Raw genomic sequence first — 519,818 nt, forward strand, 5'->3', positions numbered from 1 at the left:
ATCTAGGGGTTCTTCCATGTTCGGTTAAGATCCCATTCATTTTGGAATTTTTGCAGGATGAATTGAATAAAAAGTTGGCCCTTAATTCCTTAAAGGTACAGGTAGTGGCTCTTGTCTGTTTCTGGGGTCAGGTGAATGGTGGTCCCTTGTTACTCATCCAGATGTGGTCTATTTTTTGAAAGGAGTGAAATATCTTCGTCCTCCCTTGCAGTTACCGGTGCCCTTATGGGAGTCTGTCTGGTTTTGGATTTCTTATGTTTCAACCAATGCGTATCCTTTCCTTGCAGTTACTGACACTGAAAACTGTGTTTCTTGTGGCGATTTGTTCTGCGCATAGAATATCCGAGCTGTAGACCTTGTCTTGCCAGGTGCCATTCCTTCGAATGACTGCAGGGGCATTCTGTTCCTTCTTTTTTGTCAAAAGTGGTCTCTTATTTTCACTTGAATCAGTCCATTTCCCTGCCATCTCTAGATAGGGAGAGAGATGCAGAGAAATATTGCTTTTTACATTCCTTGGATGTTATTGTGAGAGATCTGGAGTTTTCTAGATCTCTCAGGAAGATGGATCGCCTGTTTGTCCTTCATGGTGGAAGTAAACAGGGTGAGCCAGCATTGCGGGCTACGATAGCTTGCTGGATTAAGGAGGTAGTCATGGCCTTGTATGTGGATGTTGAGCAACCGTTGCCTAGTAAGGTTAGGGCTCATTCTACTAGGGCTCAAGTAGTGTCCTGGACAGAAGTTAAATTGTCTCCCATCGACATTTGCCGAGCTGTGACGAAGTCTTCCTTATACACCTTTTCCAGGTATTATCGTCTGGATGTGCAGGCCCGGGAGGATGCAGCCTTTGCACATTAAGTTTTGAGTGGACCTTGGGCAGCCTCCCACCCTATTCAGGAGTAGCTTGGGTACATCCCACTGGTTCTGGATTCATTTGTCTGCCCTAAAGAAAAGGAAATTATCAGGTAAGTACTAATTTCTCAGCATATTTGCCCTTCCCCAGTGCTGCTTACAAAAACATTCAAGAGGACTGAACCTAGTAGTGACTCTTATGTGCCCCCCCCCCCCCCCCACTGGTCACTTCCCTTCACCAGTGGACCCCATTGACCACCCTAGGTTCTATGGCTCAATCAATTTCTCTTACAATTTAAACTTTGTTTTCCCCAACTCCAGACGTGCTTGCTTGACTTATCGGTCTTCTCTGTGGAACAGTGTCAGTGACATTTATTGCACCTTCCCTGATATATAATTTTTTCTACTTCATCAAAGAAGCTGATGATCCTGTACAATACAGTGCCTTATAAAAGTCTTCACCCCCTTATGTCTTTCACTCTAAAAATATAACTCAAAATGCATAACATACCCCACATTTTCATTCTGAAAGAACAATGGTAGACATACTTCAAGAGAATTCTCTTTTTTTAGACAGCAGAATGTGAAAACTGTACAAGGGTGTGAAAAATTTTGCAAGGCATTGTATAACCTGCTAGTTTCAAAGTACTTCACCATTCTGTCTTTCCATTTTCTCACTCATTACTGATGTTAAACTAGCAGGTTTGTAACTTTCTGCTTCCTTTTTATTCCTGTCATTGTAGATCTGTATTGCATCTACTCTTCGGTCTCTTGGAACCTTTCATTTTTCAAATGATAAATGGAAACAGAAGAGGTTTATGAATTGATTAAAAAAGCAGAGAATAGGGCTAAATGGTCAATTTTTTTTTTCAGTTAAAGGTAAATAGGGAAGTGCTCCAGGGATCTGTACTAGGACTGCTGCTTTTAACATATTTATAAATGATATAGAGATGGGAGCAATGAGTGAGGTGATCAAATTTGCTGATGATACAAAATTATTCAGCATTGTTAAGTCACAAGAGGATTGTGAGAAATTGCCAGAGGTACTTGCAAGGCTGGGCATCCAAATGGCAGATGAGATTTAAGGTGGACAAGTACAAAATGATGCACGTAGAGAAGAGCTACCTGATTTATAGCTATATAATGCAAGGTTCCACATTGGGAATCACCCCCCAGGAAAAGGATCTAGATATCGTCATGGATAATATGTTGAAATCCTCTGTTCAATGTACATTGGTAGCCAAGGAAGCAAATAGAATGCTAGGAATTATTTGGAAAGGAATGGAGAATCAAACAATACCATGCCTCTGGATTGCTCCCTGTTACAGCTGCATCTTAAATATGTGCAGTTCTGGGCACTGCCTCTCAAAATAGATATAGCAGAATTAGAAAAGGATGACCAAAATGATAAAGGGAATGGAACAAATCCCCTATGAGAAAAGGTTAAAGAGGTTAGAGCTCTTCAGCAAGAAGAGACGGCTGAGGGGGGGGGGGGGGGGGGAGATATGATAGAGGTCTATAAAATGAGTGGTGTGGAACGGATAACACAAATCGGTTTACTCTGTCAAAAAGTACAAAGACTAGGGGACATTCAATTAAGTTAATAGGTAATACATTTAAGACAAATAGAAAATATATTTTGTTACTAAAAACACAATTTAAACTCTTGAATTCGTTGCCAGAGGATGTGGTGAAGGCTGTTAGTGTAGCTGAGTTTATAAAAGGTTTGGACAAGTTCCTGGAAGAAAAGTCCCTAAACCATTGTTAAGGTGGACTTGGGGAAAATCCCTGCAATAAGCAGCATAGAATCTATCTACCTTCTGGAATCCTGCCAGGTATTTTTTTTGTTAATCTAGATTGGCCACTGTTGGAAACAGGGTAGTGGGCTTGATGGATCTTTGATATGACCCAGTATGGTAAGTCTTGTATTCTTACTAGAGGAATGGTCAGCACTTCCTTGAGGTCTTTCAACACTCTGGGGTATACCCAGCTGCCTTTTACTTTCAATTGTGCTAGCATAGGGGAAGGCAATTTTCAGAAGCTCATTTACCTGTGTAAGGACCACTTTACCTGGATAAATTGACTGAAAATTATATAGCCCTTACCCAGATAAATGTGCTCATAATGTTGATCATCACATGATATTTTAGCCAGGTAAAAGGTAGGCAGGCTTGAAGGTATGTATCAGGGGAGGGGAAATGACTTGCATAGATTGCATTCTCAAATCTATTGCCCCAGTTAGGACCATCCTTATAGAGGGGTGCAATCTGTGACAGTCATGTCCAGTAAGAGAAGAAAACATCAGTTGTGGCCAATGTGATGGCTGCAGATCAGAGTCATCCTATTCCTATTGAGTTGCATGTGTTATTTTCAAGGGACATGTCCTTGCAAAAAAAGGGGTAAATCTGTGGGGATACCATTTCTCTAGTGCAGTTTTCAAAAGGAAAATTATATGCTTACTTGTCCGGTGAGAGTTGGTGGAAAGTCAGCAGACAAAAGTACATGAGGAATTTGCATCCATGTGGGTACTTTGTAAAACTGGCCCTGGACCGCTACTTTGTTTACCAAGTGGCAATGTGTTCAGCCCACTGTCCCTTATGTCTTTGTCTTTTGCACTTGAACTCTGAGCAAAAATATTTGATACGATCCTCCTCATCACTAAACCATGTCTTTCCCCTTTTAATTTTTACTGTTTCCTGTTTAGTGGTCGTCTTTTCACTTAGTTTTATCCCCTGCCTTTTCTGACTGGGCAGTATACACTTCTGTTTAAGCTTTAGTTAACTGCTCTTCCTGGTTTCCTTTGTTTCTCGTAGTAATTTTTTCTGTTCTCTTTCCTTGTATTTCATAAAATATATTCCTTTTTGCTTTTCTGCCTTTTTACTGCTCTATAGTAGTCTCTTCATTCTCTTGTACCCATGGCAATTTTCCTAATGGCCCACCAAATGTTTTACCTAGTCAATTTGAAAAATCCCCTAAGTGCACAAATTCTCAGTTTGTGTATGGCATACCAGCTCAAGGTAGGAATATAATCTTCCCCTAGCTTGGCACCTGGCAAATCAAGAGCAGACCTCAGGAAGAGCGATCAGTTCATTGTAATCACAAGTGTTTGTATTAAATTTCCCTCAATCACATCACTATCCATCACCCCCCCCCCACACACACACACACACACTATTAAAGTGGATTGGAGTGAAAATCAGGACTAAGTCCAGGCCACCATGACCTTAGGAGAAGAGAGAAATAGCAAATGTTGAGAATGATAAACCAGTTTGTCTCACCCATGGCAAGCCTTTCTGTGAGGCAAGCACAATAAAACTGAAGTCACTGATCTCAAGCCTGATACGGTACTCCAGGCTCACAGAGGAGTCATTCAAAAGGTAGAGGCCTCTTCTCTTTCCCCCCCGCTTTGTCAAATTCTGCAACATCTATGCTGTATCCAATCCGGATATGTAACTTAGGGATTTAGCAAGTGGCCCCTCCAAGATGCCACCACAGGAACCTTTAGGAGATGCGAACTGCCCTAGAAGCATTAAAGACTTTCAGAAACTACATGATCAACAAAATTGTCCAGCTTCATGTACATAAAAAAACAGACAAGCAAGAGCACATGAGATCCCACAGCTGGTGGCAAGAAGCTTCAAGGGTGAGGAATTGAGCAGCCTTTTACAAGATATCCCTAAGGGCAGACTAGTTCATCATCTGTGAGAGCCCTATAAGTGATCTCTGAATCAGTATGTGGTGCACAAACAGGAGGAGCAGTTAGAGAATTGGAGAATCGGCCATGCCACAACAACCTGCGATTCGTAGGCCTGCCAGAATCCCTAGATAATCATGAGTTGCTATCCTTTTTGGAATCATGGTTACCCTGTGAACTGAATCTATCCAGCAATCACGGGATATTGTTAATATGTATCAAGCGAGCTTATTGGTTGAGCGCCAAGTGGGATGCGTGTGGTGATAGCCCGGTTGCTCAATGTTGTCCATAAAGTAGAGGTTCAACAAGCCATATGAGCTGGAAAACAACTTATTTATGAAGGGCAAATAGTCATGGTCTTTCAGGACTATTCCTCCAAATTATCAGCTCAATGCTGGAAATTTGCTCCTGTTTGCACTGAATTGTTTCAACTGGGCATCTGCTCTGACCTACTTTATCCAGCAAAGCTGCGAATTGCTCACAAGGATGGAGTCAAGTGGTTTACTTCAGTTGTGGAAGCAAAGAAATTTGTAGCAGCCATGGATCACAAACACAGCACAGTCAACTTGCTCTAAATACCTGATTTGGGTAGTTATAAGAGCTGATGGGCTCTTGCGCTTAATCTAATCCAAATTACGGGTTTTGTTTTCAGTGAGAGAGTGCACATGTTTCACAAAGATTAAAACTGGTTTTTAGAATTTCTCTCCTGCAAAGCAATATCCCTGCATGTTGCCAGGCACTGAAGGGGAACATGAGCTTATGTGCTTGGAACTTATTTTTCAAACAGAGGTTCAGAGTTCAGGACACTCTGTTATATATTGCTGCCTATCACTTATTTTTTTAGCTGTTTCTTTTTTTTCTCCCTTAATTTATTCACCGCTAACTACTTTATTACTCACAAACACCTCCCAACCGGTATACCTAGCATCATACCCAGTTGAGACTATTATATTAATAGTATGATGGTTCATAAATTATCTTGTTTTATACATTGGTTCATATTTTCTCTATTTCTAACCCCTCCCACAGTTACCTTATAATCCACAGGCCCGTTCATATAAACTTATGTTCTCTAATTGTTTCCTCGGAGTGTAGGCATGTGCCACCTCCCACAGTTATGAATGTAAACTGTTGATTCCATGTAAAATTTTGTTATACCTGTAAACCGGAGTGAAGGCCATTCGCTAAACTTCAGTATAAAAAAAAAACCATATAAAAAAATAAATAAAATGACTGTTGGGTACATCATCCTGGACCTTATTTTTTCTTATCTTCCCTTTTCCTTAATTTTTTTCTCTCTTTAATTCCCAATTAATGTACAACTATTACCCTGTGGTACAATTTGGGGACTTTCTTGTACATAAAGAGACCGGAGCATATCTTTTGCTGTGATTGTGTGGGGTAGGTGTGAGGTGAGGTAAACCTTAGCATGGAATGTGATCTTTGTACTTGCAGTATGGGGTTACTTGGTGAGGAGGGTAGGGACTGTTATTTTTTTAGTTGAGCAGATGGTATTTTTCTCCAGAGTTTATGTGGTTGAATTGGAGATTTAGGAGAGGGTTCACACTGGGAGGACTCTGATCCACAAAGTTGTGTTGACAGTCTACTATATGTTGCTTCCTTATGCTAGAGTAAATGTATTCTAATAATGTGAGGGTATTGTCTTGGAATGTATGTGGCATAAACTCAGCAATTAAACGATCCAAGATTTTGGCTGCTTTAAATAAAAATAGAGCAGATATAGCCTGTCTTCAAGAGACCCTCTAAACGATTTGGAGCACCAGACGTTGAAAAGAGGATGGGTGGGGGAGGCTAGATTTTCCTCAGCTACCATCAAATCGGCAGGTGGAGCCGTGTTGATTCACAAAACATCCCGCTACTGATTAAGACGGATATCCGAGATCACAGGGGTCGCTTTGTAATCGTAATTGCTGAGTTGCACAATAAACCGATAATTTTCTGTAATATTTACATGCCAAATAATTATGAGCACTGTTTTTTTAAACGACAAGTGCAAACAAATTCTCAGATGGTCCGAATTCTTGAATAAATCAGAAATTTTATTATGGCAACTCCACTGTTTAGGAATATAATTTCTCAATTTGATTTAAGGATCCCCTGACACGGACCCCGTGTTTTGCCAAAGCTGGCTGCATCGGGAGGGACAACACAAAACATCTTTCTGTAAAAACAAATATGAATATCACCATTCAAAAGGACCAAAGAACATAGGGCACAACAGACAATCCATCAAAGAAAACTTAACAAAATGTATAAGAACATACTGTTTTCCGTATAGAATGACAGGTTACAGGGAATGCGTCAGTGTTACAGTACAACCAAGATTTAAACGCTCAGATGGTTTTGGCACGAAAACACATTGACCAATCAAATAGGGGGCATGGACGGCCAATCAGAACATGGCAGAAGAAACTCCAGTGAAAAAACTCCATTCGAGTTCACAATTCAAACCATTAGGTACAACAGAGTTCAGCAAATAGATCCATTTTTGTTCTCTTTTAATTAAAATCTCTGGATAATTACCCCCCCCTCCCCCCCCCCCCCCCCCCCCCCCCCCCCCCGTGAGGGAGGGTGAACTACCTCAAGAACAAAAAACTTCAAGTCAAGTCATGTGTGCGAGTGCTGTGACCAGTGCTCCACCAGAGGGGCATTTTCACACTGATTTTTAATATTAGATCTGTGTTCGATGATACGGGTTTTAATCATACGGGATGTTTTTCCTACGTATAATTTCATACAGGGACAAATAATAACGTAAACTGCCCCAGTAGATGTACAGTCAGAGGAGCCATACAGAGTAAAAGTTCTCTTTGTGGTCAGGTGTAGGAAACTTGATGTATTATTTGTTAAAGGGCATATGGAACAATGGCCACAGGAACTGTGACCGCTTTCAATATGGGGCTGTGTGTTAGTAGATTGATATCCAGTATGAATGAACATATCTCTGAGATTTTTGCTTCTATGGTATGTAAAGCGAAGGGAGGTGTTAAATACAGAATTAAGTGACAAAGCTGACCAAAGTTTCCAAATGATATTGGAGATAAAGTTACTTTTAGTGGAAAAAGGAAGTATACAATTCACAGAATCCTCTTCAGAGTGATTTTTGGGTAAAAAAAAAAAGGAGGTCCTGGTTAACCTACAACGCTCGTTTATATGCCTGCCATAAGACTTGACGTGGGTACCCTCTCGTGCTGAACCGAGCAGACATCTGCTTAGCCTGTATAATGAACTCGTCTTGCATAGGGCACAGCCACCGTAATCTCAAAAACTGGCCCGAGGGAATGTTATTCTTAAGTAGGCGCGGGTGACAACTGGCAAAGTTCAGCAGGGTATTGCGATCTGTGTCTTTTCGAAAAATAGTGGTAGAAAAAACCTTCATTAGTCAAAGAGATTATAATATCAAGGAAGGGGACCTGAGTCGTATGAATATTATAAATAAATTGTAAATTTACAGCTAGGTGGAAAAAGGAGATTGCCATTAGGATATTGCATTTAGAACACCAGTTGGACATTGCAAAATGCTGATATTGTCAAAATCCTTCAGCCGTGAACCGCACACAGTTTGTTAAAGGGCAGCAGGCAGTTGTAAATGTGCAGCTTCCTGGCTTCCCTAGATTTTTCTCTCAAAAAGAAATTGAACTCCCTAATGCTTAGTTTTGATGCTGAAAAAGCCTTTGACAGGGTGAATTGGCAGGTTTTTTTTTTAGGCTCTTAAGGGATTTGGTTGTCATGGCCCATTTATTTCCTTTCTCACCACACTCTATACAAACCCTCGGGCAGCGATTTTGGTTAAAGGAAAATTGGTTCTTACCTGCGAATTTTCATTCAGTCCAGACTCCTGGGTTTTGCCTCCCAGCAGATGAAGACAGAGAAAATTTCACAGGTACCACCTTCTAACTGGTGTGCCACCTTCTACTCCTCGGTATTTATCAGTACCCAAGCAGAGAAAAACTTAAGAACCAAACAACTTCGCATGTGTGAACTCCACTCCCAATCCCCAGAACGAGCAGAGGATGAGGAACAAAAAAACAATTAACTTTGTAGCAGAAATCTGCAGAACCTTATTCCATAGATCAGAAAAGTTAGGAAGAAAAAATAAATACCGATCGAGTGGGCTCCCTTTAACTACTACTCCCTCACCCAAAAAGGCTGAACCTCTGCAGTGGGTGAGCATCTGGATTGATCTGTGCTACTACAGGAATGAAAATTAGCAGGTAAGAACCAATTTTCCTTTCCCTGTACGTACCAGATCAGTCCAGACTCCTGGGACGTACCCAAGCTTCCCTAAACGGGGTGGGACTGCAAGAGGTCCCACTCAAAGGACACCTTCGTCAAAATTGCAAACATCTGTGGCTTGGACATCCAGGTGGTAGTGTCTAACAAATGTATAGAATGTGCCCTTAACCCCTCCGGGACTGGGCGACCTTGACAGATATAGGTAGACCCAATAGCCTCCTTCAACCAACACGCTATTGTAGCTTTTGATGCCTTCTGCCCTTTCTTAGCGCCATGCCACAACACAAAAAGATGATCCAACAATCGGAAACTTCATAACCTCCAAATAGCGTAATATAGCTCTTCTGACATCAAGTTGTCTCAAAACCCTGGCATGAGGAGAATTGAGCTCCAGGTCTGAAAAGGCTGGAAAATCCACAGATTGAGATGAAAGGACGATACTACTTTTGGTAGAAAGGATGTCATAATGCCTCTGTATCGCTCCATGGTGAGACCGCACCTTGAATACTGTGTACAATTCTGGTCGCCGCATCTCAAAAAAGATATAATTGCGATGGAGAAGGTACAGAGAAGGGCTACCAAAATGATAAAGGGAATGGAACAGCTCCCCTATGAGGAAAGACTAAAGAGGTTAGGACTTTTCAGCTTGGAGAAGAGACGGGTCAGGGGGGATATGATAGAGGTGTTTAAAATCATGAGAGGTCTAGAACGAGTAGATGTGAATCGGTTTTTTACTCTTTCGGATAATAGAAAGACTAGGGGGCACTCCATGAAATTAGCATGTGGCACATTTAAAACTAATCAGAGAAAGTTCTTTTTCATTCAACGCACAATTAAACTCTGGAATTTGTTGCCAGAAGATGTGGTTAGTGCAGTTGGTATAGCTGTGTTTAAAAAAGGATTGGATAAGTTCTTGGAGGAGAAGTCCATTACCTGCTATTAAGTTGACTTAGATTATAACCACCGCTATTACTAGCAATGGTAACATGGAATAGACTTAGTTTTTGGGTACTGCCAGATTCTTATGGCCTGGATTGGCCACTGTTGGAAGCAGGATGCTGGGCTTGATGGACCCTTGGTCTGACCCAGTATGACATGTTCTTATGACCGTTCGCAAAGAGATTCCAGAATCCGAGATTCTCAAAAATGGCTCAAAAATGGCTCAGAGACTCACCTGGCGGAGCAAATTGCTACCAAGAACACCACCTTCAAAGTCAGATCTTTCAATGTGGCTTTCTTAAGTGACTTGAAAGGGGCTTCACACAAGCCTTTAAAGACCAGATTCAAGCTCCATGAGGGACACACCATATGGACAGGAGGATGCAAATGCTTCACCCCTCTATGAAAATGTATCACATCCGGACGAGCCGTGAGAGAAGAACCTTGGACTTTTCCCCTTAGGCATTCTAGGGCTGCAACCTGAACCCTCAGAGAGTTGAGAGATAAGCCCTTTGTAAGACCATTCTGTAAGAAAGATAGGACCGTGGTCACCGAAGCTCGATGAGGATCAGCAACCTGCATCTTGCACCAAGACTCAGACCCTCCAAACTCGAGTATACTCCATGGAAATGGAGGGTTTCTGAGCTCACAACAAAGTAGAAATGACTTCTTCTGGATTATCCTTCTTCCTCAACTGCCTCCTCTAAAAAGCTAGGCCCCAAGACAAAAGCAATCTGCTTGATCGAAAAATATATGACCTTGACGTAGGAGATTTGGGAGATGACTTAACCGCAGGGGTTCATCCATTGGCAGGTTGACCAGATCCTCAAACCACGGTCGATGCGGCCACTAGGATCACTCGGACTGGATGAACTTCTATTCTCCTGATCACCTTGCCAATCAGGAGCCATGGAGGAAACACATAAAGGAGAATGTCCTGAGACCAAGAGACTACCAGCACATCTACGGATTCTGCTCTGTGCTCTCTTCTGCAGCTGAAGAAGCGCTCCGCCTTGGCATTCCCTCGGGTTGCCATCAGGTCTACATCACATTGGCCCCACTTGCGGGAGATTAAATCCATGGCACTCTTCGACAACTCCCATTCTCCGGGCTCTAACTGCTGATGGCTGAGAAAATCTGCCTGAATGTTGGAGGTCCCTGCTATATGGGATGCTGGTACCATTGTCAAATGACGTTCTGCCCAGGACATCAGCATCTCCATTTCCAGAGCTACTGCACAGCTCTTGTTCCTCCATGCCAGTTGATATAAGCCACCATTGTTGCATTGTAAAACAGGACCCTAACTGCCCTGGTATGTATAAGGGGGAGAAAGCTCTCCAGAGCCAGCCTCACCACCCTCGTCTCCGGGTGATTCATCAACCAAGTTGCCACCTCCGTGGACCACTGGCCCTGGGCCTCTTGGGTCTGGCATACAGCTCCCTATCCAGAGAGGCTGGCATCGGTGGTCACCACCATCCATTGAGGTACCTCGAGGTTCACACCACGTTCTAAATGGCCTTGAGCAAGCACCACAAGAGGCTGGACCTGGCAACTTCCGTAAGTGGGAGCTAGAGATGAAATGGTCGATGCCATGGAGCCAAGAACCTGTAAATAGTCCCAGATCCTGGGCACCTGAATTTGCAACAGGCTTCGGACTTGGGCTCGCAGCTTGAGAATCCTCTCCTTCGAGAGGAAATCCTTGCCCAAGTGAGTATCGAATCGGGCCCCTAGAAACTCCAGGACTTGGGAAGGAGTTAGTTGAGTCTTGGCTAGGTTGACAACCCACCCCAGAGAGCGTAGGCAGAGTAATACTGTTTCCACTGCCTGCGTGCACAACTCCTCTGACTTTGCTCGTATTAGCCAGTCGTCCAGATAGGGATGGACCAAAATGCCCTCTCTCCACAAAGCCGCTGCCACTATGACCATCACCTTGGTGAAGATCCGTGGAACCGTGGCCAGGCCGAATGCTGGTGCGCAAAACTGGAAATGTTGACCGAGAATCATAAACCTGAGATATCTCTGATGGTCCCTGTGTATCCCAAAGTGCAAGTAGGCCTCCATCAGATCCAGGGAGGCCAGGAACTCTCCCTTTCACACTGCTGTTATCACCAATCGAAGATTCTCCATCTGAACATGGGGCACCTTTAGGGTCACATTGACCTTCTGCAAGTCCAGGATTGGACGGAACGTTCTCTCCTTCTTTGGCACCACAAAGTAAATAGAATACCTCCCCTGGCCTTGCTCTTCGTGGGGAAAAGGAACAATGGCCCCTAGCCCTCAGAGCCTCTGGATGGTCTGCTGGACAACGTGCTTCTTTGCAGGGGAGCCGCAAGGAGACACTAGGAACAGACTTAGCGGATGAGCAAACTCTAATGTGTAACTATGTTCTATCACTCTTAGAACCCACTAGTCCAACATGATCTTGGCCCATGCCTGGTAAAAAAAAAAAAAAAAAAAAAGTCAGCCGACCCCCAATGAGTGGAACTGAGGAGTGTGCCAGCAGCATATCATTTGGAGGACTTGGTGCTGCCCATCCCTGGGGCAGGCACTTCATAGTTGGTTCTGCGGCCATGAAAGGATTGGGATCAAATCTGAGACCTCCGCAAGGTCTGTCTCTGGCCTGTGCCCGGAGCTTTGCTCTGACAGAAACATCGTTGGCCCCTGAAATGGGATCAAGCTGGGGAACTCTTCGGACCTTTTGGCTTGTCCTCTGGGAACTTATGTACTTTATTCTCTCCCAGTTGCTTTATCAGCTGTTCAAGGTCCTCTCCAAAAAGGAACTTGCCCTTGAAGGGGATCACCCCGAGCTTCGCCTTTGAGGAAATGTCTGCCGCCCAATTACGCAGCCACGAGTCTCCATGCCAAGACTGCTGACACCATGGTTCTGGATATAGTATGCAGTAGGTTATACAAGGCATCAGCTCCATAAGCTACTGCAGCCTAAAAACCGCTCCACCTGCTTCACTTCCTGAGGCACAAGATCCCTAGCGCTCTGCAACTGTTGCACCCATCATAAAATTGTCCTCAGCATATAACTGGGCAAACTGCCACTCTGATGCTGAGAGCAGCGACTTCAAATATCTTTTTGAGATGCACCTCCAGTTTGCAATCTTGCAGATCTTTCAAAGCCGCCGCTCCAGCGACCAGTATGGTAGTCCTCTTTGTGACTGCCGAAACTGACGCGTCCACCTTAGGAACCTTCAACAGTTCCAGAGTGTCCTCCGGCAACGGATACAGCTTGTCCATGGCCCTGCTGACTTTGAGGCCCGTCTCAGGAATATCCCACTCCTGGACCATCAACTGCTTCATCATCTCATGAAAAGGGAAGATCTTCATTGGACACCACAAGCCCGCCATGACAGGGTTCACCATGTCCAAGCTCGGCTCCGCTTGGTGGGATGTCATGCCCAACTCCGCCAGGTCATGTGGGACAAGAGGGGCCAATTTGTCGTTCTGGAATAAGCGGACCAACTTAGGATCATCCTCCTCATGGAAAGGGACTGAACATGGTTGTCTCCTGCATCAGGACCCACCAGGGGGGAGAGCCTCAAGAAGGCCATCTTCTGGGTCCAAGCCCTCCAAGGAGACCTCCTGAGGCGCTCCCCCCCGTCCCATGGAAGCTTGGACTGTATGGACTCTAAGAGCGGCCAGCGTGTCCCCTGGCCTGGGAGCTTTCTGAAGGAGCCCTTGACTCCCCCTGCTCCTGGGAGCCCCTCTCTGGAGGGAGATCCCCTCCCCTTGCCGATCTGTCTTCCACCATGTGAAAGGCACTTAAAATGGCTGCCGTTCCCGCGCTGAGGGGGAATGGGTCAGCCTGAGGCTCCTTTGCAGCCGGCACCTGCCTGGTGCTGCACTGCAGATCTAGGGCTGCTGCCGCATCATTGGAGGGACCCTCCCCTCCGGGGAGGCAGTGGAGACTCAGGCTGGACGACGTGTGGTTCGGAAGCCGCACTCCACAAATAGTTCATGGGCCTGCCGCTGTATGACTTTCCAGCGGCAATCTCCAGAAAAGCGCCGATATCGCCGAGGGTGGAGAGAAAGAGAGCCCGATTGCAAATAGAAACAGTTTGCCTCCCCGTGCGCGATCCCTCACGCGAGCAGGCTACCCTCCCCCAGTCAACTGCTCCTGCTCCGTTCCCCACAGTAAGAGCACAAGAGCCCGTCTGGGTCTCTAAACTTTCTTTTTGTAAAACTTTAGCAAGGTAGGAAAGAAAATGAAGGATACTTCTCTGAAACTATGGGTTATAAGGCGGTGCCTGTTAAATTTTCTCGGTCGCCATCTGCTTGAAGGGAGGAAAAAACCCAGGAGTCTGGACTGAACTGGGTACATACAGGGAATGGGGAATTCTCTAGGGATTTTACTTTGTCCAGGGATTCTCATCAGGGGTGCCCACTGTCCCCGCTACTTTTTGTTCTTTCCCTCGATCCTCTTGAGAATTCTGAACTCTTCTGCTAATATAAGAACATAAGAACATGCCATACTGGGTCAGACCAAGGGTCCATCAAGCCCAGCATCCTGTTTCCAACAGAGGCCAAAACCAGGCCACAAGAACCTGGCAAGTACCCAAACACTAAGTCTATTCCATGTTACCGCTGCCAGTAATAGGAGTGGTTATTTTCTAAGTCAACTTAATTAATAGCAGATAATGGACTTCTCCTCCAAGAACTTATCCAATCCTTTTTTAAACACAGCTATACTAACTGCACGAACCACATTCTCTGGCAACAAATTCCAGAGTTTAATTGTGCGTTAAGTGAAAAAGAACTTTCTCCGATTAGTTTTAAATGTGCCACATGCTAACTTCATGGAGTGCCCCCTAATCTTTTTGTTATCTGAAAGAGTAAATAATCGATTCACATCTACCCGTTCTAGACCTCTCATGATTTTAAGCACCTCTATCATTATCCCCCCTCAGTCGTCTCTTCTCCAAGCTGAAAAGTCTTAACCTCTTTAGTCGTTCCTCGTAGGGGAGCTGTTCCATTCCCCTTATCATTTTGGTCGCCCTTCTCTGTACCTTCTCCATCGCAACTATATCTTTTTTTGAGATGTGGCGACCAGAATTGTACACAGTATTCAAGGTGCGGTCTCACCATGGAGCGATACAGAAGCATTATGACATTTTCTGTTTTATTCACCATTCCCTAATAATTCCCAACATTCTGTTTGCTTTTTTGACTGCTGCAGCAGACTGAACCGACGATTTCAATGTGTTATCCACTATGATACCTAGATCTCTTTCTTGGGTGGTAGCACCTAATATGCAACCTAACATTGTATAACTATAGCATGGGTTATTTTTCCCTAGATGCATCACCATGCACTTATCCACATTAAATTTCATCTGCCATTTCGATGCCCAGTTTTCCAGTCTCACAAGTTCTTCCTGCAATTTATAACAATCTGCTTGTGATTTAACTACTCTGAACAATTTTGTATCATCTGCAAATTTGATTACCTCACTCGTCATATTTCTTTCCAGATCATTTATAAATATATTGAAAAGTAAGGGTCCCAGTACAGATCCCTGAGGCACTCCACTGCCCACTCCCTTCCACTGAGAAAATTGTCCATTTAATCCTTCTCTCTGTTTCCTTTTAGCCAGTTTGTAATCCATGAAAGGACATTGCCACCTATCCCATAACTTTTTACATGGGATAATATGTGGGAACACTTTCTATAAAGTGGGGCATTCACCAACAACTTGCTGATACATATTACTGACCCCCATCAATTCTTTGTGTAATGCTCTATGGGGTAGATTTTCAGACGAGCGCGAATAGCCTACTTTTGTTTGCGCTCCAGGCGCAAACAAAAGTACGCTGGATTTTAGTAGATACGCGCGTAGTCGCGCGTATCGGCTAAAATCCTGGATCGGCGCGCGCAAGGCTATCGATTTCGTATAGCCTGCGCGCGCCGAGCCGCGCAGCCTACCCCCGTTCCCTCCTAGGCCGCTCCGAAATCGGAGCGGCCTAGAAGGGAACTTTCCTTTGCCCTCCCCTCACCTTCCCCTCCCTTCCCCTACCTAACCCACCCGCCCGGCCCTGTCTACACCCCCCCCCTTACCTTTGTCGGGGGATTTACGCCTCCCGGAGGGAGGCGTAAATCCCCGCGCGCGAGCGGGCCTGCTGCGCGCCGGGCCGCGACCTGGGGGCGGGTACGGAGGGCGCGGCCACGCCCCCGGGCCGTAGCCACGCCCCGTACCCGCCCCCAAAACGCTGCCGACACGCCCCCGGAACGCCGCGACGACCGGGCCCGCCCCCCGACACGCCCCCGACACGCCCCCCTCCGAGAACCCCGGGACTTACGCGAGTCCCGGGGCTCTGCGCGCGCCGGGAGGCCTATGTAAAATAGGCTTCCCGGCGCGCAGGGCCCTGCTCGCCTAAATCCGCCCGTTTTGGGCGGATTTAGGCGAGCAGGGCTCTGAAAATCTACCCCTATGTGTCATTAGAGAATATGCCCTTTAGCTGGTCTCAAACTAATTTTGGACAAATCAGAAGCAATGGTGATTGGCTCTTGGAACATGGCAGAGTGGGGGTACGATTTTCTCTTGAAATGGGTGGGGACATGGCTTAAATATCTGGGAGTTTGGCTGCCTAAGGACATTTCTGACCTTTTTTCCATAAATATTTCCAAACTACAGGACAAGACTGAGACTTCTGTCCTTTCTTGGATGCATTTACGCTTGTCACTCACAGGATGTGTACATCTCGTAAAAATGACTATACTACCTCATGGGTTCTATGTAATGGGAGTTTTACCTTTATCTCTCCATGATTCTACCCTCAAAAGGTTTCATGGGGCACAATCATTATCTTTGGAGAGGCAAGAAACCTAGGCTGGTTCTCAGGGTGCTAATGACACCTATCTCTAAGGGAGGATTGCGGTTCCCTGCCTTATGGATATATAATCATGCCATAAATCTAAGGCATATAGGAGACTGGCTCCTGAATACCACATTTTACTTTGATATTGTTTTAGAGTCACAGTTAGTTTTCTCTTTGAGATTTGTTCTCCAGGCTAAATATTCTGCTGTGCCGCGTCATGTACACTCTGTTGCTTCTCTCTCCTCTCCGCTGAACTTGGCGATGGCTGACCGCCAAAGCCTCCTTATCCTCTAGTCTTTCTTCTTTCATGCCTATTTGGGGTAATGGGAATTTTCTTCCAGGTATGGGACTATCACATTAAATGGGAATTGCTGGGATTTGTACATTTTTCTCAAATGTTTAACACTAGTGGTTCTGTACTGTCATTTTCAGACATGTGCACTAGATATCATTTGCCTTCTCAGGATTTTTTCTGTTACCATCACATGAGACACCAGCTCCAAATTTTACAGGCCCAGGATTTCAGAGACTCGAACTGGCAGTTTCTCATGGACTGGTTTGATCAGGAGGATCCTCAATGCCACTCTGTTTCCTTTTTTTTGTAAGACCATGGAAACTCAATATAAATCTTGGTCGTTGGATGCACACTGATCTAAATGGTAGCAGGAATTACAGTTCCAATTTACACTTTCAACTTTTACTGCTCCCTTCTTGACCATTCCCAAGATTATTTGCAATGTTCTAATGAGGGAAACTCGATTTAAAGTGTTGTGTTAGGTGTATCTGTCTCAACGTCAAGCTAAGATTGCAGATTCCGATATCTGTACTAAATGCCAAGTGGAAGTGGCAAACTTGGGTCATTCTCTTTGGAGATGCAGTTTGAGTCAAACAGTTTGGAAAATGTTTTTTTATTTTGCGGCTGAGAATATTTCTCAGGCAACCTGAAGCACAAACTATGGCTCAATAAAATTTTTGTGCTAGTAGCAACAGCCATCCTGCAAGTGTAGAGGCAAGATGATGCCCCTTCCATAACCCACTGGAATAATAAGGTCATTGTTCTATTAGGTATGGAACCGCTCCAGCAAATATTCTTCTTCGATGTCTAAGCGACAGTGTATGGCGGTGTGATGACATTTATACAGTCTCTACTGCACATGATGTGCAGTCAAATTTTGAATGATTTTGAATACTGAGTATTGCACATTATCCTTTTTTGAAAAAACATTTTTAGTAACCTATATTCTTATCATTCTGCTACTTAAGATCAGCCATCTCAGCAAGGGGAGGGGGAGGATACGGGGATTCACAGGTTTGGGTTTAAATACGATCTAGATAATGTGTGATATGTAAGAGAGTACATTACGTATCATATATTATCATCTGTGTACTTATAATTCCTTTGTGTTTGAAAATTAATAAAAAAGATTATACATAAAGGGGCAGATTTAAAAAAACTACGCCAGTGCGTACTTTTGTTCGCGCGACCGACGCAAACAAAAGTACGCCGGATTTTAATAGATACGCGCGTAGCCACGCGTATTTTTTAAAATCCGGGGTCAACACGCGCAAGGCTGCACAAAATCGGCAGCCTGTGCGCACCGAGCTGCGCAGCCTGCCTCCGTTCCCTCCGAGGTCGCTCAGAAATCGGAGCGGCCTTGGAGGGAACTTTCCTTCCGCCTCCCCCCACCCCCCGGCCCTAATTCCCCCCCTACCTTTATTCCAAAAGTTACGCCTGCCTAACTTGCGTGCGCAGGGCCAGCTGCTGGCGCGCCATGTTCGAGTCCGGGTCCGGGGCTGGTCCATTTACTCTATGGGGGGGGGGGGGGGGGGTTGTTATAGGGATGGGGACCCTATGTTTGCTGTTTGTTCTCGCTGCTTTGTCTGATTGTTGTTGGAAATTTTTATTGGTGATGATAAAATAGATTTGACAAATTTGCTTGCACTTCCTCTTTAGAGAAGTTAATGATAACCTGGGAAATAAAGCCCAGATTTCAAACGCCCTGCATGCTTAAAATCTGGGCTTTATGCGCATGGCCGAGCCTTGTACGCACCGAACCAATTTTTGAAGAGGCCCGGCCATGCGCATAAAGTCCAGTATGCGCACAAGTGCTGGGCTTCTTTGAAGGGGTGGAGCAGGCTGGGACAGCACCATTGTTCATTGGCCCGAAGACCTGGCTGCAGGCGTGCGCAACTTCAGCTTGGGAGCTGACGTAAGCTGTGCAACAAAGAAAACAAAATACCATGTGTGTTGGGTAAGAGTATAGTGATAGGAGTATACTACCATCCACCTGGACAAAATGGTCAGACAGATGATGAAATGCTAAGAGAAATCAGGGAAGCAAACCAATTTGGCAGTGCAATGATAATGGGAGATTTCAATTACCCCAATATTGACTGGGTAAATGTAACATGCTAGAGACAAAGTTCCTGGATATAATAAATGATTGCTTCATGGAGCAATTGGTTCAGGAACCAACAAGAGAGGGAGCTATTTTAGATTTAATTCTTAGTGGAACACAAGATTTGGTGAGAGAAGTAACGGTGGTGGGGCCACTTGGCAACAGTGATCATAACATGATCAAATTTAAACTAATAACTGGAAGGGGGACAATAAGTAAATCTGCAGCTCTAACACTAAATTTTAAAAAGAGAAACTTTGATAAAATGAGGAAAATAGTTAGAAAAAAACTGAAAGGTGCAGCTGCAAAGGTTAAAAGTGTTCAACAGGCTTGGACATTGTTTAAAAATACAATCCTAGAGGCACAGTCCATATGTATTCCGTGCATTAAGAAAGGTGGAAGGAAGGCAAAACGATTACCGTCATGGTTAAAAGGTGAGGTAAAAGAGGCTATTTTAGCCAAAAAAACATCCTTCAAAAATTGGAAGGAGGATCTATCTGAAGAAAATAGGATAAAACATAAGCATTGTCAAGGTAAGTGTAAAACATTGATAAGACAGGCAGAGAGAATTTGAAATGAAGTTGGCCATAGAGGCAAAAACTCATAATAAAAACTTTTAAAAATATATCCAAAGCAAGAAACCTGTGAGGGAGTCGGTTGGACCATTAGATGACAGAGGGGTTAAAGGGGATCTTAGGGAAGATAAGGCCATTGCAGTAAGACTAAATGAATTCTTTGCCTCTGTGTTTACTAATGAGGATATTGGGGAGATACCAGTTCCGGAGATGGTTTTCAGGGGTGATGAGTCAGACGAACTGAATGAAATCACTGTGAACCTAGAAGATGTAGTAGGCCAGATTGACAAACTAAAGAGTAGCAAATCACCTGGACTGGATGGTATGCATCCTAGGGTTCTGAAGGAACTAAAAAAATGAAATTTCTGATCTATTAGTTAAAATTTGTAACCTATCATTAAAATCATCCATTGTACCTGAAGACTGGAGCATATAGAAAGACATGATTTAATGGGACACAGTCAACACGGATTTACCCAAGGGAAGTGTTGCCTAACAAATCTGCTTCATTTTTTTGAAGGGGTTAATAAACATGTGGATAAAGGTGAACTGGTAGATGTAGTGTATTTGGATTTTCAGAAGGCGTTTGACAAAGTCCTTCATGAGAGGCTTCTTCGAAAACTAAAAAGTCATGGGATAGGACGATGTCCTTTCGTGGATTACAAACTGGTTAAAAGACAGGTCAATTTTCTCAGTGGAAAAGGGTAAACAGTGGAGTGCCTCAGGGATCTGTACTTGGACCGGTACTTTTCAATATATATATATAAATGATCTGGAAAGGAATACGACGAGTCAGGTTATCAAATTTGCGGATGATACAAAATTATTCAGAGTAGTTAAATCACAAGCAGACTGTGATAAATTACAGGAGGACCTTGCAAGACTGGAAGATTGGGCATCCAAATGGCAGATGAAATTTAATGTGGACAAGTGCAAAGTGTTGCATATAGGAAAAAATAACCCTTGCTGTAGTTACACGATGTTAGGTTCCATATTAGGAGCTACCACCCAGGAAAAAGATCTAGGCATCATAGTGGATAATACTTTAAAATTGTCGACTCAGTGTGCTGCAGCAGTCAAAAAAGCAAATAGAATGTTAAGAATTATTATGAAGGGAATGGTTAATAGAATGGAAACTGTCATAATGCCTCTGTATCGCTTCATGGTGAGACCGCACCTTGAATACTGTGTACAATTCTGGTCGCCGCATTTAAAAAAAAGATATAGTTGTGATGGAGAAGGTACAGAGAAGGGCAACCAAAATGATAAAGGGGATGGAACAGCTCCCCTATGAAGAAAGGCTGAAGAGGTTAGGGCTGTTCAGCTTGGAGAAGAGACGGCTGAGGGGGGATATGATAGAGGTCTTTAAGATCATGAGAGGTCTTGAACGAATAGATGTGACTCGGTTATTTACACTTTCGAATAATAGAAGGACTAGGGGGCATTCCATGAAGTTAGCAAGTAGCACATTTAAGACTAATCGGAGAAAATTCTTTTTCACTCAACGCACAATAAAGCTCTGGAATTTGTTGCCAGAGGATGTGGTTAGTGCAGTTAGTGTAGCTGGGTTCAAAAAAGGTTTGGATAAGTTCTTGGAGGAGAAGTTCATTAATGGCTATTAATCAATTGTACTTAGGGAATAGCCACTGCTATTAATTGCATCAGTAGCATGGGTTCTTCTTAGTATTTGCGTAATTGCCAGGTTCTTGTGGCCTGGTTTTGGCCTCTGTTGGAAACAGGATGCTGGGCTTGATGGACCCTTGGTCTGACCCAGCATGGCAATTTCTTATGTTCTTAAAAAAGGGTTTAGGGGATTGGGGAGGAGAGGGTAAGGGAGGTTAGGTGGGGGGGGGGGGGGGGTAGGGAAGTTCCCTCCAAGTATGCTCCTTAATTGGAGCAGACTGGGAGGGAACTGGGGAAGGCCGGAATGCGTCGCCGTGCGGTATAAAATCTACCCCTAAGGGAGAAGTCAGAACAAAGACATAAGATTTGTGTATAGGACATCCCTTAAGACAAAATAAAATACTTTGAAAAAACAGACCAGTCAATTTTTAAATAGTTTTTTTTTATTTGCTATTAAATCATAATGGAAGAATACACTTTATATAGCACCAATAGCAATACAATTTACAGTAGCATAAAACATTTTCCATTGTCCTTTCATCGATCAAGACATCTCAGCTACCTAAAAGTTAAGAATTACTCCTCAGATACAATAGAAAAGCTAAGAACCTGAGGCAAGTTACAGAGGCCCACATATATCTCCTATTGGGTGCAAAGGATGATACATTATTAAATTCAAATACTAAATACAGTCCTGAGAAGTTCATAAATTCACAATCACAGTAAAATGTTTATTCCTAGTTAAACTTATGCTTGTCAGATGTAGATAGATGCAAAATTTGCTAGTGAGGCATGGTATTAGTAGTTAAGAATGAGGCTCCCTGATGCAGTATTTGTCCATGTTTTTACCCATCTGGCTGGAAATATATCATTACACTGTGGGCCTGATTTTAAAAAGCATTTACTCGAGCAAAACTGGTTTTTGCTCAAGTAAATACACTTTACTCAAGTAAGTGGGCTTTTCAAAATTGCTACAATATATGCCATTGAATTGTCCATAGGATTTACTCAAGTAAGTGCACTTTACTCGAGTAAATAGCTTTTGAAAATTGCTACGATAGTATGTCACATTTACATGCGTAACTCCTTTGAAAATTACCCCCTGTGATTTTAAGGCTTTTACTGGCAAGGTAATAGAAGTGTTGTCAACGCTGTCATGGTTTATTAGTAATTTCCACAACAAGGTAACGTTAGCCTATTGACAAAAAGTGATCGTCTCCTGTTTTGAATTGCACATTTACAATTATTGAATTTTACAGTATTCCAAAGGAACTATTACAGGAATGCATGTATATATATGATAAAATAGAATGCATGCAAAAAAACCCACAATCACAAGGCAAGTTGGAAAAGGTGCAAGCTAGTGATTAAGGACATTTACTTTCAAGTCAAAAGAAATTCTGGGACATGTATTTACAAGAGTTACTTAATTTCCTTGATCTCCAGTTCAACCCAACTACACATGGGTAACGTCACTCGTGTCCACATCTATTCCCTTTAATTTTGGGGCAACAGCCTCCTCCAAGATGATTGCATGATTACTCCACTAACCATCCTAAAAAGCAAAGTTGCTTACTTGTAATATGTATTCTCAGAGAACAGTAAGATATCAGTCCATCCCATTGCTAATGTCATCCAGCAGCATCTAGGATGGGTCTTTTCTCCAAAAGTGATCAGAGCATTATTCATGTTCCTGAACATGTGCAGGATCACCTGCCTCATTGCTGTCCACCTTCATTTTTATATCAAGCTTAGGGCCTGATTTACTAAGGCTTTTCTCCCATTCTGTGTCTATAGGAAAAATGCTTAGTAAATGAGGCCCTTAGGTAGATGTCAACTTCTAGGGGAGGGATGCAGGCAGATTTCTGTGCAAAGTATCCTCCTGTCCTCAGAGAACATCTGTTACAGGTAAGCAACTTTGCTTTCTCTAAGGACAAACAGGATGCAGTCCTTACAAATGGCAATCAATAGCTATGGGTTACCTTTGAACAAACAAGAACACCCAAATGCCAATAGATGAATATATTTTTGGGATATTCTCAATTTATATATATATTTTTGAAGGGCAATGCAAACTAATAGGCCCCAGCTGAGAGAAAGTTGGGTTCTGCCCATCAAAGCAATGTTGCAGGATATATCAACCAAACCTACTGTCACATCCATCGATGTCCAAATAATGTGATGTAAATGTGTGGACTGAACTCTACATCATGGTCTTGCAAATCTCCATAAAGACTGATCTCAGGAGCTATGGCTCTATCATTATGTGCCTTTACATGTCCACCTAGAAACAGGTTGTCTGGGCATAATAGAAAATGAAATCTTCTGTTCAATTAGATTGCATGGATTTGGCTATAATAATACCAGGCCTACTTGGGTTAAAACTAACAAACAAAATGCTGGGTAGACTTTCTATAGGATTTTGTCTGCTCTAGATAGGTTAAGGCTCTTTTGTAGTCCAGACTGTTCACGTTAGTGGCCATCTGCACAGGAAGAAATGTGAAGATGACTGACCATTTAACGTGGAAACTCAACACCATCTTAAGCACGTATGTGTGTACAGAACTACTCTATTATAAAATGTCATATAAAGTTGATAGGGCATTCACACCCGTGGCTCACCAACTCTATAGGCCACAGTGATCACCACCAAAAATATGATCTTCCAGGTTAGTGCTTCAGCACACAAAAGAGTCAAAGGCTCAAAAAGAGCTTTTATGAATGGGAGACTTGAAACAGTCCTGCATGAATTTGACAGCTAAAGGATGCTCAAAAGTGGGTTTATTATCCTCATAATGATGAGCGTCAGTTCCTTAAGAGTTTTTATTTAGACCAGGCTCTGAAAATTATAAAAGATATTCAAGCAGCTTTTGCATGGAGCAAGAGAGGTTCTAGGGATTTACACTCACACCAGTTTGTAGTTTTCTCCATTTGAAACCATAATATCTCCTAGAAGAATCTTTTCTAGAAGCCAGAATGATCTCAGATATTCCATTAGAGAATTCAAAAGAACAAATTACTTCCACCTCAACATCTAGGAAGTATCGTTCCCCAGTGCTATGTTATGAGGGTGGGGAAATTCCCCAACTAAACTGGTTCCCTAATAAGCATCTCTTGAAAGCATGAGAACCAAATCTGTCTTAGCCAAAAAAGGAACTAACAAGTATCACAACTCTGTGGTCTGTTCTGAGCTTTAATATCATTTTTGAAGTAGAAGATATACATATGGCAGACTTTCCCCAATGTAGAAAAAAATCATCTGATGCTAGCCTGTCCTCTGATATCCCTCTGAAGCAGAAGGCAGGAACTTTTCTTGTGCATAGAAGTCACAAACAGATCTATCTAGGGTGTTGACCACTCATGGTGGTTTAGAATCCAACTGGATCTATCCTTTCTTGCCAAATATGTCTCTCTTAAGGTCATCTCCTGAGAGCTGACCAATTTCCAGATTCTGACAGTTTGCCAACACATATGGGACAATCCCATTCTTCCCTGCTTGTTCAGGTACAACATGACTACCTGATTGTCTGAATTAGGCCAATTTTGTTGTCCAGTTGATCTCTGCAAATCTTTACAGCATTCAGTAATGCTTAGAGCTTGAGGAAATTTGTGCGTTGACACTTTTCTCATGTGGACCAGGGATCTTGAGCATGAAGCCCTTTTATATGGGCTCCCCATCTCAGGGTAATTTGGTGAGGTTTGCACCACTGAATCTAAGGGTGCATTTGGCCTGTTGCATGTGGAAATATACCCTAGGAAAGACATGAACTCAAACGTCCCAACATGTTCCAAACTGATGGCTGCTGACTTTTCATTAATCCCTTCACTGTAAACAACAAACCGATTATCCTTGCTGTGGAGAGAAAGGGTTTTAACCAAAGTAATGTCTAGCTGAGATCCTATGAATTCCAATCAAGGGTCTCAGATTGTTTTAAATTATTCAAAATCTTAACTAACAACTCCAACAAGCCAATGATTCTTTACAAACTCCAGCGATGTGCTCTTGACCATCCAGATAGGGAAACTCGTAATCCCTGAAAGTGAAGATGTGCAGATTTCATGGCTAGACATTTGATAAATAGTCATGATACTGACAAGGCCAAATGGCAAACAGTACCTGGGGCTAGCATGTATCTCTATATGAGTATACGTTTCTGAGATAGAGCATAGCCATAACCCATTTTGAAAGAAATAGGATCAACATGTCCGAGAAATCACCTTGAACTTTACTCAAGTAAGAAATATGTCCAAGGCTATAGAGCTAGAATGTCCATAATTCTAGAGTTCTCCTGAATCTTTGAGGATCAGGAAATAAAATACCCATGTTCTATCCTGCAGTGGGACAGCTTATGACTGCTCTGGTTTGCAAGAATGAGGAGAGGTCCAGCTGCAGTATTTCTTAAGCAGAGGTGTGCCAAGAGACACTTGGAGGGATTTCCAATAAATGTAGCTTACATCCATTCTGTACTATTCAACAATCTGAGGTTATACTAAACCAACAGATTACAATAAATAGACTTTGGGACATTGGCTATGCATTATCTAGTCTAAACCCCATCCCAGTTTTTGTCTGGGAAGCTGCATGGGATTGTGTGTTCTCTGGGATGAGGAATACGAGTTTCTCTATCTAATCTGGTTTTCAAAGTACTATTACATACACTTAAGAGGCATTCCAGGGGATCAACTTAGGGTAGTTAGCACCTACGACAAAGCTTGAGTTTAAAAATATGCACATAAAGTGTATATACACAAGTTAAACCCTCCAAATAAATGTAATTTTACTTGTGAATGTGGGTGTGTAATTGGCCAATTAGCTGAGTATTTTCAAAGCAAATATACTCAAAGTCCGAATGTACAATGTACATGCAACCTATTGCTATAGAGGGTATTTTGAAAAGTAACCCTAAAAACATTGAATGTTAATCTGACCAGAGAGCAAGTTTGCTTACCTCTAAACAGAGTTTACCTTAGACAGCAGGAACAATTAGCCATTATGTGTGGGTGATGGCAGACAATGCTAACACGGACCCAGCTCTCAGAGTTCAGTAACATTTAATGAGCATGCACAGGAGTCCCAGATGCGTGCACTGCCTTATGAACCCTCAGTCTCTTCCAGACCTTAAGCTTTAGCAAGGTAGTCTACACTCCAGGGAAGCAGGTGGGTATTCAATATAGCTAGTTCATCTTGCTATCTATTAAAAAAATCCTTTATACAGGTACCGCAAACTTGCTTTCTCCATAGACAAGCAGGTATAAATTAGGCATTATGAATGGGGAGTCCCCAAGCTGAGGGCTGCACAGCAGAAGCATATGCCTAAAAACAATTTGGCCCTACCAAGTGGACAGTGGATTACTTGGAAAACTGGTTGCACAGAACTGTTTGTCCAAAGTTACTGTACCTTGGGACATGCTACCCAGACAGTAGTGGGACATGAAGATATGAACAGGTGACCAAGCAACAGCTTTGCAAATGTCTTCAATAGAAGTGGCTCCAAGATGAGCCACTGAAATTGCCATGGCTCATCTGATGAGCCTTGATAGATTCTGTAATCAGTAAGCCGGCCCATGTGTAAATTGAGTGCTATATAGTCCACTAACCAATTGGACAGAGAGTTCATTTGGCAGTTAAGAAGCTTGATAGTGAGGTTGAGCACTGTATAGGTAATATTCCAGGCTTTCTTACAATAAAAGGATTGAAGAGCCTGTTCTCCTTTGTGCACATGAGGTCTTGGAAAGAGTCTAGTTAAGACAATGACTTGATTAATATGAAATGCAGATACTACTTTTGGAAGATGTTCATAGAACCACCCTATTGTAAAAAAAAAAATAAAAAAATTGCAGGTATGGTGAATATGAAACCAGAGCTGATAGTTCACTTTCTCTTAGTGCTGAAGTTAAGGCCAGGATAAACACCATTTTTCAGGTGAGAAACTTCAAGACCACTGACTTGAGAATTCTAAAGGTTTCATGAGTTGATGTAGGACTACACTGAGGTCTCAAGGTACTGGAGATTTATTGATTGAAGGCTAGGAATGCCACAGTCCTTTCATGAATCTTGATACCAGGGGGTGGAGAGAGATTAGAGCCCCTTCCACCTTGTAGTGATATGTCACAATGGCACAGAGATGAACTTTGACTGAAAAAGCGTTAAGGCCTGAGGTTGAGAGGAAGAATAGATATTGAAGCAAGTTCCTTGGGCCAGATAAGTATAAGGTCAAGCTGGCTAGCCCTATCCCAAGTTGAAAACCTCTTCCAGTTGAAGCCATAGGATCTTCTGATTGAAGTTTTCCTAGCTGAAATCAGAACATCTTACACCTCTTTGGGAAGAAGCAAAGAGGAAACTACTGCACTCTCAATGTTCACACTGTGAGGACTTCTTCCTGAGTTATGAGAGTCAGAGATGTTCCCAAAGGAACCGGAGACTAAACTGACAGACAGACAAGATATGGACACCACACTTGCCAGGTCTGGCTGGTGCTAAGAAGATATCTTCACCTTCTTCTAAATAACTTTTGGATGGTGCTAGCAATGAGAAGAATCATGGAGTAAGCAGAGAGTAGTCAAATTCTCTAGTCTAGCACCAATACATCAGAAAATGATCTGTAGCTGCTAAGATGCATGGAGCAAAATAGGTCAACCATTCTGCTATCTTCTGAGGTGACTTTCACTAGTAACTGAATAAGTCATCTGTGATCCCTTGATCCATGGATCATATTGAATTGGCTCGCCAACATATTCTGGATTCCCAGAAGGTAGGTCACTTGGAGATGGACATTATGATGACCTGCCCACAACCAGATTTGGAAGGCTTCTGGGCACAGGCATAGGAGCTTATACTTCTCTGCTTACTTATGTAGAACATGGCCATTTGATTGTCTATCTGAATCAAGATCCTCTTCCCCCCAAAGAAGGTGAAAGTTATTAGAGCATAGCAGATGGCTCACAACTCCAGATTTTGATTTGTAAATGGCTCTCCTGGGGACCATGATCCTTGGGTCCATATCTCTATGTTGTGCATCCCCAACCCCTTGGTGGAAGCATTGGTGGACAGTCACTTGCTGCAATGGAACATGCAATAGGCACACTTTCAGAACTCCAGATTCATCTGTCACTGATGTTCTTAACCCAGGGTCTTGAAGGCTCCACTGAAGGCCCACATGTGCAGGCAAGTCAGAGTAACACAAACACTGCAGCATCCATGTGTCTGAGGAGGCCCAGGACCTACCAACCAACCATGCTGATGCTTGGACTTAACTAAATCTCTCAGCAATGCTGCTCTGTGGATAGGGGGAAATACTTTCTCCTGAAGTATGAACTGGAACCAGGTTTGACTTGGCAAAATTGACCAAGAAACCCAGGGATTGGAGGAGCCATATGGTTTTCCAGGGACTCTAGAACTCCTGATGGGGATGGCCCTGTCACTAGCCCAATCATCCAGCTCTGTTGACGAAGCTGTACCACCACTACTACAAGTCATTTTGTTAACACCCTCAGGGCTGCAATAAGTATTGTTAGTATGTGTGCACCACAAACCTGAGGAACTTCTGATGAACAGGATGAATGGGGATGTGTGCCTGTGTCTATCAGATCAAGAGCACATATCCAATCCCTAGATTGAATGAAAAGGAAGAATCATCTGGAGGGAGTTAATCTTGAACTTCTCCCACACCAAACATTTGTTCAGTCTCCTTCCTCCTACTGGAGGTAAGGTGGGAAGTGGATCTCCAAAATATAAAAAGCTTGTCCTGATCCCCTTCCCTTTGTCAACCTTGGGCAGGCAGCTGCTATTGAAGAGTGGGAGATGCGCAAAGACACTGGCAGAGCAGAAGAGGCATCTTTGGAAGAATGGCATCAAGCAGGGGCTGGTTGGTCCACTGCCAGAGCTGATAGCAAGTGCAAGTCAGATTGATGTTCTTTTACTCAGTAACAAAGTTCAAGAGACAGTGATTCTGATTAATCATCCCCTGTGCAAGGCACATCAGCAAGATAATCATGCTTGTTCTCTTGGCGGTTACACTGGTAGTCACACAAGTTGTCTGGCTCCTGTAGAAACAACCAAAGTTCTAGCCATAGTGTCAAAAGCTTTGTAAGTAGAACAGATAAGGTGCTTCTCATGTTCCTCGTTGGAGCAAGAATTCCACCTCTTCTGGGTCTGCCTAATCCAACAGAGGTTTGAGCTTTTGTATGCATTCGTGAAGATACTGCACCACTTAGAGTTGGTGAATTGCAATCTGGACACTCAGTATGGACCCTTGGAAAACCTTTTTCCCACAAAAGATGTGTCCCTTATCCTTGGGTCCTTCTCAGGAAGCATGTTGGTGTCATTACAAGTGAACGTATCACATTTCAATGCTGAATCCACCACTATCAAGTGGTGTGATAATTAAACAACCTCATAACATGAGGAAGCTTGACCCTATATTTTAAATCCAATTTCAAAACCACCGTAAGCATGAAGTTGGCATCTACCACATTTTCATCTGGAGGTCCTTAAAGAGCCTTTGAATCTGGATAGCCACAGACTCTGTTGTAGACTGAGGAAGCCTGAAGAGTTTTTCTTCCCATCATTGATGGACATCATCTTACAGCTTACCTAAGAATTTGGAGTAGCAGAGATTCTCCAAAGAAATATGCTGAAGCAAGTCAGATAGGGGGGACACAGTCACAACCCAAAAGAGGATGAGGGTGACTAAGGAGACTTCTGCTGTTTTGAGGAAGAACTATTCGGAAAAAACTCAGAAAGAATAGAGTCCACTTCATCCCTTTCTGACTCATGAGAGGATTCCATTGGATAAGAAACCACCACCTTGTGGCGAAGACTTACTTTTAACTCCAGAAGCTCTTCTGATGAGGCATGCAATGGTGTGAGACTGTGTGAGGCCAACTATATAGGAAACATTTCTCTATCTTGGACAGAAGAGGTTACAATTTCCCTTTCTGGATCTTGGACAATCTCCCCTGCCAGATAAGTATGATCTCCAGGGATTAAAGAGGCAAAGAAGTTCTTCACTAGCTCTGATAGCCGGGCCCCCATTAACTGGGGAACCCTCTCCAAATTGGAGGAGAGACACTCTTCAGAAACCCAGATCAGTTCATAACTAAGGGCAGTATTAACAGCTGTGAAAGAACTCTGCATCATGACAGCAGCTGGCTCTGAAGCACTCGCCAGTTGTGTTGACACTTCCCTTCAAATGGAGTCCAGGTCCATGGATGTGTCAGCTGTGCCTGCTACACCCTAAACTCAGTAACAGAGTTCCTGGGCTACTGTGCTGAAGCACTCTGCTCCAATACAATTGATTGTGCCTTGGCATGCCACACTGAGTGGGACTATGGCTTTGAATGCAAGCACATGGAGGGTGCCGATTAGCCCAGGTCCAAGTAAAACAAATGACTTAGCCCCATGGGAATTTCCTATGCTATGTTGGATGAAGGGGCTTGCCTACGCATAATGGCTAATTCATACCTGCTTGTTATCAGAGAAAAAAACCTACAACTTTTCACACTTTTTTTCAAGCCCATTAAGTTAATATATTCTTCTAATTTCTCCTGAATGGGAAAATTAGAATTTCATTGACTCATTCAGCATAGAATGCATATATGGGATCATAAAGATCTGATAAGTAGCTATGTGGATACTAAACACAGCGTTGAGGTAACATCCCCCCCACCCCCTGACCCAAAAAAAAAAAAGGTGTCTGCAGTTCCCTCCCTGGGGACACCTAGGAAGCTTTCCTAGATCTCGTGGCCTTTTTGAGAGATTTGACTAGAGCTAGTTGGTGTGGCAGCCAAGTCTTCTCAAATCTGGGAACATTCTGGACATGGCACTTTGCAAAACTTGTTCCTTTGCGGTACTGGTGGTGTATGTGTATATGGGTGGTGGTGGTCTCCCACATTCCAATCTGTACATATCTCGCTCAACCTGGTGGATGAGCACTGCCACCAGGTTTTTTTGGGGGTTTTTTTTAGGGCAAACCTAGGCAACTTTTGTCGAAGAGGGCAGCAAATCGGTTAGGTTTTCAGGATATCCCTAATGAATATGCATGAGATTGATTTGTAGTCACGCTGCCTCAATTGTATGCAAATTTATCTCATGCATTAGGAATATCCTATAAGTCGACTGATTTACAGCCTCTTGAGGATCGAAATTGCCTAATCCTGCCTTACTTATTTGAATTTATATTCCACTTTTCGGCACTTCAAAGTTGATTACATTCAGATACTGTAAGTATTTCCCTATCCCCTGGTACAATCTAAATTTGTACCTGAGGCAATGGAGGGTAAAGTGACTTGCCCAAAGTCACAGAAAGTGGTAGTGGGATTTGAACGCAGGGCAGCGATGTACTTTGAGAGGCCACAATTTGGTATCCTGAGCTAGTCTACCTCCAAATCAAGTGGGATGGCTTTCACCACTATCTGAATTAAGTCTAAAAGGGATAGATTCTTTAGAGGAGAATTATTCTTTGCCTGTGGAAGTGAGGGATCTAAGGGTAGCCTGTGGACATTTCCTGTACAAACAGTCCCAAGATTTCGATCTGGAAATTACCACCAGTTGGAGAGCTGGATGCATCAATCTACTAATCATATTCCCAGATAATTGGGAGTAGGTTCTGATTCAATATAGGGTATCAGTGATGCTTCTTCCAATGAATCTATATGCAGATAGTGCAGGCTACTCCTGAAGCTTTGTGGGGCACCGTAATGAGTTGATGCTGCTTAGCGCTTTCAAAGCTTTGAGGTCTGTCTCCATTCACTGCCATCAGCATTGCTGCTAAAGCACTCAATGCATCAGAACAAGAAAGATGGCAAGACTCTGGCTTGTGAATCGTTCTGTCCAGTTCCTTCTCAGACTGCAGATGCTAAAATTGCATGGGTCTCAGGAGAAGGGGGCAGATCTTCCTGGGTCACCAAAGGGGATGTATGTATCTGTGGACTGTGGTATGGACTCCTGAAGACTGACACAGCCTGGTAGTTTCTAGAATGTGAGCAGCCCTCCCGCTGAGGTTGCTTGGGAGGACCTATGGCAGTTGCCAAGATTTCCCCACTTCTAGCATCATGCTTTGATAGCAATGATGTAAACACTTTGCCAGAACCAATGCAGCTGAAGCTTTTGCATGCTTTGGGTGGAAGAAGAGGGAAAAGTCCCTAACTCCCATGCTTGTTTCCAGTGTTAGGCCCTGAAAACTAGCAATTTTTCCCAAATGTTGATGCACTGCCAGTGGACGATGATGCTCACGTGTCTACCAATGTGGACGGGGATAAAGGTGGGGTTCAAACTTCCAAGGCTAGGACAAAAAGACATGTTCATGCTGTTCTCTCTGGAGCCTCCATGCCTTGGGGTCCATCTTCTGACAGGTGCCACAATCCAGAATATTGGGTTTGATCATGAGGACTGCATACATTTGTCATGAAGGTCTGTAACAGACATCACGAGACTACACTGTGCACACTTTATGAAACCACTGGCAAACTTCTGACATATACGATGTGAAATCAAGTAAGTCTCAAAAACCTGACCAATCCTGCAATTTACACAGAGGCCTAAAAAATAAAGAGTCTGAGTTTGCAGCCACAAAAAAAGACAAAAAAATTGAACAAACCAGAAAACCTAAACTAAAGAAATTGCAGGGTCCAGGAGCAGGCAGCGACTTAGGCCAATTTATTTGATTTATATTCTGCTTTTTCAGGAACTTCAAATTGGATTACATGCAGGTACTGAACGTATTTTCCTGTTCAAAGAGGGCTCACAATCTAAGTTTTTTGTACCTGATGCAATGGAGGGTAAAGTGACTTGCCCAAGGTCACAAGGCATGGCATTTGAACTCTGGTTTCCCTGGTTTGTAGCCCACTGTTCTAACCTCTGGAAAACAGTGAGAATTGAAAGAAATGTAGATGAAATCCTTAAAGTGAAGAGAAACACATTCTTGGTGAATTGCAGGTAAAAACTGATTGCTGTCGCACAAGGTGCTCTCTAAACATATATATCCATCTGATATATGCTCAGGAGGAGAATAGCTAAAGCTCTAGAAGCTTCTGGAGAAGAGCTCTATCCTGGGCTCTGCTGGATGATGCCACCAATTTGTGGGGACTGCTATCTGACTTGCTCTTGGAGAAATAATTATTCTTTTAAAAACATTTATGTAGCTTAGATACCACAACAATCCATCCACCAGGAAGTATTTCTGACATACAGAAGTAACATGTTGGAATCCTGACTGAAAGGATCTTTATACAAATGCAAAATTAAGGAACTGTTATAAAGAATAAAATCACAAAATATTTAGATAGACATGGTTTAATGGGTCACAGTCAGCATGGATTTACCCAAGGGAAGTCTTGCCTCAAAAATTTCCTACATTTTTTTGAAGGTGTGAATAAACATGTGGACAAAGGTGAACCGGTAGATGTAGTGCATTTGGATTTTCAGAAGGTGTTTGACAAAGTCATGCATGAGAGGCTTTTAAGAAAACTAAAAAGTCATAGAATAGGAGGCAATGTCCTTTTGTGGATTACAAGATGGTTAAAAGACAGGAAACAGAGAGTAGGATTAAATGGTCTATTTTCACAGTGGAAAAAGGTAACCAGTGGAGTGCCTCAGGGATCTGTACTTGGACTGGTGCTTTTCAATATATTTATAATTGATCTGAAAGGAATACGACGAGTGAGGTGGTCAAATTCGCAGATGATACAAAATTATTCAGAGTAGTTAAATCACAAGTGAATTGTGATAAATTACAGAAGGACCTTGCGAGACTGGAAGATTAGTCATCCAAATGGCAGATGAAATTTAATGTGGATAAGTGCAAGGTGATGTATATAGGGAAAAATAACCCATGCTGTAGTTACATGATATAAGGTTCCATATTAGAAGCTACTACCCAGGAAAGAGATCTAGGTGTCATAGTGGATAATACATTGAAATAAGTCGGCTCAGTGTGCTGCAGCAATCAAAAAAGCAAACAGAATGATAGGAATTATTAGGAAGGGGATGGTGAATAAAACGGAAAATGTCATTATGCTTCTGTATCACTCCATGGTGAGACAACTCCTTGAGTACTGTGTACACTTCTGGTCGCCATATTTCAAAAAAATTTAGAGAAGGGTGACCAAAATGATAAAGGGGATGGAACAGCTCCCCTATGAGGAAAGGCTAAAGAGATTAGGGCTGTTCAGCTTGAAGAAGAGACGGCTGAGGGGGGGATAAGATAGAGGTCTTTAAATTTTGAGAGGTCTAGAATGGGTAAATCTGAATCAGTTATTTACTCTTTCGGATAATAGAAGGTCTAGAGGGCACTCCATGAAGTTAGCAAGTAGCACATTTAAAACTAATCGGAAAAAATTATTTTTCACTCAACGCACAATTAAATATGGATTTTGTTGCCAGATGATGTGATTAGTGCAGTTAGTGTAACTGGGATTAAAAAAGGTTTGGATAAGTCCATTAACTAATATTAATCAAGTTGACTTAGAGAATATCCACTGTGATTACTGGGATCTACTTAGTGTTTGGGTAATTGCAAGGTTCTTGTAGCCTGGATTAGCCACGTTAGAAATGGGATGCTGGGCTTGATGGACCCTTGGTCTGACCCACTATGGCAATTTCTTATGTTCTATTAAGCATCCCACAAATCTTAGATGACATAAATGAGAGACCTCTCTTATACCTGCTACTGTTGTAATATTTTTCAACTCAGTTTTCACACCTGTTTGAGTTTTATTACAAATGTTGCAAGCAATGTGTCTTAAAATAAAGCTGCTACTGTACAGTTTTCATTATACCTATATGAAATACTGGAAGGAATCTAGAATTGGCAATGATTAGCATAACAGACCTAGTGAACATACACCATTGATGAATATCATAATGCATCTCTGATATGCCAAAGGATACTTGCCAATTGACATGTGCCTAACAGTACATATAAATACATTTAAAAAATCATGGTAAACATGAATTATTTTCTGAAGTGCAAAATACAACAGTCAAATTCAAATGAAGAAGTTCAAGTATCCTTTATTCAAGGTTGCAAATGTACCACACTGCATTATTGCAAAAGTTCACTGGTACAAAACACTTTGCAGCTGGTAAAAAGGCAATAATGTTGATATTTAAAGTCCTCACTATAAATTCTATAAATTACTGTTACAGTACTTTGCAAATTCAGAACTCCAAATTGCATCATTTTATCTATCTAAAATTGCCCCAATACTAGAAGTTCCTGAAGAAGGTAAGGCAGCTGTTTGAAGAGGAGGTAGCTGGAATCAAGGGATTTCCATTTCTCTCTCAATGCCCACGTATTTAAGAGCATCGGCCTGGCTATATCTGAAAAAAAAAAAGTAAGATGGAATTAATATTACATGTATCAAAAGTTTTCCTTTCTGTAACAGACCATCTTGGTTTCTAGCTTTACAAAAGAAAGTTCTAGTAGTCAATCAAATTGGTCCTGTATAAAAACAAAATCTTTGTAGGATCCTTTACCTTTTACTGGAGCAACATTTTTTTTAATTGGTTCTCAGTATAAGGTATCACAACTTACAAAGATTTCAGCTTTATAAAAAAAAAAAAAAAAAGATTTCTTTAATTTATTTCTGCTCAAGGGAGACCTGCCTTTTACCACAACAGTTTCAACAATCTATGCAATTTGATTAATGTAATTTTCCTCCCCCTAAAAAGGGGACCCAAAGAACAATAAAATACATCAATATAGCATAATAAAATAAATATAAATAAAAATTATTAGAAATCCCATGTTCCAACTATTTTTCCAGATTATATCCAATTCAACTGACATGATGCCATTTTATTCAGCATAGACTACATCCACAAGATGCATTCTTTCAGTAAACCCACATAACTAGTAATGGTTTACCTTTTATTCAGAACACTTCCATTCTGCTGCAATTAGACCACTATATTCCCAAAACCCACAAGGTGAACAGAAAAGTCCAACATATCAATCAAATTCACCTTACAACAAAATGAAGTTGCGACTATATTTCATTCAATGGCAATATGACCATGATATAAAGATGCCTGGTGCACTCATTCAAAGAGTTAAATAAGATATTAAAAAGATCGCATCTATAATATAATCATTGGTCATCTGTGTTTCAAACTTATTTTTGAAGATATTCTTATGCAGTTAGAAGATTTAGCAAAATACTTTACTTGAAAAAACCATGGTGTCTCAATCTTCACTTAACTTGCCACCCAACACTGCCAGCACTTTCCCAGTGTTTCGTATGTAGATTGTATTCAAGACTATCACTTGTGTGAAAGTAAGCCTGAAAATTTTCCTGACTGGTAATATGCACTGCTGAGAGCAGCTGTAAGTTCCTCTCCGCTCATGGGAACAGGAGTGACATTTCCATCTAAACTCCCGAACTCCGGGTTCCATGTTGAGTAGCATATGCCACTGCTGTGGCATTGTCCAAGAGGGCCTGAATGTCCCTCCGCTGGATCCGTGGGAGGAAGTGAAGAAGAGCTAACTGAATGGTCCTGGTCTCCAGTCTGTTGATGGACCAAGAAGCTTCTGTTGGCGACCACCTGCCCTGAATGACCTGCTCCTGACAATGAGCCCCCCCCCCCACACACACACACACAAATTGGAGAGGTTCGTGTCCATTGTCACCAAGATCTACAACAGCATAGCTAAGCTGACCCCCTTCAGCAGATGTGAAGGATCCATTCACCAGGCCAATGACTCTCGTATCCGCTGACTCGGAATAAGCTGCCCTCAGTAGTCCTGAGACTCCAGAGACCATTGACCACAGCGACACCTGGAGGGATGTATATGCACCCTGACTCATGGAATCAAGTCCAGAGTCATCTCCATCAAGCCAAGCATCTACAAATAGTCCAACACCAAGGGAACCAGTAGTTCCAGGAAACTCTGAACTTGCTGGCGTAGCTTGTGAATCCAGTTGTCCATGAGGAACATGTGTCCTACCCGAGTATTGAACTGTATCCCCAGAGACCGTGTGGGCTGGAGGGAACTCTTGGCAAAACTGATCACCCAGACCAAGCTTTCAAAGAACTGCACCACTTGATGAGTTACCCATGCCGCTTCCTTTTGTGACACTACAGGGATTAACCAGTCGAGATATGGGTGCACTGTAATTCCCTCGCGCTGAAGAGCTGCCGCTATCACGACCATTACCTTGATGAACACTCATGGTGCGGTTGTGAGACGAAAGGATAGCACTCTGAACTGAAAGTGTTGCTGCAGCATGCAAATAACAAAGGTACCTCTGGTCCTTTTCCTGGATCAGAATGTCAATGTAGGCCTCTGTTACGTCCAGCGAGCACAGAAACTCAGCCAGATGAACGGCAGCAAGGCCAGACCGCGGCATTTCCATGCGGTAACAGGAAACCTGCAGACAGCGATTCACACCCATCCTTCTTGGGCACAATGAAAAATTGAATAATGGTCCTGACCCTGCTCAGAATGGGGAACCAGAATCACTGCCTGCAGGAACTGAAGTTTTAGTAAAGTTTCATGGAAGGCCTGTTTGGCCAGAGCGGAACAGGGCAAAACCAAAAAGACATCATGAATGGAACAATAAAGGTCCAACACGTACTCAGAACAGACACCCACTGGTAGGATGTTATCTGGGTTCATTCTCTGTACAATTCCCACAGACTTCCTCCTATGGGAACCAAAATGGGAATGGACCCTTGGGCACTCAAGAAGTGGCTCTGCTGGCCCCTGCAACCAAACTAACATCAGTTCTCTGCCTTCTGGCTCCACGAAAGGACTGACCCCAGCCGATCGGCCCAGAATACACCATGGGGGTGGTGACAAAAAACTGCCTACCCAGATAGTACCTTCAAGAGGATCAAAACTGCCCTCTATCTCTGCTCTCCCTATAAAAAGAGTAGCCCTTGTCCTCTGGCAAGTGCTGGGACTTGGGTCACCAACTGGTCCAGATCCTCCCTGAATAGCAGCTTCCCTTAAAGGGCAACTTCCCTAGTCAGGTCTTAGGCCATGAGTCAGCCGCCCAATTCCAAAGCCACAGCAGCCAACACACTGCAACCGAAAGGGCCACTGACCGAGAAGAGCTATATAAAGCAAATGTTGCTTACCTATAACAGGTGTTCTCACAGGATAGCAGGATGTTAGTCCTCACATATGGGTGACATCACAGGATGGAGCCTAATCACAGAAAATGTCTGTCAAAGTTTCCAGAACTTTGACTGGCCCCTACTGGGCATGCCCTGCATGGCACTAACCCTGCAGCCAGCAGGGGTCCCCCTTCAGTCTTATTTGAAAGCTACAGGCAGTGCCGAAAAATAAAACAAAACATTACGAACCCAACACCGTGGGGCGGCGGGCGGGTTTCGTGAGGACTAACATCCTGCTGTCCTGTGAGAACACCTGTTACAGGTAAGCAACATTTGCTTTCTTACAGGACAAGCAGGATGGTAGTCCTCACATATGGGTGAGTACCAAGCTGAGGATGTCCGAATCTGCACCAAATGTACCCAAAGGCGTGCAACAGGCACAACTGGGGTGGAATTTGGGAGAGGGCATCCTGAACCCCACCGGGCAGACGGAAGGGTGTTGGTACGTCATGTTGCAAACAGGTTACGAAGGACAGACTGGCCGAAGATGGAATCCTGTCTTCCGGCTTTGTCCAAGCAATAGTGGGCTGCAAAGGTGTGGAGAGAACTCCAGGTAGCAGCCCTGCAAATGTCAGGAAGCGGCACTGATCACAGGTGTGCTACTGAAGTCGCCATGGCCCTCACAGAGTGTGCTTTAACACGGTCTTGAAATGGAATGCCCGCTTGCTGATAGCAAAAGGATATGCAGTCCGCCAACCAGGAGGAGAGAGTCTGCTTACCCACAGGCTTTCCCAACTTGTTAGGGTGGAAAGAGACGAACAATTGAGTGCTTTCCCTGTGGGCCGCTGTACGGTCTAGGTAAAAAGCTAGAGCCCGTTTAGAGTCAAGCGTATGCAGAGCCTGTTTTCCTGGGTTGGCATGGGGCTTGGGAAAAAAGATAGGTAGTATGATGGATTGGTTTAGATGAAAATCCGAGACTACCTTAGGTAAGAATTTAGGGTGAGTGCGGAGTACTGCCCGGTCCTGCAGAAGTTTAGTGTAAGACAGATAGGTAACTAGGGCTTGCAATTCACTAACTCTGCATGCTGAAGTGATTGCCAAAAGGAAAATCACTTTCCATGTGAGATATCTAAGGTCAAAAGAGTGAAGAGGCTCAAATGGTGGTTTCATGAGCCGACCCAGAACTAGATTAAGGTCCCAAGAAGGGGCCGGAGGATGTAATGGAGGCTTGATATAGAGCAAGCCTTTTAAAAAGCATGATACAAGGGGTTGTACTGATATAGGAACATCCCCGATACCCTTATGGAAGGCGGCTACCGCACTGACATGCATTCTGATGGAAGAGGTCTTTAGACCTGATTCTGACAAATGCCAAAGATAGTCCAGAAACTTCGGGAGTGGACAGGAGAAGGGGTCAAGGGACTGAGAAGAGCACCATGACGTGAACCTTTTCCATTTGTAAGAGTAAGATTTTCTCGTGGAAGGCTTCCGCGAAGCAATCAAGACACAGGAAACTGGATCTGAAAGGTTAAGAGGTTGAAGTATTAACCTTTCAACATCCATGCCGTCAGGGACAAGGATTGAAGATTGGGATGGCGTAGGCTCCCGTCGTTTTGAGTGATCAGGAGCGGGTCCTTTCCCAAGGGAATGTGCCTGCTGATAGAGAGATCCTGAAGTATTGGAAACCACACTTAGCGAGGCCAGTGAGGTGCTATCAGGATCATGGTTCCCTTGTCCTGACACAACTTCACAAGAGTCTTCGAGAGAAGAGGAAGTGGAGGGAATGCATAAAGCAGACAGGTTGCCCATGAGAGGGAGAATGCGTCTCTGGGCTGAGAGTGTTTGCTGCGAATGAGGGAGCAGTAGTTGTCCACTTTGTGGTTCTGAGGGGACGCAAAGAGGTCTATCTGAGGATATCCCCATTGTTGAAAGATGGAGTTTGCTACAGAGGGGTTGAGAGACCACTCGTGCGGTTGAAAGATGCGACTCAGCTGGTCTGCCAGCACACTGTCCTCTCCCGTCAAGTAGGTGGCCCTGAGGTACATCAAATGGGAGAGGGCCTCCGCCCAAATCTGTGCAGCTTCCTGACACAGAAGGAAGGAGCCTGTGCCTCCCTGTTTGTTGATGTACCACATGGCCACCTGGTTGTCCGTCTGAATTAGGATGACCTGATTGGACAGGCGATCCTGAAAAGACATGAGAGCATATCTTATTGCTCGAAGTTCCAGGAAATTTATCTGGTGTTTGGTTTCCTCTGGAGACCAAGAGCCTTGTGTTTGCAGATCGGCTACATGGGCTCCCCACCCAAGGTTGGAAGCGTTGATGGTGAGAATGATTTGAGGATGCGGAACCTGGAAGGGCAATCCCTGGAGGAGATTGTTCTGATTTTTCCACCAGGCGAGGGACAGACGGAGTGAGCCGGTGATGTGGACAATGGTCGACAGAGGCTGAATAGCTTGAGTCCATTGAGACCTGAGAGTCCAGTGCATGAGCCTCATGGCCAAGCAGGCCATTGGTGTGACATGGACTGAGGACGCCATATGTCCCAGGAGGACGAGAAATTGGCGTGCAGTCGCAGCATGCTGAGAATGCAGTTGGTGAGCAAGAGACACGATGGTTAGTGCTCGTTGTCGAGGCAGGAAAGCCTTTGCCTGTAAGGTGTCCAAGTCTGCCCCAATGAACGAAAAGGTTTGAGATGGGACTAAGTAGGATTTGTCATAATTGATGAGAAACCCTAACGAAATTAGAGTGTGTAAGGTTAGATTGAGGGACGACAGAGCAGCTTGCTGAGTGGGAGCCCTGATTAACCAGTCGTCCAGATACGGGTAGACGTGAACACCTTGTGTCCTGAGGAATGCTGCGACAACTACAAGGCATTTTGTAAAGACTCGTGGAGCAGACGCTAGGCCGAATGGAAGCACTCAGTATTGATAGTGCTTGAGGCCTACTAGGAATCTCAGGTATTTGCGATGAGCTGGACTTATCGCAATGTGGGTGTATGCATGCTGGAGGTCCAGAGAGCAGAGCCAGTCTCTTCTTTGTAGAAGAGGTAGAAGCGTGCCCAAGGTGACCATCTTGAACTTTTCTCGCTGGAGGTACTTGTTGAGGGCCCGTAGATCTAGAATAGGACGGACGCCTCCCGATTTTTTGGGGATTAGGAAGTACCGGGAATAGAACCCTAGGCCTTGCTGAGAGTATGGAACGGGTTCTAATGCTCTTGACTGGAGAAGGAGGGAGACCTCTTGATCCAGAAGAACGGATTGGTTGGACATTCTCCATGTCTGCAGAGGTGGGGAGTCCGGTGGCAAGGCGAGAAAGTTCAGATGGTAAGCCTGAGCAATGATTGCCAATACCCATTGGTTGGTTGTGACTGAATGCCACGTGTTGTGAAAGTGGCACAGTCGACCTCCCACTGGTATGTGCGACAGAGGAATCTGGCTGCTGCTGTCCAAGTGGAAGTCAAAAACTGGAAGCAGGTCCCAGCTGGGGAGCTGTTTGTGGTTTTTGTTTTCGGGTTTGGCGAGACTGAGGTTTCTGATAAGGTTTCGTAGCACGGGATCTGGCTGGTGGGGGGCAGGACTTTCATGGACGATAGAACGACTTCTTGGGAGTCCTTTCTAAAGGGCTGCTTTGAAGAAAAGTCAGAAGGCATCGAAGAGAGCTGTTTTAGGGTCTCATGATGGTCTTTTAGTTCAGCCACCGTCCGTTGGATCTGTTCGCCGAACAGATTATCTCCTACACGGGGCAGGTTGGACAACCCATCTTGCACTTCTGGGCGAAGGTCAGAAGACTTGAGCCAGGCCCACCGTCTCGCTGAAATAGCAACTGCAGACACTCTGTTAGAGGTGTCGAAAATGTCATAAGATGTTCTGATCTCATGCTTGCCTGCCTCAAAACCTTTGCTTACAAGGGTTTGTAGTTGGTCTTGGAATTGCTGAGGCAGGGAGTTTGAGAAGTCCTGTATCTGCTTAAATATGGCCCTGTTATATTGAGTCATATAAAGCTGATAGGCAGCAATTCGGGAGATGAGCATGGCCCCTTGGAATACTCGGCGTCCAATGTTGTCCAGGAATTTTTGTTCCTTACCAGGAGGGGTAGATGAGTGAGGTTTTGACCTCTTTGCTCTCTTTTGTGCACACTCTACCACGACGGAGTGGTGATCAAGCTGTGACATTTGAAAACCTGGGGCTGACTGTATTAAATAAATCGTCGGTTCAGTGTGCTGCGGCAGTCAAAAAAGCAAACAGAATGTTGGGAATTATTAGAAAGGGAATGGTGAATAAAACGGAAAATGTCATAATGCCTCTGTATTGCTCCATGGTGAGACTGAACCTTGAATACTGTGTACAATTCTGGTCACCGCATCTCAAAAAAGATATAATTGCGATGGAGAAGGTACAGAGAAGGGCTACCAAAATGATAAAGGGAATAGAACAGCTCCCCTATGAGGAAAGACTAAAGAGGTTAGGACTTTTCAGCTTGGAGAAGAGATGGATAGAGGTGCTTAAAATAATGAGAGGTCTAGAACGGGTAGATGTGAATCAGTTATTTACTCTTTCGGATAATAGAAAGACTAGGGGGCACTCCATGAAGTTAGCATGTGGCACATTTAAAATTAATCGGAGAAAAGTTCTTTTTTACTCAACGTATAATTAAACTCTGGAATTTGTTGCCAGAGGATGTGGTTAGTGCAGTTAGTATAGCTGTGTTTAAAAAAGGATTGGATACGTTCTTGGAGGAGAAGTCCATTATCTGCTATTAATTAAGTTGACTTAGAAAACAGCCACTGCAATGGTAACATGGAATAGACTTAGTTTTTGGGTACTTGCCAGGTTCTTATGGCCTGGATTGACCACTGTTGGAAACAGGATGCTGGGCTTGATGGACCCTTGGTCTGACCCAGTATGGCATGCTCTTATGTCAGCTTTTCTGTGTACTGGAGCAATTGTTCCTGGATTTTCCCAGTTCTTCTTGAGAAGATCAAGAAGAATCTGATGAATGGGAATAGAGGTTATTACCTTGGGGGCATCCAGGAATTGGAGCAACTCCATCATCTGGTGCCTATCATCCTGTTCTGTCTGCAATTGAAAAGGAACCAATTCAGCCATTTCCTTCACAAAATTTATAAATGAGAGGTCCTCTGGAGGAGAATGCTTTCTACTCTCAGTGGGTGAAGGTGGTGAAGGTAAGTCATTGGTGTCTGATGAGGTATCATCACTCCAGGTATCATAAGGGTCAACACCCTTTCCTCTAGGAAGTAGAGAGGGACAGGGTGGTTGGATACCTGAAGGTCCAGGTCTGGGCTCCGAAGGAATTATCAGAGGCACCGATGACGGCATCGAAGGCATTGGTACAGGCATCGAGGGCATCGATGGATGTATCGGCACCGATGGTTGGATCGGTGGCGAGGGACGTATAGGCATCGATGGCTGAGGATGGAGGAGTGCGGAACGGTGTTTCTCCTCCCGATGATGCTGTCAATGGGGAGGGCATCGGAGCCATCAGAGAGCCGGGATCCATCGATGGAAAAGCAGCCATGAGGGCTTCCATCCTGGATAGCAGCGGTGCCAGCGCTGCCGGAATCGGGTCGATGATCGGTTCCACAGTCGGTGCCGGAGGAACCTGAAGACGTTGCATCGCCTTATCGATGGCCTCCTGGACCATCCGGTCCAGTTCTTCTCAGAGACATGGAGCAAGCAGCCCCAGCTCTGGAACAGAAGGAGGCAGAGGCATAGCCGGAGGGACCACCGTTACAGGCAGAGTCGCGGCTCCCGATCCCCTATCGGGTGAGGGTTGTCTCGGAGACCCAGTCGCAGGAATGGTCGGTGCCTTTCCTGGACGGGGTTTTTTCGACAGTGGCTCGGACGATGGCGAGGTCGATGATTTCGCTTCCTTGACAGATAGAGTCATACGGTGTCGATGGCGATGTTTTTCCCTGCGATCCCCTCGATCCTGAGGGGGAGTAGAGGGTGTCGATGGCCAAGTAGTCGTCGATGCCGGTCGGTCACCGGTCGGTGGTCGATGCTGGCGCGAAGTTGACTGTGCCAGTTCCGACAACGTTGATGTGATGGATGGAGTCGGGGTTTGAGCACGGAAGAGAACGTGCTGCCGAACTACTAACTTAAAAAAAAAGAAACGCTAACCCTCGGGGGGGGGGGGGGGGGGGGGGGGGGGGGGGGGGGGGGGGGAACGGACCGGAAAAAGGAAAACAGCGTCGGACCGCCACCGCAAATCCTAAAACAAATCATTTACCTTTTTTTTTGAAAACGACGCTGTCCCCCGGCGAGTGCTGAAGCAGTCTGGTTGGGATGAGTAAACTGGGCTCCCACCTGCAGGGTCCTCGACCCTAAGCCACAGCTGCCTAACAACCAGGGGGGATGGTCCCCTCGGGACCTGGCAACCCTCTGGAAGGCTCAGACCCGATCCGACCTGTCAACCTGTTCTATATAACTTTTTTTGAAGGGGGTTAATAAACATGTGGATAAAGGTGAACCGGTAGATGTAGTATATTTGGATTTTCAGAAGGCGTTTGATAAAGTCCCTCATGAAAGGCTTCTAAGAAAACTAAAAAGTCATGAGATAGGAGGCGATGTCCTTTCGTGGATTACAAACTGGTTAAAAGACAGGAAACAGAGAGTAGGATTAAATGGTTAATTTTCTCATCAGTGCTGGACTTTGTACTGGTAAGCGGAAGCCGGAAAAACTGTACCGGGCCTGCTGACAGGCTTATGTTCTTCTGATGCCGACAGCTGTTCAAGAAGGGCTGCAGGTAGGTGGCTATGAGCCTGAATGGTGCAACCCAGGGTCTCAGTAGGGGGACCGCGTGTGTGGTGGTGTGAATGGTGTGAGGTGTGCATGAGGCAAAGTGAGGTGCAAATGTTAGTAGTATGAGGGGAACTGGTACGGGGAGAAAACAGAAAAACCAGATGGGCTGGAGACATGAGGGAGGTCTCTGTTGTTGTTAGTTTGTTTAAACAACTTGTGTTGTATTGGATGTTCAGTATATTGGTTGTACCTGCCGAGTGCGGGATTCATTGCCTGTTCATGTTTCCTCCCAATAAAAATTATTTTGAAAAAATAAAGGAAAAGGGTAAACAGTGGAGTGCATCAGGGATCTGTACTTGGACCGGTGCTTTTCAATATATTTATAAATGATCTGGAAATGAATACGATGAGTGAGGTTATCAAATTTGCAGATGATACAAAATTATTCAGAGTAGTTAAATCACAAGTGGATTGTGATACATTGCAGGAGGACCTTGCGAGACTGGAAGATTGGGCATCCAAATGGAAGACAAAATTTAATGGGAAATAAACATTCCTGTAGTTACAGATGTTAGGTTCCATATTCGGAGTTACCACGCAGGAAAAATATCTAGGCATCATAGTGGGTAATATATTGAAATCATCGGCTCAGTGTGCTGTGCAGTCAAAAAAGCACACAGAATATTAGGAATTATTAGGAAGGGAATGGTGAATAAAACAGAACATGTCATAATGCATCTGTATCGCTCCATGGTGAGACCGCACCTTGAATACTGTGTACAATTCTGGTCGCCGCATCCTAAAAAAGGTATAGTTGCACTAGAGAAGGTACAGAGAAGGGTGATCAAAATGAAAAAGGGGATGGAACAGCTCCCCTATGAGGAAAGGCTGAAGAGGTTAGGGCTGTTCAGCTTGGAGTAGAGACAGCTGAGGGGGGATATGATAGAGGTTTTTAAAATCATGAGAGATCTTAAACAAGTAGATGTGAATCAGTTATTTACACTTTCGTTTAATAGAAGGCCTAGGGGGCATACCATGAAGTTAGCAAGTAGCACATTAAGAAAAAGTTCTTTTTCACTCAACCTAAGCTCTGGAATTTGTTGCCAGAGGATGTGGTTAGTGCAGTTAGTGTAGCTGGGTTTAATAAAGGTTTGGATAAGTCTATTAACTGCTATTAATCAAGCTGACTTAGGGAATAGCCTCTCTAATCCTGGCATCAGTAGCATGGGATCTACTTAGTGTTTGGATACTGTTGGAAACAGGAAACAGGAATGCTGGGTTTGGTCACTGTTGGAAACAGGATGCTGGGCTTGATGGACCCTTGGTCTGACCCAGTATGGCAATTTCTTATGTTCTTAGTGACGACATGAACCCATGGGACAGTGATTCCTAAAGGTACAAACCAGTTACTACTACTAATTATCATTCCCATAGTGCTACTCGATGTACATAGCACTCTACCAAAACATATAAGAGACAGTCCCTACTCAGTAGAGCTTACAATATAATCAAGACAAACATACAGGGCAAGAGAGACATTAGGCATTTCATTTCATCTTTTAAGGAAATAGTTTCCTGTTTGTACCCCAGATAAGTCCAGACGAGAGGGTTTATGCATCCCTACCAGCAGGGCCTGTGGAAGCATTAGGCGAACTAGGCCTGGGCCTAGGGCGCCGAGTATTAGGGGCGCCGCGAGCAGTGGCATCCCGAGGGAAGCCAATACCCCCGGGCGCAGGGAGGTTCATGCGGCCGCCGGTGGACCTCATCCCACTGGCGGCTGAGCAGCGACACAGAGCAGGCAGATCGGCAGGGCCGTGGTGGAGCTCACGTCACCATGGCCCGAAGAGAAAAGTCGCGTTTAAACGTACAGGTGCTCCTCCTCCTTCCTGCCTGCATGGCCCCGGAAGAAAACGTTGCTGAAGCCGCACGGTCAGGAAGGAGGAGGAGCATCAGCGCATGCAGAAGAGGTGCAGCGCTTACAGGCCGCCGTGAATCCCAAGTCGCAGTGGTCTGAGAAGAGGAAGAGGCCCGGTAGCAGGGCAGTCGCGGATCCCACATTGTGGCGGGCAGCCCGAGAAGATCAGGGCTGCTGCAGAGCCCATCCTGCGGCGACCCGTGAAGAGGAGGCCCAGAGGTGAGAGAGAGGCTGAGGGTCTGTCGAGTGTGTATGTGTACGTGTATGAGATGAGTTGAGAGACTGTGTGTGGGAGTGAGGACCTGAATGTTTGCAGAGACAGCATGTGAGGAGCCTGTGTGTGTGTGACAGAGACAGCATGTGACAGTGAGAGCCTGTGCTTGAGCAAGACAGCATGTGGGAGTGAGAGAGGGCCTGTGTGTGTGAGACTCAGACAGCATGTGCCAGTGAGAGACTGTGTGTATGAATGATTGTATGAGAGAGAGCATGTGACAGTGAGAGCCTGTGTGTGTGTATGTGAGAGAGAAAGCATGTGAGAATGAGAACCTGACTGTGTGTTTGAGGAAAGAAGATGGAGAGAAAAGAAATAGAAAAAAAGACAATATAAAAGGAATTGGCAAAAAAATAAGAAAGGGAATGTGGAAAAAAAAAGCCTAAAAGCCTGTGACTAACCCATTAAAAAACTAAGATCAGACAGCAAAGGTAAAAAAAATATTACCTTTTAGTGATTGGCACATGTAATCTTTGGGAATGTGCAAGAGTAGCACTTTCTCTATGCGGATCTCACAACGTACGAGATTAGCTTGGAGGAAGTGGAAGCCCACAGGACCTGCACAGAGGAGGCAGTAGAATGGGCTTCAGTGCCAGGAGCAGCAATCGGTGCCTCCCCAATAGCCATGCAGCAGCAGTGACAGTGGCAGCAGAGGAATGAGAGAGGTTCCAAGGTTACTGGCAAAAGAAAGAGAGGGGGGTTTGCCTTTAGTGTGTGCATGTGTATGAATGGGATTCTGCCTGGGGGGTGTATGTGTGTGAATGCATGAGTGCCTGCCTGGGGGTCTGTGTGTGTGTGTGTGAGAATGACTGGGAGCTTGCCTGGGCGTGTGTGTTTGTGTGTATGTGAGGGAGCCAGTGATTGTGAGAGCATGAGTGTTTATGAGAAAATCCAGGGGAGTAAGAGTTTGTGTGGAGGGGGAGAGAGTGTCTTAGAGCCTGAGAGTGTGTCAGTGTCTGTGAGAGCGAGAGGTTATGGTGGGTATAAGAGCATGAATGTGTATGTATGTGACAGTGTATGTGTGAGAGAGAATGGACATGTGAGTATGTGTGAGAGAGAGAGGATAACCTCCTAATCCTGGACAATATCAGGGTGACTGGAAATCAAGAGCTCCCATGTATGGACAGCAGGGGCTTTTTTAAATCCTTATTAGTTTTAATTATTGGGTGTTATCTGATATATTTTGAAATATTTTATTGGTGTTTGGGAAATTGTAAAAAATGTATATGATTTTAATTAATAGAAATTCTATTTATCAGTAGTTTTAAAATATTCTTTTATTATGGTTTTACTATTATAACTGATGCTTTATGTTTCTTGATTTTATTTGTTTTATGAGGAATAGTGGTTCTGTTTTTCCATTGTTAATACACTGAGTCTGGCTTCTTGGAATTTCCATTTCAGTTTTTGTCCAATTTGTGCTCCTTTATTTTGTATTCTGTATTTGATGAGAGTCTGTCTCTGCTCTGTGTCTGTGACCATGAGAGATTCTGCTAGCATGTAGTGTCTGTATAGGGATCCATAGCAATCAGGTTTGTTTTGTTTCCTCAGTAGGAGGTGTATTGGTATTCTAGGACCATTTGTAATATTTAAGAACATAAGAACATAAGAAAATGCCATACTGGGTCAGACCAAGGGTCCATCAAGCCCAGCATCCTGTTTCCAACAGTGGCCAATCCAGGCCATAAGAACCTGGCAAGTACCCAAAAACTAAGTCTTGCTTTTTCACAGGTAGGGTTATTGTTTGAGTCCTTGGTGTTATTACTGTTATGTTACAATGGGATTGCAGTATAGATTTTGAGTGTCTTTTTTGCGGGGTTTTGTGTTAGTTCACAATATGCCTGGCAGTGGAAGGTGTTTGTGCTGCTGTTACTGTGAGGTGACACCAGAATTTGAAAATATCTTTTAGTATGATGAGCTGCAAGGGAAACATCCAAGCTCCATTGTTTGGGGGAATTTCAGTGGATGCACAGAGTTAGAGAACTGGAGGTGCAGGATTTATATTGACATTCTGTCCCTTCCTATATATTCCAGACTTCACTCTCATAGCCATATAGAATTAGTTGAATGAGGCTATCAAATAATTTTATAGTAGTTTTACTAGAAGGGTGAAACTGGCCAGCTTTTTAAAATTACGCAGAAGACCCTTAGGACTTTTTTATTAACACTTTTTTTTTGTAATCAATTTTAAAGCAGGATCCATGCTATAGAGGTGGGTGAGATGAAGGAATGTTATTTTGGCCCCCCCCCCAAAAAAAGAAAATTCTTCTGTCTAGAGATGCCACTGATTTTCTGTGACCTTAAGCATTAGTACAAGAAGGATTAAGGGGGGATGCTGGAGAGGCACACAAATGCATTAGCCCTCGGGTGCCGGAGACCCTTGGTAAGCCACTAGGTGCGAACCATATGGGGCCGCAAGCAGTTGCAAAGAAGAGTGGAGATTTGGTGGGCCGCGAGCAGTGCCAAACCTGCTCACGACCCAGAAAACCACACAGTCAGCGGGCGTGATCGAGAATGAGGTAGGAGTTGGGGCTGAGACCGGGGTGGGGGGGGGGGGGGGCAAGGGAGAAGGCTCGCTTAGGGTGCCTAATCCCCTTGCATCGGCCCTGCAAAAGCATCTAGGATTTCTGTTCCTTTCCTGGAGGTATGGAGGAATGAGGTTTGGAATGTCGTGCCTTTTTCTGGGCTGATTCCACAACCACAGAATGATGATCCAGTTGTGATCTTTGAAACCCAGGAGCTGACTGCACAAGATAGGTGACATCTGTCTTACGGTTGACAGGTGGAACTGAATCTGGATGCTCCCAATTCCTCTTCAGCAGGTCAATGAGGATTTCATGAATGGGAATTGACATGATTTCCTTAGCAGCATCAAGAAACTGGAGTACTTCCAGCATCTTGTGCCTTGAATCTTCTTCTGTCTAAAGCTGAAATGGAATTGTTTCAGACATTTCTTTAATGAAATTAATAAAGGACAGATCCTCTGGAGGAGAACGCCTTCTCTCTTCAGGAGGAGAGGGCTCTGAAGGCAGATCCTCGGTATCCTGGGAAGAATCATCAGTCCAAGAATCATAAGGTTGATCACCAGCTCCCTGAGGATCTTCAGAAGGGAGAAATGGTGTTAATCCCGAAGGGCCAGGTCTAGACATCGATGGCACCAGAGGTGGCACCAACAGCATCGATGGAGGCACCGACGGAACCGGCGACATCGACAGATGAGTCGGTGGCAAGATCCCAGACGGAGGTATGGGTATCGGTGTTTCTTCGTCTTTTGATGACATCGGTATCGGCATTGAAGGAAGAGGACATACCGGGGTTCTGGGTTCCAGCGGTGGAAGGGCACCGAGCAATGAATCCAGTCTACCCAATAGCGGTGGAAGCGCCATGGGGATCGGATCAGTGACCGGTTCGGGCACTGGTATCGATGGAGGCTGGAAGTCCTGCAGTGCTTTACCGATGGCCTCTTGGATGATCCGATCCAATTCCTCACGGAAGCCTGGGGCATGGAACCCCGGCACTGGAGTAGGAAGCAGCACTGGCGTGGCCGGAGGGGCCGCCGGTGAAAGTAGAATCGCGGCTCCCTGCACCGATGAAGCTGGGGAACGCCTCGGTGACCCAGTCGCAGAGGAGGATGGGGCCTTCTCCAGACGGGATTTCTTTCTCAGTGGCTCTGTCGACACTGATGCCAAGGGCTTGCCTGATTCAGCGGACTGAGCCTTTCTATGTAGGTATAGACACTTTTCACGATGTTCTCCTCGGTCCTTCTCCAGAGGCGAGGAGGAAGAAGTCAACACCTTAGGAGTAGTCAAAGCCGGACGAGCAGCACCAGTGTCTTGTTGCTGGCGAGAGGTCGATGGCACCGGCTCAGACGAAGTCGCAGCGGTCGATGGAGTCGGGAGTTTGGAATGAAAAAGAAACTCCATCTTCTCTAAACAGGCTTTACGACCCTTCGGCATCTTTTGGGCACATTTGGTGCAAGTTAGGGTATCATAGTCGGTCCCCAAGCACAATACACAAACTCTATGCGGGTCTGTGATGGACATTGTCCGAGGTCAATTGGGACACCGACGAAAACCTGATGCCATGGCCTAGACAAAAATTTAGCCACGGTGTGGTCGATGGCCAGTAGGCCCCAAAGGGGCAACTTGACGGGAACCGACCGCAACAAGGGTAAAAACTTACCTTTTGACCGCAGAGTACAGATATCAATAGGGGGACACCTATGGGGTAGAATCTTTTTGAACATTTTTAAAGAAGTTCAGTGAGGAAAATTCCTGTCAGGAATCTCAAGAGAGCTCCTTAACCCGCGTGGCTACTGCTAGGCGGAAAAAAAAGAGACTGAATGGGGACCCCTGCTGGATGCAGGGTCAGTGCATTGCTAGGCATACCCAGTAGGTGCCAGTCAAAGTTCTAGAAACTTTGACAAAAGTGTTCCGTGATTGGGCTGCATCCTGATGATGTCACCCATATGTGAGGACTACCATCCTGCTTGTCCTGTGAGAAATATGTTAATTTCCTTAAAGAATTACAGTGTATTTGTAAAAGGTGTCACCAACAGGGACTTGACTTTAGAAGTAAAATTCTGAAGAGCTAGTAAGGAACACAATGAGAAAACAATACCATACAATATATCTTTAAAGGTAATATGGTAGCTGTGCATGTATATCCAATGTGCAAAAATACCATAGACAAAGAACATTTTATGTTACCTGCCAATGAACATGTATAAAAACCCTTTGACTCTCATATTCTAAACATCTGTAAACAGCCTGCCCTAAACAGGCAACACTAGTTCAGCAATTCAAAATGCTCTTCCCTTGTGTGTCATGATACTTATTTGAAGGACCAGAACTATTTTTTACAACTTTGGATACATGCTGCTTCCTAAATGTCTCCTGAACCTAAGACATCACAACTTCAACTATTAACAGAGAACACCTATACAATTTCATATTTATGAATTCTTAAAGGTGAATTTTCAAAATGTTACATATGTAAGTTACATACTTACATATGTTACATATGTAAGTAGCCTCCACTCGTGTACTCCGTATTTTATAAATGTCAAAAATATGCATTTATTTTCACTTTTGCACGCAGATATATGCATGTAAAAAAGGGGCGGTCTAGGGGCAAGGCCAACACTTATGCAAGCAGGTTGCTATTTTAAAATACAGTTACGTGAACATATTCTCCAACTTCTTCACATTATTTATATACCTGCTGATTATTTGGCACAAGTGATATTAAATGTGTTTGTTATGTAATACCTACTGGGTGGGAGGTCTGGGTACTCTGGGGAGTTCAGGCTGAAGAACCAGGAAGGCCTTGATAACCTGGTGGACTTACTGTTAAACTCGTTAATTCCCTTGATGTGTGCATATTTTAAAATTTGCAGACTTATGCATTTAAATCAGGACTTGCGTGAGCAAGTCCTACTTTACTTTCATGCGTAAAATATAGATGCATATATTTAAAATAGGTGGGTAAAGTACACACATTCAATGTATTGACATACATGGTTTCAATGCATTGCATGTCTTTGCACGTTGGCCTATATATGTACATATGTTGTGGGGTAAAAATATGTATTTTATAATATGCATGTTTGTGACAACACATTTCAAAATAGTATGGTAAACTGCACATGGCCATATACATGTGTATATGCCATCACGTGCAGTGGTTTGAAAATTATCCTCTTGCAGTGGCCTACACTGCAGAACAATATATCCTTCAGTGTTTGCCTAGTTTCATTAAATATATGAAACACTGGATTTTCCATCTTGGTGGATTCCAGCTCAGTTTACTGGCTGTGTGTAAGTCTTTTTTGCTGCAAACCTCCTTCAAATCTGGATACCTGCTCAGAGTAAATAAACTTATTTGCAACAAAGGCCAATCTGTTCACTGCATTATGTAGAGGAGAATGTCCCTGCTGTATCTAATTCACTGTTGTCTAACCTAATCTTGGAGGCACATCTAACTACTCTGGTTTTCAGACAGCCACAATAAATATGCACGAAACAGATTTATATACATTAGAGACCCAGTATATGCAACTGTCTCATACATCCTCATTACTGATATCTTGAAAACCAGACCAGTTAAGTGTGCCTCCAGGACATGACAATGGAACATGAGTTGAAAAGCACACACATTTATTGATTTAATTATTCTTAGTTTAGACAGGACCTGCAGTTGCCCCACAGAATAATTACAGAAAGCAAGTTTGCTTACCTGTAAACAGGCTTCTCCATAGACAGCAAGATGAATTAGCCATAACATGTGGGGTGATATCACCTGACAGCACCAATACAGATTCAGCTCTCAGAGTTCAGCAAAGACTTTACTGAACATGTATAGGAATTCCCACATGTGTACACTGACCTCTGAGTCCCTCGGTCTCTTTCAGAGCTTCGGCAAGGTAGTCAACTCTCTAGGGAGGCAGGGAGGTATTAATTATGGCTAATACATCCTGTTGTCTATGGAGAACCCTGTTTTCAGGTAAGCAAACTTGCTTTCTCAGTGGACAAGCAGGCATGAATTAACCATAATGTAGGAAGTCTCATTTTGAGATTGCAAGAGCAACCACTTAAAAGACAACATGGTCCCACCAGATAGAGAGAGAGTGCTCTACTGGGTGAACAGCCTGAGCAGACTGCATGTCCAAAGCTACCATCTCCTGGAGACATGTTGTCCAGACTGTAGTGGGATGTTAAGGTATGAACAGATGACCAAGTAGCAGCTTTGCAAATATCTTCAATAAAGTGGCCCTGAGATGAGCCACTGAAGTTACTATGGCTCTCATTTGATGAGCTTTGACAAAAGACTAATTTTGTAAGGCAACCTGAGCATATAGCCTGTTATCCAATTGAAAAAAATGTGTTTGGCAACTATCCTTTCCAATCTATTGCGATCAAAGGAGACAAATAGATGAGAAGCCAGATGGTGAGGTCGCGTTCTCTTTAGGTTACACAACAGTAACCTCTTACAATAGAATGAATAAAGATCCTGTTCTCCTTTGTGCACATGAGATCTTGAAAAGAATACAGGTAACACAATAACTTGATTAATGTAGAACACAGACACCAGTTTCTGAAGGAACTTAGGGAGAGTTTGTAGAACTACCCTATTAAGAAAAAACTAACTCATGGTGAATAGAAAAACAAAGCTATTAGTTAAGCCTTTGTGCTGAAGTGACGGCCTCTAGAAACAACACTTTCTAGGTGAGAAACCTCAAGTCCATTGACTTGATAGGTCCTAAAAGGAGGTTTCATGAGCTGAGCTAAGACTACATTGAAGTACCAAGGAGCTGGAGATTTCTTGAATGGATGCTTGGAATGCCATAGTGCTTTCATGAATTTTGATACTAAGGGATGAAGAGAGATCAGAACCTTTTTTACCTGCTGCTGATGAACTGCAATGCACCAAGATGAACATTGACTAAAGTAGTAATAAGGCCTTAAGATGAGAGGGAAAACAGGTATTGAAACAAGTCCCTTAGGCCACAGGAAGAGGGATCCAGCTGGCTGGTCCTACACCAAGTCGAGGACCTCTTCCATTTGAAACCATAGGATCTTCTGGCTGAAGGTTTACTGGCAGAAATCAGAACATCTTCTACCTCTCCGGGGAAAAGGAGAAACTTCCTCTGTCTCCATCTGCTGGAAGTGAGGCAAAACCCAGGAGTCTGGACTGATCTAGGTACATACAGGGAAATTTGGATAGTACATTTACTGGGAATAGGCAGGTGCTAAGAGGTTTATCTTTATCTTGGTCCAAATGATCTTCTGGACAGTACTGGCAATTAGAGGAACTAGTGGTATACACAGAGTAGATAAATGTTCCAGTCTATTACAAAAGCATCAGGAACTAATCAGTAGCTGCTTGGAAGGATGGAACAGAACTTCAATCTTTCTGTTGTCCTCTGAGACAACAGATTGTTCACTGGCCTTTGATAGCAACTGAACAAGTTATCTGCAATTCCTTGACACAGGGACCGCTCTCATAGTTGTAACACTCTGCTTAGGTGATCTGCCAATGTGTTCTGGATTCCCAGAAGTTAGGTCACCTAGAGATTGGCATTGTGATGTTCTGCACATGACCAGATTCAGAAAGTTTTTTTTGGCAGGGGCCCATATCTACCTGCTTGTTTATGTAGAATATGGCAATTTTTATTGTTGTTTAGATAACCCTCCATTGAGGACAACAATCCCTTGGCCCTCACCGCAACATGATGCTTGCCCCCCCAGCCCCCCGCCATCCTCTGGTGGAGATGATGGTAGTCACTTGATGCGAGAGAATGCGTAACAAGCCACCCACATTGAGAATATCTGGATTCATCTGCAACTGAAGGGATGCTTTCATCCCAGGGATCACTGAGATATGGTGGAAAAATAGTTAATAAAGTTGATTCCATTTGCTTTGGAGGGTCCATCGAAGGCCCTGTATTTGCAGACAAGTCAGAATGACCACATGCACCACAGCAACCATGTATCCAAGAAGGACCAGGATTGACCTTTACAGGTCCATCAGCAATATGGCTCTTTTGATGGGGAGAAACACTTTCTCTTGAAGTGAATCTTAAGTAGGAACCAGATTTTACTTGGCAAAGTTGACCAGAAAACTAGAGGACTGAAGGAACCATATGTTTCTTTTGAGGGGATTCTAGAATCATGAGGAACACCCTAGAAGATACCCGCCCCCCCAACCAAATGCTTCCAACATTTTTGTGTCCTTCCCAGGAGATATGTAGGAGTGATCGCACATGTGCTTAGTACATTTCAGTGTTAACTCCAGCATTACAGAGTAGTGGGGTAGTTGATTGACTTCAAAACCTGGAGAAGCTTAGACCTTACATTTTAGTTTCCAGACTACTGGCAGGCATGATGGCATTTGCTCTATCCTTATCTGGTTGCCCTTGAGGAGCTTTTGAACTAAGATAGCCATGGAATCCACCAGAGGTTGTAGAAACTCAAGAAGTTCGAAGATATCTGATATTGAGTAATTTTTCTTCCCGGTATTGACAGTTCTTGGATTAGCAGAGATCCTCTGGAGAAGTATGCCAAGGCAAGTCTAATCGGGGATCTGAGGGAACCCCTGTAGAATCTTCCTCCTCTCCTGATCACAGGGGAACACAAAGCTACTACCTTGAAGAGGATAACAGTGACTGAGGAGGAGACTTCCATTGATCCAAGGGGGAAATATTGGTAAGAACTCAGAATGAACAGAGTCCTTTCTTAGGGAGAGTCCCCTGGAGAAGAAGAATCTACCACCTTTATTGTCAATTCCAGAAGCACTTGAGGAGACTTTGGTTGGCTTCATTATGAGGGAATATTTCCCCTTCTCTGGTCTCCAGGACTTAAGGAGGAAAAGCAATTCTTCACTAGCTTTGACAACTGGGCCCCCATGGGCTGGGGGACCTTCTGTGCTGAAGTTGGAGGAGAGACATCTGATTGAAAAATCCAGATCAGTTGTTCATCATTAAGTGTTATCTGTACAGCTATGAAGGAATCCTGTTGCACTGCAGTGGCTGGCTCCGAGGAACTCTGTGCTAGAGAAACTGATACTGCCTGAACGGTGCCTTGGTCCATAGATGGTACCAGCTGCTGATGCTGCACCCTAGCCTCAGTGGTAGGACTCTTGAGCTTATGCACCAAAGTGCTCCGCTCTGACCGACAGCAGCTTGGCATGCCACGCTGAGTAGATCAACTGCGCTTCAGAGTTCAAATTCTATGCTAAGGGCATGGATAGTGCCATGGTTGCCCCCAAGACCTGGTAAAATAAGTGACTCTGTGCCTTGGGAATTTTCTAAGCCATGAAAAATAATAGAAACCATGCTGATGAAGTTATCTCCTGCCTTGGCATCAAGGAGGGGCCCACTCCTGAGAAGCCCTGTATCTATCACTTGTTTGGCCCTGAAAGTTTATGTCATTTGGACTCTCTTCTTTGTACCTCATCCCATGCTGCAGGCTTCCATGCCACACTCAACTCCTGACTTGAGGTGAATCCATGAACTGGTGCCACAGTGGGGGGGGGGGGGGGGGGGGGGGGGGGGGGCGGTAGAGGAGAGTGTGGGGGGGAGGAGGGCCATCAGGACCTCGGAGGAACCTTCCCCCCCACCCCCGGTAGGCAGCGTGAACAGAGCCCCTCCCGCGAAAGCCTGACCGAGGAATCCCAGCAGGCTAAACACATCTGAGATCGTGGCGTGCTGCTGGGTGGGGGAGGGGCAGCACTAAGATAAGCTGAGCTGTTGATGCTGAAGGAGCGGAGGCACAGAATGAAATGTGCACGCTCTCAATTCACTCTCTCAAGCTGCAAAAGTAAGGAAGGCAGGAGCCTTCTGTTAATGTTATCAGGGACTCCTCTAGGTAAAAATCACCTTTTATTAAGTCTTCTTTTTTTTGCTTTTTACAAAGGTCCCTGTCAGCAGCTACAAAAACATGGATCCCAATGAAGGGAGAGCAGTACAGAAGAGAAGGAGAGAGGGAGCTGAACAGGGGGAGTGACTGGCACCACCAATTTTCACCCCTGCAGCCGAGGATCACCGGGAAAAGGGAGCCTAGGCTATATAAAATAAGGGGCCAAGCCCCCCTAGGCCCCCGCAAGAGTGAGGAGACAGGCACTGTCTCCTGTGAAGGATCCACAGAGTTCACACTTTTTTTTTTTTTTAAAACAATAACTCAGAAATACTTGCCTGATCCAAACACGATAGACACACAGAAGGAAAAAAACACCCAGAAGGGACAAGCAGAGGTTAACAGGGAACCACAGGGTGAGCTGTTCCACCTGCTGGAGACAGACAAATACTGAAGGGCTACAGGGTAGGCTCTGTCCTCATATAGGATACCCTTTCAGTTTTGCTCTGTCTCCACCTGCTGGAAAGGAGGCTCAATCCATGGTCTGGACTGATCCGGGTACGTACAGGGAACTGGATTTTCTATTTTGTCAGAACTTAAAAGTTCTGTTTGAGGGGCTGCTAGAGCAAAAAATAGAGGCAGTAATAAAGCAAAGGTCAGAAAGTTTAAAATGTTTTGAGAGGGACTGGGACAAGTCTGTGCGGCAGCTTGGACAAAAAAAAACTGAGGAGCTCATGAAGCAGGTTAATGTAAATCGGTTATTTACTCTCTCAGATAATAGAAGGACTAGGGGACACTCCATGAATTTAGCAAATAGCTCATTAAAAACAAATCAGAGAAATTTATTTTTCACTCAACACATAGTTAAGTTTTGGAATTCATTGCCAGAGGATGTGGTTACAGCAGTTTGTGTAACTGGGTTTAAAAAAGGTTTGGATAATTTCCTAGAGAAGTCCATAAATTGCTATTAATAAGGAATAGTAGCTTGGGATCTAATGTTTGGGCACTTGCCAGGTACTTGTGACTTGGATTGGCCACAAGATGCTGGACTTGAGGAACCCTTGGTCTGACCCTGTATGGCATATTTTATGTTCTTATGTGCAACAACTCCCGCACTTGCTCAGTAAAGTCTTTACTCAGCTCAGAGAGCTGGAATTAAGTTGGTGCTGTTGGATGATGTCACTGCACACATGTGCATGTGAGCTTTTAGTGTTTTGACAAACTATCCTAGTGCTTTAAAAATTATGGATATGGGTATTTTACTAACCTGTAATCAAAGAATAGCTCTTCACCAGTCTGGATGGCTCTCTTAGCAAATATGCCTATTCTGTGATCTCCATTAACCATCATAACTACAAAATTAAAAAAATCAAAGAAGAAATATTAAATTAAATCTCAGATCTTCTGAAAGCTGCTTACTTCTTCCTTGATGTCACAAAGAACCAGGAGTCAAAATTCCACAACATGTCTGCTATTTAGTGATGATTGTTAAGGAAGCTTTCCTGAAAACAGAAGTCAAATATTTCCAGTTCTGCTCCAGCTTGTGTTCTGGTCCCTAGTACAATCGTGTTTAGGAACTTCAAACTGTAGTACTATTAATCCAAAGTTTGAACTATGTGTTCTTTTAAACTCTGTGTGCAATCAACTTAAGAGTTAAATAAATCTGGTAATGTAGTGGCTACCACACGTATTCTTATGACCACATAGCCAATCAAGTTTTCAGAATATTTGTAATGAAAATGCATGAGAAATTTGCATATACTGGGTCTCCAATGTATGCAAATTTATCTCATTTAAATGGATATTTATATTCTGCTTTTACTCAGGATTACAACAAAAATGCAATAAAAGAAAGTAAGCCTAAGCATATCACAAAAATAACATATCAATAAAACATCAAAATATGATAAAACAATTTAATCAAACAAAACATAATAAAACAGCAAAAAATGGAGGATATACCTCCTGAAAAAAATATCAAATCCTATCAAATTTGGGTAACATCATAACAGTAACAGTATTCCATAGTTCAATCACCCTTTTCTAAGGGAGCTAAAGTAAAGCAAAGTTGCTTATCTGTAATAGGTGTAACTCCAAGAAGAGCAGGATGGCAGTCCTCACACATGGGCATCATCATCAGACGGAACCTGATATGGAAGTTTGACTTAAAGCTTCTAGAAGGCATGAGCATCCCTGATCGCGCTCCCGCATCCAACTCAGGTTCCTTCAGTCCATGATAAATCTAAGACTGGAGAATAAACTCCAAGGGGGGGGGGGGGGTTGTGAGGATGGATATTCTGCTGTCCTTGCCAACGCTTGTTATAGATAAGCAGCTTTCCTTTCCTCTAAGAATGAGTAGGATGATAGTCCTTACATGTGGGGAATCCTTAACTACATGCACATAAAAGGGCAGCCTAGAAAGGAAAATTAGTTCTTACCTGTTAATTTTCGTTCCTGTAGTACCACGCATCAGTCCAGACAGTGGGTTGAGCCTCCTTTCCAGCAGGTGGAGACAGACTAAAACTGAAAGGATATCCTATATGAGGACAGAGCCTATCCTGTAACCCTTCAGTATAACTATTGTCAAAGCAGAAAAATAACAAAACCCAAGTAGGATCAAGCAAGTAACCATAAAGCTCAATACAGCAACTATAGAACAATAAGACAAACATGGTATACCTATACGCTCTTGCATATACTTGGTATGAAAAAACGACCAAGGCTTCCAGTGTAATTGCTCAGTATTCTTGCACAACACAGGGAGTAATAGAATCTGCAAACCTGTAACAAACAAGCTTCGAGAGGACAGAAAAAAGACAGACAGGGTAGGGCGTCTGGACTGATCCGTGGTACTACAGGAACAAAAATTAACAGGTAAGAACTAATTTTCCTTTCCCTGAACATACCTGGATCAGTCCAGACAGTGGGATGTACCAAAGCTTCCCTAAACCGGGTGGGACAGACACAGTCCCGCTCGAAGCACTTGCCGCCCAAAGGAACCGAAAACCGGAGTGTGCACATCCAGACGGTAGTGCCGAGCAAAGGTATGCAAGGACGTCCAAGTGGCGGCCCTGAAAATCTCCTGTGGAGAGACAGATTGACTCTCCGCCCAAGAAGCAGCCTGAGAGTGAAGAGAATGAGCCTTCAGGCCTTCAGGAACTGGTCAACCTTGACAAAGATATGCCGAAGATATGGCTTCTTTCAACCACCGCGCAATCGTGGTCTTAGAAGCCGGTTTACCTCAGTTGGGACCACTCCAAAGGATGAAGAGGTGGTCTGAAATGCCAAAGTCATTGGTAACCTGGAAATAGCGAAGCAGGACTCGCTTAACATCTAGATGACTGAGATCGCCCCCAGCCGTACCTGCAATTTCCTCTGGGGAAAACGCAGGGAGTTCTACCGACTGGTTGACGTGAAAAGCGGAAACAACTTTGGGCAAGAAAGAAGGAACAGTCTTGAGAGAGACCCCTGAATCAGAAAAACATAAGAAGGGCTCCCGACAGGACAATGCCTGAATCTCGGAGATCCGCCGAGCGGAGGCGATCGAGACCAGAAAGACAGTTTTGAGTGTGAGGTCCTTGAGCGTAGCGTGGTGGAGGGGTTCAAACGGAGCCGCACAGAGAGCATGAAGGACCAGGTTGAGACTCCACGATGGACACGATGCATGAGAAGGAGGGCGGAGATGTTTAACGCCCCTCAAGAACTGAATCACATACAGATGGCCCGCTAGGGAATGACCTTCCACCCGACCCAGGAGAGAGCCGAGCGTGGAGACCTGGAAGCGCAGAGAACTGAAGGAGAGGCCCTTGGAGAGACCCTTCTGAAGAAAAGAAAGAACCACCGAAACAGAGGCTGAGTGGGCTGGGATACCCGACTCCGCACAAACAGACTCAAAAACTTTCCAGATGCGCACGTAGGCCAGGGAAGTCGACTGTTTCCGGGCCTGCAGTAAGGTGGAGATAACCTCCTCCTTATACCCTTTACGCCTCAGGCGTCTCCGTTCAAAAGCCAGGCCGCTAGACAGAAGCGATCGGCCTGGTCGAAAAATACAGGCCCCTGTCGAAGGAGACGAGGTAGATGACCGAGGCGCAGGGGTCCGTCCGTTGCCAGGTTGATGAGATCTGCGAACCACGGTCTTCGCGGCCACTCGGGTGCTACCAGAATCACTGGTCCCCGGTGGAGTTCGATTCTTCTGAGAACTTTTTCCACCAGGGGCCACGGGGGAAACACGAACAGGAGAACGTCCGCTGACCAAGGCAGGGCCAGAGCACACACGCCCTCTGAGCCGTGTTCCCTCCAGTGGCTGAAGAACCAATTGGCTTTGGAATTGCGCAAAGTCGCCATGAGGTCTAGGTGAGGGGGACCCCACCTGTCCACTATCAGGGCCATGGCCGCATCCGAGAGTTCCCACTCCCCCGGATCGAGCGACTGTCGGCTGAGGAAGTTGGCCTGGATATTCTCCTTGCCCGCAATGTGGGAGGCCGCCAGGCACTGCAGATGTCGCTCCGCCCAGGTGAAGAGATGGCTGGCTTCCAGGGCCACCAGAGGTCTGCGAGTGCCCCCTTGGCGATTAATGTAGGCCACCGTGGTAGAGCTGTCGGAGAGGACTCGTACCGCCTTGCTGCGAAGAAGGGGGAGGAACTCCTGAAGGGCCAGGCGTACCGCCAGGGTCTCCAACTGATTGATGTGCCAGCGAGACTGAGTCGAGGTCCAGGTTCACTGGGTGGACTGGGAGAGACAAACTGCACCCCAGCCCGACAGACTGGCATCCGTGGTCACTATCGTCCATTGCAGCGCTTTGAGAGGCATCCCCTGGAGGAGATGAGGTAGCGACAGCCACCACTGCAAGTCGCCGATGATAGAGTCCAAGAGCGGGAGAACTATGTGGAACTGTTCCGACACCGGCTGCCAGCGGGATAGCAAAGCTTTCTGTAACGGACGCATATGAGCAAAAGCCCAGGGGACGAGGCGTATGGTGGAAGCCATGGATCCCAAGACCTGCAGGTAGTCCCAGGCCGTCGGGGGAGATAAGGCAATCAGGTTCTGGATCTGCTCGATTAGCTTGAGAGTGCGCGCACGCGGTAGGGAGACCTTGCCTACTCAGGTATCGAAGTGGGCTCCCAGAAACTCTAACTCCTGGGAGGGCTGAAGGTTGCTCTTGGAGAAGTTCACTATCCACCCGAGAGAAGCGAGAAGAGATAATACGCGATCCACTGCCTGTTGACAGGAAGCCGCCGACTTGGCCCTGATGAGCCAGTCGTCCAGATAGGGATGGACAAGGATTCCCTCCCGGCGCAGTGCCACCACGACCATCACCATGACCTTTGTGAAGGTGCGAGGTGCAGTCGCGAGACCAAAAGGAAGCGCCCGAAACTGGAAGTCCTGATTGAGAATGTGGAAGCGAAGATACTTCTGGTAGTCGCGGTGAATGGGAATATGGAAGTACGCCTCTGCGAGATCGAGCGAAGCGAGGAGCTCTCCGGGACGAACCGCCGCTATGACCGCTCGCAGGGTTTCCATGCGGAAGTGAGGAATTTTGAGGGCCCAATTGACCCTCTTGAGGTCCAGTATCGGACGAAAGGACCCGTCCTTTTTGGGAACGATGAAGTAAATAGAATACTGGCCAGCACCAAGCTCCCTCTCCAGGACTGGAACCACCGCGCCCAGAGCCAGGAGTTTGGCGAGAGTTTGTTCCACCGCGTCCCTCTTGGACCGTCGGCATGGCGAGAAAAGAAAAAGATCCGGAAGGTTGCGAACAATCTCGAAGGCATACCCGTCTCTGATAATGTCGAGGACCCACTAATCAGACGTGATTTTGACCCATTCCTCGAAAAACAGGGAGAGGCGATCGCCGAGGTAAGGGACCGAGGAATGAATCAGCTGAACTTCATTGCGTGGCAGGCTTAGGGGTGGCACGCGTGGGCTGGCCCTCACGAAAGGGCCGCCACCCTCGAAAGGACTGCGACCAGGACTGAGCACGAGAAGAACCCCTCGAGGAACCACCCCACCCACGCGGAGCGTAACGACGCTGACCCTGGAAGCGAGAACCAGAGGGCGCATAAGACCAGGTAGGTTTAGGACGGTCCTCCGGGAGTTTATGGACCTTGTTGTCAGCCAAGGAGTCCATAAGCTTCTCAAGGTCCTCTCCAAAAAGCATCTTACCTTTGAAAGGCAACGTGCCTAACCGAGCTTTGGAAGACTGATCGGCCGACCAATTGCGTAGCCAGAGGAGCCTCCGGGCAGACACCGCCGAAGCCATTGCCTTCGCCTGAACACAGACCAGATCGTAGAGGGCGTCTGCCCCGTAAGCGATTACGGCTTCTAGACGCTCAGCCTGCTCCACCTCTGCTGGCAGAAGTTCTGGAGTACGGAGTAATTGTTGAGCCCACCTGAGGCCTGCCCGCAGCATGAGGCTGCTGCAGCAAGTCGCCCGGACTCCGAGAGCCAAGACTTCGAAGATGCGTTTCAGGTGAGCCTCTAGCTTACGATCCTGTCCGTCCTTGGGAGCCATCGATCCCTCTACAGGAATCGTGGTGTGCTTGGTGACCGCTGAAACGTAACAATCCACAGAGGGATACTTCAGCATTTCCAAACATTCCTCCGGGAGGGGATAGAGTTTGCCCATGGCATGCCCCACCCGGAGAGCTCCCTCAGGGGCCTCCCATTCCCGCAGAATCAGGAGCTTAAGCATGGGGTGGAAGGGAAAGGTGGTAGCCGAAGCCCTGAGCCCCCCCAGGACCGGATTCATATCCTTGGGCAAGGAGTCCATCAGGTTATCCACGGTGGGATCCTCCAAGCCCAATTCCTGCAGGACGAAGGGAATGAGGGGCTCTAATTCCTCCTTATGGAACAAACGAAAGGCGCTGAGGTAATCTCTCTCCAGAGGAGGGGTATCCTCCGAATACGGGGAATCCTCCTAATCCGGGGGAAACAGCGGGGTCCGGGACCCCTGGATCCACCGGAGAGGCGGGGCACCCCGGGACCACCCGTACCCTAGCCGGCCCCTGGGGCTCCGCAGCCGGGCCAGAAGTCAATGGCGCGGAGTGAGGGATTTTTGGCGGCGGGGGGGGGGGGGGGGGGCTTTCGTCCTCCTCCTGCAGGTTAGCTAAATAAGATTTGTGCATGAGGAGGACGAATTCTGCAGAAAAAGGGACCCTGGATTTCCCGAAGGAGGGGGGGGCGAGGGGGGGGGGTCGGGACCCCCCTCCTTGCCGACCCGGGAACGGCCTAGCCATGCCGGAGGAAGACGATCCCCGGGCTAGATTTGCTTGTCCTGCCAAGGAGGGGCCTTCCCCACCCGGCAGGCAAGCAGATCAGAGGCCCTGATGCGAAAAACGCGGAGGGGGCAGCCCACAAGAGAGGCAGGCTGCCTGCCGCGGCATAGCAGAGCCGTGACTGAAGAAAAAAAAAAAGTAGAAAAAAAGCTTTGATTGACAGTCTGCAGGCCCGGAGTGAAGTAGGAGGGAAACCTGCTGACTCCTGCCTGTCTGGCTGCCGGTTCAAGGCCTGCTAGGACCAGAAAAATAAAAAATACTGGTCTACTGCTGCAAATAAGTTAGAAGTAGGGGAATACCTGTAACTATTAAAACTTTTAAATTTACCTCTTTTTTTTGTTTTGTTTTACTGAGCGCAGCAGCGGGTTCTAAACCCTCTCGGCAGCCAGATGGGGGGGAGACGAGACCCGGAGAGACTCTGTCCCCACACCTGGAAGCATTTACGGAATCAGGCTAAGCAGCGCACAAGGGGCAAAGCCCCCCTGAGCCCGGCAAGAGCTGGAAGACGGAGCTGTCTCCCGCACAGAAAAAGGAAAAAAATCACTAAGGACAATTTTTTTTTTTAAAAATAGGAAAGAAGACTACAAATAGTACTTGCTTGAGCCTAAGGAAAAGAAGAAGGAAAGGCTGACTAGCCTAAGGCAGAGAACCGAAGGGGAGCTGCTACACCTGCTGGAGACAGACGAATACTGAAGGGTTACAGGATAGGCTCTGTCCTCATATAGGATATCCTTTCAGTTTTAGTCTGTCTCCACCTGCTGGAAAGGAGGTTCAACCCACTGTCTGGACTGATCCGGGTACGTACAGGGAACCAAACATTATAGATCCTAAGAAGGACGGAGTTGAGTTCTGCACCTCAAAAAGCTTCTGCAAGACAGACTGGCCAAACATACTGTTGCACTGGGAGACCCTGTCCAAACAATAATGCAGTGAATGTGTGAAGAGAAAGCCACATCACACAGCCTTGCAAATCTCCTCCATGGAGGCCGATCTTAAGTGGGCTACTGATGCTATCATTTTTCTGGCACAGCTCACCTGATTCAGACCTGCCTTGGCATAGCAGAAGGAAATACATTCTTCTAGCCAATTAGAAAGGGTGAGCTTGGAAAAAGCAACTTCAGGATTGTTGCTGTCAAGCAAAACAAAAAGCTAAGTGAACTTTCTAAGTGTTTTAGTCTTCTCCAGATAGAAGACTAAAGCTCTCTTGCAACATCTGTTCATCTATGTGGCCTGGGAAAAAATGTTGGAAGGATGACTGATTGGTTAAGGTGGAAGTCTGACACCATCTTAGGCAGGAACTTAGAATGAGTATGCAGAACCTCCTTAGTATAAGGAGAATAAGTCATGGACTCAAGGGCCAAAATGATTGCCACCTAAAATATGACCTTGCAGCTCAGGTACTTCAGCTCAAAGGAGTTCAGAGGCTCAAAGGGAGCTTTTATCAGCTGGATCAATATCAAACTGAGATCCCATGACACAGCAGGCTTGGTGGGCAGCTTCAGTTAAAAAGAGTTAAACAAGCAAGCCTTGCATGAAACGGACAACTAAAGGCTGCATGAAGATGAATTTACCTTCTACATAATGATGAGAAGCACCAATTGCCCAGAGATGAACCCGTTTGGTTTCAATCCATACCCAGAGGTACAGAAGATATTTAAGTAGTTTTTGTATGAAACACTTTAAAGCATAGGTTTTTCTTATGGAATCCTTATTGGAGTTCAAAATTTGAGACATCTCTGAACAGATTTGGGAGTTATAGGGCTACACTTTCAACATTCTGGCTATGAGGGACAAGAACTCAATGTTGGGGTATTGTAGCAACCTCCGATCCTGAATGATGAGCGCTGGGAAATTTCCCAACCTACCGTATTTTTCGCTCCATAAGACGCACCTGACCATAAGACGCACCTAGGATTCAGAGGGGGAAAATTTAAAAAAAAAAAAATTGTGCTAAACCTGCTCTGCGTCTGGGCGTCTTATGGAGCAAATTAGGGGAGTGCATAGTTTTTTTTTTTCTCCCCATTTTGTTTTCGGGTCTGGGGAGGGCCATTTCGGTCCACTCCCCAGATCAGAAAATTTTTCTTTCTGTGGGAACCCCCAAAACCCCCCATCCCAACCCTTTAAATTAACAACCTCCACCCCCCTGACCCCCCCAAGACCTGCCGAATTAATTTCCTGCAACCCCCCACCCTCCTGACCCCCCCAAGACCTGCCGAATTAATTTCCTGCAACCCCCCACCCTCCTGACCCCCCCCAAGACCTGCCAAACGTCCCTGGTGGTCCAGCGGGGGTCCAGGAGCGGTCCGGGAACGATCTCCTGGGCGTGAGCCGTCGGCTGCCAGTAAACAAAATGGCGCCGACGGCCCTATGCCCTCACTATGTCACTGAGACCGACCGCTGCTATTGTCGGTCTCAGTGACATGGTGAGGGCATAGGGCCGTCGGCGCCATTTTGTTTACTGGCAGCCGACGGCCCTATGCCCTCACTATGTCACTGAGACCGACCAATAGCAGCGATCGGTCTCAGTGACATAGTGAGGGCATAGGGCCGTCGGCTGCCAGTAAACAAAATGGCGCCGACGGCCCTATGCCCTCACCATGTCACTGAGACCGACCAATAGCAGCGGTCGGTCTCAGTGACATAGTGAGGGCATAGGGCCGTCGGCGCCATTTTGTTTACTGGCAGCCGACGGCTCACGCCCAGGAGATCGTTCCCGGACCGCTCCTGGACCCCCGCTGGACCACCAGGGACGTTTGGCAGGTCAGGAGGGTGGGGGGTTGCAGGACATTAATTCGGCAGGTCTTGGGGGGGTCAGGAGGGTGGGGGGTTGCAGGAAATTAATTTGTCAGGTCTTGGGGGGGGGGGGTTGTAGGAAATTAAGTCGGCAGGTCTTGGGGGAGTCGGGGGGGGGGGGTGTTTGTTAGGTTTTTTTTTTATATTCGCTCCATAAGACGCACATACATTTTCCCCCCACCTTTGGGGGGAAAAAAAGTGCGTCTTATGGAGCGAAAAATACGGTAATCAGATCCCTAATGGACATATCTAGCAGGAGCAGACACCAAATCTGTCTCGACCAATAAGGAGCAATGAGTATCATGGTTCCTTGGTCTCTTCTGAGTTTCGGAAAGGTCTTTACCACCAGAGGACTTGAAGGATACATATACAGAAGGCCTTGTGCCTAATCCAGGGCAAAGACATCCATGCACTCTTCTCCTGAGGAGATGCACAGGTGTGCCCCACCTGCAGAATATCTGGTTTGTAACTCCCCTGTCCAGAGACTATTCGTGAGGTCCAGAACCTGACTCTGCCTATCTGACAAGACATTCTCCTTGCCCACTAGATACGTGACTATGAGGACCATTCCTTGGGAAATGTCTCAGTACTACAGCTGTATGGTTTCTTGACACAGGAGCTACAAGCCTGTTCCTTTCTGCTGATGTAAAACACAGGAGCTACAAGCATGTTCCTTTCTGCTGATGTAAAACATTGCTACTCAATTACGCATTTGGACAAGGGCAATTTTGTTGAACCACCAACACTGAAAGGCTTAAGGGCGTACCTTACTGCCTTTAGCTTGAGAAAGCTTATCTGATTAAACTTTTTCTGAGCAGACCAGAGGCCGTGAATGTAGAGCCCATCTATATGGAGCTCCCCAGCCCAGTTTGGATGCATCTGTGATTAGGACAATTTGTACTGGAGGAATTTCGAATAAAGCAGCCACCAAGACAGAGTATCCCTCAAGAAGCTGCATAATACGGATGCTTCTGGAGATCCTGAATGGCTTGATTTCACTGAAATCTTAGAGGTCTATATTCAGACACAGTCCAGATAGCAAAGTTAGCCGAATAAACTTATCTGGCTAACTTTGGAGGCATAGTCAACAGTGCAGCTACACTACTGCATATAGCCAACTATCTTAATTAGTTATCCGGCCAACTATAGCCAGCTAACTTTAGGACAGCTTTGACTTGACCAGATTTAGCCGGCTAAGTCATCCGGCTAACTCAGAATATTGTAGTTAGCTGGTTAACTTAGCCGGCTAAGTAAACTCTTCCCAGTTACACCCCTAACTTATCGGGCTAAATTCTAGCCACCTAACTTATTCGCTGGCAAGAATTTAGCCGGATAAAGACTGAATATAGCCAGGTAAGCCAATTAGATGGTTAACTATTATGTTATCCGTCTAAATGGCTTTTGAATATGGACTTCTTAGAATCCACTGAGCTTTCTACATGCAACAATGTGACATAGGAGTAATGTGCACTATTAAAGCCATGAAGTCCAACAACTTCTGCTTGTCCTATGCTAACATTTGCAGATTCATTTTTATCCTTTCCGCCGCAGGTATCAACATGGAAATACTTCCTTGTGAGAGAAAAGGTTTTCACCAGAATTTTGTCTATTAGCGTTCCTATAAATTGCAAACTGAGTTGACTACCTCAGATGGGATTTAGGATAATTAACAATGAATCCTAGCAATTCTAACACTTGGATGGTTTGGCTCATTGATTCTGCAGCACCTCCTTGAGGGTAAACATGCACCTGCAATTTGCACCACGGCAGGGTATTTTGGAGGCATGAGGTATGCTGACACGAGGCTGAATGGCAACATGAGATTTTGGAAGTGGTATTTTCCTACTAGAGAATCAAAAATACTTCCTGTCAGCTTGAAATCGTGCTATGTGGGTGTAAATATTCTTTAGCTCTAATGAGCATAACCATTCCCCCTTTTTTTAAAGAAAGGGAATCAGGGTGCCTAGGGAAAGCAAATGTGAAATTTTCCTTTACCAGGCACTTGTTCAGTGTCCTCAAGTCTAGGATGGGATGGCATCCACCTGTACACTTTGAGGTCAGGAACTACTTGGAATAAAATCCCCACCTTCTTTCTTCTGGTGGAAAGGATTTGACCACACTGGTCTCTAAGAGGGAAGAGTCTCCTTTTGCAGCAGTTTCTGATCTGAGAAACTTCCCAAGTGTTTCTTAATAAACAATTTGAAAAAGTTATTCAACAGGCATAATCTGTATCCTCTCCCGATTATGCTGAGAACCCAAGTATCTGAGTTTACTTTGGGCCAACCATTTAAATTAAATCTCATCCCTTCCCTGACAGGAAGGCTCTCCACACATATACTAGGATCCTAGCTATGCTCTTCTCAATCCAGTTAGAACCGTATTTCAGATTTTGGCTGGGATGCAGACTGCAACTGTTGGGCCCACTGGGAAGAGAGCAATGATCTTGCTGCTGGCAGGGACAAGGGAAGCATCTCCTCTGAGGATAATAATGCCTACTCGGCACCACACTTGTAAACCTCCTAGCTGAGGAGGGTGGGTTTGGAACAGACGTGGTGAGGTCCGAAACAAACAGTGGTCTTGTCTGAGCCTCAGCTTTCTTGACCTTATCTTCAAAGAGATTCTCCCCATCGTATGACACATCAATGAGTCTATCTTGGATGTCCTATCATTGGTTTGAGGCCTGCAGTCAGGCAAGTTTGTGGGTGCTAATACCAACTACCAAGACTCTTGATACTTATTCAAAAACATCAAAAGTTTAAACGTTTCTGAACTCCGACTGATGTAATAAAGACCGAATATGCCTTGTCAAACACAAATTAAGGTATGTTTTCTTAACTACTGAGTTGACCTGATCAATCATCATTAATGAAGAATCTAAAACTACTCTTAAGACTATGTACCTTAAGGAAAGGGATTATATAAACCCCACTTAATTTCAAGCCTGCCTCGAAGGAAAGAGGCTCAGATTTTCCAATCCACAGTAGTTCTGCTTTATCTGGATTTAGCTTTAATTTGCTAGCTTGCATCCACCTGATTACTGCCATAGCATCACTCACAGTTTGGTAGGTAAACAAGGGTTAATAAAAGGAAAAAAGATTTGTACATCAGCATGGCTAAATCCCAAATAATAATGCCCAGTAGATGTGTAAAAACATTAAATAAAATAGGGGAAAGAAGAGAACCTTGTATATCCTCACAGTTTAAAAATCAGGACTCTGAGAAAGTTCTAGCAAATTTAACTCTCTGTTGCCAAACAATAAGAAATAAGGAAAATCAAAGAGCTACAGTACCTCCAGTCCCTAAGTTATCTCATGCATATTCACTTTGCATATCAGCCTTCTACCCAAGCCCAAGAGAACTACCTGTACAACACACACAGATAACTAACTTCCACATTTCTTGCACAGCAATTAAAAAATTGACTCCCCTCAGGTAAATCTACACTGTTATTTCTTCCTCATTTTACTCTCCTTTACAAAATATTTTTTTGAAAATTCTCAAGTTCAAAATAAGCCTCAATAACTTTGTATTAAGACCTCTTGTACTTGTCACACAAAATTAAGTAAACATGTTTATCACTACTTTTGCTATTTATTTACCTTTTGCATAGCAGTTGGGATTCACAGAATGATTTGCAAATCGAATTTTGTTACCCTTGCGTGTTGCATCAACCACAAAATCTACAAGCAAAATAAAAGGGTTAACTTGTTTTATTTCTCCCAACATATTATTGAACAATCAGGGATAACTCAGAAGTATATATATGCAGCCCAATTTCCAGTGGGTCTTCTTTTTTGATTGAACATTATATGTCTTCTAACTCTGAGCACTACAATTCAAGCTGGACAAAAAACAGCTCCAGGTAAATTCAAAATGAACTGATGCTATATAATATCCAAACAGAATAAAGACAAGGCGCAAGAATAACTAATAAAAGACAAGAAGGGGAATGGTCTCGACATTATAGTAATGAGCTGAGAATCAGGAAAGCCAGGATTCAAATCAAATTTCTCCTAAGACTTTCCCAAGATCACTCCTTGTGATCTTGGGAAAGTCTCTCTCATTTCTTCAGATATTCACGTAAGGGTCTATGTACTAAAGGGTATTAACATGCATTAAAGAGTTATACTGCTATATTTTTCCTTCTCTCATTTGCTGCAAAGAATGCCATCTTTGTTTTACAAAGTTCAGTTTCTCACACTTCATCTGAACATCCTAAATCTGACATTGCAAACATTTTCTAGAAATTAAATGTTAGAAGCAGAAGTAGGATTTTAAATATATATTAATGGGTGTCCTGTATAATCATCTTATAAAGACTAGCATGTGTTCTTTGGATGGAGAAAGCAAAATTGCTTACCTTGTAATAGGTGTTATCCCAGGCAGCAGGATGTAGTCCTCACATATGGGTGACGTCACTGACTGAGCCCTATTGCGGGAAAACCTCTGTCAAAGTTTCTAGAAACTTTTGACTGGCACTGTGAGGCCACTGAGCATGCCCAGCATGCCATGATATTCTCTGCCACAGGGGTCACACTCTAGTCTCGTATTGTAGCAATAAGCTTTAGCAAAAATAAAATAATAAAAAGTACAAGACCCAACTCCGCGGGGTGGCGGGTGGGTTTCGTGAGGACTACATCCTGCTGTCCTGGGATAACACCTATTACAAGGTAAGTAATTTTGCTTTATCCCAGGACAAGCAGGATGCTAGTCCTCACATATGGGTGATTAGCAAGCTAGAGGCTGAGTCATTTTATTTTGAGGCAACAGGGAGGTATTGTTGCTGAAAATGAGGCAGCCGAAGGTCACAGCGAGTTGGTTGTAGAAGGAGTTGGGTTCAAACTGAAAACAAGTTCTTCAAGACAGATTGTCCATAGGTTGAATCTTGTTGTCCTTTTTTGTCCAAACAGTAATGAGCTGCAAAAGGGTGGAGAGAACTCCATGTTGCTGCTTTACATATGTCAAGGATTGGTACTGAATGATACTGTGCTACTGAGGCTGACAGAGCTCTTACTGAATGTGCCTTTATTCGCCCTTGGAGAGGAAGGCCTGCTTTTTCATAGCAAAACTGTATGCAATCTGCTAAACAGTTGGATCTTACAACCACTGCTTACCCACTGCTTTACCCGGTTTGTTTACCCACTGCTTTACCCGGTTTGTTTGGATCATAAGAAACAAAAAGTTGATTTGATTTCCTATGGACTGCAGTGCGGTTTAAGTAGAAAGACAGTGCACGCTTACAGTCCAAGGTATGTAAAGCTCGTTCTCCTTGGTGAGAATGAGGTCTTGGGAAGAATATGGATAAAACTATGGATTGATTCAAGTGGAATTCCATAACTACCTTGGGAAGGAATTTTGGATGTGTTTAGAGAACCACTCTGTCATGTAGGAATTTTGTGTAGGGTGAGTACGTGACAAGTGCTTGTAACTCACTAACCCTTCTAGCTGATGTAATAGCTATGAGGAATATAGTTTTCCATGTGAGAAATTTTAGATCACAGGAATCTATGGGTTCGAAAGGAGAACGCATGAGTCTTGTTAAGACCAGATTTAGGTCCCATTCTGTGACTGGTGGTCGAATTGGTGGTTTAAGTTGAGTTAAACCTCTCATAAACCTGCTGACAAGAGGTTGTGTGGATATAGGTGCATCTCCTAACTTGTTATGGTAAGCTGAGATTGCACTTAAATGGACTCTTACAGATGAAGTCTGGAGACCAGAGTCTGAAAGATGGTATAAGTAGTCTAGTAGAGAAGTTGTAGGGTAGGAGAAAGGATCTATTCTCTTTTGCCTGCACCACAAAGTAAACCTTTTCCATTTCGAAGAATAGTTCTTTCGTGTTGAAGGTTTACGTGAAGCTATAAGCACTTGAGATACATTGGTTGAAAGATTGAGTGGTTGTAAGATCAAGCTTTCAACATCCATGCTGTCAGGGATAGGGACTGAAGGTTGGGATGGCGCAACCGACCCTGATCCTGAGTTATGAGAGTGGGAGCTACTCCCAGGTGAATGGGATCCCTGATCAAGAGGTCTAGAAGTGTGGGAAACCATACTTGTTGAGGCCAATACGGGGCTATGAGTATCATGGACCCCTTGTCCTGTTGTAGCTTCACTAGAGAATTGGTTATGAGCGGTATCGGAGGATACGCGTATAGAAGGCCTGAGTTCCAAGGGCGAGCAAAGGCATCCTTGGCTGGCTGGTTCTTCTGTTTGTGTAGAGAACAGAATTTGTCCACTTTGTGATTCAGATGTGATGCAAAGAGGTCTATTGTTGGTTGCTCCCAACGTTGAAATATCCTGGTCACTACTGAGGGATCAAGGGACCACTCGTGTGGTTGGAACTGACGACTGAGTCGATCTGCCACTACATTGTGAATGCCTGCCAGATAAGTGGCCCTGAGGAACATTGAGTGGTTCAGGGCCCAGCCCTGTACCTCCTTGTTTGTTGATGTACCACATGGCAACTGTGTTGTCCGTTTGTATGAGAACAGTTTTGTGTGAAAGGCAGTCCTTGAATGCATACAGCGCATAACGTATAGCTCGAAGCTCTAGGAAATTGATTTGAAATGTTGCTTCGAGTTTTCTCCAAGTACCTTGGGTTTGGAGATTGTTTATGCGAGCTCCCCAACCCAAGGTGGATGCATCTGCAGTTAACGTTATCTGTGGGACTGGTTGTTGGAAAGGTAGGCCCTTGCGCAAATTGTCCGTGTTCACCCACAAAGAAGGGAGGAACGTAGCTGGTGGGTTACTTGAATTGGAGAATGCAGTGGTTGGATGGCTTGGATCCATTGTGATCTTAGAGTCCATTGGGTAACTCTCATGGCAAGCCTTGCCATAGGAGTGACGTGAACTGTGGAGGCCATGTTGCCTAGTAAGGTTAGAAACTGATGAGCTGTTGCTTGTTTCTTTAAGTAAATTGATTTTGCCAATAAGGAAAGTGTTTCTGCTCGATCTTCGGGTAGAAAGGCCTTTGAGAGCATGGTGTTCAATTCTGCTCCTATGAATTGAAGCAGGTGTGATGGTGTGAGATGGGACTTTTGATAATTGATGAGAAAGCCCATGGAATGAAGGAGAGCAATTGTTCTGTTGAGTGAAGCTATTGCTCCTTGTTGAGATTGACTTCTGATGAGCCAGTCGTCTAGATATTGAAAGACATGGACACTTTCCTTGTGCAAGTGTGCTGCTATTACTGCCAGACATTTGGTGAACACTCTGGGAGCAGAGGCAAGTCCAAATGGCAGTACTCTGTATTGGAAATGTTGATGACCCACCATGAAGCGCAGATACTTGCGATGAGGGAAGATGGGAATGTGAGCATAAGCGTCTTGTAAATCCAGGGAACAAAGCCAATCTCCTATTTGAAGAAGTGGAAGCATGGTGCCTAGAGAGACCATCCTGAATTTTTCTTTCCTTAGAAACTTGTTGAGATTTCTGAGGTCTAGTATGGGACGAAGGCCTCCGGTTTTCTTTGGAATGAGGAAATAATGGGAATAGAATCCTCTGCCCCTCTGAGACTGAGGCACTGGTTCCACAGACCTGGCTTTCAGAAGGGTGGATAATTCTACTTGTAGTTGAAGCTTGTGATTTTCGTTGAGATGAGAATGAGTCAGAGGAAAATCTGTGGGAACTGAGAGGAAATTGAGTTGATATCCTCGAGATATTATGGACAGAACCCATTGGTCTGATGTTATTGGTATCCAATTGTTGTAAAATTTGGATATCCGACCTCCCACTGGAAGTTCTGGCCGAGGATTTGAGAAAAGGCTGAGTTCTCTTGATGGGATTTCAAAAACCAGCAGCAGGTCCTGTTTGTGGAGCAGGTTGGGGCCTAGCTGCTCTCTGTTGCCGTGGTTGCGGTCTTTGCTGGGTTCTAGAAGGCCTGGGTCTAGATGCAGGAGGGCAATATCTCCTTTGCCGGTAGAAAGGCCGTCTGGTGTCCTTCCGTGGAGGCCTATGGCCAGCATGTATGAGAGGATCCTGTGGGAGGGAAGATAGCTGTTTCAGTATTTCTGTGTGCTCTTTTAATTGAGACACAGCATCCTGCACCTTGGATCCGAATAGGTTGTCTCCCAGGCAGGGAAGATCCATTAACTTCTCCTGGACCTCTGGTCTAAGGTCTGAGGCCTTGAGCCATGCCCATCTTCTGGCACTGATGCCTGATGCAGCCACCCTTGAAGCTGTCTCAAAGCCATCATAGGTAGCTCGGACTTCATGTTTTCCGGCCTCTAGACCTTTGTTGATGATGGCCTGTGCAGCCTCCTGGTATTGAGTGGGAAGAAATGAAACAAATTCTTCAATTTGTTTCCATAAGTTTCTTTGGTATTGGGTCATGTAGAGGTGATAGGACGAGATCCTAGAGTTCAACATTGTGCCTTGAAACACCTTATGACCCAGGGAATCCAGAAACCTATGGTCTTTACCTGGGGGGGTTTGATGAATGAACTCTTGTTCTTTTTTACCTTTTCTGCGCTGATTCCACGACCACTGATTGGTGGGGAAGTTGTGACTTTTGGTATCCAGGAGTGGATTGTACTAAATAAGTACTATCCATTCTTTTATTAACTGCAGGAACAGAGCAGGGATGTTCCCAGAGACGATGTTGTAGCTGTAAGAGAACATCATGAAATGGAATTGCCACCACTTGTTTTGGAGGGTCAACCAACTGTAGTACCTCCAAGGTCTGTTGTCTAGTATCCTGCTCTGTTTCCAATTTAAAGGGGATGGAGTCCGCCATCTCCTACACAAATGTGGTGAAAGTGAGATCTTCTGGAGGAGATTGTTTTCTGGGATGTGGTGGTGATGGGTCAGACATAAAAGCCTTCTGATGAAGTGTCTGAAGCAGTGTCACTCCATGTATCATATTCTGGAGTTTTCTGCTGAGGTTTTATGTGGGGGAGGAAGGCCAGAAGGTCCTGCTAAAGGGTCTTCAGGAGAAGAGTCCTCTTCCCTTGGATTAGATGGCAAAGAATCCAATAATTCCTGATATCTTTTCTGCAGTATGTTATGCAGTGCTGCCTCTGTGGATCCTGGAGCCCCAGGAAGGGGTGGCACCGTTGTTGGAAACATTGGTATCGAAGAAATTGGTGTCTTCGATGGTTTTTTCGTGCTCATCAATGCTTTTCCATTTTTTCCTCATGTTGGTGCAAGGGTGAAGATGGGCATCGGTATCGGAATCGATGAAGCCATCGTCATCGACGTAGTCTCTGAAAAGAGAGTAGGCATCGACATTGGAATCGACGGCGCGGACATCAGTGGCATCGATGTCACTGGCATCAGGGTTTTTTCCGGCATCGGGAGTAATCCCGGCTTCGGCGATGTCGCCAGTATTGATACTGCCATCATCGGTAAGGCTACCGGCATCGGTGAAGTCACCCGCGTAGGAGACGTCACCGGCATCGGCGGTATTGCCAGCATCGGCATGGTCGCCGGAACCTGTTCTTTTAGGGCTTGCATTACTGCTTCTTTAATGAGTGTAGTCAAGTACTGTGGTACGGGTGGAACGGTTGGTGCCGGTGGAGGAGGAGACAACATCTCCTGCGATGGCTGTGTAGGCTGTATTGAGGGAGGCCTAGATGACGGCAGTGTATCTTTATGTTTTGGCTGTTTCCCACTCGGTTCCTCCGGGGAGGGAACTAACGGAGATGTCGGGGCATGACGATGCCGATGCTTCTGTTTAGGCCTTACCTCGGTTACTGATTTTACCGATGACTTTGACGGTGTTGGTGATGCCTGATCCCCGGATCCTTCCAGTCGATGTTTTTTCAGCAGGATTTTCTTTGTAATCCCTGCTGGGGAAGATTTTGTTGATGTCGAAGGTGAAGGAATGAGTTGCAGGTGAAAAAGTTGTTCAATTTTTTCTTGCCGAAGTTTCCTGCCCTTCGGTGTCATTTCCTGACATTGCTGACAGGACGAAATATCATGTTTTTCGCCGAGACAGACGACACACTCGAGGTGTGGATCTGTGACTGACATGGTCCGATTACATGATGGGCATTTTTTTAAAACCCGAAGCCATGGTAGTATCGAAGGCCGTCGATGAAAAATGAAAAATATTTTGAGAGAAAAAAATCATTGTTTTTCAATGAGAAACGCTATGAATATCTCACCGTCCGGTGAGATAAAGTGAGAGTGAGATCCCATATGGGAGATAATTTTTTTTAAAGAAATGACTTTTCAGTCAGAATTGAGTATAGAAACTCAGAGGGCTCCTATCTCCGCAATGCTTACAGCAGCGCGGAAAAACGAAGACTAGAGTGAGACCCCTGTGGCAGAGAATATCATGGCATGCTGGGCATGCTCAGTGGCCTCACAGTGCCAGTCAAAAGTTTCTAGAAACTTTGACAGACGTTTTCCCGCAATAGGGCTCAGTCAGTGACGTCACCCATATGTGAGGATTAGCATCCTGCTTGTCCTAGGATAAAATAAAAATAAGCTGGGTAGCTTCATCAAAGAAAACACAAGAGGCCAAAGATGATCATGGGGACCAAATATGGCAAAATTTGACAAGTTTAGCCGTTTTTAACACCCAAAATTATCAGGCAAGCAGATGGGGGATATGACTAACCAAGGTCTTTGACCTAACCATATCGGCAAGACAGAGAAACAGAACTTCAGTGGATAAAACCAATACCACTGTGCTCCTCCCCACAATCCCCTGGCCAATTTATAATCAGGCATGCTTTTCAAAACCAGCATTCGAATATCCTGCCTAAACTGTTTATTCATCTCCTTAACTTGCCTGTTCAGAATTTTTCAACATGCAAATTTTGGCATTACTGAACAATATGCAAAGAACTACCTATGCTTCAATTCCTTGTTTGGGTCATATTTTACTTCAATTTATTATTTTTATGAACAGTAGCCGTTTGCTTCTTTTAAGAAGCATAAATATCTCCATTTAAAATACACACCAATTAATGACATTAAAATAAACAAACCCACCCAGACTCACACATACATACCATTGTTCAAGTTGAAGAGAAAACTGCACATGTACTTATCGTACACTTTCCCTCTTCGGTCTGCCTCATCCTGAGAAATAATCTAGAAGAAATACCACAAAGCAACAGGTGTTTTATGTTATCCTTCTAGTGGTTGTAAAAGGGCAAAAAACACTGGCTATGTCACAGCCAATATGCCAGTGGAGGTAACAACTTGTCAAGACAGTGGATTCATGACACGGTAATCTAGCAGGTGTGACATCCACCCTTTAACTGCAGCTCTACTTTTCCCCAATCTTTGTGAAGATGTCTTTCATATGTAGGCAGCAAAAAAAAAAAAAAGATGAAATTAAGATACCCCAAATCAAACACTGTGGGCATAGGTACAAAACGATATAGCAACTATTAGTAACTTTGGTATCCATTTCTCAGCACCCCTTTGTTTATTGAGATGTTGGGAAGAGGACCTGCTGAACAGACAGACATGTATACTTATTATATGTGTACTTCAGGCTGCAAGGATCACCATCACTTATTTTTGCAAATCGACCCCACAAACTGGCTATTGGCAAAGGGTGGTAGCAGAAACTACCGGAATGGAACAAACAACCTTTGCTCTTTAAAATAAACTGGAGTGATATGAGTTTATTTGGGGGGATTATTAGAAATGGAGAATCTGAACCGATGAGACATACTGGTTTTATAGCCCCCCCCCTAAGGTTCAAAAACTATCTGGTTTGTTCCATTGCTGTTCACAGTACATAGTGTACATGTTAATTTTTAAATTCTTTTGTTATTCAGGTTTGTGTCTTTAAATAAAGAGAAAAAAAAAAAAGGTGGCACTCATACCATCACAGGGACAAAGAAGCAATTAACACACCCAAGTTATAATAACAAAACTTCAACGTCATTGTAATTTTCTTACATTGCCCATACAATCAAAACTTCATCATCTTTATAGTCCAATGCCCAAGTAATTAAAAAACTTAAAAAAACTTAGTAGACCATGGCGAATATGGTATAGTAAGATAGTATCATTTGTTTGCTGAATATACATTACACATAGTGCTTGCTGAAAACAGACTATCTTGATTTTGATTTTTTGGAGATTTGGCTTTCTTCACACAGACTCTTGGAATTGTAAAGTGGGGATGCCATTGCCCTTAGAGACTTGGACATTCTCCTGGAAGCTGCCACCATATTGGGGGAAGTACACATTTATATTCTTCATATATTTCACTGCTACATACATATATGGATGTTAATATATTTTTTATTTTTTTGAGTTATTTGGATAGTGGACTATACTTATTGCAAAGTTTGATTATAGGGTAGATTTTCATAGGTGCACGCGCTTCCTGACGTGCACACATGGACGCAGAGATTTTATAACATGTGTGCGCCGGCGCGTGCATGTTATAAAATTGGCGGGCCGCGCGCAATTAAGGAGCAGACCGGGAGGGAACTTCCCTACCCCCTACCCTAACCTCCCTTCCCCTCTCCTCCCCACCCCGTCCCTATCCTAACTAACCCCGTTTTTGTTGTGTTACCTTTTATTCCTCAACAGGAGCAGTAGCAAGTTGCGCCTGCCAGTACCCTGCTGGCGTGCGCTTCACCGGCAAAGTGGCAAATGGCACCTCCAGCCCCTCCCCGGACTGCCCCTTTTATCCGGGCCCGGCACTTCAGCACGTAACAGATGTTACGCGCATGGCTGGGCCCCTTTGAATATGTGCACGCACGTTCCAGCCATGTGCGTAACCCCCATTTTTTACGCACACAGGGATTTAAAATTTGGCCGTATATGTATAGTGAAAGAAAACTATATGAACACTAAAGTTTAATTAGTAGAAACGTTCAAACATTTATGGGTACTAGGTCTGGTAAATGTTGCATTATCCCTATGATATGAGTGCCCCAGTTTCATTTAGATTTTCATGAAGAACAGAGTTTGATTTTGGGTATCTTGTCTTTTTTTCTTATTGAGTGAAGGATACCCAGGTGGATCGTTTGTTAATTTGTTTTCCTTTAATCCAGATAGATTGGTCTAGACAAGTGGATTATTCTCCACTGCCAACAAATGCAGGCAGAGAACACAGCCTTTTCTATGACGTCATCACTACTACATACAACTGGTGCAATCCAGAAAGAACCAGTATTCCTATGACATAGCATTGACCATAATCTAAATAAGAAACATGCAAAAAATTGAAAAAAAACCTTCAAGGAGATAGAGTGTGCTCCTACTGTGTTGCTGTTCCATCGAGCAATGTGCTGGACACCCTAGCCCCTGACATAATCTCTGAGGCCACTGGTGAGTTGAAAATCTGTCCTCCATCGGTGCTTTTTTGGCAGAAAGAGCGAGTGCTCTCACTGTTGGGCCGAAACAGCACAGTGTGCTAACCCACGTTTGGACGCATGTTTTCGACACGCTAGCTTTACCCCTTATTCAGTAAGGGGTAATAGCGTGTTGAAAACGCACGGCCAACCCCCCCGAAACTAATAGCGCCCGCAACATGAAAATGCATGTTGATGGCCCTATTAGTTAATCCCGCGCGATCCAGAAAGCAAAATGTGCAGCGAAGCCGCACATTTTACTTTAAAAAATTAACGCCTGCCCTAAGGCTGGCATTAATTTCTGCCAGCGCCAGGGAAGTGTACAGAAAAGCAGTAAAAACTGCTTTTCTGTACACCCTCTGACTTAATATCATAGCGATATTAAGTTGGAAGCCCCAAAAATAAAAAATAAAAAAAAATTTAAAATCGGCCCGCGGGTCGGAAGACGGATGCTCAATTATGCCGGCGTCCGTTTTCTGAACCCGTGGCTGTCAGTGGGTTTGAGAGCAGAAGCAGACAAAATTGAACGTCGGCTGTCAAACCTGCTGACAGCCGCCGCTCCTGTCAAAAAGGAGGCGCTAGGGACGCGCTAGTGTCCTTAGCGCCTCTTTTTACCGCGGGCCCTAATTTGCATAGGCCACCCTCCTGAATCGCACACCCAGGAGAGTGGCCCGTGCGTGTGCCAGGAGAGCAGGCGCTCGCTGGCTCTCCCGCTCATTTTTCTGTATCGGCCTGTGTGTTGCTGTTCCATCAGGCAGTGTGCTGGTCACCCCTAGCCCCTGATAATCTCTGTGGTCATTGGATATTAGAAAAGCTATTTTCCAGTGGCATGCCTTCACCAGTGTGCCTAAGCCACACACAAAGGGACACACCCCTTATGTTTTTTTTTGGGAGCTACTCTCTCCACTTTTACCTTTAGTCCCTCGAGATGAAGGGAAAGAAAAGGAAGACTACAGAAAGGTAGGCCCAACGATGCCTCACTCTACTCTCTACCTTCTCTACTTCGTAACAAATTTTTGAGACTTAATTTTTTTCAGTCCTATGTCGGGTATGCTGGAACTTGGGCTCTCAACTGTCTCTGTTCACCATGAGACGTCTGTCTCACTTAGTCCTGAAGGCTCTAGTCTTCCGCAGATGCAAAGCTTCAATCAATTAGGTGCTGGAGTAATAGAAGAAGAGCCTTCTGGAACTCCTTTACCCTCACCTGTTGGGTGCTCTGCATCAATAATGAAGCTCTATTATCTATACCTCTTTTGGTGAGACCTGCGATTATTACAATGGACTCAATATGGATTGTGATAACTAGATTAGAATCTTTTTTGTCTTCATGAACTTATAATGAGGGTATTGGGATTTCTAGGGAATTTGGCTTCTCAAGTTAACAATCATACTCATAAGTTATCTGATCATCCTGAGCAACTGGCAGGTTAGGGGGAAAGTTGGTACTAATTTTGAGACAAATGCTTCCTTCATCAAAGAAAATAAACTCATTCAAAGAAAATTAAAAATCTGGGTCATTATGTTAAAAGGCTGACTTTAAGATTTTTTAATTTTCCTTTCTGTGTAATGATTTCTCCTACGGAAATGTTAAACTGATTTTATATTGATTTTTTTAAAGTTTCTAAGGAAATGATACCTAGTATTAGTAAGCTGTATTTACCTGATGTAAAGGGAAACAATTCTGTAGATGAAGCTGTAGATAATGTATATATTGTAGCTTCACTTGATTTATCTGTTTTTCTGGAAAATTCTAGTTCAGTGGTAAAGGATAGAGGTACTCTTCTTGTATTTTCACAAGAATTTGACAAGCAATGGACTTTGAAACTTTTCTTCCGATCTAAAAATTCATTATTTTTGGGTTATACGATCTCCATTTTTCTTGACATAGTTAGAAAGACCTAAATGCATAGGAAAGTCAAATTTTGGCATTAGGTGTCTCTTTTTTGCTAAAATTGCCATGTAAATGCTTAAGTATGCAACAGCTAACTATTTTTTTTTATCCCATTGGGGAACTACAATATGTAATAGGGGGCACAACCTTTTTACAGCTTGCAGGAACTGAGTAACATCGATGCAACTAAGGCCCCTTGAGCTCTACCCCATAAACGACATTGCCGCTACCTGGACTTTCAGGGAATTTAAAGACAAACCTTCAACTAAACCCTGCTGAAGAAAGTCCAGAATGATAGAGATATTTACCCAAGGAGAAATGATTCATGATTCAAAGAGACGCCAGACTCTAACATAAGTCAAAGAGGTCTTTCAATTGGGTAGAAATTACCAAGATGAGGTAACTCTTCCTATGCAGTCACAACTTCTTAAGAGCCAAGCTGTAATGGAGATGGGTCTTCCATGACAACTGGACCCTGAAATAGGAGTCCTTGATCTCTGGAAAATCTGAGAGGTTGATTTATCTGCAACCTTATTAAATCCGCATAGCAAGGTCTTAGCCAATCTAGAGCTACTAATATAGCATGGACTTTTCCTCTCTCTATTCTTTTTGAAGTTCTCCCTATGAAAGGTCAAGGAGGAAATACATAAACCAACTTATCCTGTGGTCATGGCTGAACCAGGGTGTCTATGCCTTAGATGCTGAATTCTTTGGCTGAAAAACAGCAAGTTTTGGCATTCTTGTAGGTCATCCTCACGTCCACAAGAAGAGTGCCTCATCGGTCCACTATCTTCTGAAATGCCGACTGACTGAGTTCCCATCCGCCTGGATCTAGAAGATTCTTGATGAAGAATCAGCTTGTAAACTCTCTTGCTCTGCAATATGTACTGTTGGAAACTGAAGACTCTCACCCACTGAAATACAAGACTGGTCTCCTCGTATAGTCCTGGGTTCTGAGTGCCTCCCTTTCTGTTCACGTATGCTACTGCTTTTCTATTTTCAGAGAGCACTCTGACTGCTTGTCTTTTTTCCAAGAAAAGACACTATAGGATAGCTAGCCTTATGGCCCTTGTCTCCAACTTGCTGATGGACCAAGAGGTCTCCTCCTGAGACCAGCAAAGGAAAATTAGTTTCTTACCTGACAATTTTCGTTCCTGTAGTACCAAGGATCAGTCCAGACTGCTGGGTTATGCCTCCCCTCCAGCAGATGGAGTCAGAGAAAAGCTGAAAGGCACCCCCTAGATATACCAGTGTGCCACCTGCGATCCCTCAGTATATTTGATATCAAAGCAGAAGGAAACCAACCCTTTTTAGTCCAACCACTGACTAGATCAAGTAGCAACATCATCTAACAACAGCAACAAACTTGTCTCCCTATCTATTAAACTAGAAACAACCTCTGAACAACTTACCGTATAATCTGCAGCAACACTTGTATTTACAACCTGAAGGTGTAGAGCACTGCAAAAGAACGACCCGATAGAAACACGAGTGGACTCTCCTAAAGATATTGACTTGGGCGGGCGTCTGGACTGATCCTTGGTACTACAGGAACGAAAATTATCAGGTAAGAAACTAATTTTCCTTTCCCTGTACGTACCAGGATCAGTCCAGACTGCTGGGATGTACCCGAGCCGCCTTAAATGGGGTGGGACCCAGAAAGTCCCGTTCGAATCATGCTGCTCCCAAAGGACTCAGCCGACGGGCCACGAACATCCAAACGATAACGTCTAGCAAAAGTATGCAAGGATTTCCAAGTGGCCGCCCTGCAAATCTCCTGGCAAGACACCAACTGGCTTTCAGCCCATGAAGCCAACTGAGAACGCAGAGAATGAGCTTTCAGGCCATCGGGCACAGACTTAACACAACCAATGTGCGTGGACGCGATTGCGGTCTTCAACCATCATGCAATAGTCGTCTTGGATGCCTGAAGGCCCTTCTTGGGGCCATTCCACAACACAAACAGGTGATCCGACCTCCGAAACTCATTAGTCACCTCCAAATACCTCAGGAGTATACGACGGACATCCAAACGCCTCAAGTCCAGACCTTGAGAAGACTGGAGCTCCTCCTCCGAAAAGGAAGGCAATTCTACCGTCTGATTAACATGAAAAGACGATACCACCTTAGGTAAGAAGGAAGGAACTGTGCGCAACGACACACCAGACTCCGAAATACGCAAGAACGGTTCCCTACACGAAAGAGCCTGCAGCTCCGAAACACGACGTGCTGACGAAATGGCCACTAGGAATATTGTCTTGAGAGTTAAATCCTTCAAGGAGGCCCGCCTAATAGGTTCAAAGGGGGCAGTACAGAGACCACGAAGGACCAAGTTCAAGCTCCAGGAAGGACAGGGAATTCTCACAGGAGGACGTAGATTCCGAACTCCGAGCAAAAAACGAGCAACATCTGGATGACATGCCAGAGAGACTCCGTCAACCTTGCCCCTCAGGCAACCCAGAGCCGCCACCTGCACCCTAAGAGAACTGTAGGCCAGACCCTTCTTCAAACCAGCTTGCAAAAAGGTAAGGATATGCCTGATAGAAGTCTGTCGCGGCGAAATATTTAAGTCACAGCACCATGAGTCAAAGACCTTCCATACTCTAGCATAAGTAAGAGTAGTCGAGGATCTGCGCGCCCGAAGTAGTGTAGTAATAACCTCTTCGGAATACCCTTTCTTCCTCAACTGCCTCAGCTCATAAGCCAAGCTGCCAGACAAAAGCGATCCGCCTGATCGAAAAATACTGGACCCTGATGAAGGAGATTTGGAAGGTGACCTAGACACAGTGGCCCGACCACCGCCAAATTGACGAGATCCGCGAACCACGAGCGCCTTGGCCACTCCGGAGCCACGAGAATCACCAGTCCCAGATGTGATTCTGCGCCTTAACACCTTTTCCACTAGGGGCCACAGAGGGAACACATAAAGGAGAACATGAAGAGGCCACGGAAGTACCAGTGCATCTACCCCTTCTGAGCCGTGCTCCCGCCTTCGGCTGAAGAAATGTGCTGCCTTGGAATTTAGTCGAGTTGCCATCAAGACCAAGCGCGGCACCCCCCAACGCTGAGTTATGAGACACATCGCCTCAGCCGACAGCTCCCACTCCCCCGGATCTAGGTGCTGCCGACTGAGATAATCCGCCTGAACATTGTCCACACCGGCAATATGGGTGGCTGCGATGCGGGCTAAATGACGTTCCGCTCAAGCCATCAGCACTGATGCCTTGGCCGCCACCGGCCGACTCCTTGTGCCTCCTTGGCAGTTGATATATGCCACCGTGGTCGCGTTGTCCGATAGAACTCTCACCGCCCGACCGCATACCATCGGGAGGAGTTGATGCAAGGCCAGGCGAACCACCCTGGTCTCCAGGCGATTGATGGACCACGTGGCCTGGCGAGGAAACCACGTTCCCTGTACTGCGCTGGACTGACACACAGCCCCCCAGCCGGATAGACTGGCATCCGTTACGACTAACCAAGGTGGAGGTTTTAAGTCCACGCCCTGTAGGAGATGGTCCGGGATCAACCACCAGTCGAGGCTGGATCGGGCCGGCTCCATCAATGGTAACACCATGTCGTAATCCTTGGACCTGTGATCCCAACGAGAAGAAGTGCTCTTTGTAAAGTCCGCATATGCGCAAAAGCCCACAGTACCATCTCCAGAGTAGAAGCCATATGCCCAATGACTTGTAAATAATCCCAGGCCGTGGGTAACGGTAGATCCAACAGGTTCCGCACCTGTGCCATTAGATTGACCATCCGCTGATGTGGCAGGAACACCTTGCCTACCGAAGTGTCAAATCGGGCTCCCAAGAACTCCAATTGTTGGGTCGGTTTCAGCTGGCTTTTCTTGAAGTTGACTACCCAACCTAGCATCTGCAGTTGTTCCACCACCAGTCAAACCGCCCGCTTGCACAATGCTTCCGACTTCGCCCTGATGAGCCAATCGTCGAGATAGGGATGCACCAGTATTCCTTGCTGGCATAGAGACTCTGCAACAACCACCAGAACCTTGGTGAACACTCTTGGGGCCGTCGCCAACCCGAATGGAAGGGCACAAAACTGGAAATGATTCCCTAACACCATGAACCTCAGGTATCTCTGGTGACGCTCCCGGATCCCAATGTGGAGGTATGCCTCAGTTAGATCCAAAGAAGCCATCCACCTCACTGCCAGCCTCTGCTTCCAAAAATGCTTTGTGCATTAATAGCACAAATTGTGAAGAAAACGGGACTGGTCTCTTATCGGTGTCCCCTGCGGGTCTGGAGGGAAGGGGGGGGGGGGGTCGAGGGGCATCCAAGTCGATCGAACTGAGCGGGCTTAAGGCAGGCGGGGAGGAAGGAGGAGAATCCTCTGCCTCTGACGCTGTCCCCTCTATCGGCAACGCTTGCAAGATGGCCGCCGCCTCCTTCTCTGTGGGAGGCGGGGCTGTTGAGCGAGCATGGAGCACTCCCCGACGCCGCGCTGAGGGAACGCTGCGGGCAGCGCTCGGCCCCCGAGAGGGTCCCTCGCCCCCGGGAAGGCATCGGGAGCAGAGACCCTCTCGGGAGAGTCGCGCCCCCACCCCCCTGCAGGCCATACAGGCCGAAGACCGCGGCATGGAGAGCCGAGCCGGGAGACACGCGGTCAGAAAAAGCGCGCCAAAAGAAAGACACTGGCTCCTGAGGAAACAGCGCGCCAGGTGACCCTGCCACCCCCTCCGGAGTCCCCGGGCTGAACCGCGGCAGGCTGGGGCTGCAAGGGTAAGCCTACTACCTGCCCCCAACAGGAGTTAAGTGGCTCTGTGTTTTTTTGGTTTTTTTTCCAAGACCGTGGTCTGCTCCTAAAAGCCCCCTTCAGAGACTATCTCTGGAAAATTGCTACTGTGGGGGGAGGGTGACCAGCCCACCGGTAATCTCTCCCCCTGGCCACAGGGACTAACTAGCTCCGGGCAAATGGTGCGAGGGCAATGCCCTTCCAAGCCTGCCGCAAACCTGCCTTCTCGCTGCGCGTGCAAACCAATTGAAAACAGAACCTAACGTGTCCTAAACTTCCTGCATCTTATTTTATTTCATAATACATGAAAAAGATAAACTATTTGATCTAGTTAGGGATAATATATAAAAAACAAAACCTGGATAACCAATTTAGAAGGATCAGGACCGCAGGTTATGCCTCTCAATCTGCTGGAGTCAGAGAAAATACTGAGGGATCGCAGGTGGCACATTGGTATATCTAGGGGGTGCCTTTCAGCTTTTCTCTGACTCCATCTGCTGGAGGGGAGGCATAACCCAGCAGTCTGGACTGATCCTGGTACGTACAGGGAACCTCTATACAGTGTGTTCCCCATCCCAGTGATGGAATCAATGAGGGAGGTTCTGTGTTCACATTCCTCAAAACATTTTGGGGTGTTGACCACCAAAACAAACTCTTTTACTCCAGGAATGGCAGGGAAAGGCAGCAATCATAATCTTGAGATTGAGGTGACCAACGAGAGAGAAGATTGGAGAAGCCGCATGTGCGCCCTAGCCCACAGAACTAGATCCAAGATGGCAGCTATCAAACCTAGTATTTGAAGATAATGCCATGCTATGGGACCCTGTGGGCACAGAGATCTTCTGTACTTGATGGACAATCTTGGCCACCCACTCCGAGTTCAGATACATCCCGCTTATCTTTCGTAAGCTTATCAATCTACAAATTGAGCTCCTAGATCAGGGGTGGCTAACTCTGGTCCTCAAGAGCCACAAACAGGCCTCGTTTTCAGGATATTCACAATACATATGCATGAGATAAATGTGCATACCGTGGAGGAGGTGCATGCAAATATCTCATGCATATTCATTGTGGATATCCTGAAAACCAGGCCACTTTCTGACTCTTGAGGACTGGATTTGGCCACCTCTGTCCTAGATACTCCAGCGATCATGTATGGAGAAGTTTGCTCTTTGTAAAATTGATCACTCTGCCCCAAGTTTTCTAAAACTTGGACCACTCTATTGAATATCATAATAACTACTTCATAGGATTTGTCTGACCAGTCAATCATCTAGATAAGGATGCACTAAAATTCCCTCCTTTCTCAAAAAGACCATGATAACTACCATGACTTTGGTGAAAGCCCTTGGAGCCATGGCCAAACCAAAGGGGAGCTCTCTGAACTGAAAATGCTGCTCCAGAACACAGAAGCATAGAAATTTCTGATCACCTTTCCGAATGGGAATGTGAAAGTAAGCTTCTGATAGGTCCAGAGACAACATGAACAGCAGTCTCCATTCTGAAATGAGAGACATGAAAGACTATCTTATACTCCTATTAAATCGAGAATAGGTCAGTAAGATCAGTCTTTCTTTGGTACCACAAAATAAATGGGATAATGACCCTGAATGTGCTGTAGAACTGGAATCACAACCTTCAACAGCAGAAGCCTTTGTAGCTTCGCCTGTACTACTAACTTTTTGGCAGAAGAAGAGCAAGGAGAGACCATGAACACATATTGAACTGGGGCGGCTAGTTCCAACATATTTAAGACCTTCTGATCTGGAGTTAGGATCCTGGTTAAGAGGTGGTGTCTGAAAAACTTCCTCTGTCTTCATCTGCTGGAAGGGAGGCAAAACCCAGGAATCTGGACTGATCTGTGGTACTACAGGAACGAAAATTCGCAGGTAAGAACCAATTTTCCTTTCCCTGTATGTACCCAGATCAGTCCAGACTCCTGGGATATACCCTCTGGAGGAGGAGAGGGTAACAAGAGGGTTACCCTCTCCTCCTCCAGAGGGGAGGAGTTAGCAATCTGCTGTCGCTCACCCCGCCAGGAGGGCGGAGTTAGCAAACTGTTCTGCTTTTCTCCTGAAAAGGGGAGGAGTAGCAATATGTCATGATCTGCTCCTCCAGAGGGGAGGAGTTAGCTATCTGTAGTGCTGACCCCGCCAGGAGAGCAGAGTTAGTAATCTGTTAGCGAACTGCTGTTAGATACTCCTGTAAGTGAAGGAGGTAGCAATCTGTTATGGATCAAATCCCCAGGGAAGAGGAGTTGGCAATCTGTTCTATGACACTCTTCTGAGGAGAGGAGCTAACAATAGATATATTTTACTTCGCTACTGAGATAGCAATCTATCAAGCCTCCGCTACGGAGTAGCAATCTGTTATATATAGGCTGCTAGCAAGTCCCATAGAAAGAGAAGGTAGCTATCTATATAATACTTCCGTAAGCGGTGTTAGTGGTCGGTAGTGGTTGGCTCCCACAGAGTGATAGTAGTGTAAGGAATGACAACTTGGAGGAAATGGTGAATCCTTGGGCCGATGGCAGATGACAGCGCCCCCAGGAGGAGATCCTGAGAGGAACCACTGGCTAGGCTAGAATATGAAGTGAACACAAATAGTTCTTTATTAAGCTGGAAGCTGGACCACCAGAGGTGGCAGTAGTGAGTCGATGTGTTCGGCAGGGCTGAAGTCCTTCTGATACTGGAATATAATCTCTGGGTCGCTGAGCTGTAGAGAGAGACTAGAAGTAGTGAGTAGACAGAATATACTGGATACAAGATGGTACATTCACAATAGTAGATGTCTGCAATGGTCTCTATGCCACAGAGAGTCTTCAGTATATTCAGGAACAGGAGCCGTAGGCGAGCACTGGTTCCGCTAAACAGTCTGTAATAAGAACTCATAATAGCTGTATATGAAATGGCTTCTAGAGTAGAAGAGAGTCTGTAAAGGATTCTAGGAAAATGGGCCCTCGTGGAGCGAGTACCGGTTCCTATCTGCAATCTTGCCAATATAACTCTCGATCTCCGTACCTGCAATAACGTCTTGGATGGAAGGGAGTCTTCAAAGCTATAGGAATGTAGGCCCTCGTGGAGCGAGTACCGATTCCTATCTACAATAGAACTCACTGTGTTCACGTCCGCGATCGCTTCCAGGCAATGAGGAGTCTTCTGAGTATTCCGGCAATCTGAAATCAAGAAGAGATAGCGGAGCCCCGTGGAGCGGGTACTCCTGGTAAGTTTGAAAAGGCCGAGCAGTGGGGAAGGATTCCCTGGCTGACTCGGATCGTTGTTGCAAGTATCGTGGACTGCTGAAGCAAGTCCTTATGGAGTTCCTTGCTAACTCATTAGAGGTTAGCAAACAAAGATCTTTTAAAGTGGAAATGGATGACGTCACTACGGGGGGATGCCCCAGAGGTTCGCGCCCTTGCTGGTACAAAGTTTGGAGCACGCGCGCACGCGCCCTTACGTCATCAGGAACATCCGTAGCGTCAAGCCAGCCCGGGGACACCTGGACCAAGAGGCAGGGAGAAGCCGCGGCTGCATCTGTCCATCAGAGCTGAAGGGAGTCGCTCCCAAGGTAGAGAGGGTGGAGCGAGGGGCGAGAAGAAGCACGAACGCAACACTTCCCTAACCGGGGTGGGACTGCGAGAGTCCCACTCAAAGGACACGATCACCGAAGCTACTGATGTCGGAAATTTGGACATCCAACTGGCGAGTGTCTGGCAAAGGTGTGCAATGACTTCCAAGTAGCCGCCCTGCAAATCTCTTGTGGCAACACTAACTGACATTCTTCCCAGGAAGTCGCCTGGGAACAGGTAGAATGAGTCCATAACCCTTCCAGGATAGGCCAACTGCAACATATGTAAGCGGAACTGATCTCCTCTTTCAGTAGGCTTTGAGGCCTTATGACCCTTTTTTGGCACCACTCCACAGCACAAAAAGGTGATCCCACAATCTAAAGCAGCTAGTGACTTCCAGATATTGCAACAAAGCTCTCCTGACATCTAGACGACGCAGCTCCTTTGCCTGAGGCGTACCAGCCTCCAGATTTGGGAAAGCTGGAAGTTCCACTGACTGACTCAAATAAAACTCCAAAATGACCTTTGGCAAAAAGGAGGGAACTGTCCGCAAGGATACTCCAAAGTCCGAAATTCGTAGGAAGGGTTCTCTGCAAGATAGGGCTTGAAGTTCTGACATTTGTCTAGCTGAACAAATTGCCACTAGGAAAACCACTTTCAAAGTGAGATCTTTTATGGTAGCCCTTTTGAGGGGCTCAAAAGGCACAGCACACAAGCCCTTGAGAACGAGATTGAAGCTCCAAGAGAGGCAAATCTTGCGAGTGGGGGCTGAAAGTGTTTCGCTCCTCGCAGGAAACACATGACATCCAGATGCGCAGCCAAGGATGCTCCCTCAACCTTGCCTAATAAACAAACTAGAGCCGACACCTGAACCCTCAGGGAATTGAAGGACAGGCCTTTTGATAGACCCTTTTGCATAAAGGCTAAGATCTGTAGCACAGACACTCTCCGAAGGGCAATATCCTGCTCCGAACACCAAGACTCAAAGACCCTCCACACCCTGCCATACGCCAGGGAGGCAGAGGTCTTGCAAGCTCACAGCAGAGTAGAAATAACATCCTCCGGAGATCCTTTCTTTCTTAATTGCCTCCTTTCAAAAGCCAAGCTGCTAGACAAAAGCAATCCGCATGATTGAAAAATATATGGCCCTGCCTTAGAAGACTTTGTAGATGGCCCAGCTTCAGGGGTCCGTCCACTGCGAGATTAACTAGATCAGCAAACCAAGGCCGTCGTGGCCACTTCGGGGCCACAAGAATCACTCTTCCTGAGTGGACCTCTATTCTTCTTAGAACCTTGACCACCAGAGGCCAGGACAGAAATACATAAATTAGAACCTTGCGAGACCATGGCAGAACTAGGGCATCCACCCCTTCTGCCTTGTACTCCCTTCTGCGACTGAAGAAGCGTGGTGCCTTGGCATTCTTGTGGGTCGCCATGAGATCCAGGTGAGGCTTGCCCCACCTTTTGAGATGAGGGTTATCGCTTTGTCTGACAGCACCCATTCTCCGGGCTCTGACTGCTGCCGCCTCAGAAAATCCACCTGCACATTGATGGAATCCGCTATGTGCGATGCCAATAACAAGGTGAGATTCAGTTCCGCCCAGGACATCAGCATCTCCTCTTCTCTTGGTGCCCCCTTGGCAATTGATGTAAAAAAAGTAAAAAATGTCCAAGAGGCGTGGTCATTGTTAAAAAATACCATTCTAGAAGCACAGTCCAGATGTATTCCACACATTAAGAAAGGTGGAAAGAAGGCAAAACGATTACCGGCATGGTTAAAAGGGGAGGTGAAAGAAGCTATTTTAGCCAAAAGATCTTCATTCAAAAATTGGAAGAAGGATCCAACAGAAGAAAATAGGATAAAGCATAAACGTTGGCAAGTTAAATGTAAGACATTGATAAGACAGGCTAAGAGAGAATTTGAAAAGAAGTTGGCTGTAGTGACAAAACCTCACAGTAAAAACATTTTTAAATATATCCGAAGCAGAAAGCCTGTGAGGGAGTTAGTTGGACCACTAGATGATCGAGGGGTTAAAGGGGCACTTAGAGAAGATAAGGCCATCGCGGAAAGATTAAATGATTTCTCTGCTTCGGTGTTTACTGAAGAGGATGTTGGGGAGGTACCCGTAATGGAGGTTTTCATGGGTAATGATTCAGATGGACTGAATCAAATCACGGTGAACCTAGAAGATGTGGTAGACCTGATTGACAAAACTGAAGAGTAGTAAATCACCTGGACCGGATGGCATACACCCCAGAGTTCTGAAGGAACTAAAAAATGAAATTTCAGACCTATTAGTAAAAATTTGTAACCTATCATTAAAATCATCCATTGTACCTGAAGACTGGAGGATAGCAAATGTAACCCCAATATTTAAAAAGGGCTCCAGGGGCGATCTGGGAAACTACAGACTGGTTAGCCTGACTTCAGTGCCAGGAAAAGTAGTGGAAAGTGTTCTAAACATCAAAATCACAGAACATATAGAAAGACATGGTTTAATGGAACAAAGTCAGCATGGCTTTACCCAGGGCAAGTCTTGCCTCACAAATCTGCTTCACTTTTTTGAAGGAGTTAATAAACATGTGGATTTTTCAGAAGGCGTTTGACAAAGTTCTTCATGAGAGGCTTCTAGGAAAAGTAAAAAGTCATGGGATAGGTGGCGATGTCCTTTCATGGATTGCAAACTGGCTAAAAGACAGGAAACAGAGAGTAGGATTAAATGGACAATTTTCTCAGTGGAAGGGAGTGGACAGTGGAGTGCCTCAGGGATCTGTATTGGGACCCTTACTTTTCAATATATTTATAAATGATCTGGAAAGAAATACGACGAGTGAGATAATCAAATTTGCAGATGACACAAAATTGTTCAGAGTAGTTAAATCACAAGCAGATTGTGATAAATTGCAGGAAGCCCTTGTGAGACTGGAAAATTGGGAATCCAAATGGCAGATGAAATTTAATGTGGATAAGTGCAAGGTGATGCATATAGGGAAAAATAACCCATGCTATAATTACACAATGTTGGGTTCCATATTAGGTGCTACAACCCAAGAAAGAGATCTAGGCGTCATAGTGGATAACACATTGAAATCGTTGTTTCAGTGTGCTGCGGCAGTCAAAAAAGCAAACAGAATGTTGGGAATTATTATAAAGGGAATGGTGAATAAAACGGAAAATATCATAATGCCTCTGTATCGCTCCATGGTGAGACCGCACCTTGAATACTGTGTACAATTCTGGTCGCCGTATCTCAAAAAAGATATAATTGCGATGGAGAAGGTACAGAGAAGAGCTACTAAAATGATAAGGGGAATGGAACAGCAAGGAGGGCATCCTGAAACCCTGAACAGGTTTGGTGGAAGGACGTTGGGTAGTTAAACTGAAAACAAGTTGCGTAGAACAGATTGGCCGAAGGTATGGAGAGAACTCCAGGTAGCAGCCTTACAAATATAAGCAAGCGGCATTGAACGGAGGTGCCCCATTGATGTTGCCATGGCCCTGATAGAGTGTGCTTTCAAACGGTCTTGCAGCGGAATACCTGCTTGCTGGAAGCAAAAAGAAATACAGTCCGCTAACCAGGAGGAGAGGGTCTGCTTTCCCACAGGATTTCCCAATTGTGTCGAAAGAAACAAACAATTGAGTGGGTTTCCTGTGGGCAGACGTGCGGTCTAGATAGAAGGCTAGGGCACGTTTGTAGTCCAAGGAATGCAGAGCCTGTTCTCCTGGGTTGGAATGGAGCCTGAGAAAAAAGGTGGGTAGGATGATGGATTGATTAATATGAAATTCCGATACTATCTTTGGTAAAAACTTAGGGTGAGTGCGAAGCACTACCCTGTCATGAAGAATTTTAGTGTAAAGCGGGTAGGTAACTAAAGCCTGCAACTCACTAATTCTATGAGCCGAGGTAATAGCGAGAAGAAAAACTACTTTCCAGGTGAGATAGCGGACATCACAAGAGTGGAGAGGCTCAAACAGAGGTTTCATGAGCCGCCCCAAAATCACGTTAAGGTCCCAAGCAGGGGCCGGAGGGCGCAGTGGAGGTTTTAAGTGGAGCAAGCCTCTCATGAAGTATGTTACTAAGGGTTGTGTTGAAATAGCGACATCCCCCACGCACTTATGAAACGCGGCTACCGTGCTGACATGCATCCTGATGGAGGAAGTTTTCAGGCCTGACTCTGACAGGTGCCAAAGATAGTCCAGAAACTTCGCCATGGAACAAGTGAAGGGGTCTATGGACATGGAAGGGCACCAGATCGTAAACCTCTTCCATTTAGAAAGATAAGACCTTCTCGTGGAAGGCTTTCGTGAAGCTACCAGGACTCGGGACACCGACTCTGAAAAGTTAAGAGGTTGGAGTATTAACCTTTCAACATCCAGGCAGTCAGAGATAGGGGCTGGAGGTTGGGGTGGCGCAGGTATCCATCGTTCTGAGTTATCAGAAGTGGATCCATCCCCAGAAGAATGTGCCGGCGTACTGATAGGTCCTGGAGGATTGGGAACCACACTTGGCGTGGCCAGTGAGGGGCTATTAGAATCATTAAGCCCTTGTCCCTCCGTAACCTCATGAGAGTCTTCGATATGAGTGGAAGAGGAGGGTACGCGTAGAGGAGACCGCTGGCCCACGAGAGGAAGTAGACAGCCCAAGGGTACCATCTTGAACTTTTCCCTTTGTAGATACTTGTTTAGGGCGCGAAGGTCCAGGATTGGACGAACGCCACCTGACCTTTTTGGGATGAGGAAATACTGGGAATAGAACCCCTGCTCCTGCTGGGAGAGGGGCACTGGTTCTATTGCACGGGACTGGAGGAGGGTTGAAACCTCCTGTTCTAGAAGGGGAGCGTGGTTGGACGATCCCCACGTCAGCCGAGGTGGGGAGTCCGCTGGTACAGTCAGGAAGTTGAGGTGGTAACCCTGAGTGACTACCGCAAGCACCCACTGATCGGTGGTAACTGTGTGCCAAATGTTGGTGAAGTGGCACAATCGACCGCCGACCGGTACAGATGGAAGAGGAGGTTGGCATATGCTCTCCAGGGAGGAGTCAAAACCCTGAAGCTGGTCCCAGCTGAGGAGCTGGCTGGGTCTTCTGAGGTTGGGATTGTCTGGACTGACCTTTTTGGTAAGGCCATGCTGGGCATGCCCAGTAGGTGCCAGTCAAAGTTCTAGAAACTTTGACAAAAGTGTTCCGTGATTGGGCTCCATCCTGTGATGTCACCCATATGTGAGGACTACCATCCTGCTTGTCCTGTGAGAATCCAGGAATCTTGCAAGTGCAGTAGAATTTATAAATTCATTCTCATGTTGAGTGGTATTTAGTTCTTTTACACCACAACCAAAATCAAACAAGGGTCTCTCTTCCCATGAAAATGACCTTAAAAATACAAGAGTTCAAGCATGAATATTCATGAACAAAAACTATAATCTTATCCCATGGTTTGGCAGCAAATTTGCAGTATTATAAACAGACAAAAAGGCTTGGCCACACCACAGGGCATCAAACTTGAGCTTTTACACAATGTTGGGTGGAAAGAGAGAGAAGGTGTTTGCTTCTAGTGCAGCAATACCTGCTAGCACAAGATTAGTGCTGAGAGTCAAGTCTCCGAGGAAAGGCTTCACTTCATCCCATTTCTAATAAATTAACCAGTGTTAACCTGGCAAGCCATTTGGAGTAAGGGGAGAAAGGGGTGGGGAGGTCATAAAATGGAAAAATGAGGGGAGGGATTGGGTTAGCTAGAAACACAGTTTCACACATTGAAATCAATATTCAGACACCATCCGGATAGCAAAGTTAGCCAGATAAACTTATCAGTATAACTTTGGAGGTATATTCAATAGTGCAGCCGTACTATTGAATATAACTAGCTATCAAACGGGCCGATACAGTACCGTGCACTCCGATGGACAGCACTGTTAACCCTCCATTGGACGCGCATTTTCCCCTTACCCCTTATTCAGTAAGGGGCCGAAAACGCGCGTCCAACCCGCATGTTGATGGCCCTATTAGGTATTCCCGCGCGATTCAGAAAACAAAATGTGCAGCCAAGCCGCACATTTTGCTTTCAGAAATTAGCGCCTACCCAAAGGTAGGCGCTAATTTCTTTGGGCACCGGGAAAGTGCACAGAAAAGCAGTAAAAACTGCTTTTCTGTGCACCCTCCGACTTAATATCATGGTGATATTAAGTCGGAGGTCCCGAAGGGTAAAAAAAGTAAAAAAAAAAATAAAATTTGAAGTTGGCCCAAGGCTGTCGGGTCGAAAACCAGACGCTCAATTTTGCCGGTGTCTAGTTTCCGAGCCCTTGGCTGTCAGCAGGCTCGAGAACAGCCGCCAGCAAAATTGAGCGTTGGCTGTCAAACCCGCTGACAGCCGCCGCTCCAGGCCAAAAGGAGGCGCTAGGGACACGCTAGTGTCCCTAGCGCCTCCTTTTGCCTGTTTCTACCGCCGGGCCTCATTTAAATACAGAATCGCGCGCACAGGCGCGTGGCCTGTGCGCGCGCCGGGAGAGCAGGCGTTTGCCCGCTCTCCCACGGACTTTACTGAATTTGCCCGAATGTTAGCTGGTAACTATAGCCAACTAATTTTAGAGCAGCTCTTTGGCCTAACCAGATTTAGCCGGCTAAGTCATCCGGCTAACTCTGATTATTGGAGTTAGCTGGTTAGCTTAGCCGGCTAACTCAATTCCTCCCAATTACGCCCCCTGGAACGCCTCTAATTTATCCAGCTAGCCACCTAATTTATCCAGCTAAATTTTAGCTGGATATGTGCCCAAATATTCATTTAATTGGCTAATGTCTGAGTTAGCTGGATAAATGCTTTTGAATATGGACCTCATTATTATTATTAATCAATCATCTTTTGCTGAGCACATACCGGATGTACACAGCACAGTAGAGACACAGATAATTGACAATCCCTGCTCCTTTGAGCTTTAGTCTAGGCAAGACAGATATACAAAGAAAGATACAACAAAAAACATGAGGTACATAGGAACAAAAGCTTCTTACTTCACCACAATATTCAGAGATGAATTCATTCTTCTGCACAGGGTCTTTGATAAAAATTCCCCAGCCTGCCACATCAGAAGGCGCTAACAGTAAGTGCTATAGAAGAGGTAAATAAATATATATGAGATTTTTGCAAAATATGCCTGTACGCAAGTATGTATATCAGAAGATTGAGAGTAAATACCTGAGATTTTAACCTCATTTGCAGCTATTTTTTTCCTTGCCATTTTATGAAAGAACAAAGATGCCAAGAAAAAAAATCTCCTTTAGTACACACTCCAAAAAAACCTCTGGAACTCTTACAGAGTTCCCACATGGGGGACATACAATAAACGTAGGGACCTTTGTTTTCAGTTTTTATTTTATTTTTCATGGGATTTTCAATGCTATAACAAAAGAAAACAGTGAGAAAATGACTTTTCCACTGATTTTCTCCTGTTTGTTACAACAAAGTTATTTTTTAATTGATTTATTTTTGTAGTAACACCGGAATTCCCAGGGAATAAAATAAAAACCGCAAAAAATGGTCCCTAAATATATTCCAGAAAAGTGACCTAGTTGATTTAATTGGCTGCTATATTTTCTAGCACAGTGGTTCTCAACAGGTGTGTCGGGAGGTCCTGGAAGGTGTGTCGCAGGGCCAGCAGACGGCTGCCTCCTTATCAGTCCAGGTGGGAGTTGGTTGACTTCTTACATTGGGCCTGATGGGAGGTGACTCTCACTTCCTTCTTTTCTTTCTGGCCCAAGTGGGAGACTGTTTCCTCCTTCACCCAGATCAGAGTGAGACATTGCCAGCTCCTGCTGTTCTGGGCCTGATGGGATGCAAACTTTCTCTTCCCCTCCTCTGTCTGGAAGTGAACCTACTGGTGATCTTTTCACCCTGTGGAGGGAGGGGGAAAGGAGGTTGGGGATGCTGGGAAGATGAAGGTGGAATGGAGAGGGAGTGTGGGAGCTGCTAAGCAGGAAGGGGTGGGAAACAGGGGGTCGGGGTAGCTGGGCAAGCAAGGAGATGGGATGAAGGGGGCAGGGAGAATCAAGGAGGGGAGAGAGGAAGCATAGGGAAGATAATGTGGGGTGTCAGGAATGTTGGGCAGGGATATGAGTGTGAGTAGATGATTGAAAGGGAGTAATTGGGAAAAGAGAAGGATGTTGGTGGCATGGAAGGGGAGTGACAGGGTGCAAGAGCCATAATATGTCAGTTTTGGGAATGTGCATTTCTCCTACCTTTATACTTTGCTTAATGTAGGAGGATATTATTTCGGTTTCTAGCTCTCCAGTTTTAGACTGCTTGCAGAGTAGCTATTTGAGGTTTCCATCTCAGTTTTTGTCTCCACATTTGTAATTTGTGGTCTTTTATTCTGTATTTGTTGAAGGTCGGATTTGTATGTGTGACTGAAGTATTTTACTAGTAGGTAGGGATTTGTATCAATCTTCTTTGTTGCATTTTCTCATTCTCAATAGGACATGCATTGGTGCTGCACTACTGTCTTTTCATAGAAAGGGCTACTGGGTAACAGGCAGAACAAAAAGGAATGAATTGCAGTAATTGAGTCTGGTTAGGACTACAGCTTGGAGAACTGGCCAAAAATCATCAGCTGACTATAATGGTTTCAATTGACATAGCATATAGAGCTTGTACCATTCAGTACAGGTTATACCTTGCATACATTTGGTGCATACTCGGACATCCTCAACTCGGTACTCACCCATATGTGAGCACTACCATCCTGCTTGTCCTGTGAGAAAGCAAATGTTGCTTACCTGTAACAGGTGTACTCACAGGACAGCAGGATGTTAGACCTCACATAAGGGTGACATCACAGGATGGAACCCAATCATGGAACACTTCTGTCAAAGTTTCCAGAACTTCGACTGGCCCCTACTGGGCATGCCCAGCATGGCATTAACCCTGCAGCCAGCAGGGTCCCCCTTCAATCTTGTTAAAAAGCTACAGGTAGTGCCGAAAATAAAATAAGAAAGCGTTATGACCCCCATCACTGCGGGGCGGCGGGCGGGTTTCGTGAGGACTAGCATCCTGCTGTCCTGTGAGTACACCTGTTACAGGTAAGCAACATTTGCTTTCTCACAGGACAAGCAGGATGGTAGTGCTCACATATGGGTGAGTACCGAGTTGAGGATGCCCGAGTATGCACCAAATGTATGCAGGCGTGCAAGGCACTAGGCCTGGGATGAAATTTGGCCAAGGACATCCTGAACCCCACCAGGCAGGCGGAAGGGTGTTGGTACGTCACATTGTAAATAGGTTGCGCAAGACAGACTGGCCGAAGATGGAATCTTGTCTTCCGGCTTTTTCTAAGCAATAATGGGCTGTAAAGGTATGGAGAGAACTCCAGGTTGCAGCCCTGCAGATGTCAGGAAGCGGCACCGAGCGTAGGTGTGCTACTGAAGTTGCCATGGCCCTCACAGAGTGTGCTTTAACACGGTCTTGAAGTGGAATGCCCGCTTGCTGATAGCAAAAGGATATGTAGTCCGCCAACCAGGAGGAGAGAGTCTGTTTACCCACAGGCTGCCCCAATTTGATAGGATGGAAAGAGACAAATAATTGAGTGCTTTTCCTATGGGCAGCTGTACGGTCTAGGCAGAACGCTAAAGCCCGTTTGCAGTCAAGGGTATGCAGAGCCTGCTCTCCTGGATTGGAATGGGGCCTGGGAAAAAAGGTAGGTAGTATAATGGATTGATTGAGATGAAACTCCGAAACTCCCTTAGGCAAGAATTTAGGGTGAGTGCGGAGTACCGCCCTATCCTGCAGAAGTTTAATGTAAGGCGGATAGGTAACTAGAGCCTGTAATTCACTAACTCTGCGAGCGGAAGTGATTGCCAAAAGGAAAATCACTTTCCATGTGAGATATCGAAGGTCACAGGATTGAAGAGGCTCGAATGGTGTTTTCATGAGCTGACCCAAAACTAGGTTCAGGTCCCAAGAAGGGGCCGGAGATTGCAGAGGAGGCTTGAGGTGAAGCAAGCCCGTTAGAAAATGTGTTACAAGGGGTTGTACTGATATGGGAACATCCCCGACACCTTTATGGAAAGCGGCTACTGCACTGACATACATTCTGATGGAGGAAGTTTTTAGACCTGACTCTGACAAGTGCCAGAGATAGTCCAGAAACTTCGTGATTGGACAGGTAAAGGGGTCAAGGAACTGAGAAGAGCACCATGACGTAAACCTGGTCCATTTGTAAGAATAAGATTTTCTCATGGAAGGTTTCTGTGATGCAATAAGGACACGGGAACCTGGTTCAGAAAGGTTAAGTGGCTGAAGGATTAACCTTTCAACATCCATGCAGTCAGGGACAAGGCTTGAAGATTGGAGTGGCATAGGCACCCGTTGTTTTGAGTGATTAGAAGCGGGTCCTTTCCCAAGGGAATGTGCCTGCGAATGGAGAGATCCTGAAGTATTGGAAACCACACTTGGCGTGGCCAGTGAGGTGCTATCAGGATCATGGTTCCCTTGTCCTGACGTAACTTCACGAGAGTCTTCGAGAGAAGTGGAAGTGGAGGGAATGTATATAGGAGACTGGTTGCCCATGATAGGGAGAATGTGTCTCTTGGCTGATAGTGTTGGCTGCGAATGAGAGAGCAGAAATTGTCTACTTTGCGATTTTGAGGTGACGCAAAGAGGTCTATTTGAGGATAACCCCATTGTTGAAAGATCGAGTTCGCTACTGAGGGGTTGAGAGACCACTTGTGCGGTTGAAAGGTGCGACTTAACTTGTCTGCCAACACATTGTCCACTCCCGGCATGTAGGTGGCCCTGAGGTACATCGAGTGGGAGAGGGCCTTCGCCCATATCTGCGCAGCTTCCTGACACAGAAGGTAGAAGCCCGTCCCTCCCTGTTTGTTGATGTACCACATGGCCACCTGGTTGTCCGTCTGGATCAGGATGACTTGATTGGAGAGGCGATCCTGAAATACCCTGAGAGCATATCTGATTGCTCGTAGCTCCAGGAAATTGATTTGCTGTTTGGCATCCTTTGGAGACCAAGATCCTTGTGTCTGCAGATTGGCCACATGGGCACCCCAGCCGAGGTTGGAAGCATTGGTGGTGAGAGTTATTTGAGGGTCTGGAGCCTGAAAGGGCAAGCCTCGGAGGAGACTGACCTGATTTCTCCACCAGGTGAGAGACTGCAGAGTTCCTTAACAGCGTGGCTACTGCTGCGCGGAAAAACAGAAGACTGAAGGGGGACCCCTGCTGGCTGCAGGATTAGTGCCATGCTGGGCATGCCCAGTAGGGGCTAGTCAAAGTTCTGGAAACTTTGACAGAAGTGTTCCATGAGTGGGCTCCATCCTGTGATGTCACCCATATGTGAGGACTACCATCCTGCTTGTCCTGTGAGAAAAGCTTTCATCGACAAATCACTTTGAAGAATCACACATAAATTGCGAACCTGCTGAGAAATAGTTAACTTATGACCACTGAACAGCAATTCACTGAGTGGATAAACTGCTGGAAATCTGCTCAAAATCATCAATTCTGTTTTTTCAGTGGTTAAAGATAACTTGTTGTCTTAGACAACCATGATTTTACTATACAAATCTTAGCAAGGTGAAGCATATGCCATGGTGAATGAACCAAGATAAAAAAACCCCAAAAACCTGGATATTGTCTGCAAAGATTTTAAAACAGAGACCTAAACCAACCAACAATTTGCACAATGGAATAAGGTATATATTAAAGAATGTAGCAAAGATGGCTGACCCTTGAGGGACCATCGTGGTTAATTAAGACCATGAGGAAATGGCATGCTCTTTACAGACTCATTGAGTATAACCTGTAAGAAATGATTAAAATCACTGTTTGGTGAATGCCAATGTCTTGTAGTCAAGCCATCTAAACAATGTTTCAAGGTGTCAAAAGCCAACAAGATATCCAACAAAATAAGAAGATAATTTGTCCTGTCCTCAAAACTACGACAGGCTATGTCAAACATGGAGAGCAAAGGTACTTCGTGCTCATATTTTTACGAAAGCAGTACCTATTTATTTATTTATTTATTTATTTATTTATTTAAAAGTATCTATTATCCGCCCCTCCAAGTAGTTTGGAGCAGGGTACAATAAAACATGCATAATAAATAAAACACCACAAGAAAACACAATAAAATTTGGATGAGATATTTAACAGAAGCAAAATAGATACCATCTAATAGTATTATGGTTAAGGGAGGCAAAATTACTCGGATTATGCATGAAGTTAGAACAAGAGATCGAATATTCATATGCCATCACAGGCAGTACATCAAGGATATTATACATCAGGGAATGCCATCTGAAATAAAGGAGAAATTACTACTTACCTGATAATTTCCTTTCCACTAAGGAAAACAGGCCAATCCACATGAGTGGGTTATGTACCTCTACCAGCAGATGGTAACAGAGTAAAAGCTGATGTCACGGATATATAGCCCTGCACAAACATCAGCCCGCCAGTATTCTTTGGAAAAGCCAAACTGTGGACAAACAGATTATACTTGAATATGACTATTAACAATCAACCACTCATGCTTCCACTCACGAACAGGGTGGGAGGCTGCCTGCAGTCCAGTCAACACCACCCGTGCGAAGGCAGTGTAATCGCCCGAGCCTGAGAGTACAAGTGGTAATACTTGGAAAAGGTGTGTATGGATGACCACACATTACTGCTCAGCAAATCTCGACAGGAGACAATAATTGAATTTCCGCCCACAATACCGCGTGAACCCTCGTGGAATGTGGTCTAACCTGCTTCGTCAAAGGTATCTTAGCATCCACATAGGCGGCCATGATGACATCCTCAACCCAACGGGCTATAGTTCCCAAGTCACAGGTTCACTCTGTTTACCCCCACCATGGAGAACAAACAGTCTATCAGACTTCCGGACAGATTTAGTAACCACCAAAGACTGCATCAGATGCCACTTGACATCCAAGGTATGCAAAAGATGATACTCACACTCACACCCAGAACAGCAAGCTGCAGGAATCATTGATGTTTTCAGTGAATGGGAATATGCAGCTATGCTTCCATCAGATCCAGAGACATGGGCTATTCCCCTGATTGTACTGCCATTATTACGGAGTCAGAGTCTCCATTCAGAAATGAGTCACCCGCAGATGCTTATTGACTCCTTTGAGATCCAGGATGGGTCAAAAAGACCCCTCTTTCTTGGGTACAACCAAATTAATGGAATAGCGGTCCATATTTTTTTGCGATTCGGGAACAGGAATTATGGCCTTCAAGTCCAACAGCCTCCTTAAGGTAGTTTCCACTGCCACAGGTCACAGCCTGCATCAGCAAAGAAGGTGGTTCCCGGTTCCATTATCGCTCTGCTATCCGACCCCACTCCTTCAGACTCCTGAGTGAGACGCAGACTAGCCAGAGCCACCAAGGAACAACAAGGAGAAATTACTACTTACCTGATAATTTCCTTTTCTTTAGGATAGTCAGATGAATCCAGAACAAGTGGGTTATGCATTCTTACCAGCAATTGGAAACAGATTAAATTGACGTCACAGTATATACATCCAGAGGATATGGTTACAGCAGTTAGTGTAACTGGGTTTAAAAAAGGTTTGGTTAAGTTCCTAGGGGAAAAATCCATAAACTCCTTTATGGTAATTAATTAGCAACAGTGGCTTGTGATTTATCTAATGTTTGGGTACTTGCCAGGTACTTGTGACTTGCATTGGCCACTGTTGGAAACAGAATACTGGGCTTGATGGACCCTTGGTCCATCAAGCCCAGTATTCCTAAAGTATTTGGTACATTCCACTATCTGTGGACAGACTAGTAAAAAACTTGATGAAAAACAGATAACCATTGCAATATTCAGCCAATAAGCAACACTGAGCTCAGACTGTCCTAAAGCAAAGGAAATTATCAGGTAAGTAGTAATTTCTCATTTCTTAGCGTCCAGTCAGATGAATCCAAAACAAGTGGGATGTACCCAAACTATTCCCGAATAGGGCAGAGGGCTGCCTGCAGTCCAGTCAAAACCACATCTACAAAGGCTGCATCCTCCCGGGCTTGCATATCCAGATGATAATACCTAGAAAGGTGTGTAAGGAGAACCACATCGCAGCTTGGCAAATATCAACAGGAGACAACAATCTAACTTCCACCCATGACACTGCCTGTGCTCGAATGGAATGGGCCTGAACCAGACTAGTTAATGGCTTCCCAGCATCCATGTATGTGGTTGTGACTACCTCCTAAATCCAGCCAGCTATGGAGGACAAACAAGCGATTCGGCCTATGCAAAGGCCCAGTGACCTCTAGATACCTGACAATATGCCGCTTGACATCCAAGGACCACAAAAGATGACTCTTCTACATCTCTCTCCCTGACCAGAAATGGCAGTGAGATGGACTGGTTCAACTGAAACTCAGAGACTGCTTTCATTAAAAAGAGAAATAGCTCCTGGCAAGATCAGGCCTGCAGCTGGAAACCCTACACGCAGAACAGTTTGCCACAAGGAACACTGTTGTCAAGGTCACCGCAAGGACAGAGTACATAGCAGTCAAAACGTAGGGCCTACCAAAAAATCCAAAATGAAATTGAGATGGACCTACTGGTGTCACTCAGCAGGCAAGCGGTACTATCAAACTTCTCCTTTTCTTCTTACATTTTCCTCTTATTTTTTTTTTTACTACAAGCAATTCCCAGTAGGGAGATGCATGTTCACCATCTGCTGGAGATGTAAAATACTGGCAGGGTTGGGGCAGGGCTATATATCTGTGACGAAAGCTTTTACTCCATCTCCATCTGTTAGCAGAGGTGCAAAACCCAGGTGTGTGGATTGGCCTGCCTAAGTGGAGAGGAATGTGTTTTTAATAAATTTATTTAAAAATATAGGGTCTTTGGACAAACTTATATGGCTTGGTAACAAGTTCCAGAGGATGGGTTCATGGATAGAGAAGGAACGCTCTCTGGTTACAGTGAGGCGTAATACTCTGGGAGACGGAGTGTCTAACATCAACTGGCCCGCAAAATGCAGGGCACATGAGGGAGTGCGTGCCAATTCTCAGGGTGGATTGTATCCAAGGGGAAAAAATATTGTGCAGCATATTGTAGATGATTACAGACGTTTTGTATTGTATGCAGAAATTGACTGGAAGCCAGTGTAAGATTTTGCGAACAGGAGTAATGTGATCTCATATATTTGATCCAATTAGTAAACAAGCTGCTGAGTTTTGTATAATCTGAAGAGACCATATGGTAGAGAAAGGAAAACCAGAGTAGAGGAATTACAATAGTCAATGCCCGAAAGTACTAAGGCCTGAAAAACAGTATTAAAGTTGGATGGTTCTAGGAAGGGCTTAAGATGATACTACAACTTTATTTATTCTGTGATAGCCAGTCTTGAATGGCAGATAGATAATGAGGATTAAGGATTGTCTTTTCTCTTTTCTCTTATGAGAAACCTGTTTAGCGCCCTAAGGTCGAGGATGGGGTGCAAGCCGCCGCTCCTTTTCAGAATTAGGAAGTACTTAGAGTAGAAGCCGTTGCTTCTTTGTGGGGAACCGGTTCTACTGAGCCCGCCACAAGAAGGGCGGAAAGTTCTGATTAAGAACGACCTGATGAGCAGACAAACCTCACGATGGACATGGGGGAGCGGACTCTGGGAGCCTGCTGAAATTCAGGCGGTAGCTGTGGCGGACAATGGAGAGGACCCATTGGTCTGATGGGAATGACTCACAATGGTCGGTGAAGCAAAGGAGCCTGCCACCGACTGGGGGACAGACTGCCAGGGGAACCGGCATCTGGCTCATGCCCCCTCGCCGCCAGTCAAAAGCCCGAAGACGTGACCTGCTGGGGGGCTGGCTGGGTCCTCGGAGTTCTTTGTTGCTAGCCATGACCCCTGGAGCTGGTCCAGGGTGGTCGAGTTTGAGCGGCTGGAAGATAGTATTTCCTTGGCCGGTAAAAAGGCTTGAGGCTTTCCTGGTGGAGGACGAGCCTTCGGAGGGGCCAGCAGAAAGTTGCTGAAGAGTATCATGCTGATCTTTCTGCTGCACCATGGCCTTTTTCACTTTGTCCCCCAACAGGTTTTCGCAAGTACACAGTGGAGATCTGTGAGCCTGTCTTGAACCTCTGGCCAGAGTCCTGAGGCTCAGAGCCATGCCAGCCTCTGGTGCCAATGCCTCCGGCAGCCAGGCGGGCTGCAGTCTCAAACACGTCATAGGTGGACCTCACCTCATGCTTACCCGCTTCAAGGCCCAGAGCGGTAATGGCTACAAGAGATTCAGGCTGCTGCTGGGGAAGGCCATATGCAAAGTCTTGGACTTGTTTCCAAAGATTGCAGTTGTATTGGGTCATATTCAGCTGGTAGGCCGCAATGCAGGCTACTAGCAGGGCACCCTGAAACATTTTCCTCCCTATGCCATCAAGTTACCTGTGTTCACACCCTGGAGGGGCGGAAGCATGCATCCGGGAACGTCTGGCCTTCTTCAGGGCAGACTCCACAGCCACCGACTGGTGGGGGAGGTGCCTCCTTTCAAAGCCCACAGCCTGCTGCACTAAATAGGTGGCATCGGCCTTCCTGATGACCGGGGACACTGACATTGGGTGTTCCCACATCTGGAGGAGGAGCTCCTTAAAAATGTCGTGGATAGGCACTGCCACGATTTCTTTGGGAGCATCAATGAGCTGTGTTTAAGAAAGGATTGGATAAGTTCTTGGAGGAGAAGTCCATTACCTGCTATTAAGTTCACTTAGAGAATAGCCACTGCCATTAGCAATGGTAACATGGAATAGACTTAGTTTTTGGGTAATTGCCAGGTTCTTATGGCCTGGATTGGCCACTGTTGGAAACAGGATGCTGGGCTTGATGGACCCTTGGTCTGACCCAGTATGGCATTTTCTTATATTCTTATCTTATGGTGGGTATCCTCCTCCGAAAGCAGCTGAAAGAGGATGGCTTCTGCCACTGTCCTTACAAAGCTCGCAAATGACAGGTCCTTGGGTGGAGATCAACGCTTCTCCTCCGGTGGGGAAGGCTCCGAGATGGGGTCGTCTGAGAACTCTGAGGATGAGTCCAAAGAGACGTCATCCCAAGGGTCATAGGGACCCTCCTCCTCACTGGGACCCGGGTAACGAGGACAGGGGCCATGAGGGTCAGTTGGCCTAGGCCCAGGGGCACCAGAGGCCATGAGGACACAGATGGCCTCGATGGAACCCCTGACATCGAAGGGGGCATCGGCTGAGGCAAGCCGTGAGGAGTCGGCAGTGTCCCAGGGAACCATGGGCAAGGTTGCCTGGTCCCTGAGGCCTCATCCTCCTCAGAGGACCTGGGAATCGGGATCACTCTGGTGGAGGGCATTGGTGGCCAAGGAGGCATTGGAGGCCTCTTGGGCACCGGTTGCATTGATAGGGCACCAAAGAAGGATGTCCAGACACTCCAGCAGGGGTGTGAGCATCGATGGCGGAGGCTTGGGCACTGGTATGGAAGCTGGTGGCACTGGCAACTCAACACTCTGGAGCGCTTTGAGCACTGCCGACTGCACCCTGCGGTCCAACTCCTCCTGCAAGTCCTGAGTGGTCATGACTGATGAAGGGGGACGAGGTGTCGCTGGCACGCCCTCGGGTTCCCCAGGTGGCATGGCACCTTGCACCGGAGTCGGTGGGAAATGCCTCAGGCTACCGGGAGCACCAGAATATGGGCCCTCCGTTGGCCAGTGCTGCTTCGACAGTGGCTTGGTTGCTGCCGATTCAGCTCTGGAACCAGAACCGTGTCGAGATGGTGACCAGTGTTGGTGCTTTCTGGACTTCCGGTGCTCGGCCTGGTCTTTCCCTGGCACCAAGGATGTCTATGACCCTGAGGTCTGCGGGAGGGGAGAGACCACAGAGGATTGATCTCCCTCTCCCTGATCCTTAGGGGGGCTGGATAGTGGGGTCGCCAGAGGAAGAGACTGAGGTGGTTCCCCACAATCCTTGGGTGTTGAGGACACTGAAGCAGGAGTGGAAGATTTCGGAGTCCCGAAGAGCTGCTCCATTTTATCTAGGCGTGCCAGATGCCCTTTGGGTGTCATTTGGTCACACAAATGGCACTCCATGGACGTCGTGTCAGGCACCCAGGCAGAGGATACAGACCTTGTGTGGGTCCGTGATTGACACGGTCCGCAGGCACTAGGGGCACTGTCGAAAACCTGACGACACCATCGAAAAGGAGGCCAGTGCGCGGTTGATGTCCGACTGGCACCACAGTGCAGGGGTCAGGAATCGACCGCGAAGAATGACAAAAAAGGCTGAAAAGCAAGGGTACCTACCAGGAAGGAAGAAAAACGACCACGAAGAGGGACCAGATGAGGAAAAAACTACTCGAAAACGTTTCAAACAATTTCAAGGAGTTGGAGCTCCACAACCGTGAGGCTCCTGTACCGCGGAAAAGAAGAGACTGAAGGGGAACCTCACGTGGACACGTGGATAGCAGCAGGCTGAGCATGCCTAATCTGCCAATCAGTTTCTAGAAACTTTGACAAAAGGTTTCCTTGCCAGACTCCATCGGATGATGTCACCCACATGTGAGGACTACCATCCTGCTTGTCCTAGGAGAAAGCAAAATTGCTTACCTTGTAATAGGTGTTATCCCAGGTCAGCAGGATGTAGTCCTCACATATGGGTGACATCATCAGATGGAGCTCTGGTACGGAAAACTTCTGTCAAAAGTTTCTAGAAACTTCTGGCTGGCACTCTGAGCCTACTGAGCATGCCATGATATTCTCAGCCACAGGGGCCTCCTTTCAGTCTCATTAGTAGCAATATGCGTGAGCTAAAAAAATAAAATAATAAAACGTATCGGACCCAACTCCGCGGGGAGGTGGGTGGGTTCTGTGAGGACTACATCCTGCTGTCCTGGGATAACACCTTTTACAAGGTAAGCAATTTTGCTTTATCCCAGGACAAGCAGGATGATAGTCCTCACATATGGGTGATTAGCAAGCTACAGGCTGAGTCATTTTTACAGTATACCAATAGCATACAACTTGTGCAACAAGCACAACAACTGGTTCACTGTTGGAAAAAATGAGGCAGCCTGAAAATCACAGCAGGATGGATGTAGAAGGAGTTGGAGTTATACTGGAAATAAGTTCTTTAAGACAGATTGTCCAAAGGCTGAATCTTGTCGTCCTTCTTTGTCCAGACAATAATGAGCTGCAAAGGTGTGAAGGGAACTCCATGTTGCAGCTTTACATATGTCAAGAATGGGCACTGAACGATAGCGTGCTACTGATGTGGACAAAGCCCTTACTGAATGCGCTTTTACTCGCCCCTGGAGAGGAATCTTTGCTTTTTCATAACAAAATTCAATACAGTTGGAGAGAGTTTGTTTTCCTACCGCAACTCCTGGTTTATTTTTGTCGAAAGAAAGAAGGAGTTGGGTGGATTTCCTATGGACCGCCGTGCGATTCAGGTAAAAAGCTAGTGCATGTTTACAGTCCAAGGTGTGTAAGACTCTCTCTCCCTGGTGAGAGTGAGGTCTTGGAAAGAAAGTAGGCAAGACTACTGACTGATTGATATGAAAGTCTGTTACCACTTTTGGTAAGAATTTGGGGTGAGTACGAAGGACTACTCTGTCATGCAGGAACTTTGTGTAGGGTGAGTATGTGACTAGAGCTTGCAACTCACAGACCCTTCTAGCTGATGTAATGGCTACTAAGAAAAGCACTTTCCATGTAAGGAATTTTTCATCACAGGAGTGTAGAGGCTCGAACAGTGAGCGCATGAGCCTTGTTAGTACTAAATTCAGGTCCCATTCAGTGACCGGTGGTCGAATGGGAGGCTTAAGGTGAAGTAAGCCTCTCATGAATCTACTTACTAGGGGTTGTGCTGTTATTGGCGTATACCCTATTCCCTTGTGGTAAGCCACTATGGCGCTTAGGTGTACCCATACAGAGGATGTCTGGAGACCAGAATCCGACAGGTGGTATAGGTAATCTAGTAAAGAAGAAGCGGGGCAGGAGAAAGGGTCTATACCTTTTTGTGTGCACCATTTTGTAAATCTAGTCCACTTAAAGTTGTAGGATTTATGTGTGGAAGGCTTTCGTGAAGCTACTAGAACTTGAGAGACTTGTGTTGAAAGATTAAGTGGTTGCAGAATTAAGCTTTCAACATTCAAGCTGTTAGGGCAAGAGTTGTCAGGTTGGGATGACACAACTTGCCCTGATTCTGAGTTATAAGAGTGGGCTCTGTGCCCTGGCGGATTGGTTGTGAGATCGAGAGGTCGAGGAGTATGGGAAACCATACTTGTCGTGGCCAATATGGGGCTATGAGGATCATTGTCCCTCTGTCCTGTTGTAGCTTCACGAGAGTTTTCGCTATAAGCGGAATTGGAGGATACGCATATAGAAGACCTGTGTTCCAGGGGCGAGCAAATGCATCCCTGGGGACTGTTTGTCGACGTCCGTGGAGGGAGCAGAACCTTTCCACTTTGTGGTTCAGTTTGGATGCAAAGAGGTCTATGGTTGGGCGAACCCAGCGTTGAAAGATTTTGCTCGCTATACGTGGGTTCAGCGACCATTCGTGGGGATTGAAATGTCGACTGAGATCGTCCGCTAGGATGTTTTTTATGCCCACCAGATAAGTTGCTCGGAGATGTATGGAATGCTCTAGAGCCCAAGCCCAAATCTGTACTGCTTCCTGGCATAGCAGATAAGAGCCTGTGCCTCCTTGTTTGTTTATGTACCACATTGCTACTGTGTTGTCTGTTTGTATCAGCACAGTCTTGTTTGAGAGGCAGCCTTTGAAGGCATAAAGGGCATATCTCATCGCTCGAAGTTCCAAGAAGTTTATCTGATACTGCTTTTCGAGCGTAGTCCATGTCCCTTGTGTTTGAAGGTTGTTGACGTGAGCTCCCCATCCAAGGTTGGAGGCATTTGTAGTCAGGATGACTTGCGGATTTGCCTGTTGGAATGGGAGGCCAGCTTGTAGTGCTGTTTGATTTGTCCACCAGTGGAGCGACAGACGTAACTGGTCGGTGATTTGAATTGTGTACGACAGTGGTTGGAAAGCTTGTAGCCATTGAGATTTCAAAGTCCATTGAGTTCTTCTCATGGCTAACTTTGCCATAGGTGTAACATGTACTGTCGAGGCCATGTGTCCTAGGAGAACCAGAATTTGATGGGCGGATGCGAACTGGTGATGAATTATAATGTTTGCCATGTGCCAGATTGTCGGCACGGTCGCTTGGAAGGGAAGCTTTCGCCACTGTGGTGTCTAGGTCTGCTCCGATGAATGTGAGGAGTTGAGACGGCTTAATGTGGGATTTTGGATAATTGATGAGAAATCCCAGGAGGTGCAATAGTGTTATTGTGGTTTCCAAGGCAGAGAGAGCTCCCTGCCTGGATGGACTTCTGATCAGCCAATTGTCTAGGTATTGAAAAACATGAATGCTGTTTTTTCTTAGATGTGCGGCCACTACTGCTAGGCATTTTGTGAATACTCGAGGAGTAGAGGCCAGTCCGAATGTTAGGACTCGATACTGGTAATGATTCTTTCCCACGATGAATCGTAGGTACTTGCGATGTTGTGTGGAAATTGGTATGTGTGCATAAGCGTCTTGAAGATCCAGAGAACAGAGCCAATCTCCCTTTTGAAGTAATGGAAGGATGGTTCCCAGAGATACCATCCGAAACTTTTCTTTGTGTAGAAATTTGTTGAGATTTCGGAGGTCTAAGATAGGGCAAAGGCCGCCTGTTTTCTTTGGAATTAGGAAACATCGGGAATAGAACCCCGTGCCTTGTTAAGACCTGGGCACTGGTTCGATGGCCCTGGCAGTCAGCAAAGTAGAGAGTTCTACTTGGAGTTGAGGTGTGACGACTATGTTTGTCCAAAGTGGAATGGGAGGAGAATGCGGGGGTATTGCTTTGAATTTTAGGCAATATCCCCGATTTAGTATGGCTAATACCCATTGGTCTTTTGTGATGAGACTCCATTGGTGTTGGAAATAATGAAGTCGACCTCCTACTGGTAGGGAGGGCATAGGGTTGAGAAAGAGGCTTCTGTTCTCTTGATTCAGTTCAAAAACCCGCTGCTGGTCCAGTTTGGGGTGGTGGCTGGGTTTTTTGTTGTTTTGGCTGACGTGGACGTCCTCTTTGTGATGGACGGTACTGACGTGCTGAAGAGGCAGGTGGGTAATACCTTCTAGGTCTATAGAAGGGTTGCCTCGTGTCCCTGTGAGTTGGCCGTCTTAGGGAGGATGGCTGATCTGCTGGCAATTTGGAGAGCTGTCGGAGTGTCTCATGATGGTCTTTCAACTGAGATACTGTAGCTTGGATCTTTTCTCCGAAAAGATTGTCTCCAACACAAGGGAGATCTGCTAGTCTTTCCTGGACTTCCTGTCTGAGGTCCGAGGCCTTGAGCCAGGCCCATCTTCTCGCATTTATTGCAGAGGCTGATAGACGAGTTGATGTTTCGAACACGTCATAAGCTGCTCTCACCTCGTGTTTGCCAGATTCCAATCCTTTTTTAACTAATGTAGCCAAAGGTAGTTGATGTTGCTGTGGAAGGTTATCTACAATACCCTGTACTTGTTTCCACAAGTTTCTTTAGTATTGTGTCATATAGAGCTGGTATGCTGCAATGCGTGCTACCAGCATGGAACCTTAATAGACTTTCTTCCCTAAGGTATCTAAGAAGCGTTGCACCTTCCCTAGTGGAACAGATGAGTGAGGTTTTTGGTTTTGGGCTTTTTTCTGAGCTGATTCTACAACTACCGAATGGTGAGGTAGTTGGGGTTTCTGGTACCCTGGAGCATGTTGCACTAAGTAAATGGCATCTGTTTTCTCCGATTTACTGCTGGGACTGAGCAGGGATGTTCCCACATTCGTTGTTGCAGTTCCAAAAGGACTTCATGGATTGGGATTGCCATTATTTCCTTCGGTGCGTCCATGAATTGAAGGACTTCTAGGGCCTTATGTCTGGTATCCTCCTCTGTGATCAATTCAAAAGGAATTGTATCTGCCATTTCTTTAATAAAATTTGTAAATGACAAATCTTCAGGAGGGGATTTCTTTCTCTCCTCTGGTGGAGAGGGCTCTGATTGCAGTTCCTCTGACTCCGTATCCGTATCAACATCCGTCCAAGGAGTATATTGAGGATGATAAGGGGAGTCAGGGTCTTCTGGTTGTATATGATGCTTTGATTTAAACACAGCCTTTGCTGGTATGTGTTTTGGCATCGTTGGTAATGAGGGCATTGATGGGCCTCAATGGCATTGGTGGAAATCGATTCCAGGTATCATTGATGGATCCTTGAATGGCATCAAGGGTTTCTTTGGAACTCGATGCCGGTGAAGGCCAGATGGTCCTGGGACGGAATCGGAGTCCCTATCGTCCTCATCCGATGATCTGGGAATCAGGATGGCTGGAGCCACCGGTGGGTGCATCGGCATCGATGGCGTCGATGGTTGTATCGATGGAATCTGTGCCGTCGGTGTCGGAGGAAAAGCTCCTATCAAGGCATCGAGTCTATTCAGCAAAGGCAGAAAAATTGACTGGTCCAATGCCGATGCCGGTGTCGGTACCGATGATACTGTCTGAGGCTGTAGATTCCGTAAAGCCTCGACGATGGCTTGTTGGACTATATTAGTCACTTCTTCCCTGGAAACTGGGACAGTGTCCACTGTCACTGGGGAAGGTACTGCTGGTGCTATTGGCAGTTCCACGATGATTCGTGGTGGCACAACCTCTGACACCGAGCCCAGTGGAGAGCGCTGTGGTTCCTCGTGTACAGCCAGTGGAGTTGGCTCTAGTACACGGATCTTCTTTGGCATCGGTTCGATGGACTTCGATGCTGACGTCGATGCCTTATTATCCGATGGATCGGTGGCGATGCTGCTTCTTTTCTTGATGACCTTTTGATGCTGAAGAAGATGCTATCGAGGATATCGATGGTGATGGCTGGTCATCGGTTCTTTTTTCACCTCGATGTTTAGTAACCGAGGGAGGTGTTACCCTTGGGGACGACGTCGATGATGACGAAGGAATTTTTTTTAAACAATTCTTACATCTTATCCAAACGAGCACGCTTGCCCTTTGGTGTCATCTGGGCACAGGTTGAACAAGCCCGGACATCGTGGCCTGATCCCAGGCACAGAACACATACATAATGTGGGTCAGTAATGGACATAGTCCGGTTACAATCCAGACATTTTTTGAAGCCGGAGGCCATGATAAAGTTGTGGCCTAATAACGATCGATGACTGGCAGGTAATCGATAGTGAGGTGGCCGGAATCGACTGAGAGCTAACCAAAAAATGTACTCACCAAGACTATGTCGAAGAGAGACCCAAATGTGAAGAAAATGTGACTGAAAAAAGTTTTCTTCCCTTAAGTAAATATGAGGGAAATTTTTTTCCAGAGCTCCTGATCTGCTTTGCTTACAGCAAGGCGGAAAAAAAAAGAGACTGAAGGGAGACCCCTTTGGCTGAGAATATCATGGCATGCTGGGCCTGCTCAGTAGGCTCAGAGTGCCAGACAAAAGTTTCTAGAAACTTTTGACAGAAGTTTTCCGTACCAGGGCTCCATCTGATGATGTCACCCATATGTGAGGACTATCATCCTGCTTGTCCTGGGATAATAACAATTACTTCTGTATAGATGTAATCCACTTTGAAGTGCTTATAAAAAAGTGCGAAAAGATTAAAAATCTAAATAAATAAATAAATCTACAATGCAACCATATCTTGAATACTGTGTGCAATTCTGGTCGCCCTATCTCAAAAGAGATATAGCGAAACTAGAAAAGGGCAACAAAAAATGATAAAGGAGATGGAATAGCTCCCCTATGAAGGGAGGCTAAACAGGTTAGGGCTCCTCAGCTTTGAAAGGAGACATAGGGGATATGATAAAGGTTTATATTTATTTATTTATTTATTTATTTATTAACTTTTATTTACCGACATTCGTGCAGCACATCATGCCGGTTTACAATGAACTCAGGTGGAAAATACAGTGTAACGATAAAACAATATTTATAATAATGATAGTAAATAAATAACTGGCAATAACAATTAACAATGTGGGGATGGGGAAGAGAGGAGAACAAAGGCAGATAGAGAGAAGAGAAGTAAAGGAATGAAAACTATAGGAATAGAGGGAAACTATGTACAGATGACGGAGTGCACAGGTATATCATCTTGAATGGGGTGGAATAAATAATAGAGAAGATAAGTGCCATGCTAAGTCAGAAGACAAGGTCCATCAAGTCCAGCACCCTGTTTTGATAGTGGCCAATCCAGATCTTTTGGAAGTACCTTGCAGTTCCCAAATTGCTCAAGCCCAGGGATAAGCAGTGGTTTTCCCCAAGTCTACCTGCATTAATTGTTTATGGACTTTTCCTCTATGAACTTGTCCAAATTCATCTATGCTAGATTTCTTGACCACATTCTCCAGCAACAAATTATACATCTTAATTGTACACTGAGTGAAAAAAATACTTTTTAAAAAATCTGCTTCCTGCTGGTTTCGAGGGTCCCCTAGTCTTATTACTATCTTAAAAGGGGTAAATAACCATTCTTAATTCCTCAAGCTTTTTGTTTCATTTGTCAACAGAAATGGAACATTATTGAAATGGCAGCACCTCTCTGCTGTTCTCTTTTTACAGCCTCTTCTTGAGCAAAAAGCAGTTACTGCTGTTTGGCCAAAGTGGAAAGGTGATAAAAGAAAATTAGTTTTTACCTGATAATTTTCGTTCCTGTGGTACCAGTGATCAGTCCTGTAGTACCATGGATCAGTCCATGGGTTATGCCTCCCTTCCAGCAGGTGGAGACAGAGATAAACTTCAAAGGCACCCTCAGTTAAGCTGGTGTGCCTCCTGCATCTCTTCAGTATATTGAATATCAAAGCAGAATAGGACTAACAATGAATCAAGCAAGAACAGAACAGTAAACATGAACGCATAAACATGAAAACTGTAGCTTTCTTTCTTAGTATGCTGCAATAATACAAATGAAACTTGCGTGCGCAGACTGTATAGATCACCTAGTTACCCATTCCCAGTCTTTGGGCGGGCATTTGGACTGATCCATAGTACTACAGGAACGAAAATTATCAGGTAAGAACTAATTTTCTTTTCCCTGTACATACCCGGATCAGTCCAAACCATGGGATGTACCAGAGCTTCCCTAAACCGGGTGGGACCTCGTAAGGCCCGCGCGCAATATGCCACTGCCAAAGTCTCCGGGCGCCTGAACGTCCAAGCGGTAGTGGCGAGCAAAAGTATGTAGCGTCTTCCAAGTAGCAGCTCTGCAAATCTCTTGAGGCGATGCCAACTGGCATTCGGCCCATGAAGCTGCTTGCGAACGAACCGAATGGGCCTTCAGGCACTCAGGAACCGGCCTCCCTTTACAAGTGTATGCAGACGATATGGCTTCTCTTAGACATTGAGCAATTGTTGTTTTAGACGCCTTGTGCCCCTTCTTGGGACCGCTCCATAAGACAAACAAATGATCTGAAAGTCTGAAAGAATTAGTGATCTCCAAGTAACGCAGCAAAGCATGCCGAACATCGAGCCAACGAAGCTCTCGTACATGAGGTCGGAAGCTCAACCAATTGACTTAAATGGAAAGATGTGACCACCTTGGGTAAAAAGTTCGGTACCGTATGCAGAGAAACTCCCGAGTCCGAAATCCTCAAAAAAGGTTCCCTACAAGAGAGAGCCTGTAACTCAGAAACTCTGCGAGCTGAACAGATAGCCACCAAAAACACTGTTTTCAAGGTGAGGTCTTTCAATGTTACCATTTTAAGGGGTTCAAATGGCAGATCACACAATAAACGAAGAACCAGATTAAGAATCCAAGAGGACAAACCGGACGGACCGGGGGCTTCAGATGCAGTCTGAGGAAACACACCACATCTGGATGCGACGCCACGGAGCTACCAACCAAGGAACCGAGGGCCGCTACCTATACCCGGAGGGAATTAAAATCAAGCCCTTGGCTAAACCATTTTGTAAAACGTTTAACATCTGAGCAATTGTAGCGTGTCTGGAAAAAATCTCTCTTTCACGACACCACGTCTCAAAAACTCTCCATACCCTAATTTAAGAGAGGAAGGTAGAAATTTTCTTGGCTTGTAGCAATGTAGTGGGGTAACCTCCTCAGAATATCCTTTCTTCCTCAATCTCCTCCTTTCAAAAGCCAAGCTGCTAGACAGAAGCGAGCTGCCTGGTCAAAATATATAGGCCCTTGTTGGAGAAGATGCCCGAGCCGTAGAGGGCCTTCCACGGCCAGATTGACGAGATCGGCAAACCACGGACATCGGGACCACTCAGGAGCCACTAGGATTATCCGCCCTGGGTGGACATCTATCCTGCGAAGCACCTTGCCCACCAGAGGCCAAGGAGGGAACACGTATGGGAGAACTGAGGTTGGCTAGGAAAGTACTAGCGCATCCCCCTCTGCGCCGTGATCTCTTCTGCGACTGAAGAAGTGAGGAGCCTTGGCATTGTCCCTCATCGCCATCAGGTCCATGTGGGGAGTCCCTCACCTGTGAGAGATGAGATCCATTGCCTCATCCGAGAGCTCCCACTCTCCTGGATCTATGCGCCTCAGACTGAGGAAGTCCGCTTGTATGTTGTCCTTCCCAGCGATGTGTGAGGCTGCTAGCATTGCAAGATTCTGCTCCGCCCAAGTCATGAGCAGTTCCGCCTCGTCGGCTACTGCTTGACTTCTGGTGCCTCCATGACGGTTGATATAGGCCACTGCCGTCATATTGTCGGAGAGAATCCGAACCGCCTGGTGGTGGAAGAGTGGGAGAAATTGTTGCAAAGCCAAGTGAACTGCTCTAGTCTCTAGGCGATTGATCGACCATCCGGACTCCACCGGGGACCAACTGCCCTGCACAGAATGATATTGGCAGACAGCTCCCCAGCCGGAGAGGCTGGCGTCCGTAGTCACCACTGTCCATCTTGGAATCTCCAGATCCATTCCTCGAGACAGGTTGTGAGGGCAAAGCCACCACCCAAGACTGGACTTGGTGTGATCGGTGAGTAGTAGAGGGAACCGAAAATTCTCCGACTTGGGATCCCACCAAGAAAGTAATTTATTTATTTATTTATTTCAACAAGTTTATATACCGTTTTACCAGTAAAACTAACTGACCAAAGCGGTTTACAATATCAAAATAATATAAGCAAATCAGAAATAGTTAAAATTAAATAAATAATTGATTAGATAAAACTTAAAATAAAATACAAATAAAAATACAGTATATTAGCCAATCAATAAAAATAATATGACAAAACAGAAATTTGGCCATTACAGTTAAAAACTAAAAGAGCAGAAATAAATAAGAGCAGAACTATATAATTTAAATATATTTAACCTTATTTGCTTAACTAGAAGGTTCAAGATCCTTAAAAGCTTCCTGGAAAAGATGGGTTTTTAAAGCCCTCTTGAACTCCTTTCGACTGCCTATTAACCTTAGAGGGTCTGACAAAGCGTTCCCATAGAATGGGACCAGCAACCGAGAAAGCTCTACTCCTTGTCACACTCAGTGCTGCATTTTTTACAGAAGGAATTTCCAGTAAATTTTTACCTGTTGATCTGAGTTCTCTCTGAGGTTTATAGATACGCAATGTAGAACATAGCCAAGTGGAATCAGTATTATTCAACAAAGAGTGAATTAACATAATAATTTTATATTGGATTCTATGTTTAACTGGAAGCCAGTGTAGTTTATGCAAAATTGGTGAAATGTGTTGTTTTAAAGGGGTGCCAGTAAGAAGTCTAGCCGCTGAGTTCAAAATCAGTTGTAGAGGTCTAATGGTAGAATCAGATAGTTCCATATGTAGACCATTACAATAGTCTAAACCTGACAGAATCAGCGCTTGCAGCACTGAACGATAATCATGAAAAAATAAGAGAGGATGTAATCGTTTTAAAATCATTGTAACAGTCTCGTATGAGCACAAGCCCAAGGAACCACCTCCAGAGTGGATGCCATCGAACCGAGCACCTGAAGGTAGTCCCAGGCCTTGGGCAAGGGAAGATCCAACAAGCGCTGAACTTGGTCCATCAGTTTGTTTCTCCGGTCCGGCAGAAGAAAAACTTCCCCAACTGCCGTGTCTAACCTGGCTCCCAGAAAGTCCAATGACTGAGAGGGAACTAGGTTGCTCTTGGCCTGATTGATGACCCAACCGAGGGATTCCAGAAAAGTGGTCACCTTGCGGATCGCCTCCACACAGCCATCCCTGGACTTCACCCTGATAAGCCAATCTTCCAGGCAGGGGTGAATAAGCAGGCCTTGCCTCCAGAGAAATGCCACCACCACCACCATGACCTTGGTGAATGTCTGGGGCGGGGTTGTGAGCCCGAAGGGTAGCGCGCAGAATTGGTAATGCATTCCCAGGATCATAAATCGAAGAAACGATTGATGATATTCGCGTATGGGAATGTGCAAGTATGCCTCCATCAGATCCAGAGAGGCCAGGAATTCACCCTTGCGTACCGCCGCGATGACGGATCACAGGGACTCCATATGAAAGTGTGACCTGGAATCTGAAAATGCTTTGTGCATAAGGAGGACAAAATCTAAAGAAAAAGAATCAGGATCAATATCCTGTCCCCCTTGGAATAAATCCTGGTCCTGATCAAACAAATCATCAGGACTGGCAGGGACTGGTGACAGGGCTGGAGGAAACAGCCCCTCCCCCATAGCATCAGCCTGAGCTGCTGCACATGTGCCTAAGATGGCTGCTGTCCCTGCACTGAGGGAAAAGGGATCAGCACTGAAATCATGCTGAGCAGGGCGTTTGGAAGCCCCTCGAGGCTTGGGCAATGCTGCAGACCCTGAAAAGGAGCTGCCTTCCCCACTAGGTAAGCATCGGGAGCAAATCCCAGTTCTAGAAAGCCGCGTAGTGGCTTCACCACATACTACATACAAAGATGGCTGCGGCATCTCGATTTTTTTTTTTTTTTTTTAAAGCCAAAGCAGCTCGGGGTAAGAGAGGGACTGGATCACCAGTAATCACTTACCCTGCTTATCATCTGCCTGGAGCCCCGCAGGGTTACCAACCCCAGTTCCTTTAACCTGCCACCAGAGAGGATGACATCGCAGGATCTAACAACCCCCTGGGCGGATAGAGAAAACTTCTCTCAGTAGAAGAACTGTATGTTTTTTTTTTTAAACTTGCTTGATTCAGAACTTATAGCTAGTTTACTTTTAGATAAATTTAAGGGATAGCCTACACCCCAGAAACAGGGCAAGAATGCAGGGTTTGCAAGACCTCCTTCTGCTGGAGACAGAGAAATACTGAAGGGATGCAGGAGGCACACCGGCTTAACTGAGGGTGCCTTTAAAGTTTATCTTTGTCTCCATCTGCTGGAAGGGAGGCATAACCCATGGTTTGGACTGATCCGGGTACGTACAGGGAAATAGTTTTCCTATAGGATAATTCTTTTTATTAATACTGTACCTGGAAAAGCAAGGTAGAGGCCAATCTTGAATGTGATAAGAATACTTAGCTTGAAAAACTGATCACAAGTCACTAAGGAAAAGCAATTAGAACTTTAGTTGAATTACTTATAATAAAAAAAAGAAAGCCAACCTTTTTGGATCCTCTTTGAATACTACAGTTCTTACAAGAAACATTCTTGCTATCCCAGTGATCAGCTGCTCCACATGTAAGACACAGATCTGGATCACACTCACGGACAGCCAGGTAACATGGACACTGCTTAGTGTTACACTGTGCTTTGCAGCGGCATCCAGGAAACCTATTTTGGCCTTTGAAAAAATGTAAATAAAGTGAATAGAGAATGATTAGTCTAGACTCACCCTAGGTACATATTACTAACATCTCTGTGTATATTTATATATATCTAAGCACATGGAAAACTAAGTGTAAGGCTTCTTGGGATGTTATCTCTCACTATTCTCTTGTTGAGCGCCATTCTAACCATAGCAGTCAAACTGTGTTGCCTGGCTTCCTGTTGAACTATAGAACTTATTTGGACAGAAAACAAGTTATGGTTTTTAATGCATCCACATACAACCAAAAAAACAAGGGAAAAAGATGTACAATATAATAAAGCAATCATTTATTTAATGAAAAAAATACAAAATAATGTATACAAACTTTAAATCCAAAACACCTTGGAGTGGAGGAGTAGCCTAGTTGTTAGAGCAGCAGGCTACAAACCAGAGAAACCAGCGTAACCAGCATTCAAATACCACTGCCACTCCTTGTGATCTTAGGTAAGTCTCTTTACCCTTTGTTGCCTCAGGTACAAACTTAGATTATGAACTCTCTGAGGACAGGGAAATACACATAGTACCTGAATGTAATCTGCATTGAAGTGCTGAGAAGTGGAATATAATTAAGTAAATATAAAATAAATAAGTTCAAGTATATTTAATACACATCAAAAATATCAAATACATAATTCTTATAACTTAACCTCGATAATGAAAAATAAGAATACCAAACTGAAAATATCACTAAGGAGAATCCTAACACACACATAATGAAAAAGCAGTCACACCATTCATACTCATATATACAAGTAAAAACAAGTAGCACGACCTTCCCTCCAAACACTTCTGGAGATTGCTTTATTATATTGTACATCGTTTTCCCTTGGTTTTTTGATTGTACATCTTTTTCCTTTGATACTCATTTGGACAACATGCTTCTCTTTCTCTAAAGAGGGAATAGGCAGAAATGTTAATTGCCAAATAGGTAAATACTCTTTCACTAAGATAGATACCTGAAACAGACTTTTAGTGGAGCTGGTAGGAGTCAAAACTGTGACAGATATCAAGCATGGGCCAGACACAAAAGAACCTTTGTGTTGGGGAAAGGGGGTAGGAAAGACTGTAGATTGAGTAAAACCCGTAACAGTAAAGTAGGCAGGTACAAATGGGAATGTTGGATTAAACAAGTGGTTATTTGCTGACATCTATGTTTTAGCCAAGAAAAAATGTACTACTCCCAAAACAGTCCAACAGCAATAGTAACAGAGCCTGGGCACTGTTACTATTCCTTCTCTTTAAGAATCTTCAATCTCTATTTATTAAACCTACCCCATGTTATTTGACCTATCCCTTGTCCTAATGTTTGTACAATGGTACCACTGTAAACCAACCAAAATGTATACATTGTAAACCTATCTTGTAACAAGCTTTGAAGTCTTCAGGTGGTAAAGCACGATATAAGTAATTATGATGATGAATTAATCATTACTACTACTGAATAAACAATAATAAATATTACATGATAAATTATAAAACTACTAACCTTAAAGAAACAAATTTGTACAGATCTTACCAAAAATACAATTAGTCGGGCTAGTCAATGAACTCACTATGCTTTGCTACGTGCTAGAAAGGAGTTTGATTCCTAACTTGGGTTCCACATTCTAGAGTCTACTACAGAGCTTGCAACCCTTGCAGGAGGGAGAAATTAAAAACCATTTACATAAGATACTACAGAGCATAGTCTATAACAAAGGAGTAGAAGAAAGCAGGATAAGGTTAAAAAAAAAAAAAGGAAGTCTGTATAAAAAGCAGCTCATAGGACCATGCCTCTAATGCCCCCTAAATGGCATACGCAGCAAGTATCACAACTCGATAGTGCAAATTTTCAGGGGATTAAATCTTTTTGTTATTACCTATTTATTATCAATCTTTAGCAATGGCCACTAACATTTTTCTAATCATGTTATTGCCACTATACTGACATTCTTATGGGTAGAAGACTTGGCCAAAGAATGTTGAGATTACTTACCTGGTAATCTCCTTTTCTTTAGTGTATGCAGATGGACTCAAAACAAATGGGTATAGTGTGCTCGTGCTAGCAGTTGGAGACGGATCTGATGTCAGCACGGGTACATATACCCCCCCCCACAGGAAGTAAAGCAATTCAGTAATCTTCCTTGCAAAGCTGTTATAGCTATATGTGTACTGACCGATCGATTAATCAGCAGGATTACCCTGACCAATTGATGGTAGCTGGAGCCCGCCAGTGTTCTCAACCGGAAGGAGTCGACACCTGGCAGGGTGGAAGCCCTATTATAAGCAAAACATGGCTTACCGTGAGTCAGCGAATCCCCATGTATACAGGCAGCCGGGCGGGATGCTGAGTCCATCTGCATACACTAAGGAAAAGGAGATTACCAGGTAAGTAATCTTAACATTTCCTAGTGTGTAGCAGATGGACTCAAAACAAATGGGATGTACAAAAGCTACTCCCGGACTGGGCAGGAGGCTGCACGAGGACCGTATAGGATCGCCCTCGCAAATGCTGTGTCCTCCCTGGCCTGAACGTCCAGACGGTAGAATCTGGAGAAGGTATGGAGGGAGGACCACGTCGCTGCTCTACATATCTCTGCAGGCGACAGCAGCTTAGCTTCTGCCCAAGAGGCTGATTGTGCTCTGGTAGAATGAGCCTTGACCTGTAGAGGTGGTGGTTTTCCTGCCTCTATGTAGGCTGCCTTGATAACTTCTTTAATCCAGCGGGCGATGGTCGGCCATGAGGCCGCTTCCCCTTGCTTCTTCCCACTGTGCAGGACGAACAGGTGGTCCGTCTTTCATACTGCTTCTGACATGTCCAGGTATCTGGACAGCAGTCTGCCGATGTCGAGATGACGTAGTATTCGACCTTCTTCCGATTTCGTCAAACCTTCCGTGGTAGGCAAGGATATGGTTTGGTTGAGGTGAAAGTGTGAGACCACTTTGGGTAAAAAGGAAGGAACTGTACGAAGATGGATGGCCTCTGGAGTGATTCTGAGAAATGGATCACGACAGGATAGTGCTTGTAGCTCTGAGATGCGGCGTGCTGAACACACAGCCAGCAAGAACACCATCTTCAAGGTTAACAAACGGAGACACAGGCCTCGAAGGGGCCTGAAGGCTGATCCCGCTAGAAATTCCAATACTAGGTTAAGGTTCCACAAGGGCACTGGCCACTTCAGTGGCGGGCGAATGTGTTTAACTCCTTTCAGGAAGCGTGAAACGTCTGGGTGCTGGGCAATGGATTTGCCGTCACGTCTGGGACCGCAGCAAGACAGCGCTCCTACCTGTACCTTGATGGAGCTGAGGGACAGACCCTTCTGAAGTCCATCTTGTAGGAAGTCCAAAATGATAGGAATCTTTGCGGTATGCGAATTGGTGCTGTGAGAATCGCACTAGGCTTCAAAAATTCTCCAGATCCTGATATATGTTAGTGATGTGGAGAACTTGCGTGCTCGGAGGAGTGTATCTATCACCGGCTCTGAGTATCCTCTTTTCTTCAGTCTAGCCCTCTCAATGGCCAGACCGTAAGAGAGAATTGAGCTGGATCCTCGTGGAGAATGGTGCCTTGCCGTAGCAGAGGCAGAGGTAGAGGATTCCCTGCCAGTAGTCTTCTCATGTCTGCGTACCAGGGTCTTCTTGGCCAGTCCGGGGCCACTAGAAGAACTAGACCTCTGTGTCGCTGAATCCTGTGAACAATGGCGCCCAACAGGGGCCATGGAGGAAATGCGTATAGCAGGATCCCCTGAGGCCACGGCTGTACCAGGGCATCGATCCCCTGCGCTCGAGGATCCCGCCTGCGGCTGAAATATCTGGGAACTTGAGCATTGGACCTGTCTGCTAATAGGTCCATGGCTGGCGTCCCCCAGTGATCCACAATTATCTGAAAGGCTGTGGGTGACAGCTGCCATTCTCCCGGGTTTAGGCTTTCTCTGCTGAGGAAGTCTGCCGCCGTGTTGTCTTTCCCGGCGATGTGTACGGCTGAGATGTCCTGAAGATTGGCTTCTGCCCAAATCATATGGGGAGTTATTTCTAGGGACACTTGTTGGCTTCTGGTTCCGCCCTGTCGGTTGATGTATGCCACCGTGGTGGCGATGTCTGACATCACTCTGACCGCTCTGTTGTGAAGTCGGTGGGCAAATCGCAGGCACGCTAGCCTGACTGCCCGTGCCTCTAGTTGGTTGATATTCCACCTTGATTCTTCTCTGGTCCACCGCCCTTGGGCGGTGAGCTCCTCGCAGTGTGCTCCCCACCCGTTCAGGCTGGCATCTGTGGTGAGCAGGATCCAGGTTGGGGAGGACATTCGTAACCCCCGGCTCATGTGGCAGGGCTGTTACCACCAGCGTAGTTGATTCCGCACTCTGGCTGGTAGAGGCAGGTGTATGGTGTAGTCCTGTGATCGTGGACTCCATAGAGATAGAAGGGCGCGTTGCAATGGTCTCATATGAGCCCGCGCCTATGGCACCACCTCCAGAGTGGATGCCATGAGGCCGAGGACTTGTAGATAATCCCGAGCTGTGGGCCGGCTGGCGCTCAGCAGGGCCTGCAGATGATTCCGGAGTTTTGACTGTCTCTTGGAGGTCAGACTGACCTTGTCGTCTTGGGTGTCTAATTGGACCCCTAGGTATTCCAGCAACTGGGATGGCTGTAGGGAACTCTTCTTTATGTTGACTACCCATCCTAGGCTTTCCAGAAGAGCTATAACTCTGTTGGTTGCCCTGTGACTCTCCTCCGGTGACTTTGCCCTGATCAGCCAATCGTCCAGGTAGGGATGGACGAGGATTCCTTCCTTCCTGAGTGCCGCTGCCACTACTACTATTACCTTGGTAAAGATCCACGGCGCGGTGGCTAACCCGAAGGGTAAGGCCCGGAACTGGAAATGCTGATTCAGGACTTTGAAGCGTAACTAGCGCTGGTGATCCCGATGGATTGGGATATGCAGGTAGGCTTCTGACAGATCTAGGGAGGTGAGAAACTCCCCTGGCTGTACTGAACTCTTGACAGACCGTAGAGTTTCCATGCGAAAGCTGGGGACCCGTAGGTGTCGATTGACTGACTTGAGGTCCAGGACGGGCCTGAAGGTGCCCTCCTTCTTGGGTACTATGAAATAAATGGAATAATGCCCAGAAGTTACCTCTTCCGCAGGTACTGGGATTATGGCTTTTAGGGCCAGGAGCCTCTGTAAGGTCACTTTTAGTGCCACTGTCTTGAGTGGTGAACAAGGAGATTCCACAAACTTGTTCGGTGGAAGCTGAAAGAAATCCAGGTAATATCCTTCCCGGATGATGGTGAGGACCCACTGGTCCGAAGTGATCTTGACCCACCTGCAGTAGAAGAGGGTTAGCCTGCCCCCTATGGCTGCTACCCTCGGATGGGTCGGCTGATTGTCATTGTGGGTTACGGCCGGGGCCCGAACCCGGGCCGGTTCTCTTCTTGGTGTGCTTAGCCCGAAAGGGCTGATTCCTGGCCTGAGAACGAGGTGCTTGATAGCGAGACCTGTAAGGGTTGAAGCGCTGCGAGTTTCTGGATGGTCTAGAAACAGAACGCTGGCTCCTCCTTGACCTGTCTTCTGGTAGACGGGGTAACGGAGAGGCACCCCATTTAGTAGCCCATTTCTCAAGGTCGCTGCCGAACAGTAGGGAACCCTTAAAGGGCATTCTTGTGAGTCGAGTCTTGGAGGACGAGTCGGCCGCCCAATTGCGTAGCCAAAGCTGTCTTCTGGCTGCCACTGAGGAGGACACTCCCTTGGCTGCCGTACGGACGAGGTCGGAAGCTGCGTCTGTGAGAAATGCGAGAGCTGATTCCATGTCTTCTCCCGGGGTGTTATTTCTTGCCTGTGATAAACAGGAGCGCGTAACCACGGTGCAGCAAGTCACGATTCGAAGGGACATGGCTGCTACCTCAAAAGCTTGTTTCAGAATGGTGTCCATGCGTCGGTCATGCGCATCCTTGAGAGCCGCTCCCCCCTCCACCGGAATGGTGGTGCGTTTCACAATTGCGTTAATTATGGCGTCTACCCTGGGGCACGCCAGCAGTTCCTTGGCTGTCGGATCTAGAGGGTACATGCCAGACAAGGCCCGACTCCCTTTGAATGAGGCCTCCGGTGCCTTCCATTCCAGCTCGATTAGCTGCTGTGCTGCTTGTAGGAGGGGAAAGTGGTGAGCCGTTTGGCGCAGGCCCTCTAGCAGAGGGTTCTTTACAGGGACCCCTGGGGGGTCCTGGCCTGGAATGGCCAGCTCCGATAAGCATTGTGAGACCAGGCCCGGCAGATCTTCTCTCCGAAAGAAGCGTCTCATGGTCCGATATGGTTCTATCTCCAAGGGAAGTTCATTCTCCTCGGGGGGCTCCTCACTTACCTGGGAGTCATCCGAATCCCCATGATTGGGGCTGTCGGGTGGTGAGTGGCTGTGCCTAGGTCTCGAGGGTCCAGGGGCCGGATCAACCGGGACGGAAAGACCCATCCGAGGAGCAGCCTGCATCTGGACAAAGGCGTGAATCCCCTTAAATAATTCCACCCAGGAAAGCGAAGCCAGATCTGGCCGCAGGGGTACCAGGTCTCTCGGATTCCCTGGCTGCTCGCCGCGGCCTGCTAAGTCCGGTGTGGCCCCCGAGGAACCGCTGGGCTAGGACCGGTCTTGTCCTGGAACTGCCATGGCTTCCTCACATTGGGCACATAGGGAGTCTGCTTCCTCGCTCTGTGTAGCTCTAAGGTTGCATGCTGAGCAGAGGCTTAGAGCGTTCATGCCTGAATCTGGGGGTGCCGGCTCTGCGGATGCAGGGGCATTCTTATGCTCCATTTGCCTTAAATGCGGTGTCGTCCAACGATGTGCGCCTAACACGGGCGCATAACAGCATGCGCCTAGAACGGGCATCTTATCAATGTGCGCCTATAGCGGGCGACTTATAAATGTGCACCTATAGTGGGCGTCCTATCAACGTGCGCCTATGAACGGGCGTCTTATAAACAGTGCGCCTATGAACGGGCGTCTTATATAAACGTGCGCCTATAAACGGGCGTCTTATATAAACGTGCGCCTATAGCAGGCGTCTTATAAACAGTGCGCCTATGAACGGGCGTCTTATAAATGTGCGCCTATAACGGGCGTCTTATAAATGTGCGCGTATCCTAGTAGCGTGCTCAAACAACGTGCACCTATCGCGTGCACTAACAACGTGCGCCTATTGCGAACTGCGTTTAGCAAACAAAAGCGCTTAATTAGAAAAGAGAAGTAGGCAGGCAAAAATGGCAACCTCCCAGGCAGGCCCAGTTAGTCCACACTTCCTCGGAGACCAAGTAAAGATGTACGCCTTACCTTGTCTTCGGCGCTTCCCGGCTGCGACCCGGGCAGTCTCCGGCTGCGGGGGGATAGGGGAATACCTTCACCGCCGCGCTTAAGGAAGTGCACCCGCTGCCTCTAGGCCGCGCCCGAACCGTTCGGGGGCCAAGTCCACGCCGGGACCGAGGCTGCCTCTAGGCCGCGCCCGAACTCGTCTCGCTCGGGGGCCAAGCCACGCCCGAGCCCTTCTCACTCGGGGGCTGGGTCCCTGCCACGAACCGGCCACCGGACCAAGGCTCTTACCTCCGAGGGACCACGGAAGTCAGCTCGGGAAACTCAACTGGGTGAGTGACCGCCTGTTATCACCGCAGGAGTGCGGGGCTCGTCTTCAGTAGATTTCTGCTATGAATTTAGTCGTTAGAATTTGGAAACACGCTCAGCGAGCGTGGGGTAGCTCCAAACTGCTTTGGAGACGGAAATTACTGAATTGCTTTACTTCCTGTGGGGGTATATGTACCCGTGCTGACGTCAGATCCGTCTCCAACTGCTAGCACGAGCACACTATACCCATTTGTTTTGAGTCCATCTGCTACACGCTAGGAAATGACAGTTTTTCTAGGTTTACAGAGGGGACAAAAATTTGACGTACTGCACCTTTCCAGGGTCCTTTATCCTCTAATATATGTAAGATGCATACACATGTGACCTAGGTGGATTAGAGCTCAGGCCTTCTCTATAAGGATTAAAGCTGCACTTGGCCAACCATCAGAGTATACCCCAGTTAGCAAGACACTATTCAATATGGCTCCCCTGCATAACCACCACTGGAACACTGCAACACATATATGAAAAAAAAAATTACAAAGAATAAAAATGACTATTTCTTACATTCTGAACTGCACTGACAGAACTTTTCACAAAAGTTCTGAGCAATTACACATGGACATGAGCTGTCACAAGGCTGGCGTGGATGATCACAAGGCTGATAGTTGTAAACATGATTAGAAGAACCATCTAAAAGAAGATGTCAAGGAATAAACATTATTCAATTACCAGAACAAAGATACTGTTTTTCATTTCTTCAGTGCTTTGTGAATTTAAGATTTCAACTGCAAATGTGAATGGAAAATGTGCCAGCAGCATTCAATTCATCTACTTAGCCTTAGCTCAGAAGAAACACCTGCTACAAGTTGTCATTCAATTTTTTTCTCCAGACAGGGTTTGCAACAAATTCTGTTAAAAAAAAATGCCTGCTTTTCTATTTGCATTTCAAGATTTGAATATGACGTTCATAAAAATACATCATCAGAAAACAACTTTTGCTAGGAATCAAAACTTCTATTCTGGTAATTTGACTCTAATGAGAACAATGTTTCAAGATGAACTTGCCATCATTACTCAACTTCGCTTACAAACCATTGTGTACTATTTAAAACTCATCTCACAATTTTTCCTTCAAATACCTTGAATTTTCTGGAGCTTTTACCACCCTTTCTCTGAGATTTTTCAAATTTATATGAACAAATCTCTACAGGACACAACAATCAAATTTATTATTCTCTACCCTGGCCTGTATAGCAGAATTATAAGGAGACTTGTTTTCAGCCTTCTGAGGTGTGCACTTGCTGCTGAATCTAGGCAGAAATACTGGGTCATGCAGACTGCTTTGTGTGTTATTACAAATGTCTAATGCATTATGAAGGACCCATGATACAGTTCTGCCCAAACCCCAAATCAGATCAGATCTGCAAAACAAAGTCTGCAGATGACTTTAAATGATATGCTGAAAAAGTTTAGCTGACACTGAGCAGTTGTCCGCATGTCCACAGTACAGCAAGGAAAAATTGGGTTCTTACCTGTCAATTTTCTTTCCTCGAGTCCTACCAGACCAGACCAGATGGATGGGTTTTTCTCCCCTAGCAGCAAATGGAGACAGAGAATAAAATATTTACTGTAAATGCCTACTTTAAGGCACTGTAGTCCCTCAGTATTTTTGTATCAGAGTTAAACATTCAAAAACTCCCTTATGAGCAGGAATAACAAAACTCTTAGGTGATCTCTGATATCAGCCTGACTTCCTTCAACCAGGAAGACTTGAAAACCAAACACAAAGAATGACCATTACAGCATAAGAAAAGTATCTTCAAACACAGCAATACAGATGAGAGGTCAACCAGATGGGTCTCTGGACTGGTCTGGTAGGGCTCAAGAAAGAAAATTAGCAGGTAAGAAACCAAGGTTTCCTTCCTTATCATCCATCCGACCAATCCAGATGGATGGGAAGTACCCAAACCACTCTCAAACTGGGCAGGATCCTGAAAGACCTCTCTTAACATGCCTACTCCAAATGCAACCATGTCTGAGGCTTGGGCATCCAACTAGAAAATATATGCAAAGAGGACCATGTTGCCATCCTACAAATTTGCTGAATCAAAACCAACTGACACTCAGCCCAAGAGGCTGCCATTCCTCTAGCTGAAAGTGCCTGAATACCTTTTGATACCACTAGACCTTTAAGAAATGTAAGCCGAAGTAATAGTTTCCCTTATCCATCTGGCAATGGAAGCTTTGGAAGCCTTTTCTCCTTTCCTGCAATCACTGAAAAGTACAAACAGATGATGCAATCTGCGGAAAACATTCACTGCCTTCAAATACATTAAAAACACTCTACACACATCCAGAACGTGCAAGCTTTGTAGAATGATCCCCAAGACTTGACCTTCCTGAAGAATGGTAACTCAACCAACTGATCGAAATGGAAGGAAGTGACCCCATTAAGCAAGGAGAGAACTGTGTGAATCAAAACCTCCATCTTCAGGAAACCTGAGAAAAGGGTCCCTGCATGACAAGGCCTGTAACTCCAAGATACATCTGGCAGAACAAATTGCCACCAGAAAGACTGTCTTATGAGTAAGATCTTTCAGAGAATTGCTTTGATGGGCTCAAAGGGACATGAACACAAGGCCCTCAAAACCAAATTGAGATTCCATGGAGGAAATAATTTCTTTACAGAAGAGTGTAAATGCTTCATTCCTCTCAGAAAACACACTACATCTGGGTAATCCACTAAGGATTGCTGTCTCACCTTTCCTCTATAACAAAAGAGTGCCACCACCCAAACCCTAAGGAAATTCAAGGTTAAGCCCTTCTGAATATCTTTCTGTAAAAAGAAAAATAATACTTGAAATGGGAGAACCCTTATCCCCAGACACAAAGCTTCAAATATCCTCCATATCTGGACTTCAGCTAGCAAAGTAGAACTCTTCTACTTTGCTTTACTTTCAACTTTGCAGTAAAGTTGAAATCGTCTCCTCTGGTTAACCTTTGAGCCTCAATCTCCTCCTTTCAAGCCACAAGACAAAGGGGCTCTACCTGCTCTGAGCAAAATTGAAATCTGATACAGTAATCCTTGACTTGACTGCACTACAGTGGTCTTTCTGTGCTGAGCTTTAGCAAATCCATGAACCAAGTTCATCTGGGTCACTCCAGGGCTGTGAGAATAACTCTTCCAAGATGTCTTTCTATTTTTCATATTACCTTGCCTACAAATGGCCATGGTAGAAACACGTACATGAGACAATGCTGAGGCCACAGAGCTGTGACAGAGCATCCAGATTCTTCGACCCTGGTTCCCTTCTTTGACCGAAAAACCAAGGTCACTTGCAATTTACCCTTTTCACCACCAAATCCATTTGAGGCCCTCCCACTGCATCCACAAATTGCCACTCCCCAGGTTCCAGCATGTGTATTTGCAGGTGGATTTCCTGAACATTCTCCACTCCGGTGATGTGCAGTGCCGACAGAGAATCAAATGTACCTCTGCCCACATAAAGAGGAGCATCATCTCAAAGATGCTGCCCAGCTCTTGGTTTTTCTTTGCCTATTATGTAAGCCACTGCCACAACATTGTCTGACAGTATCTTCACTGCTCTCTCATTGACTAAAGGAAGAAACTCCACTAAGGTTTTTCTGATTGCCTTCATCTGTAAATGACTGATGGACCATTTTGCCTCTGCCAGACTCCAATGCCCTTGCACTGTGTGCCCTTGGCAAAGCACTATCCAACCAATCAAACTCCCATCCATGGTCACCACTGTCCAATCCAGAATTTCCAAATCCATTCTTCTCGAGAAATTGTGTTTTGAAAGCCATCAAGCCAGACTGAGCTGTGCCTCCCTCAGAAGAATCAACCTGATTTTGTAATTCTATGCCTAAGGATTCCACCTGGTAAATAGAGCATTTTGTAGAGATCTCATCTAAATCTAATGTCAATGCCATCAAATCCAACACTTGCCGCATCCAGGCTCATGGAGCACTCATCTGAGAACCCTGTGGATTTGACCTTGCAGCCTCAACATACCTTCCACTGTGAGTAACACTTTCCCTTATTGTATCGTGAAATGAAAACACAGGTATTCTAAAATCTGGGAAGGACACAGCTTGTTCTTGGCAAAACTGACTACCCAACCTACGTCTTGCAATAGCTGAATCACAATGGAAGTGCCTCTGACTTTGCCCAAATAAGCCAGTCAACTAGATACAGATGAATCATGATTCCTTCCATTTGGAGAGTTGTTGCAAACACCACTATCACTTTGGAAAAAATCTGAGGTGCAACTGCTACACCAAACAGAAGTGCCTGAAACTGATCCCCCAGCACTTCAAACCTGAGTAACCTCTGATGATCCTTTCTGATTGGAAAATACAAATAAGCCTCCAAAAGATCCAGGATCGCTAAAAACTCTCCTTTCCTCACCACCGCAATAACCAAATGTAAAGTCTCCATGTGGAAATGAGGCACCTTTTTGAGGACATATTTACCTTCTTCAAATCTGACAGGCCCGCGCAAGCCTCCTTTTTGGTACCACAAAATAAATTAACTGTATGATAAGATTTGGGGAAGTTCTGGGAATATGTTTCTAAATTGTGATGCGGTACTTTTGCATGATTCTCTTTTTGTCATATTTATTTGTCTGTTACAATATTTTGTTTGGTACTGTCACATGTCACATGTCAAGGACTAGGGGGCATTCCATGAAGTTAGCAAGTAACACATTTAAGACTAATCGGAGAAAATTCTTTTTCACTGAACGCACAATAAAGCTCTGGAATTTGTTGCCAGAGAAGGTAGTTAGTGCAGTTAGTGTAGCTGGGTTCAAAAAAGGTTTGGATAAGTTCTTGGAGGAGAAGTCCATTAATGGCTATTAATCAATTATACTTAGGGAATAGCCACTGCTATTAATTGCATCAGTAGCATGGGTTCTTCTTAGTGTTTGGGTAATTGCCAGGTTCTTGTGGCCTGGTTTTTGGCCTCTGTTGGAAACAGGATGCTGGGCTTGATGGACCCTTGGTCTGACCCAGCATGGCAATTTCTTATGTTCTTATGCATATTGTCACTGTACTCTTGATTTTACTATTATATTTTCTTTGACTCTACTGCATTAAATAAAAAAAGTTAGAAAAAAAATAAATTGAATAACGGCCTAGACACTATAGTCTCTTCGGCACTGGAGCCACTGCTGCCAATTGGAGAAATTGAGTCAGAGTGGCCCTTAATGGCCTTTCGCTTCCTTTGTGAAACATATGAGGACACCATGAATGCACTGACCACTGGATAAGCAAATTCTAAGACATAACCATCCCTTGTAATATCCAGGAGCCATTGGTCCATTACAATTTGGGTCCACTCTCCATAAAACTGGGGCAACTTCCCTGATCTGGAGAGGGGGAGAGTGGATCTCCTAGGCTTAATTGGGAACTCTTAGTTCCCCCAGAGCTGCTAATGGTGCTGTCCTTACCATCCCTGAGACCAGACTGAAAGGACTGTGACCTGTTTCTAAATTCCTCTGGAAAGAAGATCTCTTCCCAGCTCGAGAGCGTCTTGAGTCTCTAAACTTCGGCCTGTTGGGCAACCCCTTACGATCCCCCTTAGGCTTTTCCTCCAGTAACTTGTGAAACTTCAATTCCCCCAAATATTTCACTAGCTTCTCAAGGTCCTCCCCAAAGAGAATTTTGCCTTGGAAGGGCAAGTTAACAAGCTGTAACTTAGACCAAATATCCACTGACAAGTTGCACAGCTAAAACAACTGCCTAGCTGACACAGACGCTACCATATCTCTAGCTGAGATACGAAGATCATCATATAAAGCACTGGCTACAAAAACGAGACCAGCTTCTGGCCGCCTCTCTGACATACTTTCCTCAGTGTTGCTTTTTGGAATCTGCTGAGCCCAGGGTAAACATGCTCTCACCATACATTTGCTACAAACTGCTGCCCTGATCACGGAGACTGACCCTCAAAGACCCACTTGAAATGAATCTCCAGTTTTGTATCCTGGGTGTCTTTTAGAGCCACACTCACTTCAAAAGGAATTGTCTTCTTCTCTGTGACAGCCAAAACTGTGGCATCCATCTTAAACATAGCTTTGAAATCTTAACTCAGACTCTGGAGTGTCCCATTCCAGCTAAACTAGAGCTTTAACCGTCTGATGAAAGGGAAAATGCGTTAGCTGAACTTATTTGATTTATATACTGTCTTTCAGACACTTCAAGCATATTATATTCAGGTACTGTAGGTATTTCCCTGTCCACAGAGGGCTTACAATCTAAGTTTCTACCTGAGACAATGGAGAGTAATATGACTTGTCCAAGATCACAAGGAGCAGTAGCAGGATTTGAACTCTGGCTTTCTTGGTTTGCAGTCTGCTGCTCTAACCACAAGGTCGCTCCTCCATTACCTCTAAGACCCTCCCAAAAAGGGTTCTTACCTTCCGTTACCGGTCTGCTTTTTATTTTTATTCCCAGCTCAGCCAGATCCTGAGAAATCATGGACAGCAGCTGCTCTTTTTGTAAATAACCTGACCACCTGAAGGTCATTGCCCTCTGCCACAGGAATTTCCTGTTTTCCCAGATGATTTCTCTCTCTTTCCAACAAGAAACCCACAGGGATCTCCTCCAGAATGTCCTTCTCAGACTTCGCTGAAGCCATCTCCTCCAGGTCCTGAACCAACCTGCTTTGCTTGGGACACAAGAGAACTGAGCCCCTGCAAGGCTAGGCCTGCTTAAGACAGCTTCCCTCTTAATAAAGGCAGCTTTATGCATCATAAAACAAACACTGCAGAGAAAGCCTCCTTGGAAGATTCTACAAACAAGGGTTCAGCTTCAGGGCTTACTAATGCCTTGTCCCATTACACCTCCCATGAGAGAGAGCATGGGGGATCAGAATCCCCCTCTTTCCCTCGCTGGAAAAGGAGACAAAATAGCTGCTGCACATCATGCCTGAACTCCTCCAGTAGGGACTGATTTCGGCCATAAAACCTGCCTATTTCTGGCTCAGCCTTTCCTCCTTGTCACCGCAGAGAGAGTCCCCTGAACAATCCTCTCATGGAATTTTCTTCGCCTGACTAACTGAAGGCTTAACAACTTTTTGGGCCTTATTAACAATTTAAAAACTGCAGTAATGAATTAACTGTAAGGGCATCCACATTTCTGCCCATGCCATATTCATGGTTTTATTTTTAATCTGTTAAAATCATCAAATAGTAATTTTGCATTATAAATTACTGAAAAATATCATGTTTAACTTTGTACCATGTAGAGGCTGTGTCAGGCTCTGTTCACTTTGAGATTAACAGAAACATAGTTTGACCTGGGGAGCCTAAACCTTTCCACAGAACTGTATTTTATGGGCAAGAACCTTGACATTTTAAAAAAATTACAAGAATCCCTGATCTAAGGTATTTATTTATTTATTTATTTGTTTATTTAAAAGCTTTTATATACCGATGTTCATGTACTGGTACATATCACGTCGGTTTACATAAAACCAAAGTTGGAAATTACATCGAACAATCGAACATTATATCACAAATAACAGGTCTAACATTATGATAACGCTGAGAACTTATAGTTAGAGCTGAAGACGATTTAGGATTAAAATTAAAATTATTTATACACACAAACCGCAAAATTAAAAAAAAATAAATACTTGAAAGATTCTTAGCATTCCTGCAACAAGGTAGACAGTTTTTTTCTCTCTCTCTCTCTCTCTCTCTCTCTCTCTATATATATATATATATATATATATATAAACACACACAACTATAGCAATATAGATATATATATATAGAGAGAGAGAGAGAGAAAAAAAAACTGTATCCTTGAATTCTTCTATCCTGTTAGTTATTCTCTTTTCATAATCTGAGGCATTGTAATTAATATAAGAACATAAGATATGCCATACTGGGTCAGACCAAGGGTCCATTAAGCCCAGTATCTTGTTTCCAACAGTGGCCAATCCAAATCACAAGTACCTGGCAAGTACCCAAACATTAGATAGATCACAAGCTACCTTTGTTTATTACGCACCGTCATAGAAGTTTATGGATTTATCCTCTAGGAACTTATCCAAACCTTTTTTAAATCCAGTTATAATAACTGCTGTAACCACATCCTCTGGCAATGAATTCTAGAGCCTAGTTATGCGCTGAGTGAAAAAGAATTTTCTTCGATTTGTTTTAAATGAGCTACTTGCTAACTTCATAGAGTGCCCCCTGGTCCTTCTATTGTCTGAAAGAGTAAATAACAGATTTACATTAACTTGTTCAAGTCTTTTCATGATTTTGTAGACTTCTATCATATCCCCCCCTCAGTCGTCTCCTCTCCAAACTGAACTGCCCTAACTTCTTTAGCCTTTCCTCATAACGCAGCCATTCCATGCCCCTTACTTTGGTCGTCCTTTCTCTGCACTTTCTCCAGTGCAGCTATATCCTTTTTGAGATGCAGTGACCAGAAATGCCACAGTATTCAAGGTGCGGTGTCACCATGGAACAATAAAGAGGTATTATGACTTCCTCAGTTTTATTTTCCATTCCCTTCTAATAATTCCTAACATTGTTTGCTTTTTTGATCGCCACAGCACACTGGGCTGCCGATTTCAATTTATTATCCACTATGACACCTAGATGTCTTTCCTGGATGGTAGCTCCTAAGATAGAACCTAACATTGTGTAATTACAGTATGGGTTATTTTTCCCTATTTGCATCACTTTGCACTTGTCTAAGTTAAAATTCATCTGCCATTTGGAAGCCCAATCTTTCAGTCTCGCAATATTCTCCTGCAATTCATCACAATCTGCTTGAGATTTAACTACTCTGCATAATTTTGTGTCATCTGCAAATTTGATCACCTCACTCATTGTACCCCTTTCCAGATTATTTATAAATATATTAAAAAGCACTGGTCCAAGTACAGATCCCTGAGGCACTCCACTGTTTATATTTTTCCATTTTGAAAACTGACCATTTAATACTACTCTGTTTCCTGTCTTTTAACCAACTTGCAATCCACAAAATGACATTGCCTCCTATCCTATGACTTTGTTTTCCTAGAAGCCTCTCATGTGGGACTTTGTCGAATGCCTTCTGAAAATCCAAATATACTACATCTACTGGTTCTCCTTTGTCCACATGTTTATGCACTCCTTCAAAAAAAAAAAAAATGTAGGAGATTTGTGAGGTAAGACTTCCCTTGGATAAATCCATGCTGGCTGTGTCCCATCAAACCATGTCTATCTAAATGTTTTGTGATTTTATTCTTTATAAGTTTCCACGATTTTTCCAGGCACTGAAGTCAGGCTCACCGGTCTATAGGTTCCGGGATCATCCCTGGATCCCTTTTTAAATATCGGGGGTTATATTGGCCATCATCCAATTTTCAGGTACATCGGATGATTTTAATAATAGGTTACAAATTTTAATAATAGGTTACAAATAAACCCATAAGTGACTGCCTTAATTTTGTTATACAAGCTATCAAAGGAGACAGTCAATTTTTATTCTGTGTTGGCCATGTATGTATGTGTGTGTGTGTATATATCTGTCTATCTATAGTTAGACAGATATACACACACACTTTTGTATTGCAAGAACTGCTTTTCAGAAATGTATTCCCATTTTCAGGTCAGTTAAAACCATTTTCCCCCGTATGCTGTCAAATGACATTTCCTTTGGCTTTCACAAAGTTAAAATTGACAGTCTCCTTTGAAAGCGTGTATAACAAAATTAAGGCAGTCTCTTATGGATTGATCATATATTAATTACAATGCCTCAGACTATGAAGAGAGAATAAAAGCTGACAGTGTAGAAGAATATAAGAATATAGTTATCCAAATAGATAAGAAATATGAAACTACTTATTTCTTTAAACACTACTAGACATATGCAGTACTGTACAAATACACATGCAGTCCCTTCTCTCTAGAGCATACAGTCTATTCAAGACAAACAGGCCAAATAAGAGACTTAGGGAATTTCATTTAATATGAAAAATGTTTATAACTAAGAAATTTATGATCAGGAACACCAGGGGTTACAATTTAAAAGCAACCTCAAAAAGGTGATTTATTAGGACAAATTTGAATAAGGTCAGAAAAAGCACAATGAAACAACTCTGGAAGTCTATTCCAGGCATATAGAGCAAGAATGTGGAAAAAGCAGTCTGGAGTTGGCGATGGAGACTGACATGGATAATATATACTGGTTGTATATAATAATTTGTAAAAAGTGATGTAATATAAAATTGCTAACCTTTTTTAAGCTGTATCTTTCTGCAATGCGCAGCCCATAACCTGCAAAACATGAAGCCAACTTAAAGAGAACAAATCAGATCTTCTTCACACTAGCTTGGATAACAAAGCAGCAGCAGCAGCCGCCGCCACCACCATACAACCTACATGGACAGAAATGGTCTCAGTTGAGAGTTACATTATTGTATCTGGATGTAGGCCTTGTGGGAGACTGAAGAGTTTATGAGGACTAAAGAAGTTCAGGACGATAAGAAGGGAAATCTATCGTACTCTGTGCTAACGTGCAGATGAACTCCCTTGCAAAGTTCTAGAGCCCATTACTTAAAAAGTTAATGATTTTGTCCCTTTGTGGTTTTTATAATTACAAATTGACTGAAACTGGAATTCCATATGGCTGTTATAAAAAGTTGACTGTATTTAGCAAAAATCTGGTTATACTCATTATAAATATAACCATTCTATTAACTTTTGCTGTCCCATCAAGTAACATGAACAAAATTAATTTATTCAGAATAATTAACAGAGACAAAATCTGTCTTCCACAATGGCATATATTGCTAGTAATGTGCAATGCATGTACTTGTAGGATGAGACATAAAAGACAGCTACAGTTTATAAAAGTTTGTAATGATACATGAATAGAGGAATGTTTCCATACATTCTTAATGACAGCAGTTAAGAATTCATTAATATAAAGCAAATTATTTTTAAAGCTATTTGGAACATAGTTATGAATAAGATTTAAGTACTGATGTGAGCAAATTATTTGAATTAAAAGACAAAACACCAAAAATAAATGAAAAACCATGAAATTAAATTGGATCAACTATGGGGTCGGTACCAGATTTTATGGGGAGAGTTCTGTACTCGGTCACCATAAACCAGCCTCTTCAGTACCAAGCCAGAGTTTGGATGTGTTTTAGCAAAGGGTTCACCTTAGTATTTCCAGATCCTAGTCCACCATAACCCTTTTCCTTCCCCTTATCAAAGGGTTTTCACATTTTTAAACTACTGTTTCTGTTTCTAGTCATTAGAATATAAGTTCAAACATTTTGGGAACTGGGATTTGGTAGAGAAATTTTATTCTTACTAAAACAATTTTGCAGTCTACAGTGGTACATTGGTAAATGTGTGAAAATACAAGAATCTTCTTTAAAAACAAAACAAAAAGTAAAATCAATATGCCATTAGAGAGAACTGAATTTAGTTTTTTTAAACATCAAGGACTGTTACATTAGTAAGGTTACTGTGAAAGTTTAGGATTGATATTATATAAGTACAAGTTCAATTATGTACAGTTACAACAAAAATACAAAATATATTATATGTTATTGTATCTACTTTCACAGTACTTCTAGGAAATAAATTGAAATAAATAATGCACCATCTGTTACAAAGGATTACTGGCAGTAAAGGTGCAAAAATAAAGTCAGAAATTCAGAAGAGTCTGTAGTATTGCAACAGAAAAGAAAAACAGGAAGACTAGATGCTTTTGTCTGTCATGCTTTCTTACTGTAACATCAGAAGATTAATCAACTTCTAGTTGATTATCTAGTTCAGAAAAAAAGACAATTGCATTAAGACTGGGCAGGTTGCATGGGCCTTAGAAACATGGAAAAAGATGGCAGATAAGGATAATATGTTGATTTTCCATTATGGTTATAAAATTAATAAACAACTGTGCATTTAGCCACATACAGATTACTAGATCTATTTCTACCCCACCCTTCCATAGGCTATCTTCCAATAACATAAAAGTTAGTGTGCTGGATAACTTTTTACTTAAGAACTGGTTTCTAGCAGTGACTGGGTGCAGATTTTGTAACAAGGGACAGACATGCCCGAATTTTCAAAATCCTGTGGTGTTTAACCAGCAGGTTGCTCAAGATGGGCTCTTTTCCATTGCCATAGCAAGAGACAGATTCTGCAAATTGCAGCCCTGCTCCAAATGTTAAGTAACACTTTTTGAAAAATGACTACAAGACTAGTTCAAGATACATGTGGTTCTAAATGACCAATGTGTACCAATAACTTGTGTACAATAAAAATGTACGCAACACACATCACAAACTTATTACAAAGTATACAGAAGGATTACATTAGTAGCTAGGTTGGTCATTTTTCTTTCTTCCTTTCCCTCTCCCCTGGACATTATATACCTTTGTTACTGACTGAGGTCTGAGGGAAGGTCTCCTCTGAAACTAAACCCTTCAACATCTTTTCAGTCCAGTAGGGTCCATCTTTGAATTGGCAGCCAGCCTGTCTCTTGGAACTCAATCACATCACATCTGTGACAGGCCCAAGCCTGCAGGGTTGGATGTCCCAACTTGAGATCTCATGTACTGTAGCCTGAACGATGGGGTTGGACTCTACCAGATGGATTTTTGTAAAGTTAATTTAAAAGAAATATTGGAAATCTTCCCTCTTTTGTTGCACTAAACTAGTCTAACTACCTTTCTACTGTACAGAGCTGCACAATACTGAAAAATTATGTAGGGGGCTTTTAGATAATCCAGGACTTCAAATGAACGCTGGAGGTGCTTTATATTGCCTTCTCTTCTAATCCTGTTGTGTCCTCTCTGTCTTATACAACATCCTTTAAGGGGGAAATGGACCACAATGTACCGATAAATCCATTATGATTACTGTAACATTTTAATCAATACATTTGTAAACCCCAGTGGATTTAAAAAAAACCCCAAACATAGAAAAAGATAACAGAAAAACATGCCCCAAAATACAAGTAAAAAAATGCACAGCAATTCATATGAATTCTTTTGAAAAAAAAAAATTTTCAGTTTTCTGCTAGATCTGTAAATTTAATGGGACAAAATATTTTTTAATTTTGAGCTAGATCTTAAAATGTTATGGGAAAATGTTATTTCAGTTTCTTGGTTTTATATAGCAAGTGTTGCTCACCTGTAACAGGTATTCTCACAGGACAGCAGGATGTTAGTCCTCACATATGGGTGATATCATCAGGATGGAGCCCAATCACGGAAAACGTCTGTCAAAGTTTCCAGAACTTTGACTGGCCCCTACTGGGCATGCCCAGCATGGCACTAACCCTGCAGCCAGCAAAGGTCCCCCTTCAGTCTTATTTGATAGCTACAGGCAGTGCCGAAAAAATAAAACAACAAAACGTTACGAACCCAACACCGCGGGGCGGTGGGTGGGTTTCGTGAGGACTAACATCCTGCTGTCCTGTGAGAACACCTGTTACATGTAAGCAACACTTGCTTTCTCACAGAACAAGCAGGATGGTAGTCCTCACATATGGGTGAGTACCGAGCTGAGGATGTCCGAACATGCACCAAATGTACCCAACGGTGTGCAACAGGCACAACAACTGGGGTGGAATTTGGTAGAGGGCATCCTGAACCCCACCGGGCAGGCGGAAGGGTGTTGGTACGTCAAGTTGGAAATAGGTTACGCAGGACAGATTGGCCGAAGATGGAATCCTGTCTTCCGGCTTTGTCCAAGCAATAGTAGGCTGCGAAAGTGTGGAGAGAGCTCCAGGTGGCAGCCCTGCAAATGTCAGGAAGCGGCACCGATCGGAGGTGTGCTACTGAAGTCGCCATGGCCCTCACAGAGTGTGCTTTAACACGGTCTTGGAAAGGAATGCCTGCTTGCTGATAGCAAAAAGATATGCAGTCCGCCAACCAGGAGGAGAGAGTCTGCTTACCCACAGGTTGCCCTAATTTGTTGGGATGGAAAGAGACGAATAACTGAGTGCTCTTCCTGTGGGCAACTGTACGTTCTAGGTAGAACGCTAGAGCCCGTTTACAATCGAGGGTATGCAGAGCCTGTTCCCCTGGGTTGGCGTGGGGTCTGGGAAAGAAGATAGGTAGTATGATGGATTGATTAATGTGAAACTCCGAAACTACCTTACGCAAAAACTTAGGGTGAGTGCGGAGTACCGCCCGGTCCTGCAGGAGTTTAGCGTAAGGCGCATAGGTAACTAGGGCCTGTAACTCACTGACCCTGCGAGCTGAAGTGATAGCCAAAAGGAAAATCACTTTCCATGTGAGATATTTTAGGTCACAGGAGTGAAGAGGTTCGAACGGTGGTTTCAGGAACCGCCCGAGAACCAGATTAAGGTCCCAAGAAGGGGCCGGAGGATGTAAAGGTGGCTTGATATGGAGCAAGCCTTTAAGAAAACGTGTTACGAGGGGTTGTACCGATATAGGGACATCCCCGACACCTTTATGGAAGGTGGCTACCGCACTGACATGCATTCTGATTGAAGAGGTTTTTAAACCTGACTCAAATGCCAGAGATAGTCCAAAAACCTTGGGATTGGACAGGAAAAGGGATCAAGGGACTGCACAGTGCACCATGATGTGTACCTTTTCCATTTATAGGAGTAAGATTTCCTTGTGGAAGGCTTTCACGAAGCAATCAGGACACTAGAAACAGAGTCTGAAAGGTTAAGTGGCTGAAGGATTAGCCTTTCAACATCCATGCCGTTAGGGACAAGGCCTGAAGATTGGGATGGCGTAGACATCCGTTGTTCTGAATGATCAGAAGCGGGTCCTCTCCCAAGGGAATGTGCCTACGGATGGAAAGATCATGGAGTATTGGAAACCACACTTGGCGTGGCCAGTGAGGTGCTATCAGGATCATGGTTCCCTTGTCCTGACGGAGCTTCACGAGAGTCTTCGAGAGAAGAGGAAGTGGAGGGAATGCATAAAGCAGACCGGTCGTCCACGAGAGGGAGAATGCATCTCTGGGCTGAGAGTGTTCCCTCCAAATGAGGGAGCAGTAATTGTCTACTTTGTGGTTCTGAGGGGACGCAAAGAGGTCTATTTGGGGATAACCCCATTGCTGGAAGACAGAGGTCGCTACCGAGGGATTGAGAGACCACTCATGCGGTTGGAAGACATGACTCAGTTTGTCTGCCAAGACATTGTGCACTCCCGGCAAGAAGGTGGCCCTGAGGTACATCGAGTGGGAGAGCGCTTTCTCCCAAATCTGCACAGCTTCCTGACACAGAAGGAAGGAACCTGTGCCTCCCTGTTTGTTGAGGTACCACAAGGCCACCTGATTGTCCGTCTGAATTAGGATGACGTGATTTGATAGGTAATCCTGAAAAGCTCTGAGAGTATATCGCATTTCTCGAAGCTCCAGGAAATTTATCTGGTGTTTGGCTTCCTCTGGAGACCAAGATCCTTGTGTCTGTAGATCGTTCACATGAGCTCCCCAGCCAAGGTTGGAAGCATCGGTGGTGAGAATGAGTTGAGGATCTGGTAGATGAAAGGGCAGTCCCTGGAGGAGATTGATCTGATCTTTCCACCAGGCGAGAGACAGATGGAGTGCATCGGTGATGTGGACAATGGTTGACAGAGGCTGAGTCGCTTGAATCCATTGTGACCTCAGAGTCCAATGCATGACTCTCATGGCCAGGCGGGCCATTGGAGTGAGATGGACTGAGAACGCCATGTGTCCGAGGACAAGGAATTGCCGCGCCGTTGCTGTATACTGAGACTGCAACTGGTGAGCGAGAGACACGAGGGTTTGCACTCGTTGAGATAGAAAGGCTTTTGCCTGTAAGGTGTCCAAGTCTGCCCCAATGAAAGACAAGGTTTGAGATGGGGCTAAATAGGATTTCTCGTAATTGACGAGAAACCCTAGAGAGATTAGAGTGTGTAGAGTCAAATCCAGGGATGACCGAGCAGCTTGCTGGGATGGGGCCCTGATTAACCAGTCGTCTAAATAGGGGTAGACGTGAACACCTTCTTTCCTGAGAAAAGCTGCGACAACTACGAGACATTTGGTAAAGACTCGTGGTGCTGATGCTAGGCTGAATGGAAGCACCCGGTATTGATAGTGCCTTGGGCCTACTAAAAACCGGAGGTACTTGCGATAAGCTGGAGCTATCACAATGTGGGTGTATGTGTCCTGGAGGTCCAGAGAGCAGAGCCAGTCTCCTCTTTGTAGAAGAGGTAGAAGCGAGCCCAAGGTTACCATTTTGAACTTTTCCTGCTGGAGGTACTTGTTGAGGGCACGTAGGTCCAGAATTGGACGAAGCCCCCCGGATTTTTTGGGAATCAAAAAGTACCGGGAATAGAACCCTAGGCCTTGTTGTGAAAGAGGAGCCAGTTCTATTGCTCTTAACTTCTCTTAACTGCTCCAGAAGGACAGAGTGGTCGGTTACTCTCCACGCTTGTAGAGGTGGGGAGTCTGGTGGAACAGCAAGAAAATTCAGATGGTTACCCTGAGCAATGATTGCCAGCACCCATTGGTCGGTTGTGATTGATTGCCATATTCCATGAAAGTGGCATAATCGGTCTCCCACTGGTATGCTTGGCAGAGGGATCAGGCTGCTGCTCTCCAAGTAAAAGTCAAAAACCTGAAGCAGGCCCCGGCTGGGGAGCTGCTTGTGGCTTTTGCTTCCGGGGCTGGCGAGGCTGAGATTTTTGATAAGGCCTCGTAACTCGGGACCTTGTTGGTGGGGTATAGTACTTCCTTGGACGGAAGAATGGCTTCTTGGAGTCCTTCTTGAAGGGCTGTCTAGAAGGGAAGTCAGAAGGCATCGATGAGAGCTGTTTGAGGGTCTCATGATGGTCCTTTAACTCAGCCACAATTTGCTGAATTTGTTCACCGAATAAATTATCTCCTATACAGGGCAGGTCAGAAAGCCCGTCTTGTACTTCTGGGCGAAGGTCAGAAGACTTGAGCCAGGCCCGGCGTCTTGCCGAAATGGCAGTTGCAGAAACTCTAGTGGAGGTGTCGAAGATATCGTAAGCTGTTCGTATCTCGTGCTTCCCTGCTTCAAAGCCCTTGTTGACAAGGGTTTGAAGATGTTCTTGGAATTGGTCAGGCAGGGTTTCAGAGAAGTCCTGTATTTGCTTGAAAATGACCCTATTGTATTGGGTCATGTACAGCTGGTAAGAAGCAGTTCTGGAGATGAGCATGGCCCCTTGGAACACTCGTCGACCAATATTGTCTAGGAACTTGTGTTCCTTTACAGGAGGGGTAGAGGAGTGTGGCTTCGTCCTTTTCGCTTTCTTTTGAGCTGATTCTACCACAACTGAGTGGTGGTCAAGCTGAGGTTTTTGAAAGCCCGGGGCTGACTGTACTAGATAAGTAGTGTCAGCTTTTCTATGTACTGGGGCAATAGATCCAGGATTTTCCCAGTTCTTTTTGAGGAGGTCAAGAAGAACTTGATGAATGGGAATAGAAGTGATCACTTTAGGGGCATCCATGAATTGGAGAAGCTCCATCATCTGGTGCCTATCATCTTGCTCTGTCTGAAGCTGAAAAGGGACCAATTCCGACATTTCCTTCACAAAGTTAATGAAAGAGAGGTCCTCTGGAGGAGAACGCTTTCTACTTTCAGTAGGAGAAGGAGGTGAAGGCAAATCATCGGTGTCTGTGGAAGTATCATCACCCCAGGTGTCATAAGGATCAGCAGGCTGACCTGTAGGACAAGAAGGGGGTTGGATACCCGACGGGCCCGGCTGAGGCTCCGAGAAAATCGAAGGAATCACCCGGGGGCACCACGGATACCCTGGGGGGGCATCGGTGCCGGCATCAAAGGCATCGATGGCGCCGATGTGCGTATCGCCCCCGATGAATGAATGGGTGGCGAGGGACGACATGGCATCGATGGCTGAGGCAATACTCCCGAAGGAGGAATGCGGAACGGTGTTTTCTCCTCCCGATGAAGTAGTCATCGGGGAGCGCACCGGAGCCATTGGAGACCCGGGAATCACCGGTGGAAGGGCTGTCATGAGTGCCTCCATCCGGGTTAGCAGCGGTGCCAGCGCTGCTGGAATCGGGTTGATGACCGGTTCCACTCTCGGTGCTAGTGTCAGTGCCGGAGGGACCTGGAGTCGTTGCATCGCCTTGTCGATGGCCTCCTGGACCAGCCGGTCCAGTTCTTCCCGGAGACCTGGGGCAATCAGCTCCGGCTCCGTGACGGAAGAGGGAGGCTGAGGCACAGTCGGAGGGACCACCTTTACAGGTGGAATCGCGACTCCCAAACCCCGATCGGGTGAGGGTGGCCTTGATGTCCCAGTCGCAGGAGTGGTCGGTGCCGCTCCTGGACGGGGCTTCTTCGACGGTGGCGAGGTCGATGATTTCGCTCCCTCGACGGTCCGAGACTTACGATGCCAATGGCGATGCTTCTCCCTACGATCCCCTCGATCCTGAGGGGGAGAAACGGGAGTCGATGGCCGTGAAGATGTCGATGGCAGGCGGTCACGGACGGTTGTCGATGGTGGTGCGACTTCGACGGTGCCAGTTCCGATGACGTCGATTCGATGGACGGCGTCGGGGTGTGAGCATGGAAAAGGAGTCCCATCTTCTCCATTCTGGCCTTGCGACCTTTCAGTGTCATAAGAGCACATTTAGTGCAAGTCAGGACAACATGCTCACGGCCTAAACACATTACACAGACTCCATGAGGGTCTGTGATAGACATGGTACGAGTACAGTCCGGGCACCGACGAAAACCCGACGCCATGGCCATAGAAAAATCGAGCCGCTGTACGGTCGACGGCCAGTAGGCCGCGAGGGCAAAACTAGACGGTAATAGACGAAAAACGGTGAAAAACTTACCGGAGTACCGCGGCTTGAGAAAAGTTAGAGGAGGGACCCCTGTGGGGCGAAGTAATTTTAATTAAGTCCGTGAGGAAAATTCCTGTCAGGAATCTCTTCAGAGCTCCTAAACCGCAAGGCTACTGCTGCGTGGAAAAAAGAAGACTAAAGGGGGACCCCTGCTGGCTGCAGGGTTAGTGCCATGCTGGGCATGCCCAGTAGGGGCCAGTCAAAGTTCTGGAAACTTTGACAGAAGTTTTCCGTGATTGGGCTCCATCCTGATGATGTCACCCATATGTGAGGACTACCATCCTGCATGTCCTGTTAGAAAGCTATATCTGCCCTAAAAACATGAATGCTGTTGGTTGTATAGTTTGGGAGGTAAGTGTATACAGACAGACAAAACGAATACAAAAGTGATTTTTTTTTTTAAAGAAAAAAAAGCACTAAATGGGGATTAGAAAACTGGGATTTGTCAATAATAATCTTTAACACTGCACTGGTTTGGATGACAAACCTCTCATGAATTGGATAAGGAGGAGAATACTTTCTCAAGAGCCTTTACTATATGAAAATCTTACTTAAGATACTTCTGAATTCAAATTAACACAAAGCCCAAATTAGAATATTTCCCCATCTTCCTCCCTCAAACAGTTCCTGAATTATGCAGAAAGTAGGCATTAGACCAATTCATCCACATATCAAACAATTCACTACAAATTGAACTACATCTTGCATGAAGTCAAAGGCAATATTAGCCTGAAAAATATTATTCCATCTAAAGAGTAAATATTTTCTTATTATGGGACAGACACAGCAGCTGATATTTGACTTACAAATCTGCTTTTGAAAACCAAAAGTAAAGGAAGCAGGATGACATCATGATGAGATCATCACTACTGCCTCCTATGTGCAACAGTTAATCTGTTGGACCATGTATTTTTATATGAACCATGGGGAAGTGTTAGTACAAAATGAAGTTTCATGAATATTTATTTAATATAAATAAATTCATTCAAAAATACCATTTCTTGTATTTTATACTTTCTACAAATCCCTATCGTGACCCTCACTAAGCACCCAGTCCCCTGCTTCTCAGAGCCAGAGAATACTGCCTTTAAGAGACATCAACCTAGGTCTGGCACTGTATTTGCATGTCCTCCACGAGAATGTCCCAGCAAGTGGGATACAATAGGATGACAGGTACGCTCCACGGCTAGCTCAGGTGGATATCTAGAATCTGTACACTAGCCTGCCTCAGTGCCTCTTTAAGCTGCTGCATTTAGGCACAGTAGTAAGGAATGTGGCAAGAGAGAAAGAGAGACACACACGCACACAGGTGGTGGGAGAGACAAATGTGGTAAGACTAATGTGGCTAGACAGCGAGGAAACTGTGAGAGAGATGCAGGCGGTGAGAAAGAAAGTGGCTACACTTGCCTATTAGCTACACTTGCCTTTCCATTTTGTTTCTCTGGCATGTTGACATCTTAAAAATAGATGTGGGGAGCTTGGCACTCTGCTCAAAATATGTTGCCAATTCCTGTCATAGATTTCTCACAGCAATTACCATACCTGTGTTTTCTCTTCTTCTTTCTCGGAGGCGTATCAACATCTTCAGCAGGAGCAGGGGCAATAACACTAGATTCCTTTACTCTAAACTCATATACCTGCAACAGATACCACCACATGTGAGCTACCCACTTGTGAATGCCAGCAAGAAATTAAATTTGAATGTGATTTTTTGCCCTCTCGCTAGTCTTTACAGTGTTTTGTATACTCATTTTTAGGGTTCTATAGACAGCTATGACCTCTTATGCAGAACTGCCTGTGCGTGAACCCCTCTATCACCACTAAGCACGGAGAATGTGTGGAAGTGCAGTACAGTCAATATCACACATACCAGCTAACAACAGCAGAGAGAACAACTATAAATGAAATGGAGGAGATTAATTCCTCGTCTCCATTCCCTCTGTCCACATCACCACCAATCCTGGATTCCCTTCTCCTTTCGCAACCGACATGCCACTCAGCTTTTCTTCCCACCCATATCATATTCAAGCCACTCACTCATTCTAATTTCCTTTCCCACATACCTCAACCAAACCTCTTCTCCTTTCTGTTCCCCCTTCCCATCCCAATTTCAGAGAATTTGAAGAAATTAAAAATGATTATTGTACTTCTCTGTGCAATTTAGCTTATATTAGAAGAATAGTATTCTTTTAAGTTCTACTTAATTCTTGCTATTCATAGAAAAACTATGGAGCCAAAGTCAAGATTTCTTATTTAGACCCTAAGGGGTTGATTTTAAAAGGAGTGCTCGTGCACGTTATAAAATCCAATAGCCGCGCACATCGTGCATGTGACGCAAGGGGGGGACGGGACACATGAATTTTCAGTAAATATGCATGGCGATGCAATCGGGCCTCCTCCAGTTGCCTCCTTGTCCGCTCCAATTAAGGAATAGACTGCGAAGGAACTTTCCCCACCCCCCTGCCTAACCTTCCTTCCCTTTCCCCTAACCCCTACTATCTACCCCCAATTTTTTTTTACTTCACTACTTACTGCACTTCTGGAGCAGAAGTAGTTTCCACGCACCAGCCGGCTGCCAGTGTGCACTTCCCTGGGACAGTGGCTAATGGCAGCTGTCCAGCCGGCCTCCATCCCACCCTGCCCCCTCCCAGACCACATCCCCTGGCCCGCTCCTTTTTCAGGGCCTGGCACTTGTGCGCGTATTGGTGGTTACGCGCGTGGCTGGGCCCTTTAGAAAATGTGCGCGCAGGGGCCAGCCCCACGCGTAATCATCAGTATTTAAACGAGGGCCTTTGAAAATTTGGCCTTAACTGTTCTTAGGTTCTAAATAAAGATACATAATAGCTGTTGCAAAACTTGCTCTATGGACTAGATAAAATATAATGAGTTTGGAAGTTGAAATCTAAAACCTTCTTTTGCTAATCCAGAGTACAACTATGTCAAAGGTTGAAGACATTTGGTAGAAAATAGATATAATGATGCATGATCCTTTCTTATTTGTGCTGTGCTTGTTGACAATTATAATTAGACTGTATTCTAGTACATATATGTCTTGTTGTATGTACTAATTTTGGGAACACCCACAGAGTTTGCTCAAAATATGGTCTTCCACATGTAATGTTACATTGAAAATAAATGTGGTAACATTGAACTGCAACAGATTTGTCAATATTTTGTGCATAAAATTAGAAATCTCACATTCACCACATTCCACCTCCCTCAAATAGTAAAACATAGTTTACTTGGATGTCAGTAAAGCTTTTAATACTGTCCTGTATTAAAAAAGTGAGCAACTAAGGGGTGGGTCTCAAGGTGGCTGACTGGATAGCAAAGTTGCTCACTTGTAACAGGTGTCCTTTACAAACAGTAGGACAAATCAGCTATACAAGCGGGGCTATGGCATCTGATGGCACAGAGACTGAAAAGCTCTCAACAGAGAAAATCTGTCTGAGTCACTCTCATCCATGCAGCCAATGTCACACAAATCTCTGTAGTCTTTATAACAATCTAACCTCCAACTCTAAGGGGAGCAGGATGGAATTGTGTGGCTGATTTGTCCTGTCTGCGCAAGACACTTGTTACAGGTAAGCAACTTTATTTTCTCTAAGGACAAGCAGGAGACAGATTAGCTACGTAAGGGTGGACCCAAAGTGGAGGGCTGTATGAAATTGTATATTGTGCTCATATGTTAGAGGACCATGGAACCTATAATTATGCCAGAGCCTAGAAGGATGAGGTGAAGCAATCAAATAAGGAAGCTGCTGCATCTCTGACTTGCTGGGCTTTTACTTTAGTTTGAAGATGCTGTCCTGACTGATCATAACAATCGGAAATGCAATCAGATATTCAAGTTGAAAGAGTTCTTTTTCAAATTCTTTTTGTTTGACTGAGTTGAAGGAGATAAACAATTGACTAGACTTTCTTTTTTATGAACAGGACAAACCTCTTTTACAGTCCAATGTATGAAGAGCCTGCTCAACCTTATATGCATGTGGTCTTGGAAAAAAATGTTGGTAAGACAAAGGATTTAAATAGAAATGAAAGACAACATTTGGTAGAAATTTAGGATGAGTTTTTAAAACTACTCTGTTACGGAAAATTTGTGTATAGGGAGATTAGGAAACCACGGCTTGGAGCTCACTTACTCTTTGGGCAGATGTAACTGCTATTAAAAATTAAAAGCTTTCCAAGAAAGGAACTTTAGTTCTGCCTTCAACAAAGGCTCAAACGACAGGCTCATGAGTTGATCTAGAATTACATTTAGATCTCAGGGTGTAGGAGGACTTTTATTTAATCTAAACCATGCCACCTGAAGTTTAGAAAATTGGTGAAAGCATATTTGTTTCAACAGGCCTTTCATTTATGAGAGGAAAATTTTATATTCTGTAACATCCCCACAGAATCAAGGAGTTGTATTTTATGCTGCACAGATTTCTAAACTGATTGTTTAATTTGTATATTATCGGGCGGATTTTAAAAGCCCTGCTCGCCGGCGCACCTATTTTGCATAGGCCGCCGGCGCGCGCAGAGCCCCGGGACGCGGGTAGGTCCCGGGGTTTTTCAAAGGGGGCGTGTCGGGGGCGGGACCGGATGACGCTGCGTTTCGGGGGCGGGCCTGGGGGCGTGGTTTCGGACCGGGGCGTTCCGGGGGCGTGGCCGTGCCCTCCGGAACCGCCCCCGGGTTGGGTCTTGGCGCACCAGCAGCCCGCTAGCGCGCGTGGATTTACGTCTCCCTCCGGGAGGCGTAAATCCATAGATAAAGGTAGGGGAGGGGGGTTTAGATAGGGCCGGGGGGTGGGTTAAGTAGGGGAAGGGAGGGGAAGGTGAGGGGAGGGCGAAAGAAAGTTCCCTCCGAGGCCGCTCCAATTTCGGAGCGTCCTCGGAGGGAACGGAGGCAGGCTGCGCGGCTCGGCGCGCGCCGGCTGCCCAAAATCGGCAGCCTTGCGCGCGCCGATCCAGGATTTTATAGGCTACGCGCGTATCTTATAAAATCCAGCATACTTTTGTTTGCACCTGGTGCGCCAACAAAAGTACGCAATCGCGCTTTTTTTAAAAAATCTACCCTTTCATGTTTTTATTCTGCTTTAATGTTATTTTTATTTTTTAAAAATTGTTAATTTACCTTTTATGTTCCATTTTTTTAGTTATTTAACTTGATTATTTATGAATTTTTAAATTAACTGCTTACTAAAATTGACAAGAGGTCTAGAAATGTTTTAAACAAATTAAGTAAATAAAATAAATAAATGGGAGTTTTATGGATTTAGATCTTTCAAGATTCTGGCAATTGTAGGTTGATGATAAATATAGGAAAATTGGTTCTTACCTGCTAATTTTCTTTCCTGTAGTACCACGGATCAGTCCAAACCGTGGGTTGAGCCTCCTGTCCAGCAGGTGGAGACAGACCAAAACTGTGAGGGTATCCTATATCAGGACAGAGCCTACACTACACCCCTTCAGTATAAAGTACTTTCAAAGCAGATATAACTTCACAAGGATCAAGCAAGCAATAAGAAAAAACTAACAAATTGAACAAGTGAACAACCGAAAGGATTCTGTATGAATAAAAACGCTCTTGCATACAATTTTATTTTCATCTGTTAGATGCTTCCGTTGCCTTTAGTAATACCCTGTTTCCCCGAAAATAAGACATCCCCCGAAAATAAGACCTAGTAGAGGTTTTGCTGAATTGCTAAATATAAGACCTCCCCCGAAAGTAAGACCTAGCAAAGTTTTTATTTGGCAGCATGCCCGTCGCACAGAACGCCAGAGCATGCAGCTGTGATTTTTTTACCCTGCAGGATTCACAGTTAGTTGTCATCACAAACCAGCATAACCAGACAACTATTCAGAATATAATAAATGTTCATTTTTTTGTTCGACAATATATGTGAATTCTTCTTCATGGAAAAATAAGACATCCCCTGAAAATAAGGCCTAGTGCATCTTTGGTAGCAAAAATTAATATAAGACACTGTCTTATTTTCAGAGAAACACGGTAGTAGACAAAAAATCAGATAATTGAAAAAAACCTGTAGAGAAAGACAGAACATTCGAGCGGACGTATCAGATCTAGTACAGGCGGGTGTCTGGACTGGACTGATCCGTGGTACTACAGGAACAAAAATTAGCAGCTAAGAACCAATTTTCCTTTCCCTGTATGTACCCAGATCAGTCCAGACCGTGGGATGTACCAAAGCTTCCCTAAACAGGGTGGGACTGAGATAGCCCTGCTTGAAGAACCTGCCGCCCGAAGGAGCCAAAAACTGGAGGCTGCACATCCAGATGTTAATGATGAGCAAAAGTATGCAGGGATTTCCAAGTAGCTGCCCTACATATTTCCTGCGGAGAGACCGATTGACTCTCCGCCCAAGAAGTAGCCTGAGACCGTAAGGAATGAGCTTTAAAACATTCCGGCACGGGCCGACCCTTACAGATGTAAGCCAACGCAACGGCCTCCTTTAGCCAACGCACGATAGTGGCCTTGGAAGCCTTATTACAGGACAAACAAGTGGTCAGAGACCCGGAACTCATTTGTAACCTGAAGGTAACGCAGCAAGACCCGTTTCATATCGAGGTGCCGCAGATCACCCTCAGCTGTATTTGCTACTTCTGACGAAGAAAAAGCCGGAAGTCCACGGACTGATTGACATGAAAAGGAGCATGACCTTTGGCAAGAAAGAGGGTACCGTCTTAAGGGATATCCCTGAATCCGAGAAACGTAGAAAATGTTCTCTGCACGACATCGCTTGGAGCTCTGAGATTCTTCTGGCTGAACAAATGGACACCAAGAAGATGGTTTTGAGAGTCAAATCCTTGAGCGTAGCCCTCCTTAAGGGGTCAAAAGGGGCTTCGCAGAGAACCCGGAGGAAACCAAGTTAAGACTCCACAAGGGACAAGTAACCCAGAACGGAGGATTCAAGTGCTTGGCTCCCTTGAGGAAACAGACGACATCTGGATGAGCCACCACTGCATAACCGTCAATGGTGCCTAAGAGGGAACCGAGAGCGGAGACCTGCACTCGCAAGGTACTGAATGACAACCCCTTGGCGAGACCATTCTGGAGAAAAGAAAGGACCTGGGAAACCAGAGCCTTAAGAGCCGAGATACCTGAGGTGACATGCATTTTCAAAAAACCTTCTATACTTGGACATAAGCAAGTGAGGTAGTTGGCTTCCTGGCCCACAATAGAGTGGATATAACTTCTTTCTTATATCCCTTCTTTCTCAATCTCCGCCGTTCAAAAGCCAGGCCGCTAGACAGAAACGATCCGCCTGATCGAAAAATACAGGACCCTCCTGAAGAAGATGAGAAAGATGACAGAGGTGTAAAGGACTGTCCGTGGCTCGATTCTTCGGAGTACTTTGCCCACTAACGGCCAGGGAGGGAACACGTACACTAGAATGTCGCAGGGCCAGGGAAGGACCAGGACATCCACCCCTTCCGCGCAATGTTCCCGTCTGCGGCTGAAGAACAGAGGAGCTTTCGCATTGGTCATGGTGGCCATCAGATCCAAGTGAGGGGGACCCCCACCTGTGGATGATCAGGTTCATCGCTGTGTCTGACAATTCCCATTCACCTGGGTCTAACCTCTGGCGACTGAGGAAATCTGCTTGACCGTTCTCCTTCCCCGCAATATGGGACGCCGCTAAGCGCTCTAGGTGACGTTCCACCCATGCGAAGAGCCTGCTGGCTTCCAGAGTGACTAGGCGACTCCTGGTGCCCCCTTGTCGATTGATGTAGGCTACAGTGGTGGAAATGTCCGACAGGCCCCGCACCGCCTTGTGGAGGAGTAGGAGAAGGAAGGCCTTGAGAGCCAGTTGGACCGCTCGAGCTTCCAGTCAACTGATGTGCCAGCGAGATTAAGTCAGAGACCAATACCCCTGAGCAGAATGGGTCTGGCTTACAGCTCCCCAGCCGGAGAGGCTGGCGTTCGTTGTTACCACGATCCACTGCGGTGTCAGAAGGGACATCCCCTTCTGAAGATGGGCAGGCGATAGCCACCACTGCAGTTCTGCGACGGTAGTCTCGGAGAGCGACAGGGGCATCTGAAACTGTTCCGATACTGGTTTCCAGCGGGATAGCAAGGCTTTCTGTAACGGACGCATATGCGCAAAAGCCCAGGGGACCAGATCGATAGTGGAGGCCATGGACCCCAGAACCTGGAGATAATCCCAGGCCGTTGGCAGGGCATGAGAAAGAAAATTGCGCACTTGGCCCCTGAGTTTGAGCGATATTCCAGAAAATGAACTTTCACCAATATAGTCTCTTATTGGAGGGCTCACTAGTTCAAATAATGTGGTCATCCATGGGCCCATGAAATGGTGCCGAAGAAGGAGCAGGAGAGGATGTCCAGGCTTTAGGTTTTCTCTTCCTCCCCATTTTTGTGCTCAGGGGTGTGCCCCTTTGGTGTGCAGCTTCGGATGCATCCTGGAATTTGTGGGTAAAACCCGGGCGCTCTTCGATGACATCAACAGGGCCCAACTAGAGGGGAGGGGGCCTCACCACCTCTCTCCAGGCGTCGACACAAACCAGCTTAGTGTCTTAGTTCGGAAAACCTTTCTGCCTCATGGTCTCATTTCTCCTACCCAGCTGCACTTCGCACAACCCTGAAATTTGGGTAAAACCCAGGCGCTCTTCAATGACGTCAACAGGGCCCAACTAGGGAGAAGGGGGTCTCACCACTTCTCTCCAGGCATTGGCACAAACCAGGTTAGTGTCTTAGGCCTGAATTCTCTAAGGTCACAGACCTTGGAGAATCCGGCGGTAACTGGGGGGCGAAAGCAGGGAGGGGGGGGGGGGGGGTGGGCCTGCGAAAGCCGGCAGCCATCGCACCACTGCGGTGTGCTGGCTGCCAGCTTTCACATCGAATAACTACACCATAAAGGTGTAGTTATTTGGCGCGAAACTGGCGGTGATAAGGGTCCTTACCTTTCGCCACCAGCGATGTCTTCGCGGCGTCTGCCCCGGTGCCACCCTGACTCCTCCCCTTCCGGTGCAGACGCCACCCAGAACCCACCCCGATCTAGGTATCGCACGCGAAGAGACTTTTCACATGCGATACCTTTGGAAAATGACCCTCTTAGTCCAGGAAACCTTCCTTTTTGCCTCATGGTCTCACTTTTCCTCCCCTTTCTCCCTAAATATTGATGGTATTCATTCTCCAATAAGAGGAAAAATTATTTAATTTTTTTTCATAAGGCTAAAGCACACAATGATTTTGCAGGATACTCATCTTACTTCTATTGAACACAAGAAATTGAAATTACAATGGGTGGGACAAGTTGTCTCTTCTTCTTTTAGTAGAAGACAGAGGGGAATCGCTCTTCTTGTGATTAAGGATCTTCCTTTTCAGTAAGAACAGCAGATTGTAGATCCAGATGGAAGATTTATTTTGATTAGTGGCAGTTTATTACATAAGAAATTAGTATTTTGTAACGTATATGCCCCTAATGTCTATAATCATTTATTTTTTTTCTAATTTGGTTGTGTTGCTGAGCCAATTCTCAAACCACATGGTAATATTAGGTGGTAATTTTAACGTTACTGCTGATTCCAGCATGGATACGAAACCACCTAGACTGACTAGACAATACCAGAATACAGCTAGTATACCTTTTTTTTTTTGTTAGGGAGCTGCAATTATTAGATATATGGCGAGTATTACACCCTGAGGAACAGGAGTTTTCCTTTTTTTCCTATGCACATAAATGTTACTCTCATATACACTATTTTTTGATTTCTGGTTATTTCCCATGGTGAAATGTGCATCAACTCTATCAGATCATGCTCCTATGTCCTTTTAATTAGGTTTTGGACCATCCCTTACTAAATCTTTTACATGGCACTTAAATCCATCTCTCTATTTTGATCCTGATTTTAAAATATTCTTGTCAAGTAATTATCTTGAGATCAATACCACCCTGGATATTTTCTGGGAAGCTAGTAAAGCGGTTATAAGGGGGAGATAATAGTTTTTGAGACATGAAAACCTAAAACATCTGATGTTGAAATTTTGCATTTAACGAAAGAACTTTTTAATTTTAAGACCTTACATATGGATATCTTTCAAGAGGAAGTACAATCTCAAATGTTGGATGTTAGATGCACTGTAAATTAATTACTACATCAAAGAATGATTCGAAATGGTATTGGTTTTGTAGCAAATTATTTAGATTAGATAATAAGCCTGGTAAACTGCTGGCACGATTGATAAATGGAGCACAGCCAAAACATTTAGTTGTGCCCTGAAAGACTCCAAGGGGAATTTGGTGACTTCCCACAATTGACAGATTCCCTGATCAAATTCTATGTTAATTTGTGTACAGGTTGACCTGCGCCTGAGGAGGTTCATTCAGCCTTTTTTTGAGGGACTCTCCTTACCATTGATTTCAGACACAAAATTACAATTTTTCAATGTTCCTATCATCTTATTTGAAAGTGAACATACTACTACAGCACTGAAGTTGGCAAAAGCACCACAACTTGATGGCCTAGATCAGAATTTTATAAATTGTTATCTTCAACACCTTCAAGACCATTATTAGATATGTACACTTTTTGCTTGGAGAGGGGCAATTTTTGCTCTGGAGCAAATCACTGTTTTTTTGAAACAGGGAAGGAGCCAAATACGCCTGGGTCTTATAGACCTATTTCTTTAATTAATTAATTAATCGAGTTTTATATACAGTCGTTCGGTTTTGCCCTCACAACAGTTTGCAAAGTTTCTATGTTAATAGAGTGTTCAAAAGATTTGTGCTAGAGTTAACATAGTTATTATAGGCGTTATAAAAGTAGCTTTTTATATCAAAATTTTGGCATCTATTTTAGCTAAAAGATTAGATGTGGTTCTACCCTCTGATTGTGAATGATCAAACTGGATTTGTCAAAGGAAGACATGGAGTTTGCAAAATCTAAATTGTTGGAAGCCCTTTACGGCATGTGCCCTGATACTCGAAAAGGGTTGGTAGTAAGTCTTGCTGCCGAGAAGGCTTTTCATAAAGTGCAGTGGCAATATATGTTTTGGGAACCGGAGAAATTTGGAATAACTGGTTCCTAGATAAGACTGTTGTATGCTTTGCCACAAGCCTTGCGAGTCAATGGCTTGGTATCTCAATCCTTTATTTTATATTGTAGTACCCGACAGGATTGTCCTTTCTCTCACAGGTTAATTTTAAAAGGAGTGCGCTTGCACCCATAAACAGGGGGGAGAGAGAGAGAGAGAGAGAGAGAGACAGAAAGAGAGAAAGAGCACTTCTGTTAGAGAGACAATACGACACTCTACATATATCCCACTGTAAGAAGGGCACTTTCAACTCAGGGTGGGTATTGGGGGGGTGAAGTGTTACCAAGGGGCTATAGATCTTTGCGCCTCCATAGGCAGACCAATCAATATAACACTACAGCCCCCCCTAAACCCACCCTGAGCTGAAAGCGCCTTCTTATAGTGAGAGATGAAAAGTGTGAAATATCGTCTCTCTCTCTCCTTCAGGACCCCTCTGGTTTCATGTCTTGTAAGCCCCACATTTCAGCCCAAACCTTGCTGCTCTTCAGGACCAGCAGTAAAGTTTCACAAATAACATGCCAACACACGCCATGATCAGCGGGATTACACGTCTTGGCCCCACCCTGGAACACCCATTCCCCACCCCTTTTCTGCCTTATTTATTTATTTAACTCTTTTCTATACCGACCTTCATGGTTAATAACCATATCAGATCGGTTTACACAGAACGGGGTAAACTGTAACAAAGAACAACATTTAACAGAAGAAAAGTTACATTCAACAAGGAGGGTAAACTTGGAAGCTTAAGCAGCCGGAAAGATAAGGCCGGAGAGGGCAGTTAACTAAGAACATAATACAATTGAGAGTTAAGGGATTGTGCTTATAAGGTACTTAGACGCGAGCACTGGTATGTATGCGCATCTTCCCTGTTTCTTAAAATTTGTGTTGCTCGTGCACGGTCAACATGCGCGTGTATGGGGCTGTTTTTACGCGGGCAATGTTTTTAAAATCTACCTGTCAGTTATTATATGTCTTGCACTTAAAATTAAGTCCGAACTGATTACCAGAGGTCTAACTTTGGGTTCTTCTGAATTATGCATCTCTTTGTTTGGGGATGATAGGCTCTTATTTTTAAGTAATCATCATGTGTCATTGGCCCGTATTTTAGACTTAATTAACTGTTTTGGTAGTTTTGTGGGCCTAAAAAAAGAATAAGCTATGGCTATCGATGATAAAACTCGGCATACTTGGCAGGGAGATTGCTCATTAAGTTGGGTTCCAAATCAAATTCAATATTTAGGGATTAAGGTACCTTGGAATAAATTTTTACTTTATCAGCTGAATATTAAATAATTGATTATTGAAATTCAATTACAAGCTTGGATTGATTTACCACTCTTGCTATTTGGCAGGTGTGCCCTGTATAAAATGTTTTTGTTGAATGCACATAACACCTTGTTGGTTGTCTCATAAGGACCTAGCACACTTGAAATCTAAGCTAGGACAATTTTTGTAGCGTGGCAGGAGAGCTTGGGTAGGTTCTGTCAAATTATTGCGTCCTAAACATCCTGGAGGGCTTAATCTTCCAGATATGAGATTTTACAACATAGTGTGTCAACTTTGTTTTTTATGGGAATGGATTTCATCTAAATTTACTTTTCATAACCCTGGTTTGGTGGCTGATAAGGTAGCCCCTTCTTCTCTTTTGGCTTGGCTACATGTGTCTGATAATGCATTGCCAGAAGCATTGTGGCATTGTTGTCTGTTCAAACCAGTTTAACTGGCATGGGGGTACTTAGCAAAGGGATACTGGAAGGAACCTGTTGGGATATCAGAAGAAGAGGACCAAAAGACTCATCTGCATTTTCTACCCAGCAGCTTCCAGGAGAGGACTCCAGAGATCACAACGCGTGATCCAGGCTTCGAACTCCACAGCCACAGCTTCCACTGGCCCCGCACCCCTTGCGCAGGAGAGGACCAAAAGGGCGTGCCACATCTAAAATTTCCTTACTATACTCTATCCATTTACCTTGCTATATCTTATCCATTTACTAGACTCAGGGTCAATAAGGTGAGTAACTAGGAAGATATTGATAGATTAACTGTAGTGTGTTGAGGGTTATTGCAGACACATATAAATAAATCCACAGATTAAAAGTACTTTAGGTTAGCTTTAAATCCTTGCTCCCTTAGAAATTTTAAATCTATAACAAATCAACAAAATTATGATGTAGGAAATAGTCCAGTAGTGAGAGGGAGGCTTTCCAGTATTTTGCACTGAATGCCACATGTATGATTATCTCCCAGCTGGCGAGAGGACATATGTATGCACTAAGTGCAAAGAGCTCTACCCTTAGAAAATGAGTCCGATCTCTGGAGGCTAGAGTGGCAGACCTGGAGGAGTTAAGGGAGTCAGAGAAGTATATAGAAGAGACATTCAGGGACATAGTAGAGAAGTCCCACCTCCAATCTGGTAGCTTTGGAGGACAAAGGTCACTTGGAAGGAGAGCATCAGCTTGATGAGGCAGGAAGCAATCCTGTAGCTAGGACCTGCCCTCAAGATGATATAGTATCCTCTCACACCAAGGACAGGTCTCCAGGGGCACATGCCCAGGAAGGAAGGGTTAGGATGGCGTTACAGTTGGTGATTCAATTAATAGGAAGTTGATAGCTGGGTGGCTGGTGGCAGTGAGGATCGCTTGGTAACTTGTCTGCCTGATGGCGGACCACACGCATCACACAGATAGGATTTTTGATAGTGCTGGGGAGGAGCCGGCTGTCTTGGTACACATGGGTACCAATGACATAGGAAAGTTCAGGAGGGATATTCTTGAAGTCAAATTTAGGGTTTTAGGTAGAAAGCTGAAATCCAGAACCTCCAGAGTAGCATTCTCAGAAATGTTCCCCGTTACACCTGCAGGACCCCAGAGGCAGGAGAAGCTCCAAAATCTCAATACGTGGATGAGACGATGGTGCAAGGAAGAGGGTTTTAGATTTGTTAGGAACTGGACTTCATTTTGGGGAAGGGGGTGGGGGCTTTCCTGAAAGGATGGGCTCTACCTTAACCAGAGTGGAACCAGGCTGCTGGCACTAACCTTTAAAAAGGAGATAGTGCAGGTTTTAAACTAGATGATGGGGGAAAGCCGATAGTCGCTCAGAAGTGTATGGTTTGGAATGATGTATCTTTGAAGGATACTAAGAGTACAGGGAAAATAGGGAATCCAGTAGAGGTTGCAATAAAAGCCAAAGAGGACCAGATGCCTTAAAGTGCAGAAAGATTCCAAATTACCCCTGTCAACTGATGAGCAGGTTGTTAATACAAACAACAAACATTTTGAAATGTCTATATACAAATGCTAGAAGTCTAAAAAATAAGATGGGACAGTTAGAGTGTATAGCACTGGATGAAGAGGTAGATATAATTGCCATCTCAGAGACCTGGTGGAAGGAAGATAATGGGACACTGATACCAGGGTACAAATTATATCGAAATGATAGGATGGATCAAATTGGTGGAGGAATGGAATTATATGTTAGAGAGAGTATTGAGACAAACAGAATAAGAGTTCTGCAGGAAACAAAATGCATTGTTTAATCTTTATGGATAGAAATTCCAGGTTAAAAAGGGAATAAAATAGTAATGGGCATGTATTACTGTCCACCTGGCCAGAATGAACTAAGACAATGAAATACTAAAAGAAATTAGGGAAGCTAACAAGATCAGCAGTACAGTAATAATGGGTGATTTCAATTACCCCAGTATTGACTGGGTGAATGTAACATCAGGACATTCTAGAGAAGTAACGTTTCTAGATGAAATAAATGACTGCTTCATGGAGCAGCTGGTACAAGAACCAACAAGAGGGGAAACTATTTTAGACCTAGTCCTTAGCGGAACACAACACAAGATTTAGTGCGAGAGGTAACAGTGTTGGAGCCACTTGGCAAACATAATCACAACATTATCAAATTTGACTCAATAACTGGAAGGAGTACAAAAAAAGAAATCTACTACAATAGCATTTAACTTTCAAAAAGGTGACTATGATAAAATGAGGAAAATGGTTAGGAAAAAACAGAAAGGAGCAACTGGAAAGGTTAAGAGTTTAGCTCAGGCATGGATGTTGTTTAAAAATATCATCTTGGAAGCCCAGAACAGATGTATTTAGGCATTAGAAAAGGTGGAAAGAAGGCTAAATGACTACTGCCATACTTGAAAGGAGATATGAGAGAGGCTGTAATATCTAAAAGAATATCTTTCAAGAAATGGAAAAGGGATTCAAATGAAGAAAACAGGAAACAGCATAGACACTGGCTAATTAGATGCAAAGCACTGATAAGAAAGACAAAGAGAAATTTGAAAAGCTTGCTGTTGAAGCAAAAGCTTATAATAAAAACCTTTTCAGGTACATTTGAGGTAAAAAGCCTGCAAGGGAGTCAGTTGGATCATTAGATGATCGAGGGGTAAAAGGAGCACTTAGGGATGACAACACCATAGCAGAGAGACTAAATGAATTCTTTGCTTCAGTGTTCACTGAGGTATATCTCTACAGATATACCCATAATCAATTATATACCCCACTTTTTTATAGAAAAATGTTTTGAGGATTTTATAATTTTATCTTCTACTAATGTGCTTGATCTCTTTAGTTTTTAATTTTATATGCAGAATCCACACGTAAACAGAATTATCAAAAGCAATGGAAAAATAGGGGGAAAAAATTTCAGAGAGCGCACGTGCATAATGTCAACCTGACAATTCTTAGCGGTGCAGATAGTCATTTAAAGCTGCCATTACTGGGGAAAAAAAAATATATATATATCCAATTAACCATTGCTCAATCCAGAATCAAATAGCACTTATCTTAATATTTAACAATCTTAACAATGTTTAAGCAACTTTTCGCACTTATCTGTTTCCAAGCTTGTTTTGGCTTCTGATAAACCCCAAAACACTGGTCCACATGAGACTTATCACGAACCAAAAATGCAGTATTGACCATGTTTCGCAGTTTGAACTGCGGCTTCAGGGCATTCTACTTGCTTCACTTCCGGCCAGTCAAAAAGTGGGGTGTATGACTGATTATTTTTATTTTATTTATTTAAAAACTTTTCTATACCGTCGTTTAGTAATACACCATCACAACGGTTTACAATTAGGCACATATATAAGTTTGGTTTGTACATTTATCTAAGGGGTGCCAATCAATTTTTCAGTTACATGTTTCAATAATCTATTCTATTTGGACAGTGGATTGGAATTACCATTTATATGATTCATTGGATAATCATATACGTTTTATACTGTCGCTCTTAAATTAATACTTAATTATGATAAAAATAGTAAAGAAAGCAGTTGCTTTTAGGTGATTTTCATCTGTGAGTAGGTGTTCTTTCTCATTGACCTCATTGTGAAAGGCTTTTTTGAATAGCCAAGTTTTCAAACCTTTTTTGAAGAGTTTTAAATCTTTCATCAATCTTATTTCGAGTGGCATTGTATTCCATAATATTGGACCCGCTAAGAATAGTGCTCTCTCTCTAACTTGGGTCAGTTTTGCTGTTTTGACCGAGGGAATGGTTAGTAGAGCTTTATTGGCTGATCTGAGATTTCTCTGGGGGACATGCAATCGCAGTGCAGTGTTTAGCCAGTCAGCATTTTCGTCATTGATTAGTTTATGAATTGTGCATAGCGTTTTATATTGCACTCTTTGTTCTATTGGCAGCCAGTGTAATTCGGCAAGTGTTTGAGTGATATGATCCCTTCTGGTTTTACCAGTAAGTATTCTGGCAGCTGAGTTCTGTAGTATTTGTAGTGGTCTGAGTGTTGTATAAGGTAATCCTAGGAAAAGTGTGTTACAATAGTCTGTGCTAGCGAAAATTAGTGCTTGTAGAACTGTTCAAAAGTGTGCTTGAGTTAATAAGGGTTTTAGTCTCCTAAGGACCATTAATTTGGCATAGCCTTCTCTAACTTTTAGTGATATGTGTTGCTTAAGGCTGAGTTCCATGTCAATTATTACTCCTAGGTTACGAGCTTTCTCATTTAATTCCACTGTCTTGTCATTTTTAAGTTTGATGGCATTCTGAATTCTTTCAATGTTTTTTCGTTCAAGGTGTATAAATTCTGTTTTTTCAATATTAATTACTAGTTCCATTTGGTTTAGTAGTTGTCTTATTATATCTAGGTACAGCATTGCCAAGTTTAATGTTTTTTTCAATTGTTTCTTCTACCAGTAGAATTAGCTGAATGTTATTTTGGGTATACCAGTGAGTTTATTTTGCTATAGAATATAGAGATATACCCATGCTAGAAATGATATTCAAAAGTGATGATTCAGAGGAACTGAAACAATCTCAGTGAACCTGAAAGATATACTAGGGAAGATTGACAAACTAAAGAGTAGCAAACCACCTGGACCAGATGGTATATATCCCAGCCTGCTGACAGAACTGAGAAATTAAATTGCGGATCTGCTTTTGGAAATTTGTAACTATCAATAACCATCTATGGTACCTGAAGACTGGAGGATTGCCAATGTAACACCTTTTTTTGAAATCCTATAAAGTCTATTACTTAAGAGGGTTCTACCTTGAATTTTGAGAGATTGATGATCGGTGGATGGTGGTGGATATGAGGCAACATTTTATAGCTATGTGCTATGGTAAGATTTATTTGCATAATTTGTGATTTTATATAATGTAAATCACCTCTAGCTGTTTTGGAAGTGGAAATATATAAATGCTAATAAATGAAATGAAATGATGAAATCCAGGGATTGAAGAGTTTTCATTATACAAAGTGTGAACGAGTAGGCCTGTAGATGGGCTCGGCTTGCTATAAACCAGTTGTCTAGGCAATCTTAGATGAACAGTCATGAAGACTCTGGTTGCCTACGAAACCGAAAGGAAGAACTGAATATTGATTGCTCCCTATGGTGAAACATGGAAATTTCCTAAATTCTTGTGAATTGTAATGTCGTATAAGCATCTTTGAGATACAGATAGATAACCAGTCTACCTCCAATTGACAGAGGATGATACTTAAAAGAATTCATCTTAAACTTTTCTTTCTTGAGATGCTTTTTGAGATTTCTGAGGTCCAGGATGGGTCAAAATCTTCCTGTCTTTTTTGGAATTAGGAAGTACTTGGGAGTAGAAACCTATGCTCGTTTCCTGAGAGGAGTGTTGATAGATTCCTTCTGCAGAAGTACAACCTGATCCACAACTAAACAGTGTCTTTTTGGAGAATTGTTTGGAGGGAAAGATTTGAAATTTAAAATAGAACCCCTGCTGTATGATCTTTAATACCAAATGATCTATTATCAAAGACCATGCAGAAATGAAATGTTTGAGTTTCCCCCCCCACCACTGGAAGACTGTCCAAGGCTAACTGGGAATTTTGTTTGATAGTATAGTCAAAAATTCTGGTTTGGTTTGAGACAGCTGCAAAAATTTGTTTTGCACTCTCTAACCCACTGCCTGGCTTGTTGCTGCTGAGGGTGGGATTTCCTGAAAAGGATAAGCTTATTATCTCCTTCTTAAATAGAAGGAGTATCTTTTGTAGTAGAGAGACTGGGGCTTCCTAGATGTAGATGGTTGTTCCATCATTGCCACTGCTAATGTAAGTAGAGTAGTACAATTATATTTAATAAGGTCTACTGTTTCTTTCACCTTTTCTCCAAACAGCTTATCCTAGTACACGATATATCAGCAAATTTCCAAGAACACAGAACTGGATTCAAATGGCGTGTGCCAATATACAATTTTTTTGGGGGGAGGGGGGGGTCCCCCATCCTTGCTGCAAATGGGAGAGGATGATCCTTCCTGCCTAAATTCCTCCTCCGCCCCCCACATTCAAGGCATGGTGCTGCTAGTCTCCTCTAGTTGGCTGCAAGGCAGCAACAGTGGCAGAAATTCAAGGTTAGAGTGGAGGAGCTGCAAAAAGCAATTTTGGCGTTGAAGGAAAGGAAGGAGGAACTCTCGGCAAAGATAGCACATCTAGAGAACCGGGCGCATAGAAACTATCGGGCGGATTTTAAAAGCCCTGCTCGCGTAAATCCGCCCAGATTTATGCGAGCAGGGCCTTGCGCGCTGGCGCGCCTATTTTCCATAGGCCGCCGGTGCGCGTAGGTCCCGGGGTTTTTCGAAGGGGGCGTGTCGGGGGGCGGGACTGGATGACGTGGCGTTTCGGGGGCGGGGCGCGGCGTTTTGGGGGCAGGACCGGGGGCGTGGCGCCGGACCGGGGGCGTGGTCCAGGCCTCCGGACCAACCCCTGGGTCGGAAGACAGCCACCAGCAGTCCGCTGGCGCGCGTAGATTTACGTCTGCTTCTCGCAGGCGTAAATCTAGGAACAAAGGTAAGGGGGGGGTTTAGATAGGGCCGGGGGGATGGGTTATGTAGGGGAAGGGAGGGGGAAGATGAGGGGAGGGCGAAAGGAAGTTCCCTCCGAGGCCGCTCCGATTTCGGAGCGGCCTTGGAGGGAACGGAGGCAGGCTGCGCGGCTCGGCGCGCGCAGGCTGCCCAAAATTGGCAGCCTTGCGCGCGCCGATCCAGGATTTTAGAGGATACGCGCGGCTATGCGCGTATCTTATAAAATCCAGCATACTTTTGTTTGCGCCTGCTGCGCAAACAAAAGTACGAGATCGTGCTTTTTTTAAAAAATCTACCCCAATGTGCATATCAGAGAAATCCCTGAGGTGCAAGAATATAGATGACTGTACTGAGACTGTGCGGCAGATTTGCAAGGGGGGAGTTGGAGATGGAGGAACCTGTAATACATAATGAGTGGGCATGTTGACTGGGAGGCCCAGATGTCAAAATCTTCCTAGGGATATCATTGTGTACTTCAGGGAGTTTCAGCAAAAAGAGAAGGTAATGGCGCAGGTCAGGGCCTGTGGAGCTTTTCAGTGGGAGGCCCATAAAATTGAGTGCTATGCAGGTTTGTCAGCAGTGATGCTTGCAAAGAGGTGTGAAACGAAGGAAATTACAGATACCCTAAGAAAGGGTAATGTGAAGTACAAATGGCTGATCCCCTTCGGTATCCTGTTCATTGTAAGGGGGGGGGGGGGGGAGCCCTATAAGGTAAAGGCTGTGCACAAGGTGAGAGAAATGTTGCAGCCCCTGGAGGATCAGCAAATGAAAGACGGAGCGAAGTCAGGAATGGGGATGCCTGCATGGAGCCGCAAGGCATTTTCAAGGTGGTAGATGGTACCTATGAAAAAGCGCAACGGCACGAGATCGGATAGTCCTGATTGAGAGTCTGCTGCAACAGTTTGGCAGAGTGGAATTTTGAGGCTTCGTTTGAAGGCGGCTGCTGAGAAACCCTAAGCCCTCCTTTTCTGATGGCTAAGAATGGGTTGTGTGAAGGAACAGTTTATGGAAGGGAGGACCGGGAGGGTGGTATGGATTTTGTAGGATAGTTATCATTGCATATTTATGATCTTATTGATGGGATTGTAATATGGGGGCTCAGAGACTGCAGGGGTGCATGGTGAGGGGTGAAGTCTGGGCAGTGATTTCTTCCTTCTAAGACATTTTTTAATAGTAGTGGAAGGTGCAAAGATGTGGGGGGTATTTGATGTTTGGAGGGGGAATGTGGGAGAAGGGAATGAAGGGGTGGTGGGTCTACCAGAGGTACCTATTACAGTAGTTCCAGATGAGTTGGATAGGGGGGTATGAAATTGCTTTCTTACAATGTTAAAGGGTTAAATTCACATATGAAGAGGAGGCTGCTATTTAAAGAGGTGTCCTGCTTGTGTGTGGATATAGCTCTATTACAGGAGACACATTTCCGAAAGCAGGAAGAACAAGTCCTCCAGCATAAGGATTTTGATTACGTGATTTTAGACGGGGTGGGTGTTTTGTTGCGGAAAATGTTAAAAGTGGAGGTGTGTGATTATTATAAGGATGAGAAGGGTAGATATGTGAATATTAATGTTAAATTAGGAAGAATCGTTGTTTCTATTGTTAACCTGTACCAAATACCGAGCAGGGGCAATTTTATGAGAAGGTGGTTCAGCAAATTTTATTACATGGTCAAGGCCCTTTAATAGTAGGGGCGACTTTAATCTGGCGATTAAGCCTGGGCTGGATACTTCTTCATCTTTGGGGACTGGGGGTAAAGAAGCAGAGGGGTAAGCTATGGCATAAGATGAAAACACTGAATCTTATAGGATGTGTGGATTACACATGCTATTCACATCCACATAGGACTTACTCTCACATTGATTACTTCCTGGGAGAAAATTCTTTGATGGGGGAAGTGAGGAAAGCAGGGATTGTGTGTCAAACTGTCTGATCATGCCCCAGTGTGGTTAAAAATGAAGGGGGGGGGGGGTTCTCCTTGCAGGACAAAAAGGCTATTTGGAGACTTAATGATGTTATTAAGCTTTGAGACAATTGCTAAAAAAGTGGGAGATGTGCTAAAGTATTTGGAAATTAATCAGAGTGAGATTTGTCCTAGTATGGTATGGGATAGGTTGAAGGCAATAATTTGAGGCAAGTTGATATAATTGGCTACCTGGGAAAAGAAGGAACGGGGGGAGCGGATTGAGAATTTACTCTCTGAGATTAGGCAACTAGAGGCACAACATAAGAAAACTGGTTCCCAGAGGATATGACAGCAATTGGATAAGGCGAGGAAGGAACTAGCGGGATACCAAGTTGACTATTTCTCATAAGCTTATGCTGCTGAAACAAGAATACTTTGAATTTAGCGACAAGGTCTCTAAGTTGTTGGTGAGCAAGTTAAAAAAGATGGCGGCACAGTCACAGATTACATATATCAGGAACAATCAGGGACAGTTGGAATATATCCCCGGGATAAGGGAGTGTTTTAGGCAATTTTATCAGGAGCCTTATTTGGCAGATACTTCCATAAAAGAGGAGGATATTATATGCTGTCAGAAGTACATCTTCCTTCCGTGGATCCTGCCCAACAGCAGAGGCTGGAAGGGGAAATTATTAAATTAGAAATTTTGGAGGCCATTAAAACATTGAAAGTAGATAAGGCTCTGGGAATGATGGCTTAACAGCTAATTTTTATAAAAAATTTGGGAATATATTGGTGGAGCCCTTAAAAAGCATATAATGAATTAGTGGGGACTGATGAAATTGCTCCATCCATTAAAGTGGCAGGCATAGTGTTGCCCAAAGAGGGGAAGGATAAGAAATGGTGGCTCATATAGACCCATCTTGCTATTAAATATTGATATAAAAATACTGGTGAAAATTCTGGCCAATAGGTTAGCTAGTGTAATCCCAGGGTGCTGAATTTAATATGGATAGCACAAAGAGAAAAAATCCCAGTGGTGATGTTAATCGATGCTGAAAAGCTTTTGATGGGGTACACTGGGAATACTTGTGGGCAGTTCTGCAGAAAGTGGGGCTGGGGAGCAATTGCTGTAATTGGTTGCAGCAATTATATAATGGCCCTAACTACGAAGCTGTGAGTTAATGGAGGTTATTTAGATTCATTTGTTCTGGGAAGGGGGATGAGGCACGTTTGCCTTTTGTCTCTGTTTCTCTTTGCGTTTGCTATGGAGCTTTTTGTTTCCACAATACGGGATATACAGACCCTTAAGGGGATTTGGGTGGGGTCCAAGGAGTACTGTATATCATTATATACAGATGATGTGTTGTTCACATTATCTAATCCTGCTGAATCTCTACGAGCCCTGATGCAGGAAATAGATAGGTATGGAAGGGTATCAAGTTTAAAGTTAATCATACTAAATTGGATATCTTGAATAAAACAGTTCCAGATAGGGAGGTTGAGGCACTTTGAGGACAATTCCCTTTTAAGTGGGCAGCTCAGATTATTAGATACCTAGGCATTAACTAGTGGGCTAAATTATAACCCATTGTTGAAAAAAAAAAAAAGAGAGAGACTTGGCAATTTGAATTAACGAGCCTATATCCTGGTTAGGAAGAGTTCCTGTTGCGCCGGAGGTGGACCCTTGGCCTGACATGGGGTTGACGCTACCCGCAGGGCAAGCCCTACGGGTCCCCACCGTTGGTAGGCGAAGCTGGCTTAGTGACTTAGGCTGGCTGGAGCTTCGCCAATACCAGCCTTGGTTCCCCGCAGGTTGAGCCCTTGGGTACCGGGGCCGGCTGGTCTTAGGTGGGCCTCTGACCGAGGACTCCAAGGGTATGATGTCAGGATCAGCCAGAGGTCAGCAGTGGTAGCAAGGATGGGAAGACGAGTCCAGATGAGGCAGAACTAGAGACCTGGGTGCCAAAGGAGAATGGAAGGCAAGACAAGTGGCGCCCGAGTAAAAGAAGGCTGAAGCCTGAGAGCCCAAGTCCAGGGTAGAGTCAGTAGAGTCGTTGAAGAGCAGGCTGTGGTTGGGACAGGCGGCAAACAAGGATGGGCAGTCAAATGAGCACAGGTGAAAACCAGGAGTCAGTCTGAGAATGGTCAGGCGAAGCAGGGGTCAAGCGAAAAGTCAATCAGAAGCGTAGTCAGACGAAGCAGGGGTCAAGCCAGAAGTCAATCAGAAGAGAGGACTAGGGCTGGACAGAAGCAGGAACGAGGACTGGAGCGGGTATCAGGAGCAAAGGCAGGATCAGGAACTAGGAACACAGATGAGAACAGGAACAAATCAGGAAACAAGATGAGAACAGGAACAAGCAATGAGCACATGACAAGCGTGGAGACCTGTTGCCAAGGCAAGGAACCACTGGCTGGGCCCGGCATTGAGTATCAGGAGCCAGTGATGTCATCATCCGGGGCCGCAGGGTGGTTTCCCGCCACGACCCCTTTAAAGCAGAGACAGATGCGCGCGTGTGCACGCAGAAGGCGGCATCTCCCGCGGGCCATGTATGTTGCGTCAGAGGTGGACCCTTTGGCCGAGGTAGGGTTGACGCAACCCGTAGGTAAGGACCTATGGGTCCCCACCGTCGGCAGGCGGAGTGGGCTGATTGACAGAGGCTGCTGGAGCTTCACCTATACCAGCCCTCATGCCCCGCGGATTGAGCCTTTGGGTGCTGGGGCCGGCAGGACTTAGGTGGGTCTCTGTGTGTAGTCGAAGTGAGAGTTGGTTCAGCCCATAGACAGCAGGTGAGAGATGGTACAGTCTTACTCGGGACTGGGTACTGTTCTGGAAATTCGGGCGCCAATGGAACGGAGGCAGACAGAGGGTGCTCGAGCAAAAGCAGGCCGAAGCCTGAAGAAACCACGTCCAGGGAGTAAGCTGAAGAGGCGTCCAAGGGCAGGCTTGAGTCAGGGCTGGCGGCAATCCAAAGGCAGTGGCAAGCAAGGCTGAGGTCTGATCGTGGAGATAGTCAAGAACATAGTCAGGTAAAGCAGAGGTCTGGGTCTAGATATAGGCAGTAGCGTAGTTGGACAAAGCAGTGGTCTGGGTCTGGACATAGGCAGTAGTGTAGTCGGGCGAAGCGGAGGCCCGGGCTTGGAGAGAGTCAATGGCGTGGTCAGGCGAAGCGAAGGTCCAGGCTTGGAGAGAGTCAATGGCATGGTCAGGTGAAGCAAAGGTTAAAGTCCATGTAGTCAATCCAAGGTATGAAGCAAGGTAGGAATGAAGAGACAGGAACCAGGAACAATGAGGAACAGGGATGAGAAGAATCTCTAGGAGACGACGAGTACTCGACTAGCGAGGAGACCTGTTGCAAAGGCGACTCTAGGGAGTGGAGCCTGAGCTTAAATACTGTAGCTAGGGGCCACGGCTAGGTTCCCCGCGGTCCCTACTTAAGGATCAATGGTGTGCGCGCACCTAGGGAGGGGCGCGGCGCAAGTAGCAGCATCTCTCCACGGACCATGTGGAGAGACCTGACGAGAAGTGGTAGCGGGACCGGGAAAGCCGGGGACTGTGGCAGGGCCGAAGGCACCGGGGCAGGTCAGAGGACGGAGCCGACGGCCCACCGCCGCCAGCGAGGAGGAACCAGAAGCTGGAGTCACTGTAAAAAGGTGAGGGGGCCGTGCCGCGGGTCTGCTGTGGCCAGCACGCGTAACAACGCAGGGAGACCTGCCGCAGAGCTGAAGAGTCCGCGGAGGAGCCAGGGATGGTGGAGGCGGCTCAGGTGTGCAGGCGGCTGCCCACAGCCGCGAAGGAGGAGGAACTGGGAGCTGGAGCTAGCAGTCGGGGGTAAGTGGGCCCGGCTGCGGGCCTGCCACAGCCGGCACACGTAACAGTTGCAGTATTGAAAAAGAACACACTGGCTCATTTATCCTATTTGTTCCAGGCATTTCCAATTGAGGTACCTAAGGGGATGCTTAGTCAAATTCAGAAGAAACTCCTGGGATTTATTTGGCGGCAGAGACACCCCCCTCTCCCCCAGGGTAAATCGACATATTCTTTATAGGCCCCAGGGATTGGGTGGCCTAGGTGGGCTCCCATGAAGAAATATTATGCAGCATTCCAGTTACGAACATCTGTGGAGTAGCACCAGAGAGCGTCGATGAAACAGTGGGTGGAGGAGATAGAGCAACAGTATGTATATCTGACCCCTTTACGTATATATCCTTGCTGGAGAAAAAGTTCAGGTCACCGGGGGAGATTTACAATCCTTATGTCAAGAATAGTTTAAGGATATGGGATAGGTATTCTCTGCAGATGTTATCTTGTGGGAAGGTCTCTCCTCTCACACCTATATGATATAACAGGGGCTTTCTGCCACGGTTGCATGGGGTGGGGGGCGTAAAAATGGGAACAGCTTGGCTTATCAGTATTAGGGCAATTAATCTCGAAGGGGTCTGTGGAAAGCATTGAGGAACTGAAGGAAAAGTTCCAGGTATCAAATGCAGACCTGTATGCTTATACTCAAGTAAAATATTCCATTGTGTAGGCAAGATTCGTGAGCAAGGCAACAGAGATGGAATTACTGTGTTCAAAGAATAATAGCCTAAAGGGGTTTATTTATTTATTTAAAATCTTTTCTATACCGTCATTCAGTATATTACCGTCATAACGGTTTACATAGAGGCACATATAGTAAATTGTACATGTTTCTGTTCCTAATATTAGGGTGGTGCCTTATAAGTTCAGTAACAAAGTTTCATAAAAAGGCTATATGTTCAGTGTTGTTTAATATGTCCTGTGACTACAATAAAATACTTATTTATACATTTCAATTAAGGGTGTAGTAAACGAACCATGACATACATACATATATTGTGCTAGTGCTGTATAAAGAATATATGTGTACAGCTTTCAGCGTTTCTCTCATTCTCGCTCTCCTTGTGAAAAGGCTTCTCTAAAGAGCCATGTTTTTAAGCTCTTTTTGAAAGCCTTGAAGTCTCTCTGTAATCTTACCTCTGTGGGCATGGTGTTCCATAGAATCGGCCCAGCCAATGATAGTGCTCTTTCTCTGACTTGTGGTAGTTTTGCAGTTTTTACTGAGGGTATAGTTAGGAGGGCTTTGTTGGCAGATCTGAGGTTCCTGTGTGAGACATGGACTCGGAGAGCTGTGTTTAACCATTCCGCTTTCTCGTCGTGGATTAGCTTATATATAGTGCAAAGGGTTTTATATTTTATCCTGTGTTCAATTGGCAGCCAGTGTAGTTCAGCCAGTGTTGGAGTGATGTGATCTCTTTTTCTTTTTCCTGTTAAAATTCGCGCGGCTGAGTTTTGTAGAATTTGGAGTGGTCTTATTGTCGTGTATGGTAATCCTAATAGTAGTGCATTACAGTAGTCAGTGCTGGCAAATATTAGTGCTTGTAGGACAGTTCGGAAGTTAGTTTGATTTAGTAGCGGTTTAAGTTTTCTGAGGACCATTAGTTTGGCATATCCTTCTTTGACTTTTAATGATATGTGTTTGAGGTTGAGTTCAGTGTCTATTAGAGATGTGAATTGTGTGCCCGATCGTCTTAACGATCAGGTTCGGATGGTGGGAGGGAAAAATCGGATCGTTAGAGATTGTAAATTGGAATCGTTCCGATTCCAATTCACATTGTTAAATTTTTAGTGAGGCCTGAGCAGATAAACAAAACCCCACCGACTCCCCCCCCCCCAAAAAAAAAGTTAAATTACCTGGTGGTCCAGTTAGGGGGGGGGGGGTCCCCGGCGCGATCTCCCGCTCTCGGGCCATCGGCGCCATTTTGGCTACCACTGATAAAAAGGCGCCGATGGCCCGAAAAAAAAAAACCCACCCGACCCTTTTCAAATTGCCCCTTTGCTTCTCCCACCCTCCCGACCCTCCCAAAAACCTTTTAGATGTACCTGGTGGTCTAGCGGGGGGTCCAGGAGCCATCCCTTCAATCGTGCCGGTGCCGGTGCTGGAGGTTTCAAAATGGCGCCGATCGCCTTTGCCCTTAACTTGTCACAGGGAGCGACCGTCGCTCCCTGTGACAAGGTAAGGGCAAAGGCGATCGACTGCCAGTATGGCGCCATATTGGCAGTCGATCGCCTTTGCCCTTACCTTGTCACAGGGAGCGACCGTTGCTCCCTGTGACAAGTTAAGGGCAAAGGCGATCGGCGCCATTTTGAAACCTCCAGCACCGGCACCGGCACGATTGAAGGGATGGCTCCTGGACCCCCCGCTAGACCACCAGGTACATCTAAAAGGTTTTTGGGGGGGTCGGGAGGGTGGGAGAAGCAAAGGGGTAATTTGAAAAGGGTTGGGGTGGGGTTTTTTTTTCGGGCCATCGGCGCCTTTTTATCAGTGGTAGCCAAAATGGCGCCGATGGCCCGAGAGCGGGAGATCGCGCCGGGGACCCCCCCCCCACTGGACCACCAGGTAATTTAACATTTTGGGGGGGTTCGGGAGGGTGGGGGAGTGTAAGGAATTTGTTTTAAAAGGTCGGGGTGGGTTTAGAGGTTGTGTTGGTGTGCCAGTTTTCCCACCCTCCCCCAAATAATTCCCGTGCCCTATTTAACGATACAATATAAATGCTCCTGACGATAAATCGTGGGCATTTGTATTGTATCGTGTACTCTAACGGTTTAGAACGATTTTAAAATTATCGGACGATAATTTTAATCGTTCAAAAACGATTCACATCCCTAGTGTCTATTATTACCCTGAGGTTCCGTACTTTCTCGGCTATTTCAATTTTCTGATTGTTCTTTAGTAATATTGGAGATTGGATGACTGTTATGTTTTTTCGTTCAAGATGGAGGAATTCGGTTTTTTCTATGTTAATGACTAGTTCCATTTGATTTAGTAGTTGTTTAATGATGTCAAGGTACATTATTGCTAAGTTTAGTGTTTTTTCCAGTGAGTCTTCGATTGGAAGTAATATTTGAATATCATCAGCGTATATGTAGTGTATGATACCCATGCCTGCTAGCAGATGGCACAGTGGAAGAAGGTAGATATTAAAGAGTGTGGCGGAGAGTGCTGATCCTTGTGGTACTCCAGTGACTAGATTTATTTTTTCTGACAGTGTGTTTTTTATTTGAACTTGATAATATCTGTTACTTAGGTATGATCTGAACCATGCTTTAGTTTTTTCCATTAATCCAATTTCGTCAAGTCTTTTTAGCAATATGTCATGATTTACTATGTCAAAGGCAGAGGATAGGGTCAAGCATTAGAAGGATATAGTGTTTACCGTTGTCAAAGCCTCTCATTATGTTGTCAGTCAATGAGAGAAGTAAGGTTTCGGTGCTGTAATGTTTGCGAAATCCGTGCTGTGATGGGTACAGTATGTTATTATTGTCTAGGTGTTCTGCTAATTGTTTCTGAACGATTTTTTCTATTAATTTTGCTACTAGTGGCAGATTTGATACTGGTCTGTAGTTACTCAGTATAAGTGGGTCACTGTTCTTTTTCTTTATTATTGGTTTAATTATTGCTCCTTTCAGGTTACTGGAAGGGATCCCTCCTCTAAGGAGAGGTTTATAATTTTTGTTAATGTAGGGGAGACTATGTTAGCTAATTTTTTGATGTCGAATGTTGGTATGGTGTCGATTATATGTGGGGCTGGATTTATCTTTTTTAGTATGGTTTCAACTTCAGTTTCTGTTGTTTCCTCAAATGTGGTCCACTGTGTACTGTCTCTTGTGTGCATTTTGATTTCTTGTTTGGGTGTGTTTGGGATTTTATTTTTCAGGTTTCTTATTTTGTCATCGAAGTAATGAGCTATTTCGTTACATTTGTTTTCAGGTAGATCTGTGGGAGCTTCTGTTATGTCGTTGGTAAGGTTTTTGACTATGTTGAATAGCGTTCTGGGATTGTTTGAGAATTTTTCAATTTTTGTGCTATAGTACTGTTTTTTGGCATCAAAGATTGTTTGTTTGTAGCAGGCTAGATGTTTTCTATATCTGGTTAGGTTTTCATTGGTTTTGTGTTTCTTCCAGTCTTTTTCTTTTTTTCTCAGATTTTGCTTGATTTCTTTTATTTTTTGGTTGTACCATGGGTTTGTTTGCTTTGGTTCTTTGATGAGTGTGTGTTTCATCGGGTTGATTTCGTCTGCTAGTTTATTCATTGTTTCTGTCCATGTTTTTGTTACTGAATGGGCATCTTTGAACTCAAATTCTTTTAGTTTTTCGTCTAGTTCGTTTCCTAATGTTTCAATGTTGAATGGCGGTCGGTATTTAAATTCAATTGGTTCCATTCTATGTTTTGGTTGGGGCTTTGTAAATTTGATGGTAGACTGTATTAAGAAGTGGTCGGACCATGGAATTTGTGAGTAGTTTGTTGTAATGTGATCAAAGAAGGTAGTATTTATGAATGTGAGGTCAAGGGAGTGTCCTGCTTGGTGTGTTGGGTTGTCAGTAATTAATGTGAACCCTAGGGCTGTCATAATGTCCATTAATGTTTGGCAGGTGTTTGATAAAGGGTGACTTCTAAAGTGCATAAAATGCTGTTGTATACTTCCAAGACAAAGCTAAGTCAAGAAATAGCATGGGAACGAGATTTACAAGTGGATTTGGGTATTGATAAGAGCCTTGGTAGTGAAAACATCCTTATTAATGCATTTGATGGAGAATATATTAAAGTTGTACTATAGGTGGTACCTAAAATGTATGGTGGAATATGTTGGAGGGGGTGTGGAGAGGGAGGTACAATGGGGCACATATAGTGGAGCTATACAGGAATAATAGTATTTTGGAAAGAGGTTCAAAAATTTATCCAGATTCTCACGGGATGGTGTTTACAGTGGGATCCATTGGTGTTTCTCTTTAATGTGGCTCTTGATGATGCCCCGCATGAAATGAATAAATTGATCTCTCAAGTGGTTATTGCAGCCAGATGTGATATTGCTGCTAATTAGAAAAAGGCAGGTGCCCCTCTGTTGACACAAGTACATAGTAGGCTATGGATGATATATAGGATGGAACAGTTTACTGCAATTAGGAAAAACAAAATGGGAATTTTCAAGGCCATTTGGAAACCTTATTAGGGGTGGCAGACCTAATTTGTGGGGGGGATGGATGGCAAGCAGTGTGGGTTGGTGGGGGGTTGACAAGTGTTCAGGGGATTCTTGGGTATTATTAAACTGAGGGCTCTATATATATCTCCCGTATTGGTATACATGGTACTATTTGTTGTGTTGATATTCTAAAAGCTGTTATTGTTTTGGCTTCTCAATAAACTATTAATTAAAAAATAATAATTCTCTGTGGGGCCTCTGGCAGCCCTTGCATGCTGATGAACCGTACTGCCCCATCTCTCCTCCTGCGCAAGCTTCCTGTTACCATGGAAACCTTTGTGGTGGACAGGGTGTCGAAGTGTCCATCAGAATGCAAGGGCTAAAGGAGGCACCATGCTGAATTTTGTTTTTAAACCTTGAATTGCTGCCACTGCTGCGCCTGAAATTGGTCCTGTGGTAGGCAGGCTCAGACTTAGGCATGGCAGGGGCAGTGATGCTCCAGCATATATAAAGATTTGGTGCTGGAGGCAACTGTCTAAATCCAGACCTGCCTGTACATCTGCACATAGCCTAAACCTTAAAGCCAAGCTAATCTTGTTCCAATGGCTATTGCTGATGTACTGAAAGAAGTGTCATATGACATAGGTTGATTTGCTGAGGTGCTTACCACATTCTTTAGCTTCATGCAGAGTTGGCATGAAATGTTGTTCATATCTTGTAGTATCTGTAGGCAAGAATACATTATCATATCATGTATAATTGATGTATATCTATTCTGGAACTTAACATAGCTGACTGGAACAACTTTTTTGTGTGGAATCCAACAAGGTACGATCCTTACCTGGAGGAGTATTAGAATGAGTTTTTGATCTTTTTGCCTTTTTAAAACTGATTCTACCACTACTGATTGGTGAGGCAGCTAGACTTTCTTATGACTGGACAAGATTCGACTTTAGATTCAATATCTAATCTTCAACACTATTGGCGTTTTCAAAAATGTATGCCACATCCTTGTTGGAAGCTCCTGTTGTAGTCTATGTATTAGTATTGCTATAACTTATTTAAGAGGTTAAATGTGTCTTATAGTCATCCAACAATGGACAAACAACAACAAATTCCATCAGAATCCCAACAAAACAAAGATTTTCTGGGTACAAGGTATACATTAAGTTCCTGACCTGAAAGCAAATTCGCTTTTTGTAAACGTTTTTTGTAAATAAATGAAAATTATTCCTTACCTGCTAATTTTCGTTCCTGTAGTACCATGGATCATTCCAGACGGTGGGTTATGTTCCCCATCCAGCAGATGGAGTCAGAACAAAACTCTCAGGGGAGGTCCCATATAACCACGCCTCCCCTTTCTCAATTCTCAGTAAACAGACTATCAAAGCCGAACGAAAAGAGATTAGAAGAACAGAGGGATCAAGTCACTAAAAAACAACCGCTGGCCAAAGAGACCCCGCAACTAGATTTGGAACTAAAAACTATAAACTGTGAAAACTTGCAAACAGTACTTCACGGAAGGACAGACCCGCAGTACCGGAAGTACAGAGAGAGAAAGATGTTAGAGACAGGTAAGCAGGGATGTCCCACACACAATACCCCCAAAAACGAGGGAGGGTGTCTGGAATGATCCATGGTACTAGAGGAACGAAAAATTAGCAGGTAAGGAATAATTTTCATTTCCCTGTACGTACCAGGATCATTCCAGACGGTGGGATGTACCAAAGCTTTCCCATCACGGGTGGGCCACGGACAGCCCTGCCCGAATGACCCTGTCCCCCAGTTGACCGTCCGACGGCGCGCGGACGTCTAGGCAATAATGTCTGGTAAAAGTGTGAAGCGACTTCCAAGTGGCCGCCCTACAGATTTCCTGGGCGGGGACGGAGGAGTTCTCCGCCCAGGAAATCTGGACGGAGAACTCCTCCCAGATATGCCGCTATGATCACTCCCTTTATGCCCAGATGCTCCTCCCAGATATGCCGCTATGATCGCTCCCTTTATGCCCAGATGCTCCCAGATATGCCGCTATGATCGCTCCCTTTAGCCAGCGAGCAATGGATTGTTTCGAGGCCATGCACCCTCTTCGGGGCCCCGACCAAAGGACAAATAAATGATCGGAAAGCCGAAACTCATTCGTAACCTCCAGATAGTGCATCAGAGAACGCCGTACATCTAGCTTGCGCAGATCACCCGACTCCGAAGAGGGAAAGGATGGGAGTTCCACCGACTGATTGAGATGGAACCCTGAGACCACCTTAGGCAAGAATGATGGAACCGTACGCAATGAAGCTCCGCTAGGAGTAAAGTGAAGGTATGGCTCCCGACAGGAGAGAGCCTGCAACTCCGAGATCCGACGTGCTGAGCTGATTGCCACCAGGAATACGGTCTTGAGAGTGACATCCTTGATGGAAGCGGATCGCAATGGCTCAAAAGGTGAACTGCAGAGGGCCCGAAGCACCAGGTTCAAGTTCCACGACAGGCATGGTGGTCGGATTGAAGGTTTTAGGTGCTTCACCCCCTTAAGGAAGCGCAGGATATCCGGATGGGAAGACAGAAGGCTGCCACCTACACCCTGAAGAAAAGCTCCCAGAGCCGCCATCTGAACCCGAAGGGAGTTATAGGCCAGACCCAGATCCAGCCACGCCTGTAGAAAAGAAAGAATCTGTCCCACCGAAGCCTGCGGTGCCTGAATGTCTTGCGAGCCGCACCACTCCTCGAAGACCTTCCACACCCTAACGTATGTGACCGATGTGGACGTCTTACGCGCCCGTAATAGAGTGGATATGACGGGCTCAGGGTAACCGCGACGCCTCATCTTGCGCCTTTCAAAAGCCAAGCCGCAAGACAGAAGCGATCTGCCGCTGGAAAAAATATTGGCCCCTGATGCAGGAGCCGCGGTAGGTGACTGAGCCGTAGCGGGTCACCTACCGCTAGATGGAGGAGATCCGCGAACCACGGCCGTCGGGGCCACTCCGGCGCCACGAGTATTACTGGACCCTGATGGGCTTCTATTCTTCGAATCACCTTTCCCACCAGCGGCCACGGTGGAAAGACATACAGAAGGCACTGATGTGGCCATGGTAGTACCAGCGCGTCGACTCCTTCCGCTCCATGTTCCCTTCTTCGACTGAAGAAGCGAGCGGCCTTTGCATTCCTGGCCGTCGCCATGAGATCTAAGCGGGGAGTTCCCCAGCGCTTGACTATCAGATCCATCGCCTCTTCCGAGAGTTCCCACTCTCCTGGATCCAAGTGCTGTCGACTGAGGAAGTCCGCTTGTACGTTGTCGACGCCCGCTATCTGGGAGGCTGCCAGACGCAGTAGATGGAGCTCCGCCCATTCCATCAACCTGTCAATTTCCAACGATACCAGTCGACTCTTTGTGCCCCCCTGACGGTTGATGTATGCCACTGTGGTGGCGTTGTCCGATAGTACTCGGACTGCCCGGTGGCGCAGGAAGTGTAGGAATCCCTGCAGGGCGAGCCGGACGGCCCTGGCCTCCAGCCGGTTGATGGGCCAGGTCGATTGCTCCGCCGACCATCGCCCCTGGATCGAGCTGTCCTGACAAACCGCTCCCCAGCCCGATAGACTGGCGTCCGTGGTCACCACCATCCAGTCTGGGGGCTCCAGGGACACTCCTTTAGCCAGCCGATGAGGATCCAGCCACCACCCGAGGCTGTGCCTTGCGGAGTTTGGGATTGGAAGGACCGCCTGGTAATCCCGGGACACCGGCTTCCAACGGGAAAGCAATGCTCTCTGAAGGGGTCGCAGGTGGGCAAAGGCCCACGGCACCAGGTCGATGGTGGAGGCCATGGTTCCCAGGACCTGAAGATAGTCCCACGCCGTCGGGACCTCGAGAGCCATAAATCTGAGGATCTGCTTGCGTAGAGCCCGCAATCTCTCCGGGCTGAGGAACACCATGGCTGCTCTCGTGTCGAAATGCGCTCCCAGGAAGTCCAGTGTCTGAGACGGATGTAGCCTGCTCTTTGCGAAGTTGACTATCCACCCCAGGGAATGGAGGAGCTGAATTACCCTGTCGCCCGCTCGAATCCCCTGCATTCGCGACTTTGCCCGGATGAGCAAATCGTCCAGGTAAGGATGTACCAGGATTCCTTCCCTTCTGAGCGCTGCCGCCACTACCACCATGATCTTTGTGAATACCCGTGGAGCCGTGGCCAGCCCCAAGGGTAGGGCCCGGAACTGAAAATGCTGTCCCAAAATCTTGAAGCGGAGGTACCGCTGGTGTGCCCGGTGGATCGGAATATGTAGGTACGCCTCTGTAAGATCCAACGAGGCCAAAAACTCCCCCGGGTGTACCGCAGACAGCACCGAACGGAGCGTCTCCATGCGGAACCGAGGTACCCTGAGGGAGTTGTTGACGGTCTTGAGATCCAGAATGGGTCGGAATGTCCCTTCCTTCTTGGACACTACAAAATAGATGGAATAGTGGCCCCGACCCAATTCAGAGGCCGCCACCGGAACTATCGCACCCAATGCCAAGAGACAATCTAGTGTCTGCCGAATGGCCCGGCGCTTGAGAAGGGACCCGCAGGGAGAGAACAGGAACCTGTCCAGTGGAGTGCGCACAAAATCCAACGCGTAGCCTTGTCTTAGAATACTTAGGACACATTGGTCTGAGGTTATTTGGACCCACGCTTCGTAGAAAAGCGCAAGTCGACCCCCCAGCTGGGGAATCGACTCATAGGTCCCCCTGGCATCATTGGGACGACTTCGGAGAGGTGCCCGTCCCATGTCTGTCCTTACTGGACCGACGGCCCCGAAAGGACCGGTTCCAAGTATGCGAGTGAGAGGAAGGGGCCCGAGGCGGCTGCTGTCTCGTGGAGCGTACCTTACGCTGATTACGATACCAGTTTCTGTTGGTATTGAAAGATCTGTAAGAGCGTGGTCGATCCTCCGGCAACTTATGAACCGCATTTTCATTGAGTGACTTAATGATCTGATCCAGGTCTTCCCCAAACAGGTACTTGCCCTTGAAAGGGAGAGATCCCAGACGGGTTTTGGATGAAGCATCAGCCGACCAGTTCCTTAGCCAAAGAAGACGACGCGCCGACACCGCTGCCACCATAGCTCGCGCTTGTACTCTGATAAGATCATACAAGGCATCCGCTCTGTAGGCGACCACAGCCTCCAATCTGTCCGCCTGCTGGGCCTCGGCATCCGGCAGAGTCTGAGACGTGAGCAGCTGTTGTACCCACCGGAGTCCTGCACGTTGGGCTAGCGAACTGCAGATAGCAGCTCGCATGCCCAGCGCCGAGACCTCGAATACCCGTTTCAGATACACTTCCAGCTTCCGATCCTGAATATCTTTCAATACTGTCCCGCCAGTGACGGAGATGGTCATATGTTTTATCACCGCTGAGACCGCCGAATCCACTGCGGGGACTCGGAGCAGCTCTAAGAAATCCGCCGGAAGAGGATACAATTTATCCATAGCTCTGCCAACCCTAAGATTGGCTTCCGGGGTATCCCACTCTCTGGCGATCAGCTGTAGGATATTGTGATGTGGGAAAGGCCTTTGCCAGCGGACGAAGGCCCGCTAGGAGTGGATCCCCCTTCTTGACGCTCGGGTCTGGAGCCACAGGATCCGGAGGAGGATCAATATCCATCTCCTGAAGAATGTGCGGTATGAGCTCATCTAATTCCCCCGCCTGAAAAATTTGGAGGACTCTAGGATCATCTCCCTCGACCTGAGCTGCCAGGGAGGGGTCCTCGGCGAGTGGATCCAGGAGAGGATCTCCACCCCCCGCTGGCTGCGGCGCTGTCAGAGTAGAAGGGGACCCCCGAGATGTTCCCGGACCTCCCCCCGAAGGAGGAATGCTACCCTGGGGAAAGAAACCCCCCAGGGAGGGGGTCAGGCATGGCAGCTTAGCTGGGGGAGGACGCCCTCCTCCGAGCAGAGTGTCCCTGCTATGTACAAAAGCCCTGTGCATCAGGACTATGAACTCCGGGGAGAAAGCAGGGGCCCCAGAGAAAAATCCATCCGAGTGCTCACCAGGCTGTCTAACCGGCTGGGCTCCGGCACCAGGAAACGGCAGGGTTGCCGAAATTTGGGCCTCTGCATCGTCGTCTGAGAGGCCGGCGGTTACATCTTTAAACAAAATGGCCGCCGTTCCCGCACTCGGCGGAAACGGGGCCTGCCACTTTCTGCCCTCGCGGTCCTGCAGCCGCTCAGCCTCCCCCGGAGGGGAGCTGTCCTCCCCTCCCGAAGAAACACTGAAGTGACGTCCTTCTCGGGACAGGGGATCCCCCTGTCCACCGCCGCCTTCACCGCTCGTCTGCCACTGCATCGCTGAAGGGAGGGAGGGGCAGCTCAAGCGTGCGAATCGCAACAGGCAGCCGGAGAGGAGAGACTGCGGGTCCGGCCCGGTTCCCCACCCACCGACCCGAAGAGGCCGTCGGGGAATGAGACTTCCCGACGGCAAGCGGCCCCGGGGAATGTGACTTCGCGGGGCCGCAGGTCGGGAGGCTCCTCACACCACAGGGGCGGGGCGGGTTCACACAAACACGGGCAGGAGGGGAGGGATCGGCCCCACCGATGTGCTCCCTCGGACCTGAGCGCCCTGACACAGAGAATCCCCCGGCGTCCTAAAACAAAAAGAAGTACTTACCTCCAGCCCTGTGAAAAGAGAACAAAAGGGAGGAGGCAGGAAATGAAAGAAGAAGACAACGGCAAACAGCCTGTCCCGCAAGTCACTATTAACTAGGGAAAGAGATCTGTTCCCTGGTTGTAACTTCTAAAAGAACTAAATCTCTAACCAATTAATGGTTTCTTTAACAGTACTTGATCCCTCATAAAGAAATTAACCGAAAGCTTAAGACCCTAAGGCCAAGTGCTGGGGACCTCAGTGTCCCCTGCTCACATCTGCTGGAGTCAGAACTATACTGAGAATTGAGACAGGGGAGGCGTGGTTATATGGGACCTCCCCTGAGAGTTTTGTTCTGACTCCATCTGCTGGACGGGGGACATAACCCACTGTCTGGAATGATCCTGGTACGTACAGGGAACAAGATGAGTTAGCCATTACATGTGAGTGATGTCATCTGGCAGCACTAAATGGATTCATCTCTCTAAACTAGTAGAGTTTTGAGCTCTAAGCATGTGCGGGAGATCCTGTGTAGGTGTTGCCTCGTGAATCTCCTCAGTCTATACCAGAGCTAATCTAGTTATGTAGTCTACTCTCCAGGGAGGTGGGTGGCTAATTCATCCTAAGTATGGAAAACAACACTTTTGTTAAGCAAAACCTGCTTTTTTTCAATCAATAAACAGGTTGAATTAGCCATTACATGTAGAGAGTCCCAAACTGAGGGTTGCAGTGGAGTGTTTACTCAGTAAGTACCTCACCTACACTGTGGAGACTGAACTATAATGAGAACAGATTTTGCAAAACTGCTTCTCTAAATTTGCCAGTTATCAAGATAGTAGTGGGACATAAAGGTATGAATAGAAGACCAAGTTGCAGCTTTGCAGATATCTTCAATAGGTACCTCATGAAGATGAACAGTGGAAGCAGCCATGGCTCTCACTTGTTGAGCTTTCACAGAGCCTGTGACTTGTGGTCCCGCTAAGGTGTAGCAGTGAATACACTGAACCAGCCAGCTAGACAAGGTACACTTGGCAACTGCTACTCCTAGCCTGTTGGGATTGTATGAGACAAACAGTTGGTAGGTTCTACAGCTGAGTAAGGTAAGGCCCGGCCCAAGTAAGCCACAGAGCAAGGTGCAAGGAGACAGAAGACCAGGAGGCCACAAGGCAAGGTAAGGCCTAGATAGGCCACAAGGCAAGGAGCTAGGCACAAGAAGGCCCGGAGGCCACAAGGCAATGAGAGGCTTAGAAAGGCCGCAAGACAAGGAGCAAGTAACAGAAGGCCCAGAGGCCACAAGGCATGAAGCAAGGTAACAGCGGCCAGGTCAGAGAGCCAAGGGTGACTCCATGAAGAGGCATCTAGATTCTGGCAAGGCAGGATTAAATGAGGCTGGAGCTTGGGTATGGTGCAAGCAGTAACGTGGAGCTTGGCAAGGCTGGAGGTGAAGCTTGCTGAAGATCCATGGTGGAGAGGAGGTTTCACCACAGGCTGAATCAGGTGGCCAGTAAGGAGATGGCTCGGGTAGCTAGGAACACAGCTCACTGAAGGCTCTGCTGGTGGAGAGGTGTCATAGGAGACAGGATCAAGACACAGTGAGGCTGCACGGCAGGCAAAACCATGACACTGAGGTACACTTGCACCGAAGAGGTGGCGAGACCTGAGTGAGAAAGGTGGAGAAGGTATTTCAGCCGATGCTTAAATTTGCAAGAAAATGGGTCTAAAATGTTTTGTTGGCACCATTTTGAGTACCTATTCCATTTGAAGGCATAGTTTTTCCTTGTTGAAGGCTTTCTAGATGAGACTAGCATGTGCACAATCTCTGCGGGTAAGTGGAGATCTGCGATCAACAACACTCAACATCCAAGCTGTGAGGTTGAGGGCTGAAAGGTTGGAATGATATAATGCTCCATCTTACTGAGTTAACAAAACAGGAACTGCTGGAAAGTTGTTCGAGATATGCATACCAGATTCTGTCTGGGCCACACAGGCTATGAGGATCAGCTGAATGTGATCCTGAAGAATCTTTTGAACTGTCCTGGCGATAAGTGGTAATAGTGCAAAAGCATACATGAAACTTTGTCCCCAGTTGAGGAGGAAAGCTTTTGAGCTAGTCTGGGATAACTTGGGAGTACTGAGCAAAACTGATTTCGTTTTGCATTCTATTATGATACAAATAGGTTTATCAATGGCAGAACCCATAAGCTGAAGAATTTGTCAGCCATTGATTGCTGTAAAGACCACTCATGTGGTTGAAAAAACTCTGCTGAGGCGATCTGCCAGCGTGCTGGAGACTCCTAGCAGATAGGTGGCGTGTAGAACAGCTCGATTTGTTCTGCTTAATTCCAGATTTTTACAGTTTCCTGGCAGAGATGCCATGATCCCTTTCCTCCTTGCTTGTTGATGTAAAACATGGCAACTTGGTTGTCGGTTTGAATCAGAATGCTCATTTCCTGAAGGAGATGCAAAGGTTGATAGAGTGTATCTGATTGCTCTCAACTTTAGTAGTAGATTGATTTGATAGCGACTCTATTGGAGAGTCCAGATGACTTGTGTTCAAATGGTCCTAGTATATGCACCCCACCCTTTGGTGGAGGCATCCATTGCCGGTACCAACTGATAGGGAAGCAAGCGAAGAGGGGATTCTTCCTTGAGAATTCAGGGGCGCAGCCACCACTGCAACTCCCATTTCATAGTCACTGTGATTTACACTGGAGACAAAAGCTTTGACTTTGTTGATCCAAAGCAGCCTTCTGGGTGATGAGCATGGAGAATGATGAGTGTGGATGAGTGAAGACATGGTGATTGCTCAGTTGGGAGACAGAAATGTTCTTTTCTGTAGCAAATTTATCCAAGCACTGATGAATTTGAGCCTCTGAGTGAGCTCCATGCTCCATTCCTTAAAGTTGACCAGAAAACCTAAGCTGTGTAGAAGAACTATGGGTGAGTTCAAAAAGCAGAACACTTCGCCTCGTGATCTTGCTTGATGAGCCAGTCATCCAGGAATGGGATGACTTGTATTCCCTTGTGACTGAAATGAGCTGCCACTACCGTGAGGCAATTCATAAAGACCCTCAGGGCTGACAAGAGGCCAAATGGAAGTACTTTGCTCTGGTATTGGGAAGAATCCACCTAGAAGTGAGGTAGTGCCAATGTGAAGGGTAGATAGGTGTGTGAACATATGCACCCTTTAGATCAGTGGTTCTCAACCCTGTCCTGGGGACCCCCCCAGCCAGTCGGGTTTTCAGGATATCCACAATGAATATGTATGAGAGAAAATTTGCATACACTGCCTTCATAACATGCAAATTTTCCCTCATGCATATTCATTGTGGATATCCTGAAAACCCGACTGGCTGGGGGGGGGTCCCCAGGACAGGGTTGAGAACCACTGCTTTAGATCCAAGACACACATCCATTCATCCTTTTGTACATAAGGAAGGATTGTGCTGAGCGAGTTCATTCTGAATTTCTCCAGGAGTATATGTTCAGTCATCAAGTATAGAATGGGTCACAGTCCCTACATTTTCTTGGGGATAAGGAAATATCAGGAATAGAAACCCCACATATTTTGAGTTGCTGGGATAGGCTCTATCACTTGTTGGAGAAATGAGAGAACTTCCAAATGAAGCTGTGGTAGATGAGACAGATTCAGAATGAGTGCTGAACAATGTGGAAGGGAAGGTGATCAAGAGAAATGCAAGTGGTGGCCAAGCCTGTACAATGTGGAGCACCCAGGAGTCCTTGGTAATCTGACACCACTCTTTTACAAAATGTTGGATTCTTCCTCCTATTGGAAGAATCAGGAACAGATTGTTCAAAGGGATCAAAACTAGGGCCCAGTTTGGGCTGGGCTTGTTGTACGGCTCTAAGCTGATGGCATTCCCTTTGTTTGGGCTTGGCTGGAAGTTGCTGTTGACACTGGGCCAGAAGGGGCATCAGATGGTAATGCTGAAAATTCAATGTTCTGGTAATATTTAACAGGGCGTCAACAACAAGTAATCTTTAATAATGATATATTGGTTAGGTTATGGGAGTTCCGCTGGGATCCTCCTTGTCATCCGTTTTATTTAATATTTATACTTGTTCTCTTGTTGATGTAATGGAATCACTTGATTTTATTTTTACATTTTATGCAGATGATGTTCAATTTTATATCCCAAGTTCTAGTAAAGGGGAGGTATCTCATGAAGAATTAACAAGAGGAATGAAAAATATTACTGATTAGATGGAGACTCAAGGTTTTGTTTTAAATCATTAAAAACTATGATTATATGGTTAGGAAAGAAGGATCCCTCTCAGCTGCCTGTAAATTTTACTTTACATAATCATCCTGTAGTATTGCAAAGTAAACTACATAATTTGGGAATAGTATTAGATTCCAGCTTCTCTTAAAAGCATAAGATTGCAGTGTGACTAGAGTAGCATTTTTAAAAATTACTGATGATCCATCCGTTAAGATATATTTTAGCATTTCAAGATTTTAGAGTGGTGGTTCATGCTATAGTACTGAGCCAGATAAATTATTGCAAATCCCTGTATCTCAGATTGCCAAAAACATTTATGAAAACACTGGAATTAGTCCAGAATGCAGCAATTTGTATAATTTATGTCTTGCCCTGGGGGACTAGTTTGATCCCTTATAGGAAGGAGCTACCTCCCAATGAAAGAGAGAATTCAGTTTAAAGTTTTAATCATGGCACATAAATCACTCTTCAAGACAGATTACTGTCTTGATGATAAGGTCAAGGCATATGTGCCGACTCGGGATTTGCGTTCATTGAGGCAAAATCGGTTAACTATTCCAAAGATTAATTCCTTGCGGTTACAAACAATCGTTTGATGTGATCTCTCTTTAGTTGCTTCTCTTTTGCCTTTAGCTGTGCATCAGGATGATAATTATCTGTGGTTCCGGAAAAAAATGAAGGTTTTCTTATTTTCAAAAGTGTACACAGGCTCCCTGGCATTTTAAGGCTAATGCAGTGAAGATGATGTTTATTTTAATATCTGTGTTTTTATTGTATATGTGATTGTATTTTTTGATTATTGTATTGATTTATTGATGTAATTATGTATGTATTGATTTTTATATTCCACCCTCAATATGGAGATATGGTAGAATATAAAATAAATAAAAAATAAAGACAGGTATGGCCTCCTGTGGAAGCACGGTCATTTGTATGGTTAGAAATGACACTTCACCATAGAAAAGTGTTCAGTAACTATTGAAAGCGACTGCATTGCCACATTTTGGTCCTTTACCTGAGCAACCATCTCCCAGAGCTTCTCGCAGAATAGACTGTCCCCCAAACATGGGAGGTCTGCTAATTTTTTGTGGATGTCCTTGTGGATGCTATTTGCTTTAAGCCATGCCATGTGTCTAGCTCCAATGGAGGCTGAGGAGGTACATGAAACATAACTGAAAAATTCAAAGACTGATTGAAGAAGTTAGCAAATGTCCTCTTCTGCATCCAGGAGTAGCTGTGGATAATAGTTACCTTGTTCAGTGGCAGGTAGGAAAGTCTTCAATTTTTGAATGCAGTTATGGATAGACTACACCATATAAAATTATTGGATAGTAAAGTGAGTAGATAGTGTTGCATTTTGAAAAATTTTCTTGCCAAAGTTATCTGGAAATCTATGGCCTCTTCTGGAGAATTTGAGTGAATCCATGTCTTTTCATACCAGACAACCACTATGGACTGGTGAGCAGTTGGATGATATCAAATACAGATGCTGGACTCTGTATTTGAGGTCTAACTTTCAAGCTGTATGAGTGATCTCATCTGTAGGACATCTGTGAACTGGAAAGGCTACTGGTTCAGATGGAGTATTCAGTACTTGAAAAAGGCCAAGGAGTTTAGAGCGGGAATCTTTGTCTTTATGAACATGTACACTCAGTGCTGTACCTGGTTGACTCTGAGGAGAAGCAATGTGGTCTAAGACTTCTTGACCTGCTAGACTCCATTGAGATAGACAATGAAGAAGCCCTAATTAAGGGTTCTGGTAATGAGTTTCTCCCTATAGATGAGATTGGGTCTCTGGTCTGTGGTATTGCCATAGTGATTGTGGAAAGGAGAGGCTGGATTGTTCCTTTGGTATCCTTGGTCAGAGAGGATTTGGTTAAGCGACTTATGTGTCTTGTGACCTGGCATAGATGGTGGGACATCCTCTTTCGAGATCAGGATAGGTTCCTACAAGATAATAGTATTCTTTTACAAGCTTGTGCGCCTTGGATATCTTGGCATGCTTCAATGGGTCTTTAGAAATGCACATCGAGGATAGGTCAACAATATTACATTGGTTGCATTGTGGCTCAGCCATTTGTCCTTGTACTATGCATCGCGGGACATAGAATCCTGAGCCCCATGTGACCAAAGAGTATAGGCGTCTGTGTGTACTGAGGCCACATGCTTCAGTGGCAAAACATCTTGCACTAAGCCCATTGATGCGTTGTGTGCATCAATGAGTCTAGTGCCTTGATGCGTCATGTATTGGAGGAAAATGCAGTCTAGACAATGCATTGTGTGTTGGGAATGCTGATGCTGCTTGTTCCAGCTGCGACAGCTCCAGTGACTGATGTTGCTTAGTCTTTGATGCAGGGCAGCTGGTAAACTTGACCATGTGACATCAGCCTGAATGAACAGGAGAGTTTTAGAGGAGCTCCTACTCAACTCTTTTCCTGGCGAGGCACACGAGACTGCACTGCAGGACAAAGACCTACTGCAGCTCTGGGGAGATTTACACAGTTCCTCAATGCGACGCACCCTAGAATAAGTGCTGGGACATCCATACACAGGCACAGGATTCTTGTCATGTTACGTACTGAGGCATCTATAATGCAGATCATGCCCATCGGTGAGGAATACAACCTTTTCATAGATACAACTTTTAAAGCCGCTTGCCATTGTTAACTTCTTCTTCTGGCCTGACATGATGGGGAAAAAAAGCTTTTTTTTTTTTTTTTTTTTTTATAAATTAGCACTAAAAAGTGCCCTTGTGAGACAATTAAGAGGAAGAAACTGAAGAAAATTATCGACTTTAAAAGATTTTAAGGATTTTTAGAGAACAAAAATATTAGGAGAGACTGAGTTTACATCTGTGCTATGCTTGGACAAAAATTGACTGAGCAGCCTTTCAACAATTCCCGTACTTGCTCAGCTCTATTTGCTTGGCGAAACGAGTCCAATTGGTGCTGCCGAATGACATCACCCACATATAATGGCTAATTTATCCTGCTTATCAACAGAAAAAATTTCATTCAGAGCCCTGAGCTCTCAATAAACACAAAGATCAAATCTTTTCAAGTCCTATTGGACTCTGAACAGATCATATCATCGCAAATCCAGGCAACAGTGAAGAGCTGCCACTTTCAATTATGGCATTGCTTATGGACAGCACAAATAAGTTTTCCACACTAAGGAAGGATTCCACTGAAGTGGACCATCTCTGCACTAAGAAAGCATCTATGAGCACGGAGCGCACATATTTTGGCACACAAGCCTGGATTTACACTCCCGTCTTTAAAGGGTGAATGACATGCACCAAGACTTCTCAGAGTCATAGATCTGATCTCGAGAGGACTGTGCCTTTTCAGTTTTAGGTGATGGCCTCTGCACTGAAGAATGCTTTATCTGAAGATGTCTGAGAAGAACTCAGGCACTCTTTCAAGGCATAGCTCCTTGACATTCTGATCCTCAGACATGTGAGCACAATCTGACATGTTATAGAAAGGCCACAGACAGCAGACACATCTGTCATGCTGATCTGACAATCTTTTGAAAAAGTAATGGTTACATCTCTTTAACCCTATTTTTGTCAACCAGTTGTTCCAGTTGTTTTTTTTTTTTTTGTTTTTTGTTTTTTTTTAGAGCACCAATACAAATCCAATTTTGAAGAAAAAATTTTTAAGACTATGTAACAGTAAAGATTAAACAAAGATAACCAAAGAAAAAATCCATCAGGGAAAGGGGAAAAAAACCCCCAAGATTAGTAGCTCGAAGAGAATCAAAAAGATATCCTTTCACATTAGAAGAAAAAAGTCTGAGACTTATGCAATGGCAGCTGCACAGCAATGGCATGCATGCTCAGAAAAAACTTCTGAGATCTTCTCGGACTCAGCGCTGTTGGAGGACATCACACTACTTGTCAGGCTGATCTGTCTCCTGCTTGTACACAGAGAACAGAAACTGTTGAGTAATAGACAGAGGATCATGGTAAATGGAATTCACTCTGAGGAGAGATAGGTGAACAGTAGAGTGCCTCAGGAATCAGTTTTGGGACCAGTTCCCTTCAATATCTTTCACAGTGATACTGCAGATAAGTTAAAAGGAAAAACGTTTCCTTTTTTGCAGATAACACTAAGATCTGGATTAGAGTGGACACCTCTGAGGGAGTAGAAGTCATCTAAAAAAGCTTGAGGAGTGGCTGAATACTTGGCAGTTATGTTTCAATGCAAAAAAGGTGCAGAGCTAAGCATTTGGGATGTAGAAATCTAAGGGAGAGGTGGCACAATAGGGGTAAGGAGCTGATGTACAATGACTAGAAAAGAACCTTTGGGGCAATAATGTCTGATAAACCTTAGATAGTGAAATAATATAAGGCAGTGGCCAGAGCTAAAGGGATGCTGGTGTATGTAGGGAGAAGCACAACAAGCATAAAAACAAGGAAATGATAACACCTCTGTACAGATCAGTGATACCTTAATTAGAAGAGTGTACTCTGTTCTGGAGGCCACACCTCCAAACAAACACAGATAAGCAACCAAAATGGTACAGGATCTGAACCAAAAGCCAGCTGAGATGCGACAAAGACCTAAATATGTTTACCGTAGAGGAGAGAAGGCAGCCTTTTCTGTTGCTGGACCAATTTACTGGAACAGCTTGCCAGAGCAACTTCAATTAACATATTGTACCAAAACTTTCAGGAAACTCAAAAGGACACTGCGAGCCATTTAGGCTCAAATTTCACAGCCATTGTACTCTTTCCAGTAGCAGAAAACTGGAAGACTCATTTGCAAGCTTTTTCCAGCAGCCCCAATAGAGGACTCCAGAGAATAGTGTCAACCAAATAGGTTTCAACAACTTTAAAGCCCCTGAACTCTTTCCAGCAGAAGAAAACTGGAAAATGTATTTCAATATTTCTCCTAGTAGTAGAGAACTCCAGAGAACACTGTGAGACATCTAGGTTTCAGCCTTCACAGCCCCTGAATGTTTTCTAGCAATGGTAGACCAGAAAGGTCATCTGCATATTTCTGCTGGCAGCCCCAGCAGAGAATACCACAAGTCTTCTAGACTTTCATATCCTTGGTGAGGCCTCACCTGGAGTACTATGTTCAGTTCTGGAGACCGTATCTCAAAAGGGACAATGACAGGTTGGAGGTGGTCCAGAGAAAGACGACCAAAATGGAGAGTGGTCTCCATCAAATGACTTGACAGGAGATGTTGAAGGACTTAAATTTGTATACCCTGGAGGAGAGGAGGTGCAGAGGAGATAGGATATAGACCTTCAGATACCTGAAAGGTTTTAATGATGCATAAACAACAACAAACCTTTTTGGATGAAAGGAAATCAGTAGAACTAGGGGTCACAAAATGAAACTCCAGGGAGGACGATTCAGAATCAAAGTCAGGAAATATTTCTTCATAGAGAGGGAAGTGAATGCCTGGAATGCCCTTCCGGAGGAAGTTATGAATACAAAAACAGTAAAAGATTTCAAAGGGGCATGGGATAAACACTGTGGATCCCTAAAGGCTAGAGGATAAGAGAATGAAGAAAAGAGTGAATGGAGGTAACTTGTTGGTGTGGCTGTTACTACCCTTAACTAATAAGCCTGATACTTTTGATGTAACTCCAACATTGCTCTCTGCTTCAACAGCAGGGGGTAAAGAGGAAAAGAGAGATCAGATTCAGACTGCAAACAATAAAGACATTGAATTTTACAGCCTGGTAAAACAATAAGAGTAGGGGTAACTTGCTGGTGTGGCCGTTACTACCCTTAACCAATAAGCCTGATACTTTTGATGCAACTCCAACATTGCCCTCTGCTTCAATGGCAAGAGGTAATGGGGAATTTGACCCAAACAGCAACCAACAAGGGCCCTGACTTTGATGGTCTGGGAAACTGATAAGTACAGGGGTGACTTGTATGGCACAGCAGATACTACCATAAGCTTGCTGGGCAGATTTGATGGACCATTTGGTCCTTTTCTGTCATCATTTCTATGTTTCTATCTTTCTAGTAGCAGAGTTACAGAAGCCATGTACCAAAACACAACTTACAAGGATTACTGATAGATAAATACAAAATAAATCAATATATTAAAAGTACTTTAGATTAGTTTGAACATCCCTAGTCCTTCAGAACTTTTCAAATTGCTAACAATTGAACAAAATTAAGAAGCAGATAGTAATCAAGTAGCAAGAGGAGAGCTATCCAGTCTTTTGCATTAGTTGGTGAGAGGTTGTATTTGGCACTCCATGCAAAGATCTCCTAGCCCTCAGACAACGAGTCTGATCTCTGGAGGCCAGAGTGACTCGGGGGCAGGCTGTGCTGTGGCTGGGAGGAGTGCTCAGCCTTGGGGGGAGGCAGGGACTTGGCCTGGGGGAAGGTTGGCTGTGTTGTGGCTAAGAGAAGTGCAGGCTGTGCTGAGGCTGCTGGGGATGAGGGCAGGCTATACTGGTAACTGCAGGCTTTGCTAGGACTGGAGAGGGGAGGGCAAGCTGTTGGAGATGGATAGGCTATGCTGGGACTCGAGAGGAGGGGGGATAATAAATATGAGCCTACAGGAAATGTTCATGGGTTTCTGTGCTATTGCTGGAGATGGGGTAGCCTAGGCTGGTGTTGAAGTGTGGGGTGAGGGCAGGTAGGGAGGCAGACTGTGCAGCTCCTAATGCTGTGGGGAAGGTAGGAAGGAAGGAAGGGCAAGCTGTGATGGGGCTCAGTACTGGGGCTCGGAGCAGGTAGGCAGGTTCTGCTGGGGTAGGAAGGGAGGACAATTCATAGGGGCCTCCTGGAATTTCCATGTGTCAGCTACTTTATTCCAATTACACTTTGCATCCAAAGTAACCGAAATGTAGCATAGTTACGTCAGAGTTAACAAGATAAGGACACCTTCAGTTAGATATTTAAAAATCAGGCTTGGAATGTGAATGATAAAATAGCAGCATGTATGTGTTTGTTTTGTTTTGTTTTATTGTTGTGTGTTTTATTGATTTTATACTTACACTTTTGTTACTTGCCTTGAGCTATGTCTAGTACAGGATATAAACTTTTTAAATAAATAAGAAAGAAACCAGGGATATGACAGACATTTAGAGGGCAATTTTGAAAGGGATTTTTGTGGATAATAAGTATGTTACCCACATAAATCATTTGTCTGAAAATTGCCCACCTTCTATGCAAGTGGGCAGTTCCATAAGATGCCTATTTTTACTTGCATTGCAGGGGAGGCAGTCCTGGGGTAGGGTTAGGTTGGGGGAGAAATATATGTGCATAGTTTTGGATTTTCAAACCTATGAGGATAGCTTTCAAACAAATGTGCGTGGCAGCATATACAGTACACATGTATATGGCTGCAAGCAGATACGCAAATATTTTATAACCTGCACATATGATATACGCGTTTTATAAAATATGCATATCTGTACCTTGCAACAGTATGTACTCTTACGCACAACTACATGCAGTGCATTGAAACTACATATATCAATGCATTGAATGCACGTAGTTTTCCTTCCTGTTTTAAAAATATAAGCGCATACATTTTATGTGCGAAAGTAAAGTATAACTTACTTGCATTAAGTCCCGATTTATATGCACAATTCGGCCAAATTTAAACTAATTTACCAATTAGTCCAAAGTACAAGTACACAAGTATCTTTCCTGAAAACTATTAGTAATGTACAAGCATTAAAACTTTTTCAATGAAAAGGAAGTTGTAGAGCGAGTAAGTCACAAGATAAAGAAACATTTTTTCATGAAACCAGTGGTGGAAGCTAAAACAATAACAGACTTCAAAATGTTATGGGAGAAATACATCGGATCCTTACTTGCAAAATATTGAAGTGACAGTGGAAGCATGACCTAGTGATACCATAGATCATGAGGTTAGTGAAAAAACTATGCTTCCAAAAAGACACTGAAATAACCTGCAGTAGTTACAACCCAAAAGTGGCGGCAAAATTGCATCAGACTTCCAAGAAGGTGGGTGGGGGTAACCTGCATTGACCATGGTTAAAACTCAAAATTGGTAGCTATGCAGTTTATTAAAAAACTTGGCAATAAGTCGTAGAAGGACCCCTAGGTGATGGATTTAGTGTTGTTCTTGTAATAATCAGGGGAAGATAAGGCCTGAAATAACCTACCAGTAGAGGTGATGGGTGCCAGTGAATTAAGAGATTCTAGACGTGTTGAAAGTTCAGGCAAAAGATATGGGGTTAGGGGAAGCTTGGGTTTAATATGGGAATTCTCTGTTTACCTACCCAAAAACAGAAAAATCATAATTGGACAGAATGGATTCACTAACACAGTCTATTTCTGCTTTCATTTATTATATTACATTCCCTCCTCACCACCCTTCCATATCGACTATGCTTACTCGGCCCTTTCTTCCCAATGCTACCTTCATCTCCTTGTCCTAGCCATACCACTGTCACTTTCCTTCTCCTTCCCTGCCCTCCCCCTTCCAGTATTGAAATTTATCGTCCTTCTCCTCTCTAAGGGAATGGTACATTTTAGGGTTCTGAAGGTAGGACGTAGTTAGAATCCTAAAATGTGCAACAACCATGGTGGACACTTCTTACTACTTATTTTTCTACTGTATCAGCCATACCGGAATGGTTCACAGGAAAAAAAAAATGCTCTAAATTTATCCAGGCTTCAAAGATACCTTAGGACTGTCTTCATAGCTCTTCCTACAAGGCTCCCAAACAATCAGACTGATACAGAAAAATGCAGGAGAGCGGGCGCTCCATGTTGTGCGCCCGCTCTCCCGACACACACCTAGCCACCTCTTCTGGGCGCGCGATTCAATATTCAAATGAGGTGGTGCGCTAATAAGGAGGCGCTAGGGACAATAGCACGTTCCTAGCGCCTCCTTATTAGCGGTAGAGGTGGCTTTCAGCAGGTGTGACAACCGACGCTCTTTTTTACCGGCATCGGTTTCTGAACCCGCTGACAGCCACGGGTTAGGAAAATGGGCGCCAGTAAAATTGAGCATCCGTTTTGCTAAACACTGACCGGCGGGTACATTTTTTTTTTTTTTAAAGTTTTGGTTCCTCCAACTTAATATCGCTAGGATATTAAGTCGGAGGGTGTACAGAAAAGCAGTATTTTCTGGCCACACATTTTACTTTCAGTATCCTGGGGACTAATAGCCTTATCAACATGCATTTGCATGTGATGAGCGCTATTAGTTTTCGGGGGGGGGGGGGAGGGGGGGAGGGAGTTGGCCATGCGTTTTTGACACGCTAAACCCCTTATAGTATTAAGGGTTAACAGACGCGTGTTGAAAACGCGTAGCCAATTGCATGCTAAGCGGTGTGCTCTGCCGAGCGCACCATACTGTATTGGCCTGTAAGCTGGGTTTGAAAGATGAATTCATGAAAAGCAAAAGGTTATAGTGAAGAACTCATACTTATGCCACATGTTTCCATATGCATTCTCAAAAATATCATACTTGCTTCAGTGTACAAACTAGGTTCATCCAATGGTCTTACCTGCCTACATGTTTTGGACCCAATTAACCTTGCAATTGCACAGAAGTTGTCATAGTAGGTACCAATGAGAACCCTGAACATTGAGGCTTCAGCACCACTCCAGTCCACATTTTCAGGCGGTTCTATATTTGGCTTCATCTTTATTGGTGTTTGACACCTAGAGTTTGCCTCTGTAGAAATTAAAGTTATATGTCATATTAGAGTAACCATATTTACAAAATTATGTCAGTTATGCATATACAACAGAGAATGCATAATAGCTTCCCTTTCATAGATGTTCTCCGATGACCAGAGAATCTCGAATCACACATGTGAATGGTATCACTATCACTTGGCTCCAATCAAATTTTTTCCAGAGTTGTTTTTGGTTTTTTTTCAAAGTGTTAGAAAACACATGAGCACAGGCAGCAGTACTTGCACTGCCATGGTACTTCATTTCTATCAATCCGCTCAATAGTTAGAAAGGTGGGAGCGAATGTATGACTGATGGTTCCTCTGTCTTGACAGAACATCTGTTAGAGGGAGGCAACTATGCTTTCTCTGAAGACAAGTGGAATCAGTTATGCATATGGAACTCCTTAGTTTCAAACAACTACAATAGGCAATAAACCTATTTTTGGCAAGTTTCAATTTTTTTTTTTTTAAACAAAAACAACCCTGAAACCTAAAAATGCACCCTCACAGAGCTAGAACTTGGCTCTAATTCTCAAGAAGACCCTGGAGAATAGAAGGCATGTGACGTCACGTCTTGAGCGGCCCAATTGCACGCACAGGGGCCGCTTTCGCCCGTGCGATGCGTCCATCTTCGCGGTCAGCTGGAGGCAGGGGAGCCGCGGTCGTCCTCGCCGATGTCCGTCTCCGGAGGGGGGCTGCAAAAAAAGTAAGTCGCTTCGTCGCTTTACACTGCCAGTCCTCTCTCCCCTCCTCCCAGAGCAAGGCTGCTTTTCGCGCCTTGCTTCGGGAGGAGGGGAGAGAGGACTGGCAATCCCGAGCGTAGGATTGCCTGTCCTCTCTCCCCTCTCTCTTGCTACTTTATTTTTTTTCACTTTTTCGCTTTTTTTTTCCCCCGATTTTTTCCACTTTCGTTGCTTGCTTCGGGAGGAGGGGAGAGAGGGCTGACAATCCCGAGCGTCGGAGAACCGTCCACTTCCTGGTACCTGTCATTTCAAATGTCATTTGAAATGACATTTGAAATGACAGATACCAGCGTGTCCATGAAGCGTTAGGCCCGCGCACCCAGGTTACTGTATAGGCGCTGTATAGCGCTCTATACAGTAAAATGGGTTGCGCGGGCCTAACGCTTCACGGACGCTTCTTAGACGCAGCTTGCATTTGCAAGCTATTTACATACAGGATCGAGCGGTAGGTGAGCTGGACTGTGCGTGCGGCAACTGCGGGTGCGCTGGGCACTAACGCAGCTCTTCCTACCACTCCTTACTGGATTGACCTGCTTGTAAGCTTTATGGAGCAACAACACAAATTGTGAGGAAAAAGAGGAAGAGGAGTCAAAGGCCCCCCTCGGGACTATCCTCCATGGCAGGGGAAATAGGGTGTGAAGGTTCCTGCCCATTGGAACACTTTGCTGAGGAGAAAGAGGAGGTGGTAAAATCCCTTCCCCCAGCGCTGCACTAGTCACAACCCTGAAAGATTGAAAGAGAGCCCCCGTTTCCACACTGAAAGGGAACTGATCATCTTCAGAGTGAATTGCAGCAGAAGTCCCCACAGGGACTTGGGCAGACTTTGCTTTTGCTAGTTTTGCAGAATTAACATTTTTTCCGGCTCCTGCCGAACCCTCCCCACCCGGGATACAATCAGAGCAAAGATCCTCCCTAGAGAGTTGCCAACCCGCACGTGTGGCAAACTGACTAACGCGACATCGAGTTATGACAGAAAAATTAAACAAAATACAACAAATTTTGACAAAAATCGTGAAGAAATAGCCAAAAACAAAAAGCAAACGCCGCGCTGAGACAGGGAGAGAGAGAGAGAGAGAGAGAGTGTCGACGCGGGAGAAAACAAAAGTAGAACTTTTTTTTTTTTTTTTTAAATTATAAAACTTGCCCGGCAGTGGTCCAATGTGCTGATCCCTTCGGGTGGAGTGAGCCGGGCTCCCCGGTATCGCACCCAGCAGCTGAGAAGATAAGTAGGGCCCTCAACCCTGTGAAGCAGCTGCCTCTCAGAACCTAACGACCACCTGGGAGGCTAACGACCACTGTTTTTTTTATTTTTAAATAAAGCTTAAACAAGCCATAAAACAAAAGACAAAAAAAACCCCTAAACTAATTAAACACAAGAATAACCAAGTAAGCACACAGCCCAGACTGTAGGTTTGGCACCTCCCCCATCTGCTGGAGACAGAAGAATACTGCCGGACTGTAGGTGGCGCCATTCTATTTATAGGCGGAGCGTTGTTATGGTAACTGCTCTGTCTCCATCTGCTGGGGGGGGGGGGCCCCAATCCCAGGAGTCTGGACTGATCCGGGTACATACAGGGGAAAAATGTTTGTGGGTCAGTACTCAAGTTTTCAAAATAATTTTCCACCTCTTGTCTACAAAGATTTTTTCAGGGATTCAGCTCATGAGATGGCCCAAGCCCTAGTGGAACAAGCATGAATAGTAAGATAAGCAGATCCTGCAACCCTGTTGGTCTCTCTAATAAGGACCAAATTACCAGCCTACAGTATATTAAAACAAACAATCCAATACAGCTTCCTCCTTTCTCACAGTGAAACAATCTCTTTCAACAGTACAAAGAAATCGTCTGATCCAACAGACAAATCCTTGCACCTATGCATATAATAAACACTTAGAAAGTCTCTTCTAATATCTATAAAAAGTAGCATATTTTCCTTCTCAGAAGTCAAGCAAAAACCCAAAGTGACCACTTCCTAATCCAGTTGAAACCAAGACAAATATCACATTAGCAAACAGGGCTGGAATAGTCTTTAGGACAACTTTGCCCTGATGAAAAGCCAGAGCTGCCAAATTCCTTCATATAGCAAGTTAACAGACTAAGCAAAGGTCAAACTGAAAGGAATGAAATATACAGAAACTTTCCTCAAGGCTGAAAAGAAAGACCACTACGATTCTTATGAACTAGATTTAAATCTCAGGGAAACCAGCAAGAGTGAGACTGAGCTTTTAGCAGTAGACAGCCTTAAAGAAATGATTCACCAGGAGATGGAAACTCACAAAAGTTCTTACTTTTAGGACCCAAAGGTAGAACCTCAGACCTTTAGCACTGCCAGACCTAAACCTTTATCCAAACAATTCTGCAGGAAATCCAAGACATCCATAATGGAACACCCATCAGGGATAATACTCCATGTAACCAAAAGAAAATACTCAAACTCCATCAAAATCCTTGAAAGGAATTGACTTGCAGGATTTAATAGTGCTAATCACTTTGGAAGAGAAGTCTACTGAAAATGTTTTTAAAGTCATATGGATAGGGGACACAGAGATAATTAGTCTAGAAGCAGTGGATTTCTTAAGGAGGCTGCAGTAGTTGAAAGTCCATGGATTGGTCTTTTCATGGTTTATAGGGAGTCTGAAAAAATAAAGCAGTTTATTTTCCAACAGATTTTCTTCAAAAACTTGTACAAGGGAGGAAAGCAATCACCTGGCTGAATATCTACAGAATCAAAACATTCACTGTAATAGCATGAGTTTCCCTGTATCTGCTGCAAACCTGACTTCTTGGTGTTCTCCCGCATGGCAACCAAATCTGTATCCCACATTCGCTGTTAACGATACAGGAAGAAACTTTCCTTTATTAATTCAGCTAAACTCCCATGTTTCATTCTGCCATCACTTCCTTGGATAGCCTTCATAAATATTACATGGGATATACCTTAGGCTGCTTTGAAGTCCTGCATATTTATATTCAGGTAGGCCTTCTTGTTAGATCAAGATCCTTTTCAAATCTTGGAATCAAAGTGTGCTCTCCATTTCATCCAGACTCGTTCCTGGAAACAACCCCTTGATGACATTTTCAATTTACAACCACCACCTGATAAGACCACAGACAAGAGAACTCTCCTAGTAAAGAACCTCAGCTAGATGACTTGCCTGTGAAATCAGAAACAGCTAAAATTATCTCAGCCAAAACAGAGTACAAATGATCATCACTATGGAGGCGGCTTTTTATTTTATTTAAAATTTCTTCTATACCATTTTCTTGATCAAAAGATCATTCAGAGTGGTGAACACCCAGTATTAAATACAACATACACTTAAGAAATTAATAAAAATGCTGCCCTCCTTCACCAAAAAACAACAAAAATAACACACAATAAATACAAGCCATACCAGAACCAGCTAAGCCAAGGCAGCAACCCCAACCACTACAGTCCTGTAGACCTTCAGCAGCACGGGTATCAGAAAATTACCAGATAAGTTTACCCGGGTAACTTTAGACAACAAATTCAATGGGACTTACCTGGGTAATTTTAGGACTAGAAGGTGAAAACAAACTGTAAGGAGTGAAGTTTTGAATTGTGATCACATGACCTGAATTTGACTATGACCTTGTTCTTATGACATTATAGTTCACTTGTTGTTTGTTCCAATGCTTCTCTGCTCTCCTATTGGTTTTTTGTACCCCTTACCCTTCCCCTGTTACTTGTAATTTCCGTTGCTTTTGTTCCATGTAAACCGAGGTGATGTTTCGACTAACATCGGTATAGAAGACTCTTTAAATAAATAAATAAATAAATACAGTTTAAACAGATATCTTGAGAGGTCATGCACTAATAAGGCTGACCTCAAATGGGAAATCATTTCCTTATCACAAAGGTGCTCAAATTAGTTGATGGCTATATTGATCAACTCTTCACCTGGTCGACTGGTAGTATCAGATTTGTAGCGGGAAAGACTATGCTGCTGCCTGAGCAACTTTCTTCAGAGAAACAGTTCTCAGCAGTCAGTTTTTGCATGGAGCCCATTGAGGTTTGTTTCTCTTCTGACCTAGAGTTCATGGGAGAAAAACTGCTTTCCAGAGATAAGGGTGCTGCATGTGCAAGAAAGTGGTTGAATTATGCTTTATAATTGTTTTTTCTATGGTCAGTTTATAGATTAAACAGTTCGATGATAGAAATCCTGAATCATGAGGTTCCCTAATTTCAGAAACCAGAAATTCAACTGGAAAAAAGTGACCAAGACGGTCTCTATAAAGAACATCTCATTTAGCAATAGCTCAAAGGCTTTCTTGCTCAATAATTTGAAGGTTTCTCTCGGAGATCGGGAAAGTCCTCTACCTTAATCTTGACAAGACTTATGTTTTCTCAGAGTCTGAGAAGTTAAAAAAAAGAACTGGGGATGGAGGGAAGATGTTGCCCTACTTCATCCCTAAATCTACTGGACACTTAACAAGACCAAATTATCTTCCACACCATGAAGGGTGGGAAATACCACCAATGACAAAAATAACCTGCATCACTCTCAGGAGATCTGCAAGCTTGTTGTCAAGGATGACTTGGGAATAAATCACATTTGGAATGAGCATCCATGAATCTTGTATATAGAGCTTATTAGGATGGAGGGTCCATATAGATCAGATCCTTGCTGTGACTGATAACTAAAATGGAAAAACCAATAAAGAAGACATTTCTGGGTCTTCACTGTTGGTGCTAGTCCTAGATAAAAGTGCACCATTCTCAGCAAGAAATGTGCATCTTCTCATGGACAAAGAACTTCTGTAAAAGAGCTGGCCCAGCGAGATATATGTGTTTTGGGTAACGGATTTTTGTGAATTTTGCTACTGCGAATTCAAATATTGTTAACCGCCTTGATATTAACTTGAAAGTCGGTATACAAAGTTAAATAAATAAATAAATAAATGTGTAGAAAGATCTTGTACTTCACCAGGCATCTTAAGCTTATTTCATTTTAGCATAACTACCCCTTCAGAAAACAAAGCTTAAACAGGCTTCTGCTTCAGGAGGAGCTTACAAAGGTATTCATAGTAGAGAAAATGGGACCATAACTAATAAATGTTATCACCTTACTTCTCAGGGTAGCTGCAACTGTCAGTGATCATAGTTGGGGGCCCTTGGCATGTACACAGTAGTATGGATTAGTAAAACTTGAGAAGAGACCAACCTATACTCAGTCTAAAATTAGGAGGATTATAACCAGGAGAAAATCATGGGGTTCTAGGTGTTTGGCACGTGAGAAAAATAAATACATAAAAGTCAATCAAATCAATAAATCTCAATTATGTAAAAAGCATGCTGCAAATCAGGACTGGAAAAAGATTGATAGGGACAAAGTCAGGGTTGATGAAATAGAAATATGAAGATTGTCAACGTTTATCATATTACAGCAAAAAAAGTGCAAACAAAAGCAATGAAGGGGAAAAATCAGCCCATTCTGTTCAGCCAGGTCTTGTTGATTTATTGCTAATTCTGTGTTTGTATCTGCTGCTGAGCTAGTTCTAAACAAATGTCAGGCATGTTGGTGTTACACATTATAGAATTAAAACTATCAATTTTTCATTAAAACAGTTAAAAAGAAACAGCCAAGAATTTAAAAGAAAAGTAACGTATAACTCATTAAGGCAGCTACAGATATCAGCACGTTAATGAGATTTATCTATCAGCAATTTTCAAACCCCTATCCAACCAATTTTGAGTTTTTCCTTTCATTATTGGATATTTTACTTTCTGAATACACAGTGAAGTACACTAATTAGGAACAAACTTGCCTATATATATGCGCTCCTTAGAGTTACTGGCCCTTAAGGTTTATGTACGAGTGTTATTCTTTATTTATCATGTTCACTTGCTGTGTTCATTTAACTGTCTGAGCCAATAAAAATCTTTAAACACAAAAACTTTTCTAAGCAAAAATGTATCTTTAGTTCAGAAACTGTCCCACTTGTGCACCTATTTAGATGATACCCATTTCCTATAGATGACATTTTAATAATGTGACTGCAGCTAATGACAATATATATAGCTGTGTAGCAGTATATAAATACCAAAATCAAAGTATAAAATTCTCCACCTGGAGATGCCTGCATATCTATATCTCAAATATAAATTACTATGGAATAATAGTTTGATTCAAAAAAAACTTTACAAAACTCATTTACATTACTATCCTAGCCTCTCACAATATCTACACAACACTTATGGTGCTTTCCTCCTTCCCCAAACAAGTTCATTTAGGCATTTAACATTAAAGAAAACCAGGCACAGCTACAGTTGTGTTAAGTTTACATACCCCTGTAGGATGTGTAGCATTTTAAGAAAACATGAGTGTTCAGACAAACACGTTTTATTTTTAATGTGTTTCAAATTAAACTATTATTCATCACTGAACCGTACAATCATTAAACAAACCATAGCAATAAAGGAAATAATAAAACGGTTCTATTCAAAGGTTTGCATATTTTTGAAGGGCTGATACTATACATTCAAGCTGACACACACAGGTTGAGATGGCAATGAAGGGTAGGTATCCACACCTGTGCCTTGTTTGATTGTAATTAGTGTCTGTGTATAAAGAGTCAATGAGTTTTTTAGCTGTTGAGAAACCTTTGTGCATTTCATCCAGGGTTGCACTGGTGGCTACTGAAGCTTGGGAAAGCAAAAGAACTATCAAAGGATCTGTAAATAAAAATAGCTCATCAGGAAAAGGATATAAAAAGATAGAAGATTTGAAAATGCCAATCAGTACTGTTCAAATTCTGATCAAGGAGTAGAAAATTATGGGTTCTGTTAATATCAAGCCACGGTCAGTAGACCAAGAAAGATTTCTGACAACTGCCAGGAAAATTTGTTGGGATGCAAAGAAAAACACAAACAACTACTGAAATACAGGCTTCTCTGAAACAAAGTGGTGTGGATGTTTCATGCACAATAAGGAGATAATTGAACAGAAATGCACTGCATGGTAGAGTTGCTAGAAAAAAGCCATTGCTGCACCAACACCACAAAACAGCCTGCTTACAATAAGCCAAACAGCACCTAGAGAAGCCTCAAACTTCTAGAATAAAATAATTTGGAGTGATGAAACCAAAATTTAATTTTAAGGTCACAACCATAAATGCTATGTTTGGAGAGGAGTCAACAAGACCTATGAAGAGAGGCACAACATCCCTACCATGAAGGATGGAGGTGGATATCTGCTGTTTTGGAGGGGTGTGAGCTACAGTGGCACAGGGGATTTATTCAAAATTGATGACAGGATAAATGCAGCATCTTATCAGAAAATACTGGAGAAGAAATTTGCATTCATCAGCCAGGAAGTTGCGCATAGGGCTTACTTAGGACTTTCCAACATGACAATGATCCGAAACATAAGGCCAAGTTGACCCTTCAGTGGCTGCAACAGAAGAAAGTGAAGCTACTAGAGTGGCCATCACAGTCTCCTGACCTCGGTATCCTTGAGCCACTTTGGGGAGAACCCAAACATGCAGTTCATGCTAGACAATTAAAGATTTTAAAGGATTTGGAGCCTTTTTGCCAAGAAGAATGGGCAGCTTTACCACATGAGAAAATAAAGGGCCTCATTCACAATTATGAAAAAAGGCTGCAAGCCATTATTGATGCAAAAGGGGGAAATACATGATATTAAGAAATAAGAGTATGCAAACCTTTGAACAGGATCATTTTATTATTTCCTTTATTGCTATAGTTTGTTTAATGATTGTGCTATTCTGTGATGCATAATAGTTTAATTTGAAACATTAAAATAATAGATGCGTTTTGTCTGATCACTCATGTTTTCTTAAAATGCTATATGTCTTACAAATTCTGACAGAGGTATATAAATTTATGAGCACAACTGTATATAAGCAAGGAAGACCAAGACTACATCAGAGCCTTCAATGTGTAAATTTAACCATGAGAATTTTTCTCTCAAACCACATCTCTATGCCAAAGTTGAATGCATTAAAACTCCAGAGCACTGCCACTTCACAGACTGAAAGACTATGAACCCAATCTGAGAATCAAATTCAGGTTTACCAACAAGGGCTTCACCGCACTGACCATTGTGGAGGCAATTTGTAATAACCTGCCTACCTGCAAAGTCCATAGCTACTTTATCTGTAGATCTTGCAGCTAAATCTTCAAAAAGGAAAACTAATCAGGTAAGTTCCATTTGAAAATTGCTTACAAGGTCTGCATGTCAAAAGTATCTGTGCACTTTACCATCTGCTTTTTGAGTGGGCAAAAAATTAATTCAGAACACAGCATTTGTATTTGAAAATCAAAACTATATGTGTTGTTTGCATTACGCCTCCCCTCAATTTAACTAAACATACACGTGCTGTGGAAGCCGGTATTTACCTTTAGAGAGGCTGAAGGGGGACATTTTAAGCCAAGCCAAATTTACCTTGGAAAATTGTCCTCTGTTAAGAGGCTGGCTTAAAATCTGCCTTTTGATCAGCAAATTCACTATTGAGGGAGGCTTTGGCATCTGACAGTAGAGCACACTGCAGAGACAACCTTCATGAAGGAAGGAAAGAAAGCTTAAAAATCAATTAAGAAATAATCCATTTTTGATTAAACTAGCAAGCCTATTATCCCATCATCATTTTCCATTTACAAATAAATTTCCTAGCAGTGAGTGAATATCACACTCTCTCACCAGAGGAACTAGACGTTTCATCTTTCTTCTCCTCCTCTTCCTTATCATTGTTTTCACCTCCGGTTTCAGTTCCCGCTTCCCTATCACTGTCAGTGTCTTTTGCTTCTGACACATTAACTGTTGGTGTGCTAGGTCTGCTGGTGGTGTTTGGAAGCCGTCCCCTTCGGCGGCCGCTTGGACGCTTTGGCGGCGTCTTTATTCGTTCTGCTGTCAAAGCTGCTGCAAACTCCCTTGCCCCCTCCTAAAACAAATGAGAGTTTTCATATTGGTTTCAAACTCAAGGCAGGGATTTGTTGCTTTAATATAATGCATACAAAGAAATAAACTGTACAACTTTATAATTTGCAAATTATGGCATTTCAGATGAAACATGCATTTATAATCTGCAGATTATAAGAACATAAGAACATTATTCATTTCAATTTGTAACCAGGATGCTAGAATCTATTTTAGGGCAGCAGATTTCAACATCAAATAGAAAGGAAGCAGAAGCTTTAGAAAGCTAATTTTACTTGGCTTCAAGGAGCCATAATTACATAAAGTGACAAACTCAATCTGAACTTTCATTAAGGGTACATTTTAGAAATATTTTCCAGAAGTCATCACTCATCCCAAACCAAACATCTTAAGGGAGTCAAAAATTAAAAAACAAAAAAAACCAACCTGAATTATGAGGAAGTTGGGTTATTAATAATTGCTCATCAGCAGGGTAAAAACTCATCTACAATTAAATTCTGCAAATACATCTTTTGAGGAGAAAACAATATTGAAGCAAACAAAGATCTCAAAGTTACAATTATGTTAGGGTTGCAAACAAATAGAGCAAGCACTTGTGAGTTTCTGTTGGTTTTTTTTTTACATTGTTCACGTGTTCCATTTTGTAATATTATAATATGTCAGCTAATCTGCTGTAAGCTCCAGCAGGCTGTGACAAAAGCTTGCTGGAACCCACAGCTGCAGTATTGGCTTTAAAAGGCCCTTTGTTAGCAGGTTATATTACTAGAAAACTGCCCATGACCTTTGTTAGATAATTTTCACCTTTGGCTCGGGACATCTAACAGTTCTCAGTAAATAGGGTTTATTCCATGGGACATACTGATGATCAGACCAATTGTCCTGTTGCTTCCTGCCAGGCTGAACATCACTGCACTTAATGAAAAGAGAAAAAAAATGATATAATCTAAAAAGCAAATCTGCTAATACTTTTGTACTCATTTGTTTAACATAAGGCTTTAAGTATCCAGAGCATGTTAAACCTTGAGCTCACTTCTCTGAGGAAATGAATGGGAGAGTAATGTAGCTGGTGAAAACTTGTGGAGTTCAACAGCATGAGTATCAAAGCCAACTTTAATGAGAGATGCTGGAGGCCAAAGTCATACTCTGACTACTTCACAGATGCAGTTACAAAACTTTCACAGCTTCAGATAAACAAACTGGTTTTTAGAAAAGCATCAAAAGTTCTGGCAAGATAGTAAAGCTTTATCTTGAGAAGGCAGTACCCAATTCCTTGTGAGTCTAAAACTACTTTTCATAGTAGGACCACCATAGAGCTGTTCCTTTTTCTCTGCTCCATCATCTATTAATATAATAAGCTAGTCTTCTAATCCAGTGGTTCTCAATCCAGACAGTTTGGTTTTCAGGATATCCACAATGAATATGCATGAGAGATTTGCATGCAATGGAAGCAAACCAAACATTGCGTGTGTCTCAAAGACTGGGTTGAGAACCACCATTCCAATCCATACCTTTCTCAGTTACCAGAAGTATTTCAGTTGTAGAGAACAATTACTCCAGGAGACAGTAAATCCAATCTGTAGCCACAGAAGACGTATACCTAATCCCTTGTAGTTGAATGTTCAAAATAACACTGAAAAAGTGGGTATAAAGACCAATGAATTGAAGAAGCACGAGGATATTGCAAGGCCACTGCAGAGGGAAACATTACTTCTTGAGGTAAGGCATGAAATATGCACATGGGTTATAAAATACAGTAGTATTTTTTTAATGCACCCATATACACGCATATATGGGCCCACAGTGAACAGGACAGGACAGAAGATACTGAAGACAAAACCAAACAAAATTAGAACCATAGTAAGTTAAATTTAAACTGCACCAAGGCAGAAGTTCAGAAATCTCTCAGACATCAAATAACAAACCCAGGATCAGATTACTATGGTTTTCTCCCATTAGATAGCAAAAGGGCAAACACTCCTAGGAAGAACAACTATATGGAAGAAATGATATAGCACAGTTAAATCCCCAAAGCCCAGAGGAAGACAATGTGCAAGTATGACACACAGCTATTAATAAAGAAATGTAAGGGAGTCCTGGGAAAATGCTGACTAGTATTAAAACTATTACTCTTAAAAGCAGCAAGGGTGGAAAAGGAGATTAATATAAGCATGAAAACCCAACGAAGGCAGAGTATTAGAGACCAAATGTGAAAAAAGTTTTTAAAGAAAAAAAAATACAAAAATAGACAGCAGAAACTCTTATATCTTTAGCCTTGTTCTAGATGAATTCTGGCATGAAAGGGTGCAAGATAAGCCAGAAAATATGAATAATCTAGCTCAAGGGGTTACAGCATTCCTTCATACAAAAAACAGCTGCCAGTCCTGACAGCTCGTACAAAACCGTATCAAAGTGAAAAGAGATTAAAACTGCTGTCCAAAATGTTTAGATCATACTACAGAGGGTAAAAACCTTAAATAAAAAATATATAAGAAAATCTTTCATCTAAGACCTACTATTTAAAAGATAATTGCTCTAAAAGTGGATTACTCCTGGGGGAATTCTGCGCAAAAAAATTAAAATTCTGCAAACTTTATATTGGTCAAAATAACACAATTTACATGACAGTCTTTAAGTAATTACATTTTAAATTATTACAGAAAAAAAGTTATTACATAAAGTTGCAGAATTTTTAATATTTTGAGCAGAATTTCCCTAGAAATTCACTGTAAGAGTGTCCCTTCCACATATACACAACCTCATACAGGCTCCCTCACTCTCTCACACATACACACACACGCATCCCCTCATACAGGGCCCTCTCTCTTGCATACACACCCACACAAGCTCCCTTTCTCTCTCACACATACATCCTCACAGAAGCTACCTATGTCTCTCTCTCACGCAACCCTTCACACAGGCTCTGTCTCACACATACACAAATCCCTTCACATAGGCTTGCACCCTCACATACACAGGATCCCTTTTTCATACACACGCGCTCTCAATCTCTCACACACATACACACTCCTTCACAATCTCCTCATATAGGCTCCCTCTCTCTGAAACCCACACTCAAGTATCCCCCCACCCACCTTCTCTTACCTCCCCATGCTCTCTCTCACACCCTCCTGCTCTGTCACCTCCCCTCATATAGGCTCCCTCTCTGAAACCCACACGCAAGCATCCCCCCCACTCCTCCTCTTACCAAGCTGTCTCTCACCTGCCCCCATACCCCCTCTCCTCATATAGGTTCCCTCTCTGAAGCCCACACTCAAGCATCCCCCCACTCCCCCTCTTACCAACCAAGCTGTCTCGCACCCTCCCCCACAGCCGCTCTCCTCTCTCACACATACATTCTCTCTCACCGGCATCTCCCTCCCCTCATATAGGCTCCCTCTTTCTGAAACCCAAACTCAAGCATCCCCCCCCCCACCTACCCTCTCTTAGCTTCCATGCTCTCTCTCACACCCTCCTGCTCTCTCTCACCCTCCCTCTTACCAATCATGCTCTCTGTCACCCTCCCCTCTCTCACACACACACACATTTCTCTCACTGGCATCCTCCCCTCCCCCATGCTCTCTCTCACCCTCCCCTCTCTGACACATTCTCTCTCACCGGCATGCTGCGGGACGCGCTCCGTTCACGGCGAAGACGAAGACCCAGCGCGCCGTTCGCAGAGAAAAGGAAAGGTCCCCGAGTGCCACGAACGGCACGCCGGGCCTTCATCTTCGCTGTGAATGGAGTGCGGCACATGGGGCCTTCCCTTTTCACAGCGAACGGCGCACCGGGCCTTCATCATCGCCTTGAATGGAGCGTGTGCCGCGGGACGCGCTCCGTTCGTGGCATGCCGGGGTCTCCTCTGCTATTTTCTGCGCAGAATTTTGCAATTCTGCATGGGGGGGGGGGGGAATTCTGCGCAAATTCTGCGTTCCGCAGTAGCGCAGAATTCCCCCAGGAGTAGCAGATGTATTGAAAAGTAAACAATTTAAATGCTCTGGAATACAGTCAACTTTTGAGGGCTGAAGAAGAGGATTCACAGAGGCACAGATGGCCTTTAGATTGCCGAGGCATAGATAAGGAACTCAGGTAAAGATCTGCCATGGTACTAGTGAAAGGCCTAGGTGTAAAATGAGACAAAAAAAATGTAGATGCAAGGTTGAACTCAGGAAGAGAACACAGAACCATGCAATCCTGTATATGCCCAATGGTTGAGTTCACATAGGGTTGAGGTACGCTAAGGGGATCTGGCAGGAAAGCCAAGAAAGGCCCCATCAGTACCTTCAAGACCAATTTAGACAGCACACAATTCTCTAGATCTATAAGCATGGCACAAGCCAATTTGAAGTAAGACGTCTTGTTCAAGGGATATATCTGAGGCTTGGCGACTACAAGCACTAGGGAAAAATCCTCTCTTTCTTCAGGAAAGTCCAAGTACACTGAGGGATGATGTAGTCTCTCCTCTCAGGGGATTCATATTTGGCAAGCTGTAACATGACAGCAGGCGGTAAGGCTTATAGATGATAGGAAAAAAAAACAGAAAAAAGGATTTTCTGAGGGACAACATGCAGTCTGATCAAAAAATACACATAACACAAAGAAAAAAACTACAATTCACTGAGCAAGTCTTTGACAGAGAATATATTTTATTTATTAACATTTGATATTCCACCTTTTCCTGAGGTTGCTCTCAAGGCAGATTACAATAAATGTAAATGAACAGAGGCATTAGAACAGCTTACAATCAAATCAGAATTTGCAATTAACGTAGCACTGGGATCTAGCATAGGAAAATCCATTTGTGAATAATTCAAGACCCGGTTGTGTATAATAGAGACTGTTGCCAGTGGCTCAACAGCAGGGCTATATACTAGTTTGCAGAGGACATGGACTCAATTCCTGGCTCAGATCTTCTGCTCCAGAGGTTAACCTAGCATATTGCAGAGGCTAGAAGTCACTCGCTATGCATCAACATTGACTAATGGCAAAATTTATGACCTAGGTCTGCAGGATTCTGAGAAGAGCTCTGGTGCATGGCTCTTGGTCAAGAACGCTCATTGCACAGTCTCGACAAAAGTGAGTTGGAAGGGGATATAATATAGGGCAAACATTCCTGTAGTTGTGAAAAAGTTCATGATACCAGAATCAAGGCCTAGATCTGATTGAAGCCAAAAAAAAGCAGGAGGAAATTGGGGGTAGTAAAAAAAAACCAGAAAAACAACACAACAACCTTCAGTAAGTAGGATATCCTCCTTTAGATATTGAAGAATTTATTCATGGACAATAAAAGAAAAATTAAAACAGGAGATTTTAGAGAACAAACTAGAGCAATTTTCACTGCAATCTGAAGGAATAAACTGACAGATGAAGAAGGCTGCTGAAAAGATGGTGGATCTTTGGCAGATGAAGTTTAAAGTTTTAGAACTCTGAACATGAGATGCTCCTTTAAGACAGTATGTGACAAAGCATGGGACTGTTTAGTTATTTTTTATGGATTCACAATTAACTTTGAAGAATATTTTTATTAGCTAGTTTCATAATTGGGATAAACAGTGTTGCCTATAGTGCATTTCTCCAGAAATCTCCCCCTAAAATCCAGTGGTAGCCTATATCTGGAAGTTCAAAAGGACATATTTTTGAGGTTCATCTAGCATCACAAGTTTAATAAGCATTGGAACTGTAGAATGGGAAACAAACAGCAATAAATTTGTTTTAAAATGCATAATGCCCAGTTAAAGAAGTATCTAGAACACAGAACAGGGAACACTCAGGCAGAACTGCACATTTCCAACTCAACAGGAGCTTTATGTGAAGGTGAAATGGAGGCAAGTTGATGGCAGCTCTGAGTAAAGAGCCAATAGCAAGTATACAAATGTTTTTCAAGTACTCGGTCTACCAACAAACTCAAACTGACTGCTTAAAAAAGTTTAGAGAGATGGAAATATCTTGAGTAGGTTCATAAAATGAAAAGCCACTATTTTAAGTTTCTTGCTTGTTGGAGCTTTTAAAAAATGGTTGGTATCATCGTATGACTATGCCCTCTAACATCTCTTCTTCTGCAATGATTCCACATTACTCCATGTGTAACAAAGTAAAGAAATGAGCAGCTACACAAAAAATAAACAGAAATTTACTACTAAGCTAAAGAAGCAATTCTTATATGTTCTGTGCTAAGCATCCTAGACTCAGAGCCTGAAGGCAGCAAATTCACAACACAAGATCTCTAAATATAAAAATAAAGAACTGAAAATGCTGCAGTAGACGAAGAACCCTTACACCTGGTATTCATATTTCAGTTTAACAATCTCTTTTTACTGGTTACAGTTTCCAGATATTTTTGCATATATACTCAACCCATCAAGACTGTTAATCTTGTTTTTGTATAGGAAAACAAAAAAAAAAAAAAGTATTACCGTATTTTTCGGACTATAAGGCGCATATAAAAACCTACGATTTTCTCAGAAATCGGAAGTGCGCCTTATAATCCGGTGCGCCTTATATATGAATTCTTCTGCTGCCACTCCTTTTATATTGTCTTTTTTTCTGTTTCTTTTCTCTCCATCTTCTTCCCTCAAACACACAGGTTCTCATTCTCACATGCATTTCTCTCTCTCACACACACACACACACACACACTGGTTCTCACTGTCACATGCTGTGTCTCATACAATCATTCATACACTCAGTCTCTCACTCCCACATGCTGTGTTGCTCAAGCACAGGCTTTCACTCACCTCTAGGCCTCCTCTTTGCGGGTCGCAGCAGGATGGGCTCTGCAGTGGCCCTGCTACCGGGACTCTTCTTCTTCTCGGGCCGCTGCGACTTGAGATTCGCGGCGGTCCATAAACGCAAGCGCTGCTCCACTTCTGCACACGCTGATGCTTCCCCTCCTTCCTGCCCACGCGGCTCCGGCAACGTTTACTTCCGGGGATGCACAGGCAGGAAGGAGGAGGAGCATCAGTGCGTTTAAACGCGATCTTTTTCTTGGCCTTGCCGATCTGCCTGTCGCTGCGCCCGGGGGCATTGGGGGGATAATAAAAAAGTACCGTAGTTTTAAAGGGCGCAACCGATTAAAAAAAAGGCTCTGATAATGATGAGGGGGACCCGAGCATGCTTGATACAGAAATCACCCAACTGTTTAACTCAGACACTGAAGATGAAGGATTTGATGGATTTGTGGTGGAGGAATGAACTGAAAATGTAAGTGTATTGATTTGCAGTTACAACTGAACAAGTTGAGAGTTATTGTGAAAGAGTTGAATAAAGTTTGCCCTACTGTCTGACCTTTGTTTCATTTAATGCGCTGCGCCTTATAATCCGGTGCGCCTTATATATGAACCTGGATTCCATAGCAGGCGCTCATTGATAATGCGCTATATAATCCGGTGCGCCTTATAGTCCGAAAAATACGGTATTTGCAATTTTATACTGTCTGTCTAATAAAAGCTCCAATCAATAAGGAATACATTTTTTTTTTAAGACTGTCTCTAAAGATCACCCTCTCACAATGTGTCCTTTCAATATCAGTGCAGGCTTATTCACCTTCACACAAAACATGAACATGTCAGAAACACGTTAACCAATAAGAGCAAATTAAATCATCCTACCAGAAGCTGATAACAATGAGCTCCACAGGGTTTACCATCAACTGCAGTTTCTGTGTTTTTCCGTTTGTAAGTGTTGGGTGTTGCATGAAAAGCTGTAAGAACAAACACACCCATATAAGAAACCTGTTAGAACAATCCTTCACAAAACATGAAAAAAGCTTGAAAGTACATGTGACATGGCCACCTAGTGGGAAAATGGCCACCTACAAATCACCTTTTTGGGTTATTTTATAATTCCTCAAACAGTGAATCCAGAATTTTTGCACCAACCTAGTCTAGTAAATATACATAGAGGGGCGGATTTTAAAAGCCCTGCTCGCGTAAATCCGGCCGGATTTACGCGAGCAGGGCCTTGCGCGCCGGCGCACCTATTTTCCATAGGCCTGCTGGCGCGCGCAGAGCCCCGGGACTCGCATAAGTCCCGGGGTTTTTTGTCGGGGGCGTATCGGGGGCGGGGCCGATCGACGCGGCGTTTTGGGGGCGGGACGCGGCATTTCGGGGGTGGGCCCGGGGGCGTGGTTTCGGCCCGGGGCGGTCCGGGGGCGTGGCCGCGCCCTCCGGAACCGCCCCCAGGTCGCGTCTCGGCGCGCTAGCGGCCTGCTGGCGCGCGGGGATTTACTTCTCCCTCCGGGAGGCGTAAATCCCCGGACAAAGGTAGGGGGGGTTTAGATAGGGCCGGGGGGGGTGGGTTAGATAGAGGAAGGGAGGGGAAGGTGAGGGGAGGGCGAAAGCGAGTTCCCTCCGAGGCCGCTCCGATTTCGGAGCGGCCTTGGAGGGAATGGAGGCAGGCTGCGCGGCTTGGTGCGCGCCGGCTGCACAAAATCGGCAGCCTTGCGCGCGCCGATTTTGTGCGACTGGTGCGCCAACAAAAGTACGCGAACGCGCATTTTTTGTAAATCTACCCCACTTCAGAAAATCCACTCCTGCATTTAAGAATCTTTTCTCAAGCAGCTTTTCATGAGTTATGGTAACATGCTGCCTTAGATCAACCTACAAGCTACTAGTTTAACCAGGTCACTTCAACTTCAGTTCTGAAATGATCCCTGAAGGGTTACAGTACTAAAAAGAAAAAAAAATTGGAAATTTAAGTTGTTTTCTCTAGGCATTATTTTGCTAAAATAAAAAAAAGCATGAGGTAATCAAATATCAAATATTTGAAGTTTGGAAATTTCTCATGCAGCCCAAATAAAATTGCATAAATGTTATTTTTATTTATTTTATTTTAACTTTTTCTATACCGTCGTTCAGTGGATACCGTCACAACGGTTTATAGTAAGGTACATGATATTCATTTGGGACTGATGAAAGATAACTTAAACCAACATATCCCACAGTATATGAGCACACTGAGCTTCTCCAGAAGTGTACAAGAACGGGTGGCACTGGCTCCAGTGCTGTTGTGCCACAGGACCGAAGCCCAGCAGCACCCGCTCCACCGCCAGCTGGACTCGGTGCTCCAGTTCCTCCTCGAACATTGCTGATGCCAACCCCAACTGGGAGGAAGGAGGGGTGGCCAGATCTTCCTCAGACCTACGAGGGGGATTGGCTACTGGCACCAGGACTGTGGAAACTGTCACGGACCCCTGGGCATCAATGGAGGATGGGCGCTCCTTCCCACAGGCCACTTCAGGGGCATAGTGGCAAAAACAGGTGCATTGATGGGGACCAGTGCTGATACTTCCTAGGCTTCCCTCGATGCTTGGCCCGGTCTTTCCCCGGTGCAGAGGTTGAAGACAAAGAACCCAGTGTCCTCGGCCTGGAGAAGATAGACAACAGTCGGTCTCCAGCACCCCTATCCACCGGCGACCTCGATTGAACCGACAATCCTACCAATGTTGATGGTGTGGTGTCCATCGGTGTGGCTCAAAGGTCCTTTGATGCAGATGCCGCCAGCTCAGACTTCAGTGAACCGAAGAGCTGATCCATCTTGTCGAGTCAAAGTCAAAGTCCCTTTAGGGTCATCTGGGCCCAAAAGCAGCAACCTCGGATGTCATACAATGTCCCCAGGCAGAGGATGCATACCTCATGAGGATCAGTGATAGGGCACCGGGAGCATTGGCGAAAACTGGACATGTCCATGATGGGGCGATACAAAAGGACCGAAAGTAATGAGCATCGATGGCCGGCAGGCCCAGAGGCACGACTACCAGAGGGGGAAATTCGACCATGAAGGGAAACTTACCGAAATGTCGAAAATCCTGACCAAGGACACTACGGACCTGGCGACCGATTGAAGAAAAAAAATTGTGAAAAACAAAAGTTTTCCACAAAGCTAAAATCCAGGTTTTGAGCTCAATCAAACCGCGAGGCTCCACGGAAAAAAAAGAGACTAAAGAGGCACCCCACATGGATGCGTGGTATAGGGCAACTTTGCCTAGTCAAAGTTCTAGAAACTTTGACATATGTTTTCTATATCCGGCTCCATCTGATGATGTCACCCATGTATGAAGACTACCATCCTGCTTGTCCTTGGAGAAACCTCAGATATATTTTTCAAGCATTGTATATTAGACATGTAATTTTAACTATTTGTGGAATTTTCTTTAGTACGCCAAATCAATGAACCACTGTCCTAAAGGAAAAATTCACAAACTGCTATTACGGTAATTAAAGAGCAATAGTAGTTTGTGATTTATCTGATGTTTAGATACTTGCCACTTAGACTGGCCACTGTTGGAAACAGAATACTGGGCTTGATGGATGCTTGGTCTGACCTAGTATAGTATATGTTATGTTCTTATAGAAAGAAGGCATTTTGAACAGATCTGCCCCATTTTTGAATGACCATGATACATGGAGGAAACTGCTAAATACTCAATCATGTTTCAAAATGGAAAAATTACTACTTAATTGATAATTTCCTTTTCTTTAAGGAAGACAGTTTAATCCATGCCAGTGAGTTATGCACCTCTACCAGCAGATGGAGATGGAACAAAGCTGACAAAACAGTATATATTACTCTACACTGACATAAGCCTGCCAGTATTCTCTGCAAAAGCCAACTGTGGACAACTAAACAATACATGCACATAATACCAGACAACCATTCAAGCATTCAGTTAACAGGAAAACACTGAGCTCAGACAAGGAGTGTAATGTCACTAATATAGGGACTGGATCTGACACTTACCAGTAACCCTCGGAAACGCAGCCACACAGGAGGACCATAGCACCACCATCCAGCAGCCAAGGGCGGGAAGGTGAATTAAATTGTCTTCATTAAAGAAAAGGAAATTATCAAGTAAGCAGTAATTTCTCCTTTCTTAACGTTCAGACAGGTTAAATCCACACCAGTGGGTTATACCTAAGCTACTCCCGAACAGGGTGAGAGGCTGCCCGCTGTCCGATCAATACTCCACGCATGAAGGCTGCGTCTTCCCGGGCCTGTACATCCAGGTGGTAATGCCTGGAAAAGGTGTATATGAAGGACCATATTGAAGCTCGACAAATCTCAATGGAAGACAATCTAATCTGCACCCATGACACCGCCTGAGCCCTAGAGGAATGAGCTGTAACCTGACTAGGCAACAGCTGCTCAGTATCCACATATTCGGCAGTGATAACTTCCTTAATCCAGCAGGCTATCGTAGTCTATGATGCTGGCTCACCCTGTTTACTCCCACTGTGGAGTATAAACAGCCAGTCTATCTTCCTGAGGTTTAGAAACCTCCAAATACTGCTTGACATCCAAGGTCCATAAGAGGAGATATTCATCCACATCTCTCTCCCTGTCCAGTGTCAGCAGGGAAATTGATTGATTCAAGTGAAAATTCCAGACTACCTTCTGCAGAAAGGATGGAACAGTTCGCAGCTGTACTGCCCCCGGAATTGCTCGCAGAAACGGTTACTGGCAAGATAAGGCTTGTAGTTCAGAAACTCTATGCGCAGAATAAATTGCCACCAGAAACAGTCTTCAAAGTAACCAACCTCAAGGAGAGGATACATAGATTCGAAAGGTGGTACCCACCAGAAAATCCAAAACCAAATTAAGATTCCACAAGGGCACCGGCAACTGCAACGGGAGCAGATCCGGATGGGCCGACAAGAGCTGCCATCTGTACCTTCAAGGAATTAAGAGCCAAACCCTTAAGCCACCTAAGGAGAGCTCCTAAGCCCCCTACCCTCCTCCACAACCGTCAAGTGAGGCTTAGGCCCATCATGCTAACACCCATCACCCAACTACTCGGCCTGGCGCTTTTCTCGCTCACTCTGTTCAACGCACAATCCATCACCAAGAAAACTCATATTCTCAACGATTTCCTCACCGATTCAAAACCAGACATCTGTGCTATCACAGAAACCTGGCTAAAAGCCTCAGACACCATCCTTATAAATCAACTCCCCTCCCAGGCCTACGATTTCCTCTCCATCCCTAGACTTAAAAGAAGAGGAGGAGGGCTCCTCGTTGCGGCCAAAAAAGGGATTGGTATGACCCTGCAGGCCACTAACAACCTTGCCAACATAGAATTTGCTCTTTTCAACTCAAAACAACTGGCAATCGGACTAGTTTATGCTCCCCCAGGTTTATTGGAGGCAGACCCTTCCCCTATCATTGAGCTGGCAGCAAAACACCTTAACACCGGAAAACCATCCATATTAATGGGAGACTTCAACCTTCACGTGGATGTCCTCCCTCGCTCAACCAACTGCGAAACTCTACTCGCCTCCCTTAACCACATGGGTTTTAGACAAATCATCAACGAGCCCACCCACAAGGCAGGACACACATTAGACCTTATCTTCATTAACGAAGGAATATCACCACACTCCATCCCAACTTGCCTACCGGTACCTTGGTCTGACCACCGAATCATCTCTGCTGTGATTGAGATCAAGGAACACCCTCCACAAATAAAACACTCAACTTCCATATCCGTCAAGAAACCTTGCACAGGAGACGAGCTCAGTGCATACCTAACAACGGAATTAGTGCACCTGGACCTATCAGACGCCAACTCTGCCACCTCATCATGGATCAACCTCACTCACAAGGTAGCAGATCTAGCATGCCCCATGACGACAAAATCGCTAAATCCAGACAAAGACAACAGGAAACCCTGGTTCACACCTGAGCTGAAATCGCGCAAACAGGAGCTGAGAAGTAAGGAAAACAAATGGAGGAAAAGCCCATCGACGACAACCCTCCTCAACTACAAATCATGTCTAAACTCATATAGAATAGACATCAACAAAACCAAGAAAGAATTCTTCGCCAGAAAGATACACCACTTCATTTTCGACTCAAGAGCTCTATTCTCTTATGTTTCAGCCCTCACGAAACCAACCATGCCCATCATACCAGATGAACAAGCCTCAAATAAAGCTAATGAACTAGCAGTCTTCTTTGACAAGAAAATCGCCACACTGGTCGCCCCCCTCAAGGGAACATCGACGCTTCCGAATTACTCAATCACCTCCAGCTCTCAATCAGCGCACACAACCACCCAACAACTTAACACAACCCCATCAGCTCTGGATACCTTTGAGCCAACATCCACTCTAGAAATAGAGAACATCCTAAAGAAGATAAAACCATCGTCTCATCCATTAGATCACATCCCTTCCAATCTGCTGAGCTCCATCCCCAATATCATTGCTAAACCTGTCGCAGACATCATCAACTGCTCACTAGCTCAAGGCCATGTCCCCAACCAACTCAAGCTGGCAATGCTCAAGCCTCTCCTCAAAAAACCCACCCTTTCCACAACAGACCCAGCCAATTTCAGACCTATAGCAAATCTTCCAATGATCGCCAAAGTGATGGAGAAAATTGTAAATAGACAACTTTCAGAATTCCTAGACGAAAACAACATCCTTACCACAAACCAATTTGGTTTCCGTAAGACCCGGAACACCGAATCGCTATTAGCCTCACTGTCTGACACCATTCTCCTTAATCTGGAAAAAGGCCAACCTTGCCTCCTCGCACTTCTGGATCTCTCATCAGCGTTCGACACCGTGAACCACTCATGCCTTTTACAGCGTTTAGTCGACATTGGCATAACAGGAACAGCATTTAAATGGTTCAAATCGTTTCTTGATAACAGGTTTTATAAGGTCAAAATAAATAACAAAGAGTCTCTCCCCATTGCATCCAAGATGGGCGTACCACAAGGATCATCCCTCTCACCCACTCTTTTTAATATCTACCTGCTGCCTCTCTGTCACCTTCTCTCCAATCTCAAGCTCACACACTTCCTTTACGCGGATGACATACAAATACTCATCCCCATAACAGAATCTATTCACAAAACCATGTCATATTGGAATAACTGCTTATCGTCAATAAACAATCTACTGGACAGCCTCAACCTGGTTCTAAACACAAACAAAACTGAAATCCTCCTTATCGCTCCTGAAAATTACGTCCCTCCTAACAATTCTACTTCTAGCCAATCCACTATCCATTCCAAAGACATCTCTTCGCCACAAGTAAGAGACCTTGGAGTACTCCTAGATAACAAACTCAGCCTCAACAAATTCATAAACAACACTACAAAGGAGTGCTTCTTTAAACTGCAAGTATTAAAAAAATTAAAACCACTACTACTCTACAAAGACTTCCGCCTGGTTCTACAAGCCATTATACTACCGAAATTGGACTACTGCAACTCACTCCTTCTCGGACTTCCCGGTAGCACCACTAAACCACTTCAGATGGTCATGAACGCTACAGCCAGAATTCTTACAAACACCAAAAAAAGGGATCATATCACCCCAATTCTCCAGCACCTACATTGGCTACCAATCAAATACAGAATTCAATTTAAAACCATTATGATGATACATAAGGCACTACATAACATCTCTCCTCTCAATTTAACTCATCAACTTCAGCCACACACTTCTAAGAGACCGACTAGAAATGCATACAGAAATATGCTACGCACCCAACCGGTGAAAACCTCCTTGAGAAAACGCGCACTATCCACAGCCGGCCCCACTCTCTGGAACACACTCCCTCCAGACCTTCGCCTCGAACCCTGCCACATAACATTCAAAAAGAAGCTAAAGACTTGGTTTTTCGCTCTAGCTTTCCCGGAGAGCTAAGAACCAGTATAACACAATAACGGCGTAGACTCAGACAGACCATTACCTCATGTAAATAGTTATTGTCTATTTATTTATTTATTCCATATCACTATGTAACTAGATAAGTTTTTAACCACTGTAACCTCCTCCTTTCCCCTGCCCCTTTGGTTATGCTGTTAAAAATGTTAAAAATGTTTCGATGTAAACTGCCTCTCCGAGGCATCAGTTTTATTTCCATGTAAACCGGTGTGATATGTATATTATACAGGAACATCGGTATATAAAAACAAAAAATAAATAAATAAATAAAGCCACCCATCTTGCAAAAAAAATCCAAAATGAGCAGGATCTTAACCAAACGAGGATGAACCCCTCATTCCTCACACCAAGCCTCAAACACTAGCCAAATCTGAACATTAGGCTAAGGAAGTGGAGAACTTTCGTGCTCAAAGCAAGATGGAAATCACAGCAGTGCTTCAGCAACAGAGCCCTCTCAAGGGCCATACTGTAAGTCAAAATTGAGTCGGTTCTTCATGAAGAATAGGCCTCTGCCGCAGCATATCCCTGGGGACCGGTAATCAGAGTAGAGAGTCCACCAGGAGCCTCCACAGACTGGCATACCATGGCCTCTTGGGTCAATCTGGCACCACAAGAAGCACCATACTCGTGTGTCTCTCAATCCTTTGAAACACTCTGCCCAACATAGGCCACAGGGGGGAAAGGCATATAGAAGCACATAGAAATTTTTAGGCAAAAATTAACAATTCATTATTAGAAAAAATAAAACTTAATACAGGAGTCCCACAGGGTTCAGCCCTTTCTGCAACGTTGTTTAACATCTATATGTTGCCCCTATGTCATCTGCTTTCTGGTCTAGGTCTAATGTACTTTATTTATGCCGATGACATACAAATCCTTATCCCAATCATGGATTCCATTGAAGCCACATATAAAAAAACCTGCCATTTTTTTCTATCTTATATAAAGCAGAGTTGCTTACTTGTAACAGGTGTTCTCATAGGACAGCAGGATGTTAGTCCTCATACATGGGTGACATCATCAGGGTGGAGCCCAATCACTGAATACTTTTGTCAAAGTTTCTAGAACTTTGACTGGCACCTACTGGGCATGCCCAGCATGGCACTAACCCTGCATCCAGCAGGGGTCCCCCTTCAGTCTCGTGTATAGCAAGAAGTACATGTGAAAAATAAAATAATAAATCATGAACAAACCCAACTCCATGGGGTGGCGGGTGGGTTTCGTGAGGACTAACATCCTGTTGTCCTGTGAGAACACCTGATAGAGGTAAGCAACTCTGCTTTCTCACAGGACAAGCAGGATGGTAGTCCTCACACATGGGTGAATAGTGAGCTGAGGATGCCCAAGCAATGCACCAAATGCACCCAAAGACGTGCAACAGGCACAACAACAGGGGTGCATTTGGGTAGGAGGGCATCCTGAAACCCTTAACGGGTCGCTGGAAGGATGTTGGGAAGTTAAACTGAAAATAAATTGCGAAGAACCGACTGGCCAAAAATGGAATCTTGCCTGCCAGCCTTATCTAAGCAATAATGGGTTGCGAAGGTATGGAGAGAGCTCCAGGTAGCAGCTTTGCAGATGTCAGTGAGCGGCACCGAACAGAAGTGTGCCACTGAGGTTGCCATGGCCCTGATAGAGTGTGCTTTGACACAGTCTTGTAGCGGATTGCCTGCTTGCTGGTAGCAAAAAGAGATACAGTCCGCCAACCAGGAGGACAGGGTCTGTTTTTCCACTGGATTACCCAATTTGATGCTATCGAAAGAGACAAATAATTGGGTGGACTTCCTGTGGGTAGACGTGCACTCTAGATAGAAGGCTAGGGCATGCTTGCAGTCCAAGGAATGTAGAGCCTGTTCTCCAGGGTTTGAATGGGGCCTGGGAAAGAAAGTAGGTAAGATGATGGATTGCTTAAGATGAAATTCAGATACTAACTTTGGTAAAAATTTAAGGTGGGTGCGGAGCACTACCCTATCATGTAGAATTTTAGTGTAAGGCTGGTAGGTGACTAAAGCCTGCAACTCACTAACTCTGTGAACGGATGTTACAGCAAGAAGAAAAATTACTTTCCAGGTGAGATAGCGGAGATCGCAGGAGTGGAGAGGCTCAAACGGAGGTTTCATGAGCCATCCCAAAACCACGTTAAGGTACCAAGCGGGGGCCAGAGGGCGAAGTGGAGGTTTCAGGTGGAGTAAGCCTCTCATGAAGCGTGTTACTAAGGGTTGTGTCGAAATAGAGACATCTCCCACGCCGTTGTGGAAAGCAGCTGCTGCACTGACATGCACCCATATAGAGGAAGTTTTGAGGCCTGACTGACAGGTGCCAGAGATAGTCCAGAATCTTCGCAGTGAAGTGAAGGGGTCTATGGACATGGATGTGCACCAGACCATAAACCTAAAACCATCTCATGGAAAGCTTTCATGAAGCTACCAGGACTCGGGATATGGACTCCGAAAGGTTAAGGGGTCGGAGTATTAACCTTTCAAAATCCAGGCCGTCAGGGACAGGGCCTGGAGGTTGAGGTGGCGCAGGCACCCGTTGTTCTGAGTTACCAGATGCGGGTCCTCCCCCAGAGGGATGTGCCGGCATACTAATAGGTCCTGGAGGATTGGAAACCAGACCTGGCGTGGCCAATGAGGGACTATCAGAATTATTAAGCCCTTGTCCTCCGCAACTTCACTAGAGTCTTTGATATGAGTGGAAGTGGAGGGTACACGTAGAGGAGACCACTGGACCACGAGAGGGCAAAAGTGTCCCTCGGCTGTGAGTAGTGGCTGCAAGTGAGTGAGCAGAAGTTCTGTATTTTGCGGTTGTGGATGGATGCAAAGAGGTCTATGTGTGGGTAACCCCAACGTTGGAATATTGTGTCCGCTACCGTGGGGTTGAGAGACCATTCGTGCGGATGGAAGGTTTGACTCAACTTGTCCGCTAGAACATTGTCCATGCCCGCCAGGAAGGTCGCTCTGAGGTACATCGAGTGGGAAAGAGCCCATGCCCATATCTATGCAGCTTCCTGACACAGAAGGTAGGAGCCCGTTCCCCCTTGCTTGATGATGTACCACATCGCCACCTGATTGTCGTTCTGAATCAGGATGGCCTTGTTTAAGAGGCAATCCTGAAAAACCCTGAGGGCATGTCTGATCGCCCAAAGTTCCAGGAAATTTATTTGATGCTTGGATTCCTCGGGAGACCAGGTTCCCTGAGTCTGCAGGTCGTCAACTTGAGCACCCCACCCTAGATTGGAGGCATCCATCATCAAAGTAATCTGAGGTTCTGGATCCTGAAAAGGAAGGCCTTGAAGGAGATTGGAGTGTTGCATCCACCAGGTTAGCAACAGGCGGAGCTGCTTGGTAATGTGGACAATGCTGGACATTGGATGATAAGCCTGAGCCCAATGGGATTTTAGGATCCACTGCATCACTCTCATGGCGAGGTGGGCCATCGGAGTGACATGTACCGAGAATGCCATGTGACCCAGTAAAATGAGGAAATGACGAGCTGTTGAGTAATCTCGAGTGTGGAGGAATTGCTCCAGGGACGTGAGAGTACGAGCTCGATCCTGAAGGAGGAAGGCTTTTGCCTGTACGGTATTCCAGGTCGGCACCTATGAAGGCTAGGGTTTGAGATGGAACTAGCTTGGACTTGGTATAATTGACCAGAAACCCAAGGGTCAGCAGTGTATTGAGAGTTAGACGTAAGGAGGCTAGTGCGTCCTTTTGAGTTGGGGCCCTTATCAATCAATCGTCGAGATAAGGGTAGACATTGACACCTTGACCCCTGAGGTAGGCTGCGACCACTGTGAGGCACTTAGTAGAGATCCGAGGAGCGGATGCTAGGCTGAATGGCAGTATCTGGTACTGGAAGTATCAGTGGCCGACTAGGAACCGAAGGAATTTGCGATGAGACGGAGTGATCGAGATGTGTGTGTATGCGTCTTGGAGATCCAGAGAGCACAACCAATCTTTTCTTTGTAGAAGAGGAAGTAGAGAGCCCAAAGTTACCATCCTGAACTTTTTCCTTTGAAGATACCTGTTAAAGGCGCGCAAGTCCAAAATTGGATGAATCACACCCCCCCCCCCGACTTTTTTGGAATGAGGAAATACCAGGAATAGAACCTCTGCCCCTGTTGGGAGAGGTGCACTGGTTCTAGCGCCCGAGATTTGAGGAGGGTTGAAATCTCTTCTTCTAGAAGAGGGGAGTGGTCAGTTGATCCCCATGTCAGCCGAGGTTGGGAGTCCGCCAGTACAGTAAGGAAGTTGCGGTGGTAACCTTGAGCCACTACAGCGAGTACCCATTGATCTGTAGTGATCGTGTGCCATATGTTGGTGAAATGGCACAACCGACCGGATGGTAGAGGAGGTTGGCAAATGCCCTTCAGCGAGGAGTCAAAATCCTGCAGCTGGGCTCGGTTAACGGGCTCTCTGGGTCTTCTGAGGCCGGGATTGTCTGGACTGACCCTTCTGGTAAGGCCTGGAAGGACAACCCCGATAAGCAGGAGGATAATATCTTTGTGGCTTGAAGGACGGCTGCTTAGAGTTCCTTCTGAATGTCCTCTTGGAGGCGGATGAAAAATCAGAAGGCACCGAAGAAAGCTGACGTAGCATCTCGTGGTGGTCCTTAAGCTGCGCTACGATTTCCTGGATTTTGTCCCAGAAGAGATTATCTCCAGCACAGGGCAGGTCAGCTAAGCGGTCCTGTACCTCTGGTCTTAGGTCGGAGGACTTTAGCCAGGCCCACCTTAGTGCACTAATCCCCGCTGCGGACACCCTAGAGGCAGTGTCAAAAATATCATAGGCAGCATGGACCTTGTGCTTGCCAACATCTAGACCCTTCTGAGCCAGGCTACTAAACTGATCCTGAAGCTGGTCTGACAAAGACTCAGAGAAATCTTGGATCTTCTTAAAAAGGTCCCTGTTATACTGGGTCATGTATAACTGGTAAGAAGCAATGCGAGAAATAAGCACTGAGCCATGAAACACATGTCGGCCGAATGAATCCAGGAATCTCTGTTCCTTTCCTGGAGGTATGGAAGAATGAGGCTTAGACAGACGTGCCTTTTTCTGGGCCGATTCCACAACCACAGAATGATGGGCCAATTGTGTTTTCTGAAATCCAGGGGTGGTTTGCACCAGATATGTGGCATCTGTTTTGCGGTTCATAGGTGGTACAGAGCCTGGATGCTCCCAATTCCTTTTCAGCAGGTCCAGGAGGACTTCATGAACAGGTACGGACATGATCTCCTTGGGTGCATCTACAAATTGGAGCACTTCCAGCATTTTATGCCTGGAGTCCACTTCTGTCTGAAGCTAGAATGGAATGGTCTCAGACATTTCCTTTGTAAAACTGATAAAGGATAGGTCCTCCGGAAAAGAACGTCTTCTCTCCTCAGGGGGAGATGGTTCTGAAGGCAAGTCGTCAGTATCTTGAGAAGAATCATCGGTCCAAGGATCATAAGGTTGGTCTCCGGATCCATGGGATCTCCAGAGGGAAGGAATGGTGCTATTCCCGAGGGATTAGGTCTAGGCACCGACGGCACCGGAGGAGGCACAGACGGCATCGATGGTGGCACCGATGGAGGGCGATACTGCATCAATGGTGGAATGGGTACCGATGGAACCGGTAGCAGACAAGCGAGACAGTGGCAGGACCCCGGACAGTCTGGGCATGGGTTCTGGTCTTGGTGTGTCTTCGTCCTCCGATGACAAAGGAATCGGGGTGGAAGGCGTGGGACATACTGGTGTCCTCTGTTTCACCAGTGGAAGGGCACTGATCAACGCATCCAATCTGCCCAGTAGCAGTGCGAGCACCATGGGAATCGGGTCAGCGACCAGAGCTGGTATCGGTGCCGGCATCGATGGAGGCTGGAAGCCCCACAGTGCCTTTCCAATGGCTTCTTGGACCATCTGATCCAATTCCTCACGGAGGCCTGGGGCGTGCAACCCCAGTTTCGGAGTAGGAGGCAGCACTGGCGTAGCCGGAGGGTCCACCGGTGAAAGTGGAGTCACGGCTCCCGGCACAAATGAAGGTGGGTAACGCATTGGTGACCCGGTCGCAGAGGAGGATGAGGCCTTCTCTGGACGGGATTTCTTCGGGGGCTCAGTTGATGCCAATGCCACAGGCTTGCCTGGATCGGCAGACTAAGCCTTCCAGTGACAGTGTCGACTTTTTTCACGATGTTCTCCTCGGTCCTTCTCCGGAGGCGAAGAAGAAGAAGTCTATGCCTTCGGAGTAGTCTGTGCCGGGCGGGCAGCACCAGTGTGCCGCTGCTGGCGAGAGGTCGATGGCACCGGCTCAGACAATGTCGAAGCGGTCGATGGAGTCGGTGGCTTTGCCTGAAAAAGAAACTCCATCTTCTCTGAACAGGCCTTAAGGCCCTTCAGTGTCATTTGGGCACATTTGGTGCAAGTTAGGATGTCATGGTCGGACCCCAAACACAACACACAACACTATGCGGGTCTGTGATGGACACTGTTCGACGACAGTCGGGGCATTGATGAAAACCCGATGCCATGGCTTCTACAAAAATTTAGCCATGGTGCGGTCGATGGCCTGTAGGCCTCAAAGGGAAAACTCGACGGGAATCGACTGCAAACGAGGGTAAAACCTTACCTTACGACCACGGAATCGATAGGGGGACCCCGGATGGGGTAGAATTTTTTGAAATTTTGAAAGAAGTTCCATGAGGAAAATTCCTGTCAGGAATCTCTAAAGAGCTCCTTAACCCTCGTGGCTACTGCTGCGGAAAAAAGAGAGACTGAAGGGGGACCCCTGCTGGATGCAGGGTTAGTGCCATGCTGGGCATGCCCAGTAGGTGCCAGTCAAAGTTCTAGAAACTTTGACAAAAGTATTCCATGATTGGGCTCCATCCTGATGATGGAACCCATGTGTGAGAACTACCATCCTGCTTGTCCTGTGAGAAAAAAATTACTTACACATATGAAACTCATTTTAAATATGTCAAAACAGAAATTATAGTGCTGGAGAGAAAAACATCTAATGAACTATTACCGCCGTTGATATTAGAAGACAAACAAACAAGAATTCAGCCCATGCAACAGGTCCATGATTTGGGCTTCATTATTGACACTGAACTAAACTGCAAAGCACATACTGCAACCAAAATCAAAGAAGGATATCATAAACTAGCAATATTAAAACGATTAAAACCCCTTTTGGATCAAAATGATTTTAGAACTATCCTTCAACTGCTAATTTTTGCAAACCCTGATTATTGCAATGGCCTGCTTCTAGGATTACCATTAACAACTATATGCCCACTACAAATTCTCCAAAATATGGCAGCATGAATTCTTACGGAAACAAAAAAACATGATCACATCACACCGGTTCTCATATCCCTACACTGGCTCCTGATAAAACAGAGTTGAATATAAAATTTTAACAACTCATAAAATTATTTATGGAGAAAAAACAGACTAGTTCAATACAGCAATAAAAATACACACCCCACAGCAAAATTTACGTTCTATGAATCAAGGACTCCAACCTATTCCTTCAATAAAAACTGCCCAATTAACCAAAGTAAGAGAGAGAGCAATCTCTTTGGCAAGCGCAAATTTATGGAACAAATTACTGACTGAAACTAGACTATAACAGAACATAAAAAACTTTAAAAAAGAAATTAAAACTTAGATATTCAGGAAGGCATTTTATGAAATTCACTAACATTATCCAATTAACAATGAGATTACCGGCCCCTTTTATCACTACATCACTTTTATTTTATGAATTTTTTGTAATAACATGTACTTGTCCTTTTATTTATTTATTTTTATCGCTGATTTTAATGCTTTTATAGTTCATTCTTGTGTTATTAATAGTTCAAATACGTGTTATTAATATTTTATATCTATTAATTATTTTATTATAATACTTTTATATGTTTTAGGAATTGTTAATGTATTAGATTTTATGACATTGTTGTAAACCGTTATGATGGAAACTACCGAATGATGGCATACAAAAAACTTGTAAATAAATAAATAAAAAGCCTGCCTGCTGGCCACTCCTGCACAAGGGCATCGATGCTCCTGTGACTGAAGAAGGGAGGAACCTTCGCACTGTGTAATGTCGCCAGCAAGTTTAGAAACAGGAGGCCCAGTGGCCCACTATGAGCTGGAATGCTTCGCTAAACAATTCCCATTCTCCTGGATCCAGACTCTGTCTGCTGAGAATGTTGGTTCTTTCATTGCCTTTACCTGCAGTGTGTGAGGCTGAGATCTCCTGAAGATGTACTTCCGCCTATTCCATGAGTTGGGCTATTTCCTGTGACACTTGCTGGCTCTTGGTTCCTCCCTGGCGATCGATGTAAGCCACTGTCATCGCATTGTCTGACATTTTTCAGACTGCTCAACTCTGCAAGCGGTCGATGAATCGCAAGCATACCACCCGGACATCATGGGCTTCCAGCCAATTGATGCTCCAGAGAGAGTCTTCTGTGCTCCAGTGCCCCTATGCTGTCAAATCCTGACAGTGAGCCCCCCCAACCCTGAAGGCTCCATCCGTCGTGAGTACTAGCCAGTCCGATGATCGAAGAAGAATGCCCTTCCTTAGATGATCCACTTGCAACCACCACCTCAGTTGGATGCTGATCTCCACCGGAAAGTGAAGCCGTATCGAGTAGTCCTGACATTGTGGATTCCAATGTGAAAGCAGTGCGCGCTGAAGAGGACACATATGCGCCCTTGGCCATGAAACTATCTCTAGGGTGGCTACCATCAACCCGAGCATCTGAGGGCAAGACCATACAGTCAGGCACATTGTTTTTGTCAATAGACGCACCTGCGTCATCAGTTTCTGAATGCGGCTCTCTGGTAGGAGCCCCCTGCCTTGCTTCATGTGAAAATGAACCCGAGATAATACAGTGTCTGGGATGGCTGCAGATTACTCTTGGCCAAGTTCACCACCCAACCTAGTTCCAGTAGCAAGGAGATCACTTTGCGCGAGACCTGAAGGCTCTCTTTCATACTTTTCGTCTAAGTACGGGTGTGGACCAGAATGCCATCCTCTCTCAACACTGCCGCTAACACCACCATGACCTTGGAGATGTTTCTGGACACAGTAGCCAAACTGAAAGGTAGTGCTCGAAATTGATAATGTCGCCCCAAAACAGCAAAACGCAGAAACCGTTGATGCTCTAGCCAAATGGGAATATGTAGGTATGCTTCTGACAAATCCAGAGATGCAAGAAACTCCCCCGACTGTACTGTCATCATCACCGAGCGTAAGGTTTCCATGCAGAAATGAGTCACTCGCAAATGACGGTTGACTCACTTGAGATCCAGCATGGGGTGAAAGTAATCCTCTTTCTTGGGTACAATGAAATAAATGGAATTTTTGTCCCATATTTATTTATTAGCAGCCAAATGTCCAATCTGGATTCCTTTATTGAGCAGAGACACAAGTTTGTAAACAAGCCCGACTCAGGCCGAGTTTCGCCCTCTTACAATGGGGCTACGTCAGGGGCTACAACACACAATAAATGACACATACTGATAAATAATATAAATCATAAAAACATAATGGAATATAATTAAAACACACATATAAAATGGTAACATAAATGTATGTGGCGAAACTCGGCCTGAGTCGGGCTTGTTTACAAACTTGTGTCTCTGCTCAATAAAGGAATCCAGATTGGACATTTGGCTGCTAATTCTGTACTGTTGCCCTCACGGCTTTGTTAGACGGCCTTCCTTGCTGTTTCTTCAGTCCATATTTATTTATGACATGGACATTGGGATCACGGTCCGCAGGCTGAGGAGCCTTGACAACATAACACTCCACTGCCCGTCTCTTCTGAGAAGAGCTGCAGGGAGACACCATGAAAACGTCCCGAGGAACGCTAAGAAACTCCAATGCATCTACAGATTAGCCAAGCAAGTGCAAGCAGCAGGAGGCTAATCTGCAAATTCATTGCCATAGCCAAACAAGAGTGATCCTTTAAAGGGCAGACTTTAAAACTGTATCAGTTGACCAATTCTTCAGCCATAGCTGATGCCTGGTTGCTATCACCAAGGCCACCCCTCTGGTTGGAGTACAGACCAGGTCGCAGCCATATCTGCCAAAAAGGCAGCTGCCTTGGATTTCAAACCAGATTCATCAGCTTCCTAAGAGAGAAGCAAGCAAGTGCAAGCAGCAGGAGGCTAAACTGCAAATTCATTGCCATTGCCTCAAAGGCCTGTTTAAAAATAGCCTTAATTCTTCTATCCTGAGCATCCTTCAATGCCGCTCCTCCTTCTACAGGGACAGTCATCTGCTTGGTGACAGCACACACCAACGCATCGACTTTCAGAAAAGCGTAACTATTCTCTTGTTGCAGGATCCAGGGTGAACAGCACTTCCAAGGCTCGCCTCCCTTTAAAATTAGCTTCCAGGGCGCACCCATTCAAGATCAACCAATTCTTTAATAGCATCCATAATGGGGAAGAAACAAGAAATTAAAAGGAAAATTGGTTCTTACCTGCTAATTTTCGTTCCTGTAGTACCACGGATCAGTCCAGACCCCTGGGTTTTGCCTCCCCACCAGCAGATGGAGACAGAGAAGTTTTGACTGACTCTGCCCTATACCCTAAAGTGCCACCCACAGTCTGTCAGTATTGCAATGTATCAAAGCAGAACTCTTAAATAGTAGAATAAATCACCTACACCCCCTCCCCAACCAGGGGAAGAGAAACATCGTCACTTAAACTATCCTGCTCACAAACCTCAAAAGGAACAGAACAGGCAAAAACTGTAGAACAAGTAAGAAAATACTCTGCAGAGTCAACTAATATACACTAGAACGAGCGGACTCTCAACCAGGGCGGGACTCTGGACTGATCCGTGGTACTACAGGAATGAAAATTAGCAGGTAAGAACCAATTTTCCTTTCCCTGTACGTACCTGGATCAGTCCAGACTCCTGGGATATACCAGAGCTCTTCTAAATGGGTGGGACCCAGAGAGGGCCGCTCAAATCACACCAGCACCAAAACACCCAGATTCTGCGGCCTGGACATCCAAACAATAATGTCTAGCAAAGGTGTGCAAGGACTTCCAAGTGGCTGCCTACAAATCTGTTGCGGCGACACCAGTTGACATTCCGCCCACAATGCCGCTTACGGCATCGTGGGCCAATGGGTAGAATGTGCTCGTAGACCAACTGGACTTGGGCGACCCTGTAATAAGTACGCTGAGCTAATAGCCTCTTTCAAACAGCGAGTGATCGTCGCTCTAGATGCTTTATTTCCCTTCTTAGGACCACTCCAGAGCACGAACAGATGGTCTGACATCCGAAAGGAATTCGTGGTTTCCAAATAGCATAACAGAACCCAACGGACATACAGTTTCTTCAAGTCCCGGGACTTAGGGTCGGAATGATCGAGACCTGGAAAAGAAGGAGCTCCACTGACTGATTAAGATGAAATGACGAGACAAATTTAGGGAGAAAGGAGGCGTCCGTCCGCAACAAGACCCCCGAATCTGTAATGCTCAAAAAGGGCTCCCTGCAAGATAATGCCTGAAGCTCCGACACCTGGTGAGTCTATGAAAAAGCCACGAGGAAAACAGTCTTTAGAGTAAGGTCCTTCAACGTCGCCCTCTTCAGGGGCTCAAACGGCTCCGCACATAATGACCTGAGAACATGGTTAAGGCTCCACGAAGGACACGGATTCTGTACCGGTGGGCGCAAATGTTTCACTCCTCGGAGAAAACACACCACGTCTGGATGGGCCACTAACGGTAGCCCCTGAACTTTACCCAGAAAGCAACCTAGGGCCGACACCAGCACCCTTAAAGATTTGCATGATAAGCCCTTAGACAAGCCGGCCTGCAAAAAGGATAAGATATCCGACACTGAAGCCCGAAAGGGGCTCACCTCGTGTTAAACACACCAAGACTCAAAAATCCCCCACACCCTGGCATAAACTAAGGAAGTAGAGGGCTTCGCAACCATAAGAGAGTAGTGACCACTGCGTCCGAATATACTTTGCTTTTTAGACGTTGCCTCTCAAAAGCCATGCCGCGAGACAAAATCGATCTGCCTCGTCCATACAAACAGGTCTCTGGTGTAGAAGATTGGGAAGGTCCCGGAACCTCAAAAGGAGCCTCTACCACTAAGTTGACCAGGTCCGGAAACCATGGACACCTCGGCCACTCCGGGGCTACCAGGATTACCTCCAATGGGTGAATCTCTATCCATCGCAGCACCTTGCCTATGAGAGGCCACGGCGGAAACACGTACAGAAGTATGTTTCTTGGCCATGCGAGAACCAGGGCATCTACACCTTCGGCTCCCGGCTCCCTGCGCTGACTGAAGAAACGAGGAGCGTTGGCGTTGTGGAACGTTGCCATCAGGTCCATCTGTGGAGTGGACCACTTGTCGTATATGATCTGGAATGCCTCGGGAGAGAGTTCCCACTCCCCTGGATAAAGTCTGTGGTGACTGAGAAATTCGGCCTGAATACTGTTGACTCTGGCTATGTGGGAGGCCGCAATCCTGGCCAGGTGCTTTTCCGCCCAGCATATCAACTGTTGCGCCTCCACCGCAACCGGTTGACTTTTGGTTCTTCCTTGGCGATTGATGTAAGCCACTGCCGTCGCGTTGTCTGACAGAACTCTGACAGACTTTCCCCTGCAGAAGAGGTAAGAAAGCCTGTAACGCTAAGCGGACCGCTCTGGTTTCCAGGCGATTGATCGACCACCGAGCTTCTTCCGCCAACCACAGTCCCTGCACCGACTTCTCTTGACAACCCACTCCTCAACCGGATAGACTGGCGTCCGTAGTAACCACCATCCATTCGGGAACTTCCAGGGGCACCCTGCAGCTCAAATTGGATGTGAGGAGCCACCAATTGAGACTGAGCCGTGCCGAGTCTGTAAGAGGAAGCTGAAGGTGAAAATGCTTGGACACCGGATTCCAACCGAGAGTAATGCTGATTGAAGAGGTCTCATATGCACAAAGGCCCATGGGACTAACTCCAGAGTGGACGCCATCGACCCCAGGACTCGTAAATAATCGAAAACTCTGGGAGGATGTTTGGATAACAAATCTTGGACTTGCTCCTGTAGTTTGTCGATTTGATCCCTCATCAGAAAAACTCTCCCCTGATGTGTGTCGAAGAGGGCCCCTAGAAACTCCAACGACTGCGAAGGAATCAGGTGACTCTTGGCAGGATTGACCACCCACCCAAGAGATCGCAACAGTTAAAGTACTCGTTGCACCGCTGACTGGCAGAGAGCCTCTGATTTCGCTCGAATCAGCCAGTTGTCCAGATAAGGATGAACATACAGCCCTTCCCTCCACAGCTGAGCTGCCACCACAATTATCACTTTGGGTGCCGTAGCCAGTCCGAACGGCAGGGCCCGAAATTGAAAATGCTTTCCCATGGTGGTCGGCTCTGATGCCAATGTGCAAGTACGCTTCCGTGAGATCTAGCGATGCCAGGAATTCTCCCCTGTGAACCGATGCAATGACCGATCTGAGGGTCTCCATGCGAAAACACGGGACTCGAGGGCACCTGTTGACCCTTTTGAGATCGAGGATGGGTCGAAAAGTGCCTTCCTTCTTTGGTACCACGAAGTAAATGGAATAGCGTCCGCTGCGGCACTCTGCAGGAGGAAGTGGACAAATTGCGCCCAGATCGAGGAGTCGCTGCAGGGTGTCCTGCACTGCTTTCCGCTTTTCTGTATATGAGCACAGGGAGACGAGAAAATGGTCATGAGGACATCATACAAAATCTAACGCATAGCCTTGTCTTATGATGCTGAGGACCCACTGGTCGGAGGTTAATTTGACCCATTCCTCGTAAAACATGGACAACCTGCCCCCTACTGATGGAACCAAGGAAGGGGCCATCCTGGCATCATTGGGAAGATTTAAGTCCTCCTGGTGCTTGGGGAGCACCTGCTCTTCCGAAGCGTCGCCCTCGAAAGGACTATGACCAGGATTGTTGCCTGCCTGAGTTCTGGCGAAAGGAAGACCCCGACGACCGCGAGGACCAAAATCTTCTATTCCCTCGCGAATGTGACCTAGGGGGAAAGGAACTCCTCGTTTTAGGCTTGTCCTCCAGAAGCATATGGACATTGTTTCCCCCAAAGGATTGAATCATATCCTCTAGGTCCTTTCCGAAGAGGAGCTTGCCTTTAAAAGGCAGAAAACCCAGCTGAGCCTTAGATGAAATGTCAGCTGCCCAGTTCCTGAGCCACAGCAATCTGCGAACCGAGACTGCGGAAACCATAGACCTGGCCGAGGTTCATAAAAGATCATAAAGCGCATCCGTCCTGTAAGCCACCGCCGCCTCCTCCGAAAGCGAGGACCAACTCTAACTGCTGGACCCAGTGAAGTCCTGCCCGCAAGGAAAAACTACTGCACATAGCAGCCCAGATTCCCAGCGCCGAAACCTTGAATATTTTCTTAAGCTGGACCTCCAGCTTACGATCTTGAAGGTCCTTGAGGGCTGTCGCCCCCGTAACTGGAATAGTGGTGGTCTTGGTGACGGCAGACACCGCCACATCCACCTTGGGGACCCGCAGGAGGTCCAGAGACTCTTCTGGTAAGGGGTACAATTTGTCCATCACCTTACTGATCTTGAGGCCCAAGTCTGGAGTATCCCACTCTCTAAATAACAAATCCGTCACTGAGAGGTGACATGGAAAGGACTTGGTCGGACCACGGAGACCAATCATAACTGGATCGATGGAGCCCATCCGGGAGTCCTCTGGAGGGGCCTCAATCCCAACTCCTCCAAAATAGCGGGAATAAGAAGACCAAGCTAGTCTTTCCTAAAGAGACATACCACCTTAGGATCATCTCCCTCCACCTGGAAGCCGGGGTTAGATGAAAGACCCTGGACCTCCTCTGCAGCATCCCGAGGAGGCCAGGTCCCTGTCTCTGGGTCCTCCGGCTCCGAGGAATTGGAGGAAGAATCCGGTGGCGGATGGGAGGAGCCGTTCTGGAGGGTGCGCTTAGGTTTAGGAGCCCTCGCGGCCCTAGCTCGCTTGAGAAGTAGCGCTGTTGTTTTCTCCAAAGTCTGGCCTGCATGGGAATGACCGCTGCACCCTGCGTGTTTCTTCGCGGACCTCCTGGCCTTGAAAGCCTTATGTAGCAGGAGAATAAACTCCTAAGAAAACCAGGAGGAGTCAGAGGCCCCCTCGGAGCCCTCGTCCTTAGTTTCAAAATTTCCAGCCCCAGCACCACCCCCCTCGGGGGCAGAGGGCTTCGGGGAAAGTGGAGGAGGGGGGATTCCCCCCCTCCATCGCTGCACGAAAGGTGGACAAGACGGCTTCCGTTATCTGCGCTAAGCGGGAATGGATCAAAGGTAGCTGACTGTGGCCATTCGGGCCTCGCAGGCACTTGGCGCGGCCCTGAAACTCCGGTCCCAACTGTTAAAGACATGCCATCCCCCCCCCCCCCCCTCCCCCGGGAAGGCAAGCGGAACAGATCCCCTCGCGGAACACGCTGGTGCGCGCATCCCCACAGGTCCGACAGGCTGTACCACGCGGCATTAGGGCTTGAAGGCAGACCGGCCCGACCACGCGGTAACCAAGCTAAAATAAAGGCTCGACCGAAAGAGCCGCTTCTGAGGAGAAAACGATGCAAAGAGAGAAGGAACACCGCAAAACCAAAAGAACGCTTGGTGACTTTTTTTTTTTTTTTTTTAACCTGGTCAGCCTCTGTCCTCCACGTGGGTCCTGAACCAAATGAGGAGAGTGAGCCAGGCTCCCCGGTATCACCTCAGCGGTTTGGGGGAGCTGCAGTAGGATCCTCGACCCCTGGCTCTATTAGCTTCAATACTAGGGTGGGATGGTCCCCTCAGGACCTGCCAACCCCCTGGGGGCTTCACACTAAAAACTACCTTTTTTTTTTTTTTTTTAAATAAACCAGCTAAAATAGCCCTAAATACTATCTAAACTCTGTATAACTTTTTTTTTTTTTTTTTTTTTACAACTAAGCACTAACTACAGACTACAGGATTTTGCACCTCCAGCATCTGCTGAAGACAGAGAAATACTGACAGACTGTGGGTGACACCTTAGGTTATAGGGCAGAATCAGTCAAATCTTCTCTGTCTCCATCTGCTGGTGGGGAGGCAAAACCCAGGATTCTGGACTGATCCGGGTACATACAGGGAAATAGGATTTTTCTTTGGCTCATACATGGAATCAGCACCTGGTACCCCCAGCATCTTCAGTGTCTAGGGAATCAGAGCCGGTAACTCATCTATATGAAAGAAGCTCAACATTGTTCTATATGGCTCCAACCCTGCAGGAATTTCCCCATCCTCCAGGAGTAAGGATCGCCTTCATCATCCATGCCATCTGGGTCCCTATCAGGGTGATTTGCAACAGGTCTAGATGTATTCCGACGCTTACCCGCTGCACCAGGTGTGATGGGGATCTGTAGCCTGCGATCCTGAACCTTTAGGTTTGGCCAGGGCAGCCAATTGCGTCTGAAGAAAGGATTGCAGACCTTGAAAAAATTCCAACCAAGAAAAGGCAGAAGGATCCATACCAAAACCAGAGGGTGTTGGTCCTGTACCTACTAAGTTGCCTTCCCCTACTGACAAACCAGTTAGGGGAGCCACAAAACCAGATGAAACCTCTGGCAATTCTCCCTCTGGTCCCATTCCCGCATCATGCTGGGAAGGGCCAGGCTCAGCAAAATCAGTCTGAGACAATTCTCCCTGAACCTCCTAGTAGCGTTGACACCAGTTAGAGGGGATGCCAGGCTGTGATGCCCGAATATGGCAAGCAGCACAAGGAGTAAGGCACTCAGGCTTCTTTGCTACCAGCACGCTCCCAAATGCGTCTGACAATTGTGCGCCCAGCTGCACAAGCGAGCCTGGACAGAGCATTCAAAAAATAATCTCTGTCCAATAATCACACACTACCGACGCCCAAAATGTAGGAGCCCAATATGCAGTCCAGGTAGGTGCCAACCTGAGCGCGCGCCCGGGCACGCAAACACAAACCAACAACACACACTGTTTCGCAGCAGACTTGTGTGTGTAAAAGTGTATGAATGCTGCCGCGGCCTACCACATGACATCTAAGCGAAACCTGAGAGCAGGGCCTAGCCAAAAAGACTGCTCAACCTGCCAGGCTGTCATGACTCCCCAAGCTCCCCTCGGTAACAGGAACAGACATCGGATCAGCGAGCCAAGCTTGGAGACCAGAAGGGGAATGGAATCCCTAAAATTAACTCCCCTTCTTTTTCTTCTTTTTATATATTTACTCTTTACCTGAGCTCAGCCCATCCTGGACAAGGTCAGAATCAGTTCTCCAGCTATAGGGGGAGAGAGCAAAGGCCTTCACCGCTGCGCTCAGCTTGCTGCACCCGATAGCCTCTCAGTTGTTTATCTCTCTACAGCTAATTCCACGCCAGAAAACTAGCTACTGGACCAAGCCATTCTACTGAGGGAGGGGATCTGCAGATATCACCTCAGGAAAACTCAACTGAGGGAGGGTCCATAAGATATCACCACAAGAGAGCAGGGCGAATGAATTTCTTTCTTCTTTCTCCTTCTATAAAAAAAGAACTTTTAAGGCAATCCACAGTAAGAAGATCCACATCCACCGTCTGCTGGAGACAGAGAATACTAGTGGGCTGATGTCCGTGCAGCTTTGCTCAGTCTCCATCTTCTGGTAGAGGTGCATAACCCACAATCTTGAATCACAGGGAGGGAAGGACAGCAGATGTTGCTACTGTTGCAGCCCTTGCTAACCAGAAAGAGTGATGCTGAGGAAAATTGTGAGGAGACATTCTTCCAGATCTCAAGGCCAGCGAGGGTTACCAGTGTAATTCCCAGGGGAATTCTCTGGGATGGGGCATTGACGAGGGGGAAGAGTGGACGAAAACAAATCCCTTAAGTGTTTAGAACAAGTATATTAAAAAATTAAAAAAAAAAAAGGCTTATGCAACAATGTGTAATATATATTGGGTCAATATTATTAATGAGCCAGGTGGACTAATGAAATATCATGTATACTCTGAACTGTTCAGTCTTTTTTGTTATTCCATTTTTTTGTTTTTTTGTTGTTTTTTTTTTTTAACAAGAGTATCTCACATGGAACAGTTAGAAGGAATTCATATTTAAATACCACTACAGGCCCCCACTATAAAAAGGTTAAGAAAAAAAAACATTAGCCACACTCACGATGCAAGAAGCAGTCATATTTAAAACATCGTCGACAGAAGAGTGTATGAAAGGAATGTAGGCTCTGTTCCCTCTGAACAGATTTAGCATTTGGTCCATCAATGTTTGGTGTACATTCAGGAGGAAGTGCTCCTGGAAGTTGTTGCTCTGTTAGTTCTTTGTACCTGAAAGTGAAACACAGATAGAATACTAGTTAATAGCAGGTACCAGATGGCTCAGTGACATTGACTTCATAGAAAGAATATGGTTCGCCTCCCAAAGCCAGCTTCTGCTTCCTTGGTTGACCAAGGCATACAGTGGAGGCAGACCCCGGAGGAAATACTAGTCATTGCATAACGGTGCATCCATTAGAAAAAATTGAGGTGTACTTATGACAGGGTATATACCCAAGAACCCCGAAAAACTTTAAGAACAGTGCTTAGCAATCTGACCCCGGTCCACTTCAGGACAGTGACTTCTGGGTACAGGCAGTCTCCTCTGGCCCAGGGATATAATGTAGGCTGAGGGGAGTGCATAGGGAAGCCCCAGAATCGAGGGGAGAACAGCTTGTGAAGTGACTGTGAGTAAAAACGGAAATGCAGCCCCATCAAGACAGCTGACCTGTTTGAGTTTGTATTACCAAGTTAGAATGGTGAATGTGGAATATTGTTGGTTTATTTGCACTGTAAATAAATAAAACCCACAAAGAAAACAAGCCTTGTCCGGTCATTTCTGTGCCACATATGGTGGCAGCAGTGGTATTTTCTGCACTAAGCAACAGCCAGAAATCCAAGAAGGAAAGTCTGAAGTATACAGCAGTGCAAGAGGAAAGCAGAGTTGCTTACCTGTAACAGCTGTTCTCCAAGGACAGCAGGATTTTAGTCCTCACAGATGGGTCACATCATCCGATGGAGCCTGGCATGGAAAACTTTTGTTTTTTTGTCTAGAAACTTTGACTGGCACACTGAGCATGCCTAGCATGCCGCTAACCATGTTTCCACGTGGGGTCCCTCTTCAGTCTTAAAATACAGAGTTCGCAAAAAATAAAACAAACAGAGAGAAACCCAACTCTGCAGAGTGGCGAGCGGGTTTTGTGAGGACTAACATCCTGCTGTCCTTGGAGAACCTGTTACAGGTAAGCAACTTTGCTTTCTCCAAGGGCAAGCAGGATGGTAGTCCTCACACATGGGTGATTAAATAGCTCCAGGCTGCTCTGAACACGTGCAGCAGGGAACTGGTGCCAACGCGCACAACAACTAGAGCTGAAATAACCACAGGAGCAGGCCTGCACCCAAGGACAGGACCCACGGAGGGAGAGTTGGGCTTTCATGGCTGGAAGAGATTACGGACGGATTGACCAAATCAACTGTCCTGCTGGCCATCCTTGTCCAGGCAATAATGTGAGGCAAAGGTGTGGAAGGAACTCCAGGTCGCCGCTCTGCAAATCTCATGAATGAGGACTGCATACAAATGAGCCACAGAGACTGACATGGCTCGTACCGAGTGAGCCTTGACTTGACCATCAAGCTGTAGGCCCACCTGTGCGTAAGAGAAGGCAATGCAGTTTGCAAGCCAATGGGATAAAGTCTGCTTGAAGACAGCGACCCCTAGCCTGTTCTTGTCGAAGGAGATAAAGAGTTGAATGGAGAGGTAGTGAGGCGCCGTCCGCTCTAAGTAAAAAGCCAGCGCTCTCTTGCAATCTAGAGTGTGCAGAGCCTGTTCACCCCAGTGAGTGTGAGGCCTTGGAAAAAAGGAAGGCAACATGATTGACTGGTTGAGATGAAACTCTGAAATCACCTTGGGAAGGAACTTTGGGTGTGTCTGGAGGATCACTTTGTCGTTGCAAACTTTTGTATAAGGTGGGTACGACAAGGAAAACAGGCTTGCAGTTTGCTGACCCTGTGAACCAATGTCATTGTGACCAAGAAGATGACCTTCCAGGAGAGGTACTTCAGGTCACAAGATCATAATGGCTCAAACAGAGATTTCATGAGTTGCGACAGGATGACGTTGAGATCCCAGGAAACTGCTGGAGGGTGAATGGGGGGGCTTTAGTTGACATAAGTCCCTCATAAACTGTCCCGCAAGCGGATGAGAGGAGATCACAGTACAATCCGTATCCCGATGGTAAGCCCCTATGGCACTGAGGTGAACCCTCACCGATGTGGTTTGGAAACCGGATTTGGAGAGGGAAAGCAGATAGTCTAAGAGCGCAGGAGGGGAGCAAGAAAAGGGATCCAGACCACGCCCCTCGCACCAAATGGAAAACCTCTTCCACTTCATATTGTAAGATTTTCCGGTAGAAGGCTTCCTGGACTTCAGAATAACTCGCGATACCCCTTCCAAAAGGTCACCTGGTCAACATCCAAGCTGTGAGGGCCAGGGCTTGTAGGTTGGGGTGACGGAGCCTGCTTTGGTCTTGTGTGATCAGGTCTGGGGCCGTTCCCAACCAGATCGGGGGTGCGAGGCCAGACCCCATAGGGTTGAAAACCAGACCCAACAGGGCCAAAAGAAGGCAATCAGGATCATGGAGCCTGATCTTACTTAAGCTTCTGAAGTATCTTCGAGATGAGAGGCAGGGGAAGGTAAGCGTACAGTGAATCAAGAAGGCATCCGCTAGTGATCCGTTGCTCCTCTGGCCTAGGGCGCAGAAGTGGTCCACCTTCCTGTTTTCCAGGGAGACGAAGAGGTCTATGTCCGGGGTTCCCCACAAGCGAAAGATCCTGTTCGCCACCTCTTGACTGAGGACAAAAGGAACGGCTCAAGGAGTCCACTAGGGTGTTGTCCACGCCTGGGAAATACACTGCCTTAAGGAGGATGCTGTTGTCGATGGCCCACGACCAAATGTGGACTGCCTCCCGACAGAGGGTGAAGGATCCTGTTCCCCACTGTTTGTTCAAATACCACATAGCTACCTGATTGTCGGTCTAAGAACTACCTTGTTCCGGAGTTGCTCTCAGAATGCCTGGAGGGCATACCGAATCGCTTGCAGCTCCAGGAAGTTGATTTGAGACTGCGATTCTTGCACAGACCAAAGACCTTGGGTGTGGAGACCCGCCAGATGTGCTCCTCACCCTATCTGAGATGCATCTCTGGTGAGGGTAGCCTGGGGTTGTGGGCTCCAGAAGGGGAATCCCTTTTCCAAATTGGAGGGACCAATCACTGAAGGGATTGACATAGCAGTGTGGTGATTAGAACATGCACATGCAGGTCTTGGGAAGCCTGGCACCATTGAGAACGTAGCGTCCACTGCACCCTGCGCACGTGCAGCTGAGCAAAGGGGGTGATATGCACTGTCGCTGCCATGTGGCCTAGCAACCGGAGAAACTGGTGTGCCAAGACCTGAGAGCAAGCAGAGACCGCTCGAGCAAGAGCTGCGAGGGTCTCTGCCCTATCTTAAGGCAGAAAAGCCTTCGCCTGGGCAGTGTCCAGTTGAGCACCAATGAAGTCCAGTTGTAAGGACAGTTGGAGATGGGATTTTGGATAGTTGATCAGAAATCCCAAGGTTTCTAAAATTTGGATCGAGTCAATCGTGAAGGTACGGGAAGACATGAATCCCCCGTCTCCGAAGATAGGCACAGACAACTGCTAGGCACTTGGTAAAGACATGGGGGGTGGATGCCAGGCCAAAAGGCAGAACACGATTCTGGTAGTGACTTCTGTTGACCAGGAATTGGAGGTATTGCCGTTCTGCCGGAAAGATGGGGATATGGGCAGTATGCATCTTTTAGATTTAGGGAGCAGAGCCAGTCTCCCGCTTTGAGAAGGGGGTCATGTTGCCCAGCGAAATCATTTTGAACTTCTCCTTCACCAAGAAACGATTTAACACCCGCAGGTCGAAAATGGGCCAGAGTCCCCCTGTCTTCTTGGGGATTAGAAAATACCTGGAGTAGAACCCCTCACCGTGCTGACTGGGCGGAACATGTTCAACCGCCCGAGCCAGGACAAGGGCAGAAAGCTCCACCTGAAGTAATGGTAAGTCCCCCGTTAGTCTCCACCGGGGACACGGAGGTGAATGGGGTGGCATTTGCTGGAAGTGCAACCTGTAGCCCAGGCACACGATGGATAAGACCCAGAGGTCCGATGTTATGGAGGTCCATCGGTCTGCAAATAGCTGGAGCGGACCCCTGACCCAGGGATCGATGTCCTGTGGTGAGGACTGGCTTATGCTCCCTGGCCACCAGTCAAAATCCCATGGAGGAGTTCTGTGGTGGAAATGTGGTTGCTCGGGGTGCCCGAGGCTGTATGGGGCTCGCTCTGGGAGGAGGTCGTTGAGGTCTGGCCCTTGAAACTGGCAGGTAGTATTTACATGACCGGTAAAAGGGCCTTTTCGGATATTGCCGACGCGGCTTCTTGGGCAGCTGGGTGTCAGAGGTACTAGCTGACAATTGCTAAAGTGCAATTGATAATCCATCAGTTGCACTACCGCCTCCTTGATTTGATCTGTTTCCAAACAGATTTTCCCCCATGCATGGCAAGTCAGCCAGGCGGTCCTGGATTTCAGGGTGTAAGGCTGAGGCACGTAGTCATGCCGTCCGCCAGGCCCCGATGCCCACCGCATCAGTTCTCATGGCTGTCTCAAAGATGTCATAAGCAGAGCAAATTTCATGCTTATTGCACTCCAGGCCCTGCTGATCAATTTTTTGGAAATCCTCATGGAATTGCTGTGGTAGGTGTTCACTAAATTCAAGGGCCTGTTTCCACAGGTTCATGGAGTATTGCCCCCATGTACAATTGGTAGCAAGCAATTAGGGCAGTTAACTCTGCGCCTTGAAACACCTAGCATCCAAGGGCATCGAGAGCCCTATGCTCCCGCCCTGGGGGAGCCTAGGCATGGGTGCGGATCCTCTTTCCCTTGAAGGTGGACTCTACCATCACCGATTGGTGTGAGAGCTGATGGCGGTCAGACCCGATGGTGGACTGGACTAGGTAAACAGCATCCGTCTTCCAGTTCACCGGTGCGACTGAGATAGGGTGCTCCCAAAGGCGGGCTTACCAGCTCCTTGAAGATGTTATGGACTGGCACCAACAAAACCTCTTTCAGGGAATCCATGAATTGCAGAATCTCGAGTACCTTGCGCCTGGTGTCCTGCTCTGTTAAAAGCTGGAACAGCACAGATTCTGCCATGGCTTTTACGAATCCCGTGAAGGATAGATCCTCCGGAGGAGACTTTCGCTGTTCCTCTGGTGGAGAAGGCTCAGTGGAGGATATGGATGCCTCTCCTTCCCGGGGTCATAAAGGGCCTTCCCCTCACTGCGTCCTTCCGGGAATGCCGGGGGGGGGGGGGGGGGTGTCGAAGACCCAATGGCAGTTGAGGTGTACGCCTCAAAGTGAGGCCGTAGGAGTGCCGATGGATCCACCAGTGTCAGAGCGATCAGTGGCACCGAAAGCACAGACTGGACCAATCCTGGGACTTCATCGACCCCGTTGGCCCTTCCGCCTCAGAGGAGTCGCTCACTGGTATGGGGTCCGGTGGCAGAGGCAGCGGTACAACCTTCGTCCGTGAAGGTGCTTGGGGCACTGGTGCCGGCTGCGTTGGTAGAACATCGAGCAGCATTTTGAGCCATTCCAGTAAAGGCGCAAGAACCAGTGGAGACTATTCCTGCAGTGGTGGCGGTCCCGGTGGAACCGAAGGCTCGAAGCCCTGCAGGGCCAGGCCGACTGCCAACCGCACGCACCTCTCCAACTCCTCCTCAAAGGCAACCAAGGACAAAATGGCTTGAGGAGGAGGTGGCGGAATTAGGACATCCCCTGGAGAATTAGGGGGCACTGAGCCCACCACCGGTGTCACTGGAGGCCGCCTGGAGGCTTCAGAGGAGTCGGAGGGAATTATGCTGATGACTGCCCGTGGTCTGGCTTAAAGGACGATGACTGATGCCGATGTTTCTTCGACTGTTCACAATGATCACCACGATCTTTTCCCGGGTCTGAGGGAGATGGCAAGGAACCGGACCAGGAACGGGACGACAAACACCGCGGTTGGTCCCTGGCTCCTGTCTCAGGCCCAGGGAATGGTTGTGGAGGCGACTCTGACGGGGTCAAAATTGGAACCTCCTTCCCGAGTGGAGTGGCGGTCCCCCAAGCCGTCGATGGATCCAGTCTTTTGGAGCCGAATAATTTTTCCATTTTGTCGAGACGTGCCCGATGGCCCTTCGGGGTCATCTGGGCACAGAGATCACAATGGGGACATCTTGAGACACCCCCAGTTAGAGGACGCAGATGTGGGGGTCTGTGATGGACATAGTCCGGGGGCACTGGGGGCATCAGCGAAAACTGGTCGATGCCATCAGAAAAAGTAAGCGGCGCACGGTCGATGGACACCGGGAAATGAAGCCATCAGCGATCAACCGTGAATGAACGAAGGACTTACCAGGTCGCGGAGAGCAGAACCGACAAAAAATACAAAGGACCCTACGCGATGCGGGATGAACAGCAAATTTCAGAAAACTGTGAAAAAGAAGCACAAGCTCACGACCACGAGGCAGCACCTTCGTGGAAAGGAAGAGACTGAAAAGGGACCTGATGTGGACACGTGGTTAGCGGCATGCTGGGCAGCAAAAGTTTTCTATGCTGGGTTCCATCGGATGATGTCACCCATGTGTGAGAACTACCATCCTGCTTGTCCTTGGAGAGAGTTTTTTGGACATACAACCAGAAGTCCAGGCCTCAAGGCAGAAAAGAAGTGTTTAGTGTTTGGCAGAGGCTATGTTACAGAGAACGCTAGGGAGTATAGCAGCACAGAGGAGTGCTCAAGAGAAAAATGTTTGGGGCCTTACTGCAGTGGCTTAGGAGTTTTGTGTACCAGCTAAAGGGTTAGCCCTGCCCGGTATAGTCAAATGACCAATGAGTGAGGTGGAGCTGAACAGTTTATTTTGTATATGAAGTAATCCACAATATCGAGGAAGAGTACTTCTGCACGTAATATATGCAAACCAAGGGAAACGAGCAGAATAGTTCAGAATCCACACGTTTGTTTGAGTAAAGCAATTACTTATTTATTGCAGCAACTCCACAGTTTTTAATGCAACACAATTCTTTTAAGTTTCAACAAATCCCCCAACACGGTATCCGTGTTTCGCCTTATGGAAGCATCTGGAGGGACGGCAACAAATCTTAATAAATCTAAGAAGCAAAACAGAAATAAACATAGGTGTGGAAACTCAATAAATCGATGGGGAATAGCTTCAATATACAAAAAATTCCTTTTAAGGGATCTCTGTTATGTTTGTACTGTGCACTCCCAGTCACACTGTATATGCTGCAACATCTCAGGTATGTTAATTTTTTATATATTGAAAGTATTCCCGCGAACCTCTATATGAACACCTTTGAGGAGCGTTGGTTAAGTCATCATCCTTTTGAAAATCATTTAATAGTGTGGAAGCATTATATCGACGACGTCTTTATCTTGTGGAGAGGTGATGAAGATGTTTTCAGATCTTTTTTACAATGGTTCAATTCTTGCAACCCCAATTTAAAGTTCACTGCAGACATTCAGTGTAAATGTATATCTTTTTTGGACTTGAAAATTATAATGACTGATGGCAAATTTGTTGCTTCCCTATTCCGGAAGGAGGTAAGTTCTAACCTTAGAAAAATGCAGATAAACACTTATCTGCATTTTTCTAGTGCACACACCAGGAATTTTAAGCTCAATTTACCTGTGAGTCAGTTTATAAGACTAAGATGTCTGTGCACTACGACTGCTGACTTTGAGATTAAGTCCAAATCTCTATGTGATCGTTTTTTGGCCCGTGGATATCCACGTTCCTGCATTCGAAAAGCCTACCTGCGGGCTAAATTCTCCCGAGAGTGGCTTTTTCTTCCCCGTTCCATTTGATGATTCTTCTCAGCATACCTATGTTTTACCTTATTCTGCTGATGCTCAATTGATTCGTCGTTCCATTTTGAAATACTGGCACGTTTTGCAGACACATGATATTTTCAAGACATTGCCACGGATTACTTTTTCACGCACTAACAATCTAAGAAATATGTTAGTGAGATCCGATTTTGCTGTCGATTATGATTTGGGTGATACTATGATTGGATCACATTATCCATGCAATAACTGTTCAGTGTGCATCTCTTCAATGTCCATTCAAGATTTCCTAGTTGTGCAATCTGGCTATAAAATCTTTCTGAAGTATCAAACTTCTTGCATTTCCACTATGGTTGTCTATTTGATCCAATGCCCCTGTATTGTTGGCAAAACAAAACAGACTTTAAAAACACGAATGATAGAACATCGATCCAACATCAAACACGCTAGGATTGATGAACCTCTGGTCACTCATTGTGTTGAACAAGGACATTCTTTTAACGAACTGCTTTTTTGTGCCATTGATCATATTCCACCTCATTGGTGCGGTGGAGATCGCGAACGACTATTGTTGCAATCAGAACAGCGCTGGATCTACAGATTAAATACTATCATACCAGCTGGTTTAAACACAGAACTTGATTTACATGTTTTTCTGGGATAACTAATCACTTATGCTTTTGAACTATCTAGGATCAATCAAAAAAATAAGACGCGTCATTGGCTGTTTGTGTTCATAGTGACGTCATGCGTGAGGAGAAGATTTAAAGAGACGCCAGCCTCGGCTTCAGTTCCTCCTCTGTTTTTCGTATTGAGATGATGGAGACTCAGTGTCCATTTTTCAAAAAGATAAGTATTGCTTCATCTTCTTTCTGAGCAAAATGACTTTAATACCTATATTGTTATTTCTAGGTTAAAGGAATCTATTTGTGACTAATTTTCATAAGCCCCTGAAGAAGCTGCAATAGCGAAACACTGGCTGTGTTGGGTTACATTTTGTTTTACATTTAAGAGTCTGCCTTTTTGGATACCCCTCGTGGTTGGAGGACATACATCTATATAAATAAAAATGTTAAATAGTTTGTACGTCGTCGCTAATCTCGCCAACCGCTTAACCGAATGCGTTCAAATTTGCACACAACATTCACTTCCCATACGGGAAGGATCTTATACACTTACATTACATATAGATCACACCTGTGACAGGTAATACAAGTTTAAAAATTGCTTACACAAAACAGCGACATCTGGTGGCCGTTAGCGCAAGCGCAACCTCTTACACCTTTCACACACACTCACAAACCACACCACACCCCCACACAGGGCTATTGTCTTTCATTCACGCTCCCTCATAACACACAGAAATCCACACTCATCACACCCCCACCCACACACCTTTCAGTGTCACTTACTTCACCCACCCTCCCAAAACACACCAAAACACGAATTCCTGGCTGCTACATTGGGAAGCCATGCATTTAACACACCCTCCAATTTTAATTTAAAGTACCCTCTTCCACCCACCCACGCACTGCACTCCGATCACACACTACACCTGAAACATGTCCGTGCTTCTCCGCCAGCACCACAGGAACGGTCCGGGACACATCACATTCATTAGGGCCGTCGGAAGCCAGCAACAAAAATGGCGCCAGCGGACCTTACCCTTACTATGCTATACGGAGACAACAATGACGTCGGTACACCATGTGACATAATAAGGGCAAGAGCACGTTGGCGCCATATCCTCAGCGGACATTTGCCCTTACTAGGTCAGGAATCCTGACGCACCACTTTCACCGGTGAAGTTTTGCGACATGGCAGCCGGCGGAACAAACCCTAGCACACACCCTCGTCACCGGCTGGCAGTTTACACAGGTAGCCGGGGAGGAGCACGGTGGGGGACCGTTCTTATTTTCCGCTGCGCGTTTTTCACGGGGGGGGCACTCATTCTCCTCATCTCCCGAGAGGGGGGCTGTAGCGTGGGTTGCTCTATTTCGCCGGGTTGGGGGGGGGGGGGGGCCCTTGAAGGTGTGCTTGCATATTTAAACTATTCTTTGCTGGTGCTGTTCATTTGGGGTAAAAAAAAAAAACAAAACACACAAACTCTAACCTTTACTGCTCTGTTCTGTTGTTTTCAACTTAACCAGGCTCAGCCACTGCAACGCGTGGCAGGGTACAGCTAGTTTTACATAAAAACTGAAAAAATGAAAAATATTTTTGCAAATTACTAATAAAATAATGAAGGTGAATGATTAGAAGACCGGTTGGTGTCATTTTTAAAGTCACACAACGTCAGGCTTGCTGACACCTTCATAGGCTAAACCTATAAGTAACATTTGTGTTCCACATTTTGTTGTTTTATTGGTTAAATGAAGTCTCCCATTATTACCGCACTACCAATTTGGTTAATTTTCCTAATTTCTCTTAGCATTTCACTGTCCATCTCATCATCTTGGCCAGGTGGATGGTAGTATACTCCTATCACTATACTCTTCTCCAACACACAAGGGATTTCTACCCATAAAGATCTGATTGTACATTTAGTCTCATGCAGGATCTTTATCCTGTTGGACTCTATGCCATCCTGGACAAAAAGCGCAATCCCGCCACCAAGATGCTCCTCTCTGTCATTGTGATATAATTTGTACCCTGGTATAGCACTATCCCATCGGTTATCCTCTTTCCATCATGTCTCCAAGATTCTAATTAAGTCTAAGTCATCATTCACTGCTATACACTCTGATTCTCCCATCTTACCTCTTAGACTTCTGTGTTTTTTTGTTTTGTTTGTTTTAACATTCTGCTTTTCAGCTGACAGGGATAAACTGGAATCTTTTAGCTCAGGTGACTACTTTTCTTATTATTGGAACCTCTCTATTGGGATGCCCTAACTCTAATGCTTCATTAGTATCCTTTGAAGATACCTCCCTCCAAATCATGCGCTGCTGCTCTACCTCCTATTTAAAGGTTAGCGCCAGCAGCCTGGTTCCACCTTGGTTAAGGTGGAGTCTGTCCCTTTGGAAAAGACTCCCCCCTTCCCCAAAAGATTCCCCAGATCCTTAGAAAACTGAATCTCTCTTCCTTGCACCTTTGTCTCATCCACGCATTGAGATTCCAGAGCTCTGCCTGCCTCTGGGGACCTGCGCGTGGAACAGGGAGCATTTCACAGAATGCTACCCTGGAGGTTCTGGATTTCAGCTTTCTACCTAAGAGCCTAAATTTGGCTTCCAGAACCTCCCTCTCACATTTTCCTATGTCATTGGTTCCACATGTTCCATGACAGCCGGCTCCTCCCCAGCACTGTCTAAAATCCTATCTAGGATCCTATCCTGATCCCACTACATTGGTTGCCAATTAATTATCGCATAAGTACAAAACTGCATGTATTGTACATAACATAATCTATGGCACAAAAACAGAATGGTTAAATACAGCAATACGATTACACGTACCCCAAAAAGATCTGCGGTCTGTGAATAAGGGCCTACTAACAATTCCAACAATAAAATCTGCCCAGCTGAGCCAGGTACGAGAACGAGCAATATCTATAGCTGGCCCTAAATTTTGGAATACACTCCCTGAACAGTCACGACTACAAGCAGACACCAAGAAATTCAAAGCAGAACTTAAAACATGGCTGTTTAAACGCGCATACGCAGAGAAGGAATGACAGACAGACACACGTATAATGTTTTATACTATTTAATTTATCTTTTAGTCTTGTTTTATGTTTTATGTTCTGATTAGCTATTTTATTATGTCTTAATATTTTATACGTTATTAATAGTTATTTTATTTAACTATTTATATATTCTGTTTACCTTTATTTTTATATTATTGCTTATTGTATTTTCTTACTGTTAATATATTGTAGACCGTTGTGATGATTTTACTGATGTGACGGTATATAAGCCATGACGTGTGAGGTCCGCCACCTTCGCACCAGGTAGGTTTTGTTACCAGGCGATCCTCATGCCCACCAGCCACTCAGCTATCTACATTCCTAATAATCGAATCACCAACTATGACGGCCGACCTAACCCTTCCCTCATGGGCAGTAGCCCTGGGAGACACATCCTCCATGCAAGAGGACAATGCACCACCTGGAGAGCAGGTTCTTGCTACAGAATCATTTCCTGCTGCACCAGGTTGATGCTCTCTGTTCACGAGACCGTCCTCCTCCAAGGCAGCACCAGGGCTGCCAGACTGGAGTTGGGATTTGACTGCTATATCTCATCTATATACCTCTCTGTCTGCTTCAGCTTCTCCAGGTCTGCCACTTTAGCCTCCAGAGATTAGACTCGTTCTCTGAGAGACAGGAGCTCTTTGCATCGGTTGCATAAGTACAATTTCTCACCAGCGGGTTAAAAAAAATCATACATGTGACACTCTATGCAAAAGACTGGGAGGCCCTCTTGTTGCTGCAGGGCTGCTGCCTTCATCTTAAATCTGTTCAGTTTCTAGTTAAGTTTAAGGTTGCTATGGGAGTAGGAATGCGTACAATTAGGGTCCTTGAAATGTATTAGCAAATTCACTACATATCTGGTAGTGACCTACAAGGGAATGATCAAACTCTTGTTTTTTGTTTTGCTAAGTATTGTGTTCCCTTATTGGTGCATTTTCTGTTACAGTACTACATTTGACTTTTTATTTTTTTCCATTACATTTTGCTGTGATGCTATTGACTTTGCACAATGTTGGAGTATACATTATCCCTTTCACTATGCTCACTGGCAATACTTTTGGATATGAAATAGTTTGTTTCTTGGCCTATTATATTTTTTGAAGATATTTTCAGACAAGATGTGGCTATTTCACATCCAAAAACATATTGTGTCATGGCATTTTCTTCAATATTTGCTCCAATTTACTTTAAGTATTTTTGTTTTTTAGTGGGTTTTGTTTTTACAGGTTTTCTTTCTTATTTTGGGTCATTTTATGTTGGAACTTCTACATACTTTTATTTTTCCTTTGCTAGCAAATGGTGGGCTCATCGGTCCACCTTGCCCACTGCAGCTGTTTGGAGTTTGTGTTTTTCCTTGCAGTACGCTCACCCATTTAATGGACGACTGGGGGTTGTTTTGACTTGGACGATCTAGCTTTGCAGGAATGGGAGTTGGGAAGGGAATGGGTACCTATCTGTTTTGTTTTGGTTCTCTTGTATTCAGTTATGAGGGATGGATGTGCTGCTATTCAGGTGCAGACTATATTTTTGTATATTGTACACCCTCTGCTGTTTATGTTTGAGGGAATATTTTTTCACAATGTTTTTGAGACTGAGACCTGGCTTTTCCCAGGGTATCTGGTTGGGAAAGTTTATTGAGCTATTTATTACTTGTTTTAATTTCTGTTTTGTAATAAAAAATCCAGCACGGAGTAAGTTGGTTCTAAGATGCTGTGATTTCTCACAGACATTTGATCCTCATTTAGCTTCCACTGTGCCAGTATTCACTTTCTTTTAAATAATGTTTACTCAATTGTTATTATTTTGTTATATGTGGTTCTTGGCTTCTAATATTAATATTCTCGTTAAATGTGAGAGGTAGAGTAATGAGAAGGGATCACGTGGTGCTATGAGCAACGCAAGATGTAATTTGCTTCGCTCCAATTCCACATCACTCAAATTGGCCCTCATCAGCATATAAAACCAGTTACAACTTGGCTAAGTCAGTACTAGAGTCGGTGGAAACACTTTGCAGTGTGATTAATTTGGGTATGTCGGCCAAAGTGGCAAAGAAGGATAAGGAGAAAGTCAAAGAATGAGCCAGGCTCATTGAGGGGAAAATGGCACAGGCCCAATGCTCTCCAGAGAAAGATGGCTTGCACGGATCAGCGAAATTAAGGCTGCCGTGGTCGAAGTGCTTGAGCCAGAGTTTAAGAAAATTGTGGAGAAACTGGAGTTTACCAAACAAATGACAGCGTATGAATCGAGGTTTTCCGAGGTGGAGCAGCGGATCTCTGATGATCACGATGCTTTACAGGCCACTTCAGGAGACATTGCCTAATTAAAAGTCAGTGACTTGGCAGCACGAAGAGCGGTTAGAGGATTTAGAAAATAGATCCCACCGCAATAATCTTCACTTAGTTGGCCTTTCAGACAAGGACTTGGCGCCCTTCTTGGAGTCCTGCTTACTTACGGAGCTGGGCTTTTAGGAATCGTGAGGCCCGTTGCGAATTGAAAGAGCGCATCGATTGGTAGCCAAGAGAGAACAGGCAGACAAGCTGCGTGTAGTTATCACGAAAATACTGGATTTTGCCTATAAAGCTGCAATTCTTCAAGCTCTACACTCCGGGAAAACATTAAGAACATAAGAAATTGCCATGCTGGGTCAGACCAAGGGTCCATCAAGCCCAGCATCCTGTTTCCAACAGAGGCCAAACCAGGCCACAAGAACCTGGCAATTACCCAAACACTAAGAAGATCCCATGCTACTGATGCAATTAATAGCAGTGGCTATTCCCTAAGTAAATTTGATTAATAGCAGTTAATTGACTTCTCCAAGAACTTATCCAAACCTTTTTTGAACCCAGCTATACTAATTATACTAACCACATCCTCTGGCAACAAATTCCAGTGCTTTATTATGCGCTGAGTGAAATAATTTTCTTCGATTAGTCTTAAATGTGCTACTTGCTACAGCAGGACAAAACGTTTTAGTGTTCCAGGACTACTCCATTAAATTATCTGTGCAGCGGAAAGAATTTGCTTCAACATACTCTACTCTACATGGATTGGGAGTGAAATTTGCTTTGTTATACCCTGCGAAGTTGCAAGTCGTTCTTCTGGAGAGGGTTAAATGGATTCATACTGCAGGAGAGGCGATGAAGTTGGTGGAGGAACTGAAGAAGAATTTTGGACCTACCTGAAATTAGTCTCCTGATGGTGATTTCTTTGTGTCTAATTATTTTTCAGATTGAGCATGAATCCAGCCAGCTGTTTCTAGGCCCTGATATGATGGTTCATTTTTCTTTTTTTTGTTGTTGTTGGTTAATTGCTCACATTCCTGACTCTGGAACGATTTTTCCTTTTTTTGATATATATGTCGCATTTTTATATGTATTTGATGATGTCTTTTCATTGTATCTAAATTTACTTAGTGCTGTGTCCTGATTGGGGGGGGGGGGGCTTTTGGTGAGGAGGTGGGATGTTTGTATTAGACGTGATCTTGACCTATGTGGTATTTGTTGTAAGGGATAAGTGGGGGGAAGATGCTGGGATTTTGGGAAGAAGGGGTTGTATGGGATAGATCAGGTTGGTTAATTCATGGTAGATGGGCAGTGCTGTTTGGCAGGTTGGTTTATTTTTTCCTGACCCTTTGCTGGGTGGTTCCACGGAAGTCTCTGCTGGGAAGACTTCTGTGATGGTTTAAGTTTTTATCTGCTACATATTTTTTGTTTGGAGGTAATGTCTAAAGCTGGCATAAAACTAATATCCTGGAATGTTTGTGGGATTAACTCCCCGATTAAGAGGACCAAGATTCTCTCTGTGCTCAATAAAATGTCTATAGACATTGTTTTTCTGCAGGAAACCCATTTAAGTGATGCAGAGCACAAAAAACTGCAGAAAGGCTGGATGGGGGATGTGCGATTTTCTTCTGCTTCTACTAAAAAAGCTGGGGTGGTGATCTTAATAAGGAAAGGTCTCCCTCTGGTGGTTAAACAGGAGATTCGAGATCCGGAAGGGCGTCATATCATTCTAATGGCAGAACTTCAGACAACCCTATAGCTCTCTGTAATCTATATGCCCCGAATCAGTAGAATTATTCTTTTTTTTTTTTTATAAATATTAGTAAATTGTTGTTGCCTAACTTTGAGGAATGGCTATTTGTTGGGGGGGGGGGGGGGGGGGATTTAAATTTTATACATGATCCAGATTTAGATAAATTGCATCCTGTTAAAGGTGATCTATGGCATGGTTCACAGGGGATCTCATTTTTGAATCCTAATCTCCATTTACTCGATACCTGGAGGGTTTTACATCCCAGAGAGAAAGACTTTACCCATCTCTCTAGGGTACATGCTACCTTCTCTCGCATCGATCATATTTTGACCTTGGTTAGTCATTTCTCTCATGTGATAGAGGAAGGGATTGGTGAAATTAAAGTCTCTGATCGTGCCCCTATCTGGCTTACTTTTCGGGTCCCAGGAGATCAGAGGGAAGGGAAGTTTTGTAAATTCCAATACTTTTGGCTAAGACTCACAATTTTTAAAAAACCAAATGGGGAAACTTTCTTACTAATAACTAGCAACATTTCCATGAGCCTATTTTGTTGTGGTATGCTGCAAAAGCAGTTTTACAGGGGGGGGGGGGGGGGGGTGGACGACACACATTATTTCTTTTTTTTTTTAAACGTAAGAAGGATTTACATAGGCGAATCATGGACTTGGAAAGTCGTTAAAGTTAGCAAAAACTGCTTTTTTCCAAAGTAAAATCGGCTAAATTATATTTTGCAAATTTTACTTTGGAAAAAGCATACCTAGCTATCCAAGTTGCCCTCTATTTGGCCATACATCAGGGGGCAGTAAAGAATGTTTGGTATTATCAGTTTAAACTATATCAATACAGCAATAAAGCGGGCAAGCTGATGGTGAATGATTAAAACCACTTCGGGATCCTGTTTTATCCTACTTTAAAGAATACTCAGGGACAAGGAGTCCATTTGAATGCTGAGATTTTGAAAATGTTTGAGGAATTTTATGGCTGTTTATATTCCTTGGAGGGTTTTGACAAATCGTGATGCATGGAGTTTTTGGGTAAGTTACATTTGGGACCCTTCCAAGGTTCTCAACTTGCTTTCTTGAACAGGTCCATTTCTGTGGCAGAGATACGGGTGGGGATACATAAAGCGGCTTGGTTAAAAACACTTGGTCTAGATGGCTATAGTGCCGAATTTTATAAAATTTTACAGGATCAAATATCTCCATTGTTAGCTAAACTTTCTGAGACTTTAATTTAGACAGGTGAATACCCAGTGAATGAGAATCGAGCCGCCATTACAGTTATCCCTAAACCAGGAAAAGATCCTCTATTAGGCCAATCTCTTTGATCAATTTTCATCAGAATCTTCTGGCTAAGATTATGGCAGATCGGTTGGCATTGTATTTGCCAAATTATATTGAACAAAGTCAGGTTGGTTTTGTTCAGGGGAGGTATGCTTTGGCTAATATTTGCATTCTTATTGCTGTCATACTCTGTTGTAAAAAGACCTATGCTCCCTTTCATAATGAATAGTTTTGATGCTGAAAAAGCATTCAATAGGGTGGAATGGCATTATCTTTTTTGTGTTATGGAGAGAATACGTTTGCAAGGATTCTTTACTAAAGTTGTTAAATTACTGTATTATAACCCTCAAGCAGTGATCCTGGTGAATTGGATCTGTTCTGGGGCAATTAATATAGGTAGGGGTATGAGGCATGGTTGCCCCTTATCTCCATTACTGTTTTTGTTAGCTCTGGAGCCCCTTTTGAAAACACTCCGTTTAGATGAAATGGTGCATGAGATATGTCTAGGAGCTCGATCTTTCAAATACATTGCTAATGTGGACAACCTATTAGTTTTCTTGACAGACTGTACTCCTTATTGACAAACACTTTGGAGATTATATCTTGCTTTGGGTAATTTTCGGACTTTAAGTTAAATATGGATAAGTCTGAAGCAGTTGCATTTCCTGACTCTATTAAATTTCAATGGCCAGGACAACTCCCATTAGGGTGGGCACCGGGTAATTTTAGATACTTGGGACAGCAAATGACACTGCTAACATCTACTAAGGATAAGCTACTTTCGTGGCATCACTTGCCCCTGTCCTTGTCTGGTTGAATCAATTTAAGATGATTATACTTCCAAAATGGCTGTATATACTTCAAACTTTACCAATTAGACTGAAAGGGGGTGATATCCGGAAACTAGAGCGATTGGTTGAGCTGTTCATTTGAAGGGGTGGGAGATCAAGGGCTGCATTTTATAGACTTCAAAATACTTGATTATATGTGAAGGCTTGGGAATGCCAGATCTGGAAAAGTATAATTTAGCATGTTTGCTATGGATAGTACATGATTGGGTGTTTGGTACTGCAAATTATATCTGTTTGGACAGTGAGAGGTCTTTTGTGCAGCCCTCGAATTTACACTACCTGCTCCATGCTACAACATCTTAATATCTCCTCTCCGGGGGGCTTGGAGTAAGGTCCTGACTCTCTTGAAGGCGAGAAACAGGAAAGCGGTAACAAAATTAACGAGTCTGAGAATTATTTACAAGAATAGTGAAATGCTAAGAGAAATTAGGGAAGCTAACCAAAATTGGTAGTGCGGTAATAATGGGAGACTTCAATTACCCCAATATTGACTGGGTAAATGTATCATCGGTACATGCTAGAGATATAAAGTTCCTGGATGGAATAAATGACATTTTTATGGAGCAATTGGTTCAGGAACCGACAAGAGAGGGAGAAATTTTAGATCTAATTCTCAGTGGAGCACAGGATTTGGTGAACGAGGTAACAGTGGTGGTGCCGCTTGGTAATAGTGATCATAATATGATCAAATTTGAATTAAAGACTGAAAGGGGGACAGTAAGCAAATCCACGGCTCTCGTGCTAAACTTTCAAAAGGGAAACTTTGATAAAATGAGAAAAATTGTTAGAAAAAAAAACTGAAAGGAGCAGCTACAAAGGTAAAAAGTGTGCAAGAGGCATGGTCATTGTTAAAAAATACTATCCTAGAAGCACAGTCCAGATGTATTCCACACATTAAAAAAGGTAGAAAGAAGGCAAAACGATTACTGGCATGGTTAAAAGGGGAGGTGAAAGAAGCTATTTTAGTCAAAAGATCTTCATTCAAAAATTGGAAGAAGGATCCAACAGAAGAAAATAGGATAATGCATAAGCGTTTGCAAGTTAAATATAAGACATTGATAAGACAGGCTAAGAGAGAATTTGAAAAGAAGTTGGCCGTAGAGGCAAAAACTCACAGTAAAAACCTTTTAAAATATATCCGAAACAGAAAGACTGTGAGGGAGTCAGTTGGACCGTTAGATGATCGAGGGGTTAAAGGGGCACTTAGAGAAGATAAGGCCAACGTGGAAAGATTAAATGATTTCTTTGCTTCGGTGTTTACTAAAGAGTATGTTGGGGAGATACCTGTTCCGGAGAAGGTTTTCATGGGTAATGATTCAGATGGACTGAACCAAATCACGGTGAACCTAGAAGATGTGGTAGGCCTGATTGATAAACTGAAGAGTAGTAAATCACCTGGACCAGATGGTATACACCCCAGGGTTCTGAAGGAACTAAAAAATGAAATTTCAGACCTATTAGTAAAAATTTGTAACCTATCATTAAAATCATCCATTGTACCTGAAGACTGGAAGGTGGCTAATGTAACCCCAATATTTAAAAAGGGCTCCAGGGGCGATCCGAGAAACTGCAGACCGGTTAGCCTGACTTCAGTGCCAGGAAAAATAGTGGAAAGTGTTCTAAGCATCAAAATCACAGAACATATAGAAAGACATAATTTAATGGAACAAAGTCCATTATCTGCTATTTATTAAGTTGACTTAGAAAATACTGTTGCTAGTAATAGCAGTGGCTAACATGGAATAGACTTCGTTTTTGGGTACTTGCCAGGTTCTTATGGCCTGGATTGGCCACTGTTGGAAACAGGATGCTGGGCTTGATGGACCCTTGGTCTGACCCCATATGGCATGTTCTTATGTTCTTATTAAAATCTTGGCTATGATTCTCCATCTGAGGTTAGAGTGTATTATACCTATTCTCACATAAAACCATCAAACAGACTTTTTCAAAGGTAGACTTTCTGTCAATACTACTAGAAGGTTCTTTAATATTCTTCACCTTGCCAAGAAACTTTGATTAACTGGGTTGGTTTTATCCTTAGATGCTGATAAAGCATTTGAAAGATTTTCTTGGAAATTTATGTTGGCCATTTTGATGCACATAGGCTTTCCGGGTGAATTTATGGCATGGACTAGGATACTATACTTTCCCCAGAGCAAAAGTTATTGGCTAATTGATTTCTTCAATATCTGTACCCCTCCCTGAACATAGGAACGGCGAGTAACAAATATTTTAAAATAAATAAAATAAAATAAATCCACTGCTTATCCAAGATAGGCAGCATGGAATCTATCAACCTTTTTAGATCCTGCCAGGTATCTGTGTCCTGGATTGGCCACTGTTGGAAACCGGATACTGGGCTTCACAGACCTTTGGACTGACTCAGTATGGCAAATCTTATGTTCTTATGAGATATGTACTACCAGTGTAAGTACCTTGGTACAATTGGTCATGAACTACTTCACTAAGGGGTAGATTTTCAGACGAGCGCGAATAGCCTACTTTTGTTTGCGCTCCAGGCGCAAACAAAAGTACGCTGGATTTTAGTAGATACGGACGTAGTCGCGCGTATCGGCTAAAATCCTGGATCGGCGCGCGCAAGGCTATCGATTTTGTATAGCCTGCGCTCGCCGAGCCGCGCAGCCTACCCCCGTTCCCTCCTAGGCCGCTCCGAAATCGGAGCGGCCTAGAAGGGAACTTTCCTTTGCCCTCCCCTCACCTTCCCCTCCCTTCCCCTACCTAACCCACCCGCCCGGCCCTGTCTAAACCCCCATCCTACCTTTGTCGGGGGATTTACGCCTCCCAGAGGGAGGCGTAAATCCCCGCGCGCGAGCGGGACTCCTGCGCGCCGGGCCGCGACCTGGGGGCGGGTACGGAGGGCGCGGCCACGCCCCCGGACTGCCCCGGGCCGTGGCCACGCCCCGTACCCGCCCCCAAAACGCTGCCGACACGCCCCCGACACGCCCCCGAAACGCTGCGCGCTCCGGCCCCGCCCCCGACACGCCTCCCGACATGCCCACTCCGAAAACCCCGGGACTTACGCGAGTCCCGGGGTTCTGCGCGCGCCGGTGAGCCTATGTAAAATAGGCTCACTGGCGCGCAGGGCCCTGCTCGTGTAAATCCGCCCGGTTTTGGGCGGATTTACGCGAGCAGGGCTCTGAAAATCCGCCCCTAAATGTCTATGTTTAATGATATATTGTAACCGAACCTATGACGGCACCTGTTAGAATGTACTATAGTACACTTTTACCTACATTAAATATGTGCCTACATGTAAACCGTTGCGATGGTATTTAACTTAGCAATGGTATAGAAATGTTTTCAAAAAAATAAATATGCTTAAACTCAAACGAAAAGATGGAATTGAAAGGCTTCTTACAAAGCACCTTTGTAAGACATTTATTTTTCAAGTCTACCAATTTTTATGTATGGAAGCTCATAATGTACAAACAAATAATAATTTGATAGCTCACTGGAACAGATTTATCGTTAAATCTGAATATGGATGACTGGCATGCTATTTGGTGTTCAATGCAAAAACTTTCACTGTAATAAAAACAGGGAATTAATGTATAAAATTACTACACAGAACATAGCTATATCTGAAATTTTATTTTAGGTTTAGTAATGCTAGTCCGTTCTCTTGGAGGGGCTGTGGGCTAGAAGCATCATATCACATGTGGTGGGATTGTTCAGACCTTTGGGTATATGATACAAATTGATCAAGCAATTCTTCGGTAAAGCATGTTACTGACTGCAAAATTATATTTGTTGGGAAAAGCAAGAGCAGGGATTTTTTTCTTTTACAGAAAAAGCAGATGGTCATTCACTTGTATGCGGCAAAGATAACCATTGCGTTTTATTAAAATTATATAGCTCATTGGAGAAGTACTGTGGCTGAGATTGCATCTATGGAGAAGATATACATATATGCTTAAAGACATATCTGATGGCTATGACTGGATCTGGGAACCTTATTGGACTTGGCAGAGAATGTCTCTCTGATTTATACTTTCTTTGTTTTTATTTTACTGGCTTTGAATACCTGTTCTTTTAATGTGTACTGTATGTAGGAGTTTTATATTGCTTTGTGTGCTGTGGAGCCCTGGTACAGAAAACTTCTGTCAAAAGTTTCTAGAAACTTTTGGCTGGCACTCTGAGCCTACTGAGCAGGCCCAGCATGCCATGATATTCTCAGCCACAGGGGTCTCCCTTCAGTCTCGTTTGTAGCAGTATGCGTAAGGTAAACAAATAAAATAATAAAACGTATCGGACCCAACTCCGCGGGGTGGCGGGTGGGTTCTGTGTTATCCCAGGACATCCTGCTGTCCTGGGATAACACCTTTTACAAGGTAAGCAATTTTGCTTTATCCCAGGACAAGCAGGATGATAATCCTCACATATGGGTGATTAGCAAGCTACAGGCTGAGTCATTCCTGTGCAACGGGCACAACTACTGGTGTACTGTTGGAAAAAATGAGGCAGCCTGAAAATCACAGCAGGATGCATGTAGGAGGAGTTGGTGTTAAACTGGAAATAAGTTCTTTAAGACAGATTGTCCAAAGGCTGAATCTTATCGTCCTTCTTTGTCCAGACAATAATGAGCTGCAAAGTGTGAAGGGAACTCCATATTGCAGCTTTACATATGTCTAGAATGGGCACTGAACGATAGTGTGCTACTGATGTAGACATAGCCCTTACTGAGTGTGCTTTTACTCGCCCCTGGAGAGGAATATTTGCTTTTTTATAACAGAATTCGATACAGTCTGCTAGCCAGTTGGAGAGAGTCTGTTTTCCTACCACAACTCCTGGTTTATTTTTGTCAAAAGAAACAAAAGAGTTGGGTAGATTTCCTATGGATCGCCATGCAGTTCAGGTAAAAGGCTAGTGCACATTTACAGTCTCTCCCTGGTGAGAATGAGGTCTTGGAAAGAAAGTAGGCAAGACTATTGACTGATTGATGTGAAAATCCGTTACTACTTTTGGTAGGAATTTGGGGTGAGTGCGAAGGACTACTCTGTTATGCAGGAACCTTGTGTAGGGTGAGTATGTGACGAGAGCTTGCAACTCACTGACCCTCCTAGTCGATGCAATGGCCACTAAGAAAATACTTTCCATGTAAGAAATTTCTCATCCCAGGAGTGCAGAGGCTCAAACGGCGACCGCATAAGTCTCGTCAGTACTAAATTTAAGTCCCATTCAGCGGCCGGTGGTCGAATGGGAGGCTTAAGGTGAAGTAAGCCTCTCATAAACCAACTTACTAGGGGTTGCACTGTTATTGGCGCATCCCCTATGCCCTTGTGATATGCTGCTATGGCACTTAGGTGTACCCTTACCGAGGATGTCTGGAGTCCAGGATCCGAAAGGTGGCATAGGTAATCTAGCAAAGAAGAAGTGGGGCATGAGAAAGGGTCAAAACCTTTTTGTGTGCACCACTTGGTAAATCTAGTCCACTTAAAGTGGTAAAATTTATGTGTGGAAGGCTTTCGTGAAGCTACGAGAACTTTAGAGACTTGTGTTGAAAGATTAAGTGGTTGCAGAATTAAGTTTTCAACATCCAAGCTGTTAGGGCAAGAGTTGTCAGGTTGGGATGCCGCAACTTGCCCTGATTCTGAGTTATGAGAGTGGGTTCTGTACCCAGGCGAATTTGTTGTGAGATCGAGAGGTCGAGGAGTATGGGAAACCATACTTGTCGAGGCCAGTACAGGGCTATGAGGACCATTGTCCCTCTGTCCTGTTGTAGCTTCACGAGAGTTTTGGCTATGAGCGGGATTAGAGGATACGCATATAGAAGTCCTGTGTTCCAGGGGCGAGCAAAGGCGTCCCTGGGGAATGCTTGTCGATGTCTGTGGAGGGAGCAGAACTTTTCCACTTTGTGGTTCAGTTTGGACGCAAAGAGGTCTATGGTTGGGCGACCCCAGCGTTGAAAGATTTTGCTCGCTACACTTGGGTCCAGCGACCATTCGTGGGGATTGAAATGTCGACTGAGATCGTCCGCTAGGATGTTTTGTATGCCAGCTAGTTGCTCTGAGAAGTATCCTGGCAGAGCAGATAAGAGCCTGTGCCTCCTTGTTTGTTTATGTACCACATTGCTACTGTGTTGTCTGTTTGTATCAGCACAGTCTTGTTGGACAGGCAGTTTTTGAAGGCATAAAGGGCATATCTCATCGCTCGAAGTTCCAAGAAGTTTATCTGACACTGCTTCTCGAGCGTAGTCAACGTCCCTTGTGTTTGAAGGTTGTTGACGTGAGCTCCCCATCCAAGGTTGGAGGCATCTGTGGTCAGGATGACTTGCGGATTTGCCTGTTGGAATGGGAGACCAGCTTTCAATGCTGTTTGATTTGTCCACCAGTTGAGCAATAGGCGTAGCTGGTGGGTGATTTGAACTGTGTACGACAGTGGTTGGAAAGCTTGTAGCCATTGAGATTTCAAAGTCCATTGAGTCCTTCTCATGGCTAACTTTGCCATAGGAGTGACATGTACTGTCGAGGCCATGTGTCCTAGTAGCACCAGAAGTTGATGGGCAGATGCGAACTGGTGATGAATTATGTTGTTTGCCAAGCATGCTAGATTGTTGGCACGGTCGCTTGGAAGGGAAGCTTTCGCCACTGTGGTGTCGAGGTCTGCTCCGATAAATGCGAGGAGTTGAGATGGCTCGATGTGGGATTTTGGATAGTTGATGAGAAATCCCAGGGAGTGTAATAGTGTTATTGTGGTTTTCAAGGCAGAGAGAGCTCCCTGCCTGGATGGACTTCTGATTAGCCAATCGTCTAGGTATGGGAAAACATGAATGCTGTTTTTCCTTAGATGTGCAGCAACCACTGCTAGACATTTTGTGAATACTCGAGCAGCAGAGGCCAGTCCGAATGGTAGGACTAGATACTGGTAATGATTTTTTCCCACGACGAATCGTAGATATTTGCGATGTTGTGTGGAAATTGGTATGTGTGCATAAGCGTCTTGAAGATCTAGAGAACAGAGCCAATCTCCCCGTTGAAGCAAAGGCAGGATGGTCCCCAGAGACACCATCCAGAATTTTTCTTTTTGCAGAAATTTGTTGAGATTGCGTAGGTCTAAGATAGGGCGAAGGCCGCCTGTTTTCTTGGAATTAGGAAATAGCGGGAATAGAACTTTGTGCCTTATTGATATCGGGGCACTAGTTCGATAGCCCTGGCAATCAGCAAAGTAGAGAGTTCTACTTGTAGTTGAGGTGTGATGACCATGCTTGTCCAAAGTGGAATAGGTGGAAAATGCGGGGGTATTGTTTTGAATTTTAGGCGATATCCCCGATTTAGTATGGCTAATACCCATTGGTCTTTTGTGATGAGACTCCATTGGTGTTTGAAATAATGAAGTCGACCTCCTACTGGCAGGGAGGGCATAGGGTTCATGGAAAGGCTCCTGTTCTCTTGATTTGATTCAAAAACCTGCTGCTGGTCCAGTTTGTGGTGGTGGCTGGGTTTTTTGTCGTTTTGGCTGATGTGGACATCCTCTTTGTGATGGACGGTACAGACGTGTTGAAGAAGCCGGTGGGTAATACCTTCTAGGTCTGTAGAAGGGTAGTCTTGTGTCCCGTCAAAATGATTTTTTCAGGGAGGATGGCTGGTCTGCTGGCAATATGGAGAGTTGACGGAGTGTCTCGTGATGGTCTTTTAACTGAGATACTGTAGCCTGAATCTTTTCCCCGAAAAGATTGTCTCCAATACAAGGGAGATCTGCCAGTCTTTCCTGGACTTCTTGCGTGAGGTCCGAGGCTTTAAGCCAGGCCCACCTTCTTGCATTTATTGCTGACACTGATAAACGAGTTGATGTTTCAAACACATCATAAGCTGCTCGCACCTCGTGTTTACCAGATTCCAATCCTTTTGTAACTAGTGAACTCAAAGCTAGTTGTTGTTGCTGAGGAAGGTCATCGACAATACCCTGCACTTGTTTCCACAAGTTTCTTTGGTACTGTGTCATATAAAGCTGGTATGCTGCAATGCGTGATACCAGCATGGAGCCTTGATAAACTTTTCTTCCTAAGGTATCTAAGAACCGTTGCTCCTTTCCTGGTGGAACAGAAGAATGAGGTTTCTGTTTTCGGGCTTTTTTCTGAGCGGATTCCACGACTACCGAATGATGAGGTAGTTGGGGCTTCTGGAAACCTGGAGCATGTTGCACTAAATAAGTGGCATCTGTTCTACAATTCACCGCTTGTACTGAGCAGGGATGTTCCCACATTCTTTGTTGAAGTTCTAAAAGGACTTCATGGATTGGGATTGCCATTATTTTCTTTGGTGCGTCCATGAATTGAAGGACTTCTAGGGCCTTATGTCTGGTATCCTCCTCCGTCATCAATTCAAAGGGAATTGTGTCCGCCATTTCTTTAATGAAATTTGTAAAGGACAAATCTTCAGGAGGGGATTTTCTCCTCTCCTCTAGTGGAGAGGGCTCAGACTGCAATTCCTCTGACTCCGCATCAGCATCTACATCCTTCCAGGGAGTATACTGAGGATGATAAGGCGAATCGGGATTGTATGTCTGTATATGATGCTTTGTTTTAAAAGCAGATTTGGATGGAATCTGCTTTGGCTTCACTGGTAATGAGGGCATCGATGTAGAATCGAAGGGCCTCTATGGCATCGATGGGAATCAATGCCGGGTGTCACTCGATGGACCTGGATGCATTGGCATCGAGGGATCTTTGAGTGGCATTGAGGGTTTTTCCGGTACTCGAGGCCAATGAAGGCCAATGGCCCTGGGACGGGATATGAGTCCCTATCGTCTTCATCCGATGACCCAGGAATCGAGATGGCAGGAGTCACCGGTGGATGCATCGGCATCGATGGAGTCGATGGTTGCATCGGTGGAACCGGTGTCGTCGGTGCCGGAGGAAAGATTCCTATCAAGGCGTCGATTCTGTTCAGCAAAGGCTGAAATATCAACTGGTCCGATGTCAATGCCGGAGTGTCGGTACCGATGGTACTGTCGGAGGCTTGAAGTTTCACAAAGCCTAGACGATGGCCTGTTGGACCATATTTGTTACCTCTTCCCTGGAAACTGGGACTGTGTCCACTGTCACTGGGGAAGGTACGGCTGGCGCTATTGGCACTTCCACGACTAAGCGTGGTGGCACATTCTCTAACACCGAGCCCGGTGGAGAGCGCTGCTGTTCCTCGGGTACAGTCGGTCGAGTTGGCTCCAGTACCCGGACTCTCTTTGGCATTGGTTCGATGTCCTTTGACGACGATGCCTGTGTCTTTCCATCCGATGGGTCGATGGATCGATATCGATGGCGTCTTTTCTCCCGATGTTCTTTCGATGCCGAGGAAGACGCTATAGAGGATACCGATGGCGCTGGTGGCGGACGGTCATCGGTCCTTTTTTCTTCTCAATGTTTTGCCACCGAGGGAGGTGTCATTCTTGGAGACTATGTAGACGATGAGATTTTCTTAAATAATTCTTCCATCTTGTCCAAACGGGCATGCCTGCCCTTCGGTGTCATCTGGGCACAGGTTGTACAAGCCCGGACATCGTGGCCTGATCCCAGGCACAGAACGCAGACAGTATGGGGGTCAGTAATCGACATAGTCCGGTTACAATCTGGACATTTTTTGAACCCGGAAGCCATAATGACTGGCGGGAACCGTTAGTGAGGTGACTGGAATCGACCAAAAAGCTGTTCAAAAAATGTACTCACCGAAACTATGTCGAAGGGAGACCCGATGACAATGAAAATGTGACTGAAAACGTTTTCTTCCCTAAGGAAAAAAGTGAGGGAAATTTTCCCAGAGCTCTTAATCTGCTTTGCTTACAGCAAGGCGGAAAAAAAAAAGAGACTGAAGGGAGACCCCTGTGGCTGAGAATATCATGGCATGCTGGGCATGCTCAGTAGGCTCAGAGTGCCAGCCAAACGTTTCTAGAAACTTTTGACAGAAGTTTTCCGTACCAGGGCTCCATCTGATGATGTCACCCATATGTGAGGACTATCATCCTGCTTGTCCTGGGATAACTGCATTCTCTCATGTGGTTGAACAAACCATCAGACTTACAGTTTTGCAAATTGTCATTCAGTCCATTCAATGGAAGCTCCAACATTATCCTATGGAAAGCTTCATAGCTGAGGAAGTTGGCTAGAATGTCTTCTAGGTCTGCAACATGAACTGTTGAATTGTAGGAGCCTTTGCTCCACCTTTTTGAACAGCAGGCTTGCCTTCTGGGCCCCTCAAACAGCTCCAGGAGCCCATTTATCTGTTATATAAGTTACTGCTGTGGCATTGCCCGAGAACATCATGACGATCCCTTCATTAAGGGCCAGATGTGTAACAGAGCCATCATAATAGCCCAGACTCTAACTAGGTCACCTCTGGTTTCTCCAAGAGTTGATGCACCCAGTGCAGCATAGCACAAGCCATTGATCCTCCTCAAAAGGAGAACTGTCTGGCAAAGACTAACATGGTGAAGTCTGCTTTGGGAGAATTCAATATTTCTATCCTGCAAACCCTTAAGAGCAGCACATACTTTGTTAGTATAGTAGCCCTGTGGTTCACAGCCAATACCAAGACATTCATTCAAAGGAATCAAAATAACTGTCCTTGTCTCTGTCAAGAGAACAGTTTGCTCATGGTCTTGTCTCCTATGATTCAAATCCCAATCAGAAAGGGCCATATGTTTAATCACTTCATGGAGAACAAAGCCTTAAGCAGATAACTGACTTCTGATCGTAAGAGTTTCCTCCCGGAACCCTCCTCAATCTTCGAAAATGCAATGCAGAGTGAAGGAATAACCAGGGAGATAAGCGAGATGAGATCCCCTTTCTGAAGAAGCCTGAAGGTGGAGTGGAACCCTCCCTGAGGAAACAAAGTCTCTTCCAAGGCTTCCCACAGGAATTTCTGCCTCCACATCTTCCCCACACAAAGGAACCCAAGAGGAATCCTAGGTAGGTAGGCCTTCTAAGATATCCAAGACCTCATTAGTCTTGGGTGCTGAGCCTCAGCCCCTTCCCTCCTCATATGGAGGGAGACTGAGACAAAACCCCAGCCAAGGATCATCTGAAACCTCTCTCCCACAGGCCTGTGCATGGTACAGAATCCTAGTATATTAAAAAAAAAATGCAACTGGGGAAACAAAATCCCCAGGGGAGGGTTTCAAGGAGGCTCTTGAGCCCCATCGCCCACAGAAGTCTGCCTCTGAAGATCTGGGTACCCTAGCTGAGAAAGAATAAAGACTGGGGAGACTGCAGAGAGGTTACATAGAAAATTAAAAATAGTAGCCATCCTGCAGTAGAGGGAGCCGTTTACTCCCCTTGCACTGTGACTTTCCCCATACGAGTGCAGGAGAGGCAGTCTTAAGCCTGAGCCAGTTTGTTCAGAGAAAACCCCACAATGCAGGCTGCCAGGAAGAATCCATCACATTGAAAACACAGGGGCTTCCAATCTCCACACAAGGTCAGCCCCACTCTGCCCTCTCAGAAAATGGCGGCGGCCCTCGACCCTGAATCCTCTTAAAAAACAAACAAAAAAAAAAAAATCAGTCCCAAAAGACATGAGACAACAGGCAGAGTAGGGGGAGGGCAGCTGCCCCAACCCCATGAGAGAAGCCTACATAAGGAATTTCTCTTGAGCCCACCAGACCACTTTTCTGATCAACCAGGCCCCATAGGATTCTGGAAGCCAACCCTGTTAGCTCCTAGGCTCTGGTTGAGACCTGGTTGAGCTAACTACTGGACCCAGCTTAACAAGGGAACCCTGGGAGCCAGAATAAAGTTTTGATCCTTTAGGGGAACAAATATAAAAATTGTTGCTCTACAAACCGAAACGCTGCTCTACTGGAGGGGAGCAACCCACAAGCTGAAGCCCTGGGAATGTGCTCTACCAGGGACCAGGCCCAAAGACCAGAGAGCCAAAAGAATCCTGCTGCACAGTCCAGAACAAGTCCATCATCTGCTGGAGATAAAGAATACAGACTATAAAGGAGTGGTGCAGCCTAAGAGTCTGTTAGTCAGTGATGTCATCATCAAAAAGGGTATGGGTTCTCTATCTCCATCTGTTAGCAGGATAGCATAAATCCACACATCTGGACTGGTCTAGCAGATTGATAACAAAAAGGAAATGTCTCTCATATTCTGTTTTCCTTTCTCCAAATTAAAGACTTCAGTAAAGTAGTACTAACTGCAATTCAGCATGTTAAAAACTTGAAGGACCCGGATAATCCAAGGCTTGTTACACTGGGCTTAATTTCCTCTAATATTTGCTGGGGTTTAAATATATTTTACTCAGAAATTACTGCTGGAAAACAGAAAAGTCAGCCAAGGCCATCTCCAATGAAAGACTGGTTCTCTAGAGACTGACAGAATATGAAGATGGATTTATTCATGCATTCTTACACTGTCATTTTAAAAAAACAACTTATAACTGAGCATAACCTTAAAGAATTACAATTAGACATAGTAACATAGTAAATAAAGAACAAAATGGTCCATCCAGTTTGCCCAGCAATGTGTTTAGGATTTTAGCTGCCACTCTATTCCAGTTACCTTAAGGGAAGGGCAGCCTCATCCAAGCTATAAAAGCACTAAGGGCAAGGAGGCCCCATCTCAGTCATACAAACGGGTGATGGCCAAATATCAAACAATTATATAAATAAAAACAGACATATAAAACAATTAAAACAGTCAAAAGCATACAGAAAACAAATAAAAACAAACCAGACCTAATGATAGTCTATTCTTTAAAATAATCAGATCATAATATTGGCCTGGATCAAGTTATGATTACAGATAATTATCTGAACCCACCCCCCAAAAAAGTTTTTTAAAACAAATATTTCATTAACAGATTCTTAACTTCCTGCAACCTGGATGCATTTCCCCAAGGCTAAGCATTCCACAACTATTGGACTGCACAAGAGAACGACTGGTCCCTGGTCCAAGACAACCTAGCAATTTGGATAGAAGGGATACATAAAAGTTCTTCATGTTCAGAACAAAGAAAGCAAGTTCACAAATATTTCCCTAATTTGCCCTTCACATACTCTGGGCCTATTACTTAACACATTAGTGCTACCCTAATACCCACTCAAGGTAACCCTGTGGGCACCTAGAGGATCCCGAAAAGCACTGCTCAAGTCTTCCTGCATCTACCCCAACACTGGCAACCTATCACCTGCCAGCTGGGTTCCTGATTGCCTCTGGGCAAGTACCTCGCCTGCAAACTATTCCCTAGTTGTTTCTAGAGGCACAGACCCTATACAAACCAAGAATCGCAGTTCCTAGAAATGCACTCACAGATCAAATACTGGTATCATAAATTAGTCCAGGACAAACAGAGCTAACAAACTGAAGAGTTTATTAACAAAAAGCATGAACAGTGAACAGAAAAAAAGATTTAACTTGTAAATAGGTAAAAATAATATAGTAAAGACTAACTAGACAAATTTCACTGTACTTAATGCCTGAGAGATCAGGAAAGGGCTGTGCTCACGAGTTGGAGTAGGGTGTCAACACAGATGTGATCTTTATTTATTTATTTATTGCTTTTCTATACCGACATTCAGCCGTGGGTATCACATCGGTTTACATGGCAACTTGTATGACAGTATGACAATGGGTCATATTATCTTTACATTGTAACATTATTAATTTAACAGTATGGTCTCTAAATTGTAACATTTTAAACGAGGTAATAGTAACTTTATATTGACATATTATTTCTAACAGTATTATCTAAACATTGTAAATATATACAGTAATTTAACAGTCTGGTCTCTATATTGTTAACTTATAAGCGAGGTAATAATAACTATATATTGTAATATTATTCCTAACAGTCTTTTCTCAAAAACTTTGTAACATTGTACGTATATACAGTAACATTGAATAAGGTTGCAATTAAGTGTTTGATTGTAAACATTTAACACTATCATGTTGAGTGTCATTTATACCTTGTTGGTTAGGTGTTATAGCAAAAGCAAGTTGGTGTTTTAGCCATGTAACGGTAAGGGTTTAAGAGGTGGTGAGGCAGTTTGGGTGAATGAACTTCCAGCCAAGACAGATGATCTGTCTGTACTTCCAGCCAAGACAGATTTTCTGGCAAATTCTGGGCTGAGTCACCCTAGGGCTGGTATTGTATAATCAATGACAGCTTAAGGCCCCAGCTTCCTGACCAGTAGCAATACAGAATGTTGCAACATCATACAACCTTTAGAAACTAGGGAAGTATACATTCCAAGTCTCATTCTGTGGGATACAAGAAAGTTAACCTATTAAGTTCTAGCTGAGTTAAGCTGCCACCTGCCTGTCAGTTCTAGGATTATAAGGTAAAGGAGGCCTTACTGGGTAAACATAAAGGGTCTCAGTATAAAATAAATCTTAAAGGAACAAAGATCTCCATTTTGTAAAAGGGCCCATGCCCTGTAAAGTCTTAATAACCTTGTTATAGTCTTCCAGACCTCGCTTTACTTGCTCCCTTATACAACCAAGGTTCCTTTAACTCCCTGTTCCATGTAACTTTTCCAATATTATTTTATACCCATTCTATCAGGCCGATACAGTTAATCCGCATTTGGACACGCGTTTTTGACACGCTAGCTTTACCCCTTATTCAGTAAGGGGTAATAGCGTGTCGAAAACGCGCGTCCAACCCCCCCCCCCCCCCCCCCCCCCCCGAGACTAATTGCGCCCGCAATATGCAACTGCATGTTGATGGCCCTATTAGTCATTCCCGCACGATACAGTAAGTAAAATGTGTAGCCAAGCCGCACATTTTACTTTAAGAAAGTAGCGCCTATCCAAAGGTAGGCGTTAATTTCTGCCGGCGCTGTTTTTCTGTGCACCCTCCGACTCAATATCATGGCGATATTAAGTCAGAGGTCCCAAAAGTTAAAAAAAAGTTAAAAATTTAAAAAAAAAAAAAAAAAGTAAAATCAGCCCGCGGCTCGCAGGTTGAAAACCGGACGCTCAATTTTGCCTGCGTCTGGTTTCCAAACCCGTGGCTGTCAGCGAGCTCGAGAACAGACGCTGGCAAAATTGAGCATCGGCTGTCAAACCCGCTGACAGCCGCCGCTCCTGTACAAAAAGAGGCGCTAGGGATGCGCTAGTGTCCCTAGCGCCTCTTTTTACCGCGGGCCCTAATTTAAATATTTTTATTTACTGCATCGCGCGCATAGGACACTGGCCTGTGCGGGCGCTCGCCCGCTCTCCCGCAAACTTTACTGTATCGGCCTATATGTAAACAGATGTGATGTGCAAATGAATGTTGGTATGGAAAAGTTTTTAAATAAAATAATAAAAGGGTAGTGGATTTAAATTTCACTTGAGCAGCAATGGGCAGACAATGAAGGTCCAAATATGGAAAAATACTGCACCTAAATCTACATCCAATCAACAATCTAGCTGCTGAATTTTGGACCATTTGCAGTCTTCTAACTTCTTAGAAAATCCAAGTAAAGAATATTACTTTAGTCCAATCTGAAAGTTGTAGTGGAATGAACAATTGTGGGAAAATTATCCTGCCCATAAAAAGCCTAATAAGGTGCAGTTTCTTCAGATGAAAACAACATTTTTCTTTTTTTCTAACATAGTATTATGCAGTATAAAGGAAAGCGTTGCATTAGAAACTACCCTAAGATTCTTCACTGTATCTGAAATTGGGAGCTCCAAGCCGTCTAAACTGTTCAAGAAATTAAATGAAAAAGAACAAAAAAACTAAACACTTAAAATGATCACCTTTTACTGGGCATTTTAAATTCTGGAAATTAAAGCTGAAGATGATATTTTCTCTTGTCAATTTTTTATCCTGCTTCCATCAGATTTGGGAGGGTGGGGATTCTGGCAGCATAACTATCCACTGGCTCAGTGGCCATATTGCTGTGATAGTCACATAATTCTATATATGTTCTTTCACAAGACTGCCTCCTGTATTGTTAGTGTATATTCTGATCTGACTTCCATTTTATTGTATTGCTAATCCTCATTAAAAAAGTAAAAGTTAAAAAAAAATATATCCTACTTTTCTTTCAGTTCCTCTGCCGTACCCTTGTCTGGAAACATGGAGGAAATAGCTTCAAAAATTTTGTCAGAGGGAAATTTCCGAAGAGGATGACTTTCCTTAACTACAAATAAACAAATGTAGAGGTAAAAGTAAGTCATTTTCAAATCTTGCTATTCATTGCATTACAGTAAATTTACACATTCTTGCCCTGTTAGAAGACAGATCTACTGCGTAGTACAACAAACTGTCAGATTGGTAGCAACACACTGTCTACTGAAAATTAAAATCAGTGCTATTTGCAGCTATGACGGCATAAATAGTTATTCACCTGGTCTTCATAGAAATGTTGTTTAACTTTAACAGGTATTATCTGAAGAGACAGGAATCATAAATCAAACATACCCTCTTCCTCTTTTCCTTCTGGAGTTGAGCTTATTAGCTTAATGGCAGAACTGAGGCACGCCGATTGACAGCACAAGAGCAAGAACTGCCATGCATGCTTAAAGGGAATGTTCCTTCTTCTAAAAGAAAGCTCTGGAAACAAGAAAAGCAAGTTTGCTTACCGTAAATGGTGTTTTCCGTAGATAGCAGATGAATTAGCCATGCTGTCTGGGTATGTCTTCCATGCCACTAGGTGGCGGACCTCTCTAAGTCTCTAGTAAAGTCTTTCAGCTAGGTGCTCCCTCTTGTATCTTCCCGAGTTTGCCTGAGGCTCCTCAGTCCGTATCAAAGCAAGGGAGCATGCCATGTCGGAACTGACCAGGGAGGCGGGCGGGTCAGCATGGCTAATTCATCTGTTATCTACGGAAAACACCATTTACGGTAAGCAAACTTGCTTTTTTCACGTAGATAAGCAGCTGAATTAGCCATGCTGTCTGGGAGCCCCCAGCTGTCGTATTGAGCAGATTGATATGAGTGTAGTCTGTTTAGTGTTGTGCTCAATATGTGAATTATAGTTGAACAGTTCTTATGAAAGTGTTTTATGTGTAGAACGTGTGCTCTTCTGTAGTATAGTCCGCCCCATGAGTGCATCATCCACAGCTTGTTTGTCCAAGCAGTAATGGGATGTGAAAGTATGCAGAGATGACCACGTTGCCCCTTTACAGATGTCTATGAGAGGCACTTCATGGAGGTGGGCGACCAATGCGGCCATCACATGAACTTGATGTGCTTTTGGAGTTGCAGATAGCTGTTCTGAACGCTTTTGATAGCAGAATTGTATACAGTTGGATATCCAGGAAGATAAAGTTCTTTTTGTCACTGGATGGCCTGGAGCGTTCGGGTTGAAAGAAAGGAAGAGATGTGAGGGTCTGTTGGGTGAATGGGTGCGCTTTTTGTAGTATGCAAGTGCACGCTTACAGTCTAGAGTATGGAGTTTCCTCTCATTGTCATTTGCATGAGGTTTTGGATGGCAGGTGGGTAAGGTGATGGCTTGGTTAATATGAAAACTAGAAATCACCTTTGGTAGAAAATCAGGGTGAGTGAGTAATATCACTTTGTCATGGTGAAATTGTAGATAAGGAGGGTAGTGAACTAAGGCTTGAAGCTCACTAACTCGTCTTGCTGATGTGAGGGCTGTCAGGAAGAGTACTTTCCTTGAAAGGTAACGTAGGTGACAAGTATCTAATGGTTCGAATGGTGGTAGCATCAGTTGTTCTAGGATTATGTTAATATCCCACGGCACTGGTGGTTTCTTTATTGGTGGACGTAAGTGTAATACTCCTTTCATGAATCTAGATACGAGAGAGTGACATGATATGGGTTCTCCGTTTAGGGAAGTATGGTAAGCTGCTATAGCACTCAAGTATACCCGGAGTGAGGCCATGGCGAGGCCTTCGCTGTAAAGATGGAGGTAGGTGAGAAGGTGTTCCGGTGGGCAGGTAAGCGGGTCCACGCCTGCCGTTGAGCACAAGGAAGCGTAGCGTGACCACTTTCTTTGATAGTTGAGTCTGGTCGATGGTTTTCTTGAGGACACTAGTATGTCTTGAAGAGAGGGAGGAATGTTTAAGTTCCGGTACAAAAGCCTTTCAATCTCCATGCCATGAGGTGTAGGGAGGAGTGAAGAGGATGAAGCAGTGATCTGTTGTCCTGGGTAAGAAGCTGAAGGCTGTTGCCCAGGGGAATTGGGTTGTGTACTGACAGCTGTACCATGGTTGTCTTGGCCATGCTGGCGCGATTAGAATCAGATCCACCTGGTCATCGATGCTTCTCTGGATCGTGCAAGAGATGAGTGGTATTGGAGGGAACGCATACAGCAGATTGTGAGACCAGCTTATAAGGAAAGCGTCTGGAGCTAGTCTGAGTGGGCTCGGGTAAACCGAGCAAATGTTCTCCACTTTCCTGTTGCATTCAGTCACGAAGAGGTTGATGGAAGGGAGGCCCCAAATGGAGAATATGTGCTGTGCAACCACTTGATGTAGTTCCCGTTCGTGGGAGTGAAATGCTCTGCTGAGTTTGTCTGCTCTGGAATTGCTGATTCTGGGCAAACAAGTTGCTTGGAGAGAGATGGATTTGTGGTGAGCCCATTCCAGTATCTGGACTGCTTCCCTGCAGAGGTTCCAAGAAACGAACCCTCCTTCCTTGTTTATGTAGAACATTGTAACTTGGTTGTCTGTGTAAATCATCACTATTTTTCTTTGTAGGGATCTTTCGAAGGCTCGAAGGGCGTTTCTGACCACTCTGAGTTCTAGAAGATTTATGTGTAGTGTGCATTCGTATGTGGACCATAGTCCTTGGATTTGTAGATGGTCCAAGTGGGCTCCCCATCCCTTGGGAGAGGAGTCTGTGGTGAGTATTATCTGATGCCGAGGGGGTCGTAGAGGTGAACCCACTAGTAGCGTCGATGGGAGTAGCCACCATTGCAGGTCTTTCTTCATGCTGCTGGTTAAGGAGAGAACAGTCGACAACGGATGGAGAAATTGGGTCCATTGATTCTTCAGACCCCATTGTAAGCGACGCATGCATAGTCGCGTATGTGGGACTATGTAGATGGATGCTGCCATGTGCCCAAGAACTGTTAGGATTTGGCAGGCTGGAACAGTCGTACTGTGAAGAAGAACTGAAGATAATGTGGAGAGAGCTACTGCTCATGGGTGTGGTAGGAATGCCTTGTCTTGAATAGTGTCAATGCAGGCTCCGATGAATTGTAAGTTTTGTGTTGGCTCCAGATTTGACTTTTCGTAGTTGATTAGGAGACCTATATTGTCTAGGCAAGAAATAGTTCAAAGTAGATTGTCCCGTAAGAGAGTCTGATTGGGTGCAACTATAAGCCAATCGTCCAGATAAGGAAATATTTGCACCCCCTGTCGACGGAGGTGTGCCACCGCTAATGCCAGACATTTGGTGAAGACTCTGGGGGCAGAGGAGAGGCCAAATGGGAGAACTTTGTACTGGAAGTGTTGGTTGTATGTCTGGAAACAGAGGTAACACCAGAAGTTGGGATGCATTGGTATGTGAGCATATGCATCCTTCAAGACCAGCGAACAATCCAATCATTGGGTCGAAGGAACAGAAGAATGGACTTGAGAGAAGTTATTTTGAACTTCTCCCTGTGAAGGTGTTTGTTGAATGAGAGTAGGTCCAAGATGGGACACAATCCCCCTGACTTCTTGAGGATAAGGAAGTACTGTGAGTAGAATCCTTGATGAAAATGCGGGTAAGGCAATTTCTGAATGCACTTGTTCTGGAGGAGCATCTTGAGTTCCCGTAGGAGAGGTCCTCGGTGCTCTGTTTGCTGTTTTTGAGGAACTATGTGCGGGAGGGATGCGAAATGGAGAGAGTAACCTTGTTCTATTATTGTCAGGACCCATCGATCGGAAGTGATGTGGTTCCAGGCTGGAAGGAAATTGGACAACCTTCCCCCTACTAGATGTGTCGGCATCTGTGGCATCAGTATTCCTAAAAACCCAGTTGGGTCTGTGCAGGTTGAGGGTCAGCCTGTTGACATGGCTGACGAGGGGCCCTGGGACGTTGGCGTGATGTCTGGTGCTGATAAGACTGTTGCCTAGAAGGCTGGTAGGTTGGAGGTTTGTAATACAAATAAGGTTTATAGACTCTGAAGTTGGTTCTTCTGAATGTAGTATTTATTTATTTATTTATTTAGGGATTTTATATACCGATTTTCTTGATACAGATCAAATCAACTCGGTTTACATAGAACGATAGTACATTAACAGTAACTAGTCAAACCTCAAAAGAGGAGACAGATTGGGAGCAGAAGGTAAAAATTACATTATAACAAGGGTGAATAACTTGGAATTGGAAATGAAGAGACAGATAATCAAAGTAGAGAGATATAACAGAGAGAAGGGGCTTGAAGCCAACCTCAGGAGAATAACTCTAGCATTATAGTAGAATTATAGTAGAAGAAGAATAGTGACGCCTAGATGTGGATGGTTGGTGAGGGGATGTAAGTGAAAGAACTGCTGTTTTCTGTTCCTTGAGTTTCGTTACTGTATCAGTAAATTTATCCCCAAATAAATTATATGGACGACAGGGAAGGTTCGCCAATTTATCATGTATGTCGTCCCTGATGACACTGGAATGCAGCCATGCTAGGTGTCTAGCTGCTATGGCGTTAGCAGAGGTTTTGGAGAAGATATCAAACCCCTCGTAAATAGTCCGAAGGAGGTGTCGTAAACCTTCCTCTAGGTTGTGGTATTCTGCAGGTGAACCGGCCTCCTGGGTTCCCTGTTGCAAATGTGGTTTCAGCATCTGCAAGTTTTCGAAGAGATATTGCGCTATATAGAATTGATGGTTCTGTATCCAAGCGTTTAGCATACCAGATTGAAATGACTTTTTAGTGAAGTCATAGATTTATTATCTCTGGTTGGCGGTGTGTTTGAGTGAAGTCGTGACTTCCTAGCCTTCTGCATCGCCAACTCAACCACTATTGAATTATGTGGGAGCTGAACCATCGAATGGAAGGGGGGAGGTCCTTCATGCGATATTTTAGATCTATCTTTAATGATGTTGGAGGAATAGATAGTGGGGTATCCCATGCCTTCTCCATCAGCGCAGTCAATACCGAATGTTGTGGTAGTGCTACCGGCTCATTTGGAGTATCAAAGATTTTTTAAATCCCTAACATCTCCTGTCGTGGATCCGGGATTCTCCTCATCTCCACATTAAGCTTCTTACCTACTTTTTCTAGAAACTGGGAATAAGTGAGGTCTTCAGATGGAGAGGCGGGTTCAGGCGGGACCTCGGCTGGGTCGGACGGATAGCCAGTCGATAAATCTGATGAAGAATCCATCTCTAAAATATCCTCAATTGGTGAGGAAGGTCTCCTCGGCAAGTCCTTTAGTGCTAGACCAGGCACTGCGGAGTCTTCTGAATCAGTTGGTAATATGGCTGGAGAGTGTCGAGGTGGTAGGTGTGACTGCTCCACTGAATGTAGGAATTGAGTTAGTATTGAAGTGATCTGGGACATAGCCTGGTTAGCTAGTCCAGAGGTAGTTGGGATAAGAGGTGGGTCCACCACAGGTGGAAGGGCAGCCCTAAGTGCATCTGCCTGCGTGCGTTTAGTGTGTGGAACCTTTCACGGAGATTGGACCACCGGTGGAGATACTGGCTCTGGATAAGCAGGAGCGAGAGGACCGATGGAGGCTGAAGAAAAGCCCGATAGTGCACCTGGTGACGATGATGCGCTGTCTGACAGTCAGGGAGGAGAGATATCTGGGTCTGAGTCAATGACTAGGAGAGGTGATACCACTCTAGGTCTCTTGTGACCAGTGGAGTGTTTCTTGGGCTTCGGTTGCGTCGGTGGGACGAGATCTGTGTCGGTGCGAGTCGATTGCGTCGGCCGAACGTGAATGCGACGCACTGCTATCTTTGTGTCGATGAGTCGATGCGTCGTCTTTCCGAAGAAGAGTCTATGCTTCAGTTTAGAGTCGGTGCATTGAGCTTTGGTGCGCCGACAGCGTCAATGTAGCATGCAGCCGCAATGCTACCGATGCATCCCCTGTGCTGTGCGCCGATTTTTGGCGGGCCAGCAAAAGCATGTCTTCTGACCGGGGGCGGGGTGTCTACTGAAGAAGCCCTTCTCAGAGAAGGAGACTTCTTTTTCCTCTTTGGGCCTGGGGAGGATGTTATGGAGGCCTCCGAAGGGGTATAAGAGCCCAATGCTCCTGCTTGAAACTGTTGAAATTTGGCAGCACACTGACCCTGTGCCCTCGGGGACATGCGTCCGCAGTCCTCACAGTTTGCCTTGTCATGATTTGGACCCAGGCATAAATAACATGAAATGTGGCCATCAGTGACTGACATTATCTTGCCGCAGGCACAAAATTGGAATCCTGGTCGAGGCATCTTACTGGATTGATCCTCCTGAGGCTGGATGACTGTTTTTTTTTTGCCTCACAGAAATATTCTCAGAGAAAAGAGCTCTGCGTGCGAACAGCCGCGCGGAAAAAAACGGACTGAGGAGCCTCAGGCAAACGTGGGAAGATACGAGAGGGAGCAGCTAGCTGAAAGACTTTACTAGACTTGAGAGCTTCGCCACCTAGTGACATGGAAGACGTACCCAGATAGCATGGCTAATTCAGCTGCTTATCTACGTGAAAATGATGATTGGAGTGATGAAGAGAAAAAGGATGAGAAGGTTGAAGAGAAGGAAAAGAATGGAGCTGTTAAAAGGAAAACAGGAAAGAGTTTGGGAAGGACAGAGGAAAAAGGAGAGAAAATAGTAAAAGTCAAGTGTTTGAAGAAATATGACGGAAAAGGCCACAAAAACAGATGGAAAAAGAACAGGAGGAGGAGGAAGAAAAGAAAATGACAGACAAAATGGTTCGAAGAAAAATGTAATCATTTTCTTAGATTGAAGATTTACTACACAAATTCTTGTACAGCAGCGATTGCTATACAAATTCTTATATAAAGCTAGAAGATCACGCCCACTCCCAGCTGAAAAAGAGAGCCATGTTGCCAGAGCCAGTAAAGCTTCTGAACCTCTGCTGGTTGAAAAGGTAAAAGCAGAGGGGAATTGGCAGTGGAAGAGGAGCTGTGGAATACGAGAGAGCATAAGTAAGGGAATTTGAAAGGAAAAAAGCAGATGATGGAAGGTGGTAAGACTGCATGTGTGTGTGTATATGTGATAGAGGCTAAAAGACAAATTCAGCAATATATTAACATATATTGATCTTTCTCTACTTGTACAAAAGATCAGTATTTCCCAACCTTTTCAAGACCCAGGCACACCTACTGTTTCGGCCCCGATCGCCTCCCTCGCGATCGGGTCTGTGCCCACTTACCCCTGCTCCGGGCCGCGGCCGGAATCGCCGCGTTTCAGGCCTTCTAGGACGCATGGCTGCGGCGTCTCCACGAGGGAGACGTTGCAGAGGCCTGACGCTGGCTCCGCCCCCACGCGGCTACGCGCACGAGGGCAGAGTATTTAAAGGTCCAGCACCCGGAAGTGCTGGACCGCCCCCTGGATGACGACAGACGCCGGCACAGTACTTAAGCCGGCATCTGACTCCCATACGATGCCTTGCAACGAGGTTCCTCTTCGGAGTGTCTAGTTGCCTGCTGTTCCTGCTGACCTCGCTGTTCCTGCTGTCCTCTGATCCTCCCGGTGTTACTGTCCCGGCTCCAGCTCCGGATGTCCCTCGCTTCTGTGACTTCCTAGTTCTTGACTCCAGCTCGCTTCTGACCTGTCTTGCCTGCCGCGACTCTCGGACTTCCTTCTCGTCTCTTCGCTCGTTGTCTCCTAAGTCCCAGCGGTCCAGATCCCTACGGGCTCCTCCTTGGGGGATCTAGGACTTCCAGGGTGAAAGCTTCACTGCTTCCTCCCGTCTGCCGTGATCTCCTAAGTCCCAGCGGTCCAGATCCCGATGGGCTCCTCCTGGAGGGGATCTAGGACTTCCAGGGTGAAGTGGTCTTCGGTGCTTCAGCTTGGTTCCGCCTCCCGGCCTGTCCACGACGGAACCCCCAGTCCCATCAGGCCGGCCCAAGGGTCCACCCCAACCCACTACCACAACAGTTTGCAAGGCCATGGACCCAGCGGACATGCCTGGCTTGCAAGCCATCCCCGAGATGGCTCAACGTCTGCAGCAACAGCAACACTGCCTCGACGTCCTGGCGGCCACCGTCGAGCGCCTGGCCAACCGGCTGGATGCGGCCCCACCGGAACCGCCTCCAGTGCCACCCCCAGCTCCTACCATGAATATAGTGGCACCAACTCAGCTCCCAGCTCAGACACGCTATGCGGGCGACGTCAAGATGTGCCGAGGGTTCTTAAACCAATGTTACGTCCGGTTGTCCTTGGTTCCAGCCCAGTTCACATCCGACTTGATGAAAATAGCCTACATCTTTTCACTGCTGGATGGAAAGGCCTTGGATTGGGCTTCGCCGATGTGGGAACGCCAGGATCCCTTACTGAATGACCTCCAGCAGTTTGTCCTTAATTTCCGGCAAGTCTTTAACGAACCCGCAAGCCTGTCCACGGCCACGTCAGAGCTGCTACAGTTGAGGCAAGGATCTCGACCCTTGGCCGACTACGCCATCGAATTTCGCACCCTCGCCATGGAGGTGGGTTGGTGCGACGACTGCTTGCTGGGAGTCTTTCTAGAAGGATTGGCGGGCCGTATCAAAGATGAATTGGCCGCCAGAGACATCCCAGATTACCTCAATGATCTTATCGACATGGCTGGCCGGATTGACCAGCGGCTTCAACAGCGGGCTAAAGAGGGGCGTCCGCCACGCTGCCCTATACCGTTAGCTCCAGCATTCTCCAGGCCCTTGACTCCGTCTGCCACCTCGAGAGCGGCCCCTGCGGTTCCCTCCTCAGAAGAGCCTATGCAGATAGGTCGTACGCCGCTGACAGCTGAGGAGAGGAGGAGTCGTCGCACACTGGGTTTATGCTTGTACTGTGGTGGTAAAGGCCACTTCTTAGAGCAGAGGAAAGAACGGCCGGAAAACGCCAGAGCCTAGGTGGTATGGAGGAGCTACTCCTAGGCTGCGCTGGTTCTGCTCCTCAATGTACAGTCCCTGTGACAATAGAATACCCCGGAGGGTATTTCCACACCTTGGCCTTCATAGATTCCGAAGAGGAGGGAAATTTCATCGTAGCAGACTTGGTACAACAACTACAATTGTCCACCGTACCACGGCGCCCCCCGCTACAGGTCACATCTATTCGAGGAACTATGCTCCCTGGAAGCTTCTCTGAAGCCACCATGCCCCTCTGTGGCTCCAGACGGGAGTCCTACATTCGGAAGAAATCTCCTTCTTGGTGTTGGAGAAAGCAGTACATCCAGTGGTGCTGGGCTTGCCCTGGTTGCAGTTACATTCTCCAGTAATTAAGTGGGACACCCTTCAACTTGCACAATGGAGCCCCTTCTGCCTTTTCCATTGCATCAAGACACCCAGACCACCAGGATATCTATGCTAACCACTTCGATACTACCTCCCGAACAGTACAAAGAATTCGCGGAAGTGTTCTCGAAGAAAAAAGCAGAGATTCTTCCACGGCACCGACCCTTTGACTGCGCGATAGACTTGCTACCTGGAACCACGCCCCCTCGGGGCAGGGTGTATCCGCTATCCCTACCAGAGACTCGTGCCATGTCAGAATATATCACGGAGAACCTTGCTAAGGGCTTCATCTGCCCTTCTCGGTCGCCTGCTGGAGCAGGGTTTTTCTTTGTGGGGAAGAAAGACGGGACACTTAGACCATGTATTGACTACCGTGGGTTAAATGCCATCATCAAGCGAGATCACTACCCACTTCCATTGATCCCTGAGCTCCTGGACAGACTACAGGGAGCCAAACTCTTTACGAAGCTCGACCTACGTGGGGCTTATAATTTAGTCCGCATCCGCCCGGGAGACGAATGGAAGACTGCCTTTAACACCAGAGACGGGCATTATGAATACCTGGTAATGCCCTTCGGGCTGTGTAATGCTCCGGCAGTCTTCCAGAACCTCATGAACGAGGTACTGAGGGACATGTTGAATTCTTATGTCATAGTGTATCTGGACGATGTTCTGATCTACTCTAAAGATCTGGAGTCTCACCGACAGCATGTCAAACAACTGTTGCAAGTCTTGAAAGATAATCATCTTTACGCCAAACTCGAAAAGTGCATGTTCGAGTGCGAGTCACTCCCATTCCTGGGGTACATAGTGTCGTCAACCGGATTTCGAATGGATCCAGAAAAGGTATCCGCAATTACCAAATGGCCTCGCCTCACGGGAATCAAGCCGTTACAACGGTTCCTAGGATTTGCCAACTTTTACAGGCATTTCATTCCTCGTTACTCGCGTAGAGTGGCACCCCTTACTGCTTTGACGCGCAAAGGAGCTGACGCTAAGGTGTGGCCGGAGACAGTTTGTCGGGCCTTTGAAGATCTAAAGCAAGCCTTTCTAACGGATACGTGCCTGTATCATCCAGACCCCCAACGCCCCTTCGTGGTAGAGGTCGATGCCTCTAGCCTCGCAGTAGGAGCTATACTCAGCCAGCATTCGAAATCCGGCCAGTTGCTCCCATGCTCCTATTACTCGAAGAAGTTCTCGCCCGTCGAATGCAATTACAGCATAGGTGATAAAGAACTCTTGGCAATCAAGTTAGCCTTCGAGGAATGGAGGCAATGGCTCAAAGGGGCAATCCACCCCGTAACGGTTTACACAGACCATAAGAACCTCGAGTTCCTATTCCAAGCTCAGCGCCTGAATCCCAGACAAGCCAGATGGTCACTCTTTTTTAACCGCTTTAATTTCACTCTCTATTATCACCCAGCCTCAAAGAATGTCCGGGCCGACGCCTTATCCCGAACGTCATCTGTGCAGGAGGAGGAGGAGAGCCCTCAGTACATCCTAGATCCCGCCAAGGTTCGTCTGGCAGCTGTCTCCATCGAGTCCCAAGAAAGGACGTTAGTCCCGAAACGCCTATGACAGAGTGCTAAGCTAGGCCCATGATTCTCTAACCGGTGGGCATTTCGGACGAGACAGGACATTAGATTTACTGAATCGCTACTACTGGTGGCCCAACCTACGACGTGATATCCGAACCTATGTGAATTCATGCCCCACATGCGCCAAACAGAAACCAAAAGGCGGGCTTCCCTGGGGTCTATTACAGCCACTTCCAGTACCCATGGAACCGTGGACCCATATAGCCATGGATTTTGTGGTGGATTTGCCGGCATCACTAGGGAAGGCCGTGATTTGGGTTACGGTAGACCGCTTCTCTAAAATGGCCCATTTTGTGCCATTGCCTAAGCTGCCATCTGCTCCAGAGCTAGCACTCCTGTTTGCACAGCACATTTTCCGCATCCACGGCCTTCCACAGGACATCGTGTCAGACTGGGGGCCACAGTTTACGGATCGTTATTGGAAGGCCCTGTGTAAGAGCTTTGGAGTACAGCTCAGTTTTTCCATGGCATTTCACCCTCAGAGCAACAGTCAAACGGAGCGTATGAACCGTTCACTGAAGACCTTCCTCCGGGCATTTACAAATGAGAAGCAGGACAATTGGGTGGAACTACTTCCCTGGGCTGAGTTTTCCTATAATAACCAGATTCACTCTGCAATTGGAGATCTCCTTTCCAAACAGTTTATGGGAAACAACTTAAACCACCCTTGCCTTTATCTCTATCAGCTTCCTCACCGGCAGCACAGTTATCAGCTCAGCAACTCCAACAACTGTGGAATTCCATACAGAGCAAACTCGCTTCAGCTAGCAAAGTGGCAAAGAAGTATGCTGATCGGCATCGGCGACCAGCTCCAGTATTTCTGCCTGGGGACCGCGTTTGGCTCAGTACGAAGAACATCCATCTGAGGCTACCTTCTAAAAGGTTAGCACCCAAGTTTTGTGGTCCCTTTCGTGTGGCAGAACGGATTGGGATGGTGTCTTATCGATTACGATTGCCATCCACATTACGCATTCACAATATCTTCCATGTATCCCTCCTTAAACCAGTGATCCTCTCTCGTTTCCACCGCAAGCCACCAGAGGCAACTCAGACTCCTACAGCTGAGGACCCCACATTCAAGGTGCGTGAAGTCCTTGACGTGCGCTTTTCCAACCGCCGTTGGGAGTACCTCTTATCTTGGGAGGGTTGCAGTGATGAAGACAACACCTGGGAACCTGCTCGCAACATCTTAGATAAATCCCTCCTCCGACAGTTCCATCTGCAGCACCCCGGTAAGCCGGGTCCTCTGAAGAGGGGGCGTAAGGGAGGAGGTACTGTTGCGGCCCGGATCACCTCCCTCGCAATCGGGTCTGTGCCCACTTACCCCTGCTCCGGGCCGCGGCCGGAATCGCTGCATTTCAGGCCTTCTAGGCCGCATGGCAGCGGCGTCTCCACGAGGGAGATGCCACCGAAGCCCAACCCTGGCTGCGCGCGCGCGCGAGGGCAGAGCATTTAAAGGTCCAGCACCTGGAAGTGCTGGACCGCCCCCTGGATGACGACAGACGCCAGCACAGTACTTAAGCCGGTGTCTGACTCCCATACGATGCCTTGCAACGAGGTTCCTCTTCGGAGTGTCTAGTTGCCTGCTGTTGCTGCTGACCTCGGATCCTCCCGGTGTTCCTGCCCCGGCTCCAGCTCCGGCTGTCCCTCGCTTCTGTGACTTCCTGGTTCTTGACTCCAGCTCGCTTCTGACCTGTCTTGCCTGCCGCCTGCCTCGATCCTCGGACTTCCTTCTTGTCTCTTCGCTCGTTGTCTCCTAAGTCCCAGCGGTCCAGATCCCTATGGGCTCCTTCTGGGGGGATCTAGGACTTCCAGGGTGAAACCTTCGTTGCTTCCTCCCATCTGCTGTGATCTCCTAAGTCCCAGCGGTCCAGATCCCTATGGACTCCTCCTGGAGGGATCTAGGACTTCCAGGGTGAAGTGGTCTTCAGTGCTTCAGCTTGGTTCCGCCTCCCAGCCTGTCCACAACGGAACCCCCAGTCCCATCAGGCCGGCCCAAGGGTCCACCCCAACCCGCTACCGCAACACCTACATTAACAAAATTGTGTGGCACACCAGCCTCCACAAGGCAGCAATGCAAACATGGGGAGAGAACTCATATGGCCAAAAGAAGAGCTACAGAAGCACTGAGAGCCTCATCAGTCTCTCTTCCAAATTTTAAATCAAAGGGAAAGAGGTGGAGGAGACACATGAACTCATCACAATGGCCCAATTCCTTCTATATATAAGTGTGGGAGAAGGGAGAAGTTGATGTGATGTGGGCAGCCAGCTTAGTTAGTTACCTTGGCTGACGCATTTGGCTGCCAGAGCTCCTCCAATGTTGCGGCTTCCAACACTCAGAATGAATTACATCCAGTGCTCAATGAATGTTCTCCCTATCTCTCTTAGCCTGGGGATAAGATGGAAGGGCTCAAAGGAAAAAGCTCAGAAGTGGTGCCCCTCAAAAAGAAAGGCCTGACTATCCATGCCCGGCATGCTGCCCATTAATTTCCATACTCCAGGGCTCATCCTAGAAGGAGGCGGCATGCATGACTACAACATGTTCTCAGAAAGGAGCTCCTACATGTTTCAGAGTAACTTCTGATGACACTAGTTGCCTTAAGGTGCTGAAAGCAGAGACCAGGTGCTAGTCTGGATCTGAGCATCAGGCAGTAGTGACTTTTCTGTGGCACTTCTTATCAGGTCTGAAGGCACACATTGGTTGGGAAACACTTTAATAGAGAAGGGGTAGGTAACTCTGGGCCTGGAGTGCCACAAACTGGTCTGGTTTCAGGATATCCATAATGAATATGTATTAAATATATTTGCATGCACTGCCTCCAATGTACGGAAATATACCTCATGTATATTCCTTGTGGATATCTTGAAAACCAGATATGTTTATGGCACTTCAAGGAGTTGTCTACCCCTGCAATAGAATAAAAACCAATGATTTGTAAGCTGCATACTGCATTCAATCCGCCCTGCACCAATAGTAGAGAATGCTACAAGATTTTGACATGTAGGCTGCTCATGTCACAATGCAAACTATGTCCAAAAGTCTCCAGGTATTTTTTTATGCTTTGTAGTTTGAGACCTTTTCTTAGCCAAATTTGAGGCAGCAATCTGGTTTATTATATTTACATTAATTTTGATCAATAATTTTTTATTTTTTTGGAAAGACTGGATAGGACTGGCAATAATTCCACTGAAATACTGTATGGCAAAATCAAGGTTTGCTTAAGAAATGATAACATGTATTCAGAGGGAGACCGTTATACAAAATGTCAAATCTTTAAGATATTAAACTGTGCAGATAATACCCTCAACAAAAAAGTGAGGCACAATTGTTGGGTAGACGTACCATCCCTACTCTCTTCCTTATCTCTTCGCTTCTCATCAATCTCATCATCCTGATTGTCATCACAATCATCATCGTCCTCGTCATCGCTGTACTGACCGAGAGCATTAACCAGTTCCACAAATATTTCATCATTGATAAACCCACATTCTGAAATGCAAGTCAAAATTGGAAATTAAAATGGAAAAACACAAGAATTACAAGCACAGCCAGAAGACTTTGTTTTAAAAAAAAAAAAAAAAAGGGGGGGAGGGGGGAAGCAGAGTTTCTTACCTATAATAGGTGTTCTCCCAGGACAGCAGGATGTTAGTCTTCACACATGGGTGACATCATCAGATGGAGCCTGATGCGGAAAACGTATGTCAAAGTTTCTAGAAAAACTGACTAGGCTAACGGAGCAAGCCCAACATGCCCTATACTAAGCATGGATGCGTGGTCCCTCTCCAGTCTCAAAACATAGAATTACGATTAAAACAAACAATAGGATAAACCCAACTCTGTGGGGTGGCGGGCGGGTTCATGAGGACTAACATCCTGCTGTTCTTGGAGAACACCTTTTACAGGTAAGTAACTCTGCTTTCTTCGAGGAAAAGCATGATGGTAGTCCTCACACATGGGTGAATCCCTAGCTACAGGCTGGTCCCCAACTCAAAAGGGAACCAACAGACATCTAACCAGGTGTCAAGGGGCACAACAACACTGGTGCTATTAATAAGTGAGGAGGAGAAAGCCTGAACACAAACAACAGGCCCTAGGTTGGGAGAGTTGGGTTCAACAGCTCAAACAGGTTCTGGAGGACCGACTGGTCAAACCTACTGTCCCGGTGGCCATCCCTATCCAGACAGTAATGTGATGTAAATGTGTGGTGAGAACTCCATCTTGCAACCTTGAGATCTCTTCCACGGGAACTGCTTGCAAATGGGCCACCAACGCTGCTATGGCTCTGACAAAATGAGCCTTGAAATGACCCCAAGATGCAGTCCCGCTTGGGCATAACAGAAGGAGATGCAATCTGCTGGCCAATTGGCAACAACAACGCCCAACCTATTCTTGTCAAAAGAAACCAAATATTGGGTGGACTATCTATGAGCTTCTGTCCGCTCTAGATAGACGGCTAAGGCTCACCTGCAGTCCAAACTGTGCAGTGCTCGTTCACTTTGGTGTGAATGGGGCCTGGGAAATAAATTTGGCAGGACGATTGACTGGTTAAGATGGAAATCCACTGCCATCTTAGGCAGGAATATAGGGTGTATATGCAAGACCTTCTTGTCATGATAAAACGTAGTGTAAGGTGGATAAGTCACTAAGGCCTGGAGCTTGCTGACCTCGCGAACTGAGAAGACCGCCACCAAAAACATGACCTTCTAGGTCAGGTACTTCAGGTCACAGGAGCGCAACAAAAGGAACTTTCATCAGCTGAGCAAACACCACATTGAGGTCCCAAGGCACAGCGGGAGGCCTTAGGGGAGGCTTCAATTGAAGCAGGCCCCACATGAAACATACAACTATAGGCTGTACAGAGATGGGCGTACCATCTACACCATGGTGGTATGCCCTAATTGCATCAAGATGAACCATGATGGAGTTGGTTTTTAAGCCAGCCTCCAAAAGGCATAGAAGGTAATCAAGCAGTTTTTGTGTGGGACAGGAGAACGTATCTAGGGCCTTCTGTCATATCACAAGGAAAACCTCCTCCACTTCAGTCCATAGGCCTTACTAGTGGAAGGCATTCTAGAAGCCACCAGGTCCCGAGACACATCCTCAAAAATATCAAGCAGCTGCAAGATTAACCTCTCAACATCCAGGCTGTGAGAAACAAAGCCTGGAGGTTGGGATGTCACAACCTGCCTTAATCTTGCATGATGAGATCTGGGGAAGTCCCCAGACTGATCGGTTTCTGGACGGACAACTTCTGTAGGAGTGGAAACCAGACCTGTCTTGGCCAATGAGAGGCTATGAGGATCATAGTCCTTCTGTCCTCACGAAGCTTCAAGAGAGTCTTTGCCAGTAAGGGAATTGGAGCATATACATACAGAAGATGCTTGCCCCAATGACAGGTCAGGGCTTCTGAGGTTGGTTTGTCATCTGACCTGGATAGGGAGCAGAACAGAGGTACCTTTCTGTTGCAGGGTGACGTGAACAGATCTACGACTGGGCTCCCCCAGAGGCGGAATATCCGATTCGCTACTCCCTGGTCCAGGGACCCCACATGGGGTCTCAAGGCTCGACTCAGCCTGTCCACTACCACGGTCTCCATCCTGGCCAGGTACATGGCCATGAGCACCATCTTGTGAAGCAGGGCCCATGATTAGATCTGAACTGCTTCCTGACACAGGAGGTATGATCCCATGCCTCCCTGCTTGTTGAAATACCACATGGCTACTTGGTTGTTGGTCTGGATCAAAACAACTATGTTGGACAGCAGATCACTGAAAGCCCATAGCACATAACTGATTGCCCAGGAAGTTGATTTGACAAGAATGTTCCTGAGCAGACCACAGTCCCTGGGTGCCGAGCCCATCCACATGAGCTCCCCACCCCAGGGTGGGCACATCCATGGTTAGTGCAATTTGAGTAGGGAGACTCCAAAAGGGAATCCCTGTTCCAGATTGCAAAATACTCGCCACCAGGACAAGGAGTCCCTGAGAGACAAAGCTACTCAGATGCAATCCTGGAGGCTCTGAGTGGCTTGGCGCCACTGTGACCTCAGGGCCCATTGGGCTCTGCGTAATAAATAAATAAACAAACAAACAAACAAACAAACAAACAAACGTGCCAAGGGAGTGACATGTACGGTCGTGGCCATGTAGCCCAATAGCCTTAATATGTGCCAGGCTGATACCTGCTGGCTCTGTTTAACTCCTGCCGCAATGGTCACCAAGGCAAAGGCCCTCTGGCACGGCTAAAAGGCCTTGGTCTGAGCCATGTCTAGCAGGGCTCCGATGAAGTCCAAATGAGGTGACTAACTGAGATGGGACTGAGTAATTGAGAACGAACCCTAGAGATTCCAACACCCGAAATGAAAAGAGGATTTACATTCACACAACCACCAATAAGGACTGAACTTCTCAATCGGGGTAAACAAATAAGCGTGGGGGTAGCTTGCTTATTACGGCAGTTACTATCCTAAACCAATTAAGCCTGATACATCACTTTGAATGCATATATAGCATTGCTCTCTGCTTCAATGGCAGGGGGAAATGTGGAAAACAGGATTTACATTCAGACAACAAGGCAATGATCTGTGCAGTCTGGGTAAACAAGCATTGGGGTAACTTGCTTAATGCGGCGGTTACTACCCTTAACCACTAAGCCTTATTCTCACCTTTGATGCCACTCCAACATTACTCTCTGCATCAATGGCAGGGGATGGCAGGAAACTTGAATCAAACAGTTACCAATAAGGGCCCTGAAATTGGTGGTTTGTGAAACAGATACGTATGGGAAAATAAGTGTGGGAGCTTGCTGGGCAGACTGGATGGGCCGATTGGTCTTTTTCTGCTGTCATTTCTATGTTTCTATGGTCACGTGCATGGACCTGGAGGGCCCCACCTGAGAAATGCTCTTCACCAGCCAATCATCCAAATATGGGGAAACATGCACTCCCAATCTGCGGAGATGCGCTGCCACCATGGCCAGGCATTTCGTAAAGACCTGTTGGGCAGACAAAAGCCCAAATGGCAACACCCAGTATTGGAAGTCCTGGGAACCAACGCCAGCTGGGTAAGTAACACACCAAGCTTCTCCAGAAGCGGTACAAGGATGTGCGGTACTGGCTCCAATGCTGTCGATGCCACAGGACCAAAGTCCTGCAGCACCCGCTCCACCGCCAGCTGGACTCGACGTTCCAGCTCCTCCTTGAACACTGCTAATGGCAACCCCGACTGGGAGAAAAGAGGGGGTGGCCTGATCTTCCTTGAACCAGTGGGGGGGAACTGGCGACTCGCTGACCCCAGGCATTGTTGAAGGTGGGCACTCCTCGCCAAGGGGTCGCTTTGGGGGCATTGGCTGTTATATCCTCTTGCCCTGCAACGTGCATCGACGGGGACCAGTGCAGATGCTTCTTAGTTTTCCCTTGATGCTCAGCCCGGTCCTTCCCCAGTGCAGAATGGTCGGTTTCCGGCACTCCTATCCTCCAACATCCTCGACAGAACAGACTGCCCTGCCAATGTCGATGGTGAAGTGTCAATCGGTGTGGCTCAGAGGTCGTTCAATGCTGATGGCTCAAATTTCTTCGACCCAAAAAGCTGATCCTATCTTGATGAGTCAAAGCCAATGTTCCTTCGGGGTCATCTTGGTGCACAAGCGGCAACCCCGGACATCATGCGATGCCCCCAGGCAGAGGATGCAAACTTTATGAGGATCAGTGATTGACATGGTCATCGGATACTAAATGAAAGCCGGACACGGCCATGACAAGGCGAAACAAAAGGGTAGAAGGAAGAACGATGGTGGCTAGCAACAATGCCCGGTGGGCACCAAGGTACCGCCACCATGGGGGAAGACAGCGAAAAGAAACTTTCCCGAAATACCAAAAACCCTGACTGGGGACACTACAGAGATGCACTGAGAGAGACCCGGCGACAGACCGAAAAAAAGGATCACGAAAACCTAAGCTTCCAAAAGGCAAAAAGCCAAGTTTTAAGAGCTCAAACCTTGAGGCTCACAGCTCTGTGGAAAAAAAAAAAAAAGAGAGAGATTGAAGAGGGACTCTGTATGGACGCGTGGTATAGGGCATGCTCAATGTGCCTAGTCAAAGTTTCTAGAAAGTTTCTAGAAACTTTGACATAAGTTTTCCACATCGGGCTCCATCTGATGTCACCCACGTGTAAAGACTAACATCCTGCTTGTCCTTGGAGAATAATCCCTCTTAAAACAAGTATAGTATTAAACCTTGTGTTTAACAGAATCACAGAAAAAGTATGTTTTTAAAAGTACACCATTTGCGTAAGTGTAATAGATTTTAGTACAAATGCCTATCTGCAGCATGTAAAAAAAAATATTTTGCGAAGATGAATGATTTCCAAAGGCAAATGAGTAGAACTAGTCCAGAATGGGGCATGGAACTAGGCAATATTTCAGCCTGAGCAAGGCTGAGAGCCAGAGACAGCCTTTTCCACCTGTGCAGAGCCAGAAGTGGAGAGTGACATGTTTGGGCCCTGAAAGAGAGCAGGAGTTTCAGTCTTAAGTGTGGGCCCAGAAGACAGCAGTTAGTGGAGGCCAGAGGTAGCAGGTCTGTAGAACTTTCCACCAGCAGCACCAACCAAGTCATGGAGTCTGCTGGTGGAAGTGGGAAGAGCAAAGTAATGGAGAGAAAGAAGGATGCACAGAATGGAGCTGGTTTGGGAGAGAAGAGAAAGATAGTAAGAGAGCTGCATGGATCATTTCTTTTTGTCGACAGGGTTGGGAATTACATGGCAAATACATTTTTCCCTGGTGAGAAAATGTGGAATGCCTGCTTATCTGAAAGCAGAATATGCAAGAAAGGAAAATTGGTTCTTACCTGCTAATTTCTGTTCCTGTAATACCACAGTTCAGTCCAAACAAGTAGGTTTATGCATCCCTACTAGCAGATGGAAGCAGAGAAGAAAAACTTTGAGGCACTGCTACATAAACGAGAATGCCACTTGCAGTCTCTCAGTATTGACCTGTACCCAAGCCAAGATTACAAAGTTTTACCCTATATAGGGGAAAACCGAAAAACCCCAGGGTTGGATACCCTTGAACTGGAGACCAGCATAACTTCAGTATCCAAACAGTTAGTCAACCGCTTGATCCAACAAAAAACAGAACAGACTAATTGGTAAGAAACTCTGATATACAGAGAAAAATACCAGGAAAATCAGTCTTTCGGCAGCAATATCAGGGCAGGTCTCTGGACTGATCTGTGGTATTACAGGAACGAAAATTAGAAGGTAAGAACCAATTTTCCTTTCCTGAACATATACAGATCACTGCAGACAAGCGGGATGTACCAAAGCAACCCTACACCTGGCGGGAACCCAAAAAACTCGCTTTCAACACACTTTCACCGAAAGTAGTAGCCAAACATCCAATCGGTAGTGCTTAATGAAAGTATGAAGTGAGGACCACACCGCGGCCCTACAGATCGCTTGGGGAGACACCAGCTAACACTCCGCCCAAGAGGCTGCCTGCGCTCTAGTCGAATGCACTTTCAGACCAATCGAAATGGCTGGGCCCTTACAAATATAGGCCGAGTAAATAGCTTCTTTCAACCAATGAGCCAAAGTAGCTTTGGAAGCATTCTCTCCTTTCTTCACTCCACCAAACACCACAGACAGATGGTCCGATCACCGAAAGGAATTAGTAACCTTCAAATAAGGTAACAGAGTGTGATGCACATCCAAAAGAGGGTGATCTCGACCCTCCGCCGAAACTCTAGATCATTCCGAGAAACCGGGTAATTCAACTGTAATTCACATGGAAAGCAGAAACCACTTTTGGCAAAAAGGAAGGCACCATATGCAAGGACACTCTGTCATTAGTAATACGCACAACAGGATCGCGACAAGATAGAGCCTGAAGTTCCGAAATCTGTCTGGCAGAGTAAAACCGTCTACAATGTAAGGTCCTTCAAGGAAGCTTGTCCTAAAGGCACAAAAGGTGCTTCACAGAGAACCCGCAAGACTAAATTGAGGTTCCAATCTGGGTACATCTTCCAAACTGGAGATTGTACATGCTTCAGCCCCTTCAGGAATCAGATGACATCAGGATGGGAGGCCAAAGACTTACCCCGCACCTTGCCTCTGAGACAACCCAAGGCAGAAACCTGGACACGGAGTAAACTATAGGATAAACCCTTGGTCAAGTCCTGCTGTAGAAAGGACAAAATATGAGGAACCGTCGCTGGCAGAGGATCCAGGTGTTGTTGTAGACTCCAGGTCTCAAAAACCTTCTAAACCGTGAGGTACGCCATGGAAGTAGCAGGACGTCTCGCTTGCAGAAGGGTAGTAATTACTGGTTCTGAATATCCCTTCATGTGCAAGCACCACCTCTCAAAAGCCAAGTCGCGAGACAAAAGTGATCCTCCCGATCCGAAAATATGGGCCCCTGCCGCAATAATCCTAGCAGATGAGCCAGTCAAAGAGGTTCGTCCACCACCAGATACAGCAGATCCGCAAACCATAGATGCCATGGCCATTCTGGCGCCATCAGCACTACTGTCCCTGGATGCGTTTCTATGCATCATAACACTCGATCTAAGAGTGGCCACAGAAGAATCCCCTTTGGCCATGGGCACACTAGATAGGGTACTCAGTCCTACCAAACTAGCTTCCCTTCTGCAAACCCCCATCTGGCACAAATTTGATTCCAGGCTTCTGGGAACAGCTCCCACTCCCCGGGATCTAGCTGCTGCCTGCTGAGGAAGCCGCCTGCATGCTGTCTATGCCCACTACATGGGAGGCCGCAATTCCCTCGAGGTAACGATCTGCCCACACAAACAATAGATGAGTTTCCCAAGCCACCACGTGACTCTTCGTTCCTCCTTGACAGTTGATACATGCCACTGTTGTCACATTGTCCAAAAACACTTGAATCATGCGACCCTGAACCAGAGGCAGAAACTCTTCTAGGGCTCTGCGCACCACCCTCGTCTCCAGACAATTGATGGACCAGGATGCCTCCACCACTGACCAAAGCCCCTGGGCAGAACGACCCAGGCACACTGCTCTCCAGCCCTTAAGGCTGGCATCTGTGGTCACTACCACCCAATCTGGAGCCTTTAGATCCACTCCTTTTTCCAGGTTGCTCCTTGACAGCCACCACAAAAGGCTGGACCTGGATTCCGCTAGAAGCGGCAACGGTAGATAAAATTGCTCCAACATCAGATTCCATCTGGCAACAGCGCCTTCTGCAGCAGCCGTATGTGAGCAATGGCCCACGGAACCAGATCCAACGTTGAGGCCATGGATCCCAGCATCTGTAAGTAATCCTAGACCCTTGGCACTGGCAGATGCAACAGCCGTGTCACTTGTGCCTGCAGCTTCGACAATCTGTCCACTTTCAGGTACACTCTGCCCCTCCTGGGTAATGAAGCGGGCTCCGAGATATTCCAACAATTGAGACAGGACCAGATGACTCTTCGCTACATTGATGACCCAACCCAGAGAGCAGAAGGTGTTCAACACTTGTTGCACAGATCGACCGCACTCCTCCTCAGTCTTTGCCCGGATAAGCCAATTGTCTAGATGGATAGACCAGAATCCCTTCTTGTCACAAGGCAGATGCCACCACCATCATCACTTTTGTGAAGGTCCGGGGCGCCATGGCCAACCTGAAGGGAAGAGTCCGAAACTGAAAGTGCTGGCCTAATGCCTTGAACCGCAGAAACGTCTGATGGTCCTTTCGAATGGGACTATGCAGATAAGTTTCAGTTAGATCCAAAGAAGCCAGGAATTCTCCTTTGCGGACCGCTGCAATCACTGTACGCAATGTCTCCATCCGGAAACATGGCACCCGCAAGCTTAAGTTTACCTTCTTCAAATCTAAGATGGGGCAGAAGGTACCCTCCCTTCTTTGGTACCACAAAATAGATGGAGTTCCTCCCCCGCCCCTGCTTGCTTAGTGGCAGCGGAATTATGGCCTCCAAGCTTATTAACCTTTGGAGAGTCCCTTCTACCACTTTCCTTTTGTTTTGAGAAGAGCAGTGGGACTCCAGGAAGGCTTACCTGAGCAGATGCAAAAATTCTAAGGCATAACCGTCTCTTATAACCTCCAGCACCCACCGGTCCGAGGCATTCTTGACCCACTCCTCGTAAAAAATGTGACAACCTGCTCCTTACCGCTTCCAGCAAGGAGTGGGCGAGCCTGGCTTCATTGGGAGGCCTTATTGCCTCCGGTCCCCTGACTGGACCTGCCAGCACCCCAAAATGTCTGCTGGCAACCAGACAACTGCATGGAACCCGAAGAGAAGTCCCTCTCCTGGACCAAAACCTCTGAGTCCCGAAAACAGGAACAAGATGGAACCTTCTTATTGCCCTTCTTATCCTCCAGCAGTTTATTTCCCTTGGATTCCCCAGAGACTTCATCAGCTGATCCAGGTCCTCCCCGAAAAGCAGCTTCCCCTTAAAAGGAAGATTGCATAGCTGAGTCTTGGACCATATGTCCGCAGACCAACTGCACAACCATAGATGTCTGCGCACAGCCACCATCAAGACCATATTCCTGGCCGAAGTATGCAAAACGATTACCAACATGGTTAAAAGGTGAGGTGAAAGAGGCTATTTTAGCCAAAAGATCTTCTTTCAAAAATTGGAAGAAGGATCCAAAAGAAGAAAATAGTATAACGCATAAGCGCTGGCAAGTTAAATGTAAGACATTGATAAGACAGGCTAAGAGAGAATTTGAAAAGAAGTTGACCGTAGAGGCAAAACCTTACAGTAAAAATGTTTTAAAATATATCCGAAGCAGAAAGCCTGTGAGGGAATCAGTTGGACCATTGGATGATTGAGGGGTTAAAGGGACACTTAGACGATAAGGCCATCGCGGAAAGATTAAACGATTTCTTTGCTTCGGTGTTTACTGAAGAGGATGTTGGGGAGATACCCATTCTGCAGAAGGTTTTCATGGGTAATGATTCAGATGGACTGAACCAAATCACAGTGAACCTAGAAGATGTGGTAGGCCTGAATGACAAACTGAAGAGTAGTAAATCACCTGGACTGGATGGTTTACATCCCAGGGTTCTGAAGGAATTAAAAAATGAAATTTCAGATTTATCAGTAAAAATTTTAAACTATCATTAAAATCATCCATTGTACCTGAAGACTGGAGGGTGGCTAATGTAACCCCAATATTTAAAAAGGGCTCCAGGGGTGATCTGGGAAACTACAGACCAGTTAACATGACTTCAGTGTCAGGAAAAATAGTGGAAAGTGTTCTAAATATCAAAATCACAGAACATATAGAAAGACATGATTTAATGGAACAAAGTCAGCATGGGTTTACTCAAGGCAAGTCTTGGCTCACAAATCTGCTTCACTTTTTTGAAGGGGTTAATAAACATGTGGATAAAGGTGAACCGGTAGATGTAGTGTATTTGTCAAATGCCTTCTGAAAATCCAAAATTCCTCATGAGAGGCTTCTAGGAAAAGTAAAAAGTCATGGGATAGGTGGCGATGTCCTTTATGGATTACAAACTGGCTAAAAGACAGGAAACAGAGAGTAGGATTAAATGGACAATTTTCTCAGTGGAGGGGAATGGGCAGTAGAGTGCTTCAGGGATCTGTACTGGGACCTGTGTTAAATCACAAGTGGATTGTGATAAATTGCAGGAAGACCTTGTGAGACTGGAAAATTGGGCATCCAAATGGCAGATGAAATTTAATGTGGATAAGTGCAAGGTGATGCATATAGGGAAAAATAACCCTTGCTGTAGTTACACAATTCTAGATTTTATCGTAGGAGTTACTACCCAGGAAAGAGATCTAGGCGTCATAGTGGATAATGTAACGAAATTGTCGGCTCAGTGTGCTGTGGTGATCAAAAAAGCAAACAGAATGTTAGAAATTATTACGAAGGGAATGGTGAATAAAACGGAAAATGTCATAATGCCTCTGTATCGCTCCATGGTGAGACTGCACCTTGAATACTGTGTACAATTCTGGTCGCCGCATCTCAAAAAAAGATATAGTTGCAATGGACAAGGTAAAGAGAAGGGCGACCAAAATGATAAAGGGGATGTAACATCTCCCCTATGAGGAAAGACTAAAGAGGTTAGGACTGTTCAGCTTGGAGAAGAGACGGCTGAGGGGGGAATATGATAGAGGTGTTTAAAATCATGAGAGGTCTTAAACGGGTAAATGTAAATCGGTTATTTACTCTTTCAGATAATAGAAGGACTAAGGGGCACTCCATGAAGTTAGCATGTGGCACATTTAAAACTAATCGGAGAAAGTTCTTTTTCACTCAACGCACAATTAAACTCTGGAATTTGTTGCCAGGGGATGTGGTTAGTGCAGTTAGTGTAGCTGGGTTTAAAAAAGGATTGGATAAATTCATGGAGAAGTCCATTACCTGCTATTAATTAAGTTGACTTAGAAAATAGCCACTGCTATTACTAGCATCAGTAACATGGGATAGAGTTTTTGGATACTTGCCAGGTTCTTATGGCCTGGATTGGCCACTGTTGGAAACAGGATGCTGGGCTTAATGGACCCTTGGTCTGACCCAGTATGGCATGTTCTTATGTTCTAATAAAAGGCAACTAACACATAAGCCACCCCAGCTTCCAGGTGAGCTGCCTGAACAGGGGTGAGCACACCAGACGAAGCCCGTTTCTGAGGCTTCTGGATCCAGCACATGCAAGCCTGCTGCATCATGAGCACACACTATGTCTCGCAAACTCAAGGCTGACACCTCAAATATGCACTTGAACTGAATCTCCAATTTGCGGTTCTGGATATCCTTCAGAGTGGCAGACCCCGCCACTGGAATCATAGTCTTCTTAGTTACCGCAGAGACCGCCGCATCCACCTTAGGAATCATAAGGCGGTCCAAATGCTCTTACAGCATGGAATAAAACTTCGCCATCGCCTTCACGACCTTCAGGCCTGCTTCTGGGAAATCCCATTCCCGGCTAATCAGCTTCTGAATCTTTTTAGGGATGGAAAAGGCACTGGGCGGCCCCCGCAGTCCATCCAGAACCAGATTGACGCCCTCATTATCTGACTCTTCTTGAATTAGCTTTACCCACAATTCTTCCAACATCTGTGGAATGAGGGGCCGAATTTCCTCCTTCTTAAACAGGCAGACCACTCGAGGGTCATCCCCCTCGGTCCCAGTCCCCTCCAAGAGATCCGGGTCATCCTTGCTCACATCCAGATTCAGGGTCCCATCTGGGTCCATTCTCTGTTCGATGCAGCATCCAACTGCAACTCGTCCAAATCATCTAGATCTTTGGAGACACCCTCCATACAAGCGCCATGTAACCTCAGGGGCTTGTGCACGTGCCCAGAATCGCACACTGAAGCCAGCTTATGTCTCTTGGGTGGCCCTGGCCTTCTATCTCTGGATCTCCTCTTCCCTGCAATCTTTCTAGTCAGAAAGGCCTCGTGCATCAGCAGGACAAATTCGAGGGAAAACCCCCGCAGGCCTTCAAACCCCCTGCTCAGAAAGACTGGATTCCGAATTCGCTCCTTCCTCCTGACCATCCTTCGGTTTCTGCCCTGCAGGAGAGAGTGGGGGAGGGGAGTCACCAGGTTCCCGATCGGCTGGGGTCCCGTCTGCGATCCCCCTCAGGAGCAGCAGCAGTGGAGACCCCCCTTTAGCGCCTGCCACAGTCCCCACGGATCAGGAAGCCCTCCTGAACTTAGAAACCTTAAGGGAAGATCCCTCCCCTTCTAACGCACAACCTGTGCAGAGGAAGCAAGAATTCAAGCTGGCAGATCAGAGCCCACAGGCCTTGCAACCCTTGCGTGACTGCCTTCTGAGTCATGCAAAGACATGCACCCGCGCAAACATCACCAGCGCATGGGAAAACGGCAAATAGCCCGAATGCCGTGCAACACTCATGGCACTTAGCACGGCTCCCCCGTCAGGAAAAACTCATTTCACATGGCCTCTCTCGCTCTCTCCTTCCTGTCAGCCGCTGAAGCCCCCGCTGGCCGACTGCCCCAGCACTGTACCACAGGCCGAATCTCCTAGTTCCTTCACACCTGTTTCTTTTTTTTTTTTTTTTTTTTTAAACAAGCTAAACTCAGAGAACAAGAAAATAAAAAGGGGATATTTCCTTGAATCGAGCCAGCAGTCTCCAAGAAGGGACTTCGCGATACCAAGAGGGAGCCAGTCTCCTGGCTATTAAGGTCACCAGAGATAGTGGGCCACAACAGCCAGGAGTATCCAACCCCTCTGTGGCCTGGCTCAACCCAAGAGACAGCCCACAAAGGAAGCTAGCACATCAGGGAGCCAAATCTCCAAGTCTCACAAATTAGTTGGAACTGCAGGTTTGCACCTCTACCATCTGCTGGAAACAGAGAAATATTGAGGGACTGCAGGTGGCACTCATTTATGTAGCAGTGCCTCAAAGTTTTTCTTCTCTGCCTCCATCTGCTAGTAGGAATGCATAAACCCACTTGTCTGGACTGATCTGGGTATGTTCAGGAACATGCATTACTTTTCCCTTTTTTTTTTTTTAAGCATGTTCAGTTTCTGCCACAAGTTCAGCAGAGTTGCTTACCTGTAACAGGTGTTCTCCCAGGACAGCAGGATGTTAGTCCTCACATATGGGTGACATCATCAGATACAGCCCTGTCACGGAACACTTTTGTCACTTTCTAGAACTTTGACTGGCACACTGAGCATGCCCAGCATGCCACCAACCCTGCAGCCACCAGGGGACCACCTTCAGTCTCGTTTGTAGCAGAAAAGTACAAGCGGAAAAAAAAAAAAAATGTAAACGAACCCAACTCCGCGGGGTGGCAGGCGGGTTTCGTGAGGACTAACATCCTGCTGACCTGGGAGAACGCCTGTTACAGGTAAGCAACTCTGCTTTCTCCCAGGACAAGCAGGATGGTAGTCCTCACATATGGGTGAATAGCAAGCTATAGGCAGAGTCATACGAATGAGGCCAAGCAGCACACATGTGCAACAGGCACAACAACTGGGGTGCTGTTGGCAAGATTGAGACAGTCTGAAATTCACAGTGGGTCGAGGTAGTACGAGTTGGGTTCCTACACTGGGAACAAATTCCTTAGGACAGACTGGCCAAAGACAGAATCCTGTCGTCCAGCCTTGTCTAGACAATAGTGAGCTGCGAAGGTATGGAGAGAGCGCCATGTCGCAGCCCTGCAGATGTCGGCAATCAATACTGAACGGTAGTGTGCTATTGATGTTGCCATTGCTCTAAAGGAGTGTGCCTTCACTCGTCCCTGTAGTGGAAGGCCTGCTTGCTGGTAGCAGAATGTAATGCAGTCTGCTAACCAGTTCGATAGTGTTTGCTTGCCCACCGCATCCCCAAGTCTGTTTTTATCAAAAGATACAAAGAGCTGGGTGGATTTTCTGTGGGCTGTAGTGTGGTCTAAGGGTAAAATGCAAAAGCACGCTTACAGTCCAAGGTGTGCAGAGTTCACTCACTCGTGTGAGCGTGAGGCCTTGGAAAGAAAGCGGGCAAGACTATGGACCGATTTAAATGGAAATCAGTGATCACCTTAGGCAGGAATTTAGGGTGAGTGCAAAGCACCACCCGGTCATGGAGGAACCTTGTGTAGAGTGAGTAGGTCACAAGGGCCTGTAACTCACTTACCCTGCGAGCAGACGTGATGGCTACTAGGAAAAGTACTTTTCATGTAAGGTATCTGAGTTCATAGGAGTGCAAGGGCTCAAAAGGAGAGTGCATGAGTCGTGCAAGGACAACATTGAGATCCCATGCTATGACCGGTGGCCGTAGAGGAGGCTTAAGCTGTAATAAGCCTCTTATGAAGCGACTCACCAGCTGTTATCGGGGCATCCCCTATTCCTTGATGGTAAGCAGAAATGGCACTAAGGTGCACTCGGATAGATGACATCTGGAGGCCAGATTCCGAGAGGTGCCAGAGATAATCTAACAGATTCGATGTGGGGCAAGAAAAGAGATCCAAGCCCTTCTGGGTGCATCACAAGGTAAATTTCTTCCATTTAGAGCAGTAGGATTTCCGTGTGGAAGGCTTCCGTGAAGCTACGAGGACTTGAGAAACGTCACTGGAAAGGTTGAGTGGTTGTAGACAGGGCCTGGAGGTTCGGGTGGCATAACTTGCCATGATTCTGTGTTATAAGGTTAGGCGACATGCCCAGGCGAATGGGGTCCTGGACAGAAAAGTCAAGAAGTTTGGGAAACCAAATTTGGCGCAGCCAATATGGAGCTATGAGAATCATTAAGCCCTGGTCCTGTAGTCGCTTCACGAGAATCTTGCTTATTAACGGAATCGGAGGATACGCATAAAGCAGGCTGTGTTCCAGGGACGGGCGAAGGCATCCAGGGTTGGCGCTTGTCAGTCCCTGTGTAGGGAGCAGAAGCGTTTCACTTTGCTGTTCTGACTGGACGCAAAGAGGTCAATGGTCGGCTGACCCCACCGGTGGAAGATTCTGCTCGTGACAGAGAGATCCAGAGACCACTCGTGGGGCTGGAAACGTCGGCTGAGGCGGTCCGCCAGTGCATTCTGTGTGCCCGTTAGATAAGTGGCTCGCAAAAATATGGAATGCGACAGGGCCCAGGCCCAGATCTGCACCGCCTCTTGACAGAGCAGGTAAGAGCCCATGCCCCCTTGTTTGTTCATGTACCACATTGCAACTTGCTTGTCTGTTTGAATCAAGACAACTTTGTTGGAGAGGCAGTCCTGGAATGCATAAAGGGTGTACCGCATCGCCCAAAGCTCCAGAAAGTTGATTTGATGGGTCCCTTCTGCTGCTGTCCAAGTCCCTTGAGTTTGAAGGCCTTGGACATGGGCTCCCCAACCTAGATTGGAGGTGTCCGTAGTTAAGGTTACCTGAGAAGCCGGTTGCTGGAAAGGAAGACCCACTTGTAAGTTGGCTTTGTGTGTCCACCAGGCAAGGGACAGAAGAAGCTTGTTGGTTATGTGTACCAGGGAGATTTTAGAGTCCACTGGGTCACTCTCATGGCAAGGCGTGCCATAGGAGTGTCATGGACTGTTGATGCCATATGGCCGAGCAACTTCAGTTGCTGGCCAACGGAGGCTCTTTTCCGACGGCGGATAAAGCTGGCAAAGTTGGACAGCGTAATTGCACGGTCGTTGGGTAAGAATGCTCTGGACAGTGTCGTGTCTAGGTCTGCTCCTATAAAGGAGAGAAAATGAGACTGTGTCAACTGGGATTTGGAGTAATTGATTAGAAATCCCGATGAGTTCAGAAGCCTTATGGTGAGACTGAGAGAGTCCTGGGCTCCTTGTTTGGATTGGCTTTTTATGAGCCAGTCATCCAGGTATGGAAAAACATATACGCCTCTGCTGTGTAACTGTGCAGCCACGACTGCCAGGCACTTCGTAAAGACTTGAGGAGCCGAGGCTAAGCCGAATGGCAGTACCTTGTATTGATAGTGACTGTGACCCACCATGAATCGCAGATATTTGCGATGAGGAGGGAAGATCACATTATGGGTATATGCGTCTTGAAGGTCCAGAGAGCAGAGCCAATCCCCTTGTGAAGTAGAGGAAACATGGTGCCCAGGGATACCATTCTGAACTGTTCTTTGTGAAGAAATGTATTCAAGGCACGGAGATCCAGAATAGGCCGAAAGCCGCCAGTCTTTTCTGGAATTAGGCAATATCTGGAGTAGAACTCCTTTCCTTGCTGATTCGGTGGAACCGGTTCCACGGCTGTGACCGACAGAAGAGTTGAGAGCTCTTATTCAAGTTTTCCTGTGTAGTGGTCCCAGCTCCAGGATGGATTGGGTGGGAAGTCCAGGAGTATTTTTGAAAAATTTAGACGTAACCGTGGGCTACGATGGACAATACCCACTGGTCCTTGGGAATTGGATGCCAATTTGTTGCAAAGTGGCAAATGTGGCCCCCCTCCCCCACTGGAATATGGCTGCTGCTCGCTGGGAAAGAGTAAAAATCCAGCCGCAGGGCCAGCTTGTGGAGCTGGCTGTGGTCTAGATGTTCTCGCTTGGCGCGCATGTCCCCTCTGAGGTGCCTAAGCTGGTCGTGCACGGGATGCAAGAGGGTAATATCTGCGTGGCCTGTAGAATTGTTTCCTTGGTTCCCTACATGTGACCCTACGGGTTATGGAGGGAACATCTGGGGAGAGTTGACAACTGGCGCAGGGTCTCATGATGGTCCTTTAATTGGGCCACTGAGTCCTGGATCTTATCCCTGAATAGGTTTTCTCCTGTACAGGGTAGATCTGCCAGTTTGTCCTGCACTTCCGGGTATAGATCTGAGGCCTTAAGCCAGGCCCAGCGTCTAGCACTGATGCCCGCTGCTGAGACTCTGGATGCTGTTTCAAAAGAATCATAGGCAGCTCTGACTTCATGTTTGCCTGCTTCCATTCCTTTTTGCAGGATGGAGAACAAAGTCTCCTGTTGTTGCTGAGGCAACGTCTCTGCAAACTCCTGGACTGGTTTCCAGAGATTTCTGGTATATTGGGTCATGTATAATTGATATGCTGCGATTCGCGATATCAACATGGACCTTTGGAAAACTCATCGCAATGCATCCAATGCCTTCTGTTCCTTACCAGGAGGAGCAGAGGAATGTGGACGTGATCGTTTAGCCTTTTTCTGAGCTGATTCCACAACTACTGTGTGGTGGGGCAGCTGACGTTTTGGAAAACCTGGGGCTTGTTGTACCAGGTAGGTAGTATCTGTCTTTCTATTGACTGGAGGTACCATACCTGGATGTTCCCACAGGCGATGCATGAGGACTAAAAGAACTTGCCATTATTTCTTTTGGAGCATCTACAAATTGTAAGACCTCCAACATCTTATGGCAAGCGTCTTCCTCCGTAACTAGTGAAAACGGTATAGTCTCAGACATCTCTGACAAAACTGGCAAAGAAGAGGTCTTCAGGAGATCTTCGCCTTTCTTCTGGTGGTGAAGGCTCTGAGAGCAAGTCCTCGGAATTTCGTGAAGAATCATCTGAGGATGCATCGCCCCCATGGATTATAGGGACTTTCCCCTTCTCCTGGTGGATCTCCTGAAGGAGGAAGTATGCCAAAGCCGAGAGGGCAGGAAGGCATCAATGGATGCGGCACTAGCATTGATGGAATTGGTGCTGGCATCAAGGGCACTGGGGCAGATGAGGTGCACTTGAGTACGGTAGCCCCGATGGCCGTGGCATGGGCTCCGGCATCGACGGTTCCCATGGAGGGACATGGCCGGGAATCGATCCTTCCTCCTCCGAGGAACCCGGTATTGGAATCAGGACCTGCGGAGGCCTCGATGGACAACTCGATGCCAGCATGTCCGGAGGCAGAGGAGTCGGTAAGGCACCGATGAGCGTATCGAGGCGCTCGAGGAGTGGTGCAAACATCAAGGGAGCTGGTTCCGGGGCTGACATGGGGGCAGGCGCCGGCAGAGATTGGAACCCTCGTAAGGCTTTTAGCACTGCCTCTTGGACCATGCGATCCAATTCCTCCCGGGAAGCCAGCATGGGTGAACGGCTACTGGGGTAAGAGGCAGGCTAGGCGTCACTGGAGCTTCCGCGGGTGCTCGTGGAGGCTCGGTGCCCAGCACCGGTGGGAAACGCCTAGGGATCCCGGGTCCAGAGGAGGATGGGGCTCCTCTCCCTGGGCCCTCTTCACAGGCAGCTCAATGGAAGTCGATGCCACTGCAGTATCGGTGCCGGCACCGGTCGGGGAAACCCGTTGGTGCCAGTGTTTCCCTCGGTGCTCGGTTCGGTCTTTCCCCGGCATCAAGGAAGATGACGCCGATGTCCACGATGGAGTCAATGACGGATGGTCACCCTGTCCACGATGCTCCTGGTGAACCGTCTCAGAGATCGATGGACCCTCCACAGTCGGTGGTGCTTGAACCGGCGTCGATGGAGCAGTGCGCTTTGAAGCAAACAACTGCTCCATTTTGTCCAAGCGAGCGCGACGGCCTTTGGGAGTAATTTGTGCGCAACTAGGGCATCGACGGACGTCGTGCGAGGGGCCTAAGCACAAAACACAGACTTCATGTGGGTCCGTTATGGACATGGTCCTCTTACATTTGGGGCATTTTCTAAACCAGGTTGCCATGTCAAAAATTGGCAGGCATGCGGTCAGTGACCACCGGGAACCGACCGAAAGTACCGGAAAAAACACTTACCGGGCATTGGAGGGAACGGAGCACGATGGGGAACCCTGGTGAGGGATTTTTAAGAAGATAAACTTCAAATATTTCTATGAGGAAAGTTGTGAGAAACTTTTCACTGAGCTCTTAAACAGTGAGACAACTGCTGCATGGAAAAAAAAAGAGACTGAAGGGGGACCCCTGGTGGCTGCAGGGTTGGTGGCATGCTGGGCATGCTCAGTGTGCCAATCAAAGTTCTAAAAACTTTGACAAAAGTGTTCCGTGACAGGGCTCCATCTGATGATATCACCCATATGTGAGGACTACCATCCTGCTTGTCCTGGAAGAATCTACGTGATCTTTAAGTAAATGTGAAGCCACCACACATTTTAAAATGTTAATATGTTTTGGAAGCACAGTGTAAAAAAAAATAATAAAAAAATGATATTTCAAAACATAAAGATCATAATCAATGTAAATCACTAGCTAATTTTCTTGTTACTTTGCACCCAAAAGCCTCTTATTTCTATAAGCTCATTTCATACAAACACATTACCACAATAGCGAGCAGTTGTAAGGAGGAGCAATTAGCACCTTATTTTTACATGCTTTACACTAGTCTTCACCCACAAGACCCCTAAATTATAAAAGAACAGGCAGAATCCACACAGACATGCCTTCTTCATTTTAACATCATGTAGGGACATTCTAAATCTCATACACTGTATCAGGGGAAGCCAACACCAGTCCTTGAGAGCCACAGACAGGCCATATTTTCAATTAAAAAGCAGAATGAGGAGAGCGGATGACGTCACCGCGCAGGACGGACGGCTAAACCCGGCGGCTCACCTCCCGCCCCGATCATCAGGCACCATCGGCGTCCTTGCGCCTCGGTTCCCCTCCAAAACCGAGGACCGGCAACTGCTAGCGCTGCTATGGCAGCTAACAAAAAAAAATTGGACCTCAAACGTTTTTCCTTCGCCGCAGCCGCGGCGGAGCTCGACTCGGAGAGCGCGGACAAAATGGCGGACGGAGCGGCCTTGCTCACTGACCCGGAGGAGGAGGCAATATCGAGGCCCATGGAGTCGGGAGACGGCGGGGCACCATCCCGGGCTGACTTCTCCGCTTGGTTTGGGGCCATACGAGCAGACATGGCCCAATATAAAAAAGATATGGAGGCTATAATGTCCGGGCTCAAAACAGAGGTCTCTGAGTTGAACCACCGCGTGGAAACTGTGGAGGAGGGACTAGAGGAGCAGCAGTCACATAATCAGGCCCTCAGTGAAGAACAACAGAAACTGAGAGACTCGCAAGACACCTTAGCAAGGCAAGTGGAGGATATGGAAAACAGGCTGAGAAGATCTAACCTCCGGTTTAGGGGCATCCCAGAGATTAATGAAAATACAGATTGTATGAAAGTTATACAAGATATTTGCCTGACCTTGCTTCATGCGGAGCCCGCTGCAGCTGAGGAGACCTCTATCATACTGGACAGAGCACACAGATCCTTGGGGACCCCCAGGAATAATCAGGCTCGGGACATCATTGCTTGTTTTCATCACTTTACCATGAAGGAAAAGGTGATGACTGCGGCCAGGAAGCAAGGCTCCCTGCAGTGGCATGGGAACAAGATTGAAATCTTCCAGGACTTGGCATTTACCACAATTCAAAAACGGAGAGAATTCCGGGCAGTGGTGCAGGTATTGCGTGATCAGAACTTTCGCTATAGATGGCTGTTTCCCTTTGGACTGAGTTTTTCTATCAATGGCATCACCTCTAAAGTGCAGCAGGTGTCGGAGGCTGAGGAGATCCTGAGAGCGGCGGGCTACATGTCAGAGTCACGGCGACCGCTGAAAGTAGGAGCTCCAGAGGCACCCCACATGAGAGAGTGCCCAAAGTGGCAACGAGTGCCTAAGGGTGGGAAGCGGCTTCGCAGGAATTCAGAGGATTCTAATGCATCCAAAGGCCCAGGCTGAGGCGAGGGGACTCTGTGGTAACAATTCTTCACTTTGGACTGGAGCCTCACGAGGGGGCTTGGGGTCACTGCGGCCATACACAGGCCGGGACCCCGGTTCGGTTAAGTTTTTACAGTCTTACAGGTTGATTGGATACCGTTGTCTTGTATGTGTTCACGGGGGAGGGCGGGGGGTGGGATAGGACTTGCTCGGTGATGTCATCACTCTCCAAGGTCGAAGCCCACGCAGATAGTGGGTGCATTGGGGGACGGGGAGGGTGGGGAGGGGTAGGTGAAGGGAGACCGGTTCAGTATTACTTTATCCTTAGTCCCGCAGGACCTACAGTGGGGTGGGGTGCGAGGCGCATACTCCGCTGGTTACTACTGGGAGGTGTGCCATGCTGTTTCTTCACAGCGGGGTGGAAAAGCTGTCCTCAACTTCTCACGTTTGTAGATGGATAGTTTAAAACTACTCTCTATAAACACTAAAGGGCTGAATTCCCCCATGAAAAGGAAAACCTTCCTACAGGATATGAAACGTGTACATGCTGATATTGTGTTCTGTCAGGAAACCCACTTGACCAAACGGTATGAAAAATTGCTGACCTCCAGGGATTTTCCCCTCTTTTTCCATGCGGCAGCATCTAAAGGGAGTAAATATTGCGGGGCGGGCATTTTGTTTTCTCAGCATCTCACGCCAGAGGTCGGAACCATTTTAAGGGACGTGGAGGGCCGATATATCATGCTGAAAGTGCAGATTCACCATACTCTTTACACACTGGTTAATGTGTATGCGCCCACAAGTGACCAGGCCGATTTCTATGGAAAGCTTTCCAAGATATTGGCGGATTGGTCGGAGGGTCAGGTTATTGTGGGTGGGGATTTCAATATCACCAGAAATCCCTATCTGGACAACACGGGCTCTAGTTCAGGGGGGCGTCGCAAGGATAGGCAATCCTTTAAGCATTTGATTGAGGATAGGGGCCTAACCGATATCTGGCGATTATTGAACCCTACAGCCAGGAACTACACTTTCTTTTCTAATCCACACCAATCCTATTCAAGGATCGATTATTTCCTAATTGATAAATCCCTGGTGAGCCATGTCCTAGATACAGACGTGGGCAATATCACCTGGTCGGATCATGCTCCAATTTGGGTTACTTTGAGGCAGCCCGGGGGGGAGCAGGGGACTCGGTTCTGGCGTCTTAATGAGCATTTACTTGATGATAAGGCTTTTGTTGAAACTATTAATGGAGCCATACGTGATTTCCTGGACACGAATGATAATGGGGAGGTAGGCCCCGGTACACTCTGGGAGAGTTTGAAAGTGGTCCTTCGGGGTTTATTTATTTCCAGGGCAGTGTTTGTAAAAAAGGATAGTGCGAAGAAGCGACTACAGTTGCTAGAGTCCATTGCTCATTTAGAATTACGCCACAAAAAGGCTATGGAGCCTTCTGTTGCACAACAGTTAAAAGAGGCACGTAGAGCCCTTCATGATTTAGAGCTGGGGAATATTGCCCACCAATTAGATCTCCTGCGTCAGCAACATTTCGAATATGGCAATAGGGCGAGCAAACAATTGGCACGAAAACTGAAAGAAAAGGAGGCAGTCACACAAATTACGAAAATTCGAAATATAGATGGGCAATTTCTCCACTCACAGGGGGAGATAGGTAAGCGATTTAATGCCTTTTATCAAGAACTCTATGACTCCGACCAGACCATAACTGCTCAAGAGATCTCCAAGTATTTGGAGGGTGTTACACTACCAGCATTAGCGGAGACAGATAGACAGCGTCTAGACAGGGAGGTGACACAAATAGAAGTTTTACAGGTTATTAAAGAGCTCAAAATGGGCAAATCCCCTGGACTGGACGGGTATTCCGGGAAGTTTTATAAAGTGTTCGGCCCCCTACTGGTGACCCCTCTTGTAAACATGTTTAATGATCTCAGGGACACGGGCCATATTTCACAACAGGCTAACACTGCGGGCATTACTATCCTGGCCAAACCCGGGAGGGATCACACCCTGTGCGGCTCCTATAGGCCGATATCGCTTATCAATGTTGACCTAAAGATTTTGGCTAAAATTCTAGCCCGGAGATTGGGACAGGTGGCTCCTATTCTAGTGGCTCCGGACCAGTCCGGGTTTATCCCTGGGAGGCTCGCTTCCGATAATGTGCGTCGCGTTGTTGAACTGATTGAACATGTACAAAATAATGATATTCCTGCTACTCTTCTCTCCATCGATGCCGAAAAGGCGTTTGATAGGGTTCACTGGCCCTATCTCTTCCAAGTCTTGTCAAAAATGGGGCTGGGTGCTAATTTTCAGACTTGGGTATCTAAACTTTATGACCATCCACAAGCCCGCATTAAGATTAGTGGAGCGTATTCCCCACCTTTTGAGGTCCGGAGGGGTACCAGGCAGGGATGCCCCTTGTCACCCCTGCTCTTTGCTTTGACCCTGGAACCACTAGCAGAGACTATCAGACGCTCCCCGATCATCACGGGTCTGCCCGTGGGAGGGTCTGAGTATAAATTGTCCCTTTTTGCGGATGATCTTCTTTTCACAGTCACGAACCCTGCCACCTCCTTATTTGAGTTAGCGCAAGCAATTAGATCCTTCGGGAGAGTGTCCGGGTTCAAGATGAACGAGGACAAATCTGAGTTGCTCAATGTTTCCATGCCTGAGTTAGCATATTCGCAGCTGGCGGCCCAATTACCCTTTAAGAAGGCTAAACAATGGATTAAGTACTTGGGGGTTAAGATTTGCCCTGATTTACGGCAACTATTTGAGCTAAACTATACGCCTCTTCTTACCTCCATTCAACACAGTTTTGATAGATGGGACAGACTGAGTTTGTCCTGGCTAGGGCGCATTGCGGCTGTCAAAATGACGATACTTCCCAAATTTTGCTACCTGTTCCAGACTCTGCCTGCCAAGGTACCTTACAAAGCATTGACTCTGTGGCAGCGGAAGCTATTCCGATTTGTCTGGAAAAGGAGACCCCCAAGGGTGGCTAGATCGGTGCTATATAAGGATAAGTTGCATGGGGGCCTTAACTTCCCTAATTTACTATGGTACTACGTGGCTAACCTGCTGGCTGTGATAGTCAATTGGCATTGCCAGACTCAGTCCAAACCCTGGATATCCATAGAGAAGGCGATAGCTCGAGCGCCTCCTTTGGTCACTAGGGTATGGGCAACGCCCAGACCGACGGGGGGGAGTCTAACAACTTTTTCACAAGTGGTGCTGGAAACCTGGCGGCTATGGAAAACCCAGCTCGTGGGAGACCACGTGGCGTATTTGTATACATCCTTTCTTCATAACCACATGTTCCCCCCGGGGATGGACGAAGCGTTCATTAGCAGATGGCAGCGTAGGGGCCTTACCACTTTGGGGCAACTCTGGAAGGGAGGGAAACTTATACCATTCACCGACTTATTGGCCCAATACCACCTAGAACCGTCCGACCACTACACTTACCTGCAATTATCTCATTTCTTCTCTACTTATAGGCTAACTAGGTTGTTCGCTCAAGAACAGCCGCTATTTCTGACACTCTGTGGGAACGCGGATCGGGTTCGGCGACATGTCTCTAGGATATATGCTTTGCTGAATGATGGAAAAGGAGGGAAGCCTTTATATCGCACACGCTGGGACTCTGATCTGGGCGGAGCCATGACCGGGAAGGCCTGGGAATCTTGCTACCTGCGCATTTCTAGGTGCTCAGTCTCTGCGACACTGAAAGAAAATGGCTATAAACTTCTTTATAGATGGTACCTCACACCGGCACGTTTGCACAAAATGTCCTTGCGCCCCAATGCCAGCTGTTGGAGGTTGTGTGGCCTAGAGGGTACCTTCTTTCACATGTGGTGGGATTGCCCTAAGGTGGTACAGACCTGGACGAGTATTCAGGACTATATTCAGAATACCTTACATTTTAAGATCAACTTAACTCCCCAGTTTTGCCTTTTACAGGCTGACCCGGAGGAGGGTAGCTCCGGGGAACGAGCATTGACGGCGCAGGTCGTACTAGCGACCAGGTGTGAAATTGCGTTCTGGTGGAAGCGGGCAGACACCCCAACCCTGAGTGATGTTCTGCACAGACTGGATAGGGTGTACCTTATGAGTCATCTTACTGCAATCAGGCAGGATCAGCTACCTAAATTTCAGAAGATCTGGGGGCCCTTTTCTAGGGGGAAACTTAAGGATTGATATCTGGTAGTAACACAATTGTGGAGAGGTAGATCCACTCTACTGGCGTCCTTAAGGAGGTACATTTCTTTTCTAACTATGACATTTCTCTTCACCTCATTGTCCTCTTAATGGGCTCTACATCTACTCCTCGGGATAGGTCGGTAAAGGAATTTTGGATGAACTGGTTTGGGGGGGGGAGGGTGGGATGGGTAAGGGAGGGTCGGGGTACAGTGGACGCAATAAAAGCGAAGGTCCACACAGAGTTTAAGCAGTTTTTATTCATCTGTTAGTTTCACACCACCACATTGATGTCAAGCATTATGTTGTTTTTGATATATGTATATACTATGACATACTGAGCAATAGCTGTGCTTTGGAGAGTAGACTTGGGTCCCATATGCGCGGGAGGTGGCATTCTCTTAAGCGGGCTCTCAGTTTACTGAGGCGGGACGCATGTGTAGAAATCATGTACTTCCACTCTGCGTTGTCTAGAGTGTACAATGTATGTCCTTCGGTGCACTATGTCGTTTACACTGTGGAGTGATACTATACCTTTGTATGTCCTTCAGTTTTAATTCAATAAAATACAAATTTCAAAAAAAAAAAAAAAAAAGCAGAATGAAAATACAAACAAAAAACAAACTTTGAAATGTTTGTATGCTAATGCCAGAAGTCTAAGAAGTAAGATGGGAGAATTAGAATGTATAGCAGTAAATGATGACATAGACTTAATTGGCATCTCAGAGACATGGTGGAAAGAGGATAACCAATGGGACAGTGCTATACCAGGGTACAAATTATATCGCAATGACAGAGAGGAGCACTCGGGAGGAGGTGTGGCACTTTATGTCCGGGATGGAATAGAGTCCAACAGGATAAACATCCTGCAGGAGACTAAATACAAAATTGAATCTTTATGGGTAGAAATCCCTTGTGTGTCGGGGAAGACTATAGTGATAGGGGTATACTACCGTCCACCTGGTCAAGATGGTGAGATGGACAGTGAAATGCTAAGAGAAATTAGGGAAGCTAACCAAATTGGTAGTACAGTAATAATGGGAGACTTCAATTACCCCAATATAGACTGGGTAAATGTATCATCGGGTCACGCTAGAGAGATAACGTTCCTGGATGGAATAAATGATAGCTTTATGGAGCAATTGGTTCAGGAACCGACGAGAGAGGGAGCAATTTTAGATCTAATTCTCAGTGGAGCACAGGACTTGGTGAGAGAGGTAACGGTGGTGGGGCCGCTTGGCAATAGTGTTCATAATATGATCAAATTTGATTTAATGACTGGAAGGGGGCAGTAAGCAAATCCATGGTCTTGTGCTAAACTTTCAAAAGGGAAACTTTGATAAAATGAGAAAAATTGTTAGAAAAAAACTGAAAGGAGCAGCTACAAAAGTAAAAAATGTCCAAGAGGCATGGTCATTGTTAAAAAATACCATTCTAGAAGCACAGTCCAGATGTATTCCACACATTAAGAAAGGTGGAAAGAAGGCAAAACAATTACCAGCATGGCTAAAAGGGGAGGTGAAAGAAGCTATTTTAGCCAAAAGATCTTCATTCAAAAATTGGAAGAAGGATCCAACAGAAGAAAATAGGGTAAAGCATAAACATTGGCTAGTTAAATGTAAGACATTGATAAGACAGGCTAAGAGAGAATTTGAAAAGAAGTTGGCTGTAGAGGCAAAAACTCACAGTAAAAACTTTTTTAAATATATCCGAAACAGAAAGCCTGTGAGGGAGTCAGTTAGACCGTTAGATGATCGAGGGGTTAAAGGGGCACTTAGAGAAGATAAGGCCATCGCGGAAAGATTAAATGATTTCTTTGCTTCGGTGTTTACTGAAGAGGATGTTGGGGAGGTACCCGTAATGGAGAAGGTTTTCATGGGTAATGATTCAGATGGACTGAATCAAATCACGGTGAACCTAGAAGATGTGGTAGGCCTGATTGACAAACTGAAGAGTAGTAAATCATCTGGACCGGATGGCATACACCCCAGAGTTCTGAAGGAACTAAAAAATGAGATTTCAGACCTATTAGTAAAAATTTGTAACTTATCATTAAAATCATCCATTGTACCTGAAGACTGGAGGATAGCAAATGTAACCCCAATATTTAAAAAGGGCTCCAGGGGCGATCCGGGAAACTACAGACCGGTTAGCCTGACTTCAGTGCCAGGAAAAATAGTGGAAAGTGTTCTAAACATCAAAATCACAGAACATATAGAAAGACATGGTTTAATGGAACAAAGTCAGCATGGCTTTACCCAGGGCAAGACTTGCCTCACAAATCTGCTTCACTTTTTTGAAGGAGTTAATAAACATGTGGATAAAGGTGAACCGGTAGATATAGTATACTTGGATTTTCAGAAGGCGTTTGACAAAGTTCCTCATGAGAAGCTTCTAGGAAAAGTAAAAAGTCATGGGATAGGTGGCGATGTCCTTTCGTGGATTGCAAGCTGGCTAAAAGACAGGAAACAGAGAGTAGGATTAAATGGGCAATTTTCTCAGTGGAAGGGAGTGGACAGTGGAGTGCCTCAGGGATCTGTACTGGGACCCTTACTTTTCAATATATTTATAAATGATCTGGAAAGAAATACGACGAGTGAGATAATCAAATTTGCAGATGACACAAAATCGTTCAGAGTAGTTAAATCACAAGCAGATTGTGATAAATTGCAGGAAGACCTTGTGAGACTGGAAAATTGGGCTTCCAAATGGCAGATGAAATTTAATGTGGATAAGTGCAAGGTGATGCATATAGGGAAAAATAACCCATGCTATAATTACACAATGTTGGGTTCCATATTAGGTGCTACAACCCAAGAAAGAGATCTAGGTGTCATAGTGGATAACACATTGAAATCGTCGGTACAGTGTGCTGCGGCAGTCAAAAAAGCAAACAGAATGTTGGGAATTATTAGAAAGGGAATGGTGAATAAAACGGAAAATGTCATAATGCCTCTGTATCGCTCCATGGTGAGACCGCACCTTGAATACTGTGTACAATTCTGGTCGCCGCATCTCAAAAAAGATATAATTGCGATGGAGAAGGTACAGAGAAGGGCTACCAAAATGATAAGGGGAATGGAACAACTCTCCTATGAGGAAAGACTAAAGAGGTTAGGACTTTTCAGCTTGGAGAAGAGACGACTGAGGGGGGATATGATAGAGGTGTTTAAAATCATGAGAGGTCTAGAACGGGTAGATGTGAATCGGTTATTTACTCTTTCGGATAATAGAAAGACTAGGGGGCACTCCATGAAGTTAGCATGGGGCACATTTAAAACTAATCGGAGAAAGTTCATTTTTACTCAACGCACAATTAGACTCTGGAATTTGTTGCCGGAGGATGTGGTTAGTGCAGTTAATATAGCTGTGTTTAAAAAAGGATTGGATAAGTTCTTGGAGAAGTCCATTACCTGCTATTAAGTTCACTTAGAGAATAGCCACTGCCATTAGCAATGGTTACATGGAATAGTCTTAGTTTTTGCCAGGTTCTTATGGCCTGGATTGGCCACTATTGGAAACAGGATGCTGGGCTTGATGGACCCTTGGTCTGACCCATTATGGCATTTTCTTATGTTCTTATGTTCTTAGGATATCGACAAAGAATATGCATGAGAGTGGTTTGCATGCACTGCCTCCATTGAATGTAAATTTATTTCATCCTACCACCCAACATACAGCTTTTACCAAAGGAAGAGAGATAGGAGATTCCAGCCCTACTAGGAAACCACTCTCTATCACTAAGGAGTGTTAGGTCTTTTCCTTCTGCTTGCCATCTAAAGGGACACTGACTCAGCTCATATAACTGAAAAAAAAAAAAGAGGTTCTTTTGGACTGTTTATTTTTGTAAGAAAGATTATCTGGAGAATTTTTTTTGTGATTTGGAAAATACTTTTGGTTGCAGTAAACTTTTTGTTGCACACACGACCAGAGTATCCAGCACTTTTCTTCGATATCAACAGTACCCTCAAGCAAAGACATCCTCCAAGCAGAAGTTCTGTGAACCAAGAGAGATCAAAGGAAGTGAGAGACTGTATGTCTAGGACTCCGGAGGTATATCCTGCTTTCCGCAGGAATGAACCCCAGCATCCCGTAACCTGTTTTGGTGCAAAGGAGGAGGATAGCTGGAAGTAAGAGTGGCCTTGGGGACAACAGTAAGTAAGCCCTGCTGCATTCTGGGAGATCCCGAAGAGAGGATTACAATCAGATCTGCCTAACTGCAATTTTCATATTAGTGGACCCTGAAACAAATCTTTTAAAATATAAAAGCGTCCAGCCAAAATTTTATACATGAACTAAAAATCAGAATCAAATTGGCAACCATTATTTTTCAGGAAAAATACCAGAGTTCTTTTTTGTTTATATATTGCTCTCCATTTGGTTCTTGTCAGGCTATCAGTATTCCCTGATTTTTCTTCATCTGTTCCTTACCTATAAGCAGACCATCTGAGATGAAATTCCATTCATGGTATCTGCAAATGCTGCTGCTTTCAGGTAGGCTTCATTGCACAAATTATGCTTGCTGTATTCCACCTGAATCTTGCTTCAAAAGTCAAAGAAGCAGGAGCTTGGGAATAGAAATCAGTTCTCTCAAATAGTACTTTAGAGCAGTGGTTCTCAACCGGTGTGTCGCGACACACCAGTGTGTCGCCAAGAACACGCAGGTGTGTTCCCACACTTCCTGGTCCCCCCCTGACCGAGCTGCTCCCCGGTCCTCCTCCGCCCGGGCGGAACGCGGCAGAACAGGTGCCGTCAGCGGCACCGGCATGGTCTCTTCTTCCTGCCCCCCCCACCCCCACCCCGCGGCCCGGAAGAGGAAGTGGTGAGCAGCGGGTGTGCGCGCGGGAAGAAGAGACCATGCGAGTGTGGTCAGCATCGGCCCGAAGAACAGAAGAGAGACATGGCCGGAGGAATGAGCAGCGCGGCTCGGAGAAAATGAAAAATGAAGGAGAACATCAACCCCCGCGGCCCATGGGACTCCTTTCTCCGCGCGAGGGCTGAAAATGAAGGAGGTTAGGGTTGGGAGGAGGCTGCTGCTGCCGCTAGTTCCGGGGAGGGAGGGAAAGAGAGAAAGTGAATGAGCAAGCAAGCTTGCATGTTTGAGATCCTGTGTGTGTATGGTGTGAGTGAGATAGTATGTATGTGAAGGATTGAGAGTCTGTATATGTGAAAGAGAGTATGTCTGTGATGGAGAGCCTGCCTGTGAGAGAGAGAGCATGAATGTAAGTTTACGATTGGGAACCTGTATGTGTAAGTTTGTGATTGAAAACCTGTTTGTGTGAAAGAGTATGTGTGTATGATTGAGATCCTTTGTGTGTGAGAGAGATCATGTGTATGTATGATTAAGAGCCTGTGTCTATAAGTAAGAGAGAGAGCATGTGTGTCTGTGTGTGATTGAGAGCTGGTTTAGGTGAGGGAGCATGTGAGTATGTGATTGAGAGCCTGTGTGTAAATGAGAGAAAGAAAGAGAGCATGTTTGTAAGCATGTGAATGAGAGTCTGTGTGTGAGAGAAAAAGACAGCATGTATGTGTGTGATTGAAAGCCTGTGTGTGTAAGCGTGAAAAGATAGACAGCATGTGTGTAAGTGTGTAATTAAGAGCCTATATAAGTGAGAGAAAAAGCATGTGTATATGTGAGTGACTGAGAGCATATGTGTATAGGTGTGTAATTGAGAGCCATTGTGAGAGAGCGCTGGTATGTGACTAAGAGAGAGGAGAAAGTTCCAAGCAAACCACCCCTCCTCCTGCTAATTCAAAACAATCTCAGGAGATCTGGATATCAAACGTTCCCAGGTATGCAGAGCAAAAACATTTTTGTATCCTTATTTTTCATTACTGGGTCTTTGTGTCTGCTATTTTGAAATATTTTATTGTTATCTAGAAATTTTTTATAAGAGTTTTTTTAATTATTGGATATTCCACTTAGCAGCTGTTTCGAAATAATCTGTTCTTTTTGTTAGTATGGTTTTACTGCTACTGATTTTATATTTCTTGATTTGTTTTATAAGGATGGGTGATGTTTCTTTTTTCCTTTATTACACTGCATACAGAGACTCTGGCTTGTTGCAGTTTCCAATTCAGTTCTTGTCTGCATGCTTCTAGTTATGCGTTTTGGTCTCTTTATTTTATGTTAGGTGAGGGTCAGCACATGTGATTCAGGTGAGGTTTTCTGCTGGCGTGTAGTTTCTGTGTAGGGCTCTATAGCAGCCTGGCTTGGTCCATTTTCCTAATAGGAGGTGTATTTGTGTCTTAAGGCCTGGTGTAATATTTTCAGTGTTGCCTTTTCTTAGGTAAGGTGGTTACTGTTTAAGTGTTGGAAATTGGTGCTGTTTTGGTGTGGGATGTTTACTATTTATGCAATTTCTGTTCAGACAGAATACAAATCTTTTCCTTGTGTCATTTTAAACAATAAAAATAATTACCAGACCTTTACTTTTTATTTCCGCCGTGAATTGTAATGAGCAGTGTGTCACACATGTGAGCTTGGCCTGTCAGGAGTGTCACGATGGGAAAAGGGTTGAGATCCACTGCTGTAGAGTACCTAGCAATGTAACCATGTCACTACTAATTAAAATAACCTAAACTCAACCGTGAGTTCAACAGACGTTCTTCTTAATTAACCCTGTAATTTTATCTTGAATTTTATAAGTTCAATGCCAGTGTGGCTGAGGAATTGTTTCCCTGGTTGCAGCATGCCTTTATTTCACTACATGCAATTTTACTTTACAAATCCTGGCACAGAAGACAGTCCACAGTGCTGCAGGGCTGGCCAAGAGCAGTTAATGTGCATGGACTCACCTCTATCTCCATGCACCTTCCCATCATAGTTTTTAATAAGTTCTTCAATGAAGGTTCCATCTTGGTCAAGGATTTCATCCCCCATATAAGGAATGTTATGTAAAACAGTTTCATCCTCCACCTAAAAAGAAAATCATACATGGAATGTAATTTGTCTACATCAGTTGCATTACAAATACCAACAGAGCTATACCCTTTTACAAAGCAAACTGATAAACACGGCACAATAAATTTCAATGCGACAACAGTAGCGTGTGTACTATACATTATTAAGACCAAACAAAGGCGTCACATACATTCAGAAGCTGCATGGTACTACTACAAAAATCTAAAACGATTTAAAAACCAATACAGAATATAGAATGGAATAGGTTTCATTTTTTATTTCAACTCATATGGTTAATTTATTTGGTACAGAATGGACATTTGCTTTTTTGTTTCCCACCCTTCTATTCTGCAGTCAGTCCAAGTCTTCTAGATATTCTGGAAGGCTCCTAGGCTATCTATTCCTCCATCTAGCTCATGTACAACTTAGGAGTACTCTTGGCTAAATCTGGGCATGGGTCCCATCATTAAGACTCAGCTCAAGTAGCAAGGGCCAACTAGTGCTGCAAGGGATGGAGAACCTCCTCTCCCCAATCCCCAGAATGAACCACCTGCAATTAAATTTCACTAGAGTGAGGAAAATAGAAAGATCTACATCCTACCACCCTTCTTTCTCTTTGTCCCCAAGAAATACCGTCACCTCTCATTAGATGGAACCCATCCTCCACCTTCTCCCCCTCCACTGAACCACCTGTTGCCATGATGGAGAGAAAGAGGAAGGGTCAGTGATGCTTTCCCCCAAAAAGCTATAGCAGTTGGAAGGGAAGAGGCGAGAAAGCACAGGAGCAAAACAAAAAGGAGACACACTGAGAAATGAGTTCTGGAGGAAAAGAACAGAGCATATAGAAGGAAAATGGGTAAGAGGCAGCTGAAGAAAGAAAATTAATTTTAAAAAAATACACCGTTGAACAATACACAAAGTAGGATACAGTAGCACTGAACTAGAAAATAAAAAGGAAAACACCAGAGAATGAGAATAGAGATGCAGTCAGAAAATCAAGCCAAAGACACTGAAAGGTGAGAAAATTATTTTTTTGCTTGAAAGAGATTATAAATGAATTACTCAAACACAAAATATCCAGAGACCCAATTTAATGTATCATGACCTGGATGGTATCTCCCTCAGAGAGAATTATATGTTGGAAATAGGTGAATCTGTTCGATTTGGCTTTATTCCATACGTAAGGCATATGTGGCTAGTCCTGAAAGTAATGGGACCTTATATCTTATGGTAACAAAACATGCTTTTTATTTACTGGAAATTGGATATTTTGAGAATAGATTTCTACAATTTTTTGCCTGGACTATCTACAAAAATTGCTTACTCATCGCCGATACTACATGAACAAGTATTCTAGATTTGCCCACCAGAACTCTGGTAACCTCACTGATCAACAGCCACACCCTCACCTACTTACCACACAATTCTAGAAGATCCTGGAGCTGCAGATAGAGAACAAAATCACTATCTACCTCCTTAAAAAAGTAGTATAAACTATCAATGTAAATTTCACATATTGTGACTTTTCCAATTATTTTGAAATAAACAAAGTAGTAATAGATGATAATCCTTTTATTGGACTAACAACACATTTCCTAACTAGCTTGAGAGCTACACTCCATTTGGTCAACACAGAATTATTTGGAAAATTGTTTTACTTTAAAAATGATTTTAAATGTAATTGATTCTTATATGTCCATCTTTTAGTTTTTAAATGTGTGTGTAGGTGACCACTACAATTTGACTGTTGGTGCCAACCCAGAGATGAGGGATTTCCAGCTGCAACTATAGCTGGGCTATGGGAAGGCAAACAAGATACTGAGGCTGTTTCACAGAGAAGAATCTATCCCAGCAGCTAGATATCACCCAAAAAGGAAAATATGCTGCAGCCCCTGAGCTGCCAGAGACAGAGATATTGTTTAGGTAAGCCAAGGGTGGTGAAACTACGGCCCATGGGCCAAAACCAATCCCTCTCTCTCTTTTCTGCAGCCCATCTACCTCAAAACTCCTTCCCTATTGCATCTAGCCAGACGCCATCTGTCACTAGCAGCCACCCAATGTCATCAATGCATCATTACGGGCCTCTGCTGACGACACTGAGCAGGCTGCAGTAAGATGGCAGTGGTGTAGGAGTAGTAGGCATCACCGGTGTCATCTCTGATATAAAGGCAGGAAATAACGATACCTGCAGGGGGTGGGATGGGGCTTAGTCAGCAATCACAGCAGAGTCACAGAAGGCTGGAAAATGATCCCAAGGCCCACTTAGTCCAGAATCAGCACTGTGTGAAGCTAGACATGAATTTTTACTACGATGGTACACATAGGGTATGTTTTCCTCATTGTTGCCACTGCTTTAGTCCTTAGAAAACCACAATAGTAATGTGTTTTTTGGGGTTTTTTTGTTTGGTTTTTTTTTTAAGGGTCCCCCTGCCACCCCCTATCCCCCCAGTGCAGACAAAAGCCAGTACTTGATTCTAGTTAAAAGAAAAAAAAAAGGTTTGCCCACCTGTGAGATAGATAGAGGTTGCGAGAAAGAGACTGGGGGAAGGAAGGAAGAAAAGAAGAGCAGCCTGGAAGAGGAAAATAAAAAAAAATACAAACCTCTCATCTCTCCACCTCAAAAAAAATGCAAAGCAACCATAACAACCATGAATTTAGGAGTACAATAATGGAAAATCAATAAAAAGCAAAACCAAAACAGTATAAATAAGGGAAAAAATATCATACTTTCCCTGGCTCCTAAATATATAGAATGGTGCCTAACTTTTCTACCACATACATATGCAGACACACACGGCCATATATTTTATATCAGTGCCTGTTTTCACACCCATCCTTCTTCAGTAAATAATTAGCTTTTTAATCACAAGGAAATAATCCAGCAAAACTAAACATTTTCCCACATTAATAATCTGCAAATGACTGACTGGAGGAAGCTAGAAAGTTTAACAAATATTTCTTTGGCCTTTCCCTTACTTCCTATGGTATAGGGACCAATTTAAACACTGGGCTTCTAGTTCTACTGGTTCAGATTACAAGTGTCATCTCACCTTTCCACAGCAAGGGAAAAAAAGGACATCTGTTTTCTCTTAAAGCATGCAATGTTTAGCAAAAGCTAAAGCCTTAACTAGTCTGAGTTTAGATTAACATGGAAGTTTTAGATTCCATACCATAAAATTCTGCTGGAGGGGAGACCAGGAATACATTATAGGCACCGAAGCAACTGCATTCAGAGTTTTCAGTGGGATGACCTGCTTAGGAAACTCCAAGTCGCTGATCACAGAACACTAAAGAAAAAAAACAAAACAAAACAAAAAACAATTTCTATAAATTTTCAAAAAGCAAGGGCAGGGAAATGAGTCTTTTCTTCCAGATTGGTAGTCCAGTAATAAAACTGCTATGTTCTTAGGTTTGGTTTTCCTATCCTTCTTCTGAGGATGAAGGCATGGGTGATCACAGCCCCATCATGGTGCCTGCAACTTTTTTGTGAGAGAATACTGCACAAGTTTGCCATCGTCTTCTGCAGCCCATAACATTTGGTCTTTCCCACTGCTCCCCTATCCAGGTATTGGCTAGGCTTGACCCTGCTAAGCTTCAAATCTAATAAACACTGGCTCTCCCAAATCAATGTGTAGCTGAGATGGGGCACAGAGAGTTCCACAGATTAAAAAGATTTAAAATTCACATACACATAATCCACATAAAATAAAAATTTTTAAAAACACGCACAAAAAATTAAACAGAAGACAGATGATAGGAAATTTTGTTCAACAACATGGCTACTTCCAGGACAGTCACCATGTCAACTATTTTTAAAGTGTGTAAATTTATATTGAGGCTTTCACCCAAACAATTTCAATACAACTTAATATCACTTAAAGGAGTTCTTCATGCTAAATGTGTAAAAACTACAACAAAACTACAACAAAACTACAACAAAAACTACAACAAAACTACATTTGTGCGCGCCGGGTAGCACGCTCAAATGTACCTCACGCACGTAGGTTTTAAAATCCGGCCCTAAGGAAACACCATACACTTATAGGGGAATTTAAGAAAAAGAATGCTCCTAACTCTAGTACCTGTGTTCTTAATTCCAAAAAATCCTCTCTTTTCAATTTACGTTTTCTTACATAAATCTGAAAAAACATTAACCCTACCACATAAAAAAGGAAGGGATCTGTTCTTTTAAAAAAAAAAAAAAAAGTCATAACTAAATCTATATCCATTTCCAAAGGAAATGTTACTATCAAGACCTCTAAACCAGAATTTCTGAGATATGTTTCTAATAAATCTGTCAAATTGTAGAAACACACTCATTGTGATGGAGACCCTCATAACATCTGAGCTTTAATATCTCTAAATTCTTCAGTGCCTTCAGTGCTTTCAAACTATTTTTAAAACATTTTTGCACACAAAATTGCACTCATCTCAAGTGATGCACCTTCTGTAGCAGTGTCCAACTTTGTTAACCCTATGCAGGCTGTATTAAGTCTAACCATCTTCCTATTGGTCATTTTTTCAAATTTTGTTATGACATGTGCATGGGAATATCCTGTCACCCATTTTGAAATCAAACAAACTTACACAGATTGCAAAATTTTTATGGTTTAAAAAACTTTTATTCATTGCATATACCAAGTTTACATAAAATACAACATTTAACCTGTTGCGTTCGTGCCTCTTCTCGCCCCTCGCTCCACCCTCTTTACCTTGGGAGCGACTCCCTTCGGCTCTGACGGAGTGTTGCGGCAACGGCTTCTCCCTGCTCTTGGTCCCGGTGTCCTCGGGCTGGCTTGATGCTACGGATCCGCCATGCTCCTGATGACGTAGGGTGCGCGCGCGCTCCAGACTTTGTACCAGCAAGGGCGCGAACCTCGGGGGCGTCCTCCCGTAGTGACGCCCCCGAGGGCGTCTTTGTTTAAAAGTTCTTTGTTTGCTAACCTCTAACGAGTTAGCAAGGAACTCCAACAGGACTTGCTTCGGCAGTCCACGATACTTGCAACAACGATCCGCGTCAGCCAGGGGAATCCATCCCCACGGCTCGGCCTTTTCAAACTTACCAGAGTACACACTCCACGGGGGCTCCGCTCTCTATCCTTGATTTCAGATTGCCGGAATACTTAGAAGACTTCTCATTGCCTGGAAGCGATCGCGGATGTGAACACAGTGAGTTCTATTGTACATAGGAATCGGTACTCACTCCACGAGGGCCTAAATTCCTATAGCTCTGAAGACTCCCTTCATCCAAGACGCTATCGCAGGTACGGAGATCGAGAGTTACATTGGCAAGATTGCAGATAGGAACCGGTACTCGTTCCACGAGGCCCATGTTCCTAGAATCTTTTACAGACTCTCTTCTACTTTAGAAGCCATTTCATATACAGCTATTGTGAGTTCTTATTACAAACTGTGTAGAGGAACCAGTGCTCGCCTACGGCTCCTGTTCCTGAATATACTGAAGACTCTCTGTGGCATAGAGACCATTGCAGACATCTACTATTGTGAATGTACCATCTTGTATCCAGTATACCTTGTCTACTCACTCCTTCTAGGCTCTCTCTACAGCTCAGCGACCCAGAGATTACATTCCAGTATCAGAAGGACTTCAGCCCTACCGGACACCTCGACTCACTACTGCCACCTCTGGTGGTCCAGCTTCCACTTAATAAAGAACTGTGTTTATCTCATATTCTAGCCTAGTCGGTGGTTCCTCTCAGGATCTCCTCCTGAGGGCGCTGTCATCTGCCATCGGCCCAGGGATTCACCATTTCCTCCTAGTGCTCATTCCTTACACTACTATCACTCTGTGGGAGCCAACCACTACAGACCACTAACACTGCTCACGGAAGTATTATATAGATAGCTACCTTCTCTTTCTATGGGACTTGCCAGCAGCCTATATATAACAGATTACTACTCCGTAGCGGAGGCATGATAGATTGCTAACTCAGTAGCGAAGTACAATATCCTATTGTTAGCTCTTCTTAGAGTATCATAGAACAGATTGTCAACTCCTCTTCTCTGGGGAGTTGGTCCATAACAGCTTGCTACCTCCTTTCCTTACAGGAGCATCTAACAGTAGTTCGCTACAGTTTACTAACTCTGCTTTCCTGGCAGGACCAGAACTACAGATAGCCAACTCCTCCCTTCTGGAGGAACAGATCATGACAGATTGCTACTCCTCCTCCTCTCAAGAGAAAAGCAGAACAGTTTGCTAACTCCGCCCTCCTGGCGGAGTGAGTGACAGCAGATTGCTAACTCCTCCCCCTCTGGAGGAGGAGAGCGTAACATAACCAATGTTCAAAACAATGAGAATTTTTAATCCCCTTTTACACCCTTATTAAACAAATTGCAATAAACAAGAACATCACAATTCAAGTCTGAGAGAGCAAAAATAATTAAATATAAGTCCATATAAGAGGGAAGAGAAAACAAGTAGAGGCCAAGGATACCTGATACTGCTTCCAAAGATCCATTTGTCACAAGGGGGTTCATAGATTTGTCCAAACTTAGCGAAACAGCTAAAGATAATTTTAGCTCTTTCTATCCAACCAACATTGAGGAAGGTGTTGCAAGTTGGGCCGCGCTCTTAGAAGATTCTTTAGACAAGGAAATTCCACTAGTATCGAAATTGAAATCGAGAAAAAAATCACTCATCTTGGCTTACCGTCAACATCAGATCTTTGAAGATATAGCTGCGACATAGTGAAAGTTGTTGGCGAAACGTACGCTCCCCTAACTCATTATCGGCTTATCGCCCTCTATTAAATTCATACCGTATCGCCATCCAGGATTCCAAGTGTGCTTTCTACTCCAAATGTATTCACGACATTGGCTATAACCCCAAAGAACTGTTTAGAATAGCTAAAACTTTGACAAAAACTTCCTCTGCACGTCAATTCCTACATGCAGCTTTAATTGTACTAATTTTTTGAATCACTTTGTAGGCAAAATCTCTACTCTTTCAGCCTCGTTTTCCTCTGTCACAGATCAGCTCCAATCGGATTCAATACTTTCCGAACCTACATGGAATGACTTTGATTCTGTTTCCTCTCTAGAACTAGAGCAGATCATCTCCAAATTAAATCCCGCTCGATGCCACTTGAATCCTTGCAATATTGCGATACTGAAGGGGATTTACTACCATCTCTATGAACACTAGTCAATCTATCTTTATCAGAGAGTTCACTTCTGGAAACACTTAAGGAAAACAGTGGTGAAATCTCTTTTAAAAAACAGACCAATTTTGGTGGGCTATTGGTGGGATCCAAGATGGCCGACTGTGCAGGACGTGCCTGAGACGCTCTCATCAGGCCCCGAATCATTTCGATATGCCCCATTCCAGCAGGAAACACGGGCTAGGGAGCGTGAAACTTCGCCAGTTCCTCTTTCCTCACAAGTTGAGGGGCCTGATGGATACCCATGTGTGCCGGGGATCTTTTGTACCGGGATCAGGCTCACTGGAGGTATCGGGAAGAAGCGGAACCTGACGCTCTCCCTGAGCTATTGACATCTCTCTTCCCGGAGCAATGGACTGCCCCGGTAAATCCCGTGGAGGCAAGGATAATTCAATCAAGTTTTTTTGGCATCCTAGATGGTAAAGGGGACAGCCATTCATTTCTCGAGGCTGAGCACATATTGGGGCAAGATCTGGAGTCTTTGAGCCCCTTGTAATCCAGAGGATAATGCTGTCAGCGCTGCAGCACGGCAGTTGGAGGGAGAGATATTGCTACACCTGGAGTATCTATGCCTGAATTGGTAAGACCTGCTTCTATTACCCTGGAATCCATTTGGGAGGTGATTCAGACTTTGAATCATAATATAGGTTAAACAAATACATCCAGGTGGTTACCTCTTTGGGACAGCTAGATAACAGTTTTGAAAATGGGAGAAAGAGAAGTTTCCATAAATAAAAATTTGTCAGCAAACCTTATATTGGAAAATTGGAAGTGTATCCGCAATACAACAGTCTAAAGAAAATCAATTCCTAATTAATAGGATGGAGCAGCTGGAAAACCAAGAGCGGGGGGAGGAATTTACATATTAATTTTCCTAAAGATCCTCAATTTCCCCTAATGATATGTGGAAGAAACATCTGCTAGAAGTTTTAAAAATTCCTGAACAAATTCTTCCCCTGGGTACTTACAGTTTATTATATCCCACAGTTTAAAAAGGTCTCATCAGATCAAAAGGGATTTCAAGTCTTTTTCACCTACTGACTCTCCTCAGATGGCTTTAATATGTTGGAGTCCACTCAAAAGGATTTGATTTCTCCAGCTACACTTATTGTTAATTTTCAACTGGAGTCCAATAGAGAGTGGATATTGAAGATGTTTTTTTCATCACTGATTGGACACTTTTTTTTTTAGATTACAAAGTCTGTATCTACCCAGATTTGGCTAGGCAAACCCAATGGAAAAGAAAGCAGTTCCTACTATTAAGACCTAGGGTTTGAGAAATAGGAGCCTTTTTTCTTTTTTCAATTTTAATCTTTATTAATTTTTCATTGATTACATCATGAAAAAACATTAACAAATATGTACTCCAATATTTAAAGCAAAAATTTTACATTCAAACACATTTATCAATTGGTGTACATAAAACATAATTGGGGGAGAATTTCAACTTGAATATTAAGGAAAATGAATATCTATAGGTCCCTCCAAAAATCACTGGGGACTATACCTAGATATTACTTAAACATAAATAGGAGAAAGGAGATTCTAATTCTTTTAAGGACCCTTTACCTTAATATATTTCAAACTTCTGAAAACCGATTTATCTAACAGGAATGTCTCTAAATGCACTGGATCCGTAAAACCAAATTTTTTCCCCCTATAATTTATATACATATGCAGGGAAATTTTAAAAAGAAAGTTGCCCCCAGAGCCACAACTTGATGTTTTAAAGCAAGGAAGGTTTTTCCTCCTTGCTTGGGTGGCTCTGGCACATCCGGGAAAATTTGGATCTTGGATCCACAAAAAGAAACATCCTTTTAGGAAAAAAATTTCCTGAATAGTTAATCTTTGTCCTGTTCTGACTGGAAAGAGATAAAAAGAGTAGCCATATTCTCGATTATGTCCAGAGACTCCTCCAAGAAGGTAGAAATACCTAAACTTGGAGGATCCTCCAGCCCACCATTTTGAATATTTCTCTCTTTCTTTCTTCCTACTGAAGTAATATATTTTAGATAGATTAGGAAATTCCTCATCTTTATACATTAAATACTTCCCTGAAAAATGTTTTTTAAACATTTCTAATGGTGAAAGTAAACGTGTAATTGGGAAGTTTACCAATTTCAAATTTTTTAACCTCAATGAATTTTCCATTTGTTCTAATTCCTTATGAATATTTAAACTATCATGTATAAATGTATTACCTGATGATTGAACTACTTGCATTTTCTCCTTCAAATCCAATAACTCTCTCACACATTGAGACTCTTGTCCCTTGCTCATTAATTTTCTCAGTATTAGCATTTATCATAGTAGACAATGATCTATTCATTATAGCAATGTTATTATCTAGTTTAGAAATAATCTTCCATACATCAGATAATGTAACATTATCAGGAGTAATATCCTTGATAATGCTACTAGAAAGAGCTGGTAAAGATTCTCCTGATAAAACTTCAATTAAGGATTTCTCGGTCCCTTGGTTTCCAGCTCGAGTTAACAAGCTTACTTCCAAGGGATTAATTCCTACCAGATCCGACGCCAGTTCAGCGGATGGGCTCTTACAAGGCTGTGGTGGTAAAATGGGTCCTTCTCCTGGACTAATGGAAGCCAACGATGAGCTCCCCATTACTTCCTCATTTGGATCAAACCTCCTGCCTTACCACATGTTGATCCATGGGCCGGTGCTTACTTGAGGCACTGGTGATGATGTCAAAGTCCTTGCCTTTCTCTTCTTCCCCATCCGAAGAATAGTTGGGCAATGACAAGACTCCTGGCCAAACACCCAAACTCACCCGGACTAAGCCGGACCAAGCCGCGTGCCCCTTCGGAGCGCGCGGCTTAGGCGTCGCGCCGGCGGCATCTAAGCACCACACTGCTGATGATTTTAAAGAGCGTAGCCATGCCCCTTCCGACGTGCTCTACGTTGTCTTTCCCTGCCACAGCTGTTACAAAGTCCCAGGGCTTCCTCTCAAAGTAAGTACCCAGGTCTCACCAGATGTAATTAGCGGCAGTTACGGGGAGAGGTGGCCGACAGCCCGCTCCTTCTCCTCCTCTCTCTCCCCGGCTAATAGAGCACCGCTGATGATTTTAAAGAGCGTAGCCACGCCCCTTCCAACATGCTCTACGTTGTCTCTCCCTGCCGCAGCTGTTACAAAGTCCCAGGGCTTCCTCTCAAAGTAAGTACCCAGGTCTCACCAGATGTAATTAAAGGGAGCCCTCCTTAGCAGGAGCCTTTTTTCTGTTGAAATTTCTGTGCAAATGTATTATTAAAAACCAGAATGTTTCCTATATTTTTTTCTTACCGTTGCAGCTTACATCTTTTTTTGGCAGTTAAAGTTCTTCCTGTTTCTAATGCTACTTCTTCCCCCATAGCCTTAAACTGAGCACTTGGGCCTAGCATTGTTACCATTGCAATTGTGTGTGATTCCTGATCCAGACCAATTTAGACCCAGCAGATCTTAACAACTTTAGGCCTATCTCCTCACTTCCTTTTCTGGGTCAAACTCATTGAAACTAGTGTCTTTATCCAATTGACTGATTTCATAGAGTCTAAGCAAATTCTGGATCCCCATCAGTTTGGATACAGAAAATCCTTAAGTGCCAAATTTGCTAATTCTATCTTTAATCTACTCATTTAGAAGAGGGTCTCGACTCAGGCCATAGTTACATCTTGGTGTCAGATATCACGGCTCCATTTGACATCATTGATCATGCCATCCTACTACAACGCCTCCCATGAATGTGGCATTTCCGGAATGGTTATACAGTGGTATTCTTCCTTTGTGTCTCATTGACTCAAGCGTTGTCAAGTTTGAAAATAAGTCTTCTCAATGGGCCAAAGTTACAACCAGACTGCCTCAAGGTTCGGCACTTTCAGCTATGCTTTTTAATATGTACTTTATACCTTTGTGAAGTTAGCCAGGTTGTGCGAAGGTTATAAACTGTACGCAAATTACACTCAATTCTTTGTTCGAGTGCATCCTTCATGGACAGATAGTTTATTTAGTGACCTTATGTCTAACAACTATTAAACAATGGTTATTCTTCAACAAGCTATCGCTAATCTATCTAAACGCAATGCCTGTTGATCCAGCGTCCTTTGTCTAAGATCTTTCACAATTCTATTGTGATCGACAACATTTCTTTTCACTGAAGTCTATTTGTAACTTGAGTGTCTAAATTGACCCACTTTATCCTTCCATCCATTTGTTAAAATAGACTCAAGGCAGGATTTTTCAAACTTTGAGTGCTATGTGGCCTTAAACACTTGCTAGAGAAAGCAGACTTTCGAACAGTGGTGGCAAGCTTCCATTCTCTACCCTTAGTAGACTACTGTAATTCTACACTCCTTGGGCTTCCAGTAATAATGCTTAGACCCCTCCAACTTCTGTTGAATGCTGTGGCGTGACTTACTACCGGCATGAGCAAGCGCAAGCACATCACCCAACTGCTCTTTGAGTTACACTGCCTTATGACTGCAGAACGCATAATAATATAAGATTGCAAAACATCACTTTCAATCTGATTTCCTCCCTGGAGCAATTGCTTTACTACGGCTCGACTATCAGTCTCCTCAGCTGCGTTCCACACAACAGGGCCTGTTTAAATGTGCCTTCACCATTGCATGGCAGGCTCGGTATTACCAGAGATTGCGCCTTCTCTGTGGCCACTCCTGTTATCTGGAATTCCTTTCTTGAAGCTCTCGTTGGCAGACAGTGCTAAGTCCTTTAAGACTGTTAAAAAACATGGCTATTCAGACAAGCATTTTATTAAGTCTGCAGAAATTCCCCCGTGCGTTTAGTTTTATTGTTGCTGCAAATTTTTGATGCTTAGTGTGTCTCATGGAAATATTGTGATTGTTTCTACGTACATCGCCCAGGATACGGGCGATTAAGAAATCCAAATAAAGAAAGATAAAAAATCAATCTCTAAAGCAATTGACAAAAATCTTCAGAAAGACTTGCTATGGCAGTCAGTGTAGTTGTCCATTGCTATATATGGGTCAGACTAGAAGACCAGTCAAAGTCCATTTACGAGAACACCAGAGCTGTTTAAAAACTCAAAAGGAACAAGCACCAATGGTTAAAGTTGCCAATCGAGAAAGTCGTGACGTTATCCACCTTCAGGGATGTCTGAATCCTTGCTCCTTGCCTCGAGAGACTCAATTTAACTTTAATCTTTGACTTATTGATCTTGATTACAGTATGAGGTGTTAGCTCATTGACAAGCATTGCCAGCAAGCAGAAAACTATGGATTTGAAACAGTTTTCATTTACAAAATTTGATAACCCGAACAAGGTCGGTGACACAGCTGATCGGCAGGTCTTGGCGAACAGCATGAAGGAGTTTTGGCCCTGTCAAATATATTTATTTATTTATTTAACATATTTCTATACCAGTCTTCATGAAGGGATTCATATCAGACCGGTTTACATGGAACTTAGGGGATTAACTAATTAACCAAACAGGAGAGCCGAAGCAAAGTTACATATAACAAGGAGATTGAACTTGGGGGCTAGAGTAGCCAGGAAGTAGAAAGACAAAAATTAACTAGAGGTAAAATACATATGAATAGTACTGAGACTAATGCGAACGTCCCATCAGTTGGGCTGAGTCTGGAATGAACACTTTAGAAATTAGGGGAAGGCTTGGAGGAAAAGCCAAGTCTTAAGTTTTCGTCGGAAGGTAAGAAGGCATGGTTCCAGTCTTAGGTCAGGCGGCAATTTGTCCAAAGGACTGGCCCGTTGTGGAGAATGCACGCTCTTTGGTGGAAGTTGGAGGCGGGCGGATTTATTTGGTGGGACTAGTAGCGTCCTTTATATGCTTCTCTGATGGGTCTTGCGGATGAGTAGAGTTTGAAAGGGATCTGAAGGTCTAGTGTCAGCTGATTGTGAATGGTTTTGTGGATTATAGTGAGTGCTTTATGTAGGATTCTGTATTTTATTGGCAGCCAGTGCAGATTTCGGAGAATAGGGGTGATATGAGCTCGCCGGTTGGTGTTTGGTTAAGATTCTGGCTGCTGCATTCTGGAGCATCTGTAGTGGTTTGGTGGCGGATATGGGGAGCCCCAGGAGTAAAGCATTACAGTTGTCAGTTTTAGAGAATAACGCTGACTGAAGGACTGTTCTGTAGTCCTGGAAGTGAAGAAGGGGTTTGAGTCTTTTCAGAACTAGAAGCTTATAGAAACAGTCCTTAGTGATATTGTTGATCGATTTCTTTAAATTCAGATGGTTATCTAGGATTACGCCTAAATCTCTTGCTTGGGATATCTGTGTGTCAGGGACTGTTTGATCGGTGTTGGCAGAGTGGTCAGGGGAGATAAGAAGGATTTCTGTCTTGGCTGAATTGAGAACCAGGTTCAGGCTGGTGAGGAGGCTGTTGATGGACTTAAGGCAATTTTCCCAGTAGGTAAGCATTTTTGGAAGAGATTCTTTTATGGGGATCAAGATCTGCACGTCATCTGCATAGAGGTAGTGTATTAAATTTAGGTTAGTGAGAAGTTGACAGAGGGGCAGTAAGTAGATATTGAAGAGGGTGGGAGATAAAGAAGAGCCTTGGGGGACGCCTAGCGTTGACTTGAAACTTGGGGATTCTTTGTATTGACTCTGACCTTGCAGCTTCTGTTGTTGAGGAAGGAGTTGAACCATCTGAGGGCGAGTCCAGATAATCCGATATCTGAAAGGCGGTTTAGAAGAATGGCGTGGTTCACAGTATCGAAAGCCACTGAGAAATCTAGGAGGACAAGTAGTAAGAAAGCCCTTGTCTAGGCCCATAAGGATGTGGTCTGATAGGGAGATAGAAGGGTTTTCTGTACTGACGATTTACGGAAGCCGTACTGGGAAGGGTTTATAGTATTTTATGTTCCTCCAGGTAGTCTGAGAGTTGTGTGTTCACTACTTTCTTCTGTGAGCTTCGCTAGAAAAGGGAGGGTTTGGATATAGGTTCTGGAAGTTGGAGAGTTCTTTTGTGTCCAGGTTGGGTTTCTTCAAGAGAGGTTTGAGGAATGCCGTGTTTTAGCTCATCCGGGTAGATTCCATGGGCTAGGGAGCAGTTTCTGATGTTAGCCAGTGATCTGGAGATGGTGCTCGGGGATGAGGAGTAGCAGTTAAGTTTGGAATTTATTTATTTTATTTAAACAGTTTTTATATACCGGACAAACCGTTTGCACATCGTGTCGGTTTACAAGTTAACTTACTAACCAAAGTATATATATGCATTGCCTTTACAAGGAACAGAATAGCAATCACACACCAGTAAACAAAGCAAGATTTAGATGAGTTTAGTGGTAGGGATTCAAACTGGGAATAATATAAGTTGGGAGCGGGGAGAGAAAAAAAAACAATATAACGAAAACGTAATAACAGTTATGTACAGTAGTTTCATGATGTCTTCGTAGAAAATTGCTGGGTCTTATTTGTGGGAAAGGAGACGGGAAGAGGGCTAGTGGGGTAAATGTTAGAAGTATGGTCAGAGATGGGAGGGGTCAGTAGGCGAGGATGAAGGGGGGGTGGCTTGAAGGAAGAGCAGGTTTTTGAGTTTCTTTTGAAAATGGGTGTGGAGGAGGTTTCAGTGCGTAGGTCTAGGAGGCATGGCGTTCCAGAGGGTGGGGCCAGCGAGAGAGAGGGCTCTATTGGTAGTGGAGATAAGTCTAGTAGATTTTATGGAGAGCGAAACTAGGGTTCCACGTAGGGAGGAACGGGTTGGTCTAGTGGAGATGCGGGGGAGGAACGGTGGGTTTATCCAGTTGAAATGTTTGTTGGTAATGCTTTTGTGAATGAGGGTAAGCGTTTTGTATATGATGCGTGATTGAATGGGAAGCCAGTGGAGATCAATGAGGGTGGGAGTGATGTGGTCTTTCTTATTGACATTTGTGAGGATGCGTGCAGTGGCGTTCTGAAGGAGTTGTAAAGGTTTGATGTAAGGGAGGCCAAGGAGGAGAGAGTTGCAGTAATCAATCTTTGAAAAAATAATAGATTGGAGTACAGTACGGAAATCAGAGAAGTATAGAAGGGGTTTGAGTTTTTTAAGGGTTTGTGGTTTGAATAGCAGCTGCTGAGGGATGGATTTGATGTAAGGTTTGAAATTGAGATGGTTATCAAGTAACACCCAGGTTTCGTGTATTGGATGGGAAAGTAGTAGAGGAGAGGGTTGGGGGTATGGGTGTGACGAGTGTTTAGCAGAGATGAGAAGGAGTTCCGTTTTTTGAGGGATGAGGGATAAGTGCATGTCAGTGAGGAGCTGGTTGATGGAGGTAAGAATGGTGTCCCATTTTTGGAGTGCAGTGAGAATGGAATTTGTGAAAGGAATGAGGATTTGCACATCGTCTGCATAGATGAAGTGTGTCACGCCAAGGTTGGAAAGAAGGTTCGTGAGAGGGAGCATATAAATGTTAAACAGGGTGGAGGAAAGGGAGGTCTGTTGGAATGTGGCCTGTTGGATGGCTGGAAGGTTTCAATTTCCTGAGGGTGGATTCTATCTTGGAGGGTGGATTCTATCTCCAAATATATCATCATCTTCAGAAGGTGATATCTCGTATAGAGCGGAATTCAGAGAATAATTTTGCCAACTTCAAGAGATAATAAAGCAAACAAGATTTATTAAATATGGCCGAAATGCAAGAAGAAATTGCAGAGGTTGACAGGCGTGTCGAAGAGAAAGACACATGGCTCGAAGCGCACACTGGTATCTTAAACAATTCGAACACGAAATATACTGAACTTCAAGCAGATCATCTAACACGAGCTGACAAATTTGAAGGCATAGAGAATCGCATGCTTAGATGCAATTTGCATTTTCGAGAGATACCTGAGATCCCAGAATATTCAGATTGCAAATTGACTATTCAGAGACTTTGAAATGACCTAATGGAAGAAGCTGATGCTGAAACAAAGGATAAGGATTTTTCAATAGATATCAATATGCTCACAGGGCATTGGGACAGTGATATGGTAAACAAGCCATGGGACATTGTGGTTTGCTTTCACAATTTTGTAGTGAAAGATCATATATTTTCATGCGCTAGAAAGATGGCATATTGACAGTGGGAACAACATCCTACTGCAATCTTTGATGACCATCTCTCCCATTTCATTAGGGAAAAGACAAAGAATTTCAAGAGATCACAACATTACGAAGGGAAGGATGCAGATACTGCTGGCTTAGCTCTCACTATCAACAGTTCGACCTACGTGGTGCAGAAGATATAGGAAGCTGAAGATTTGATCAGAGCAGCAGGTTACATAATAAAGAGCACCTCCCCAAGGCCTAATGCCTCTGTAACTACTAAAGACAACAGATCAAGATGGCAGAGAATGGATAAAGGAAGAAGGCAGCTACAGAGGCAATCGGAAGGCTAAATGACTGCAGATGCATAAGCGACATGAGGATATAAAAGGATTGTTCTATGAGTTATATCTCTTGGTGGTATTTTTGCATATTCATCAATGAAAGAGAGTATCATTTATACTCCAAGACGCACAGAGACATCAATGTTTTTTTTCAATTTTATAGGGATCTCTATAGTGCCTACACATCCATTCAAGATTCTGATAGAGCAGAATCTATATAACTCTCCTGTCAATGACTGAACAGCAGCAGTTTTTGGATTAAGAAATTCAAACTATGGAAGTACTACAGGTCATCAAAAATTTTAAAGTGGGAGAGTCCCCTAGCTTAGATGGCTCTACTGCCAAATTTTATAAGGTGTTTGCATTCAATTTGGTTTGTTCCCTTAACTAAGATGTTTTAATTTTTTTGTGAGGTGAGGGAACTTTGCCTATATGGCTCCAATCTAGCTGGTATTACAGTTCTAATAAACCCATCTCTTTGTTGTTCTTATCAACCAATTAAATATTTATCTTATGATACTGGCCAAGGTTTTATCCGACCGTTTAATAAAGTTATCAAAGATAATCAGAGATCAGGTAGGTTTTTATGCATAAGCGAATGTCTGCTGACAATGTACACAAAATAAATTATATAATTTGGTGGTACAAAAAGAAAAGATACCCTCAGTCTTGCTGTCCGTAGATGTGGGAAAAAAGCTTTTTGACATGGTTCATTGGTCATTTTGCTTAAAACTTTATATAAAATGAACTTTGGTCAGATCTTTGTAAATGGAATAGAAACTGTATGATAGCCCAAAGGCCTGTGTGAAGTCAGCGGGAGTTACTCTGAGCTATTTGAAGTAGAGGAGGGAACTCGACAGGGGTGCCCACTCTCCTCCGATACTATTTACCCTGTTTCTGGAGCCTTTTCAGTAAGGAGTCAAGGCATAATGCTATTCATGGAGACAAACAGGAACAGTTTCCTATAAGCTTTCTTTATTCATGGATGATATCTTGTTCACACTGATTGATCCGGGGACACTTCTTTGGGAGAGGGCAGTATCAGAAATTCACAATTTCAGTAAGATCTCTAGTTTCAAAGATATATTCAAGATCTCAGAATTCACAAGATTTATCAGTTCTGGAGAGATAAATTACATATTACAACAAAACTTCAATTCAAAACATTGCTAAAAAGTATATAAATATTTGGGAATAGGAAAAAGATGAGTGATCTATTTGAATTTTAATTACACTTCTCTGTTTAAAACCATACCAGTAATCGGACAAGTAGGATAGGCTTGGTTTATCCTGGAGGGGAGGACAGCAATGATCAAAATGAATATTTTACCTAGGTTGTGTATCTTTTTCAAACTTTACCAGTACCTATCCCTAATCAAATATTGAAACCATGGCAAAAACGCATATTTGACTTGATATGGAAAAGAAGGTCTCCAAGGATGGCTCGAGAGTAATGTTTTTGACAAAGTTGAGAGGAAGGCTGGGAGTGCCTAACATTACCTAATATTACATTGTCTCTCAACTACAAGCTATCAGATTGGCACATGAAAAGGGAAACCAAACATGGGTGAACATGAAACAAGATCCAGGTGAAATGCCTCTTGTAGGATTTGCCTTGACAACCTAAACAAACCTGGAGAACCCTAAAAATACTTCCTCCCAAGGACTTCCTTAACCATACAAATGTGGGCTAAATGGCAAAATAAGTTAGCGGGTTGAAGAGAATATTTTTATGGTTCTGCACTGTATCATAATATGGATTTTACTCCAGGCCTACAACTGCAATATTATAAGACATGGTAAGATAAAGGCTTATATCTCATGCAACATTTTTGGATGCGGCAGATGTGAAGCTTTTGAAGATTTAAAAGATGAGTTGCTAGCAGATCCCCAAAATATTTTTCTTATATTCTCAATTTACAGGAAGCCAGGGTGAAGAAGGATTTACTAAAAAGAAAGACTTTTTTTTTTTTTTTTTGAGGGTTATGGTACTTTAGCTGACACTATTAAGGGGACAATGTAAAAAAATTATGGCTTATTAAATAAGGATTTATCAATACCACCAACTCATATACAATTTTGGGAAAGCAATTTTGGAGAGCCTTTCTCATCACTAGTAAGAGTTCAATTTCAATCTCTTTAGTTGAAAATGGATAGAAAGCTCTTCTCAGATGGTATTTGATACCTGAATTATTACATAAAATTTTTCCTTCTCATTCGGAGAAGTGTTGCGGTATGATGAGCTCATTTTTTCATATTTGGTGAACTTGTCTAGTTATCAGGATTATCTAGGGCAAGATTTATGAGATAATACAGGATATTTTGGGGTCTACAACTAACCTCCACAATCTAAATTAGCTTAGTTAAATATCCCATATATTCAGGTGGATGTATCTTCTGTTATTGATTGAACAGATATTACTTGTGGTTAGATGTGAAATAGCCTACCACGGAAAAATATTGGTAGCTCTCCAATAATGGCAGTTACGAATCATTTAGATCACATCTATAGCTTAAGTAAGATCTTTGTGCACTATAATAAACGTGGATAAAGGTGAACTGGTAGATGTAGTGTATTTGGATTTTCAGAAGGCGTTTGACAAAGTCTCTCAAGAGAGGCTTCTAAGAAAACTAAAAAGTCATGGGATAGGAGGCGATGTCCTCTTGTGGATTACAAACTGGTTAAAAGACAGGAAACAGAGAGTAGGATTAAATGGTCAATTTTCTCAGTGGAAAAAAGTAAACAGTGGAGTGCCTCAGGGTTCTGTACTTGGACCGGTGCTTTTCAATATATATATATATATATATATATATATATATATATATATATATATATATATGATCTGGAAAGGAATACGACGAGCGAGGTTATCAAATTTGAGGATGATACAAAATTATTCAGAGTAGTTAAATCACAAGCTGATTGTGATACATTACAGGAGGACCTTGCAAGACTGGAAGATTGGGCATCCAAATGGCAGATGAAATTTAATGTGTTGCATATAGGGAAAAATAACCCTTGCTGTAGTTACACGATGTTAGGTTCCATATTAGGAGCTACCACCCAGGAAAAAGATCTAGGCATCATAGTGGATAATACTTTAAAATTGTCGGCTCAGTGAGCTGCACCAGTCAAAAAAGCAAACAGAATGTTAGAAATTATTAGGAAGGGAATGGTTAATAAAACTGAAAATGTCATAATGCCTCTATATTGCTCCATGGTGAGACCACACCTTGAAAACTGTACAATTCTGGTCGCCGCATCTCAAAAAAGATATAGCTGCGATGGAGAAAGTACAGAGAAGGGCAATCAAAATGATAGAGGAGCTATTCCATCCCCTGTATGAGGAAAGGCTGAAGAGGTTAGGGCTGTTCAGCTTGGAGAAGAGATGGCTGAGGGGGGATATGATAGAGGTCTTTAAGAGCATGAGAGGTCTTGAACGAGTAGATGTGAATCGGTTATTTACATTTTCAAATAATAGAAGGACTAGGGGCATTATGAAGTTAGCACATAGCACATTTAAGACTAATCGGAGAAAATTATTTTTCACTCAACGCACAATAAAGCTCTGGAATTTGTTGCCAGAGGATGTGGTTAGTGCAGTTAGTGCAGCTGGGTTCAAAAAAGGTTTGGATAAGTTCTTGGAGGAGAAGTCCATTAACGGCTATTAATCAAGTTTACTTAGGGGCAGATTTTCAAAGGGATACGCGCGTAACCCCCGAAAAGCTGCCCCTTCCACCCCCTGCGCGCACTGAGCCTATCTTGCATAGGTTTGGCGGCACGCGCAAGCCCCGGGACACGCGTAAGTCCGGGGGCTTTCCTGGGGGGGGGGGGGCGTGTCGCAGGGGCACGACATTGGGGGCGCTCTGGGGGCAGGGCCGCGGCCTTCGGGCCAGCCCCCGGACCGGAACATGGCGCGCCAGCAGCCGGCTGGTGCGCGCAAGTTAAAGGTGGGGGGGGGGGGGGATTAGGGCTGGGGGCGGGGGCCGGAAGGAAAGTTCCCTCCAAGGCTGCTCCGATTTTGGAGCGGCCTCGGAGAGAACGGAGGATGGCTGCGTGGCTCGGTGTGCGCAGGCTGCCGATTTTGCGCAGCTTTGCGCGCACCGACCCTGTATTTTATAACATGCGTGCGGCAGCGCGCTCATGTTATAAAATCGGGAGTAGATTTGTTCGCACCGGGTTGCGCGAACAAATATACTCCTGCGCGCACCTTTTAAAATCTACCCCTATGGGAATAGCCACTGCTATTAATTGCATCAGTAGCATGATCATCTTAGTGTTTGGGTAATTGCCAGGTTCTTGTGGCCTGGTTTGGCCTCTGTTGGAAACAGGATGCTGGGCTTGATGGACCCCTTGGTCTGACCCAGAATGGCAAGTTCTTGTGTTCTTATAAACATTCACTTTCCAATCTGAGAAAGTGTGGGCTCCCTACATTCAATGGAAAAGTTCTATGTGAGATTTTTCTATATCACCTAATCTTGTTCTATTATACATCATTGTACTTTATTATGGAAAATATTATTGGTGAATATACAATATGGGGCAAATGTGGAGTTTTCTTCTATATTAGCCGCTTATTTCTATATTGTCTCTCTATCGCCCTATTATTATTATTCCTATTGTCTTAATAGGATGATCCCTTTTTGGTGAGGTCTTCTCACCCAGGATACTGGATTGTATTGTACTATATCACATTAAGCTGACCGACTGTTTAAACTGGTTTAAGTAATGGAATGGGGGGATGGGAGGAGATTGAGGTTAATAGGTGTTAGGTGAGGGAAAAAAATTTGTGCTGTTTTGTACTGTGTTGTACAATACTTTTATTGAAGACATGTATGCCTTTAATATGTTATGTGCTGTGGAATGTGAGATGATGAAACTTTAAATTTAAAAAAATTGTCTATCGAAAAATCACTTTTACAGATTTATGATGATCTGTAATTGCAGGATTAAAACAGATGGATGGAAGACCAAATGACTGCCATGATAGTTAAAAGATGAGGTGAGAAGCTATATTAGCCAAAATAATTATCTTTCAAAAAATGGAAAAGGGATCTGAATGAAGAAAATAGAAGCAGCATAAGCACTGGCAAGTTAGATGCAAAGCCTTGATAAGGAAGGCAAAGGAATAATTTGAAACGCTGTGGAAGCAAAAATTAATCATAAAAATCTTTAAGTACATTCAAAACAAAAAGCCTGCGAGGGAGTCAGTTGGACCATTAGATGATTGACAGCTAAAAGAGAACAAGGCCATAGCAGAGAGATTAAATGAATTCTTTGCTTTGGTCTTTGCTGAGGAAATTTTAAGCAATGAAAACGAGTAGATAGATCGGAGTAAACAAGAGTTTTATTCAAGCATGCCCGACTCTGGCCGAGTTTCGCTCAGAGAGCTGCCTCTGGGGCTTACAAGCCACATCAGTTGGCTTAAAACTTCACAAGTAAAATCAAGTTGAAATGGCACGAAGAGTTTCTTAGGTTTTGGAGCAAGCTCTGAAAATACTGGTATTGCGTACCAATCAGTAATGCTTTCGAGGAAGAGAGCTCACATCGTCAGCATTCAGCAGCGGGTAATCGCCAGAAAACATGCTTGAATAAAACTCTTGTTTACTCCGATCCATCTACTCGTTTTCATTGCCTACAGCCACCTTTGATCGGCTACCGGTTTGTTTTCTTGAGGAAATTTTAAGGCAGATACCCATGCCAGAAGTGATATTTAAAGGAGATGATTCAGAGGAAATGATACAAATCCCAGTGAACCTGGAAGATGTAATAGGGTAAATTGAAAAACTAAAGAGTAGCAAATCACTTGGTATACATCCCAGAGTTCTGAAAGAACTGAAAAATGAATCTGCAGACTTATTAGTAATCTGTAAAATATCATTAAAATCATCTATGGTAACTGAAGACTGGCAGATATAATGCCAGTTTTTAAAAAGGGTTCCAGGAGTGATCTGGGAAATTAGACCGGTGAGCCAGTTGTCAGTGCCGAGAAATATGCTTGAAACTATTATAAAGAACAAAATCACTGAACATATAGTCATAGTTTAATGAGACAAAGACAACATGGATTTAGCTAAGGAAAGTCTTGTCTCACCAATCTGCTACATTTTTTTTTAAGCGTGAACAAACATTTGGATAAAAGAGAGCCAGTTCATATAGTGTGTCTGGATTTTCAGAAAGCATTTAACTAATGACTTCATGAGAGACTCTTGTGAAAAAGAAGTCTTGGATTAGGAGGCAATGTTGTATTGTGGCTTGAGAAAGAGTTAAAAGATAGAAAACAAAGAGTAGGGATAAATGGTCAATTTTCTTAATGGAGAAACATAGAAGCATCACAGCAGAAAAAGACCATGTGGCCCATCCAGTCTGCCCATCCATCAAATTACTTTAGCATTATATTTCTCATAATTTCCTTCAAGATCTCCTGCATTTATCTTGTGCTTTCTTGAATTCAGATACTGCTTTTGTATCTACCACTTACACTGGGAGGCTGATCCCCTCATCCACCACCCTCTCTGTAAAGAAATATTTCCTAAGATTTCTCATGAGTCTACTCCTTTCAACTTCATCTCATGAGCTTCGTTCTAGAGCCTCCTTTCCATTGAAAAAGGCTCACCTCCTGTGCATGGAAACCTTTGAGATATTTGAATGTCTCTATTATATCTCCCCTATCTGGACTTTCCTCTAAGGTATACATGTTTAGATATTTATGTCTGTCCCCATATGCTTTAGAACAAAGACCACTTACCATTTCAGTAGCCACCCTCTGGACTGACTCCATCCTTTTGAAGATGCAGTCTCCAGAAATGTACACAGTATTCCAAGTGAGGTCTCACCAGGAACCTATACAAGGGCAATATCACTTCCCTTTTTCTGCTGACCATTCCTCATCCTATGCAGCCAAGCATCTTCTTGGCTTTTAATGTCACTTTATCCATCTGTTTGGCCATCTTAAGATCATCAAATACAATTACCCTCAGATCCCACTCTTCCTTTGTGCTTAGAAGAATTTCACCTCCAATACTGTACCTTTGCCTTGGGTTTTTGCATCCTAAATGCATTACTCTGCATTTTTTAGCATTACATCTTAGCTACCAGACATTAGACCATTCCTTGAGCTTCACTAGATCTCTCCTCATGTTTTCCACTCCTTCCTGGCTGTTCACCTTGTTAGATTTTGGTATCATCGGAATTAAGCAAACCTTTCCAGACAAGCCTTTCATTATGTTGCTCACAAAAATGCTGAAAAGAACTGATCCACGGACCAATCCCAGAGACACACTGTTAGTAACAACACCCTCCTCAGATAAAACTCCATTTATCACTACCCTTTGTTGCCTCCCACTCAGCCAGTTTCGAACTCAGTTAGTCACTCTAGGATCCATACCAAAGGCACACAATTTAATAATAAGTGTTCTGTGCAGAACCATGTCAAAGGCCTTGCTGAAATCCAAATATACTAAGGGGCTGATTTTAAAAGCCTTACGTGCATAGGGCCTATTTTATAAAGGCCCGGCGAAGCACGTAAAGCCCCGGGACGCTTGTAAGTTCCGGGGCTCTACAAAAGGGGCGGTCCAGGGCGGGGCCAGAGGCCTCCGGCACAGCGGCCATTTGCTGCTGTGCCGGGGGATCACGTGCCGGCACATGCAACCTGCACCTGCCCCGAGGCAGGCGCAGAAGGTAAATTAAATTTGGGGGGGAATAGGATAGGGCTAGAGGGGAGGATAGGTTAAGGGAAGGGGTGGGAAGGTTAGTTTAGGGAGAAGTTCCCTCACAGGCCGCTCCAATTTCGGAGTGGCCTGGGAGAGAATGGGGGAAACCTACGAGCGTCAGCACACGCAGGGTGCACAATTGTGCACCCCCTTGCAGGTGCCAACCCCCGATTTTATAACATGTGCCACCTGCGCCGGGTAGCGCACGCACATGTACGCCTGTGCATACATATGAAAATCTACCCCTAAGTCTAGTGCTCTCCTTTGATCAAACTCTCTGGTCACGTAAATCAAAGAAATTGATCAAATTCGTCTGACAAGATTTACCTCCAGCAAAACCATACTGCCTCGGCTGACACACCAAGCCAGTCAAGTTTTCAGTATATCCATAATGAATATGCATAAGATAGATCTGCATGCACTGCTTTCATTGTATGCAAATCTCTCATGCATATTCACTGTGGATATCCTGAAAACCTGACTGGCTAGGTGTGCCCCCAGTACTGGGTTGAGAAGCAGTGATTTAAGGTGTTAGATAATTGAATAATTGGTTTCTTTAGTAGTTTGATTCTAATTCATGAATCTGTCCCAATGATTGGTCATCCATAACCATATGGTACATATAAAATGGCAGTTGTTGGTAGCATGGATCCAGCACTGCAGGAGCACTCAATTTAGACAGCACACTGACTTTAGTTGTTAGATACACCTGAAGAAGCTCGCAAAACACCAGAGTCACATTATAGAATTTGAGTGACACTGGAGCTCAGATGTTATGAGAGTCTCCATCACAATGAACGTTTCTAAGATTTGCAGGTTTTTATATTTATCGGTAATATTACAACCAATACTGGGTTGTTTGTTTTTTTTGTCTAATAGAGCTGTAACATCTAAATTATCAGTTGATACTAATAGTTCAATATTCCCCTCCTGAACATCAGAAGACCATTTCCATAATGGAATACAATATGCTTTACATATTGGTGGTACATTCAGACAACATTTTCAACAAAATATATGTTTTAACCATCTCTTACAATGTCAACAAATTTTCATATGAAAATTCAAAAACCATAAATTTTAATATCTAGAATTATTTTCAAGAAATTCAATTCTAGTGCGAAGAGATATATTATTTTAACACACTATTAGCAGTACGGAGGTCCAAAACCTGACTGGGAAGAGACCCTAACCTGGCCTGTGATTCTCCAAACAAACCATGAGCCTCAATCTGAGCTGAGGCATCAGCAGAAAATTTACATAATTGTGAAATACAGTCTTCCAGGAGAGGAACTGACCCAGGGATATGCTTTTACATAAACAGCCAACTTTGCTTCTCTGCAAGTCAAGGGCATAACAAATTTGGGGGAGGGGGAATAACCCACAGTTCCCTTCTCTCCCCCACAGACTCACTCTCTCCATCTACTGTATGAGTATGAGATGGAGAAGACATATCAGAATGGTACAAATTAAGTTCCCTTCCATGTAGTTGAGACTCCGACCCTCCAGATACTTCTCCAAGAAGATCAAAAGTAGTCATCGAACAGAAGTCCCCACAGAAAGAAGCAGCTGAAAATGGTGACAAAGGAGGGTTCCAAGTCTCAGGGCTAAAGGAACAATCAATGCTCGAGGGTGTCATCATAGATGCTGCTACTGGTGTCCCTCCTAGAGCAGCCCTGGTAAGATGGCATGCTGAGAAAGCTACCCAGGAATTCAAGGATCCTGTCACTGTGACCGGTCACTGCAGGAAAGAACATACTCATTAAACATCCTGTCCTGGCAAAAAGAAGATAATCACAGTCAATCAGAAGTCCTCCCCCTACACCCATGGGACTCCCAAGAAACTTACAAGAGGCTCGCGCCAACTGCTCCATGCCACAGATTGAGGCATAAGTAGAGGATCCAGTCACGCTTAATGGTTACAATGAATCCATTAAGGCTGGAAAATTAATTGGCCAATATCACAGCTACTATATATGGCAAAACTTATTGAAAATGCAGCATTAAATCAGCTTCAAGAGTTTGTGGAACAACATTTCTCTCCTAAGGAGAATCACTCAGGATTTACAAAATACCATAGTATGAAGACTATTCAGGGCCATTTTGGATTATTTTTAAATATTTAAATCAGGGATAGACTCACTATTGTTACTTTTGGATTTAAGGGCAGCTTTTGATACAATAGACCATTCTGCTCTGATAAGGCATTTAGCATCGAAGGGAAATGGAGAAGTGATACTAACCTGGTTTGATTCCATCTTAGCAGAAAGACATCAATGTGCAAGTGTGGGAGAAAAGTTATCAAAGTTGTACCCACTGCTAACTGGGGTTCCTCAGGGAGCCCTACTACACCCCTATTGTTTAACATCTACCTAGAGCCACTCACTACTATTATTTCTTCATTTGGTGTCTCCTCTCACATATTTGCAGATGATGTTCAGTTATATATATCCCATTAGCAGATAACCTGAAAAAGCAGCTGAATGAATTAGGCAAGTGCCTACAAGTGAATAAAGGTTAATTGATTTCAAATAGATTGAAGATGAACACTCAGATGGAGATCTTGTGGGTTTGAAGAACCAGTTATTTTGGCCAGTAGAGTGTTGGAAGGCTGATATTATTCCAACTAGAGATCACGAGAGAAGTCTACTTGATGCATAGAAGCTATTTAAAAACACTACTTTGGAAGGCCAAACAATATGCATGCTACAAATTAAGAAAAGTCAAAAGAAAATGAAACACAAGAACCCACCAGTATGGCCTAATGGTGCTGTAAAAGAGGCCATCAAAGACAAAAAAGCATCTTTTAAAAAATGGAAAACAAGACCCAATGAGGAAATAGAAAGGCACATAAGCACTGCCAAATTAAATGAAAACAGTAATAAAGCAGGCCAAGAGGGAATTTAAGCAGAACTTGCCAAAGAGGCAAAAACTACTAATAAAAACCTTTTCAAGTATATTAAAAACAAAAACACCTGTGAGTGAGTCCATTGGGCCATTAGATGACTGGGGGTAAGGGGGGAAAAAGGGATGTTTAGGGAGGATAATGCCATAGCAGAAAAAGTAAATGATTTCTTCACTTCAGTCTTTACAAAGAAAGATGGGGATATCCCACACCTGCAGTGTTTTCATTTAGATAATGACTCAGAGTAACAATCAAATCAGTGTGAATCTGACAGAAATGCTAGAGTAAACTGACAAATTAAATAGCAGCAAATCACCAGGATCTGATGGCATTCATCCCAAAGTTCTAAAAGGAAATCAAATATGAAATTGTAGATTTATATTGGCAATCTGTAACCTGTTATTCAAATCTGCTGCTATACCTGAGAACTGTAGTTATCAAATATTACACCAATTTACAAAAAGGGCTCCAGGTGTGACCTGAGCAACTACAGACCTGTAAGCCCGATGTCAGTGCCTGCTAAAATTGTAGAAACTATAATTAAGAATAAAATCATTGGTCATATGGCTAAGCATGCTTTAAAGGGAAAGAGCCAGCATGGATTTAGGTAAGGTAAGTCAAGACTTACTAATCTCTTAGAATTATTTGAGGTATAAACAAGCATGTGAATAAAGAAGAGTTGATTGATATAATGTACTTGGATTTCCAGAAGGCTTTTCACTAAGTTCCTCAAAAGTGATTCCTCAGTAAACTAAAATGTTATGGCATAGATGTGTTGTCTCAGTATGGATTGGTAACTGGTTAAAAGACAGGAAACAAAGAGGACTTAATGGTCAGTTTTTCCAGTGGAGAAAGGTAAATAGTGGAGTGCCCCAAGGATCTATCCAGGGACCAGTACTGTCCAATTTAATCATTAATGATCTAGAAAAGGAGGTGATGAGTGAAGTGATCAGATTTGCAGAAGATACAAAAATATTCAGGGTAGTTAAAACACAGGCAGACTGTGAGGAACTACAGAAGGCCTTGCAAGACTGGAAGACTGAGCATCTAAATGGGAGATGAAATTTAATGTGTTCAAGTGCAAAGTGATGCAAATAGGGGAAAATAACCCTAATTTTAGATACTATATGATGGTTTCTGCACTAGGAGTAATCACCCAGGAAAAGGATCTAGGAGTCATTGTCAACAGAACACTGAAATCCTCAGCTCAGTGTGTGGAGACAGCCAAAAAAGCAAACAGAATTCAAGGAATTATTCAGAAAGGAACGGAGAACAAAACAGAGATTATCATAATGCCTCTATATAGATCAATGGTGCAGCCGCAGCTTGAGTACTGTGTGCAATTCTGGTCCTCTCATCTCATCTCAAAAAAGATATAGTGAGTTAGAAAACATACAGAAAAGGGCAACAAAAATGGTTAAGGGGTTGGAACTTTCTTATGAAGAAAGGCTAAACAGGTTGGGGCTCTTCAGCTTGGAGAAGAGATGACTGAGGATTTGACTGAGGTCTACAAAATTATTAGTGGAGTAGAATAGGTCAATAGGGAATGGTTATCTACCCTTTCAAACAACACTAGAACTGAGGTCACCCCTTTAAGCCAGCAGGTAGCAGGTTTAAAACCATCTGGAGAAAGTATTTTTTTTTCATTCAAGCCCAATCAATCTGTGGAATTCATTGCTGGAGGACATGGTCAAGGCAACTAACATAGTTAGGTATAAAAAAAGGTTTGGACAAGTTCATGGGAAAAGTCCATAGTTATTAACTAGCGGGCCGATACAGTACAGTGCACTCCGACGGCGTGCACTGTTAACCCGCCATTGGACGCACGTTTTCCCTTATCCCTTATTCAGTAAGGGGCCGAAAACGCGCATCCAACCCGCCGAACCTAATAGCACCCTCAACATGCAAATGCATGTTGATGGCCCTATTAGGTATTCCCGTGCAATTCAGAAAACAAAATGTGCAGCCAAGCCGCACATTTTGCTTTCAGAAATTAGCGCCTATCCAAAGGTAGGCGCTAATTTCTTCGGGCACCGGGAAAGTGCACAGAAAAGCAGTAAAAACTACTTTTCTGTGCACCCTCCGACTTAATATCATGGCGGATATTAAGTCGGAGGTCTCGAAGGGTAAAAAAAAGTAAAAATAAATAAATAAAATTTGAAGTCAGCCTGCAGCTGTTGGGTCGAAAACCGGACGCTCAATTTTGCCGGCGTTCCGGTTTCCGAGTCCGTGGCTGTCAGCGGGCTCGAGAACCGACGCTGGCAAAATTGAGCGTCAGCTGTCAAACCCGCTGACAGTCGCTGCTCCGGGCCAAAAGGAGGCGCTAGGGACGCGCTAGTGTCCCCTAGCACCTCCTTTTGCCTGTTTCTACCGCCGGGGCCTCATTTAAATACTGAATTGCGCGCACAGGCGACTGGCCTGTGCGCGCGCCAGGAGAGCGGGCATTCGCCCGCTCTCCCGCGGAACTTTACTGAATCGGCCCGCTAGTGAGTCACAGAGACCCATCACTTGACATAGCGACGGTGAGCAGTAAGAAACTGAATCTAGTTTTAGGGACTGGTACTGTTTAAACAGGATGCTGGGCTCAATGGACCTTTGGTCTGCCTCAACATGGCACTTATGTTCTTATTTAGTTTGGCTCAAAAAATAATAGATATTTGTGCCACAGAGGAGGAAACCACCATACACACTCAACAGAGCTGCTGCTTGGTTGAAAGTATAATTCTCTATTCCATGACCAGATGTAGGATTACCAATTCACCCCGTCATTTCTGTTTCTATGATCCAGTCCTGATTTTTTTCCATTCCATGTATGGAGTTGTAGTTCTGACTGTCTAGCAGAAAGCAATGGGACAATAAGAACTACAGTGCCATGAGCACAACCAGGACTGGATCAGCCTGTTCAGTCAACCAGAACCAAGTTGACAATTCTAGCCAGACTGCCAAATGAAATTTTTAATGTGCGAGATCACAAGTTCATATGTTGTAAGAATAAAAACCTGAGTCTTGACCTATTTCAGAAAGGACATCTGAAGCTAACATGTTACCTGAGAACCGCAGTTTTAACACAGATCTCCCTAAAGCTTCTCTAGCTGCATTCTTCACTATATCAGTTTGTTTCTTTAGTTATGTTGCTTCCTTTCTTGTCATACTTCTAGGTATCCCTTCTGACAAAATATATTTTCTTACTTTTTTTTTTTTTTTTTAAATAAGTTATGGATTTAAAATATGTACCTTGGAGGTCACGTTGACACCTTGCACGAGGAAGACGTTATTTTCTGTGCTCCGTGCTACCTCCTGCCACATCTACCTTTATCCTCTATCTTCGCTGCCTTCTGTGCCCATATTGTGGGTGCCTCTCTTGCCTTCACCTGGAGTTTGTTTTTGAGGCATGTCTACTCGTCTCGCTAGTGAGATAAAGATAAAGATAAGGAAAAATCTCGGGCCGGGGTCAGCAAGATGGCGGATGCCTCCTCAGTTTCCAATGCATCGTCATTGTCTGGGTCAGTGATCACTGAACTGCAAACAGCGGTGGGTAACTGCTCTGGAGCCCAGAATTTTAAAAGATTTTCGATAAATTAGATATGGTGACCTGAGCGGATGGGCCTCCTATGAACAGAGGATTTCGGACAATCACGATGCAGTTGCAGTTGCATCTGCAGGGATTAGTGAGCTGCAATCTGCTCTGAAAAAGCAAGAAGACTGCTTGGAGGACTTGGAAAACCGTTCAAGATGCAACAACCTCAGGTTTGTCGGCCTTCCAGAGTGTTTACCAGATGCTGGTTTGGCCCCTTTTTGGAAACACGGCTGGCGTCTGAACTGGGCCTTGGTGTGGCGTGGGGACTTACCTATGACAATAAAAACGTCTTAGTGTTCCAAGATTACTCAGTTAAGCTGTCCATTCTCTGAAAGGAATTCTCCCCCGCACATACGTGCCTTCATAAATTAGCCCTGCGGCTCGCACTCATGTATCCAGCCAGACTTCGGGCACAGCTACCGGAGGGTACCCAGTGGCTTCATTCAGCAGTGGTGGCAGAAAAATTGGTTGACCGCCTAGAGGGAGAGAGAGCTGCTCTTTCAGTCCGTTGAGAACCCTTTTCTTTCTGCATTTTTCAAAGTGGCTTAATTTTTGCTTTGTCATCAGTTTCTGCTTCCCTCTCCACGAAGCACCTTGCTTCAGCATTCTTTTTTTGGTGAACACTTGCTACGAACTGGCCAAGCATTTTGTGATTTTTTTTTTCCTTGCTGCTTAGTGGATACCAGAAACTGGTTAAACTCTGCACTGGGAACACAGAGTTCTCACGTTATATAGAGACATTGCTAGGATGATGTTTCTAGCTTGGCGGGTGGGGATGGGATATTTTTTATTCTTCTTTCATTCTACTCCTTTTCTTTTTGGGGAGTCAATTCTTGGTTTAGGCTTGGAAGCACGGGGGGTTTGTGGCAGGGTGGGAGGTGTATAACTCTTTGGGTGACCTTTATTTTCTGATGATTATTTGGGGATATGGGGGTAAAACAGGATGGGGGGGTGGGAGGGTTTCATAGACTTTTTCAATGGTATTTCCTATGGGCGGCTGACTGGAGAGCAATGGGGAAGGGCTGTTTTAGATTTTTGTGGATGCCTTAGCTGGGGAGGTGTCCACTTTCCACTGCTACTCATACCTCTTCTTTGGTTTTTTCCTTTTTTTTTTTTTTTACACTTCCTAATGGGTAAATCACAATTAAAGCTAGTGTCCTGGAACTCCTATTAAACGTCACAGCTTTGAAAAAACAATCAGTGGACATAGGATGTTTACAAGAAACATCTTACCGATATAGAACACCAAAAGCTCATACGAGATTGGGTGGGGCAGGTTTTTTATGCTTCTGCTTCCACTAGATCTGCTGGGGTGACTATTTTAGTGCATAAGAATGTGCCTCTACAAGTCCTTCAGGAGTTTAAAGACCCACAGGGCCATTTTGTGATCTTGGTGGTGGAGATGGGAAGAACACTGTCTACTTTTCGTAACCTTTATGCCCTGAAAACCTATAAACACAAGTTTTTTCTTCAAATTATTCAGACGTTATTATCTCATCGCGAGGGGCCTTTATTTATAGGGGGTGACTAACATTGGGGTGGATCCTGACCTGGATAAATCCTACTCTTGGGTCCCAGGAAAGGTATTCCTTTTTTGCTCTCAGAATTATAACTTGTGGATTCACTCACCTGTCTAGGGCTCACTCCTGTCTAGGATAGACTAATTTTTATGCTCTAGGGATATCCTCTCTCAAGTGGAAGACACAGGAATAGGGAATATAATAATTTCTGACCGTGCCCCTATCTGGTTTATGTTATCTGGTTTGGCGGGAAGATCCTCCCACCTGTCTTGGAAGTTTCCTTATTATTTAGCCACGGACATTGCTTTTTAAGCATATTTGCAGCAATATTGGGCAAATTATGTGGCTTCCAATACCGCTAAAGTGGTATTGTGGGGAGACAATTTCATATTTGGCCTGTAGAAGGAAATCTATGGATAAGCAGATCTATGGATAAGCAGCTGTTGGTGCTGGATCTTAAGCTGAAGAAATGCAAAGCAGCACTGTTGGCCACCAATAATGTTGTTAATGGACAAACTGTCTTATCTTTTTTACATCAAAGAGCTAAGAAAAGTATTTTATATTATAAATTTAAATTGTTCCAACAGGCTAACAAGATGGGGAAGTTGTTAGCTCATCTTATTAAAGGGGCCCAGATCCTAGTGGGGTCACTCTTCTTCGGGATCAGGGAAGGCACTTGACTTATTCCACATCTGGTATTCTGCAATTGTTCTCTGATTACTATGCACAGTTATATAGTTCCGGTGGTTGTGATTTAACAAAGTGTCAAGCTTTTTATCCAAACTTGGCCTTAAAACAGTTTAAGAAATCTCATTTGGTTGGTTTAAATTGGCCAATTAGTTTGATGGAAATAATTGTGGGTATTCGGTCGGCGAAGCCTCTGAAAGCCCCAGGCCCAGACGGCTTCTCTGCCGAATTTTACAACATCTTAATTGATTAAATTCTCCATTTATTTGTCAAAACCTTTGCTGGGTTGATCACTGATGGGCAATATCCTGCTAAAGAGAACAAAGCAATTATTACGGTCATCCCTAAACCCAGTAAGGATCCTACTGCTGTGGCCTCTTATCGACCCATCTCTTTGCTAAACTTCGATCACAAGCTGTTTGCAAATATTCTTGCAGACAAATTAGCTTTAATTTTTACCAGACTATACTGGGCCAGGGCAGGTGGGTTTTGTCCAGGGGAGATATGCATCAGTGAATGTCCACACACTATCTGCCATTTCACTCTGTACTAGTAAAGCTTTGCCATTCATGGTGGTTAGCTTCGATGCGGAGAAGGTGTTTGACAGGGTGGAATTTGCAATGCTGTAACGTGCGATTAGGTGTTTTTTGGGTTTTTTTTTTAAAGATGGGATATGCTTACTGTAAACCAATCTGATTGCTTCAATCACTGTCAATGGAGAATGTTCCCCAACATTTGCTGTTTATAGGGGAACAAGGGAGGTATGCCCTCTCTCTCCTTTGTTATTTCTTTTGGCTTGTGAGCCTCTGTGGAGGGCAATCCAACTTTCGGGCGGGATTCAGGGCATCACATTGGGCTCCTTTCTTTTCAAATACACTGCCTTTGCAGATACACTGTTAGTCTTTTTAAGTGACCCATTCTCCTCTTTAACCCATGTATTGCAACTGTTTCAGTCCTTTGAGGAATTCTCGGGATTTAAGTTGAACCAGGGCAAATCTGAAGCCCTAATCTTTTTAGATGAGCTTTGGGAACGGTGGGTAGGTCATTTTCCCTTAAAATGAGCACGGGATTCTCTCTGTTATTTGGGGATTATTATTACATTGAACTTGGATTGCCTCTATACGCGTAACATTGCTCCTTTGCTTACTTTTACCAAAGAAAAATTAGCGAGGTGACAGAATTGACCATTGTCACGGGGGGGGGGGGGGGGGGGGGAGCGGCGAATTAATCTTTTCAAGATGATTTTGTTTCCCAAGTGGCTTTGTGTGTTGCAAACTATGCCCCTTTTATTAAAGCATCTAGATATCCATCTGGTGGATAATTTGTTTTATCTGGGCGGGTAAGAAGCCAAGAATTACTCTCTCTAAGCTGAAACCTCTATTTTAGAGTGGGCTAGGTCTTCTAGACCTGATTGATTACAATTTGGCCTGTCTTTATTCATTGTGCGGGATTGGTTGTATGATGGCTCTCATTTACCTGCCTTGACTGTGATGGGAGGTTTTTCATAATTTGGACCTTCGCTATTTACTGCATGCATCCCCGCATAGCCTACCCTCTAGTCTTACTAAACATTGGTTACTATTTTCTTTGTGGCGGGTGTGGAGAATTTTGATGAGGAAGTTATCATCGGCCTCATGCACACCTTTTTTACTGTTGCAGGGGAATTTAGATTTCAGGCAGGGCTGCACTTCCAGGGTTTTTTTTTTATTTGGAAAGCTCAGGGTATTACACAACTTCAGCAGGTGTTGCCCACTGATGGTTCAAATCCTACCTTTTCAAACTTTACAAACGCAATTTGGGTTGATATCTCAAGATGTTTTCTCTTATGTACAATTACGCCACTATATTCACTCATTATCTGCCACAGAATTGTGACGCATAAATTAGATGATTTTTTTTCACATTGACCGGAGGAAACTTCCTCTGTCCCAGATTAAAAAGACACTATAGACTTTGGTCCATGACGATGGGGTTACTTCTATTTTGGTCGCTGGCACTTAGATAGTGGGGTGCAATTGCTGATCAGAATTTACTCACTTGCTTTAAGATGCTGACTTGTGTATCTTCTAATGGTTATTTATGTGAAATGAAATTCATCCATAGAGCCTTTGTTTCCCAGGTGTTAGCCTTCAGAGCTAGGCTTGTCCCCACAGCTGACTGTTTAAAGTGTTCATCGACCAGGGGCTCTTTTATCCATGCGTTTTGGACTTGCCCAGTTGTATTGTAGTTTTGGGGTAGAGTTATAAAGTATGTTAATACTTTTGAGTAGTAATATCCCTTTAGTGCCAGAATTATTACTGTTCCATGGAGATCTGCCTCGCTATAATTCGGAAAGATAGCGAATGACTGTTGGTACAGAAATTGTTAACAACGGGTAAACGTTCTATTTTATTGGTCTGGAGAGAAAAGTCTCCTCCTTTTGGCAGTGGAGGAATGCGATTCATAATACGATGTTTATGGAATCTCTTGCTGCGCGTTCCTCTGTACCATGTAAGTCTAAGTTTTTGAGGGTTTGGGGTCTGTATCTTGCCAGCCTTTCTACTAAAGCTAGAAGCCTCACAGAAACATAGAAGTGATGGCAGAAAAAGACCTAATGGTCCATCCAGTCTGCCCAGCAAGCTCCCATAGTTATCAGTTTCCCATACTTATCAGATACTCAGACCGCCAAGGTCAGGGCTCTTGTTGGTTACTGTTTGAGTCCCAATTTCTTTGCACCCCCTGCAGTTGAAGCAGATAGCAATACTGGAGTTGCATCAGAAGTGCAGTATCATGCTTTTTGGTTAGTGTAGTAACCGCCGCATCAAGCAAGTTACCCCCATGCTTATTTGTTTTCCCAGACTGTACAGTTCAATGTCCTTGTTGGTTATTGTCTGAATCCAATTCCTTTTTCCTCTTTCCCCCCTGCTGTTGAAGCAGCAAGCAATGATGGAGTTGCATCAACAGTATGAAGGCTTATTTGTTAAGGGTAGTATCTGCCATACCAGCAAGTTACCACCATGCCTCTTGCTTCATTCCACTCCCAATTGCCTTTAGGGATCCACAGTGTTTATCCCATGCCCTTTTGAAATCCTGCACAGTTTTTGTCTTCACCACCTCCTCCAGAAGGGCATTCCAGGCATCCACCACCCTCTCTGTGAAGAAATATTTACTGACATTGATTCTGAGTCATCCTTCCTGGAGTTTCATTTTGTGACCCCCCCGGTTCCATTGGTTTCCTTCCAGCGGAAAAGGTTTATTGTTGATTGTGCATCATTAAACCTTTCAAGTATCTGAAGGTCTGTATCATATCTTCTCTGCTCCTCCTCTCCTCCAGGGTATACATATTTAGGTCCTTCAGCTTCTCCTCATAAGTCATTTGATAGAGACCTCCCATCATTTTGATCACCCTTCTCTGGACAGCCTCCATCCTGTCTCTGTCCCTTTTGAGATATGGTCTCCAGAACTGAACACAGTACTCCAGGTGAGGCCTCACCATGGACCAGTACAGGGGGATTATCACTTCCTTTTTCTTACTAGATATTCCTCATTCTATGCAGCCCAGCTTCGCCATCTTTAGATCGCTAGACACTATTGCCCCAAGGTTTCTCTCTTATTCCGTGTACAGCAGCGTTTCACCTCCCATCGCACACAGTTCCTTCAGATTACTGCATCCCAGATGCATGACTACACTTCTTGGCATTAAATCCCAGTTGCCATATCTTCGACCCTCTTCAAGCTTCCTTAAATCATGACCCATTCTCTCCACTCCTTCTGGCATGTCCACTCTGTTGCAGATCTTAGTATCATCCGCAAATAGACAAACTTTACCTTCTATCCCTTCCACAATGTCACTTACAAAGATGTTGAACAGAACCGGTCCCAACACCGATCCCTGCAGCACTCCACTTAACATAGTTCTCTCTTAAGACTATGTTCTATTTACATCACCTGCTATCTTCTATCTGTCAACCAGTTTGTAATCCATGCCACTACCTTGGCGCTCACTCCCAAGCTTCTCATTTTGTTCATGAGTCTTCTATGTGGGACTGTATCAAAGGCTTTACTAAAATCCATGTAAATCAATCGATTTACATGGATTTTACATTAGTAAACGTTTACATTAGTAAACGAATACTATTTAAAATAGGGATGTTGGTTTACAAACTACACTTGTCTGAGTTTTCATTTTGGTTTAACGCTTTGTTACGGACATATAACCCTGTCCGAACCTTGAGATCTTCCCAACTTAACATGTTAGCCATTCCCTCAGTTCGTCAAGCTCGACTACTTTGTACCAGGGAAACATCTTTTTCTATAGTAGCACCCACTGTATGGAATCTTTTTCCAGTTGACCTGAAATCTCTTGATGACAGTAAAAAATTCAAAACAGCTTTGAAGGAACATCTGCTTCATCTAGCATTTAATGGTAAATAAACAGTATGAATATCATCATTCTGTTTTCACTGTAAAAATGATGTACTAACATTGTGATTTTAATGGTAAAATTGCAGAGTTGTTTTAATATTATATGCACCAATAATATCTGGTATTATTGTTTTGGTTTCTGTGAAACTAACATTTTTGTTTTCACTGTATGTTTTTGTTTTAATATGTATGTATTTTTGTATATCGCCTAGGCCTTTTTAAGTGTTAGGCGATTAATAAATTTTAATAAATACAAATACAATCAAGCACTCACCCAATCAAAGAAATCAATCAGATTCGTCTGACAGGACCTTCCCTTGGTGAATCCATGCTGTCTCGGATCGAGCAACCCACCAGATTTGTAGGTAGTTCACTATCCTTTTTTTCAGCAGAGCTTCATTAATTTTCCCACCACCGAGGTGAGGCTAACTGGCCTGTAATTTCCAGCCTCCTCTCTGCTCCCACTCTCATGAAGCAGGACCACCAATCTTCTCCAGTCACTTAGCACCACTCCCATTTCCAGAGATCTATTGTACAGGTCACTCAGCAGACCCACCAGCACATCTCTAAGCACCCTCAGTAACCTAGGATGAATCCCATGGCTTTGTCCACTTTCAGTTTTCCTAACCCTTCCCATACATTCTCTTCCGTAAACGGGGTTTCGTCAAATCCACCCCCATCCACAGCCTTGTTAACCAGCGACGATCCTTCTCCACAGTCTTCCTTCTTTGTCTCTCTCCACACATTGATCCTTTTCACCTTTTAGTTTCTCTATACCACTTCAGACCTTTCTCTGATGTACCTGAAAAAAATATTTTGTCACCTCTCTTTACCTATTTGGCAATCCATTCTTCCTCCAGACTTTTTGCTTTCCTGATTACTTTCTTCATCTCTCAGTTTAACCAAATATTCTTCCCTGTGTTCCTCTTTTTGGCATCCTTTATATTTCTTGAATGCTGTTCTTTTTATTTTTTATCAGCCACCTCCTTTGAGAACCACATAGGTTTCTTATTTTTCTTGCTTTTGTTTACTTTTCTAACGTAAAGATTAGTTGCCTTTGTAATTGCTCCTTTTAGTTTGGCCCACAGTTCTTCCACCTCTCCCATTTTCTCCCAGTCTTCAAGTTCCATCTCCAGGAATTTTCCCATTTCAGCAAAGTCCGTATTTTTGAAGTTCAAAATTTGGGTCTTCGTGTGATTTCTCCATATCCTATTTGCAATATCAAACCATATTGTTTGATGATCACTGGTGCTAAGGTGGGCCCCCACCCGGACATTGGAGATGCAATCCCTGTTTGTGAGCACTAAGTCGAGAATAACTCCCTCCCTCGTGGGTTCCATTACCATTTGTTTGAACAGAGCCCCTTGCAGGGCATCCACTATCTCTCTACTTCTGTTAGATTTCGCAAAAGGGATACTCCAGTCTACGTCCGGCAGATTAAAATCTCCAACAATCAACACATTTCCCTTCCTTCCCACCTTTTGGATATCTTCAATCTGCTCTCTGTCTAGTTCTTACGTTTGAGTCAGAAGCCTGTAAACCATTCCAGTAAAAATGGATGCACCATCCTCCTTTTTAGGACTGCCCATAATGCTTTTTCTCTACCCCCTATTCCTTGCAGTTCAGTTGCCTGGATATTGTTTTTATTTCAAAAAGCTGGAAGGAATTGTGACTTAATACATATAAGCTCTTGAAAAGGAAGTCACACTTATATCACAGTTTTTTCGGTTTACCCTCATAAATGGGCTGGTATTCACTTACGCTGATTTTAGCGTTTTATCTGACTTAAAGCCAGGGAATCTCTGGCCGCCCTTTAAATTTCAATCACCGGGTAACCTTTTGAACAAACTGTGATAAACACTGCCGCATATGAATTAATTTTTTAAAAGTTCAAATTATTTTGAAGAAATATTTTGTGAACTTTTAAAAAATTAATTCATATGCGGCAGTGTTTATCACAGTTTGTTCAAAAGGTTACCCGGTGATTGAAATTTAAAGGGCGGCCAGAGATTCCCTGGCTTTAAGTCAGATAAAACGCTAAAATCAGCATAAGTGAATACCAGCCCGAAAATCTGGATATTGTTTTTGACATAAAGAGCTACTCCACCCCTTTTCTGTCCTCCCTGTCCTTCCTTAACAAGTTATAGCCGGTATGGCCATATCCCAATCATGAGATTCAATGAACCATGTCTCCATAACAGCAAGAATGTCCGAGTCCACCTCCACCATTAGGGCTTGCAGGTCTAGGATTTTATTGCCCAGACTATGAGCATTTGTGCTCATAGTTTTCCAGTTTCTCTCATTCCATTTACTGCTTTTCTTGGACTTGTTTTTTGCCTTATTCAGCTGACTTTTAATCGCCATTACCCTTTTCCTTTGTTTTTGTATTTGGTTTTGTTTTTATTGTTGTTGGGGGGGTGACATTCCAATGTCCTCCTGCCACTGCCGTCATTTAGTTTAAATGCCTTATGGCATAGGATTTCATTTTATCCCTTAGTATCCTTTTTCCTGTCACGTACAGATGTAAGCCATCTTTGACATGGAGTCTTTTTCTGTTCCATAAATTGCCCTGGCCTCCAATATATCCAAAACTTTGTTCCTTACACCAAGTTTTGAGCCATGTATTGAATTTATGTATATTGCTAAGTCTCTCTTTCCCCTTTCCATGAACAGGTAAGACTTCTGAAAAGGCAATAGTCTTCGCCATGTGACTAATCTGCTTTGCCAGAGACTGGAAGTCTCTCTGTACCACCTGGATGCTGTTTCTACAAAGGTTGTTGGTTCCCAGATGGATGATAATATCAACTTCAGAGTCCTTGGCTTTCTTCTTTGATCGCATTGACTATCTGAATAGCGTTTCTACTGGCAGATGATCCCGGAAAGCTTTTAACTATAGTGCTCCCCTCGAAAAAAGTTCCCAAATTAGTGCCTCTGATGATTGAGTCATCTAGTGCAATGAACTTGGTCTGATGATTATTGTTTGCACTCTGGAATTTTTGCGTGCATTGGGTTTCTTCGTTCTTTTCAGATGCCTCTTCAATCTGTTGCTTTAGCTTCTTCATTATGTAGTACAGAGAAGGCATTTTGTATTTGTGTCACTTGAGAGGGTGTGTGTCTCGTCTTAAATACCTTATATGCTCTATCTCTGGTTTGGGTTTGCCCATTTCATTGTGAAGGATACAGTAAAGAAGGTGTTGGGGTGAACTTGGGGTGGGGAAGGGGAGGAACATCCATATTATTACTTGCAGTGGTTTGATGTACAAGAGAGTTAGGTGTCTGTCCTACTGATTAAATCCTTTGTTCTTATTCTGCTATGGATGTGAATAGGGAGTAACATTGTTAAATTTGTTTCTGGACATTTTCTGTATGTATCCTGGTTTTCTTAATAAAGATATTTTCCAAAAAATAAAAATATATGTACCTTATATTTTGCCTATACTCCCAATTATGAGGCAGCTCTTTTTTTCTAGGTCCACTCTTTCGTTGTTTATGCTGCATTTATACTGTGCTCTTATAGCTATGAAGCCTGTACAAAGGCTCCGATAATGGTCAGTTCCAATTTAGATTCACAATAGGGTAGTAGCTAAGAAGGAGCTTTTGAAAATTAATCTCTTCTAAATAATGGGAAAAAAGTCAAACAAACAAGGGGAATCTTAATGATTTCAAATATATGTGCATGCATTGGCAGTTCTCTGTATCTGAACACACTTTTCTTAATACGACTTGTTTAATAACCCATTATGCCTCTTCAGGTCACTGTCACCCAAACACAGGCTGGCTCTGATCCTGGTCTCCCAGCTAATGTGTGTGCTAAAAACAATAGCTCTGTTTTTTTCATTCTTATAACTTTCTATTCCAAGTCTCAATTTTCCCTTCATTAAAATCACAAACCTCCAACATAATCCTTCCAAATACTCAGAAGATACAGAAGCAAGCAAGCAAACCTTATTGTCAAAGCAAGTGCCTGCCAGTCAAAAAGGAGATGCCAGAAAGCTTATGCAGTCTGTTGTCCCCTCCCAAGGCTAAGAGAGTGTAAGCTCTATAGCCTTTGTAACTTATAGAGAATGTGTATTTATTCACAAGCCCAAGCTATAACTGGTGATAGTAGCAACTGGCTAATGATGGATTTTCTGCTGAAAGAATTTAAGCAATGTCACTTCAAATTAAAAGATTAAAAATTTTAAGTAAAAACAATTCTTCTAAATTAAGATTTGCTTTGATGATGGAAAGACTATAATGTATTAACATAGTAAATGATGGCAGATAAAGACCAAAATGGTCAATCCAGTCTGTCCGACGAGCTGTTTTGCCTGTAACTGCCGCTCCATGCAGATTAGCCTAAGTATTAGGAGGTTTCAGTCAAGCCGCAAAGCAATAATGGCCACAACTTTTTTTTCCCTTTTCAACTTTTTGCCTGTGCGCACACCAAGGGTAAGCAAGCTGCATACAAGTTATACATGCAGGTGATGGTTGGGCCTCCACATCCTAACTTTATTTATTCATTTCTTATTTCAGAACACCAAAGGCCTGCTGCCGGCCGTAAAAGCTTAAGATTCAACTTCACCTGCTCTAACGCCAACATGAATGAACTTGATAGAACTTTTAATGAAGTAATGTAAACATCCATATAGCTCAGGGGTTGGGAACCTATGGCTCGCGAGCCAGATGTGGCTCTTTTGATGGCTGCATCTGGCTCGCAGACAAATCTTTAATAAAAAAGTAAAAATCTTAACAAAACCCCCACCCTCGTGACCCCCCCCCCTCCCAGACCTCCAAAATCCCTGGAGGTCCAGCGGGGGTCCAGAAGCGGTCCGGGAGCGATCTCCTGGACTTGGGCTGTCGGCTGCCAGTAGTCAAAATGGTGCCGACGGCCCTTTGCCCTCACTATGTCACTGGGGTTGACCAATGCCGGCGGTAGCCCCTGTGACATAGTAAGGGCAAAGGGCCATCGGCTGCCAGTAATCAAAATGGCGGACGGCCCTTTGCCCTTACTATGTCACAGGGGCTACCGCCGCCATTGGTCGACCCCAGTGACATAGTGAGGGCAAAGGGCCGTCGGCCCTGGACCCTCGCTGGACCACCAGGGACAAAGGGCTGTCGGCTCCTGGACCCTCGCTGGACCACCAGGGACTTTTGGCAGGTCTTGGTGGGGTTAGGGGGTGGGGGGTTGTAGTAAATTAATTTTGGAGGTCTTGGGGGGCGTCAGGAGGGTGGAGGGTTTTGTTAGATTTTTACTTTTTTTTATTAAAGATTTGTCTGCGAGCCCTGGACCCCCGCTGGACCACCAGGGACTTTTGGAAGGTCTTTGGGGGGGGGGGGGGTCAGGAGGGTGAGGGGTTGTAGTAAATTAATTTGGTAGGTCTTGTATGGCTCTCACGGAATTACATTTTAAAATATGTGGCGTTCATGGCTCTCTCAGCGAAAAAGGTTCCCGACCCCTGATATATAGAAACATAGAAACATGTAGAAACATAGAAATGACGGCAGAAGAAGACCAAACGGCCCATCCAGTCTGCCCAGCAAGCTTCACATTTTTTTCTCATACTTATCTGTTTCTCTTAGCTCTTTGGTTCTATTTCCCTTCCACCCCCACCATTAATGTAGAGAGCAGTGATGGAGCTGCAACCAAGTGAAATATCAAGCTTGATTAGTTAGGGGTAGTAGGGGTAGTAACCGCCGCAATAAGCAAGCTACACCCATGTTTATTTGTTTTACCCAGACTGTGTTATTCAGCCCTTATTGGTTGTTTTTCTTCTCCCCTGCCGTTGAAGCAGGGAGCTATGCTGGATATGCGTGTAGTATCAGTATATAGCTAATCACACTTAATTTTAAAATATTGAGATGGGTTCTTTGAATGCACTAAGGCTGATAGTAACTGCAGGTCCATGCAAGTTACCCCCATGCTTTCTGCTTAAGGTTGTAACTGCCACTCCATGAAGGTAATTCACATGGAGAAATGTTACACCAAAATTTACCAGAGGTTATGACAGTTGACCATGTCCATCCTCTAGCCACTAGGGAATTCCGAGTTCATCCGATGCCCTTTTGAATTCCATTACTGTTTCTAGTCTTCACCACTGAAAAAAAAGATTTCCTGACATTCTTGAGTCTACACCCTTGGAGCTTCATATCATGATCCCTCGTTCTACAGCTTCTTTTCCATTAGAAAAGGTTTCATTCTATGCATTAATACCTTTCTGGTTTTTAAAAGTCTTTATCATATCCCCCATCTCTCCTCTCCTCTTAGTGGAGCACAGGATTTGGTGAGAGGTTACAATGGTGGGGCCACTTAGTAATAGAGATCATAACATGATCAAATTTGAATTAATGACTGGAAGGGGGATGATAAGTAAATCCAGAGCTCTAGAACTAAACTTTCAGAAGGGAAACTTTGATAAAATGAGGAAAATAGAAAAAAAAATGAAAATGTGCAGCTACAAAGATTAGAGTATACAACAGGCATTAACATTATTAAAAAATATGATCTTAGAAGTGCAGTCAAGATGTATTCCACACATTAAGAAAGGTGAAAGAAAGGCTGAACGATTGCTGGCATGGTTAAAAGGTGAGGAGAAAGGCTATTTTAGCCAAAAGATCTTCCTTCAAAAATTGGAAGAAGGATCCATTTGATGAAAAGAGGAAAAAGCATAAGCACTGGCAAGTTAAATGTAAAACAATGATAAGACAAGCTAAAAGAGAATTTGAAGTTGGCCACAGAGGCAAAAACTCATAATAACAACTTTTTAAAATATATCCGAAGCAGGAAGCCTGCGAGGGAGTTGGTTGGACCATTAGATGATCAAGGAGTTAAAGGGCACTTAGGGAAGATAAGGTGTTTACAGAGGAGGAGGATGGGGAGATACCCATTCCTGAGATGGTTTTCAAAGGTGATAATTCAGAACTGATCCAAATCACGATGAACCTGGAAGATGTAGTAGGCCAGATTGACAAACTGAAGAGTAGCAAATCACCTGGACCAGATGGTATACATCCCAGGGTTCTAAAAGAACTAAAAAATGAAATTTCAGACCCATTACAAGTAATTTGTAACATATCATTAAAATCATCTGTTGTACCTGAAGACTGGAAGGTGGCCAATGTAACTGATATATAAAAAGGACTCCAGAGGTGATCCGGGGATCTATAGATTGGTGAGCCTGACTTAAGTGCCATGAAAAATTGTGGAAACTATTATAAAGAATAAAATCATAGAACATATAGCTAGACATGATTTAATGTGACACAGCCAGCATGGATTTACCCAAGAGCAGTCTTTCCTCACAAATCTGCAAAAAATTTTTTGAAGGCATGAAAAAGTATGTGGATAAAGGTGAACCACCAGATGTGGTGTGTTTGGATTTTCAGAAGGCATTTGACAAAAGTCCCTCATGAGCGGCTTCTAAGAAAACTACAACGTCATGGGATAGGAGATGTCCTTTTGTGGACTGCAAACTGGTTAAAAGACAGGAAACAGAGAGAATGATTAAATGATCTATTTTCACAGTGGATGAAGGTAAACCAGTGGATTGCCTCATAGATCTGTACTTGGATAATATATTTATAAATGATCTGGAAAGAGGTACGAAAAGTGAGGTGATCAAATTTGCAGATGACACAATATCTTTCAGAGTAGTTAAATCACAAGTGGATTGTGATAAATTGCAGGAGGATCCTGCAAGGCTGGAATATTGGGTATCTGGCAAATGAAATTTAATGTGGACAAGTGCAAGGTGATGCATATGGGGAAAAATAATCCATGCTGTAGTTACATGATGTTAAGTTCCATTTTAGGAGTTACCACCCAGGAAAAAGATCTGGGCATCACGGTTGATACTACATTGAAATCATTGGCTCAATGTGCTGTGGCGGTCGAAAAAGAAAACAGAATTTAGGAATTGTTAGGAAGGGAACAGCAAATAAAATGGAGGATGTCACAATGCTTCTGTATTGTCAATGTTTAGTTCATACCTTAAATACTGTGTGCCGCATCTTAAAAAAAGATATAGTTGCACTGGAGAAAGTACAGAGAAGGGCGACAAAAGAAATAAAGGAAATGGAACGGCTCCTCTATGAGGAAAGGCTAAAGAGTTCAGGGCTGTTCAGCTTGGAGAAGAGATGGCTGAAGGGGGATATGATAGAGGTCTACAAAATCATGAAAGGACTTTAACTGGCAAATGTGAAAGAGTTACTTATTCTTTTGGATAATACAAGCACTAGGGGGCACTCCATGAAGTTAGCAAACAGCACATTTAAAACAAATCTGAGAAAATTCTTTCACTCAACGCACAATTAAGCTCTGGAATTCATTGCCAGAGGAAGTGTTTAAAGATGCTAGTGTAGATGGGTCTAAAAAAGGGTTGGCTAAGTTCCTGAAGAAGACGTCCAGAAACTGATAATAATCAATAGGTAATATCCACTACTAATGCCCTTTAAATGTATTAGTGTATTCACTATATGTCTGGTAGTGGCCTACAGGGGAATGATCAAACTCTCAATAAGGTGTGAGATTTATTTAATGTCTGCGTACTTGCAACTTGGATTGGCCACTGTTGAGAGACAGGATACTGGGATTGATGGACCCTTGGTCTGACTCAGTATGGCATATCTTATGTCCTTATGTAGAATATATATATTTAGGTTCTTTAGTCTCATCTCATATGACTTCTGGTGCAGATCTCACATCATTTTGGTTGCCTCTATTTGGACCGCTTCTATTTTCTCTCTTTTTTGAGACACGGCCTCCAGAACTGAACACAGTACTCCAGTGCCAATGTCCCAAACAGGGGCATTACAATCATTTTTTTCGCATTGGTTAGACCTCTCTCTATGCAGCCCTGTGTCTCTCTGGCCCTAGTCACACCCTTGTCATATTACTTCACTACCTTCAGGTCACAAACACACATACACTCACTCCAAGGTCTCTTCCGCAGTCCGTACATGAGTCTCTCGCTCCCATTATGTACAGTTCCTTTGGATTTCTGCACCCCCACCTGCACGAGACTGCACTATTTTGCACCGACTGTTAAATATGAAGTATTCAATCACTCCTCAAGTTTTTAGATCACTTCTCATTTCTCTAATCCTCCAGAGGTGTCTATGCTGTTGATCTTAATGTCATCTAAAAAACAAAGAGACTTCCTTCTAACTTGACTCTTACATTGAAATAGTTGGCTCAGTGTGCTGTGGCGGTCGAAAAAGAAAACAGAATTTAGGAAGGCAATGGCAAATAAAATGGAGGATGTCACAATGCCTCTGTATTGCGCATTGTTTAGATCTCCTCTCAGAGAATTCCATCTACCAGTTTCTAATACATTCTACTACGTTAGGACAGGGGTCGGGAACCTATGGCTCGCGAGCCAGATGTGGCTCTTTTGATGGCTGCATCTGGCTCGCAGACAAATCTTTAATAAAGTAAAAATCTAACAAAACCCCCCACCCTCCTGACGCCCCCCAAGATCTTCAAAATTAATTTACTACAAACCCCCCACCCTCCTGCCCCCACCAAGACCTGCCAAAAGTCCCTGGTGGTCCAGCGGGGGTCCAGGAGCGATCTCCTGGACTTGGGCTGTCGGCTGCCAGTAGTCAAAATGGCGCCGACAGCCCTTTGCCCTCACTATGTCACTGGGGTCGACCAATGGCGGCGGTAGCCCCTATGACATAGTACGGGCAAAGGGCCGTCGGCTGCCAGTAATCAAAATGGCGTCGACGGCCCTTTGCCCTTACTATGTCACAGGGGCTGCCGCTGCCATTGGTCGACCCCAGTGACATAATGAGGGCAAAGGGCCGTCGGCGCCATTTTGACTACTGGCAGCCGACAGCCCAAATCCAGGAGATCGCTCCCGGACCCCCGCTGGAACACCAGGGACTTTTGGCAGGTCTTGGGGGGCGTCAGGAGGGTGGGGGGCTGTAGTAAATTAATTTTGGAGGTCTTGGGGGGGTGTCAGGAGGGTGGGGGGTTTTGTTAGATTTTTACTTTTTTATTAAAGATTTGTCTGCGAGCCTTGGACTTCCGCTGGACCACCAGGGACTTTTGGCAGGTCTTGGGGGGGGGGGGGGTCAGGAGGGTGGGAGTTGTGGTAAATTAATTTTGGATGTCTTGGGGGGGGCGTCAGTAGGGTGGGGGGTTGTAGGAAATTAATTTTGGAGGTCTTGGGGGGCATCAGGAGGGTGGGGGGTTTTGTTAGATTTTTACTTTTTTATTAAAGATTTGTCTGCGAGCCCTGGACCCCCACTGGACCACCAGGGACTTTTGGCAGGTCTTGGGGGGGTCAGGAGGGTGGGGGGTTGTAGTAAATTTATTTGGCAGGTCTTGGGGGGCATCAGGAGAGTAGGGGGTTGTAGTTAGTATGGCTCTCACGGAATTACATTTTAAAATATGTGGCGTTCATGGCTCTCTCAGCCAAAAAGGTTCCCGACCCCTGTGTTAGGATCTACTCCGAAGCTGCTCATTTTATTGATGAGTCTCCTATGTGGGACTGTCACATAAGGTTTGCTGACATCCAAGTAGACCATATCATGTGCCTACCCTTGAACTAATTCCCTAGTCATCCAATTAAAAAAAAGTCATTGCAGATTTGACATGACCTTCTTTGCGTAAAAGCATGATGCTGCATATCCTGCAACTCACTGGATTGCATATAGTTCATTATCCTTTCCTTCAGAGTCTCCATTAATTTTCCCACCACCAAGATAAAGCTAACTGACTTGTAGTTCCCACCTCCTCTCTGCTACCACTTTTAAGAAGTCCTTCTCCAATCTAGCACACCACTCTTATCTCCAAGGATCTAAAGAACAGGTCCTTCAGTGGACCCGCCAGCACCTCTTTAATCTCCCTTAGTATCCTGGGTAGTATCTCATCCTGGCCCATGGCATTGTCTATTTTCAGTCTTGCTAGTTCCACCCAAACACTTTTCTGTAAATGGGCTGGTATCTACCCCACACACTTCTCAACTCTTGCTAACCAGCAACAGTCCTCCAATGACACCTTTAGTGAATACTGAACTACAGTATTTGTTAACTATTTCTGCATTTTCCTTGTTTTTCTCTATACATTGTTCCTTGTCACCTTTCAGTCTTATAATTTCAACTCTGGCCTTCCTCTTTTCTCTGACATATCTAAAAAGTACATTTTGTGTCCACGCTTTACCTCTTCAGCAACCCTTTCTTCCACTTGAACATTTGCCATTATGATTTTTTTCTTGTCCCTTTTCACGTCACCAGATATTCTTCCCTGTGTTGTTCTTTTTGAATGCTAGTTATCTTGCCTTTTATTTTTTTAAGTCAGCATTTTGAGGAACCATATCCATTTCCCTTTTTATTTACTTTTCTCATATAAATATTTGTTGCCTTTAGCTTGGCCCACTGTTGTTGCACTTCACTTTTCTTTTCCCAACCTTCCAGCTCTCCTCAAGGTACTTCCCCATTGTACAAAAGCTTTGAGCTTCATGTGACTTTTCTACACCTCAGCCATTATATCAAGCCATACTGTCTGATGATACATGGTGCTCAGGTGGGTACCTACCTGGAAATTAGAAATACGGTCTCCATTTCTAAGTACTCTGTCCAGTATCGCTCCCCTCCCTTCGTGGGTTCTATCACCATTTATTTGAGCAGAGTCCCTTGATGGGCATCCAAAATATCTCTGCTTCTTACAGATTCTGGAGAAGGGATATGCCAATCCACATGCGGAGGTTAAAATCTCCAACTAACAATACTTCACCCCTCCTACCCACCTTCTGGATCTCTGGCCTGATCTCTGTTCAGTCCTGAGTGGGAGGCCTGTAGACCACTCCAATGTATTTATTTAAAAATACTTATAGCTAGCACATCCAGAAATCTTGTTCTCAGCAGGGTACATTCATAAAAAAAAATAGTTTTACGTAAAGATTATGTAAGAGAAACAAAACATCTTAAAATACAAATACTTAGGCACTGCACAAAAAGTACTAGTTAACATCTTCAATATATAGCAATTTGGTAGGCAGAGACAAAAACACCTGTTCAAACAGAAAATATTTTACTTTCTTTTTAAAAGTCATAACATTCTAACAAATGGATTTCCACAGAATTCCATAACATCGGAACATCGATAACATGCATTTGTGCAAGTTTCCATCAGTCGAGCTGTTTTTGTTGAGGGTCTTATTAGTAGTATTGTTCTTTGTGATTGCAATGAATGCCCAGAAGTGTAAATAGTTATAGCAGAACGCATAGAATCAGGCACAGTTCCAGCGTAATGGAATTGCCATTGTCTCTTTAAGCCAGCCCATAATGCTTCCTCCTTTCCCCATGCTCCCTGCATCTCTGTTTGGATATCATGTTTGACATAAAGAGTTATACCTCCCCCTTTTCTGTCCTCATTATCCTTCCTGAGCAAATTATAGCCTAGTATGGTTGTAGCCCATTCATGAGATTCACTCAGACATATCTCTGTATCCAAGTCGGCTTCCACCTTTAGGGCCTACAGATGTGAATTTTATTTCCCAGAGTATGAGCATGTGCGCTCATAGCTTTCCAGCTGTTCCTCCTGGTTTTTCTTTTCTGGCCCTTTGCTGTAGCTTGGATTATTGAGCAGATTTCTGTTCTGTCCCACTGAGAACATGCTTGAGCTATAAATATTTTTAATAAATGAAATAAACTCTGCATGTGATCTAACATGTCTTCACTAAATATATTTATTTGAAAGCTTTTATAGACCAGTATTCGTCGAAACATATCGGTTTACATGGAACTTAAAGCGTAATACATGGAACAGGGTGCTTGGAACTTGGAGGGGGTGTAACATTAAATGGGGGTTGGTATTACCTCATGGGTATGAAGATGCATATACAACTAAGTAAGGATATACATACAGAGCATTAATGATACATAATTACAGTGGAAGGCATTCACGGATAAAATGATACAAATTCGCTACAATGGTACAAGTTACACTTTTTCACTATGTTTTCCCCAAATGACTGCAATATCATTTTAGGATGATAAAGTGTGCAAAATCATCTTGCCCATTTCCTTCGTTCATTGTTTTTTCACTTTCATTCTTATCTAATCCTTTTATGTCCCTCCACTGTCTCCATTATTGTTACGTTGGCTAGCCGCAGCAACATTCGGCCGACCTCGCTTACCCGGCCGAACCCCAGAGCCAAGCCGTCCTCTCTTGCAGTGACGAAGAGACACCGCTGTGATCTCCTGGCTGGTCGGCACGCCTCCAAATCCACCCAGGCCAGATGTGACCCAGGCGCGCACCCCGCACCGGCTCTTAAAGGAACCGCGACAGGAAAAGTTCCCATGGTTCCTCCCTGATGTCATCCAGTAGGGACTATTTAAACCTAGTCCCTACTCTTCAGCCTTGTCGCTGCAACAGGTCTCCTGAAGCTGCTGGCTGCGTGATCTCCTCGTCTTGATTCCTGCTCCTCTCCATTCCTGCCCTGCTCCCTTCCTTCTGGATTGTCTCCCATCTCTGACTTTGGATTGTTACTGGACTCTGCTGCTCGCTGCCTGCCTCGATCCTTGGATTCTCACTGGACTCTGCTGCTCATTGCCTGCCTCGACCCTTGGATTGTTACTAGACTCTGCTGCCTGTTTCGACTCTGTGTACTGGATTCCGCTACTGACCGCTGCCGAACTGACACTGAGATTCTGCCTCACAGACGAGAGCTCAGGAAGTCTCCTCTCAGGTAGGCTTTGCTCTCTTGGCTTAGGGGTCCACAATCACAACAATTATATACAACTATATCTTATATATATTCATAATGGATATCTTGAAAATCAGAGCTATTTGTGACACTTAGGAATACAGTTGCCTACCCCTGTTCTAGGATTTCTTCTTAACTTTTCTCAGTAGAAACAGGACTATAAATCCAAAATTATTTGCAAAAGCAAGCATCAAAAACATCCGTTTATGGTGTCATCGGCCTATCTCATGCTTACCGCAGTCATTCTCTAATTCAATACATTTACAAAGCACACAAAACTTAAAAAAATAAATAAATACTGAATGCAAAAGATGACTCGAATGACATCAGCACAGAGCACAAAAAATTAAATATGGTGTTGTGTTGAAAATTCAATAAACAGTTTTTTGCCAAAAAAAAAAAATTAAATGTGTTCTATCAAGGCCCAGATATAGGCATAAAGCGGCATAAGCAACATAGGCAAATGCCCTAGGGCGCCAAATATGCAGACCAAAAAAAAAAAAAGAGATGCTTTAGGGCAATATACTACCAAAGCTTTAAAAGGGGTGCTGTCATTGGCACTGGCTATGGTTGACAAAATCTTATATCCAGTCCTGGGTGTATCACAATATATAAACAGAATAAAAGTGCTATATACATGTCAAGCCAGTGTGAAAAAAAGCAAGTTTTTCTTACTGTAAACGTTTTTTTCCATAGATAGCAGGATAAATTTGGCATGCTGTCTAGGTGACATCAATCTGATGATGCACCATGCGGAGCTCTCTAAGTATTCAGAGCTTTTGCTCTGTTGGTGCCTCCGCGGCAGTTCAACGCATGCGCCATCAGTTACTCCTCAGTCAATGATTAAGCATTAGACAAGTGCTGTCCAGGATGCAAGGTAAAAAGCTGCCCAGGGAGGCAGGCGGGTGTTGCTTGGATAACTCATCCTGCTATCTTCGGAAAATTTGATAAACAGGCTGAATTAGCCATGCTGTCTGGGGAGTCCCAAGCTTAGGAAGCACTGCTCAGCTCTAGTTCAAGACCACTTGTCCCACTGCACTGTCCAAGCAATAATGGAAAGTGAATGTGTGTAATGAAGACCAGGTGGCCCCCCTGAAAATCTCTTTGATAGGAACATTGTGCAGGTACGCAACCGAGGAGGCTGTGGCCCTCACTTCATTTAATGTAACTGAGCTGGTCAAGGAAGAGTGTGTTGAAAGGTAGCAGTGATGAATGGGGCAGAAGATCCAATTAGACAGTGTCCTTTTGGTTATTGCCACTCCCAAGGCATTTGGATTTTAGGTGAAAACAGTTGTTAAGATTTCATATGCCTTTAAGCCAACACCCTTTTGAAATCCAGAGTATGCCACAGTCTTTCCCTTTCTTTCTTGTGGGGCTTCTGGAAAGAGTTGGAAGTGTAATGCCGTGGTTGATATGAAAAGCTGACACATCCTTGGGCAGAAATTTTGGATGCGTTCGAAGAACTACCTTATCATTGAAGAATTGTAGATAGGGAGAGAAATGAACCAAGGACTGTAGCTCACTCACTCTTCTTGTTGAAGTGACGGCTACTAGAAATAGTACTTCAATGGAAACCGATCATTTTGAAGGGATCCCTCATGAAAGATGTCAACACCCACGTTTATGTTCCCATGGGACGGGCCGGTTTCAAGAGGAGTATTGAGATGGAGAAGTCCCTTATAAACTGAGATATAAAGGAATGAACCGTGATGGAAAAAATCAGTGTTTTCATCATAGTAGGCTGCAATTGCACCTAGATGTACTCTGACCAAGAACGTTGCTAGTTCGGTCCTGGACAAATGATGTAGGTAGATAATTCTTTCGGCGAAGATGTAAAAGAGTCAATAGAGTGAAGGGCACACCATCTCGTGTACAGTTTCCATTGAATGAGTATTTGCGATGAGTGGATTGTTTTCTAGAACCTATATTGGGACAGGAAGGGTCAGTTTATTCAGAATGTCGCATTCAACATCCATGCTGTTAGATGAAGTGAAGACTGCAGAGGATGAAAGAGTGCCCCCCCCCCCCCCCCCACTTCCCAAGTCAGAAGTTATGGCTCGTGATCCAGAGACCTTGGACTCTATATTCAATATTGCACGAGATAAGCATACCAAGGCTGTCTTGGCCATGCTGGAGTTATGAGAATCATCTAGGTTCTGTCTTGAATCAACTTTTAAACTGTTCGAGAAATAAGAGGAATTGGAGGAAAAGCGTACAAGAGTCCAGTTGCCCATGAGATCAGGAAAGCATCTGGAGCTTCCCTGTGTCGATTGGGCTGAATGAAACAAAACCTCTGAGGCTTCCTGTTGTGCTCTGTCGTGACCAGGTCTATCTCCGGCAGGCCCCAATCAAGAAAGAGTTTGTTGACTATTGCCTGATTTAGGGACCACTCAGTCTGCCAGCATATTAAGAACATAAGAACATGCCATACTGGGTCAAACCAAGAGTCCATCAAGCCCAGCATCCTGTTTCCAACAGTGGCCAATCCAGGCCATAAGAACCTGGCAAGTACCCAAAAACTAAGTCTATTCCATGTTACCGTTGCTAGTAATAGCAGTGGTTATTATCTAAGTCAATTTAATTAATAGCAGGTAATGGACTTCTTCTCAAAGAACTTATCCAATCCTTTTTTAAACACAGCTATACTAACTACACTAACCACATCTTCTGGCAACAAATTAAAGAGTTTAATTGTGCATTGAGTGAAAAAGAACTTTCTCCGATTAGTTTTAAATGTGCCACATGCTAACTTCATGGAGTGCCCCCCTAGTCTTTCTATTATCCGAAAGAGTAAAAAACCGATTCACATCTACCCGTTCTAGACCTCTCATGATTTTAAACACCTCTATCATATGCCCCCTCAGCCGTCTCTTTTCCAAGGTGAAAAGTCTTAACCTCTTTAGTCTTTCCTCATAGGGGAGCTGTTCCACTCCCTTTATCATTTTGGTTGCCCTTCTCTGTACCTTCTCCATCGCAACTATATCTTTTCTGAGATGCGGCAACGAGAATTGTACACAGTATTCAAGGTGCGGATTCATCATGGAGCGATACAGAGGCATTATGACATTTTCCATTTTATTCACCATTCCCTTTCTAATAATTCCCAACATTCTGTTTGCTTTTTTGACTGCCGCAGCACACTGAACCAACGATCCACTATGACGCCTAGATCTCTTTCTTGGGTAGTAGCACCTAATATGGAACCTAACATTGTGTAACTATAGCATGGGTTATTTTTCCCTATACGCATCACCTTGCACTTGTCCACATTAAATTTCATCTGCTATTTTGATGCCCAATTTTCCAGCCTCACAAGGTCTTCCTGCAATTTATCACAATATGCTTGTGATTTAACTACTCTGAACAATTTTGTATCATCTGCAAATTTGATTACCTCACTCGTCGTATTTCTTTCCAGATCATTTATAAATATATTGAAAAGTAAGGGTCCCAATACAGATCCCTGAGGCACTCCACTGCCCACTCCCTTCCACTGAGAAAATTGTCCATTTAATCCTGCTCTCTGTTTCCTGTCTTTTAGCCAGTTTGTAATCCACGAAAGGACATCGCCACCTATCCCATGACTTTTTATTTTACCTAGAAGCCTCTCATGAGGAACTTTGTCAAATGCCTTTTGAAAATCCAAGTACACTACATCTACAGGTTCACCTTTATCCACATGTTTATTAACTCCTTCAAAAAAGTGAAGCAGATTTGTGAGGCAAGACTTGCCTTGGGTAAAGCCATGCTGTCTTTGTTCCATTAAACCATGTCTTTCTATATGTTCTGTGATTTTGATGTTTAGAATACTTTCCATTATTTTTCCTGGCACTGAAGTCAGGCTAACCGGTCTATAGTTTCCCACATCACACCTGGAGCCCTTTTTAAATATGGGGGTTACATTAGCTATCCTCCAGTCTTAAGGTACAATGGGTGATTTTAATGACAGGTTACAAATTTTTACTAATAGGTCTGAAATTTCATTTTTTAGTTCCTTCAGAACTCTGGGGTGTATACAATCCGGTCCAGGTGATTTACTACTCTTAAGTTTATCAATCAGGTCTACCACATCTTCTAGGTTCACCGTGATTTGGTTCAGTCCATCTGAATCATTACCCATGAAAACCTTCTCCAGTACGGATACCTCCCCAACATCCTCTTCAGTAAACACCGAAGAAAAGAAATCATTTAATCTTTCCGCGATGGCCTTATCTTCTCTAAATGCCCCTTTAACCCCTCGAGCATCTAACGGTCCAACTGACTCCCTCACAGGCTTTCTGCTTCATTTATATTTTTAAAGGTTTTTACTGTGAGTTTTTGCCTCTACGGCCAAATTCTTTTCAAATTCTCTCTTAGCCTGTCTTATCAATGTCTTACATTTAACTTGCCAACGTTTATGCATTATCCTATTTTCTTCTGTTGGATCCTTCTTCCAATTTTTGAATGCAGATCTTTTAGCTAAAATAGCTTCTTTTACCTCCCCTTTTAACCATGCCGGTAATTGTTTTGCCTTCTTTCCACCTTTCTTAATGTGTGGAATACATCTGGATTGTGCTTCTAGGGTGGTAATTTTTAACAATGACCACGCCTCTTGCACACTTTTTACTTTTGTAGCTGCTCCTTTCAGTTTTTTTCTAACAATTTTTCTCATTTTATCAAAGTTTCCCTTTTGAAAGTTTAGCACAAGACCATGGATTTGCTTACTGCCCCCTTCCAGTCATTAAATCAAATTTGATCATATTATGATCACTATTGCCAAGCGGCCCCACCACAGTTACCTCTCTCACCAAATTCTGTTCTCCACTGAGAATTAGATCTAAAATTGCTCCCTCTCTCGTTGGTTCCTGAACCAATTGCTCCATAAAGCTATCATTTATTCCATCCAGGAACGTTATCTCTCTAGCATGTCCCGATGATACACTTACCCAGTCAATATTGGGGTAACTGAAGTCCCCCATTATTACCGCACTACCAATTTGGTTAGCTTCCCTAAATTCTCTTAGCATTTCACTGTCAGTCTCACCATCTTGACCAGGTGGACGGTAGTATACTCCTATCACTATAGTCTTCCCAACACACAAGGGATTTCTACCCATAAAGATTCAATTGTACGTTTAGTCTCATGCAGGATGTTTATCCTGTTGGACTCTATGCCATTCCAGACATAAAGTGCCACACCGCCTCCCGGGTGCTCCTCTCTGTCATTGTGATATAATTTGTACCCTGGTTATAGCACTGTCCCATTGGTTGTCCTCTTTCCACCATGTCTCTGAGATGCCAATTAAGTCTATGTCATCATTCACTGCTATACATTCTAATTCTCCTATCTTACTTCTTAGACTTCTGGCATTGGCATACAAACATTTCAAAGTTTGTTTTTTGTTTGTATTTTCATTCTGCTTTTTAATTGATAGGGATAAGTTAGAATTTTTTAGCTCAGGTGAGTTTTTAGTTACAGGCACTTGGGACTACTTTTCTTATTATTGGAACCTCACTGTCGGAATACCCTAATTCTAATGCATCATTAGTATCCTTTGACGATACCTCTCTCCGAACCATGCACTGCTGAGTGACTGTCGGCTTTCCCCTTTGTTCTAGTTTAAAAGCTGCTCTATCTCCTTTTTAAAAGTTAGCGCCAGCAGTCTGGTTCCACCCTGGTTAAGGTGAAGCCCATCCCTTCGGAAGAGACCCCCCCTTCCCCAAAAGGTTCCCCAGTTCCTAACAAAACTGAATCCCTCTTCCTTGCACCATCATCTCATCCAAACATTGAGACTCCGGAGCTCTGCCTGCCTCTGGTTACCTGCACGTGGAACAGGGAGCATTTCAAAGAATGCTACCCTGGAGGTTCTGGATTTAAGTTTTCTACCTAAGAGCCTAAATTTGGCTTCCAGAACCTCCCTCCCACATTTTCCTATGTCGTTGGTGCCCACATGTACCACAACAGCCGGCTCCTCCCCAGCACAGTCTAAAATCCTATCTAGGTGACACGTGAGGTCCGCCACCTTCACACCAGGTAGGCATGTTACCAGGTGATCCTCACGTCTAACTTCAGTTAGTCAGCCAGAGTGACTCACTGCTCTCTTGATTAACAAATGTTGGTACCTATTGAAACCAAATCACACTACTTCAACACCTTTCCAAGGTGAGTAACTGAACTGAACTTTTCAAACTTTTTACTTAGGTATACACTGCTCCTAGCTTATTTCTAGCTTCTGGCTACTTTTTTGGGGTTTGTTTTTTTGTGCGTTTGGTTTTGTTTTTTTTTAAATACACTCAATTCTGCTTACTAGCTGCCTTACAGACTTTTAAAAATAAACACACTACCTACTGTTTACTAGCTGCCTTATTAACTATTTAAAAATACAGTCTAACTTGTTTATACATTGCCTGACTATTAAAAGCACAAACACACTAAATAATATTCCCAAATAGTTAACTTTGCTCCAATACTTTTAAAAAAGACAATGTCCCAAGCAAAAACTTACTGATTCCTTTCAGTGATCCTCTCCTCTCAGTGATCCTCTCCTCTCAGTGCTGCCTCTGGAATGTGGGTTACTGAGCTCTTCCCTTGAATATACAATGTGCTTCGAAGGTAATGGAAATCGTCTGGTTGATGGCTAACTCCCAAATCAAGAAAACTTGCCTGCACAGCATCCATGAACCGGACCCTCCCTGCTTGTTTATGTAAAACATAGCTACCTGGTTGTCCATGTGAATCGTACTGACTTGTTCTAAAACAGGTGGCTGAAAGTGATGAGAGCATTTTTGATGGCTCTGAGGTCCAGTAAGTTGAACGTGTCTTGTACTGGAGAAGATGGCATCTGTCTGGAAAGAGTCAAAAGATCGGTGTAAACCTCTTGAACCTCCCGTGGAGATGAGGACGCCGAGCTTAAGGAGTAAGGTCTGAAAGCAGATCTTACTCAAGCTGATAAAGTATCCAGAATTGGATCCATAAACTGACGAGAAGGCATAGACAGATCTTCCCTCCTCCTTTTCTAAGAGGGCAGAGTCCTAATTTGTAAATTGGAATCTTGAGGCTGCTTGGAAGAAACCGACTGGGCATGCCTCTTTTCCAGCGATGGAATCTGCATCGGGGTGCCTTTCTGCATTTCCTGCTTTTGCTTTGATGCAGTACTTGTCTTTGCAGCAATGTGATGTGCGTTGCATTGTGCCGATGCTACTCTATGCCACTTCGACGCAGACCTTGGTTTGCATTGATTCAAAGAGACTCCCTCTCTGTGTCGTTTTCTGAGCCTCGTGAGCTGATGCACCGTGAGGCTTTTCTTGCTTCGTGAGCCCAGACAACTTCTTCCCTTCGGTGCGTTCGGAGACATTATGCTTCGATGACACAGCTAGGTTGTCTTGGAATGGGGTTCTTTGGTGTTTTTGAGACCAGGAACCCCCAAGGCCTCACTCACCCTAGCCAGGGTAGAGGGCTGAACAGGATTCGAAGCCTTAATCTTAGGTCTGGACTCAGACAACAGTGCGTCAAGTGCCTGGATGACTGAGCATAGCTACCAGCCGGTGACCTTCCATCCCCTCTCTCAAAGAGTTGCGATCTTAGACGCTCTTTGGTGCTGCGCTCTAGGAGACAGACATGATCTGTCCGCACTGACAATACTTAAAGCCAGGCTTTTTTGGGGATTGCTTGCGTGAAAAAAATTTTCTGAGGAGAAAAATATGGTGGAAAGGAGCCTTCAACATGTCCATGCGAAGCGCGGGAAAAAAATGACTGAGGAGTAACTGACTGCGTGTTCATGCAGCAGAGGAAAGCTCTGAATACTTGGAGAGAGAGCTCCACGTCATGTGTCGTAGGATGCCGTCACTCAGACAGCATGGCTAATTTAACCTGCTCATCGATGGAAAAGAAACTTTCCAGGAATGCTCAGCAGTACATGAGCACTCTAGCTGAAGTAGTGTTCAGAGAGGAGAAGTCAGCAGCTGCAATATAGCAATGTGACAATTCAATTTCCTGCAAACTGCCAGCCTATTTTGCACTGATAAAAAAAGGAAACATGCTGACAAGTTTGTAATTGGAAATCAAATAACATGCTTTGCTAACCAACCTCCCTGGTCCCTCGTAATGAGCTCACAGAAGTCATGATGTGTACAGGCTGTATCCTACGCTGTTTCCACTCCTGATTCAAGATATCTGTCCTCTCCACAATTTTTTGTCGGTTGGAATTAAACATGCTCTGTAAAAAAGGAAAACACAAAGCATAAATGAAGTAACGAGACAACTGAAAAGCATGTGGTAGTGTCTTAAAAAAATAAAATTCCCTCTGGTCCAACCAGTAAAACTGGGAAATGTGTAACTTTGGGAACCCAGAACCTATTCCCAAAACAATAGTAGGCAGAAAAGGGCAAGAGCATCCTAGTGGAAAACAGTGCAACATAGAGAATCAACGTGGCAAAAGGATCCCACCAAACATGTCGAGAAAAAGGGAGGCAGAGGGATGGGGTTATAACCAAATCTCTTGTTCGAATAGCAACTTCACAAACCTGCATCCTGCGCCTTGCAGTGGGGTTATACTGTACAAGACACAGATTCTCATTCTGCTCAAGAGTCTGCCAACAAAAAGTTCATTTCAGAATTTCAGCACATTGCATACTGTTCGGATCCACATTAGTCCATCTTGATGTACATCTAAACAATGTATAAAACCTAAACAGTGTTCAAAATCTCATAATTTAGTGCTCATAGAAATACTGCAGTAGAAATACACCAGTATTTTTAAACCTGTACCTACAACATACCATTTATGGGGGTGGGGGAAGAACAATTTTCATATACAAATCTACTGAATGAATTGCTGGGACCATACCCATATCATTAAGAAGCTGTATCTATGACAGCCAAGCAGTACTTTCTATATTATTGGGATTAATTTAAATTACCACAGGATTAAAGCAGCAGTACTACCAAAATATTAAATAAATAAATAAATAAATAAATAAAAACCAAGAATAGAATATCTTCCTTTTTATTCAGATTTTCATTTCATTCCAGAGAAGAGACTAGTGCCTAAAGCTTTTTAAAATCTCTGGTTCTTTAATTGCTTTAAACATTACAAAAATTTAAAAGATGGGTTGCTGCTGCGATGACCCTTAGATTTAGAAAAAGTTGCTAAAATAATAAAAATTGCACATATCTTATTACAAAATGCTATAAACCAAAAAGGAGACATAAAATAAAAATAAAGTAATAATACAAAAAAATTAGAAAAGAATATTAATATACTTGAAGTATTAATATATTTGTTGCTTTAAATTAGTTATAAAGTAAGTTTCAAGTAACTTTCCATTACCTCATGTTATTAACCCAGTTTAAATAAAGAAAAATTAAAAAAACCAAACAAACTGTACCACTGCCAATGACTGTGATTCAGTTAATACTTTGGCACTGGAGAAAAAGTAAGTAACAATTTAGACTAGCCTGAGGGAAGTCACTGGGACCAAGAGGAATTTAATTTTGCCTGAAGATTTCCAGGCATCTACTAATTCAGAATTCAGTAATAAAAACCAAACAAGCAATAAAACATCTTGAGGTAGATACTAATCAACAAAGAGGCCAGCTGAGTGAGTCCAATAAACTTATACTGGATATTCAGTGGCACAGGTGCACTGCTGAATAGACCCGGTTAATTAAGTTAGCCGGATACATTTATCTAGCTAACTTAAAGACTGCTTTAAGGAAGTCTTAAAAGTTATCCGGCTAACTTAACCAGATAATTGTACTTCATCCCAACACCCCAAACTTTATCCAGCTAAGTAGCCAGCCAGCTAACTAGTCAGATAACTCAGGACAGGTGAAATCAGCAGGATTTATAAACACCTTTCAATATGAACTTCCTTTATTCATGATTTCTCATTTCAAGGGAGCATTTGAAGAAGGCAAGCAGGAAAACAAAGTAAAAGGAGGAAATGCATTTGAACAAGGACTCATCTGTGGAACATATAGACTATTATTAAGTGTACCTTTTATTCTCATGGCTTATTCCTTGATAGTGAGACTCCTCTCAAAGACCAACAAAAACACTATTTTCTTTACAATTATTCACTGAATTCTTTCAACATGCTTGGTTTACATTCACTGTTCATTATACAACTAAGGAAGGATGTTCCTTTGTTGTAATATTGAAAGTATCACTTAATTTTACACGTCTGAACTTTGCGTGGCATTATACAAAGTAGAGTCAAGATTTAGCTTGTTTTGTTTCTAAATTCCCTGACTGACATAAAAGGTGTGAGTTAGTTTTGCATATTAAGCAATTAAAGTAGAACAAGAGCAAACACACTGGGATGGATTTTTGATCTAGCCAATCAACTCCAGAGTTAGCCAGCTAGATCTCAAAGGTAGGAAGAGGAGGAGGAGTGGAATTTTCCCCTGCTGAGTGGTTAAAATTGAAACCACCTAAATTCACAAGGATGCTAAATTTAGCCATTTAAAAAAAAAAAAAAAAAAGTCAGTTCCAGAATTTTTCTGGAGGCAGGCTTACGACTTAGCCAGCTAGTGTCAATTTTCAGCACTAGCTTGTTAACTATAGGCAGTCAACCCCAACCGCACAAATTAGGAGAATTTCCAGTTGCAAAGTCCAAAAATGTGCTTAAGATCGCTGGTTAAAAAACTAAGCCAGCAATCTTATGTGCTTCTGGCATGTTTGAAAGTTTACCCTTTTGTGCTTATTTTAAGAAAGTGCATTATTCTTAGACTTTTAGAGCTTTACAAACTGTTAGCAATATGTTGCTATCTGGGGGGGGAAACCAAACATATACAACTGAAAATTAGTCTTGGGCTCTGTTTGATTTCTCACTGACAAGACAGCAGAACAGGTATACCTTCACTTCATCAGCCCGCCTGAACCTCTTCAGCTGCCTCAATCGCATATATTCAGACTTCACACGCTTCCGCCAGCACACTGGTCCCTTCTCCATCCTCTTTCCAGTCTGACCCATGATCACCCTGCAATGGCACAGTAAGATTCATTGACTAGACATGCTCAGCAGACCAGCAATTCCTACAATAGTTTAGGATCTCACACTGGCTGAACAGCACAGAATATTCTTCTAGGACAGTGGGGCTCGCTAAAGATTGCATCAATTTTGCACCAGATCTTTCAATAACATTTCTCATTATTTACAAAGTGACTACACTGGAACAACAAACCCCAGCCTGGGATACTAAATAATAATTCCCAATGGGTAAGGCACTTACTGACAATGAACACCTTAGAAATAAAGGGGCGGATTTTAAGAGCCCTGCTCGCGTAAATCCGCCCGGATTTACGCGAGCAGGGCCTTGCGCGCCGGCGCACCTATTTTCCATAGGCCTGCCGGCGCGCGCAGAGCCCCGGGACTCGCATAAGTCCCGGGGTTTTTCGAGGGGGGCGTGTCGGGGGCGGGGCCGATCGGCGCGGCGTTTTGGGGGCGGGACGCTGCGTTTCGGGGGCGGGTCCGGGGGCGTGGCCGCGCCCTCCGGAACCGCCCCCAGGTCGCGTCTCGGCGCGCTAGCGGCCCGCTGGCGCGCGGGGATTTACTTCTCCATCCGGGAGGCGTAAATCCCCCGACAAAGGTAGGGGGGTGGGTTAGATAGAGGAAGGGAGGGGAAGGTGAGGGGGGGGCGAAAGCGAGTTCCCTCCGAGGCCGCTCCGATTTCGGAGCGGCCTTGGAGGGAACGGAGGCAGGCTGCGCGGCTCGGCGTGCGCCGGCTGCACAAAATCGGCAGCCTTGCGCGCACCGATCCTGGATTTTAGCAGCTACGCGCGTACCTACTAAAATCCAGCGTACTTTTGTTTGCGCCTGGTGCGCCAACAAAAGTACGCGAAGGCGCACTTTTTTAAAATCTACCCCACAGCTTATATACATATGCACACACATTTCAGATGACGGGCAATCTTAACAGTTGGTTTATCATGCCTGAAACAATACTGAAAGCTCTTCCTACTTAGCCACTCATCGCTATAAATTAAATAAAATCAAGGTGTTACTATAATGATAGAAGGAGAATGATGTCATAAGAAAAATGTGCAAAAATTGCCTCAGACCGATATTACAATATTTGGAACAGAATTCATTATCAGGTGAATTTTCAAGAGCTATGTATGTAAATGTAAATACTATTATAGCCATTTTCAAAAGCCATTTACCCACATTAAGTGCACTTAACGGAGGTAAAATATATGGAGAATTTAATGGCATATATTGAAGCATTTTTAAAAGCCCAGTTACATGAGTAATAATTGTGTAAATCCTTTTGAAAATTACCCCCTATCTCTGTAACCTCTTGCTGATCAGGAAGTAGATGTGGGACAATCTGTGAAGATCAAGGATCTCTTTCTTGACATGGAGAGAGTGACTGTCAAAGCTTTTTACATGGATAATTATTTACCTGCATAAAAAGCCCAACTGAAAATGGTCTCATCCCCTCTCCCCCATCTGTGAGTAAAAATAAATGGGCTGATCTTAATATACACGCTTTACCCACACAAAAAACGGAGCACAGATTGGAGAGATCAGGGGAGGCAAAGTATGTGCAGTGTTTTCATTTTTGAAGCTCCACACATACTTTCTGCAGGTATATTTTAATCCGAGAGAGAGAGAGAGAGAGAGAGAGAGAGTTAAATATTAGTGCAGGGGGGTAGGGGCCACTTTGACATTCAACGTGAGATGTACGAACAGAACAGTGGTCTCTTGTGAAGATTTGCTGGCCTTCGGAGTGAGGAAACTCACTCCAAGATGAGATTTGTGCAGTGTTCTCTCAACCTAGCTTGTTGTTACCCAGGAAGAGAGTCCATCAAGCTAGGTTGAGAGAACATTGCACAAATCTCATCTTGGAGTGAGTTTCCTCACTCCGAAGGCCAGCAAATCTTCACAAGAGACCACTGTTCTGTTCGTACATCTCACGTTGAATGTCAAAGTGGCCCCTACCCCCCTGCACTAATACTTAACCCTCACCTCGAGTTACTAGGTGGGCCTCCCATAGGGATACAAATACCTGTCTAGGGAGGAGGCACTATAGCAAGGCGCGCTTCTCTCTCTCTCTCATACTGAAATAGGCCTGTCCGAAAACATCGTGAACCACTATAAACCTTTACCGGCCTCTAGCGCACAACGTAACGCAAATGAAAGAGGTGTAGTTATTGGCCGCGTTAGGAGCCGCACTAACACTGCGGCTGTTTCGCGGCACACAATAAATCCTCCCTACTTTACATTTGCTCCGCCCCCTGAATACAAAATTAAAAATTTGCATTCGCAAATCGCGTTAACGGCTGTTAGCGCGATTTGCGGAATTATCACCCGCGGTAACTCCTTGGAAAATGAGGCCCATAGACAGGACCAGTTTTTGGGGTGGGTCACCTGGGACATCATTAACTGAGGGATGCCCTAAGGACCACGAGGATAGAGGAGAGGCCCAGTGTGGTTACACTGGATCCATTCCTGCCACGGCCAAAGGGAGCAATCACATGCCCGCAGAGGATCCCATCCTGCCACAACCAGACACAAAAGTGTCCTGGCTACAGGGATGGAGGAAGAGAGGCCCAGCGTAGCCATGGTGGATCTCATTTCACTGTGACCTAAGAGAGGACCAGGGGAGGGGGTTGCTTTTTGCCCTGGGCACCATCCCCCCTAAATCTGGCCCTGCCTGCAGACTGCAAGTACCACAGGCATTATAAAACAGTTTAATTTGATTTACTGATATTTATATACTGTCAAGACCTCTCACAAAACTGTAGGATCTTCCAGTTGAAGGTTTTCTAGAAGACATAAGCACATCCGCCACTTTCTTTGGAAGGAGTAAAGAGGAGTCTACTATGTATTCAACATGCACACTGTGATGGTCAATAATAGAAGGTTGGTGTGGCAGAACCTGTCATTCTCCTGTGTGATGAGAGTCTGAGATATCCTCAATGGAAGTGGAGACTAAACTAATAGATGAGATATGGAAACCACACTTGCCACAGCCAGGCAAGTGCAATAAGGTGCAATAAGGACCTTCTAAACAGCGCTGGCAATTAAACTGTGGATACACAGTGTAGACAGTCATTCTAATTTAGAACAAAACCATTGGGAGTTGATCTTAGCTGCTCGGATGCCTGGAGCAGAACATTTCGACTTTCCTGTTGACTTCTGAAGCAAACAAGTTGATCACCAGCTTTCTCCAGCAATTGGACAAGTCATCTGTGATTCTTTGATCCAAGGACCATATGCACAGCTGCAACACTCTGCTGAGCCGGTTCACCAATGTATAATCGATGCCCAGAAAGTAGGTCACCTAGAGATGGGCATTGTGATGTCTTGCTGATGACCAGATTCAGATAGCATCCTAGCAGGGGGCATAAGTTGGGGGTGGGCAAACTACATCTCTCAGCCAGAACTGGACAGTCTGCCCCATCTTTTTGGCCTGCCTATCTCCCACAAACTAACTACAGGATCCGGCCTACCATCATCCTTCAACAGCCTGCCTGAACAGCCTCATGTCATCAGCAATGGTCTGTAATGAGGTGCTGACACGTGTGATATGGGCCACAGATGATTATGTCAGGTTGTGTCTCTGACAGGCTGCTGGATGAAGGCAGCATAGGAGCTCACTCAATAAGAGCCAGCAAATCACGGAGCAGGCTGTGTGGGAGGAAACTTTTCGAGTCAGCAATGAAAAGCTTTCTGCTACCATCGCCAAGAGCCGTTCACAGTCCAAGCCATCCCCAGTATCACTGTTTACTGTCCCCAGCATGCTCTAAGTAGCCACAGAGAAGATGGAGTCTAGGGGTGACAAGGAGGAGGGCCAGCAAAACCTGGAAGGAGTTACAGCCAACTTAGATCTAGGCCAACAATATCATCAGGCCCCAAGTGAGACTGCCAGAGCTGGCATGCGGCACGAACACCTGCCAGCAAAAACCCAAGTGAGACCTGGAGCCGGACATGAGCAGGGCCTAAATTAGAATGTGTAGCTGCTGGCAAGGCTTGCTGGTGAGGAAAATAGGTGGTCTCCATAGATAGAAAGGAAGAAAGAGACGGGCTGTGTGGAGAGTCATCTGCGAATCCCTATTTCATTCATGAGTCACTGCCAGTGATTCAGCCAAAAGAAGATGGGACCCAGAGGAGAAGTTGCTGTTGATGCAGGCCACACCACAGCTAGAGGTGAGAAGAGCTCAAGAGGGCTATCCTCTTACCCTCCATTACAAAGGGGAGCCACTAAGGTGGTCTCAGTCAAAAAAAAAAAAAAAGTTTGCCCACCCCTGATATAACAGCCCATACCACCCTGCTTAATTGAGAACATGGCCACTTGATTATCCATCTGGATTAAGATTCTCTTTCCTGAAAGGATGCGAGAAAAAGCTCTCAGAATAGAGTGAATGACTGAGCTCAAGGTGGTTGATTTGCATATGACGCTCCACTGGGTCTACATCACACTGAGCTCTGAGAGCTGGGTTTGTGTCAGTACAGTCTGATGATGTTACCCATGTGTAAAGCAGAGTTGCTCACCTGTAACAGGTGTTCTCCCAGGAGAGCAGGATGTTAGTCCTCACATATGGGTGACATCATCAGATGGAGCCCTGTCATGGAACACTTTTGTCAAAGTTTCTAGAACTTTGACTGGCACACTGAGCATGCCAGCATGCCACCAACCCTGTGGCCACACGGGTCCCCCTTCAGTCTCGTTTGTAATAAAAAGTAAGAGCGAAAAATAACATAATAAAAGTGAACCCAACTCTGCGGGGTGGCGGGCGGGTTTCCTGAGGACTAACATCCTGCAGTCCTGGGAGAACACCTGTTACAGGTAAGCAACTCTGCTTTCTCCCAGTACAAGCAGGATGGTAGTCCTCACAAATGGGTGAATAGTGAGCTACAGGATGCCTGAAACAGAGTTAACCAAGCAGCACCCAAAATGTGCAACAGGCACAACAAAGGGGTGCTGTTGGGTTTGGAGGGCAGCCTGAAATTCATAGTGGACTGTAGGTAGGAAGAGTTGGGTTCCTAAAACTAGAAACAAATTTCGCAGTACAGACTGGCCAAAGATGCTGTCCTGCCTGCCAGTTTTGTCCAGACAGTAATGAGCTGCGAAGTTATGGAGAGAGCTCCAAGTTGCAGCTCTACAGATGTCGGCAATGGGTACAGAACGGAAGTGCGCTACTGATATTGCCATTGCTCTGACTGAATGCGCTTTCACGCGTCCCTCTAGTGGAAGGCCTGCTTGCTGGTAGCAAAAGGAAATACAGTTCGCCAACCAGGTAAGACAGGGTTTGCTTGCCCACCGCAACTCCGAGTCTATTTTTATCAAAGGAGACAAAGAGTTGGGTGGACTGTCTATGGGCTGCAGTGCAGTCTAAATAAAACGCTAGCGCACGTTTACAGTCCAAGGAGTGCAGGGCCAGTTCACCTGGGTGTGAGTGAGGCCTTGGAAAAAAGGTGGACAGTGATATGGATTGATTCAAGTGGAAATCAGACACTACCTTTGGCAAGAATTTAGGGTGAGTGTGAAGCACTATCCGGTCGTGGAGAAATCTTGTATAAGGTGGGTATGTCACCAGTGCCTGGAGCTCACTGACTCTGCGAGCTGATGTTATAACCACTAGAAATATAACTTTCCAAGTGAGATGTCGTAGCTCGCAGGAACATAGGGGCTCAGAGACCACATGAGCCTCGCTGGGACCACATTGAGGTCCCAGGCCGCAATTGGGGGACGCAGTGGAGGCTTCAGTTGTAATAAAGCCTCTGATAAAGCGCCCTACAAGGAGTTGCGCCGAAATTGGGGCATCCCCTATACCTTTATGGTAAGCGGCTATGGCACTTACATGTACACGGATGGAGGAAGTCTGGAGGCCAGACTCCGGTAGGTGCCAGAGGTAGTCCAGGAGCCGTGTGTTGTGGGGCAGGAGAAAGGACCTAGACCTTTTGGAGTGCACAACAAGGAGAGCCTTTTCCACTTTGATTGGTAAGATCTCTGAGCAGAAGGCTTTTGTGAAGCTACGAGGACCTGGGACACATCATTGGAAAGGCCAAGGGATTGCAAAATCAACCTTTCAACATCCAGGCCGTCAGACAGAGACTGGAGGTTCAGATGACATATCGCACATAACGTATCGCAGATAACGTTCTGCATTATGAAAGTTGGCGCTGTGCCCAAGCGAAGAGGCTGCTGGACAGAGAGGTCACGAAGAATGGGAAACCAAACTTGCCGCAGCCAATACTGAGCTATGAGGATCATTGTGCCCCAGTCCTGACGTAACTCCGTGCTCCATGAATGGGTGAAGGCATCCATTGTTGGTGTCTTGCGGCTGCAGAGCAGAGAGTAGTATCTGTCACTTTGCGGTTGTGAAAAGTCGCAAAGAGGTCGATGTCTGGGGGACCCCACTGGTGGAAAATCCTATTTGCCACAGAGGGGTCCAGGGACCATTCGTGGGGATGAAAGATCCGGCTCAGACAGTCTGCCATCACATTCTTTGTGCCCGCCAGGTAGGTGGCTCTCAGTAGCATGGAATGTGAGAGCGCCCAGGCCCAGATCTGCTCCGCCTCTTGGCAAAGCAGATAAGAGCCTGTGCCCCCCTGCTTATTCAGATACCACATCGCTACATGGTTGTCTGTTTGAATTAGGATTACCTTTTTGGATAGGCAATCCTGGAATGTGAATAGGGCATACCGTATCGCCCGGAGCTCCAGAAAATTTATCTGGTGGTCCGCTTCCGCCCTGGTCCAGGTTCCTTGTGTTTGCAATCCGCTGACGTGGGCTCCCCAATCCAGGTTCGAGGCATCCATGGTCAACGTTATTTGTGGTTCTGGTGGTTGGAAGGGTACTCCTGTTCGTAAATTGGACTCCCGTGTCCACCAAGCCAGTGAGTGACGAAGCTGGCTGGTTATCTGGACTACCTGTGAAAGGTGTTTAGTGGCTTGGGACAACTGGGATTTTAAAGTCCATTGTGTTACCCTTATGGCAAGTTGAGCCATTGGGGTGACGTGAACTGTGGGTGCCAAGTGTCCTAGCAAGGTTAGGAGCAGACGAGCCGATGCTGTCTGACGACTTTGTACTGTCTTGGCCAAGGTGGACAGTGTCTTTGTGCGGTCCTCTGGGAGGGCCGCTATGGCCATGGTGGTGTTTAGGTCTGCTCCAATGAAAGAGAGCTTTCGGATTGGAGTCAGATGGGATAGTTTATCAGAAATCCTAACGACTGGAGCACTGTATGGTAAGATGGAGGGAGTGAAGTGCTCCTTCCTTGGATGGACTTCTGAGGAGCCAGTCGTCCAGATATGGATAGACGTGGATACTCTCCCATCTTAATTGTGCTGCCACGACTGCCAGACACTTCTTGAATACTTGAGGTACAGAGGCAAGACCAAACGGGAGCACTCTGTATTGGAAGTGTTTGTGTCCCAATACGAATCGAAGGTATTTGCGATGAGGAGGGAATATCGCTATATGGGTGTAAGCATCTTGAAGATCTAGAGAGCAGAGCCAATCTCCTTGCTGCAGAAGTGGAAGCATGGTCCCCAAAGAAACCATGCTGAACCGCTCCTTGCGAAGGTATTTGTTTAGGGCGCGGAGGTCCAAGATAGGACGTATACTGCCGTTTTTTTTCAGGATTAGAAAGTATCGAGAGTAGAACCCCCTTCCTCGCTGCATTCGGGGAACTGGTTCTATGGTTCTGGACTGCAGTAGGAGAGTGAGTTCTGCCTCGAGGAGCAGTGTGTGATCGTTTAGGCTGTGCTCCTGGACTGGTGGAGAGTCTGGGGGTACAGCAAGGAAATTTAGATGTAAGTTATAGACAGTACCCATCGGTCGGTGGTGACTGAATGCCATTTGGTCGCAAAGTGGCATAGGCAGCCTCCCACTGGTAAAGTGGCTGAAGGGTGCAATGGAGGTTGACTGCTGCTCTCTAGAAAGGAGTCAAAACCTCGCTGCAGGACCAGTCTGGGGGGCTGACTGTGCCTCTAGGGGTTCTGTGCTGACGAGGTTGGCCTCTGTGAGAGGGTCTGGCCGTCCTAGCACGGGAAGGAGGAGGGTAGTACTGCGTGGCCTACAGGTTAATTCCTGGTATCCCATCTCGTGGCTCTTCGAGCTATATATAGCCAAGGTAATCTGAAAGTGACAGTGGACAGTTGGCGCAGGGTTTCATGGTGATCCTTCAGGGGCTGGAATCAGCATATATTCAAATTCAAAAGGTTCTTTCTTTTCTTTTCAGTCCCATTTTAATTTTTTTTTTTAATAAACAGTTTTTATTATAAAACTCAAACAGATTCCATTTGAACAATGTAACAATAAAACTAATAAACATTACATCAATGTAAATCATTTGTGTCTGATATGCCATGTGGTTTAACTTCTTATTCTGTATATTATGTATACTGATTATCAAATTGACAGTATTGTAATGTACAATCTTTACATCTGTAAACATGAAGCACATTGTCTGAACTGTATGCTATTAAACAACCATTTCTTAACCGCCCAACAGTATCATTTATGTGTATGCATTATTTACCTCCCCCTCCCCCCATTCCACTTTTTTGTAGCTATGAAAAGTGGGTCTGGGAGGTAGCCCTCCCTGTTAGTGCCTCGTTGGCAAGTTCCACTTATGGAGTCTTAGTCTACGGTAGCTGATGTAGCAGCACTTTTTAACTCTATTGCTGAAAGCTGCTTGAAGAGCCATAGTTCATATGGAGACCAGATCTTATGAAATTGTGATATTCGTTTTTATGTGCTGTGATTTTCCCCAGATTATATACTGTCTGAATCCTGGTTTGTATGAACGCCATAGAAGGGGTTTCTTCAGATTTCCAAAATTGTGCTATAGCACATCTAGTGGCAACAATACCAAATTGCACGAAATGCATATGGATTATCTTTTCCTTTCCAATCTCCAAATTGAGGAGTGCCTGAGAGGCATTGATTATAATTGGTTCATGAAGGATTTCTCCCAGCCATTCAAATAACTGGGACCACACCTTTTGTATCTTAGGGCAATTCCACCACATATGTAGAAAGGAGCCCATATCTCTACATAGTTTCCATCATTTATTGGATATATCTGGGAACATGTGATGTACCTTGTCTGGGGTAATATGCCATCTATATAGCAATTTATTTCCATTTTCTATATGGCCAGCTGATATCAGGCTCTTTCCGATGTTTTGAAATATATGTGTCCATGTAGTCTCTGTTAGTGTATCTGGTATGTCTCAATCCCAGGCCTTCAGATGTGAATGCTGGAAGTTAGATTTCCCAGCTAGCATAGAATATAGTTTTGAAATCATTTTTCCCGTCTTAATCGGCATGTCTACACATACACTCAAAAGCCGATATACCCTGGACAACATCATCCCCTATCGCCAGACTATGAAGAAAATGCCTAATGTGTAAATATGGGAATATTTCTCTAGGGGACAATTGATACTTGTGTTGTAATGTCTCAAAAGGAATCCAACCTCCTGGATCCCATAAATGTTCCATTTTATATATCCTTTTGTTTGCCAGCAGCTAAAGCAGACGGGTGTTGACAAGGCCCAAACAGATTATTATGAAAAACATGGGAACTATGAAAATAGGTCTTGTTTCCCACTAAGAGAGATTTCCAGCATGACCATGTGCTGTATGTGATTTGAACTGTTTCAGGAAGTATGGTGAGCATTCGCCAAGAGGCTTTAGGTTTCCACACCAAAGCTGATACAGGCATAGAACCAATGATGGCCTGTTCAAGTTTCATGTCTCAAAAAAGAACTAAAACAATTTCCACAATATCAAACTATACAAAAAAGGAAATGTCACATCAGAAAATCTTATATTGAATTACCGCTTCCCAAAATATAAATATTTTAAGTAGATTGAACACAAATATAAAACTGAAAAATTGAAAAAGAAAAAAAGAATACAAATGTCTGCCACAGATGATTAGAGGTCCAGGCGGCTCTCTTTTTGAGGTCACAGAGAACCCGCTGTCAGGCTTGATGATGCGGCTATATACTTAAAATATTTATATTTTGGGAAGCGGTAATTCAATATAAGATTTTCTGATGTGACATTTCCTTTTTTGTATAATACTGTTCAAGTTTCACCCATAGCGGTTGTTTGCACTGTTTATTCCAATCTATAATCGCTTTTAGGTGTGCTGCTGCATGGTACCAATGTAAGTTCGGAACACCCAATTCCTCCTTGCGTCTTTGGTAAATACAGTACTTTTTTTTTTGCTATTCTTGGCAGTTTTCCTTTCCATATAAATTTAAGAAGCCGCCTCTGCCATTTTTCTATGATTTTTGGCGTTAAGGCAATTGGAAGTGTTTAGAAAAGATATAAAAGTCTGGGGAGGATATTCATTTTAAGGACCGCTATTCTACCTATCCAGGATATATGGTAATGATCCCATTCCTCCAGATTTTTGTATATTTTTTCCATTAGTGGTGGGTAGTTTAATTTGAACAAGTCATCTTGCCTACCTATGTATATTCCAAGATATTTAATCTTAGAATTGTTCCATCAAAAGGGGTGATCCCTTTTGAGTCTGTCTACCACTGTTTCTGTTACTGAGATGTTAAGAATTTCAGATTTTTCCCAGTTTACTTTAAAACCGGAGACTTGACTGAAGTTAGAGATCTCTGTACATATTGCTGACAATGAATTTAAAGAGTTGGAGAGAGTGAATAAAATATCATCGGCAAACAGCGATAGTTTAGAACAAAAATTTCCCACCCTGGATGCCTTTTATGTGGTCCTGATTGCGAATTCTGTGTGTAATGATTCTAAGAAAAGCGCAAAAGAAGGGGTGAGAGAGGACATCCCTGCCGAGTTCCTCTACCTATGGGAAAGGTGTGGGAGTAGAACACCCATTAACTTTTAAGCAAGCAAGAGGTGCTGAATATAGTTTCTTAATCCACCCAATAGAGTGATTCCCCATCTGCAGAGTTTGGAGAGTTTGGAAAAGGAATGGCCATTGGACGAAGTCAAACGCTTTTTCGCGTCTATTGCTAACAACAGGCATGGAATATTATGACATTTAGACCACCAAATGGAATTAACAGTTTTGCGGACATTATCCGATGCCATACACCCTGGAATAAACCCCGATTGGTCCCGGGTGCACTAATTCTGGTAAAATGGCATTCAATCTGTTTGCCAGTATTTTTGCTAGAATTTTCATATCGAGGTTGATTAGTGATATTGGTCTGTAAGAACCACAGAGTGCTGGGTCTCGACCAGGTTTAGCCAGAATTGTTATGCCTGCTGTGTTTGTTACCGATGAGACTTTGTCTGTGCCCCTTAAAGAACTAAATACTTTTAAAAGCAGAGGAATCAACTGGTCAGCGTATTTTTTGTAGAAAGCAGCTGTGTAGCTATCTAAACCAGTGGATTTGCCTGATTTTAAACTTTTAATAACCCAAGCTACTTCAGCTCTGGAGATCTCCTTATCTAACATGTCTCTTTGGGATTCTGAAATCTGGGGTAGGGAAGCATTAAGTAGGTATGTCTTAATCTGTTCAGGGTTTATAGCTCCATCTGAAGCATAAAGATCTGTATAAAAGCGTAAAAACGTTTTCTGATTTCACTATTCGTTGTTAAGTTTACCCTGTTCATCTTTAATTTTGACTATATTGTTGAGGGAGCGTTGTACTTGTTTACGGGCTAGCTGTTTACCTGCTTTACCACCTCCCTCATAATGAGTCTGTTTTAATAACTAGATGATGGGCTATAGCTGCTGCTTCTAAGGCTTCCAATTGTTTCCTACATTGATCTAGATTCTTCAGTGGTCTGGCAGAACCTATGCGTTTATGTGATTCTGCAAGATGTTTAATCCTTGCCAGAATGTTTCAGCTTCGCTTGTTTTTTTTACATGGGTCGCCCTTGCAATTAATTTACCCCTGAGCACTGATTTTAAACAATCCCAAAGTGTCATCGGAGTGACATCCCCTGTGTCATGATGAGCTAGATATTCCTGTATCTCTTCCTTGAGTGTCAGGAAAAAAAGTTTCATCTTCAATTAAGCTTTCATTAAGTTTCAATATTGAGTACCTTTATCATAGTGCAATACTCGAAGTGTGATACCTATTGGGGCGTGGTCAGACCAAGTTATAGAGTCTATATAAGGTCTGGTCACATTGTTTATATTGGACTTATCTACTAGTAATAAATCTATGTGGGAGTAAGATTGGTCCGCCCGGGAATAATACATAAAGTTTTTTGATGTGGGATTATGTACCCTCCAGGTATCAAGGAGTCCTTGCCTCACAAGAAGAGCTTTGCTGGTGGTCGTCTCTCGCCCCTTAGTGTTGTCAATGTGAGGGTTTATTGTCAAGTTAAAATCTCCCCCTATTATCAAACATCCAGAAGAATGCAATTCTATCACTTTTTCCATTTTTTTCCAGGAAAGAACCTTGATTGTTATTGGGTGCATTGATATTTTAAAAAGTATATGTTGCCGCCGCCTAATATAATAGTAAGTAATATATATCTACCTTCTGGATCCGATAGGTAAGCCTGCTGCTCATATATGATATCTTTATGAATGAGAATCCCTACTCCAGCGTATTTATGAGATTTAGTGCTTGCTGCCCAGTATTGATGAGGGAAAATTGCAGATTTCATCGTATGCTCATATCTGCGTTTGAGATGGGATTCTTGGATAAAGCCTATAGCAGTGTGTTGTTGTTTCAGTTCAGCAAATAAAAGTTGCATTTTTCTATAGGAGTTAAGTCTCTTCACATTAAGGGACAATATTTGCAGCTCAGCCATTGAAAAGATTTATATCCTTAATGTGCATTTGCAGTGAAGGAAACCCCCCTGAATTCGCCACCACATCTCTTTATAAACCTCCTAAGCCAATGTTACCAACAAGTACATACAGGAAATGAAAGCTACGTAGATCCCTCGCCATTACCCACCCCTAACCCTTAATTTCTTTGACCCCTCATAGGCTGCCTCTACTAGTCCTAATCCCTAGCAGACAGGCCTATAACCTGTATGCTATGTCAGGAGAGAAATCAGTCATCCCCACCCACGACTTCTCTTCCCCCCCCCCCCCCCCCGGCCAAACTTCCCCCAACTTATCTTTTTAAACAACATTATTTTAATCTCTTCTGTATATAAACGTTACCATTACTCCAGCTGTGTGGCTGTGTTTTGTCCATCCATGGCTTGTCCTTTGGTTACTGTGACTACTCTCTCTGAAATCAAGATGTCCAATTAGTTTGAAAGTCTTTGTCAAATTCAAGTGTCTGGTGGTAATGAAGCTCCATCTTCATGGTTGCGCTGCAGTCTCAGTCCACCTTTGTTGAACCTCTGCCACCGTGGATAGTCCTCGCGACGATTGGGTCATTTGTCCAGTTTGCAGAGTGTCTTCAAATCCGGCATAACCAGCTTCTTTTAATATGGCTGCTCCTTCCTGTACTGTTTTAATTTTGTGAAAATTTCCATTTAGGGAAAAACCCAGGCCAAATGGGAATAGCCATCTATATCTAACATTGCTTTTCTTAATGTTTCAATATAGGTTTCAGTTCCTGGCGTTTGCGAATGGTACTGGAGACAAGGTCTGCAGGTATCTTGCTTTCGGGCCACTGCGGATATTTTATCTTTCATAGAAAAATCATGGTAAACTTGCTATAATGTCCCTTGGACGGTTACCTTACTGGGGCACCCAAAGCCCAATGTGCTCTGTCTTTCTGATATCACTGTTGGCTGGGCGCCTCTGGAAACATCCGGGAGTGTTAGCAATATGGCGCTAATTTTTGTCACTACTACCTGACAAATGCAGTCCTGGTATTCTGCAGATTCAGGAATGCCTCGAAAACGAAGATTTTGCCTCTAGACCTATTTTCGAGTGGACAGCTCTTGATGAATTTTAAAGTGATCTTCTTGCGCTATTTAATAGCCTCCATGAGGGCGTCCATCCTGGTTTTCGATTTCGAAGAGACGGTGGCATTTTTCCGCCATCTCTTCTTAATTTCTTCGATAGATGACATTATTTCTGTTTTGTGCGCTTGCAAGTCCTGCCGCAGTTTGGCGAACCAGTGCTTCATTCTCTTGTCGGGTCGGCAGTTCAGCGATCGATGGTGAGTCCTCTGGATGCTCACTCGCTGGGCACATCCTCTTCGAGCACCGCCATTTGAGAGAGGCCGGGTGCTTTCAGTTGCTCTTGCTTTCTATAAGAAAGATTTTTTTAAATCTGCCGATTTCATCGCATCGACATTAGGGACTTTCAGTCCCAAGCTGGGCTCTGGTACAATGGGTCCTACGAAGTCTGATGGTGGAGATTTACCACGATAGAGAGTTGTATGGGGTGGGAGCTCAGATTTAGTCAGCCATCCACTCTGATGACGTCTTTCAGCGATAAATCAATGGTGACTCTTCTGTTCCCGCTCGCTTGCATATCCTCTTCGAGCGCCGCATTGAGAGAGGCCGGGTGCTTTCAGTTGCTCTTGCTTTCTATAAGAAAATTTTTAGTCTCATTTTAATTTATTGATTGAAGTGGCCGTTTCACCCGCCAGAAACTGAGCGTTTCTGGCTTTGTGAAGAAATGGTCAGCCGCTTTAAATCAATAAAATTAAAATGGGACTGAAAAGAAAAGAAAGAACCTTTTGAATTTGAATATATACCGATTCCAGCCCCTGAAGCAGCAGTTTGCGAAACATGGTACCGGTGCTGGGCATGAATTAACTTCACACAAATGGGGAAGTAGTGCACTTTGTTAGTAATTTTGTGAAAATGCTTTAAAAAAAATCTTTAAAAATTGGACCAAGATTAAAAGTGTACCCCTTTGATTTGTTGATGGAGCATAAGCAAGGCTCTAAAAGATATCAAAGTGAGGGGTTATATGATAGTCCCTGATTATTATTTCATTGTAATTTTGGCTGGATACGTCTTGTTGTAATTAATTGCATCAGTAGCATGGGATCTTCTTGGTATTTGGGTACTTACCAGGTTCTTGTGGCCTGGTTTGGCCTCTGTTGGAAACAGGATGCTGGCTTGATGGACCCTTAGACTGACCCAGCATGGCAAATTTTCTTATGTTCTTATCCCTAAAAGGGGGAAGTATAGTTCGCTAGCCACATCCTTCAAAGCCGCTCCTCCCTCCTCAGGGATAGTCCTATCCGCTTAGAGATGGCATAGACCAGCGCATCCACTTTGGGAAAACTCAAACGCTCTCTCGCCAATGAATCCAGGGGGGTACAGACCTTCCAATGTCAGACTCCCTTTGAAATTTGCCTCTTGAGGTACCCCATTCAAGATCAATCAATTCCTGAATGGCATCCATAACAGGGAAAAAACAAGAGGCTTTTTGCAAGGAAACCAAAATAGGATTCTTCTTCGGCTCAGACATGGAATCTGCCCCAGTAACACCCAGCATCTTTAATGGCTGGGAAATCAGGGGCCGGCAGTTTCATCTCTATGAAAAAACCGCAACATGGTTCAATATGGTTCCAGTCCCAGAGGAATTTCCCCATCATCCAGGGAATCAGGATCTGTCTCATCATCAGTGTCATCCGGTTTCCTGTCGGGAATATCTGCAGCAAACAGAGGCGTGCTCCGGAGCTTAAACATAGGACTGGAAGAGGGAGGGGCCACTGGCTAAGGGTCTGACCTGACAGGACAGGGCGAAACTGAGGACTGCGCCTGAAGAAAGGATTGGCTAAACCCAGAAAGAACTGGAGCGGGGGCCCAGTGAACCACCATCCCCTGCGGAGAAACTTGTCAAGGGAGTTCCAAGATCTGGCATACCCCAGGACAGATCCTTAACCAGACCATCATCAGGCTGAGAGGATTCAGGCTTAGTGAAATCAGAGGAAGACAACTCTCCCTGAACCTCTAAAACAGCGCAGACACATGTTAGAGGACACGTCAGGCTGAGATGACCGAATATGACTGGCAACACCAGAGAGAAAGGCGCTTAGGTTTCTTGTTCACCAGCGCCATCAGTGCACAGTCGACGGATAATGTGCATCTAGCCAGCTTGAGCTGAAAAATTTCAAGCGCCCAAAATTTACATGCACAGAATTTAGGAGCACCGATAGTAAGTGCCACAAACATGCACACCAACTGTGCCCCAAAACCTGGGTGCACCACCAAGCTTAAAAACTTGTGTAAACAAAAGTTGTGCCCCAAACTGATGGAGTGCACTGTTAACCTGCATTTGGACGCACATTTTCGACACGCTATTACCCCTTACTGAATAAGGGGTAAAGCTACCCCTCCAGAGACTAATAGCACCCGCAACATGCAAATGCATGTTGATGGCCCTATTAGTCATTCCCGCGCGATACAGTAAGTAAAATGTGCAGCCAAGCCGCACATTTTACTTTCAAGAAAATAGCACCTACCCAAAGGCGCTAAATTCTGCCGGCCCCGGGGAAATGCACAGAAAAGCAGTAAAAACTGCTTTTCTGTGCACCCTCCGACTTCATATCATGGCGATATTAAGTCAGAGGTCCCAAAAGTTAAAAATAAAAAAAATAAAAAAATTTTAAATATCAGCCCGCGGCTTGCGGGTTGAAAACCGGACGCTCAATTTTGCCGGCGTCCGGTTTCCGAACCCGTGGCTGTCAGCGGGCTTGAGAACAGATGCCAGCAAAATTGAGCATCGGCTGTCAAACTCGCTGACAGCCGCTGCTCCTGTCCCAAAAAGGAGGCGCTAGGGACGCGCTAATGTCCCTAGCGCCTCTTTTACTGCGGGCCCTATTTAATATTTGTTTTACTGTATCGCGCGCACAGGACACTGGCCTGTGCACGCGCTGGGAGAGCAGGCACTCGCCCGCTCTCCCGTGAACTTTACTGTATCAGCCTGTAAGAGAGAGAAGATCATTCAATGCTGCCAGATGACATCATCCATATGTCATGGCTAATTCAGCCCTGCTTATCAATGGATAAAAAAACACTTTGAAATTCTTACAGACAGAAATTCCAAAGGGTAAAAGGGAAGAGAATAGTATGGGGATATATTGCCACCGCCTTGCCAGGATAAGGAAAACACTATAAAATGCTAACAGAGAGCCTGGCTAGTAAAATGGGCAACCCAATAATAATGGCAGAGTTCAGTATTGATTGGGAAATGTCACATCAGGACATGCAAGGAAGGTTTCATGCAGCATTTCTGTGGAACTAACCAGAGGGGGAACCACATAAGATCTAGTTCTCAGTGGAATGCAGGCTCTAGTACAAGAAATAAACGTGGTAGATCTGCTTGAAAATAGTAACCATAATGTAACTGAATTTGACAATCACTGAAAGGCAAATACTAAGGAAAGCTAGTGAAGCAGCATATAAAATGAGGACTTTTTTAGAAAAAGAAAATAAAAAGAGCAATTCACAAGGTTAAAAATTTGCAAGAGACAAGGACATTGTTTAAAATTACCATCTTGGAGGCCTAGAAAAAAATATATTTATTGCATTAATAAAGGTAAAAAGAAAGCCAAACAATGGCCAGAGTGAAAGAGGCAATTAAGGCCAAAATGGCATCATTCAAAAAATGTAAAGATGAACCAAATGAGGAAAACAGGAAAGAGCAAGTTATGTTTAAAAAATAATTAAAATATTCTTTGAGAATTTGAAAAGAGGCTTCCATAGAGATAAATATTGGCAATAAAAACTTTTTCAAGTTCATTTGAAACAAAATGCCAGCAAGGGAGTGAGCTGTGCCACTAGATATCTGTGAGGTAAAAGGGTTGTTCAGGGAGGATAAGGAAACAGCAAAAAAAACTAAATTGATTCTTTGCCTCTCTCACTCCTGAGGATATTGAGGTTATACCCACACCAGAAACATTTTTTGTTGGTGATGATTGCGCTACTAAATGAATCACTGTGAAACTGGAGGATATAATAAATCAGATTCCAGACTAAAGAATAATAAATCACCAGATGACATTCAGCCTAGAGTTCTGAAGGGACTCAAACATGAAATTCCAAACCCGTTTCTGATTTAGTTAATTATGGATATTTGATATTCTGCCTTTTTTCCCCCCCCCAAATTGGTCTCAAGGCAGATTACAATAATTTAAAAAAAAATAGAGGCATTTGAACAGCTTACAATTAATCAGAATGTATTCCATGCAGCATTTCATGATGATTTGTAACCTATCATTTAAAGCAGTGGTTCTCAACCTTTTTTCTGTCGGGACACACCTGACAGATGGTTCTCACATGCGTGACACACTGACCCATGATCGTCACGGGGCTAGATGTAAAAGTACAGTTTGCATCCACGGGAACCCCCCCTGACCCATAATAATGGATGTAAAGCAGTATTATGACATTCCCCACACAACTCACCCTACAAAAAAGATATTCTGGTTCTGGTGTCATCTCAGTAACAGCAACTCAAACTCCTACTTCCATGCTCAATAGCCCTACTTATGAAAAGACAGCAGTTTACCACCAATGCATGTCCTCTTGAGAAAACACAACAAATAAGGCTGATACAAACGCTTACATGCTAGTAAAATATCTCTCATCTTGGTAACACACAGAACCGACCTAACATACTCCCAGGATCTGTAGTAATGCACATAAACTAATCTGCACACAGTTACACCTGTATTATGGAATACACTCAAACAGGAGCAACCCTATCTATGAAAAGGCAATACTACAAATATTAAATCAGGTCCTAAAAACCAATATACCTCTTATTAGGAAAACTGAACTAGCAAGCAGCTATAGCTTCCCACACAGAAATAATTGTAAAACTATACTAATAAGCAGAATAAATGTTTCAAAACAGCTATGAACAGAATAACATCCAACAATTAAAAACTCATAAAACTATTAAAAATTCTCCAAACACCAATAAAATATTTCAAAAAAGCAGGACATCACATCATATTAAATAATTAAATGGCAGACAATCAAGAAAATAAAAATTAAAAAGCTTATCTTTACTTACCTCCCTCCAGCAGCTCTCCTACTCCTCTTCCATGCAGGCAGTAGCTCACACCAGAAGCAGCAGTAGTGGCTAAGCTCTATACTCATGGTCCTCTTCCTTAGGGCCCATGTCTCTCACACACACACCATACCAGTCATGCCCCCATGACCAGTTTCTGTCTCACACACCAATCATCTCCCAAACAGTCTTTGACACACACACACTCACCAGTCACCTTCCTGAACAGTTTCTCTCATGCCATACACACACACAGGCTTCCCACTCCTGTGTTCTACTTACATATATGGGCTTCTCACTCTCATAATCACTTTCTCTGTCTCACACACACTCACCAGTCTCTCACTCCTATGCTTATTCTCATTCTCATAATCACTTTCTTTCTCTCACACACTCACAAACACACACCAGTCACCTGATCTCTCTCATGCATACACACACACAGGCTTCCCACTCCCATGTTCTCTTTCAGATATACAGGCTTCTCCCTCCCATGCTGTGTCTCACATAAACCCAGGTTTCTCACTCCCATGCTCACTCTCTTCACATGCACAGGCTTCTCATTCCCATAATCACTTTCTCTCTGTTACACACACACCAGTCTCTCATTTCCATGCTCGCTCTCCATGTGCACAGGCTTCTCATTCCCTGAATCACATTCTCTCACATTCACACACACCAGTCTCTTTCTCTCACACACACCGTCACCTTACCAACCAGTCTCTCTCTCATGCATGCACACACACAGGCTTCCCACTCCCATGCTCTCTCTCACATAATCAGGCTTCTCACTCCTATGCTTTCTTTCACACACACACCCACAACACCAGGCTTCTTACTCCCATGCTTTCTCACATACCCAGATTTCTCACTTCCATGCTTTTTCTCACACATACACACACCTCAGTCACCTCCCTAACTAATTCTCACACTCTCAACATACACATCAGTCATCTCCTTGAGCAGTCACTTTCATTGACTCTCACATACACACACACACACACACACACATCAGCTCTCTGACCAGTTTCTCTCAATCACACACACATTCTCTCACTTACAACACAGACTGACTGGCTGGCTTGCTTCTCTCTCTCTCTCTCACTCCTCATCTTCCCTCTCTCCCCCCCCCCCACCCCACAGCACAAATGGTAGCTGCAGCAGCCTCCTCCTCAGCCCCCGCAGGCCAAGAAGGAAGAATTCCATCGACCGCGGGAAGCTCATGCTGCTGTCTCCTTTCCCCATTACCAGCTGCTTCGATTGCTCGGGGGCCCATGGTACTGGTCGCCGCTGCTATTTTTTCACGTGGCACGTCTTTCTCCTTCCCACGCACCGCATATCACTTCCTGTTTCTGGGGGGGGGGGGCACGGGAAAAATCAAAGGCCAGCCGCGGATGCCACAAGCTTTTTCTAGCACCGCTGCCGTTCCCGCTGGGTTTGAACGTGCTGATAGCCCGGCGGCAACGGCAGCAGGGAAGGAAGAGCAGCGGGGAGGAGACCAGGAGCACGCGACACAACCTGCTGGTGCTTGGCGACACACTGGTGTGTCCCGCGACACACCGTTTGAGAAACACTGATTTAAAGTAACCATGGTACCTGAAAGTAGCCAATGTACACCAATTTTTTTAAAAGGGTTTCCAAGAATGATTTGGGAAACTACTGTCCAGTGAGCCGGACGTCAGTGCCAGGTATAAATCATGAGACAGTTGGAACTGGTTATTTACCTTTTCAAACCACATTAGGATTATGGGATACTCCATGAAACTAGTAACCAGCCGACTTAACGAAAATCATAGGAAATATTTTTTCACTTGGCGCACAATCAAGCTATGAAATATGTTGCCAAAGAATGAGATCAAGGCAATTAACACAGTGGGGTTCCAAATAGTCAGACAAGTTCCTGAAGGAAAAGTCCATAGACCGTTATTAGACAAGTAAACTTGGGAAAGCCAGTGCTTATCCCTGGGAGTGAGAAACAAGAACTGATCTTCTATTTGGGATTTGATGGGTACATGTAACCTGGACTTGCCACAGTCGGAAACAGGATGTTGGGCTTGATGGACCATAGTCTAACCCAGCATGGCACGTCTTATGTTCTAAAGTCCTGCAGGAGACTAAATGCACTGTGAAATCTCTATGGGCAGAAATTACACGCATGATGTGGAAAAATAGTGGCAATGGGGATCTGCCATCCACGAGGCCAGAATGAACATAGAGACGTTAACAGAAAATAGGAAAGCTAACAAATTAGGAAACACAGTAATGGGATATTTTCATTACACAAATACCAAGTAGGTAAAAGCAAGTTTGCTTACCGTAAACGGTGTTTCCGTAGATAGCAGGATGAATTAGCCATGCTGTCATGGGAACTGTCCATCAGGGCCCAGGAGTGCGGAGCTTAAGAAGCAGAGTGTAGAGTTTCGAGACTCTGCGGCTGCACGTGTGTTCCCTCGCGGGAAGAACCAGTTCTCCTCAGTCTGTGATTAAGCTTGATGTAGTTGATTTAGTACGACTACCAGGGAGGTGGGAGGGTCAGCATGGCTAATTCATCCTGCTATCTACAGAAACACCGTTTACGGTAAGCAAACTTGCTTTTTCCCGTCGATAGCAGGGCTGAATTAGCCATGCTGTCATGGGAGTCCCAAGCTCCCGATCACGCTGTTGACTGATTGTCGCGTGATTATATGCGTGTGGTAGTCGGTTGTTATTGAGGTAACGCATGCAGAATCTCCTCTGACCCAGTGTTGCATCTGCTGCTGACTGTTTGTCTAAAGCAGTAATGAGAAGTGAAAGTATGTAGAGAAGACCATGTGGCCGCTTTACAATGTCTACTGGGTTGACATTCTTAAGATGAGCTATAGATGTAGCCATAGCCCGAACTTGATGCGCTCGTGGAAGCGACTGAAGTGGGGAATTTCCCTTGTGACAATACTGTATACATTGAAACAATCCAGCTTAAATTGTTCTTTTGGCCACGGGTAGTCCCGGGGCTCTTGGGTTGAATGAAACAAATAATTGAGAGACTCTGCTCGTAGCATGAGTTTGTCTTTTATAGTAAGCCAGTGCTCTCTTACAGTCCCAATGTGTGCAGTAAGCGTTCTCTATCGTTTGCATGAGGCTTTGGAAAAAAGATGGGTAATTCTATGGATTGATTGAGATGGAATGCCGAAATTACTTTTGGAAGAAAGGTAGGGTGCGGCCGTAGGATCACCTTATGATGAGGGAATTGTAGATATGGTTCGTAATGTACGAGTGCTTGTAATTCACTTACTCTACGTGCCGATGTTATTGCTACTAAAAACACTACCTTCCAGGTAAGATATTTAATATGTGCAGATTCCATCGGTTCGAATGGTGGAAGCATTAGCTGCTCCAGAACGATATTAAGGTTCCACGGAACTGGTGGTTTTGCTGTCGGTGGACAAAGGTGCATTAATCCCTTGATGAATCTGGATAACAATGGGTGTTCAGCAATGGAATGGTTATCTACCGGTCGGTGATAAGCTGCAATTGCACTCAGGTGCACTCTGATGGATGAGGTCGCTAAACCATCATCATACAGGGCACGCAGATAGTCTAGTAAAAGAATTGGTGAGCAGTCCATGGGTGGAATTCCTTTTTGAATACACCAGTTTGGAGTATCGTCTCCATTTGAAGGTATAGTTGCCTCTAGTGGATGGTTTACGTGATGCGATAAGAACTACTTGTGCCACTGTTGATATGCCTTGTGCTGTCAGTAATGCCCGCTCAATCTCCATGCAGTCAGGTGGAGCGAGGAGTGGAGAGGGTGAATTAACATTCCTCCGTTCTGACTGAGAAGGTCTGGCCGGTCTGGAAGACGTATCGGGTCGGTTATTGACAGTCGCAAGAGATAGCTGTACCATGGTTGTCTTGGCCAGGCAGGGGCCACCAGGATTAGTTGACTGTTGTCCAAAATGCATTTTTGCAGCGTTTTGGTTATTAGTGGAATTGGTGGAAAGGCATATAGAAGATCTGCTGTCCATGGAAGTAGGAATGCGTCCTGGGCGAGGCGTGCTGAGCTGGGGCGAATGTAGCAAAATTGCGGTAGTTGGGCATTCTCTTCCGTTGCAAAGAGATCTATCGTCGGGGTCCCCAGCGATTGAAAGATCTGTTGAGTCACCTCTGGGTTGAGGGACCATTCGTGTGGATGGTAAATGCGGCTTAACCTGTCTGCTCTGTTGTTTGCTAATCCTGGCAGATAGGTTGCTTGAAGATGGATTGAATGCCGGAGTGCATGATGAAAGATTTGAAGAGTTTCCCTGCAAAGGGTCCATGAACCGGACCCGCCTTGCTTGTTTATATAAAACATTGCCACTTGGTTGTCGGTGTAATCATTACTCTTCGTCCCTTCAATTGTTGTTGAAAGGTTCTCAGTGCATTGCGTATTGCTCTGAGTTCTAGCAGATTGATTTGGAGACATTGTTCTGATGGCATCCATAGACCCTGAGTTTCCAGGAGGTCTAAATGTGCTCCCCCATCCTGTCCGAGATGCATCCGTTGTGAGGACTGCATTGTGTGGCGGTGAATTGAATAGGGCCCCTTTTGTCAAGGTGTAGTCTAGGAGCCACCATTCTATGTCTTTCTTCATCTGAATCGTGAGTGTGACTCGGTTCTGCAATGGTTGTATGTGTTGTTTCCACTGCCTTTTGAGACCCCATTGAAGTCGTCTCATGTGCAGTTTTGTGTTTGGTACCATGAAGTTCGCTGCTGCCATGTGTCCTAAGACTATTAGTATCTGGCGAGCTGTCGGGTATCTTGTTGTCTTCAGTGATTGAAGGAGATACCGAATTGTTATCTGCCTGTCCTGTGGAAGGAAAGCTCTCGTGCGAACAGTGTCCAGGCGAGCTCCTATGAAGTGGAGTACTTGAGTAGGTTGTAAGTTGGATTTGGGATAATTTATGAGTAATCCCAAAGTTTGAAGGCAGTTGATTGCAATTGTGAGATGATGCATTAACAGTGTCGGGTCCGATGCTACCAGTAACCAGTCGTCCAGGTAGGGAAATACTGTCAGACCTTTCAGTCTGAGGTGGGCCACCACCACTATCATACACTTGGTGAAAATTCGGGGTGCTGCCGAGAGACCAAAGGGGAGCACCTTGTATTGGTAGTGTTGGCTGTTGTGTAAAAAACAGAGGTACCGCCAAGAGGATCTGTGGATTGGGATGTGTGTGTATGCCTCCTTGAGGTCTATGGAGCACATCCAGTCCTTGGGTTGCAATAGTGGAAGAATGGATTTCAACGAAACCATTTGAACTTTTTCTCGAACTATCCATTTGTTTCAATTCCCTGAGGTCTAAGATAGGGCGGTTGCCTCCCGATTTCTTTGGAATTAGGAAATAGGGGGAGTAAAAACCTTTGTTCCATTCCTTTGGGGGAACATATCTGATCGCCCTTTGCTGGTAGAGGTGCGCGATCTCCTGTGCGAGCTGAGGTTGAGGTGTTTGAAAACCTCGTTGTGCTAGGTGTGGAACTGGGGGATTGTTGACGAACTGAAGCTGATAGCCATTCTTCACTATTTCTAGTACCCACTGATCCGTTGTTATCGATTCCCAGGCAGGAAAGCGGGCTGTGATTCTGCCTGGGGGTGCTGCTGAGGGAGGTGGTGGTGGCCTGATGACTAAAAAGATTGTGAAGGCTTAACCGCAGTTGTTGCCTGTTGTTGCGGTTGTTGTCTTTGTGACCTCGGTTTACCTCTCCTTTGTTGTTGGAGGAGTCTGAGTTTGTTGCCTTTGGTACGTTGGATAAGGCTGCATTCTGAAGGGCTGGTAATTCCTATAAGGACGTCTAGAGAAAGATTGGCGACGAGACGTTTGATAGTACTTCCTTGAAGGAGTTGGCGTGGTTATCGATTGGACCGCCAGCGCTTGTTCTTTCAACTTGCTTACGGTATCATGGAAACGGTCACCAAACAGATTGTCTCCCATGCAGGGAAGATTGGCTAGTCGATCATGTAAATCATCTCGAATCGAGCTAGCTTTTAGCCACGCCAGTCTGCGTGCTGCTATTGCAGTAGCTGATGCCCTTGATGAATTCTCGAAGCCTTCATAGATTGCTCTCAGCAAATGTCTGGAGCATTCTTCCATGTCAAGAATAGGGGAAGGAATGTCCTTTCCTGCGGTGAGAAACATCCCTTTTGTTGCTTGAACACATTCATACATGTATTGGACCATGTAGAATTGATGGTGACAAATGCGTGAAGTTAGCATCGCATTCTGATAAACTCGTTTGGCGAAATCGTCCAAGCATTTATTGTCCTTACCCGGTGGGTTTGAGGCGTGTGTCCTTGCCTTCTTGGCTCTTTGTAAAGCTGACTCTACGACTAAAGAGTCGTGTGGCAATTGGGTATTGGAGTATGCTGAAGTTTTTTGTAACTTAAACTTTACGTCCGTTTTTCTTGAGACTGCTGGGATCCCGAAGGGCGTTTCCCACGATTTCTGCAGTACCTTGTGCAGCACACTGTGGGGGGGCAAAGATGTAGGCTCCCCTGGTGTGTCAAATATTTTTAATAACCCTAAGGTTTCCTCTCTGGGTTCAGGCAGCTTTTGAACTTCCACTTTTAATATGGAGCCCATTTTTTCAACGAATTTGGGGTAGGAGAGATCTTCCGGGGGAGAATACGGCTCCGCTGGTGTTTCTGGCGGGTCTGAAGGGTAGCCAGTAGATGACGAAGGTGAGGCGTGCGATGATAGAGATACATCCTGCGAGCCCTGAGAGTGAACAGGGGAAGACGGATGTGTATGCACTGGCTCAGACCTTGGTAATGGATCCACCGGCCCTTCTAGTATGGTGTCCGCCGGTTTTGATGGGGCAGACTTGTCCTCTGGTGGTAAGACAAAAGAGGTTTGCAGTGTCTCAAAAAATCCAGCTAGGGAATGCGAGAGATCCCAGAATGCCTTTTGGGTCTGTTGCGGCATATTGCGGCGAGTGTGAGGGGATAGTGGGAGTTCCGGTCCCGGTTGATCCTTTCGAGGAGATGACTTAGAATGTCTTCTCTCGGTATCGCTGGAACTTCTACGAGAGGAGTGTCTAGTAGAAGACTTAGAAGGTGTACGAGAGGAGGACGATGATGTAATTGAATAGTACGTCTCTCCAACGGTGTCAATCGTCCCCTAGATTTTGAGGAAGAGGATGCTATTGAACTACTTCTTGTATGGTCCGAGGAGTAATGCCGTCGATGCCGCTTGGCATGTGCGGAGGACGATGAGGATGATCTATGGCGCGAGACTTTTGTCTGGGAAGTTTCACTATCTGCAGGAAAATCTCTTCCCGAACGAGAAGGTCTGGATGGAGTGCGACTCCTATCGTCTGAAGACTTTCGGGAATGTCGTGATCTTTCCCGTCTTTTGCAGGGCTTTGTTCCCGACGCCGGTTTTGGCGCCGACTGCGCCTGTATTATCGGCTCCGGATGTGTATCCCCCGGCTCCGATATCGGCTCCGACGGCGCCGGTTTACTCGGCCCCGGTCTCGGCTCCAACGGCTCCGGTTTCCTCCTCGGCCCCGGATGCGGATCCGACTGCGCCGGCTTACCCGATCCCGAGTTCGGCTCCGACGGCGCCAGTTGGTTATGGCTCCGTTTCTGCTCCAACGGTGCCGGTCCGCGATCCCTCGGCGCCAGCTGTACCGTTGTATGTGCCGGCTTCGATGAACTCGGGGATCTATGTGTCTGAGAGGAGAGTCTTTTAGCCTGCTCCGGCCTACTATGGCCTGTCGAGCTGCGGCGTTTTTCGGCCCCACGGTGACCTTTGGACGTCGAATGTCTAAGAGAACCAGATCCCTGGTTGTCTTCTCTCCTTCGCTTACCTCCGGTCCCGGAGGTTTGTTGATCCCATGAAGATGATCTTCTTTTTAGAGGAGGCGTCCGTACTCCAGTACCGGGGGAGGAACAGATGGTTGACGGTCAATTAGTCAATTTCAGCTCCATCATCCGGTAGGCCCGATGACGCCGTGCCCTCGGGGACATCCGTCGACAAAAACAACAAGTCTCTTGATTGTGGTCCGGTCCTAGGCAGCGGTAGCATCGATCATGTCCATCTGTGACGGACATGATCTTACCGCAGGGACAGGGTTTGAATCCGGACTGATTTTTGGACATTTTGAAAACTTTCTGAGGAGAAAGAAGCTCCGCGTGCGCTCCTGCGCGCGGAAAAAAACAGACTGAGGAGAACTGGTTCTTCCCGCGCGGGAACACACGAGCAGCCGCAGAGTCTCGAAACTCTACACTCTGCTTCTTAAGCTCCGCCTCCTGGGCCCTGATGGACAGTTCCCATGACAGCATGGCTAATTCAGCCCTGCTATCGACGGGAAAATGTCTCAATGGGACATGCTGGGAAGGTAAAGTTTCTAATGCCATACATAACCGCTTCATGGTGCAGCTAGTCCTGGGACAGAAATAGGCGAAGTGGGGTGGGGGGGCAGGGAACAGTCTAGATCTAAGGTTTGCTGCGACACTGGATCTGATGCAAGAGGTAACAATGGTAGCACCACTTGGCAATAATGATCATAACAATCAAATTTAATGATAACAGAAGGGAGAACATTAAGAAAAAACAATAGTAGCAATTAACTTTAAAAGGGAGACTATAATAAAATGAGGAAATTAGGGAAAAAAATAAATTAAAAAGAAGCAGTTGCAAAAGTTAAGTTTGCATGCAGTGTGGATGATGTTTAAAAACATCTTGGAAGCCCAGACCAGATGTATTCCATACATTTAAAAAAAAAAAAAAAAAAAAAGGTAGACAGACCACCAAATAACTTCCAGCATGTCTAAATAGTGAGCTGAAAAAAAAAAGCTATTAAAGCCAAAATAACATCCTTCAAAAACTGAAAAAACAAATAGTTTTGGCACTGTATGCTTCTTTCCAACTTAGATTCCCATACAAATGCCATGCAGAATTTGTTTTCTATCTGGGTTGACATACTGTTTCCTTTTGGTATTGCACTCTAATGAAAAGAAAATTAGCTAAAAGTTATGAAAATGTTCTACAATGCTAGAAACAAGAACTTGCAAAAATCAATTTTTGTTATGAAAATCTCTGTGTCTGATGTTTATGTGAAATATAAGGTGACCACAGGAACCTTGGGACTTCAATTTGGGGTTGAAAGTATATCACTCAGTTTTGGAACGACAAAGTGGACTATATTTATGAGGTTTCACATGCACCGTTACCCTTTAATGCCAACATGCTCTTGTTTGACGATTTTCAGGGAAATGTGGGGATGGACCTCAATATTGGAGGATATGGGTCCATAAGACTTTTCTATTAGCAAAAAATCTATATTACAATGTTGGCAAGCTGAAGACCCACAGACACCAACTCAGTGGCGGAATGAGCTCCATCAGATGTGTTTATTCAAAAAATACATGGCAAAAACTGATATCAAGAGAAAGAAAAAATGTTCTCTCTTATTTAAGACTGGTATCTGCAATCCTTGCCACACAGGGACAGAAGTATGATCCTTAATGATTACTGATTGAGGATACTGAAGGTCGCACACACAGACCTTCAGTATAATAGCTGAGCATACAGCTTTAGGGGCGGTTTGGAATCCATCCTTGGGGAGAGGGAGGGGGTTTCATACAGCTGAGATTTTGTTACACCAAATGTAACCGGATACAGGGAAAGAGACAACCAAGTATCCGGGATTGTTTGTGGAACTGTTCATGTTTGGTGAACAGTTCCACATTTTCTTATGTTCTTATGGTGTTTGAAAATTTAATTTAAAAAAATTGAAATATACATTTATTTTCTTTGATCTTAAGCAATTATAAAGATTTCTCTAGGGTAAGGAGGCTATTTTATGAGGTTATTTTTTGGTCAATTGGTTAAGTTCAAGGGACATTTTCCTTTGTTCCTCATCTTTGATTTATACACATAGCAGTTAGCTTTAATTTTTGAATACATATTTTTTTCTTATATTTCTGTGGGAAATTAAGAAGTTACTTAGTTAATATGAAGAACTTTGTAACGCAATACAAATTAGTGGAGCCAAGATAATCACTGACTTCTGGTTATGCTATGATCAGGGAGGTCTCTGCTCGTTTGTGCTCCCGCTCAGATTCACACAATTTTCAAAGGGGGGGGGGGGGCAGTTGCCAGAAAAGTTCCCAGATATCACATTCTAAAGGTTCTTATACCCGATCATTGCCAGTGATGTGGGCAGATAAAGCAGCAAACAATTTTAAAATGCCTGCAAATGCTTCGGAAAAGTGAGTGGCCTGCTCTGAGAGTCGACCTCAGAGGAAGATCCTGCAGCGGAAACAGACAGAGGTGATGCCTGAGCATGAGGAATATTTACATTTATTTGAGAAATTTGTTGACTGAATTTCGCAAAAGTTTGATAAATGTATGGACATTATTGTTGACAAGGTTGCTGAGCTTGTTAAAACTGTGCAAGAAAATTCCTATAGAGGAGGCCAAAATGCGTATCTCAGAGCTTTGCTCATCGACGTCTGCCAGCACTAAATTGGAAAAACTGGAGCGAAATGTTACCCTAATCCATGATAAGATGGACAATCTGGAAAATAGATCCAGATTCGTATTATAGGGTTTCCTGAGCACACTGAAGGCAGGAATGTCTGTGTCTTTTTCTCAACGTAATCAGATTAGTCTACTGGTGTATTTCTCAAATTCTTCCTTCTCCCGTATAGCCACACTTATTTTATCCAAATATATATTTTTTTATATATATATATATATATATATATATATATATATTTATTTATTTATTTATTTATTTATTTATTTTTTTTATATATTTTTGTAGGACCCACACAGAGTTTGTATGTCAATCAAACCCCAAATTAGTACTAGGTCACTTTACTTTATTATCAATATAATCAATTTTATCTAAAAATGTCTCTCAAACTTGCTGACTAACTTCCAGTCTTAATGGTCACATTATATCAATCATAAATTGGTCAATATTCATCTCTATAGTCTGACCCCGACATGATCATGTTTCGAACTATACAGTTCTGCCTCAGGGGGAATCTTCTCTCGAAAAGTTTTGCAGTATCAAACGTTCCATCAGCTTAATATCAAAATGGCAATCTTCATAGTTTTCTATTCCGATCCGACTTCAGAATCGCCACCTTCATTTAGACTCTTATATAGGGCAGATTTTGTGATTAATATTGTGTTTTTTTCTCAACATGGCTCCCAGAAGTGCTTAAAATCTCTTGTAGTAAAGGCGCCATGAAGATTGATAGGGTGCAAACACTTGTGCCGGTTCCCGCTAAGGGTGACCGGCCGAGAACAGTGCTTGTTAAAATGCACTATTTTCAGGATAAGCAGAAAATCCTGTCAGCTGTAAGGGAAATGAAGGAGATGATACACAAGGGTGCTCGGTTGATGTTCTTCCCTGATTTCTCAGCTGAACTCCAAAGCAAGAGAAAAGCTTTTATAGCTGTGAAACAGGAAATGCAGAAATGCAACATTAAATATGCCTTGCAGTACCCTGCTAAATTGAGGGTGAGTGATATGGGGAGATCAGTGACTTTTCAAACCGTAAAGGAGTCTGAAATGTGGTTACAGAAGTGGTGGTCCCAGAAGAATAACAGCGTGTTGGCGCCCTGATTCTGTGCTGGCATGAAACCAAAGAAAGTATGGTAGGAAATAGCAAGCAGCAGCTAGAATTTACAGAATCTTTGCTACGGAGGTCAGCTATGGGAAGTGTGTGAAGTTATTTTTTCTTTCTTCCCTGTTGGTATTTTTTCTCCTTTCTTTTTCTTTTCTCAATTCTTTCGATGTGGTAGCTGGAGTTCAGATGCAAGCTGGAGTTTTTCAGAGCATGGAACCGTGCGCTACCATGACTGGCTTCTTTTCTCTTTTTTATTCCTCCTGGCCTGGGTTGAGTTGCCAATTTGTGATTTGCAATGCGGTGTTTGTAACTAACGAATATCATTGGTTGAAGTTTTTTAGCAATGTCTTTTCATTGTATGTTACTTTAAAAGCTGAGTGGCACTCCTGTTTTTTACACTCTGCTGAATTTGATTATAATGTTCTGATGCCTGTCCTGCAGAGAGTGACTGAGGAGTTCATCTTTTCGACCCCTCTTTGGCTGCTGGGGTGGAAGTTGGGGGCACTGAAAAAATAAGGAATACCTACACAGACACTGCAACAGTTCACTGGTCAAGTTCAGTCAAGAATTTCTCTTTTTTATGGTCTTGTTTTCTTTATTTTTCATTTGCTATTGTTTGCATGCCTTTTTCTTTCCTTTTTTTTCCTCTTGGGTTGCTCCAGCTTCTCATGTTTTGCTTATGGTTTTTCAGAGCACGATTTGGGCATGGAAGCATCTCAGGTGTTAATCTGAGGGGGTCTATGGGTATTTAAGACTAATCAGAGAAAATTCTTTTTCACTCAACGCACAATAAAGCTCTGGAATTTGTTGCCAGAGGAGGTGGTTAGTGCAGTTAGTATAGCTGTGTTTAAAAAAGGATTGGATAAGTCCTTGGAGGAGAAGTCCATTAATGGCTATTAATCAGTTATACTTAGGGAATAGCCACTGCTATTAGTTGCATCAGTGGCATGGGTTCTTCTTAGTGTTTGGGTAATTGCCAGGTTCTTGTGGCCTGGTTTTGGCCTCTGTTGGAAACAGGATGCTGGGCTTGATGGACCCTTGGTCTGACCCAGCATGGCAATTTCTTATGTTCTTATTTTGGGTAATGGTTGGGTAGGGTTAGTGGGCAGGCGTTAATAGCTGAGCGCATGCAAAAGAAAAGCAGAAAAAAAATGCTTTTCTGTACTCCTTAAGTAAAAAAAAAAAATATATACCTCGGCAGACCGAGAAGTTGAACCCATCAATTGAAACGGAACCTCCATAACAGCATTCAATACACTAGTTAAACCCCAAAAAGGCAGTGGGTCTTAATAGCTATCAGGGCCGGTGCTAGTTTTTTTGCTGCCCTGTGCAAAATATTACTGTACTGCCCCCCCTCCCCCCAATTCATTCAGTGTTTGTCCCGGGCCCATCAAATAAAGCCCAGCTCTATCCTGCAATCTATATTTTTAAAAACTGACAACCCCCCCCACCCCAGAACCTATGGATAGGGAAGGTATTAGGTACCCTAGGCAAACCTTTCAGCTGTACACACGCCACCCCACACACCCTTTACAGAAACACACAATTATGATTATGCATTTATAATAAATTTTACATGAAAAAGAACATTCAAAAGTACAGTTTGCTGAAGAAAAAGAAAAAACAAACAAAAAAAAAACTTACAACCTGCATATTATATTTACGTGCACTCCTGTGGTGCCACCCAGAAAACTGTAAAAAAGACACTTGGAACTCCTATGGAATTAGACTTTTTAGAATGCGTATTGGGCGTGAGCTTAGCCCTCAGAAAGCCATGAACAAAACAGAATTACCATTACAATATAGTAAACCTCCCATACCAAAACAACCCTAATATTATCTATGAAAAGGCAACACTGCACACAATACACCAGGCCCTAGAACACAAATAAAACTCTTATTAGGAAATAAGGTTGCTATCGATTCCTCTCAGAAATTACATGCCAACAAAATACCTCACCTCAATCACATATGCAGTACACAGACAGACCCTCACCAAATACAGAATAAAGAGAACAGAAACATGCTGAGAGAACGGAACTGGAACCCACCACAAGCCAGACTCCTCATGCAGAGCCGCAATGGAAAAACAAAAACATTACTATTCTTCATAAAAACATTAAATAATAAAATCAAGAAATAGAAAACAATAGAAAAATCATATTCATAAAAAGAATCAATATTTCAAACATATAAAATTTCCCAAACACCAATAAAATATTTCAAAACATTTGATGAATAAAAAATCAAATTAAAAAATGTTCTATTCTGCCCAAAAAATTATTTTCAAAAAGCAGAATTATCAAATTACACCCAATAATTAAAACTAATAAGGATTAAAAAATCTCCTGCTCTCCATACCTGTGATCTGATTTCCAGTCACCCTAAGATTATCATGGATTGGGGGAGGTAGGGACACCCAAATTTTATCTTCTCTCTCACACACACACACTAACACATTAATTCTCTCACACTCCCTCTCAGATACATTACGTGTGTGTGTGGGTGCCTGTGCGAGCCTATAGGTGACACATGGGCTCTCACAGGCACACAAATATGGGCTGAAGTGATCTCAGTATCCTATTGATGTTTTGTTAGTTAGGCTGTTTTGATTGGTTTTAAACCTGCTGATATATAGCACAGTGACTTAACTGTTGACTATTTTTTCTTTCTGATGTTCCTAGTGGCAAAGTGACATGATTCTTGCTATTCACTTTATATGCCTGAAAATATTCAAATAAAGTTTGAAAACAAGAAATGGACTTCCTACTATCGTCAGGTTAACCAGATTTCATTCAACTCATTGTCAACAATTTTTTTTTTTTACCTAGCATTTTCTTTCTGCTCTTTTGGGCTTCCAGCTCAGTTAGAATCAATCTCTACTGAACTACAGAGTCTTCAACCTCAACTAGGAAGTTCTTCTCCCCATTTTATAATATCACTCCCCTCCCATTTAGCCCATCATTTGAAATAAGGCCATTGGCAGGGGCTAAAACCTAGTATGCATGCACCTTGAAACTAACCATTAAGATGTCACTGTTTGCAACAGACACTCACTCCTCCCCCCAGAGGCTATAATTGCTGCCTCTGTAGCATCCCCAGCCAGCCTATGGATCATAAATCAGGCTCAGAAATTTAATCCAGTTCACCTAACTCAGAATCTCGAACGTCTCCTAAATCATACTGGCAGTCCTTATGCCATCTAATTTCTTTAAATAGCTTGTCACCACATTGTTAGATCTGATCTTGGAAAGTAGCCAAGACTCCAAAGTAAGCCCTCATATCCAGGACATTCATCTGTAGGGACATGTTTTGTGAAAACATTTCAGCAAAAACAACCCCTCTGACATCTGTAGAGGCCATTGGTTCAAAAGTCCATTACCTGCTATTAATTAAGTTGACTTAGATAATAACCACCGCTATTACTAGCAACAGTAACATGGAATAGACTTAGTTTTTGGGTACTTGCCAGGTTCTTATGGCCTGGATTGGCCACTGTTGGAAACAGGATGCTGGGCTTGATGGACCCTTGGTCTGACCCAGTATGGCATGTTCTTATGTAACTAAAACCCCACTGTAGCATACGCAAATTCATCCCTCATTTTAGCTGTGATCACTCACCCAGCCTAATGTTGTGTTAAGCAAAGGCTCCTTAAAAGTATCAGGATCCAGAGTACTCACTTGGGGTCAAGAGCTCTCTGTACAGCACTGCACTGGTTCATCCTCCAAATCCTCTGAAAATCCTGGGGGGGGGGGGGGGGGGGGGGGGGGGAAGATGCACAGTCCTCAGTGCTTGCTTTGCTAGCAGAAAGTTTTGACAATTTAAAGGACCTTTCAAAAGACCTTCATCTTAGTCCCATATGAAGAACATTGAAGACCCTCACCAAATATAAAATAAAGGGTTCACAAATTGGAAACAAAATATGTAGACAAGATATGAACTCTGCTCTGTTGTCCATGTCAGTCTCACCCCTATCCTCCTGTTCTCTGCAGATAGATAGGGAAGAGAAGGGAAGGGGGGGTAGGATTAGGGAGCAGAGTAGCACCTCTTTGCTCTGCTCTATCCACTACCTCACTTTTCCCTTTTTTGTTGCCTGCACCCTGCCTGGAAGGGGAGAAGCTAGAGCAGGAAGCAGAAGGCTATACTTCGGGTGAGATCTGAGATACTAGTCAAAAGAGTTATCAGGACAGAATCCTCTGTGTTCATGCCTAGTAAAATGGTGCCACCGCCCTTCTAAGTACAATACTTTTCACCTAATGGAAGAACCAGATCTGCTCAAGACTATTGATTTTAACCATATATAATTTTCAAAATTAATTACCAGTCACATAAATAGGGCAAGGCAATTCCAGGTTAACAAGCTGTATCATCTTACCCAATTTTTTTTAAAAATCATGTTTTATTCAATAGTCACTGGTCACCAGTCGAGTGGTGGATCAAATACAATGTTGGTTCATAGGTTGCTTTCACTCAAGTAATTTGCATAGATCAATTTGATGCTTCATGTTTACAGCCCTTCAAGATCATTGTATTCATCACAAAGGGGCCTGCTAGATATTCCCTCCATGTGTCATGCACGATTAGCTGAAACACACGAACAGGCATTTTCTACAGTTGCTCCAGTTCTCTGGAACTCTTTGCCACAAGAGCTGCAGCTGACAACGTGTTCTAAAAATTTCAAAGCTTTGCTAAAGACATTTCTGTTTGGACAAGCTATTTTTTGTAATGCAGTGGCATGACTTTATTCATGACCAGGGCCACTTGTTATATACAGCTGGCAGTTGTGATGTTGTGAATTTGTTTTAAGATTGTTCATTGAAGATGTCATCTTTTTGTAACTTCATTTTATTATGAGTGATTATGTACATTGCTTAAGGCTGTTGCAACAAGCACCATATAAATGCAGTAAATAAATGAAGGTGCAGCTTTGTTCCATCTTTATCCTCACTCTGCTGTCACACACTATTTCCATGTGAAGAACAATCCTCTCAAGGTCAACAGCTGCTTCTGTGCCTCAGAAAACAAAAACAGATTGATTTCTAAAATCCCTTGCTCCATGTAATATGAGAATTTAACATACTGGCACCCCTTCCTTACATATACTTTTTCCACTAATAATCAAGAACTGAATACTGCTTCAGATTAAGTCTTCCCTTCTGCAAAGATTGGTTAACAAGGCTTTTCTTTTTCACAACAAATCTCCAAGGTAGCAACAACTTTCTAAAAGGCATCTTAAGTTACTATACATCCTAACAGAGAAATTTAATGCACTGCTGCTTAAACAAAAAAAGAACCTATAAGGATTATTTAAAAAAAAATATATATATACATTTTTAAGAATATCTGCTACAAGAGGCAGAGTACCAAAACAGCCCACTCATCTTGCAATGACACAGGCAAGGAGGCTCTTTGAAGACAAATGTATTTGAGAGCAAACACAAGAATACAGTGGGTCTTGCTTCAACCACTGAAAGGCAAACTCAGATTACAGCTGCCAAAATGTAAAAATAAAAAATAAAATAAAAATTATGGCTACTTACTATGTGAATGTTTGAAATCTTTAAATATATAAAATTCTACAAAATCCTAATTGCCTCCCCTAGAAACAAACTATTTCATAAATATAAATATTAAATTGCTTTGTAAGTACACAGAATGCTGGGTCTTGATTCTTTCCTATGAATTAATGCAATGCTTCAGGTGCATAATCCAACTTGTGCGCTCTCCAGTCATCGCAGCAAGGCTTACTTGAAGTTCCTTCAGCTCATCAGGGAAAGGGCTTTTTCTGTTGCCGCTCCAATGCTCTGTAATTCTTTAAATGAGAATCTGCAGTTTAAGCTTAAATGTGTAGGTATAAGGGATATGTTAAACACTTTTTTTTTATTTCAACATGTGCTCTGGAACTTTTTGTTATGATTTATGTTGCTGTTATCTTATCCCAGTGAATACTTTTGTTTATTTTATACTAGTTTTATGAATAAGTGTGTGTCACTTAGAGCTTCAGCAGTAAGCAACTAATAAATGCTAAAATATAACAAACATTTGGCTCAGGCTAAGAAAACCAATACAGCAACAAAAACTAAATGGAAATCTGAAGACACAATATGTACGTTAAGTATGAAGCCCATCTGCTCCCATCACTGCCAATAACCTTGCCACTGAAGCAACTGTCACATGGGGCCACAGAATGTGGCATTTGCAACAATGTCTATATGTAGTATAAGCTCCACTTACAGGTGTTGCTTTTGAATGACAGCTAGAATCCCACCTTTCAATAATTACACCAAAATCCTGTAAGCAACTGCTCAAGCTTTAGTCAGCCAGTGTACCAGCAAGTCTGTGCAGGCAACCCCCTTCCCCTACCATCTCCATCCGATACCTGCAGTGCTCTAGAAAGCAAACTCTGTTCCAGGACAGGTTCCACAAACCATGAAGTGCATCTGAGAGAATGCTCCACAATCAAAAAGTTATGGAACAACACTAGGTTACTTCTAAAGTTCTGGCCTCCATTTGCAACTGTAGAGCACAATATTTTAGCACGCTTTACCCTTGCAGCATTTCAGTTTTACTGACTTTTTATTGCAGCTGATAAGCATCCATATATCTGCCAGTCAATGGCAGGAGTAAAAGTCTTTTGAAAAAGAGTAAGTGTAAGCATGAGTCAAAATGTATTGTAGAAACCAAAGGAAGGTTTTTACAAACAATTCTGCTCACATTTTGGAAGCATTTCTTTGTTTTGAATGATGTTTAGCTTCTTTGTTCCTACCCTATCTTTTTGCCTCTCTCACTACCTAACCCAGGGTTTGATTTGGGCCAAGGAAAAACAATGGTTCATCCATCTTCATGCAATGCCTGTGCCAGATCTCCATAACAGCAGCAGCAGCTTAGCCTCAACCCAGCAACTAGCTCCCCACTTGCGTAGCCATCAAGGCTGTTTGCATTTAGTTAGTGGTATGCCCTAGGGGCTATGAATACTATCACTGCAGTATTGCTACCCAAGCAAATTGAACCAAGGACACCCTCAAGATAGTTTACAGCAATACCACCAAACTAATCCCAAGATCTATGTTTTTAAATCCACACTACTGTGGGAAAAGCTTTTAAATTTTGGATTGAACAATCTAGAAATAATTAAGATTCTTTCATTTCTGAAGTGTTATTAAGACTAAGTTTCCAAAAACTCTTACTACTTATCAATTTTCATTCTAAATTGAGTAAATATAGGGTGCTACTACATCAACCACTCAAACACAGGCACTGCATTAATACCTAAAACATAAATACAGAACAGTTTAAACTAGGATGTGGTAAAGTGGATTTTCAGTCACACACTTAATCAATATCTAGTATCCTATGCTGTATATATTTAGGAACAATCAACTTGACAACTAATAAAGTTCTTAAGAGAATGCACATAATTCTAGAAGAGATTCAATAAGCATCTGTATAGTAAAGAAAATTAGATTTGAATCCCCATGTACATTACTCTACATTTATTAATAATGGAGCCAGGGTGAATGCAATATAAATCAGCTAATGACCCTGTCTCACCAAGATCCTCCTCCTAACCCCGGCACACTTTTAACCCATCCCCCATTTCCCCACTGCCACAATTCTCTTCCTCCTGCCAGCAGAAGAGCAGCACCTCTTGCTTGTGTCTGCTGCAGCCTCTTCCTCCAGCTTCAATTTGAAGTTTAAACACATGATGCCAGTAGGTCCCATAGGATTATGGAGTACCACATGCTCAGACTTCAAACTGAAAGCAGTAGGAGGTAGTGACAAATGTGGTACTCTCCTTCTATTAGTGGGAAAGATGGGAGATTGGGAAACAGAAAAAGATAAGGGTGCTTCTTGTTTAGCTTGATATATCTGCAGCTTTTGACACCCTGTTAGATGGAGTTAATGATCACAAAGTTAAAATCCATTGGTTTAAAAAAAAAAAAAAAAAGACACAAGGAACTTGCATGGTTTACTTTGTTTTTTTAAGAACAGGATGTAGCAGGAAAGAATAAGTAACAAGGGTTTAGAGTGGAAGTTGTTAAAAACCAGAGTGCTGCAAAGATCAGCATTATCTGCAGTATTTTTTAATTTGTATTTACAACCACTAGGGAAAATCTGGTCATCATTGGGAACAGCAAGTTTACTGAGAACTCCGTTTATGATAAGCAAACAGAAGGATGAATTAGCCACGATACGTAGGTAATGTCATACAGTGGCACCGTAACAGACCCCGTCTAAGATAGTAGAGCTTTTGCTCTGCTAAGCATGTGTGGAATTCCCATGTGGGCATTGCCTTGTGTGACCTTTCAGTCAATTTTAGAGCTAATTTCAGCTAGATAGTCAACTCTCAGGGGAGGTGGGCAGGTATTTAACATGGTTAATTGATCCTGCCATCTATGAAGAAAGCAAGTTTGTTACATAAACAATGTTTCCATAGATAGAAGGATGGATTAGCCATTGTGTGTCAGTGATATCATCCGGTGGTACCGAAGAGACGACTCTCGAAGCTAGTAGAGCTTCACACAGACGTTGCCTCACAATTCTCTTTAAGTTCATACCAGAGCTAATCTAGCTATGTAGTCTACACTCCAGGGAGGCAGGTGGGTATTCTATGGCTAATTCATCCTTTTATCAATGGAAAACACAACTTAGCATAGCAAAACTGCTTTTCTGATAAGCAGGTTGAATTAGCCATTACCTATGAAGAGTCCAAAACTGAGGGTTACAGCAGAGCGTTTACTTAGTTAGCAACCTGGCACTCACCATGGAGAGTCAACTACTGCGAGACCAGACTTTGCAAAACCGCTTGTCCAAATTTACTGTCAGTCTTTGAGATGTTATCAAGACAGAAGTGTGACGTAAAGATATGAACAGAAGACCAAGTTGCAGCTTTGCAGAAGACATCAATAGGTACTTTTCGAAGATGCGCAACAGAAGCAGCCAAAGTTCCCACCTGATGAGCCTTCACAGAGTTTGTGATTTTAATCCTGCTAAGCTGTAGCAGTGATGAATGCACTCAGCCAGCCAATTAGACAAGGTACACTTGCCAACCACTGTTCCTAGTTGGTTGGTACTATATGATATGAACAGTTGGGAAGTTTTCCAATGTGGCAGTTTTTTCTTGTAAGACACTAAGGCCCTTCTGCAGTCCAGACTATGCAGGGCTTTTTCACCTTCATTCACATGGGGCCTAAGAAAGAAGGAAGGTAGTACAATGGATTAAAAATATGAAAAGCAGAGTTAACCTTTGGAAGAAATTTTGGGCAAGTACAGAGAACCACCCTGTTGTGGAAGAACTGCATGTACAGAGAATATTAAACAAAAGCTTGGAATTTGCTAACTTTTCTAGCTGAAGTCACTGCAATGAGGACACTACCTTCCATATGAAGCATTTTAGAACAGACTCCATTGATGCAAAAAGAGGCTTCATTAGTTGAGAAAGGACTATATTCAAGTCCTATGGAACAGGTGGTTTTTATAAAAATCAGGGTTTGGCATGCCATGAAGCGAGATAAACAGGTGAGTAGAGATCGGGTTACTGTCTACTTGAGAAGAGTAAGCTCTTATAGGGCGGAGATGCACCCATTCAGAAGAGATGGCAAGGCCTGAATCAGAAAGATGGAGCAAGTATTTCAGCATATGCTTAGGCTCACAGGAAAATGGGTCCAAAGCATTTTGTCACCACTTCTTCCACTGGAAGGAATTAAACAGTACAGGCAGGTTTCCTAAAGACGACAAATATGTCCACAATTTCTGTAGACAAGTGAAGATCCTTGATTAATGAGCATTCAACATCCAAGCTTTGAGGTTGAGGCTCAAAAGACTGGGATGGTACAATGTACTGTCTTCTCGAGTTAACAATGCAGGATCTGTTACCAGATGTAAGGGTGGACTGCTCGAAAGTTGTATGAGATATGCATACCATATCTCATATTAATAAGGCTGCTTTTTAAAAATTTAAGCTTTTTAGTGGACGTACCAGCTTGTTACCTCCAACTTATTTTCGTTCTGTGGTACAAGCCTTGGTCCTATGTCATCTAGACTATTGTGGGATATTATACATTAGATTCCTGGATAAATTGATACATGTATTACAGTTGGCACAGAATGCAACTGCAAGAGTCCTGAGTTACCCAAAAAAGCACGTCAGTCCAGTTTTGAGGAAATTACACTGGCTTCCAGTTAAATGGAGAATAAAATTCAGGCTGGTGACCATTGTTTTTAAGCTTTTGAGGAATGCTTTCCCTGGCGTTTTAAAAGATTCCATTGATTTGTATATTCCAGGGTGATCATTAATGTTAGAGAATTCTTGTTTATTAGCCACCCCTCAGGTTAAAAAGTACAGATGGGTGCAAACTAGAGCCAGAGCTTTCTTCTCGGTTGCTGCCACTGAATGGAACAAACTTCTGGTTAAGCTTCGGCAGCAACAGGATTTAAAGAAATTCAGAAAGGCCCTGAAGACAGTGTTTTTTGAAGGTACATTTGATGAGGCAGATATACTTATGTGCAAAAACATGAGTTAATTAATTTCATTGTTTATGTAAGAATGTAAAATTTTATGCTTATTTAAATTGTGTGTTAATTTGTGATTGTTTTATTGTAATCCGCGCTGAACACATTTTTTCAAAAGAAGCAGTTTATAAGCAATTTAAAATAAATAATATCTGCCTGAGCCATGAGGCTCAGACAAGCACGGTACTAAAGAACTTTCTGCACTGTCTTTGCATTAAGAGGTAAGAGACCGATGCTAGCTGAACGCTGGAATGCGGATGGAGTATTTACAGTGTCTGAAACCATGATCCGTTCCAGTTTTCACTCATTATCCACAGTGTCGCCCAACATGTATTTCCGTGAAACGCAATATAAGTTCTTATGGAAAGCGTTCATTCCCACCACGCTCGCCTTCCATTTTCATTTGGTCTCCTCGTCAATGTGTGGGAAGTGTGGGCAGGCGGAGGGTTCGCTCTCTCATCTATTTTGGGACTGCAGTCATATTAAACGGTTTTGGCATAAGATTGTGCGATATCTGACGGCCCTCTTAGATATTAATATGACACCCACACCTCAACTGCTGTTATTTGACAGTATTCCGTCCTCACTAATACAAGGTGTGGGTTTGCGCACCTTTATTAAGAAAGCGTGATACATAGGGATGAAACTCATCTTGCTGCACTGGAAGGATTCAGCTCCACCCTCCTTCTGGCCTTATTTATTTATTTAACATATTTCTATACCGGTCTTCATGAAGGGATTCATATCAGACCGGTTTACATGGAACTTAGGGATTAACTTGTTAACCAAACAAGAACGCCGAAGCAGAGTTACATATAACAAGGGGATTGAACTTGGGGGCTATAGTAGCCAGGAAGTAGAAAGAAAGAAATTAACTAGAGGTAAAATACATATGAAGGGTACTGGGATTGGTGCGAGGTCCCGTCCCTTAAGCTGAGTCTGAAATGACATTTTCGGAATTAGAGGAAGGCTTGGAGGAAAAGCCAAGTCTTAAGTTTTCTTCAGAAAGTAAGAAGGCAGGGTTCCAGTCTTAGGTCAGTCGGCAATTTGTTCCAAAGGACTGGGCCCGCTGTGGAGAAAGCACGTTCTTTGGTGGAAGTTAGGCGGGTGGATTTAGTAAGTGGGACTAGTAGGGCTCCTTTATATGGTTCTCTGATGGGTCTTGCAGATGAGTAGAGTTTGAAAGGGATCTGAAGGTCTAGTGTGAGCTGATTGTGTATGGTTTTGTGGATTATAGTGAGTGCTTTATGTAGGATTCTGTATTTTATTGGCAGCCAGTGTAGGTTTCGGAGAATGGGGGTGATGTGAGCATGCCGGTTGGTGTTGGTTAAGATTCTGGCTGCTGCGTTCTGGAACATCTGTAGAGGTTTGGTGGCGGAGATGGGGAGCCCCAGGAGTAAAGCATTACAGTAGTCAGTTTTCGAGAATAAAGTTGACTGAAGGATGGTTCTGTAGTCCTGGAAGTGGAGAAGGGGTTTGAGTTTTTTTTAGAACTTGAAGCTTATAGAAACAGTCCTTAGTGATGTTGTTAATTGATTTCTTTAAGTTCAGATGATTATCTAGAATTACTCCTAAATCTCTTGCTTGAGATATCTGTAGGTCAAGGACTGTTTGATCGGTGTTGGCCAAGTGTTCAGGGGAGATAAGAAGGATTTCTGTCTTGGATGCATTAAGAACCAGGTTCAGGCTGGAGAGGAGGCTGTTGATGGACTTAAAGCAATTTTCCCAGTAGGTAAGCGTTTTTGGAAGAGATTCTTTTATGGGGATCAAGATCTGCACGTCATCTGCATAGAGGTAGTGTATTAATTTTAGGTTTGTGAGCAGATGACAGAGGGGCAGTAAGTAGATATTGAAGAGGGTCGGGGATAAAGAAGAGCCTTGGGGGACGTCTAGCGCTGACTTGTAACTTGGGGATTCTTTATCATTGACTCTGACCTTGCAGCTTCTGTTGTTGAGGAAGGAGTCGAACCATCTGAGGGCGAGTCCAGACAGTCCGATGTCTGAGAGACGGTTTAGAAGGATGGCGTGGTTCACAGTATCGAAAGCCACAGAGATATCTAGGAGGACAAGTAGGTAAGAAAGCCCTTTGTCAAGGCCCATGAGAATGTGGTCTGATAGGGAGATGAGAAGGGTTTCTGTACTGGATGATTTCCGGAAGCCATACTGGGAAGGGTATAGTATTTTATGCTACTCAAGGTAGTCAGAGAGTTGTGTGTTCACTACTTTCTCTGTGAGCTTCGCTAGAAAAGGGAGGTTGGATATAGGTCTGAAATTGGAGAGTTCTTTAGTGTCCAGGTTGGGTTTCTTCAAGAGGGGTTTGAGAGGCGCCGTTTTTAGCTCATCCGGGTAGATTCCTTGGGCTAGGGAACAGTTTATGATGTTGGCCAGTGATCTGGAGATAGTGCTCGGGATGAGGAGCAGAAGTTTAGTTGGAATGTGGTCCGTCGGATGGCTGGAAGGTTTCATTTTCTTGAGGGTGGATTCTATCTCCAGGGGGGGTAGTGGGTTCGAAGGAGTCGAGGGTGGCTCCAAGGCAATGGGTAGAGTAGGTGTTTAGGGCAGAGGGTATTGGGTTGTTGGGGAGAAGTGCAAGTGTATTTGTAATTTTATCCTGAAAGAAGTGTGCTAGTTCATTAGCTTTGGATTGTGCCTGTTCATCTGGGATGGTTGGGGCAGAGGGTTTTGTGAGTTGGGATACGTAGGAGAACAGAGCCCTGGCATCATATTGTATATCGAGGATTCGGCTTGCATAAAAATCTTTTTTGTCTGTAGAAGAGAGATCTTGTAGAGATGGAGGGTGCGTTTATAATCGGATAGTGTTGTGGTTCTTACGCCATGCGCCTTCTTTGTGTCTGAGATCTAGCTTCATCCGTTTAAGTTCTGGGGAGAACCAGGGTTGTTTCCTTTTTTGTGACCAATTGATGATTTGTCATTGTTTTAGGGCAGAGTTTATTGGCTATTGATTCCGTGGTACTGCTCCAAGAGAGAAGGGCTGAGTCGGGGTTGGAGATATCCAGATGAGGAAGTTCTTTAGATAGATGTTCACTAAGAGTGTCGGAGGCACATGGTTTCCAGAAGTGGATGGTGGAGTGAGGTTGAGGTTTAACAGGGTATACTTGAGTCATGAGGGTAGTTGATATCAGGGAGTGGTCAGACCAGGGGACGGGGGTGCAGTCTAGGGAGTTATTGTAAGACAAGTCTGAGTTAATGAAAATGAGGTCGAGCGTGTGTCCTGCTTTATGGGTTGGTATGTTGATGATTTGTTCAAAGCCCATAGCTCTGAGTGTGGAGAGGAAGGTTTCGCAGTTGGGAGAGAGTGGCGAGGCGTCAACATGTAGATTGAAATCCCCCAATATCATGGCCAGTGAGTCTGTGTTGATGTGTTTGGCAATGGATTCTATGAGAGGGGATGCATCGGTGTCAAGTAATCCTGGTGGAGCATAAACTAGAAGAATTTGAATATGTTTTGACTTGAACAGACCTAGTTCCAGTTTATTTGAGGAGGTCTTGACTGGTTGATGGTTGAGATGGGGAGTTCTTTCTTGGTGGCCAGTAGAAGCCCTCCTCCTCTTTTTTTGTGTCTTGGGATTGAGAAGAAGTCATAGAGGTGTATTGGTAGTTGGTTTATCAGGGGAGTGTCAGAACTTTTTAACCAGGTTCCTGTGATGGCACAGACGTCTGGTTTGGAATCAGCAGATAGTCATTGAGGATGTGGGTTTTCTTTGTAAGGGACTGAGCGTTGAAGAGTGTCAGAGAGAATATCGTGAGTCCTAATAGCTGGTGCAAATCATCTCCATAGGGTGATGCAGATGGACTGTTTGGCATCAAAAGCATCCCCTGCTCAGTGCCGGAACTTTACAGATCTGGGACCCTTATGTTCAATCCTTGCCACATAGATCCAGAAATTTGATTCTGAACAATTGATAGGAAAAAGTCTTTATGCAGTCTAAGTAACAGAGTGCCTCTCAATGCTACTGTATTGTTCAAGGTGACTTTCATCTCTAACTCCTATCTGGGGGGTGGGAGGAGCGAGGAAGGGGGAATAATCCATGGGAGGTAAATGGATTGGCTATGATGTTACCTTGTTATGCCCCGACGCTGTTAATCTGTGTGGTTGCATAAGGAATCCCGCATCCACACAGCGGTTGTGTTTTAAATGCAAAACAATAAAAGTGGTTAATTAAAAAAAATAAAAAAAGGAGGTAAGAATGGAAAAGCATACATGAGGTTTTTTCCTAGTCAAGGAGGAAAGCATCTTGAGCCAACCTCTGATCGCTTGATAGAATTGATCAAAACTGATTTAGTTTTGGGTTCTGCTATAAGGTGTATAGATCCACCAATGGTAGACCCCATAAGATGAAGAGCTCGTCAGCCACAGACTGCTAGAGACCACTCGTGTGGTTGAAACACTCCGCGGAGATGTCCAGCAGATAAGCGGCTTGAAGACAAGCTTGATTGTTTCGCCCAATGCCAGATTTTTAGGGTCTCTTGACGGAGGCCATGATCTCAATCCTCCTTGCTTGCTGATGTAAAACATGCCAAGCTGGTTATCTGTTTGAATCAGGATGCTTGTTCTCTGAAGAAGGATGCACAAAAGGTTGAGAAAGTGTAACTGATTACTCTCAACTCTAGAAGGTTTCATCTGATAGCAGCTCCCTTGAAGAATCCAGAGGTCTTGTGTTCAAAGAGTTATGGAATGCACACCCCATCCTTTGGTGGAGGCAGCTGTCACAAGAAATAATTCGTAGGGAAGCAATTGAAGAGGAGTTCCTTCTCAGAGTACTTGTAGGTGAAAACCACAACTGCAACTCTCATTTTATAGTAGTCATGATGTACACTAGGGATGACAGAGGCTTATTTTGTTGATCCCATTAGGAACGTAAACCTACTGGAGATAATGAATGTAAGACAGGTAAATGGAACCACATGGATGTTCAAAAACCACTAGGAGTCACTTTGCAGACAAGCAGAGAGAAGAGAGCAGATTGCAGATGAGCAATATCATGATATATGCTCTGTCTGTGTTGCAACCGTCCCTTCCCGACGGCTTCACTCCGCCTTTCTTTCTTTGCACCTCCTCTTGCTGTGGATGGACACCTGGCTGCCGCAGCATCTGGCTGCCGTCCTCTCTGGCGTCCCCGGACCAGCTTGGGCGCTGCCTCCCGCCATGCTCCACTGGTACCTTAGGGCGTGCGCGCCGCGTGGCCCTCACTCATTTCCTACTTGGCGCGAACCTCAGGGGCGTCCCCTTGTGATGATGTCACACTGCCCGGATCTTTAAAGCCTACAATGTTTGCTAGCCTTTGAGTTAGAAAGGGTGATTCTTACAGATGGGATTCGCTCTCCGTGCCCAGCTACTCTGCCTCTCCAATCTTCCACTGGACTCTTAACGCTAACGGGGTACCTGCTCCTCGGGGGCCTCACTTGCTTTTCAGGTCGCTATCAGGAAACTGGTACTCGCTCCTCGAGGGCCCATGTTCCCTGACTCGCTGCCTGCTCCTACCTTCTCTTCTGCCTGGAAGGATTCGCTATCTTCAACACCAGTGAGTACTACTATCTTCACCTCAGAGCTGTTCCCGGGAACCAGGTACTCGCTCTTCGAGGGCCTGCCTCCATTCCAGCCCTAGTGCCATCTCCTATGTGGAACCACTGTGTGAGTACATTACCTTCAAGCCTCTCAGCTCTCAGGTACTCTCTCCTTAAGGATCTGCTCTCCCTATCCTGGGGTTCTCCATACTGGGGCTTTGTGCATATTCCACTGTACTCATTCTCAGTTCTTTCCACTACAGCACTGCTACCGGAGGAGTCGCTGTTCCAGAACCTGAGGGATACTAGCCAACTGGGCTATTTCTGCTGCTCACCACTGCCACCCCTGGTGGCTTCACCACATTGTCTAATAAAAGATCAATCTCTGTGTTTGTGTGTCCTAAGCTGAGCCTGACCTGTGGCCCCTCACGGGACTTCCCCCCATGGGCGTGGTCAGCTGCCACAGTGTCCAAGGGTCCACCCAAACCTCACTAATTATAACAGTCGGGAGGCAGGAATGCTCTTTCCTGTATTGAATTTAAAGCAAGCCTCAATTCATTTGAGACTAAGTAGGCTCCATGGTTGATTTCTCAAAATTGATAAGAAAATCTGTGCGTTCCAGCAGAGCTATAGTTGAGCTTACAGAACATAATACTTTGTCCCTTGATTTCAATGTGATGAACCAATCATATGGGTACAGGAAGACTTGTATTCCCTAGTGACAGAATGAGTTACCCATCCCCCAAGGCATTTCGTGAAGAGTACCAGGAGTACTTTCTACTGGTAGTGGAAAAACTCCATCTGAAAGTGGAGGTAGCGCTAATACAAAGGGTGAATGTATGCATCTTTCAGATCCAAGGCACATAAGCATTTGTCCTTCTGTATATAAAAAGATAGAACAGTGCTGACAGAATTAATTTTGAATTTCTCATTAGTATATGTTTACTCAGGTGTCTCAAGTTGAGAATGGACCACAGTCCCTTCTTTTTCTTAACAGTTGTGGAAATTAAAAAGGAGTTGGAAGATCAAGGAAAAAGAATAGATTTATTAGAAACAGCGAACACTTTTTCTAATTCACAAATTTCGTCTTTGCAAGCTTCTGGGACTGCTTTTATTAAGGACTCTTTGATTCTTTATAGGCAATTGGAAAATCTAGAGAATAATATGAGAAATAAAAATCTATGTTTCCTGAACTTTCCAAGTACAAGACTTTTGTCTGCACAGGAATTGTTCAGGAAATACGTGAAAGAGATTCTTGGGATATCTAAAGAATTATTGATCTCTAAAATGTATTATTTATCAAGACAGAAAAGAGCTGAACTAACCCCTGAGGGAGGTGTTGATGTTATGTCAAATCAAAGCCCTAATTTAACAGCTTTTTTAGAGGCGTCAGTAGACGATATACAAACTCAAGCAACGTTAATTGTTGCTTTTAGTTTAGAGCAGGACAAAAACCTTGTTATGCAAAAATACTTTAGAAATAAAGAATTTAAATTTTGTGGACAATCAATACAGGTGTTCCCTGACGTCTCAAAAAATACCCAGGTAAGAAGAAAACAATTTCTTGTGTTGAGAGAGAGTGTTAGCCATTGGTGCTACATTCTCTCTCAAATTCCCTTGTAGATGTCTGATCATGTGTAATAAAAATATTTTTTTTTTCCTTGAGCCAACTCATTTAGAAACTTTTCTTGGTGATAAAGAAGGATGAGAAGTTTATAATAACTATTAGAAATATTGGTCAAAGATATTAAATTCCACAGTTACCATGTTTATTGGTATTTTTTCTTATGATTTTTATTACATTAAGTCCTCCCAATAATGTGGACTGTATTTGAGTTTATAAAGAATTTGTTTTCTTTATAAAGAATTTCCCTGGGATGGTTTTTTTTTTTGTGGTAAATGTAAACCAAATATTCTTATTTCTTTTTTCATTGTAAAATGTTTAAGAAATTTAATAAAGGTTAAATTAAAAAAAAAAAAAAAGAAGTATCAGGAATAGAACCCCAGAGTATCTTGAGACTGTGGAACTGGTTCCAATCACTCATTGTTGGGAGAAGCGCTTGGATTTCCAGTCGAAGCTGCGGTACATGAGATGGATCTAGATGGGGTGCTGAACAATGTGTGATGGATGGATGCTGAAAGAAAGGCAACCAGCACCCATACTATACAAATTTGATGGACACAGAGGTCCTTGGTGATTAGACGCCACTCCTCCACAAAAGGTCAGCTTTTTCCCCCTACTGGGAGAGTCAGAAACTGATTATTCGGAGGGATCAAAAATCAGGCCTTGATTTGTTGTGTAGATGTCTGATGCCAGTGTTCTCTTTGATGAGGCCTGGCTGGAAGTAGTTGCTGATGCTGGGCCAGAAGGAGCAGTAGACTGTATTGTTCAAAAGACTGGCAAGGCCTCTGGTGGAAGTACAGTTGCTTGTATAGTTAGAAGTGACATCATGCTGTGGAGGGGTTTCCAAGATTTATCGAGAGCGATTGCACTGCTACATTCTGGTCCTTTATTTGGATGACCATTTCACGTAGTTTTTCACCAAAAGGATTGGTGTTTAAGCAGAAGAGGTCCATTAGTTTTTAAAGGATGTCATTATAGTTGCTACTTGCTCAAAGTCACGCCATACGTCTAGTCCCAACAGAGATGGATGAAGCATGTGAAACGGAATCAAAGGATTAATATAATGATCAGAGTAGATGCCCTCTTCTGCGTCTAGAAGTGGGTCTAGATAGCAACTGTCTTGCTCCATGGCAGTTAGGAAAGGCTTCAAGTTTTGAATGAGTCGTGTATGTACCGCAACACGTAAAACTGATGGATGGTAATGCGAGCAGAAAGCATTGCACTTTGAAACATTTTCTTGCCAAAGTTATCTAGAAGCTTATGGTCTTTTACAGGAGGAGAGTGAATGCTTATCTTTTTCGCTTTACAAATATAGCAGATTCAACTATTATGAACTAGTGAGACAGCTGGACCACACCAATGCCTAGTGAATTTTGGACTCTGAATTGAAGGTCTAACTTCCTAATGGTTGGGGTGACTGAAATGAGAGTTTCCCACATTCTCATTTGTAGAGCACCGAGAATGTTGTGAGCTGGAAGGACTGCTGGTTCAGCTGCAGTATCCAATACCTGAAGAAGTCCCAAGAGCTCAGATCAGAGGTCTTTGGCTTTGCAGACATGGATGCCCAGGAGAATACCCATCTTTTCCATAAACTTAGAATAGGTCAGATCCTCTGATGGCGAGGTGTGGTCCAGAGCATCTGGAAAAGGATTGGAGGGTACATTTAAGCCCAAATGGTATAGGGTTATTTGCTGAGGACTCCAATAATAAAAGGTGGTGAACCAGGAGGGGCTTCCAGTTGACTCTGAGGAACAGCTGCCTAGTCTAACATATCCGACCTATTCAAATCCACTGCATCAGATGACAAAAAAAACCTCTGATCAAGGGTTCTGATGTTGAATGCACCCTATAGGTGATATCAGGACTCCAGTCTGTGGTACAGCCGTAACAAGAGTAGAGAGGAGAGGCTGGAATGTTCCCTCCGTATCCTTGGTCAGAGAGGTACAGAAACTCTAAGTCTGTGTTTTGACGGTACGACTGATGTGTCCTCTGGCCTGGCATAGAAGGCAGAACATCCTTTTCTGAAACCAGGATAGGGTTCTGCATGAGGAGATATAGCCTGATAGAAGTGAGTGGTACTATAGAGGTCACTGGGTCTGCAGTCGCCAGGAAAAGACCCTCAGCTACTAGTCTAGGCAGGATAAGTGACCAGTTATTGGAGGCGGCAGGGGCAACTGACCCCCTTCTCTCGTCCAACTAGGATGGGCTCCATAGAACTGTTTTGGTAAAGCAGCTTAACAGACCGAAGTCTGAGGTGGATGTGTTGATGGTTTCAATAGGGTAGAATGTTTGGACACCTTGAAATGCTTAGACAGGTCTTTAGAGACACACATCGAGGAGTATGGCACAGGTCAACTATATTGTGTCCATGGCTTTGTATGTGTGCCATGGGTTCTTGTACTGCATCAAGCATTGAGTGCGTCATGCAACGAGTGATACATCCTACGGCACCTCGATGTGCCAAGCGGTGCTGGCATCAATGGAAACTACATGGGGCGAGTTAATGTGCGAGTTAATGTGCTGTGCATCACAATTGCTGATGCATAATTCTTCGATGCAGACAGTGAGGTTCCAGTGACTGATGCAGCTTCTCCTTTGATGCTGGGTGGCTGGCAAAACTCAGCCTCACAGTTTCAGCCTTAGCGGACAGGGGAGTTTTTTTGATGAGCTCCTACTCAATTTCTTTCCCAAGGCTGCACTGTAGGACAAGGACCTACTGTGACTCCAGAGAAATTTACCCAATTCCTCCATTTTAAGAGGCCTGGACCTCTGTGAGCACAGGGACATCCAGGGGGCAAGCATAGCAGTTCTTCTGGTCATCATACAGTTATGATTTGTTTATAACAAATTACAGTTATTGGCATATAGTTTTACTAGCAATTGTACCCGTTTTACACCCGGGCAGTGAGCATTTTTATTGTCACATATTCTCTTATATGGAAGCATTAGCTGAAAAGGAAAAACAAAATTATTTTCACCCAGGGCAAGGGACGTGGAGGCACATTTAAGAAAGCCATTTTTTTTGCTGCAATTTCATCATCAGTTGGTGGTTGATGGCGTTTAGGAGACATATTTCCTACGTTCCTCTCCTCAGCGGCGTTGGCGTGCAGCACCTACACACAGAGCGGGGGTGGAGGCATGGCCAGATGGAGGAGGCTCCTCTGTCTGACAGATTAGCAAGCGCGATGTATGTGCCTCCAGGGTGGCCAGGGAGCCGCCTGCACCATCTATCGTCAGGCTGGGGAACACGCGCTGACCAAGCAAGCACTGACAGACACACTACCAAGCCAGATACTGGTTTAATCACACTACAAACCCCTAACAAGGCTTACCAGATTGTGGTTCCTCTCCTTGGGTTCCAATAGCGCCTTTGTTCATGGGTCATATGTTTACCCCTAAGCACCAACAATGTAGCAAGCTAAAAGAAGCTATCACGTAGGACCCCTTAACCTTAACTGAAAGAGAGATAACCTTACTGAGGCTTCAGCACAGTTTACTCCTGGGGAAATCTGCATTAAAAAAAAAATCCTTAAGATTCTACATACTTTATATTGGTCAAAATAACAATATTCATGACTGTCTTTAATTAATTTAAAATGTCATACAGAAAAAAAAAAAAACATTCCTACTTAAAGATGAGGAGTTTTAAATATTTTGAGTAGAATTTTCCAAGAAGTTTCCTGTAAGAGAGTGTCTCTTCCACTTCTTTTCCAACAACCCTGGCCAGTCTCCTTTCACTTTTCCCTCTGAGGCCCCAACTCCTCTGCCTGCCATTATCTCTCCCCTCCCCAACTAGGCTTAATCCCTCCCACTCTAACTCCACTCCCAGAGTTTGACCCCTCAGTACAGCACCTCATACAGGTTCCCTCTGTCCCTCTCTCTCACCCACATACGCACACATTACTTCTCTCTAGTGCACATACACACCCCCCCTCATACAGGCTCCCTTCCTCTCTCACACAGACACCCCCCCCTCTCTCGCTCATGCACACACACCCTCCCCATCTCTCCCCCCTCATATAGGCTCCCTCTCTTGCACCCCCACACACACACACACACACACACTCCCTTTCTCTGACATGCATCACCCTCACACACCCCTGCACACTGGCTCCCTCTCTCGCTTACCCCACCATTCACATAGGCCTCCTCTCACACTACCCTATACATAGGATCCCTCTCTCTCACACACATCCCTTCACACAGGCTCTCTTCCTTACACATACACAACCTCTCACACAGGCTCCCTTGCTGGGACGGATTCGGTAAGGCAATCCGAGCTGTGGAGACCTGAATTTAAAGATTTTTTCTTACCTAGTCTCAGCGTTTACCGATTGTGTGCCAGACGGTCTCCAGCTGCGGGGGGCGAGGGAATTACCTTCACCGCCACGCTCATTTCTGCACCCGCTGCCTTTCAGCCACACTGGGGGGCTAAGTCCACATCAGGAACCGGCTACCGGACCAAGACACACCTCTGAGGAATATCAGGAGATCAACCTCAGGACTTCTCGACTGGGGAAGGGACCCTTAGATATCACCGCAGGACAGCAGGGCTCGATCTTCCTTAAGGTAAATTTTGTTTTTGCTTTGCTGTAAATTCTTAACACTATTCTAGTGTGTGGGACAGTGTCTGCATCTGCTAGGAGACGGAGAGATACTGAAGAGCTGAGGTTACTGCAGGGGTATATCTAGAGCAGGGGTCAGGAACCTTTTTGGCCGAGAGAACCATAAATGCCACATATTTTAAAATGTAATTCCATGAGAGCCATACAATATGTTTAAAACTAAATACAAGTAAATATGTGCATTTTATGTAAGATCACACTTTTAATGTACAATAAGTCTCTGAAAATATTACACCAGGCCTTAAGACACCAATACATCTCCTATTAGGAAAACGGACCAAGTCAGGCTGCTGTAGAGTCCTACACAGAAACAACACGCCAGCAGAAAACCTCACCTGAATCACGTGCTGTCCCTCACCTAACATAGAATAAAGAGACCAAAACGCATAACAAGAAGCATGCAGACAAAAACTGAATTGGAAACTGCAACAAGCCAGAGTCTCTGTATGCAGTGTAACAAAGGAAAAAAGAAACATCACACATCCTTATAAAACAAATCAAGAAATATAAAATCATCAGCAGTAAAACTGTACTAACAAAAAGAACATATTTCGAAACAGCTGATGAGTGGAATATCCAATAATTAAAAACTCATATAAAACATTTCCAGATACCAACAAAATATTTCAAAATAGCAGACACAAAGATCCAGTAATGAAAAATAATAAGGATACAAAAATTTTTTTGCTCTGCATACCTGGGAACGTTTGATATCCAGGTGTCCTGAGATTGTTCTGAATTAGCAGGAGGTGGGGTGGTTTGCTTGGAACTTTCTCCTCTCTCAGTCACATACCAGCGCTCTCTCTCACACTGGCTCTCAATGACACACCTATACACACATGCTCTCAGTACTCACATATACACATGTTTTTTCTCTCTCACTTATATAGGCTCTTAATTACACATTTACACACATGCTGTCTATCTTTTCACGCTTACACACACACACACAGGCTTTCAATCACATAAATACATGCTGTCTTTTTCTCTCACACACAGACTCTCATTCACATGCTTACAAACATGTCCTCTCTTTCTCTCATTTACACACAGGCTCTCAATCACATACTCACATGCTCCATCACCTAAACCAGCTCTCAATCACACACAGACACACATGGTCTCTCTCTCTCATTGAAACACAGGCTCTCAATCACATACTCACATGCTCCCTCACCTAAACCAGCTCTCAATCAGACACAGACACACATGATCTCTCTCTTACTTATACACACAGGCTCTTAATCATACATACACATGATTTCTCTCACACACAAAGGATCTCAATCATACACACATACTCTTTCACACAAACAGGTTTTCAATCACAAACTTACACATACAGGTTCCCAATGGTAAACTTACATTCATGCTCTCTCTCTCTCTCACAGGCAGGCTCTCAATCACAGACATACGATCTTTCACATACACAGGCTCTCAATCATTCATATACATGCAATCTCTCACTCACACACACAGGATCTCAAACACACATGCTTGCTTGTTCATTCACTCTCTCTCTCCCCCACCCCGGGAACTCGCGGCAGCAGCAGCCTCCTCCCAACGCTAACCTCCTTCATTTTCAGCCCTGGCGGAGGCGGAGTCCCATCGGTCGCGGTTGAAACTCTTCATTTTCCTCCGAGCCGCGCTGCAGTCTTCTTCCCGTCGGACATTAGCGTGGCCTCTTCTTCCCGCGCAGGCACCCGATGCTCACCACTTCCTCTTCCCGCGGCCCGGAAGAGGAAGTGGTGAGCATCAGGTGCCTGCGCGGGAAGACTCCCGCGCAGGCACCCGATGACTCCCGCGCTGGCACCCGGCTGACACCCGATGACTCCCGCGCAGGCACCCGGCTGACTCCAGTCGTGCCGCTGACTCTCTCTTCTCCTCTCCCCCCCCCCCCCCCCGCGGCCCGGAAGAGGAAGTGGAGAGCATCGGGTGCCTGCGCGGGAAGAAGAGACCACACTAGCGTGGTCTCTTCTTCCGCGCAGGCACCCGATGCTCTCCACTTCCTCTTCCGGGCCGCGGGGGGGGGGGGGGGGGAGGAGAAGAGAGCACGCCGGTACCGCTGACTCCAGCTGTCCTGCCGCGTTCCGCCCGGGCTGACAGCATTTTAAGCCCGGGCGGCGGAGGACCGGGGAGCAGCTGGGTCAGCGGGGAACCGCGAAGTGTGGCGACACTTGTCCGCGAGCCAGATGCAGCCCTCAAAAGAGCCATATCTGGCTCGCGAGCCATGGGTTCCCGACCCCTGATCTAGAGTGACGTCAGCTTTGAAAACTGACTCAGTCTCCCATCTGCTAGCAGAAGAGCACAATACCCATTGGTCCTGAGTCCATCTGGCTACATGCTAGGAAAATAGGGAGTTAGTAAAAAAGTGGACCAGAAGAATTTTGTATGCGCAGTTTGGTTAGTAGAACAAAGCAATTAAATATGGATCAATATATATTTCATAGCTTAGTATAGAATCATTAGGCAATGTACTACAGCATGATGTCTTTTTTTTTTTTTAAAGTCTGCTTAGTAAGTAACAAGTGGAAGTAGGAACAGGAAACATCTGCTGACTGTTTGATAAGGGTCAGTGTCTGAGCTGTTTGCAACTCATGCAGTAACAGAATGTCTCCCAGCAGAAACTACAACTCAAGGTATAAATCTGCTGAAGTTGTGAATTCTAAATAAGACAACTTGCAAAAATCAGGACTAGAGCTAGAAAATGAGAATATAAAATTAAGTACAGTTAACAGCCAGAGAAAGAATGCTGATAGACAGAAACAGGACTGGAGAAACATCAAGAAAAGATATGTTGATTTGCAATAGAAAGGCTTGTGAAGCAGGTATCTTTGTATAAATCTTATGCATTAAATTGCTTTATTGCTGCTATACTATTTAAGCTTACTCATATTTATTTACTGTGATATTTGTCTTTGCTGATTTTTTACCATATTTTACAATATTTAGTAAACCAAGTATTTGATTTTACCAGTTTCTGTTGTTATGTTCTATGGCATAATATACTAAACACTCAGCCCACCATTTACAGCTCTGTACAGTACACTGCCATAACAAGGAAGTTTTATGACAACATAAATCCAGTTTGAGAAGTGAAAGTAAAACCAGCAGATATGCTTAATGAGGTTGATCTAGAACAGAGGTAGGTCTGTTGGACCTCCAAGTAAAAACCCACTAACTCATATACACCTGACTAGGCCCCTACTTGGCTCTTACAAAAATAAAATTTAAAAAAAAACAAAAAACTTTGTCCTCCCCTGATCTACACAGATCTACTGGATCTTGAAGAGGGGGCTGGGGGAGAAGGAAGAAGGATAGAGTGGCTCTTTTGTCTTTTTCAAGGAAGTCTCTGAGCACCATAAATGTTTGGGCTCCAAATATAGTCCATAGCCTGAATTTCTAAAAAGATTACATGACTACAGAGATTGCAATATACCGTACATTAAATATAATAAGTATAGAAAATCTTATCAGAAGCACAAAATGCCTTCTAAAGACAAAAAAGTCATAATATACAATAAAATTGCAAAATTACAAAAAGCACAGTGAAAATTTTAAAAAAGTTAAACCCATGCTAATATAAATTTCCCCTATTATTTCATTTCATTTATTAATTATATATCACACATAACATACAATAGCCTATCAAGGCAGTATACAGCATATAAAACAATTTAAAACTCTAACCCCATCCCCCCATTCTTTTTCCAAGAAAATCTAACACAAGAACAATTATGAACTAGTCAGAGCAAAATCCACTCCAGTTTCCCCCTTCCTTATCCCATCCCAACCCACCCCCATATCTGCCTCTATCCAAAGGATTTAGGGCAAAACACTCTTCCTCCCCAGAGAGGATGGGTCAGAACTCCCTAAACGGCCACCAAGAACTCCTCCCCAGCAGAGGTTCCAGACCCATTCTTAACCCCACATCCACCCTCCAACACATTTCTTTCCCACCCCAAAAAGCAAAGGTATGCATGACTGTTGCCTTGAATGCCACTGAACAGCTGTCTAATGCAGTGGTTCTCAACAGGTGTGTCGGGACACACTAGAGTGTCATGAGGTCCCAGGAGGTGTATTGCAGAGCATAAAAAACCACCAAAACGTTCAACAAACCAATTCTACTATACCCCCGGAACAAGCAGAGGACAAGGAAAATTGCTAGTAAATTTATAACATTTTGTAAAAGGACTAATGGGAAACCTGTGCCATTCTTCTGGATTAATCAGAATTATTACAGTATACAGCTCAAGCAGACTCTCCAAAATCTCCTCTTCCCCATCAGACGGGATTCTGGACTGATCTGTGGTACTACAAGAACGAAAATTAGCAGGTAAGAACCAAATTTTCCTTTTCCAGATCAATCCAGACTCCTGGGATGTACCAAAGCTTCCCTAACCGGGGTGGGACTCAGAGTCCCGTTCGCAGAACATTTTCACCAAAATTGCCGATGTCCAGGGCCTGGACGTCCAATCGGTAGTATCTGGCAAAGTATGCAAAGCCTTCCAAGTAGCTGCCCTGCAAATCTCTTGCGGTGAAACTAGTTGGCACTATGCCCAGGAGGCTGCTTGCAAACAGGTAGAATAAGCCCTTAATCCCTCCGGGATAGGTTGACCGTGACAGATATGCAGAACCAATAGCCTTCTTCAACCAACGTGATATCGTGGCCTTTAATGCTTTTTGGTCTTTTTTTTTTTTTGCAACACTCCAAAGCACAAAAAGGTGATCCGACAATCTGAAACAGTTAGTGACCTCCAGATAACGCAACAAAGCCCTTTGGGCATCAGTCTTAATTCCTTTGCAAGAGGCATACCAAACTCTAGATTTGTAAAGGCCGGAAGCTGCACGACTGACTTAGGTGGAATGCTGAAACTAACTAACTTCAGCAGAAAGGATGGGATCATCCTCAGAGACTCCAGAATCTGAAATCCACAAAAAGGGTTCCCTACATAACAAGGCTTGAAGTTCAGACACTTTTTTGGCTGAACAAATTGCCACCAAGAAAACAATTTTCAGAGTTGTATCTTTAATGGTAGCTCTCTTAAGAGGCTCAAACTGAGGTTCACACAAGCCCTTGAGGACCACATTAAGGCTCCAGGAAGGGCACACTTTATGAACAGGGAGAGCAAATGCTTCACTCAGTGGAGGAAACACACCACATCTGGATGCGCAGCTAGAGTTGCTCCTTGAACCTTGCCCCACAAGCAGCCCAAGGCCGACACCTGCACTCGCAGGGAACTAAAAGGATAAACCTTTCTTTAGGCCTCTTTGTAAAAGGCCAAAATCTGCACCACTGTAGCCGATAAAGATCAACCCCCTCGTCTGTACACCAGGACTCAATGACCCTCCAAACCCGGACATATGCCAAGGAATTCGATGTTTTACGAGCTCACAGCAAAGTAGAAGTAACATTCTCCAGATATCCCTTCTTTCTTAATTGCCTCCTTTCAAAAGCCAAGCCGCTAGACTAAAGCGATCCACTTTATCAGAAAATATAGGGCCCTGCCTTAGAAGATATTGTAGATGGCCCAGCCTCAGAGGGCCGTCCACCGCTAGATTGAATAGATCCGCAAACCAAGACTGTCGTGGCCACTCCAGAGCCACAAGAATTACCTTTCCTGGGTGGACCTCTATCCTCCTTAGGACCTTGCCCACCCGAGGCCATGGAGGAAACACACAGATCAGAATGTTGTGTGGCCAAGAAAGCACCAGGGCATCAACCCCTTCCACTCCATGCTCTCTTCTGCAACTGAAGCAACGCGGTGCCGTAGCATTCCTTTAATCCATATGAGGCATGCCCCAGCTGTGAGAAATGAGGATCATTGCCTCCTCCAATAGCTCTCATTCTTCTAGATCCAATTGTTGTCGGCTAAAAAAAAAAATCTGCCTGCAGTCGGACCCTGCTATGTGTGACGCCGCTATCAAGGCCAAATGTTGCTCCGCCCAGGACATTAGCATCTCCACTTCCAGAGCAACCGCTCGACTCTTGGTATCTCCCTGGCAATTGATGTAGGCCAGCATCGTCGTATTGTTTGACAGAACTCTGACTGCACTGTTCTGCAGCAGGGGAAGAAACTCCTCCAGAACCAGACACACTGCTCTCGACTCTAGGCGATTGATGACCAGGTCGCTTCCTCCATCAACCATTGGCCCTGCACCAACTGGGAATGACACCATAGCCTCCCCAACCGGTGAGACTGGCATCAGTAGTCACTACCATCCACTAAGGCACCTCAAGATCCACCCCATGGCACAAATTGTCCCAGCCAAGCCTCCACAAAAGACTGGACCTGATATACTCGGTAAGCAGTAGTGGAAGGTGAAACTGCTCTGAAAATCAGATCCCACTAGGACAGCAAAGCTTTCTGTAGTGGTCTCACATGAGCAAATGCCCACAGGACCAGCTCCAAAGTCGAGGCCATGGAAATGTGGACATGCAAGTAATCCCAGACCCTGGGCATCGGGGACTCCAACAGGTTCCGAACTTGCATTTGTAGCTTGAGAATCCGCTCCTCCGTGAGGAAGACTTTTCCCATATGGGTATCGAAACGCACGCCCAAGAATTCCAGAACCTGTTTCTAGCTCTTCAGTTTTGCACTGCATGCAGAAGGTCTTCTTGGGGTTTCCATTCCAGTTTTTGTTTCCACATTTGTAATCTGTGGACTTTTATTCTATATTTGGTGAAGGCAAGTCTGTCTGTGTTCTGTGTTTATATGACTGAGATGAAGTACAAACCCCTACATGCTAGTAAAATATCAGCTTATTTGTTGTATTTTCTCAATATTATATTACACTGGTGGTAAACTGCTGCCTTTTCATGAGAAGGGCTATTGCTGTTTCATTTCTTGGAGTTAGTGCTTCTGAGGTATGGCAGGTTTGATAGACGTACACAGTGGGGGTTTGGAGGGTTTTTTTTCCAGGTTTTATATTAATTTTACAATGCTCCTGGTAGCAGAGGGAGTTTGTGATGAGACCAGAATCAGAATATAATTTTTGTTTGGTGAGCTGTACAGGGAAATGTCTTAGTTCTGTTCTGCACCCATTGTTAGGAAGTGGGGGATTCCTGTGGATGCAGAGCATATGCTTATATTTACTCCCATGATGGTTATATGTTCAGTGTGTCAGCATCACCTCTCAGATGTGTCCTGATAGAAAAAAGGTTGAGAACCACTGGTCTAATGGACAGTTTCCGAAGCCCTCTAAATATCTGGGAAAGAGAGGGAAGAAGTACCAGCTGCAATCAGCAGGCCAAGCCCAGCCCCCTCCACCAACAGTTCCAGCTGGAAAATATCCCCATCCCCTTTTTAAAAAGTTACAATCCTCATTCTGATCTTTTTTGAGTTTTTTTCCATGTTTATTAACCACCAACCAAGAGGTACAAAATTTCTAAATTCAATGTAACATATACAAAACAGGCAAACAAAATTTTTCATTTTCTCTCTAACCATCCTCACCCAACTTATTTAGAAAATGAAATGCCAAGGCATATGCCAAAAATAGTAATTAAACCTGTATAAATAGCATATTCACCTATATGATCATGCAGCTCGCACAAGTTCACAATTTCCACAGTGTGAGAGGGTGCCTATCCTTATATAAAGTGGTTACTTTTTCCATGTGATATATGTTCCATATATGCTTAGTTAGCATCTCAGTATCCAGTTGATCAGTCTTTTTCCATACTAATGCAAGTTCACATCTCGCTAACAGAAACTGCATAATTAACTTGTCTATTTTGGGGGGACACAAAAAGGAAACAGAGCATTTAATAGAAATATTTTAAGATACCATTTTAAAGGAGTCTTGATTATGTCATGCACAAGATCTTGTATCTTTTTCCAAGAAAATCTAATACAAGGACAATCCCAGACAAGAAACATTGTACTCTTCCTTTCTAACATGTGAGCCCCAAAAATTTTCACTCACCTGTAGAAACATTTTTTGCAACCTGCAGAAGTTAATTACCATCTAGAATACACTTTACAATTGCTATCTGTTAAATTCCTCCAATACCAATGACTTTTGGATTATTCTGTGGCTGGACTGCCATTTCAATGAACCCTTTCCAACCTGCAATTCCTTTGGAACAATGCTTATAGTAGGGGCTGCGAACCAGGAAAGATAGGGTTCAGATACCACTGCCACTCCTTGTGACCTTGAACAAGTAACTTTACCCTCCATTACCTTGGGCAAAAAGTTAGGAGCTCATTTACAAAGCCACATTAGGCCATTTACCATGCAGTAAATGGCTCAACATGGGGATAATATGAGATATTTGAAATACCTTGTGTTATTTCAGCCCTGGCACATGTATTATAAATTATGCAAATCATCTCATTTATACCCTAAACAATGCAAACTAATGCTTTAAAAAAAAAATCACAAGCCACATTATTTGACATGAAACTAATTACAACTCAAGAGTTGTAATTAACTTCCCCAAGAGTATCAGTATGCTAACACACGTCCCAATGTTCCCATGGCCATAACTTAAAAAGGGGCCAAAAGCCCTACTAACTAAGCCACCCCACAAAACTGAAGGTTTTTCAAGACTCCCTCTTATCCTGATACCGCTGCTGCTGGAGGCAGCCCATTGTAAAAATATTTTAAAAAATAAAATGTTTTAAATTGGCCCAAGGCCCCACCTCCCAACCAATCTCTTTCATTATAAAAATCCAGCTCCTGGAGACTGGGACCCCCCCCAAGCCAGCCTCTTTCTCTGGCCCCCCCCCCCCCCTTACTCACAAAATTAGCCCTGTTGTTCCAGTGAGGGCCCAGAGCACCCCCCTAAGCTCTGGGCCTGGCGCTGGTCATTTTTCAAAATTGTGCCACCCTGACTTTGCACCCTACAGGCACAGATTTAAAATAGTTATTTCTTTTATATTTTTATAAAGGACCACCTCCAAGGGTGGCAAGGGGTACGGAGGGGTCTATGGAGGCCCCTCCCCCAGGGCTTTTTCATACTTTCGGAGAGATGAGCTTACCCAGTGAGGCCATTGGCCCTATAACAGGCCAATACAGTACAGTGCGCTCCGACGGAGCGCACTGTTAACCTGCCCTTGGTCGCGCGTTTTCCCTTACCCCTTATTCCGTAAGGGGCGGAAAACGCGCGTCCAACCCGCGGCACCTAATAGGGCCATCAACGTGCATTTGCATGTTGAGGGCGCTATTAGGTATTTCCCGCGATACAGAAAGTAAAATGTGCAGCCAAGCCGCACATTTTACTTTAAGAAATTACCGCCTACCCAAAAAGGAACGCGCTAGTTTCTGCCGGCACCGGGAAAGTGCACAGAAAAGCAGTAAAAAAAAAAAAACTGCTTTTCTGTGCACCCTCCGACTTACTATCATGGCGATTAAGTCGGAGGTCCCGAAGAGTAAAAAAAAAGTAAAAAAAAAAAAAAAAAAAAATTTAAAATGGGCTGGCGGCTGTCGGGCCAAAAACCAGACACTCAATTTTGCCGGCGTCCGGTTTCCAAGCCTGTGGCTGTCAGTGGGCTCAAGAATAGACACCGGCAAAATTGAGCGCCGGCTGTCAAACCCTCTGACAGCCGCCGCTCCGGGTCAAAAGGAGGCGCTAGGGACGCACTAGTGTCCCTAGCGCCTCCTTTTGCCCATTTCTACCGCACCACCTAATTTACATACTGAATCGCACGCGCCGGCAAGTGGCCGGTGAACGTGCCGGGAGAGCGGACGTTTGTCCGCTCTCCCGCGTTTTTACTGAATTGGCCCGTAAGTGATGGCAGCCCTACAGTCCTGGGGCTGCCATCACCCATTGTTTGGGGGGCATTAACTACGATGAGGAAAAATACTGTGGGAATCACAAAGCGGCAGGGCCATTTATGGTGGCTTTGTGACTCCTGCAGTATCTTTTCTCTTGGTGAATGAGCCCCTTAGATTGGAAACCCTCTGGGGATAGGGAAATACATACAGTACTTGAATGTAATCCACATTGAAGTGCCAAAATGCAGAATATAAATAAAATTCATGTTTAAGTTTACTGTTAGATATATTGGTAACAGAAGTTCATTTAATAGCCTATTGCTTTAAATTTACTCTCTACCTGGCATTCAATAATCAACCTTAATTAGGAAGCTAGATAATACAACTTAAAATCAGGTACTACTCCCACCTCTTCCGACAATGGGTTTGATGCAATGTTGTCTTTACAACACTATGGAGAGGTAGGGGCACCTCCTCTAGATAAAGCTCAATATATTTTTCTCAAAGGAGGCATTTTTGTTCAGAATTGTCACCAGCAGTTTTTTGAAAACAGCAGCACAGTGGGAGAATTAACATTTTGACACTAGCTATAAGTTCCAGCCAAGAGTGATTTTAACACAGTAAATGGTCATCCAGTCTGCCCTGCAAGACGTTTAGGATTGTTCCGCCACTCCATGCAGGTTACCCGAAGGATAAGGAGGCCCCATCTTTTTTAACCATCTCTGTAGAGCTTTAACAGATCTTAAATTTAGAATTTTGTCAATATGCACCTTTTGTTAAAAATAGCATTTAAAAAAAAAAAAATTGTAAACCAATTTTTGCCTTCCTGGTCTTTAGCATTTATTTAGCAGGCAGGGGTCCTGCAATTTCCTGTTCTTTTTTACTCCACTTTGGTCAAATTGAGGCCAAAGTCTGGCACCAAGAGCCTTCATTCACAGCAGCCTGATGATTTATTCCTCAACTTATTTTAATCCAGTCATCACAGTGACAGTCCTCAGTCAGGTACCAATAATCAGGACTCTTTCTGGAACCCTGCAATAATGGGCACTAGAATTGACCACAAGGCCCTAAGTTTAGCTACTTGTCATCACCAATATGAAATGACTGAGATTGCCTCCCCCCAGGGGTTTTGAATGCTGCCTCTGCAGAATTCCCAGCCCAGGAAATGGAAACAAGCATGCAATTTGGGAAATAGTGAAAAGGAAGGTCAAAGTTAACAGTATAAAATATTGAGCCTTATATAAGGAAAGATCACCAAGGGAATAGTTACCTGCCTTTGAGGATAAAATTTCAACATCACTTGAAAAGCACGTACTTTTTCAAAAAGATGTCTGCCATTTCAGGTTCCGCTTTAACATGTGGTTTAGGGATAAGACGTCTAGTTCATGCAGCCTCTTCCTAGATCATCCTTGTAGATCTTTTCCCTAATTATAGATCATGAAGACATAAGTTAATCATCGGATACTCTTAAGCTTTGTATTGCTTCCATCAAAAAGATGTATGTGAGCCCATTAATCAGATTCACTCGATACAAAAGAACTTTATTAATATATATGGTCTGGATATAAGAAACAGTAATTCAAGAAAGACCATAACGAATAGTTCTTTAGAACAGTGTCAGATTTAAATATAAAAATGAAATACATACTAAAATGTTAAGTGCTGCGCAGGCTCTTTAGTTTACAGCAACCAAAGCTACTGGCTTCATATATTTTTCTAGCAACAATCTCAAGTGGCTGCCCAGTATATTGAAAAGATTTTCATAAGACCAAGGGTTGTTGAAGTACTTTTGAGCTGGAAATTGGTCTTATCTTATACTTTTTTTTTTTTTTTTAACAGGCAATTTTCAAAAAACTATCCGCATTGGAACAAAGATTGCACAAACTTTTTTCTCTGCAGGCTTTGCACCAATATTTAAAGCGAAAGTACACATTTATTTTAACTTTGAAACTTGCTGCCGATACACAGTACATGTGGTCATTTGCACCTACTTTTTGTGCTGGTAGACTTCTGCTGTATAGGTATGTGCAAACATTTGAAAATGCCAGCTACAGGCCTATTATTCATCTCTTATAAACCGTTATGATGGCAACACCGAATGACAGTATATAACCCTCAACAAATAAATAAATCTCCCAATTCAAACATACACCTGAATGTAGCCGAAAAGTAATGTATTAAGGGGGGGGGGGGGGGGGGGGGGGGAATGACAATTTTCAGACAAATGGTTGATTAACACAGGTGATCTTCTTCACGCATGTAAACAGCTTTTAAAATTGTCCTAAGAATGACCTGAGTTGCTGAGGTGTCAGCAAGCTAGCTTCTTATTAAAAGGATTATGACATTGGAAACTAGTTAAAATTCAGAACTTGCATTAAAATACAAGACAAATATATTTGTCAGAGCTTTCAGATGCAGAGATATTGGAAATTGTGGCTGCAAAGCCAAATGCTATAATCTCCACGCTTCCTCACAATTAAAAAAAAAAAATAAACAAACTTTCCTGAAGTTTTCAAGAGGTTTTTAAAATTATGAAATTTATTTTTCATGATGCTGTGACTTTCTCTTAAGAAACCTGCTTCTGAAGATGATCAGGTTCAATTGGTTATACCCCCCCCCCCCTCACCTAAGCTACATATACAGCTGGAGAGATTTAAACTATTCCAGGGTGTAGAGTGGCAGAAATCCCCTACCTCAAGGCAACATGCAGATGAAAAATATATCTATGACTACTTTTCACAGTCACCACTGTATAAAGGACTTTCGTCATCATAAGGTAGAATCAGACAGGAAAAAAAAATAGCTGGAGAAGTCCACGTTAGCAGAAATCCATATTCTTTATTTGTAGTTTAATGGCAACATTTTGAAAGTATATCTGGAAGAATAAATTTGCTTACTGTAAACTGTGTTAATGTAGATAGCAGGATGAACTAACCATACTGTATGCTGTATAGATGATGTCCACAGCTACCTCTAGGCAGAGCTTCCTCAGGAAAATACATAGGGTTTTAACTCTGTGCGGCTGCGCAGTTCCCTTCCAGTGCAAATCAGGTCTGTTTATATCCAAGCTGTTATTGCATAGCGGAGCATCAAAAGTCTGTCTAGGGAAGAGGGCGGGTTGCATGGCTAGTTCATCCTGCTATCTACGGAAACACTAAGCAAAGTCTATAGCAGGCTGAACTAGCCAAGCTGTATGAGCGTCCCAAGCCCCTGAGTTGTGGAATGTAGCGGTCTTTTCATGAGAGTCCAGAAAAAACACAACCCCCAATCTTAAAGTAGACAGTCTCATTTCTTGAAGGAGTTAGATAAGACTGCAGAACCCACTGCTGCATCTGAGGACGTGTGTTAGTCTTGGCAGTAGTGGGAAGTGAAAGTATGAAGAGAGGAACAGGTAGCTGCTTTGCAAATGTCCACTACCGGTACATTTTTGAGGTGGACCACCAAGGTTGCTATCGCTCTGACCTGGTGTGCATGTGCTTTACTTGTTATCGGTGACAAACTCTGTCTGTGACAAAAGTGAATACACTGCACCAGCCAGCTTGCTATGGTCCTCTTGGAGACTGGTTAGCCAGGAGCATTGGGTTTAAAGGAAAGAAAGAGCTGCTATGGTCTGGAAGGAGCTTGGGTTATTTTTTTATTTTAAAAAAGTTTTTATAAACTGCATACACATACATGAAGTAGATCTAGGCGGTTTAACAAATGAAAGAGTAACATACATAATGATTATAAAGGAATAAAAACAATAAAACACTGAATAAACATGGTTAAAACATGGAGGTGAAACCTTGAGTTGTTTGACCAGAGTTATGGATTAGGAAAGGCTTGTGAAAATAGATAGGTTTTAATTGCTTTTTTGAAGTAAAGTTTCGTGGAGAGTTGTGGGTTCTCTGCTTGTAGTATGCTAGGGCTCCTTTACAGCCCAATGTATGAAGAAGCTGCTCCCTTTCATTGTGGTGGGGTTTTGGGTGAAAAGTAGGTAAGGTTATTGTTTGATTAAGGTGAAAAGCTGACACCACCTTGGGGATGAAGGCGTAGGGTAACTTTGTCATGGAAGTATTCCAAGTATGGTGAATAGTGAACTAGTGCTTGCAGTTTGCTGACAAGTCTGGCAGAAGTGACCACTACCAGAAAAGTCACCTTCCAAGTGAGGTATTTTACATGGCAGGTGTTCAAAGGCTTAAAGGAGGGGGGGGGGGGGGTTTCCCATGAGTCATAAGACAATATTAAGGTCCAAAGGTATTGGCTGTTTGGTGACTGATGGACACAGCCGAAGTATGCCCCGCATGAAATGGGGGACTAGTGGAGTGTTGGAGATTGGTAGCCCATTCTGAGAATGAAGAAAAGCAGCAATGGCACTGATGTGTACTCTGACCGATGCCGTAGCTAGTCCGGATTGCAAGAGAGTGTGAAGGGACTCCAAGAGAAGTACAGGAGTAGAGGAGAATGGGTCGAGGTCCTTTAATGAGCACCATTTAGAGTAGCGAAGCCTTTTTCCTTTGTAATTGGTTCTGGTGGAAGGTATCCTGGAAGAATTGAGTACATCCTCAACATTGGAAGAAGGAAGATTAAGATGGGTCAATATCGTCCTCTCAATCTCCACACTGTGAGGTGTAGGGAGAGGTGCATTGGATGGAGTAATGTTCCATGCTCCTGAGTGAGCAGTGTTGGGCTGCCCCCAGAAGAATGGGTGGGGAGACAGAAAGTCATATTAGATAAGCATATCAGGGTTGTCTCGGCCATGCCGGAGCGATGAGTTTCAGATCTGCTACATCTTGAATTCACTTCTGAACAGTCTGGGAGACAAGGGGAACTGGCGGATAAGTATAGAATAGGCCATACTTCACACAGGATGAGGAATGCAACCTGTGCGTACCTCTGTGTGCTGGGGTAGATGGAGCACAAGGTCGGGACTTGGAAACAGGATGCTGGGCTTGATGGACCCTTGGTCTGACCCAGCATGGCAATTTCTTATGTTCTTATGACTTGGCGGTTGTTTTCTGTTGCAAAATAGATCCATGATTGGGAAGCCCCACTGATGAAAGATAGAGGGCTACAGCCTGGTTCAGAGACATTCTCCAAGCCCAGGAGGTAGTTGGCTTGGAGGGAGACATTGGACGCTTCTGCCCATCTGAGAATCCGTATTGCTTCTTGGCAGAGAATCCAGGAACCGGACCCTCCTTTGTTTATGTAGAACATGGCGACTTGGTTGTCTGTGTAAATCATTAGACATTTTCTTTGATTTGGGGGGAGAAGGTCAGTAGGGCGTTCTAGATCGCCTGGAGCTCCAGCAAGTTTATTTGACAGCGGGTCTCCTCTGGGGACAATAGGCCTTGAGTCTTGAGATCACCCAGGTGGGCTCCCCAGCCCTTCCTGGAAGCATTGGTGGTGAGTACTATTTGATGTGGAAGGGAACGAAAGAAAGAGTGTCCCTCTGGTGAGATTCGATGGAGATAGCCACCAATGGATATCCTTGGTCATAGCCGCTGATAGACACCTTTGTCGTCAGCGGCTGCAGAAATTGAGACCACTGGCGCTTGAGGCGCCACTGTAAGTGGCACATGTGCAGTTTCGTTTGGGGCACTACGTGAATGGCACACACCATATGGCCCAGGAGGGTGAGGATTTGTCGTGCAGGAGGTTGATGACAGGTGATCAATTTTTGGGCCAGAGAGAGGATGGTGCGGGCTCTGTCTTGTGGAAGATAGGCACGTCCCTGTACTGTATTGATCTGTGTCCCAATGAATTGGAGCAATTGGGTGGCCTGGAGGTGGGATTTTTCGTAATTGATGAGAAATCCCAGGTTGCGCAGGCAGTCGATGGTACGAGGAGTGTGCGAAATCAGGGTGTCCACATCCGAGGCTACTAGAAGTCAGTTGTCAAGGCAGGGGAAGAGTTGGATACCCTGTCGAAGATCAGCCACTCCCACCGCTAAACATTTGGTGAAAACCCTTGGGGTTGAAGAGACCAAAAGGGAGCACCTTGTATTGGTAGTGCCTCCCCAGTGTTTCGATACATAGGTAATGCCAAGAGGTACAGTGCATTGGTATAAGAGAGTAGGCATCCTTCAGGTCAATAGAGCACATCCAGTCATTGGGTTGCAGTAGGGGGAAGGATGGACCTCAGAGAGGTCATTTTGAACTTTTCTCTTTGAAGGTATCTGTTGAGGGTTCGCAGGTCTAGAATCGGCCGGAGTCCCCCTGATTTTTTGGGAATGAGGAAGTATTGGAGTAAAACTATGACCCTCCTCGTGGCCCGGAATTACTTGGATGGTTCGGTGATGCAGAAGAGTTGATATTTCCATCTCCAAGAGTGATGTTTCAGCGAACGTCTTCTGAAGAGGGGTTAGATGTGGAAGTTGGGGAGAGCTCTTGAAGTTTAAACGGTACCCTTCCCGAATTATGTCTAGAACCCAACGATCAGTGGTTATCTGTTCCAGGCAGCATAGAATAGGAACAGTCAGCCCCCTATGTAATTGGGTGGGAGTGGCTCAGCAAAATTCGAGATTTTTGAGGGGCAGTTGATGTCTGTCTGGGCTGTCATGGTTGATGAGGGCGTGCACAAGGGGGCTGTGGGTGAGTTTGAGGCCTCGGTCGTGTATTTGGCTGGGGACGGTATGGCATGTATTGCACCCTATGGAACGGCGGTATATGGTATGAGGGGGTAGAATCTCCTAGCTGCTGACTACTGATCCCTGGGTGAAGTCAAGGAGAGCACAGCAATATCTTGTTCTTTAAGATGAGAAACAGTTTCTCCGAATTTGTCACCAAATAAGTTGTCACCTTGGCATGGTAAGTCAGCAAGGTTTTTGTGTACATCCTTGCATATGGTACTGGCTCTCAACCATGCCATATGATGCACTCTGATGGCTGCGGCCGAAGTTCGAGCTGACGTCTCGAAAGCCTCGTAAATGGTCCTGAATAGATGGCGCAAGCCCTCCTCCATATCGAGGAACGGTTGGGGCAAGGAACCCCGAGCCGAAGCAGAGAAGGCTTGTAGGCATTCGTAGAGGTATTGTGCGATATAGAACTGGTGATGTTGAATCTTTGAGGACAACTTCGCAGAGTGGTAGGTCTTTCGTCCAGAGTCATCAAGGTATCTTTTGTCTTTACCTGAGGGCACGTTGGAGTGCAGGCGGGATTTCTTTGCATTTTGCATAGCTGACTCAAACATTACAGACGTGTGTGGTAATTGAATCATGGAATAAACTGTTGAGTTCCTCATTCGAAATTTCAAATTGGTTTTGTGAGAAGCAGGTAGGCTAGAGAAAGGAGACTCCCAGGTCTTATGTAGGACTGTGTGTAGAAAGAGTGTGGTGGAAGATCCCTAGTACATCCGATCTAGGGTCCGGAATCTTCCCCGTCTCTACTTTCAGGAGGGATCCTACCTAGTCAATGAATTTCGCTTAGGAAAGGTCCTCGGGCGGAGAATAAGGTTCTGCAGGTTCTTCTGGTGGATCCGACGGGAAGCCTGTGGACGATCCCGGGGAAGAAGGTGGAGAAATAGGTGAGTCCGATCTCTGTGACTCTGGAGAGGCTGGATCAATTAGGCTCCGGGGTTGAGTCGGTGGAGCATCAGGAGGCGAAACTGGAGAGGAGGGGGCCAGAGGCACCATTCCCGAGACCTTTGATTCAAGATCAGTAATGAAGGTAGATAGAGCCTCTTGAGATATGTAGCATGGCTTGAGATATGAGGCTTCCAGTCTGGGGAGGCTGAAGGCTAAGTGGCCTGGGTCGTATAGGCAGTGCTGTTCTCAAGATGCCTTCCTGGGTCTTTTACCCACCCTGATTGGACGGTTGTATAGTGGGGGAAGGCCTGAGCCTTTTTATGAGAGGCTCCTGCAGTTGAGGTGACAGGCTCTTTCTTCTAGAGACTGAGGACATCCCTGAATAAACTGTTCCCGAGCCCCCTGATGAGCTTCTAGATGGGGGAACTGCCGAGGGGGCTCGGAATAGCAGTGAGCCCCGTGCCGCCGGGCTCCGCTGTAGGGATCGGTGAATCGCGATGTGGTGCATGCGTCGAGTCCCTTCATAAATGCACCAAGTCTTTGGAATGCATCGAGTGAGTAGAGCGATGTGTCGTATAGTCGGGGTGCGTCGACTGATCAGGATGCGTTGTACGCTTCTGGCGTATTTGTGGTGCATCAAGCGGTTGTGTCGGCGTGCGCATCAATTTATGCAGCACACCAGATCGATGTGCGCCAGATACTTTCTCCTTGGCCTGGGAGGACTTGTCCTGGCCGTCCTTTTTCGACGCAAGCCTGCTGGATTTTACTTTTTTTGCCGCATCTACAGATACTGATGTAGAAGGCTCTTCGGGGGGGGGGGAGCTCAGGAAGATCGGGGCGGTGCTCTGTCCCTAGGGTTTGCCATGAGGGCCCAGGGAAGACACCCGCTTTGATTTTGATTTTTGTTTGGCCTTGCCCGATTCGGGTGAAGAATGTATGGAGTGATCCGGCATTAGGGCATAGGAACCCGAATCGGTCTGGAGGTGCGCAATTTTCTCGCTGCGCTGTCTTTGGGCCCGGAACGACATGCGACCACAGTCCCAGCAAGAGGACTGGTCATGGTCCGGCCCCAGGCATAAATAACAGTAATTATGTCCATCTGTGAGGGACATTATTTTCCCACACTGGCAATATTTAAAGCCAGAGGGTTTCAGTGCCATAAAGGCAATCAAAAGAGACAAAAACAGCACAAAAAGACTGAAGAAGAAAACGCTGAAGAGAGACTCCGCGTGCGTATGCCGCGTGGAAAAAAACAGACTGAGGAGGAGGGGGTCCTGATTCGCGCGGGAAGGGAACTGCGCAACCGCACAGAGTTAAAACTGTCTATTTTCCTGAGGAAGTTCCACCTAGAGGTCGCCGTGGACATCTCCCATACAGCATGGCTAGTTCATCTTGCTATCGACGGGAAAAATATGAAATTAAAATTTTTACATTGAATGCAATTCACATCTCCTCTGTAAGAAACAATAGCAACAACAGTCATATTACTCTGACACTAAACCAGGGGTGGACAAACTTTTTTTTGACTGAAGCCATCTATAACAGGGACTCAGGGGGGCCCCCCTTTCAGCCCTTCTCATCTCCAACCGTACTGGGAGTTGCATCAGCAGCAGCTTTGACCTCCAGACCACAAATGCTCTCAGCTGAATCACCAGCAAGACTTCAAACACCGGCAGCAACTCCTTTGAATGAGATAAGACTACAAATAGCCCCATCTCTTTCTTCTTCCCTTTGGAGACCACCTGCCTTTCTCACTAGAAAACCTCCCCAGCTCCTAAATATCCTAGGTCCCCCACTCTAGGACTTGCCAGTATCTTCACTGGCAGGTGCCCTTCCCCCATGCCAGCACAGGCAGTCTCACTCAGGGCCTAATGACACTGCAGCCTTGTTCCAATTTGGCCGGAGTTCTTTCAGAGTCTTGCCAACCCTCCTGTTCTTTACCCCTGAATATCCTCAGCTCTGTGGAGACCAGGAGAGCACTGGCGGCAGTGGACAGCAATGCTGGGGGTGAATCAGACTGTAAAACGGCAGTTAGCATCAGCAGCAGAAAGCTTTTGCACCTCAGACTCTTCAGGTTTGTTTTTTTTCAGGTTTTTTTCCCCTCACCACAATCACTGGTTCTTCTCATCAAGAGCTCCCATGGCACCCTCCTCCAGCAGTCTGCCAGAGCTACAGCCCAACATAAATCAGTGATGGCCCATGTTATGCACATCAGCTGCTTGGGCAAGCTTCTGGTTGACAGCAATGGGCCGAGGCCTATAGTTTATATGTGGGAAGAAGGCCGGGAAGATAGGCCGGTTCTGGCCTACAGACTAGTTTGTCCACCTCTGCACCAAACCCAACTAGCCAATACAAACTATGGTTTGGAATATTACACGGTTGATATTCACTCAACACAATCTTATAGCCACAAAAAACTTACTTATGTAGGCCCCTTACTCTAAGGGTCTGTACATAACAGACTCTAATGTGGTATAGGGTCACCTTGCTTTAATTTTAAACACCTCTCATATATTTTTTATAAATTTTTCAATTTTAATAAAAATGATGTCCTCACTTTGCTGATGGACTTCCAGCTCTTTATGTCAATATCGGCTCTCAAGTTACTCAAATCGCTCAGATGGCTCAAATGCAAATATATGTGAAACAAAAATATGAATACTCATCCATTGAGTCTCCCAATCCAGACACGGTCGCGTTTCGGACAAAGTCCTGCCTCAGGGGATTAAATTCCGTGTTCACATAGCAACCGACGAAGTCCGACCTTTTCAACCCAGCGACTGACATCTATGGCTTCTAGAAGCCATTATTGTAGGGTTGTGGCATACATATTAGGTGACTGGAGTACACTGTTGTGTTTAGGGTATTGATTTGTGATTGGAATATTACACCACATTAACCAGATACAAACATAGGTTATTTAATAAGTGTTGTATCCAAGCACTGCTACAGTTTAAAAGAAAGCTGTGCCTTCAATTATGCAATATTTCAGAAGTGTAATTCAGCAATAATACTTTGCCCCTGTTTCCATTATAGCAGTTTCGGGCGCTAGAACTATACATTTAAAACAACTGTCATATTGTTGGAATGGATTGCCTTCAGAATGCCATTTGCCTTCAGAAGCCATTTGCTTTCTGATAATAAGCTAATTCTTAAAGCACTGAAGACATTTATTTAATGAGACTTTTACGAGGTCCTGAAAACTGATTTTTATTTTACCGTATTTTTCGCTCCATAAGACGCACCTGACCATAAGACGCACCTAGGATTCAGAGGGGGAAAATTTAAAAAAAAAAAAATTGTGCTAAACCGGCTCTGTGTCTGGGCGTCTTATGGAGTAAATTAGGGGAGTGCATAGTTTTTTTTTTTCTCCCCATTTTGTTTTCGGGTCTGGGGAGGGCCATTTCGGTCCACTCCCCAGATCAGAAAACTTTTCTTTCTGTGGGAACCCCCAAAACCCCCCCCCCCATCCCAACCCTTTAAATTAACAACCTCCACCCCCCTGACCCCCCCCAAGACCTGCCGAATTAATTTCCTGCAACCCCCCACCCTCCTGACCCCCCCAAGACCTGCCGAATTAATTTCCTGCAACCCCCCACCCTCCTGACCCCCCCAAGACCTGCCAAACGTCCCTGGTGGTCCAGCGGGGGTCCAGGAGCGGTCCGGGAACGATCTCCTGGGCGTGAGCCGTCGGCTGCCAGTAAACAAAATGGCGCCGACGGCCCTATGCCCTCACTATGTCACTGAGACCGACCGCTGCTATTGGTCGGTCTCAGTGACATAGTGAGGGCATAGGGCCGTCGGCGCCATTTTGTTTACTGGCAGCCGACGGCCCTATGCCCTCACTATGTCACTGAGACCGACCAATAGCAGCGATCGGTCTCAGTGACATAGTGAGGGCATAAGGCCGTCGGCTGCCAGTAAACAAAATGGCGCCGACGGCCCTATGCCCTCACTATGTCACTGAGACCGACCAATAGCAGCGGTCGGTCTCAGTGACATAGTGAGGGCATAGGGCCGTCGGCGCCATTTTGTTTACTGGCAGCCGACGGCCCACGCCCAGGAGATCATTCCCAGACCCCCGCTGGACCACCAGGGACGTTTGGCAGGTCTTGGGGGGGTCAGGAGGGTGGGGGGTTGCAGGAAATTAATTTGTCAGGAGGGGGGGGGTTGTAGGAAATTAAGTCGGCAGGTCTTGGGGGAGTCGGGGGGGGGGGGGTGTTTGTTAGATTTTTGTTTGGTTTTTTTTTTATATTCGCTCCATAAGACGCACATACATTTTCCCCCCACCTTTGGGGGAAAAAAAGTGCGTCTTATGGAGCGAAAAATACGGTATATTGTGATGTGGTGTTTATTTAATGTGCTATAATTTAATTAATTACCATTTTAACTTTATTGTACTTTAATTTTCTGTAATCCACCCAGATAGTCTGACAAGTGGGTGAAATAGAAATGTCAATAAATAAAGTTAAAAAAAAAAAATTAGTTACAATATTTTAAGATGATCCCTTGAACTCTTCAGAACAGACAATTTCAGGACAGTAAGTTAGCTCATGAGCAGCAGTGAAAATTGCACTACTCTCTATATACACAACAAATAAATAAGCAATTTTAAATATCTCCCCCCACCCCCAACACTGTGGTCTCATTTTGGTTTCCCACTTCTCTAATAATTTATTTTACAAAACTTTGTGCAAATCTGTTCAGGAAGAAAGCAGCACAAGCATGGCTATAGACAAAGATGGACAGCACTTTGATATTGTTTGCATACATTATAAAACATGATTAAAAAAAAAAAAAAAAAAAGGACATATAGTGGCATTAGTTTTGTTTTATATCAGTTTGAATCTTTTCCTTTCAATAACATTTATCAATTTCTGCAGTATGTATATGCTCTATTTCCTTTTCATTCTATTCAATATTTATTTTTCTCTCATCCCTATTTCAGATTTTTCATAATAAACATTGTAAATGACAGCAGAAAAAATGCTACATTGGCCTATACAGTCTGCCCAGTTGAGTATAATTCTTCCACTTTGGACAAATGAACATATAAATTCCCACACTCAAGCCAACCACAGCTACCCCATGTCTTTGACCTAGAATATCAACACTTTTCCTACTATTGACTTACATATCAGTCCCAAGTATACCCAGAAGTGTTGGCTTCCACCACCTACACTGTTAAGTCACTTTAGGCCATGTCCTCTTCCTCTATGATTCTTATAAGTTCAATACTAAATCCAACATCCAGGTCATGCTTCTGCTATAGTATAGTATAGTATAGTATATATATATATATATAGTAGCATCTTCTGTATTTATGCCACAGCTTTTTTTTAATTAGTTACTCTTTTAGCTTCCATGTCCTATTTTCATTGCTTCTCAAGCACCCCTATTTTTCTATTTTCTCACTTCCTCCTCGATCGTCTCATTCTCCAAAACTTTAACATTTTGCTTGAATATGGCAGTTTCAGTACCTACAATATTCCCTTCCCCTCTGACCTTTCTTCGCTATCTATCTCCTTATAATTATAGCTTTATGAGTGGCTCATTGAAACTGACTTGCAGGACAAATACAAAAATTGAGTTATAGGAGCTGGGCGAGGAGGCGGCATGCTCAGTATTATGAAAAGTATAATTTGCAAAGGAAAATAGTATTTTTACTACTCATCAAAACTATGTATGAAAAAAAAAAAAGGTAACCCTGGCCAAAGAAAAATAATTCTGCATACCAGTGAACAACCTTACATACAAAAAAAGAACAAGATCATAGGAGAGGGTTAAGGACTAAAGTAAACCCATTCATACCATGGCAGTCTAAGGAGACTGGGTGGAAGAAAAAAAAATGGAAAGGAAACTCCCCCAAAAAAAATCAAAGCATGCAAGCATATAAAGAAAAGAGACTAAAAAGACAAGAAAAGGGGGAAAAAGGTAATTTGTTAAGGAAAGACAAATGCTGCTTTTACCTAGATCTTATAGGCACATAGTCATATAGAGCCAGAGGTATCTACTACCCTTAGGCTATCCTGCCAAAGAAGATGAACACATTCCAGTCTCTTCAGAAGATATTAGTATATATATAGTGATTAGCTAAGTTATCAGAAACAGATTAAGTTACGCCTGTTATGAACTTTTATCAAAATATTTCATACTAAAAAAAAACGTTTTCTTAGTTATTTGAACGACAAAATTGTTTGTACATAAACGTGTGGTTTGTTTACCCTTCCCCGTAGACCATAATTTATTCCTGTGCTATCTCACTAGTCAACGGAAAAACCACCAAAAACACAAATCAGACATAAAAAGCGGACTTCTAGCCCCTTCTTCCCATCAAAGCTTCTTCAGAAATGGACTTTCTGCATGCGGTTATTTTTATTCTCCCTACACTAAGCGGTAAATGAATCACCCAAAGAGAAAAAAACTGAACTAAAACACGCCATCATATTTGAACATTTCGCCCTTTGTCTCACAGCTTGAATCACTTACATACATTATGCAAATAAATTTGAGACAAAAAAAAGTCACTTTTCCCCACACACAACCCCCATTAAACACCGAAAAAAGATCCTTGACTCATCACTGAAGGTTTAATAAAAAGTGACAGAGTAGAACAGTGACTGTAACTATCATGGAGCCCAGTGTAATGTAGACACTTTATTTATAGCTTTGATCTCCCGCCCTCCCATTACGGGACCTCCTGGAAGCTAGTTAGAAAACCGAGAGTACCTAGTCAGTATGTATCCTACCCGGTATACAGGGACCGGGATCATATCAAAACTCTTATTACGAAACGAAAGAGCAAAAAAAAAAAATCACAAAAGCTCGAAATCCAGAGCTATAATACACGCTACACAGAAAGACAATCAATCCCGAAACAAGGAAATCGCAAACAATGGATTCAGATCGTCTCTTTTTTCCCCTGTTAGAAAAGCACAGCTGGGACCCCGGCGGCTCGGCCTTTTCAAAAAACACACATCACCCCCTCCCCCCCCCCCCCCAAGAGAAATAAAATAAAAATCTTGTGGTTGCTTGAGGTTTTTACAGCACTGTGCTCAAAAGCAACAGACAACTTTACAAAGACAAAGAAAGAGACCTACAACCCGGGCAAGGAAGAAGGAGGCTCTACCAGGCAAACAGCACACAACCCCCAAGTCAGAGAAAAACATGCACACACACACACAGCCAGCTGAGGCTGTCACCGAGAGATAAAAAAGATCGCGGAAGAAAGAGACACTCAAACAAAGGGGACCACAAAGAGAGGGCGCGGAACTCCCCCTGCACACAGACAGCCAGACAGCTACATTTATACCCCCACCCTCATGCTGTGTTTCTCCGCCGCCGGGAGGCGACTTCCTTGAGCGCCGGGGGCCACACAGGCGGGATGAGGACACAACCAGGGACAGCAGCACGCCAGGACACAGAGCGTCACTCCGTCCCGGCACCGGCACCGGCACCAGCTCTCTCTCCCTATTGTTGTTATTGTCTCGTCCTCTCGGGGGGGGGGGGGAGGGGCACCCGCCTTACCTACCTCCCTCTCTTTTTTTCTTTCTCCGCCGGCTTCAGCCTGTCCCCCCCCCTCTTCTCTTTTTTTTTCCCTCCCCGGCTGCCGGAACCCGAGTCCCGGACCGAGCGCCAAACGCGCCGCCCAATCGCGATCTTCCTCATTGGCCCCTTTAGAATTAAGCGTCGCGCCCATTGGGCAGCGGAGGAGGCCGCGGTTATCCAATCGGAAGGCGGCGTAAGCGACTAGGCGCCGGCGGAGAGGGGTTCCCCCTTATGGAGGGCGGGTAAAACGGATGCGCGCGGCTGGGGGGGGAGTCGGGTCATGCGTTTCCTTTGTTTCAGTGCTCGCCGATCCTTCATAGATAGTGTTGTTGTTGTTGGGGAGGAGAGGGGGTTAAGTGACTTGCGTTAGACTTATTTTGATTCGGCGGATGATTGCTAGTTCATATTGATGAACAAGAAAATTATTGGTTCAGCGGCGGTTCTGCTAAATGTGCACGCCTGGCTTGAATGGGCTTGAAAGTTCTACAGCTGTAACGGTTTCAACGGTCGCGAGCCTTAGTCGAGGAAGTGCCCTCGAGTTTCACATCAGTCTTTCCTCTTGCTGCTGTTCAAAGTCTTGTTATAAGTTTATTTCCTTTCTTGTTTTTCCAAAACGATGGGGATTTTATAGACGAGTGTGGTATGCTTGAAATATCCCCTTTTCTGTTTAAGCTCAAAACAAATGTTCCTTAAAAAAAAAAAAAAAAAAGACTGATTTGGGGGGGATGGGAGGGATTTTGTTTTTTGAGCAGTCACAATTTGAATCTAATCTTTTATTATTATACATAGCTTTTTATGCAGTAGATATCTTTTGTCACTGTTTAAAATAATTGTTTTCTTTGTTTTTGTATCCTGAAATTTCAAAATAAAAAAAGTTAAAAAAAAGACACTGACTCAAGACGAGTCAAACAGTTGAGTACTTTTTGTTTTATGAGAGAAACCTTTTGTCTTAACATAAGGTGTTGACGAAGGAAATCTGGATTTCTTGTTTAGCCGGAGGAAAGGCAATGGCGAGATCAGTTTCTGCATAGTACTAGACTCATTTTCATTTCTTACTATGTTGTAAAACAAGCTTCATTACAATTTATTCCTGGAAGAAATGTTCTACTTATCCACATCTGAAAGTGGTGGTAGTATTTGTGTTAGTCCAAATAATCTCAACTTTGGTGGAAAAAAAATCTTTGTAACGAAATGATTTCATTTGCCTGCTTAAAGTTAAAAACAAAATCCCACATTAAAGATAATTGAAGACTAGTGGATTAATTTAAATCTGTTGATCTCATTAACCTAGATAGAGCAAGTATAATATACATGTAATTTTGAAAGTTGAAATACTTATTTGGCAAATCAGGATCTGGAATATTCAACCTTGTATATTAAAATAGAGAAAATTCACTGATAACTTGTTTTATTATATTTCCTTTGCAGAGCAGGCATTTTTTTTTTTTAGTTTGGTTCATTTTCTCTCAATGTCTAAATCATGTTTTTCAGACCAGTCTAGACAAGTGGGTTATTGTCTTCCATGTGCCAGATGGAGACAAGAAAAAGCTCAAAGCTGCCTTCACACACACCCCCAATAAAAAAAAAAAAAACATAACCAAACCCAAATAAAGTTCTGGTGCTGCCTTCAGTATAACTGTCTCCAGACATGCACTGGTGCTACAGCTAACATAAGAAGTGCTATGCTGGGTTGGACCAGCATTCTGTCAGTCAGTGGCCAGTCTGGGTCATAAGTACCTGTTAGATCCCTAACAGTTAGGTTCTGTTTCTTGTATCTCCCTCCCAGGGATAAGCACTGATTTTTTCCAAGTCTACCTGGCTAATAACTGTTTATGGACTTTATCTTCAGGAGCTTGGCCAGTCCTTTTTTGAAACCCACTATGTTAGTTGCTTTGACCACATTCTCCAGCAACAGATTCTATAGCTTGATTGTGTGCTGAATGAAAAGATATTTCCTCTGATTTGTTTTAACTCTGGGTGCTAGTTTCATGGAGTCTCAGTGTAGTTTGAAAGGGTAAAAAATAACTTCTCTATTTACCTCACATGATTTTCTAAATGTCAATCATGTCCCCTCTGTTTCCTCTTTTCCAAGCCAAAGAGGCCTAATTTATTTAGCCTTTATCCATAAAGGAGCGTTTCCAAGCACTTTATCATTTTTGTTACCCTTTTCTCTACTGTGTTTTTTTTTTTTAAGATGGGGCAACTGGAACTGCACACAATACTCGAGGTGCTGTCACACTAGATCTATAAAAAGGCATTATGGTATTCTCAGTTTCCTTTGTACTCAAGCAGGTCAATCCCCACATATGGGTTAGGCACCTCTACCAGCAGATAGAGACAGTAAAAACTGAGGTCATGGACATATAGCCCTGTCCCAACATCAGCCCGCCAGTATTCTCCATCTCAAGCAGATGGTGGACATACATTCCCCTACTGGGAATCGCTTGTAGTGTAAAAAAAAAAAAGTGGAAGATTTCAGGAGAAAATGAGATGTTGGATAGCACTATTTGACTCCTAAGGTGATACCGGTAGGTCCCTCCCTCAATTGAGGGCCTTGAATCTGGTAGCCATTACTCTTCAGGCCACCTACCTACCTGGCATCAACAACACCAAGGCGGACAAACTGAGCAGAATATTTCACCTTCATGAATGAGAACTTCATGAGGATGTGGCACTCAACTTTTTCAAACCTGGGGCTGGACACTCATCGATCTCTTCGCTACAGCGCGCAACTGCAAGGTCCAGACTTTCTGCTCGGTATTTCCCAACTCCCAGAGACTAAGGCAGGACGCATTTCTCATAGACTAAATGGAGGGTCTGCTGTATGCCTTCCTCCCAAATCCGCTGATAACTCGCACGGTCCAGAAGTGTATTGCAGACAACGCAGATCTCATTCTAATTGCTCAGGCATGGCCCAGACAACCGTGATACGCATATCTGATTCAGCTATCAGTGGACCGACTGATTCCCCTGGGAAGCAACCCCTCTCCTCCTCATCCAAGAAGGATGCTCCCTCCTGCATCCACTCCATTCCTCTCTGAATCTCACGGCGTGGAGGTTGAAAGGCTGGTATTCCAAAACCTAGACATGTCACCCCAGCTCCAAGATATCCTGATCTCTAGAAAGCCTCCATGAGAATAAATTACCGACTGAAATGGACATGATATGTCTCCTGGTGCTCAGACAGCGGAATGGACCCACTCACCTGTCCACCAGAAAGACTATTGGCATTCCTTCATTTACTTTACCAAAAAGAGCTAGCCACGGCCTCAGTCAGAGTCCACCTAAGGGCCATAGCAGCTTACCACTCTGCACAATGAGACACCGATATCCTCTCACCCCCTCATTTCGAGATTTATGAAAGGTGTGCTATGTCTCCACCCACCGATCCAGAAGCCTCCCATACCTCATGTTACCAACATTCAAACCTCTGGATACTTATCATACCAGATTCCTTTCCTGGAAGGTAATCTTTCTAGTCGCACTCACCTCTGCGAGATGTGTCAGTGAGCTAGAAGCCCTGGTACACTATTCTCCATATCTGGCATTCTGTTATAACAAGGTCAAGTTACATACACATCCCAGCTTCCTCCCTAAGGTGTTTCATCTTTCCATATCAGTCTATCACTCTTCCAACCTTCTGCCCTAAGCCTTATAGTAATGACTCAGAATGTAGACTACACACACTGGATTATAAGCGGGCACTCGCTTACTATAAACGCAGAACAGACTCAGACAACAGAGTGTCGCAGCTCTTCGTCTCCGTTAACCCTAATGCTCCAGGACTACCGGTTTCCAAGAGAACCCTGTCAACTTGGATCTCAAACTGCATATGATTCTGCTTCCAGAAACGCTCAGAGTTCTTAGCATCATCACCTAAAGCACACCAGGTCCATGCTATGGCGGCTTCCATAGCTCATCTGCGTGACGTGCCCATTCTGGACATTTGCATGGCTGCCACCTGGTCCTCACTACATACATTAACCACCCACTACTGCTTGAACAAGCTCACAGCGGCCGAGGCTACCATGGGCACAAAGATTCTCGAAACGGGCACTGTCCGCATTCCTTATCCACTGTCTTGAGCGCATAACCAAACTCATCATCAAACATGATCAAGAACTTTGCGCTCAAGTCACCAGCTGGGGACTCCCAGACAGCATGGCTAATTCATGCTGCTTATCTATGGGAAAAGAGCAAGTTTGCTTAACGTAAACGGTGTTTTCCGTAGATAGCAGATGAATTAGCAATGCTGACCCTCCCGCCTCCCCGGACAGTTCTTACTACCTTTCATCTGTTTAGACACGGACTGAGGGAAGCGGGGGAGGTGGCAAGCAGCACTCACAACACCAAGACTGAGTTCTTTATTTTGAGAGCTCTACCATCTACAGGACCAGAGGACATCCCAGACAGGATGGCTAATTCATCTTCTATCTACGGAAAACACCGTTTATGGTAAGCAAACTTGCTCTTTCCTAGCGTGTAGCAGATGGACTCAGGACCAATGGGTATAGTGTACACCTGATAGCAGTTGGAGATGGATCAGATTTCAATCTGATGTCAGCCCCTAGTACATATACCCCTGCAGGAAGTGCAGCTCTTCAGTATTTTCCATCTCCATAGCAGTTAGGGACTATCTGCACGCTCTCACAGCGTTAGAACAAATTCAACAAAGAAAACCAAATTCGGAAGAAAACCTACCTCTGAAGACGAGCCCCGCTCTCCTGCGGTGATACCCTCGGGTCCCTCCCCCAGTTGAGAATTCCCGAGGTGATTTCCATGGTCCCTCGAAGGTGAGCCTCGGTCCGGCTGCCGAATCGCAGCAAGGACCTAGCCCCTGATCTCGGGCGCGGCTGAGAGGCCTCGAGTGTGGCAGTGAAGGTATTTGCCCTCTCCCCCCGCAGCCGGAGACCGCCTGGAACGAAACCAGGAACCGCCGAAGACAAGGTAAGGTAGAAATCTTCAGCATAGACTCCGGTCTCAGAGGTTCGAGGAGTCGCACAGGTCGCCGGCCGGGACCAGTGCTGCTGGGTTGATCTGCCCTAACAGGGCCAGGCCCCGGTTAGTTCCAAGGGTCCTCCCACGTGGAGACCCTTCGAGGTGGTCGCCATATTGCCCGCATGGTCGCTGTCGCCCTATTGGGCGCTCTGCCATCTTGATCCGGATGCACAAGGCCAGCTAGGCGCACAAAATACTTGTGCGCATAAAGTTACACACACAAGGGCCACGCGCATTGGGCGCCTATCGGGCTGAGTGCATACCAACCCGCATGCACATTTTAGACACGCCGGAGCGCATAAGGATTTACATGCCTATAGCCATGGCACCACCGGAAACGGAGCTCAAGGCCTCTGCCCAGCATGCCATATCAGAGCCGCACAAAGCGAAGAGGCCAACGCCCAGTGCACTCAGTGCGAGGAGGCCCTGGGAGATCCAGTCCAGGGCCAGTCCCACCCAGGGCCGAGTACTAGCTCCTCAGTGAGTACCCCGGACCTAGCAAATTCCAGCTGGACACCCCTCAGACAGGGACCTCCAGGGACTCAACGCCCCTTAGCTTGGACGCAGCGTCTATCTCATGGGTGGAATTCTTCAAAGGGCTACACACCTTCGTCCACATGCAGATGGAGCCGCCGGCTAAACAGCCACAGCCTCCACCAGAAGACCTTTATCCCTCAGGCCACGCTAGGCCTAGACAAATGTTTCCACCATCCAGAAGCCCCACCTATGGGGACTCGGACAGCTCTGAGGAGGAAGCAGAGCCCCTAGAAGAGGGGGAACTCCCCCCAGGGACAGAGCCTCACCGAACCATGAGACGCTTCTTCACCAAGGACGAGCTCCCAGACCTGGTCACTCACAGCCTGAAGGAGCTCGCTATCCCGGGCGCAAGTGCATCAGGGGAGCCTAAGACGAATCCCCTGCTAGAGGGACTCCGCCAGACCTCTCGTCATTTCTCTCTCTTACAAGCCGTCCAGCAGCTAATTGATCTGGAATGGAGTACTCCAGAGTCCACATTCAAAGGGGGATGAGCTATGGCAGCCATGTACCCCCTGGACCCGGTGGCCAAAGACCTGACATGTCCAGAAGTAGATGCCATGGTCTGCGCAGTCTCGAAGCGCACTACTATCCCATTGGAGGGAGGAGCAGCGCTCAAAGATGCTCATGACCAGTGTCTGGAATCCATCCTTAAACAGTCCTTTGACGTCGCCGCTGTGTCTCTACAAATAGCGGCCTGCTGCACCATAGTGACACGTGCCTGCCTATCTCAGACCAGGAGCAACACCCCTGGAGAGGCCATGGAACCAGCAGTATCATTCTTTGCGGACGCTGCCTCCGATCTGGTGCGCACAGCGGCCAGAGGAGTGTCATCAACTGTGGCTGCCAGGAGACAACTCTGGCTCCGAAGCTGGTCGACCAACGCATTTTCCAAAACGCGTCTCACAAGGATGCCCTTCAAAGGATCCCTTCTGTTTGGCAGCGAACTAGAGAAACTGGCCAACAAATGGGGCGAGTCCCCATTGCTATGCCTACCGGAGGACAGAAACAAGAGAAACCAGCGACCCTTCCCCCGGGCCTCCAGGGGTAGAGGTTCACAACGCTTCAACCCATACAGAAGCACCTATCAAGCGCCCCGCCCTATGGGCAGGAACCAGTCCTTTCGGAACAAGCACCAGAAGAGGGGAACCAGCTCTGGTCCAGGCGCCAGCCGCACCCCACAATGAGATTCAGCTGACCCGTCCAAGGGAAGAAGCCATAGGGGGCAGACTAGCCCTATTCTACCACAGATGGGTCAAGATAACTTCGGACAAATGAGTCCTAGCCATCATTCAAGAGGGGTAGTACCTGGATTTCCTACAAACCCCTCCGGACAAGTTTATGGAATCCCCTGCCACAACCTCTCCAAGAGGGTGGCAGTGGAAGCTATACTGACCAGACTACTGGCCCTCGAGGCCATAACCCCAGTGCCTCCACAATAAATAAATACTGGGCATTATTCCATTTATTTTATCGTCTCCAAGAAAGAGGGGACGTTCAGGCCCATACTGAACCTCAAGTCGGTCAACCGCCACCTGAGGATTCCCCGCTTCCGCATGGAAACCCTATGCTCTGTAATAAGGGCGATTCAACCGGGAGAGTTCCTCACATCCCTGGATCTTTCGGAGGCCTACCTTCACATCCCAATTCATCAGGAACATCAGCGCTTCTTACGCTTCAAAATCCTGGACCATCACTACCAGTTCGGGGCACTACCCTTCTGGTTAGCCACAGCACCCCGGACGTTCACCAAGATCATAGTGGTGGTGGTGGCAACACTGAAGGAGGAAGGAAGGAATCCTCGTACACCCTTACCTAGACGATTGGCTGATCAGGGTGAAATCCCCAGAGGAAAGCCACCAAGCAACCAACAGAGTCAAAACTCTACTGGAGAGCCTCGGATGGGTAGTCAACACAAACAAAAGTTGTTTGCAGCCGACACAGTCACTAAAATATCTAGGAGTCCGATTCGACACCAAAGAAGACATGGTCAGCCTGACTCCCACAAGGAGATCAAAACTGAGGAACCAATTACAAATCCTGCTGAGCGAACCTCGCCCCACAGCATGAGATTACCTACAAGTCCTCACTCTGATGGCATCCATACTGGAAGAAGTGCCATGGGTGCGAGCTCACATGAGACCCCTGCAGTGCTCACTTCTATCGCGATAGAATCCAATGTCTCAGAACTACGCCATTCGTCTATCACTCCCGGACAGGGTCTGCACCCAGTTACGGTGGTGGCTGCAGGGCAGCCACCTGAACCAGGGGGCAAGGCTATCTTCACCAACCTGGACCCTGCTCACCACAGATGCCAGCCTATGAGCATGGGGAGCACACTGCAAGGGGCTAACTGCCCAAGGGCAGTGGGACGCAGAAGAGTCGGGATGGAACATCAACCGTCTAGAAGCGCGGGCAGTCAGACTAGCCTGCCGACGGTTCATTCACAGACTCCAAGACAAAGCGGTCAGAGTAATGACGGACAACGCCACAACAGTGGCCTACATTCAACCGCCAGGGGGGAACTAGAAGCCAACAGGTGTCTCTGGAAATAGACTCCCTAATGTCGTGGGCGGAAGTAAATCTCCAGGAGATTTCGGCCATCCACATCGCCGGGAAAAACAACATCACGGCGGACTACCTCAGCAGAGAAAGTCTAGACCCAGGAGAATGGAAGCTGTCGACCACAGCATTCCAAATGATAGTGAACTGGTGGGGAACACCAGACATGGATCTTCTGGCAAACCAGTCCAACGCCCAAGTACCCAGGTACTTCAGCAGCAGGTGGGAATCTCAGTCCCAGGGGATCGATGCCCTGGTACAGAAATGGCCACAGGGGACTCTTTTATATGCCTTCCCACAGAGGCCCCTATTGGGCGCAATTATTCACAAGATACAGCTACACAGGGGACTAGTACCTCTGGTGGCCCCGGACTGGCCAAGAAGACCGTGGTACGCAGATATGAGAAGACTAGTGGCAGGGACCCCCCCTGCCACTGTCTCCACACCGAGACCTGCTTCAACAAGGACCGATCCTCCACGAGGATCCAGCTCAATTCTCTATTACAGCCTGGCCATTGAGAGGGCTCGCCTGAGAAAGAGTGGATACTCGGGGGCTGTAATCGACACCCTACTCCGAGCACGCAAGTTCTCCACATCTCTAACGTACATAAAGATTTGAAGAGTATTCGAAGCCTGGTGCGAAGACCATGATGACATACCACACTCAAAGTTCCCGTGATCCTGGAATTCCTGCAGAACGGGCTACAGAAGGGTCTGTCCCTCAGCTCCATCAAGGTACAGGTGGCCGCATTGTCATGCTATGGCCCCAAGAGCGAGGGTGAAAGCATAGCTTCTCACCCGGACGTTTCATGCTTCCTGAAAGGAGTCAAACACATCGCCCACCACTAAAGTGGCCGGTACCTCTTTGGAATCTCAACCTGGTCCTAGATTTTCTAGCCGCAACCTTGTTCAGACCCCTCCGAGGTCTGTCCCTCCGCCTGTTAACGTTAAAGATGGCATTCCTGCTGGCAGTTTGTTCAGCCCGCCACATTTCAGAACTACAAGCACTGTCCTGCCAGGAGCCGTTCCTCAGGCTCACCCCGGGAACCATCCAGCTACGCCCGATCCCTTCGTTCCTTCCCAAAGTGGTGTCACACTTCCATCTTAACCAAACCATCTCGCTACCATCGCCAGATGAGTCGAAGAATTCGGAAGAAGCTCGTAGTCTACTCCACCCAAGATCGGCAGACTCCTATCCAGATACCTGGAAATGTCAAAACCCGTATGAAAAATGGACCACATATTTGTCCTCCACAGTGGGAAGAAACAAGGGGAAGCGGCCTCGCGGGCAATCATAGCCCGCTGGATCAAGGAAGTCATCAAGGCGGCCTACTTAGAAGCAGGCAAGCCACCGCCTCTACAGATCAAGGCCTATTCTACTAGAGCCCAAGCAGTGTCCTGGGCAGAAACCAGAATGCTGTCACCCGCCGAGATTTGCAGGGCGGCGACATGGTCCTCCATCCACACCTTCACCAGATTCTACCGCCTGGATGTTCAGGCTCGGAAGGACACGGCATTTGCAAGGGTAGAACTAAGTGGGTCACGGGCAGCCTTCCACCCAGTTCAGGAGTAGCTTTTATACATCCCATTGGTCCTGAGTCCATCTGCTACACGCTAGAAAATGGAGAAATTACTTACCTGATAATTTCGTTTTCCTTAGTGTAGACCGATGGACTCAGCAACCCACCCTTGGCTGCCGTTACTTATGGAATTTCGAATGATACAAGGGTAAGCCATGCTTTCTTTCACTTTGGACACCCATCCTACCAAGTGTCGACACTTTCCGGTTGAAGGCACTGGCGGTCTCCAGGTATAGCCAGTTCAACCAGATCAAGTTAATCAAGTTATAAAGTTTAACCAAGTTATAAAGTTATTCAAGTTAATCACACATATATCCACAATGCTTTTCGAGGAGAATACTAAAGAGCTGCACTTTCTGCAGGGGTATATGTACTAGGGGCTGACGTCAGATTGAAATCTGATCCGTCTCCAACTGCTATCAGGAGTACACTAGACCCATTGGTCCTGAGTCCATCTGTCTACACTAAGGAAAACGAAATTATCAGGTAAGTAATTTCTCCATTTCCATAGATAACAGGATGAATTAGCCATGCTGACCCACCCGCCTCCCTGGACAGCCTTTCCTTACTGCTATTGTACAGACTGAGGAGAATCTGCCTTCCTGCGCAGGAACACATTTTATTTATTTATTTAACATTTTTTCTATACCGACCTTCATGGTTAAAATACCATATCAGGACGGTTTACATCGAACAGGGGTAAAATAACTAGATAAAGGAAGAAAAAAACAAAGTTACATTACAACGAGGACTGTGAACTTGGAAGCTTAGGAAGCTAGAAGAGAAATATAAAGTTAAGTTAAAGGGAGAGAAACAAATTCCGGACTAGAGGTAGTCCAGACTAGAGATAGCTGCACAAAGCTAAGCTCTGTAACAGCTTGGTTAAGCTCCGCCTCCGATGCCTGACAGTCAGTCCCCATGACAGCATGGCTGATTCATCCTGTTATCTATGGAAACACCGTTCATTAGAAAAAAAAAAAATATTTTATTATTTCAGTAACAGTGACACATTCCTTCCATGACAAGATATTTTGTGAAGTATCACAAAAACTTGCAAGAATGTACTCAGAATCTATAAAGCAAACTTGCCATACCAAAATAGTACTTTCCTAGCATGTAGCAGATGGACTCAGGACCAGTGGGTATAGTGTTCTCCTGATAGCAGTTGGAGACCGATCAGATTTCAATCTGATGTCAGCCCTAGTAGATATACCCCTGCAGGAAGTTCAGCTCTTCAGTATTTTTCCGTCTTCATAGCAGTTCGGGACTCTATGCACACTAGCACAGTGTTAGAATAATTTAGCAAAGAAAACCAAAACAAGAAGAAATCTTACCTCTACAGACGAGCCCCGCTCTCCTGCGGTGACAACCATTGGGTCCCTCCCCCAGTTGAGAATTCCTGAGGTGATTTTCTTGATCCCTTGGAGGTAAGCCTTGGTCCGGCGGCTGACCCTCAGTGGGGACCTAGCCCCCGACATCGGGTGAGGCTGAGAGGCAGCGGGTGCAACTTCGAGCGCGGCGGCGAAGGTATTTTCCCAGATGCACCAAGACAAGGTAAGGTAGAAATCTATTTTAAAAGTCTCCAGTCGCCGAAACTCGAGGAGTCGCACAGGTCGCCAGCCGGGACCAATGCCACCATGTTGGTCTGCCCTAGCAGGGCTAGACCCCGGTCAAATCCAAGGGTCCTCCCACATGTAGACCCTCCGAGGTGGCTGCCATATTCTCCGTGTGGTCGCCGTCACCATTTTGATCTGTCCGCCGCCCTGATCCGCGTGCACAGAGGCGAGCCGTGCGCACAAATATCTTGTGCGCAACGTCGCGCACCCAAATACCGTGCGCATAGCCACGCACTTACTGTGCCGGGCGCATAACTTCGATCTGTGCGCACAACAGCATGCACATCTCGCTGAGCGTGTACCAATCCAATGCGCACAAGCCCTGTATTTTATGCGCACAAGCCATGGCACCACCGGAAAAGAAGCTCAAGGCTCAGGCCTTTTGTCCAGCATGCCACATGAGAGCTGCACAGCAGAAGGAGGCCACGGCCCTGTGTATACAGTGCAAGGAGGCCCTGGGGGATCCAGCCCATGGCCCTCCCCAGCCGGTACCGGGTTCCAGCTTCTTGAACAGTACACCGGACCTAGCGTCTCCCTGCGGGACCCTCTCTCAAACAGGACTCCCCAGGGACACAGCGCTTCTTAATTTAGACCCAGCATCTATCTCCTGGGAGGAATTCTTCAAAGGCCTGCATACCTTTGTCCACATGCAACCCGGGCCTCCGATAATATGGCCACAACCTCCGCCAGAGGACCTCAACATCCCGGGACCCTCTATGCCCAGGGAAGTGATTCCAGCGCTCAGAAGCCCCACCTTCGGGGACACAGACGACTCAGGTGAGGAATCAGAACCCCTGGAGGAAGGGGGAACTCCCTTCCGGGACAGAGCCCCACCGAACCATGAGGCGCTTCTTCACCAAGGACGAGCTTTCAGACCTGGTCACAGCTTGAAAAAGCTCGCTATCCTGGGCACAAGTGCCTCGGGGGAACCTAAGACGAATCCCCTACTAGAGGGATTCAGTCAGACCTCCCATCATTTCCCACTATTACAAGCTGTCCAGCAGCTAATTGACCTGGAATGAGATGCCCCGGAGACTACATTCAAAAGGGGGCGTGCCCTGGCAGCCATGTACCCTCTGGACCCAGCTGCCAAAGATCTGGCATGTCCAAAAGAGGATGCCATGGTCTGCGCGGTCTCGAAGCGCACTACTATTCCAGTTGAGGGAGGAGCAGCACTCAAGGATGCTCAAGACAGACATCTGGAATCCATCCTCAAACAGTCTTTTGACGTCTCCGCTATGTCTCTACAGATCGCGGTCTGCTGTGCCGTGGTGACACGCGCCTGCTTATCACAGACCAGGAACAACACTCCTGGGAAAGCCCTGGAACCAGTAGTATCATTCCTTACAGATGCGTTCTCTGATCTGGTGTGCACCACAGCTAGAGGAGTGTCATCAGCCGTGGCAGCCAGAAAACAACTCTGGCTCCAAAGCTGGTCGGCCGACGCATCTTCCAAAACGAGACTCACAAGGATGCCCTTCAAGGGAACCCTCCTGTTCGGAAGCGAACTAGAGAAACTAGCCAACAAATGGGGCGAATCTCCGATACCGCGGCTACCGGAGGACAGAAATAAGAGAAACCAGCGACACTTCCCCAAACTTCCAGGGGCAGAGAATCACAGCGCTTCAACCCATACAGAAGCACATATCAAGCGGCTCACCCCGCAGGCAGGAGCCAGTCCTTTCGGAACAAGCACAACAAAAGGGGAGCCGGCCCAGGCCCTAGCTGCACCCCACAATGAAAATCAGCTGACCCGTCCAAGGAAGAAGCCAAAGGGGGCAGACTTGCCCTATTCTACCAAAGATGGGTCAAGATAACTTCAGACAAGTGGGTCCCAGCCATCATTCGAGAGGGATATTACCTGAATTTCCACCACCTCCCTCCGGACAAGTTTGTGGAATCCCCTTGCAACGACCCTTCCAAGATGATGGCAGTGGAAGCTACATTGACCAGATTGCTAGCCTTAGAGGCTATAACACCGGTGCCTGCACAACAAATAAATACTGGACATTATTCCATCTATTTTATCGTTCCTGCGAAAGAAGGAACGTTCCGGTCCATCCTGGACCTCAAGTCGCTCAACCGCTACCTGAAGATTCCTTGCTTCCGCATGGAAACCCTACGCTCGGTAATAAGGGCGATACAACCGGAGAGTTCCTTACATCCCTGGATCTGTTGGAAGCCTACCTACACATTCCGATCCATCAAGAGCATCAGCGTTTTCTACGCTTCACGATCCTGGACCATCATTACCAGTTCTGGGCACTACCATTCGGGTTATATATTTATTTCTTTATTTTTAGTTTTTATAGACCGATGTTCCTGTATAATATACATATCACACCGGTGTACAAGGAAGTAAAACTGTCGCCTCGTAGGCGGCTTACATTGTAACAATTAACAAGAGAAACAAGGAGCATAAAGGAGCTTAGAGGAGCTTACAGAAAACAATCATGACTAATTATGTTTTAGTAACGAACTCTTAAGGAACATATGTACAGAGGGGATGGGTGTCAAAGACAAAACTGATAATGTATTTCTTCCTGCTCTTAGTTCTCCGGGAATGCTTGTGTGAAGAACCAAGTCTTTAGTTTCTTTTTGAATGGGTTAGCCACAGCACTCCGGACGTTCACCAAGATCATGGTGGTAGTGGCAGCAACACTGAGGAAGGAAGGAATCCTCGTACACCCTTATCTAGACAATTGGCTGATCAGGGTGAAATCCCCAGAGGAAAGTCACCAGGCGACCAACAGAGTCAAGACCCTTCTGGAGAGCCTCGGGTGGGTGGTCAACACAAACAAGAGCTGTCTGCAACCCTCCCAATCTCTAGAATACTTGGGAATCCGGTTCGACACCAAACAAGACAAGGTCATCCTGACACCGACAAGGAGATCAAAACTTATGACCCAGTTGCAAGCCCTATTGAGCGAGCTTCATCCCACGGCATGGGACTACCTCCAAGTCCTCAGCCTCATGGCATCCACACTGGAAGTAGTTCCATGGGCAAGAGCTCACATGAGGCCCCTACAGTGCTCACTACTATCACGATGGAATCCACTGTCCCAGAACTACACCGAACATCTTCAGCTCCCAGACAAAGCTCAGACCCAACTACGATGGTGACTACAAGAAGGCCATCTGAGCCAGAGAGTAAGACTATCCTCATCAACCTGGATCCTGCTCACCATGGACGCCAGCCTACGAGGATGGGGAGCACACTGCCAGGAGCTAACCGCCCAGGGGTAATGGAACATCAATTGCCTAGAAGACCGAGCAGTCAGACTAGCCTGCCTATGGTTCGGTCACAGACTCCGAGATAAATCAGTCAGTCTATGTCTGACAACGCCACAACAGTGGCCTACATCAACCATCAGGGAGGAACCAGAAGCCAACAGGTGTCTCTGAAAATAAACCCTCTAATCTCATGGGAGGAAGCGAACCTTCAAGAGATTTCGGCCGTCCACATCGCCGGGAAAGACAACGTCGCTGCGGATTACCTCAGCAGAGAAAGTCTAGACCCAGGAGAATGGAGGCTGTCGACCACAGCATTCCAATTGATAGTAAACCGTTGGGGAACATCAACCATGGACCTCCTGGCAAACCGGTCCAACGCCCAAGTGCCCAGCTTCTTCAGCCGCAGGCGGGAACCTCAGTCCCAGGGAATCGATGCCCTGGTACAGACCTGGCCACAGGAAACCCTATTTATACGCCTTTCCACCGTGGCCCCTATTGGGCGCAATCATCCACAAGATAGAACACCACAAGGGACCAGTACTTCTAGTGGCCCCGGACTGGCCAAGAAGACCGTGGTACGCAGACATGTGAAGGCTGCTGACAGGGAGCCCTCTCCCGCTACCGCCACACAGAGACCTGCTCCAACAAGGGCCGATCCTCCACGAGGATCCAACTCGATTCTCTCTTATGGCCTGGCCATTGAGAGGACTTGCCTGAGAAAGAGCGGATACTCGCGGGCAGTTATTGACACCCTGCTCCGAGCACGCAAGTTCTCCACATCCCTAACATACATAAGGATTTGGAGAGTATTCGAAGCCTGGTGTGAGGACCACGACATCGTTCCTCGCTCAGTCAAAATTCCTGCTATTTTGGAATTCCTGCAGAACGGACTACAGAAGGGATTGTCTCTCAACTCCATCAAGGTACAGGTGGCTGCATTGTCATGCTACGGAACCAAGGGTGAGAGCAGCAGCCTAGCCTCTCACCCAGATGTCTCCCGCTTTCTGAAAGGAGTCAAGCAGATCTGACCACCTCTAAAGTGGCCGGTGCCTCTTTGGAAGCTCAACCTGGTCCTAGATTTCTTAGCAGGAACCTCCTTCAGACCTCTTCACGACCTATCTCTCAGACTATTAACATTGAAGACAGCGCTCCTGGTGGCAGTCTGTTTGGCCCATCGTATCTCCGAGCTACAAGCACTGTCCTGCTGGGTGCCGATCCTCAGACTCACCCCGGGAACCATCCAGTTACGCACGGTCCCGACCTTCCTCCCCAAAGTGGTTTCTCACTTCCATCTCAACCAAACCATCTCACTACCATTGCCAGATGAGCTTAAGAATTCGGAAGAGTCTCGCAGTCTACGCCACCTCAACGTCAGCAGACTCCTAGTCCGATACCTGGAAAGGTCTGCATCCGTACAAAAAACGGACCATCTATTCGTCCTTCGCAGCGGGAAAAAGCAAGGGGAAGCAGCCTCGCAAGCAACTATAGCCCGCTGGATCAAAGAAGTTATCAAGGCGGCCTACGTAGAAGCAGGCAAGCTACCGTCTTTACAAGTCAAGGCCCATTCCACTAGATCCCAGGCAGTGTCCTGGGCAGAAGCCAAGATGCTGTCACCCGCCGAGATCTGTCGAGCAGCGACATGGTCCTCCATCCACACCTTCTCCAGGTTTTACTACCTGGATGTTCAGGCTCGAGAGGACACAGCATTTGCAAGGGCAGTACTAAGTGGGCCACTGGCAGCCTCCCACCCGGTTCGGGAGTAGCTTTTATACATCCCATTGGTCCTGAGTCCATCTGCTACACGCTAGGAAATTGAGAAATTACTTACCTGATAATTTCGTTTTCCTTAGTGTAGACAGATGGACTCAGCATCCCACCCACGGCTGCCGTTATTCATGGAATTCTCGAGTGACATCCCCGATAGCGAGTGATTCATGGGCAAGCTATGCTTTCCTCCAACTAGGACACCCATCCTACCAGGTGTCGACGTTTCTCGGTTGAGGGCACTGACTGTCTCCAGATATAACCAATTCAACCAGATCAAATTAATCAAGTTAACCAAGTTATAAAGTTAATCACGTTATCCAAATTATTCAGTCATGCATATATCCACAATTGCTTTTCGAGGAGAATACTGAAGAGCTGCACTTCCTGCAGGGGTATATGTACTAGGGCTGACATCAGATTGAAATCTGATCCGTCTCCAACTGCTGTCAGGAGTACACTATACCCACTGGTCCTGAGTCCATCTGTCTACACTAAGGAAAACGAAATTATCAGGTAAGTAATTTCTCCATTACTCCCATGACTCAAACAGCAGCTACCCTCTATGAAGAAGCAACAATGCAAATATTACACCAGGCCCTAGACCACCATCCACCTCCTAGTGAGAAAATAGAACAATCTGGACTGCTACAGATCCCTACACACAAACTACATGTTTGCAGAATACCTCATCTCAGACACAGATGCAGAAGAAAGACCCTCACCAAATATCGAATAAGTGAACACAAATTAGAAATAGAAATCTGTAGCCATAGGCTGAATTATCTTTGCTGTCCACTCCAGCTTCACCCTTCCCCCTCCTTTTCCCTACAGAACAGAAGGAAAGAGGGAAACAAAAGAATAGAGGCTGGATTAGGGACTATTTGCTTTGCAATGTCTCCTCCAGACTCACCCCTCCCGTTCTGTCCCTGAATGATGGGGGCATGGAGGAACTGGATTATGACATAAAATGCTTCTATGCTTGTCTGCTTCAGGCTTACCCATCCTATTTTGTTTCTGGCACGCTGCCCAAGAGGGAAGGAATAGGAGCAGGAAGGTTATTCTCAGCTGATTCCTACTGTGAGCCCTGGCCAATAAAGTAATCAAGGCATGGCCCTGGGCAGCTGTCTCTTTTGTGCATAGGTAAAATTGACCTTGCTGTGAACTGTTCCCCTCCATTCACTCACTCCGCTTCTTTCCCTTTACTCACTCCCCTCTCTTCCCACCTTGCTCCTTTCCCTTCTCTCTTCCTTCACCTACTGCCTAGGCCACGCCTCTCTGCCAGTGGCATCATTCCTTAGGATGGGTCTTGGGTCATCTCATGCTGGTGGGGCTGGCCTCCCTGCCAGCAGTATTCATCAGGGCAGGTCATGGGGCCTCCACACTAGTCTTTCTACCATGCAGGAGGTAAAAAACATAAAAATGCCTCTGGCCAAATCCAGATGTGCAAATAAAATGCAGGGGCTGGCCAAACAAGCTCTACAGACCTCTATCATATCCCCCCTTCTCCAAGCTGAACAGCTCTAACCTCTTCAACCTTTCCTCATAGGGGAGCTGTTCCATCCCCTTTATCATTTTGGTTGCCCTTCTCTGTACCTTCTCCATTTCAACTATCTTTTTTAAGATGCAGCGACCAGAATTGTAAACAATATACAAGGTGCGGTCTCACCATGGAGTGATACAGAGGCATTATGACATTTTCCATTTTATTAATCATTCCCTTCTTAATAATTCCTAATATTCTGTTTGCTTTTTGACTGCTGCAGCACACTGAGCCGACGATTTTAAAGTATTATCCACTATGATGCCTAGATCTTTTTCCTGGGTGGTAGTTCCTAATATAGAACCATACATCGTGTAACTACAGCGAGGGTTATTTTTCCTTATATGCAACACCTTGTACTTGTCCACATTAAATTTCATCTGCCATTCGGATGCCCAATCTTCCAGTCTTGAAAGGTCCTCCTGTAATGTATCACAATCCGCTTGTGATTTAATTACTCTGAATAATTTTGTATCGTCTGCAAATTTGATAGCCTCACTCTTCGTATTCCTTTCCAGATCATTTATATGTATATATTGTTGCGATACCTGGCCAAGGTAGCCCCTGCCTAGGACCCCTACCCTCGATGGTTCACCGGTGCGGGATCCCCCTCAGACGCAGCGGACGGCATGCGGGCCGAGGCACGACTTCCCTGGTGTCCCTGCAGGCAGCATCGGGGAGAGCGCGGCAGGCTCCGCCCCTTAAAGGGGCCATGGCGTGAAAACCAGAAGATGACGTCATCAACCAGGGAGATTTAAACCTCTCCCTGGGACCTAGTAGACGCCTTGCAATGAGGTCTCTGTGGTGTTACCTGCCTTGTCTTTGTTATTGTTTTCTCCTGGCTTGACTTCGGACTGGTTTTTGGTTTCTGCACTTTGCTGCCTGCCCTGACTTTGGCCTGGACTCCCGACTCTGCACTTTGCTGCCGGCCCCGGACCTTCTGCCTGGACTCAGACTCCACACCTTGCTTCCAGCCTCGAAGTTCCGGTTGGGCCCGTCTCTGCCTTTCTCCACCTGTCTCAGACCCACGGACTGGTCTGTTCCTTCGCAGTACCTGATATCCATAGGAACATCTGTAGTACCCGCTCCTCGGGGGCTCCTGACGATCCCAGGCTATCCACTCCTCGGAGGGCCTCCTGGCGGTACTGTGGGACTTTCTCTTCAGTAGGACTGTCGCCCATACCACCTTCCAGAGACGAGTTCATCGGGGCTGACCCTCGGTGGAATATCATCCTTTGCTCCGGACTAAGGGTCCACACTCAGTACATATATATTGAAAAGCACCGGTCCAAGAGATCCCTGAGGCACGCCACCGTTTACCCTCTTCCACTGAGAAAATTGACCATTTAATCCTACTCTCTGTTTCCTGTCTTTTAACCGGTTTGCAATACACAAAAGGACATCGCCTTCTATCCCATGAATTTTTAGTTTTCTTAGAAGCCTCTCATGAGGGACTTTGTCAAACGCCTTCTGAAAATCCAAATACACTACATCTATCGGTTCACCTTATCCACATGATTAACCCCTTCAAAAAAATGAAGCAGAATTTGTTAGGCAAAAATTCTCTTGGGTAAATCAGTATTGACTGTGTTCCATTAAACCATGTCTTTCTATATGCTCTATGATTTTGATCTTTAGAATAGTTTCCACTATTTTTCCCGGCATTGAAGTCGGGCTCACTCGTCTATAGTTACCCATATCGCCCCTGGAGCCCTTTTTAAATATTGGGGCTACATTGGCCACCCTCCAGTCTTCAGGTACAATGGATGATTTTAATGATAGGTTACAAATTTTAACTAATAGATCAGAAATTTCATTTTTTAGTTCCTTCAGTACCCTAGGATGCATACCATTCGGTCCAGGTCATTTGCTACTCTTTTTAGTTTGTCAATCTGGCCTACTACATCTTCCCGATTCACAGTGATTTGGTTCAGTTCATCTGACTCATCACCCCTGAAAACCATCTCCGGAACTGGTATCTCCCCAACATCCTCATTAGTAAACACAGAAGCAAAGAATTCATTTAGTCTTTCTGCAATGGCCTTATCTTCCCTAAGAGCCCCTTTAACCCCTCAGTCATCTAATGGTCTAACCAACTCTCACAGGTTTCTTGCTTCGGATATATTTTAAAACATTTTACTATGAGTTTTTGCCTCTATGGCCAACTTCATTTCAAATTCTCTCTTCGCCTGTCTTATCAATATTTTACACTTAACTTGACAATGCTTATATTTTATCCTATTTTCTTCAGATGGATCCTTCTTCCAATTTTTGAAGGATTTTCTTTTGCTAAAATAGCCTCTTTCACCTCACCTTTTAAGCATGCCGGTAATCGTTTTGCCTTCCTTCCACCTTTCTTAATGCGTGGAATACATCTGGACTGCACCTCTAGGATTGTATTTTTAAACAATGTCCATGCCTGTTGAACACTTAATCTTTGCAGCTGCACATTTCCATTTTTTCTAACTATTTTCCTCATTTTATCAAAGTTTCCCTTTTGAAAGTTTAGTGTTAGAGCTGTAGATTTACTTATTGTCCCCCTTCCAGTTACTAGTAAAAATGTGATCATGTTATGATCACTTTTGCCAAGTGGCCCCACCACCATTACCTCTCTCACCAAATCGTGAGTTCCACTGAATCAATTGCTCCATGAAGCAGTCATTTATTACATCCAGGAACTTTATGTCTCTAGCAAGTCCTGATGTTACATTTACTCAGTCAATATTGGGGTAATTGAAATCTCCCATTATTATTGCACTGCCAAATTGGTTAGCTTCCCTGATTTCTCTTAGCATTTCATCATCTGTCTGACCAATGTGTCCAGGAGGATGATAGTATACTCCTCTCACTATACTCTTACCCAACACACATGGGATTTCTACCCATATATATTCTACTGAGCATTTAGTCTCTTGTATGATCTTTATCCTGTTGGACTCTCTACCCTCCTGGACATAAAGTGCCACACCCCCACCAAGTTGATCCTCCTTATCATTGCGATATAATTTGTACCCTGATATAGCACTGTCCCATTGGTTATCCTCCTTCCACCAAGTCTCTGTGATGCCAATTATGTCAATCTCATTTACTGCTATGCATTCTAACTCTCCCATTTTACTTCTTAGACTTCTGGCATTGGCATACAGACATTTCAAAGTGTGTTTTTTGTTTGTATTAACAACATGCTTTTCAGTTGTTAGGGATAATTTGGAAATTATTAGCTTTGGTGATTTTTTACATATAGGCACATGTACTATGTTTGCTTTTATTGCAACCTCTCTGTTGGTATGCCCTAACTCTCCAGTTTCATTAGTATCCTTCAAGGATACATTTCTCCGAACCATGCACTGCTGAGTGACTGTCGGCTTTCCCCCTTGTTCTAGTTTAAAAGCTGCTGTATCTCCTTTTTAAAAGTTAGTGCCAGCAGCTTGGTTCCACTCTGGTTAAAGTGGAGCCCATCTTGTCGTAAAAGTCTCCCCCTTCCCCAAACTTTTCCCCAGTTCCTTACAAAACAGAATCCCTCTTCCCTGCACCATCATCTCATCCACGCATTGAAACTCTGGAGCCCTGCCATCCTCTGGGGACATGCACGTGGAACAGGAAGCATTTCAGAGAATGCTACCCTGGAGGTTCTGAATTTCAGCTTTCTACCTAAAATCCTAAATTTGGCTTCCAGAACCTCTCTCCCACATTTTCCTATGTCGTTGGTGCCTACTTGTACCACAACAGCCGGCTCATCCCCAGCACTGTCTATAATCCTATATAGGTGACGTGTGAAGTCTGCCACCTTCGCAGCAGGCAGGCAAGTTACCAGGCAGTCCTCACGTCCACCAGCCACCCTGCTATCTACATTTCTAATAATTGAAATACCAACTATGATGGCCGGTCTAACCCTTCCCTCCTGGGCAGTAGCCCTGGGAGACTTGTCCTCAGTGCAAGAGGAAATTACATCACCTGGAGAGCAGGTCCTCGCTACAGGATCATTTCCTGCTACACCAGGGTGGTGTTCTACTGGGAGACCTTTCTGATCCAAGGCAGCACTGGAGCTGCCAGACTGGATTTGGGACTTGGCAACTATGACCCTGAAGGTCTCATCAATGTACCTCTGTCTGCCTCAGCTCCTCCAAGTCTGTTACTCTAGCCTCCAGAGATCGGGCTCGTTCCCTGAGAGCCAGGAGCTCTTTGCACCGAGTGCACACATACAATCTCTCACCGGCGGGTAAAAAATGATACATGTGACACAATGCAAAAGACTGGAAAGCCCCCCTCTTGCTGCTGGACTGCTGCCTTCATCTTAGTTTTATTGAGTTCCTAGTTAAGTTTAGGATAGCAAGGGAGTTGGAATTAGAGTACTTTAAATTTACAGTACAGCACAGAATTAGTACAGAATTTACTAATTAATCAGCTAGTGTCCTACAAGGGGATGATTAAACTTTCAATAAGGACTGGTACAATAGTATGATTTAGATAAGACCCTGATTGATTTTTAATGGGAAAGTAACCCGAGCGGATGGCAACTTGGGTAGGGGCACAAAGTGGGCCATCTTGGAGAAGCTATCCACGGTGACCCAGATTACCGTCTTACCGTGTGATGGCGGTAGGTCGACCATAAAGTCCGTGGCGAGGTGGGTCCATGGTTCCGTGGGAATCGGAAGAGGTTGCAGGAGACCGCACGGGGGTCCTGGACTGGGTTTCTGTTGGGCACAGGTAGGGCAAGAATTCACGTAGGTGCGGGCGTCCTGCTGAAGGTTGGGCCACCAGTAGAACCGGTTAAGGAGCTCCAATGTTCGCTCCCGACCGGCATGACCTCCTGTAAGAGAGTCGTGAGCCCAGCGCAGAACCTTCACCCGATCGCATCGGGGTCCAGGATGAACTGGGGAGGCTCTAGATCTTCCTCGGACAAGGAGGACCGAGACAGGGCGTCGCCCGGACATTCTTCGCAGCAGGGCGGTATTGTAGAGTGAAGTCGAAGCGGCTAAAGAACAGGGACCAGCGAGCCTGACGAGGGTTCAGGCGCTGGGCTTGAGACAAGAACTCCAAGTTCTTATGGTCGGTGTATACTGTGACCGGGTGGTTGGCTCCTTCGAGCCATTGCCTCCACTCCTTGAAGGCAAGCTTGATGGCTATAAGTTCTTTATCCCCAATGGAGTAATTCACCTTGGCTGGCGAGAACTTCTTGGAGTAGTACGAGCAGGGTGGTAGTTGGCTCGATGTGGAGTGCTGGCTGAGGACTGCCCCGATGGCAACGCTGGAGGCGTCTACCTCTACGATGAAGGGGCGTGCAGGATCCGGGTGGCGGAGGCAGGTGTTGGCCAAGAATGCTTCTTTCAAATCCGCGAAGGCTTTGACGGCCACGTCGGTCCAGGAGTTGACATCGGCTCCCTTACGAGTCAGAGCAGTGAGAGGAGCGACTCGGTGGGAGTAGCAAGGGATGAAGTGTCGGTAAAAGTTAGCAAACCCCAGGAACCTTTGCAGAGCCTTGAGGCCAACCGGACGGGGCCAGTTCGTGATGGCAGAAACCTTCTCGGGATCCATCTGGAACCCCGTGGATGAGATGATGTATCCCAGGAAGGGTAATGATTCTGCCTCGAAGACGCATTTCTCCAGCTTGGCATAAAGGTGATTGTCCCTTAGGGCATGTAAAACTTGCCTGACATGCCGACGATGGGACTCCAGATCCTTGGAATAGATCAGGACGTCGTCTAAGTACACAATAACGTGCGAGTGTAGCATCTCACGCAAGACCTCGTTCATGAGGTTCTGGAAGACTGCCGGGGCGTTGCAGAGTCCGAAGGGCATTACCAGGTACTCGTAATGCCCACCCTGGTGTTGAAGGCAGTCTTCCATTCATCTCCGGGGCGTATGCGGACGAGGTTGTAGGCCCCTCGGAGGTCTAGCTTGGTGAAGAGTTTGGACCCTTGGAGCCTATCCAGGAGTTCGGGGATCAGTGGAAGTGGATAGCGATCTCTCTTAGTAATGGCATTCAGGCTTCGATAGTCAATACAAGGGCGGAGTGAGCCATCCTTCTTTCCCACAAAAAAGAAGCCGGCCCCAGCGGGGGAACAAGAGGGGCGAATAAAGCCCTTAGCAAAGTTCTCAGCAATGTACTGGGACATGGCGGCAGTCTCTGGCAGGGATAGCGGGTATACCCGGCCCCGAGGAGGTGTGGTACCGGGGAGCAGATCAATAGGACAGTCAAACGGTCGGTGTTGAGGAAGGATCTCAGCCATCTCCTTGGAGAATACATCTGCGAAGGCTTGGTATGGCTCGGGTGGTAGAAGGGACGAGCAAAGCTGGATCGAAGGCGGAGGACGCAGGACCTGGAGACAGTGTGTGAAGCAGAAAGGACTCCACTGGGTCAACTGGAGGGTGTCCCATTGGATCACAGGAGAGTGGCGGCGCAGCCACGGCAGGCCGAGGATCAGGGGATGGACTGCCCGCTCCAATACTAGCAGCGTGATCTCCTCCGAGTGGAGCAGTCCGGTCTGGAGAGTCAATGGACCTGTACTGCAGGAGATGGTCCCTGGGAGCAAGGTGCTGCGGATAGAAGAGATGCGCAGAGGGGGGTCTTTGGGCCGTGTGGGTAGAGATAGCTGGTCCACCAAGTCTGCTACTATAAAGTTTCCCTCGGCCTCGGAGTCAATGAAAGCTCGAGTCTGATGTTCCCCTCCGGGGTATTTGAGTGTCACCGGTATGGTGCATTGAGGAGCTGAGCCTGCAACGACCTAGGCTCGGTCGTTTCCCGGACGCTCCGGCTCGGTCGTTTCCTGGACGCTCCGGGCAACTGGTAAGAAGGTGTCCCTTTCCTCCGCAGTAGAGACAAAGGCCATGGGACCGGCGTCTCTTCTTTTCCTCCGCGGTCAACGGTGACCTGCCCAGCTGCATTGGCTCTCCCGGTGTGAAGGACGAGGCTGGTGCCTTGGGTGCCGTGGGCCGGGCGTGACTCTGGGAGGCCGGGGGAGACCTTCGAAAGGAGCGCGTCCCCTTGTCTCGTTGCTGTAGCCGGCGATCCACCCTACCAGCTATATCGATCAAGTCATTGAGGTCATCCGGGAGATCTCGGCCGGCCAGCTCATCCTTGATGCGGCTAGACAGGCCTTCAAAAAAGATCCCCCTAAGGCAGTCGTCCCGCCAACCGACCTCCATGGCAAGGGTGCGGAAGTCTATAGTATAGTCCGCCATCGAACGCACCCCTTGCCTGAGGTGCAAAAGTTCAGAGGCGGCAGTGGTTTGACGCACAGGGTTGTCGAAGGCCTGGCGGAAGTTAAGAACAAATTCCTGGAGGTTATGTAGGAGTGGGTCCTGCCGCTCCCACATGGGAGAGGCCCAGTCCAGTGCTTTCCCATCCAATAAAGAGAAGATATAGGCCACCTTGACCGAGTCCGAGGGGAACTGTGCCGGCAACAGGGTGAACCGGACGTAGCACTGGTTCAGGAAGCCTCGGTACCACCCCTATTGCTCATGACAGATAGGGCCCCATCTGGCAATTTGCAACATGGTCCAATCTATGTGGGGCTAATGTAGCATGAACCATGGCAGACTCAAGATAACTGCCTTGGGTAACAAGTAGAGACTGATCTGCTCTTCATGCAGGACCCCTGTTTGCATGGTCAGTGGTTCTGTGGCTCTTGTGACATGTCTGGATAAAGGTTCTTCGTAAACGGAGATTAAGAGTGGGATTCCAAGAGTACCCTGTATCTGGTAGAGTTGGACCAGAGCCTTGAGGATTAAGCTGGCCCCAGCGCTGGTATCCAGAAAGGCAAGTACATCAGAAAGAATGTTCCCAAGGGTACCAGCAGTTGTGGAGAGGTGCAAGGATGATCTTTGGTGGCCTTGAATTTCCCGGCTTATTCAGGCAGTAGCTTGTGAAATTTCCAGATGCAGAACAGTATAAGCACAGATTAAGGTTACGGCACTTCTGCTTCTCCTCTGCTGATAGCTTGAAGTGATCCACCTGCATGGCTTCTACTGGTGCAGGTCCCGGCACTGAGGCAGAATGTGAGTGTATAGAATGCTGGAAATTCAGAGCGAGGAAGACAGGGTGGCAAGCCAGGCCTCTCTCTCTGGCCCGTTCCTGAAGCCTAACCATATGGCTAGGCTAATCAGGCTTTCCAAGGTATCCAGTAGGTCCCGGGCAGCCAGCTCATCTTTAATGCGCTCTGAGAGTTCTTGTCTGAAAAACACAATCTGGCTGTTACTGCCCCACTGAAGTTCAGAGGACAGAGAGCGGAAGTGCACTGTGTACTCTCCCACAGACTTGGAGCCTTGCCTAATCTGTGGGAATTCAGGTGCCTTGGAAACTGAGCCACTAGGCTCATCAAATATTTGCCAAATTGCAGAAGGCACATCAGGTCCCCCAAGAGCAGATCATCTCTTTTTCAAATGGATGAGGTCCAAGTCAGAATGATGCCGCCCAACAAGGAAAGAATATAGATCACCTTGACTCAGTCTCTCAGAAGCTAGGATGCCTGCAATTTGAATTGCATCTGACATTGGTTGAGGAAGTCTCTACATTTTAGTGGATCTCCATCATACCTCAGAGGCAGAGGCAGGTGGAATGTGAGAGTAGCAGGCTGCAAGATGAATGCCGGAGCCAAACCCAGAGCAGGCCAGGTCACAATGCCCTGGAGATATCCATCCATAGTGTTAAGCTGATCCTGCTGCTGTTGGAGCTGGTATGCTAATCCAGCAATAGTGGAGGCTGGAGGTGAGTCCGCCAAGCTCATGGCCTCAGCAAACTGTGAAGGGTAGCGAATGAGTGAGCCCTTTGTGCTGCAGCATAGTTGACGCAGCCTTGAGGGGGAACTCATGAGGCCTATGCCGGCAGCTGGCAAACACGCCCTGTAGCGGGATAGTTTGGAGCTTCAGCTATACCATCAGTCTCCCCTGCAGGCTGAACCCTTGGGTTCGGGTGGCTGGCAGGTCTTAAGCAGGTCCCTAGGGTGGTGAAGATAATTAAGAGTCCAAAGGCACACCGGAGTCAGGGCAAGCAGCAAACTAACGGAGTAGGAGATAGGCCAATGTCAGGGTAGGCAGCTAGCAAGAATGGTCAGGTCCAAGCAAGAGGTCAAGATCCAGAGAGTCAAGCCAAGGTTGGACGAAGTCACACTGAAGACACTGGACGAGGTGGATAGGACAAGGCAAGGTTGGACAAGGAAGGCTAGAGAAGACAAGGCTGGATGAGGCAAGGCTGAAAGACAAAGCTGGATTCAGGAACTCAAGAGAAAAGGAACCAGGAACACACAACACATACTGCAAGACAGGAGACCTGTTGCTGAGGCCGAGGTAATGCTGCAGGGCCCTTGCTTAAATAGCCCCATCGAGCTGACGTCATTGGGAGGCACTGCTCCGTGTTTCCCACTGTGGGGCCTATATTATGTGTGCATATGCTAAGGGAAAGTATTGGCCTGGCAGCATCAGCAGCAGTCAGCAGCGTGCGGTGACAACTGTGTTCTGCCACGTCAGGAGGCCTCCGGCAGTGTCGGTCAGTGCTGGGAGTGAGTGCGGCAGTTCGGGGGGCAGTCCTGTGAGCCGCAAAATGTAACCGCTTCCTTTTGAGAAAATAGAACAAGCTGGAATACCCAGAAAATACACCTTATCAGAATACTTCATGTCTGTCACACTCATGGAACATAGAAAAATCCTCACCAAACACAGAATAAGTGATCTCAAATTACATATAGTAATAAATATACAGGCAAAAACTGATCTCTTGTCCATTCTAATCTCACCTCCATCCCTCTTGTTCCCTCCTGAACAGGAGGCAAGGGGTAAAAAAAGGAGAGGAGGAACTGCATTAGGGAGCACAGCAGCTCTTTTTTGCTTGCTTTGTGCTCTCAACTCTGTCTGCTCCAGGCTCACCCTTCCCCTCCTGCACACTGCCCGGGATGGGAGTGGCTGGAGCATTGTCCAAATCAATCTTCAGGAAGGGCCTTCTGTACTCATGTAGCAGCAAAACCCCTAGTGCTGCCTCAAAAACTGCTGCATTTTGGACCATTGTGTAAGCCTGCTTACTGGAAGGATTGGCTCAGCAAACAATGAAACAGCCTCTCCCTTCCTCTTCCAGCCCTCAGAATCAACAAAGCTGCCTCTCTCTGTTCTGGCCGCATGGACCAACTAACAGGCCGATACAGTACAGTATGCTCTGGCGGAGCGCACTGTTAACCTGCATTTGGACGTGCGTTTTGGACGCGCTAGCTTTACCCCTTATTCAGTAAGGTGTAAAAGCGCGTCCAACCCCCCCCCCCCCCCCCCCCCGAGACTAATAGCGCCCGCAACATGCAAATGGATGTTGATGGCCCTATTAGTCATTCCCGTGTGATACAGAAAGTAAAATGTGCAGCCAAGCCGCACATTTTACTTTCAGAAATTAGCGCCTATCCAAAGGTAGGCGCTAATTTCTGCCGGCACCGGGAAAGTGCACAGAAAAGCAGTAAAAACTGTTTTTCTGTGCACCCTCCGACTTAATATCATGGCGATATTAAGTCAGAGGACCCGAAAGTTAAAAAAAAGTTAAAAAAAAAATTTGAAATCGGCCTGCGACTCGAAAACTGGAAGCTCAATTTTGCCGGCGTCCGGTTTACGAACCCGTGGCTGTCAGCGGGCTCGAGAACAGACGCCAGCAAAATTGAGCATCGGCTGTCAAACCCGCTGACAGCCGCCGCTCCTGTCCAAAAAGAGGCACTAGGGACGCGCTAGTGTCCCTAGCGCCTCTTTTTACCGCCGGCCCTAATTTAAATATTTTAGTTTACTGAATCGCGTGCACAGGACACTGGCCTGTGTGCACACAGGGAGAGCGGGTGCTCGCCCGCTCTCCCGCAAACTTTACTGTATCGGCCTGTAAGTTGCCTCGTTCTCCTGGCCCAGTGGGCCAATAAAGCTGCTTTTCTCTTTCTCATCTGACTTGTGCAGCCAATACTGAATCATCTCCCACTAAATTCTGCACGAGAGGGGAATTCTGTGCAAACTCTGCATTGTGCAGTTGTACATAATTCCCCCAGGAGTAAAACAGATTCACCTTTGAAATAGTTTCCCTTTTATCTGATAAAATATCAATGCCTTAACTGCTGAGTTTGTGAGCTGAATATGAGCTCTAAATATTGTCCTTACAAGAGATTAATTCCTGATAGTAACAAGAAATAAAGGCTTGGTCATGGCATTATTGGTCATCAGTTTCAAATTTTGGTAAATTCAACCATCTAAAGAGGAAAATTCTATATGCAACTTTTGCTAAATCCAACCATTTTATTATGTGCAGGTATCCAGGAAGAGTAGATAGGTTTTTTTTATGCATTACTGCCATCTACTGTCACTACTGAAATATTTCCTTGTTCATATCGTAAACTAGTGCCATAACACGGTGAATATTAAAGATTAATTGAACAGTGTTCTTAGATTTTAAAATTTTTCATATCTATTAGTATGAAGTTAATTGTAATGTATTGCTTTTAGCAACTTGATTAGCTTTGATAAGTAGGAAATAAGGCAGTTCAACTATGTAAAATTAGCATATATTTCCCATGATGCATTGAGGTACTATTTTGTTTATCCTGTTTTCCTGTTTTCTGTTTCCAAAGTAAATGTAGGAAAATTGTTCCTAGGATGAAGTTTTGCTATACATTATATATACATTTGTTGAAATTATTATGAGGGTTTGGTTAGTTTTCAAAATAAACCAGCATAACTGAATTGGAACCAGAATCTCAGAGGTTTATATACCAGTTTAGCCCCACTGGTTTTCAGTTGGTCCGATAGTAGTGGGTTATCTTATAAAATTGTCATTTGACAATATACTTTCTGCCTCCCTATTGTTTAAATACACCCCACTACCACCTTTGACCACTTACCTTTTTTTTTTTTTTTTTTTTTTAAATATTGGCTTCTTGATTGAATAATTTGGAAGCCCAATTGACAAGCATTTGTTTTGATTATAATATTGAAAGCATATCACTGCTCTTGAATTTAAAATATAAACTACCATACAACCTAATTTTGTACTTGAAAACTACATTTCAGCAGATTAAACAATAAACTGAATTATGTCAACAAACAAAAGGCTAACTTTATTAAAAGCAACTGTCAAAAGACTTGATGCTTAGCTGTGTAAGGCAATGACGAGTCTTAATTAAAAAAAACACTAATTCAAACACATTTTCTGCCATTCCTTTCAGAAGGGGACTGGAGTCATCATGGACTTGCTGCTTATCTTTCTGCCCTGAGTAAGAGGAGAACCTGCGCTAGAGGCCACAGAATCATTGAAAAAGTGACATAAATCTGTGTAGCAAGATCAGGAGTGCGCTCAGATGGGGTGTGGGAAGAAATGTGTGTGTCAGTGTGTGGGGGTGGGGGAAGAGAATATATTAAACTTTGAAAGGCAGAGAGGAACCTGATGAAGGGCAGAGCACCAGTGAATCAGCTGTAAGTAAGTAACACTGTACAAGAAGGGACTTGGGCATACCCGGGAACTTTTGAGTTCTGCTCACCTTGAGATTTCTCAAGATTGAGGGCAGCGGGGGGGGGGGATGAGGACAGCAGGTACAACGACACAACACACTTTCTCTCTTCCCTCCCCCAACAAACAGGCATTCTTTACCACGGACCCTTGCAATCCTCGTGCACACACCTGGGAACTCTCCGGATCTGGCCTGGAGACTCTGGAATTCTAAAAGAATTACCGGGTCAATACCAGAAATCTCTGGTTGCTGCAGCAAAACCAATCTGCTTGGACCCGGAAAGAAGAAAGGAACGCCACTGATGTTGCATGACTGAAAAAGGAGGAACTGGACAGTGATTTCTACCATCTCCTGACCTTTTTAACTCTTAACTTCGCTTCCTCGTGACACCACCTGCTCCTGCACAGCCTGTTTCCTGGATCCAGCCACTTGCCCGCCCCATCCTGTTTGCCTTGGCCAATCGACATTGCGATTTCCTGCCCGTGCATCAAACGAGGAGTAAGAAACAGGCAGCGTCCACTTCCGCAGCACAGGAGAAGGAAAAGGCTGCTGCTGCTCCAGGAGCCCACGTTAGAGTCTGCTGTTTGCTAGTGTGTTTTGAAAGGGGGGGGGGGAGAGGGAGAGAGAATGAATGAGCATGTCTGTGAGAGTGAGTGAGTGTGTATTTGTGTAGGAAGAAGAGATCTGAGAGTGTATGTAGGTGAGTAGGAGAGAGCTGAGTGCAAGTGAGCATGGGTGTGAAAGTGAGTGGGCATGTGTGTATGGAAGAGGGAGAGACGTGAGTGTGTGTGTATGCTGGTGGGAGAATGGCAGAAGTAAAGGTGTAAATGGACGTGAGAATGTGAGAGAATGAGCAGTGAAAGTAAGTGTGAACATGTAAGAGTGTTTATGAGAGCAAATTTGTGAGCAGCCGGACTGTCCCACTGTGCAGTTGCCCCCCCCCCCCCCCACACACTAATCCATGGTAATCTCAGAGTGACTGGAAGTCAAAAGTTCCCAGGTATGCACGGCTGGTGCAAGGGTCTGTAGTGCCCAGGGCAGACCAATGTAACACCATTCCCCACCCAACCCACTGAGTTGAAAGTGCCCCTCTTACAGTGGAAGAGATATATTGAATCATGTTCTCCCCTCCTTACCACCTCATTCTAGTGGGGAGGAAGGAGGTGAATAGTGCACTTCCATAAAAGCTGCACAGTGACCAAAGAAGCAGGAGACAACAAGAAAGTGAATGCCTTGCCTTGCCCCCCAGACAGGTTTCCTAAGTAACAGGAAACTTGTATGCCAGGAAGGGGCAAGACCACAGCAGGACCTGACATGCATCAGCTCAGAGACAGGCCCCACGTTCACTGTCTTTTTGTATCCTTTTGGTTTGTTATGGTCTTGAAGAAACGGCATTGTTTGCATCTCCCTGCCTGCCCCCTCCATTCCAGACTTCTCCCAGATCATCAAAGCCAGTTAGGGAGGAGAACCTGGGATGCTGTGCCCATGGGGAGATGCTGGGAAGAGGAGAGAGTCATAGAGATGCTGGGTAAGGGATTTATTTTATTTAGGCAACCACGTGGGTAACCACGTGCATACATAGTAAGCAAAATACATATATGCAATAAGGGGCGGATTTTCAGAGCCCTGCTCGCGTAAATCCGCCCAAAACCAGGCGGATTTACGCGAGCAGGGCCCTGCGCGCCGGGAAGCCTATTTTACATAGGCCTCCCGGCGTGCGCAGAGCCCCGGGACTCGCATAAGTCCCGGGGTTCTCCGAGGGGGGCGTGTCGGGGGCGTGTCGGGGGCGGGCCCGGTCGTCGCGGCGTTTCGGGGGCGTGTCGGCAGCGTTTTGGGGGCGGGTACGGGGGCGTGGCTACGGCCCGGGGCGGTCCGGGGGCGTGGTCGCGCCCTCCGTACCCGCCCCCAGGTCGCGGCCCGGCGCGCAGGAGGCCCGCTGGCGCGCGGGGATTTACGTCTCCCTCTGGGAGGCGTAAATCCCCCGACAAAGGTAAGGGGGGGTTTTAGACAGGGCCGGGCGGGTGGGTTAGGTAGGGGGGAAGGGAGGGGAAGGTGAGGGGAGGGCAAAGGAAAGTTCCCTCCGAGGCCGCTCCGATTTCGGAGCGGCCTTGGAGGGAACGGGGGTAGGCTGCGCGGCTCGGTGCGCGCCGGCTATACAAAATCCATAGCCTTGTGCGCGCCGATCCAGGTTTTTAGCAGATACGCGCGGCTCCGCGCGTATCTACTAAAATCCAGCGTACTTTTGTTTGCGCCTGGAGCGCAAACAAAAGTAGGCTATTCGCGCGCCTTTTAAAATCCGCCCCTAAGTGTACACAAAAGACAGGTCAGACTACAAAATTAGAAAGATCAGTACAATAAAATAAGCAAATAAAGTCTATGTAACAAACTATAAGTAAGGAGGAGGGAAGAGAGATCCTAGGGAAGGAAGAGAATGAGGAGATGCTGGGCAGGTGGGATAGAGGAGGGAACTGCTGGGGCAGGGGAGGTGGCGGAGGATGAGGACGAAAGTCTTGTGAGACAGGGGAGATGCTGAGAAAAGGGAAAGGGGAGAAGGATACGACGCAGGGGAAAAGAAAGGGATGCTGGATAGGTGAAAAGGGACGATGGGTGGGATGGAAGAAAGGGGATGCTGGGTAGGAGTGGGGGAGACAGAAGGGTGCTGTTGAGTAGGGGGTGGGGAGAGAGAAAGGGTGGGGGGGGGGGTAAGGTGTTGGGGGAAACAGGCAATGCTGGATTGGGGTGGGGAGAGAGAATCAGGGCAAGGAGAATGATCAATGTCGTAGACAAATGAAGGTCTGGATTTAGGCAAAGACAATGTAGGTAATTGCCTCTGGCTCCAAGTCTTAATAGGTGCCAGAGCATTGCCTTCATTACCAATATCCAGGCTTGCAGCCTAGGAGCCATGACCTATCTAGTGGTACTAGCCCTAGAGCAACATCTACTAGGAATAGAAACTTCAGTGCAGGACTTCCTACAGCTGTCACATATTGAATAGCTCTACTGTGCTCTGTCCCTTGCACAAGTTTCTATGGTAACAGGAAGCCCATGCAGAAGGAGAGGGATGGGGACTTGCAGGGCCTATAAACACACCCAAATTTTCTATCCCCATTTCCTGCTGCTGCAGAGCCAGAGCTGCTAGGCAAAACAAGCAGCACAGCAACTTGGAAATGAAAGCGGAGACCCCAAGTGTGGAGAATTGGGAAGGACTGATTGGGAGGGAAGGAGGTTATACGGAGGTTACTGATATGTTATCATTCTGGAATTATAATATAAATAATCAATTAGATAATATAGCACCACTAAAACTTCAGAAGATCTTTAAAAAAAATCAGCTGACTAGTATAATGAATCATTAAAAGTATGCAAAAAAAACTTCGAAATTTAGAACGTAGATGGAGAAAAAACCCACTTCCAAATCGAAAACAGGAATACTACACTTACTTACAGAAATACAAGAAAGAATTAATAAAAACCAAAAAAGCCTTCTATGCATCAAAATTAAAGAGTGCCTATGGTAATCCTAAAATTCTCTTCTCAATAGTAAAAGAATTAACTACCATACCAGATGCGACCTCATCAATTATAATGGATGATCTCTGTAATAAAATTGCTAGCTCCTTTAGAGAAAAAAACAGAAAACATATCATTAGAATTTGAGTCATTACCTATCCCAAAATCAAATACCCCACAATTGGCCTGTTCGTTCTCAGATTTTCATCCAATTAATGAAAATACTATCATCAATATTCTAATTAAATTAAAACCATCAAACAGCCCTTTTAATGAATGTCCTGGTTATATCCTCAAAGAGATAAAAGAACAAATTGCTCCTTCCATAGCAAACATTGTGAATGCCTCATTATCTCAAGGTTTCTTTCCAGACGACCTAAAAAAAACTATTCCAAAAAAGAAGAATCTTGATCCATTTGACTTATCAAATTACCGACCTGTTGCTACTTTAACCTCCATAGCCAAAATCATAGAATCAGTTGCATTACATCAAGTTTCAGAATACATTGAAGATAATAATATACTACATAGTAATCAACATGGTTTTAGAAAAGGACACAGCACAGAATCATTACTCATTTCATCTTCTGACACAATTATTAGGGGCTTTGCTTCAAATACAAATTATATATTAGTTTTACTCGATATATTGGCCGCTTCTGATACTCTCAACCACGACATTCTGTTAGCCAACCTATCACAAATTGGTATAAACGGTTTAGCTTTACAATGGTTTTCTTCGTTCATTTCAAATCGTCCACACAGGATAACTATGGGTACACATAAATCTGAATGGTACACAACCAAAACAGGTGTCCCTCAGGGCTCTGCACTTTCCGCTCTACTATTCAATATTTATCTCTTACCATTATGTCGACTTCTTGCAGGCCTAAGTTTAAATTTTAAAATTTACGTTGACAACATACAATTCCTTTCTCAGACTCTTGGGCAAAAACATTTTCTCTACTTCAACTTTATCTGACAACAATAAAAACATGGCTATCACACAACAGATTAAAATTAAACACCACTAAAACAGAACTCATTTACTTATCTACAGTTCCTGAATTAATTCACCAACCACCTCAGTCTTTCACTTTTGAAAATAAACTGATACCTATCAAATCACATGCCAAAAATTTGGGAATAATAATAGACTCTCGATTAACACTATCCAACAACATCTCAGAAGTAGTTAAAAAATCTTTTTACAAAATACATATGCTGAAAAAAAATTAAACCTTTACTGTTACCAGATGATTTCTGTCAAGTCACTCAATCTTTGATACTTACCACATTGGATTACTGCAATGCACTATATCTTGGTCTACCGCTGTCATCACTACAACCACTGCAACTTGTTCAAAATGCAACAGCTCGAATGTTATATAATGTTTTACGCAGAGACCATATTACACCTATACTGTACAAATTACACTGGCTTCCGATATCTTTCCGTATCACATACAAAATATTGTCCACAATTCATAATCTGATACACAATCCTATTTCAATTTGGTTGTGCTCAATACTGAGATTATATAAACCTAATAGACAGCTCAGATCTATGGATAAATGTATTCTAGAAATTCCATCAATAAAATCAGCAAGCTTAGCATTAACAAGAAAACGAGCATTCTCAGTTGTCGGTCCTATACTATGGAACTCAATGCCAGAATATATTCGACTCACAGCAAACCGCAACGAATTTAAGAAAGTACTGAAAACATATTTATTCAATTGTGCTTATAATATACCTCAATGACCTCCTTAATACTAATATAAGCTTGATAATATCTTAGTTTGAATGTATACACACTGTATTTTAACTTGTTGTATTGTTATGAAATTATATATGTTTTTATTATGTGCAACGCCTAGATGGATAAAATATTATCCCTTGGCGCAGTATATAAAAACTTTTAAATAAATAAAATAAATAATAAATGAAGACAGGAGGAAAGAGAAGAAACAGAAAAGAGATCCTGGAAAAGATCCTTGAAAAGAAGTTAGAGGAAGATAGACAAGAGGAAAGCAAATAAAAAGAGACAGGGCCCAACAGGACTTTTACATTTTGGCTTCCAGGTCAATTGGAACCAGGGTTGGGATCCAGTATCTTGACCTTCATTTACAAATACTCGGAGGTTTTTATCCCTGTTTTTATATCCAAACCTCCCTTCCCCCTGCAGCAGCCCCAGCTCCTGCCTGCCTGGGCAGCAGAAGAGCTAAACCAGGAATCAAAGCCTTCCTTCTGCATGATGACTGGCACGCTTTCAACACTGTGGTTCAATGCATGAAGTTTGGGCCTCTCAGGGGAAGAGGGAGGATGCACTGGAGATACTGCAAGGCCTCCCTCCATTCTCCTCCTCTTCATTTTGTCTGATAGGTGCTGGTGAGTGATGGGATCTAGGAGGGGTCAGTGAAGCAGGGTGGAGGTAAAAGAACAAATCGACCAGGGATTTGGGGGGGGGGGGGGTGTGAGTAAACGGGGGTAAGAGAGGTTCGTGGAAAAGGCCTTCGACATGGTCCATTGGCCTTTTCTCTTCCGCACACTTACTATTATGGACTTTGGGGCCCCGTTTCAAAACTGGTTACAGGTGCTCTACAACTGCCCTACTGTCTGCTTAAAAATAAATGGTCAATATTCACCCCCTTTCAAATCCAAAGGGGGGTACTAGGCAGGGGTGCCCTCGCTCCCCTATTCCCTTTGCTATTTTCCTCGAACCTCTAGCCATACACATACAAAATAACCCCAATATTGCAGGCTTTTCTCTCAACTCTCAGCAATATAAATTGTCGCTATTTGCGGACGACATCCTGTTTACAGTTAGTCATCCCTCCACCTCTCTCCAAGAGATAGAAACGGAGCTGGCTCAGCTCACTACAGTGCTGTATCAGGATTTAAAATCAATTGGGACAAATCGGAGATCTTGAACATCTCCTGCCCCCCTGACTTGGTTCTTTTACTCCAGTCCTCCCACCCCTTCAAATGGGCTCCTACTAAGCTCAAGTATCTAGGGGTATATCTTGGCAAGCATACATCCGATTTATTCCAACTTAATTATGCTCCCTTTTTCACAGTATTGATCAGGACTTAGATAGGTGGAACTCCCTTCCTCTAACATGGCTGGGCCGATTGGCGACATTAAAAATGAATGTATTACCTAAATGTCTTTACCTTTTTCAAACCTTGCCTATCCCTATTAGCAATGTAACACTGAAAGTGTGGCAGAGAAAACTACTTCGCTTCCTGTGGAAACGCAGACCTCCTCGGGTGGCCAGAGCGGTTCTCTTCCAAGCTACAGCACACGGAGGCTTAGGCCTCCCCAACCTTACCTGGTATTACGCAGCTGCACAGCTACGCCCAGCTATTGATTGGCACAGAACTAAAGATGTTAAACTTTGGACTCAGATAGAACAGGACTGTTTACCAGACATGCCTCTTTTGGCCCTAATTTGGCAACCAAGCAGCACCTGGAGACCGGCATCCTCCATGTCACCATGCACCAGACACACCCTAAATGTTTGGCGTTTGTGGAAACGAAAACTGGTGGGGGAGGCGGTATACTTTTACCAGACTTCCTTATTTCATAATAACACCTTCTAACCTGGCTTCCCCAAATCAGCTTATCTTTCCTGGAAAACTCAGGCATAACTCAAATATCACATCTCTACTCACTGTCCTCCAAGAGGATTATAATTTCACCCAGGCCAAGTTTTTACCATATATGCAGTTTGGACACTTCTTTCACATGATTCACTCGCTGAGTCTTTTATCAACTGAGAGAACATTATTCGAGGGGTACTGCACCAACCCCTCACCGTCCAGAGGACTGATTTCTAAATTATACAAACTATTGGTGACTCGTCCGCAAAATAAACCCACACATATTGTGGCATGGGAGCGTGATATGGGTAAGTCATACTCTGAGGAGGACTGGGCGACAATCTTCTCACGACTCTCACAAGGCTCGATTTCTGCCCGGATTATGGAAGCTAATTATAAAGTTTCCTATAGATGGCATCTCACCCCGACCTGTCTACACCATTTTCGCCCATCTAATGACCCCCATTGCTGGCGCAACTGTCACCAAATGGGAACGTATTTACATTTATGGTGGGACTGCACCCCCATTCAACCTCTATGGCGGTATATTTCCAGGATACTGACGGAGATTCTTGCTTTTCCAATCCATCTCACCAAGGGACAGGCACTTCTTTGTATTTTTGACGACACTTTATCCCTTCCCACTCAAACTTTCATACAGCAGGTTTGTACAGCTACCTGGAAGAGGGAGCACGGTAGTTTTTTTTTTTTTGTTGTTGTTAGCCATGGCATACGTTTATTTAAAACTTATTAGATTAAGGGGTCGATTTTCGAAGGCCCGCGAAGGCGTCCATGTGCGCGCAGCTCCCGGTGCACGCCCATGGACGATGCTATTTTATAGCATGTGCGTGTTATAAAATATGATTCCCGCGCGTACACACATGCCGGATTTTAATGTCCGTGCGCGCATGTGTGGGCGGGTGACCTCTTCCACGCACAACAGGGGGGATTTTACAAAACAACGTGCAGCGATGGGAGTAGGTTTTTCCCATTTCCCTCCCAGTCCACTCCAATTAAGGAGCGGACCAGGAGGGAACTTCCCTATCCCCCTACCTACTCTCCCCTCTCCTCTCCGACCCTTAACCCCTACCTATTAGATTTGTTTTTGTTTTATAATGTACCTGCTCTGTCGGAGCAGAAGTAAGTTACGTGCATTGGCCGGCTGCTGGTGCGCGCTGGTGCGCGGCTGGCGCGCGCTTCCCCGGGACAGGGCCAGCACTTCTGCGTGTACAGGGCCTTTATTAAAATGCGCTCGGTGCACGCATGGCCCTGCCACACGCGTATCTCCTGGTTTTAGTGTGCACAGTGCTTTGAAAATTTGGGCATATGTCGCTTAGTATTTATTGGCTCCTTGTGAACTATATAGTAGCTAGTATTTGTGTTTTGCTTTTTTGTGTACTAGATTTGCTATTATGCATGTTTTCTTTGTACACTTCCTCGGGTGACCCTTTTTGAGCCTGGAAGTAATGAATATGAAATTTTAAATAAAACGAAACATACGAAATTTCATTTGCTTTTCTTTTGGTTTTAAAGCAAATTGAAATGAAATGGGAAATTTCATGAAAACTTCCCTTTTCATTTCAAACAAATGCACATCCCTAGTAAAAGTATTCTTGCAGGGCACAACGTGCAAACTGTTACATGTATTGGGGAGAGGGGGGAATTTTTCAAAAGAGCTTTTCCAATCCCTTTGAAAATTGGCCCCTTTCCCTTTCTCCACACCCTTGCCAGCATGTACAGCTACCTCTTACTTAGAAGGAAGGGGCCATTATCCCTAATACCTGAGAATAGTGACTTTTCACCTCACTTTGAATGAGAGTATTATTTATTAGTCACGCTGCTATAAAAGAATCTTCAGAACAATAATGCTGAGATAAGAAAGAGAAATCCTAGCGCTCAACTATTTAATGATATTTGTACCCTCAAATAAATCATATGTATTAAAATGCAAGGCATCTTGACAGGTCAGAGCTGTGGTAAAGGCAGATCCGCTTTGCAGTAAATAATGGCCACTTGCTGTGCTGTAAGCACTATATGTTCCTGGCTGCTGGCTGAATAGAAACACACCACTGCTTTGTTAGTTCTCACAGGTCCCCTTGGCTAATCATGCAGGCTTTATTATTATCCAATGATGTTCAGAGAGATCACCCGTGACAGATAGTCCATGGCTGCATGTGACAGACTTCTAGCTTCTTTTCTTGGTTTCAAGAGAGTATTCGCTGAATCTCTTTTGAAACATTCTGTAGTGGCCTATTTTGCATATTAGTTTCCCATCAGGCAACACTGCACATTTCCCTTGCTTCAAATCCTTCCTAAATCTATAATGTTGTAATCGAAGTTTGTTTTATTTGCATTACACATATAAACGTGCAAAACTAGCAATGCTGTAATGATTTGTAAATAAAATTGTTCTAGTCACCCTAAACAAAAAATTCCTTTAATCCTAGGGTCATATATATGGATTGCAGCCAATACAACTAATGGCTGGTCCGATGGCAGTGGTTGTTACAATTAATTGAGTACAGTCAGTTACAGATTTCTTTGTTCTTTCTCCCCTCCCACTGCCTCTCTTGACTAGTCTTTTTTCATGGAGGTATTAAGTTTTGATGCCTTTAATGCAACTGCAACACTTTTCCCATCTTAGACAGCAGGGGGAAAAGAGGATTTGGATTCAGATGACAATCAAGAGCCCCAGCTTCCATGGTCTGGGATACTGATATGCGGACATAAGGGGAAAAGCACAGGACTGCTTCTATAGCCAAGTCCTAAAAGAAACAAAGAAAGCGTGCATGAAGGTAACTTGCTGGCATGGTGGTTACTCCCTTAACCAATAAGCCTTGATATTTTTGATGCAACGGCAACAATGCTCTCTGCTTCAACGGCAGGGGGGAAAAGAGGAATTGGATTCAGACAGCAACCGACCAGGGTTATGGTCTGGGGAACCGATCAGCATGGGAGGGTAACCAGCACAGAGCAGCAGTTATTACCCTTAACCTAAGGCATGGAATTACTGCCCTTAACAAAGAAGCCTTGATGCTTTTGATGCAACTGCAACATCGCTCTCTGCTTCGAAGGAGGGGGGTGAGTGGTAGAAGGAAGAGCAATTCAGATTCAGAGACAACCAACACGAGCCATGACTTTTACAGTCTGGGGTACTGATGTGCAGACATTAAGGATTAAAATGCAGGACTGTTTCTACAGCCAAGTCCATAAGCAAAGCATGTCAAGCAGCACTGACTGATACATGGGGGTAACCTGCATGGTGTGGCAGATACTACTATGAGAAGCTTGCTGGGCAGACTGGGTGTACCATTGGTCCTTTTCTGTCGTCATTTGTATGTTTCTATGGAAGATCTGATTTGGTAACTGTGAAGTTCATAACACTAGCAAGAAAACAACAGATTGGTTCCTCTGCAGTTTGGTGCACACACATTATTATTCCTTTTTACTACTCTTCTTAAAACATCTTTTCCAGTCACATTAGCACCTCTTTTGATGTACCTTATTTCCATTTAGTTTTTCATTTTGATTTATGATCCACCTTTGACCAAAGAGGGAGTATTCATTTTTATTTTCAATTAACCTCATCTTCTCTGACGGTGGCATAAAGAAACATGGTCTGAGAATTGAAATTTCTCTGAATCTGAAAAAATGATTGAGTCTTAAACTATTTATGTCTTTGGCATCACGTGTGGGGCGGCCTCCTGTGCCTGGTATCAGGGTTCTAGGAGAGGATATTAAAAGCCCAGAGGTAGCCATGTCATTAAGCAGTACCCTAAGGGCTTCAGTGTGTCAAGCAGTGACCAGCAGCATTTCCTATTTTTCATGTAATGGATAAACAAGACAGGCTAAGTTGCAGACCAATTGCATGAATAAACTATATATTTGGAAGGGATTTCGTCCTCAGGAAGCCATGACGGCCCTTTTAGACAAAAAAAAAAATCTGAAAACCAAAAGAATAGCGTTCTCATGCATTTCAATCTCTCCTCTCACTTTATGTCAGTTTGCTCCCTTGTTAATTTTCACAACACTTTGGCCCAACTGAAAAACAATTAATTCCCATGGTCAGTATTCAGTAGTATGAAATAAAACATTGTCCATGGAGCAAGTACTTATTAACAAATTCCCCATTTAGGAAAGGTAAACCCTCTTTATTACTTCACAAATGACAAATGTATTCACTATTTTGTCCCTCTAAAATTGTCATACAGTCCAATGCATCAAACAGGAAAGTGGGTATGAGAGGCAGTTGTCTTTCACCATGCCGTTCCCAACACTGTGGCAAGGCTGCAGTCAGCAGTTGGTGCCATTTGGGAATCTGCAATAAACTATAAACAAACAAGTATTATATGGGTGGTTATGCAATTTGAGCATTTTCTTTAGGAATCTGTCTAGGCTATGTGCTTTTCTGGGTTTAAATACAATGTCCTGTTTTATAACAGGAGTGTTTATAATGATGTTTGGTAATCTCTAATTACACTCCACAGCTGGTTTAGTTTCTCTTGGGTTTGTTTTTGATCTTTTATGAGACCTTCAGATGTGATCTCTTTATAGAGGTTTTAGAAATGTTCAGTCCCAGATTTTATCATTCTGGATTGCTAAAACAGTTTTGGATTTTAGGTTTAAAACCCATCCACATATTCCAGCAGGAATTGCTATCTAAGGCCGCCTCGATTTCAAGCAGCTTTTATTTTTGTTCATGAATGCTGTACATTTCTGTCTGTGGACTGCTTTGAAATCCTGGAGCCTGTGCTGGTAGGTGCTATGTAACTCTTTCCTTGACATCTAGTTATAGCAGAATCCAGCCAGGAGCCCTGGGGGACTTGAGTTTCCGTTACCTTGCCCATGAAGTCTAAAACTTTTTGCCAGAAGTCATATATCAGAGGGCAATGTCAAATCATATGAAAATATATGCTCTGTCTAAACAACTTCACCACCACAACCAAGAATTAGTTTTATATACATATACACACACACACACACATATATATCTTACTAAGTTGATCCATCCATGAGTAAATCCCATGCAAGAATCTGTATACTAGTCTAGAATCCTGGTATCAGTCTATAACAGGGATGGCGAACGCCAGTCCTCGAGGACCACAAATGTTAGTCGTGGACCCTTGGGCTGGCTGAGACAGTGAATGGTGTGCTGTGGAGGACCACAGCAAGCGTCACAGCCGGGAGGCGGCACAGAAGAGGCTCGGATGAGGCTTCACCACTGGAAGTCCGAGGTCCCACCAGGAGGAGCCCATAGGGACCCGGACCTCTTGGACTTAGGTGGGATCCTATGCGACCAAGGAACTGGGCTGCGGCTGAAGAGATGGATGAAGGACGGCTGGGCCCAGGTAGCTGGGGAGTCTTCACCCTCGGAAGCCTGTGGCTTCCCCGGGAGGAGCCTGTGAGAGCCCGAGCCGCTGGGACTTAGGAGAATCCTCTGGGCCAGCAAGTACCGGATTCCTGAGGTGAAGAAGAAGCCGAAGTCGGAGTCCAAGAGCGAAGCTGGGTCAGAAGCCAGAAGTCCGAGATCCAAACCAAAGCCAGGGCGAAAGTAGAAGACGGAGTCGTGGGACGAAGCCGGGTCAAAAGCCAGAAGTCCGAAGAAACGATCCAGGATCCTCCGCAGCAACTAGACACTCTGTAAACAGAGGGAACCTCGTTGCAAGGCACTGAGGGAGCCAGATGCAGGGTTTAAATACCCTGAAGGCGTCTGACGTAATCCAAGGCAGGACTGAGATTTTCCCGCGCTGGCCCCTTTAAATGGGACTCCTCACGTGCGCATCAGGGGGCGGGGCCAGCCGCGCCGGATCGTTGGCGTCTCTCCCGAGGAGGGAGAGAAGCTGGAAGGCCTGCAGGCCCGTGGAGACCCCGAAATGGCCCGGGCCATCCCCGAGGTAGATGGAGGGACCGGGGCACGGCCCGGGACTGCAACAACAAACAGGCCAGGTTTTCAGGATATCCACAATGAATGTGCATGAGATAGATTTGCATACAACGGAGGCAGTGCATGCAAACATTCCTCATGCCTATTCATTGTAGATATCCTGAAAACCTGGCTTGTTTATGGCACTCAAGGACTGGAGTTTGCCAACCCTGGTCTATAACCACTTTCCCTATTTCTTCTGAAAGGCTGATCCCTATATCTTCTTCCTTCTTTCCTTCTAGTGAGTCCTGCTTTTTTGAAGGTCACATTATCAAAACACTGTAACTTCTTCAGGCGGTAATTAATGATGTTTTTTCAAAGGTTGCATATTTATCCCCAATAAGAACATAAGATAAGCCATACTGAGTCAGATCAAGAATCCATCAAGCCCAGTATTCTGTTTCCTGTTTCCAAGAGTGGTCAATCCAAGTCATAAGCACTTGGCAAATACCCAAGCATTAAAGAGATCTCATGCTACTAATAGAGGCAACAAGCAGTGGCTATTCCCTATTGATTAATAGCAGTTTATTGATTTCTTCTCCAGGAACTTATCCAAACCTTTTTTAAACCCAGCTATACTAACTGCCTTAAGCATATCCCCTAGCAATGAGTTCCAGAGCTTAATTATGCGATGAGTGAAAAAGAATTTTCTACAATTTGTTTTAAATGTGCTATTTGCTAACTTCATGGAGTGCCCTCTAGTCCTTGTATTATCCGAAAGAGTAGATAACCCATTCATATTTACCCATTCAAGTCCTTTCATGATCTTGTAGACATCTATCATATCTCTCCCCCCTCCCCCCCCCAGCTGACTTCTCCAAGCTGAGCACGCCCTTACCTCTTTAGCCTTTCCTTATAAGGGAGCCATTTCATGCCCTTTATCATTTTGGTCGCCCTTCTCTGTACTTTCTCCAGTGCAACTATATATTTTTTGAGATGCGGCGAATAGAACTGCACACAGTATTCAAGATTTGGTCTCACCATGGAGCGATACAGAGGCATTATGACATCCTCTATTTTATTTGCCATTCTCTTCCTAAAATTTCCTAACATTCTGTTTGCTTTTTTGACTGCCGCAGCACACTGAGCTGACATAATGTAATATCAGCTGAGGCCCATATCTTTTTCCTGGGTGGTAACTCTTAATATGGAATCTAACATTGTGAAACTACAGCATGGGTTTTTCCCCCCTATATGCATAATCTTGCACTTATCCATATTAAATTTCAAATGCCATATGGACGCCCAATCTTCCAGTCTTGCAAAGTGCTCCTGCAGTTTATCACAATCTGCTTTTTTTTTAACTATGAATAATTTTTTGTCATCTGCAAATTTGATCACCTCACTTGTCTTACCCCTTTCCAAATCATTTATAAATATATTAAAAAGCAAGTACTGATCCCTGATGCACTCCATTGTTTACCTTTTTCCACTGTGAAAACAGACCATTTAATCCTACTCTCTGTTTTCTGTATTTTAACTAGCTTGCAGGAAGTCTTGCCTCACAAATCTACATTTTTTCGAAGGGGTGAATAAACGTGGATAAAGGTGAATTAGTTGATGTGATATATTTGGATTTTCAAACGTTTGACAAAGTTCCTCATGAGAGGCTTCTAAGAAAACTAAAACTTTGTCAAACGTTTGAAAATCCAAATACATCACCTTTATCCACATGTTTATTCACCCCTTTGAAAAAATGTAGATTTGTGAGGCAATACTTCCATTGGATAAATCCATGCTGTTTCCCATTAAACCATGCCTAACTATATGTTCTGTGATTTTATTTTTATAATAGTTTCCATGATTTTTCCCAGCAATGAAGTCAGGCTCACCAGTCTATAGCTTCCCGATCACATCTGGAGCCCTTTTTAAATATCAAGCTTACATTGACCAACTTCCAGTCTTCAGGTACAATGGATGATTTTAATGATAGGATACTAATTTCTTGTAATAGGTTTGAAATTTTATTTTTTAGTTCTTTCAGAACCCTGGGGAGTATACCATCTGGTCCAAGTGATTTGCTACTCTTCAGTTTGTCAATCTGGCCTACCTCATGTTCCAGGTTCATTATGATTTGATTCAGTTCATCTGAATCCTCACCCTTGAAAGCTATCTCCAAAATGGGTATCTCCCCAACATCCTCCTCAGTAAATACCGAGGCAAAGAATTAATTTAGTCTTTCTGCGATGACCTTATCTTTCCTAAATTCCTCTCTCCATCATCTAATGGTCCAACCAACTCTCTCGCAGGCTTCCTGCTTCGGATATTTATTTATTTATTTAACATGTTTTGTATATAGTCATTCAGTTTTGCCATCACAACGGTTTACAGGAAAAATATATGAGGACAAAGTAACATTAGGGTTTTAACAGATGTTTTTGTTCAATATGTTTATTGGCATTTTATCCAGATAACAGTAAAGCTAACATAAGTAACAATTCCAGGCATAATCTGATCAACAAAGTACAGATTGACAACTTCCCAACCCCCCCACCCCCACCCTAACCCGCCCCCTTCGATGAATGGAGCTAGAACATTGTACGCTATGAGAACAAACTCAATGTTTAGAGCCTCCTCATTCGGAGCAGCAAAACCCATTTCATCCTTGCTGTGAAACTTGTCCCGGCTCAGGAAAACATGCTTGTGAGTGAGAAATCTGGAGAGAGAAAATCTCTAAATCTGACATGAAATTTTTTATGAGAACTCATTTTAGCAGAGAAAAATTCAAAAGTAGACAATTTGACAAACAGATTGAACCACAGGAAATGCTGAGGTTTAGTTGACCCAACCCATGTAGTTAGTATAACTTTTTTCCCCTAGCAGGCCAGCTTTCTTAAGAAATGCAAGATTGCCCACAGCATCAGTTTGAAGAGAAGACAGAATAAGGCCAAACAATCCACAAAATAGGATCATGAGGGATATCTATTTGCAAAATATCAGAACAGCTTTGTGGTATCTGAGTCCAGAAGGACGGAATGAAGGCACAAGACCAAAAACAGTGAATATAGTCACCAGGGGCAACCACACACTTAGGACATTGATTACTGTCAGACTGTTTAGCATAATAAGCTTTGTCCAGAGACCAATAAAAGTGTCACAGAAATTTGAATTGCAGTTCTCTTTAGAGAACGATTTCATGGTAGGGCCACTGCTAACAGAAGAGCGGTCCAAGTGTCTATCATGGACATAATTAAAGTCCCAACCCAGTAGTAATGGTGTATCATTATACGCTAAAAGCAGGGTTGCAAGCTGGACAAAGAAGGAATGATCATAGGTATTGGGAGCATAGATATTACAAAGGTGCCCACATATACCTTCGACTATCAAATAACGCCCCCCAGGATCTGAAATTACCTTAGAATCAACAAAGGTGACTTGTTTCCCAACCAATAAGGCGACCCTGTTTTGCTAGTACCAGACTGGGCAGAGTATACCATCCCTACCCATTGCTTCTTCAGCTTAGCGTGCTCGGTGATATCTAAGTGTGTTTCTTGGAGCATGGCTATCTGGGCTCCCCAATGTCACAGGGTTTGGAGACATTTATCGCGTTTAATTACTTAGCCAAGCCTCCAACATTCCAAGCAATACAACGAATAGCATAAGTCATCATAATAGGAATTGGAAGAGAATATAATGTAAAAGACAATATGGTATTTTATAAAAGGGTCTGACCCCCCCAGCCTAGGCTGGACCCCAACTGAGCCCAGCACGACAAATAAAAGTTTGAGAACCCAATAACATCTCCCATGCCTTCCGGAGTCGTAACTCTAAATAGGAACCCCCCCACAAACAACAAGAATCCCAGTGCAAAACATAGCGCAAACCACATGCTAGCTAGCAGCTAGAGAGGCTGTGTAAAACATGTGGCGGGGCCCCACTCCCCCTCGCATCAGTGCAAGAATAAACAAGAAAGTGGTCTCAAGAAAAAACACAAACGAAGTATATAAGAACATGTCTGCTTTCACAGGTAGACAAATTATACCATTTCAAAAGCATCTAACCCTACAGAAGGATTCTCATTCACAAAATTAAACAGACACGATCATTTAACAGCGTCCACAAGTAAGCTCAAGTCCTGCAAACGAGGGTGAAGAAACATTTGGGCCTCTGCTGCAGAATCAAATGTATGAGAATCATTCTGAAAAGTTACTCTCAACTTTACAAGGAACTGAAGAGTAAATCGAATGTGGTGCTTTATATGAGCATCGAGCACACCGGTGCAAACTCCCGCCGCTTAATGGAGACTGCCGCAGAATAGTCAGCAAACAAGAGAATCGGGTGATTTTCATACTGCAGAGTTCCATGTTTGCAGTAGCATTGTAGAAGTTCGTACTTATCGAGGAAGTTGAGAAATTTTGCTATTACAGGCTGAGGTCGGCCTGAATCAGAAGGTTCCCCCCTTAGAAGGTGAGCGCGCTCAATTATTATAGGCCCTAGCGAGGCAGGCAGTTCCAACACCCAAGGAAGCCAGGCCTCCAGGATGGTACGCAGGTGGCGATCTGCGATGGCCTCCAGCAGCCCTATAAAGTGCAAATTAATGCACTTCAATCGGTTTTCGAGGTCTTCAAGCCAATTGGAGGCTCTCACAATAGATGCAGTTACCGCAGCAAGGTCACGTTCCAAAGAGTGCACCCTTTCATCCACATCTGTAAGATGCATCTCCACTTCCTCCAGACTGGTGGTGTTGGCGGCAAGAAGGGCTTGCAAAGTGTCAAAACGCTCGTGAATCGCCCCCATTTTATCATAGAAACATAGAAATGACGTCAGAAGAACAAACGGCCCATCCAGTCTGCCCAGCAAGCTTCGCACTTTTTTTTTTTCTCATACTTATCTGTTACTCTTGGCTCTTAGTAACCTTTCGGTTCTATTTCCCTTCCACCCCCACCATTAATGAGGAGAGCAGTGTTGGAACTGCATCTAAGTGAAATATCTAGCTTAATTAGTTAGGGGTAGTAACTACTGCAATAAGCAAGCTACACCCATGCTTATTTGTTTACCCAGACTATGTAATTCAGTCTTTGTTGGTTGTCTGTATATGATCCACTTTTCTTCATTTCCCCTGCCGTTGAAGCAGAGAGTTATGCTGGATATGCATTGAAAGTGAAGTATCAGACTTTCTCCCCTGTCGTTGAAGCAGAGAGCTATGCTGGATATGCGTGAAGTATCAGTCTTTGTCCCCTGCCGTTGAAGCAGAGAGCTATGCTGTTGAAAGTGAAGTATCAGGTTTATTTGGTTTGGGGTAGTAACTGCCGTAACAAGCAAGCTACTCCTCGCTTTTTTGTGAATGCAAATCCTTTTTTCCACATTTACTCTTGCCGTTGAAGCTTAGAGCAATGTTGGAGTCGCATTAACCATGTGTATGTTTATTGAATAAGGGTATTATCTCCAGGCAGTAGCCGTCATTCCCGCGAGCCACCCACTCTTCATTCACGTCCTCTGGACTTTATGGATCCACAGTGTTTATCCCACGCCCCTTTGAAGTCCTTCACAGTTCTGGTCTTCTCCACTTCCTCCGGAAGCGCATTCCAGGCATCCACCACCCTCTCCGTGAAGAAATACATCCTGGCAAGTCTTCTTCCCTGGAGCTTCAACTCGTGACCCCTGGTTCTGCTGATTTTTTTCCGATGGAAAAAAAAATCAGCAGAACCAGGGGTCACGAGTTGAAGGGGTCATTATCGTCCAGAGCTTGCAAAATTGTGCCTGTAACACTGGCAAAATTACCTTCTCCTTTCTTGCTGGTTTAGCACCATCCAGTATGCTAAGCAGCGCCAAAATGCTCCAAAGAGTCTTTGGATAGATAATGAGAGCACTTGCTCACCCATGAACGAACAGCAGACCACTTAAATAAAAGAAAAATCGTTAAGGGAGGAGCGGGGTCCTGGAGTGGCAAGAGCATGTCTGGTTGCTCACATCACACCATGTGACCTCCTTCAGCCTATTAAAAGGGCTACCTTAAAGGATCTCACTTTGAAAGTGGTCTTCTTGGTGGCTATTTGTTCTGCTAGAAGAGTTTTGGAGCTTCAAGCCCTATCCTGCAGGGGGTCTTTCCTCCACATTTCGGACTCGGGGATTTCATTACGGATGGTTCCTTCTTTTCTAACGAAAGTCGTGTTGGTCTTTCATTTGAGTCAGTCAGTTGAGCTCCCTGCTTTTCCAGATCTGGAGGCCGATTCACCCTATGTTAAGGAATTGAGGTGGCTCAATGTTAGACGAGCCTTACTGCGGTATTTGGAGGTTACTAACAGCTTTAGGCTATCAGACCACCTGTTTGTGTTATGGAGTGGAGCCAAGAAGGGTCAGAAAGCATCCAAAGTTACTATTGTGCGGTGGTTAAAGGAAGCTATTACCTCTGCTTACATATCCTGTGGTCGCCCTGTCCCAGAGGGGTTAAGGGTGCATTCTACCCATTTCCCAGGTGGCTTCCTGGACCGAATGTCAGCAAGTGTCACCGCAAGAGATTTTCAGGGCTGCTACTTGGAAGACTTTACATACATTTGCCAGACACTACCAATTGGACGTCCAGGCTTCGGACGTCGGCAATTTTGGGGAGAGTGTCATTCAAGCAGGGCTATCATGGTCCCACCCCGGTTAGGGAAGCTTGGGTACATCCCAGGAGTCTGGACTGATCTGGGTACATACAGGGAAAGGAAAATTGGTTGTTACCTACTAATTTTCTTTCCTGTAGCACCACAGATCAGTCCAGAGTCCCTCCGAGGAGAGGTGGAAAGTACACGTAAAGACCGCTCGATCTTGATTAAGGTATTCTTCCTAAGGATGGCAAGGGTTGCCTCCAGTCAATTATGCTGATTGATGTTTTATTGTTATTCTCTCCCCCTGCTCGTTCTGGTTAACTTTATAATAGTCTATACTTTTTTGTTTTTTATTGTTCTGCTTGGGTACGGAGTAATACTGAGGAGATGCAGGTGGCACACCGGGTTAAGAGGAGATACCTTCAAAACTTTCTCTGTCTCCATTGTTATGGTCACCGGCTGCGGTGGTCCACAGCAGACCACGACTGGGGCAATTGCCTACCCGCAGGGTCCGACAATCTCCCAGGCTTTGGCAGGCATGCTCAGTTCTCCCCCACACTTTCTTCACGGCCGTTGCCGCTGACAGTTGTCCGGCCACATGGTTCCTCGTCAGCTGGGTTGGCTCCACCCCCCTTTGGGGATGACTAGGGCTGCGCTTGCGGCTGGCTGCTAAATGTAAAGGAACCACGACAGGAAGTTGTCATGGTTCCTCCTCTGGACTCCTTCCTGTTTCTGGGTATTTAAGGCAAGGTCTGCTCCTCAGACCTTGCCTTGGTATTGAGACTCTGGAGGGAGCTTGTCTGTGCTCCGTGTTCCTGGTTCCGTTCCACGTCTTGTTCCTGCTTCCTGTGGACTGTCTCCTCAGCTTTTGACCTTCGGACTGGCTTCGGACCTTTCTCTTGACTTCTAAAAACTTTTTAAAATATATCCAAAGCAGAAAGCCTGTGAGGGAGTCAGTTGGACCGTTAGATGATCGAGGGGTTAAAGGGGCACTTAGAGAAGATAAGGCCATCGCGGAAAGATTAAATGATTTCTTTGCTTCTGTGTTTACTGAAGAGGATGTTGGGGAGGTACCCGTAATGGAGAAGGTTTTCATGGGTAATTATTCAGATGGACTGAATCAAATCACAGTGAACCTAGAAGATGTGGTAGGCCTGATTGACAAACTGAAGAGTAGTAAATCACCTGGACCGGATGGTATACACCCCAGAGTTCTGAAGGAACTAAAAAATGAAATTTCAGACCTATTAGTAAAAATTTGTAACTTATCATTAAAATCATCCATTGTACCTGAAGACTGGAGGATAGCAAATGTAACCCCAATATTTAAAAAGGGCTCCAGGGGCGATCCGGGAAACTACAGACCGGTTAGCCTGACTTCAGTGCCAGGAAAAATAGTGGAAAGTGTTCTAAACATCAAAATCACAGAACATATAGAAAGACATGGTTTAATGGAACAAAGTCAGCATGGCTTTACCCAGGGCAAGTCTTGCCTCACAAATCTGCTTCACTTTTTTGAAGGAGTTAATAAACATGTGGATAAAGGTGAACCGGTAGATATAGTATACTTGGATTTTCAGAAGGCGTTTGACAAAGTTCCTCATGAGAAGCTTCTAGGAAAAGTAAAAAGTCATGGGATAGGTGGCGATGTCCTTTCGTGGATTGCAAACTGGCTAAAAGACAGGAAACAGAGAGTAGGATTAAATGGGCAATTTTCTCAGTGGAAGGGAGTGGACAGTGGAGTGCCTCAGGGATCTGTATTGGGACCCTTACTTTTCAATATATTTATAAATGATCTGGAAAGAAATACGACGAGTGAGATAATCAAATTTGCAGATGACACAAAATTGTTCAGAGTAGTTAAATCACAAGCAGATTGTGATAAATTGCAGGAAGACCTTGTGAGACTGGAAAATTGGGCATCCAAATGGCAGATGAAATTTAATGTGGATAAGTGCAAGGTGATGCATATAGGGAAAAATAACCCATGCTATAATTACACAATGTTGGGTTCCATATTAGGTGCTACAACCCAAGAAAGAGATCTAGGTGTCATAGTGGATAACACATTGAAATCGTCGGTACAGTGTGCTGCGGCAGTCAAAAAAGCAAACAGAATGTTGGGAATTATTAGAAAAGGAATGGTGAATAAAACGGAAAATGTCATAATGCCTCTGTATCGCTCCATGGTGAGACCGCACCTTGAATACTGTGTACAATTCTGGTCGCCGCATCTCAAAAAAGATATAATTGCGATGGAGAAGGTACAGAGAAGGGCTACCAAAATGATAAGGGGAATGGGACAACTCCCCTATGAGGAAAGACTAAAGAGGTTAGGACTTTTCAGCTTGGAGAAGAGACGACTGAGGGGGGATATGATAGAGGTGTTTAAAATCACGAGAGGTCTAGAATGGGTAGATGTGAATCGGTTATTTACTCTTTCGGATAGTAGAAAGACTAGGGGGCACTCCATGAAGTTAGCATGGGGCACATTTAAAACTAATCGGAGAAAGTTCTTTTTTACTCAGCGCACAATTAGACTCTGGAATTTGTTGCCGGAGGATGTGGTTAGTGTAGTTAATATAGCTGTGTTTAAAAAAGGATTGGATAAGTTCTTGGAGGAGAAGTCCATTACCTGCTATTAAGTTCACTTAGGGGCGGATTTTCATACTCCGCGAATAGGCCTACTTTTGTTTGCGCTCCAGGCGCAAACAAAAGTACGCTGGATTTTAGTAGATACGCGCGGAGCCGCGCGTATCTGCTAAAAACCTGGATCGGCGCGCGCAAGGCTATCGATTTTGTATAGCCGGCGCGCGCCGAGCCGCAGAGCCTACCCCCGTTCCCTCCGAGGCCGCTCCGAAATCGGAGCGGCCTCGGAGGGAACTTCCTTTTGCCCTCCCCTCACCTTCCCCTACCTAACCCACCCACCCGGCCCTGTCTAAGCCCCCCCCTTACCTTTGTTGGGGGATTTACGCCTCCCGGAGGGAGGCGTAAATCCCCGCGCGTCAGCGGGCTTCCTGCGCGCCGGGACGCGACCTGGGGGCGGGTCCGGAGGGCGCGGCCACGCCCCTGGGCCGCAGCCACGCCCCCCCGGGCCCGCCCCCGGAACGCTCCAGACACGCCCCGAAAACGCCGCGCGGTTCGGGCCCGCCCCCCGACACGCCCCCTCCGAAAATCCCGGGACTTACGCGAGTCCCGGGGCTCTGCGCGCGCCGGTAGGCCTATGTAAAATAGGCTTACCGGCGAGCAGGGCTCTGAAAATCCGCCCCTTAGAGAATAGCCACTGCCATTAGCAATGGTTACATGGAATAGACTTAGTTTTTGGGTACTTGCCAGGTTCTTGTGGCCTGGATTGGCCACTGTTGGAAACAGGATGCTGGGCTTGATGGACCCTTGGTCTGACCCAGTATGGCATTTTCTTATGTTCTTATGTTCTGGACCGGCATACGACCCTTCTCTGGACTTCGACCCTTGGACCGGCTCTTGACTATTCTTCGACTCCCGGACTGTCTACGACCTGCTGGAGGCGCCAGCCATCTGGAATCCACGAACTGCAGAAGGTGCCTGCATCCAGACCTACAATCAGTCTTCGGTGAGTCTCCTAAGTCCCAGTGGCCGGGTTCCTATGAGCTCCTCCTGGGGAATCGCGAGTTTCCAGGGTGAAATCTTTTTCAACATCTGCATCTTCAGGCCTTGCCCTCCGATGGTAGAGACCTAAAGGGTTGTACCCTTTTGGGGTAGTGCTAACTCTACCTCGGAACAGGGGTCCACTTCCAGGATCATAACATCCATCTGCTGGAAGGGAGGCAAAACCCAAGAGTCTAGACTGATCTGTGGAACCAGAAAGCAAAGAGGTAGGCGATCTATAATGGCCGTCAGGTAAACACAAAAGGATAGATGCCTTGCTCTTTTTAAAAAATGTATTAAAGTAGAGACATATTCATAAAACCGCCCGACTCAGGCCGAGTTTCGCAGCTCAACAGCTGCTGCCTTAGGGGCTTAGACAATCTAAGGTCTTGAATGAAATACAATGGTGTAGTGTCATCAAGCAACTTGCAATTCTCCGTTCGCGATTCTCCGTTCGGGATACAGTCTCTACCAGTAGAGACTTGCGATTCTCCGTTCGCGATTCTCCATTCGGGATACAGTCTCTACCGGTAGAGACTTGCGATTCTCCATTCACGATTCTCCGTTTGGGATACAGTCTCTAGAGACTGTATCCCGAACGGAGAATCGCAAGTTACTTGTTGCTTGATGACACTACACCATTGTATTTCATTCAAGACCTTGGATTGTCTAAGCCCCTGAGGCAGCAGCTGTTGAGCTGCGAAACTCGGCCTGAGTCGGGCGGTTTTATGAATACGTCTCTACTTTAATAAATTTTTGAAAAAGATCAAGGCATCTATCCTTTTGTGTTTACCTGATCTGTGGAACTACAGGAACGAAAATTAGCAGGTAAGAACCAATTTTCCTATACGTGCTACACAAAGGGCTACTTTTCCCAAAATATTTTTACTTTGGCAAAATTTAACTCCTGGGTCAAAGACTGTCAATCAGTACCATGATGTCCAAAATACAAATTTGCATACAGGCTGTGCTGCCGAGTGTGTCGTATCCTGCACTGTGCAATCTCCTGCGCCACCAGAGGGTTGGGTGTATGTGCACTAAAGAGCCTGCAATTTCCCCAGGCTTTAGAACCACTGCCAATAATGGCAATGTTCCAGCCCTTTAATTAAAAAACCAAAAGGTAAAAAACTCTACCACATAGCATGGTCCCTGATATATTTTTATTTCTTACTGTCCATCAGCCAGATCTCAGCACTCCTGAGAGGTGGAGCTCTGAGCCACTTGCATTTAAGTCCTGAGTGTCAATCCCAGGTACTGGTCCCTCTTAAAGCCATGAATTAAAGATGAGATGTGGGCAGCTTAACACATCGAAAGTAATTTAAAAGAAACAATTGCCCTGAAGTTGAAAATGAACTGTGACCCTCAGGAGCCCATCCTTAAAACCACATATGTAATGAGAAAGCAAGAAAGGAATGTACATGAATACATAACGATTGCTTCAGTGTGCGCTGTATATCTGGGTCCTCCCCTTCTGTGAACCAACAACTCTTCCAAACCTGTTTCCTTTTAATGCGGACTACATTTTGCAGACTAGTTTGAAAACATGATCTTATATTGTGAAACATTTCTTTAACCCAGGAATAAAGGACATTTAGAAACCACTAATTAGAGGGAAACACTCAGCACTGATCTTCTGAAAGCTGCCTGCTACAAAATAAAGCAAGTGGCATGGATGCATTAGTGCAGATTTGTAGTTCAATGACATGCAAATGTGGACCATGAGTATTAAAAAAAAAAAAAAAAAAAAAGTGGGATTTTTTTCTTTTTTTTTTTTAACTCATAGGACATTTTCATGCCATTAGTTTACTGCATCCCACCATACCATAGGTTTCCACTGTGAGAGTAAACCAAAATAGGTGCTAAAATTTAGCTCCAATATTTAGGGCAGATTTTGTTATATCGGCCCCCCTATAAGTATGTACTCTGTGATATTTCTGACACACCTGGTCTTATGGATCCTCTGAGGTCACAGACTTTCCTACGAGGTATTTTCTAATTATTCAAGCATACAGTGCTCATTTAAATAAATTTAAGATTCCACAAAGTACTACAATATACAAATTTAAGATTCCACTAGTACTACAATATAACTATTTACACAACTAATGAAATATAATGGATTGTAATATATTACCATCTACCTGTATCGTACCGCAGACACCAGGCTGCTACATTTCTGGTCAGCATCCTATACTTTATGGCCCTGGGCTTAGCATGGTATCAACTTTTGTGACAATGTCCTGGCATGGTTCCTGGAGACCTACATAGAGGTTACATCTTGTGGACCAGACTAAGGGCAAGCAGCTCTTACCAGTTTATGGGTCCAACCACCAGGACTTCCTATGGCACGGTCTGATGACATCTCTGCTACTCTGAAATACAGGAGGCTCATATCCTTTGCTGAGTGCCTGATGCTTGGTCCTGTGCCATTGTGGTTCCTGGTGCTGTCCTTTTGTGGTTGTCCAGCCTTACTTTGCTGCTGCCTCAGTGCTTCAGTTTATCAGTGGTGTCCCGGTCTTCTTCCTGATCCCTGCCTGTTCCAGCCTGCTGACAATTCTGGACCAGCCCCTTCCCGCCAGTCAGCTTCTGCCTATTGGGGGTTAAGTAGTGCTTTGTGCTGATTAGGCTCCATCAATCCAATAGCATCCCCAATCTTCCATTCACTCTGAATAGTGACATAACTATTTGTCAGGACTCTCTTTTAAATGATTAACAAATAAACCATGCATATTAATTTGGTACTTATCTATTGTCATTGCTCTGCCAGAGCATGTCAAGGTCTTCTGCCTAGCTTACCTCTCCCCCTTGGGTTGAGCCTGCAGATTCTGGGGGCCAGCAGGACTTCACTGGCAGGATGCAAGGAGCAAGGATTCAGTTAGGAACAAGGCAGGCTGGATTCAGGACCAGTGGAGTTCAGGCACAGTTGTAGAACAAGCAAGGGTCAGGGCTGGCAAGAGCTCCAGCAAGGTGATGGAACAGGCAAGGGTCAGTGGCAGGAAATCAAACTGAACATAGAAGGAAGAGCAAGGCAGGCAAGGAACACTCCGACAGGAACAAGGTAAAACAAGGGTAAACTGGGATATGGGTGCAAGGCAGGGTACAAACAGGCTAGATAGGCCACCGGGACAAGATATGGGCAAGACAGGGAACATGGAGACAGGACAAGAACAAGGCATGGCCACCAGTAGGCCTAGACAGGAAAAGGCCAAGGGATACATAGTCTAGAAGGGCCACAGAGATGCCCAGACATGACAGGAAGAAGGCACGGAATAAGCAAGGCCACCGGGAGACCTAGACAGGACACAGAAGGGCCACTGAGAGACCCGAAGGGCCACTGGGAGACCCATAGGGAAGAGGGAAGCAGACAAACAAAACAGGAACAAGACAGAAGGCCAAAACAGGCCACACAAGGAACAAAGGCAAGGCAAGACTACTTAAACAGGTCACACTGGGAATAACGGCAAGTGCAGGATTGGCCAGAGCAAGGAGCCAAGGCCAATGATGAGGTCCTGAGCAATTAATGAGGCAGGCTTATATAGGACTGCCCTAATCTTCAAAGCAGAGGCTAGAGTGAGTCCAAGCATTATCCAGTGGGGGCTGCTTAACATCCAAAATCATGACATCTACAAGTTTACTGCTGTCTAATAATTGGTCAGTTATAAAAAAGGTAAGTCTTCAAGACAAGCAAACTCAGAGGAGAATTATTATTAAAAATTCAACATTTATTCATATTTTAAGAGTCAGAGTACATTAGGAATGCTCTGGCTAAGCACAGCATTAATTTACTTTCCTAATGGATGGATGTGCAGTATTAAGTCCTAGGAAACATTTGTTCTGCACCTGTGTTGTGCGTTAACCACTGTGGCTTAATGCATGGAGACTCCACCAATGGGCAAAACTTGTTTCTGGTGAGGTGGCACATAATCCTCCACTTTCGCTCTTCCTATCAGATTGTTACCAGGGGAATTAATGATAACAGTGCTAACAAGATTTTCTGCTTTATTAGGGTAGTCATGACAGTAGTTCCTCCTAAGTTAGTTAAGACCATAATGACATCAATGGACAATCCTTTGCTTCTTGCCAGCCTGGGATCTGGCAAGAAGCAAAGGATTCTCACTCCATTTATTTCCAGAGAACACAATTATCTGCAGACATTCTCACAAATAATTCCAGAACACATGCTGAAAATGATTTAATAACAAACTTATTGACAGGGCAATTAAGATTAAAAAAAATGTTCTTACTTCAGTAGCCTGATTACCAGAAAGCATTTTATGACAAAATGTTTTTTGCTGCACTTGTGGCTACACAAGAATAATTCAGGGCCATACTCCCTTCTCTGAGAATAGATGACACTGGTTGAAAGCTGCATAGCAAATGTTGCTTTGTTAACATTTCTATTCTGAGAAATATATTCCCCCATTATGGAAAAATTGAAGTTTTAATGTATAATATAATTTGTCTGCCATTTCTTTCTATTGGAGAATTTTATCTTTTTGGACAGTTTTGAGATGGACCAAAGATAACAGCATAACAATGTAGTGTTCCACAACAGCAGCTGGAGCAGACTGAAGTTAATCTCAGAGTCAGAATGAGTTGCTCTGAGTCCATTACTTTTTCAGTTTCAGCTGTCAGGAGTGATGGAACTGGCAAAGAGGGAGCGAGAGTGATCCTTTCAGCTGGGTGCTGACAAGAAAAATGTGATCTGTATTTGTGTCTCAGATCAGCTTAACAACACAGCCCGATAAATCTGAGGATCCTGGTAATTCCCAGCCACTAACTGAAAGTTTTAGCATTCAATGCTGTAGACAAACTGATTTAAGCATATCGGTTGGTGTTATAGTGAATACCTCTTTTCCTTTCCCCTGTATGTTGTAATGTGGTTTATACTATTTTTGTTCACTACCACTCCCATTTTTTTTAACTAAGAAATTATTTAGTAGCCGTGCATTTTATGATTGATTAGTAAAACAGGTAGGTGAGTTGCTATAAAATCCCAGTATTCTTAGTCATTCATACCATTTACTTTCTGAGAACCCCATGACTTCAGGTTGTTGTAAGGTCACAAAGTCCCATAGAAACCCTCAGGGGGTAGATTCTGAGCAGGGTACTAGCTAGAGACAAACAGAAACCCAGTTGCTGAGTGGGAGATTGCCAGGACAGGGACACTTGTGCAAGTGAGGCCTGTGCAGTGCTTGCTGGAATTGTCAAGTATTTAACCGCTGGAGGGTAATAAGGATAGTGTAAGATCATAATGTATACCCATTGATTATAGTTTATTTATTTTAAGCATCAGCCCCCATTACCAGAAATCCATTTATTGTAACCAGTTTTGATTGTGCAGATGAAAAAGTCAAATACAGAAACCTCTTGCATTAGGCTCTATGTCGCTGCTTGTCCCATGATGCAAATTAAAGTCACAGCCTGGAAACTGGTTGCATGCTGCCTAGAAGCTGCCATGAGCTTTATCTGTAGTTGTAAGTAGTAATCATTTTTTAAAAGTCTACCGTTTTCAGATTTTTCTGTAGAATCTGCCTTTTGTATTTCGTTTCCCTCTTTATAGTCAGCTACAACCACCAAGAATTAAGGAGTCTGA

At 44.7% G+C, this 519,818-nt stretch overlaps 1 protein-coding gene across 15 annotated transcripts; it reads right to left on the minus strand.

Moving 5' to 3' along the window:
* Window positions 1–35,155: 35,155 nt before the first annotated feature.
* Window positions 35,156–460,792, minus strand: EZH2 (enhancer of zeste 2 polycomb repressive complex 2 subunit). 15 transcript variants are annotated; one of them, XM_029589588.1, is made up of 25 exons: window positions 460,726–460,778; window positions 446,961–447,114; window positions 443,501–443,700; window positions 383,069–383,192; window positions 380,732–380,797; window positions 380,296–380,424; window positions 324,372–324,488; window positions 321,096–321,216; window positions 289,397–289,543; window positions 275,162–275,264; window positions 241,514–241,677; window positions 216,289–216,380; window positions 209,486–209,596; window positions 208,448–208,688; window positions 198,848–199,017; window positions 179,194–179,250; window positions 149,794–149,888; window positions 139,679–139,719; window positions 129,980–130,105; window positions 121,630–121,808; window positions 98,084–98,179; window positions 78,556–78,637; window positions 71,196–71,276; window positions 58,797–58,881; window positions 35,156–35,481 (listed from the first exon to the last, which is right to left on the minus strand). In XM_029589588.1, the coding sequence occupies exons 4-25, from the start codon at window positions 383,183–383,185 to the stop codon at window positions 35,421–35,423; spliced, it is 2,481 nt and encodes an 826-aa protein (XP_029445448.1). In that variant the 5' UTR covers window positions 383,186–383,192; window positions 443,501–443,700; window positions 446,961–447,114; window positions 460,726–460,778; the 3' UTR covers window positions 35,156–35,420. The 15 variants fall into 15 exon arrangements, with proteins under 15 accessions (XP_029445448.1, XP_029445444.1, XP_029445446.1 ...); XM_029589584.1 differs by lacking the exon at window positions 443,501–443,700 and having other exon boundaries at window positions 447,006–447,114; window positions 460,726–460,792; XM_029589586.1 differs by lacking the exon at window positions 443,501–443,700.
* Window positions 460,793–519,818: the final 59,026 nt, after the last annotated feature.

Source organism: Rhinatrema bivittatum, chromosome 2, assembly GCF_901001135.1.
Source record: "Rhinatrema bivittatum chromosome 2, aRhiBiv1.1, whole genome shotgun sequence".
Classification (NCBI taxonomy): Eukaryota; Metazoa; Chordata; class Amphibia; order Gymnophiona; family Rhinatrematidae; genus Rhinatrema; species Rhinatrema bivittatum.

Bases quoted from the DNA above. Each gene is read 5' to 3' on its own strand.
- EZH2 (XM_029589584.1), bottom strand. From the start codon at position 447,028: ATGGCAGACATCTTTTTGAAAAA. The intron at 289,544-321,095 runs GTGAGTCCATGC...CTTGCATTTCAG, and splicing joins GAAGGTGCATGGAGATAGAG to AATGTGGGTTTATCAATGAT. The intron at 78,638-98,083 runs GTAAGAAGCTTT...TATTTCTTCTAG, and splicing joins TCTCTGAATATTGTGGTGAA to ATTATTTCTCAGGATGAGGC.